Source organism: Planococcus citri, chromosome 3 (assembly GCF_950023065.1).
Source record: "Planococcus citri chromosome 3, ihPlaCitr1.1, whole genome shotgun sequence".
Lineage (NCBI taxonomy): Eukaryota > Metazoa > Arthropoda > Insecta > Hemiptera > Pseudococcidae > Planococcus > Planococcus citri.
The window spans coordinates 31,042,448-31,599,831 of record NC_088679.1 but is presented as its reverse complement, the minus strand read 5'-3'; the positions used below and the strand labels follow the sequence as shown (position 1 = coordinate 31,599,831).

At 34.4% G+C, this 557,384-nt stretch overlaps 19 protein-coding genes, 4 long non-coding RNA genes and 1 pseudogene across 45 annotated transcripts; 14 read left to right on the top strand and 10 right to left on the bottom strand.

The window, feature by feature from the left end:
* The first annotated feature begins 31,556 nt into the window (after positions 1-31,556).
* On the top strand, positions 31,557-34,239 carry LOC135839786 (uncharacterized). Its single transcript, XR_010557645.1, has 4 exons — positions 31,557-32,506; positions 33,362-33,461; positions 33,571-33,675; positions 33,763-34,239. It is a non-coding gene; the product is annotated as an uncharacterized LOC135839786 (long non-coding RNA).
* A 56,746-nt stretch (positions 34,240-90,985) lies between these two features.
* LOC135840325 (uncharacterized) lies at positions 90,986-96,806 on the top strand. Of its 2 annotated transcripts, XR_010557726.1 has the most exons (5): positions 90,986-94,557; positions 94,676-95,266; positions 95,557-95,656; positions 95,787-95,891; positions 95,983-96,806. It is a non-coding gene; the product is annotated as an uncharacterized LOC135840325 (long non-coding RNA). The 2 variants fall into 2 exon arrangements; XR_010557725.1 differs by having other exon boundaries at positions 90,991-95,266.
* A 40,109-nt stretch (positions 96,807-136,915) lies between these two features.
* Positions 136,916-151,139, top strand: Mf (myofilin). Of its 2 annotated transcripts, none has more exons than XM_065354150.1 (6): positions 136,916-137,072; positions 147,160-147,270; positions 147,528-147,773; positions 149,725-149,931; positions 150,006-150,248; positions 150,951-151,139. In XM_065354150.1, the coding sequence occupies exons 2-6, from the start codon at positions 147,180-147,182 to the stop codon at positions 150,965-150,967; spliced, it is 804 nt and encodes a 267-aa protein (XP_065210222.1). In that variant the 5' UTR covers positions 136,916-137,072; positions 147,160-147,179; the 3' UTR covers positions 150,968-151,139. The 2 variants fall into 2 exon arrangements, with proteins under 2 accessions (XP_065210222.1, XP_065210223.1); XM_065354151.1 differs by lacking the exon at positions 136,916-137,072 and adding an exon at positions 137,079-137,225.
* Positions 151,140-155,278: 4,139 nt separating this feature from the next.
* On the bottom strand, positions 155,279-223,698 carry LOC135838490 (forkhead box protein N3-like). Of its 5 annotated transcripts, XM_065354147.1 has the most exons (11): positions 196,928-197,404; positions 190,189-190,238; positions 181,031-181,163; positions 178,135-178,243; positions 174,343-174,488; positions 165,215-165,427; positions 162,388-162,536; positions 161,542-161,750; positions 158,290-158,351; positions 156,648-156,778; positions 155,279-156,566 (listed from the first exon to the last, which is right to left on the bottom strand). In XM_065354147.1, exons 3-11 carry the CDS (start codon positions 181,157-181,159, stop codon positions 156,146-156,148), a joined length of 1,569 nt encoding a protein of 522 aa, XP_065210219.1. In that variant the 5' UTR covers positions 181,160-181,163; positions 190,189-190,238; positions 196,928-197,404; the 3' UTR covers positions 155,279-156,145. The 5 variants fall into 5 exon arrangements, with proteins under 5 accessions (XP_065210219.1, XP_065210217.1, XP_065210216.1 ...); XM_065354145.1 differs by lacking the exons at positions 190,189-190,238; positions 196,928-197,404 and adding an exon at positions 223,309-223,697; XM_065354144.1 differs by lacking the exons at positions 190,189-190,238; positions 196,928-197,404 and adding an exon at positions 206,740-206,768.
* Positions 206,805-223,295, bottom strand: LOC135838488 (uncharacterized). Of its 2 annotated transcripts, none has more exons than XM_065354140.1 (2): positions 216,950-223,295; positions 206,805-209,580 (listed from the first exon to the last, which is right to left on the bottom strand). In XM_065354140.1, exons 1-2 carry the CDS (start codon positions 216,962-216,964, stop codon positions 207,385-207,387), a joined length of 2,211 nt encoding a protein of 736 aa, XP_065210212.1. In that variant the 5' UTR covers positions 216,965-223,295; the 3' UTR covers positions 206,805-207,384. The 2 variants fall into 2 exon arrangements, with proteins under 2 accessions (XP_065210212.1, XP_065210213.1); XM_065354141.1 differs by lacking the exon at positions 216,950-223,295 and adding an exon at positions 213,136-214,670.
* Positions 223,699-224,039: 341 nt separating the features above from the next.
* Positions 224,040-227,340, top strand: LOC135838492 (breast cancer metastasis-suppressor 1-like protein). 3 transcript variants are annotated; one of them, XM_065354153.1, is made up of 7 exons: positions 224,040-224,108; positions 225,208-225,277; positions 225,352-225,500; positions 225,578-225,668; positions 225,950-226,157; positions 226,231-226,558; positions 226,641-227,340. In XM_065354153.1, exons 2-7 carry the CDS (start codon positions 225,258-225,260, stop codon positions 226,643-226,645), a joined length of 801 nt encoding a protein of 266 aa, XP_065210225.1. In that variant the 5' UTR covers positions 224,040-224,108; positions 225,208-225,257; the 3' UTR covers positions 226,646-227,340. The 3 variants fall into 3 exon arrangements, with proteins under 3 accessions (XP_065210225.1, XP_065210226.1, XP_065210224.1); XM_065354154.1 differs by lacking the exon at positions 224,040-224,108 and adding an exon at positions 224,291-224,309; XM_065354152.1 differs by lacking the exon at positions 224,040-224,108 and adding an exon at positions 224,856-225,135.
* A 313-nt stretch (positions 227,341-227,653) lies between these two features.
* LOC135838487 (suppressor of tumorigenicity 14 protein homolog) lies at positions 227,654-234,440 on the bottom strand. 2 transcript variants are annotated; one of them, XM_065354137.1, is made up of 14 exons: positions 233,621-234,440; positions 233,308-233,371; positions 233,120-233,206; positions 232,772-232,989; positions 232,436-232,651; positions 232,140-232,295; positions 231,290-231,414; positions 230,276-230,449; positions 230,031-230,187; positions 229,305-229,499; positions 229,108-229,236; positions 228,834-228,976; positions 228,273-228,452; positions 227,654-228,124 (listed from the first exon to the last, which is right to left on the bottom strand). In XM_065354137.1, the coding sequence occupies exons 1-14, from the start codon at positions 233,697-233,699 to the stop codon at positions 227,774-227,776; spliced, it is 2,274 nt and encodes a 757-aa protein (XP_065210209.1). In that variant the 5' UTR covers positions 233,700-234,440; the 3' UTR covers positions 227,654-227,773. The 2 variants fall into 2 exon arrangements, with proteins under 2 accessions (XP_065210209.1, XP_065210210.1); XM_065354138.1 differs by having other exon boundaries at positions 229,108-229,230.
* A 136-nt stretch (positions 234,441-234,576) lies between these two features.
* Positions 234,577-238,694, bottom strand: LOC135838489 (zinc finger FYVE domain-containing protein 1-like). 2 transcript variants are annotated; one of them, XM_065354143.1, is made up of 12 exons: positions 238,395-238,694; positions 238,001-238,279; positions 237,650-237,931; positions 237,345-237,567; positions 237,062-237,273; positions 236,820-236,989; positions 236,345-236,482; positions 236,143-236,260; positions 235,905-236,075; positions 235,668-235,833; positions 235,458-235,580; positions 234,577-235,385 (listed from the first exon to the last, which is right to left on the bottom strand). In XM_065354143.1, the coding sequence occupies exons 2-12, from the start codon at positions 238,256-238,258 to the stop codon at positions 235,153-235,155; spliced, it is 2,094 nt and encodes a 697-aa protein (XP_065210215.1). In that variant the 5' UTR covers positions 238,259-238,279; positions 238,395-238,694; the 3' UTR covers positions 234,577-235,152. The 2 variants fall into 2 exon arrangements, with proteins under 2 accessions (XP_065210215.1, XP_065210214.1); XM_065354142.1 differs by having other exon boundaries at positions 235,458-235,586; positions 238,395-238,693.
* A 2,398-nt stretch (positions 238,695-241,092) lies between these two features.
* Positions 241,093-330,002, top strand: LOC135841466 (interference hedgehog-like). Of its 4 annotated transcripts, XM_065358434.1 has the most exons (15): positions 241,093-241,345; positions 270,286-270,333; positions 301,977-302,188; positions 310,357-310,574; positions 317,564-317,984; positions 318,126-318,350; positions 322,277-322,432; positions 322,554-322,712; positions 322,884-323,003; positions 323,091-323,340; positions 323,431-323,596; positions 323,768-323,987; positions 324,302-324,508; positions 328,448-328,662; positions 328,935-330,002. In XM_065358434.1, the coding sequence occupies exons 3-15, from the start codon at positions 302,107-302,109 to the stop codon at positions 329,091-329,093; spliced, it is 2,598 nt and encodes an 865-aa protein (XP_065214506.1). In that variant the 5' UTR covers positions 241,093-241,345; positions 270,286-270,333; positions 301,977-302,106; the 3' UTR covers positions 329,094-330,002. The 4 variants fall into 4 exon arrangements, with proteins under 4 accessions (XP_065214506.1, XP_065214508.1, XP_065214505.1 ...); XM_065358436.1 differs by lacking the exons at positions 241,093-241,345; positions 270,286-270,333 and adding an exon at positions 278,176-278,492 and having other exon boundaries at positions 328,451-328,662; XM_065358433.1 differs by lacking the exons at positions 241,093-241,345; positions 270,286-270,333 and adding an exon at positions 278,177-278,492.
* Positions 330,003-333,194: 3,192 nt separating this feature from the next.
* LOC135841467 (threonine--tRNA ligase 1, cytoplasmic-like) lies at positions 333,195-349,696 on the bottom strand. Of its 3 annotated transcripts, none has more exons than XM_065358438.1 (17): positions 349,657-349,696; positions 346,528-346,668; positions 336,570-336,661; positions 336,342-336,496; positions 336,155-336,270; positions 335,957-336,090; positions 335,774-335,887; positions 335,546-335,689; positions 335,332-335,478; positions 335,060-335,260; positions 334,922-334,992; positions 334,684-334,846; positions 334,263-334,400; positions 334,010-334,188; positions 333,767-333,941; positions 333,569-333,683; positions 333,195-333,492 (listed from the first exon to the last, which is right to left on the bottom strand). In XM_065358438.1, exons 1-17 carry the CDS (start codon positions 349,679-349,681, stop codon positions 333,329-333,331), a joined length of 2,274 nt encoding a protein of 757 aa, XP_065214510.1. In that variant the 5' UTR covers positions 349,682-349,696; the 3' UTR covers positions 333,195-333,328. The 3 variants fall into 3 exon arrangements, with proteins under 3 accessions (XP_065214510.1, XP_065214509.1, XP_065214511.1); XM_065358437.1 differs by lacking the exon at positions 349,657-349,696 and adding an exon at positions 348,639-348,729; XM_065358439.1 differs by lacking the exons at positions 346,528-346,668; positions 349,657-349,696 and adding an exon at positions 336,744-336,991.
* LOC135841470 (transformer-2 protein homolog alpha-like) lies at positions 346,666-348,623 on the bottom strand (annotated as a pseudogene).
* Positions 349,697-361,121: 11,425 nt separating the features above from the next.
* On the top strand, positions 361,122-363,398 carry LOC135841099 (uncharacterized). The gene is made up of 4 exons (XR_010557844.1): positions 361,122-361,759; positions 362,084-362,344; positions 362,485-362,546; positions 362,634-363,398. It is a non-coding gene; the product is annotated as an uncharacterized LOC135841099 (long non-coding RNA).
* Positions 363,399-374,205: 10,807 nt separating this feature from the next.
* Positions 374,206-376,776, top strand: LOC135841141 (piggyBac transposable element-derived protein 4-like). Its single transcript, XM_065357957.1, has 3 exons — positions 374,206-375,008; positions 375,130-376,163; positions 376,257-376,776. Exons 1-2 carry the CDS (start codon positions 374,763-374,765, stop codon positions 376,111-376,113), a joined length of 1,230 nt encoding a protein of 409 aa, XP_065214029.1. The 5' UTR covers positions 374,206-374,762; the 3' UTR covers positions 376,114-376,163; positions 376,257-376,776.
* Positions 376,777-378,713: 1,937 nt separating this feature from the next.
* On the top strand, positions 378,714-385,500 carry LOC135841306 (uncharacterized). 3 transcript variants are annotated; one of them, XM_065358206.1, is made up of 6 exons: positions 378,714-378,862; positions 378,948-379,536; positions 379,614-379,714; positions 379,829-384,842; positions 384,922-385,146; positions 385,245-385,500. In XM_065358206.1, the coding sequence occupies exons 4-6, from the start codon at positions 384,426-384,428 to the stop codon at positions 385,374-385,376; spliced, it is 774 nt and encodes a 257-aa protein (XP_065214278.1). In that variant the 5' UTR covers positions 378,714-378,862; positions 378,948-379,536; positions 379,614-379,714; positions 379,829-384,425; the 3' UTR covers positions 385,377-385,500. The 3 variants fall into 3 exon arrangements, with proteins under 3 accessions (XP_065214278.1, XP_065214280.1, XP_065214277.1); XM_065358208.1 differs by having other exon boundaries at positions 378,720-379,536; positions 379,829-380,386; positions 380,466-384,842; XM_065358205.1 differs by having other exon boundaries at positions 378,720-379,536.
* A 251-nt stretch (positions 385,501-385,751) lies between these two features.
* LOC135841305 (uncharacterized) lies at positions 385,752-396,019 on the bottom strand. 2 transcript variants are annotated; one of them, XM_065358203.1, is made up of 22 exons: positions 395,761-396,019; positions 395,311-395,587; positions 395,002-395,240; positions 394,852-394,931; positions 394,294-394,781; positions 393,994-394,224; positions 393,830-393,905; positions 393,088-393,173; positions 392,973-393,018; positions 392,804-392,885; positions 392,554-392,694; positions 392,182-392,355; positions 391,928-392,104; positions 391,706-391,857; positions 391,590-391,630; positions 391,390-391,506; positions 391,065-391,301; positions 390,880-390,992; positions 390,620-390,804; positions 390,414-390,508; positions 390,121-390,343; positions 385,752-387,024 (listed from the first exon to the last, which is right to left on the bottom strand). In XM_065358203.1, the coding sequence occupies exons 2-22, from the start codon at positions 395,544-395,546 to the stop codon at positions 386,101-386,103; spliced, it is 4,143 nt and encodes a 1,380-aa protein (XP_065214275.1). In that variant the 5' UTR covers positions 395,547-395,587; positions 395,761-396,019; the 3' UTR covers positions 385,752-386,100. The 2 variants fall into 2 exon arrangements, with proteins under 2 accessions (XP_065214275.1, XP_065214276.1); XM_065358204.1 differs by having other exon boundaries at positions 392,554-392,691.
* Positions 396,020-396,258: 239 nt separating this feature from the next.
* LOC135841308 (rab-like protein 3) lies at positions 396,259-397,735 on the top strand. Its single transcript, XM_065358209.1, has 5 exons — positions 396,259-396,415; positions 396,495-396,704; positions 396,774-396,919; positions 396,991-397,104; positions 397,174-397,735. The coding sequence occupies exons 1-5, from the start codon at positions 396,370-396,372 to the stop codon at positions 397,336-397,338; spliced, it is 681 nt and encodes a 226-aa protein (XP_065214281.1). The 5' UTR covers positions 396,259-396,369; the 3' UTR covers positions 397,339-397,735.
* On the bottom strand, positions 397,415-398,617 carry LOC135841309 (uncharacterized). Of its 2 annotated transcripts, XR_010557891.1 has the most exons (4): positions 398,445-398,617; positions 398,205-398,361; positions 397,729-397,944; positions 397,415-397,614 (listed from the first exon to the last, which is right to left on the bottom strand). It is a non-coding gene; the product is annotated as an uncharacterized LOC135841309 (long non-coding RNA). The 2 variants fall into 2 exon arrangements; XR_010557890.1 differs by lacking the exon at positions 398,445-398,617 and having other exon boundaries at positions 398,205-398,388.
* Positions 398,618-400,102: 1,485 nt separating this feature from the next.
* Positions 400,103-521,745, top strand: sdt (stardust). 2 transcript variants are annotated; one of them, XM_065358056.1, is made up of 18 exons: positions 400,103-400,368; positions 400,499-400,990; positions 401,183-401,292; positions 401,383-401,437; positions 446,233-446,360; positions 458,855-459,414; positions 487,721-487,973; positions 488,183-488,368; positions 510,184-510,415; positions 515,316-515,527; positions 515,621-515,851; positions 515,937-516,182; positions 516,273-516,472; positions 516,568-516,740; positions 519,388-519,552; positions 519,650-519,781; positions 519,879-520,060; positions 520,201-521,745. In XM_065358056.1, the coding sequence occupies exons 2-18, from the start codon at positions 400,924-400,926 to the stop codon at positions 520,417-520,419; spliced, it is 3,351 nt and encodes a 1,116-aa protein (XP_065214128.1). In that variant the 5' UTR covers positions 400,103-400,368; positions 400,499-400,923; the 3' UTR covers positions 520,420-521,745. The 2 variants fall into 2 exon arrangements, with proteins under 2 accessions (XP_065214128.1, XP_065214129.1); XM_065358057.1 differs by lacking the exons at positions 400,103-400,368; positions 400,499-400,990; positions 401,183-401,292; positions 401,383-401,437 and adding an exon at positions 404,599-404,903.
* A 1,701-nt stretch (positions 521,746-523,446) lies between these two features.
* LOC135838748 (RWD domain-containing protein 2A) lies at positions 523,447-524,836 on the bottom strand. Its single transcript, XM_065354499.1, has 3 exons — positions 524,614-524,836; positions 523,880-524,517; positions 523,447-523,781 (listed from the first exon to the last, which is right to left on the bottom strand). The coding sequence occupies exons 1-3, from the start codon at positions 524,621-524,623 to the stop codon at positions 523,536-523,538; spliced, it is 894 nt and encodes a 297-aa protein (XP_065210571.1). The 5' UTR covers positions 524,624-524,836; the 3' UTR covers positions 523,447-523,535.
* A 149-nt stretch (positions 524,837-524,985) lies between these two features.
* Positions 524,986-526,800, bottom strand: LOC135838746 (mitochondrial ribonuclease P protein 1 homolog). Its single transcript, XM_065354497.1, has 3 exons — positions 525,698-526,800; positions 525,483-525,619; positions 524,986-525,409 (listed from the first exon to the last, which is right to left on the bottom strand). The coding sequence occupies exons 1-3, from the start codon at positions 526,644-526,646 to the stop codon at positions 525,188-525,190; spliced, it is 1,308 nt and encodes a 435-aa protein (XP_065210569.1). The 5' UTR covers positions 526,647-526,800; the 3' UTR covers positions 524,986-525,187.
* Positions 526,801-526,963: 163 nt separating this feature from the next.
* On the top strand, positions 526,964-530,004 carry LOC135838743 (uncharacterized protein C19orf47 homolog). Its single transcript, XM_065354495.1, has 9 exons — positions 526,964-527,162; positions 527,366-527,562; positions 527,633-527,723; positions 527,795-527,887; positions 527,964-528,305; positions 528,381-528,556; positions 528,631-528,781; positions 528,877-529,064; positions 529,198-530,004. Exons 1-9 carry the CDS (start codon positions 527,150-527,152, stop codon positions 529,420-529,422), a joined length of 1,476 nt encoding a protein of 491 aa, XP_065210567.1. The 5' UTR covers positions 526,964-527,149; the 3' UTR covers positions 529,423-530,004.
* A 631-nt stretch (positions 530,005-530,635) lies between these two features.
* On the top strand, positions 530,636-534,218 carry LOC135838744 (modular serine protease-like). Of its 2 annotated transcripts, XR_010557473.1 has the most exons (9): positions 530,636-530,966; positions 531,058-531,287; positions 531,398-531,610; positions 532,298-532,453; positions 532,791-532,915; positions 532,987-533,163; positions 533,388-533,544; positions 533,635-533,905; positions 534,007-534,218. XR_010557473.1 is itself a non-coding variant. In XM_065354496.1 (8 exons), exons 1-8 carry the CDS (start codon positions 530,827-530,829, stop codon positions 533,850-533,852), a joined length of 1,416 nt encoding a protein of 471 aa, XP_065210568.1. In that variant the 5' UTR covers positions 530,639-530,826; the 3' UTR covers positions 533,853-533,980. The 2 variants fall into 2 exon arrangements, 1 of the variants encoding a protein (XP_065210568.1); XM_065354496.1 differs by lacking the exon at positions 534,007-534,218 and having other exon boundaries at positions 530,639-530,966; positions 533,635-533,980.
* An 8,464-nt stretch (positions 534,219-542,682) lies between these two features.
* LOC135838747 (clotting factor C-like) lies at positions 542,683-544,941 on the top strand. The gene is made up of 7 exons (XM_065354498.1): positions 542,683-542,908; positions 542,976-543,188; positions 543,463-543,612; positions 543,726-543,850; positions 543,932-544,102; positions 544,315-544,474; positions 544,593-544,941. Exons 1-7 carry the CDS (start codon positions 542,815-542,817, stop codon positions 544,805-544,807), a joined length of 1,128 nt encoding a protein of 375 aa, XP_065210570.1. The 5' UTR covers positions 542,683-542,814; the 3' UTR covers positions 544,808-544,941.
* A 3,387-nt stretch (positions 544,942-548,328) lies between these two features.
* On the top strand, positions 548,329-556,025 carry LOC135838742 (modular serine protease-like). Its single transcript, XM_065354494.1, has 13 exons — positions 548,329-548,652; positions 548,904-548,964; positions 549,041-549,154; positions 549,260-549,403; positions 549,501-549,617; positions 549,714-549,896; positions 549,995-550,218; positions 550,325-550,537; positions 554,554-554,709; positions 554,833-554,957; positions 555,034-555,210; positions 555,421-555,577; positions 555,679-556,025. The coding sequence occupies exons 1-13, from the start codon at positions 548,559-548,561 to the stop codon at positions 555,894-555,896; spliced, it is 1,983 nt and encodes a 660-aa protein (XP_065210566.1). The 5' UTR covers positions 548,329-548,558; the 3' UTR covers positions 555,897-556,025.
* The last annotated feature ends 1,359 nt before the right edge of the window (positions 556,026-557,384 follow it).

Sequence of the window (557,384 nt, the reverse complement as noted above, 5' to 3'; positions counted from 1 at the left end):
TTTTTTTACGTTTTTGACTACAAAAAAAAACAATTTTCTGCACCAAAAAAGCTTACTTACTTTCATGTAAAAAATTCTCAGTTTCTGAAAACTTTGGCCGCAACAAAAGTTTTTTTTTGCAATTTTTGCAGGTTTGATTTTTAAAAAAGTAAAAAAAAAACTTTTATGGCAAAATGTTGCCAAAAAAACTGTTTTTCAACTTTCAACAGTGTTCAGTTCATACAAACAAATGAAATTATTTTCGATTTTGGCCAAGAAAACTAAGAATTTTTGATAATCCTATGAAATTTTTATAGAAATTTGATTACAAATTCTAGCAAAAAAGGCAGGTAAGTGAGTGATGAATGTGTTTTTTTAAAAGAAGAAATTGAATTTTTTCAAACAACTGCAGGTAAATAATTAAACTTTTTAATGTCACCAAAAGTTTTATTTTTTATCAATCAATTCTCTGCATTTAAGAAGGATTTTAGTCTATGAATGTACCCCAGTTGTTAAAAATTCAAAATAAAATTCATGTTTCCTCTTCTTTTATTACGCTCTTTTTGCTTTAAAATGAGAATTCGCGGTATTACGCTCATCAGCGTTAAAATGAGACTTTTGCTTATAACGCGTTTTGGCTTTTAACGCTCTTTTTTCAGGTCCCTTGAAGAGCGTTATAAGTGATAACAAGCTTTTACTGTACTATTGAATAATACAGTATGCTCTCAATAACTCGAAACTCTTTAACTTGAAAACCTCTATTAGCCAAACCAACCTCCATTCCCCTTGAAATCTCTGTAACACTCAATGTTAACTGTACTCTGATAAGTTGAAATTGACTACACAAACCAGTCATAACTCTAAGCTAAACGTTGCCGAAAATAGCTAGAAAGCCTTTATAAGTCGTATTTGTATGTTGTTGGGTGTTTACCTCTATAATTCAATCATTTCAACTCATACTTCTATCTTTTATGCACTTACACATCTCTCAATTCATTAATTTTGTAAGACCTCTATAACTTGAACACTCTCAAAATCCAACCTGCATAACTCAGAACTGATTACTTCGAAAACCTCTATAAGTAAGCCGAATGAATGACCATTCCCCTTGGATTTCAAGTTATCCAGAGCATACTGTACTTATTTATCTATAGAATACAAATTTCAGCTTTAAATAGGATAAAAAGACATGATTAAAACATAAAAATATGAGGATTTAAAACTATAGGTCTGGTAGGTACTGTACATAAAAATCTACATCAGGTTATTTCAAAAAAAAAATTGATTATTGATCCGGGGAGCTGAGATATTCTTCCAGGGTATAATAAGCCCTAGTTATCAGCCATTCTTTGAGGACATTTTTGAATTGTTTTGCAGTTTGTTGGTTTTTTACACTCCCTGGAATCCGATTATACATATACTTTTGCAGCAGATGATACAGTACTATACTGGAAAAGTTTTGTTCGGTGGAGGGCAGTTCTAAGGTTACCTCGTGATCTGGCACTGTATGGATGGGTAATTTCTGGAAAAGTTATAACCCCAGTATAAACCATGAGAGATATGTCCAAAATATATTGTGATATTGTAGTGAGAATTGTGGAGCTGGATATCAAAACGCCGTAAGTCCATTTTTATGAAAATTGAGATAAGAGTGTTTTCCTATGTAAAATTCAATGGGGAATAGATTGCAGCTATCGTCGTAAATCCATCTGCCACGCTTCACCTCGAAAATCCCACTCAATGTTGAGATTTACTTCAAAACGCAGTAAAAACCAGCAATTTTACTTCAAAACGCAGTAACTATAGTTACTGCGTTTTGAAGTAAAATTGCAAAACGCTAAAAATAGTGTATACACTATTTTTAGCGTTTTTTGTGTTTTAAGGTTGCTAAACATTGATTTCAGAAGGTGGTTATGGTTACTGTTGGTAATGAAACTACAGACTTTTAAAAAATTTCCAACATATTGTTCAATCATAATCACACTTGGCCTGAACATAAAAAACAAAATCTTGTGTCATGACTCAGTCACTATGGCAAACGGCGCTTTAATTTTGAATATTTTTTTTACTATTTAATAGATAATAATCATTAAAATGGTTCTCTACCCATGTGTTTTTATTTCAGTAAGAGAGTGCCAGTGTATATACTGCGTTTTGATATAAAATGTGCGTGATTTTTGTAGCAAGTTTCAGATCAAAACGCAGTAACTGTCTTTTTTCAGATCAAAACGCAGTAACTTTTTTTCTCACCCTTCCCACGTTCCCCCCGCCCCCCGGTTCTCAAAAATTTGGGCACTTTCATGTTTTGAGGTCATGGTGACTTCCCCTTTCCTCCGATACCACATTTGACCCCCTTCGACTCCACCCGACCCCCCCCACAGTTTTTCCTCATTTCTGAAAATTTTGCAAAATGGACTTACGGCGTTTTGATATCCAGCTCCTCAATTGTATTATCAACAAAGGTGGGCCATGCATGTTTGTCTTAGAGGTATTTTATAAATTGTTCTTATTGCGCGTTTTTGTAGTGTGAGAATTTGCTTGACATAAGATGCATTACCTCCCCAAAAAACTACCCCATAGGCTATTGTAGAGTGGAATAGTCCTAAATATGCAAGTCTTGAGTTTTTTGATTTGTAATTTGGAGTAGCTGAAAGAGGAAAAAGTACAACAACTGAAAAAATTTAAACTCTTTTTGACGTTTGGAATTGAAAATTGAATTTTTTCGAATTTTGTTTTTTTTTGTAATGAGTTCATTTCATCGAGTAAAATTGGGTTTTCAACTTTTTCAACGGATACGTAAAAATAGGGATCAAATGGGTCAATTTCACCAATCAAAACTTCTTTTCGTGTTTTAAATCAAAAAATCACATTTTTTTTGCAAACTTTCAATTTTTTAAAATCGACTTTACGAAATAACGCTACCCCAATTTTTTAATATGTTGCTCAGCATGAAAAGTTGTCCATAATGTATTTTTTTCAGAATTTTTGAGAGTCGGAACGATATGAAAACTACGTTTTGAAACTCTTTCAGCTTCATTTTTCGTACGAAAAAATGTGGCAACACTGATTTTTATGAAATCACCAAAAAACCTTTCAAAACCCCTAACTATTGAGAAAAGTTCCATTTTGGTAGGTATCACGGTTATCGAGTAATCCACTGCTGAAATGAGCCTTTTAAAATGGGCTAGAGGGCTGCAATTTGCGCCATTGGTCATCCCTCAGTAAGGTCTTTTCACAGGAAAAATTTCAAAAAAATCGCCGACCCCTCCTTACCACTAGTTGGTCGAATTGACGTGGAATGACTCTCCTTCTAAAAATTGGAAAATGAAAACGAAAATTTCTGATAAGACATAATAATAGGATATGAAATCATCTACATTCTACATACAAGTATCATATCAATTGGCAAAATTGTGTTCTAATCCTTTATTTCACATTAAAGAAACTCCCCTTTTTATTCGGCAAAATTGGTATTTTTTCCCTCATATCAGTCGGCAAATTTTTGGTTGACCATCTCCCCCTCCCTCCCGAAAAATTCTCAGTTTTGCCCCCGCTTGATAGCACCCTACTTTCTGAGTAAAATATTTTTTTATTTAAGAAAAAAAAAACTAATTCTACCAAACGAATGTTTCGTCCTTTCCCTTCCTTTCATTACCCTTCAAATTTTCTCACGAAATACGACACTTCGCGATCACTGATATTTTATTTTATGAATTAAAATCAAGTATGAAAGCGCACCAAGAATTCAAAACATTTTTCTCGAAACATATTACCACTGAACGAAGTAATCCGCTACGTAAAATTTATCAAGTCACGAGACTCGCAAAACACCTGAAATAAAATTCAGTTCAATTACACCCACCACACTCAAAACAAAACTCCACATTACATCACCTTTTAAAAAAAAATTTCGACACATTCGCACAAACGGTAGGTAGGTAGAGGTACGAGTACGTCAACGAACTCGAAAAATAACTCCACTCTGAGAGGCATATTTCCTCGTGCAAATCTCGTGAGTAAACTTGGCGATATCGAATCTAGTAAACAAAGCATCTGTAGTGGCACGATTTCGAACACGGATTACAAATCGAGTACACTCATCGTGAGGTTAATGAAGTACTGACCCGTTGATTACTACGGTACTTGGCTTTTTTAGTCAACTTTGTTTACTTGTTTTTTATGTTTTTTTTTTTATTTTCAATTACGAGGTACTTGCACTTTTAGAGTATAAGAATTTTCACATTCTTCATCTGAAAACGTTAATGGGTCATTGACTTAAACGAGTTATTGAGTCGATTTCGTACGATTGAGTGAAATGGCGTCATCGTTGGCTGATTTGAGTATCTACTTAAGGCTTTCCAAGTTGAACTTTGTTTATTCCTTGTTTCTTTTTAATGACTTTAACATTCAAACTACTCTCAGTTTGGTGTACAAAATCTGTCGTCTTATTTACGAGAAAAATTTTCACGAGTAATTGACTTCGAGTTATCGAACTTGTACATGTACATCGCATATACCGAGGCGCCTTAAATTGAAACTCGTGCTTGCAAGCAGATTTTTCGCGAAACATTTCACAACGGTGATTTCCATTCAAATGTTAAAATATACGAAATCTCATCAAAATGGCCAAATTTATCGTCGATACGTTCGCAATATGTGGAAGAAAATTTACATAAACATAAAGTCGCGGTAAAAGCGCGGTTACAAAAGCTCTTCGTTCTGTGCCTTTTACAACCGTACAATAAAGAAGGGGCAGGAGCAGGGGAGCGAGCTCTGAAAAAGATTCTCCTATTACCGAATCATTCACTATAAATAGATTTGTCTGACGAATGGAACTCGAAAACTTGTAAAAACCTATTGAAAAGCTAGACAATATAATAAAATACTACAACGATGAGGACAACGCGCCGCAAAGAGAGCGACAAAAAGAAACCGAATTGGGAAAAAAAACAGGAAACTCAATCGTCGAAAAAACTTTGCGAGGAAGTTACGTCACTCAAACTGCAACATTTTGTTTAGTATTTCCGTTTTATTTCTAAAAGACAGTTGCATGCATTAAGCATCCCTTATTTTTTTTTTTACTCGTTCTCTCATCTTCAAACATCTAGAAAGTTGGCCAGTTCGATAGATTCGTGCATCATCGATTCGATTGTACTTGAAAATCGATACCTATACGTCTTCTGTCATCATCGATTTACCAAACAAATAAACCTATCGAATAAGTCGTAGGTACCTAAAGACAGAATTTTTCAGCTGATTACAACGACGGCGCCACTTAATCAATCGTCGAAATACGCAGCGTTTTCTTCTTGGCCTTGCTGTATTTTTCATATCGTGGGCTAAAGTGTATTCTTCAGCTAGGTTTTTCTTTTCACTTCGACTAACTAAGCCTAGCTTAATTGGATTTCCTTTTCATTTTCGCGCTTTCGCTTCTTTAATTAACACTTTAACGCTGCTGCAACATCAACACGTTACATTTAGAGCAGGTACCTGGCCGTTTCCAAGAAGCTTTTCGAGCTGCTTTTCGCTGCGAAAAATTCCTCTTAATTATAATAATAACGCGGCTAAAAATGGCTGCTATACCGAGAGAAAGTAAGAGAGAGGAGAAAATGCTTTCAAAATAGGATGGAAATTTTAGCTTATTAGAACGAGGTGCACGTTCAACACGAAGAAATCGTTATCGCGAGCAAGACGAAAAAAAAAATTAGAATAACATGCTAATAATATTGATTATTGACACACGACGATTAGTAAATTTTAATAATGTATCAACGTACGTATATATTCGGGTATTTAGCCATATAGCAGTCAAGTTAGCCTTACTGTCTTCTGTATAACTTTCATTTAGAAGTCTAATAAATCAGAAAGTCTGCTTTATTTATTCAATGATAAATTATTTTGATAACAGCGTGAAATCATTAAAGTCAATCCTCACGTACTGAGCAAACAGAAAAATGAGAAAATTTTTTATCGCCTCACCTGTCATAGGAGTTTCTTGTTTTATGTAGGTACAATATCGTGCGCACCGCATTCTCTTTATTTACCGAGAAGTCGCAATTTACTGTGTTGAAGTTTCGCTCCTCTCTATGCTTTTTTTTTTTTTTTTATCTATGTCACGGATTTATAAATATCGATGATTGGTAATAGTCATCGGTGTGCGTAGGTATAGGTAATCAGGTACAGGTACAGTCAATATGCAAACAAAACTGCAAACGGAATTCTCAAATTTTTAAAGCGAATGATGAAGGTCGAAGAAGTTTTAGGAGGTGAAAAAATTGCCAGAAACGGTTCAATTCGAAATAGCTGGATATTGTTTTTCAAAAATTATATATTTCTTCCAAAGTAGATACCCGAGTACCTACTTGATTTTTATAATGTTTACATTATAGTGACTTTAAGTAGGTCGTAAATTATTTTGTCATTTTTAAAATGCCACTGAGAAATTTTAATTATTTAAAATAGCAAAAAATCTATATGTATAGGAAAAAAACAGGAAATAATTAATGCCAGCGAAAACGTATACCTACGTAGTAATAAGACATTGTCGACCTTGACATATTTCAAATTTGAACAAAGAAAAAAAATTAGCCCCAGCGTAACGAAGGAGAAAGTTTTTAGAAATTCATTGATCGAAAAGTGGATATAGTAGGAGAAGTCGATTTTGCTAGTTATTGAAGTTTTCCAAATTCATACACAAATTTTCTACATAATAATTTTAGAAAAGAAGACCACACTTAAGGGCCAAGCGTCAAAATCATTTTTGGTGTAAAAAGTTCATTTTTTTTCATTCTGACATTTTTCAAATTAGAACAATAGTAATTTTTTAGAAATTATTATTGAGAGAAAATCAGTTTCTAGCCATCTTTGATATTTCTGAAAGCTGAGTCAAATCTTACTTTCAAAGTAGGTACCTACTGGTCGAACATTCGCGTGAGGCGAACACCGAGGAATAATTTTGATTTTACAAAGCATAAAACGAGGAGGGGGGATACGTGTCCAAAATTTTTTTGATTACGAAAATTTGTCTCATTATTATCACTTATCAGGTAAAGTGAATAATATCTACAGTAGGCGCCGCTTAATGTGATCGGGTTGGGACCGAGTGGTTACTATTCTATTAACCGAATTATTCCAATAGACGAAGAATTAAAAAAAAGATGATTTATCAAACTAAATGTTTATGGTACTTAAAAATGTATGGAAAGGTGGAAAAATTTCGGCAAAAAGCAAGAATGACAATTTTGGCAAAAAGCTGATAAACATTGTACTTTTAATTGCAAGAATTTTTTTAAAAAGCAAAAATGTGGGAATTTTGGGAATTATTGGCAAAGTAATGACACTTTTTTGTAATTTTCGAAAAATGTGGGAATTTTGTTGTTTTTTTTTTAGGTGAAAAACGAACTTTTTTTGTAATTTTTGGCTATTTCAGCGAAAAAAAAGAACTAAAAAGATGGACTTTTTGATAATTTTTTGAAAATGCAGATCTTTGAACAATTTTTAGAAAAAAGTGGTCCTTGGGACTTCTTTACGAAAAGCTGAGAGTTTTGATAATTTTAGCAGAAAACAAGATTTCTTTGCCATGATTAGCAGGAAACTACTTTTTTTGCAATTTTCGTTGAAAATGGGAGATTTTTTCCAATTTTTCGGTTAAAAAACGAGACTTTTTGTTTGTTTGATTGTTTTTTTGACAAAAAGTATTCCTATTTCATTGATTTTTGAAAAATTTCCAATTCCATTAACCGGCTTCATTCACTTTCGATTACCACATAAAGCAAAATTCTTACAATGTAAAAAGATACAACCGTTCCGTCCCAAGGACTTTCCATTCTATTAAGCGAATTATTCTAATAACCGCAATGATAATAAGCGGCGCCTACTGTATTTTAATAAATTGCACTTGGAATAAGAAGGCCCAGAAGTGAATCGGCGAAGGTCAGAGGGGGGGGGGGGTTAGACAGCGCAAAATATTGGAAGTTAACATTTTAGCTAGCAATAGCCATTTCCACATTTTATGATTCCATTGATTTCTTTGATCCTAATTACTGAAAAATAAATAAGAAACGAATCTTGGACAATACTTTTGACTGATAGACCAAATTTTGGATGAAGGAGGGGGGGAGCTTAGGTGCTATAAAATTAACTCGACTGAAGAATTTTCAAATAAAAAATTGATTTTGCATTCTGGTTTATTTCAATTTACAACTGAGAAACATTCGAAAAAAACAACGAATTTTCATTCAAAATTTTTCGGGTGTCAAAAAAACCTTGTTCTATCATCAGAAAAAAGTCAACGAAATCACAAATTATTCAGAACTAAACACTTTGTTTCTATTTCAACCTCAATTTTGGAGGGCTTTAATTCCTTCCTAACAACCTCTCACGAGTTCAAGCTGCATCGTAATCAAGAAAGCACCTACACTTGTCTAAACTTGAAGTTTTCAAAGTAAGAATTTCCTGTTTGGAATTTTAAATTCTGAAAAAGAAAAAAAAAGGTTTTTACTATGTGAATTCCCATAAGAAAAAAACACCTTCAGAGGGGTAGTTCTCAAAAAAGTGACATATTTCAATATTTAAAAAAAAACAAAACAAAAAGAAATCATTTTTTTTTTCAAAATGTTTAAATTGAAATTATAAAATATATGTACATGCCCCTGACCCCATTTTTGATATTGGACTCAATTCATCTCCCCTAAGGAGGGGAGAGAGGGTTCAAAGATTTTGTGACATCGGCGTAATAATTTCCATCATCGTGGTGCATTTTTTTGTTGTTAGAACTGATATTTTGACTTGATAGGAAAGAAAATACATTCGATAACTAAGTATAGTACATAAATTACATAAATGAAAATTTATCAGAAAATATTTCCAAATCATACTTTTAAAATTTTCTACACCTTCATTGTCCTCGTCGTGGACATAAAATGCCCACGGCGAGGACAACAGCTGTGTAGGAAAAAATTGTGAAAATCTTTAAAATTATGTTTTCTGGAAAAGTTCTATACTTCGATATTATAGGTAGTACTTGGCCATCAAATATATTATTTTATTCGTTTTCAGGTGAAAATATCAGGCCTAATCACGAAAATAATGCGCCACGGGGATGGATATGGAATGTGAGAATAGGTAGATATTTTACGTTTGAAATGCAGATAACATTTTTATCAATCACCCAAAGCAATTTAACCACTCATCTCTATCAAAAAAATATTTTGAACGTGGTAAACAAAATCTGACAAATGACCACGGCGATGGACGTTAAAGTCGGGGACAGATTTTGAACCCCCCGTGAGGTCACTTAATCAATGTTTTAAGGTCAAACGATAGCGTCAAAATGTCTAAAAAATTTCATCTGGAACAGCTTTTGTTATGTACCTACCACTTTTTCTAGGATAAAATGCATATTTTTACCATAAGAACGGAATTGAAAAAAAAACATGTGTTGAGACAGACCACGACTAGGGACTTTTGGCCATTCAACCAATTCCACGGGGGAGAGGGGAGGGTCAAACAAATTTAAATGGTTGAATGGGTGCCTGGGTGGTATTGAACCAAGTTCTTGAGAAAATCACACATCTTGGTTACTTTCAAAGAAATTATTGTAAGAAATTGTCATGGAGACAGAAATTTGCCAGATTTTTGAGAATTCTGAATTATCCAGAGATATTTCGAACTGAAATTTTCAAGATCTATTTTTTTAGCTAAAATGAACCTATTTAACTTTTATACGTAGGAGCGATAAAATTCAAACAAAAAGTCATCAAGTACAGGAGCCATCTAAAGGAAGGCCTTACCAATATACGAGTTGCAAGGGCTTTCCCCTTCCACCTATAATTTCTCTACACCAGAATTCTTCAACATGGAATATTACAACTTCCATTTCCAAGCATGTGAAGTCAAAACAAGGTACAACTGTCTAATAAACTTTCAAAATAAAAAAGCGAGACTTTTAGCAGGCCATTTTTCGAACATTTTGCGATTTCTTTATATGAGGGGAGGGGGAAGGAAGGATCAACATTTTACACGTCAATTATTCGTTTTTTTTTATGTCATTGGACATTCTAAGTTTTTTTCTTGGAAGGGATAGAGGGTCAAAAATACCATTACTATGTTTATTTTTAATTTTTGATGGGCGAGAAATTCTACAAACAATTCACGACTTTTTCTGGAGAAGGAGGGGAGGAGTAAGAATGTTATACCGAAAATTTTCACTTTTCGATTGCTATGTGAGATTTTTTTAGTATTTTTCCCGAAGGGGAGGGGAGGGGAGGGGAGGGGAGGAGGGCGAAGTTGACAATATTTTTACACCATTTCAATGACAATATTTTTATCGTCTCAATTTTTCGTTTTCAAATTTTTCAACTTGTTTAGTGCGTTTTTAATCAAATTATTATCACACCTTTTTCAACTTATTGTTCTAAAAAAAAATGCAAATTAATTCATCAAAAATTGTTTTGAAAATTGAATAAACGAATGGGCGAAAAATTTTCTAAAAATATTGGTAGGTATTTTTCCAGCTGCTAAAGACAACCTCTACACAAAATTTTTTCATCAGGATTAGGAGGACAATCAGGACTGTTGGACACCCTGCAAAAAAACATTTTAGGAGTAAAATTTTAGTGGGTATTGTTCACATCTGATGGAAGTAGAAAATGCAGAGTTTTATGTTCGGATTGAAATCTCTAAAACAAAAATTTTTAAATATTATTTTGGAACTTTTCTTTGATATTTCAAGTCAACTTTTATTTTCTCCAAAATAATCAATTTAATGTAATGATGAGACTTTCATCAACTGTAATCTAAAATTCTAAAAATCAACTTTTTTTCAAAGTTCACTGTTGCAAGGTATTCAATTTTTTTCCTCAAAAACTTAAACATTTTTACCATCATTCTGGAAAATCTCTTCGACGAGAAAAAAAAACTCTGATTTGTCGTCAACGATCATAAATCAAGATCGTACATCGACATCAAGTTCAAGATAATCTCTCGCATGACTGTAAAGCTAAAGAACTCGTGCACGCGTTACTCGGCTATATCGATATTGTAAACAGTACTCGAACACAAGAGAGCGTACCAAAAGAGTCGAGATAAGATACTCGAATAATAATGGAAAAGCGAAAACCGGAGGAAAAAACCTACATGTAATATGTATGTATAACACCGCATCACGTTACCATCGATATACTACGAGTAGGAAAAAGGAAAAAAAAACCAAACGTATGCTAGATGAGCATACGTAGGCCACACAGCAGAGGGGTGAGATAAAGGGTAAGTTTTCGCTAACAAGGTTAAGGGTTAATTTACTCAAGCGTATACTAACAACGTGACATAGAAAAGTAAACGGCCCGTAACGGCGGAGGAAGTTATCAATAACTTATCCCTCTCGTACATTCTCGAAATCTCATCGACAATTATCATAAAGAGAGAAATTCCTCGTCTGCAAAACGTGTATCTGTATACGCAGATTCTGCAGTGTAGATATGTTCTTTTGGCCGCAAATTATCTGCGATGTGATTTCACAATATACTATACGCCCAAAGAGTTCAGTTCACGTATAAAATAAATATTTCGACTGTGTACTTCGTACTTATGGTATTCTACAACGATCCCTTTTTGCGAGCGTTTTTTATTACATCTCTGTTGTCCTGCGTTTTTTTTCTCGTTGTCTTTCACTAGATGTGCCTCCCTCTCACAGTTCTATATAATCATAAATTAGGCGTGAGTTGAAGTTTAGCAATTGTCCAGTGGCGAATGTAAGCAGAAATATAAAAAAATCCGAATAAAAGAAAACTTTCAGCTAAAAGCAATTTCTCATCAAATTAGAGTGACTTTTTTCCTACTCATTTCCGTAGTTAGGGTAATGCTGTGTACGTTCTGCTTTATCATTCGGGTCACTAAATCCAGTTTTTTTTTTTTTTTTTTTTTTTTTTTGTTAATTCGCCCCTTTCGTTAGTATTATAGGCTTTTCCGAGAACAAGAATCGTGTTAGCGTATATGAAAGTTATTCGTAGATCTTTATAATAAATTATTTTTTTGGGAATTTTTTTCACGTTGATATATCGTTTGCAAAGGTACTATATACGTACGAGTAGCCTTTTGGTGTACCCTTACGTTTATTATATCGTTGACGTGTTCGATGATGAGAAAAATTGACCGTAGGCTTTTTGTTTTAATAGAAAAATCTCGTTATCTGGCATAACCATACCCACTATACTCCGTCGGTTTTTAATTTTGTTCAGGCTATAGTATAGAAAATTAACCCCATAAAATCCTGTACCTAACTATCTACTATGAATTAAGTTTCATTTCAGTTTCGTTTTCAATTTTGATCTTTGTATGTACTTATTATTAATGGATATTAGAAGCTATCCAGATAGAAATATCTTCACATGTATTATGTACATACATACCTATTACGAATTTGATGAGTGAAATAAAAGGATCTTTATCGAAATATTTAGGTGATATTTTTTTCTTCTCTAATAGTTGAATCTATTCTTATATTTGATACGTTTCCAAAAAACTGTCTATTTGTTGTCGTAATTTTCGTCGTTTTCTTTACAATTTCGTTTCGCGGTTTAACGCTCTCTTCCACTTGAACGAATAAAGCGATAATTTTTAAACGAGGTATCGAAGGTGTTTGGAAATATTGCGCTGTATTGTGTCGATGATGCGATTTAATACTGTGCTCGGTTAGGTTTTCTTGTGATTGTGTATAGTATCTATTAATAAAGTGAAATTTTGGCCGCATTTTAATTGATCTTTTTGATTGTATTTTTTCAAAACTTTTTTCTCGAGATGGTTTGCGAAGGGTATGGGAGATGCAAGGGACCAGCTCTTCTGTACCATTAAGCTGGCAAGTGAAAATCAAGTTTGACCTTTTTTTACATTTTATAGGGTTCATTTTCAATGGTTGAATATTTCCAAAGATCTATGTTGAACTGGGTAGAAACACATACAGCATTTTTGGAAAACATTGAACAAAATATTTTAATATTGTTAAAAACATTGTCTGATTTCAAAAAAAAAAAAAAAATACAGGAATCAAGAGAAAATACTTAATTGCGGATGGAAAAGCAAAGAAATATCAAATTTATTAAAATTGCACAAAAATGACAAAAAACAAGACGTAAGTAGGTAAATCATAATTTTAAAATATCAAAATTCACAATTAAAGAAACCCTCTAGAATCTTTTTTTTGCATAATCAAGTTCAATAAAAAGGCGAAGGAAGACGAAAAACGTTTGCGAATTTTCATTTGGCCCCTATTGAAGCTAGAATGCTGATTTTTTTCGATCAGAAGCTCTCAACGAGTGTTTAATATAGCGAGGGGCCGATTCTGATTCTAAGGGCCCCAAATTTAGGGGAGAAGGTCCCAAACTATTTTTTTCTAAATTGCATTTGACTTTAAATCCGAAATGCGGTCTGATTTGGTTTCATAGGGCCAGATATGTATATGCCATAAAAACAGAATTTTTTGAATTTTTGGACCCCCTTCGTCAATGTTTTGAAAAAAATGAAATACAACCATAACATACATTAGTATAATGTATATAGTATTTTCAATAGCTGGTAAAAATTTGGACCATTTGGCCCCTTTGTGGGAAGGACTTATTTGATAAAAACTAAAAATTCTTACGAATAAAAGCAAAAGTCAAAAATTTTACGAATTTTAATTTGGCACCTATAATTTTTTTAATCGAAAGCTCTCAACAAGTCCTTGATATGAAAAAATACAGCAAGGGACCAATTTAGATTTTAAGGGCCCTAAATTGAGGTAGGTAAGGGGTCCTAAAATCAACATTGAAAAATTTTGGAAAAATATTTTGTTCTCAATTGTGTTTTAACCTCAAATCCCAAATTTGAACGGATTTGGTCTCATAGGAGCAGAGATACGCCCCAAAAATCAAATTTTTGGACCCCCTAAAAAATGCTATAAATTTTAATTAAAGCCAAGGGGGTGTTTTTTTTTTTGAAATTGAAAGCTCTTAGAAAACCAATTTTGATAGAAAAATATATCGAGCTGCCATCTTTACTCGTATTTTGAGGGTACCAAATTTGGTGTAGGAGGTCCTAAAAATATGTATAAATGTGTTTCGAGAGAAAAATGTTTTCTGAATTGAGTTTCCTTGGGAGAGATATTTTCCCTCGTACATCATCACACAAAAATCAAATTTATTTTTTTTCAAAGATTTTTGAGATACCCACTTGGAAGAAAAGTTTGAACACCTCTAACAAGGGAAGTATCCCAATTGGCAGACAAATTTTTGAGCCAAACAAAGCCGAATCGAAACAGCGTGCAAAAGTACATCACTAGCCAAAATTTCAGGAGCTAAGAGCATTTTTCGATTCTTGGTGAATTTTTGAAATAAAATAATTTGGGTGAAAAATAGGTTTGAAAAAATCAAAGTTCATCAAATTCGCCCAGAGAGCCTAAATTTTGTATGTGCTCTAATTTCGACCCACCTCCCCCTCCACAAATCGATAAGAAACGATTTCAAACCGTTTTAAATAGTTCTGGAGCTTCCAAAACATTTTTGAGATTTTAAATTTCCACAAAATTTTACTCACTTAAGTTGGAAAACTGAAGGTATTTTTTTTACCATAACTTCAACTTTAAGTTCGTCAATCGGAGGTGGTTTTAAGCTGCTCTAAAGCCTTCAGTCATAATTTGAAAATTTTGTATGATTTTTCAAATTTTCAATTTGGAAATCGTTGTTGAGGAATATACCTACAATTCCGAACAAGCAAAAACTGATTTCGGAAAAAAGGGTGTGATCGGTCAAGCAGGTTGCTAATAAGCCCTGGTCGCATTTATACATGCTGAAGTTTTGGTTGAGTGCGGCAGATTGTATGGCGTTTTTTTCTCGAAAATTGAGGGTTTTCAAAATATGACTAGAGGCCCCAGAACGGATTTAAACATCCTCCAATCAACTCAACAGGAATTAATTTCATTCGGTAAAAGTTTATGGACATTTTCAGCTCTTAAAAATCTTTTGGAGGCTCTAGAACTGCTCAAAATGGTTTGAAACCGTTTCCAATCGATTTGGAGAGGGAGGGAGAGGACAAATTAAAATCGAGTACATTCATGGTACTGACCAGCTACCAATTTCAATTTGGCAAGATTTGAATTTTACATTTTTGACACAACTATACATTTTTAAAAACTCATTAAAAATCGAAAAATGCATTTTGGAATCTGAAATTTTTGCTGGTGAGGCATTTACCATTATTGCTCGAGGATTCCCTTTCAGCTGTCTATCAAAAATTTAATAAAATCTCAATTTCTTTACACGAAATTAACCACGATATGACTTTTCAAAAATCTGCCAAAAATCAAAAATTTGAAATCAACATCACTGACTCTCTCGTTGAGAGAAAATTTCTAGATTGTTATATCAATGAGGGTAGCCTATTACGGTTATGAAATCAGCTACATTTTCATACACGACGATTATTCATTTTTTTTCTAAACCGGTTTCTTTTACAAGACTTGTCCCGCAGCTTGACAATAAGTTCGCCAAGGCGAAAAAAATAGGCGGATCGGCGTTAAAAATGGGATGTACTAAATATCATAATTCATAAGCTTGTATTTGTATTTTCATTTATTCAATTTTTCTTCTCATTATGCTACCGAGTGAGGATTGAATAGACACTACGTATTCATAACTTTATGCGTGTAGAAATACATACGAAAGGATAGTACCGTATAGGTAAGGTACATATTGTAACAACTGTGTTAATCACCAGTATAGGTATTGCAACCGGTGCTACGCGGTAGCCATTGCTTAATGGAGGTGCGAAGAAAAGGAGAAAAAAGTCTTTTGCATCATACAGACGTAGTAGGTATAAAGGTACATAACCTACGTATATTATCGCATCCAGTCGAATAATTTAATAGCTATAAAAGTACACGTGAGGTGTAGAAGAAGTGGCAGTGGCACGCGGTTTCAGGTATGTAATATTTCGTATTGATGGTGCTGGTGCTGGTTCGAGAGACGAAAAAAATCAAAACAGCACCACAGACTGACTCGTTCGCGCCGTTATTCTAAAATTGACAGCTGAATAGGAGGCAATTTCGCGAGCTAATTTCACACCGTGTTAATAATAGAAACGAACAGAACGTTTATCATCTCATTTGGAATCGTTTTTATTACATTATTTATCATTCAGTGCCATCAAATGAAACGGATAAATGGAAGAAGAAAAGACCAACGACGATTCACCTACCCAGCTTCTCTGCTCTGCTCCATAGCGTATATATTTTATCAATGAATAAGTAGACGTACCTACCAGTACATAAAGAGAACGCCTCGACGCAATACTGTTTGTCATCGCGGTGGAGCGGTCAGGCCTGCGGTAAACGCGATATTTGGACCTTGACTGACCATCGCCGGCCACCCACATAATGCCTCGTGCAATCGCCTTTGTAAACTATTAATCAATCACAACGTTAACCGGCTACCGTGCGCGTATGTTTCTTTCTTTAATTGACCACACGTTTATATATTGGTACTGGTACCATCGTTTCATCATATCAAAGGAAATCTATCTCGCGCTCAGCTTGGTTTTTATCAATGAAAATATCTAACGGCCCTCTCTCCATATATACGCTGACTGACGCCTGCTGACGGTGTTTTCCTTATGCTTAAATGCCTCAGCCGAGCCCCGAGCGCCATTCATTATACCCAACAAAACAACACGACGTCGTCGCACCGCGCTGCTGTACAGGCTTTCATTCAATTCTATATTCCAAATTAGCGCAAATCGAGGGTGGTATTGCGGTATCGTTTTGTTCTTTTATCTCGGCTTAACATCGTCTGAGGAAACTTACGAATTGCAGATTGAGACGCGAACTACCCTATATTTGACTAAGCCTATCGATGACAGCGAACTGACGGCGGCACTCGAGAACCTGATTTCTATAAAAGTGATCATAATCATAATCCTGGTAGATTTCTCATTTGAGTATATTCTCAGATAGTGCCATGTTGTCACATTATCAGTTTTTAGGAAAGTGATAAGGTTGGTAGGTAGGATGTGCCAAATAAAGCCACTTTATATTTTAAGAAAAAGGTATAGGTAGCCGGTTAAGATATTCGAATCGGCCCATGAGGGATTTTCAAACAAAAAGTCGACTGAGATTGGAAGAAACGTTGCACCTCGACGCAATTATTTGATGAATAGAGGCCAAAATGAGTTTTTTGCATTCATTTTTTTCATTTTTCATCATCATTGTGGTTTCTCAAAATTCTCAAATTGGGTGAACTTTCACCATTGAACGATTTTTGAGATGAATAATGCCATTTCTTCCCAATGATTGCTTTTATGAGGACAAAACTATTCTTCAAATCACTGTTCATTCATGAATTTTTTGGGTAAAGGCTTGAGAATTCAACAAAACCATCTACCTTTGCTTAATCGATTATGAAAAAGCCTTTGACAACGTTACGTGGAAGATATTATGGGGAAACCTTGGAGAAATGGGAGTACCAAAACACCTGATAGACCCAATGAAGAACCTGTACAAAAACAACAATGCAGAGGTAAAGGTAGAAGGGGAACTGACTGATCACTTCAAGACCTGCAAAGGAGTGAGGCAGGGATGCATCTCAGCCCAATACTATTCAACGCATATGGAGAATGGATAGTGAGGGAAGCTCTAGAGTAGGGTGGTTCAAGAATCACTTTTTTTTTAAATTTCAAGTTGCTCACCCCCTAATGTTGTTCCTTTTGGTTAAAAAAAATATGTTTTCAAACATTTAAAAAAGAAATAATTTTTAGAGGTGGCGCATCAATGTTTTGTATTCATAACTTGAAGCGCGAGACACCGGCCTTACTCCACGATGTACCCGTGGTGCGGAACCATGTTTGCCCTAGTGAGCGCGTTTTGAATTTACAGGTTTGTTGCATGGCGTTGCGATATGGTTTTATTGGACCCAGTCATACTTTGGTGTTATCTTCTTCTCCACAATTACATAATTTCAAGAATTTTAAAATTCAAATTTCCCTCTTTGTTTGTATACAGCGACATGATGAAGCGAAACAAAAAAGAATAAAATTATTTAAAGTCGCAGGTGAGGGAATCTAAGTAATGAAAGCTACTAACAAGTATAAGAGACAGAAATGATCTTAAAATTATTTATTGACATTGTCTCTTACAAAAATACATCCCTGAATACATTTAAAACAGGAAAATGAGTCCCTCTTTCTCTCCTTTGGAATCAGGCCTGGACCCACCCACCGAGTTACTGAGAAAATCTCGGTGGGCCGCGACTCATTTGGGCCAATGAGGTAAAAACTGGGCCACTTGAAAAATTTCTGAATGAATTTTTATGCTCAGTGTCCTGCACTTTAAAAAATGGGAGAAAAAAATTTGGCTGATTAATTGAGGAGCCCAAAATCAGGGGGCTAAAATGGGATATCTTCCGGCCCTGTTAGGAATAATTAAAGTGACATTTGCCAAAAAAGAGCCAAACAAGTGGAAAACTGTAATTTTTTTAATCCGTAAAATGTGTTGTAATGGAGAAAATTAAACAGAAGCATAACAGAAAACTAAAATGGCACACCAGCTGCTGGGCAATGAACATATGACTTGAGTTGATATGAAAACGTGTTTGCCCGGGCAAACACAGTTCCGCGCCACAAGTGCATCATGGAGTAACACCAGTGTCCTGTGCTCCGAGTTACAAATATAAAACATTGATGCGCCACCTCTAAAAATTATTTTTTTTTTAATGCTTGAAAGGTATTTTTTACCAAAAGGAATAACATTAAAGGGTGATCAACTTGAAATTAGAAAAAAAGGTGATTTTTGAACCACCCTACTCTAGAGGGATGGAAGAAAGGAGTTACACTAGGAGGCAGGAAAATATTGAATGTGAGTTTGTATACAGATGACACCACAACACTGGCTGAAAACATCGACGACATGAAGGAGATCATGGGCAAGATTGAACAAGTTAGCCTATCCAGGGGTCTGAAGGTGGACAAATCAAAGGCCAAGATGATGATAATAGATAGGACGAATGACAACCAACCTGAGCTGCAAGAGATAGATGGAATAGAAGTGGTACAAAGCTTTGTATATTTAGGCTCCCTAATAACCAACAATGGAGCTTCAGAAGATGAGATAAGAAGACGTGTATCAATTGCAAAAACAGCTGTAGGAAAACTCTACCGAATCTGGAAAAGCCATGGAATCACCAAGAGAATAAAATTAAAGATGGTAAAAACGCTTGTATTCTCAATATTCCTATATGCCTGCCTCAAGAGACGTGGACAGTGAAGAAAACAGATCAGAGCCAGATAGATGCATTTGAAATGGATTGCTATAGACGAATGCTTAGAATCTCATGGACCAAGAAAAGAACAAACAGGTCAATATTGGATGAACTATAGGTGTGAAGGATAGACTCAGCACCATTATAAGAAGGAGGATCCTGAGATATTTTGAACATATAGTTTGGCAAGACAACCTAGAGAAGCATAATTCTCATACAAAATAAATCAAAAGAAAATTAAAATAGGTTTCAGGGAGGCGGAGGGGGTAAAGAAAAAATCAAAATTGCCAACAGAAAATTGTGAAATCCAAAGCCAAAAAAATTAAAATGATTGAAATTTTAAATTTTCTGGATACTTTCTCGTTGATTTTTGGTTTGGAGCATCAGGTCTTATGAACCCAAATCAGTTCAGATTTTGGGATTTGAGGTCTATATATGTACAATTCAGAAAAAAAATCAAATTTTTTGCATATTGATTTCAAGACCCTCTTCTCCAAATTTGGGGCACTTAAAATCAAAAATGGACCTTCTCTATAGTTTTGAGAGCCTTGGATAAAAGAGAAAATAGCATTTATAGCCTTAAAAAAAAGAGACAAATGAGAATTGACTGATCTAATGTTTGGAAACTTTCAAAATTTTTATGAGATATTTCAGGAAAAATCACTATAATTTTCTAAAAGAGACTGAAAATTTAAAAAAATAATAGAAAAGGGTGGAGGGGGTTTCTTTGCTCAGTTCAAACATTTTTCTGCCTACTGGAATACCTCCTTTTATAATAATATAGGTACATCATAAACCTTTTTTCACTGCCTCTACTCTGGTTCATTTCTTCATCATCGTCGCCACCGTTGCTGCAGCAGCAGAAGCAGCAACAGCAGACAACGATAATGCACAATAAATCAGTGATTTTAATTTTTATTTCTATAGTTTTCAACTTTATGGAGGAAATTACTAATGGAAAATGTTACGCGGTACTATAGCGAGTAATTTATAATGCAGTAAGATTATTTGTAAAGAGGTTATCGTGGTTTAAAGCAGTTAGAGGGTGGAAAATGGAGATGTCATTGTCAACCCTTTCTGAATTAAAGCTACTATAACGTTATTGATAACAGGAAGTCGCCGATTACGCGATGCCGCAGTATACTAACTATTGCTTTTTCTCCATAAGGGGATGATTTCGTTACAACGGTAATATATAGGTTCTTTTTTCCTGTGTTTTGACCAGTTGGTTGGTGGATATTTTTATACGCATACGATGATGCGTTTTCACCGATGCGATGGGTAATTGTATTTAAATTACTATATAAAGACTACGCATTGAGATAGGGCTTTTGCTTTTTTCTGTTTTTTTTTTCAGATTTACTCAAGTAATTTTTAAAATTGGATCTGGTTTAGACACGTAAGAGGAAATGCATGGTAGAACATTAAAGGGGGGAGAGGTGAGCGGTTTAAACACTTTTTACTCGGAAAAAGGGCGTTAGGAAAGAGAAATCAGTTTTGCGATTTTTTTGTGCTTCTATACATAGAACATAGAGATTAAAAAATTGTTTAATAAAATGGAGGGGGATGTATATTTTTATCTTAAATTGTATGCGTTTTCTTTTTGAGCTCTTTTCTCGATGTGATTTTGATGGCTGTAATTTAATTATGTACGTTATCCACTGCTTCTCGTAAAACTTGAATTTTCATCAAAAAACGAATAGCTGTTATGGTAAAATTATTGAATAATAATGACATCTTCATAAAAACTCGAAACTCGAGTACCTACCTCTTGAAACCTATAACCAATCGAATGAGTCATTTTAGATTGATGCAAATTTATCTTGGAATACAAATGACCCTCAATTTTTGACAAATACCTGTAACCAATTTCAAACTAAAATTTGCGTTTTCAATAAAAATCACATTAAAAATTTTATCGTCAAAAGAAATGAGAATCTACGGTTTATACTTGATTTCGGGATTTTCAACGATTGACTGCTCATTCTTTCTACATTCAAGTGTTTGGGTGTCACCGATTATAGAACAGTGTGGCGCTTATTCAATATGTAAATAAAGTAGTCTCGATAAGCGCCTTACGATAGAATAAATACTTGTAATACAGGTAGGTATGCAATGCATAGATAATACTTAATATATAATTCTTTAGGTAAGATACTCGTAATAACTTTTACTTGGTTGTATCATGGGTTGAAGAACGAAATTTTATTAAGGAGTAACACTTTCAGCGATTTTGAATAATACTTAATTATTGACGTGATCATTTTACAAGGGAATCACTCATGTGTTGACTCTGATCTGGAAGTAACTGCGATTTTTGGAACGAGCAAGGTCTGGGAGCCTCACAACCAAAATTTCACTCCTCGAATCGAGTTTTCCATTCTTGAAGAATTTTTCAAAATCCAAAATTAACAAATTTTCGGCAACTTAGTGTGTTTTTTTCGAAGAAATTATTTATTCAGTAAAAATGAAAAAAAAAAAATAGGTAGATACTTAATCAACTCTCCCGAATCGAATTTCGCCATTCCTGACCGTATTCAGGAGCCTCTAGCGCAATTTTTGATTTCCCTCGATTTTTTGAATTTTTTCCCATCATACTCGAAGTATTCACCTGGAAATCGTCTCAAATGTGGATAAAATGTAAACCTGTAAAGACACGCGTCAAACAGATCGAGACGATGAATCCACAATACAATTTTTAGATTCCCAAATTACGCAATAATTTCCACACTTTCGAGAGAAATCGAAAATAGCGCTGGAGGCTCCAGAGTGACTCAAAATCGTGAAATTCAAGACAAGACGGTGTTATTCGTGTAAATTTCAAAAGTTTTATACGGAAAAGTTTATATGATTTCTTGAATTTTTTTTCCTCAAGTGGGCCTATCTATACCTACCTAAAAATACTGTTCAAAACACACATACCACCCCCCCCCCCGTTCCTGTCCACCCGGAAATAGGCTGAAATGCGGATAAAATCGATAAAAAGAAGGAAAATAAACCGCAACTCGATTTTCGACTGCCATTAAAAAATTCCAGAGAAATCGAAAATCAAGCTGAGGCTCCAGAATATTGAGAAATGATGGAATTCGTCTCGAGAAAGTTGAATGATAGTGATATCACTTTCAGGGCTATTTTCATCATTTTTTTTTTTCGAAAATGAACAATTTGAGATTTTCAAAACTCCGCCGAGAACAGACAAATTAACTTGAGTCGCTGAATTAAAATGGGATTTTCATGCTATGCTTTGTCCAAAAAACGCAATATTTTTCAAATCAGAGGCAGACACCTCGAGAAATTGTCTCGTTATAGCAAAAGACTATTTTTACTTATTAAAAAACAGTTAAAAAAATTTCTCACTTCCTCTCCCTCCCCCCTCCAAAAAAAATTGGCAAGAAAAGTATCTAAAAATCAATCAAAAAACATTTTTCAGATGAAAAAACAAATATTTTCAATTTTTCCAACTGAAAGGAAAAATCGAACCAGTAGTACGGGAAAGGGGAAAGTGGGAAGTAGTCTAATATGAAGAATTGAAAAAAAACAATACAGTGAAGTATGTACCTATGGCAAAACAAACCTAATGAACTGATAATTTATATTTTTTAAGAATCTTGTATGAAATACGTAAATCGAATCTGAGTTCATTTTATTGGAATTTATATTTTTTTTATTATTCCATATCAGGACCCCAATTTTTTTTTTTTTGAAAAGAAATTACCAAAAAATAAATTAAAAATAACGAATCATTGTGAAATAATCCACATTTCGAACATTTTTATCAATTAATTCCGGAACTTACATGCCAAAAGACTCAAAAGAGTTAACCCCATTCCATATTCGGGTACTTCCCTCTAAAATAGGTAGAATGAAAATACTCGACCTTGAAACCGAAAAAAATGTTCAAAAATTTGAGAAAGGTACCGAAATGTCAACTTACCATTTAGAATTTTCATGTTTCAACTCAGCGATAAATAATTACGACGATCAATCTGAAACAGAAATAATATTACTCAGATACACGTATAAAGTCATATAATTTTGAGTATATATATGTAATTGTAATTTGCCAATTCAAATTTAAATAAATTCGCAAATTATAACCTTCAAACTTCAAAAAATAATCATAATATGTACTACCTATATTTTATAGACTATACGCAGATATATCTAACCATCAAGAATAATTATCTAAACCACTCGTAAAACGTCAATTTAGTACCTTACGATATTACTTATAATATTACGCAATAAAGCGGACGATATTTCGATGGCAGAAAAAAACACAAAAACCTTTTCACTCGATGAAATAAACTCATCGCAAAAAAATAAAAATTCAAAAAATAAACGAATTTAAATTTTTTGCTATGATCGTAATTTTTATCAACTTTTTTGTGAAATACGTCAGAAAGAGGTCAAAATAAGACAACTGAAAAATTTTTAACTTTTTTTGATGTTTGGAATTGAAAATTGAATTTTTTCGAATTTTGATTTTTTTTGTGGTGAGTTCATTTCATCGAGTGAAATAGTTCAGTGGCAAACTGTAAGTGAGCGGCAAATTATGATAAAGCTTTGAAATTTGGTATGATGAACAAGGACACCAAAAGAAAATTTTTAAGCCTGGGAGGCAATCGCCAAGTCTCAGAGGAGGGGAATGGGGGTGATTTTGGGGAGGGTTCAACCCCCCATTTTTCCAAATGGGGCTAACGGGGCGATATTAGTGTCAATTCCATGTGATTGAACCCCGCTGAGTTCGAAAATACTATTACTTTCAAAATCTGAGGAAGAGGCATGCCTCAAATTTGAGATTTTCTGAGTGAAGTTTTTGCATTTTTCTCAAAAATACCCCAAAATTACAGTTTTTTAACCCTGGATGACACGCTGACCTTCCATCGACATTTTTATGGTCATTTTCGGATTCTACAGGTCAATTACAATGCGAATCGACCATCAATACTTTCGCGTACCTCTACCGTGGGTGTACAGAGGGGTCTAAAGGGGTTAAAAATTGACGTTTTCTCGGCATTTTCTCGCAGAAATTGGGGTTTTTGAACTGTGCACCGGATACAATTAGCGGGAGAAGGTTCTAATGTCGATTTTCGAATACTACAAAGCAAATGCCATCGAGTAAGACTCGGAGGCACTTTTTACACTCCTCCTGGGAGGTAGTGGAGGGGGTCAAATTTGACCCTTATCTTGCTTATGTTGAATCAATTTTAGAAATGTAATCAACGTAAGTGTACATTTTCTTACTACCTACCGAAATAATGATGTTTGAATCAATGTTTTTTGTACCGTCGAACCCAAATTTGCAATCATTTTTTCGATTCCAAGGGGAGGGGGTGAGACCATATAGTGGAGTAGGTCTATTTTTCACAAAAAATCGATATGTATATCAAAATGTAGGTTTTCAAGGACGCTGATTTCAGAAATGCTATCAGTTTTTCATTTTGGTTGAAGCTAAGGAAATGATACTGCATTCAAGGGGTGGTGGATGAAATTTTTCACAAAAAATCGACAAAAAATCGCCGACTCCCCCCCTTACCACTTTTGGGTCCAATTTCCGTGGAATGACCCTAAACTGTAATTCAGCATCTACATACAAACCCATCTTATTTAATCACTTCGATTACGCCTTCGGTCAATTTAGGCACAAATTCGAAAATTCATTTCTAAAATCAATTGGAGGTTCCAGAACGGCTTAGAACTGGCACCAATCGATTTGAGAGGCTAAAAATTATCAAAAAACAAAATTTTAGCTTTCTGCCCCAAATTAGCCATTTTTTTCCAAAAAAAATAATAAGTACCTAAATCAAATAAAAATTTTTGAAAACCCCGCAAAAATCTATAAAAATGAAATTTACAGTCTGAAAAAAAATACCACTTGGGCATCCCTATTGACATTTTTAGCAACCGGATGCAAAAAATTTTCCGCCAATTGGCATACCTCATCCCTTGCCAGGTAGATATACTCGCGAATACGACATTTAATCGGTCTAATACTCACGTGACCGCAAGAATCCAATGCTCGATTATAAATCTGTCGATCTGGTGGAAAAAATCGAATCTCTAATATTATGACAAAGGGGTTGATAGTTGAATATAAAAGGCTGACGACCTACTAGAGCGGTTTGATGTATTTGCACACTATCGCTATCGTACAATGGACTCCCGAGGTGTGCGTAGGACCTACCACCTGGGTAGTCCTTTTATAGCGCGATTTCGCGCTAAATTTTCTACTTTAACGCTCTCGAAATTAGCTGGCCATTCATTCATTCATTCGTTCATTCACTCATTCACTCAGCGATATGTACAACACTAGAGCAGAGTACCTACCCGAAGCTGGTTAAAAATTACCGATAATCGTGCTCTGTGAGTCTGTGGCCGAATAAAACACCGGAAACGAATAATTAAAATCGTATTAATTCGACGATGGTATATTTTAGAGAAAAGCGTTGATATGGCAGAGTAGATATAGAGAGAGAAAACCGGCTCCATGAATCATTAAAGGCAGATTAAAGATTGAAGAATTTTAATGATGATAATGAATGAGATCTGGTCTGTACAGAGCACGCAGCGGTGTGGCTTTTCTTTCTTCGATGAATTAATTCCATTAATATCCACACTACTGTAGACGACTTCCTTAGCCCGAGCGAATAAAAAGATATCGGTGCCTCTACAAAGATGGCAATTTTCATATGCGCCAACAACGATGTTTATCGAAAGTCGAAATCATATTTTCAAAAGCCGTTACACTTCATGGACATACCGTGTTATCTGTATTAAAAAAGGAGAGACGGTGGTATGTTGTGTAGTATAAGGGCAAATCTAAGTGTTTGGGGTTAAAGCGTAGAAAACATCATCGATGGCTGGTCGAAGGGGGTAGCGAAAATATGTTATGATTTATAATTCACCATCGTCATATTATAGGACGCGGATATGATAACCAACGGCGAAGGGTAACATATGGACTCATTTCTGGTGACCGTGTTCAGGTCACTGATGAGGAAAGCCGCTGATAACAAGCCATCTTTTTACAACTTTTTCTTTTCACCGTCGTCGTAGGCAAAGGTCTCCTTACATTCGTGTACCTCGTCGTTGTTTACGCCTTTTACATGAGCGAGGCGACGCGGCGCGGTGGCCTTTTCGGTGTTTTAGCGCCGGCCGCCGAATTCGAGCTGCGATTTTAATGGTTCACTGAATCGATGCTCGGCGGGTTTAGTGGTTGGTTTAACATAATATCGTGGTAAGTGAACGATGAATTACACGACCGATCTTTGCACTATACAAAGTGCTCGCTGTAGAAGCGACTTGCAGGTTAAAAGCATCATAGGTAAATACATAAACAATAAACATAAACATTTATAGATATTCGGAAGGAGCGAAGAATACGAAAATTACCGACTATTCTACTTAATAGCTATGAAGGAAATTTTCCTTTTTTTTCCTACTTCAATTCACCCTTTTCAAATTTTTACAGTTGAAAAAAACAAACATATCATTTTGTAATTACTTTTGTTTTTTTAGGTTATAGGAATATTAATTGCTCTTCATGCATCAAAAGAGAGGTGTGATATTTTTTAAAAAAATTTTAAGTAAATTTTTCACTGAATCTCAAATTTTTTGTAGGTACTGTTTTATTTGGCTATTATTTTTCCACATAATTCTCTAAAGAGAATAAGTAGGATAAAAATCAGGATTTTTGCTCTCTAGTGCCTCTACCCTCAAACCAAATCCAATTTAATCGATAGAAAACAACCTAGCAGCCTAGCACTCTTGAAAAATTCATTTTATATGGCGTAGAAAAATTAGAAATGCGAGTCAAGGGAGAAATTATCGAGCTAAGGTACTGGGCCAAAGCTTTTCATGCAAATTTAAATATCCTCTAAGTAATGACTACGTACCAAAGGCTCCGAGGCATTTCTTATCAAGTTTTTTTTTTCAAGGAGACCACGTCTTATTGATTATTTGAACATACGTAAGTTTATTTTAAAAAACAAACCAAAAATCAACAACTTTCATAAATGATTAACTGATTATAGTCCGGCATTATGACAATAGGAGTAATTGCACCCCCCGCCGATCCTCCGGGACAACTTTTTTCTTGAAGGGGACATCCTAAGGAACATTTTAAAGCAAACTTTCCAAAAAAAAAGTTGGCCGTACTTACAAAATGGCGGCCATTTTGATTGACAGGTCAGCCAAAATCGCAGATTTTGCGTTTTAACATAGGACTTGCACGAACTTTTTCAAACTTTACAAAGGTAGATCGAAAGATCATGCAAAAATTTATTACGTGTCAAAATTCCAAGTGCTTATGTGCGTTTTTTGATTTTTGGTGAATTTTTGAAAATCGAATTTAGGCCAAAAATGAGGGAAAAAATCAAAATTTTACCAAATTGACCAAAAAAGCTGAAATTTGGGATATACCCTATTTTCGACATACCAAACCGATTGGAAACGGTTTCAAACCGTTTTGAGCAGTTCTGGAGCCTCCACCAGATTTTTGAATCTCGAAATTCCCACAAAATTCCATCAAATTGGAGTTGTAAAACTAAAATTTATTCTAAAAACTAATTTCAATACGCTACGAAGTACTGCAGGTGAACTTTAAGTCGTTTTGGATCCCCCACCGACTATTTGAAAATTCCTAAAGCCTCCAGCAGATTTTTGACATTTTAAATTTTCACAAAATTTCATCAAAATTAGAATGGAACGCTGAAATTTACTCAATTTTAACACACTCTGAAAACGACTTCTGGTAAATTTCAAGTCATTTTAGAGCCTCCAATGATTTTTTGAAAATTACTGGAGCCTCCAGTAGATTTTTGAAACTTGAAATTTCCCCAAAATTTCATCAAACTAAGATGGAGAGTCAAAACTCATTCTGCAAACTAATTTCAATACACTACGTAGTTGACAGCTGGTAGATTTCAAGTCGTTTTGGAGCCTCCAGCAACTTTTTAAAGGTTGTATGACGTTTTTTTGGAAAATTAAAATTTCCTATAAAAGTAGCTGGAAGCTTCAAAACCATATTTTGAAACCACCATGTAGTCTGCGAAATAAACTTCAGCTTGCCAACTCTATTTGATAAATTAATGTTGGGGAAATTTCAAGTTTCAAAAATCTACTGGAGGCTCCAGTAATTTTCAAAAAAGTCTCTGGAGGCCCTAAAACGACTTGAACCCACCTTAAGTCGTCTTCAGAGGGTGTTAAAAGAGTAAATTTCAGCTTTTCATCTCCATTTGATGAAATTTTGTGAAAATTTAAAGATTTAAAAATCTGCTGGAGCCTCCAGTTATTTTCAAAAAAAGTCGCTGGAGGCCCTAAAATGACTAGAACCCACCAGCAGTCAACTTCGTAGCGTACTGAAATTAGTTTGCAAAATGAATTTTGACTCTCCATCTTAGTTTGATGAAATTTTGGGGAAATTTCAAGTTTCAAAAAATCTACTGGAGGCTCCAGTAATTTTCAAAAAATCATTGGAGGCTCTAAAATGACTTGAAATTTACCAGAAGTCGTTTTCAGAGTGTGTTAAAATTGAGTAAATTTCAGCGTTCCATTCTAATTTTGATGAAATTTTGTGAAAATTTAAAATGTCAAAAATCTGCTGGAGGCTTTAGGAATTTTCAAATAGTCGGTGGGGGATCCAAAACGACTTAAAGTTCACCTGCAGTACTTCGTAGCGTATTGAAATTAGTTTTTAGAATAAATTTTAGTTTTACAACTCCAATTTGATGGAATTTTGTGGGAATTTCGAGTTTCAAAAATCTGCTGGAGGCTCCAGAACTGCTCAAAACGGGTTCAAACCGTTTCCAATTGACTTGACATGTCGAAAATAGGGTTTATCCCAAATTTCAACTTTCTTGGTCAATTTGGTAAAATTTTGATTTTTTGCCTAATTTTTGGCCTAAATTCGATTTTCAAAAATTCACCAAAAATCGAAAAACGCACTTTAGCACTTGAAATTTTGACAGGTGATAAATTTTTGCATGATCTTTTGATCTACTTTTGAAAAGTTTGAAAAAGTTCGTGCAAGTCCTATGTTAAAACGCAAAATCTGCGATTTTGGCTGACCTGTCAATCAAAATGGCCGCCATTTTGTAAGTACGGCCAACTTTTTTTTTGGAAAATTTGCTTTAAAATGTTCCTTAGGATGTCCCCTTCAAGAAAAAAGTTGTCCCGGAGGATCGGCGGGGGGTGCAATTACTCCTATTGTCATATGCCGGACTATTATTTATGTTTTTTTTTCACTCCGTAGAGTTTTTGGACGAAGTGCGAAAAAACTCTATTGGGATCGTTTTTTCACTTAGAGCATTAGCTTTTCCATTTCATCAATTTCAACAGTCAACACATAGTCAATCACCGAATAGTATTCCTTGAAACCAAATCCGAGAAAGATTTGGAATCCAATTTTTTTCCATTTTAATTGATTTGGAATGTTTTTATAAATAATTGATAATATACCTCACAAGAGAACCCTCCCACATAATAATCTCCGATTTGAATGAAACTTCGACTGGTGTAAAGAAGACCTCAAAAAACCTCCATCCCCCAATTTTCAGCTGCTGAAGTTGATTTTTCGATTTTTGACGAGCGTTTGAAGTTTTGTGTATTTTTCATTTCTTTTTCTCATGTTATGTGAAAAAATTCGATTTCTGATGATAATTCCAGATTTGGCCGAAGGTAGTACTTATCGATTAGGTATTAAGCATAGGCCCTTTGGTCAAAATTTCAGCTGCTGAAGTTCATGTGGTAGGGAGAAACGGCCATTTTTCAAATTCACACATAACATGAGAAAAAACAGTAAAAAATCCTGTTTTTTGAACGAACGGCCAGATCCGGCCAATGATGGTATGAGTCGATTTGGTATTTGGCACAGACTGACCAAAATTTGGGCCATTTTTTGAATTTACAGAAGAACTTTACCATGTGTACACAAAACTTCAAACGCTCGTCAAAAAATCAAAAAATCAACTTCAGCACCTGAAAATTGAGGGAATGGGTTCTTTTGAGGTCTTCTCTCCACCAGTCCAAATTTCATTCAAATCGGAGATTATCATGTGAGAGGGCTCCCTTGTCAGATCTAGATCGATTAATATTTTTCAAAAAATTAAATCTTAGTTTGAACCCATGAGTTCTACGGGGTCAAAATGGTCCTCCAGAGCTCACTGTTCATTCATATTTTGGTACCTACTACAATTAACGAAATCATTGCGATAACTAAACGACTAAACGTATAAAAATTACCAAAAAAATAAATGTCACCGCCGGTCTTTCATATCTCAAATACTTACAATCTTAGTATTTACTTTTTTTTTCAGTAAAAAAATCGTCAAATTCGGTCAATTTTCATAATTTTAAAACAATTTGGGACTCATTGACATCATCAAATGTGTCCCAAAGAGTCAAAATTATTCTCCAGGCTCATCTAAGAAGTCAGTGTGACGACAACACGTACAAAAATTACAAAACTACTCATTTTCAAAATATTGTAGTATTTAACCCCTCTCCCCTTGCCCTCACAAGTCCGTCTCTGGTCCTCCGTATCCCAAATACGATTTCAGCAAACACTTTGATTTTCCATTTTAAAAAATTCTAAAACCCGGCAAATTTTCATAATCTAAAAAAAATCGGGGCACATGAACACCCTCCCTCCCCTTCTACCAAATGAGTCCACAACAGGGTCGAAATTATTCTGCGATGTACATTCCAGATGAATGTTCCAGTTTTATGATCAAAACAGTCAATGAGATCAAAATTTACCTACTCATAATTGAATTTTTCCCATTTTGGTCTCATGGGAGGGGGGCAGCTCCCTAATAACTCCAACTGGAAATTGGCTAAATTAAGAATCAGTATGCTCATAATCAATTAATCTCTCGACTAAATAATCAATTTCTGATTATATTATAATCGACTGAAAATAAATCATTTTTGAAACACTGTGTATCTGGCAAGCTACCCCCCTCTCACTCTAAAAACAACTCCCCAAGTAGGAGATTGTCTCAAGTTCAGACACATTGAAAGGATATACTTTGGCACTGGATTAACTGAAAGCTGGCTACAATTTTACCTATTATCTACGAGTATCTTGATTTACAATGAGCAGAACAAGGTGCATAATTTAACAAAGTCAGCGTTTAGTAAGTACCATAAGCTACAAGGTAATGACGATACGTACATCTTTAATAAATTATTAAATTTTGAAAACATATTTAGTTACCTAGTGCATAATTGAAAACCACATAATAGTAAAACTGAGCACACAGACTCTTGGTAACTATAACTAAGTATTGAAAACAGTATTCGCCCATTTCATTCTAATATCAGTTCGGATTCGATCTTACCTCATCATAAGTTTTTAATTTGTGCAATAAGTACCTACATACCTTACACATAGTAACTGTGATTGACAATTTTTACATCATGGAAGTGATAAGAGATTTGAAAAAAATGGTGCTCCAAATATTCGGAATTGAGAATATGTTCGGGTTCGAAACAATTTTAGCTAATCAGCTTTACTTATTCTATTGCATGTCGGGTAATATGTATTACACGGATAAAATACACCGGAAAACAAAAATCGTGTGGTTCTGCAGCATTTACACGGTATTTATACAGATCACATTTTCTGTAATATCATATCTAATCTATGGTAGGAAGACTGGGGATATTCTGCTACTTATTTACACTGGGTTTATGAGCATTCTGGGAGTAACCGAATTATTTGTGAAACAAGCAATCCTATTTTCATACAGAAATGAAATCGAACGAATGATTTTGATGGTTGATCGAATACTGATGAAGAAAACAAGAAAATATAAAAACGAGCTCGATATAAATCAAATACTGGTGAATTTTGTGATAGTATATTGGATAGCACTTATACCATACGTATCAATTACTGCCCTGGACATGCTATTATTTTATGAGGAAGAAAATGTACAGAATTACATATATTATTTGGTACCACTTTCCGGACTCGAACACTACGGATCATTGAAGCTGTACTCATTTCTTATGTTTGCGTCCATTTGGCAAGGAACCAGTTGTTTTGTGGTATTCACAGGTACTCGAATTTTACTATTACCTTGGGTCGTTGTTTGTCATAATGAGGCTCAACGCATCATCGGCGAATTGAATTCATTAAGCACAGATGTTGATATAAATATTGATAACTACAAAAGTATGGAACCGAAGTTCAAAAATGTCTTGAAAAAATGCATACAAGATATAAATAATCTCAGAAGGTAATTTCCTTTCATACCTATACAATGTTGTAGGTAGGTACTAGGTAGGTAGGGTTGGAAGGCAAGCTAAATTTTTTATTTAAACAAGTTGGTTTCGATGTCTTAAGGGTAGAAACTTTTACCAGACGCTTCAGATGTTCAGAGTGGTTCAAAACAGGTCGCGGTTTATTTATAGATAACCAGTATGGTGGGTCAACTCAGACTTTTTTTTTGGAAAATTGAAGGGGGGTTTGATAAAAAGTTGTGGATGGACCTCAAAAGATGGTAGGAAAAATTTTGGGTCCCTAACTGGAACCATCACTTTCCTACTGGGGTTTGAAATTTTAAGATTTATATTAAAAATTTAAAAAAAGTATTTTTGAAAAAAAAACGTTTGTGAGGATTGAATAATTACATTAAGTATCAATTTAGAAGTATGAAAAATATTTTTGAAATTTTTTCACCATGTTAAGTCATTTTGCACAACTATTGAATGGATCTAAAATCGTAAGTCGGCTATATAATTTTCGCAAGTCATGCAAAACTCTTGGAAAGGTGAAAAAATTCAAAAATGGTCTTCGTACTTACTTCTAAGTGAATATAATATAATCACTAATCAGTTAACACAAATTGTTTTTTTTTTCATTTTCAATACCAATTTTTGGATTAGAAACCCTAGTAGAAAAGTGATGGTTTAAGTTGGGGAACCAAAATTATTCCTAAAGTCTTTCAAGATCCTCCAACAACTACTTTTGAATTTCCATTTTTAATAAGTGAATCTCACACAATGTTCAATTGTTCGATCAGAAGGCTACTAATATCAAAAATGGAAAATTACCATTTCTACATTGCTAAACAACTTGGTCATTGTTACAGACTGATTTCAACTTTTCGAGGCTATTTAGAATCCACAGCTGGTATCATACTGCCTGTTATACTGTATGTTGAAGTTGCCCACGCTTTGGTTTTTGTGTCCGTAAGTTTCACAAATCACGTAAACGTAATTCAAGAATCAGTATGCTAGTAACCAATTAATCTCTTGATTAAATAATTAATTTTCTTGCAATCGTATGGACGCACACCAGCCGGATACTCCATTCATGGTGAGAGTGAGAGAACTCTCTGTCTTTATATCATCAATTCAAGAAATTTACCTCATCTGTTGGGTGGGAGCCACACTTGAAGAAATGGTAAATTTTTATCAACAGCAACTCGCTATACTGAATCGTCATCAGCTAATATGTATACATAATACTTTTACTCGTACATTCACGCAGACATCAGATTTATCCTTTGCTGTGTATTCTACACCTTGGTATTGGTTCAAAAACATTCGGAAGGATGTTTACATACTTCTATGTGAGACGCAAGCACCAATGAGTCCAGTTGCCCTCAGTGTTTATCCGTTGACACTGGCAACATTTCTTCGATTTTGCAACGTTATTAATTCATCAGTGAATCTTTTTCGATCGTATGCGCATTAAGCTAAGACCCTGTATACTAATCTGGTTCAATCACATATGAAATCAAAAGTTTGTTATGTAATATTTCATCACTAAATTCACCTTTGCATAGATAGGTATTTATTAAAGGTAGGTACTTATTTGTAATTTAATCAAATTCAATCACATGATTATATGTACACAGGTAATTTTTCATAAATTTATAAATAATATGAATATTGAATCATTTCATTTCAACACTAACCATTAAACAGTTGCCATTTCGAATTCGAAGCGTATAAATTGTTGAATTTTGACAAAATAGTTAATTTTTTAAGTAAAAATCAGTTAAAAAGATCTGGCTCACTTAAATTTATTAATTTATTTTTACATACTCATACCTATTATCAATTTATCATTAAGTATATTAAATTTGAGGGTTATCTAGGTTTCTGTGGTGGGGGGGGGGGGTCAAATTGATTGGAAGTGTACAATCACAAAAAAATTGAACTTTCAATGAAAAATCATTTTGGAAAATGAAAGTTTTGAAAAAGCTCAAAGCTTCATTCTCAACAAAACAAATGAATATAAATTGGAAATTTTTTTCAAAAATACTTAATTGAAGCATGTGTTTCCAAAACGCACTAAGTCCAAAAAAAAATTGATAAGAAATTCATTGTACTTAGTACAATTTGGAAACGTAGAAATGGACCAAATTGGCTGATTTTTTGATATGTTCTAGCTAAGACCCTTAGACACAACATATCAAAAAATCAGCCATTTTGGGCCGCAACTTTATGCTAGATGGCCTTGCAACCTCAGAATCTTTGAAAATGGACTTAGTGCGTTTTGGAAACACATGCTTCAATTCAACAACCAACATGAGTAAAAAACGTTTGTCAAAGTGAACATAAAGAGAAATGGTATTAAGAATAGTAAACAAAAATACAAATTCATCTGCAAGTTGAGTCTGTCATTTCGTTTATGCTGTGGATTTGTGTTTTTGTTTACTATTTTTCTCAATGTTCATCATCATATTCCAACATCTGATTAAACGGTAAAATATTTCTTTTATTTCGAAATGAAAGAAGTTCTTCGCTACATCACCTGCTTCAAAGAAAAAAAATTTCCATTATTAGTTACCTTCCGTCCGCCAAAAAGCTCTCAATTTTGCCAAGTTTTGTGTCATATTTCGATCCAATTTCCGACAAGATTTTATGACTTGATGAAAAATTCTCTCGCGGCCTAGATTTGTGTTTTTTTTTAAATTTTTTGATCGACGACATTCTTTTTACCAAGTTTTTATTTTTGTTCAACTTGTGAACTGCATGATAACCTTTTCTACTATCGTTATTACGATTTTTTTCTTATAATTTTTTTTAATGTTTCCAAAGAGTGCTTTTGACAAAATGTTTTTTTTTACTCACGTTGTTGAATTATTTTCGACAAAAAATCCAATATTCGTTTTGTTGGAAATTAAAGATTTGAGCTTTTTCAGAACTTCAATGTTTAAAAATGATTTTTTTTCAAGTTCACTTTTTTGTGATTTGATCAGTTTGGGCAGGGTAGACCCACATTTTTTCCCCTAACGTAAACCTAGAGAACCTCCAAAGGATTGAGTGAATAATTTTCTTTTTTAATTGAATAAAATTGTATCATTTTTATTAAATCAAGATATTATATGTATGTAGATTAATTAATATTATTTAATGATTTTATTAAAATTTATTATTTTATTGGAATTTTAACAAAACAGAATAAATTTAATTAATTAGATAATTATCATTTTAAATTCTCGAATCAATTTTGATATTTCGATACGTTTTTTCAAAGAAATTGTTAGGTATTACAATTTTTGGAGTCGATCGAAATGTCAAGATATAGTAGAAATAATTATAGAAATAAATTAATACGCATTTTTAGAAATACATATTTTGTGGCTTGTAATGTATCTAATACTCCAAAATCGATGAATATGTTGCCAATAATGAGAGAAAAAAATCATTTTTTTCAAAGATGTATTTTATAATTATACTGATAGTGATAGGCAACCTAACTAGCAATACCGTTTTGGAAAATCGGGTCTTTATTTTTCATTTCAAATTAATAGGTGATTTAATACAAAAATGTTATTAAGAATATTTCTGCTACTCTTCCCCATCTTATTTTCAAATCACATCAAATGTACCCAAAAGAGCACTGCATAATATCTTTCCTAAAGTACACTTTATTCTCGATTTGCAGCAACGAGGATCTTCATGACGGGTCAATTTCGACTAAAAACCATTTCCTTCCTGACAAAACTCGATTTTCGTCCAATCCACTAAGCAATTTTGTTTAAAAACGGGCTTGAAGAAGGCGACCACATACACTATGCTTTTTCTTTTTTATTATGTTAAAACGACGTTGCAACATTCAGCAGATTATTTCGAGTTGAAATCGACGAATTTATTCGCAACAGACCATATAATTTTCGTATAGCTCTTCAGAATTTTTTTCCAGCTATAAATTTTATACTCTTTTTTAGGACCGATGGCGTGGATTTTTTTCATAAATTAATTATATTTTTGTTATTTTGATCTGGCCTATATTTATGAGGAATATCTCGAATTAAGATTATTTTTTATATATGGGCCATTTGCCATTCGGTTTGTACCTACTTGCATATGAACTCGAGGCGCCCCTTTTAATACACAATAACGCGTTAAAACAAGCTATATTATCAGTTAATTACCTCTCTCCAGGCTGCAAGGGTTGTTAAAACGAAAAAAAAAAACTCAACACATTTGATAGGTAAAACCGTATGCATCGTTTTTCGATACATCTGTCTATAGGTACATTTATACAGTTTAAACTGAATCATCAAAAGCAGGTGTTTAATTTTAGTATGCAAAGATCTCGTAGACAATTTGATTGAAATGAATTCGCGTACGGACATAATCAACAACAGCAGGATGCTAATATTGAAACCTAATCAATCAGCATCGCTGACAATCACGTTGAAAAGGGTTTGTCTGATTATTTTATAATGGCTTATGCTCCTAGTACTATTTTGACCGAAAGACGGGTAAACCTTTTTCTTCGCTATAAGGCGTAGCGAAAGGGTAGATGTTTCCGAATAAACATTAAGCTTTTGGTATTTGGCGGGTATATTTCTTCGACTCGATATAGGACGGCCAACGCGACGTGTTTTTAATAAACGCAAATTATTCACGAGCTGACAACGTGATTTAGTTGAGGGGGGTCGGTGCCTCTGCTTATACTATAACCCCGACGATCTTGGATATAACGGCGAAAGTTGATTTCGATTCGTGTTTGACATTCGAGTACACAGATGAAGATAAATTTCTTGATTGAAAAGGACGAGACGGGAAAGGGAGTTGTTTCGGGTGAGGAGATATGAATTCTAGCCGGGAGAATTGAATGATGAATATTGAGGTTTCGCCAAATATGCTGTGGGAGCCAAGGTGACGCAGACTTTTTCAAGTGTGAGAATTTTGTATCAGAATTTTAAAGATGATCGAAATGAAGTGAATCAACAAAGATCTAGGTGCACATGATCCAGGTTTCAGATTCAGAAAACATCCGAAGAACGAACCCAAATTTGTAAGAAATATTCAAAAATTCGAAAATTATGCAAGATTTAAAATTTCACGAATGTACCTATACAAACGAACCCACACAACATCTAAACGACCATCAAACATCACATAAAATCTGCACAGAATGAATTCCTCTTTGAAATCTCAAAACCACGAACACGATCATAATATTGACGGCAGATCAAAGAAATTTTATTCTAGGGTAATATATTCGATTTACACACAAGAGTAATTCAGTATCCGCAAGTGGGCTGTGGATTGACACCACTTTAGGCCATAAAATCATCCCGAAACAGGCCATTAAATATTTTACAACTCGACCCCCTAAAGAAGAAGCTCACCTGACTTCATCCGTTAACCCTATAACGGTATCTCGTGCTTCGGTACCAATCTATTTACATTTACTAAAAACGTCGCCGGGTTAATTAAACCTATCATAGATGCGACAAACGACCAGCGATGTGTACGAAAAAGAAGTGCGTAAAGTGGATATGCAAAAAATTCCAACACGCTATAAAAGGTTGTAGGTATATATTGAAAAATACCCTCGCGACAGACACGAATTTTTGGCAGACTGCTTGGCGACTAAAGACTACTACTGTTTGCTTCTTTATCACACCTTTGTGCCGTCTAGATACGTTCATCTCGATTTGTTTGTTAACTTGGGTGGGCCTTTGCTACCTGCCGAGAGATCACTCCCAACTTGAAAAGTATACAAAACACAGGAAGTTATTTATACTCCAACTTACACTGGCCACTCTAACGTTATGTTCATTTTACCGAACTAACCGAGTGACAAATCCGTTTATACGAGATTTTCTTTTTAGTACGTCCCGGATCTATTTAACCTTAAAATGAATCTCGGTTTCATTCGTGCTTGTTCATGCTTATATACAGCGCGTCACTTGTGCTTCTCACACCTCTCTGGTACTATACACTACACTACAGTTGATAGCCTGGGCTTACTCGTACATATTATACCGAGTATAGTATTTTGGAAAAATACTCCGCAGTTCATTCATAATTCTGTGGTGGTGCAGTGGAGGGTATTTGGCAATTATATGTACCTACATTTGGTTTCCGCATCTACAGTGTATAGTCAATGAATTAGGGTGGCCCTCAACTTTTAAAACATAAAATTTTTCTACAAGATTCAAACTGGTTCGCTTACATTTAAAAATTAGAATCCTGAAACGTTTTCTCTCAAAGGAGAACGCTTTTCAATCGTGTTTGGTTTTCAGCTTCACCTTGAAAAAATTCAATATTTCAGAACAAAAACTAAGTAGGTATATTACTCGTATTTGTACATCAAAGGAATCGAATCTCGATGGACTTGTAATTTTTCTCATTATTAGGTCCGATTTCGGATAAATTTCTTGTAGGTAGGTATACTTCATAGCTTCTCAACGACTGATTTTGAAAATTACTGATGGTATTTGTTTTTGGAAGGAGAGGGGAGGCAGATGAAAGTTAATAAGTAATAAAATCTCGATGATTGAATCAAACCTAATTGAGTAATACCGATTTTCTATTATTTTTTTATAAAGTTATCGCCAACTTTACTGTTTGAAGATTTTTTGCCATTTTTATAACATTATTGGAATATTTTGTTAGGTATATGATGTGTTTTACATTTCCAAATTTTCGTGCGATCCTTTCAAGGTAAGGGCGCCCAAAACCGACGACTTTTGGAAAAACTGCCACCAATCAGACTATTTTACTTGAAAATACAGTAAATGGCTTAAAGGATCGATTACAGCTTCCCCCAACTTAAGGGCCATTCCACGTCAATTCGACCAAGCAGTGGTATGGGGGGGGGGCTCGGCGATTTTTTTAAACATTTTTTCTGTAGAAAGACCGTCCGAAGAGATGACCAATGGCGCAAATTGCAGCTCTCTAGACCTTTTTAAACGGCTGCTAGGGGGTGTCAAAGTTTTCAGTGAACTTGAAATATCATCCATTTTAGCAGTGGATTTCTCGATAACCGCGATACCTACCAGAATGGAACTTTTTCCAATAGTTAGGGCCGGTGGAGGTATTTTTAGATGTGGGTGGAATTAGGCTATCTCACTTTTTAGTCCGGCCGGGATTGGAATACTAAATTCTAAAAAACTTTAAAGAATTATTCTATGACCCAAAAATGTCAACTTTAGGGTCATTCCACGTCAATTCGGCCAAGAAGTGATAAGGAGGATCGATGATTTTTTTGAAATTTTTCCTGTGAAAAGACTCTCTGAAGGGATGGTCAATGGCGCAAATCGCAGCTCTCTAGACCTTTTTAAAAGGCTGCTAGGGGGTGTCAAAGTTTTCAGTGAACTTGAAATATCATCCATTTCAGCATTGGATTTCTCGATAACCACGATGCCTACCAAAATGGAACTTTTTCCAATTAGGGGTTTTGAAAGGCTATTTGGTGACATAAAAATCAGTGTTGCCAATTTTTTTCGTACGAAAAATTTTAGCTCGAAAAGTTTCAAAACGTAGTTTTCATATCGTTCTGACTCTCAAAAATTCTGAAAAAAATATATTATGGACAACTTTTCATACTGAACAACATATTAAAAAATTGAAATGGCATTATGTCGTGAAGTCGATTTTAAAAAATTGAATGTTTGCGAATTTTGATTTGAACCACGAAAAAAAAGTTTTGACTGGTGAAGTTGCCTATTTGACCCCTATTTTTACGTATCCGTTGAAAAATTTCAAAAACCCCATTCACTAAATATAAAATAAACTCATCACAAAAAAATCAAAATTGAAAAAATAAACGAATTTTAATTTTTTGCTACGGGTGTGATTTTTGTCAATTTTTTCATGAAATATGTCTGAAAGAGGTCAAAATAAGACAAGTGAATAAATTTTAACTTTTTTTGATGCTTGGAATTGAAAATTGAATTTTTTCGAATTTTGATTTTTTTGTGATGAGTTCATTTCATCGAGCGAAGGGTTTTTTCAACTTTTTCAACGGATACGTAAAAATAAGGGTCAAATGGGTCAACTTCACCAGTCAAAACTTTCTTTCATGTTTCAAATCAAAAAATCGCATTTTTTCGCCAACTTTTAATTTTTTTAAATCGACTTTACGACATAATGCCATCCCAATTTTTTAATAATGTTGTTCAACATGAAAAGTTGTCAATAATATGGGCTGTTTTTTCAGAATTTTTGAGAGTCGGAACGATATGAGAACTATATTTTGAAACTTTTCGAGCTAATTTTTCGTACGAAAAAAAGTGGCAACACTGATTTTTATGATATCATTAAATAGTCTTTTAAAACGCCTAATCCACCAATCAAAGACTATTTCACTTGAAAATACATTAAATGGCTTAAAAGATAGATTGAACCTTAGCCCAACTTATTTTTAATATTTTTGGGGGCATAGAATAATTCTTTTGCGCTTTTATGCATCGATTGCGCTTTTAGAAAGCAGGGGTTCCCAAACTTGTCAGTAATCTCATTACTTACCTTCAACAGCATATTGAGTTGAAAGTTACTCAAAAAACATTTTACCTTCGAAGGTCCCTTAGAGGAGAGAAATAGGCCCTCAAAAAGAGGTCGTTTTTGAAAAAATCGTGGTTTTTTCACTTCTGTCGCTACCCAACTTGTTTTGGGACTTTATAGTTTATAGGGTTTTACTAAGCAGTTAAAAATTTGCAAATCGCTCATTTTTGGACAAAATTCGAATTTTAAAAATTTGGTTCCTCTCCAATATTTTGCATTGATTAAGCCAAAACATCGAAATTTATCATTCCTGAAACTAGGGAGATATTTTGGAACACAATGAAGTCAACTTTTTAGTCATTATTAAAAATTTCAAGAAATCGAAAAAATCCCATTTGTTTGGCTATTTTTTTGGAATTTTTGCAAGTGGCAACGATGATCAAAAAATTGGCACTCTCCGTTCCGAAATATTTCCCCTGTTTCAGGAATTACACCATTCGATGTTTTGACATGATGAATTCGAAATATTGTTGAATAAAAATTTTCAAAACACAAATAAACAGGTTGGCCGTAACAAAAGGAGTGAAAAACACGATTTTTTCGAAAATTCCATCTTTTTGAGAGCCCATTTCTACTCTTCGTTGGCACCTCAAGAGCTAAGACGTTTTCTGAGTGACTTAATTTCGAAGTGAAGGTTTCTGCTGAATTTGGTCAAAATCTGCTAATTTTTTCTTGAGGAGGGGGAGGGGGATTCACCCTTTATGCTCTTGCCTTGACACTCAATTAAACTATGAGATACTTTTAATCAGAAAGTTGAAGAAATGACACCAAAAGACAGGAAAAAATTGCAAATATTTCGAATACGTTCTCAATATATAAATACCTACCTACTTAGAAAAAAGATTCTCATCTCGGGTTGAATTCTTAAAATCGGTTGGTTATCATCGTTACCCATTTCTATTTTTAATCGGATTTTGATTCTTTTTTTTTTTCATTTTCTCACGTTGTTAAAGCTCTAAGAAATACGTGCAAAAAAATGCAAAAAGGCAATTTTCCAAAAAAGTGACGTTAAATTTTTCAATTACTCCAGGCAGAAGCAAATAAAAAGTTTTTTATTAATTTTTAAAGAATTGTTTTCTATTTTCCATTTTTTAGTTTCAAATTCATCGTTTGCAAATTAAAACACCACATTATCGAATCTTCGATCATGATTTCATCTCAATCTGTGCTCAAAAATTCGATCAATTTTTACGAAAAATACTCGTTCGTCGGCTCATTCAGTCCACAAATCGCGTAGAAAATAACCCGCTGATCACATCGTTGCTCCGTTCTCTCTTTCGAAGCGCAACTTTAACAGCTCCGGGAACTGTATGAACGTCGAAGTTGATATATTTAATCGGAAATGATAAGGTTGATTTTAGAGGGTGTAAAATTTATTCGCGAATGTTATAGAGACAGTAACCCTATTGTTTATTTTAACATCGATATCATCCCTTGTTGTATATTACTTAAAAGCGTAACAACATAACGATGTAGGGAAGTGAAATAATTTCTCCATTGTTTGTAGTTTTAAAGTGAACGCGTTACCGAGAAGGAGAGAAACAGAGTGGGTGAAAATAAAAATAATAACAAGCTGTATATTGTGTTAACGCGAAAGCATTATAAAAAAGTAAAAAAAGCTTTTAGAGTAATTATACGCGAGTTTGGTAACACGTACCGTACCGACGAGTTGACCGCGTGTATTATACCTACCTACAGTTTGTTTTCTACCTTTGCCTTTACAAAAGGTGGTCTTGGTAATACGGGCTCATTTACCCTACTATGGTATATAAGGTATTTGAGTTTTATACGTATCTTCTATATGTACAGCAGAGTAGATGATGTACTTGGTTGGTTGAGAAGAATCTTTCAAAATGTCATATTTTTTCAAAGGCCGGCGATGGTTCTTTATAGGGGGTTACGAAAACGCTCAAAAGATGGCAAAACACATAGTACGATGCTCTAAAAGGCGAAATGAATAAGCAAATAAGGTATAACGGAGGGAAGGGAGTGGGGGAGGTAAACGAGACGAGTTATAAATTGTGTTCCGTTTTCATAACATGCTATTGCTACTATGACGTAGTCGTTAAGTTAATGAAAATAAATGAGGTCGGTTTACACGTTGCAGGCTTTTCATTGCCTCGACGCCGACGGTTGATGCTTATAAGGGAGGTTGCCAGCTTCAGTTTGCAGTAAGCTGTGAGTGAGCGAGAAATGGAGATGATGAGGCACCGTGTGCATGTCTCAGCCCCCTCTCTGTAACAATGGTAAATGCGAAATCAAACACGAGCCTGTACGTGCGATGGGGGTTTTGTTTAGAAAATACATTATTAAACGAGTAAGTGATCGTGGGATGGTATACATGAGATTTGCTATAAAGCTCCTTTGCTATGTTCCCTGCAGTCTGGCAAAGTGTGCATACTAAATATCAACTGCAAACATGACTTTCTAGGTGGCTTTTACTACGGAGGTCCTGGACCAGACAAAATATTTTGGATCATACTCTTTTTTTCGATTTTTGATAATTTTTTGAAAATTTGGCAATTTGATCAAATTGAGATAGAAATTTGAAATTTGGGATGTTATATTTCTTTTGAAGTTTCTAGTTAATTTCATCGCAATTTCGTGCCATTTTAAAGCCTATAGAAGATGTTTAGATTTTCCGATTAAAATTTTTTTTAACCGGTCTCAAATAAAATTCAATGATTATAAACAGTGACATACTTTTTTAACGAGATTTTTTTTAAATGAGAAAAAAAATTCTATCTGTTTGACATTCCCAGAGATTGTACTCAAATTTTTCTCAAAAAAACTAAATTTAGTAACCAAAAAAGTTGGAAAAAGTAACTAGAAAAAAGTCATTAAAATTCAAATAAAACCCATTTTTAAAAAAACTAGAGAAAGCTCAAAACAGATAATTATCAACACTTCGAGAGTAAACTAGATGAGATGAACATCCAAAAAAGAAGCGTGAGAAAGATATTGGATTCTGGAAACATTATCGGAAAACGTGACGAACTAATGAGAAAAAAAAATGCGAAGTAGGAAGAAAAAGGAGGGAGAGTCCGGGGAGTCCACCCAAATTGGAAGGAACTAAATTTAATCTTATACGAAATCATTTCAAAAAATTAAACTCGAAAATACCGATAGTAAAATTGCAGAAATTTTGACACGAACGTGCAACTGATGAAAAAAATTATTCGAGTGTTCAAAGTAATCCAAATTTGGGAAAATAGTGATTTGTGAAAATCATTTTAAAAATTCGAATACGAAAAAATGTACCGTGCTTCAGAAAGAAAAAAAATCTCAAATTCGCGAGAAAAAGACATCAAAACATGGCAAAAATTGACTAGGTATAGAAGTTGAAAATGAAATAAAAAAAAATAAAAAAAAAAAAAAAGAATGGAAAAAATGCAACAAAAGACGTTATTGCTGAAATTGACCGAAACAGGAAGCAGATTAAAGATCAAGATCTGGAGAAAAAAGATTGGTCAAAGAATGATGTGGAAAAATATCAAAATCAGAAGTCCTTAAGAATAACACTCAAGAACGAAATTCGAAATAAAAGCACTAAAATTTAGGAAAAATCATCGCAAAAATTGAAAAAAAAAACTCACAAACCTTTACAAAAATTAGGCGCAAAAAAAACAAAAAATTCGGAGAAGAATCGGGAAATACAATCTATGAGAATTTAAAAGTATAAAACGTGAAAAAAAATCAAGAAAGCCCCTAAAAAAAAAATAATAAAATATCAAGTCTTAAAATCCAAAAAAAAATAAAAAATGGAAAACTCTCGAAAATTTAGTTCAGGAAAAATCACTGAAAATTCATAACAGAGAACTCACGAGAATTAAAAGCATGAATTCGGGGGAAAAAATTGAAAAAATCATTTTAAAAAGTCATCGAAAAATTTTAAGCAAAACACGAGACGATTCAAGAGAAAAAAATAATTTGATCTTGAAAAAAAGTTGTTCAAGGGAAGTGAAGGGGAAAGGAGAGAGGAACCAATGAATGAAAGATTGTATCAAGATTCAGAAAAAAATCCACCATAAAAAGTGAAAATGAAAAAAAAACAAACTCATCAAAAAATCTTAAAGAAGTGTAAAGTCTCACCCCCTCCCTAAAAAAATGATCAAAATTCAAAGGAAATCGTAACTTCTGGAAGAAAAAAATCACAATTCTACAAAAATGCAAGCAAAAAATTACTAGTTTTTTCAAAGAAGGAGACAAAAAACCCTGTTGAAATAAAAAAAAATCGATAAAAATTATGGCAAAAAAAATTACCATAATTCAAAGTAAAACTGAAATCGTGAAAATTCAAATTTAGAAAGTCTATCAAAACTGGAGAAACTTCGCCAAAATTTGAAGAGAAATAAAATAGAAATTCCGGAAAAATCATGGAAAAACTAAAAAAAAAGAATTCACGAAAATTCAAAATAAAAATCACCAAATCAGGGATTTGAGCAAAAAAAACATGCAAGCTTGAGAGCAAATTTTTATTTAAAAAAAAGAAAGAAAACGAAAAACCATCAAATCTGGAAAATGGTTATAAATTTATTAGTAACTTTAGTAACTTAGTTACTTAAAAAGTATAACCGAGTACATAATCCCTGCACTCCCTCCCTCATCCCTCCCTCCCTCCCTCCCTCCCTCTTCCAAAAAAAAATAGCGAATACGAAATTAAAATAGAAAACTTTCAGATCATTATATTTGAGCTGAAAATTCGCATCATGGTAGCTTTCAAGATCCCCTGGTGGGATCGTTAGAGAATCAGGTGTCTTATCTTAATTTTTTATATCTGTCTGAGCTACAAATATTTTCAAAAGAAGAAATAATACCCAAGTAGCTAAAAAAAAAAATCAAAGAATTGAATAAAATCTGAAACGAATACTATGTATGTACCTTCTTTCCTTACCTCAATTCGAAAAAAAAAACCGCCTCGTTGTAAAAATACTATCCAATACACATACACACGACCGCATAGTAAATCAGCTCCGGTAAAGGTTGCGATTTACGTTGCATTGTGCACAGATACGTGTAGCAAAATCGTACATACAATATCGAAGAGATTAGAGTTATAGCCGACGAATGAATGCCCGTTGTAAAGAAATCTAGCAGAGATCTATGCGCGCTCTGACAAATTACACTCTCAATTCGGTTTCACACCCTCGAATAATGGAACGAGTGTTTGTCATTAGGGAATCGAGCATTGTTGTCAAAATTTCTAAACTAGCCAGATCATATCTTCGGATCAACCGTTCTCCATTCACGAATATAAAATACTTTATTTCTTATTAAATAGATCCGCGTTTAGCCTCACACACACTCGCGTAGTTCATTGATAAAAGCACTGTTGCCTAAAAATTGTGCGGTTTTAATTTCCTCCTTCTTCTTATTCTTGTACATGACAAATTTTATTCATTGTGAAAGTGAAAGCGATAATTGGGACAGGTATAGAGAGAGAGGTAGGTACTAGGTACTACTTATGAATGAAATCGACAGAGTGGAAAGCTACCTACCAAATCACTGCCTATGTTTATAGTAAATATTTTCACAAAGGTGGAAATATCGGCCGTGTGGAAAAGCACTTCACCTCGAGGCACCGCTGATGTACCTATCTAAAAGTATATCTATGTATAGTATACAGTATGGTATGTATAGTAGTACTTGGTAACGAAATAATGGAAACAATGAGCTCATCCGTATAATGATTTCGATGGCCGATAAAACACTTCAATAAAGGGACTTTATTACACTTTTCACCAAAGTGACCGTAATCGTATCTGGTTGTTATCGTAATTGCCGTATAATAAATGCATAAGCCTGATGGTTGCGTGCAAGTACATATAGGTATAATTAAGAACTAACTTTTATCAGCCAGCGTCGATAGCTCGATACACTGTAATTTAACGTGTACAATGATGTAGCACCACTTTTCTAATTTTGTTTATGTGTATTCGGCGTAGGGATTTTTACCGGTCGAAAGGAGCACGTGCTTTTTACGCTAATGAGTGTCGAACGCCCTCGTAAATTGATGATTGAAGGCTTGATCGAAGCAAACATACCTACTATAAAGGGTGAAGATTAATTTACGTATACTTAGGCAAAGTTTTGGATCATCTACCTTATTTACCTACCCACCTGGTGATTTTGGGTTGAAGTAAAGAGAGGGGTTTTGCGAGATTTTGCTAATGTGGCAGAGGACAATGGTCTGTGAATCTGTGATGTTGAATTTTTGAATTTTTTCCATACTATGGGTTAGACTGATTGTATTTTGTGAAAATTTTCAACTTTTACCCCAAGCTTTTTGACATTTTTGTAAATTTAGCGAGATCGTTTCGAAGCTATTAGATAAAACCTGAAATATTGAGAAAGATCCTTTCATATTCTGCCATTTGGTTTGGAATGTGAAAATCAAAACGAGGTGAAATTAAATAGGGTTCTGGTTCTGAGGCGAATGGTGAAAGTTAATAGTGCTTTGTCTGGTTTTTTGTGGGGGGGGGGTAAATGCTGTAAAATGCGTATTTTGGGTCAAAAAAGGAAAAATGTTGCTTATTTTGAGTAAAAAATTGGTAAAATTGCAGAAATGAGTTTCAAAAATACAAAAATTTATCAACTTTTTCAACATTTTTGAAAAAAAATAATTTTAAAAAATAAATTATTTCAAACAAACTAAGGAGGAAAAACCGAAAAATAACAGTTTGAATTTTTATTTTTCAGTTTTCTACTTTTATATATTTCTTTTTTTTTTAATTTCAAGTTTCAGTTTTAGTTTTCTCCCCTTTTTTTATTTTCTTCTTTCAGCTCAATTTGGTTCAAGTTGTACATATATTTAAGGGAGGTATCTTACTGAGTTTGAAAAAACCTTTATTTTGGTATGAAGCATGGCAGGATTTGATAGCGTTTTTTTTTGCTTTTTTCTTACATTTTCCTTGCTTTTTTATAGCGCTTAAAAAATTTGCTGCAAAGACCCCTCTTAAATCTTTTTCAAACAGACTAATTTTGAAAATCGGAACCATACATTTTTGAAGGCACAACCAACCCCCCCCCCCCCCGTTTTGATAAAAATCTTATGAAAAACCGTATTCATTGTCGATTTGAAAGTGGTCGAAATTGATCCAAGAGATCCACTTTGGCAGGCAGAGGGTTCCTGTAATATACGAGTTTGATTTTTTTTTCAATATTACGAGGCTTTCAAACAGTAGGCGAAAAAAATTTTCAAACACCTCGTCACCTACGAATATTACGATTCACAATTCACTAGCTCTAATCGAATCATAATGTCAAAGTTATGATAAGTATAACATTTCCAGCTGCCAAAGTTAATTATAGTATACGATAACATCTGGATCAATTCAAAAGAGCAAGAAAAAGTGAATTTGAGAGACTCTACTGTTTGAAAATTGGTCCAATTAATTCGGAGAGGGAGAGTGGTTGCAGTGACGAATTATTTTCGCAGAAATGGAATATTTTTTCGAAACGTAGTAAAAATACTAAAAATCAAGGTGTCTTAACAACATCGGGAACCCAATTTATCGGCCTGTACCGGTTTTGGAAAATTTTCATTCCTAACCTCCTTCCCCTCCCTCTTTCAAAAGCGAATAAAAATAACACAACACAGACACCAAATGTGTAGGACAGAAAAAATTGAACCTCATACCTTTTTGGAAATCATTTTGCAATGGGTAGTTTCAAAGTTTTCCTAATACCAATATGAAAATTGCTTTTCCTCTCCAGCTCTCTCCCTCATGGGTACTTTTTTTTTGAGACCATTTAAGATAGATCTATTAATATGCAAAAAAGTGAGGTGAGTAGTAAAGCATAATTGAATCGGTGGGTGCAGAAAGGGGCTAAGTCCATTTTCGCACTTTTCAGGAATAACAAAAAACTGATTTATTTGAAAATCAAAAATTTTTGGTAAACATGCTTAAGGTCATTGAAAGAGGACCCCAAGACACAATTTTAAGCACAGTTTAGAAAAAAAAATATTCACGTGCGCCGGCGCTGTTGCTGCCTAAACAAATGGTACTTAGACCCTTTCTGCACCCAATCGACAAAATTTCTTTTGAAATTGCTCGGGCACGAATGGGGCTTGATTCTACATCTAAGTACATCATTTAGACTGCTATCTCGTTTAAATTGACCCAAAACCCCTTTAGTTCTAAGACTTTTTGCCAAAGTTGTTAATTTTTTCATCATTTTTCGGTTCAGAGAGTAACTTAAATTTCAAATAATGTTCTTCTCAAAAATGTTAGTTATTTTTCAAGGATTTAAAAAATTTTACAAAAAAGTCATAAATGTGGATCCGTCCTTTTTCTGCGCCCAAATACCAAATACCACTTTCCCGGCAGTTTTGCGGAAATCTGACATCACCAGTCGATCCGCCGTACTTTGAAACCCCTATATCCGTGAAAAAAAAATTTCCAAAAATGTGACTTGGTCCCTTTCTGCACCCACCGATTCAATTCTACCAACGCACGAGAGAATTTAACGTTCCAGTGAAGTGAAGTGATGACAAAATTTTCTAAAATTGTAGTCAATAACAAAGAAAACAGTTTTTTAGGTCCAATAAGCTCAAATTTCTTCAAAAAAAATTATCCAGCATTTTTTTAAATTAAATTTTGGGACTTCCTCACAACTTTTTGATCAACTTTGAAAATCTTGACTTCTTCAAAAAAAAACTCCGAATTTGAGCACTTTTTTGCAGAAACAGGAATTTTGTGGACCAACAAGTCAAACACGAAAAAAGTTGTGTGACATCGTGTAAAAAAATACACCAAAAACATATTGTATCAAGTAAGATACTTATAAGTGCCTATACCTATTTTCATCATTTATTTTTGTCACTTTTGGCCTGTTAAAGACAGTTTTCGAAGAAAATATGAGTGGGCGGCAGCTTATCCCTCAAAATGACCTCAGAACGTAAAATAAGGAAATTATATGCCACATCTTGTGTTTTTTAGTCAAACGATTTTCCAAAAATTAAAATCAGCCCACAAGTAAACTTACATTTTGATACTTCCCCCTCCCAGGATCTCATTTGGGGTTCTGAAATTATCTTTAGATATGAAATCTACGCCTTCAAAAACTCACATTTCGATATCAATGTTCGTATTTTTTTGAAAATTTTCAATTCAGTATCCCCCCCCCCCAATTAGGAACAATTTTGAGTTTTGAGGTCAAATGGTGATTCGTATACAAAACTCTGGGTTAACCCAGCTAAATGTTTCAATCTGGACTATTGTGATTGAATTTTGAAAACGATCATTTTTTTCACTTTTCCATGCATACACGAGATGTAAATTTTTCACAGGTATTTGCACTTTGGTCATGAAATATTGAGGAATTTAATGTTTAGGCGTCGACGGGAATGAATGGAGGATTAGGTCATCTTTGGACCTTTTTTTCTTTTACCTATTTATTTATTTTTTTAAAACTTTGTGGGAGAATTTCTTAAAAGTTGATGGAATGATGCCAGAGACCGTAGAAAACTTTTTGAGTACCTGACTTGAATCATCATTCACCTGAGATTTAAAATTTTGAAATTTTCAATTCAAATCAAAAACAAAAGTTTAAGCAAATTTTACGGTTTTCCGGCATATTATTTTTATGGAGTTTTCATCGGTTATCGATTTTCATCAGAATTTCAAAATTTGGAATCCGATAGACAAATGAGGGCCAAGTCAGGATCTCAAAATTTTTCCCACGGTTTTTGGCATCAATCCACTACTTTTTCTCCTAAAAAAAAAGTCAACGATGGCTAATCCCTGCAGAGAAGAATATCAGATCAATAAAAATAGTCCACTCAATCCCCACAAATGCTCTTCTCCAGAAAAATTAAAAATTTAGTCATCTTCATTATTTGTAGAGCAAATGCTACGAAAAATGCACCTAAGTATACAATCTGAATAAGCCTACTGATTGATTTTATGTTTCACCATAATTTCTCATTGATTTTTCAGCACTGCGCAAATCGAAATTTTACGGTGAAAACATTCACATCTTTGGAATTTCTTAGTGAAAACTTTCATTTTTAATAAATCCCACTGTGGTGTATCTAATTTTTTCACCTTTTTGTTTTGAAAAGCTATTACCTACAACAGTCTTATGGAAGAGTAAATTTTTTTCCTACCTCAATTTCTTTCTCTTATTTTTACATTATTTCAGACGATCGTAATGCCATTCGATATAGGTAAAAATTTTATGCATTTCAAGTTTTGGAATTACGTAATCAGAACAACTTTCCATGAACGTCTGCGTGTTACACCATCTTCTAGGTACACCTTTGACATTCAATATGTAACCTACGTACGTATGGATGGTAATTCATCATCGATTATTCCAGCCCTTAATAGGTTTTTAAAAGGACGTCAATTTTTTCACAATTCAAATCGCTTTTCTTTACCTACAGGCTTACGTAATTAATTTCCTTACTCGTCGATTTGACTCGGCGAATTGAATTTCGCTTTTCTGCAGGGACGATTTTACACCAATCTGAATACAAATTCACGCCTTTCAGATCCACCTCTAAAAGTATCGCTTCCGGTTGGTACCGTCTTGTAAGGGTGTTTTTTTCTCTCTTTCATACGGAACAGTAGACGATATGGTGTGCAGATTTCCACAGCGAACGGTATGAAATTGAAAATTTTCAACCCTCAACTCGACATAGCACGCCCGCCACCTCCTAAATATAGTCTAAGATGTGCCGACTGATGCCGACACCATCTACTATATCGTCGCATCTTCAGCTATAGATATAGGTAGAGAGGTACATTTGACATGAACGCTAAATCCGCGAACACGATTTATGAATGAAATCAGAAAAAACGTTTAAAAAGTCAATAAATGCAGTACTACATATAACTCGTATAGGCCTACTTGTAACATGTGTATCCTTACAAGGCTATACTCATATATACGAAATATGGTATAAAAATAGTATTATAATACCGGAGTCCCGGAAAAGGGATGTAACACCGTGTTTACAAGGAAACTATTGTGTCGTGTTTTCAAGGAGGTTGACCACTAACTTTACAGCCGATTTGTCATTGATTTGTGCCGCACCTGGAATCTTTAAATTCAAGATACACGCTACCAAAGGTAGCGCACATAATATTACGTTAACGGGGCTCCGCGTTCCAATACAATAAGAAATCTCGCATTGTTCGCCGATTCTACGCGCAAATAAACCAAAAAATTTGACATGTTTTGTCGCAAAATACACCTCGATTATTTACATAATGTCGAAAATACTTTCTAATACGGATGAATGTTTTTCTCGTGAATTGTACTTTTTTTAAACCGATTACATCGTCGCGTTGAAATGCGGAATGAATCGTACCGAAGGGGATCTGAGTATTAATCAAATTACCTATGGATTTTTTTGTCCTCGGATGATGAGACATCGTCCTTACCTACCGACATTGAGAAATTTTCGCTTCGCTTGTCACCAAAATCTGGTAAATTGGATCTGGTATTAGATTGTTTCCAATTTTTTAGAAATTATAAAGTATTTTGCACCTTTGAAATAAATGTAGGTGTCTGGCTTGAATCCTGTACCTAATGCCTGAAACGATGTACATTAATTCTTCTGTAAAGTAGCATTATTTCAGTTTGGAATTTCAGATTACAAATTTATTTTTGAAAACTGTTTCGAAAATCGATAACAGTGCATGTGTCTGAATGATTCACAAATCTCCCCTCCTCCCATCCACTTCCTTCGCCTCCTTTCCTACTGCATACAAAAAGGTATAACGTTAAATGGAGACAATAATAATAAGTGAAATCAGGGCATTTTTGTGACTCCAAAAGAAAGTTCAAAAATATCGCAAAATTACCATAAAAATTAAAAAAATCAAAAAATAAATTTTGGTAACTTTCAAAAAGCTATACGTGTTTTAGATGTCTATTGAAGTTTGATTACTAACGTTATCAATTTTCTCGATTTTCTCGACCTGTAGAAAATCTGTTTTGAGAAGTTTTACCCGAAAATGTTTCAAAAAAATTCTTCTTTGAGAAGTGTACTTCGATTAAATCGTTTTCGAGTGGAGCATAAAGATATTCCGCATTGCCACCTACCAGCTTTCAAAAAAAAAAAATGATTTTTGGTCTGTTTACATGATCTTTCGATGTTCACTCTCAAGTTAGAGTATAAATGTGAATTTATTGTTCAGTTTCAATTACACGATAAAGAGGATAATCACAAAATCAACATGTTATGAGGAAAAAACTATTACTCGTATTTTGAGAACACTCATTCTTAACTTTAGAAAAACGATTTTTGAGCTCATCTAATGAATTGAACATGATGATATGGAAGTACTAAAGAGATCAAGAGAGTACTTACCTAACCAAAACATTTTTTTTTTGTTTAAACATTTCAAAAATTTCCCAATTTTTCAAACTTTGAGACTTGAGCTCTTGCCTGTTGCCAAATGGATCAAACATTGACTTTGATATAGTGTAGATAGTTAAGATCGAGAGAAAAGAGGGAGATAAGAATCCCTTCCCTAGGTGGTAGTATGTTGTGAAGGTTTATTATTAAATACTCTGTACAACAAGTTAGATGATTCATTAAAACGTATTTATACATATGGTAAGCAACAAAGTACATATGTTTCACAATACAGGGTTGCTTAAGTTCCGTTTCAAGGAAAAATAATACATATGTGTCATTCCGTAGGTAATGGGCCCATTTGGTCGCTTCTATTTATTGAGATAATCAAGATTTTGATGGATTTTGATGTAGAACATATCCGATCCGACTATCGCATGTTAAAGTATCAAGACTGCAGGTGCACCCAAGCGGAGAAAAACAGAACTAAAGGTTTTCTAAGAAGGGCCCATTTGGTCAATTTTGTTTTTTCCAAAAAAATACCCTCCGAATTATACTGCACCTAGTTGCCAGTGGCAACATGTATACCACTCAAAAACACGGTTTTGCAAGCTGCAGCAGTAGCCGCGTGGCATTAGTAATGGATTACTGAACTGGAGGTATGGGTTCAAATTGCACCTTGGGAAGAAATTTTTGAAAAAAAAAATTTTTACAATTTTTATTTTTATAAGTTGAATTTTGACTGAAAATGTAATTTAATCATTTTTTTCTGCTTTTGAACAGAGTAATGAATTTTTATGCAAAATTTTAATTCATTAAATCATTATTTTTCAGGCTTAAAACGTTCATAAACATGAAATGATTGAGTAAAAAAAAATCGCTATTGTAGGTGGGTAGTAATATTTGACATCAGAAACAATAAATGTAGAGGGTACTTGGGACTCCATGTTACCACTCTACAGTGGTAATTTGATGCCCAGGCAGGCGGCAACACTGCAGCTGGCACAACGCCATCTGGTGGGCTAGTGCAGTGGAGACGACGGCCGAGATTGCCGAAGCGAGCCGCCTTGCAGTTTCCTTTTTATGTTTAAATGAGTAGTATTGAGTTTAACGCTGGCTCTTGCCATCTCTATTTAGGAAACGCCTCTTTATTCCCAGCAGAATCTTTCACGTAGTGAATCTTATTGTAAGGTATATCGTAGCAACGTTTACTGTTATTCATATAATTGCTAGAACAGTGAAATATATCGTTTTACCATATCATTTGTACTGGCTAGTGATTTGTGAGAAGAGTAGTTGTAGGGTGATCGGAGATAGGTATATCTTGGGATATATCTTGCGGTTCAGTGTCCTAGAGGGACTTTGGTTGGTTTTAGGGTTAAAGTACCAGGTGGCAGAAGTAAGACTTTTCCCCTAAACCCTGAGAACACGTAGGTTTTACCCTAACATTGGCGCCATAGACGTGGTGTTTCTTTCTGAGAAGTTCTGAGCAGGTTGAGAAGTGAAAGTTTGCACAACTGTGCAAAGTGGAACGAAGTTGCTCGGATACAGATCGGACAAACCCATAGTAACCAGGTTAGTGGTGTATGTTTTGTTATTTCGTTAAGTTTTATTCGTTTATTCGCGATCGTTCGTAATTCGCGAAGTGTTTTTTGTGGTAAAAAAGTGAAATTTGGCACTTTTGTGCAAGTTTGTACTAACCTGGTCAAGTCTGTTCCTGCTTGATTTGTGTGCAGTTCTGACCTGCAACAAAGAAAGTAGACGTTGTTTAGCCGGATTTTTTTTTTGAAGTAAACGAAAGTTTACTTACCTGATTTGAGTATTAATTACCTGATTTTGAGTAAAATGAGTTCCAACAGAGGTGCTCGTGGTGGTAGTCGTTCTAATTCCTTGAGTAGAAGCAATTCGAATTCGGGAAATAATTTAGATTCATTAGATGACTATCGTCGTAATATAGGCTCGAACGCTAATGGTAATCGTACAGCTACCCCCAGTGCTTCCCAAATCCCTCAAAGACAACCGAGAGATGCGGCAGTGGCCTGTACTCAGAGAATACACGACACTTTTCCGAGGAGAAGAAATGAGAATAGTGCAGGCTCTGAAGCACCTAGAAAGCAAGCTAGGCTTGAAAGTGAGAGTAGTGAGACGAATAGAGATGAAGCAGAGGCACAAGCTGAGTTAAACATGCATCAAGCAGTGTCTAATTTGGTGAATACGAGCAGGAACGAACCTGCTCAAAATGTGCAAAATGATGCTGAGTCTGAACCTGTCGCGAGTAGACCTGAGCCTAACCCAATGCAAAACCTGTTGGATAGCCTCGATGCTGATGTACAGCAAGTTTTAAACCAAGATAATGTCGATTCAGCTGCAGGTCAAAACTTGCAAGCTGAAGATATACTGAATAGAACAATTGTTCCGAGGCGATCGAATTCTAGGGAGTCTGTTCGAACAGTGTCTGTCCTAGATGACCCCGAATCGCGACGTGAACCCAGTGGTAGCCAAAATGCGGTGCAAAGGCCTGTTGCAAGGCGCATCAGCCCCCTACCACCCCCTCGAAGTGTAAGAGCAAGCAGCGAACCTGTCGCTAGAGTGACGATCGAAAATGTCACTATGAGCATTGAGGAAGAAGCACAAGCGCAAATGGCGAGTAGATTTAGGGAGCTGAGCCTAAACAACGTGAGAGCTAGGCCCCAAGAAACGTTATTTGGTGGTTTTTTGCCATCCGAGCGTAGGCCTAGAAATCCGGATGAGCCTCCCCCCTACTCCGCCGTAGACCCCCTCGCGAATGTTCAGCCACCGGTAGGCACTAGAGACGAGTCGCAACGAGCTCAAAATAATTTTCAACAGGAAGTTGAAACAATGACTAGACCAGCAGTTACACGTGCACGTCCGAGCGTGAATGTAGCTGCTCGAAGATTCGATTTTAGGCCGGTAAATTTGAGTGTTGAGCACCAGTTAATCCGAGTAGAAAACAGACGACCGGAAACCGCTACAGATGCGTACGTCAATGCGCAAATACCGAATTTGCGCGATAATTGCGAAATTTTAGACCATAGAGCCGAATGTATTGAGACTGAATTATCGCGTACACGTGTTGATTTGGAAACAATATACCGTGAAGTTCAAAATAATATAACCGAAAGAGATACGGCGAGCACTGCGCGATTACGCCGAATGGCTGAAGCGTGGGGTACTAACCATACTAGGCTCATAAATCGCATCGGAGATGAAATCCACAACGAAGGCTTGAGAATGACGCAAACGATGGACGCGGTTGCGGTGTTGGCTGATGAAATTCGAGTTGAAAGGCAAGCGAGACAGCGAGACGCCGGTCTAATTAGATTATTAACACAGTGAGTCGTTGAGTTGGAGAATGAGCGTCAGGCCGAGGCGTCGCAAGGCGGGAGGCCACGCTCACAAGCGCCAACTGGCTCGAATATTCCCCAAAGTGACCCTGTACCACCCGATGGCCGAAGATTCGGGTTTGACAACCACTTTCAGTGGCAGGACATTCCTGCAAGATGGCAGCAGGGTCCCCAAATGAGACCGCAGCAAGCTTCGCAACAAGATGTGAGATTTGAGCAGAATAATGCGCAATCGAACAATGCGCAATCAAACAGCGTGCAATCGAGACCTGAGGGTCGAGGAGATTCGTTCGGAAATTTGAGTAACAATGCGCAACCTCAGAGAAGCGAAGCTGAGCTGATAAGATCCATGCAATGCAATGCCTTAGGGTTGAGAATTGCATACGAGCCGCTAAATGAAGACATTAATTACGGTGCGGGAAATTGCGCAGCAAAGCTAGGCACGCTGCAAGTTTTAAAAATTATCTACGATGAGAGTAACGAATTTGAGCCGCATCTCTTCGTGCGCCAATTTGAGGAGGCAATGGAGAGTATGTACGCGAATGAGTCGATGTATATTAGTATGTTTAGGCAACTAGTAACACATCCAGCGGCGGCGACCTGGAGAGCAAACACTGGGTCTGAAAAATCGTATAAAGCCCTGAGACAGTCGTTTTTGCAAACGATGTGGAGCCAGCAGCGACAAGAAGATGCGATGAATCACGTAAGAGCAGTGGTACTTCCAGCCAACCGCTCGACAGAAATGGCAACAGTGGCGCTGCGCTGGTTGCGAGTAGTCTCGAATGTGCAAACCACCGAATGGCAAATGATAAACGCCGTCTATCCGCGAATTAATCCAATTTTGAGAACCAGGATTACGAATGAGGAGCGAAATGATATTGTTTCATTTGCGAGACGTCTCATAGAAATGACTCAAAACGAGGAGTTCATTGAAGGGGTACCGAACTTGCAGTTGAGAACTCAATATAATGCTCAACCTCAAGCTGGTCGTAGAAACCGTTCGGATGATAACTGGCAGAGGGGCGCTGGTAACAACAATGGCGCTAGAGCAAACTCAGCGGATACGAGACGCAATAATACCGGTGGTAATTATAGGTCAAATGACAACAATGGCCGTAGAGACGATAGAGCTAGATCTGACAACCGAGACGCTCGAAATACACGTGATAATCGAGACTCACGTGACAACCGAGATTCACGCGACAACCGCGATAACCGAACGCGCAACCGCGATGATAATCGCAACTCCCGAGATAACCGCGATAACAGAGAAGATTCGCGAAGACGCAACAACGATTCTGGAGCCGCAGCCTCTGGCTCGAATTCGAAAAGAGATGATAACAAAGGTGGCACTGGACGTGATCGTAGAGCGAGAGACGGTGGTACCACCAACGAGGCTGATGCAGGCTATTCTGAGATGAATCCGGATGACCCACCTTACTCTGAGGATGAGGTGTCCGACGATGGTTCTCAGACGTCGTCTTTAAACGACGACGTGACGCAGGCTTAAAAAAGAAAAGAGCCACAGCCCCCCCCGAGCCCGATCTCCCCTACGAAGAGTTTGACTTAGTTGGCGACGCTTTCGCGCAATTGTTAATCGAAATCACAAAAGCTAGAGCTAAGAACAACGGTAGCGGAGACGATGCTAAAAAAGAAAGCAAGAGTAGCGTTGAAAAAATTTCTGAGAACTGTACGATGGCAACCGTGCGTGAACATGTTAAAAAAAGAGAATTTACGAAAAAACGAGTAATTTTGTCATTGGGCACGTATGAAATAAACAAAGGTAGTATTCGAGATAGCCATATGAGACGTATACTACGAGAAATAATTTTCACTCTGAAGGAGAAAGGCATCGAAGATATAAAGTTGCTTTTTCCCATGATTTTTCCAGCTGGAAAAAACAATCGAGGAGTGACGGCGAAACGTTATTATGCTTGGAGGAGAATCTTTGAGGAAGTTTGTGACAATAAAACCGTCACATTGTGGTGGTCGCCGGCAGCAGTGTTCATTAGACTAAACAAGCTCGAAGATGGCAGGTTGAAGTTTCAACCTGACAAAGATGGCAAGATTATTCCGCGAGACAACAGGCTTCAAAAGAAAGGGAGCAGATACATGCCTAACGAAACTGGCGAGAAAGACCTGTTATACGAATTGAAAAAGTGCTATAATTATAAATTTAAACCAAAAGAGTCAGTTTTTAATTCAGAAAATTTGTGTGTCGAAACAAGCACGAACTTGTCTGCGGAAGTTGTTACTGAGCCGGATGGTGATTACTTGGTAACCACCAAAGAGTCGATTAAGAAAACAAAAGCAAAAATGCCAGAGAGTAGCCGGCCGTTGGCACAGATCATTGAAGACCTCACCAAGATGGAAGTTAAGCTGTCACCTGATTGGCACAAGAAAGTGAAAATGGTGTGTAAAGCCTGGAAGAACAAAAAAGGCGAAGCTGTCGAAGAAAGTTCCGGAGATGAAGAGACAACGCAATCGGATGGGGCAAAAGTCAATCAAGATGCAGTTACGATCAATCAGGCGGATGCAGTTCAGAGCAGCCCGCTGGAAAATGACGTAATTGACGAGAAGCGCACGGATCCAAGTACTGTCGAGCCACTGGTGAGAAGCCAGATCGAGAACTTTGAAGAAGCGAAGTCTTGTGTGGTGCCATTGTGGTTTGCTGATTTAAAATTGTATGTACAACTGGATTCCGGTGCTACACCTAATATAATGTCTGAGTCATGTGCAAATATGTTAATAAATAATTATAAAGATAAAATCGAGTTTATTCATTTAAAAAGAGTATTGCAATGCAGACTAGCGAACAATCAAACGGTGAGAACTTGGAAGAAAGCGATAGTAGTGCCTTTAAAATTCGGTAAGCACAAAATTAAGGTGCCATTTTTCGTTATGCCTGGCGACAACAAATTGTTGCTGATTGGTTCCAAATCACTCGAGAAGCTCGAAATAACTACAAACATGAAAACAGGTACTGCTAAATGTAAGCCCCCAGGTACGAACAGAGCAGAAGAAGTAGCTTTTGTCAAGAGAAGTGAGTACAGGGAGGAGGATGTTTCTGCAAACCAAATTCAGATTGTAGACGAGTATGAACCTGAGTCCATAGAGATTGTATCTCGAGCAGACCTACATAGTTTTTTTAGAAGAGACGGTAGGCCCAAGGACGATGGTCCAGAGATCTTTGAGAGAAATCTTAAGAGGTATCTGGGTGAGGCGGTACGAGAAGGGAGAATCACGAAAGCTGAGTCGGAAGAGGCGCTGGAAGAGTTACTCCAATTCAAAGATATTTTTAGCCGTTTTCCTGGAAAATACACTGGGGCAATGGTCAAATTAAAGTTCGTTGACCCCAACAAAATTCCGAACTTCGTAGGCCCAAAGTATACACCTTCAAATAAGCAGTTAGAAAAGGTTAGGCGTGCCTTAGCTGATATGATCGAGCAGGAGGTAGCAGAGCCGTCTGACACAACTTACATCAACCCTTTGGTGCCTAACGAGAAGAAGGACGGGAGCGTGAGACTTTGTTTAAATCCAGTAGAGCTAAATCCTATATTACAGATAAACTATAATGAGGCGGGCCTCTTAGATAGAATTATTACCTCAGACGGAGACGCTCGTTTTTTCACAACGTTGGATTTTACTACAGCCTTTTGGCAGCTTGTGCTGCATCCTGAGTCGCGCAAGTATTGTGGTTTCAAGGTCGATGGCCGAGTATATCAAATGATTAGGTTGCCATACGGTCTGAAGATATCGTCTGCGGAATTTGTAAAAGTTATTAATTTAATTATACCGGATATGGAGGGAGTGACAAAATACGTAGATGATTTGCTACTGAGGTCACTTACCTTCCGCGAGATGCTGAAGTTGATGATTTATATATTTGGCATCTTGCGTGATAATGGATTGAGACTGAATGCCAACAAATGTAAGTTCTTTGCAAGCTCCACGGACCACCTTGGCTTCAACATTTCAACTAGAAGTATAAAAAAACAGAGTAAGAAAATCGAAGGTTACATGGAGTATCTGAAAAAGAAAACAAACGTTAGAACTGGTAAAGTGAGATTGGCTAATGTACGAGACGTGTTGGCTTTGATTGGCTTAACTGGTATTTATAGTCGCTTCATTCCTAACTACCAAGACATAGTGAGGCCTCTTTACGACTTAACTCGAAAAGGTGTACCATTTATATGGGGCACCGCTCAAGAAGAGGCGGTAGACAAATTAACCGAGGAGTTCACCAAAGAATTTGAGCTTATGTCACCGGTAGATGGAGAAGACATGTATTTGGACACAGTCTCCACTGAGCATTCGATCAATGGTGTTTTGTATCAAAACATCAAAGGAGAAGATAAAATTGTAATGTTCGTGAGTAGCGCGTTTAAACAACACCAACAAAATTACACGTTAATTGAGCGCGAAATGTATGCCTTGGTTCGAGTAATAAATAAGCTGCAATTGTGGCTTCATGGGAGACGCATCCATGTGAGAGGAGACCTCCAGTCAGTCGTGCACAAGTTTACAACTCTGGCTAAGGTGCATAGAAAAGCGGCCGGCTGGATAACAGAGTTGAACTGTTACGATCTCACGTACGATTTGAAACACAAAGTACGTGGTCAATGGTATGGAATTCAGGCGCCTGAGTTGACAATTTACGATACAAATTGGTCCAACATGATACCGTTAAACGTATCATTTGTAGAGTTAGTTAAAGATGAGATCTTGGATCACTTGAGACGCTTGGACATCTTCCAGAGTCGTGATAGGATGTGTACTAAGATTGTGCGCAAACTAAACGCTCTTGAGCTTGATATGACTGCAAAACAGTTAGAGTCAAAGAGAAGAATTCAGGCGAAATATGCGGTGATTAAAGAGAAAGACAAAGAGTTGCTCTACAGGAAATTTAAAGATGGCTCGAGAATTCCAGTGATGCCTGATGAGTTGTTCAGGGATACCATCGTATACCTGCATGAGATGTATGGTCATATTGGAGCTCACAAATTGGAAGCAGTATTTAAGAGACTTTACTACTCGCCTAATATCGTAAAAACTACACGGATTATTACAAGTGAGTGCATTACTTGTCGAAAAACCAAAGGCTACAGCGAGAAGAAGCGCTTGCAATTTTCTCAAATTGAGGCGTTCAACATAGCGGATGTCATTTCGGCAGACCTATGTGGACCAATCGCGAATGAGCAAGGAGAGCCAAAGTACATGTTTGTAGCTAAGTGCGTTTTTACTAGCAAGGTTTGGATAATTCCATTGGAGTCGATTCCAGCTGAGACAGTTGTGCACGCTATGGAGTTAGTACTAGAAGATATCGAGAAGCTCGGTCATAAAGTTCGTAAAGTGATCACGGACAATGGCACTCAGTTTAGAAGCGAAAGCTGGAATGAGATGCTTAAAGCTAACGGCGTAAAAGTAGGCCACACGACAACGTACAATCCGCAGTCATCCTTGGTTGAGCGCACGATGCGCATAATTGGGGATAGATTGCGAGCAAAATTAAACAATGAGCCGGAGAATGATGAGTATACTCACCACGGGTGGCATGTACATGTTAAGAAAATTGAGTCGGAGATAAACAATACCCCTACGGAGTATGGCATAAAACCGAACGAGGTATGGGGCATCGAAGATGAGTTTTCTGCCAATATGCCAACCAAATTGGCTAAGTTAAATCCGAAATACCTGCTTAAGAAGTTGCAGCAGGATATGTTAGAAAAGAATCCTAAATCCGTGACTAGCGAGACGCTCATGGAAAAACCCATTGAGCTCTCAAACCTGATAAGAGACGAAGATGGTTATTATTGGGCTGCTGTTGATGGAGCTTGCTCCAATAATGGCTCCAGTGATGCCACCGCAGGTATAGGGGTGGCTTGGACTCCTAATGGAGAATTCAATATCTCCGAGAGAATTGACCACCCTAGGTACCGAAATACCAACAATTTAGCTGAGGCGGTAGCTCTGTGTAAAGCTATGAAGGTGTTGCTTAAGTTAGGTGCGAGACGTGCGAAAATCTTTTCTGATTCGTGCTATTTAACAACCGCGATAAATTATAACGTTGAGAAGTGGAAAATCAACAGCTGGAAGAATGCGAGTAGAAAACCAGTTGTGCACCGCGAAATTTTTCAAGAAATTTTAGAATTGAAAGAAAAATTTGAGAAGTTTGAGTTAAAGCACACCCCCGCGAGAAGCTTTGATCGTAATAATCATGCAGCTGACAAGCTTGCACGTAAGGCAGTGTATACCCAAGAGTTAGTAGACCTACGAGTTGATGAGATGACTGAGCAGCAGGCGTTAATTTCGTACATTAGGGAGAGAAGAAAGCTACAGAGATCTAGAGACGAAGTAGCATTTTACAAACTTAAGGGTGATCCCATTTGTTACGAGGAGGGGGAATTAGTTATGCTCACAGAGCACCGGCAGAGCTCCTATGACAGAGGGGTTTCGAAAAAGCTGTTTCCCAAGCGTTTTGGACCATACATGGTCATGAAACACGTTGGTGATAACGCGTACCGAGTGAGGAGCATCGCTAATGAGTCTGATGAACAAATCGTAAATGCCAGACAAATGACGATATACTTGAGTTTAGAACAACAAGAGAAGCTCAAAAATGACCCTAAGTTACAGTCAAAAACCGATACTAGGCCCCTAATCGAGAAGATAAGAGAGAAAGTAACGCCGAAAGAAATTGAGAAGTCAGAAATTGAGGAAGAGGTCGAAGAAGAGGTCACTGACCCTACAATACATGATCAAGCCGCGGAAAGAGCAGCCAGGCTACTGACTAGAGAGATGCGTAAAAAAGAACTCGAAGAAGCTGAGAAAAATAAAAGTAAGAAACTGCAGGAATTCCAGAGACTTAAAAAACACGCGAGACGCAAGTTGGATGATAAAGAGAATGAAAAAATCGAAGACTGTATAAAAAAAGCTGTTAATTTGAGTAAAAAAGCTGGTGAAATTATTGAAAATGCGAAGAAAAAAGATAAAGAGAGAAAACGTACGAAAATTTTAAAGCCAGGTGAGACGCCGCCAGGATCAGCTGATCCTGATTACGTACCTCCAACGAGTATGAAAAGGCGAAAAAAGAAGACAGCTAATTTTATCGCATTGGAAAAATTGGAGTCGCATCACCGGATAAATTTCGTTGAGTTGTATTTAAACTACGATGATATTGCGAGGTAGAGTCGGTGACTGAGTAGCTGGAATTCCAGACATTGCTTTGCGGTGTCGAAATCTGTAAATTTTTTTTAACCTGTAAATAGTACATTTTATTCAAGAGATAACTCGTAGAAACATTTTAGTCGGTTTTATTACATGAGAATCGGACCAACGGAAGCGAGAGTGTTTTTACCCAAGTCGTATACGAGCTATAGGAAAAGAGTACTGTAAGCGAGTAGGCGGGGGGTGGTTAGACACGCTACGCAACGAGAACGAAGCGAGAACGGCTCTCCGCACCGCGTCGTTACGAGCAGCAAACATTTTGATGCGTACTAGCGAGTAGGCGGGGTGGAGTAACGAGCCGGTTGCATTGAAACGAACGGCTGACTGATAAGGAAGGAATTCGACGAACGAAAAGGCAGCTGCATTGTACTTTTTGATCGATGGTGCAATACTGTGTAAGAACTTGAACGTTTTGTCGTAATGTGTTTGATGGTGAATTTTTTCCGTGATTTTTTGGCAATTAATGCGGTAAATTGCGATCGGTGGTGAATAAAAAGCAAAGTTTCGTGTTCGTGGTCGTATTTGCGGTTTGATTAAGGTGAGAAATTTTGAATTCCGGTAATTTTTCGCGAAATGAGCAGCTTCGTGCATGTTTGGCGTTGGAAAGTTTTGGAGCAGAAATATTCTTGCTGAAATCTGAGTAAGTCTAATTTAAAACAATATTAATACGCGATTTTTTATGTTCATAGCCGAGAAATATTGTGTTTCGCATATCGGAAGCGAATTATTCGGTGAAAAGCTGGAAAGTCGTTGAATTTCGAAAAGTTGAGCAGCTTTCGTCGCGTGTGCCTGGTAGGTTGAAACAACACAACCACGTGTGTAATTAATTAAGCTTGGTGCTCGTAATGGTAATTTTAATTCATTCTTTTTGCGTAGCTAAAAGAAGTGACGAGCAGCAACGTGGTGATAAGTTGAGCTGAAATTTTTGTTTCGAATAGCCGAAAAATTTTCGAGTGTTGGTCGTGATTTGTTGGACGAAGCTTTACATCGGAAAGGTAAGAGAAGTATTCGAGTAGCTTTCCTAATTACTATACGTTACCATAAATGTGCATTCAAGTATCGACGTGTAGAACAATTCGTGGTACTAATTTCGTTCGGTCACCTGTTTCAGCTGAAATATTTGACGTTATTATTGAGTGATTCGTATGACGAAGATTTTTTGACGCTGAAAAATAGGTGAGTTGAGTTGAGATATTTCGAGCACAATTATCTAGAATTATGAATAGCGTAGTCAATGTATTTACGTGTTAATGTTCGAGTAGCTAACTTGATGTATTTTTCGTGAGAAGAAACTTACCTATATTTGTTCAACTGTTCGCAGCTATTTGACGTGAGAACATGGCGACGAAAAACGATAAACCAGAGCAGCCTGATTGGGACGACAGCGACGAAAGTACCGATTCAGAGAGGTAAAGTTCTCGAGTACCTGTAAAAAATAGAGTAAAAATTCACGAGTAAGAATCAAGTAGTAAAATTGGTCATTTTTGCGTTATGTTTAGCGAGTCGGAGTCGGAGGCCACCCACTATAGAATATTTAGATGCCAAATTTGCGGTAAACCTATAGGTGAGGGGCCTAAGAAAAAGAAATCGAATACGACGGCGTTCGCGGTCTCCTGCGGCCACCAGTTCCATAAGAAGTGCGTTAAGAAAAAGAAAGCACAGTTACCGTGCGATTGTTTCGTTTCTGGCTGCCGGAAAAATGGCAAAGTAGACCCGGAGACATGGAGAAAATTACGTGGCGGTACTACTGAAGTGTCGAAATGCGCCGAAGAAGAGAAAGATTCTTTACGTGAGCGGTTGGTCAAGGAAATGCGGCAGAATACTCTACTTATCGAGCAAAACGAGTCGCTCATTCAATCATCAAGAGAATCGCCGCGGGCTGAAGCCGAACAAATTCGAGTCGAGTTGAATTGTGCAAAAACCGAGATTGAGCAGCTCAAATCGGAGCTTTCGGAGGTACAACAAAGAGCAGCCACGTTAGTCGAACAAAATGCCTCGCTGGTACTCGCGAATGAAGGCCCAAGAGAATGGTCTCCCGAAGAGCTCTCCGAAGAAGCTTTTGCAGCCGAAGCTGAAAGACGTGGCTTCGAGTCGTCGCTAGATAGAAGTAAGTGTGAATTTTGAGTAGCGCGCACGTAATAAAAAGTAGTCACGATGCGTAAGTTACTCATGTTTTTTTTTTCCTTTCATTATAGTGAACCGAGAAGAACGTGACCGACGCTACCGTCAATTTTCCGAGAAGATCGAAGAAAATAACATGAACTTCGACGAGGCGCTGCAAGCAATCGACCGGCAGAGAGTATTCACGCAAGTTGACAGTGCAAGAATGATGGTTTTAATCGACATCGACAGAGAGGCGCTCGATCAAGAGATTAGACTTTCGGAGGTGCTCGATGGAATCAGCGTTTTACCGTCGTTAGCAGGTACGAATTCTGAAAATATGAGTAGTTCGGAGTCGCAGGCCGTGAGTAGTCGTTACGTTACGCTTGGTGTTTCTTTTTCAGGCATTGAGCAACCTATAATGCAGAGAATGATCGAATTAAATAGTCGACTGCAGCAGCTCGAAATCAGCTACGACGACGTATTCGACGTAATCAACGACGAGGCTGAGCGAGCGCGTTTGGAAGCGAGGAAGTCACTGCAAAAGAAGGAAGTAAAGAAAACGAGTACGAAAGCAGCGACGAATGACGCGACAAAAAAGCCTGAGAAGTTCAAGAATAAATTAGCAACGTCGAACGAGAAGCGGCCTTCGGTACCGAATACACCGGACGTAAATCTGGATGGACTCAGCGCTGACGGTAAGAGCGATGATGGTGAGAGCCCTCGATCGGACGGTGAGCAAGCGAAAAGTGAGTCGCGTAAAAGAACGAGCACAGAGTCGTCCAAAGAGAGCTCATCGCCGAAAAGTTTAAAGTTAGAAGACATTCCCGATTCGGACATATTTAACTCGTTAAAATTGTGTTTAGAGAGAGCCAGTCGATGCGATCTTAAGGAGAAGCTTAAGAAGATACTCGAGCAAAGCGGTGAAATATCGACGGTGAAGACTGAGTCGCCTCAAATTGCCGAAAACCGGTTAAGAAGATCGATACTGGAATCGCGGGTAAAAGAACAGGAACGTACACCGAATACGTCGCAACAGCAGCCGCGGTACGCAACGCCGAGCACGCCGGCGTCCGATTCAGCGAGTCGCTCGCAACGCAGCACGAGTGAATCGAGAAAACGCGATACGAGCACGGGCGACTCCTCATCCAAAAAGACAGACACGTCGAGTAGCTCGCGGGTATCAAGAGTAAGCGGCGTTGAGTCGATCGAAAAGAAGCAGTCGACGTCGAGTAGTTCATCGAGTGATTCGGAGTCCGATTCCTCTGAATCAACGCCGCCGAAAAAATCCAAAAAATCGAAATCGTCAAGGAAGCGAGTAGCGACGAAGCGAAAGTCGACGTCGAAAAGTAAAGCGTCGCCGAAAAAGAAAAAAGTCACGTCAACGAAGAAGAAACCAGCGCCGAAGCGTAAACCAGCGGCGTCGAAACCAGCGGTTAAACGAAAACTCCCGGTAACGAAAGACGAGACGCCGGAACTTCCGACCGAAGGCGTAAAAACGAGAAGCCAAACTCGCAGCGAATCAAAATCCGTTGAAGAAGGCGAAGTTACCCAGTCCAGCCAAGAAACTCTCGAGCTAGCGGCCAACGTAAGCGAACTTGAGGAGCAGCCGGAAGTAATACCGCCATTACCGAACGCACCGGCACCCGAGCAGCCGCCGCCCCCAAGCCCTGAGCGAGTCCTACAAGAAGAGCAGCCGGGCTTAGCGCAGTTAACGCCGCGCGAACGGGCGCAGCGGGCATTCCAAGAACGAGAACGCGAATTTCGACGGAACCTCGAGATAGCCATGCGGCAGTACGACGCTGAAGTTGAAAGAGTAAGAGCTGGCTTACCGCTACTTGGTCCGATAGAAGATTACTTTGAGCCGCTGGAAAACTGCCCGCCGCCACCGTCACCAGTGTGGCTAATGGCCGAGTTTTCGTACGAGCCGCGCGGAGAAAGATACGGACGTGGAATGTACTTCCCGGTCACGCGAGACACGATCGAGCAGTCGATGCAGAGCCGCGGGATCTTAATAAATAACGACCTGACCGTACGAGACGACTTGTACTACGAAAGAGACGGTGGTACTTGGATTTTGGGACGCGTATACCGTGGAGGCGCTACGTACTACGTAATAAACTCATTCATCGTGATCGGAGACGCTCTGGCGCATGCCGTGGTTAGTGAAGTAATATACCAGAACGTAGCAGCGAGACGAGCGTGGAGTGTGCACCCGCTTGCGGGCTCGCGCATTCCGACTACCACGATGTGTAGAAATCTGCGAAATTTGATCCAACGGGCGCCGCAACGGGTAATAATGTCGGCAGGACAATTTTGCATGGAGTCGCAGACGTACGAAGTCGTAACCGAACGAATACTTGAGCTTTGGCGCGCGTTGCATCGGCGAGGCACACGGCACATCTTGATGGTGCCTCCGCTGACGTGGCCGGACTGTCCGGAAGTGCGTATACGAGTGCGGGAATTCCTGCGGCAAGGACCGACACGAGCAGAATTCGATGGCAGATATGTGTACATGGCGGCATTAGAAGAAACGATCGAGAGATGCCCGCCAGCAACCTTCCGTGGTGAGACGCCATATCTAAACGAGCACCAGGCGTCGGAAGCCTTGGTGCGGATATTTGAATACGCAACAGTCGAGCGCAGATGGACCTACGGGCACTTCCCCCGGGAACAAGCCCCACCGCGGCCAGTGGAGCAGCTACAGGCGAACCAACTTCAGCGAATAGAAGAGATGCTGAGGAGAGACCGCGAGGCGCAGGCGGCGTATGACCGGAGAAACATACGTGAAAGACTCGAGAGGGAAGTGCATGAACGTGAGCTGATTGAAAGAGTGCAGCGCCAGAATAGGCACCTACCCGCCGGAGATCGACAGCTGTTACCCGAGAGAGTGGCTCAGCTGGTTAACGAAGCGAATCGACAAATGCCTCAAGCGCCTCAAGTGCCGCAGCCGCAAGCTGGACCGAGTCGCCAGCAGCCAGAAGCCAGGCAGTTGCAAGTGGCTATCCCACGGGCGCCTGCGGTGGCCGGTTTTGGACGAGGTCGCGGTAGGCTGGCGGAGAGACGCGAGCGTATGCGGGCAGAAGCAGAAGAAGAGAGAAGAAATCCTCGTAATGACAACCAAGATCGAAACGATGGCGGAGAAGCCCGCTAATGCGGTGAAAGTGTTGCAATACTTCGAAGAGTCGCCTCTGTTTTTTTTTGTTTGTTTCCTTTTGTTGTTTCGGTGTAGGATATTTCGCGTGTATCGTCGTCTGAGTAGTGAACAAAGATAGTTCCTAAAATGTGTCAAATTTTTTACCGAATTTGTATTTTGTTTTCTCTCGATGTTGGTCTCAAGTTTTATTTTATGTATTGTTTTCTATTATTACGAGTAAGCTCCTCGAGAAGAAGGAAAATTTTCGAGTAGAGCAATTGTTTTTTTTTTGTATTCCTTTTTGTTTACTGTTGTTTTTGTTTTGTTTGTTTACCATTTGCCATATTAAAAGAGAAAGCTTTTGTTTATTGAATCTTGAGGCGTGCTGTAAAACCGAGTATGCCAAAATGTAAATAATTGTGAATTATGTGTGAATCAAAGAATTAGGCAAATGAGTAGTTTTATGTAATGTAAAAGTTTTCCGAAAGCTATGTTTTTGTTACTGTTTTTGGAATTAGAATAAGATCATTGAGTAGCCGAATATACGAGGCGAAATTAATAATTTTTCTGTGATAAAAGAATAAAAACTTACGTGTTGAAGTTGAAACTGTTTTTATTTCGCGAGTACCACCATTCGAAAAATTGAGTATTGGAATAGCAACAGTCTTGAGTAGCTCAGAACAATTGAGAGATACCTGTGAAAAGAAAAACGAGATTACAAAGTACAAAGTTTTTCTTTGAGTTGAGAAGTAAAAAAGTAAAAATATTACGTCCCGTGATAGGTATCGATGAGCAGCTTCAAGTAATCATGTGAGCAGCTTGGAGTGAGCGAGTGAGCAGCTGGAGTCGAATGAGTAAACTGGTCCAGACGTGTTGAGTAGTATTCAGAGGTATGTTATGAGTAGAAATATGAGTAATTACCTGAGTCTGGCCCCAGTGAGTAGAACTCCAGTGGAAATCTGAAACATAAAGCAGAAAAAGAGCAAGATTAGTGAGAAGCTCACCTGAGTAGTGTAACAGGTTCCAATTCAGATTTGCGAAGCGTTCCAGAGCTCCAGTCAAGTCCAGTCCAAGGAATGGTGTAAAATTAAGATTAGCATAGTAATTTATCTCGATATTATGTAGACATGTTTAGATATGTTAATCTTAAGTTCGCGTTTTGTTATAAGATTCTGCACGAGTAGCCAGATAGGGTCTGATAGGGTCTTAGGACGAGTAGGCCACATCTGTACTACGAGGCGGGGCAGGGGGAGCCCAAGTACTCTACGAGACGCTGAGTAGGCCTCTTTAGGCTGCGTATCCAGACGGGCCTCCGAGCTATACCCAGCCGGGGCATTATGTAGAGGGTACTTGGGACTCCATGTTACCACTCTACAGTGGTAATTTGATGCCCAGGCAGGCGGCAACACTGCAGCTGGCACAACGCCATCTGGTGGGCTAGTGCAGTGGAGACGACGGCCGAGATTGCCGAAGCGAGCCGCCTTGCAGTTTCCTTTTTATGTTTAAATGAGTAGTATTGAGTTTAACGCTGGCTCTTGCCATCTCTATTTAGGAAACGCCTCTTTATTCCCAGCAGAATCTTTCACGTAGTGAATCTTATTGTAAGGTATATCGTAGCAACGTTTACTGTTATTCATATAATTGCTAGAACAGTGAAATATATCGTTTTACCATATCATTTGTACTGGCTACCCGAGCAGCAATTGAAAAACAGTCCTGCATGCGCAAATGCACGCGGTTACGCGGCGGAACACCAGCAGATCCGCCGCAGCATGCAGAAATCTGGACTAACGCGTCGTACACGCATGGCGTTTCTGCCCTGCGTATGACAGGCGTTTCTGCGTGGTTTTCCGCTGACGGTTTTTGGATAAATTTACGCATGCGTTTTGCTGCAGGAATGCATACATTTCTGCACTGGCATTTCTGCACGCGTTTTGCGTCTTCCACTATGATGAGTTTCTGCTGCGAATACGCATGCACTTTAACCTATGCTTTCATAATTAGTAGATTTCTTAGTAAATGTTATACTATGTATTTCTCTGAGCATGTTTTGCTAACAAGGGAGGTTTCCCAATTGACAGAAAAATTGTTGAACCGAATAAAGCTAGATGGAAAGAGCTCATAAAAATATACCATCTGCCAAAATTTCTCCTGCTCAAGTGCATTTTTTGATCTTTGCTGAGTTTTTGAGAATAAAATTTGAGCCAAACTGGAAAAAATCAAAATTTCACCAAATATTAGAGACTCGCTGAATCGATTGAAAACGTTTACGAGTCGTTTTCAGCACTTCTGGAGCCTCTAGCAGATTTTTGTAACTTGAAATGTCCACCCAATGTCACGAAACGAAGATGGAAAACTGAAAATACACTGTTCCTTAATTGCAAAATTGGTTTCAAGCCATTTTGGAGGCTCCAGGGACTTTTTGGGGAAATTCCAATTCTACAAAATATGCCTCAGAATTGCTCCACATTAACTTCAGGGTCATTCCATGTAAACTCAACCAACGTTTTTGAGTCATGTCTTTCGATTTCACTCAAATTTTTTTTACAATATATACTCATCCAGTAAGTAATAACCCCGCAATTAGTTTGGTCCCAGCACCCTCAGAGGGCAGGTGTGGGGGGCTTCCATTATTTTCACATTGTCTCGAGGTACTCAACTTCAGCAGCCCATTCCTCCAAAACTATTATGATACTTTGATCAAAACTGACTTCACTGTTCGAAAGGGCATTGCATTTAGGCCTAGAACTTTTTAAGCATTTTGAAATTTCAAAATGACGCTGTAAGTGGGAGCTACCATTTAAAATTTTGAAAAATTTCCATAGATGTATCTTTTGATACCTTTTTGAAATATTCAAGTTTCGAGATGGGATCTCTTAATGGAAGGGGAGCACCCCCGCCCCCAATTTTGTGCAAAACTTTCGAAAAAAAATCTGGGGCATGTGATATATCGAATCGTATGTTTTTGGGAACGCTGAACACGAATATGACGTTGGATTTTTGATTGGGTCCCATCCACGGCCCCCAGCACCTCCCCAAATGGGGTAAAAGTTCAAAATAGGGGTTTGTTCGTGCGACACATGAAATAGTATGTCTTTGGTGACGCTGAACACGAATATGACGTCAAATTTTTGATTGGACCTGTCCACGGCCCCCAGCACCTCCCCAAAGGAGGTAACCTAAAAAAAAGGGATGTACATTCGTGTGACCCATGAAATAGTATGTTTTCGATATCTCTGAACACGAATATAGCCATAGTTTTTTAAATCGAGCTCACCCATGGCCCCCAGAATCTCCCCCAATGGGTAAAAGTGCCAAAAAATTGTTGGGGGCCGTGGATGGGGTCCAATCGAAAATCTAACGTCATATTCGTGTTCAGCATCACCAAAAACATAGAATTCGATGTATCACATGCCCCAGATGACTTTCAAAATCGCCTTTTTTTGGTTGAGTTGACATGGAATAGTCCAAAGAGAGTGTAAAACATCGACATCCGCTGGTCCGTGATAAACATTCAATGAAAAAAACTATATATATATACATCTACGTATTTTTAAAAATGTGGTTTTGGTGATATTTGCATTAAGAATAGAAGTATACTCATAGTAATTTTTGCCTTACAAGGAATCAATATATTCTGCATAAAAGTATTTTTCTGTTGTGTTCAACCATGCGGAAATCATTGTCATCTGCATGCTGCGTGGGAACAATAGCCAACAGGTTTAGTGGATCTTTTGTAGGGTTGATTGTGAAGAAGACACAGCGCGGCTAGTGGATATCACTACACAGAGTACAAACGATTCTCAGTTTTATTCACTTTTCTCTCTCACTCTCTTGGCTGTACTAAAGCAGCTCATTATGCCTATATCTTTAGGCTGATTTTTTACTACACTCTGTATCACCAGACATATGTCTGGCTATGGCTATACACCACGTGCCTGAAAAATATCTCTACATGTTTGTAACAATACAAAAATGAAGCGATTTTCCAAGAAATTTATAAGAAAACCATTTGAATTCGTAGGTATTCCTTTCATCTTTTCATAACCTCCGTGGTTATTACAGCTATAGAGAGAAGGAGATGGGAGGGGGAGAAAGTAGATGGTAGCCACATGTATTGAGAACAATCTTGAGTTCAGTTGAAGTCAACGATTCATTAGCTCAAAATTTCGTAAGATATGCAAATACAGGTTCAAATGCAATTTTGCTACATCACGTTTTTTAATGTTCCACCCCCTCCCTCTTCTGAAGTAATATGTACTACTATTTTTGTGAAAGAACTCAAAGGAAACCTTTCGAGGTGTTCGTCTACAATATGAACTAGGCCCAATTTTTGAAAAGTGCATAGTCCAAACCCTCATAACCAAAATTCCAGCCAACCAAATGCCTTTGTCAATTTTTGACGAATTTTTGAAAATTCAAAATGCCTTTTTTGAAAAAAATATGTATACAAGTAATTATTTGCTGAAATTATGGAAATTAGTACTGAATGAAATATCAACTCGCTGGAACCGAATTTCGACATTTCTGGGTCTTCTGAAGCCTACTGCGAGATTTTCAATTTTTTTGGAAGGTGTTGAAATCAATTTGGGCAGCTAAAAATCGAGTTGTGACTCAACCTCGACCTCTTTAGGGTGTAGGTATTTGTAAATTTAGAATCGAGTCTATATGTTATCAGATTTTCACTGAGACATCAGACCAAATGAACGAATTTTAATTGTTTTGCTACGAGTGTAATTTTCATCAACTTTTTCGTGAAACAAGTCAGATAGAGGTCAAAATAAGACAATCTGAATAAATTTAAACTTTTTTGATCTTGAAATTGAAAATTGAATTTTTTTGAATTTTTATTTTTTTGTGATGAGTTAATTTCATTGAGCGAAAGTTTTTTTTTCAACCTTTTCAACGGATACGTAACAATTGGGGTCAAATGGGTCAACTTCACTAATCAAAACTTTTTTTCGTGTTTTAAACCTAAAAATTGTATTTTTTTGCAAACTTTCAATTTTCAAAATCAACTTTACGAAATAATGCCATCCCGATTTTTTAATATGTTGTTTTTTAAGTTCACTGAAAGCCTTGACATCCCCTAGCAGTTTTAAAAAAGGGCTAGAGGGCTGCGATTTTCGTCATTGGTCATTCCTTCAAAAGTCCTATCCACAGAAAAAAATTCAAAAAAATCATCGATTTCCCTTTATCACTCTTCTTGGTCAAATTGATGTGGAATGACCCTGTACGTATTAAAATGCCCAACTAATATGATTGATAGGTTTAGGGTGCGTACGACCTGAGCTGACTATTTTTGCTTAGTTTTTCAAAATTGCTCTGTGAAAATCGAAAACTTGCTCTGATAAATCAAAATATCAAATAGACATGTGAATAATGTTGCCAACTTTCTATTTTTCTTATACTGTGCTCGCGCATCTCGCGCATAGGCATTAGGTATCTAACGTGGGTTGTTTGGCAACAATGGTGCATGCACATCGTTGAAGCTATGCAGGATAATTATACATATGAGAATGAGAGAGAGAGAGAGAGAGAGAATAAGAAACTTGTGGCTTTAACAGTACAAAACATATTTAACGTATTCAGAGATGTTACAAAGAAATTCTTCACCCCCTCCCCCAACCTCCCATTCACACCTACCCTTAACGTTGACAGATTCCTTCTAGCATTTTGTAAAAAGAGAAACTGGTTATCTTGTCACAGTGAAGTGTTCTTCAGTTATATTTTTTCTGTTGTGGTGCATTGAGTCAGTTTTTACTTTTTCTGAGCGAATTCGCGATTTACTATATTAAATGTTGAACTTTTTTTTAAACATTTGTGTGGAATTTTTGTTCCAAATTGTGTCATAATTTTTGGAATTTCGTGAAATTTTGAAGACTTTTGAGCAGCTGTAAATTTCATCAATTTTCTCTAACCATTGGATGAAGAAAATGGAACAAACTATCCAACCATTCACTGCTCATAATATGCACGAAAAAAATTCTTTACAATGATACAGGGCACAGGAGAACAAAATGCCGCTGCCGAGCAACAAATCAGATGATGGAAAAACAACCGCAATCAAAAACACACTGAATATGTATTAAAGAGAAGGTTTCTGTGTAAATATGACAAAATAGATTGAGATAGTCGTATACGAGCCCAAGCAATAAATATTTCACAAAAAATTCAAATATTTAAATGGAACCATTTTTTGAGAATTTTTGAGGAATTTTGGGCAAAATTTTCGATTCAAACTTTCTTTGATGAATTTTGATCCACAAACTCAGCACTCTACACAAACTAGGGTCATTATTTTCTGTGTTATTGAAAAAGGTGCCAAGCGACCTGGCAAAATGGGTTAAAATTACAACTGAAAATCAAAAATTTGTGTTAATTTTTTTTTGAGCACTTTGGAAGAACTTTGAGTTTAAACTTAGGTAGGTCATAGTTTTTGGGGGGTTTCAATAAAATGCAACACTACACATCAAAATGAGTTAAAAATTTTGCAAGAAATTCGAATGTTTCAACGAAAATGTTCATCAAGCATTTTTGTAAGATTTTGAATACAAAATTGAGTCATAATTTTGATATTTCTGAAAAATGTGGCGATGGCGTACCTAATCAAAATACAAATTTTTAAAAGTTTTCGCTCTTCCTCTACTTAGTCCTGTCCTCTTTTTTTCAAAATCAACTTTTTATAAAAGAACATTGCATTTAGGTCTCTTGAAACCAAAATTTCAAAAACTGGTCTTGTTTAAAAATTAAAAAAAAAACACATTTTGACCATCAAAAATCCGAAACGGGACATGAAAATTTTTATAAGTTCTATGAATACTTACAATATCAATCAAATAATCGTATGTTAATCCTCCTTATTTTTGTTGTTTTTGTACCTATTCTCTTCTCTATACATATACCTACACTAGATAATGAAAACCACCTAAGTTATGTACATTTGTATTATGTTTGTTATTTTCTCATAAATATATTCAATTAGCACAACATTTTTGAAAAATATTTATTCATTTCTGTTTCATTTTTTCTGTAAAATGTAACTTTTCAATCACTATACAAGGAAGCCAACGTTCAAGGTCTCACAGTGGCCACTGCCAGTACTTTCATTTTTTTTTAGCCATTGTAGGTATCATGATTTCTATCATTTTAGGCTCATAGACTTATTGGCTCATATACAAGTACATAGTAGTTGTACCTAAGCCTAAGGCATAATAACAAAAATGCCAGTAATATGGCCTATATTTCACTGCACCATCAGATGCGTAAATGCAGCAGAAACGCTGGCAAATACCACGCAGAAACGCACGCGTTTATGCATGCGTGAATGCTGAGAAAACGCACGCGTACTGCATGAGTTTTTGCATGCAGAAATGCACGCAGAAATGCATGCAGAAAACATTCAAATCAGTCCAGAATTACGCCGCGTTTTGCATGCAGAACGCATGCAGATTGCCTGCAGAATGCATGCTTTTCTGCTATGCAGAACATATGCGTAAATCAGTTGAAAATTGCTGCTCGGGTAGTGATTTGTGAGAAGAGTAGTTGTAGGGTGATCGGAGATAGGTATATCTTGGGATATATCTTGCGGTTCAGTGTCCTAGAGGGACTTTGGTTGGTTTTAGGGTTAAAGTACCAGGTGGCAGAAGTAAGACTTTTCCCCTAAACCCTGAGAACACGTAGGTTTTACCCTAACATAAACTTCAATTTTAGGAATGAAGGTTCTGAGATTACACGAAATTTTAGCTTTTTTCAGAAAAAAAACTTTGAAGGTGATTTTCTCAAAAGTTGAGCTTTTCAAATTTTTAATTATGGATTTTTTTGGAGTTTTTTTTGCACTTTTTGGGCTTCTATCCAGCTCATATGATCGCTCCTGAGGTCTTCTTCACCCCCCCCCCCCCCACCCATAACTCAATATCAACCAAATGGGCCCATTACCTGCGGAATGACACTCATTCTAAAATGGGTACCTTCAATGCAGCTACCCCCACAACAATTGTTGACGTTGACATTTACATCGACTACGTTGTTTTCCAACATGATGATGGAAAAGTGATCGATTAATTATATAGTGGGAATCTTCTGTCCCTACAAAAGTCAGGTAAATGAAAATTTTCAAAATTTTCTCATTATTTCTGATACCTCGACATGCCAGATTGACATGTAGATGTAAAATTCGATGCTTGAAATTTACATCTACAACTATGTCGACCAATTTTTCAGAATTAAAATTTCTGTTTTAGTGTTTAAAAATTTGGTAAACATTCAAAAATATGATCTTGTTCAATGAGGAATACAAATTTTTTAGGTCATTGATGAAATTATTCACTTTTCTACAGTTTTGAGTTGTAGATGATATGAGGTTGATATTGTGGATGTATTTGTTGATGTCGAATTTCACATTAACATTGACATGAAAATGGATTAGTTTAGTACTCTTAGATAAAGTATTGCACCATCTCTGATGTAATGAATTTCTGTTCAACTTGTTGATTATAGACTTTTCGTCTGTACTTCTTTGGAAGTGGACTTTGTATCGATGCTGTTTTCAGCACAAGCAATAGCCACATCAGAGGAAATCATTTTTTGGAAAAAAAAATTGAAATTTTTAAACTCAAATTTTATAACTTTATGATACAGGAGGTCGACATAAATTTCTATGTGAATGTCGATTCATCCACATCCGTCACTTTTGGATGCCCCATGTTGATGTGAATTTCGACCCTGTGTCGAGCCTATTGTCAACACAAATGAAGATTACCATCAGTCGACAATACAATTACATCGACAATAAGCTCGACACAGGGTCGAATTTCACATTGACATGTGGCATCCAAAAGTGACGGATGTGGATGGGTCAACATTCACATTGAAATTAGCATGGTCATCATTGTACGGGTAAATTAAAGACATCTTAACATTTTGCTTAATTGATAACATTATGATGAGCAATTCAGATAGGTACATGTTCAATACAAGATGCATGCATTACTCCATTATTTATAAATTAGGTAGGTATTTGAACCTCCAGTCACGTACATACCTATCTTCACTGATTAATTGATGAAGTTAATTAATCTAGTTGTTTGGGTAAGGGAATTTCACCACTAACGACTTACAATCGACACAGTTCACATTCTCCATTATTTCAGGGGCTGTACTAATACTAAGAGCGTCATGGAATCCTTAACTAAAAGAAATTCACATAATACTTTGCCTTACTCGGATGTGTCTAGATCATCCCAAATGATCAAAAAAGTTTACTATTAATTGATTGTCGGATCAATTAATATTGAAACAAACTACTTTAACCACGCGCGAGGTGGGTTAGCTACAAAACTAGGCAGGGAGATCACTAAAATTCCCATGGGCCTGAAATTACATCAACATGACAAGGAACCAGCTATGGCCATTTACCGACACCAAGTGAGGATCTAGATGCAAGAATTCTCTATTTAAAAGATGTAAAAGGCGACAAAATCTCCACCCCTATCACGTGGTACTTTTGGCGCAATTGCCAAGTACACGTACTGATGGTAAATCATATGCATAGCCCTATCTACAGCCATAAATGCCATGAAAAGTGCGAGCTGCGAACCCTTTTTCTTACCTACTTACCTAACATATAGGGGAGGGGAAGGGGTACAGCCTCATACATCGTTACATAGAGACGATCATTGCACATTCCGCAATCCTCCAGTCATTGACTCGAACCTTTTCTCAACTACGTGTAAAATAAGAAGGGTTTGGTCAATGACCTGACAGCAGGTATGCAATATACATACGAAACGTCATTCTATGTATAGATACACATGTTACCAAATATTTTCAATATAGGGAGTACATATTATAAGCACTACCTTCAGCAGTGGGGCCAATCTGCCCTATGTCAACCTGAAAATTTGAAATTTTTTAAACACCTACCGGTGGTCATTACTCCGTCAATTTTTTTTTTAAATTCAGAAACGACTCACCCTAGTAGGTAGGGCACACCGCACACGTACTCAAAGAGAGCCTCAAAACGTGGAAATATGGGAAATATGGCAATTGAAAATCAATAATTATTTTCAAAATCTCGGGTGAGCAAACGAAAATGGTTTGTTTTTTGAATCCTGTACATATGTAAGTACTTCACACTTTATTTTGGAAATTATCAAAAAAAATTGATCATTTTTAAAACACAGGGTGTGTCCTCATAGGTCAAAATGCATAATGTAATAATACCTAGGTAGGTAAAAGAATTATTGGTTTTCTAGATTAACTGAGCGTTAGGGAAGTTCATAATATCCTTGATAAATTATTTAATCAAGCGAACAAGGAGTATAATTTAACAAAGTCGTCCTGCAGTCTCATTAGTTGCAAGTAGACAATATAGAGGTTTCTTAATAAATTATTTCAAAAATATATACCTACTCGCTCGCTGGTGCATAATTGAACACCGCTGATTGTATACACTTCAATATACAGACTCTTGGTATTAACTACTTGTAAACATTATTTATTATTATGCACATTGTATTGGTCAATTTGGAGTTAGTCGACAGTCGTTGCTTAGATTATCAGTTTTTAAATAGAACATTAAGTAGTACATCTACATACATACATATAGGTATACATACAGTGTAATTGTGATTGAAAATTTTCTCATCATGGAAATTGAATTGAATTGACAAAAAAGTGATGCTATTTGGTAATTTCTTACAAATACATACGTACCACTTACCTAAGCAAAGCTATATACTTATTTATTAGCAAAAATTTGAAAATTTTATCAAAAATTGGACAATTTTATCAAAAATTTGCAATTTTTAGGATTTTTTGACAAAGAAATTGAATTTATTCGCAATTTTTTTCGAAAAGTGAATTTTTTACTTTGTAAATTTTTGGCAATTTTAAGTAAAAAAGCAAAACTTTTCAATTGTTGAAAAGCTAGAATTTTGGGCATATACAATTTGGGCACAAGATAAGCAAGCACACTGGGGGGTCAGTAATGACACATACAAACTGGGCACATAAGAAAAAAAGAACGAAAGGAACACATACAAATTGGGCACATTAGAATGAGCGAACGAAATCGAAAGGAACACATACAAATTGGGCACATTAGAAAAAATGAACGAAATCGAAAAGAAGCCATACTATTTCGACACACTAGAAAATAATCAAATAGGTAAAATAGATAGGACATGTATTCACACATTATGTTCTCAATAGATTTCATCCAAAGCAGATAGGCATGTACTTATCAAAAAAGTAGGTAGGTACTCTGGTAATTCATGTACTTACATACACAGAATTAAACTCACATCCATCCATATTATCTGTATTAGAGTAAGTACCTACCTGAACTAGGTACCTACTTGCGTTTTTATGCGTAGGTTAGTTGCGACAATGAACTCACTACCTAGGTAAATCAAGTTTCAGCTGAAATTTTGATAACAAATGCTCATCTGCATTACATTTTTTGTATTCATCGCCATATTTACCTATTGTCAGTATGTCAGTATCAATTACGAGAGCTTCGAAGTGTGCTTGCGCCGATTTTTTCATGGGTATAAATATGGGCCCCTAAATTTTCTTACCTAATTTTGATTCAATATTTTTTAGAATGTCGCGAAAAGTGTTATTAACAAAGAAGACAAGTCCAAAGTGTCGAAAATGGAACCATGATTTTTTCATTTTTCATAAACTTAGCCATTTTTTTGCATGGGTATAAATATGGACCCCTAATTTTTTTTCATTCAATTTTGATTCAATGGTTTTTAGAATACCGAGAAAAGTGTTATTAATAAAGAAGACAAGTCCAAAGCATCAAAAAACATCTTCAAATAAATTTTTGTTCAATTTTCTGAAATTTTTATTCATTTTTTTGAGGGGGTCCATATTTGTACCCGAGTCCATATTTGTACCATTTTATGTCACTTTTCTAAATTTCAAATTTCTCCGTGAGTTTTCAACAAAAAAATTTTTTTCTAACACAATATACTAGAGTCTTTGGTCTTTCGAATGGTATATTCGAAAAAAAAAATTGATAATTTTTTCTACCCTTTAAAGCCAAAAAGCTAGAGGGGTCCATATTTGTACCTTCTCCTCTACCTATACATATTTTTAAAATGTTCTTGTTTGAATGGTTCCTACATTTTTTACATTCAAGTTTTTAAATAAAAGTTTTAAATGCGAGGTTCATTCTTTCCTGTGTGCCCAGTTTGTATGTGCTCTTTTCGTTCTTTTTTTTCTAGTGTGCCCAGTTTGTATGTGCCCAATTTGTATGTGTCATTAGAGGGCGATTTCTAGCAGTGTGCCCAGTTTGTATGCCAGGAGTGAGAATGTGCCCAAATTGTATATGCCCAGAATTTTTGGCAGTAAGCAGAACTTCTGAACAATTTGTGGAAAAACGTAAGACTTATTGAAGTTTTTTTTTGCAAGAAATCGAGAATTTTTGACAATTTTTAGCAAAAAGTACGATTGGTATTTTCAGCGAAAAGTTTCGCTATCTTTGTTAAAAATGAGAGCCTTTTTTGGTCAATTTTGTGTTTAAAAAGTGAAACTTTTTTGAGATTTTTTTAGGCAAAATTCGGGGCTTTTGAGTAATTTCTAGGCGGAGAAAATTAATACTTTTTGAAATTTTTTGCGAAAAAGTGACAATTTTTAGCAATTACGAATTAAAATGTTCTGGTTTTGAATTTTTAAAAATTGAATTATTTTGAACCTTTTTGTTGAAAAATTGAGACTAAGTATTTGACAACTAAGCAATTTTTTTTTAAATACAGCGAGAGCGACAATTTGGCAATTTTTTAAACAAAAAAGCAATACTTCGGACAATTTTTGAAAAAAGCAATGCTTCGGAGTTTTTTTTCTACAAAAACATGACCAAGTATTTTTAATAATTTGTAAAAAGCGAAATGTATCTCAAAAGGTGATTTTCTTTCGTACCTGGGTAATTCTCAAAAAAAGGTAAAAATTGTGTACATGGCAAATTTCTCAAAGGTTTCAGCATGAAATTTTTTTTTTTTTGGTCCATTCAAGGATCACCCCCCACACATTTCACATATGGTATTGAGATTTTTAGCCTCTCCTTTCATTGGTGTACATTCGATTTTATACCCCAAATGTCCTTCGACTTGGCTGTCACACGCCATGTTTTTGAAAATGAATGTTATAAAGAGTCACGAACTTCATTTTTTTTTGGAAAAATTGACACATTAACGAAAATGTGAACAACAAACGTCGGCCACCAATCACAAAATTTTTCTAAATTTTCCGTTCCTTCTCCAGGAGGGTAGAGGGGATGGCGCAGGGTTTGTTGTTCACCTTTTCGCACCTTTTCAATTTTGCCACCAGAGTTCAGCCTTTTCAATACACAAATTCATCCAAAAATAAGCGATTTGCAAATTTTCAACTGATCATAGTAGAACGCCAAAAGTCCCAAAACAGGTTGGGTAGCGACAAAAACGAAAAAAAACGCGATTTCTTCGAAAATTCCTTCTCTTTTCCAGGAGCACTTCTAAAGCTGAAATGTTTTCTGCGTACTTTCAACTGAAAATAAAGGTCTCTGCTGAATTTTGTTATAATTTGCTGTTTTCTTTTGGAGCGATCCAACCTGATATAGGTACTTACGAAATGCTGTTGAAGGTAAGTAAAGAAATACCTCTGCATGAAATGGCATACCTTCCAGTAGTAGATTTTTGAGTACCTATTACCAACAAGTTTAGGAAACCCTGCTTTCCGAAAACGCAATTGATGCATAAAAGCGCCGACGATGAAAAGCGCAAACAATTAATAGCCACAAAGGCAACGGTGTGTACGTCCATTTAAAAAAATCGTCTTTGTGCATTACTGATAAAACTCTGGGGTGCCCTGAAATGGAAAATTTGCATCTGAGTGCAGTAAAATTGAACCACGGAAGATCCACAAAGCTGACCGATGTCCAATCAGGATTCAACGAACCCTACCGAGCATATCCAAATCTCATCAGTGATGCGTTAAATCGCACTTTTTTTATTGACATACATGCCCTTGCCTTTAAAGTGACGACTTCTCTTCTTTAAAAGCTAACTCTCATGTCTCACGGATGAGCAGACGAAACTTGTTTGTTTTTTAAATCGGGTAGGTACATACACCACTTTGTTTTGGAAATCATCAACAAAAATTACCATTTTTAAAACATAGGGTGTCTCAAAAGTCAAAATGCATAATGTAAGTGTAAAACAATTGATTTTCTAGATTAACTGAAAGTTAAAGAAGTTCATAATATCCTCGATAAATTATTTAATGAAGCGAATAAGGTGTTGGTATAATTTAACAAAGTCGTCTTACAGTCTCATTAGTTGCAAGTAGGCAATATATAGGTTTCCTAATAAATTATTTCAAAAATATATAATATACCTATTACCTGCTCACTCGATAGTGCATAATTCAACACTGCCGATTGTATACACTTCAACATACAGACTCTTGGTAACTATGTACTTGTAAACATTAAATTACATATTATGCACATTTTATTGGGATATCAGTTCGGAGTTAGTCGACAGTCGTTGTTTAGATTGTCAGTTTTTGTATAGAACATTAAGTAGTACCTTCATCTACTCGTATGTATGTACATACATACAGTAATTGTGATTGAAAATTATCTCATCATGGAAGTTATAAAAGATGTTGAAAAAATAGTGCTCCAAGCACTTGGAAAAGAGAATATGTTCGGGTTCGAGACGACCTTAGCTAATCAGCTTTATTTAATTTACTGTATGGCGGGTAATGTATATTTTACTGATAAAATACACAAGAAAACGAAGTTGGTGTGGTTTTGTAGCACTTACTCGTTATTTATACAAATCATCGTTTCTATAATATCATACCTAATCTATGGTAGACAGACTGGGGATCTTCTGCTACTCATTTACATCGGATTTGCAACCATTGTTGCTGTAAATGAATTACTTGTGAAACCGGCAATCTTATTCTCATACAGAAATGAAATAGAACGAATGATTTTGGCGGCTGATCGAATACTGATGAAAAAAACAAGTAAATTTGAAAACGAATTCAATGTAAAACGAATAGTGACGAATTCCGCAATGGCATTTTGGATACCACTTATACCATACATTTTAATTACCGCACTGGACATCATATTATTTTATGAGGAAGAAAAGGTGCACAATTATATATATTACTTGCTACCTCTTTCTGGGCTTGAACATCACGGATCGCTGGGACTTTATTCATTGTCTACCATTTTGTGTATATGGCAAGGAACCAGTTGTTTTGTAGTATTCACAGCTACTCGATTTGTACAATTACCTTGGATCGTTGTTTGTCATAATGAGGCTCAACGCATCATCAACGAATTAACTTCATTAAGCACAGATGTTGATATCAATATCGACAATTACAAAAGTATGGAACCGAAATTCAAGAATGTCTTGAAAAAATGTATACAAGATATAAACAATCTCAAAAGGTGATTTTCTTTCGCACCTATACTAATTATATGTACGTTTCAGGGAACCATTTATCAATTATCAGTAGGATTGGCAAAATAATCTTTACAACCTATACCTATCCACTCCAATCACGATAAAACTATGGCCAGTCAAAGAGCATGTCATCCATATCTCTAGAACCAAATTTTGAGCAGCTGATGTTAAAGTTGATCATAAAGAATTCATCACGAGAATTTCAAAATAAAAATAAAATCCAACGTAGGTAAAGCAAATTATGTAAAAACTTGGTGGTCAACCTTTCGAATTAAATTCAAACATTTCCAAACCGATCCGAAACCTCCAGCAAAACCTGACTTTTCTTCCTTTTTTATTTGTTTCATAAGACACTAATCAAAATCAACGGGATAAAATCTTTGGTAAACGCTTCAGATCAGTTTCGAAAGAGGTCGCGATCGATGCGGATTATAGAGGGTCGGCCCCAATAATGTACAATCGTGAATTTCGATTTCTATGGGTTATTTTCGCCGCTTTAAAAAATCGAAAAGTCCTCGTTTGGCAGCTCAAATCTCAGTTTTGAGGTGTGTGTGACGTGTTTTGTTTTTTATGGACGCAAATTTCAGCTCAATCAGGACTAAATCAGAACCAATAGGATGTGAACTGAATACCCAGTAAAGCCTTGTCAGCAAGAGTACCTACTTTAGACCATCTACTCAATCAAGTAAAAATCCTAATAAATCAAAATCTAGCAAATTATAAATTCTAAAAGTTGGAACCTTGAATGCCAAATCTTTAAAAGATAAGCATAAGCTACTGGACCTGGAGACAGTCTGTGAATGTTTAGACTTACAGGTAGTACAGAGGGGAGTGGATTTCCTTTTGAAAAGAAATTCGCGCATATGATGATTGAATTTTAAGGCATCAATTCTTCAAGCACCTACATACCTATGTAATGAGAATGACCTACCCCTTTTGCACCTTTTGAAGAACATTAAAATTTCTTGAAAACATTGGAAAAAATTTGACAATCTTTCTACATCACTAACCATACTGCTCATTATTACAGATTTATTTCAATTTACCGAGGGTGTTTAGAAGCCACAGCTGGTATCGTACTCCCAGTTACATTGTACATTGAAGTTGTCCACGCTTTGGTTTTTGTGTCGGTAAGTTTTGACATTATTAAGTATGCATTTAATTTAGAAATCTGTATATTTGTAATCAATTAATCCTTTGATGGAATAATTAATTTCTCGCCACATGCATACGGACATGGACATACAATATACTTCTGTGTGAGACACAAGCACCAATCAAACCTGTCGCCCTCTGTGTTTATCCATTGACACTGACAACATTTCTTCGATTCTGCAACGTTATCAATTCAACAGTGAATGTTTTTCGAGCCTACACTCAAACAGCATAGACCTGTATTTATCACGTATGATGCGCACATAATTTATCACAAATTTTCCAAGTAGGTACGTATGTATTTCTACATTAGGTACCCAAGTTTATCAGTTAGTATTACAAACATTTCATACTTTATACGTAGGTACTCATCTCGCGCATCACTTCAACACTATTGGATGACATTTTTTGAAATTTTGTATGGACATTGGACCTAATTTCCTCATTTTCGTCAAAACGATTATCTACCAACTTGTATGTTGATTTACCTAAAAAAAAAAAATGGTTTAAAAACTTATAATTTAAATATAACCACGATGTCCGCTAGTAAAAATTCTGAAAAAATTCTCAGTTTTAGTCCTTTTCCTATAAAATAACATGTCAAAAATTGGACTGGCATTTTTAATCATTTTCATGAAAAAACTATAGCTGCAAAGTGTGCGTAGCTAGCTGCCTTTTCTACAGCTATAACCGTGTTATTACATCTAGGTAGTGCATAAGTGAATCAACCATGTCACAGTGATGAGAATTTTTGAAACTCTCACTGCTTCAAAATAATAATTGTTTTTCAGTGTTTTCATATTTTCCAAATTACAATAGGTATTTCAGAATAATTTATAAGCTTGTATTGCTTCTAAATTAAGAAATTTCTAGTTGTTTTTCATAGTTTGCATTGTTTTAAAATTTACAAAATTTCAAATCGATTTCCCGAATTCCCCATCGTTACAATTTCATAAAGTTTTCAATAAATTTTCAGAATTTTGCATTGCTGCTGAGTTAGGAAAGGGTACCCCCCGATAAGATAGGCAAAATGCCCTTAACCTCAGATTTCGATGAAACTCACAGGGTATGTTTAGTACCCCCAAAAAATAATTTTGGGCCCATAGCCCGCTCCCCAGCCCACCCCCCTCAGCCAGGAGGGCCAAAAAACGCGTTTTTCAGGGGAAAAATTCTGTATCAGCGCGTAATTAAGATAAATTGATTCTGTAAACGAATATAGTTAGAAGATACATGGGCGTACCTCCCTGAATTTTTTCAGAATTTTTCATCACACGGGGAGAGAAGGGGGGACAAAAGAAAACTTTAAATCGACATTACTCCGGAACGAAAAAACATACCAAAACGATTTTTTCGTCAAATATGTATCTTTAGGTCTACTTTCTATAGAAGTCATCACCCGGCCATTTGGAGTGGTGGGTCAAGCTCAAAAGCTCAAAAAACTTTCAAAAAACCACGTTTTTTGCGTTTTTCTCCAAAAATATGGACAAATGGCGGAAATTTAAGAGAATCAAGTTGTTCAGCGTGAAATTTTACCTCAGAATTGTGTAATTGAAAATTCATTTACACCGCATGATCGTAAAACTACATGCGCAGAAGTATTTGTGCTTACATCAAGATAGCTGAAAGGGTATTCCTGGGTAAAATAGGTGAAATGTCCCTGTCCTCGGATTTCTGAAATTTTGATGAAACATAGTTTGGTACCATTAAAAAAAATGTCGGAGGGAAAAAATCCCCCCCCCAACCTCCCCTTGCTTATAATAGCGAAAAAGGGCCTTTTTCGGGGAGAAAAAATCCATGCTTCAACGAGTTTTGACAAAAAAATCTGTATTCACTCAAAATACTTGAAGGAGATATGATTCTAGCAACTTGAATTTTCTTCAAAAATTGTGGGCCCCCCAGGGGAGATATATTGACAAAAGAAAATTTGAAACCGCCGTATCTCCGAACCTAATTTAAGTACATGAAATTTTTTTTTCAAAAATGTATCTGCATGAGCACTATAATTGATAGGTATTTTTTTTTCAAATTTTCCCTCCACGTAGGCCATCTTCAAAAACTCAAAATTGTGTTTTTTTGTCACAGCACCACCAAAAAAAGCGATCCATAATTTTGGATGCTGGCCTCCAAAAACAATAAGAAAACCAACTAACTTCTTTAAGGCTATTCTAATTTTTTGATGAAAAATGGTCAACTTTGGGCGGGGATTGTGCCAAAACTATAGAACGGATTTTTCTAGGGTTTGCTTTCAAAAGCGAGGGTATGTCGAGATATTTTTGATTCAGGACATTTGATGGCTATAATAGGGAATTGGATGGAGGTACTTTAGACGCTCACATCCCTGTTGTAAAAGCAAAATTAGAAAATATGGCTACATACCCTCGATTTCATAGATGAATCAGTATTGGTGAAAAAAAATTGGAAGAATTTTGAAAATTCACGGAGAAATCCCCGTCTGAAGTTTAGATGGGAGCGGGTCGCGGGACATAAGCACGACTAAATTCGTTCAATCGATTACATGCAGTCTTACGAACGAATGATGAAAATAACGAACAAATCGGTTTCATATTTCGACCGGTTGTCAAATTAGAATGCTCTCCGCAGAGTATACTCTTAAACTCCAATTTTTTGGCCATAGGCACCTCCTCTCCAAATTTTAGGGCGAAAGTAGACAGACAATATGGGTGTCATTATCATATGAACCGAACTCGCTGAACATGAATATGAAGTTTGATTTGCAGTTGGACCCTCCCAACGACCACATTGGGGAGAGGGGTTGCCCAAAAATTAGAGTTTTTGTGAAAAATGCTTCATTATAGCGCTATTTACGCCATGCAACTTCTTAATCAAGGTTTTCTTGAATTACAAGTAGCCTACTTTTCAAGTACATGGTATCTAACTCAAAACTATCAGAAAGGTTTCTTTTTGGTGTCGATGATTAAATTTTTATGTGAGTTACCAAGTACATTGAAAACATAGGTATTACCTACCTACGTACTATGTAGTAGATTGGGTAAATCACCAAAAAAAGAAAAAAAACTGGATTTTTACCAATTTTAGCAAAAACTGTCATTTTGAGTTGAAAGTTGTACAGAAAAATTCAGGCTCCAGAAGTGCCCCTAAAGGGAAAACATGTGCCCTTAAAGTGGGAGTATTTTCGAAAAAACACGGTTTTTTCACTGTAGCCCCTGTACCCAATTTGTTTTGAGAAAAATGACGATCGACCCAGTCCTAAATGAATATATCTTAGATTCTGCGTCCATTCTATGCTATTATTTTAAATTGTTTTTGTCAATTTTGAAAAATCAACAAAAATTTAGGAATTTTTGCCAATCTTTATCAATTTTTTGAAACCTAAAATATTGTCATCACTGCGTTCCAAAATATTTCCTCAGTTTCAGAAATATATTATCTTTCAATATTTTTTCGTCATTATAGCGAAACTTTTGCGAAGAAAATATTTTCAAAACACCAACTACTAATACCCCCTCTCCAAAAAAAAAAAGATTTACTTTTCAATTTTCTCAGTAGAACCCCAAAAGTGGCCTTGGATTTTGATGGCAATAGCATGGATTGGCGCAGAATCTCAAATACCTATGTAGGTACTTTTATTATACTGTCTCCTCCATATATTTTGAGTGAATACAGATTTTTTTGTCAAAACTCGTTGAAGCATGGATTTTTTCTCCCCGAAAAAGGCCCTTTTTTCGCTATTATGAGCAAGGGGAGGTGGGGGAGGGGATTTTTTGCCTCCGACATTTTTTTAAATGGTACCCAACTATGTTTCATCAAAATTTCAGAAATCCGAGGACAGGGACATTTCACCTATTTTACCCAGGAATACCCTTTCAGCTATCTTGATGTAAGCACAAATACTTCTGCGCATGTAGTTTCACGATCATGCGGTGTAAATGAATTTTCAATTACACAATTCTGAGGTAAAATTTCACGCTGAACAACTTGGTTCTCTTAGATTTCCGCCATTTGTCCATATTTTTGGAGAAAAACGCAAAAACCGTGGTTTTTTGAGAGTTTTTTGAGCTTTTGAGCTTGACCCACCACTCCAAATGGCCGGGTGATGACTTCTATAGAAAGTAGACCTAAAGATACATATTTGACGAAAAAATCGTTTTGGTATGTTTTTTCGTTCCGGAGTAATGTCGATTTAAAGTTTTCTTTTGTCCCCCCTTCTCTCCCCGTGTGATGAAAAATTCTGAAAAAATTCAGGGAGGTACGCCCATGTATCCTCTAACTATATTCGTTTACAGAATCAATTTATCTTAATTACGCGCTGATACAGAATTTTTCCCCTGAAAAACGTGTTTTTTGGCCCCCCTGGCTGAGGGGGGTGGGGTGGGGAGCGGGCTATGGGCCCAAAATTATTTTTTGGGGGTACTAAACATACCCTGTGAGTTTCATCGAAATCTGAGGTTAAGGGCATTTTGCCTATCTTATCGGGGGGTACCCTTTGCAATCAATTTTTAGAATTCACATTGCCTCTAAATAGTCAAATTTTGAATAATTTTTCAGAATTCTTATTGTCTTTAAATTAAAAAATTTCAAATTCAATTTTCAAGTTCATATTGTCCACAAATTGTACCTAAAACGTTTACTCAATTTTTGGAATTCACATTGCCTCCAATTTTTCAGAATTCTCATCTTCTTCATAAATATTACAATACCTATTTCATATAATTTTCAAGTTCACATTATCTGCAACTTACAGAACTTTTAATCAATTTTTGGAATTCTCAGCGTCTCTAAATACAAATTTTCATATTATTTTTTTTTAGAATTTCCATTGTCTTCAAATTTATAAATTTTCAAACCAATTTTCAGAACTTGCTTTTTATTCTAAATTAAGAATTAAATCTTATAAAATATGTTAAGAATTTGCATTGCCTCTAAATTACACGAAAAAAATATGGGTAATTTTTACAAAAAAATTTAACTAAATACTGGTATTTAGCACAATTAAGTACCAGATCCCATTCAATAATTTTTACTGTAATCGTATAGTAAAACTTATCATTTTAATAAATTTTGCTATAGGTACCAATAGTAAAAATCATTTTGTTTTAATAATTTTTACTAAATCATGATAATAAAAATTACATGTTTCAATTGTACAAAAATTAGTTTAATTACTCATTTTGAAGTAATTTTTAAATTATAAGTAAAAAGTTAAAAATTATTCATGTCAAGGTAATTCTTACTTTATACTTATGGCTATAGGTAGACAAAAAATTAATGAAATGAATTTTTAGTTAGAAAATGATATGTATCATAATTCATAACTCAGTTTCAGCATCATTTTTGCCCCATTACCATGTACTAACTACATACATAGTAACTCCAAAGCATTTACCTATCCAATTTTCATACAAAAAGTCCATCACCTACCTACTTACCTCACGGGGATTCGAACCTGGGTCCCTAAATTTCCTATTCCTACCTACATGCCCTAACCACTCAGCCACAACTTTGCTACGAGGGTTAAGGCATTAAAATAATATATTTGTTTGGTAAACGCCCCACCAAACCACGCCCACTTGGAATTTACAGCTAACAGACCGGGGGTGTAACAGGGTACAATGAAACACAGCTGGTGATGGAATAGACTGGGGGTATAGCAGGGTACAATGAGCGGCAGGTGTTCTACAAGTCCCCTTTTCCCTTTTTTAGGATTTAATGCATTAAAATAATGAACTAAAATTGCAATTACTCAGCAATTACCCATCCGAATTGAATGAAAATTAATCTATTCCCTCCGCCTTAATGATTCTCAAATGGTGTCCAATAGGTACAAAAAACGGTTGGATAGTTTGAGAGAACATTCATGTATAATGAAATTTCATTTCTCAAAGCGAAACCAATAGTGTGCTACGCACACTAAAAATATGTACAAGTTTCGCACTTATGAAAAAAGTTTCCCTCCCACGCAATTTGTCAACGAATGGACGAGAAATGCCATTTTTCGTGCTATAATTTTAAGAATGAAACAATATACCTATTGAAAAAATGTCACTGCTGTTTTAAACAAAAGCAGAAACCTAAAAAATGAATATTTTATGTTAGCATTTTTGAAATAAGTATTTCACCAATATATAGATGTACATGTGAAAAATCCCCCCTCCCTCTAATTTGTCAGTGAATTTTCGAGAAATACCATTTTTTGGCAATGATTTTGCAAGTGATACACATTGAAAAAATTTTGCCACCGTTTTAAACAAATGAAAAGAACACCATTTTCATAAAACTTTTTACTAGTGGTGAAACCGGGTCAAGTGGAACGATTTTTACTTGACTGAGACTACCTGTTTCAACTTTGAGACCCCATAAATATTTTGTTGTGTAGTCCCATCATTTGGCTGCAAAGTGACTCCTCATTTTTCAAATTTGGTCCAAAAACTTGGGCTCTAGATTTTTTTTGGAACTAACTTCTTTTGTTCCACTTGACCCGATGATGTGTTCAAGCATGGAACGAAGAATTTCCTGTAACAAAATAATTGAAAATTAACGTATCATTCTGAACTTTTAATACTTCTGTTCTTCACCTCAACAAGAGCTCCTTGTAATTTGATACTTCTACAAGCTTTCTATGGTGAAAAATAATGTAGACAGGAAGACCCGAAATTAGCATTCTTGGGACAATTTTTCAAATCACAAATGTTCGTGTCAAGAGAAAAGTATTGAACCGATATCAGTCCAATTTTGAACAGTGATGTAAATTAGTGTAATATTTCAAAATACGAGTATAATAATTCCATTTTTCAAAAAAAAAAAACCATTTGTGACCTCCTTTTTCTTAATTTGAAAATTTCTTTACCCCCTTAAAACCTCTGTCGTTGTACCATAGAAAAGGGTCATTTGTATCATAATTGCTATTACTGTGCAAAATCTCAAGCAAATCGGTTCATTTGAAGAGGCTGGCTGTAGCCTTGTCAACGGAAATTTCAGCATGAAAATGCATCGTCAATTCGTTGACAAACTGCGAGGGACAGAAATTTTTTCAAATGTTCGTCTACATCTACACATTGGTGAAATATCTCAAAAATGCAAAAATTTTCATTTTTTTAGGGTTCTGATGGTATTTTTGCAATAAGTGCCAAACTTGTATTTTTTTTTCTTGAAAATGAAAAAAATGCCAGTCCAATCTTTTGATATATTATTCTACATGAAAAGGACTAAAACTGAGAATTTTTTCAGAATTTTTACTCGCGGAAATCGTGATTATATTTAAATTATAAGTTTTTAAATAGATTTTTTCAGGTTTTTGAAAGTGGCAACACTGATTTTGACATCATTCGTCGATTACCCTCTCAAAGTATACCTACTACAATTTGAAAAAAAGTTCAAAATCCTATACCATGTAGGTACACCCGGAGCAATTTCCAACTGAAATTTTCCATTTTCGACCAATTTGAAGAATTTTGAAGGTCCATAGCTCCCCCCCCCAAAAAAATCGAAAAAATGTCCAGTTTGCGTCATTACTCATTTGTCGTCGTTTGATGACCTCTAAACATTATCTGATTTTGAAAAATATCGAAGACTGGTCATGCAAAAATCCGCTGATTTGGCATGGAATGACCCTATGGCAATTGAAAATCAATGATTTTCAAAATACCTAATTGAAGAGTGATATTCCAAAACTCGCTTTGTCCATTTTCACAACTTTTCAGGAGAGAGGAAAAACAGTTTTCCTTTAAACGGGTAAATTGGCTTTTAAGGCGAGTTTAGCACTTTATTTGGGTGGATTTATGATGTAGGAGTATAGGTATACATTTCATCCACTAAATACTGCTGACAAAAATTTCAATAAAAATGGACAAAGCGCGTTTTGGAACATTATTTTTTTTTTAATTTTTAGTGAATTGGCTATTTAGGTGAGTTTAACACCTCATTTTGGTAGGTTGATGATGTAGGAATGTGAGTTAATACTTCATCTACCAGGTACCAGTGAAAACCCAACTTTGATAAAAATCGGCAAAGCGAGTTTTGGAATATCACTCTTCATATGTAGATTATAATAATACATAAGTAGATAGGTAGAGGTATACCTCTAATACAACTTATTCAAGAGATACCTCTCGGTCTCGTGGGTGAGCAAACGAAACTGTCGTGTTTTTTGAATCGTGTAGGTACTTCCTTCACTTTGTTTTGGAAATCATTAACAAAAATAGTGTCAAAATGCATAATGTAAGTAGGTCGGTAAAAGAATTAATTTTCTAGATTACCTAACTGAAAGTTAGCGAAAGTTGGCGAAGAATATCCTCGATAAATTATTTAATGAAGCGAACAAGGTGTAGGTATAATTTAACAAAGTCGTCCTGCAGTCTCATTAGTTTGCAAAGTAGGCAATATATAGGTTTCCTAATAAATTATTTCAAAAATATATAATAATATACTGTACCTATTACCTAATCACTCGATAGTGCATAATTGAACACCGCCTATTGTATACACTTCAACATGCAGACTCTTAGTAACCTACTTGTAAACATTATACATATTGTGCACATTTTATTGAGATACTAGTTCGGAGTTAGTCGACAGTCGCTGCTTAGTTAGTCAGTTTTTAAATAGAACATTAAGTAGTACATCTACATACATACAGTGATTGAAAATTTTCCCATCATGGAAGTGATAAGAGATGTTAGAAAAATAGTTCTCCAAGCACTCGGAAAAGAGAATATGTTCGGGTTCGAGACGACCTTAGCTAATCAGCTTTATTTAATTTACTGCATTGCGGGTAATATATATTATACTGATAAAATACACAAGAAAACGAAATTAGTGTGGTTCTGTAGCGCTTACTCGCTATTTATACAAATCGCATTTTCTATAATAACATACCTAATCTATGGTAGACAGACTGGAGATCTTCTGCTACTCATGTACACTGGATTTTCAACCATTGCGGCAGCACAAGAATTACTCGTGAAACCTGCAATCCTATTCTCATACAGAAATGAAATAGAACAAATGATTTTGATGGTCGATCGAATATTGATGAAAAAAACAAGTAAATTTGAAAACGAACTCGATGTAAAACAAATTATGACGAATGTTGCGTTGGGATTTTGGTTACCGCTTATACCATACACATTACTTACTGCGCTGGACATGATGTTATTTTATGAGGAAGAAAAAGTGTACAATGATAAGTATTACTTGATACCTTATTCTGGACTTGAACACTACGCGTCTCACGGTTTTTATTCATTGGTTACCAGTTTTTCCACTTGCCACGCAAATATTTTTTTTAGTATTTGCATAGCCTCTCGAATTTTGACAATACCCTGGACTGTTGTTTGTCATAATGAGACTCAACGCATCATCAACGAATTGAATTCATTGAGCAAAAATGTTGATATAAATATCGACAATTACAAAAGTATGGAACCGAAGTTCAAGGATGTATTGAAACAATGTATACAAGATATAAACAATCTTAAAAGGTGATTTCTTTTCATACCTAGAGATACCATTCGAGTAACTACATATAATTTATCGATTATTATCAGTGGGAATATTTTTAGATTGACAAAAGCACCTTTACAATCCATCAACTCCAATCCCAAAATTGACACATATTTGTCCACCCTGAATTCCTATGGTTTTTCAGTTTCTCAAATTCAACCAAATGCCCATCCCAAACAGAAATTTATGCCAAACATAAATAATGGATAACTAGTAACTCAACTACATACTGTTTCTATATCACTAACCAAACTGGTCATTATTACAGATTGATTTCAATTTTTCGAGGCTATTTACAAGCCACAGCCGGGATCATACTCCCAGTTACATTATACTTTGCAGTTGTCCACGCTTTGATTTTTGTGTCGGTAAGTTCTAAAAATACATATATATTATAAGTAAATTTAATTTAGAGTCAGTATACTTGTAATCAATTAATCCCTTGATTAAATAATTAATTTCTTGTCACGGATTGACGTGGACATGGACATACCTTAGCCGGGTATTCCATTCATGCTGCGAGTGAGAGAACTCTCTATCTTCATCTCAGTAATTCAAGAAGTATACACCATCTGTTGGGTGGGAGCTACACTTGAAGAAATGGTAAATTTCCATCAATTATCTATCATTAGTACACTGGCACTACTGATGCCTCAGCAACTTATAGGTAACTTATTATTTTACATTCACACAGACATCAGATTTATCCTTTGCCGTATATTCTACACCATGGTATTGGTTCAAGAGCATTCGTAAGGATGTTTATATACTTCTATGCGAGGCGCAAGCACCAATTAATCCAGTCGCTCTCAGTGTTTATCCATTGACACTGGCAACATTTCTTCGATTTTGCAACGTCGTCAATTCAACACAGAATGTTTTCCGAGTGTTCACGTCAAAGGCATAGACCCTGGGTACTAATATAATTCAATCACAACTGAATACAGGCAGAGATTATTTTTCATAGGTTTATACGTAATTTTTTATCACCAAATTCACCTTTGCATATTTAGATAAGTAGGTATTTATTAATTAAGTATTATAGGTAGGTATTCGTAATTTTATTAAATTCAATCACAAAATATTATGCACACATATTTAAGAAAATCAATTTTGAGTTTCACCAACTCTCACAAGACCTATTTTAAACATTCGGGTCAAACAAATACCTACTACCATTAAAATTAGCACTTTAACAAACAACTATATAATATATATTGCACATTTTCAGCCTTTCTCTCGAGATTTGCTTTATATTTTAGAGTCAAACAAACACTACAGTAAAATAGGTTAGTAAGGTAAATGGTTCAATGGAACCTACACTCAAAAGGCATAGACCCTGTATAGTGGAGGTATAATTAATCTAATTTAATCGCGGATGATATGCACATAACTTTACAAATTTTCTTAGTATTTTGACATTACACATTACCTAAGTTAATCCGCCGGTATAGCAATAATTCGTTGTTTGATACGTATAGGTACCTAATTACATAATAAATTTAAAGTTTGTTATTTCGTCTGCGTATTATATACCTACTTCAACACTGAGACAATTTTTGCAAAAAGCAGAACTTTTTGGGCTTCATTGACCAAGAAGTGATGCTTTTGGGTGATTTCTGACAAATACCTAAGCAAGGCTTTTGAACAATTTTTTAAATAATTTAATAGCAAAAATTTGACAATTTTATCAAAAATGGTCAATTTTTAGGAATTATTGGCAAAGAAATTACATTTTTTTGCAATTTGTTAAATCTAAGATTTCTGGCACTAAGCAAGACTTTTGAACAATTTTTGACAATTTTTGGCAAAAAGTTTCGTAATTTTTGTTGAAAATGAGATTTTTTGGTCAATTTTTTAGTTAGAAAGTGACAAGGAAAAATTTCCACATCAAAACAGAATCTAAATAAAATAGGATCAGATTACGCGAGGTTTCAATTTCAAAAATCGTGATTTTGAAGATTTTTTACAATTTCTGGCAAAAATCAACGCTTTGACAATTTTAACAAAAAGCAGGATGTGATGCTTTTTGGAAATTACCGGCAAATACCCAAAAAATGCTTTCAGATGATTTTTTCCCCCCTAATTTAATAGCAAAAATTTGACTATTTTATCAAAAATTAGCAAGTTTTAGGAATTATTGGCAAATAAATTCGATTTTTTCACAATTTTTTTTTTCGAAAAGTGAATTTTTTTTACTTTGTAATTTTTGGGACTTTTGATCAACTTTTGAAAAAAAGTAAAACTTTTTGAAATTTTTGCAAAAAATCGAGAATTTTTGATAATTTTTTACCAGAAAGTATGAGTGGCAAATTTTAGCAAAAAGTTTCGCAATCTTTGTTGAAAAAGGGAGACTTTTTTTGGTCACTTTTTTAGTCAGAAAGTAAGACGTTTTGGCATTTACGAGTAATTAAGCAAAAGACCGAACTTTCGAGCAATTTTTTTGGGAGAGGGGAGGGGAAATGAATATCTTTTGAAATTTTTTGCGGAAAACAGTGACAATATATAGCAAGGAACAAGAACTTTTTGGAAATTTTGATGAGAAGCCGAAGGTAAGATGTTTTGCTATTCTTGACAGAAAAGTAGAATTTTACAATTTTACTCGTAGCAAAAGGCAAGACTACGTAACCGTAATGCTGAAAATACACTGTAGTCAAAATTGGAAAATAAAAAAGTGTCTAGATTTACTTATTAATATTGGGTAAATTTTTGAAAATTTTCTTAAAAAGTAACTCAAGTAACCAAAATTGTAGAAAACGTAACCAAAAGTTACTATTAATATCTAACTTCAGTAGCTTGGTTACCTATAGCTAATTAAAAAGTAATCGAATACGAGCTGTTCTATCAATTTTTCAGGGATACCAAGTTAAAATTCATTAATTTTCGAACATTTCAAGCGGGAAGAGGAGCTCAGAGGATGCTTTTTGTATTCATGCAAGGCAAGCGCATTATGGCACTCTAAAACTTTTAATGAATAATTCAGAGGTAGGTAATAAGGAATATGAAAAATCAGTAGGTCTAGGTATACTTACTTTATTTAATTATTCATTTTCAAACATTTTGTTACCGCGTTGACTTTTCCAGATCACAAGATTAAAAAGAATTTCATGACACTCCAAAATAACTCAAGAATAATTCTTGAAATACATTTAGGCCTATACGAATTTGGGATAGATATAGAGATACACAAACAACCATCTTATCTAGATTTAGAGCTATAAAAATCAAAGAATGGGGAAATACTGACTTTCCAAATTTTGGGATACGTTTGTTTCAAGACCTCTATATCCCAAACATTACTGAAGTATCCTTTTCAATTTTTTAGTCACAAAAAAAGCTTTCACGAAATTTCTTGAAATCGTGGAGGAAAGAGGAAACATTTATCTGACTTTTGAAGGACGAAATTTGCTCACCTTTTTCTGTTTTTTCAGATTTCCTAGAAAGTGGACTACTGAACACCTCGCTTATTCTTCACAAATACTCACATCTAATCTACCCCATTTTTCTACTCAAACAAATACAAAAAAAATTTCAAAATTCCATCAGACATTCAATACGATGCATTTGGCTCCGATTAATTATCAATCGATGACCCATAGGAGAAAACATGTGCCTACTGCCTATGCTTTGCAGTAAAAAAGCTCGATTTTATTAAATAAGCTGACGACAGGTCACGTTCAAAATAAAAAACATTAAGCTAATAAAACTCGACAAAAAATTATCTCAAATGAAAAAACTACATCACTACGAAGTACGAATCGACGAATATACCATAAAACTACGACGAGATTGTAACATTCGTTCGATGTTTCCAATCCATAAACGTGAACTCTTCTCTCGCAACAAAAGGGTCATCCTTAATCGAGCTATAAGCTTTCGGTTCCTGAGCAATTACCGAATAAAAAAAACAAGACGTAACGTAACCCCAAAGGCCGAAACCCTATCGTATTAAATGCCGAAAAAAAGAGATTCCACGTCAGTAGCGGTAAGTAAAGAAAAAAACACACCATAAATTACGAGTACATCTACATACATAAAGATAAGGACAGGACACACGAGGTGGAATAATTCCACCTTTAAGATCAACCACCGTACCTGATGACGTAAGGAATTCCATCGCGGAACAGGTTCCACGTAAAAGGGAACTAGGAGCGTTTAAAATCGGTATAATTTCAATATTTAGAAAAATTGACCGGAAATACTGACGTCATAAGAACGCATTGCTCATTCAGTTTGCTTAATAATCCGAACATCCCTCCGAAAAACCGTACACATAGTATCCGCCACCAGAATACACCTGACTCATTCATCTTCACTATACTCGTATCGTACTATACTATCGATGTTAAAAGCCGCTCTTTTTCATTCATTAAAAAGAACTCTACACCGAGGGTCTCACCATCTCCAACGCATCGCGACTTAACACTTCACTACGAAATTACACCAACTCTCGAAAATTCATTGTTGACTTTTATGTTAATGCATACACACAAAAGCGAACCGGTTCTTTTATTCGACCTATAGGTAAAGTATACCTGTTCACGTTCGAATCGTAAAAGAGTATAAAAAATGTCGTGTTTTTTTCCTTTTTCAAAATCCGGTTCTTTTTTCTACAAAATATATAAGGGAAACAACCTCGCCAAGTATACAAGTACATATAGGTATCCTTTTTTCCTTCATTTTTTTTCGCACCATAAATTAACGTCGTGTTTTGCGACTCGATCGAGTATAAGTAAGTAAATTGTACATAAAACAGTTCGAAATTCGAGTTTAATCTACGCAACATTAACCTGTAATTTATCACGATTTAAAGAAGTACACGAAGACGTTACATTGGGGCGATGTTGAAAAAAGTAAAAAGAACGGCGAGAAATAAGAAGAGGAAAAAAAATAAAGACGCCGACGTCGAAGTCGAAGTCGACGCCAACGCCAATAATCGTTGGTTCCCATGGAAACGACTGCCGATTGGTGGGCGTCTGCCGGAAATGTCCTCACCCAACAACCCGTTTGATTCTTAGACATCGCGGAGGGTGTAGACATCGCTAATAGGACTTTATCACTTTCGTAATTTGATAACGTCACTTTGACGTAGCCTCGCAGCTTTACTATAACTTTATCTTAACAATAACGAAGTAGTTTTAAAGTTGATTCTCTCCTTTACATTACACGTACGTACGTGTGCAGTGAACGTACAGGTATAGTGTTTTCGTATTGTTATAACAATTCGGGCTGCAGTGTAATGGCTCGAGTCAGGAGCCTTTTGTCGAGATCCTTTTAAAAGGTCTATTTTAGGTACGATAAATTAGGCCAATATTCGAAGAAATTTAAACTACAAGTACAACAGCAATCGAACATTGTGTAGATAAATTAGGTAACAAAGTGGTAAATTTCAACCTTTTTGACAACAATGATGGCAAATTATTCGAGAATTTTGAAAGTTATCGTTGCAATAGATTTTTGAAACAAAGGATCAGCCATTTCTCGTGATAGAGAGCGAATAAGAAACTTCAAATTGAACTTTCAAGATGAAATCTCAACTTTTGAAGATGAATACAAAATTTGAAAGCTACAAAATATTAAGATTTGAAAAAATAAGTTTTCTAGAGTTGACTCTTCAGGGCCCATCAGCCGCCAAATGTTTTTAAAATGAAAGGGGTTGACTGGAGAGACACTAAGGCGAAATCCAATCGTTAGGAATCAACATATCATAACACACTTATATTTCAACAAAAAAAATTTTCAAAATTGGTCAGGTTGAAGAGGCATTGAGGGGCTGCTTCCAAAAAATAAGCAGATATTAGAAGAGGTTCTCGCCTTCAATTAGGATGGAACGTCACAATTTTGGGAAAGAACATGGTCTGAAGTCTCCGTAAACAAAATTTCAATTGTTCAAATTGAGGAGCTCATTGCAAAAGTAGCCCTTGTCACATGAACCTATGCAATCTCCAAAGCTCTCCCTTGAGCATACCCAGTATCATGAATGTAAACTCTATAAAGCAATTCCTCTCAGGGCTACTCAGGGTAGACTAACTTGACGGTCATTTCATCATTACAACATGATCTCCGCTGTTGGCAATAGGTGCAATCGAGTAAAACGTGTCTAAAAGTTCATGTGACAAGGGCTACTTTTGTAATGAGCTCCTCAATTGATGTCTTTTATTTTTAGCGAATTTTTGAAGATTCAAAATTGACCATTTTTAAAAAATGTAAAATGTGTATTCAGTAAAAATCAAAATCAAAATGATGAAAATTAGTCCTGAAACTGATATTACCCCCCCCCCCTCTCTAACCGAATTTTATCATTTTGGGCCATGCTGGAGTCTACAGTACGATTTTCGATTTCTCCAGAATTTTTGAAATTCTCCAGAAGGTGCAAAAATTACTTTGGGCGGCTAAAAATCGAGTTGTGGCTCACTCTCAATGTGTTTTAGGAGCTGATCTGCATTTGTCCGATTTTAAGGACGACATTTCAAATGTGTTCTTTATTTGACCAACATAAAAAAATTCAAAAAACAAAATCTTCTGTTCGAAGAGAAATTTTTGAAATCACGCGAATGAGAGATGTTGCTTCCAAAAAATAAACAGATGTTAGAAGAGGTTCCCGCCTTCCATTTGGACAGAACTTCACAATTTTGGGAAAGAACATGGTCTGAAGTCTCCGCAAACAAAATTTCGACTGTCCAAATTATTATCTTTTATTTTTGGCGAATTTTTGAAAATTCAAAATTGATCACTTTGAAAAAAATGTAGCCTACATGCACGTATATTCAGTAAAAATTATAAAAATTAGTCCTAAAACTGATATCAACTCCTCCGAACCGAATTTGACCATTTTGGGCCATGCTGGAGTCTACAGCACGATTTTCGATTTCTCCAGAATTATCGAAATTCAACAGAAGGCGTGAAAATTACTTCGGGCGGCTGAAAATCGAGTTGTGGCTTACTTTCAACGTGTTTTAGGAGAGCTGATCTGCATTTAACATTAAAAAATTCAAAAAAAAAATTTTTCGTTCGAAAGGAAATTTTTTAAATTTGCATGAATTATTATACTGTTTAAAACTATCTCCTCGAATCCAAATTTCGACATTTCAAACCATTCTGGGGCCTCTAGCGCCATTTTCGATCTCTCTAGAACTTTTAAAATTTCTCCAGAAGATGTGGAAATCAATTGAGCCGCTAAAAATCAACTTTTAGCTCATTTTCGACCTACGTATTTGATGAGTTGAGACACATTTGAGTTGATTTCCAGGATAACATCTCAAGTGATTTTCAACATACTCAAATCATTGAGGAAAATAATTGAAAAAATCAAAAACAATTTCTAAGAGCCTGCATGAAAATTGACCGGGGTTTACACCTTCTCGAGAATTTTAAAAATTCTGGAAAAATCAGAAATCCAGCTGGAAGCATCAGAATGGCCGGAAACAGTGCGAAATTCGATTTGAGGAGATGGTTAATTTTAGTCTCAGGACTAATTTTCATCATTTTAAAGTCTTTTTTTTCAATGCATAAATCGTCAAAAATTGTAAATTTTTGAATTTTTTAAAGTTCGTCAAAAAAATAGCAAAATGTCAGCACACTTGAAACCCACAAAAACGATACGTCACACGTCATTTTCAATTAATTGATATTTTGACAATATTTGGGGTACCAGGGCTAAGATGGTCAGAGGGATTTGATTGAAAAAATAAGACAATATTCCACCTCAGTGCCCAAAAATAACTAACAATCAATATGCTGCTTCATACATAAATAAAAATTGTTCATGAATTTGGATCGAAATTGGGGGCTTGCGTACCCCTTTTTGGGGTATTGAGATTCCATTTTGAAAACTGATTTGTCAAAAAGAGAATAAAAGGAGATTTCCACTGCAATTTTTACAAAATTTTAAACAGTTTTCAATTTCGTATCATCACAAAATTCAATTTTGAGCTTTTCAAGTTTTAATACATAACTTAATTAATTTTTGAATTTTCAATCCATTCGCTTAAGACCCCAAAAATTCCGAGCTTTAAAAATTCGAATTCTGAAATCTTTAATCTGTGTATCCATCCTCCCTCCAACATGATTATTCACTTCAAGCTCAACTAGCTTTAATGTACATGAGCTTTTGAAATTTGACAATTTTATAAGAAAAAAATCGTAAAAGCGTAAGAATTAAGAGGCCACACGCCACACCCATTAGCTATCATTTTACTCGTAAAAACCGAACTTCACTATTTTCAGCCAAGATATCGACCCTTCATTATGAATTTTGATTTGTCAAATTTCAAAAAATAGAATACTTTAAAAATAAATGTCTTGTCTTGTCTTCTTGATTTCCTCCAAAAGGTGTGAAAATTGACGAGGTCAGCTGAAAATTATGTTTCTCGTTATTTTCAAAGAGCTCGACTCGAAAATCACAAAGCTGAACATCTTGACCAAATTCAAGATGGTAAAATTCGAGTTTGGCAACGAAGCATCAACTGATTTCCATAGGGAGCCTCCCCCTCCCCTCCATACATGTAAATAACAGGAGAATTCAAAAAATTGGAATTTTCACTTACTCTTGTTTTCCGAGTTCCGAAATCGATTGACGGTAGTTCAAAAGTTCAAAACCTTTTTGAAGTCACTACTGAATTTTCAAGTTCTCCTGTCAACAACAACAAAAAAAACATCATAAAAATCTGAGTCTCATTTGAGTTATTACACATGAAATTGACATTTCCAATGCCACAATCAAGTAATCTAAAAATTCGAAATAAATTCATGCCTAAAAAGTCCCCTTAGGAGAAATAAAAAATAAAGCTTCAAATGCCACTCGATCTGAATAAATTTTCCCAAGCATCAATAACCAACTCATACACCTCAAACACAAACTTCAACACACTTTTTGTAGTTTGCAACGCGCATCTTCCCGAGATGTTAATAAAATTGCCTACATTTTCCTCTCAAGGAGCATCGTAATCAAAAACGAGTCTAATCCCAGTTTCACATCGACATCGCGTCGCGTGCAAATACAGTACGTAATTATTACTGAGGTAAGTACGTATTTACTAAATCAAACAATTAAAATCTGGCTAACGAACGTGAAATAAAAATTTTGAAAAAATAAAATGAAAAAAAAACAACGATAATCTCCTTCAACGGCCTTGTTTTGAAGTAAAGAAATTCCCCTGCTTCTCTTCTATATACGTTTGTTGGGCTCCGCTGCGAAACTTTTTGCGCCTACAATACGATCTCGAAGCCAAAACTCGTTACGCTGGCTTATCTCAATATCTCGATTAATTTTTAATAAGTAACCTTCGGGTGAACTTGTAAACAAAAAGAATTTAATGCAATAACGAGAAAATATAAAATAAAAAGCGAAAACGTCTTCGGACGTGGGTGTATTGTACGACGTAGACCACAGTATAAGGTGCAGGGTCCGGTGCGGACATACGACGGTCAATGTATAGTGATGTACAAAAGAAAGGTGCGGCAGGGTGGCGGCTACGGCCGCAGTACGGCGTGAAGAATGATTAATCGTGTATTACAACAACTCTAGTAAGTTGTCTGTTTACGTTTAAAACTATTTATAAATTTTCGAGCTAACCGAACGCGCGATGCGCGAAATATACGCGAAGCGAAGATGAGCTGAAATCAAATATACACACACTGGGTTAATTAAACTGGTACTTAAACGAGGGTTTATAGCGAGTAATAATGTGCATGGATAGCGAGAGAGATTACGAGTGTATCGAGATTATGACGTTCGAAATATTGCACTCTTTTTTCGTAGATAGCCTGTGATTCCATCATGACGTAAAAAATATTCGCTCATGTGATATTCGCATGGAAGCTAAAATGTATATTTGTATTCTTCTGATGCAATTGCAAATTTTTAGCGTTGATAATAGGGATCGGAATTATTTCTCGTTACAAAAGACCAAATTCCTCTGAGCTTAGACATTCTCTAGAAATAGAAGAAATATAATCGAGAAATGTTTCCAAATGTGCCCCAACAAAATTAACCCTGTAATATCCGCAGGATAAATATAATGAATATTTCAAAATTTTCATCAGAGTTTTCAGGTTTTATTCAGACATTGGAAAACTTTTTATATGTAATATGTACTTCTCTGATTTACGATCTCTAAAGTAAAGTGAGCGACGGTCTTATTTGAAACCTGAGACAAAAAAAAAATGTCAACAAATCCGAAAATGCTTTCTACTCATAAATAAATCAAAGTTCATATCATTTTTTTAAGACCTTAGAAAAAGTAGATGTTATTTGAAAACGAGAGTGAAAGAGTTAATTCTTGATAGTCAGGATAACGAAATTAATTTTTGTATCAAGCCATTTTGTCTACATGAAGACCACACGGACAGAACCAGACTGGGTTTACGGTCGAATTAAATTCACACTGAGGAGTAAAAAAATATAGTCCATTTGGATTTTGAAAAAATTTGATTTTTTGGAGTAAAAAGGGCCTTAAAAAATAGAAGAGGAGAGAGAATGAGCCGAGACCAAATCTGAGGCAAAAGGCAGAAAATTTCAACATCAATACGTATTTAGAATGCGACATTTTTCATTATGTCATCACGATAATCGATTTTCTTCGAATTCAAGATGTTGCAAAACACTAATTTTTTGATTCTTTGCTTGATTTTTTCACGAAAAGAGTTACTTTTCAATTCGTAATTTGCGTATCACTTCATTTTTTTTCTATAATGCCTCCAGTTGTGTTTGTGGAATGTCGTATGATATATATATTTCCAGACATTACTTTTATGAAATTCAAATTCACTACAAAATTAGAGCATTTTGATAGGTACTTTAAAACGCCACAACATAAAAGTTTGAAAAAGTGACTTGTCTGGTTCTTTCCCTGAACTCTTCACATTTCGTGCAATTTACACGACTAAAAAAATTCTAACCGTGTTTCAATAATTTTTTTTGGGTGCAATTTATCGTTACTTTAAAAAGGGGGGTTAGCACGATAACAGTAGTGGGTTATCACGATAAATAAGTATTCACGATAAAAAAGAGGATTGCACGATAAAAAAGTGTATTTCACAATAAAAAAATGTATTGCACGATTTCTTAAAAAACGAACGATAAATTAGGTGGTATCCACGATATCTGATAGTAAGAACAATAAAAGATGAACAATTTCCACGAGAAGTTTCTGACAGAAGGAACGATAAATAAGTGATGTCCACGATAAATAAGGATAAATGAATGACAAATAGTATAAGATTTTCGTGAGTGAATAAAAAATGAAGTGTTCTAGTAAGTACCTATTACAATAAAGCTTTACGAGATAACGACGGACTACCTCGTTTATGTTTTTGACCCAATAGGATGGATTTTGCTGCCAAGGGAGAGTTGAAATTCGGTAAATTTTCGCCTGAGCATAATACTTTTTCTCGAAATGTCCAGATTCTCCCCTAATTGGACTTGGAAAAATCATAGATTTTCTACCTATTCAATGGCCTTTGCACCCTCCTTCTGGGGCCTCACTTGAGTTTCGAACCAAAATAACGTCAAAAATGAATTCTGGAGCCCAAAAAACGTAGCCTACATTCAATACCCTACTCGACTTTTTCATACATTTACCCCTTTGCACCCCCCTCCTAGGGTCGCATTTGGGTTTCGACCAAAAAATAACGTCAAAAATGAATTCTGGAGCCCAAAAAACATACATATCGATACCCTACTCGACTTTTTCATACATTTACTCCTTTGCACCCCCTCCTAGGGTCCCATTTGGGTTTCGAATCAAAATAACGTCAAAAATGAGTTCTGGAGCTCAAAAACATACATATCGATACCCCGCCACTCGACTTTTCCAAAATATTTACCCCTTTGCACCCTCCTCCTGAGGCCCCTATTTGAGGTTCGAACCAAAATAACGACAAAAATGAACTCAGTGCCTCAAAATACCTGTGTATCAAAAAGATTGACGTCTAAATTTGCATTCATTTCTGAAATATGATTTTTGACACCCTAAAAAATGAATCTGTCCTACTGTGTGCGAGCGTTTTCTTTTGTCAATGAAAACTATCGTGCTAATCAATGAAAAATATCGTGTTTATCAATGAAAATTATCGGGCTAGCAACCTTTTTCAATGGTTGAAAAATGCTGTGCTTACCACCTAAACTATCGTTACCAAGCCACGTTTTATCGTTCAAATGGTTATCGTGCTAACCACCTTTTTTATCGTTCGATTATATATTTCCCATTTTTTTTGTCATATTTTGCGATTTTAAATGCATTTTGCCAATTTCTTTATGTAAATAATTCTGTATACTTTTTTTGCAATTTTGACGATACATTATTTTAGCATAAAAAAAGAATGCAAAATATTTTTTTTTTTTTTTTTTTTTTTTGAGAAATCTCAGTATAAGAATATTTGTCACCCTAATACGTAAAATATCTAACTCCATTTTTGTAAATTGTTCAGGAAATGCGAAAAACAGCATTATCAACTATTGATGGGTGTTACATAGTTAAGGTTATTTATTATAGTAAAAAAAAAAATCTGGTAAAAATTTTTTCATTTGACACCTTTTAAGCCACTTTGAGTGGAGTTAGATAGTTTTCTCGAATTCAAACGTGGATGGTACACCAATGAATTCACCTGAAGTAATTTTCAACATCGGAAGTTCCATACGAAGTGTTCACCTTTCAAATGGTGTTCATAACTCATTTTCATGTAACGTAAAAATGGAACAGTTTCACGTAGCTAAATAAACAGTGCGTTATCCTTTAGTGGAGTTAGATAATTTTCCTGATTTCGAACGCGAATTGTACACCAATGAATTCGCCTAAAGTAGTTTTTAAGGTCGGAAGTTCCATATGAAGTGTTCACCATTCAGATGGTGTTCATAACTCATTTTTGAGAAAAAATGGAGTTAGATACTTTACGTATTAGGGTGACGATATGCATCAGACTCAGAGAGGATCGCGAAAGAAAAAAAATGTAGGATTTTCACCAAATTCAGTGGAGCTTTGTATTTTGAGTTGAAAGTCTTCCAGGAAAAATGTTACCCCAAAATTGGAGGAGAAAATAATGTGAGCTTTCAAAAAGAGGGAATTTTCGAAAAACCAGTGACGGGAAAAATAGTCCAGTTTCAAAAGATGAAATTTGAGATTCTGTGTCATCATAGGCCATTTCCATCAAAATCTAAGACCACTTTTAGGATTCTATAGTGAACGGATAAAATTCTGAAAACCGTTCATTTTTCAGTGAATTCGTGTTTTGAAAATAGTATTTTCTTCTCGAATATTACACGAAATAATTCCGCCAAAAAATTGAAAAATATTATTTTTGAAACTGGGAAAATATTTCGGAATGCAGCTGACAGTGGTGCCAATTTTCCAGAGATTATTAGACTCAAAAATATTGATAAGTTTTCGGTTATTTTTCTCGATTTTTCAAATTGGCACCACCGTATTCCAAATTATTTTCCCAGTTTAATGAAGATCTCCACTGAATTTGGTCAAACTCCTTCAGCATTTTTTTTTCGCGATGCACTCTAATTTAGCCTACTTCTTAAATGGATCAGAAAATGTCTCGTTCTAGAATCCTAATACCCAAAAGGGCAAAAGGTGTATATCTTCTTCAACTTTGATCAAATTTTGGAAAAAAAATAAATATCACGTGGCATTTATTATTATGTAAGTATCAAATATCTATTGTGTTTTTAATTTGATTGGTACAGGGAATTTCAACTAACATTTCTCATATGAGTTCTCTAAACCCGGCGATAAGCCCCCAAAAATTCGAAAAAAAAATTGAAAATTAGTGTGACCTACGATTTGTTAGGTTTTTAGGAATGATTATTTCACATTTCAAGTTACTTTTCTGATACGAGCATCCTGAACCTAAAAATCAGTTCCCGAGTTCCATAAAAACGTAAAAGTCGTGTGACCAATACTATTTTGGGTTTTAGAACATTAGAAGTGCTGATTTTATTCACTCTCCTTTATTATTCTTCTTCTCCTCCTCCTCCCTCTCTTGTACATACTACTGAATTTTTCCCCAAAATTTTAAAATGGACGCTGATCCCGAATTAAATTTTGCAGTCTGCAAATCAGTGTACATATTCTGACGAAGGAGACGTTAATAAACTTTATGTCAAAATATAATAAATAAAAAAAGGAAAGACATATTAAACAATTATTGGTGCATAAGTTTCATTTTATTTGATAGAAAATCGAGTCAGCGAAAATATTATTTTACTCCTACTTTTTATAATTTTGCTCACTTTAAAAGTTTACTGAAACAATCTTTTAGAAAAAAAGTAGTTGCAATTTGAAGAAAAAAAAACGAAAGATGGAAACTGACAAAAGTACAAGTACGATGCAGGTATCATGCTTGAAAGCAAATTATCAACTGGTTTGCTCATCAAAGTATTAGATGGGTACATCGAGGAATATGATGTAGTATCTGCTCTCCCCTCTCCTCCTCCCGGGATCTGGGCGTAAATACCCACCAGCGAGTAGAAGAATAACGAATAAGAATAGACCAAATCTTCCATAAAGATTAAGACATTGTACAATACTACTTTTCCGTTCCCTATGCCTAAGGTGTCCAACTGGTCCATCCATTTGGGCGTTAATCAGAACTCACCAAAGTAACTTTGAATTATTTAAACTCGACGATTTTTTACATCAAGTGAAATCGGTTTTCAATGATTGCGGTTCTATTCATAAACACTTCAAGGCTCAAACTGACCAGCAATTTACAAAAATCGTCACAATCCCATTTTAAAAATTAGATTTCATTTAGAATTCAGCAGAATTTATCCTTTACTTAGGTACTTTAAATGAAGGAAACTGAAATTCTCAAGATTTGAAAAAGAAGTCATAGTTTCAAAACACCATTAAATTATAAAAAATCAGAAACTAAAAAATTCCCCATCAAAAATATTCTTTAAATTTAAAAAAAAAATCACATTTAGATGAAATTTTTTTTCTAAAAAGGTAGAAATATTTCAAAAACCAGTGATAAAAATTGAATAAAATTTGAATTAAATCATTCATTTTCCTAATAAAAATATAATTTATGATTCTACGTATTTAAGGCATTCAGGAAACGAAAAAGGTACAAACATGAAAGGTCCCCCACCGTACAAAGAGAACAAATCCGTATTATTTTCACAACATCGACATCGTCGTACAAACGTAATTGATATATTTTTGCACTTGGAAAACAATTTACAAACAATTCAACGAGCTAAACCAAATGCCAAAAAACTGGCCTATTATCGGCATCCATCAGCTCAGCTGCAGTGCTGAAAACTTTGACAAACTCTTCATTTCAATACGTAACGGTTCAAATGTTGGAAAAAATGTAAAGGTCGTTCCGGATAACGCTTTCGTTCCGCTCAGCAAACAAAATTAGAAGATTTTTTCATCGCTATTACATCTTTTGCGGAATCGAACAGTGAAAAAATATTTTCCTAATATTCTACACTCGTCTGATTGTTCGATAAGAGAACAAAGAGAGGCCAGAAAAAAAAGGAAGGAAAAATATACCACGACTACGCTCCCTATCCCATGACCCTATTTCCTTTTTTTTTTTTGGTCTATCTTCTCTACAGAGGCGAAAAAAGATCAACGATCATTAATCGCGTGCGTCTGCGTGTATGTACTTGTAACTTCAACCCTTCTTGCTTCACTCCTCTTCAAAATGATTCCAAGAAAGTGTACTTGAAATTGGATGACCCACGTAGCAAAAAAAAACCTCGAAAATAAGTAGTCACCATAGCTATATATTTTTTTTTAGGTCAAATAAATATTAATGATAGCGAAAGAAATTGGGTTAACGTGTCAAAACATTCTTCGAATCGTGAAAATGTCTTCTATAAAGAAATATGCGTCGAATTCAAGTCCAAATGTCCCTCCAGATTACATCTTGGCATTCATTAAAATGGCTATCATTTTTCAAACATGATTTTATCAACTTTTCTACATACAAGCTTTCTGGTCTAGATTTTCAAGAGTTTTTCTCAGCTTTAAAATCTAACCTTTTCGTAGAAAAATTGTATGAAATCGAAGGGAAGGGCAGAGAAAGGGTTGAAAAATTCTCAACCTGAAAATGTTCTAATTTTTAGAGCTCACCCTGGAAAAAAAACTCTACAGATAAATCCCAAAATTTTCCATGTTTCCCAAATTTGTCAATTTATTAACTTTTCCCCTGTTTTTCACCAAAATAACAGGGCAACCCTGCACACAACACAAATACACTCTCACTCATTCATTCACGATCGAGTAGAAAAAACATATCGTCGTGAGTCACACACGAATGAGAATCGTTTAAAAATACGCTTTTAGGTGTGAAATTACTTTTTATAGAATGTCATTAGAATGGCAGTCTTGCCAAAGGTCAACCTATCTCGTACGCGTATACGAAAAACACGTGAACGAAAATCACACAGTTTATTATTCCATTAATGAGCTCGCAGCAGTCTGTTTAGTTCGAAGACAAATTTTACCACACGACTGGCGTTAAATACTTATAAATTATAGTACCTATTTTTCTGCGAGACGATAATTTTCATTTCATATGCTCGTATAAGGTCAAGGATATCTAGAAAGGATAGAAAAATCAATGCTTAGGTCGCAAACGTGGACTCTGGTAATAAATCTGAAAATTGAAAGCAAAAAAAAAACACTTGCCAAAAATAACTTTTGACAAAACTCTTGAAAAAAATTTTATGAACTTATAAAAAAGTGTATAGAAACATATTATACGAGTACGTTATAGTCGTAAAGTGACAAAGATGATACTTTTTTTCTCGTTTGTGTGGGGTATTGTTTAATTACTTTCGCTGAAAATCATACACGACTAACATGAATTTTCAGTTCCATAAAAACTATAATCATCAAACCAAATGCACTAGTCCCATACTGTTGAGCAATTTAAACCAAGTGAATGATGTAAAAGTCGAAATAACGCTCGTTTGAGTGAACTATTATCAGGATAAAATTTTACGATTTGAAAATAAAATCAGTACGTTAAATTGGGAACTATCTCAATTCTCATTACACTATTTCACTCGTCGATCATCAATTACTTTGGCACATTTTGACGAAATACTAACTTCAATTAAAAAGCAAAATTTCTTAACGCTGTTTTTCAAAATAAATAAACAACTTTTTCAAGGGCGTAACTCGTATCGCCACACCAGGTAGGTATGTAGAATAGAATCTACTCGTATATATAACATGAACATACTCGTACATTTATACGATGAGATTTCTCAAATATCCGAAAATAAATCTTCATTAAAACATACAAGTTTAACGTACTTTTGATCATACCACAATTTGGACGCATTCGCTGACACGAGACTCTAATATTCTAATTACAAATTGTACACATGTAGAAATTGTAGCATGGTACGTGGCAGTCTATTTTGGCTTAAATTTTGCTCCGCATCATGGAACTTGGGCGAAATTTTTTCCACAGCTTTGAGGAAGTGACGTATGTACAACTGTACAAGTAACATCTGAACACATGTAAACATTACATGTACCTAACCTACGTAAGAGTAAAATGTTATTTACATGAAGAAAAATAAATACTATTTGCGCAGCTCGTTGCGTTTTTATTCTTTATCTTGTATTTTTAAGTCAGTGTTAACGTGCAATAAAAATAAAAGAATTCACGCTGATGCTGCAGCTGAAGACGTAAAATGATACATACTGCCCAACCTCATCACCTCTTCCCCCTCGCTCTGGGAATTCTCCATGTATGATGTTGAACAAAAAAATACGACTAATTTTAGCTCGGCTTTGGAGCTTGAATCTACGTTGTTAACGAAAATTCAAAATTTATCAGCATTACTGTGGAGAGGCCATAAAAGAAAGTGATTTTTGTTTAAGGTAAACACTTTTACCTATGTTTGATTTTTATATGTATGATTATTAAAAGTTTATACGTTTCGAAAAAAAAGTCTTAGATCAGAAAAAACTGGAAATCAGAAACTGGATTGTATGTCTTTGAAGGAAGGAGGAGAGGGGGGTAAGATATTAATGAACAATTTTGTCCCAAAATTACTGAACACGAAACGTCATAAATATTATTCAATGGCTTGAGTCATTATCATCAAAATCTTAGACCATTTTCAGAGTTTTATACTAGGTGCCAGAAAATTTACAAATCTATTATTTTTGGGAACTTATTTAAATAATTTCGTATTTTGAAAATATTTTCTTCATGAATATACTTAACGCGTTTACCATGCAAAAAAAAAACAACAAAAAATTTGAAACTTGCGAAGAATTTTACAATTTTGTCATACGAGTACTAATAATTTCTTTGTCATCATTGAAAATATAGCCAAAAATTTATCAACTTTTTTCTTCTATCAGAACCTATCTCTCTCACTCCTTCGAAGCCAAAATTTTCTATAAAAAATGTCGTTTCAAAATGACGCTAAAGTGGAAGCTACAATTTAAAATTCTGAAAAAATTTCCATAGATTCACATTTTGATGCTTTTTCGAAATATTCAATTTTTGAGGTGAAATCTTTTAATGGAAGGGACCCCTCCCCCAAATTCGGGCAAAACTTTCAAAAAAAATCTGGGGCATGTGATGTATCGAATTGTATGTTTTTGGTGACGCTGAATACGACTATGACGTCAGATTTTTGATTGGACCCCATGTACGGCCCCCAGCACCTCTCCAAAAATGAACTCAGTTTTTCAAATTGATTTCACCCATGGCCCCCAGTACCTCCCCAAATAGGTAAAAGTCCAACTTGGGACCGTGGATGGGGTCGACCAATCAAAAATCTGACGTCACATTCGTGTTCAGCATCACGAAAAACATACAATTCGATATATCACATGCCCCAGATTTTTTTCTGAACGTTTTGCCCAGATTTGGAGGAGGGGGTGCTCCTTCTCCATTAAAAGACACCATCTCGAAAATTGAATATTTCGAAAAAAGATCGAAATGTAGATCTATAGAAATTTTTTCAAAATTTTATATAGTAGCTCCGACTAACAGCGCCATTTTGAAATTTGAACTTTCAATTTGTAAGTTTAACTTTCAACTTTTGAAAATTTCAAAATACTTGAAAACTGAAAAGTTCAAAATGCAATTCCCCATCGAACTGCGAAATCAGTTTGGATCAAGGTATCATAGCTTTAGAGTAAAGCGCTGCTGAAGTTGAGTACCTCGAGACAACGTGAAAATCATTGAAGCCCCCCCCCTTACGTCCACAGAGAGGGCTGGTACCAAACTGATTGCGGGTTTCTTACTTATTGGGTGGGCAGACATTGTAAAAAAAAAAAAATAGAGCGAAATCGAAAGACACGACTTTTAGGTGGAATGACCTATATGTAAGTAGGTAGTTCAAAACCCTCGTGATAAAAATTTTTAGTTTTCTACCTCATCTGAAACCTTTCATGCTCGTACTCATTAAATCTCGAAAAAGTAACCAAAAAAAAAAAAATGGCAAAACATGGACAAAACATTTTGATGCAAAAAAAATCACCGAAACAATCAGAACGTTTCGTTTTAAATTAAAATCTAAAAATGGAACTCGATAGAAACGTGTACAGTTTTAGCAGGAAGCAGGGCTTTTTGGCAATTACGTAATGCAGAAAAATGATAATGTGGGTACTTTTTTCGCAATTCTTGTCAAAAAACTTTATAAAAGAAGCAAGACTTTTTGGCAACTTTGAACAATAAAGTGAGAATCAAGCAATCTCTGGCAAAACGCAAGACTTGACAGTTTTTAGAAAAGAGTGAGGCTTGTCAAAATTTTTTGAATAAACCACAATTTTTAGAAATTTTTGGCGCAAAACGGAACTTTGATTATAATTTGACTAAAAAGCAGGGGCTTCTGAACAATTTTTGCCAAAATAAAACAAAACTTTTGGCAATTTTGCTAAAAAGCGGAAATGTGATACTTTTTAGCAATTTTCGCTTTTTAGCAATTTTTAGTAAGAACGCGAGACTTTTGGATAAATTTTGGAAAAAAAGTGATACTTTTTCGCAATTTTGGTCAAAAAAATTGTCCTATATTTTGCAACTTGTTGGTAAAAAGCGAAACGTTTTGGTAAATTTTGGCAAAAACTTTCAACTTTTGGATGCTCACTTTTGAGGGAGAAGGCGAGATCATTGGTCACTTTTTTTTTGCAAAAGACAAGATTTTTACAATTTTAGCACAAAGCAAGATTTTTTGACAATTGGATATTGGCGAAAAATTCGTAGGTATTTTTTCAAAATTTTTGTCAAAAAGGCGATGCTTTTTTCTATTTTTGACAATATTTACAGAAGTTCCAAAAAATCGATACTTTTGGAATTTTTTTTGGGCAGGGGATGAAATTTTTTGGAATTTTTTTCGAGAACCCTCTATTTTTTACAAGAAACGAGACGTTCTGGCAACTCAAAAAAGAAAACAGAATTTGTTACTATTTTTGGCGAAAAGCTTCGTACCTAATCGTACCAGTGCGTAACCATAACGCTGAAAAGGCAGTGTAGCCAGTTGGAAAATAATTTTAAAAATCTAATATACGTACATACTTTCAAATATTATGCACTGGTATTTTCAACATTTTTTCTTATTTTCTTTTCAAAGTAAGTACTTACAGGGATGAGATTTTGGAAAAAATGAATTTTCGTAAATTTAAAAAAAAATAATTTTGGTAAGCAAAATTTCAAAAAAAGTAAAGAAAAGTTCCTCTTAGCAACTTTAATAGGGGTGTTCGAGCGCTCTACAGAACGCTGCAGAATTTACAGAAAACGTAAAAAATTAGGGGTTTTGAGCGCTCATGAAAGAATCAAAATGGACAATAGACTGCTGCGATGCAATTTTACAAAAAACTGTAAAAAATTTTCAACGTTTTCTGTAATTGCTGCAGGTTTCTGTAACTTGCTGGAGAGCGCTCGAACACCCCTATTAACTTGGTTACTTAAAAAGCACCCAAGTCAATTTTTTCCTTGTTTTATGATTTTTGTTCTAAAAAAATTGTACTGCACTGTTTTTGGGAATCTCACGATCATCTCATAGGTCACCGTCACAGCTCTAAAATTCCATTTTAGACACGTACGTAATATCAGCTTTAATTTCAAGAAAAAAATAATAATAATTGAAAAAGTCCAGCCCTAAAGTCTACGCTTCCTGAGGACTCGCCTTTCGTCACGCGCTAGCCTCGTGGAAATTTGTACAGCTACTTTCCTTATTTTAATGATTAGTAGTCAAGTAATGTATTAAGTTAGGGATGAAAAGAATAAAAATTTGCAATTTCAATGCGACTTATGTAGGTACCACTTTTAACAATGATAGAATCTGAAAATAAATGCAATCATTCGATAACAAAATACTAGACAAATAAAACCCTTATTGATAATTAATTTTAGAATTTTGACAATAACGACATAATATTATTAGCGAAGATGTTTACCAGTTTTAAATAACGATCATTAACTTATTCGAAATAGTTTCCTTTCGGTGCGGGAGGAGATGGATATGTCAATTAGTACCAGGAGTAGTAATTTGGTGTATAGCCTCAGCCTGTCTATATAAATGCCAGTGGACGAATTCTCAAAATATAGAAAGATTTATAGTTATTGTGATACGTTTGTTATTCGTGCAAATTCGCAACAGTTTAATAAATTGATTGAATTTTTTTCAATTTGAAAAGTTAAAAATGATATTCGGCAGTGTTCTCGTGTTGCTGGCGGCCACGGTCTTGAGCGTTGCAAACGCTGAGAGTGGATCATTTTCTGTGTACAACAGCGGCGGATACGTAGCAAAATTCACCGTCTCGTATGATTTGAACGGTGAGAAGAAATCTGAAGGCTCTGGAGATTTCAGTTTGGGTGTAACGAAAAGTGTACAAGTTCCGGAAGGAGCTAGCGACGTTTACCTGAAAGTTGAAGAGTATTGGTTCCCGGGATCATTGACCACCATATTTACTAAATCATTCACGGGACCAGAGCAACAATGCTTCAAGATTTGGGGAACTACTTTGAATCCACAGTATGACTCCATTGGCTGCTAGGTAATATCGGTTTTCATATTGACCGCAACATATTTTTTTTCTGGATTGAATAATTGATTGAGTTTACGCATTATGTATAATATTTTAAACAATAAATTTTAAATTAACGCATTATAATTATGTATGAATTTATCAATTGATAGGAAATCGAGATCTATTGTTAAAACTCAGTAGATACAGTATCCCAAAATACATATTCTTTCAGTTTCAAAAATCACGTTTTTCAGAGTTTTGCACACTGAACGCGTAATATTCGAGACAAAAATATTTTTAAAACACGAAAGTAGGTACCCAAACTAAGCTAAAATTTCATTTTTGACAAGTATCAACTCTAATCCCCCCCCCAAAAAAAATTGAAAAACAACCAGCCTCAAAGTCTACCCTTTCGAACAACTCATCCCCTTGGACTCTGAATCAGTCGCACATTCAAATACTGATGGACACTCAGATTGGACTATTTCTAGTATCTACATTTACGATTATCTCCCACTCTCTAATTGCTCAGCGGACAAACTGGCGATTATCTCCCTAGTTGTATAATCTACAATTCATTACGAAAGATCGAGCTAATGCTAGAAATCTTTCAAGTTCACAACTTGACGTTTTTTCTCTGAAAAGATATGAGATAGGGTTCGATAACGAATTTTAATACGTATATGGCACGCGCAAATTTCTGCAGCTACCTTCCTTCTATTAATAATCGGTCATGAATTCATGGAACTGACTTAATAAGAGTGCATCATTAACCTTTCATAATCAAAGATTCAGCTAGGTAGTAATTCATATGCAAGCCAAGCTGACTAATCTAATTAATCAGATAAATGCAATCGTTCGACAATTAAATACCAACTTGATCAATAACACCTTATCGATGCACTTATTTCAGAACTTTGAAAACAACAACGACATTTTATTAGCGAAGATGTTTACAAGTTTTAAATAAAGATCATTAACTTAGGTATTCGAAAAAGCTCCATTTCAGGGCGGGGTGAGAGGAAAATGTTAATTACTATCACGAGCAGTAATTGTGTGTACTTTGTATATAAATACCAGCTTGGATGAAATCTCAAATTATAGAAAGATTTTCAGTTATTGTGATACGTTTGTTATTCGTGCAAAATTGCCGCAGTGTGATAAATTAATTTTCTTTTTTCAATCGAAAAGTTAAAAATGATGTTCGGCGGTGCAGTTCTCGTGTTGCTGGCGGCCACGGCCTTGAGCGTAGTAGACGCTGAAACTGGATACGTTTCTGTGTACAACAGCGGCGGATACGTATGCAAATTCGGCATCGAATATGATTTGAACGGTAATAAGAAATCTGAAAGCTCTGGAGACTACAGTTTGGGTGTAACGAAAAGCATGCAAATTCCGGACGGAGCCAAAAACGTTTACCTGAAAGTTGAAGAATATTGGTTCCCAGGCTCGTTGTCCACCATATTTACTGAATCATTCTCGGGACCTGTGAAAAAATGCTACAAGATTTGGGGAACCACTCTGAATCCACAGCATGGTGAGATTAGCTGCTAGGTAATATCGGCTTTCATATTCACCGCATCGTTTTTTTTTCGGGATAAAATTGATTGAGTATACGCATTCTGTAATATTTTAACCAATAAATTACGAATTGACGCATTATCTGAATTTATTAATCAAAACGAAATCGAGATCAATAGTCAAAAACTCAAAACAGTGTTCCACCATATTCTCTTATGTAGTTTCAAAAATAAGATATGTTTTTCACGATTTTCGCATTATCGAACGCGTTTTTGTACGTCGCGTTGCTTGAAAATTTCAAATACCAAGAACTTGGTGAGATTCAACTAGAAGATGATGTTTCTCTTTGTGAGTGTGAGGGGCCGGTTTTCGTTTCCATATTTATTAAGAAAATAATGCTTCATTAATGTTTAGTAAGATTCCGATATTCGATTTTCTGGTACAATTTCAATTTGCTGTGATAGGCCGCATATCCCTTCTTTGAAAGTAAAAATTAACCATGTCGAAAAAAAATTTTCATTTAAGTTCTCGATTTCTCTTCTGATTTTAACCTACGAGTATTTTGATAGGTAACCTGTCACCTAGCATTTTTTCAAAAATTACGAAAATCTTGAAATTCTTTTAAAAAGCTCGAAAAGAATTCAGATAGAAATGTTTGATTTTCTACCAAAATTTCAACTTATTTCAGTAAATCGCATTGCATTCTTCTAAGTATCATGAAAATTAAAGCTCAAGTTTTGGTTCAAAATTTTTCAAAAATACTCGAGAACATTTTCGTTGAAAAATTTGAATTTCTCGCGAAATTTCAATCTCTTTCGATAGGTCACCATAGTAGTTTTGAAAAATCCCAAAGTTTTAGTATAATTCAATTGAGTTCAATATTTTTCAAAAATTCTCAAAAAACATTTTCGTTGGAATATTTGAATTTCTCTCGAAATTTTAACCCATTTTGATACCACTTGAAAGGTTACTTTTGAATAATTCTTCAATAGTAGATTTTTATTTAAAATTGGAGGAGGTGCTGCTTTAAAATTCGACTCCATTCTGTCGTGCAAGCGGTTTTCGCGAAATTTTGTTCAGTGAGCATCGAATGGATATGAATTTTTCGGGGCCTCCGACCTTCGTAAATTCTTGAGCTAAATTCACCCTGACCTACGAGTCTTTTTAAGAATTGAAAAGTTCCTGCAGTGATGCTTAACTTCATCAAAATTTTCTACAAATTTTGATCAACTTTTTTTAGGACTTGTGTTTTTTTTAAATGAACTTTTCGAATGCCATAAATTATGCAAATACATACCTTACCTACTGCATACCTACCTACACTTCAAATAGATGGTTAACATTCATAATGGCATTGCTACGTCTTATTTTGATAGATTGTGTGTTCATAAAAAGTAGGCTACCTATATTTATCTACGATTTGTCTTCCATGTAAGTTACGTGAATTTCAACTGTTCTGAGAGGATTTTTTGTTAGTACTTGTTTGCAGAGCAAACCCGCACAGGTTCAATTGAAATCACGAAATGGATGCAAAACTATAATAAGGTAAGTAAAAATTTTAAAATTTAACCTACCAACCTAAATCAAAAATTCATTCTACTTACTTCGTAATCGTAACCATTTGCATAACCACAGCACTGAAAAGGCAGTGTACCTATCTAACGATGTAAGTAGTTGAAAAATGTTTTGAAAGTCCATTACCTACGTACTTTTATACAGTATTATGCAATGATATTTTCATCATTTTCCCTCATTTTCTTTACGAAGTAGAGCTGAGATTTGGAAAAATTTGATTTTCAAACATTTTAAAAAAGTAACTTTGGCAAGCAAAATTTCAAAAAAAAAAAAAAAAATAACGAAAAGTTCCTTTTAGCAACTTTAGTTACTTGGTTACTTAGAAAGTACCTGAGTACGAGGCCTGATCTTCCAACAAAAAAAAAACTTCAATTTTGATCAAAAAAAAATTATCAATTTTTACCTTGTTTTATGATTTTTGTTTGAAAAAGAAAAAAATTGGGAATCCTTCGACCACCTTATAGGTGACTTGGCACGCTAAAATTCCATTTTAGACATGTATCAACTCTAATTTAAAAAAGAAAAAAAAAATGAAAAACGATCAGCCATACAGTCTACCGTTTCGGACAACACTCCTTCTCAGCAATTGCTCTAATTGTCCTTCTAATCATCCAAGTGAAAAAAATTCAATTATACATTGCAACTCACACACTTCTACGACTTTTTATCAAGTACAAAAATTTCGAGTGAACAAAGTTTAATAAGGGGTAAAATTTTACAAGACAATTTCATTTCCTCAAAATCACCGACGAAATACTCAACTCGAGAATAGATGAGTAAAAACCAAAAAGTAATACATTGAATTGTTTGGCATAAATCAAAAAAAAATCTCTAGCATTGAAAATTTCCTAGTTTTAAATTCAGAGGAGGGGTGATCGAAATTGACTCCCTGGATATCACAAAATCAAAATTTATTGTACATACAAGAAGTAAAAATATGAAGCATTATACACCGGGATTCTGATGGAGAGTTAGATTGGACTATTTCTAGGAAAGGAATGCGGTATTCAATCAAGAAAAAGAGGGTAAAGTACGTACGTCTACGTATGTAGGTATATATCTACATTACCTATTTCATTCAGGAAAATCGAGTTAAGGTTTGAAATCTTTAAAGTTTACAACTCAGCGTTTTCTCTGAAAAGGACATGAGAGGGTTCGATGAAGAATTTTAATATTTGTCACGTGCTAGCCTCTTACAAGAGAACCTTTTGAATTGAAGACGTCATAGCAAAAAAGACATATGTGTGAAAGTTGTATTTTGAGAAAAAACTGTTTGAAAGTTTGAGTGCTTTTGAAGTTGAGAAATGTGCATATTTGATCATGGTGACGATTTTATCTTATTTTCCCACTATCTAACTACCTATATGAAATGCTATGTACCATCAGTCTGGAGGAAACTGTGTGTTAGCGGTAAGCGCTCAAACATTTCGAATTATATGTCTGTCCTTTTTGAAGCGAAAAATTGGCCAATTTTTTTTTTGATTTAAAAATGTTTTTGAGCAAAACTTTGGATTTAAACCAGGTAAATAATGGTTGACAACACAAAATCGACTATGAGTAACCCATTATCTCTGAAAAAGTAAATTTTTAATCGACTTCGCAGTTTTAAAATGTTTGTGAAGTGGGGGTGGTCTCATATGATAGAGGAAGGTCTGAAGAATAACCTATGGATTCGTCTCAAAAAGGACATATGAGTACCTTAGAGCCAAACCCAGAATTCTCCACTTTTCACCATTTTGAGAAAAACGCAAAAAACTGATGAAAGGTGGGAATCAGTAGTAGCAGGTTTCTGATCTCGCCTATATATAGTGCTTCGGGTAACAATCGAATTGGAAAAAAAAAATTTTTTTTCAAGTCTTTCCATAGCAGTAATTCAGGATACCATTTTGGAGAATTCTGGTTTTGACTCCAAGTCCGTAAAAAATATCGAAAATACACGAAAATGCATGATAAAATGAGGGATAATTCTAGATTCAAGTCTGTTGAAAGTATCTCAAGGTTGTTTATAGTCGACTAGAGTGAAAAAAAATTTTTTTTGAAGTATTTTTTTTTAAAGTTTGACTCAAACCGGGTACTTTGGACCCCCTGACCATCATGGTATCGAATGGGGTAAAATGTTGAATGGTAATTGATGCGTACCTACTAACTGTACCCAAAACGACCATAATCTCATTTTTGAAAATTTTGGACATTTTTCGGAATTTGACTCTGACTCAGTACTTTGGACCCCCCCTGATTGGGTCAATGTGTCAGATAGGTAAAAACGGAGAATGGCAATCGATGCGTACCTACTAACTATACCCAAAACGATCATAACCTCATTTTTGAAAAATTTGGAGAATTCTGGGTTTGACTCTAAGGTACTCATATGTGTCATATATACCCCTTTTTGTTATGACGTCTTCAATTGTCACCCTCCAATTTGAACAGGACCATACGATTTTTGGAAAGAGCATGGTCTAAAATCTTCCAATTTCTCTAGAATTTTGATTTTGCACCAGAGTTGTGTATTATACTCGACCTGTTTAACGAGTTTATCCGCATTTGAGCCAATATTGGGAGTGACACCTCAAGAGTGGTTTTTTGACCAACTTTTTTCATAATAAGTAAAAATGGTGAAAAAACAAGAATTTTCCGGAAAAAACCAATGGTATCAGGAGTCGTAATTGTGTGTATATAAATGCCAATGGACGAATCTGAAGGCTTTGGAGATTTCAGTTTGGGTGTAACGAAAATCATACCGACGTCGGAAGTCTACGTGAAAGTTGAAGAATATTGGTATAGCAACACACTTTTTTTCGGGATTGAATTGATTGAGTACATATTATATGTATGCACATTATGTAACATTTTAAACAATAGAGTCTAAATTTCAAATTAACGCATCATCTGAATTTATTAATTGATACGAAATCTAAATCAACAGTCCAAGACTCACTTTCAACGATTCTTGAACCATTGGATAGAGGACATTGAACATAGCCTAACCTCAAATTTTCAGCTGCTGAAATATCAACTTCAGCAGCTGAAAATTTCACCGTGGGCTAATCTCATCATAAGTATTGAAATGCCCAAATAATATGGGAGGTTTCAATATGCGACCTGCGCCGACTATTTTTGGCCAATTTTTCAAAATTGTTAGGTGAAAATAAAAAAATCTCCCTGGAAGCCTGAAATATCAACTTTGGCAGCGAGATGCGACCTGCGCCGACTATTTTTGCCCAATTTTTAAAAATTGTTATGGAAAAATAGAAAAATTACCCTGGAAGGCTGAAATATCAACTTCAGCAGCTGAAAATTTTACCGTGGGCTAGTCTCATCATAAGTATTGAAATGCCCAAATAACATGGGAGGTTTCAGTATGCGACCTGCGCCGACTATTTTTGGCCAATTTTTCAAAATTGCAGTGTAAAAATCGAAAAATCACTCTGGAAGCCTGAAATATCAACTTCAGCAGCTGAAAATTTTGTGGTAGACTATGATCGATGTCCACTATCCAATGGAGCAAGAATCATTGAAATCGGTGCATGACCTCTGGCGCACCTCCCTAGTCAGTAAGTATCTATTCCAAAATATTCTTTCAGTTTCAAAAATTACGTTTTTCAGAGTTTTTGCACATTAAACGCGTAATATTCGAAACAAAAATATTTTTAAACACGAAAGTACCCAAACCAAGCAAATATTTCATTTTTGACAAATATCATTCAACTCTAATTCCAAAAAAACAAAAAAAAATTGGAAAACGACTAGCCCAAAAGTCTTCCTACAACTCATCTCCTTCTCTCTGGAATTGATCTAATTGTCCTTCTAATCATGGGTCATTCCACGTCAATTCGACCAAGAAGTGGTTGAAAAAGTTGAAAAACCCCTTTCACTCGACGAAATGAACTCATCACAAAAAAATTAAAATTCGAAAAGATTCAAAAAATAGATGAATTTTTATTTTATTGTTGTGAGTGTAATATTTTTAACAACATTTTCATGAAATACGTCAGAGAGAGGTCAAAATAAGACAATTGAATAAATTTAAACTTTTTTTGATGTTTCAAATTGAAAACTGAATTTTTTCGAATTTTGATTTTTTTGTGAGAAGTTTATTTCATCAAGTGAAAGGGGTGTTTCAACAGATACATAAAAATAGGGGTCAAATGGATCAACTTCACCAATAAAAACTTTTTTTCATGTTTTAAATCAAAAAATCGCATTTTTTCGCAAACTTTGAAGTTTTTTGAATCGACTTTGCGACCGACATGGTGCCATCCCAATTTTTTTAATATGCTGCTTAGCATAGGAAGTTGTCCGTAATATATTTTTTTCAGAATAGTTCAATTTTGGTAGGTATCGCGGTTATCGAGTAATCCACTGCTGAAATGGATGATATTTTAGGTTCACTCAAAACTTTGACACCCCCTGGGCTGCCTTTAAAAATGAGCTGGAGGGCTGCGATTTGCGCCATTGGTGATCCCTTTGGAAGGTCTTTCCACAGGAAAAATTTCAAAAAAATCGCCGAACCCCCCTACCACTTCTTGGTCAAATTGACGTGGAATTACCCTCATCCAAGTGAAAAAATTTTCAATTATACAATATTGTAACTCACACAATTCACGTCTTAAAAATTTCGAGTGAACACTGAACAACGTATAGGTAGTGGTAAAATTATACAAGACAGTTTCATTTCCTCGAAATCACCGAGATGCTCAACTCCATCAAAATTGTCTCCTTGGATGTCACAAAATCAAAATTTGTACAAAAATTAAACATACGTAGCAGCACCGTATACGTAGATTCTGAAGCAATCGCACTTTCAAATGTTTGAAATTGTATACTGATGGTGAGTTAGATTGGACAATTTCTGGAAAAGGAAGGCGATATTCAAACAAGAGAAAGCGGGAAAAGTACATACGTACGACTGCATTTCATTACAGAAGATCGAGCTAATGTTAGAAATCTTTCAAGCTCACAACTTGACCTATTTCTCCGAAAAGATATGATATAGGGTTCGATTAAGAATTTTAATATTTGTCACGCGCAAATTTCTGCAGCTACCTTCCATCTATGTATTAATAATCGGTCGTGAATACAGGTACTGACTTGATAAGTGCATCATTAATTTTTCCTAATCAAAGATCCAACTACGTTGTAATTCATACGCAATCTAAATTAATCAGATAATGCAATCATTCGACTATTAAATATAGGTACTTGATCAATAAAACCTTATCAATGCACGTATTTAAGAGCTTTGAAAAATAACAACGACATTTTATTAGCGAAGATGTTTCCAAGTTTTAAATAAAGATCATCAACTTATTCGAAAAAGCTTCCTTTCGGGGCGGGGCGAGAGGAATATGTTAATTAGTATCACGAGTAGTGATTGTGTGTACTTATTTGTATATAAATACCAGCTCGGATGAAATCTCAAATTATAGAAAGATTTTCAGTTATTGTGATACGTTTGTTATTCGTGCAAAATTGCCGCAGTGTGATAAATTAATTTTCTTTTTTCAATCGAAAAGTTAAAAATGATGTTCGGCGGTGCAGTTCTCGTGTTGCTGGCGGCCACGGCCTTGAGCGTAGTAGACGCTGGAACTGGAGCACTTTCTGTGTACAACAGCGGCGGATACGTAGCCAAATTCACCGTCGACTATGATTTGAACGGTCAGAGGAAATCTGAAAGTTCAGGAGATTTCGGTTTGGGTGTATGGAAAAGCATTCAAATTCCGGATAAAGCCACCAACGTTTACCTGAAAGTTGAAGAATATTGGTTCCCAAAATCGTTGTCAACCATATTCACACGATCATACTCGGGACCTGTGTACAAATGCTTCAAGATTTGGGGAACTACCCTGAATCCATCGTCTGAAGAGATTAAATGCTAGGTAATATCAGCCTTCATATTCACCGCAACAATTTTTTTTTCGGGATTAAATTGATGGAGTATAATTATTCTGTAATATTTTTACCAATAAATCTCAAATCGACGCATTATCAGAATTTATTACGAGTAATCTAAACAAAATCGCAATCAGTAGTCAAAAACTCGGAACAGAATTCCAAAGTCTCACAGACTGTAAGTCTTCAATGGGGTTTTTCGTCTCCATATTCGAGAAATGTTTCATTAATTTTTAGTAAGATTCCGATAGTTGATTTTCTCGTACATTTTCAATTTGTTTTGATAAAAGTCGGGTATCCCTTCTTTGAAAGTGAAAATCAACCGAATTTACAGTTGCGATTTTTTCAAAAATGCTCAAGAAAAGTTTCAATTCGAATTCTCAATTTTCTCCGGAAAATTTAATCTATTTTAATAGGTCACCTGTCAATGAGTTTTTTTTTTCAAAAATTCCGAAAATCATGAGTTCATGACCCAATTTTGGGCTTGAAATTCTTCAAAAATGCTCAAAAAGAATTCCGATAGAAATTTTTGATTTTATGCCAAAATTTTACCCTTTTTAATAGATCACATGGCACCTTCTTAACAATCGTGAAAATTTTAGCTGGAAACGCTTAAACAAGCAATTTCGTTGAAATATTTGAATTTCCGAGTAATTTTAACCACCACATTTGATAGGTCACCACAGCACTTCCTGAAAAATCCCAACTTTACCTATATGACCCAATAGCATTATGGAAATTTTGAAAAAATTTGGTTCAAATATTTTTAAAACTGTCGAATATGGAAACTTTTAAGAAAAATTGCACTTTAGTATTTTTTCAAAATTCCGAAAATCTTGAAATTACATATTTAAAATGCTCAAAAATAATTCAGATAGAAATGTTTGATTTTCTACCAAAATTTCTGCTCATTTTAGTAGGTCACATGGCACCTTTTTAAGAACCACGAAAATTAAAGCTCAATTTTGAGTTCAATATTTTTCAAAAATTCTCAAAAATCATTTTCGTTGGGATATTTGAATTTCTCGCGAAATTTTAACCCATTTTGATAGGTCTTAAGGTCACACTTTTGAATAATTCTTCAATACATAGTAGATTTTTATTTAAAATTGGAGGAAGTGCGGCTTTAAGATTCGACTGCCTCCTGTCGTGCAAACGAGTTTTCGCGAGCTTTGGTTCAGCGAGCATTGAATGAACTCCTACATTCTATGGATACGAATATTTCGGGGGCTTCGACCTCCGTACATTCTAGAGCTAAATTTACCTCGATCCCCCGAGCCTTTTTGAGAATTGAAAAGTTCCAGTCACGTTCAACTTCATCAACATTTTAATATCAATTTTCAGCGTTGCTGGGAATGGTTTTAGGACCTTCTGTTTATTTTTAATGAACTTTTCCAATGCCATATTATACAAAATACCTTATCTACTGCATACACTTGTAAGAAATGGTAAATATTCATAATGGTATTGCTACGTCTTATTTTGATACATAGATTGTGTGTTTATAAAAAAGTATCTTTACTGCTTATTTTTTACGTAAGTACCTATTTCAACTGTTCTGAGAGGATTTTTTTGTTAGTATTTGTATCAACTTACACAGCAAACGCGCACAGGTTCAATTAAAATCACGGAACTGATGCAAAATAATCATAAGGTAAGTAAACATTTTAAAATTTAACTTACCTACCTAAATCAAAAATTTATTTTTTTTTATTTAAAAAAAAAACAGCTTTGCATAACTGAAAGATACATTTTATGCACAATATTGTACAATTGTATGTACATGCACAATGCACATGAAGAGTGATATTCCAAAACTCGCTTTGTCCATTTTTATCAAAGTTGGGTTTTCAGTGGTACCTGGTAGATGAAGTATTAACTCACATTCCTACATCATCAACCTACCAAAATGAGGTGTTAAACTCACCTAAATAGCCAATTCACTAAAAATTTAAAAAAAAAATAATGTTCCAAAACGCGCTTTGTCCATTTTTATTGAAATTTTTTTCAGCAGTATTTAGTGGATGAAGTGTATACCTACACTCCTACATCATAAATCCACCCAAATAAAGTGCTAAACTCGCCTGAAAAGCCAATTTACCCGTTTAAAGGGAAACTGTTTTTCCTCTCTCCTGAAAAGTTGTGAAAATGGACAAAGCGAGTTTTGGAATATCACTCTTCACATGTACCAGCAAACAGTAAAGCCTTCTAAGCAAATTTTGGCGAAAACGCGAAATTTTTTGGCAATTTTTGGTGAAAACGCGAGACTTTCGGATAAGTTTTGTAAAAAAAAAATGACCATTTTTTGGCAATTTTCGTCAGATAGATTGGCCTATTTTGCAACTTTTTGGTAAAAAGCGAAAGTTTTTGGTAAATTTTGTCAATAACGTTCAACTTTTGGGTAGGTACTTAATTTTTGAAGGAAAAGACGAGATTATTGGCCACTTCTTTGCAAAAAGCATGATTTTTACAATGTTAGCAAAAACCAAGACATTTGCAAAGAAGTCGTATGTATGTCGTTTTTCGCAATTCATTCTTATCAAGAAGGCGACGTTTTTTATATTTTTCACAATTTCAATTTGGTGGTGGGAGGAGAGGGAGGAGATGACTTTTTTTAAGATTTTTTTTCGAGAACCCACAATTTTTAGCAAGAAACGAGACTTTTTGTCAACTTGGAAAAATGTGGAGTTCGACACTATTTTTTGTAAAAAGCGAGACTTTGAAATTTTAGCATTAAAAGGCAGTACTTACTTCGTAATCGTAACCATTTGCATAACCATAAAACTGAAAAGGCAATGTACCTAACTATGTAGTTGAAAAATAATTTCAAAGAGTCCATTACCTTACCTACGTACTTTCATTATGCACTGATATTTTTAACAATTTCTCTTATTTTCTTTACAAAGTAGAGCTGAGATTTGGAAAAATTTGATTTTCAAAAAATTTTTAAAAGTAATTTTGGTAAGCGAAATTTAAAAAAAAATAACGAACAGTTCCTTTTAGCAACTTTAGTAACTTGGTTACTTAAAAAGTACCTATGTACCTGAGTACGAGGCGTGATTTTCCAAAAAAAAAAACCAAACTTTAATTTTGATCGAAAAGAATTCGTCAATTTTTACCTTCGTTTTATGATTTTTGTTCAAAAAAAAAATGTGGAATCCTTCGACCATCCTATAGGTGGTCTGCCACGCCAAAATTCCATTTTAGACACGTATCAACTCTAATTTTAAAAAAGAAAAAGAAATTGAAAAACGATCAGCCATAAAGTCTACCCTTTCTCGGACAACTCACACCCCTTCTCAGGAATTGCTTTAATTGTCCTTCTAATCATCCAAGTGAAAAAATTCAATTATACATAGGTACATTGCAACTCACACAATTCTACAACGTCTTTTTATCTAGCACAAAAATTTCTAGTGTACAACGTTTAATAAGGGGTAAAATTTTACAAGACAATTTCATTTCCTCAAAATCACCGAAATGCTCAATTCGAGAACAGATGAGTAAAAACCAAAAAGTAATACACTGAATTGTTTTGCATAAATCAAAAAAAAATCTCTAGCATTGAAAATTTCCTAGTTTTAAATTCATAGGAGGGGTGATCGAAATTGACTCCCTGGATATCACAAAATCAAAATTTATTGTACATACAAGAAGTAAAAATATGAAGCATTATACACCGGGATTCTGATGGAGAGTTAGATTGGACTATTTCTAGGAAAGGAATGCGGTATTCAATCAAGAAAAAGAGGGTAAAGTACGTACGTCTACGTATGTAGGTATATCTACATTACCTATTTCATTCAGGAAAATCGAGTTAAAGTTTGAAATCTTTCAAGTTCACAACTTGAACGTTTTCTCTGAAAAGGCTATGAGAGAAGGTTCGATGAAGAATTGTAATATTTGTCACGCGCTAGCCTCTCACAAGGGAACCTCTTGAGGTGTCACCCTCAAATTTGAACAGCACCGCGATTTTTGGAAAGAGCATGGTCTAAAAACTTCCAATTTCCCCAGAATTTTGATTTTGCTCCAGTTATGCAGCTAAAAATCGAGTTGTGTGTTATACTCGACCTGTTTAACGAATTTATCCGCATTTGAGCCAATATTGAGAGTGACACCTCGAGAGTGGTTTTTTGACCAGTTTTTTTCATAATAAGAAAAAATGGTCAAAAAACAAGGATTTTCCGGAAAAAATCAATGGTATCAAGAGTCGTAATTGTGTGTACATAAATTCCAGTGGACGAATCTGAAGGCTCTGGAGATTCCAGTTTGGGTGTAACGAAAAGCATACCGACGTCGGAAGTCTACCTGTTTTCATGATTTAAATTGATTGAGTACATTCATACGAGATATACACATTATGTAATACGTATGTACTTTAAACAATAGGGTCTAAATGTCAAATTAACGCATCATCTGAATTTATTAAATGATACGGAATCGAAATCAATAGTCCAAGACTCAGTACGGTATTCCAAAATATTCTTTCAGTTTCAAAAATTACGTTTTTCAGAGTTTTTGCACATTGAACGCGTAATATTAGAAATAACAATATTTTTAAACACGAAAGTACCTGAACCAAGTAAATATTCCATTTTTAACAAATATCATTCAACTCTAATTCCAAAAAACAAAAAAAATTGGAAAACGACCAACCCAAAAGTCTATCCCTTTCCTACAACTCATCTCCTTCTCTCTGGAATTGCTCTAATTGTCCTTCTAATCATGGGTCATTCCACGTCAATTCGACCAAGAAGTGGTAGGGGAGGGGTTCGCGATGTTATTGAAATTTTTCCTGTGGAAAGGCCTTTCGAAGAGATGACCAATGGCGCAAATCGCAGCCCTCTAGCCCATTTTTAAAGGCAGCAGGGGGTGTCAAAGTTTTCAGTGAAGCTACAATATCATCCATTTCAGCAGTGGATTACTCGATAACCGCAATACCTACCAAAATGGAACTTTTTCCCACAGGGGTTTTTAAAGGCTTTTTGGTGATATCATAAAAATCAGCGTTGCCAATTTTTTTCGTACAAAAAATTAGCTCAAAAAGTTTCGAAACGTAGTTTTCATATCGTTCCGACTCTCAAAAATTCTGAAAAAAATATATTATGGTCAACTTTTCATGCTGAACAACATATTAAAAAATTGGGATGGCACCATGTCGCAAACTCGATTAAAAAAAAATTAAAGTTTGCGAAATAATGCGATTTTTTTATTTAAAACATGAAAAAAAGTTTTGATTGGTGAAGTTGACCCATTTGACCCCTATTCTTACGTATCTATTGAAAAAGTTGAAAAACCCCTTTCACTCGACGAAATGAACTCATCACAAAAAAATTAAAATTCGAAAAGATTCAAAAAATAAACGATTTTTATTTTATTGTTGTGAGAGTAATTTTTAACAACATTTTCATGAAATACGTCAGAGAGAGGTCAAAATAAGACAATTGAATAAATTTAAACTTTTTTTGATGCTTCAAATTGAAAACTGAATTTTTTCGAATTTTGATTTTTTTTTGTGAGAAAGTTCATTTCATCGAGTGAAAGAGGTCAGATGGCACTTTCTTGAAAATCATGAAAATTTTAGCTGGAAGTTTTTCAAAAACGCTTGAAAAACATTTTCGTTGAAATATTTGAATTTTTCGCAAAATTTTAATCCATTTCAACAGATCACCACAGCACTTTGTGAAAAATCCCAAATTTATACAACCCAATAGCATGATGGGAATTTTTGAAAAAATTTGGTTCAAATTTAAAAACTATCGAAGATGGAAATTTTCAAGAAAAATTGCACTTCAGCCCTTTCAGAAGGAAGCAGGAAAGTTGAGGAAAAGAAAGAATCAAAAGCATTCACTATTTAGCGTTCATTACTGATCGAACATCTATCAATAAACTGCAAATGTGAGAGAAGAACTTGACGTTTCACAGTGAATGAGAGATAATGGTACTCGTATTATCACAATCCAGTCTAAAATTATATATTTTTAATACACCCACGTGGTTCGTTCAATTAGTAAGTAATGTGGTTTTTTACTGAGATACGCGGGTCTCTTTGTGTATAATATTACTTGACCAAAAGAAATATCATTGTTCGTATAACGTTAATTATTTTAGGATTCTTAGAACGACTTTGAAACACTAATGAAGAAACGATTATCAATTCGATCGATGTATTGTACAGTTCTTCCCCAATGGGAAAATTTATATTTTTAGGCATAATCTTGTGATCAATCTTCACACCAACTTGAAATGTAAGTATACTGTATAGGTAATGTTTTAATCAATAATTTGAACTAATGTAGACCTCCATATGTACATGTACCTAGTCTGAAGACCTTTTGTATTCACCTCAAGAGATTATTTGTATTTACCTATCAAAAAGAAGACATTAACATTCTGATGGGTACAAGGCCCTTAATTTTCATAAAATTTCAGAAAAAATACAGCTTATTCGAGCTGTATTTTTTCGGAAATTTTTATGTATACTTATTACAATCTGACCCTCTCTGAACACCCTCCTTCTCTCACCAGTGCTTTACATATGTAGTACGTACTACGTACATCCAAAATACGTACCAACGTTCGACCTATACAGGTAACCGGATTAATACATACTATAGTCACAAACCTGCCATTACACCTGTTGCCAATTAATGATTGATCAAGTATCTCTATCCAGTTATAAACGAAACAGGGGAAAAAATTTGCAATTTGCCAATTTCTAGAAGAATATAGTGCCATTATACGAGTACTATCGCGGAATATCCGGTAACCAAATAGTTGACCAATAAAAATATCCGTGATAATGTAATTTATTAATAAAACTTTTTAAAACAAATGCGAGAAATTCGCGACGATTTTTACAAGTTTCTAAGAACGACTTATTAATTTATTCGAAATACATACATAGTTTCTCTACGTTTACATTAAATTATATTAGCATTAAAAAGTCTCGATTGCGTACTATATAAACTTTTGCACACTATAGTTTTAAAATCAGAAAAGTTTTTAACTACTGTCGTGTGCTCGTGTAGTTTTACAAAAAAATCACAAAATTAAATATGATATTCGGCTGTGTTCTCGTATTGTTCGCGACTACGATATTGAGCTTTGTAAACGCTGAGGATGGATCGCTTTCTGTGTACAACAGCGGCGGATACGTAGCCAAATTTACCGTCTCGTATGATTTGAACGGTGAGAAGAAATCTGAAGACTCGGGAGATATGAGTTTGGGTGTAACGAAAAACGTAAAAATCCCCGATGGTGCTACTAACGTTTATTTGAAAGTTGAAGAGTATTGGTTCCCAGGATCACTGTCCACCATATTCACAAAAACATTCGATAAACCTGACAATAAATGTTTCAAGATTTGGGGAACTACTCTGAATCCACAGTATGGTAACATTGACTGTTAGATGTATAGGTAATATCAACTTTCACATTTATTCGTAATCTATGTATTATTTTTATTAATAAAATTTTTAGCAAAATATCTTTGAATTTATTATGTTTTCGAAATTAAAGAAGAAATGAACTAGGTAATAGGTACATATTAAAAAAAAAAAAAAACAGTTTGGTCATTTGGACCCTTTTCGTATGCGCCCTCACATATACGCGATATTTGAAAGTCGAAAATTTAGCAAATTTTGTTCTTTAAATTTTTTGTTTGAATCAAAGTTTTAGGAGAAAGCTACAATAATTCGAACATCTGAAATATAATAACGTCACACACCTACATATTTCAAAAATCCAACATTTGGAAACTCAAGTAGGTACCTAAACCTACACCTGCAGTGATCTTTTCTGATTTTCCATCCATTCTTTCATTCAAAAATATATTTGGGTCAATTCACCTCTTCGAATTTGAAAATTCTGCAATCGTCAAATCGTGAATTGAAGGAACAATACGTTTCAATTTTCAGTATAATATTATGTTCATAAAATATGAAAATTTCAAAGACAAATCATGGCATAGCTGTTGAAAGCAACCAAAAAAAGTTCTTTACTGCGATCGCAAGCAGTTAAAAATTACCAAAAAAAAATCAAAATTTTCAACTTTTTAAAATTAGGTATTTTTTTCTTTTGGTAACTTTAAACACCGATTTCGTTGAGAATTTTGAAAAGAAGTACATAAAAAAAAAGGTTCTGTGAAAAAAATTAGACGGGGAGGAGGGGGTTACATGTACTCCATATAATTATGATACCTCGAATTCTGACATAAGTTTTTGAGGCGATAGCGAAACTATATTCTGAGAATGAAATAATTTTTTATAATAAGTTGCTTAAAATTTTCAAAAGTTGAATTTTTGTCAAGTTTGAAGGTCAAGTTTTCAAAACGAGCACAAACAAAATATTATCGTGAAACTGTCTATACCTTTGAGGGTAATAATTCATAAAATTTGGAGCACCCTTGAAAATTCATTTGCCCATCACCACTTTAATTTTTAAAGACAGGTTATTTCGTAAAACAGCCCATTTTGCATGCTATGAAAAGTTGTGTCACAAACAATGGTCAAAAATTGATTTTCAAAAATTCATTCGCCTTCAATTTCCAGATTAGGCTGGTCTTCAAAAATTCATTAAAGGCCTACATTTTGAGTTCAAAGTCGCTCAGAAAATCGTTTAGCTCCAGAGATTCCTCTGGAGAAGAGACATGGGTCCTCAAAGAAGAACTATTTTAGAAAAAATCGTGGTTGTTTGCTCTACAGTCTCTACCCAACCTGTTTTTAGGAAAATGGTCCAAGTTCCAAAAGATAATATTCGAGATACCGGTTCGACCTATAGACCATTGCCATTAAAATCTATAAGACCATTTTTTAGGTTTCCACAGAACGGTTGAAAATTTGCAAGTCACTCCTTTTAGAAAATAATTGTCTTTTGAAAGTATTTTCTTCTCAAATACTTCGCAATAAATTTATGCAATAATTATTACTTAAGTATGTCAAATTATCGAAAAATGTCGTTTCTGAAATTGTAGAAATATTTTGAAATACAGTGGTGCCAATTTCAAAAAATCATTTTTTTTGGTTTTTTGAAAATTTAAATTGGCCAAAATATTGGCACCAATGTACCTATTTTAAAATATTTCTCCAGTTTCAAAAATGGCCTTTTTCCAAGTTTTTTTCGTAATTAATGCGACATATTTGGGAAGAAAATCATTTTCAAAACACAAATTTACGTACCAAAAATAAAAAGCCATTTGCTAATTTTTAACCACTCAGTAGAATCCTAAAAAAAAAAAAAACAAGTCTTAGATTTTAAAGGCAATGGCCTCGGTCGAGGCAGAATCTCGAATAATATTTTTTGTAACTAGCTATTTTTCCCAAAACAGGTTATAGTAAGTAGAGGCTAGAGCGAAAAAAATCATGATTTTTGTGAAAATTACTCCTCTTTGAGGATCCCTATCTCCCCACCGGGAACACTGCCAGAGCTGAATTCTATTTTGAGAGTCTTTCAACTCAAAATGAAAGTCTCCACTGAATTTGATCAAGATACTTCGTTATCCCCCCCTCGCAATCCTCCCTAAAAATACATATCTAATATTATAAAAACGAAACACGAGAACAGGGTAAAGGTTGTCCCTTTCTGCACAAGTGACGGCCAAAGCTTCATTGCAACAGGCAACCAGCACCTCGTTAGTGGTACCAGGTTGTATCCAAATGCTGAGCCAAAGGCATTCATCTTCGGACACCCCATATAACATAATATCTCCTCGTGTGTACAAGGCATTATAACATTATTATTTCAACATACCATCAAGCTTTGTACCTACATCTTTATTAAAGCAAACACCCTTTACAACCTTTAGCAGATTAAATTAAAACGAATTTAGTCCTGAATTCACACTAGCTGTATCCCAGCTGGACAAAGGCCTTCCCTTATCGTCTTCTTATTACATCTCATTATGTTCCGTTGCATACTGAATTCCTCTTTTGTTTCGTGTTTTTTACGCATATTTAATTACATTTTGAAAAAAAATAATTCATTAGACGTTAATCCTCGCAGCCTGCTGGATTATTTAATCACCTAATAAAAATTCGCCATATCGGAGTAATTAAACTTTCACATTCCAACAATGAAATTCCAACACGTACATTTGAAATAGGTAAGTAAAATATGTATGTAAACCTTGACTCGTCAAGATTGTTGTGGTAAAATCTTCACTCGTATAAGCCCCTGGCAATGAGAATTTTTTTTTCAAAAATATTCCCAAGGTTACTCCTCTCGTAGACGAGTTCAAATCATCCTGAAAGCCTTTCAAAATCACTACAAAATGAGGCAAACCTCAATCAACGCATTTGTTCGCAGAAGAGTATTATCCTAGGTCACAAACCCATTAGAATTTCGATCATGGTCTAAGTAAATGAATCACGCGAAGAATTTATAGAAAATTATGTAAAAAAAAAAACGAACGATGGCAACGGCGATATATAAACATTTCTAAGGGAGGTAACGAAGAACGCTGGCATCAGCTCGAAGTACACTAATTTCGAACAAAATACATCCATAATACGATAATTTCATCGTAAAAAACACATCGTAATGAGTAATCAGCTCATCTCGAGTCCATAAACGGTTAAATGACGTAGTAGAAAATCACCGGAGGGTGTATCCCTCAAGTACACGGTGTTCCTGCTACGATAGTATTGGCCAAAAAAAAAACGAGTGAAAACACCCGGAGTAGGCCCTTTATTAAGAATGTATGAGGTCAGTATGTGACGTAACGAAATTCATCTATTTCAAGTAGCGAGAAGTGTCTGGCCGCTATTTCGGGTTACAGTGCTGAGTTGCGATAGCTGCGAAAAGAACGAGTTAATTTTTTCGAATACAGGTGAAGTAGATTTTGATTTTTGCACTATTATTAAGTTAAATTTACAGTAAGTTGGTTTGCTGAATTCGCTATATATTTCGTGTAATCCATTTCGTAGTTTTTTTTTCTTTTTAAAATTTTAAAATCACTTTTTCGTTTCTGTAAAGCTGCACAGTAAGTTGGTGTTTTTTTTTCACTCATTATCGTTTCTTTGAATCTTTCGAGTGTTGCTTTTAAAGCTTTTTTTTTTTTACAACTTGTACGTTTAAAATGAACTTTCGCGTTTAATATACACGATATAACGATTCGATTAATGACGAACCTAAAAAAAAAAGGACGATGGTGTTCGCGAGTTTATATATTGTACTTTACATTGCGATTTTACGCATCGTAATAGGCGTGAAATAAATGCGGAACTAAACAAAAAGGGAAATGAGGCTGCTTTAATATAAATGCAAAGCGAATGTGTTTCAATTCCCTGTAGAAATGATGGAAAACCACACACTATGCCGATACAATAAGTACCATATTAACATTACAATATACAGCGTATCGTATATGTACTTCTATCCCATTCGTGTATTGTGTAAATCGTCCGCGAAACCTAGAAGTTTTCCCAATTGACTTATGTTTCTTGTATAACATTACAAGCTTAATCAGTGACTAATTTTTTGGCGAGTTAGTTTTAAGTACGAGCAGATCGTAGTTAATCCGAGTGTGAAATTTGTGCGTAGTGAATAGAGGCAGTAGGCACTTGTGAGCTATTTTTTTTGGAGCTTTCTCGTTGTTTGGAATACCTCGTATTTGTTGAGTAAAAACAGAAAAAAAAGTCTAGTGATGTGTACAAAAAAATTGGAAAATTTTATAAATTCATTAGGTACCTACCTTATTTGTTTGAAATTTTTTCGTGATAAAGATATTCTAATCTTTTTGAAAATCTGGCTAAATAGCAAAATAAATAAATTGCCTGAACTAATAAGTTTAAAAAATTCCCATTTCATCGAAAAAATTTCATTCTTGTAAAATTTAGTCAATTCCTCAATTTTCAAAAACATTGAGCAAATGAGCAAAACAAATAAAAAAATAAATAATTGTTTAGTAAATTCAAACAAGAGCATTTCACCAAATTTTTATTCAAAAATAAATAAAATTTACATTTCAGTAGAATTTTGCCAAATTTGCTATTCTTAAAAACATTTTGAATGATTTTCAACGAGGATTGGGTAGGTACTTTTTCCATTCATAAAATCTGTACTCGTACCAAATCTCTAGATGTCCTAGACATTTCCTCTTCGCTTGATTACATAATTTTGAAACTTGACTCTGCGTCATTTTAAAAATACGAAGCATCGTTGCCAATTTTTTTCACACCGATATTAGGAGCTATTGACTGTATTTTACAACCGTTTACTCTGCTTCCATTCAAAATACGTACGTACCTATCTTATTAGAGCACGATGATAAAAATAGGATTTTTACCTATTGTCGATTCAAGTTTGCTTATGAAACAGCCAAGAAACATTAATTGCTCAACTTTGCTCATCTAGGACTTGAAATAAATTTCAAATTGAAAATTTACATCAAAATAATCAAATTTTTTTTAAGACGAAGAACGAGAGATCAATCTGCGATTTATGAGTATGCGATATTTTCAATAAAGATGGAAAAATCTAAATAAATTCAGAAGTAATTTGGAAATAAATACCCCCTCCCCCCCCTTCATCATCCTTTCTAGTTCGCCAGAAACTGAAGAAGCATTAGAACTTGTGGTTTTTCAAGCTCTCGAATATCTATCCTCATTCTATTTCCTCTCATGAATTTTGGAAATAAAAACAGAGAGAGAAACAAGAAAGGCCAAGGTAGGTGCATTTTACGAAACTTTGAAATTTAAAACTCCTCTCCCCTCTCCCCCCTTCTACTCACTCTCTCAAAGCCCTCATTTAATAAATTAATAATTTCAACATATTATTTGAAAAGGGGGAAAAAGTAAAGTCAGCTGAAAATGAAACTTTTCAACATGAAAGCCAAATTTTTAGACAACTTGTAAGTATGTATTTTCAAGGTCGAGTGAGCTTGTGGAAGAGAATGAAGAGGAAGGGAGGAGAGAAGGGGAGGAGGAGAGGAGAGAAGGGAGTAGTTGATCAGGCATTGACATTTTTATAGCTAAAACTTTAATAGGTACATAAAATGGCATTTAGAGACATTAAAGTCATGTGGTTAGTTGAATTCAAAAAATTATTTAGGCTACATAAAAAATCATAAATACAAAAAAATTACCTACATATTTGCAAAAATTAATGCTGAAATTGAAAAATTACAATTATCTAATATCTATTTATATGATTTTGTTCTAATGAGTCCATTAGATCTTGGATAATTCAAAAAAAATTACGTATAATTGAGATGTACCGTAATTAAATGATTTTGATTTTCAGTTAGGTGGGACGGGGGGGGGTAAAATTTGCCAAATGGCAGGAGAAAGAGGAGGGGTGGAAGAATGAGAGGAGGAGGGGAAGGGCGGGAAGAGTCAGAAATATAACTGGAATCTAGCAAAACCTGCAATGAAATGAAAAAATACTGGCTAAAATTTTCCATCTAATGAAAAATCACAGAAAAATTGACAAAAACTGAGAAAATTTCACGAAAAATTTAGTAACTTTTGCTAAAAATAACGTAATAAATTTTTCTACAAAAAAAGGGGAAGTTTTACCGAAAGAAAGTTGGTGATTTACACTAAAAAAAGAAAATTCATTTTGAACCAAAAAAATAGGTATCTGACTCTTACTAAAAATTTACTAAAAATTAGCAAATTGCACCAAAAAAAACCTGAAAAATTGGGTAATTTTACTGAAAAAAATAATAAAAATCTAATACTTGGAATTTGACAATTTGACTTTTGCAAAAATGAGTGAATTGTGTTAAAAATTGGCAATTTTTACAAAAATTTATTAGTAAATTGTAACGTTGAAAAAATTAGTCAGAAATTTTACTAAAAAAATAAGTTTCGCCAAAACCTTAACTTCTGCAAAAATAAATGAATTTCATTAAAAACGAGAAGGTTTCAAGTTGACAAATTTCGCTTCAAAAAAAAAATGAATTTCCCTCATGATGGGAAAATGTTTCTGTATTTTTAGATTTTACTCAGCCATTTCCACTAAATTATTTTGTTGGTATTTCACTGATTCGAATTAAGTGATTTAAATGGGGGGGGGAGGGAGGATATTCAAATCGATATTGGAAAATTTCTCTTCAGCACCACTCCTCCTCCAAATTTTAGTAAAAATTGATGCCTTTTTACTTTGAAAACCCTCCAAAAATTTAGAAGAGTAATTTCAACTTCAGTTTCAAGCAAGAATATAACTCTAGCCTTTCCTGTTTTGGTGAAAATTGATGCTTCTCTATTCTAAAAACCCTCTGAAACTTTGAAAAAATACATTAATCAAGTTCAACTCAACCTAAAGCTAAATTACCCCCTCCCATCCCCTCCGTTTTTGACGAAAATTGATCCCCTCTTATTTTAAAAACTCTCCTGATGTTTAAAACAAGACACCAATCAAATTCAACTCACGTTCTTAAATCTACATAAAAATAAATCAACGTCAAACTATTTTCACACTTGAAAAAAAATCCTCGCCGTAAAAAATTCATTCCAAGGTCGGAGTAAATCTTCAAAGTCGTAAATTAGTCGCATCAACGTACGAAAAAAAAATTCAAAAGTGAATCAACGCAGTCAGAAAATAAGTAGGTATTCAACACGATGAAGAAAAATCACAATCCAATAAATTAAAATTCCGAGGCATAATTCCAAAAAATCCTGCGCCTCCGCTGAGCAAATCTATAAAAACCCAAATGGAAATGAAAGAAAATCTTCAAGAAACCATTATTCGAGATTACATAGAATTACAAGTGACACTTATATAGGCCTACCAGCAGAAAGTTAATCGACAATACAACTATCGTATAGTGAGGAAAAACATACGGATACATGAAAATATGTCAAAGAAGATCCCTTCTTTAGTTACAAGGGGTATCGGTCACCCTCGTATATAAGAATACGTACTACGTACACAACTAGAGATTAGCCATTGCCAATATCCCTGCGTATATAGCTGTGTTGTTGGTGCGAAATGCGTGTTTTTCAACAATACCATTTCACGCTTTTCAATTACTCGTATATAGTCGTACAAAACACAAGCATCGAGCATGCAAACAAATAGGGTGGAAGTACGCGATAAAAAGGTAGAGATGCGGCGTTGACTGCGGATACCTAATAAAGTACGACAATATTTGCATTTCCTTCGCTGCAGATGGCCGTTATTAAAGATCATCTTTCTTATAAAATGGACGAGCGAGACGGAGACGGCATCGATGTATGTAGCTAGCTATCTTGGTGCTATACGTACGTACCTATGTAGATGTACGATGATGTTAAAAGTTCACAAACACCGTCGTTCGTCGTAAATATTTATTCGCGAGAAAATTCGCCGGCTCGATATATGTATTAGCAATTTAGAGAACCACCTTCGCGATCATAACCTTAATCTAAAGAGATGATCGGGAAGGAAGCCAGAACGCAGTTGGAGTAAATTTGGCAAAGGTTTAGTTTATAATTTATGCATCTATTGTTGGTAGGTAGTATACCGTAGGGTGTTCGAGATTGGAAAAAAATTGGTGATTTTTTTTCTCGCGGGGCTAAAAAAGATCGGCGCTAGGAGTAGAAAAATTCCATATAACGAGCGATGTAACGGAATACAGAGGCGACTGAGGCGAGCGACGCGACGCTATGGTTTTCATAATGCAACATAATTTTTCAGTGTACTACGGCTATGGCGAGAAAACGGTTAGAAATAGACTGGGATATATTATGGAACCATTTCAAGTGTAGGACGAAAGAAAACTATTTCGCATAACAAATTGGCACAGCGGCACAATTTACCAAGTTCTATATTTAACTGGCATTTTTTGTTTGTACGTTTCGCGTCCTCCTATATGGTACCGTAGTACAGATCGTATCTTGGAGAGTTACATATGGCCCTATGCTTCGAAGCTCTTACGCCATTTTTACGTTCGAACGTTACCAATAAAAGTAATTTAATTTTTTACTTCTTCGCCGCCGGCTTTCTTTTCTTTTTTTTTCTATTTTATTTTAATGCCCGAATTAATGATGGTAGTTTCAAAGTAGAGGTACCTTGGCAAAGAAATGTTTATTTTGTGTCGTATTTGCGCTCCATAAATCAACGTCTTCGAGCGTTGAAGAGAACGCGCCACGAGGGACGTTTAGAAAACGTAAAATTTCTGAGATTTTTTCTACGAATTTTGTTGAGAAAATTTGTAATGATTCGTGATGATAAGAGAAGTACTAAATGAAAAAATTAGACGTCTTGGAAGCGATTTTTCTCGAAATTAGAAAGAGCTTTGAACCGATCTATGACCTGAGAGAAATTTTGAAATGATTCGAGATGATAGGACAAGTACTGAATGAAAAAATTAGACGTCTTGGAGCCGATTTTTCTCGAATTTAGAAAGAGCTTTGAACCGATCAATGACCGAAGAAGGCATAGACATTATAAAAAACTGACTTAATTTGGAATCAATGTGTGGTGCAAATAAGATAAGTAGGCACCTATCTAAATATTCATTTATTCATTTGATTTTTCAAAAAATTCAAATGACCATGTATAAGGCGAAGGAGAATTTTGAGCGAAAAAGGTCGACGATCCCCAGGATGTCTACAACTAAAAAATAGTCGCGAGTTCAAAATTTGGTCATAAGAGTTACGAAAACACTCAAATTCGATCATAAAGACTTCCTCAACTTATTTCTACTGAATCACAAAAAATAGAGAAAATACTTTTTGAAAAATACCTACCTATAATGAATTTTCTGAAACTTTTGCACTCACTTCGCTCAGACCAGCTTATTTTTTTCATAAAATTTGTGGAATTGGTTTAGTTGTTTAAGCTTTAAAATTCAACAAAGAGAAAAACTGACTGAAAAAGTCTCAAAATTTGTCAAAATTGATTAAAAAATTCACAATTTAAAAAAAAAAATAAAACCCTGTTTAGTTACATTTTGTATCCCACTCAACAGAAATCCAAAACAAAACGAAGATGTTCACTGTAAAATAATGAGATACTTGTAATCTTACAAAATCTTAGTCAAGGTGCGAAAATAACTCAATTTTTTTGTAAAAGTCAAAAATGTGATGCAAAAGTAACAAAAATGTTCGAATACAATTCGCTCGTTTTTAAAAAAAAAATCAAAAAAAATATCGCGCTAGTTGACGAAGGCGGGAAGGGGTTTTCAAGCAGGTAGAGGAAAATGTGGAGGAAAATATTGCGAAAAAGATCGCTTCAAAAATTTGGAAAAAGTCTCGAAAAGTCGAAAATTTTGAAAATCTGTAGTCATCCCACGAATCCAGTTTGAAGTATAAATCAAATTACAAAGCACCAAAAATTACAATTTCAACAGATCGTTTTTAAAAAATCTTACTTTAAAATTGATTAAGCCAAAATGATGTGAGAAAATTATGCTTTTTGATAATTATAATTTCCATTATGAAAAGAAACTTTTTGATAAAAACTTTTGATTTTCTGCAGAAACTTTTAACTCATATTTATTGGTTGCAAGTCAACTAATTTGAAAAATCTCAAAAATCATAGGCCAATTTCTGGATCAAAATTTTTCAATTTAGAAATGCTCAAAAAAGATTTTTACTGAAATTGTTTTCTTACAACCAGGGTTATATTATTATGGAAATTTTTTGAAACTTTTTCAAGCACATGAGCGTAAAAATCCTGGCAATTAGGTATATACGCTCAGAATAAAAAAATGTAGGAAAAAAAAACAAAAAAAAAATCTAAGCAAAACGAGCATTTTTAACTTTTAAACGGCACCAAAAAAATAGAGAGTCAAGTCTCCTCTTCAAGGATAGTTTTAAAACATGGATACGTTATTTGTTTTCGTGAAATTTTAACTCATTTGAATAAGTCGCATATGAGACTTTTTTCAAAAATTGAAATCTCAAAAATCATGATCTAATTTTGGGTTTAATGTTTTTAAAAAATGCTCAAAAAATATTTTCTTTGAAATATTCGAATTTGTTGAGAAATTTCAACCCATTTTAATAGGTCATGTGAGTTTTTTTTGTTGAAAATTCCAAAAATTAATACCCAATTTATCCCAAAATTTTTCAAAAATGCTCAAAAAATGTTTTTGTGGAAATATTTAGATTTCTTGAAACCCCTAATCTATTATTGTTCACTAAAAAATTCCCATTTGAATAGGTTGCGTAAGCCTTCTTTCAAAATCGAAATCTCAAAAATCATAATCTAATTTTGGATTTAATGTTTTTTTAAAAATGCTCAAAAAATATTTTCCTCGAAAAAATTCGAATTTGTCGAGAAATTTTAACCCATTTTGATAGGTCACATTATTATTATTATTATTATTATTATTATTATTATTTTTTTTTTTTGAAAATTCCAAAAACTATAATACCCAATTGGTCCCAAAATTTTTCAAAAATGGTCAAAAAAAATGTTTTTGTGGAAATATTTGGATTCCTTGAGAACCCTAACGCAGCTATTACTCTTCACTAAAAAATTTTCATTGAATATATTCGAATGAGAAGTGATATCAAAGAACTGCTAATAACAAAATGCGACGTACCTACACCTAGCCAATTCTCGATTGTACTATTAATTTAGAAAGATTCTCAGACTTGATCAATCATCACGAATCTCCATTTTCGTAAATTAATGATCTTTCAAGCATAAATCGATGATCTACGCGGAATTGCTATAAATAGACGAAAACTACGTGGCCATAAAACCGAAAACGATACAAATATTAATTGAAAATCGAAAACAATTTTCGTTTTGTTTTTCGATAGGTAGTTTGCTATTCTTGAAAATTTCTCCCATTGGTGAGTTGAAAACCGGCGTTCTAATTTTGTAAAACTGGAAACTTACCCTGAAAGAGAAAGCAAAAAACAACGGATAAAAATATACCTATATAAAATCCAACTCTATAAAAACGAAGAACTAAAAAAAAAAAATCATTTACTCGGAAATGACGTTATTTCCACCGACAACGGCTCCTGTACCATAATGGTGACGTATCTCCTGATGACAGATTTAGTATAGGTACCTATTCAACAACGTAAACGAATTAATTACGAATTAGGTACATTTTAAGCCACACGACGACATATGCAACAACACGGTAATAAATCAGCTTAAAAATAAGAGAGGATCGGCTGCCCAAAGTATCTACAATAAAATTTAAAGGCAGCTAAAAAGATAATAAAATCTTGGCATAGTGTGATTTTTTCTAATTCGGAAATTAATTGACGAAAGTTGAAAAACAAACTACACGAGTACGCGTTAATTTCACCGACATATGTTTGTCCGGGTTGAATAAATTACCTCGAACGTAATTTTTTCTCACTGCAGAAGCAGAATGCAATTATCAGCGGACATGGACAAGATACATGTTAGCTTTAATGTAGAAGACGGCTCCGTGTTTGAGCCAAAATTGCGAACCGGCGAGAGCATTAAACGTCGAGCGAAAAATTACGCGAATGAATTAAATCGATCGAAAAACACGAACCGATGGAATGCCAAAAAATTCACCTATTCTGTCTGATGTTTGGCTCTAACAACGCAGTTTTGTATGAAAAATAATAGACTGGATTTGAACTCTCGAAAAACATATTTTGTAAATCAGATCGGCGAAGTGAAAAGTTTTGCACGGATTTATAGAATTTATCTATGTGGGAGAAGTTGAAATGAAAAAGTAGGTAAATGTTGATATTAAAAAAAAAATTTAGTCATCACTCATTCTGGAAAATGAGGTCTATTTAAGGATGAGAGAAAAAAACAAAAAGTCAAGTTGATGATTTTCAAAAACATTAATTTTTTTCTAGATTTTGGGGGGGGGGGCAAGAGTTACTTCAAAATGGGATTTTATTGAAACTAAAATTTTAAATTGAGTTCCGAGAAACAACTCTTGATTAAAAATTTTTTTTTGATTGGAACCATTGTATTTTTTGTTGGTGGGAGAGGGGCTGGGTTCACATGGGTGGGGTGGGGGGTGAGAAAAATAATTAGTGTACGACTCTTTCGAACAGAAATTTTATTCTGAGCATATTTTGTTATGATAAAATTTGCTCTGCATAAATTTCTAAAACTTTTCGTAAAAATCGAAAAAACAAGAATTTTGATGATTTTTTAAAAGAACTTTTCCGAATTTTAGGGAAAACAGGTCGTCGTCGTCGTTTCCTTATAAGCGGTAGGCCTATTGGCCTGTCTGCTGCGGTGTGGAACCTGTTGAGGATGAGCCTGAGGTATCCGTGAGTTTCCTCCTTGGTCTCCCTCTGCTTCTCTTCCCCGTTGAGGGAAAACAGGTGCCTCAAATAAAAATTTAGTAATGAACCGAAAAATTGAATTTTTACAGAATTGTTTTTTTGAGAGTTAGAAATCCAGTCTATTATTTTTCATATATACTGCGTTGTTATCGCCAAACATCAAACAGAATAGGTGAATATTTTTGGCATGCCATCGGTCCGTGTTTTTCGATCAATTTAATTCATTCGCGTAATTTTTCGCTCGACGTTTAATGCTCTCGTCGATTTGCAATTTTGGCTCAAACACGGAGCAATCTCCTGCTCGAGATTTGTAAAAAAATTAAATCGATTACGACCATCTTCTCTGACGAATTTTTCGGCCGAGTGCCAGTAAATTGGTAAAAGTAATAAGTTGAGTATTTGTTACGCCTTGAGCTTGAATTTGTTGTTATTTCTGTACTTTTTTTCAATCCAATGTTCTTATCTCATATCCTGAAGGTATATACTTGATATATTGGATATATCCTCGAAGTGATTACAAGTGTCTTTTCTTTTTTACGATTATAACTTTCATCCATTTTATTATAATACAGGTAACTTTACTTTTAAATTGAGATAAGCCTAAGATGCTTCGACTCTTCATTGCGCTTCATTATTATTTCTAAGTTCTCAAAACGTTCGGGTAATTCGGTCGAAGAAACATTCGTTGAAGTATTAATTTAAGGTTTGTAACGAGAGATTGCTTTGGTGTTATTTCAGGACCGAAAAATCGATAAAAAATGTTGAAGCAACACTTGGACATGATTGGAAGGAATGAGCCCGTACAGAGGAAGGCGAAATTTTGGCAATCGTACGTCAGAGCTTTAAAAGGTAAGTTCTGTTCATCTTAATAATACACGCATCATTTTGAAAATGAAAGTTTCGGCCAATTTTTCCTAATCTCATGATACATACCAAGATCATCAAACGAATAAAATCATCACGAAGTTTCATCATCAGTAATTTGACTTCTTCCCTCGAACCTGAAAGAAAAATACAAAATTATTATTATTAATTAATCTGTCCTAATGAACCATAAAAACTAAACGATAAAATCGAACCAATTACATATAAACCTCAAATTCCAGGCACAGACGACATGAGAGCACCAGAACAAACACACTACTCAAAATACCCCACCCGTGGCATCTTCCGACCAGTCTTAAATGTAGATTACCCAACGTGGCCGAGCTTAAAATCCATCTACGACGACCCAGTCCACCCCAGCGAACGCATCAACGTGCCCGGATACAGATACTTGCCAATTTCACGCGAAACTTACGGAATCTCCCCCAGAAACCTGTACCCTCAGAATTACAGTTCACCACGTTATGGTAAGTGCGCAGACTTATTCAAGAAATACGAAAAATACGAATGCTTCTAAGTTCTAACGTCACCGTCGCTTCACTCAAATGTATATTCTAGTTACTTCTACTCCTCACTTCTCCTCCAATTGCTATTTTTCTATGTATAAAAATAAAAATACCTACGGCAATTAGTCTAGACCTGTTTCGCTTCGCCGATCTCCTTTAACGCTTCAGCTTTTCTCTGTCAACGCGACAAATGGATTTTTTTTTCTATCGGAAAACTTTTTTCCAATTTTTTATAGGAGATGTTCCCAGACATTACCACGTGTATTGATCGGCGAACCAACATCGATAAGTAAATTATTTAAAAAATTCTTTCAAGACGAAATCGACGAATTACAACGATACGATTGCCATTGCAAAGAATTTCCTTCGATTTTTTTTTTCTATTTATTCGATCGCTATTCGAGCCGCTCGAGCGATATTATATTATTTACAAAATTTCAATACGAACTTTTCTTTTTTTTTCTAAACTAAGATCATTAAAAAAAATATGTAAACTTATAATATAATTTAAAATTATGTCTCTTGTAAGTTTTACAAATGTATTTCTTTTTTAAATAAATTCTATTCTAATATGTGTTTCGTTTCTGTTTTTTTACTTTACCTCTAGTAACACTTTAATTGATACTTGTACAAAGTGTGTATGTGTTTGGTTTTACACGGTCAGTCTATATTTATTGCTGAAACTCACCTGTGATGTTAGCAATTCGATGGTATAAAATTGGTGATATTCGAGTTATCTCGCTTCTAATCAAATAAGACCTCGCTGTACATAATTTTGAAATCAACTAGTGCAATGACCGAGAGATTATTTTGCTGTAACAAAGCAAACACTACGATTAATTCAATTTCTTATAAATAATGATAAATTACACGACTATCAGTAAGGTGCAGGAGCCTGCTACGATTCAGTAGGCAACCAAGTCAACATTGATGACCGAAGCTAAAGCATAACATCTTTCGAAGGGGCATTCTTATTCTAGCTCACGTTGCTCGTAGCAACAAAACATGTCACTGATTGTGAGCTAACTAGTTTTACAACGTAAAGTAGTGAGTCATAAAGATAGCATGTCATTCCTGCCACGACATGGACATACGGAACCACTTGTAGAATCTCCAATATAATAGTCTATCGAACAATTGAACCCATTTACTGATAATAAAATCACTCATCACGCGAATGAATATTGCATATTAATTGAAAAACAGGAATGATGAGTTGAAATTCATCGAAATTCAAACACCTGAAGTCGATCTAAATAATGAATTGTGTCATTGATATGGAAGTATTACGAACGAAATTCTCAGTACTGAACACAACAATTCTTCGACGAATCAATCTTAAATACTTTAAACAAAACACTGATAATATTTTTTATATATAAATTAACCGTAACTGAGCCATTGCGCATACTAATATTCATGATTAACTCACATATAAAATTGTAGAGAACTAATACCGAACGTTTTCTTAGGTTGGAAATGCCATACACCATCACAGTCCATGATAACTACGGTAAGTGACCTGACCTAGCACTGCGTAAAAATCTTCACCAAAAATGATTAATTCGCATACTTGAAATATTTTTACTACTTCGAGTTCGTAACTGGAAATAAATCAATTCGAAATCGCAGTATTACATGCCTATCTAAATCAATTATTATAAATAACTCATCGTTGATGAACGTTTCAATTCTAATTAAGAATTACGACTGTTCTGCAAATTCTGCAACTTGAAGCTTCACTAAAAAAAAAATCACTAATCACAACCATCGAAGTTTACAATTATTCGTATACCTACTAATACTATTGAAGAATAAAACAATCGCTAATTTTCTTTTGATCATTAGTTTCCTAAATGATGATCGAACTAGTTCGATTCCTAGCCATGACTTGGGTAAATTCTGTTTACAGAACCGACCAAAACAGATCCGCCATTTAAAGCGTTGAACGATTGGAACGATCATTTGAACAGATTAGCAGAACTCGATAACTTATTTCCAAAAAAGTACCCACCTTTGCATAAGTCAATGACTCCACCACGTGAACTGTACGTTCCAAGGACTCGTCCCAGGTCCATCTACGAAGATCCGATGAGAGCTCTTGGTTATAATTATGCTGGTAATGGTTCTGATAATATTTATGGTAGACCGAAGTGCGTGTAATCTGTAACATAATGGAAAAAAATACTCCAGGTCAGCCAATTTACACCAGACCTCTTCCACCGAGACCCTTACGAGAGATGTTTGAACCCAATACTCGCGTACCGATTTCTCGCTTTGTGAGAGATCCCTGGTGGTGGGATTACCCGGAATTGAAACCTTTTGAGCCGCCGAATCATGGAGGATATAAACCGTCACCATTCTACCTCAGAGATAGCTATTTATCGCCTGTAAAAAGAACGTATCTATGGGGTCATCATCCAATTCGGCCATTCAGTAAGTAAACATCCGTTTTAAAACACATTACCAGGTGATGAAGTGACAGGATGTCATTTCTGATTTTCAAATTCTGAACGTAATACTGCTAATAATCTTCGATGAGTTCGATGAACGAAATAATTTACGCGAACGCATCAAATTCACTTTCACTTCACTAAGGGCCGGTTTCTCAATCGTCGGTTAGCGGCAATTTAACTGCTGACTAGTCTAACCAACAGTTAACACGTTCCCCAATTGTTTAGTAGTTACTAACCAGCGATTTCTGGTGTCAAAAATTAACACAGCCAGTCAATTTTTGACACCAGAAATCGCTGGTTAGTAACTACTAAACAATTGGGGAACGTGTTAACTGTTGGTTAGACTAGTCAGCAGTTAAATTGCCGCTAACCGACAATTGAGAAACCGGCCCTAAGCTTGAATGCTTGATTCGCAGAAAAAATTCAAAATTGTTTGTTTTCGTTGATGACGTCAAAAATCAAAATGATCATTAATCATGACGTCACGACTAAGTCACGACAAAAAAGCTAGAATCACAATCAGTGTTACCATTTCTGCATCATGAAAATCATGATTATTTTCATTCTGATTTCTAATCTGAATAATTAAATTCAATTCAAGTGATTTTCGAATGAACGAATGAATGAACTAATGTTGACTTCACTTTGTAGATCAAAAAAATAATTTATTTAATATTTCCAGGTCAACACTACTACTGAGCATGAACGGAAAATGCATAGCATCCATTGAATGATCCAAAGCAATTTCAAGAAAAATGATAAGTTTGTTGCAGATTGAGAGAAAATTTACTCATCAATTCGTTAATTTATTATAAAAAATTGTGATTAATTTATTCAATTTAATATGTAAAATATAAATTTACCAAATTCACATATTCTCACATTCGCTGAATCTCATTCTCAACTCCTCGTCTCTTCTATTTGAAGAGCAAGACTTATAGTAAGATCAACGCCAAAGAGTACCTACGAACACAACAGCGACAAAAAACCAACACTCAGTAGTTACTTGATTTATTAAAAATAATTTTAAAAAATACGTAATTCGACTACAATGTGTTCAAATACACCGCCAAACAATTTTTCACTACAGCGGTCAAAGTACAACATACACATTACTTCAACCGCTACATAACATTTGTAATACAACTTCATGCAGAAGGTACATTAACAAAAAAAAAAAAAGTCATCACAGATAGGTAATTTTCTAAATTCATCTAAAACTGATTCACATTCCAGAATAAAAAGTCAACACTTATTAATGCGTGGATCATGAATGCAACCCCAGCACAAACCACATCAAGATATCAAACTGTTAAATTTATTTTTAAAAAACTGTTCTTCGTAAAAAAATTCTAAGACAGAGATGAGAATGGAAAAAACTTTAATACTGCCTTTAAAGCTAAAAATATTGCTGATTTGTTTTCCAAAATAACAATTAAAAAAAAATTATCACTCCAGCATTTTGAAATCTCGCATGATTAAAAAAATACGCTATGAGATATGAAAAATGGAGAAATTTTGATAAAATGCGCACTTCAAAAGGCAGTGATCTAGGATAAAATATTTTACCAGAGTTTTTCTCTATTACTGCACAGCTGGTAGGTCTACGCGGTAACTACTCTTCACACGCCTGCAAAATAAAATTTCCTTTTCGTAAAACTAGCAATTAAAATAGTTTCAACTACCAACAAGGGAAAAAATTAAAACATTCAAAATATAAATGTTAAAACGTTACATAAAAAATTTCATGATCGTTATCGATTAACAAATGCATCACAAATGTAAAATATTTAGCACATTTTCTTTCATCGTAGACATAAAAGCATTCACAAACGCGTCAAATCTTAAATTTTTTTTGGTACTACGGTTTTACCAAATAGACTATAATCCATACACGAAAAAGTGCTCTAGAAGTTGATTTTGTATTTTTTTTTCGGGGACCAAAAAAATGCGCTGCCAAAATGAAGGTACTACCTGCCCCATTTGGAAAAGTGCAATTTTGAAATTTTTTCCCCGCACAACGAGGGGGTGGACCCTCAAAAAGGTGATTTTGGGGACATGGTCGGGACCGAAAAAACTCGACGGGGTTGTGTTGGGGGACTTCTCCCGATACCAAATATGTAATTTTTTTCCGTGAAACCCTGCACAACTGCATGCTATGGCACTTTGAATGCGATTTTAATGCATTTTTGGCCATTTTTGATGGTAAAATGGCTCTCATGTCTACGATATGGTTGAGGACCGAACAATTTCTTAGACGTTTGTTAGACGGGGCTATTTGAAGCCCAACTGCGCAAAAACGGCGAAAAAATACTTGCACAACGCGATTTTATGAGCACTAATAGGCTTGTTACCACTCCCCCGCCCCCCGAATTAAATAATGCATTGTGAATTCGATAATATCGATGCGACCCATCGAAATGGTATACAATTTCGCGCCGAACACAAAAATCGCAATCATTTTAAATTCTGACCCCCCCGCAGTGGAGTTTTGCCCCCCAAACTGAATATAACGATGATATTGAACAAACTTTGCACATTACACGTCGATACTGAGGATTTATGTGTACGCAATCAGAATGAATCTCATATTCGTTGCTTGGGAATATTTTTGCTTCAAAAGTTTTCATTTAATCTCCACCCCCTCCCTTCCCCTTTAAAGACTATTTTTGAACATAGATTTGAAAACTTGAACATGACCTATCAAAATGGTACAAAATTTCGCGCTGAGCTTGGAAATTGCAGTCATTTTTCATTTGCACCCCTCGGTGGAGTTTTGCCCTCCCCCCCTCCGACCATAAATCTAACTACGAAAATGAACACTTTGCACATTACGTGTCTGTACATGAGGATTTATAAAAAAAAAAATATTGGTGGAAAAAAATACAAAAATGAAAGAAAAAACAGAAAAATGAGAAAAACAAGAAAAAAAAAACAAAAAAAAATGGAAGATACAAAAAAGAAAAAAGAGAAAAAAAGGAGATGAAATGAAAAAAAAAACAGAAAAATAAGAACGAGAAAAAAATATGTACAATGAAATAAGAAAATTGGAACAAAAAATGAAAACAAATCAGATGAAATAATAAAAAAAGAAAAACAAGAAAAATGGAACAACAATGACAGATACAAAAAATGTAAATCAATAGTTTCCATTTTATTAAAACGTAAAATATAAATGAAAATGAATAACACAAATATTTTGGTCGAATTCATTTTTCACAACTAACACATAGATGTTGAGCACAATAGTTGTGATGTAATCAGCCGATTTATGGTGCACTCCCTCCATAAAGTCAGAACATGGATTTGAAAACTTCGACGCGACCTATCAAAATGACATAAAATTTCGCGCTGAGCTCGAAAATTGGAATCAATTTTCATTTTAATCCCCTTCTCTCGCTCCTCACATTCGATTGACTATTTTTCTTATGACTGGAATGAAGTTTGGAAACGATGGAGCTCGGGAAAGCGTTTTCTCGTATTTCTGTTGATTTTTAAAACACAAATAAATGGCTACCAAGACTCCAGTGCACCATAAATCGGCTGATTACATCACAACTATTGTGCTCAACATCTATGTGTTAGTTGTGAAAAATGAATTTGACCAAAATATTTGTGTTATTCATTTTCATTTATATTTTACGTTTTAATAAAATGGAAACTATTGATTTACATTTTTTGTATCTGTCATTGTTGTTCCATTTTTCTTGTTTTTCTTTTTTTATTATTTCATCTGATTTGTTTTCATTTTTTGTTCCAATTTTCTTATTTCATTGTACATATTTTTTTCTCGTTCTTATTTTTCTGTTTTTTTTTCATTTCATCTCCTTTTTTTCTCTTTTTTCTTTTTTGTATCTTCCATTTTTTTTTGTTTTTTTTTCTTGTTTTTCTCATTTTTCTGTTTTTTCTTTCATTTTTGTATTTTTTTCCACCAATATTTTTTTTTTATAAATCCTCATGTACAGACACGTAATGTGCAAAGTGTTCATTTTCGTAGTTAGATTTATGGTCGGAGGGGGGGAGGGCAAAACTCCACCGAGGGGTGCAAATGAAAAATGACTGCAATTTCCAAGCTCAGCGCGAAATTTTGTACCATTTTGATAGGTCATGTTCAAGTTTTCAAATCTATGTTCAAAAATAGTCTTTATAGGGGAAGGGAGGGGGTGGAGATTAAATGAAAACTTTTGAAGCAAAAATATTCCCAAGCAACGAATATGAGATTCATTCTGATTGCGTACACATAAATCCTCAGTATCGACGTGTAATGTGCAAAGTTTGTTCAATATCATCGTTATATTCAGTTTGGGGGGCAAAACTCCACCGCGGGGGGGTCAGAATTTAAAATGATTGCGATTTTTGTGTTCGGCGCGAAATTGTATACCATTTCGATGGGTCGCATCGATATTATCGAATTCACAATGCATTATTTAATTCGGGGGGCGGGGGAGTGGTAACAAGCCTATTAGTGCTCATAAAATCGCGTTGTGCAAGTATTTTTTCGCCGTTTTTGCGCAGTTGGGCTTCAAATAGCCCCGTCTAACAAACGTCTAAGAAATTGTTCGGTCCTCAACCATATCGTAGACATGAGAGCCATTTTACCATCAAAAATGGCCAAAAATGCATTAAAATCGCATTCAAAGTGCCATAGCATGCAGTTGTGCAGGGTTTCACGGAAAAAAATTACATATTTGGTATCGGGAGAAGTCCCCCAACACAACCCCGTCGAGTTTTTTCGGTCCCGACCATGTCCCCAAAATCACCTTTTTGAGGGTCCACCCCCTCGTTGTGCGGGGAAAAAATTTCAAAATTGCACTTTTCCAAATGGGGCAGGTAGTACCTTCATTTTGGCAGCGCATTTTTTTGGTCCCCGAAAAAAAAATACAAAATCAACTTCTAGAGCACTTTTTCGTGTATGGATTATAGTCTAAAAGCTGTTTTTTTTTTCTCGAGTCATTGAAAAACATAGTGAAATATTGTTTAAAAAAAAAAACCTAAAACAAAACAAAAAGAAACATAAACATACGAATTGTAATCGTTACACAAATTCTTAAGAATACGTTAACCATCAAAAATACGCATCTGAGCAAATATTTTCAACTTATATGTACGAATAATTAGAAATTAATTCGTTTCGTCTATCTGATGTAATTAGCTGGAAACTTCGGTTCAAAATACATAACACTAACGCTGCACCGGTTTCTTTTTTTCTCAAAAAAACAAAACCAAAAAAAAAAAAACACACAAAATGCTAAATTAAAAACTATCGTGATAAAGAGAGGAAGAATTAGTTATATAACCTTAGTGTAAGATAAAAGGAAGACAGAGAGTTCGTAAAAGAAAAATAATAAATATAAACTAACACAATAGTTCTTTAAAAAACGAAAAAATAAATAATAACAAATGTTTTTTCAATAAAATTTCCAATCAATCAATGCGATATAATCTTCAATCGTCGAAATATGTACCAATAAAGAACAAAATGAATAAAGGGACATGGGGGAGGGGTAATTCGTGTACCAAAACTATTCAGAGTTATGATAACTACATCCGTCGTTTCATTACATAAAAAATTTAACACAAGCGCGTAATAAAATTAGATAACTTCGTATTGCCAAACGTACAGCCTGACCAGACATGCTGGTAACCTCAACATATTACAAGAGAAAAGAAAATATTATTAAATAAATAAAACAAAACAACGGAAATTGCGAAAACAAATACTTGAAAAAAAATAACAAAAAAAAGTTAACTATCACCAAGTTTTTTTTTTTAAATTTTTGATAAAAACATAATATTGAAAGCATCTACAATGTCTAAGAGGGTGGTTTTCAACTGCACGAGATTAAATTCGTACAGCGAGCAACCTCGAGGCAAAATCTACATTCTGGCTTTCTTTTTCTCTAGCTTTTTACGAGGTTTACGTCCATTGGTGACGGCAGTTCGACTGTTTTGAAACTTTGATTTGTCTGTTTCGGCCGAGTCGCCGTTTTCGTTCGAGCTACTTTTACTTATAGTGTAATAATTTGTAACTTCGTTGGAGGTTTCGTACGTTTCGGTACTAATTGACTCTTTGCAATTGACCTTTGAGGTTTTTTCTTTACGCAGAAGTCTAGGCCGGTAGGAAGTCTGCTCTGGGCAATGCTTCACCGAACGTTGTTGATCTTCGGATGAAGATAACGAACGTTTGCGCATGTTATACGATGACGTTGTGGTGATGCCTGCCAAATTTAAAAGAGCGTCTGCACCTTCGACGATTTTCCTTTGTTCTTCGTCTTCTTTGACCGAATTCCAGTAATCGCTGCGAATCGAAATATGCATTGGTAAGAAAAACCGAGATGAAGGGAATATGAAAATTGAAAAGCTGCAAAATGGTACCAACCTGTTCAAAGTATCTTTATTCGCAGCTGAAGTACTGGAGACGCAATCGGGTTCAGATTTAACTGAATTGTAGTGATGATATCCGTAATTATGGTCTTCATTTGGGCAGCTGGAAAAAGCCGGGTTTTCGTCCTGTAAAAGAAAATTTTATTGAGTAAATGTCTTCGCAAAATAGGTAAGTATTAAATTAATTAAGGTGTTCAAGAAAACATGACTGCATGTGATTAAATTTAGATTGAAAATTAAAAAAATGACAAAATTGTTCGATTCTCAACGTCTAGTAACACGTTTGATCATAGTATGGATTTGAGAGAGGTGAGGGGGAAAGAAGTGGCCATCGTATAAAATTTTCAAAAAATTTTCTTTGGTGACATTTGTTCGACTTCAAAATTGAAGGGGCTACAAATGGATCTTAATTTTTTTTTAAAGATATGACATTTTTTGTAGAACTCTCAAAGTTAAGAATTTCTATTATAAAGTTGCAAATAAAAATAAAATTCCATTCTTTTCTTTTTTTCAAAAAAAACCAATATTTTTGAAGCAGAGTTACAGTTACAAGCCTGAAAAAATAGGCTTTCAGTTCTCAACTTCAATTTTATAATTTTTTTCAACATCACTTTGTAAAAAATAAAAAAATGAAAAAAGTTGAAGTTTTAAAATCAAAGCGAAACGAGAAAATAAAAGACAAATTTTAGTTTCAGTTTTCGTTTCCCAATTTTTAGTTATTCCACTCGTAGTTTTGGTTTTTATACGTGAAATGGTTCTTTAAAAAGGCGATTAGGTATATGGGAATTACAATCCCTAAGGCGGTTTTTCAAATTATGCACATTTTATTTGGGGTAGTTTTTCTAAAAACAACATGCAAGATATTTTAATCAAATCTTGAGCTTATTCGACAGTTTTGATGTCAGTTTGAAAGTTTTCAACAACATTAATTTCTTCGATTTTTGCTAAACTTCGCTCGATTTTACTGAAATTTTATCAATTTTTGATTATTTTCAACGATTTTCATGACACTTGAAATGATTTTTACACAATTTCATTCTTGAAGTGGATTATTTGATCAATTTTTCGTAGCATTCAACAGTTTTTTTTTTCAGTTGTTGTTGTTATTTCATTTATCAACTTTCTCAGTAATTCTTAACTTTTTCATGATATTTCAACAAGGGGATTTTAGTAGACTTAAATTTCATTTTTATAATATTTTTCGTAATTTTCAGCAATTTTCTGAACTTTTGGACATTTTTTCAAAATATTTGGCAGTTGGCTAAAAATTTTGTAATGTTTCACCAACTTTATCGCCATTTTAAACTAGTATTTTTTCAGGTCATTTATACGTATTTTCTAGAAATTTGATGCATTGGCATTTTGGAATCAACATAATATTTTTTTTTTTTAAATAAGTACTTTCTGATTTTTTTTTTTTTGCTCAACTCAAAAATCAAAATAAGAAAGAACGTAAACAACAACAAAAAAACTTGAAAACTTTCAAGGTTTAACCACAGCAAAACTACAACTCACGTAAACAGGGTAGAAAACATGCACTTTAAAGTCAATTCGTGACACAGAATTGAAGTTTTATACCTCAAAACACCATAAAAACAATTTACAAACTCGAATCGTCATTAAAAAACGCCACCTACCGTGCTTTTGTCTCGTGATCCAGTAACAGCGGTACCATCTCTCAAAACGAAATCAACATTTTCTACAAAACAAAAACAAAAAAACCGCTAATTAGGTATACATCGAATACAGATATCAGGTAAGGTTTAAAGGTCCGATAAAACAAACTAATAAATCTAAATCAATAGGTAATTCATTAACGTATAACCTTAAAAAACGTATATAAAAATTTTAAATTAATTAACTTTCTCACTCTATGATATGTATCATTAAGTAAAAAAGCTTTCAACGTGTTACTGTTGAAGAAAATATCTTTACGATAAATGAGGAAATAATAAAATAAAAAGTTATCATTTGCGTAACCGAGCATTCAGATTCAGACTCGTGTAATGTATAAAAATTAACAAGACCCCGAATGTTATAATAAGTATAACCCTTTATGCAGCAATTAAGGAGGTGTGATCGATGTATGAGTAATATCGCTTCTTCATCACTCTATGTACCTATTCGTTTTATATTCTCGGGTGCAAATCAAGCTAACAAAGAGTCAAAGGTTATGAATTTTATTAAACATATCGAGCAATTTTTTAAAACACAACGTGTACGTTTCACTCGCTGAAGTACCTGTCAATCAATATAAGCAGTCGTACACAACGATATAGTACCTAGATAATTTACGATACGACTGGAAAAAAATATTATTATGTAGAAGTGGGGTCATTTATATGGTAAATGAAATTAAGCCGGAAATGTATTCTGACCTTAAGGTAACGTTAGGAGCTAGATTCCATCGAACAACTAAAAATACGTAAGTACTATACCTACGTTAAAGGGCACCGTATAATTTCAAGGTTAATAAGTAACCTTTTATGACAACTTTTTTTTTATTTTACGGATAGATTACGGCTGATTTAATAGATATGATTGTTAAACATCATAAACTTTCCTTCAATATCTCAGTATCTCGATAGTAAATTTTTATTTCAGAATATTGGTTGAAAAAAAAATTGATGAACCGAAAATTAGGCTGTGTAGCCTCTTAGAAGTTAGAATTACAATCAATCCGAAGAGAGAAAAGTTATCAAAATTGAAAATTTTCGAAATTCCAGTCCACCAAATACAACTTGGGTAACACGTCTTCATACGTAATATACCTATTACCTACATATTTGTAACCACCTCACTTTTCAATACCGAAGTTACCTCAATTTGGTATCGAATTTTCATAAATTATACTTCTGGGAAATTAAAGCGCACAACGCATCGTGTTTTTTACTTTCTGACACAAAAATAGGCATGCAATCGGATGTAATGTATCTCACGCAATATGCTTTTCATTTATTAAATTTCTTTGAAACAATTTTTATTTGTTTGCCGTTTTATTTCAATTGAAAATTTCAAAAATTGGTACTTATTTTTTACACTTCTATTCAATTTGAAATTCCTAAAAGAACGTTTTTTAGATTGGGAAATTTTAACGAAAAAAGTGAAGATGAGTGGCAATGCCTCTGGTGACTGATTTTAGTATCCCACAAATTCTGCTTGATCAGCTAAAATTCCTTGGAAAAAAATTGGAGAGACAGACGGGAGAAGGAGGGGCTAAAATCTGACAACGACAATCAAATTGGAAGCTTGAATGCTTTAAAACTATAAAAAGGTCATTCAAATGTTCAATGAAATAAGAACGAGGTACAAATGACGCCGAAAATATTTTCAAAAAATCCAACTACCCATACAAAGCTAGAACTTCTGAAAAAAATTCAACCCGCATTGCATTCACCTTAATTTCTTTTTAAAAAATCTCAAAAAATCGCTCAATAAGCAGAGTTTTTCAAGTTTTGCTAAAAATATATCTCAAGAACAAAGCCTAGGAATATTTTTAAAAAATTCAATTCAATTTTAAAGTCAAAAAATGTTTTGCTTTCTAATTTTTTTGCAGGATTTTTGTTTTTTTTTTCAATAAATTTTTTATGTTGCAGCAACTGGGAAAAAATGATTTCTTTTTTCTTGATTGAAATACCACAAATGATTGATTTCATAGAAAATTCTAGAATCAGAGAGAAGATCATGATTTTTCCAAGAGTAAGGCAAAACTAAATTTTTAGGAGAAAAAAAATTGAAATTTTAGATTTCATTCACTTGAAAAAAAAATTAAAATTTCATCACTAAACTCTCAAATTACTCATAAATTTTTCAAAAAATATGATATACCTACTTATGCAATTCAATTTTTTATTTTTCAACAGTTTAGTAATTTTTTTATTTTTTGCAATTTAAAATACGATGAAAATGGCGATTATATTTTCTAATTCTCTTTTTTTCGTCAATTTTTCCGTTGAAAAGAGAGACTATGGTAATGAAGTCAAAATCCAAAAATGCATTCAGAAAATTTTTCAACAACAAAAATTTTTAGAAAATAATTTCTACTCGAACTGATACGAAATTTAGAAAATGCAAAATAAATACATTTCAACGACAATTTCCACCACTTTTAATTATGATCTGTATTATTTAATGTTGAAATTTTACGATTTCATATTTTTACAACAGATTGAAAAAATTTACGACCAATTTTTACGTCTTTTACAACTTTTACGATCGTCATTTACATCGTACGAGATTTTACCACAATGCGAATTTAATTTTTCTTTGAATCGATAGAAATTGATCGACTTGAAAACAATTTTAAAATCGATGCTATAAAAACACTGCGGAATGATTTGGTAAAAATGAAACTCGAATTTATAATGTTTTTTTATTTTTACATTTTGCTCATTTTTCTAGAGTTGAATTTCAACAGCATTTAATAATTCACCATCGCCCTTCCAGTTCCAGAATGCAAAATTTGCAATAAAAACAAAAAAACAGTTCGTTCAACTCAAAAAATGAAACAAAACAAAAAGTTCTCTTCAATTTTTCCATTAAAAAAAGAAATTGATACAAATACATATAATTTCAGAAAACGTAGTTTTCATCCCTCAACTTCCAAACACTCGTAAAAAAAACAAAGAAAGAAAACCTTTCAAAAAAGTACGTACAACTTTGCAGCTTCATAAGACATATTCATCTAGCGTAAAAAGTTTAAATAAGACGAATATTCTGAAAACATCTCAATCAAACAATAAAGCGAAGAGTTTCCACTAGAACGATATTTCATATAGAAAATAGTACCTCTTTCGTTGACCTTTTTTGGCATTATGTGATTATGTCACTAAAATACATTATAATACATACATCGAATTTATGGAAACTTTGCTCACGAATGAGTATACCTGTTTTAATGTCAAAAGCACAAGCACCGTGTTTCAAAACCAGCATCGCTGTAGCGGCCGCATCAATATCATCGGATAAATTATCTTTAATAGAAATAGCGTGGTGCGGTGTCGGAGGCGAAGAAGCTGAAATTTCGTTCGAGGTAGGTGTAACTTTCTTCTTTTCTTCGACACAGGTTGGCGACGATTTCTTAACTGATTCGGTATCGCTGCAAAAGCGCAAGAATGAAACAAAGTTTTAAAATTTAATTTGAAAATTCATCATAATATGTACCTATACAACTACGTACAACGTGACGTAGAAATATACGTAGATTAGATTCGATCGAAAAATTAATAATTTTTTATTCAATAGAAATAATTCATCGAATATAGGAACATAAGGAAGTATTGTTGATTCCAATCATTTTTTTCATGACATCCATCTCATATAGCTAGATGCATTAAGTATAGGCTGCAACATAGGCAGAGGCACGCAATCACATAGACCTACTCGTTCATAACGAGTAAAAATTTATACCCACACAATACACACCATGGCCTCCATTTTTAATCACCGTGTCCCAATTTGATAATTTTGAGCGCATATTTGCACATTCTACATAGGTACCTACATATATAATTAATTAATTATTGTATAATGATAAGACGCTCAATGTTTTTTACCCTCAAACAAAGTGTGAGTAGAAGAACTGAAAAAAGTGACCGATAAGTTTATCACGGAATTGATAAGATGTGTGGAAGACTCGCTGATATTTTACGAGTATTGCAAATTGTGAGCTTTGTTCTCGGATTCATTGATAATAAAAATACATAGGTAATTAGGTACATGAGCAAGACGTTTACCGAATGTCAGGGTTCTCGGATATGTTCTTCTTGGTGCCGGAATTACGTATGAATTTATGATACTGATGGTACGGGGTTTTCTGTAGAGCTTGAATCAAACATGGGCGAAATCTTTGTTCCACCATCCATAGTGATCCTTTACCTAAATTCTGAAAAATCAAAACCAAAACTTGCTTGTGAGCCATATTCATGCAAAAAATAATTATTTTTAAAAATCCTCAACAATTTTAGTCTAAATGATTCTAAGTGTATTGAAAAATTAAACTTAAGTTTTTTTAATCTCTCATAAGAGAATTACAGAAAAATTATTGGAACCGACTAAATTAAAATAATACAAAATCGAAAAAGCATGCGCTGAATGCCTTTTTCCATTTTTCGATTCTTAATGACTTTAAAGATCAAATTTGGAAATAAAAATTTCACCAAATTCACTCAAGAAGCTAAAATTTAGTACACATGCCATTTTTGAGCCCCCCTGTCCCCCAAATCAATAGGGAACTGTTTCCAATCGTTCCGAGCAGCTCTGGAGCCTCCAGTACATTTTTGAGAGTTTAAATTTCCACAAAATTTTACCCGAAAGTTTTTTGGTCTTTTGGACAGTTTTTATGGAATTCTTTGAAGATTCTGGAATTTACAAAATATAACCAGGCTAGAGGCTTCAAAACTTCTTAAAACCACCTCCATCTAATCGACTCAGCGTGTTAAAATTATGGTAAAAACAAATTTTAATTTTTCAACGTTGTTGGTTAAATTTTTTTGGAAATTTCATATATTTTCAAAAATTTTATGGAGGTCCCAGAACTGCTCAAAATGGTTCGAAACCGTTATCAATCGATTCGAGCGGAGGGGGAGGGGGTTGAAAATGAGGAAGGTATAGTCTACGCAAAATTTCAGCTTAGGTCGAAGTGGTAAAATTTTGATTTTTTCCTATTTTTGTCCCAAATTTGATTTTTAAAAAATTCACCAATAATCAAAAAAATGCACTTCAGCAACTGAAATTATGACTGATAAAGTATTTTTGCATGCTCTTAGCATCAAGGGTGCTTAATGAGACTGGTCGATTTTCACCATTTCTCGGAGTCTGAAAAAAAAATTGTGGTGAAATAACCTCAAAAAGATACAGTGAAAATCTGAGATCTTCAAATCAATACCACCTTCCTCATTTTCAATTTAAATATTTTTGCACCAAATTGGATTCTATTCTTCTATTTTTGCGTTGGAGAAATGAAGAGATGGAGGAGAAGAAGTAAGAAATAAGGGATATTTTTGAGAAAATCCATATTTTTTCCAATAAGATCAACGCCAGCGAGTTTTCCCCTTCAGGCCTTCAACCCATAAAAACAGCATATTATTCGTCGAACCCTGAAAAGGAACTCGAAGAAAATTTGCCAAAAAATGTGTTCTATTTTTTGTGAGCTCCCTGGGATTTTTTGTGATGTAAAATTGAAACACAGAAAATGAAAACTATTTTTCTGATAATATTAAATATTCAGCAATTTTGACCATTTTATTCGTGTATTTGAATAAACTGAAGTGTAACGATTGAAAAAATTCAGTTTTAATCTACTGGTATTACGTTTGAAATGATCATTCATGTGACAAAATAGATCAAAACACAACCAGCTTCTATTTCTGTTAGTTTATATTTTCGAATTCAGAGCTGCCAATCTAACTTTGCGTCATCGTCACAATAATATGACACATTCAATGTTTTCATGAATCACAACAAGAAATTAATCGCGATCCAATGACCTGCGATTCGTTATTCTGATGAATTGCCCAAAAAAGTAAGCACAATTCATCGACCTTTTTGAACTAAGATTCAAAAAAACCAATGAATTATCCCATCACTGTCGTGAAATCTTTGAGGATGGTCCTCAAAGGTGCCACAACCTCTTCCCTTCTCGCCCCAAGATAGTGAAAATGAAAATGGTCTGGAATAATTTATTGAGGTCGGTGTTTGAAATTTTGTCGATTAGATTCTACACAAAAAATTTGAAAATTGACCCACTATGGCACTTCTGGTTTATTTCTCAACAGCTCTTGAATTTTTAATTTTTAATTCAATTTCACCATTCAAAAGTAATAAATTGCTTCTGATACGTATTAAAGAGAGGGAGAAAATTTCAAAATGACCACTCAAAAAAACAAATAATCGCACATCGCAGAAGAAAAATTTTATGCTTTATAACTTATGCATGAGTAAGTTTGCTTCTTTATTTTTGTGAAGTTCGTCTAGTTGTTCTCAAAAATAAATTTCTTGCGATGGAAAAATTGAAAAATTTTTTTATCATAAGCAATTGATGTTGCGAAAAACAAAGGTCAAGCGAAAAAAAATGAAACAAAATTGCACAACATAAAATTTCTCACTTTTGGGAATGTGAGGTAAGGAGGTTTTGTATTGGACTACTTGAACAAAATTTGGAAAGTTTATAGCTTAAATTGACTGTTAGTCATCGAAAATTTCATTTTTGTTCCAATTTTTTCACCAAAAAATTGATTTTCAAGAAAATTAAAGCTTTTGCAAAAAAAAAGAAGCGAAATGCAAGAAATTTTTCTCCTATGGTTAATTCTCTTTTGGAAGCTTGTTTTTGAGATACTTATAGAAAAATCGTGAAACTTGACCTATCATATGAGGAGGGGGATAGGGGAGGAAGAGGATCTTTTCAACAGATCACCCTCTGATTTTGGAATATGCCACTGCTCAGGTTAGGAATATAGGTCAGTAGTGTAAGCCCCATAGAGTAGTTCTATGCCCCTTCTCACATACGCAAATTCGTTCATAACAAATTTTCATCGAGTTCTATCACAACATTATCAAACTTACCGGTGACTTGTCGACTTTTTTGAAGCATTTATTAAGCGAAAGATTATGTCTAACGCTATTCTTCCATCCAGTGGGCGCGTTACGATAATACGGAAAATGGTTCAGAATCCAGACATAAATATCTTTAACAGGAAGCGCTTTATCCGCCGAGTCTTCAATCGCCATAAAAATTAAACACGAGAATGAAAATGGAGGTTTTGAATTGACGTGTACCTGTAACACACAACCAAGTACAAAGTTCAACTTCCGTTTCGTTCGAATGTGTATTCAAAACGGCTGCGTTTAAATTGGTACCTACGCGACCGATGCCGCTGCAGTCGTTGCTGCCGCCAATGTATTTAAAACTTTAATTTTAAATTACTTTTGTGTACTACGTGATATAGCCTATAGTATATGTCTATGTACTACATATGTAGGTATAAAATAAACACACAGAAACACTTTGTCATTTTTCAAACGCCTTACTCACTCGCATATCTAATAGCTTACGAGTATGTATGGTAGCTGGTCGCCTATCTCGAATGACTTTTTCCCCCTACAGCTTGATTAGACTAGTATAATGAACCCTATGCCCCATGGTTAATCGTACGTATAATTCAGTGTTTTAAAATACCAGCGTCATATTTTATTAAATTTCTATTATTTTTTTCCCCTCTCGTCGTCGTTGAAATGCGCGGAAAAATTAAAAACAAGATACGTATAGCAGCGAGAAAGAGAGAAAAACAGAGGAAAATATCGCTAAGAGGTGTGCACTGAAAAGACGCGGAATCAACACCGCAATACACACTGACGTCATTGCCACCATCTTATAAAACCAGCACATGTTTTAAATATTGTCGAATATTTTTACGAATAAATTGGTGAAGCGATAAGCTTTACCGGAATATTTTTCATTTAAATCAGCAGGTATCGATTTTTTTGCAAACGAATTTCACGCGTCCATTGTATTATGATGGGTTTCTTTGTCCTTTTTTTTCTGTTCTGTTTTGGAAGATGTTCGACGAGTTTATAATTTGCTGAAATCTGTCAGTTTAGGTTATAATGTGAGAAAGTGTCTCAAAAACACACCGCAGACGGAGTAAATATTTCTGCTTGAAATAATAACGAATTTGACGATTTATGTTAAAAACAGGTACCTAATGTTTTTTTTTTTTTTGAAAACATTCATCTTATTACGATTCATGGTACACAACAACCTGAGCACTGCAACTACCTACAAGGTCCAAAATGAACACTTTTGACATTTTTCTCAGAATTTTAACCAAGTTTCATAAGGCATGCGGAAATTAATGCAATTTTTGGCTCAAAATTATCGAGGTGACCTTAAAATCAAAATCATCAACATTTTCATAATCCACACAAAATTTCACCTCATTTTCATGGATCGCAGGTCAACTTTTAAAGTATACTTCGAAATGGACACGATTTAGAGCAAATCGAAAATCTTCGATTTTTTCACCCAAGAAAAGAGCATTTTTTCAAATTGAAAATAAAAAACATCGATGTTAGTTTGAACTTAGGGTTTTAACTAAATTAGAAGAAGACTTTCATTTTGAGATGAAAGTCACTTATAACAAATTTTGGTTCTAGGAGGTCCCTGGAATAGAGATATGGATCCTCAAAGATTTACAAAAATCGAGGTTTTACACTCTAGCAGAGCTTGTAGTAATTTTTTTCCAAACAAAATCAACTTTAGTATCCAGAAAAGCTCGAAAAACTACCCAAAAAGTAACCAAAAAAAGAAAGAATGTGCAAAGCACTTTAATGTAGAAAAAAATCACTGAAAACCCCAGAAGTTTTCGTGTTTAATTAAAATCTAAAAATAGAACTCGATATTAACTTGTACAATTTTAGCAAACAGCAGAACTTTTTGACAATTTATTAGTGCTCAAAAAGTTGATTTTTCAACTTATTGATTAATCACAAAAAAAAACGAAATTTTTCACAATTTTGAACGAAGTGAGAATTTTGCAATTTTTAGTAAAAAAAAATTAACACATTCGAATTTTAGGAAAAGAATTACACTTTTTGAAAATTTAGGGAAGGGAGATTTTTTGCTACTTTTGGTAGAAAACCAATTTTGACAAAAATACAAGCAAAAGGTAAGGTTTCTTTTGGTAAAACAGCAAAACTTTTTTAAAATTTTGAAAAACCGTAATTTTTTAATGTAAATTTTCAAAATGCAAGATTTTGACAATTTTTGTAAAATGTTCTACTTTTTGGAATTAATAATTGGCAAAATGCGAAACTTGTTGGAAATGTTTGGCAAAAAATCGGTACTTGAGCATAATGTTGGGATGTTTTGGTAATTTTTGACAAATCAGCTCAATTTTTGGGTACTCAATTTTTTGGGGGGAAAAGTTCCTTTTTCAGCAATTTTGCTAAAAAGCAAGATGTTTCGACAAATTTTTGCAAAAAGCAAACTTTGAGGATTTTTAGGGGGAAAATGAGATTTTATGGAATTTGTTGAGATTAACCACAATTTTCAACACGAAACAAGGGTATTAAGCAACTTTGAAAAAGGCGGGATTTGTTACCATTTCTGAATAAAGGTGAGACATTTTTTCTTGTTTTCTCACAAAGTGAAGCCGAGATTCCAAAATAAAGGTCTCCACTGCATTTGGTCAAAATCCTCCAATATTTTGTTTCCTGATCCATCAAATTGGAGAGCTTTCAACCCCCCCCCCCTCCCACCAGGCCATGCACATCTCTCATGCCCTAAACCAGAGTACATATTATTTATGTTGATTCATAAATCATCAAAGATTTATGAATTCGGCGAATTTTTACAGTTTTAAAAAATTCTGGAGTAGACAATATCCTATCCAATTTTCATATCTAAAAACACAATGCGATACTAAATGCTCGAAAATGGAAAAAATACTTATTTTCAATACTCTGGGGGCACTGAGCCCCCTTCCTCCTCCTTATGGAGTCCGATGCAAGACTCATATACCTCAAAAAAGGATTCAAAATTCTCTAATTGGTGAATGTTTGCAGTTATAAAAAAATTTCGGGACACATGAACTTATCTTCAAATTGGTCTTTAGGAGGATAAAGCTATTCTCAAAGAAGTTTTAGAATCGAAAATCTCTTTTTCTTCGGTCAAAATGAACCAATTCAGTGATTGGAAGCATTCAAATTCTGAAACAATTTTCCACTAAGTATAAATCAGGGCTTTGTTGAGAGGAAAAGAGGTTGAACAAATGAGAAATTACAAGTGAATGATTTATAAAAACTGGAGTGAAAATTGCAAAATTCTCTGACATTTCTCTGACTTTTTCAGATAGGTGAAATTTTCTGACTTTTCCAATTATTCAAAGATATCCCCTCCCCATTGGAACTTTACGAAATTTCAGTGAGGAGAAGAAGAATACTGATTTTGGAGTGAAATTACAAAATTCTTCCACAATTCCCCAACTTTTCCAGAGTGTGAAATTTCATCACATCTTCCAGTTTTTTTTTAGAGACTGGACACCCTGTTACAACTTTTTGAAATTCATATGGGATCACTTGAAAAGTCTCTACTACTTCTAGAATCATTGTTAACAGGGTACAGAATTTGATTTTTTTTTACCACTTTCGAGGACACAAAACGGTCAACGCCAGATCGCTCATCTCTTCCTTTTTTCAAGTACAGTAACTCTCGAGTAATCTGCGTGATTTCAACTCATAAAACCATCACGGAGGATTCTCGCTCTCTATTTTAGATGGAATTTAATCTCTGCGCGATGTCTCCTCTATCTAGTTTACGAAAAGCTAACAACTATGCACCTAAAGCCAGCACCTAAATATAACTTTCGAGTCCGCACTAATGGAAAATCGTGGATTCGCTACGACCCTGGAGAAATATGGACAACCACCCTTCAGCCTTCATAAACAACTCGACCTTCCGCAAAAGTTGTGCTAAACTTATTCAGTGCCTCCGCGTCCGACTTCGTGCACCTCTTACAGCTATGTAAATTCGAACAAACTCGCCATTTCGCACGTAATTACCGCTTCCACTCGAAACCATTCCATTCGAATGTACATAAGCGCTAAAAACCACGAAATTATCTCGTTAATTATCAATTAAAAATTATTTTAATTATGACCTAATTTCAACCGCAGATAACACGTGTTCTACGCAAATTTCACTTTCAAAAGGTCTACGTTAAACAAACGGTTTCTAGAAGGGAAAAAATCGCGCATACGGTCGACTCGACGCCGATACCGCCGCGCCGCCGACTCTGACGTAAGATTTACTCTATATAGGTAAAGAAATGAAGCATTTACACAAATTACACGTGCGAATCACCGCCGCAGGCTGCTTGCTCGCCGTACTACTAACTCATCTTAGCGACGACGACGACGACGACGCGACGTCGACGTGATTTTAATCAATTAATTTTCTCACACAACAGGGCGAGTTTTCACGAATGCGACGGGGATTAGAAATTATGTAAATCGAGCCAGGCTGCTTGGTGTAGGTAGGTATACTTTGCAAGCCGAAGAAAAATTCCCATCTCCGGTGCTTCGCGTCGCGTTGCGCCATCCTGCCCTTGCTCCGTTTTGCCGCCATTTGGCGAATTAAAATTTCGCGAAAGGCTTTCGCATCGTTTAGCTTTCATTATGGTAAGACACGATTCGCTCGATGCGAAATGCGACTCGACACTCGACGAAGCGACGAAATTCATTTTTTTTTCTCCCTACCTTGTATAAAACCCTCTATATTTAAACATTTCGCGAGGACGTGTCGTAAACGATTACCTTTTCCAAAAACGACGCCGCCACCGCCGCCATCGCTCGTCGCCGCAGCTCTCGTACGACTCCATTAACGCTACGCCAGGTTATTAAGAGGTTTGTTTCTTAAAATGAATGACACGAAACATTTCCAATACCTCGACTAACATGTAAGTGTACGTAAAGCTTATACTCAATTTGCACGTTATTTTTTATCTTCTTCAATTTTTCGTCTCTTTTTTCGACAGATCCAAAGCGCAACGAGAAGCTCGGGGCAAAAAGCGTGAAATTCATCACCGTTAAAAAAAATCTGAAAGCCAGATGATTTTTTCAACCCACGAGTATGTTTTCGATTTTCTACGTAACGTGTCCATATTACGTACATATTCGTCGGTGCTCGTGCTATCTGGAGGTACGAATCGCACACGACAACACGAAACCGACATTTATACTGGGTTCTTTAATCTAAACGAGAAAATTTCCAAAGCTTTTAAATAAATAAGCTGTTTGCTATTTTCAAAAACTTTTTCCTGTATCAATCATACTGAATAAAAATACAAGTAAGTGTATCTAGACCGATGTCGATGACGGAAACAGAAAACTTTACAATATACTACAACCGAAGACGTACGACAAGATAGCCACTCGTGTAGTTTCTCCATAATAGTAAATTTTTCAACGCCGAGTGAAATAGCAGGTACCTCTTCACCTCTTCACTCGATTCACGTATGTATGTATAACCTAACAAAAGTCGTCTTGATTGTAAAACCAATTTATAATATACTTATCGACGTTCGATTATTTTTTTTCACTGTCAAGATAACATTACATACATATAGGCCATTCATGATATGTAGACTTGCTCGAATGTCGAACTTTACGTGCTCATTACTAAATCTACAGAAAATATTTTATCGATGCTTTCCTTTCGTATACTTTGTTTATAGCAGCAGCATTGCGGTTTGTTTTGAAACCACGAATTGTCAGAGACAAGGAGGGAGATAGGAAGGATGAAGGTCCCATTGAATCTTTCCATACACTATACTGACTAGACAAACAAGAATTTTGTTTCCGAAAAATGGATAAGTCTCAAACATGTTCAATTGTGAAAGGTTGAGCCAAAAAATTGAATCCCATTTGAAAAAAAATATTAATTTGGATCATCACTCCCTCTGGAAACAGCTGATGATTTCCTCAAAACAATTAGGCCTCTGCAGATTTTGAAAATGAAATTTGAAAACTGCTCACAAGAAAAGAATTATAAATCACGACAAAATTTAAATGAGATGGGGGAAAATATCGTCACTTTTTTCAATTTGGGGTCCATTGCCCATAAAAGTACTTTTAGGTGTGAAAATCAGTGTGTCCACTTTTTCAAGCATCAAAAATCATTTCTCTATCACGTCCAGTCGTCCATGCTCAAAAATTATACTGAAGAGAACTTTTAATACTGATTAGTGATTAGCACTTAAAAAAATTGGAGAGACTTTTTTATACTCTCGATTCGAAATAAGAAAATGTGATTTATTTTTTCAGATAAGTTCGACTGAATTTTTCAAAATGACTTACTTTCAATCATTTAAAAGCAAAAAAAGCTCTGTCTGAGGAAATTTTTAAAAACATTTTTAGCGTAGATGCAATGGAGAAAATACATCATTTTCAACTTTCCTAGCTGAGTTTTGTTGCTTAAAAAGGTGGCAACCCTGATTTTCGCAGGATCCTTAAAAAGCGCAATTCTACCAAGAGCCTAACAACCGGGAAAAATTTCAAATTTGTACCAATTGTAATGATTTTCAAATTCTCAACAAACAAAGTACACAATCAATTCCCTATTTTTTCAAAACTTTGAGTCTCTAAATTTCCCACTCTGGACTCCAACTGCACCTTGAAGGTGTTTTCCCTCATTCTTCATCTCATCAAGATTATGGCAATCATTGTCAACTTATGCAGGAAGTATTTAAAAAATAAATTTTTGAGTGCTCCTAAAAATTATTTTGGAATATAATTTTCAAATGTTTTTGGGAAATTCTTCAATCTATTGCAATGCGATGCTGATAGCTTATTTTCAATTTTAAATTCTGAAACACAATTTCAAAAATTTTCAAAATTTTGGTATTCATATTATTTTTTATGATTTTTTTAATGACAGATAAAAAGCAATTGAAACCTTACAAAAGTTGGAAAATTGTATAGACGAGTTCACGAAAATTTTCGTTAATTGATAATTATATGTATGAACTTATTTTTTCAGCTATTCCAGGCTTGATTTTGGTGAAAAGTTTGGTGAGGAATCAATTAACGGTTATATAGAACGAAGTGATTAGTCTTAAGTTTTCCTGCGACGAATAAAAATATTGTGAAAAAAATGTTGCTTCATTCGCTCTTTTTTTGGGGAATTTTTTCGGTGATTTTTTGAAATTTTCTGAGAGTCTTAACATGTAATCATAACACTCAGCCCCTTTAATTCCAGGATTAGGAAAACATAAAAGCATGAACTGTTGAACTCAAGATGGGTTGCATAAGTTACTGGTGAAAGGAAAATATTCTCAGATGGGACACCTTGTATTACCAAGTACCTACAGTATGCTGTACATCGAAAAAAATGATCACTATTTTAATATCAAGCCTCAATTTTTTATGTAAATTCTCAATAATTACAAAGGAAATTCCAAAATGAGATCGAAAACTGATTTTTCAAAATATCAAAAATTGTTGAAAAATCAAAAGAAATGAGCCATTAAAAATAATGCAACTGTTTTGCATACTGCAAGTGACTTCAAGACAATTAACGCAGAACTTTCATTAATTTTCGACAAAAATTCAACGAAACCGAAAAATAACAATACTCAAAACCATTAGAAAAATTTCAAAAATCATTTAAAAACGCACAAGAAAAATAAATAAGTATCTATAAAAAAGAGTCGAAAAAAAATTCAAAATACAAAATTTTAGAATTTAAAGGAATTTTGATGATACATACATATTTCAAGCAGCAAGGACAATAGTTTAATTGATCTTAGTTTGAACAAGAGAAGCCAAAGATTCAAGGACCCAAATGAAAATTCTGGCTGCGATTATTTTGTTATGAGAACCAGGCACTTTTCGCAAAAAAAAAAAAGGAGGAGAAGAAGGAGGAGGCGTAGGAAGAGGACAATCATCAACCACAGCACAAATTTTAGCTCCATTCACTCCACCCATACGACTTCCAAATTAATAGAATAAATCATGCCGAACTAACAAAAGCAAACCGTTACCATTCCATCAAGTTTAATAAATGTCCAATAAAACTATCCATACTAACTTGCATTTTCCTTCACCATCGATTAGCTAAAATCATATCAAGTACGCCAAACTTGTTCGCAATTCACATACAGCTTGAAAAACTACACAAGCGTCACTTTTATTTAACATACTCGTACAAATAGTACGAGTCAGAATGCCTCAGTAATAAGTAAAGCACTGTACATTAAACCAACACACACACCGATATTCTCACACAGCATGAAAAACCTCGCAGCCGACATAAAAACGCCATTCGTTTGCACCAGTTTGGTATAACTGATAAGCCGCTGTTAAGCTTATCGAACAATTTTTCAATTAGAAATTTATCAATTTTCCACCGAAATAGCCTCCTAATCCGGGCATTCGTATAAACATAATTACACATCGTCGTCGTCGTCGTCACTAAGTACCTACTTTATGGTTCATCAATCACACTTCAAATTGTGGAGGAAACAGCACGAGACGTGAGATGACAAATTATAAATTTTTGGACATTTCTAGATATCCTACGAGGTCGACATAGACCTCTTCTTTGATTAGGAAATGATAATTAGAAAATACTCCATAGTTGACATGAGAGTCAAACGGAAACTTCAATTCAATTACTCATGAGCTCCTCTGAAAACGTGTGCGAAATGAAATAAAGGGCTGAGAAAATTCTGACATTGGTACCTCATTGAAATTTGAAGAAAAAAAAACGTCGAAAGTGAAGTGGCACCTCGAATTGATTTTAGGGTATTAAATTCAAAAATTGGCTCAATTTTTCGATTTGATCCCTCTGAACGTCCATCCTCATTTTGAGAAAACATTTCAAAAAATCATAAAAATATGATGTGACATGTTGATTTAACTAATTTGAAGTCGTCAAGTCCGAATTTCCATTCACTTTCTGGATTCAGCTTCTCTTTGTTCCTCCAGGCTCAAAAAAAATTTTTCACGATAACCACAATGTCGATTTCACAACTACGATGACATTTCGCCAAGAGGCGAAGTATTTGAGGGAGGAATACCTCTCTTCCACCCTGCCTCATAATAAACTAATTTACAGGCGCAGCTACCATTGAAATAACTACAAAATTACAAAAATAATTCGCATTTCAGATCGGGATGATTTTCAAAATTACCTGTGGATCGTAGGAGACGCGAGATATAACATTAATAGACTGATTTGAACTCTTATGGGAAGACGTACTGGAAGCACTGCTATTTGAAAAAGCCGAATCACTAGCACTATCATCGATAAATTCGTGTTTTGGTAACTCGTGCACACCTGTAAACAGAAAATAAAAACCGCTACGATTAATTAACCTGTAAAATGAGCACGTCAGACGGAGAAAAAACCCCTATAGTTTTATGGTTAAACCGTGACAGTTTTCTCTTCTGCGAACAAAACAGAAAACATAGAGAGGTAGGTACTAGGTATACGCCGGTGGAAATGAACACCTCTTTTTTACCCAAAAAAATTACTGTCTATCGATTAGCACCTCGTTTCGTGAAGTCTTAATTTACCTAGGTATCCGTAATTAAATAATTACTTCATTTTATATCTAAGCTACCGAATGAATAACGTTTTGAATTCGATATTACGAGTAAATTGAGATACTACAAGTAGGTAGGTATTCCAAAAAGTGAAAACACATCATCAGTCAAACTGTATGATGTTGATGTTGAAGTATAAATCTCGAACCACGTAAACGTATTATCTTTCACCGCTTCTCTCCTCATTCTCATATAATCAACGCCTTATTATACAAACTCGTTTCAGCATTTCTCTTCAGTCTTCACTTTTTGACGTACAGAAAAAAATTATTTAATCGTCTCACGATGAAAATACACTTACAAAAATAATCCAATCAACAAAAAAAACGTATCAATTTCGGTTTTTTTTTTTGCATTTATCGATTGATTTATTAGACGTATGGTTGAAGAAAATGCAGGCAGACAGGCTCCATTGGTTATATACTCATGAGAAAAACTTCAATGAAAATTTTAACGGGATAGTTAAAGCATTAATATCATTGGCATACATAAAATTCCGGCTACGAGTGTTGTCGCTGTCGAAATCTGTAAACTCTTTCAGAGTCGTCGCAGTGTTGCCAACAATTCGATCGTGTATTCGGCCGGTCTCTCATCAAGGACGTATGCAGGTGCGAATTAAATTTGTACTCGGTCTTTTTCCATCTCTCGTCGATTTTTTTCATTTTTTTTATTACGTCGATAATAATTACACGGTCCAGGGTAAAACGTGATGATTAATGAAACGCAGGTATATTAATATTTGTATGACGATGAATTTGTACGCGAATATGATTTAGATAGGTACCTAGCTAGGCACATATTTCCGTAGATAAATCGGTTTAGCATGATTTTTTTGTCATGTAAACAATACCTAAGGTGTGTCTGGATCTCTTGTGTTTGAAAATGGCCTTAAGTACAGTTGTTATTTATTTTGGTTAACGATTCAGCAACCCAGGATACATCTGAACTGAATTTACACACTGAACAGAAAAATTGAAAGTACTTAAAGAGACAGAATCAGAAATTATTCTATGTACAATGGAGCTGACGACAGCTTCCATTTTTTGATTCAATATTGCAAAAAAAAAAATGTTTACTGAAAATGTAGGTTGGCAACATGCAACAATAATTTTTTATTGGACACCCTGTATATTTAAGTAAAAATACCACAATATTTCTTAAATTGTAAAATCGTTAACAAAAATTACCAAAAAAAAAAAAATCAAAAAAATCAATCCGTTAGGTATAGAAATTTTTAAAAATCTTGAAAAATTCAAATTATTGTTCAGTGTTGTCAAATCAGAAACTAAAAAAAAAGAAATGACATATTTTCTCAGGATTGACTCTTCAGTTATGCTGATTTGTAATTTGTGAAAAAATCAATAAGAAAATGCATTACATTTGTAACATTGAACTATGAACAAGTGAACATCTAATCAGTGTTGCCAAGTAGGTATTTTTGAAACTCATTCTATTTTTTTAAAAAAACTGGAGAAGGAGGAAATGTGGCAAGGTAAAACATTCATGGCGAACTGAGGCATCATCAAATTACAATCACTAATTTCAAAAAAAGAAAAATGATACTGCCTCCAGAAAGTTTTTATAGAGAGGTAGGGAGGAGGGGGTAAACAATTCGAAACTTTTTCGTCAAAACGAATGAGTATATGAACTATTTATAAAATTTGTTTTCAAAAAATTTGAAAATAATTTCGTAGTATTTTTGACAAAATACCTAGATACGTATGTCATTCATTATTCATTCCCCTAATGAAGGAAAAAATCGGAATTGATAATTTTACATTGAAAAAATAATTTGAAACGAGCGGAGGAGGAGGTATGCAAAACGTATCACGAACACGTCGTAATCATAAATAATTTTAAATGTAACAAGCATGCTGAAAAAAAAATCACCGCAGTTATTATCTAAAAAGCAAACTTTCATTAGAAAAATTAAATTCGAATAGAGAGCAAATTAAATTACAATATTCATTTTGAAGATTAAAAATGGAGAATTCAACTCGACGGTAAGTGTAATTCATTTCGATAAAATGTCTTCGCTTTATCAAACTTAATTTTAAAAATTTACTAAATTTGAATAAGGTAACTTTAGGAATCCCTGACACTAAAATTACCATAAATACTTTAAAATTCAACGAGAAAAAATCACAAATTCGAGCAACATTTTTGATGAAAAAAAACCCCTCGTATTATTTTCTCTGAAAAGATAAAATATAGAACAACAACAATATTCCGAAAGGAAAAAAAAAGATGAATTTTTCAAACCAAACAGACGTCCGTTTAAAGTTTTGGAGTATCAACGCATGGCATAGCATCGTCCACGCATCTTTTGCGACACTTGGAACAATTTGAAATTCTTTTGACGTTAAAAAGAGGGTAAAAAAATTTTCTAAAATTTTATACACGTTTTGGTGGTGCGGCATTTGTAAGGATACGTTTACCTTGGAGATATTTTTACGACGTGCTCGAGTCTTATAAATTCGTTATATTTAAATAGACGTGGGCTCGTTTGGAAATTTATTTCGCGAAAATTAGATCATGTGAGAAGTAACGTTGAAAAATAACGCTGAAAATGTCATTTATTATTACAAAATGTGAAATTTGTTTTAACAAAGATTCTAAATCTGTTCCCTTTTTTATTCTCTCTTTCACTATGGTGAAAAAGAAAAGAAAAAAATAACCAAATAAAAATTTCAACGTTTTGCCACGTACGAGTGATACGCTGAACTAAAACTTGGTATAATACGGCGTATTTTAGCCATTTCTTTTCCATACGTTTCCCTTCTGCACGTTCTCCTTCTTGACTATACATACAAGCTACAACTTTCGATACGATTACCTACACGATGTAACCTAACACTTTCATGGTTGGTGGATTTCATTAGACGGTGTATTTTTTTCGCCGAAGTAAAACAGCGTCCACTATCGACTTCGACATATACCTATACCTATCTGTCTGTCTTTCTCATTTTGAAGTCAATTAAACTCGCGCATTCGACTGAAACCACTAAAAACTCAGATCCACCAAGTCGAATACTTGGCTATACCGCCTATACCTATACCTGAGCGAATATTTACTCAATCCAAAACGTGATATACAGATTCACGTTCGTTAATATAATTCAAAAACGAAAAAACAAAAAAAACACAATTATAACGGATTCTACGAAGCATTGAGGACGTTTAAAATGCATGTACTACAAGCCCAATATAGCCATAATACCTAAGATATTATCTATACAACTGGTTTGCTCTTTTTTTCCAACTTAACCACACGGGCATAATTTTTTGGCGTTTAACAAACTACATTAAATACAAGTACAAATACAAAACTCATAATGTAGACGTATCTACGTGTGTCATCGTATAAAAATATTTACTTTTTAATAGATTTTTATCTTGCAGCCATGTCAATGAGGTTAAGTCATCATCCCCAGCTGAGTTACTGACGATTTGTGGAACATCTGCGACAACGCCGTCGTGTTCTTCCTGTAAAGCACACAAGCACGCGTTAATAATTTACACACAAAAAAAAATAATGCTATTAAAATTTTCTATTGATTAAGAAATCATTAAAATGAAGTAAGTAATTCGAATTTCAATACACAGATAAAAAATGATGAGTAGGTAAATTCAGTATGACTGAAGGGAAAGGGGTAGACAACTTATTGTTACACCATAATTATAGGAGGCACAAAAGAAGAGCTGAGATTATTTTTAATAATAATGGGAGCATGGTGTATTCGATAAAGCGCTGGTTATCTACCAAAAAATATCGAAAAAATTAACGCTAAAAACGCATTTCGCAAATATTCTTTGGCGCGATAACCAGACGGATTATCGTTCTAGTGATAAACGACTTGCACTAAAGTACGTACTTGATAAGTGGGATAGGACTGCGAACTGCCCCCTTACCCTTCTTTTCTTTCTTTATAATTTATAATTACGAGGGATTGGTCAGAGGTGATAGTCGCCGCCGACTGCAATGAAATTTTGTTAATAATGTGGGTACTGGGTACGAAGAGATAACCTGAAATTCGTCTTGTGACGAAATTGCAAAGCCAATAATAAGAAGAAAATCCAAAAAGAAAATTATCGATGTACCAGTACCTATGACCTAATCTTACATTAGACGAAAAAAAAATTCTACGACAAAATGACCTGAATATCTTTATGAAAACCAATTTTTGGAGAAGTGCTATTTTGATAGAGCATATTATTTTTATTGAATTTCAAAAGTCAAACGAAAATTTATTCTTAAAATTTTTATTTTTTGAAATTTCGAAATTCACCTGACAGCTCTTCCAATTCCAATTGGGCAGTTTCAGAAAAACCGTACCTACTTATGTAGGATAGATGTTATCCCTCTCGACATATGCCATAGGCAAAGTTTCGTTTTGAGGACAGCCATTACTTCTGCGATCATTTCCTCGTGAGCAGATTTTATTCTTCATTTCGAAATAATACATATGTTCACTCATCTCCAAATTCCAAATGAATAATTTTAAAATGATTACGACGATTTTAACAAAGAACTGGAAGTTTAGCAGAGTTATTGATAACTGTTTATGATTACATCTCATATATCAGGCCATCTATACTCGATAAAGCTATGTTTACATTGGGACAGTTTGCTGTCGTAAGCAGCAACTTTCTTGCTATACTAGCTCAATGTGAACAACCATGCCAGATAACTTGTTCACTGTCAAGGATACTGGACGATAAATCTCAACGTCGTTCGTTTCGATTCAATTAGGTACCTGTTCATTTGAAAAACGTTTCGCCAATTGGTCTCAAAGTTAAGCTAATCTATCGATGCATCGATAGATTTTTAAAAATTGAAATTTTTTTCAGTTTTACTGAAAACCAAAAAAAATTGACGAAGATTTTTGACTGACATTCCACCTGGATGGGGAAATACATACAATTTTCTATTCCTTCTTTTTTGGCCACTTTTTCAAAAAATTTTTTTTTTAATTTGTTCATCGTCACAAAAAGGCTATTTTTCAATTTCCTTCTCTGTTACGAGGGAGGATCTAAAATGAACCATGTTTCACGCGTTTCGTTATTTTTGAAAATGTGGATGCGAGAAGGTGGTTTCAATAATTAATAATCAAAATACCGGTGAGATTTATCAAGTTAGATCTTTTTATGGATTCTAAATATTTTTTTGTTAGATATTTAGATAAGACCCTAGGGCCAAAAAACTCAAAAATCGTACGGCCAATACCAATACACAATCATTTTAGAGGTGAAACTTAGCAACATTTTTCTTCACTGAAACCATTTTTTTTCACTCGAAAAAATATTAATAATTGCCACAGCCGAAACTAAAACCATACAAAATTTAATACTGGGCTCAGAAACTGTCACTGGAGTTATGAAAAATTTAGTATTGAGAAGCCATACAATAACATTAATATCCAAGGTTTCACGACTTCTTTTTTCACACTTTTTATCCCATTATACTCCCAAAAGAATAAAATCGTATCTACTCGTATCAATAAAAATTCAGACATGTAAAGGCAATTAAGAAACTCAACTCTCATTTTCATATTTTTTTCCGACCAAAAACCTTCCAATCCAAGAAAGGTTTAAACCTGAAATTATTCTGACTATGGCTGGAGAAAAAGGCAAGGATTCTGAAAAAAAGACAAGGAGAAATTGACCCTCCGACCAGTTGAAAATTTTCAAATTCGTTTCAATAGGATTTTTTCTGGAATTTCTCCTTGATTATCGATAAATGGAGCTTAGCTTAAAACAATTTCCTGCAGCTGTAGAATAAATTCAATTGACACTTGAAAATGAGCATGTTGCAAAAGTCAAACTGTAAACGAGTAGGTATTTCAAGAGTAATCCGCCATCTCCCATCTACACCATCTCTTCCTCCCTTTTCTACCCCTATACCATTACTTTGACTCCATTTACGTCGAAGTTCCGCTTATTAACTTATAATCTCTTAATACGTGTTCCAATCTCGAACATGGTAAAACAGCATTTCTAAGGTACCCAGATTAAAAGTTCCCCATAATTGAATCAAATTAATAAAATCCATTTCGCCATAAAGCACCCGTCTCTTACACTTCAACCACCCCAAAACGTAAGCACCGCTTACACGTATTATACTATGCCGGTATATGTATAGGTAGGTACGTAATATCTACTGCATAGTGCATACGATATATAAACCTTTCTTATAAATTATTCAAAACCATTTCAACTATTCCATTTCACAGCGTAACTTGAATTTTTTACGAATAAAAATTGCTCTCTTACTTGCACAGCTATAAGACCATCAGCTGAGTAAAGTGTTACGGTGGCAGCTGTGGCAGAAGTAACTGGATTTTGGCTCAAAGCGATGCCGACATTTTCGCTGTGATCCGGCCGGTCTGGCGCGACTCTCATGTTTCTGCAAATTAAAAACATTCACCATGTAGAAATCTTCACAAAAAAAAAGAAAAGGGAGAAATAAAAGTAAAATGAATTCTTTCGAATGAAATGTGGTATCGAAATTTGAAATAGGTATTAAGAGTTTCCATTACCAACATTTACCCCAATTCAACGAACAGTTTTGAGGCACGTGATTGAATAGCAAATAACGATGTATGTACTCGTACTTGAAGGTATACAGGTGACGTAATGATATGAAAATAATGCCATAAAAAATTCTTGCACGAAAATTTGTTAAAGAGGATTTTCTCTCACGTAAACGATTGGGACATAACCTTTGTATAGCAATTGATTTGTTTACAATCGAATCGAATCATTTACGAACGATTTGCCGATTGGTAATCAAATTGATTGATTTCTTGGTGAATCATTCGCAAACGGATCAATTAATTAACGATTGATTCGTTTTTTTGTGAAACTATTGAGTAGGAATTGATCTGTTTTCAAGCGAAGTGACTCGAATCGAATCATTTACATTACAATCGATTGGTGATTCAACAAATTGATTAATTTCTAGGTGAATCGCTCGCGAACGAATTGAATAATTTTTGGTGAATCACGAACGAACGAATTGATTCGTATAAGTGATTCGTTCGCGAATGAATTGATTCGTACAAATTTCATTTACTCAATTTTTGTTGAATCATTCACGAACGAATTGAAAAATTTTTGGTGATTCATTCGCGAACGGATCGATTCATTTACTTAATTTCTGGTGAATCGTTCACAAACGAATTGATTTGTATAAGTGACTCGTTCGCGAACGAATCGATTCATTTACTTGATTTTTGTTGAATCGTTCACTAACGAATTGAATAATTTTTGGTGAATCATTCGCGAACGAATTGAATTTTTTAGTGAATAATTCGCGAACGAATTGAATACAACTTTCCACAAGCCAAAAGTCATAATTTTACAAAAAATACTCTATTAACAATACTTTGAGAAGCCTTCTAAGGCAGACATTTTTCCAGAAGCTTTCAACCAAAGGTTCATCATCTGTTGAAATATGTAGATCAAAGTAATATGTATGTATGATTCCCCCCCCCCCCACTCCTTTCTCCTGAAGACATCTATCATGTCCATTATTTCGACGAATTACGAAAATGATGCATTGAAATTGCTTTAAAAATGCTCCATAGCGTTTCAATTCGATGAATCCATGCAATTGTGCATTCAATTGACCCGAACCCAACCTCGTTCAGAACTCATTTTCTCATATACGAGTAACTCTTACATCTATTCCATCCTATCATCTCGACAATATGTATTCTACATATTTCAAGGTTCGAATTTTTCATTTACATCGCTGATTGTTAGCAGAATCATCAATTGAAACACCTATAATATTGAAACGAGATGAATAATTTTTCACTTGACCAAACTGTCAAACGTCAAATGGTGGCCAGAATGACTCGAAGTATAAAAATTTGTAATTTTTCAATTTATTTGATTTTAAATTCAAGGTCGACGGTAGTAAAAAAAAAACCTTCGTAATCGAATCTATACTTTGAGAACCCCTAGCATTATGTCAACGCTATCCCGCTATATATACGTTCTATTACGGTAATACCCGTGGAAAAACACCGCACGAGTTTAAAAATACTGACCGATAAAATTTCCACATTAGGTAGCTCAATTTTCGATAAATTATCGCAGCAGAAGCAAACTAAGCGTTTTCGAATTTCATTTCTCGATACGCCGAAGCTTGAAAAAAGTCGTATCTGAAACACCTGCTAATCCCCAAATTTTGGACCGTTTTGCTCGTAAATTTTCCAATTTCGAGAGCGGCCGAAATCTCGTGATATTTGGGCAATTTGATCGAAAAAACTGTTGGCACTACCTGCATGATGTACGAAAATAACAATCTCTTTCGTTATCTTATTCGGTTTCCACGACTCACGTCGTCGTCGCCGCCGTCCATAGTATTTTAGCATCACAACCCACTTGAAAAAAAATTACTTTTTCTATTTCCCATAACGTGGTCGTCGTCGTCGGCATCGCCGGCAACCTGTGCTAATACAGCCGGCTGACACTTCTCTTCACTGCCCCTTCTGGTTGGCCTACTTACCCATACTCGCAGACATAGATAGATACACGTTAAATTTGCTCGATTACAGAAGCGTGCTAATTGATAGGACGTTATGTCGAGTACGGAGCATAAAGAGTACCTCTACCTATAGGTTATTTGGCTGCGAAATTTATCATCGTATAGTCGGCGTCTCGTATTGATTTTGAAATATGGAAATGAAAATACTACATAATACGTATATATGTAGGTATGTAATGTACAACAACGTGTGTACCACCAGAGCGAACTCGTAAATTCGTACTAAGTAAATTATGTCAACTAGTTGATTTATCCGCACCAGCTTTGACTTATTCTCGCGCGATAACATGGCCGCTTTTTCGTCGCTTATATTTACCTGGAAGCTTAGCGAGTTAAAAATACATATACGATGTATAACGTATACGTACTAATATGCCTGCTTGTACATATAGTAATACGTACATATGTACAAAAAATATTCGTCTTTGCCACCACACCTCTGCTTCGATAATTACCTTAATTAGATAAAAAACCTCGTCGTCAATTAAACACCGTATTATAATACGTAATTAACGAATAACCGATTGCTTTTGAGAAAATTTTCAATTTTATACATGCATAAACCGTAAACGTATCTACGAAATGCTGTATATTCCCTTACACGTGTCGCTGTCGTATTCGTTGTCGTTGTCTACGTATGTACCATTCCAGTCGATATTTTCGTAATAATTTTTATTTACGTAATTAATTTTAATCAAAATAAAGCAATCTTACAGCAATGACGAACGAACGGATTATTTTTACATCCGTGTCTCGTGAACGCCTCGATTCTCATTTCCTTTATTAGATACTTAGATGGCTGGCAACAACGGCAACACTGCGCCATTCAAATGAACCACATACATTGAGGAAAGGAAGCATATCAAAGAATCGTTATATTTGTTTCGTTTTATATACAAGTTTCGTTTCATTATAATAAATCATGCGGAACAATTCGAAACTATATTTGAATAACGAATCGCTACATAGCAAACAACTCACCAAAACTGCAGCGATTTAAATTTCGACCAATTTAAAATTCACAAATGGTTCGACGTTAGAGTTCGATGCGCTTGCGATACGAACGAATCGTTCTCGAACGACCATAACAATCATCTGGCACAATCAGACAATCTTTACCAAATTTCAAAAACCAAATTCTCTCAAAGTCGCGGGCAGAGGCAATTGGAGAAAGTTGAACAAATTGGTCCCTTGATCATGATAACCATGAATAAGAGAAAGATCGCAAAACTTGTAATTTTTTGCACACAGATCACCCCCCCCTCCCGGAATCCTTTGATTTAATTAATCCAAAACACAAATGACCAAGTTTCATTTTAGAACTGTCTCAGAAACACTACAATGATCGCAAATCTGGCCACGTTAATGAACCACAGGCCCACAGCTCCCTCCCTCTTTTTGAAAAGTGAGAATTACACAGGATTAACATTTTAAAGGACTTGATAAACAAAAAATCCTCAATTTTTGACCATTTCTGAGCAAAATTGTTCGACTTGTCGAGCTAAAATTTCAACGTTTCATTCTCGACTTCTGAAAACCTGCTCGTACTCGTACGAATTAAAGTTACTCAAATTAGTTGTTGGAACATGAGTCACTTAAAATCCTGTAATTCGTTTGAAAGAAATCAGCAATGAAAAGTAATTATCCAAAATCATTAATCGGTTCAAAATAAAATGGCAATAAAATCACACGAACGTGAGAACACCCCTCGTTCGAATCGTATACGTAGATTCGCAAAAAATGAAACGAAGTCATCATTCAGAAAATAATAGAACATTATTAGTTACCAAGTGAATCAAGCGTTCAAATCATTCAATTGCAGCAATGTGAACGACTCACAGAATTTTTAAGAACAGATACATCAATATGCGTTCCTCAGTACTTGTATCATCACAAAACTCAACATTTAGCAAAATGTGAGAGAATTTTTCCAAGACATCTCATTGAGTACCTGAATCAACTTTAAAGTTCAAGGAACAATATTGATCTACGAACATTGATGAAGTAATTTGAAACGTGTAAAAATGAACCATTTACGAACGATTTGTGAAATCCGTAACACATCGAATCGTTCGCGACCGATTCAGTTATTCAAAGAAGCGGTATTGAACAGTCTATGATTTTTTCAAAAATGAAAAAATTAATTCATTTGAGAAATTGAATCAGTCGTTCGCGAACGATTTCTATGCATCATTGAGAATTTTACTAGGTACTCGAATTTGCAAATGATGTACGTATTTGCCCTTCATGCAGTACCTCAAAACCGTCGAAAAATCAAGAAAATTATCAAAAAATTGCGCGCAAGCCAGTTGAATTAAACGTTCACGAACGATTCATATTACCCACTCAATGCTGATTACTGAGTAGTTCACAACTTACAAATCTGTTAAAAAATTATTCACCACAGTTCACGAATGATCGGGTAAAAACAATATGTTCAATTAATCAAAAAATTTCGTTCAATGAGTGAATGAATCGTTTGCGAACGACTTGAATGATTTACAAAAAAACGAGCACTCACAACCGATTCATTTAGGTACAAGGAATACCATCCAAATTCGGATTCTGATCAAAAGTTTAGTCCTGATCGGAAATTCGAATCAATTTTGCAGATTCTGTCGTTCGAGAACGATTTCAACGATTCACATACACGATTCGTTCAAAAATGAATCAATACGATTAAACAAGTACATAAAAAATAACATTCAATTATCATTCCCCAATCATTTCATTCAGTGAATGAATAATCGTTCGTGAACGAATCGAAATAATTTTTTAGATTCAGTCGTTCGTGAACGATTTCAACAAATTCGCTTTAAGTAAAGGTGACTCAATACAAATACATACGTGCGAATAAATAAACAGAAACAGCATTTAATCAGAATTTTCAAACAATTCGTTTTTTGATTAAATGAATCGTTCGCGAACTATTTGAATAATTTATTGAAAAACAAACGCTTACATCCAACTCGTTCTCAGTAAACAGTAATCCAATTTGAATCTCAATTAAAAGTTGACATTTTTCAGATTCGGTTGTTCACGAATAATTTTAACGATTCAATAAATGAACGATTCGTTCAAAAGTGGTTAAATTCAATTGAATAAGCAGAAACAGCATTCAATCATTTTCAAACAGTCACTTAAATGATGAAATGAAATTGATCAATCAAACGATGAACGTTTGTAACCCATTCGTTCACAAAAACGTCGACTTAAAAAAAAAACAAGTCTTGATAAAAAGTTCATTTTTTTCAGATTCAGAGACAATCATTCGCAGAGGCGTGACGAAGCGTGGTGTTGAGGGGAGAAAGGGGAGAGAGGACTGAGACTGAAATTGTCTCAATTTTTTACCCCAGATCCCCCTCCCACCAGATTTTTCTAAATACGCTAATTGTCCAGAGGGGATTCGAACAAATTTTAAAAGCCGCATGAAAATGCTTTCGTCAAATATTAAAAACGATTTTTTGATTTCAGCTCTTCGCAAATAATTCAGTAGATTATACGCCGACTTCAAAAAATGACGATTTCGTTCACAAACGAACGATTCACTCTTATTAACCCTCTTTCAAGGCATTTCAAATTAAATGTACTTGTAATAAGCTTAATTGTATCTGTTAAATTGCCTTCTCGCGAAGCACTTCATCTAAAAGCCTACTTTTTCGACGTTTTTACGTACTCGTACTTCGCAACTCGTTTTATTCAAATCTACCTACCTTGAACAAAGTACCTACTCAAAAATCAGACCGAAAGTACCTATTAAGCTACTTCATGCAGTAAAAATGCCTCCACACAAAAACGGAAACAAAATCCGAATGAACATCTCCCTTAGTCATTTATACAGTACGTAAGCAAACAAGGGTCGCCGAGACGATATTTTTTACCTCATTTACGCGGCTTGACATCAAAGGCAGAGTTGGCGTTTTGAAAGAATCCACGCCTCAGAGAAAGTTACGAACGAAAACGCTTCTGCGAGTATTATTGGAAGATTTCATACGTATTAGCATAAGTTCAAATAACGTCCCTCGCCCCCACTCCTCAACACCGCATCTTTCAACTCGGTTAAAAGTTTTTAATAAAATCGACCTTTGATTAAGTTGAATTTTCTACTCCATAGTAACTCGTCGATGTCGTAGTCGTCGGTATCGGCGTGTTACTGTACGAAACTTTATGGCGAGCGATGGCGGGTACACGTAATATGAAAGGGTACCCATGGTACAATATGTCGTTGCCAGCACCGAGACAACTCAGTTTGCGATTTTTTAAATATTTTTCAATTCGGTTTACGCTTAGAAATTGGAAAACATGTCGCTGGTCTTATTCGCTGATGAAATTACATTCTCTTGTTTTACTCGCGGGCACCGTGGCGTACATGGTTACCCAACATAAAAAATTCGACGCCGCAGCTGAAAGTTGTGCAGTAAAAAAGAAAAACCGCTTAGTCGTACTATTCTTTTCTTTTTTTTTGCTATACTCATATCGATTCGAACCACTGAAAATGCTCGTTTTACGAATTAAAACGAGAAAGAAACACTATTACGAGTATTTTGACGCGTTTGATACTGCTACCTACTCGTATTTCATTACCTAAATTTTAGCCATTCATTCGCTCGTTCATTGTTGTACTCGTACATCTATTCGTGCAACGGTAAACAAATTTTAGTACGTAATGGCCCATTTCCAAACTGCTCGTTTGCATGTACACACGTCTCGGTAGGTAGGTAGAAAGAACCTACCAATTTGCAAAATACTGATGGTACGACGAGATTTTCACCTTACTGCAGCACAATTTATAATTTATACCTGTAGCTTATGCAATGTACTACGATTAGAAATAGGCGTTGGGTCTTGTAAAAATCGTCACATTTAACCGTTCGACTCGTTGGACCATTCATCCCTATATGCTATGTGCACTTGTATGTACATTTCTGGTCCCTTGAAAATTTAATTAAAATTTCTCCAAATCTACCGACGACGACGACGAAGACCGTGATTAAACGCATTTAAACATTCTCGTCAATTTTTGCCTCGTCCCAGCCGAATCGTCGTTTTATTTAATTAATGTACTTTAATTACAATCGAATTAAAGTCGAGGTACCCCAGATAAATTTTATTGATCCGAGTACCATTTTGTAAAACGTATAGGCTACATAACGCGGTCTTGGTCGACGAATTTTCAAATAAATCACAAAATATGCGCGTGGCATTAGTGTAAGCACCATTTATAAAATGGAAAAGCTGCAAGCGGAATGAAAATCAACCATAGTGATTGTAGCAAACGCATGCTCTTCAAATATGAGTTTTTTTTTACAATGCATAATAGACCATTTTCAAAATTGAAATATCTGTTTACCTTCTGATGTCTGCATTTTGCAAATTGATAAAAATTTAATGATTGTCAAAATAAGATATAGGTACTTATGTGCAATAAAAGCTACGAAAAATCGAATCATTTCAAGCCACTTTTCAGAGGAAAAAGTGCTGATTTTCAATCACTAGAATACGAAATCAGCAGCATCGAAAATCGAAGCAGAAACAAAGTTCACTTTGAGACGTCGACTACTCAGAAGAACTTTTTAGCCTTTTAGCTGAACATAGAGCTGAGCCAGGGATTCTATAATAAGGGTCACTTTTTATTAAAAAAAAAACGTGATTTTTTGTGATTTTCGTGCGGAATACTGGCTTAAAAAATTCACAAAAAAAAGTAGAACATGTTCTGTTTTTTTTAATTTTTAAATATTGAACTATTTTGAAACTTTCTGATAAAAAAACGACATTTTCAGACAATTTTTGATAAAAGCAGTACTTTGACAATTTTTTTTTTTTAAAAGACTTTGGCAATTTCTGTTAAAAAGTAAGACTTTTGGATAAATTTTGAAAAAACGTGAGGCTTTTTGAAATTTTTTGCCAAAAAATTACTTTGTTAAAAAGCGAGAATTTTTCACAAGAGAGCAAGACTTTGGCCTTTTGCATAATTTTTGGAAAAAAGTGAAAATCTTTAGCAATTTTGCTAAAAACGAAATTTTTATCAATTTTAGAATACTCGAGTGAGAATTTTTGACAATTTTTGGCAAACTGCAAGATTGACAATTTTATCAAAAAGCAAGACTTTTTGGCAAAAAAAATAGATGATACACTTTCTCGCAATCTTCGTCGAAAAAGCGATACTTCTTTCCAACTTTTCAGTTAAAAAACGAGAATTTGGCAGTTTTTGGTAACGTAACGAGACTTATGGAAAATTTACATTAAAAAATCAATACCTTTTTGGAATTTTTTGCTGAAAAAAGAACTATTTTCAGCAGAAAATGAAACTATTTTGGCAACTTTGAAAAAATTGTTCAATTATTTAGTGTTTTTGAGCATAAAGGGACACTTTGAAAAATTTGAGTAACCAAAACTTCAAAAAAGTAACTAAACGTTATACGTATGTAATGTACCTAGCTACCTACCTATTCAGTAGCTTTATTGTCTTTAAACAGCAACGAGCCGGGTAAACGTTGGAAAAAAATCAGTTTTGGAAATTCACCACCTTCAAAAAAAATTTAACAGCGGAAACTCGCCCCTTGCCTCCCTTTTTTGCGCCACTGTTTACTGTCTACATCACCCTATCTCCTCCGAAACATTAGCCCAAATCGTCTCAGAAAATGATAAACATTTCTAGCATAAAAATTGCTGCTAAAATGAGATCTGGATGTCAATTTCAAAAAATGACACCTTCAGAAGGTAAAAGGGAGGAAATAATAAAATGGTTCAATTTTCGGTCTTCTAAGCATAATATTTTTAATGCCAAGATAACATGGTATGAAGATATAACCATTTCGTACTTTCATGTACGAGTACAACCTAATTCTTCCAGTAAATATTAAAAATAACTCACTAATTTTTATCTCCACTTATTCTCATGGCGAAAATTTGATATCTACTCACCTGAAACAAACAAGCAACATAAATCATAGATTAATTGATTATTCATCACTCGTAGTACATACAATAATTCATTACTAAATATAGGATTTAAATAACAATGTCCAAGACTACTACAGAGATTTCGTTTTTCACGCATTATTTTGTGGCGGAGGGAGGGAGGAGTCTCTTAAAATGATATTGATAACTACACTTTATCTCTAGCCGTGCCCGTAATGCTTGATGCATCACTCCGTTCTCATCAGTTTTGCCTCCTCTGCCTCGTCTTTTTTTCGTATAATTAAAAAGAGATAATTTTTTTTAAAACGTAACCCAGAAGTGCCTCCATAAAATTCAATGAAATTTTCCATTCGACAATTTTACCAAAAAAAAAGAAAAAAAGAGAACCGGTTCACAGTTACAAACAGGCATAAAAGGGTGGGGGAAGGGAGTGCAGAGATTGAACGCTTATTCAGGCCTATTTTTTTAAAAATATTTTTCAATATTTTCAACCAATTATGCCCACACCTTTTTGATAAAATTTCTCAATTATTTCTTTTATTAGGACCTTAGTACATACATTTTCAATTTTGAAACAATCAGTAAAAAAAATCAACCGAGACCTTACTTTTAGAGCTTATCATCAACACAAGAGTAGGCCAGCAGATAACTAAGTACCTATATAAGTACCCAGACCTACTACATATACACACGAGTGCTGCAATGAGAGTATTTCATATACGCCTGTAAAAAAAAACCAAAGCAGACGTAAATTTTAATAAATCACCCCGTAAATCGGAGTAAACACAAAAAACACACCTCATTATCTGGGTACGAGTGTTATATGGACGAAGACGAGACTTGAGATAAGTAAAAAAGACAGATAGACGAGAATTACTATTTTAAGAAAATGCAATTGCATAATTTTATCGGCATACGCGGCGCGCGGTATTTGCGGTTAAAAGTTTCATACCCCAGAGTCCACCGAACTGTTGAAATGTTCACAGAAAGAATTTTTTTCATCCTGTCGACATAATAGAAATAGTATAAGTAGTATTAGACTGTTGTCATTACACGTGCTTGGTACCGGTACAATATCGAGGTTTTACATTCGGTATGTGAATTTAAGAGTCCGTCGTCATAGTCGTCGTAGCTCATATGCACGTTTCCTCTATTTATAGTTTTATAAGTTACTTTCACACACATCGTACGAGTACGACTCGAATATATCTGGTAATATCTAAACTGTACCACTCCGTGTATCTTGTTTCAGTTTTTCCTACCTTCGGCTTCGGTGTAAGAGTACAGGCTAATATCAGAATATACACCACAAGAGAGACAATGTTCAACTATATAATCAATCTTTCGAAGAACTCGTCGTCTTCTTCGGTGTACATGGTAAACATGACGATGACGACGACGAGATGAAAAGAAGAGCTAGGGAGCCTGGACCCGAACTATGGCAGGATAAAGTTAAATATTTGCCAAAAGATTGACGTTTTTATCGCACTATATTCGATATTTAGCGAGTAGAATATACAAGTTTTAATTTTACGTCGCAAAAGACGTACTTGGACGACGTTTTTCTCTTCATCTTTTACGTAAAGCTCGCTTATAAGTCATAAAGCTTCTTTAATTTTTCGCTCCCTCGAGGTTTTCAAACATTAAACGTATAAGTAGGGAAAAACCTATACTACTCGAAGTTGGTGTTTATCAATCGACATACAAACCAGACTCGTTTCCCTATATATTCGACATTCGTGCATAATATTTGTATGATATTTTTCATCAGGTGCATACCGATTCATTCCATGACTATACTGTAGAATGTCTGCGCGTTCCCAAATAGCCTATGCCATTTATCTATGTATTTATTGGCCAGATAACGTTTATCCGCATTCCATGAATACGTAGCGCCGACCGACCATCGTTCATTTATAGTATTATTCGTTACAATTCGCCAAAGATTGTCTTCTTCTGGCCCCCTTCTCTCTAAACCGCATTTTCGATGCTTATTTTCGGCTTCATCGTTCCTCGTCGTGTCGTTTATAATGGCTCGCCACGCCGCGATATGATAATTTCGTCCAAATGAAAAAATACCTATTCATGCAACGATATAATGCTGAACACGATAATTATACACTTACGTCGTAATGTACGCCGTACGACGTACGTGTACCCGAACCCGAGCTAAAGCTCGTAGGTCTATCTAACTACGTTCTACGCACTCGTAGATTCGTATCGCGATTTAATTTTTCATAATCGAAAAATAACCAAAATGAAAAAAAAGATGCTAATTATTCACTCTAATATTCGTAATAATCGCACGATGCTCCATTTTGCTATGATATTCGATAGAATTACATCTTCCTATTCATTTTATTTAATTAGGGTCAAAGAGGATATCATATCGTTATTCTGGAATTTTCACCCTAACTGGTAGGTAAATGTACCAACAGATTTTTTCAATGTGCACAATTCCACATACTGTAAAATGTGTACTTATCAAGCTAAACACTTTTATTTTAGACGCCACTCATCGTTATCTTGCATCCCATAGTTCGTCCTAAAATGACTTTTATTGAATTATGATAACTTGATTAAGTGTGTTGTGTATTCAAAAAAGTTATCAATTTCACGTTGAAGTGTTAGGGAGTGGACAGGCATACAGGGAAAGTATTAATGAGGAAGTTTCGTAGACTGAAGTTCACAAGCATATTCGACGAACGTAGAAATTCAAGATTTTGCAGGGGAAATGAAGCACAGAGTAAAGGATAGAAAAATGTCCTCATTTGAATTTGCTTCGGTACAAGCTTGCCTTCTCATCACCTTATGAGACAGCTGACCAAAAAAAGTATAAAATGTACCGAAGGAAAAAAATGCATTTCTGGTCATATTTAGTAAGGGATAAAAGGATTCTTTGAAGGGGCAATTTTTACCAAAAAAAAAATGTCACAAAACCCCAAAATATGCGATCAAATTGCACCAACTCCAGAAATCTTTTTAAGGTCACTTTTTTAGAACTATCGTATTGCTCTCTGAGGACGACTTTCTAATAAGTGAGAAAAAAATGTATTTTTGGTGCCAAAATTTTTTCAAAAAAAAATGTCCCAAAATCAGGAAATGGGCGACTGAGCAGCTACAATCCGAGGAATTTTTCAGTAGGTTACGTAATTCAACTACCAACGCATGTTGACGATCATTTTCAATATGAGTGAGAAAAAAGAATTTTTCTTAGACGAGGGCAATTTCTTTTTTTCAAAAAAATGACCTAAAATCGGAAAATATGCAACCAAGCAGATGCTGTTCTCTTTCTAGGTCACTTCCGATGAGTGAATTATTCCAAAGTGAAAAAAAATAAACAATGAGTTTAACAAAAATGAATCAAGTAAGTAAAAAAAAAATCAAAGACTTTTAATTCTCTGAAATATTTTGAATTCAAAAATTCTTAGAATTTGAAAACAAATAAACAATTGTCCGAGCTTGTTGTTTATGGACTTTATGACCAACTCCATTTTTTTTTTAAATCAGTGAACAACAGTTCGCAAAAATGCAGACCCTTGGCGTTCACGGATAAGTTATCAACAAATATCTTATCGGTACCTAGTCCTTAATTTATTTTCTGTCACAAAGATTGAAGTTACAATCTACCCAAACCCACACACTACTTTCCCATACCGCAAACTGAACCAAAAACACGAACTGAAGAACTGATAGAAAAAACATCACGTACAAAAATAAGTATCAATGTGTCATTTTGTAATTGATACAGAAAGGAGAGAAGAGATGGTATGTCTATGTATGTATAAGCAAATAAATTTCCCAAGATAATAATCAATTTCCAGGAAAAAATTATACGATTAGCAATACAAAAATATTCAAGTTGATGATCTATAACTATGTACAAGACACAAGACGCAAAACACAGTGTGATCAAAAACGTCGATACCGTCTGTCTCTGTATCTGTACATTATCTGGAACTGTTACAACACCGGTTGCCACTTATGCTCGCGCACGTAGATGAAAAAAACGCCTTACAACTTCCATAACCAAAAATTACAACCACGTTGAACTGAATCGAAATCCGTTCTCGTAATTTCAACAATGACCTTCTGCGAAACTACCGTAACGTACCTATCTTTCACATACTCAACAATGCAGCTTGTTATACAGTTAATGCCACTCAATACACGAACCTATAAAGAAATAGAGAAGAAGAACGAGCTTCAAACGTTCAAGCCGAAAAAGTTAATTTTTTTCATAATGGCTCGTAAATATTAAAAATTAATACGTGATTTGACATCGAACGTGATAATTAAGGACATATGGAAATAGAGATGTGAGATGTGAGCAATTGGCGCACTCTTCTTTATATATATACACTCTAAAGAGTTGGAAAATTCAAATAGAATGGGGAAGTAACTTTTTTGCTCAGCCTGAGACATTAAAAAGTAACTTTTCATCATTCATACCATCAGAATTGGAAAAAAAGAAGGAAATTTCGGTCTATTACACCACTAGTACTTGGACTTGAAGCCGAAAATAATCCCTCAAAACCCAAGATCAATATTCCTTAAATTCAAAAATACAACTGAAATTGCAAACATCAGTTTTTGAAATTTCAAAAATTTTAAATGAAATTCATTATACAGGGTGTTCTGTTTGAAGTTTTCAAAAGGTTCAAAAGTTCGCATGGTAACAGGTAGGTAATACAAAAATCTAGACTACACACGTGTAAACTGTTTTGCCAACTCTAGAAAATAAAGGGACAAAGTTATGGGATACTCATCCAGTCAAAGTTGGTTCGAAAAATTTCAAAGTAGTTCTGCTTCGTTATTAATGGGGCTGCGAAGATGTGAACTCATGACTGACTCAATACGCCTTCAATTTTGACCAAAGGCAAAACATGAAAACAACTCAATCTGTACATAACTTCGTATGCTCTTCAAAAAAAGAATTTATCATAATTTCTTTCAAGTCTGAAATAGAAGATGCTAGAACGCTTGAAAAATCTCAATCAATCATAGCCCCTTTAATTTTGGAATTAGGCAATCATGAAAAAATGTCTGCATATTCATTTGTGCTTTTTTCAAAATTTTATAATTTCCATGAGAACATGATGCAATTACTTAAGCTACCTACCTATCTGAATCGTTTAAAGACCTACAATTAAATACAGCCTTACAGAATCGAAACTAAATAAGTGTACTTTGGAAACTTTGACCCTTCATTTTCCAGAGTCAGCAACCCTGTTCATGCTGCTGAAATTTGAGCTGCTGCATTAACATGAAAATTATTTGACATTTTCAATAGAATATCCAATATAATCAGGGTCAACCACTCCAAAGTCCACGCCCTTGGTTCTCCAGTACAGTTTTTAATATGCTTGCAATAGGATTAGAAACTGCAGTAGTACTGGACTTGGGGTATGCAATGTTCAATGAAGGGAACAGGGAACCTGATAACCAAACAGAACAGCATAATTTTTGGTTATCTACTAGCAGGTCAAAAACAAACAAAAAAATGTTTGTAAGGCGAAAATGCTACTTGGGGATGGACAATTCAGCATGAAGCACTCTATCTTTTCTTCTCTCTAACCATTCCAAGGAAAGAAATGTAAAGATGAGATTGCATCATATTTTGTTTACCTCAAATTGGCACCAGTACCTAACTAAGTACCTACCCAGGTCACATAATGAATTTCCACTCAAATGTTGCACTGGCGTGTGAAACGAATGAATCTCATTATATGTCATTTAAAAATAAGAAAATGAAAGTTGAAATCCAAAAATTCACACACGTACACATGTACAGTGTCTCTAAACATTGTGACATTTTTGGTGAAGAACGAGAATGACTCGAAATCAGCTCAAATTCATACAAATTTCTGATAGATAGTCGAACAGGTTTTATCCATTTCAAAAGCAAATGAGACATGAACTTACTTCCTTCATTTGAACCTAATCAGTGGTGGAGGAGAAGAGATAGTCAGAATCGAATGCCATCTTTGATTCATTACTCATCACCACATTTGGATGTTGGAAAAAAAGTGAAAACTGACTCAGGGTACAACGTACAATGTATTAGTACAATAAAAGTATGTTTATGGTCGTAATCTGATCGCGTATATCAAGTGTTTCATATCAAGACGGAAGGTTGTTTACAAACAACCCAGCTGAACAAAATAAAAATTACATATCGTAATCTGCGTATGTTTTCTGGGATCTCTCTGTACCTACGCATCGTCACAGGCAATCGTTCGTCCGAAATTTATTCTATACCGAGCTAAAATATCGTACTTCGTCCATTGTTGCGAATGTGAACAACACCACAACAACTACCTCATTGCTCTCATTTTCCAATTCAACCACAGGAAAGTCTTAAGTAGGTAAAGTAAAGCTATTGGTAGGCTACCTATCAATGCTGAGAAGTCGTCAAGCATGCGGCGTTACTAAATACACCAGGAAGTACGATGATAGTCGTAGACGTTAAAATTATAAGCCCTACTAGAAAAATGGAATAAAAGACCAAGCCAGCAATTAGCGTTGACAAAATGGCACATCTTCCTGGCGCTCATACCCGCTGATCGAGCAGAGCGTTTGTGTTTTTCCTGAATGCGCGAGCCACGAGGTTACAACAACTGAGTATAGTGAAAAAATTTTCATATATGATTAAAAACAAACAACAACATGTGTATATGGATTGAACTAACTTAAAAAGTGTTACGCATGCAGTCGCCAGCCTTGAAACGAAGAGACGTTGGTAAACTGGTAATAATTCTTGGGCTCGACGCCGTCGTCCACACACCGTACGCACCGGCAACCGCACCGGTATACCAAGCACGGACACAAGCACACCCGAATTTTTCGTCTAAAAAATTTAGCTATATCTCTACACCAAAATTATTGAGTATGGTCACCATCTCAAGAACACATTTTATCCACACCCATCGTCATATTATTCGATTCGGTTCAACGAGCGATTCGTAGCTTTCTGACTTCCTGGTTCCTGATTCCTGTATCCGGTGGCTGGTCACCTGAGCTTTGAAAGCCCAAAAAGCACGTCAAAAAATTGCGCGAATGTGACCAAATTACGAACGGTTTGCGGCGAATACGATTCTACACGTTCACGCACCATGTACGACCTCGTCGCGACGTCGTTATTCGTGCAAATAAAACGTACGAAATGAAAGAAACAAAGCGTCGAAGACGGATCAGTTAACGAGCGACGCGCATCATTTTATTACTACGTCACTTGTACCAACAAATCAGAATTTCAGAACGTATTGCAACGGGCTGCGTTGCGTTGCTGTTGCCTACCCTTGTCCCCAATTCACCGTCGAAACATCCAATATTGTCGCCTTGTTGAATCGGGTTGGTGTTTTGTTATACACGAATATAGTACGTCTTACATAGAGTGTACTTGCGCCGATGATGACGTGAGCTTACGTGAGATCTCGTTCATTCGATGCTTCGTTCGTTTCGTTAATTCGGTCTTATCAGCTTTAATTTTCATTACATTTATATGCCAATTTGTGGAGCTGTCGACCATACCGCCGCCAGTAAAACGTGTTTATTCCATCGTATTTTTTATTTCTCATTTTCATTACGTATTTCGACGTTCGTTCTCGTTTCTTTGGAAGTACTCGTGTCTGTACTTGAATACCGGTGCGAGCACGACGCCCAATGACGACACGACGCATCGCGCAATATCGACCGGCAACCGGCAAAACGAACCAGTTTACATCAATTTCCAGGCGGAAGTTACCACGATCGCATGGGCCAGTTATTTCTCAAGACTTTTGCACTTGAAAGATTGACAGCAGAGCTGTTTCCAAAAATTTCTACATAGGTAATCGGTATTCCAAAAAAGTAGGTACCTAGTACCTACTAAAGAGCATACAGGGTGCCCAGAAATATCGTGAACCCATAAAAAAGTTATGATAGCGCATGATTGGTTGTGAGACTGAGGTGATAACATTCCACTAATCATATGGATCTATTTCGCATTGCCAACCTACGATATATTTTTAATAAGAAAACTTTCTTAGGGGTTCACGATATTTCTGGGCACCCTGTAGTTGAGGATGCCGATTTGCCAGATAAAAGTGGAAGAAGTTCTTCAAGGTCATTTCAACGCTTCCCAAACACTATGAATTTTTTGAAAAACCTACCTCCCCTTTGAAGCCTACTTTGAGATTTGGGTCAAATTACTCTTAAAATGAATTCAACACAATTTTGATAACTCATATTGTATGAATTTCCTCTCTGGGGCTCATTTTGGGATTTGGGGAGAAATGCCCATTATAAAAATGAATAATTCTGCGCTCTCAAAGCCCCAGATTTTTATATGTACTCATATCGTAATTTTTGAAAATGTTCAATTTTGCACCCCTCTTTCAGACCTATCTCGGGTTTTGAGGTTAAATGGCTATTAAAAATTGAATCGATGTACTCTACCAACTTTTACCACCGTGTGTTCCTTCATCAGAGCAAGTATCCTTCATCAACAAGTAACATTTCGAAGCTTTCAGTACTTGAAACCCTACCTTTTGTTTTTTTTCCTAACATAGTAACGCTGTCGTCATTTCAACAACCACATGGAGGCGGTAATTAAACCGCTAAAGAACGCGATGACCGAATATAATACATACGATATCTCAAGTGTGTGTGTTTTTTGCCTATTCAAAACCTACACTCAACCCTCGAGGGTTATATTGGCACAATATGTGCCTCACAACTTGATGAAAACGAGTATTTCGTTTGCTAGATTGTGGTACCTACCTATCTACGTACCTGGTCTCTATGAGAGAATACATAGTATACATTAGGCAGTTTACATAGTTAGTAGTTATGTGTAAAATCTTCGCCCCACTGCGCTGCTCCTGCTCCCAAGAAATTCAATGTCAAGTAAACTTCGTTAGACATTGATCTATGTTTACCAATTAGACGATAATACGCATGACTAAGACTCAAATTAATCGACGTTTTTTTGCAAAAAAAAAAAGAAAAAAACTTGTATGTAAATAGATGATAGTATTAACTTATCCAGAGAGAATGTCAACCAATGAATGGACAATTGGACAACGTCAACAACACAAATCAACCTTGTCAGGTAGAGGTACACTTCAACTTCTCTCACTTATGGATTATGCCAATAAGTATATCATGATACTGGTAGGTATTTCAAAATAGAAGGTAGTGAGTGAAAAGTAAATGTTCATCACATACTAATCACATGAGAAAAAAATCGCTGCCATTATAATCTAAACCGCTGAAAAGAAGACTAATGAGAAACTATGTACATAAATAACTACACTGGCAAAACTTCAGTAACCATTTTGATTAAAAATAAAACGGTATCAAGTTCAAAAAAAAATCCAATAACATTTTTGTTGTATTTTATCATAATTTAAATTTAAAAGTCAAGAGCAATTTTCCAACAAATCTGTCATCCTAATTTCAAGAATGAAAACGCTCGAAGAAAACTATGAAAATTACTTGAAAACGAAAGGCTAGATGCGAATGACAGTATTTCAATTAAAACTTTTCCACGAAGCGTTCAAAATCTAAAAAATAAATTTCGAAACGTTACAATTTCTAAATAGACGACACATCCGCGAAAATGATTATTCATATACTCGTAACAAAGCACACGAAACACTGGGAAATTACAAAAAAAAAATAAAAAATAAAACTAAAACTAATTTACAAAAAAATCGTGATAATTTCTGGAAAATTTGACTCATTTACACGTGACACCTTGTCTTATAATTTATCCAATTTTGAATATGCATTTTCAACTTGAAAACTTGACACAATGAATGAAAAATGACATGTACAGTTGAACAACTTTAAATTTCCTTTTTTATTATACGGAGCATTTCTTGTACATTGAATTTACAATTAAAGGGAATTCTACTCAAAATTTACATACTTTAATTTAATAATACATTCAGCCGTAAATTAAGCGCGTTTGTGAAATTTTCGGAGAATTCAGTACAAAGTGAATCAAGCATGGTTGCATATAGTTTTCAAAATATTGAAGTACATAATTATAGAACAAAATGTATGAGAAGGGTATTTGAGCCCAAATTCAATTTCTTCAGCCAACGATCTCTCTGTTGGGGTCAAACTTGATTTTTTTGGGGAAAAAATTACTCTAGATACCATACTAATTCAACAAGCAATTAAAACAACTAAAACATGACAAAAAAATATCAAAATAAATACGTATCCTAGACTATGAAAAATTTTAAAAATTTAAAATTTTTACACAAGGGAACCTCTTGAGGTGTCACACTCCGATTTGAACGCGACCGCGATTTTTGGAAGAGCATAGTCTAAAACCCCCAAAACCAAATTTTCAGCAGCCCAAGTTCATTTTTCGATTTTTAGCGAAATTTTGAAAATTCAAAATTGACTGTTTCTGGCGATTTATGTTTTTTTTTTTTTTAAAGTACGTACTTGATCAGTAAAAATGGTTAAAATAAGTCCAAAAACTAATATTAACTACCCAAATCCAAATTTCAACATTTCCAGCCATTCTGGAGCCTCCAGCGCGATTTTCAATTTCTCCAGAATTTTGAATTTGCTCCAGAAGCCGTGAATAAGTATGAAATTGGGCAGCTAAAGATCGAGTTGTATATTATACTCGACCTGTTTAACGAGTTTATCCACATTTCAGCCGATTTTGGGAGTGACACTCAAGAGTGGTTTTTATTTTTGACCAGCTTTTATCAAAATTAAAAAATCCAAAAAATCAAGTTTCCCTTTGGCGTGGAAATTTTCGAAATTCGCACGAATCGCTGTATTTTGTCCAAAATTAACCCCCCAAATGAAAATTTCACCATTTCCAACCGTTCTGGAGCCTCCAGCTCGATTTTTCAATTTCTCCAGAATTTTGATTATTTAAAATATAATTTTGACGCAAAATTTTAAAATTTTAAAAAATGTATCAACTTTAGATCCAACATTGTTTGATGGGGGACGAGAAATATTTTTTCAGAATAGAAAACAGGGTCATTATTATTTAGACGAGTTTACATAATAAAATAGAAAATTTTAAAATACAAATATTTCATGGACTCAAATTTATAATAATATTTAATTTTTTTTCTTCAAGTTTAGAGGCTTTTATACGTCAGCTGCTGAAAAAAGAGACCCACATTGTTTGAAGAACATAGGATTTTTCTAAAAAGGGAGAAGGGTTATTCAGAATGATTCCACCTAGAAATTAAAATGTTCCAAAAACATTGATTGGCTGACACTTGATTTTTTTGAATTTTTCCAACTTTCAGGGGCTTTGTACCAGAAGACCAAAATTATTCGGAAGTCTGAGGAAGCTTCACTTTTCTTGAAAAGGAGGTTATTTGGAGGAATTCTGATGTAGAAATGACACGTTGAAAAAAACTGACTAATTTTGATTTATTCTATTTTCTTGATTTTTCAGGGCTTCATATGAAAAGGCAAAAATAGTTTGAAGGACCTTGGAAATTTTTTTCTTGAAAGAGGAAATATTTATTGAGAAAAATGTTGATGCAAAAAGGGAAGAATTTTTGAATAAATTAAATGATTTCTGCTCAAGGGGGGAAGGGGGTTCCCAGCATTACTTATCCTTCATATAGATGAAAAATGAAAAAATAAAGAATAATTTTTTCACCCGAGGCAACATTTCAATGAGGTGGTAGGCGAAGGTGACAAATTCTAATTTGAAAATGCCCATTTTTCAATTCTTTTTCAGGCTGATGCTCTCCTCCTGCCAGCCCCAAAACACATTTACGTTTCGATACGGGCATCACAACGTTTCCTCTTATGAATTCTCTTACTCTGGAGAAAACCTCCATCCTCGATTCACTTGCCATCTACGAAAATACCGGTTAGGGAGCGAAATGAAAGAACGAAAAAAAAGGCAAATCGTCTCATTTCCGCGTACATACAGCCGTACACACAGTGTCGAGCGAGGGTAATGCACCTCACCGGGGTCACGGACCCGTATCCGACTAATTTACAGAACGTTCACGACTGGTTAGCGGCTTTTTGTGGCTATAACTTCAAATATTAGACAGAGTGAGTTGTCTGGATGACATTTCGAATAATAGTTCAGTACACACGTGTAATGTAGTACACATGTAGGTAAATCAACACCACTCTGTAATGAGGCAGCAAAGGAGCCGAGGGCTGCGGGGCCCGGGGTTTACAGGGTTGGCGTCGTCAGTCTACTGTATGGAAAGGCTTTCCACACGATACCCATACATCAGACCCACAGCTGACTAATTCGATTAAAATTTCATACACATATTGCGCTACGGACACGAGAGACGCGTGGAGAGCGTTGTTGGTGACGTTGTGATAATTAAAACCAGCGACGACGAGAAAACAGTGAAAAAGAACCGCATTATCGAGTAATGTTAATTTAGCGATATCGAGAGGCCGAAGAAGACGAGCAGGACGACGCCATGCCAGCTATCTCCATCTCGCAGTAATGAATTCCAATACCGTTATTAGTACTCGTATTTCGACCATAATTCGGCGTTTAATCGAAACTGTAGCGGTGGGTTTTTTCTGCTCCAAGTTCTTAATTCGGTTTACGCCAAGTCTAAGTCCTTTTGTATACGTATAAAATGGTAAAAGAAGAAAAAAAATTCTACAGATTGTGTGATTTTCGAATGTATAAAATGTTGGCATGAGCTGTATAGTATGTGCTGCTGTTAAAATTACAACAGTGGCAGTGCACATAGAGAAGTGGTGTTTTAGTTTAATATCGGTTACCATGACAACGCAGTTTCCTTTCTTCCCAGCATCACTTTCTCGGCGGCTGTACCACGCGAGAAGGATCGTTTACGAATGATGCGATCGTTCAGGTGCAAATTGAATTTTTTTCTCCCTAAATTACGCCGTATATTTTGTTTACAGCAACGTGGTCTCCACTATACGTTTTTGCATTACGTTCGTAATCGCAATCGTATGAAGTTTGTGTGGCCGAGAGAGGCCGAGACTGAGACGCTGCTACATTAAATCGTAATGGCAGAGGCTGGTTTCGTATTCGAAGACGCAAATTATTACGTCGTAGATATTTACATCTCGTGTTCGTGAATCGCGTCTTTTTAATCCACGCGTCCATACCTACCTCTTGAAATATCCTTCCAATAAAAACAACACTGTCGTGAAAATTTCTGCAGACAAACAACACAGCGTCCCATCACTCATCATGGCTACTTCCGCGCCCCCATGTCCCAGGCTTCATCACCATCTGTGTCTATCCACCAACATCACCTCGTTGACCTATTTGCCATTTTTTGTAGTAATTTTTTCGGTACATTACAATGTAGCTATGATGTACTGTGAATCTGCGAGTGTGGTTTTGAAATGAAAAACAAACCAGGTCAAAATGATGCCATATAATGTAGGTACTCGACGACGATAAGTAAGTGATCGAGAGCGAAAATGATTCGTTCCGGTTTCGTCCGGCAGCTCGCAATTGGCTGATAATTTTTTCATCGTGGTTTCCATCCACATGTTTCAATGCGAATCTGCGCGATAAAAGCGTCGATATTTAATTACGACACAGGTACTCTCTTTCTCTTTCCTTAGTTAGCTTCTTTCTCGCGAGATGTCTAATTTATCTAGTATTGTTATTATAATTGCGTCAGATTACGCGAGAGGTACACGATTTACATTTCTTATTCCACCATTTGCTCCTTGAACATGGTCAGAATTATTTTGTTTTTAAATTAATTTTTTTTCTCATTTTCGTACTTCATACGCGAGTCTAAACGTCGAAATTACTTATAATCGGATAAGCAGCCTATATCGGGAGGCTTAATACATACGTACTATACTCCCAATACATAGACACACGAGGCACACTCGTGTAATATTCTCCATTCAAAAAAAAAAAGTACATATTACGCAAGCCATTCTGCGGTATTTATTGGCGATTTTTTTTACGCTCCGACTATTAAATCGCCCGGTTTTAAAATTATTTATTGCGTAAAATACCCGAATACTACCGAATACGACTACGTGTTGTTAATTGTAGAGTATTTTTTGAAAATTTTCTCCTCATTATTGGTAACGATAATGGCAATGGCGTCTTGTTTGCAGTACTATATACAAGTAATAAGCAATAACGATAAATCTATATGGGTCTTTTTAGTGCATATTGTAGCACTTGACTTGACTCGTGTACGAATGCCTTCTACCATTTATACTGATTGGGGGTTTATCGAAATGTGCGGTTAATACGCGCAGAAAGCAGGGCAAAGGTGATCTCCATTTGACTGGACAATAAACTTCGTATTTATACTGGTGATAATGTCGAGAATACACGGGAAGTTGATTCTGTGTATGATTACTATTCGATTATGATAAAAAAAAAGGAGAAAATTTTCCATGCTGAGGGTTTTCTACGTCGGATATGGCGCTATCATTATTGGTTTCGGTTTCATTTTTCGATAAATATTCTCATTTGTAGGTTTAGGTACACATACATTCCATTTCTCATAAGGGAATGAGCACGTGACAGTCACCGATTGGAATGAAACTTTGCTCATGTGATCATTTACGCACGAAAGGATGGCATTTACTTTGCACTTGGCTATTCTGAAAGTTGCCAGGTAAAAAAATTAAAGGGACAATGGTTTGAAATTTTCCAAAAATTAAAATTCTCAAAAAGAAGTTCTGAAGACGAACAAAAGAAGTTCAATTAAAAAATAGAGGGGCGAATAAAACTAACGAGAATGAGGAATTCCCCCCTGACCCTGAGGTTTAAAGTCCCATGGCTAACAGATGTCGTATTTTTCTTTATTGTTTGTATTCTTAAATGAACAATGCCAGAAATACTCTAGAAAAGTAACAAATCAATCCATTTGAAGAAGTTTTCTGAATTTAAAAATTATACATTCAAAAAAGAAAACAGAGCAGATAATTTTTTGAAGGACCTGAGGCCAGCAGAGTTCAAATTCATGGGAACTGTAGAATTCTCCACAGTTTCAAGGCCTTGCAGTGGCGCCAACAGATTAAAGCATAATATTGCAAAATAAATAAAGAGCCCTAGATTTCATTTAAACAAGCCCCTAAATTCCATCTTTTTTCAGAAAAATCCGATCAAGTACTCGTACCTATCGAAAGCGTAATGAATTTTGAGACAATTAAAACAAGGGACCGGCCCCTACTGCGATCTGGAGTTCCAAAAATTAGTAATGTTCTGATCTTCTCAGGTTTTTTATAATTTTAAAAATATTTTATACTTTAATTTTGAACCCTAAACGTTATGGAGAAATATCATTTTTCAACTTTTTCAGCTAATTTTTGGTACTCAAAAAGGTGGTGACACTGATTTTCACCACATTCCCAGAAAGCTCTTCTATAGCCCCACAAACTGACAAAAGTTCCAAAACATTGCCATTTTTAGTTTTCAAGTTATCTCTGCACGAACTTTATTATTCCAACTATTTTTCTAAAAACTTTGTGCACCCCTATCTTGCTTGCAAATGCACTTTGAGAACTGCGGTTTGAGACTAGAAAAACTTCTACAGGATGTCCACAAGTCTGGAAAACCTGGAAAAGTCAGGGAATTTCGTAATTTTCACGCAAAATCCCTGGAATTATGAAAAAACGATCAATTACAAATTTTGGATAAGGACTTGAGATGAAAGGAAAACATTATTTTTCACTTCTCGAAACTCAAATTTTCAAAAGCTTTTGCCCTCGCTTCGCTCGGGCTTAGGCAAAATGAAAATTTCAAAATAATAAAAATCAAGTTTTAAAGGCAAAAAATGAACTTTTCACAATAAAAACATCGTTTTTATGCATCTCGAAACACAAATTTTCAAGAGCTTTCACCCTCGCTTGGGTCTGTTTTGTTTTCTTTTTCAAAATCAACTTCCTTCAAAAAAAACATCATTCAAATTCTAAAAATTTTAAAATCCAAAAAAACCTGCCCATTGTGATATAGATTGATTTATTAATAGGAAAATTTTTAGACTAGGGAACGTAAGTGAGTAGGAATAGGTATAGGAATTTTACTGTTAAGATAAATGGGGTGAGTTTATATAGGAAATGAGAACCTACCTATATCAACATAAATTAATGCTCAAAGTAAATGGAGATAGTTTTCGAGTAATTTCAAACCAAAATAGGGGAAGATATCTATTTACAGGTAGACAGAGTCTACAATCATAAACCATTTTCGGACGATGTCCTAGTTTTATCTAACTCGAATTAGTAATACTAAAATTACGTACATTTTAATTCCAAAGGAATAAAATGGGATGGTTATATATTGAAATCTTTCACTAGATTATCTAATTTGAAAACTAGGCGAATTAAATCCTTAACTGGATTATCTAAATTGCAAGCTTAAAAATAAACCATCTCCTTGATTATCTAATTAATAAGTTGCGACTACAATTCTTAGCTGAATTATATAGTAGCCTAGTTTGAGAAAGCCCTAAATACTGCCCGGAACTATGGCATGAGGAGTTACCTCAGCCTAGCCGGTTTGCTCGAATTAAGAACTTACTCCATTTGATGCATACTCAGGAACTAAAGTTGAAAAAATATCATTTGAAATAATTCGAACTCTCGTACCGAAATATTACACCATTTAATTGCACTTAGAATGTTCAATAATTACATTATCAAAAAAGATAAAAAATATTCGAACGAACACGTTCATATACTCGAATTACCGAAAACATACTGACGTTAGGTAGGTAAGTACCTAACGTCATAAGTTATCAATTTTCCCACCTATGATTTTAATCTTGAAGAGGATCATCGAATTTATGCCAGTATAATTGCCTAACTATTCTATTTAGGCATCCTTATACGACATAAACTCTCCCCCCGACAAAAAGAAAATCAATAGGAGGGGAAAACTGACAACATACGAAAAAAAAAAATTTTGAAACAAAAACATTCTATCTAATATAACATTAAACATTCGGTTAACTTTGAACAAACAACATATTTACATTTTTATCAAAAAGATATAATCAATCGAGTACAAATAAAAAAAGATATGAAAAAAGATCAATAATCGGAAACACATATCATCCAAACAAAATACACGACGATTACAAAACAGTTAATACATGAATTCGAAACATGACCGAAATTCGATACAATCCACTCGAGTACGAAAAGAAAATCTTTGATATTTATTCTATCGACCACCTCGAGTTTGTTTTATTAGGTGCCTCTCCACTGGCTGAAATTCGAATTGTAATTGCTCTCGAGTCATCAGAGCTAAACTACGCATTATCCCAATCGATCGAACTTCAGGGATCTTCACTTTGCATCGTACAGATCGGGATAAGGGGTTTTGAGGAGGTCCCCTTAAATTGAGAATAACTGAGGATGGATCGTAACTAATTATATAAGGCTCGAGTTGTTGCCTACCAATAATTACAGTGCCATGGTGAGCCTCATGTTTCCGACGAGTCTGGAAATCTACGACGTGACATCTGATGTTATGACTCTCATTAACGTGGAAAGGTATATCTGGCGTGAGCTTTAATGGCACCTCAGTTATTCTTCTTGTGGTCAAGCGAAATTCATCTAGCCAGGGAACGTATATGGCTTTAGCATGTTCCATTATTTCGAAGTTGAATGAGACATATCGATCAAAGAAAGTCAGAGCAGCGTCATTCACAAGAGAAACCTCGAGGGTCGGATCGAATATAATCTCTACGTTGTCATTGTGAATTTTACCCAAGATTGTGAGTAAATAATCGAAATCTGATTCCCGATTATATGACCAAACGGGTGGCAGTACGTGAATCACCGGATAAATCTCGTCTCGGAACGTCTGTCTCACTAAGTTCAAATGATTGCGCCACGCAACTGCCTCCAGATGGATTCGTGGCCATTCGAACGTTTGCCTTTGTCTGTACAAGTGGTATCTGGGTATTACGATTTTGAAGTGCACGTACGTTCCTCTCGTCATTGCATTCCACAATCTCAAGTGATGATTGGGAAAATCTCTCATCGAAGGATTCCAATTAATCGCAATTTGTTGATACTCAGCTGGGAAATTATACGGTACATAAGGTTCGAGTTCACAGATTGGTATCAAATTTCGATCAACAAGCTCTTCCGTGAAAATTTGAGGACCATCGATCTCACCAAAATTTAAATTTGGAAAGTGAGTAGTAAGGTAATTTACACCTCGAATTGGAACTGCGGCGGGTATTTGAATATGGTTAGCTTGATTTGTCTCAGCAGGTTGTTGGTCGTTAGATGATGTTCCGCAGGTAGCATTATTATTACTGACACTCGGTTGTGACACAGAAATGGAAGGTTGACTCGAGGTAGAAGGAAGAGGTTCGGTTGTCAATTCTTTATGTGCTTTGAACTTCGCTACAACTTCATCTATGGTCATGGTACTCGAAATTGGTGAGTGTGAAGGAGGTAGGAGCTTCGAACGATTCGTTGGAATTTTGACAGCTGGTATACTCGAGTTATTGATTTCTGTAGCTGACTTTTTCGGGTCTGGAACACCTTCATCGGGGCTCTTGAGTTGATTCACCGTTTTCCCATCACATCGCGTTAATCGAACTTGTAATTCACGAACACAGCGTTGATCATTCGTAACGGTGACCATCAAATTATCAATTTTTTGACACGTTTTATTCAAAAGATTAATTACTTCTTCCGATTCCGAGTCAGTAACAAAATCTTCGTCTTGGTAATCGTCATAAAACCAATCATCTTCGTCGTTGAAATCGTTGCTATTATCACCAAGTTTCGTATCTTCAGTAAATTCAACCTTTTTCTTTTCTTTGCTTTCTGGTGAATTAACTGGATATTCGATTGCGAGTACTTGGGTAGGGCATTTTGATGATGAGTCGAACGCTGAATTGATAGCTTGATTTTCACTCGAGTTCGCAGAATCTGGATTCGGCGTTGCGCCGTGTCCAGACGGTTTCCAAAGAGTTTTGATAGAGTCGTCGACGAAACTCTCAAGACCCAAAATTTCAAACGTGACAGACGATGAAAAATTTGAATAAGCAGGAACGTCGGCAGCTAATATTGGTTTTAGCTCTTCAAATTCGTCTTTGGCGAAAGACATCGCGATAAAATCACGTATGAAAAGTTCGACGCGGTGGAACTCACTTTCCACGTAAACATGCTCAATATCAGCGGCTAATTTCATACTTTCGATGGCGGTGCGTATTTTGTATTCGATAGGACAGTCGACTTTGGCAAATATCATTCGCAAATGGCGGTTTTGGTTCGAACGTGTATACAATACTCGAATTTCAAGATTCTCCGGAATACATTCGAAATCATGGTAACTTTCTTTCGTCGTGCGCATCGGATGGACGTGATTCCGATTGCAGATTGAATATGCTTTATTCTGTGAACATAAGATAGTGAACAAAACATACAAATTAGAATATTTCTACGAGGCTTTTATCGATTTACACTCTATTTGACTATAATTAAATTAAATTTATAAGAGAAAAGAGAGAAGGCTAAGACAAGCAGACATAGACTCCTATTCTATCGGTTGTATCGGTGGAGGTTTTATATCATCGGTGGTTTGGTCATATTTCTTCAAATGTCGAATGTTCTCTTGTATAACATGACCTGGTCGATTTTCATCTTCAAGTTCATAAACGTTTATGAAAGGTTTCTTGATAATCTTGAATGGACCTTTCCATTGATGGCATAATTTTGAGGAAACACCTTTGGCTTTCGATGATCTTGGATGATTTCGTACAAAAACTCGTTCACCTTTTTCGAGAACAATAGGTTTACGGTACCGACTAAAATAATCAAGTTTCCGATCTCGATCCTTTTTCATATTTTCTTGAATCTTCTGAAGGATATTTGGTGACAAAACTCGCTTTTTTACAATATCCACTAATGGATCTGGAACTAATCGTCTTTTCACAGCTTCGAAGGGTATATAACCAGTTACCGTACTCTCTGTGTAATTGAGTTTCTTTTCAATATCAGGCAATATCGTAAACCATGATTTCTGTTTGTCACTTAAATATTTCCTGATACTTGAACCAACAGTACTCATAATTCTTTCAGCTGGATTGCTATTTGGAGTATAACGTGACGTATATCTAATTTTAACATCCATCTTTTTCCAATAATCTCGCCAATAGTTTGAGGAAAATTGAGGTCCGTTGTCACTCAACACTATTTTGGGGATTCCAAACTCGTTCATCCATGTTTTGACTTTTTCGATCAAATTAGTCGAGTTATTGGCTTTAATTGGATACAATCGAACATATTTGGTAAAATGGTCTTCTACTACAAAAATAGTATCACATCCAGCTGTACTTGGAGGCAATGGACCAAAATTATCGACACAAATCATCTGATTGAAATACTCTGAAGTTATAGATTGTATTGGTCCATATAATCGAGTTGAAGTTTTTTGAGAGACTTGACAAGAAATACATTCGTTCACGAATTGATAGACCTGAGTAGTCATTCCAGGCCAATCAAAATGACGTCGTATTATCTTAATTAACTTGGTAATTCCAACATGGCCGTACTCGTAATGGTAGTGTTGGATGACTTCACGTTGTAAACTTTTCGGAATGAATATTCTCCAATCATAGTCATTTTGATTCTGATATACCACTAATTTCAATTTATCATCGACTCGAGTTTTTTCTGGAAATTTCAAAATATAATGACGTACAACATCGTCATTATTTTGAATAGCTCGGAGACGTCGAAATTCAGTATACAAACACTTTGGTGGTACGTAGTCAAATAAAAACACTGTGAAGTTCTTATCATTTTCGGTGATGTTAAAGGAGTACCTCGAGAGGAAATCTGCGATCGAGTTTTCACATCCAGAAATATGTTGAATATTCACTCTAAAGTTATCCAGATACAATAACCATTTCATAATCCTATTTGGTAATAATTCGTTTTTCTTCAAATAGGTTACAGCTATATTATCTGTATATAGATTCACTTCATTTCCAGCTAATAGGTAGTAATTTTTGGCTAACAAATGTACTACTGCTAATAACTCGAGTTCCATCACTGAGTACGATTTTTCATATCCTTTCAGAACTCGAGATGTGAATGCAATTGGCATCATCCAATTAGTTTCATCTGCTCGAACTGGTTGCATAATTACTCCTGCAATAGCTTTCGTAGAAGCATCGGTATAAACGTAAAAAGGCTTTGTAAAGTCTGGATATGCCAATAACGTTTCTTTTGCCAATTCTTTCTTCAATAACTCGAAATGCGCAATATTTTCTTTTGTCCAAATGAATCCACCTTTATCAGTTGTCATCGCATAAAGGGGTGCGCAGAGTAAGCTAATTCTGGGCATGTACTCTCTGTAGTACTGAAACATGCCCAAGAATTGTTGAAGACTTTTCACATCTTCCCAGTAAGCATGCTGTGACATTAATATCACAGTGATGTAATTTTGTGATGTGTATAGGACATTACAAAGTAATATTTCTGTGACATTTTTGCGACATTGCTTTGGAATGGAAAAAGAAATATTTGGCTGCAATGTCTCAAAAATATAACTTTGATGATATCACATAGACATCACTAAAAGATATTACAGTGACATTTCTGCCTCAAACTATACCATTTTTACTTCTCGCAGATAAAGTATGTTGACAATTAGTATATAAGGAAGATACTGCCTCATGCGAATTTGCCCTCATTAATGATGGGCGCTGGAGACTTTGCCGAATGTGGCGGAGTCAACAGCCTCAAATCTCAACTCCAAACTTCAGGAGTTGAGAGAAGAGAATATTTTTGCAGAAAATACATCTTATTATTTTCACAATTCAAATGAACCCCAATAATTGGTACTTAAAATACATCTTATTATTTTCACAATTCAAATGAACCCCAATAATTGGTACTTATTTCAACGACATTCGATGGGAATATTTTAGAAATATTTACATCAATATTGCATAGACATTTCCTAGTGACATATCTGTGACATTCTGTGACATTAAAAAATGTCACTGGGCCCTTCTGAGTGATGTCTGTGAGACCATTTTGATGGGTACATTTTATATCACCAGTTAATCTCAGAGACATCACAAAGTGATATTACACATTTCCGCAGTGATATTATGTGATGTCACTGTGACATTCCAATGCTTACTGGGTTTTGGAAGCTCGAAGTTCAAGATTGGGTCGATTTTTTCTGGATCCACCTGGACTCCCTCATCTGAGAAAATCATTCCTAGGTACTTTATTTTACGACGACACCACTGTGTTTTTCGAAGATTGAGTGTCATTCCAGCAGCTTTCACTTTTTCTAGGAATATTCAAATATGTTCCAAGTGTTCTTCAATTGTTCTCGAGTATATAATAACATCATCAACGTATACACCTGTGAAATCTTCACATCCACGAAGTACCAATCGTAAAGCGTACACAAATGCTGCAAGACTGTCTTCGGTGCCAAATCCCACAACAGTCATAACGAAGGGAATACCGTCTATGGTGAATGATAACACACATTGTTGATCTTCAGCAAGTTTGATTTGAAGAAATCCATTATTGAAATCGAAAATCGTGAAGTATTTCATGTCCTTGAACTTCATACGCATGTGGTTAATATTTGGAGGTTCAGTAGAGTGCCTCAATATAAATTCATTCAAAGGACGACCATCTAAGCAAATCCTAACTTTTCCACCGCCTTTATCAACAAAAACGAGACCTAACTTGTAAGGAGATTGACGTTCTACTACCTTACCCTCTTTTTTCCATTTTCGTATGATTTCAGCTACACCGTCTTCATATCTATGTGGAATCGGTCGAGTTTTACACCATACTTTATGTGGTGGTGGTAATTCATTACCGACGAAAGCAAAACGATGTTCGTAACAATTACACAACCCTATCCTATTCTCGAATGGTTCAACATTATTATAGATATGTTTGCGTAACGTACCTTTATGTTTGGTTGAAAGGTCAGTGCCTTCAACTGCTTCTTCGATTTTATACATTAATTCCGTCTCGATGATGTAGTCTGGATTTTCGCTGATCGAAAATATTTCCTCTGGTTTCATCAATGTAATGAAATGGACCTCTTTCAGCGGCTTCTGTTTAGGATCTTTGTTTAACTCGAAATTTGCTGGGTTTTTATCAGCATCTTTATATGGGATTTTGAATGTTCTATTTTGCATAATTGTGATGTTCGGATCGGTGACTTCGACGTAATTACCAGCAGTATGAATTACCATCTCGAATTCGCTCATTAAATTTCTGCCAATAATTAAGGGAGTATTCAGATCTTTCACAACGAATACTTGAATATTGTAGACTCCCTTCTGTGGCTTTTGGCATGGGAAACTCATCGGAACGTATGCCATTTTATTGATTTTGGGATGTGATTTAGTAGCAGCCAAAGAAAACTTTTGGCCCATCCCTTCAGCTCGAACTTCGCTTTTCCTCAATTCCGGGTACTCAGCTACTATACGCTCGAATACGTTCTCATTCATAAGTACATGAGAGCATCCATTGTCGAGTAATGCATCTACATCGATCTTGCCAAATTGGACAGTAATCTTCGGCGATACATCTTTATTTTTATACTCGATTTCGACAGGATTCAGTACATCAATTATGCTATCATTTAAATTGAATGATACTGGTTTATCGCTTTTTCCATAAGTTCCATCGAGTAAATTATCACGTTCTTGTGGTTCTTTGTCTCTTTTTGGAAATAGATTCACCTTGCAATATTTCTTAAAGAAGCTGCACATTTTGTAATGCAGTTTACTAAGTTCATAATATTTCCAGTTGGCATAACCAGGTAATTTCGAGCTTGATTTTCCGATATTGTATAGTTCTCCTTTAGGTTCATATAGGATTTTACCTTCAGCGACATACTTGAACCATTTGTTTTCTGAGGGTACTAGTTCATTTCGTTTCACGAATGGTGAAAAGGCGTTCCAAAAAAGACATTTTTCTTGATTTCGAGTTGTAAAGTAAATTGTCTTATTTATTTCTTCGAGGACATCCCAATAATCTTTTGTCGGTGTTGGAAAATTAATCGGAGGAATTAACGCTAATACTATGTTTGGTATTTGGTAGTAATCTCGAAGCTTTGATACGAGTTTATTCAATTCATTCTGGAACATTGAACTATCGAATTTTTTGAAGATCGATTCTTGTAGACCTAGATGAATTAGAGCATGTTCAGTTCCAAACGGGATATCGAATGTTTTTTCTTCAAGTAGTTCATTAGCTCTTTTTGCAGTTAAAGCATCACCAACTAACAAATATTGTTCTTCATCTTTTGCGATGTTGGTATTTTCGTGGAATCGTAAAAATTTAAACATTTGTTGACTGCCAATATATAATACACCTCCATTAAAGAGATATACTTTTTCTTTTTTAGGTATTTCTGGAACAACTGGAGGTATTACTGGAGTGTCTTTTTTATTGATAATCGCAGCCTGATAAGAAGAGGTCGACTTTGATCGTTCTGAGGTAGCACCGCGACCATTGGTGTTACCTAATTCTAGTTTAAATCATCGATCGATATTTCAATTTCATTACATTCGAATTCTTCGTCAAAATTTGGTGGATTTTTGACATCGTAATCTTTGATATTTTTATTTGCATCCACGTAGCATACTGATACTCCTTCTTCTTTCAGATCGATTTCATTAACACTGCCAACTGCTTTGAATCGAGCTTTTCCATCACGATCAGTACGTTTAAAAATTTGACCTTTATCAAATTTCTCAAATGGATTAAATTTCTTTGATCGATTATCGCTAGAACTACTGGTTCTATTCGAACTACTCGATCTTGTATCGTCATTGGTTGAAGATGATGAGCCAGATTTTTTCATTTTACCAATTAACGGTTTCACAGCTTGTTGGTAATATATCGAAGCGTCCATATCTTTTTTATTTGATATTCCACCATCTTCCATTTCACGAATTTCTTCGATAATGTCTTCAAGAGTATCACTGGCCGTGCATTCTTTAAAAATTTCGCGATACTCTATTCCAATTTTAGTCAACAAAACTTGTACGATCCATTTTGCTGTGACTGAAGTATTCCACCTCATTCTTCTCAACCAGAACGTAGAGAAATCGACGACACTTTGTTGAGGTTTCTTTTTGTCCTTCTCGAAATTTCTGATATCGCGTTGGTGATTGTTAATTGTTGAGAATTGTTTCACTAATTTGATAGCATTCTCATGCCAAGGACCGTCAAATTTTATAGCTTTTTTATAATTTAACAATTCAGCGTGTGATAAGAAAAAATCGAGAGCTAAATTGTATTCTTTGTTCGTACGTACAAGTTGGCGAATTTCATTCTCGAACTCAATCAGAAATTCTTCCACTGTCCGGTGATCATCTGATGCTTTCCAAGGAGTAATTCGAGCTCCTTCGCAGATCACTTTGATTGATTTATTGCTAGCTGAGTTGTCAGTACTCGAAAATTCTACTTCGTCGATGATTAATAATGATCTCGAACCAGGAATACCAATTTCAAATTCTTCTTGCTTTACGTTCAGATTAAAATTCCGTTGTGGAATCGTAATACAAGATGGTTGTGGAATGAAATCTCGACCTCCACCTGAACTACGAGTTGGTTTATTATGTATAGCGAATTGTATCGCCACAGATTCTGATAGTCTGTCACTTGTTATTTCTAAAGCATCAATTAATTGAGCAGCGGTCACAACATTCGAACCTTGTGATGTTCCTGCTTCATCTGCACCCGGTAACAACGATAACCGCTTTCTATTTATTTCTTCAAGTTCTTTTTGTCGTTGTTTCAATCGAGCGTTTTCAGCAACTATTGCTTCGTATTCTTGCTGTGTATGAGACATTTCAACTGTTGGTTGATATGAATCGTCGAAAACTTCGTTATCTTCCGGTGGAATCTCGACTGGAATTCTGATTACGTCACTACTGGTAGAGTCGTGTGTTTTTTGCGAGCGTGGACGAAATTTCGTCTTGGTTTCTTTGTTGGATTTAGCTTCTTTATAAAAACCGACTGGAAATTTCTTTGGTCGCAATTCACGTTCGGGGAAAAATATTTTGGCTCGTCGACGTTCTTTTTTCTCTGCTGGATCTAAATCGAGTTTTTCAGAAGAATTCGATAAAGATGATGAAGTCGAAACTGTTCGAGCACGATGATATTTTATGTATCCGTCGGAGGATTCGGGATCGTAAACTGTTTCGTTGAACTGGTCTCGAAATCCGCTTAATTCTTTATCAATCGAACTATCTGCTTCGTTGGATGTAGTCGATGTATCGATTTTGTCACTTGGACTAATAGACAACTCGAGTACAAAACTATCAGATATCGAATACTGGAGAACTGCAGGGTCAGTATAATGAATACTAACAGATGGAGATTTTGAATCTTCGTTGATCTGGATCACAGGCTCTTCTTCGTTATTCACTATGAAGAATAATCAGTAAGTAAAAACTCGAGCGTTTACACCGACTTGCTCTGGGCAGTATTTTCCTAACTATCTCTAACATCCCTAACTGAACTATTTCCCTACTTCAATCAAGGCGATGGTCTAACACAAATATTTTAAAACTAAAACTAACCTAAATTGTCCAAAAACACCTTACGTTGCATGAAACATACCAAAAGGATTCATTACCACGTCAGGCGCCAGGTTACATTTTACATAACCAATTTTGGCAAGTAAAATGTTTTTGGACAAATACACAACACAATAATAGTATAGAAAAATCAAGTTTGATTGTTTTCAAAATCTTTACCTCTACGAATGCCATAATAACTGTAAATCATAAAATTGATATCAATTCCCACGTATACGACAGGATAGGTTGATGATATAAGATCGAATTCGACACAACTTCGCGGATCACACGAACTCCACTTCACTAAAAGCGAAAATAATTAAGAATTTACTCTCAAAAGTTCGGAAACGATCGCAATTACGCTACTCGAATTTCTTTCAAATCAAAATCAAAAAACAGAATTAAAATCAAAACAAATTACACGCAAACGCAAATACATACGAAGACGAGATGTTTACATTACAAAGGCAAGACAAATACTTAGTCGAAATACTCAATGTTGCGATCGTTGGAGACTAGAAAGATAAGAAACACAAAATGGCGAATTAATACAATAGAGAAACGAATACGTACGATTCTGAGAATTTAGTCAACACGATGTTGATTCCTCTATACTCTTCATTTATTTATTTATTTTTTTTTTTTTCAATGGATTTTTTATTAGAAAAACATAAACTTAATACTAAGGCGTATTTCTCATACACGGGTAATTGAATATACGCGGGAGAGGGTAATTTAATTTTGTGGCCTTTATCAAAATCCTTCCAAGCCGTAGCTATACAAAGTACTGTATTTAAAATTACATGTATCTACGTGTTTTATTATATGCAGCTGTTAATGATGGTTTGCTGGTACTTTGTCGATGTGATAGAGATGATTCGAAAATATAAGTCGATATCGTTATCTGGTTTTATTCTGGTACTCGAATGTTAATACTTTACAAAGTTGGTACAACGAAAAGACTTGTATAATTATCGTTGCTTTCTGCTTGATGCAAAAATACACTCTCTCACAAACTAGTTCCCTAAGTAGATAGGTACCTACCAATTCAGTACCTATCCACATGCGGACCGTACTTTACTATTAGGCGAGAGTGTCTCACAATGAAATAAAGATAACGCGAGTTATAATTCTATCATCGGCCATATTTTATTATTCGAAACCTATCTTCATACCTACATTTTGAACACATGTTCGAATATGAATTTTGACACAAAAGTTTCGAAAAATGAATTTTTTATAGGATTAAATAATACCTATTACACACTAAGCCCTAGCCCCACGTTGGGCGCCAAATTAATTTATGTGATATAGATTGATTTATTAATAGGAAAATTTTTAGACTAGGGAACGTAAGTGAGTAGGAATAGGTATAGGAATTTTACTGTTAAGATAAATGGGGTGAGTTTATATAGGAAATGAGAACCTACCTATATCAACATAAATTAATGCTCAAAGTAAATGGAGATAGTTTTCGAGTAATTTCAAACCAAAATAGGGGAAGATATCTATTTACAGGTAGACAGAGTCTACAATCATAAACCATTTTCGGACGATGTCCTAGTTTTATCTAACTCGAATTAGTAATACTAAAATTACGTACATTTTAATTCCAAAGGAATAAAATGGGATGGTTATATATTGAAATCTTTCACTAGATTATCTAATTTGAAAACTAGGCGAATTAAATCCTTAACTGGATTATCTAAATTGCAAGCTTAAAAATAAACCATCTCCTTGATTATCTAATTAATAAGTTGCGACTACAATTCTTAGCTGAATTATATAGTAGCCTAGTTTGAGAAAGCCCTAAATACTGCCCGGAACTATGGCATGAGGAGTTACCTCAGCCTAGCCGGTTTGCTCGAATTAAGAACTTACTCCATTTGATGCATACTCAGGAACTAAAGTTGAAAAAATATCATTTGAAATAATTCGAACTCTCGTACCGAAATATTACACCATTTAATTGCACTTAGAATGTTCAATAATTACATTATCAAAAAAGATAAAAAATATTCGAACGAACACGTTCATATACTCGAATTACCGAAAACATACTGACGTTAGGTAGGTAAGTACCTAACGTCATAAGTTATCAATTTTCCCACCTATGATTTTAATCTTGAAGAGGATCATCGAATTTATGCCAGTATAATTGCCTAACTATTCTATTTAGGCATCCTTATACGACACCATCCTCACATAAAAAACCTCGTGTTATGCCTCTTGAAATGCAAATTTTCAAAAATTTTAAAATAAACAAATTTCACACTTTGAGGCCTCTAAAAATCCAAAAAAGAAAAGAAAAATTTTCCCCTCTCTCAAAAACCTAAAAATAGCTTATTTTTTAGACGGGGCCCTTCATTTTCAAAGTTTAGCTTTTCTTTATATCCCAAGAAATATCCAGTTCAAAGAGAAATTTATGAAAAAAAATTACACCCCCCCCCCCCAACTTCTGACTTAATTAAAGTTGGGGTAAGTATAGAAAATTGGAAAAAATGGTCTGGAAAACCTGGAAAAGTCAGGGAAAATGACTTACCAAAAATTGTGGATACCCTGTACAAGCACGATTTTTTGGCACCTTGAGAGAGTTGTGTAGGTACTTCTGAAGATGGTTTTTTTGGAAATATTTCACTGTTTGTTCAATTCTTAGAATTGTTTGAAAATTTTACAAAAATTATCACTTGACTGGAAAAATTCCACTTTTTCCCAAAAAAATTCATCAAAATTTTGTTTTTTTTCCTTTGTTTTTTCATTTTTTTTTTTTTTTTTTTTTTTGAAAATGGTAGTAGTTGCCTAGTTGGAATTTTTTCAGAGCCTAAATCAGAATGTTGAATTTTTTTTTTTTTTGAATTTAAAATCTGAAACATGCTAAAATATTGGATACTAAAACGTGCCATTTTTCAAAATTGCTACCTTGCTCTGGTCTCGGCCATTCAAATTCTTTTTCCAAAACGTTTTTGGAAAACTGACAGAAAATATCAGGTATGAACTTGATTTAAACATTTTTAGAGCATACTTTCATTAATTTATTAAATTTTTTTTTTTTGAAAAACATCACATTTTTAGCTCAAACACTCTAATTTTTCAATATTTCTTGAGGGATAAAAAATTGAAGATGAAGAAAATTTTGGGAAAAAAACTGATTTATTCGACATTTCTGAACTGTTACGTAGACAAATTCAGAGGATCCCTTCGAACTAGGTAAAAAAGTATATTCTTGAGCTTTAAAAACAGGACCTTTACGCCTCTGAGCTTATCATTAAAATTGCAGTACCTAGTTATTGTATGTAAATGGCTCACATTTTCAAGCACCTCTACCAGCCTATACCAGCCAAGCAAGGAAATTTTTTGAACTGACACTCCGTTTTTTACATGTCACAAAACCCCCATTCATTTTTGAATTTTGACGAATTTTTGAAAACTTAGAAATCAAAGGCGTTCTTATGGTTATTTTTCAACTTTTTGATAATTTTGGCCACTCTGTGCAGCCTCCGGCATGTTTTCAATTTTCTCCGTAAATTTGAAATTGCTCTAGAAGAGTAAAACATCAAATTGAGCACCTATAAATTACTTACTGGGTACCCTCTCGACAGTTTTAGGCAGTTGACGTGAAATTTCAATTGAGTCACTGTTAAAGTGAATTTCTGACTAATTTTTTGAATACTCAGAAGTCAGAACAAACACATTAATAAATAACAAACTACAAATCAGAGCACGTGCGTTTGTCTCTGAATTTCAAAAAGTAGCTACAACGAAGAAGACAGCAGTGGCCACGGATCGAGGCTCACACGAACAAGCTGGAAAAGAAATCAGATGACAACTAAAGGGGATCACTTAATCAACAAATGAATGGTATAAGGGTCTTTTTTCTCCTCATCAAAACTATTTTAATGATTATTGAAAAAAAATCAAATCCACCCCCTCCTCCTCGCCCCTCAGATTTTCACGAGGCAACACATTAAACGCGCAGACCATACAAACATAGTTCCTAAGTTTAATTCAAATTGTCTCTATACTTTGCACCCTAAAATGAAATACAATCAAATCTCATGTCTAGAATCTAGATGTTCCAAAACTTATCGAACTATTCGTTAATCATTTCGAAAAAATATACCTTTTTTATCGCATAGATATCGTGTTTCTTTTCCTATAGTTTACACTCCTATCAACTACCTAGATCCTTGAATACCTTGACAGTGACACTGGTCGTGTTCGCACTTCGCACAGATAAAAGGGACAAGCGAAATAAGACTGGGCTTTGAAAAAGAACTCGTTTAGTTTTTGAATTCAAGTATAGCACAACCACGCTACGCCGCCGGTTTATTTTTAATTTTTAAAAGAAGCTGCACACAGCCAAGAAAGAAGAGGCCTTTATTAGAAAATGATTCGGACAAAGCGGGAGATCTCGGTGACGCAGCTGTTCCCATTTCTATACAAATGTCAACGTTATTTGGAAAAATTAATCTCGGTTCCGGAAATTTTGTTCAATTTTTCGGCTAATTTAATGACGAGTGATTTCACTCGTTGGAATGAAATCGTTGTTTTTTTAATTGACCAGACTTTGAGTGAATTCTCTCATAGTTGTTATCATTTTAATATATTCTCGACTTTAATAGGTTCAGACGTTCTGTGTGGTACTTCGTTAGTTGAAAATTGATAAAAAAAAATAAATCAATTATCTATGGTATGAGCCTATACGAGGAAAAGGAATGAATGAAGTTATCAAGATCAAGAGGTGTAAATCAGGTCTAAGGATACAGAGATCAAATTTGAGTGAAACTTCAAGATTTCAAAAGTTTTCGAGTATCGTGAGTCGTAAAATATGTCAAAGTTCAAGCACTCTTACAGAACCGAAAACAAATTCACGTACATGGACTGCCCTCCTCCTTAGTCCTCACTGTTCAGCTCATCTGTACACTTATGGGCCAAGATTAATCTTAAATAATGATGCAGAACACAACATCAGAGACACTAAATAAAGATTTCACCATTCTGGAGAAGTTATTTTTAACCATCGAAGCTCGTCGTTTAAAAACTATTCGAACAATGTGGTTTTCACGCACTCTACGCCAGGGTTTGAAAACTCACAGTCGAAAATTTTCGTTCGATTAAAACTCAAGTTTTGTCGTGCTACTGGTACATTTAGATACGTATTATGAACTCGTATTTAAAATTAAGTAATCAATTCAGATCGTCCGTAACAAAATTTAACTTCGCTAAATACTAATATCGTAATTATGAAACCTTACACGAGAAGACCTAGTTTCAAACATGCGATACACCCTGTTCTCGATGTGTTCAATACACGTGTGGTAGACTGGTAGATAATTTTAAAATAAAAATAAGTAAGAACTAACTAAAAGTAAGCTTTGTTAACGTAAAAGGATTCCAGTGTATTCCCTTACGTTGCCTTTTTCAAATGTTAAAGTGTCAAGTCAGCAAATTACGATACATTGACGTCTATCATAGGTTAATCATCCTCGATGTAAACAAAAACAACTCGAACAGATGGGCATCGGATCGGTTACACGAGGTTAGCATGAAAATAATAGAGACAAATAGAATTCAGATATCTACGAAGAATTGCTCATCGTAAATGATTTCAATTCAACAAATCCTATACTTTTTTTTTGGTAAATAGGCTGAAAATGTTTCAAAGTAGGTAAAGGTATATCTGATGGAATTGTTCAAAGGTATTGATTCGTTTTATTAGCCAAACAAACGAATATTTCGCCGGTATACGCCAATTCAAAGAGAAACGCTCAGCACGAGGTAGACAGGTACCTACCTACGTATATTGGCAACGTGTACATTGTACAGCAACTGTACATTCCTATACAACAGAAGCAAAATACCACACACGAATGATTTCATCATAAAACACCGAACAGCCAGAGTAATGTCAACCCATCGAGAATATATGTAGTTCAACTATAGAATACCTGAATGACACTGAGAATCCATTTTTCACTAAATTTTACCTTGAAATGATATGGTAAAAAAAGTGTACGCGTTTACGACACGAGGAGTTATAACATTGAAATCGTCATGGCTTATTCTTGTGGATTGAAAACTCGACGGAATTATATCCACTCGACAACGTGCGACAATGTAATCGAGTATTTTAGAGTCTCAAAAGAGGATATATCGCATTCAGATTGATGTACATTCATTAACACACGATTACGAAATGTTTCTCATTTTCAGTGTCTTCGCATACTCGTTGCAGTCCAATTTACACATGTTGAAGTTCATTCAAAGATCACTCGAGTTGTACACGACTGATGTAATAATCTCAATGATGAAAGTACTGAGGAAACCTTTGAATATGAAGTTTGCGAGTACCTCAGCGATATATTTTCCTAGAAGTGTTCGAAATTGCAACAGAAAAAAGTTACGTTGCTAATTAAACCATACCTAAAAGTGAAAGCTAACAAGTAGTACATAAGTTACACCTAGGCACTGAGGAAAATCACATTAGGCTCGAAATACTCCGAATAGTGATACTCAATAAGGATGAAATAACTCACCTAGATGTAGAATTCCGGTGCAATTACGATTTCCGATGCTTTTAGGTAAGTTGAAAAGACATAACAATGTCATCAAGTGTTCCACGTTTCTTTCGAGATTTATGACGAGTTAATTAATATTATTGCTTTGAATTTCTGGTATAGAATCACTTCGAAACAATTACAACTTGTAACACTAAAAAATCGTACACGAAATAGGAATAATTAATCGAAGAATAACCCGAACACGTTGCAAATTTCAAGACCGCTGCTTTTGACCAAGCACTAAATAAACCAAATAGTGTTACACAGTTTACACAACAACACGTTCGACGCAACCGTAGGAAAAAAGAAACACGCTTCGATATAACACATTTATCAATGAAGATGCATACTACACGAATGTACACGAATTGAGAAAAAAAATAAAGATGGGGAATGAAAAACAGCTGTTTTTGAAAAGTAGGTCATATTCGAGGCGCACTTGTAGTTTGAAAGTACGAGATCTTGAACTCGTTTGAAATTTTACTTTTTTTTACAGGTTGGCTGAAATTTTCAACGCGAATGGTATTTTTGGGTATTTATTTTGAATTATTCTTGATTTTGAAATATAATTTTTTTCATTTTCTGCAGCTATATTTGTTTAAAAAGTGTTTTCAATAATTGTCAGGTTCGCCACATCGACGACTCTAAAGCAAACACGTGGTTTTAGATTTTATTCACTTTCGTTTTTGTTTTTTTTTTAAATGAAAATTTTACTTTTCAAAAGGAGTTGATGAAAACAAAAAAGTTGACTTCATTTTTCGTTCTCATGTCCATAAGTAAGTGAAAATATATTTAAATGGCGATGAATACGTATTTCATATCTTATTTGTGCATTATGTATGTGTTCATGTTCATTGTTGTTTGAAATCTTAGGTCACTAAACGTGCTCAATTAAAATGAATGACGATTTGATTACAAAAATAGCCCCTGTCGGTTTGAAAAAATGTGTGGAGGTACTACTTATTCTCCACTGCATGGTATGGATGTATCACTTTTTAGCTTTCCAAATGTTTTTTTCAAAAATAACAGGAACTAATCAAATTGATAGAGAAATCAATGAAATCATTTTGAAGTTTAAACGCAGTACATCAATTCATGTTTTTGTAATCAAGTCACCAAAATGCAAATTAGTTACATATGTAATTTTGATACTTTCATGCGTTTAATTTTGAATATGAAGATGAACCTCAACATTTCGATTAATTTGATTGTTTTCATTTTTCTATCAAATGAGAGTATCAAATATCAATTTTATTTGGTGAATATATGATCTTTCTCTCAAACTGAAATCTAAGAATACCTGCAGAACCTTCTGTACTGGCTCATTATTTTTTCATTGAATGTAAAAGATTTCAGCCGACATGATGGGAACTTGAGATTCAATTTCTGAACAATAAAACTATTCAAGAATATCAAAAGTTTGCATTTTTGCGAAGCAAAATTCTTTGAAGTTCGAACTCGAAGTTTTCCATCCTACTTATATCGATACTTTCGACCACATGCATCGAATAATCGAAATCAAATTACATCGTCTCGTCGTCTGCGATATCAAACAACAAAATCGTAATTAGTGATAACAGACCGCATTGCCGCAAAAATAAAAGTATCCTAATAAATGAAAACTTTCTTTTAAAATTCAGTATTATGCTGTAAAAACTTATTCAAAGTGAAAACCTGTGTATAATGATCATTAAATTTAGTCCCAAACTAATTTTTACGTTCATCTTTAGTCTGTAAAATAATCGACTGATTCGTAGTTTACCTATTCCTAGTCTCTGCATAAAGAGTTGATCTCATTACAACGTAATAAATTTAATCTTCGCTTTACTGTTGATTTCGTTCGAGTGATTGAATGCTTAAAGTATTGTTTTTCAGATTACCTATCTTAAGCCTTTATCGTAATTTTCGTACATCATCATACTAAAATGAATCGTACAAGCATAATGTAAGTGGCAATTGAGTATAGAAAAATTTTCATTTCATAATTTTACATTTAATTTACGTGTATTTTCTACTCAGGCAAAGCAAAATTCGCGACCAAGAGAAAAACTCTAACGAAAAAGAAGAGAGCGATGTTGAGGCCGGTGATCGCGATTCGGACGATTCTGATCAGTCAGGATCCGGATCTGGGTACTCTTCGGAAGGTTCTGAGAGCGATGAAGTAACTGGTAAATAAATTTTTAAACGTGAAACACAATTATGTGTAAATGAATTTGAATAAATTCTTGTGTAATTATTTCATTAGAATTGGACGAAGAAGAATGCATGAAGAGAAGGCAGGCCTGTATTGAGCAAATGACTGAATTAGAAAAACAAATAGTCGGATTACGTGACCAGTATGTTTCTCTGATTGTTGAATTGTTGGACTTTTTTTTTCATTTACCAACATACTAACGTTAAATTTTTTAACGTAATATGTTTGAAAAGCATAATTAATTACGTTGAGCTTGGAATAAAGTAAAATACACAGCAACAGAAAATAATTCACGAATTTTGCCTCACGGTTTCAATTCCTATAGGAATTTAGATATTTCATTTCTTCGTGAATCTATTTTTTAATGTAATTTCATTACGTGTTATATTTTCTATTTTAATATTGGTACATAACTATTTACAGAATAATTAACGAACAGCTATATCAAATAGAATTAAAATTAAACGAAATTAAATACGAAGAAGCTCCAGAATATCTACAACCTTTGGCTCAACTAGAAGAAAATGTAAGAATCCGTAACGAAGTTGCAGTTATTCTGCGTCAACTGAAATTAAAAAGTATAGAAAATCAGTTTGAAGCCGAAGAAGTAGCTGCCAAACAGAATCTAGAGGTAACTACGACGTACGAAGAAATTGACCTGCATTTCTTTCGGTTTTAAATTTCGTATTATGTGTTTATTACAGAATGAAAAAGTCCTATTGTACGATTCCGTTGAAGAAGACTTGAAACAGAAGATAAAGAATTTGGAAGAGGACAAGAATAACGTTGATTTGAATGCTGATTTATGGATGGTAGAACGAGGTCTTTCCAAGGCTGGTAAAATGACCAAAGATAAAAAGCACAGTGGCCACGCTAAAGGAGGAATTTATCGCGAGTTTGATTCAAATCCACGTCGTAAACCGATTACCGTTTCTGGGCCTTATATCGTTTATATGCTCAGGGATTCTGAAATATTGGAAGACTGGACTGTAATTAAAAAAGCATTATCAAGTTATAACCGTAAACCTGACTGTAAGTTCTTTAGATTGCACAATTATTGTACTTTCTTGTTCAAATTCATGGTCTCACTTTTTGTTTTTTTGTTTGATTACAGGGTGATAATTACGACTCCAGGTGTTGCCATATTTTAGTCATGTATTTTTTTTTACAAATTTCTTAGTCATAAGAATTCGTTTGAAGGAGCAGTTTAAATTGAATAAGATTGTTGTGATAGTAGTTTAGATTAAATTGAGGATCTAATTTGAGTCATTTTTGTACTATTACGAAAATTCAATTTCTTGCTCAAAAATCTCGTCAAATCTATAAGGAAAGAGGTTTATACGTATTTCTTACCGCTCAATTTACGAGTTTTTTTTCTGTCTTTTTTTTTCTTTTTTTTAAAAATATGTCGTTATAAGCTATGTTAAAACTTTCGTTTGTGTTTTATTATTTAGTTTGTATACCTACTACTGTTTTTTCTTTCATTTCCTAAAATATCAGTACTTGTACATGAACAATGGTCTTGATTTGTATATTTTTCACTTTTGATCCATTTCCATTTTAATAATCATCTTTTTCAAATGTCCATCACGAATTAGATCAAATTTCTATTGCCACCCCCCACCCTCTCGAAATTCTTTGAAGACTGGTACAATCATTATTGGGTTTTTAAGCCTACTGCTTTAATTGGTCATATTTAAAAACAAACTCTTTGCTGATACAATACTGTACTGATACTGGTTTCATACCTTTTGCATGTTGTAGATTAGACTAAGTAATTTTTTTCCCGCAAAAATATATGTTTTGAGACTGTTCGATATTTTCATATTGTTAGTAATTTAAATCTTTGAAAACATCACTGATTGAAATTGTGAATAAAGATCATGAATGAATTGCCTCATGAATCTTAATGTCATGAATGAAAATTCAATTCGGAATAGAACTCCCCCCCCCCTCTTTAATAGCACTTAGCAGCCTACGGACACTGGAAATATCGATGTGAGTTCTTCGAATTTTTATCAGGATGTATTCTTTACCACGACGTACTTCGTATCTCGAGATTTAATTTGATCGCAGATTTATGAATTATTGTTAAAATAGTCGCATAAATAAGTGTATGTATGAGAATTTCTCAATTTGTACAAAAATATTTATTTAGGTACCTACCAAATTACCAATATAGGTACTTAGGTTCGATATCGTCTGATTTCGGTGCTTCGTCGTTGTTTTACGAAATACTTACAAGTTTTATAATATCGTATCACGCACACTTTTGATCCAGTTGATATAATGAGCTATATCTATCACGGCTCCTGCGAATATTGGAAGATCAGAAATACCGGTACCCTTTGTCAACATAAATCGGTAACTACTTATTCCTCGAATATAGTAGCGAGAATTTTGTTTCAATATAACGCCAGTTCCAATCACGTAATCAAAAGCATGAGACCGCGCGTAGTGACTCAGTGGAAACGAAAGGCAAAACTGATCATCACGTATAACAGTTGAATTATTTTGATTTTTCTTCACACATGCATGATGGCTTAAAACATTTGAATTTACAACATCGAAATTACCACTGCTCGGTGATGTCATTATCTGAAATGGAAAATTGTGTCATGCAATTTTCTTTTTCAAGTTTTTAAATTTATTTATCATCTATACCTAGGTACTGGTAGTCTAGGCGAATAGACATAGCCTAGATGTATCAGACAAAAACATATGTACGAGTATCACAAAAAATTACTTCAGCTGTTCTTTCCGAATCATTAAGTGTGCTTGGATTCGTCCATTCTACACAAATTGGTGATATTTCGCCTGGTTTGAAAAAGATTCCATCGTATAGAATTATTATAACTATATTATTAAGCTGGTCCAAGCGGTTGTAGTCTTTGGTTTTTCCATTCATAAAACGGAACCCTTCAATCTGTAACCAATAGACATGTAATTCCATGATTATCTAAAGCATAATAAGATCTATACCTACTTATCAACATGACCAACCTATAGGTATTTCAGTTACGTATATTTTTTAATTAAAAAAAAAAAAATCATCATATTTTGGTACCGACCTACTGCAGGGTGCGCATAAATACCGAATACACCCAAAAAGGTATATTTTTACAAACAAACTTTATTTGGGGTACTTACTGGATATTATATCTGCATGCGCACTCTGCATGTATAGGTATTTCGAGTCCGCACTTTGGGTGCTAGTTTATAACATATAGGTACCTGGGTTTGTCTGGTAACAAATAGAATTAGATCTATGATGTATAAAAGACGTATTTCATATCGTAGTGCTCACTTTGTAAGATTTCTGAATGCTTGAGCCAAAACCCGTGACTACTTCGAAATCATTTGGGTTATCCATTTTATTCGTAATGGTGTAATTAATCTTTACAGAATCACTGACGAAGTTACGATCGACTTGTCCGATATTCAGCTCAACTAAATCAACAAATCAAATATCCTCAATTCTTTAATGCTATAGGATACCTACGATTTTCTTCACTGGAATAAAATTAAATATCTACTTACATAGATAACCTTCAAAATCATAATAAAGTACTCGCACTCACTTGATAAAATCATACGAGGACTTATTATAGTCCCACCCCATGTAATTTCATGATCGGCGATCTTTCGTATGTTGACGTGCCATGGAGATAAGTTATTTGAATTCGTTGGTTTATGACCACATTCTACAACTTAAAAAAAAAATTAATCAAATGATTGTAAACGTTTGTAAATGATTTTACTAGCTGGCTAGGCTTACCTGATCCTGAACTTTCGATTTCGTCACGCACTTCCGTAATCCAATCAAGATGATCTTCTACATTAGTGAATGTAGCTATTCCTGTTGGAGAACCTGAGTTTTGTTTTACGCTGACGATTCCACGGATATAAGAATGATAATTGATGTCTACAAACATTAATCCACCGCCACTATCGCCATTTAAAACAGCAGGACCTTTGAAAAGTAAAAAGTATAGAAGCATTAGGTAAACTGCGATTGACCTGAAATATCGTTCATTGGAAGACCATGTCACCCAACCACGTTAAAAGCAAGTTTTGAGCAGTTGAAGTCAATTGTTCAATTCTTGTAGAATTTTTAAAAATGGAAAAAAATATACGGTTTGGTAGGTACCTACGATTTTTACTGAAAGAGTATAGGTACCTATTTGTAGCAAAAATTCACTTCTCTCCAGCCTTTTTTGAAATTCTCCAGAGGCAGTATCATTCTTATAAGTTGAAAATTTCGCATTTTAAAAAATTAAAAAATCGTTTATCTCTGTAAAAAATTACCTATATGTACTCAAAACTCGCTCCCTTGTACATTTCCCACGAACACGAGGAACATTGATCAGATTTGATCAGGTCTGCACATAATGTAATCCGATGTGGTCAGATCTAATCAGATCTGAGTTCCCCCTGAGTTATGAATGACATGGACTATTTATTGGGTAGGTATAAAATAGACATCTACTAGTAATATCTTTACCTGTCTCTGAGCCAGCGCAAAATTTATCAAATGTTATAAAAACCCTGTAATCAATGGGCACCTGATCCAAACATCTTGAATGACTTATGTATGGCAAATTGGTGGTTGTTAGATTTTCTGGGTAATCTCCTTTTTCATTTAATCCCCAACCTACAACCTGAAATGATACAAGCCAAGTCATTCATCACTGCAGAAAATATTTTGAAAATTTCTTAACATCATCATATTCATAAATCATAACCTACTTTGCCCAGTACACCTTCTAGAGGATTTCGTTTAGGACGTGTCCAGTAAACACAAGCTGGTAAAACGGAGGGTGATATTGTGATACCCTCGTTTAAAATTAATATCGCTATGTCAGCAGCGTAACGATTTTCCAAGCCAATATAACCTCGTTTGGAAAAGCGAATTTCTTTTACCTGGGATAGAAAAATCATTAGTTTGGGACAGAAGATTTCAAGTTTAACGCAAAAATTGAAAAATCCCCCTCCCTCGAAGGTGCCCCTGGAGGAGACATCTGAAAAACTTGTGGTTTTTTTTTACTCTATCCCCTGTCCAGCCTGTTTCAGGAAGTGATCCAGTCCCAAAATATAGTATTTGAGATTTTGCACCAACGCTGGCCATTGCTATCGAAATTCAAGTCCTTTTTTTTAGGGTTGTAGAAAGGGGTTGAAAATTTAAAAAACGCATATTTTTGCGTAAATTCTAGTTTTGAAAATTTTTTATATTTTGCATTAATGAAGCCGAATGGAAAAATATAATTTCAGAACCTGAAGAAATATTCTGAAACGCCGTACAGCCAACTTTCTGATCATTGCTGCTTATTAGAAAAAAAAAATTGGCGAATGCGAATTTTTGACCATTTTTCTCAATTTTTGATATTGGCAGTAATGATTAAAAAATTGGCACCACTGTGTATCAAAATACTTCCCCAGTTTCAGAGATCACGATTTTTCGATGTCTTTAAAAAATTGATGCAAAATAGGCCTAACGTGAAAAAAATTTCAAAACCGAAAATCTCGAAATTTTCAACTGCTCAGTAGAACCCGAAAAGTGGTCTTAGATTAATGGCAATGGCCTACCTCGACGCTGTCGGCGATCTCCACTGAATTTGGTCAAAACTTTCCATTTTTTTTTTTTTTTTTGCGATCCGCCCTATTCTACATTCTGTAAGAAATGAGCCATCTCAATTAGATATACCTATGAAGCAACTTTGTATGCCTTTGTAGGTTTCAATATAGTTTAAATATACATCTAACCTTGAAAACTTTTTGTTCTGAATTATCTTTAGTAGTATAAGTGCGGGTGAATTTGCTCACAACAACTTCGTAATTTTCCGCATTCAATTTTGTGTTAGTTGCATCGTTATAAAAACAGTGTGCAGCTGAAACATTTAAGTATAAAGTATAACCTTTAGAAGAATTCATTTTTATTACACCTAATGCAACCATCCTAGGACATAGCCCTAGCCTCTCATAGTCATCTGTCCGTCTGTCTGATCCCCTCAGGTTGTCTCTTAGTCTGTCTGGCCTCTCAAGGTCATTGACCCATCTAATTGGCCAATGAAGCTAGGTTACTTACATGCCTGTCTAGCCTCTCAAGATGGCCTGTCTGCTAAATTTGCTTGTCTGCTCTCCTGAAGCTGTCTGAGTGTCATTTGTCTATCCGATTTCTTAGGTCATTGATCCCGTGATCCGTCTGTCTGACCTCTCAAGGTGTCTAACCTCTTAAGGTTGTTGACTTGTCTGTTTGGACTCTCAAGGTTACCGATCCGCATGTCTAGCTTCACAAGGTCATCTGTCTGTCTGTCTCTTGGTCTCTCTGTCCGGCCTCTTAAGGTCATTGACCCGTTAGTATGGCTTCCCAACATCGTCTGCCTGCTTGATTGGCCTTTTAATGTCGTCTGAGTGCCGGCTTATCTGTCCAAGGTCGTCTGTTCACCTGTCTGACCTCTTAAGGCCATTAACCTGTCAGTATGACTTTCCAAGGTTGTCTGTCCGCTGTCTGGCTTCTTGAAGAAACTTACCCGTCTGACGTGTCGGTCGCTTATAAGGTCACTGATCTAAGTACCTATCTCACTCACTCTGGCATGACCTACGTTATACTTACCAGAGAGGATCAGTTTAGTAGTTATGATTGTGCCACCACAGATTAACATTTTATTTTCATTATAGATAGCCACGTGCCAAGGTGAATCGCCAAAGTGCTCTGCAGTACTATATGATATCAAGGGTTTGACTTTACTGTCAAATGGGAGGCCACATTCTGCAAATTAAGATAACGAGGCATGAATACCTACCTACCTACGTATTAGATCATTATCTGCATTTTTTTTCTCTTTTTTTATTTATGTAGGTATTAAATCACTCTACCTAGTTTAATGTAAGGAATTCATAGGCAATTACCTGGGACACATGAAAATAAAGTTTTATCCCATTTTCCATCTTCTCCACACTTGATTTCTCGATAAGTTGGATAAATGTCTTTATACGTGTACAAGTGTTTGCACGTTGGTATTACTCTTACGCCTGCTATTAGTGAATTATCATCGCAAGAAATACGAGTGTCTCGGTAAAAGCATTCAAGATCAACGTTTTCCCGAATCAGTGGATCACATATTTCTAAACATGAAACAAAAATCAAAATAACAATAACAAACCACAATATAGGTAGGTACCTTAATTGTTGTATTCGTTGAGTAAACATTTTCTAATATAGGTATGTATGTAGTTCTCCCTTACTATGGCATTTTTCAATTTGGGGAGACCAAGTTTTCTTAAGGCAAAATGAATGAAATTCGTTTCCCTCATTCCTTGAAGAATAGCCCGAATTACATGAAATTGTGGCGCTGGTAAATTCTGATACGATTCCATTTGTAATGCAATCACTGTTTGTACTTCCATTGCATGTATATTTTATAGTTCGGGCTGGCGATGTTGATGGTGCAGTGCAAGAATTACTGCGAAAAAAATAATAGGTACTTCGATTAGGTAGGTATTTTCATTTATCGAACATACGAGTAAATCTTGAAGCAATCTGGTGTAGGTAATTGGATCAATTAGAACAATTATATGAAGAAAAAGTCTTACTCGGTAGCCCGTTTTCTTCTTGTTTGGCCAACGGAGGCATTCCATGAGCTGACACACTGTCCATACGCACATTTCTGAAATTCAGATCTGCGAGTACAAATATCGAATTACCTACCTGGCATCATAATCAATTCAAAGAGTAGGTATATTTTGTCTAATATGGAATTGAATTCAAGTCACCGACTTACCGAATGTGATGCGATATCTCTTTATTCTCTTTCCTTGATCCATACGATTCTGAACTGCATAAAACTGCGAAAAAAAAGATGTCTCATTGGGCTTAAAGTCTAATGCAATTTGAAGAATATTGTCTGTTGGTCATGAGTAAACTAAATTAGTGCATTTTAGGTTTTTTAAGCGAATTTACTTGCGATGTAATTTGTTCAGATAAAATTATCTATCAAGTCGCTATATAGCGATTCAGAATGGCGATATTTACATAAATCCTTGAAGTAGGTAAAGATATCAGCAGTAGAATTGAATAAAAATTCATGAACTTACCAATGAAACAAATATAATTTAAAAACAAAAAGTAAACACGAGTGTGATTAACGCGATCAATAGGATTAAGCCTAACCATACTTATTCTCTTGATGATTAAGTAGATGAGTTCCCTATTCTCATTTGAGCACGTTGCACATTTTTGAAAATATAACTAATGTGTAAGTAATTGAGAATAAGTGGAAATTATTAAAAAAAAAAAAATTAAAATATTAACATTGACACGAACAGTATACGAGAGCAATGAGTGTAGAATTCTTAGTTCGTAATGAAAAAAATATTATTGGTTGAAGAGATGAATGCCAACAAGTGCTTAAGGTACTAATATTATTCATTCAATATTAAAATAATAATATGTATCGAAGCAGATAACCTGTTTGGGTTTTTACGGTCACCTACGTCACTATACTGAAATTGATTTGGTGTCTCTCTACCTAGGTGTAGGTACCACCCGAAAAACAAAATATTTTCCCATACCTAACACGAAAAAATTCATTCAATTCTCAACAATTCTTTGAAAAAGGTGAAAGATTTTTTTCATCAGAGAAAATTGAGAATTTTCTTTACAAAATTACTTACCGAATAGGTACGAGTAGCCTCTTGCTCAATGTATTTCTTATTCGTAAGATTGTTTCAGGGGAAAAATACTTTCGCATTAAATTAATTTAGAATATCACGCCTGCTCTATTTTTTTGAAATTTACACACGATCTCTCACTATCAAGGGAAACCCCCTCACAACTCATCGACTCCGATCAAGCTGAAATTTGGCTCACTGAAACAGCACGTCAGGCAGACCTCAAAGTCAGAACCACATTTTCAGACACCGAAGTTGATTTTTCGATTCTTGGCGAATTTTTGGAAATGGCGGAAATATCCTATTAGTACATGAATTTGCCATTCATAATTTTTACAACAATTCCACACCATCATTTAGATTAAGAAATACAAAATACATTCAATTCTCACAGTATATTACTGTATGCACGTTACTGTGCATCAGACAATCCGCTGACACGTATGCACGATACATTACAACAAACGATAATACAACACAAATCATATACGAGTTTACAATATAAAGTATAAAATAATAAAACTACATTTAAACGAAAAAATTGTCCAGTTTTAAACAATGCATATTGAAAATATGACCACTCTCCAGGGCAGTCGTAAACAGTTTGATCAACTATGAACTACTAAAATATCTTAAGAAATTTCATCTTTGGTAACTGTTCGTCATCGATGACAAACAACACTGTAATTAAAGCTTGAAAAATAGGCACTATTTAAAAGAAAATCGATCGGAAGGCTTCGTCGTCGGTGTATTTGTACGCTGATAATTACACATTATGAAAATATATAAGTATGTACAATATAGCCCAAAGTAGGTATAATAAAAATGGAATACATTATAAGCGAGAAGCGTCATAATACCATTGAAACGGTAACGTTGAAAGCATTACACGTTAAAAAATTATACAAAAAATGTGGTAAATAGTACATCATCGTTTGATACGTATCAAACGTTTACTATTTTACGCAATTATCACAAACTCTGACGGGGTTCTCCCATCCACGATGAGCTACCGTTCGTCTGTTCGTTGAGCAAGAAGAACAAACACCTTCGCCGCAATCCCGACAATGGTGTATTTTTCTAATAACGTTTGTATCGAAATTTTTGAATTTAACGCCACAAACGCAACAAGAACTAATTTTACTATCCGGTACCCAGTACGGTGGTCGAGCGGTATCTTTTATTAAGCCTGGAATTGAAACAAAATTAATAATCTCTTCGCCAAAACGTACCATTGAAATATAGCGGCGGACATTCGTACTTTTAGGGTATTCTAAAACCGAAGCAACCGACGAAATAGTGTTTACAACAGCTTCGCCAACTTTTCGAACTCTAACTTCTGTATCATCGGAGCTTATATCGCTTGATATGCTAATACGATCCACTGAAACTAAAAACATAGATGAAAAATCTTTCATATTTTAACGCGGAGAATGAAATAATGAAAAAAAAATCGTTATGATTTAACAACCTGTATCACAGATGCAATTATCACAAACACGAACTGGATATGTCCATCCTCTTTCTGGCACTGGTCGATTATTCACAGAACAATTTTTGCAAACTCCTTTGCCGCATGCTCGACAATGATGTTTCGTCAACTCGACAGTGAAATCCTTTTTGCATACGTTACACGACTGAGAAAATTACAAAAATTAGTATCGAATAGTTTAAAAAACGAGTAAAACTTGAATTAGACGATTCAAACCTTAATTTCAGCGTTAAGTTCCCAATATTTGGGAGCAATTTGATCTGCTACCCAAGATGTTACGTATCTGGATGGTTCGGCGCTAGCATTATACACAGCTTCGGATAAATACGAGACACCATCTATGACCCTTTGAGCCGGATTTTGCAAAGTGTGGTTTCCAGTTTTACCCTATTTATTTCATCAATTATTAATACTTTTTTCAACTAATTAAAAATACAACTAACAGAAGACATACATCAGGCCAAACGTGCTGGATTTCTGATCGAACTGCTTTCATTTCTGGATCAGCGTTACCGTACCAGAATTGACGACTACGGTAGATTTCTCCATGATGAGGGCATTCAATTACATATCTATGAATTTAAATACATTAGTTTGATACGTAAAGTAGATACTCCAGATAAATTTATTTGCTTGAAATAATCACATGTACTAACCCGGACCATGCATATTTAGCGAAGGCAAACCATGATGATTCGCTCGATGATGAGTATTTAGGAGTTACTATAACTTCTTTACCGTTTGTATGGCATTGTTTGCAAATATACATACAATTGTTATATTGATGTTGGTACCTGAAATAAAACATATTTCATTATGAATCAAATCATTTTTTTCCTTATCTTTCTCTTGAAAAAAAAATCTCAAAGACCATAAACATTTTTATGAAACATTGACGTTGAAAATAACGATTTTATGTCACTTTCGCAATAAATCGTAATCATTATTTCTTATTCGATGATAAAAAATCTCTCATAAATAATTTCAAATCGCTCGAACGTACGAATATTTGAACTAAAGGAACGAACGTACGACGTACGTATGTAGAATATTTCCATTAAGTATTCGAAAACTGAACTAGAACGTTATCAATACCAAAAATATACGAATTATAGCTATCATCAAACGTACTTGCACTTGCTGCCACTAGTATGAGGCAAGTTCTCATTTAAATGTCCCATACTGCAACTACATCGAGTTTCGCATGATAAACAACGAACCGGACATGTAAAATATTGGTCTGGAAACATGATTTCTTGCGTCGTACTCTCTATGTCACCGGAAAACTTATCATTCAATGCCTAAATAACAATTTTTTTTAAAAATAGTAAATATTCAAACACCTTGCGAGTTCTATTTACGTATCAACTTACTTTCAAAGTTAAAAATACAATTCGAGGACTTCGCGAAGATCGAACCGTAGTGTTGTCTAGTTCAGCAATGATAGCATTCTGTAAGTCTTTGAAACTAGTCGGTGGAAGAGGAGTTTGCACACCAACATACTTCAACGAACTGAATGCTTCGATGTCAAGTCTCATTTGGGCGAATTTAGAACGAATTATATCTTCGGGACTTTCATTTTTACCTGTTTAAATTTCAACGTGAGACTTCCGCAAAAGATAATATGCGCTAATCTAAAATCTAAACTGAATTTACCTGGTTTTAAAACTTTAGTATGTCTAGTTTCGTGAAATATGATCACAGCTGGTCCTAGGGCAGATAAAGTACCCGAGTATTCGGTTTTTTGGCTGACGGACTGTAAAGCGGCGTTAAAATGATGGGTATATGCTTTCGAAACAGTACCAAGGAATGTAAATAAGTCACGATGTAATCTTTCCGAACGTGTTCTGTATATAACTATATCGGAAATAGCTAACACCTAAATAATAAAAATAATTTTTAGGAAAAAAATAATACTAAAAAATTAATTTACTTGATACGAAATGTGTTTGAAAGTTTACTTTTAATAATAGTCTGGTACGTTGATTTTCATTATTAGTCGATCCCAATAAGCCTTCGGTATCGATACAGATAACTTTCGAATGTGAATCATAAGCTGTCCAAATACCAATGGTACACGAATCCTGTTCGCTAGAAGTGCTAAATACTTCTTTACCGTTGAAAAAACACTCGTTCATTGTGAACGATTTGCCATCACCAGTGTTTCCGCATATTGCCACCACCTTCACCTTGGCATTCTCGTCGCAACGTAATTTCTTTATGAAATCTTCTGGCGAGTTGACCTACGCAGAATACATCGCAGAGTAACTATTTAGAATAAAGGATCGTGTATAATGATGTATGATTTTTACCTTTAATTGTTCTTTCTCGTTTATTAATAAAAAACACTTGGGTCCCGAATCTTTTTTTTCTAATTGATTAACGTTGCTGACATTTAACGTGGAGCATTCGTAATTGATATTAGGTGAAGCGATGGAATCTTTGTGACATGTCGATTGTTGATTTACTGTAAGTATCAATGAAGGGCTGTCGATCGATTCCATGATAGCAGGCGACGTCGACAAACTCGTCTTCATCGACGATTTGAAATATTCTGGGTATATGTCCATGATGTAGATGTTATGGTAATACTAGATGAAAGTCACGTTCGATTAGAATATAAAAGCGTGAAAATATAAAATTACACGTGAATATAGCACCGTAATAAGAATATTGATGAATACAATATGGTAAATATGGAATTACCTTGGTTACTACGAACTCATGTTCTCTTTGAACCACGGGTAGAAATTACGCATCAAGAAAGGCACACCGTCAGACCAATATTTGGAAACATCCTGTTTCATCCAAACGAAACGAACTTTAACAATATGGGAAAATTACCAACATTATGCGAATAAATGTGGCGTTTTTATTTAATATTCGAAACAGATAATTACATCCACGAGCACGAGCAAAACAAAAACACCTGCGAAGAAAGATACTGGAAGTTGTTTTTTTGGATATGAGCAACTGATAGCGTGTGAAGTTGAACAATTTACTGTTGTGACGTCATGCAACATTGATAACAGATTGTTGGATATTTTGCATAAGCATAATTACGAAGGAAAAGATGAATTTATTCATTTTAAAATATTATGAAATTATGATATTGAAGAAATGAAAAGGAAAACAATATGATGAATTCGTTTGTATGCGCTACGCACTCATTTTACCATCTAATTTTCTAAATTTTTAATTTTCTACGCACAATTTTGACAATTTGAGAAATCAGTGTTACCCATACTTGAAGTCCATAATATGTACCATGTGCCTTACCTGGGGGTAATTTCGGGTTCGAATTTTAGTAGGTACGGTATATTTTTCAAAAAATAAAAGAGACATTGAATTTGAGATACAGAACTTCATAAAGGCATAAACAGAGATCAATACAAATGATCCTACTTAATACTAATACATAACATGACTCTGGTTTCTGACTTTCTGCCAACTATTATGACCAAATCTCGGGGTTCGATCGGGTTCGATTCAAAAAATTACACGTTTCGTATATGTACCTCCTTGATTGAATTTTTTCAATTGGAATGGTTTAATATTTGTTTGTATTTTATCGTTTTAAACTGAGTACGAGTGCCTAATTTTTGAGCTGTTCAGTGATAAGAAACTGAAACTGGTAAAAAAAAACTAACTGAAATACTAAAACTTGAACTTGAACTGATGTGTGAGAACTGAGAATAAGAGACTGTACTTGATATTTTCAGCTGCTGAGCTGCAAAGCTGCAACTGATCGAGACGTAACTTACTAATTATTATTCCTCTCTGCATTAGAGTAAGAATTGAGGTTATAAAATTGTATTGTTTTTGAATTCCTGGATAAAATATGATAAAGAAATAAAAAATAAAGCCAAATTTTCTTTTCGTTACCGTCCTTACCTACCCAAGTTTTACGAAAGAATCTGAAATTGAATGATATAGACAATTCCTCCTAAACTCATTGTAATTGTGGTTGTAGACTTTTCCCTTTTTACATTTTCCTACTATTTTTTCTTTTTTTAAGATTGCTTATCAGCTGTTCTTCAGATTATGAGCTACAAAAAAATTTACTCATATTTTTCTTAAAGAGTATGCTCATGTATAAATGATCTTTCTCACATCAGCATAAAAACGATTATAGAAGTACATTTTGCAATAATTTTTCTCCTCGTTTTCTGGATCGCTGAATTAAATACTGTAGGTGTAGGTGTTCTGTTCATTTTCAAACCTACACAAGTATATTGGTAAGAAGGTAAGAACTAAGAAATCAGCAATACCTATTACTCATTCAATCGGCTGTTTTTACAATTACAAGCTAATTTTTCTTTATAGGATTAGAGATCACTTTTTTCCTCTGGAATCAAAATCAAAGATACAAAAAATACAATTCGATTTTTTTCAATGTTTAATGTTTTGTGTTTGAAAAAAAGGTCGTGTTGCGCGCTATATTCTGCTTTAGGTTTCTTTTTAGTTTTTACTTCATGTTTTTGAACCCATTTTAAACAAATTTTCACTCTGAAGAAAATTTTAAACTGCCTAATTAGAAAAATCATTTGATAAAACCAAAATAGGAAGCTGTGATTCGGTTCATGCTTCATTTTTGATCTTTTAAAATCAATTATAGTGATTTTGAGCACTTTTAGAGCCTCTAGCAGATTTTCATACTATCCAGTTTCCCGTGTTGAAAAGATGCAGAATTTCGTTTTGGCTCCTCCTACAACAATTTTTCCAAAACGGTACAATCCAAAAATCTTCTGGAAGAGACCTCAAAAAGGACTTACAATCAGAACAGAACTTAGAACTATCAAGAATCGATTCAAGAGATACAAAATTAGTCGACATAACACAGGCTCTTAAATTTTAATACGAGTAAGTTACAAGCGATATTATAAATAATATTCTACTATTATCTATTTCGCCTTCACAATTTCCTCAACGCAACCCATTCGAACTCAAAGAATGCATCGATGACGTATCTTCTTCTCTATCTCATCGACCTTTTATTCCCTATCTGGACAGCGATTCCAATCGGAATTCAAGCAAATCTCTGATGCAAACCTCCCAAATCGAGTTTGTAAAGAATGCCTCTGCGCATTGCGCGAACTCGTCTCTTACCTTACCCCACTTACCAAGCGTAGGATCATAATCGCGTGTGGAAGGTGGTTATCTCCTTCCACACGCGATTATGATCGTACGCGGTGGTACGCTTGGTAAGTGGGGTAAGGTAAGAGACGAGTTCGCGCAATGCGCAGAGGCATTCTTTACAAACTCGATTTGGGAGGTTTGCATCAAAATGAACCCTTGGAATCGCGGTCCAGATGAGGAGAATAAAAGGTCGATGCTCTATCTTCTCCATTCCAAGTGTTTGCTGTAGCTAGCTGCATGTTATTCGGTGTTTGATTTATCTCTGTCTCTGTCTAATAACAAAAATAAAACAATGCGATTTATCATTGTACTGGATTGAACTTGTTGAATGTACTGTAAGTGTAATCTGATTACAATTATTCGTATCGTAATGTGCATGTGCTTAATTTCGAGTTTTGACATTCGTCGGACGTGTTTGTTGTTGCAAATGTGAGTAAATTCGCGTGAATACCATTTCATCAACTTATCAAGTTCATTGACCAAAACTATCAAAACACATTGTTTCATCTGACAGATCGGTAAGCTCCTTTTTAATACTTTAAAATCATCATTTTCATAATTTAAAGGCATGTTCCGGTATTCGAGTTCGTAAATGTACCATAACTTTCATTCACTTTTGTAAACATCCAACTTGAGTGACGTGAAATTCCTCTAGAAACAATTCAACAGAAGATTTTTATGACCGAAGTATCAAAACACATGGCGTTTTCAGACAATGTTAAAGGTGCCAAAAGTTGAACTTTACCCAGCATTCTGAATTATGAAGAAGAGCAATTAGATAAACTTGCTCAATGTGTATCAAGATATTTCTTTTTTCTATAATTAGATGATCTGACATGGCGATATTCGTATTCATCTTCATCCTTCCGCTACAGTCCACTCTGCCGGTATATTTGGCTAAATAATAGCGAGTTTAAGCCAATAATGTAAACATATGATTTTTGATGTGATAAGAAACATTATTCGGTAATGAATCCTTGGAAAAAATCGTTTCTCTTTTGTATTTTGACAAGAAAATAAACCACTTTTACGATTAAAAGGAAGAAAATTGTACGAAGGGTTTTAACGAGAGAGAAACGAGTCTGTCTTCGAGAGAAAACAGATAATTCGTCGTAAATGTCATCACGTCGAGTTGACTTTTTGGGTTATTTTATTTTTAATCCTTCTCCCCTCGAGTATTTTATTGTTTCAAAACGTAATTAAATGAGCTAGAAAGTGACAGGATGAATGTGCAGAGATAATTTAGAACTAGTAAAAATGTACCTATCCTTTGGAATCCGACCAAAGGTAAATCGTAGCATTTGCGTTACGAAGGAATTACTCTTGATAGTTGATTTGTCTGAGAAAATTTTTCCCAACTGAAACGCAGTAGGCTGAGAATCTTGCGTGCGAGGTTATTGACTGCGAGATGAAAATTTTATCTAAATATCTGACGCCTTCTTCAGGTAAGAGAAAAAAATTACAACAAAATTCTACCTCTGCTTGAAAATGTCCCAAGAAACCGTGTATAATGTCGTAATAAATTACGCTTAAAACGTTTGTCTTAATCGAGTACGTCAGCTGCAATTAAATGTGGCCAACGAACTAATTGAAAAGTCCATTTACATACAGCTCTGCATTCTTGAATCATTTTGTTTCATTGATATTTCATCTACCCACATTCGTGTGTAGTCTGCGTTCCATCGTTCTTCTCTCTTTACTTTTACTATTTGGCTTGTTGGTGTTTGAAATTATGATGAAGTAGAGGAAAAAAATCACGCTTTTTTTCGTTACGGTTATTATTTCTTTTTTTTTTCGAGAGTCATTTTGTAAACGAAAATAGAATGTCAATTTACTCTGTTTACATTGGATTAGAATGACAGTTGTTTGGTTCGGATTGTCTGGTATGGTCGACTATATGGGATATTGTGTACTGTGTATTTTTCAATCAAATTATGCTGCACTTGGAATCTGGATGATGTGAACGTTTAATGGATGTTATCGTTAATAAAAGTGTAAACATTCACGAGTAATGAATCGTAAAAAAGAAATTATTTAACGCCTGATAGTGAAATATTTGAAGTGCGGGTCTGTTTTTTTTTTGGTCGAATTTTCTTCATTGGCGAAACATAAGCATTTAGGAGTACCTATTGCAGACAATGCAGGTATCAATTTTTGATAGGTCTGCGGAGAAAAACTTAATTCATAAAGTTACGAAATTGGAGCTAATTTGGAATCGCTGTGATTAGTCTATTTGCAGAGTGGTGGAAGAGGAGCAGGTAGATAGGATGTGAGGATTTCAAATGGAAATCATTATAAGAGACTCCATAGAATCACTCTAGAGAATATTATTAACGTATAGGCTCTTATTATCATTCAAACATTCATATTTTATCAACCAACTTCAAAATTTCCTAAAGCTTCGTGAAGATTTCAAGAGTGACGTTTGAGTTTTTTTTTCAAAAAAATATCCATTGTATTTGTCCTGTGAAGAAGCTTTGCCTGGGGGAGCTTTCCAAGTTTCAGGACTGAGGACATGAAATCAGAAAAAAATTCCGAGATTTCAGCAAAGTCTTGTGCTTTTTTTTCTGATGCCACATTTTCAAAAACGATGGTGTTTTTTCTTAGAGGTTAACTTGACAATTGTGATTACTGATTGTTACTCGTTCCCAGGGCTTTTTTTGTGGTGGAACGTAGGGGAACGTCGTCCCTCCCAAAGAAAAGTTTGAAAATATCGAAAAATTTTCATACTTAAGTACAAATTTTAAAAAATGAACAAATTTGAAAACAAAATGAAAAAATGAATAAATTTTGGTAACTTTTTCAAAAAATGTTGAATTATCAGAATAGTAAAAAGCGAAACCGAGATCAGAATTACGATGAAAATTTGGAAATTGCTCTAAATCTAAAATTTAGCATTCAAGTTTGTACTTCAGTACCAGAGTGTCTACTGACAAGAAAATAGCAAGAAAGCAAGTAAAAGGCGAGAAATTGACATGAGTGGCAAAAAAGCAAGAAAATTTCCTAAGAATCCAAAAAATTTCTGAAAAATTGAAGTTATCCCACCAATTTTGAAAAATGTTGAGATCAGAAAAATCGAATCCTTTCATTAAAATTGATGTTGTTCTACTTTTCGAATTATAAATTTTCTAAAGCTTTTGTCCTCGCTTCGCTCGGGCTATTCAAAATGCTAATTTCAACATTTTCAGAATTCAAAAATTTAGTAGGGAAATTCTAAAAATACTCGTAATACCCAAACTGTTTGAAAAGTGCGAATTTTTCATTTTTTCTGAACAGAACCACTAACTTTTCAAAGTTTTTGATACTACTATGCTCCGGTGAAGATGTAAAATGAAAACATACTTACAAAATGGCCGTTTTTTCGTTTTTTGGACCAATTTTTTCAACAAATTTTTCAATAAATCATTAAGAAGGGTTTTCAAAAATTTATCTAAAATGTCGATTTTTTTTATTTCTAAAAATTTGGTTTTATTTTAATCTCTCCCCCCCCCGGTCAAAATACCCCCGATAATGGGACTGCATACGTTATACTGTCTTAAAATAGCAAAAAAATCTGTTTTTTTTTTCAGAAATGACCCTACTTTGAGGACCTCTAGCTCGGCCTCCTGAATGGCTAGGAGGCTCAAAATTCTTCTGGGTAGTCTCTCACTCGAAGTAAATATCCTCGCCAATTTTCGTCCAAATCCGGGAAATGTTTTTTTTCACTCCACCACAAGGTGCATTACATAGGTCCATGGGGCTTACTCCAAGAATTGGCCAATACCCTACTTTCAAAAAATGAGAGGGTGAGTGAGTCCTTGAATAGGACGTGGCCATTACCTTCGGGTTTCAGAAAATTTATTTTGGGGCTTTTGTTTAGATCATAAACTGCTACCACCAGTCGATTTAGGAAGTTGAAAATAGAATTTAAATTGACTAAAAAAGCTATTCCACCATAATCAGATCAAATCAAATTTCATTCTTTTTGTTCAGTCAACGAGCTAAAATTCAATTTTCGAAAATTCATCAAAATCTAAAAATGATGAACATTTTTTGTAATGCTTTGAATGTTTTTTTAATTTTTCTTTTTCCAGAGCAAAAAAGTTTTGAACCGTCAGTACTCAAATACCATATAAATTTTTTTTAAAATCTGATTTGACGGAGCCTAGCAAAAAATCACAGCCAAATGACTTTCAACAAAAGGTGTGAAAAATTTTAAATTATTAGGTCAGTCAAAGGTCAATGCCTGATTTCCCCGCCCCCCCCCCCCTCGACGAGATCCCAAAGTTATGTTTCGAAAAAAGTTTTCCAATTTTTAATTGGTTCAGGTGATCCTCTGATATGATATGGAATACTCTAAGGGTATCAAAAAACCACTTGAAGCAAAAAAAAATTGAACTACACATTTGGAAACATTTTTAAAATTTTCAAAATCTACAAGCTGAGCTATTGCCAAATTTGAAATTTCGTCTACATCTTGTAGGAGTCATTTGGTTTCAACTTTTTGCTGACAAAGGGAACCTCGTCAACTCGTCACCTCTGATTTGGCTGAAATTTGGCTCACTGAAAGTTCATGTCACTCACATCTCAGAACCAAATTTTCAGCTGCCGAAGTCGATTTTTCGAATTTTGGCGAATTTTTGAAAATGGCTGAAATTGTCCATTTATGACAAAGTTTTTATAAAAATTGTAAATCACTAGATGAAAATCAGAAATTTGGTTTGAATACTAAAGTCAACCTCGCGAATTGATTGCGACTATTTTCGAGATGATCTGGAGCCTCCAGCAGAAACTAGTTTTTCTCCAGCATACTGGAATCGCTCCAGAAAGCGCTGTAATCAATTTCGGCAGCTGAAAATTTGATTTTGTGGTTTTGGTGACATGAACTTTCAGTATGCCAAATTTTAGCCGAATCGGAGGTAACGAGTTGACAAATTTTGCTCGTTAGCTCTATCAATTTTTTTTTAATCGAAAAATGACCACCTACTTTCTCCCAAATAATTATTTCCAAATTTTAGAAAATACAAAGAAACCCCATATTCTAAATTTTTTCTGAAATAAATCTCAACGGAGATCTGTACCTGCAACCTTTCAAACGCCCCAACCTCCAATCCTGCAACACTCTAGGTAAAAAAGATCAATTATCCGCTCCGCATCGCTCACTCAACCCCTTCTAGCTTCTCGTAGCGTTAAGGAATGCAAAACCGGCGAAAAAAATTAACTTTTAATTGAACAATCGAGAAGAACTATCAGCAGTCGTCCAGACCCAAACACCTGGCCAACTTAGCCAAGTTTGGAAGGTAATTGTGCGGAAACACGCACCTAACTCGATTAAAAATTAATTTCAAAAACACGGTTAATTTCATCGTCGCGAGCATGCTCTCGTATTAAGAAAACCAACTATACGCGGCGGCTGCTGCGACGTATTTCGTACTAGTAGGTCCAGGTAGGCTAAAATTCGTTCCACTATTTGACTCGTCTAAATACCAAAAATTGAGGAGGGAAAAAATGTATAAAATAAAAAGAGTCTAATTTTGTGGAAAAGTTGTAAATTTTTATGCAGTTTAAATAGTATGTAGTATAAGTACATCCAGATGTGACGCAGGAGGTGGCGGGTGTGCTTTACGTGGCGTTTGTGTAGTATACTGTAAAACACCATTTCCAAGTACGGATAACAAGCCACACGAATGGAATGTTAATTTAAAAATACTGTTCCTAACTGTAATCTATTCTGAAATGAAATTTAACTCAAGCCGATCCCAATTGTTTAATTTAATTCTCTTCTCTTTCTTATACGATGTATCCTGAAAGACCGGTCACCGTCTCCTGCGGATAATAATTGAATAACAAACGATACCTTCTCGTAAATACGCAACAATAAAAATCATAAAACAATTGGTCTTAATCAAAATAATAGCTTTGCTTTTCCTCAACCCAAACTATTGTCCAAACGATACAGTACCGTACTCGTCGTATTTATGTTCATAATACACCATTACATAGGCCAAGTTCACTGAACGTAGGCATTTTCTTCTCTAATGACTTTCCCATCGTCAAAATCACCACCAATGGTGTTTCAGTTACCAGGTAGGTAGGTATAGGTACCTCCATTCTCAACATTTTATTACAGATCTACATACACAGACATACACACTTACACAGTACCTAGGTAAAGCAAATGCAACCATTCACGCAAATTCCTTCGCCATGCCACCGAAACGCACATACGTATCAAAATGCGAAACAATAATCACGCAGATGGTCAATATCGATAAAGTTCTGCGGTGAAAATATCTGTCAACCAATAAATAATCACCCAACTGGTATAAGTTCCCAGCAAAGCTAGTTATATGGTCGTGTATTTGGAATATATAAACTACCAACACACGTACACAGGTGGAACTTAAACCTCAGATAGCTTCTACAACAGCAACAGCAACAGTAGGTAACACTCTTGAGGACCAAATAAAAATGCTCGTTTACACGATGAAATGCTCAAGTGTGTTTTAAGACCAGCCTAACTCCAACTTTTTATGAAATATAAAACTAAAACCAACAAAATCACCGCCACCATTGTGCAAACTTTAATTACCCTGTTTGAAATTTATTTGCTACGAATTTAGAGCTATTGGTTTAGTCTGCATTGCATATACTCGTACATATGAAGCCGTTGAGTAGGTAAATTCGCATCGTTACTTTTATAACCCGAAATAACTACTTGTAAACGCGGTATTACAGAGATTTTGCTTATACCTTCTTCGCTACCGAAGACGAAGAGCCAAGCCGAAGGTCCAACCATGTTCGGATTTAATTTATTGGTTATGTTTTAAGAAACTCGAGCCAGAACCTTATCGCGTGCTTCATCTTGTTAAATATTCAAATAAAGCGGCTTCTTAAGAACCATTTGATGTATGCCACCGCATTCACAATTAACGAACTGTTTTTGCCTTTAGTTCGAGAACACCTCAAACGACATCTTCCTATGCGACAGTTTATAATTAGGATAAATGTGAATAATTTACAATCACCGTACAAACAAATAGCTCTTTTATCCTGTACGAGCCATAGAATTTATCCTCGAAAATGGTTCACCGGTGAGGAATAATTTTCCAAACACCAAGATGGTGGAATACTTCAAAAAAGGTTTTTTAATGAGCCGAGGTGTTTTTTTGATGAAGGACTCGAGTCACTATGTGGATGCAACAAATAAATGAAGATTTTTTCCTTTTTTTTTTTTTTTTTTTGTGATGGAAACAGTGTTTGAAACCACTCCCACCAAATACTATAAGAATTCCCATAGGAGAATAAAATAATAAAATGAAGCAATAATTTTACAAAAGCCAAGTCAAATTCTTTCTGAAGCAGACAAATTTTGATGCCCCATAGTCATATCTAAAAATTATTCTTTAGAACAGCATATCCTGGATTTCGCCAGGAAATTTGCTTTGAGTTGTAGACTACCCAAAAAATATTTAAGCCATCTTGCCCCACACGAAGCTAAGCCGGGGATCCTCGAAGTAAGCTTATTTTTCACAATGACATAACTAAAATTTTTCCCAAAGAAGGACAAAACAGGTGTAAAATAGATGAAGTTTGAAAATTTTTCGTAAAATATTTTTACAATTATTTCATGAAACTGTAGGCAAAATTACTTCTTGTCGAATCGAGGGCAAAATTTTGAATGTAATGTTGACTTCCTTTTTTGCACATTTTGTATCAAGTTAAACAAAAATTAACCTTAATTGGTGGCACGAAGCTTGAATTATTAATTTTTTCAATCAGCCTTTAAATTTTCAACTTATTTCCCTTTTTTGTGGAATTTCGAAAAAAAATGGCTGTTTTTCTCACTTGACTGATGCAACATTTTTGTGCATAAAATAGTCTTTAGCACTTTAGCAGATGGAAGAATACAAAAATTATCAAAAAATTTTCCGCCTTCGCTTCACTCAGGCAGAAACACATTCTTTTACTTTCTTTTCTCTGTTGTAAGTTATTGTTGAACTACAAGAGGGCATTTTTTTTGAGGAAGTAAAAATATCACCAATTCCCCACCTCAAAAAAATATTTGGATATCCCGTAACACTATAAAAGTTAAAAATTCGTGTGTAAAATGTTGACATCCACCTCCCTCCTCTCAAAAAGTCGACAAATATCCTGCCGAAAGTCCTGCTTTTTCATTTTAAAATTTTGTTAGATACCTACCTTGTTTTGAATATTTTGTGTTGAACCCCTCTACCCCCTCCCTTGCTCCTGAACTAAGTTACTGACGATATTATGCGTCTATAAAAAAAAAAATTGAATATTCTAGGTGGATTTCAAGTCTTTTTGAAACCAACAGCGACTTTTTGAAAATTACTGGAGCCTCCAGTAGATTTTTGAAACTTGAAATTTCCTCAAAATTTCATCAAATGGAGATGGAAAGCCGAAATTTACTCTGCACTCCAATTTTAACACCATCTGATGACGACTTCAGGTGGGTTCAAGTCATTTTGGAGCCTCCAGCGACTTTTTAAAAGGTTTCATGGCGTTTTTAGGAAAATTTAAATTTCCAAAAAGTAGCTGAAAGCTTCAAAACTGCTTGAAACCATTATGCAGTCGACTTCAGATTGTATTAAAATTAGTTTGCAGATTAAATTTCGGGTTGCCATCTCCATTTGATAAAATTTCAAGTTTCAAAAATCTGGCGGAGACTCCAGTAATTTTCAAAAAGTCGCTGGAGGCTCCAAAATGACTTGAACCCACCTAAAGTCGTCTTCAAAGGATGTTAAAGTTGAGTGCAGAGTGAATTTCGGCTTTCCATCTCCATTTGATGAAATTTTGAGGAAATTTCAAGTTTCAAAAATCTACTGGATGCTCCAGTAATTTTCAAAACGCCCCTGGAGGCTCCAAAACGACTTGAAATCCACCCGCAGTTGACTTCGTAGCTTATTGAATTTAGTTTGCAGAATGAATTTCGACTTTCCAACTACTTTGATAAAATTTTGTAGGAATTTCGAGTTCCAAAAATCTGCTAGAGACTCCAGAACTGCTCAAAACGGTTTGAAACAGTTTCCAATCGATTAGGCAGGTCGAAAATAGGGTATATTCTAAATTTCAGCTTTCTAGGTCAATTTGATAAAATTTGGATTTTCCCCACATTTTTGGCCAAAATTTGATTTTTGAAAACTCACCAAAAATCGAAAAAGGCACTTTAGCACTTGAAATTTTGACGGGTGATAAATTTTTGCTTGCTCTTTCGATCTATGTTTGTACGATTTAAAAAATCTCGTGCAATTCTTCTGTTGGAACGCAAAATCTGCGATTTCGGCTGACCTGTCAATCAAAATGGCCGCTATATTTTGTAAGTAGGGCCACTTTTTTAGGACAAAGGCTAGAAATGTTCCGCAGGACTCTCCCTTTAAAAAAAAGGTTGACCCGGTGGATCAGTGGGGGGAGGGGGGTGCAGTAGATCCTTATGTTGGCCTCCGACTAAAAATTATTGAAAACAAACATTATTTTGTAGCCTTCAGCAAGCGGATTTTTGAATTTTGCAATTTTGTAAAAATTTCCAAAAAAAGAGACTATTAATAAGATGAAAATTTTCAAAAATCGTTCTCAGTGGTTCAAGAACTCATCATTTTTAAACATTCATTTTCAGAACTGCAAAGTTTAAAAATCTTCTGGACGTTCCAGAACATCCCATACCTCCGTCAATCAAACCGTATGATTGATAATACAATGTAATGCAAATTTCATGGTTCTAGTACATATTTTAATTTTATTAAATTTTGAGTTTTCATTTCAAAAAATCTTAGAGCCAAATACCTATACTTACACTTGTATGTTACAAAATTGATCAGAAATCGAAAAATGAAATCCAACACTTGAAACATTAAAGATTTTAATACAGTTTTCAGAGACACAATGACAAAAAATTATCAATAGGCTGAGAGACGTTTCTCAGCTACCACCTAGAAGATAATCCAATCCATGTAAATTAAATCACCCAGCAGGTCCACAAGGCGCCTGTGTGCTTATGTAAATTTCTTCACGATTACTTTTTAGTCCCCTTTCAATCAAATAGCCTTTTTGAAAACCACAAAGTCTCATGTCTGTAAGAATCTTCACTCTGGCTGCTGATATAGAAGTTAGGTAGGTATCCTTTGTTACGATGCCATTTGATTTATAGTCGTTTGTGTACGTTGTAAGAGATTGAGTCATTTAAGCCACGAAATTGTAGAATGACTTCTGAAAAAATACTTTGATTAGGAATGATGCACGTAGGTGGACTCGAATTGAATCTAGATATATTTACAATGAATTAGTATTCGATTCTATCCGCTGATATGATTTACACGTCGCGGTTCAACTGTTCAAGTCGAACGAGAAAGGCTACCAAAGTGGATTTTGTCTCAGTCGTCTCACGAAGACGAAGACGACGACGGTCAATTGTTGCTTAGGTACAATTCGAGAGAGAAGTTGATAAAACATTTCTCGATTAATTATCGAAGAACGAAGTTTAATGGATCGTTAGAGCGGTTTATGACCGTTAAAGTGGATATTTTTATTTTCAATTAATTTCAAGTACATGGTACACGATTCCATTATATAGTATAGGAACCTATCTACGTTTCCGGGTATTTGATCGCAATTGCAAGTTTTTGGGATGAATTTGCGAGAAAAATGTTGATTACAGGTTGGAGACAGATGGAAATATTTGACCATGTGAACAGATTCCTTCTGCCCTTTATTTTTTCCTCTCTCAAGTACGAGTTGTTTATACTACATAAAACCGTTATGAGATTATTAAAAGTGTATATGTTGAGACTTTTAACAACAGAAATAATGGCAAGTTGAAGAGCATATGTTTATGTATATGGGAACGTGTTCTGCTCCTTTCTCTCTTGCCCATTTTATGCCACCTGCGCCTGCAGAAAAACTGATGCGCGTTTCTTGCGTGTTTGTAATTTGTCTGTCAAGTGAGTGACCCTTTTTCCATACTGTTTTCTTATTCTCTCGAATCTCGTATAATAATTTTTCTATTAAAATTAATAACGTGGCGTGTTTTTCATTATTCGTAGTAAAAATGGGTGTTACAGAGGTGGGAATTAAGAATGGTTAATTAACAGTTTCAACAGTTTAATTAATCTTAAGCAGACGATTCGTACGTTCTCGACTATTTGTTGAAATAACAATTAAAATATAAATTTTTTTTTTCAACAGCCGATCGCGTGATTTGAGCTGTAAATTTTTGCAGGCGTGTTATAAGTGTATGCCAAATCCGACGTGTATTGAATTATCACGTTTGTGGCCCAAGTTGTTTTTTTTTTCGACTACTCGCTAAAGTGTTTTTAGCCGCGCGAAATTTACCGTTTGCGAATCCGGTGCGGTGTTCTAATCTGACATGTAACATGTGTCATTGACGAGAATAAATTATATCGTGTGTTAATTCTATATATTCCGTGCGTTCTCTTGTACATGGTAGTAAAGTTAATTGCGAAGATTTCCTCAAAAGTACAAAGTTAAAATCTGCTTATTATGATAATAAGGTGATAATTTAATAAATAGGTGATAAGGACACGTCCTGAAAATAATTACTAAAGGAATTAAACAATTGAAGGTTTGGAAGTTCAAAAGACTAATGAAAGATCAATTTCATTTTTTTTAAATACCCAAGCAAAACATCTTGTTCACAATTGACCCCCTGTTTACAATTACCCACTTTGACCTTATAGACAATTGGAAACCAACTCACGTATCATCTGTTGTAAAAAAGAACTAAGATGAAAAATAACTACAAAATCGATCTTTCATCTGCATACTTCTCTAAGGTGCGCTAATCATTGAGCGAGAAAAATGATTTCTCATAAATCTGCCAAAATACCACAATGCCATGTGCACTTCCGGCGACAACGACGACTCGCGTACAAAATAACCACGCACCATAGGTGGTTGTACTTTGTCACATGTCGAGTCATCGTTAAGAAATCAATCTGACTGAATGTGAATTTATATACGCATCATTATTAATCACCAGGGCTGCTGTGCTTCGGAGTTCGGTGGCTTCCCCTGTTACTTTGAAAATTCCACTGCATCTTCAGTCAGTACCAGTAAGTAGGTAAATTCAGAAGCTATGAAATAGTAAGCAATGTGTTTTGAAAGCGTGATTAAACGGCGCTTATCGATGCACACGATGCTGTATGTAAAAGTAATCCATTAAAACGGAAACATCAGCTCATTCTTCGCAGAGTTCACAGTTTGGCTGCCAATGCCAATGCCAATACGTGTGTACAAGAAGAGTAAGAACTTACTATAGTGTAGAATTTTTAATCCGTAGTGAGTAGCTCTCGATAAACATTAACCTGTTTCGAGGATTTCGAAGGACTTTTTCTTCACATTATTCTATTCACTGCCAAGAGTTGAGAATTCAAACTATATACATATAAAAGGTGTGTCTAATGTACGCACAGATCTCTATACAGACAGCAAAACGGATTATGTTGTTCGTTTCTTATCTCGCGAAACATGTCAGATTATCATTTCCAAACTTGACAACGTGCGCTGTATTTTTCACGTTGGAAATATTTTTAAAAAAGGGTTTCTAAATACTCGCGCCAACTACTGTATTTAGAGCGGCGCGTTTCATGCCAGTCTTTGGCCTTTTTCAAACGTGTCAAAATTATTATAAAACTTTTCGATAATGGGCTAAAATTAATGGAATCATAACATTCTTCTTGACCTTAGATATCTTGGGATTTTTCGGTCTCCTCCTTTAGTGGGTAATCTGTATGTCGTTTGTTGAAAATGGAACGTATAAATGAGTGAGAATAGGATAATATTTCAAGTAAAAAGAAAATATCATCGAATGCATTTTGCTTTTTGAGATGAAATTGCTGCAGAAGTATGCAAAATGAAACAAATGACCGCAAAACACTGAAAAGGTACTTATGTAAAAGATTACCAAACTGCGATGTTGAAATATTGCAAGAGCAAATATCTACAATGGTTTGCAATATTGCTAAAGGTAATGGCTGAAAGAAATGCGCTCGACTGTTCAGAACTGTCATGGTCAGAGAAGAGATAGGTACGTAGATTTCGCCGGCCCTATACAAGTTTCAAAAAGGGAGGGGACAGCTCTATAAAGAGATAGAACACTCCCTTCTCCCCCGTGTTTTTTGAAGAAAAAACCTTTGGTGTGGCTTCACGACCTTGAGAGGCTAGGCAAGTAGGTCAGTGACCTTGAGAGTACAGATAAACGGATCAATGACCCTAAGAGGCTATATACGCAGAAATTAACCTTGGGAAGTAAGCTAGATGCGCAGAAAACCATGAGAGGGTAGACAGGTGGGGCAGTGACCTTGAGATGACTGCCAGGCAGACAGACGACCTTGATAAGTCACACAAGACAGGTCAATGACCTTCAAAGGTCAGACAGAAGGACGGGCGACCTTGGGAGTTCAGACACACAGGACAATGATATTAGGAAGCCAGACAGTCTGGCTGAATGGTAGACAAAAGGACAAACAGGTCAATGACCTTGAGAGTTGAGAGGCTATATAGGTAGGTTAGTGACCTTGAGAGGTCAGACAGAGTGGTCAATGACCTTGAGATGTTAGATTAGACGGGTCAATAACCTTGAGATGCTAGACCGATAGGTTAGTGACCTTGAGAGTCCAGACATGCAGGTCAATGACCTTAAAAAGCTAGACAGGTAGACAGACGACCTTGTGAAGCCAGATAGACAGGCAATCAGGCAGACGGACAAACCTTTGACTTTGGGGAACCAGGCAGACAGGCCAATGACCTTAAGAGGCCAGACAGGTAGAGGGACGATTTTATGAGGCTATAGAGGGGTAGGTTAGTGACCTTGAGAGTTGAGAGGATATATTAATGGACCGATGCCCTTGAAAGGTCAATAGGTTGTTCTGGAGTGAGGACAGAAAAGGAAGTGTTCTAACGTCTGGACTGAGTATACTCTAAACAGCTTTACCAATGCTAGATTTTCCAACATAATTTTTACAGATTTTTGGTGCATTGGTAGGGCTACTATTTCACCAGGCATACTCGAAGATTTTTTAAAAATGGGGTGAGAGGGAGAGGAAATAGCTCCAACGTCGGGACTGAGTGCTCTAAACAGCACTAGCAATGCTCTGTCATGTAACATAATTTTTGTAGACTTTGGCTGCATTACTAAGGTTATCGTTTCGCCAGCCCTACCAAAAGTTTTTTGTGGTGGTGGGGGGAGGGGGTGTTGCTCTAACACTCGGACGGCGTGCTCCAACTTGCTCCAACGATGCTCTGTCTCCTTTTAAGGGGTCTATCTCCCTTTCTAAAACTGGTTCTGCTGGCTAAACCTATTTCATGATGAGCTAAGAGGGGTCCAACCAAACTTACGAGAAAAGTATGCCAATCAGCGAAAATTTTTTGAACCGGACAAAACTAAATTGAAACAGCATGTAAAAGTATGTCACCATTTTGAGCTCTACTGGAGCCTCCAAAATTTTCGCCCCAAAATTGGGGGGGTTTCAAGAAGTTGGTTGGTTTTATACTGTTTTTAGAGATCCGCATGCAAAATTTCAGAATTATATCACTGGCAGTATCGCTTTTTTTTGGTGGTGCCGGCCGTGACAAAAAACGCATTTTTGAGTGTTTTTTGAGTTTTTGAAGATGACTCACCTGGAGAAAAAATTTGAAAAAAATACCAATTATAATACTCATGCAGGTATTTTTTTGAAAGAAAAAAAATTTCATGTGCAAAAATTAGGTTCGGAGATATGGCGGTCTCAAATTTTCTTTTGTCAATATCTCCCCCCCCCCCCGGGGGGGCCGAAAAATTTTGAAAAAATTCACGTTGATAGACTCATGTTTCCTCCATATATTTTGGGTGAATTCAGAATTTTTTATTCAAAACTCGTTGAAGTATGATTTTCCCCCCGAAAAACGCGTTTTTTGATCATAGTGAACAAGGTGATGGGGTGGGGAATATTTTTTTGGCTCCAACATGTTTTTTAAAGGCACCCAACATTGTTTCATCAAAATTTCAAAAATCCGAGGACTGGCATTTCACCTATCTTATCCGGGAATACCCTTTGTTTGTATAATAGGTACTCTTGATTTTAACATGCTAAGACGATTGGAAGTGGTTTCAAGCCGTTCTGGAACCTCCAGCCATATTTTAAAAATTCCAAATTTTCAAAAAGTGCCATTAAAAACTGCTCAAATTGACTTTATAGTTAATAACGACGCCATTGGAACAAAATTTGATAAATTTTTAATATTCAAGTACCAATCTGTCTCACTCAAAAACTTAATGCAAACTTTTTAAAATATTTTATAAAAACCCCAACATTTGAAGTAACCTACTTACATATTTGTAGTTTTTAAGAACTTGAAAAAAATGACGAAGAATTCCTGACATTACTCGTGCCAGACTGTAGATTTTTGAAAAAAAAAATCAATTATTTCTGGATGAATTTCGAATATTTAGAGTGAGTATACCATTCTGATCTTACAATATTTGATTTGACTTTTTTAAGAACTGTGATGTGGGATATGTAAATTTTTCATTCCTCGTCCTCGCGCAGATTGATCGACTGTGATACAGCAAAAGGCCTGCTGTTCTTCTTACAGAAACTCCCTACAACCGAAATATTTCATTCCCATGTGAAAATCACCATAATATGGGTTTTTAATTCTCTCCACTCGTAGGTAAATCTGACTCAATTTAAGAACGCTTATCGGATTATTTTGCCATAAAATACGGTTTCTGGTGTACTATTCAAAAGATTGTTAAGCAGGTAATTTTAGTCCCGTTTCGTTTGACCGTACAAATTCCCAAATTACTTACCTATATCTCTTTGATACATTGAGTTTTAATTTCGTAAAAATTTCACACTCGATGACTTATATTATATTATGGTTGGCACAAGTATTTAAAAATCATCAGAAAGTGATTCATTATGGCCGATTCCTGGTACTGTTGCGTGTACTTTTACTCATACTTACTCCCGACTGTGTGTATCTAAGTATGCGTTTTTGGTGAGTTAAACGCCTCCGACTTATTTGCCTCGCCTCTTGTATACAGTCTCGCGCATGTAATCGCTCTAAAAACCACATTTCACCTCGATATATACGGACATTTAATATACTATTTCACGTTGCATAGCTTCGCTAAGTGAGTGCATTTCGCGGCACTGTGCCAGCAATCTCGTAAAAGCAGTCTCGTATATGCACATACACCGAGAGAGCCTCTTAACGCAGTACGAGATATTTGTGTGAAGTACCTAGGCGACATAATCTTCAGGTAATCTGATTTAAGAAAAAGAATTAAAATTTATACGCGCTTAATAAATAACGCTCTGAGAAGCAAAATGGCCAACCGATTGCTTACCTATACACAGTATTATGTAGGTACATGCAAACGTTGTATAGGGAAAAAATTCACGGAATTTTTAGCGATTTTGATCTTAACACGGAGTATACATCATGGCGTAAATAATTTTCGGTTAATTATAAAGCTAACACAAAAATTATATAATTTTTTCCCCGAAACTGAAAAAAATGCGAAAAATTTTAAAACATTGATAATGTTGGTTAGATTGCAGCAAATTATGCGATTAAATCAGTAAATGTTCGACCAGTTTTTAAATTTATTCGCTCTCTACAGATCTGGCCTTTTAATCGCGTCTTGGTCGTCGTTGCTCTTTCTTTACTATACAGTATACATACGAGAGCACTTCAATTTTTCATACTTCATTTGATTACCTGTAAAGTAGCCGGGTTTACGTCGATTTTATAATACAGATAGCTCGGTTGGAATTTGCAGCGCTAATTTTATACGCTATTTAGAATCCTTTCAAAGGTTTGCAACCAGGTACTATTAGTGTATTACCCATGACCTAGGTATCTTGCATCTGTGTATCCTATTGTGCCGCGACTATGTCAATACAAAATCACCATTTTGTTTGGCAGCTCGACACGTCGTCGTGGTCGTTTGCAAAAGAAGGGTTGCAGGAAGTGGTATTAAATATGTATTATACCTGTATTTGTATTTTTTTCTTTTCAATTTTGCTGTGCGGTGTATGAAATTTGTGGTATACGAAAAAGCTGTGTAACATTAGATGGTAGATGAATATGGTACCTAATAAGAGACACAGGGGGTGGAGAAGGTTAAATACGAGCAGATCTCATCTCGGGGGAATCACTGTAGGAACTTTTTAAAGGAGAAATAAGTTCAATGACAAGGTCCTCTGTGTATGAAATATCCTTATTCCGAAGAGTCTGCCAAAAAGAGTGATGTCTTTATTGTGGTTTCTAAAGCATTAATCATTTTTGCAAATGACATAATTTTACCACCAGTTTGTTCTTGAAAGCTATATTTTTTGTGATGAAAAATGAGGGGAAATGTAGGTAAAGTCTTCTAAGGAAAATTTTAAATCATGGATATGTTTTTTAGTTCATGACAAGGATTAGGTACCTAGTAACTACCTATAAGTTACAAGAATTCATCTGGATTTTTTCCTACTTTTTTAAAAGTCAGGCAAAAGACTAGAAACTCTGACATTATATTGAAATGTGAGAAATTGCTCTTATTTTTTATCAAAAGTGTGATAGGCATAATTTTAAATTTTTTGAGTCTTTAAAAGGTGGATAAAATTTGAAGTCTCAAATATCTTTTTCTCAAGGTCATTGACCCGCTTGTCTGCCGCCTCAAAGTCATCTGTATTCCTGTCTGGTCTGTCGAGTTTGTCTGAGTGCCTGGCTGACCTCGTAAGGTTATCGACCCCTGTGACTAACCTCTTTAGGTAACTACCTTACCTGACTAGCATCTCATTCCTGCCTATCTTCTAAAGGTCATTGACCCGTATGTCTAGACTTTCAAGACCACTGACCTGCCTGTATAGTTTTCCGACGTCGTCTACCGGCCTGTGTCTTTTTTCAAGGTCATTGACCCCGTCAGTTTGGCTTTCCAAGGTTGTCTGGTTGGTATCTTGAGGTCGTTGATCTGTCTGTGTAGCTTCCCAAAGTCGTCCGTCTGGCGTCTTAAGGTCATTGACCTTTCTGCCTGACCTCTTAACGTTATTGGCCCGTCTGTAGGTATTTGTATATAATGCATGAGAATTTCTTCCGTTTTCAAAAATCTTACATAATGTCAAGAATTCATTGAGATTTTTCAAATGTGACTTTTAGGGGTCATTCCACGTCAATTAGACCAAGAAATGGGGGGGTTCGGTGATTTTTTTGAAATTTTTCCTGTGGAAAGACCTTCTGAAGGGATGACCAATGGCGCAAATCACAGCCCTCTAGCCCATTTTTAAAGGCGACTAGGGGGTGTCAAAGTTTTCAGCGAACCATCATCCATTTCAGCAGTGGATTACTCGATCACCGCGATACCTACCAAAATGGAACATTTTCCCATAGTTAGGGGTTTTGAAAGGCGTTTTGGTGATATCATAAAAATCAGTGTTGCCACTTTTTTTCGTATAAAAAATTAGCTCAAAAAGTTTCAAAACGTAGTTTTCATATCGTTCTGACTCTCAAAAATTCTGAAAAAAATATATTATGGACAACTTTTCATGCTGAACTACATATTGAAAAATTAGGATGGTACCATGTTGCAAAGTTGATTTTAAAAAATTTCAAGTTTGCGAAAAAATTTGATTTTTTGATTTAAAACATGAAAAAAAGTTTTGATAGGTGAAGTTGACCCATTTGACCCCTATTTTTACGTATCTTTTGAAAAAGTTGAAAAAACCCTTTCACTCTACAAATGAACTCCTCACAAAAAAATCAAAATTGAAAAAAAATCAATTTTCAAATTCAAACATCAAAAAAAGTTTAAATTTATTCAGTTGTCTTATTTTGACCTCTTTCTGACGTATTTCATGAAAAAGTTGATAAAAATTACACTCACAACAAATAGGTACATAAATAAAATTCGTTCATTTTTTGAATCTTTTGATTATTTTGTGGAATGACCCTTAGGTACTAATAACAGAAAATCATTGAATTTTTTTTCTAAATTTTCAAAAAATTTGATTGATTTTCTTCCAATTTTTCAAAAGCCTCTGACATAATTTCAGAAAGTCAACTAAATTTTTTTTCCAAGTTTTCAAAAGTCTGTTAAAATTGAGATAACTTACATATAAAGTAAATTTTTTGAAAAGGCTTCTTTTATTTTGTGTGAATGGTTAAAATTTCGACCCGACCAACGCTCTTCCCATCTTTCCGAATTTGAAAAAATTCCATGCTAAAAGCCTTGTACTTTTTTGCAAATGCTGCAAAAAAAGTTCTGCTGTTTTCTATTTTTTAAATCAAATTTGAAAGTTTCTGTTCATTTATTTGTACTTTATTCAGAATTTTGATTTTTTTCGCGGGTATTTTCCAAGTCTCTTTGAAAGTAACAAAATGTTAACTTGAATAAACTTCAACTCCCCTCCCTCTCACAATCCTTCCATAAAAATGGAGCATTTGAAAAGAAGCGAAAATAGATCTGCTAGCTGTTTTACGTTTTTATAAAATCAAACTTTGGAATTTTACATTCCTTCTCTTTCATAATTTCTAATTCTCTTTTGGAAAATGGAAAAATGGTGACCTGAGAAATTTTCAACAGTAATAAATTTCGATCTAACCGACCCTCACTTCCTCCCAAACTAAAATATTTGGAAAAATGCCATGCCAAAAGTACTGCTTTTCTATAAAAATTGCCAAAAAGTCCTGCTTTATGGTTTTTTTTTTTTTTTTTTTTTTTAATACAATATACAATCAACCTACTTTTGATATTTCCCATAAAATTCTTGGTGTACCTATAAAAAACTAGAGAGGGTTAAAAGTAACTGAACGGTTACTCCTACCTCACAACTTACAAGAGGGAGGGAGGGGGTATTCAGACATCCCTTTTTTGAAATTGAAATACTCCCGTCGCTTAGTCGGTGAAGTTAATTTCTGGCCTTTTTAGATCAATTTTTTTCTGTCTTCGGTTTTGGCAACTGTGTAGACTCAAGTCAACAGAAAACACCCGAAGAATGAGGCGCTCGAGCTTTTTTTTCATAAAAGAAGATCAATTATTTGAAAAACCAAGTCTGAAAAGAAACTGACTCTTTATCATCTGCTGAATCTGGCTCTGAATTGAACCTGCTAATATTGTTCTAAAATGCGTAATTCCCATTCCATTAGTTCAAATTTATGCAGATACGAGTACTTCATCTTTGTGATGGAAACACGGTTTCAGATTAAGATTGAACTTTGCTCTTGTAATTTCGTTGTAAAATATTGAATATTTTCTTGGAACAGTATCTCATGACTGCAGGAAACTCGGTTGCAAATTTACTCATCGGCAATGTATTTTCTTGGAACAGTTTACAATTTTGTAACTTTAAGATATAACGTTTACGTACATATTTTACGACATTAAAAAGGGCACATGTTCCTCTGGTCTGGTATACGAGAATAATGGTAATATTTCGACCATATGACGATGCCGAGTTAATCTTCATCCTGAGACGAAGAATATAAGGTATTGAAAAACGAAATGGCCATAAACAACAACTCGTCGAGTTTATATCTGGCATATATTATAAGTACGAAGAAACACTCCGCGGATGTGGATTACAATAGATATTAAATTTCTGGCAACGATCGAGCTGCGAAAGATTAAACAGATATAATGTAATAAAATGTGTTAAAACACGGCACAATTAGCTCGGTTAAAACGTTTATGTGTAATTTTTTTCGTATTTATGTGAGGAATATTGGGCCAAGATACTCGCGCTTACGAGGATATAAGCGAGAGAATTATGACGCTGTGTATTGTAACGGCAACGGCTGGGCAGATGACTCAAAGAGAAAGAGAGATTATATACGAGTTATGAATTAAATGTCTTGATGAATTGTTTGTACGAGCGACGGCCCGGCCAGGGCCAGCACAGCACCAGCGGAAGTAAAAATCGAAGCCAACATTGTAGGCGTTTGTATGGAGTGTACATAACCATATGTTACGAAGAAAGATGAAGTGAGTAAGCGAGAAAGAGAGACAGACTTGAGAGAAGATATCTGTAAGAGAGACGCTGCTTTTGACCGCAGCGCCAGCCAGCGCCCGAGCCCGATTAAATATTCCAAGTATTATTATATGTGTGTATATACGGCATCGTGTGTACTCCTCTTGTTGGAGCGCATCCGTCATCGCGGCCGTAGCTCAGCTCTTGTTGCTCTATAGCTCTGTAGAGCTCTGCGTATAGTCTCTCTCTCCCAAAGTGAGCATATGGTATGAGGTGAAATGGCCCCGAAAAAACCTTCGCACTGTCAGCATATCGTGCTCTCGGGCCCCGCGGTCGGACGTATGACATAAATAAAGAAGTTTTTAGAATACGATCGGGCAGAAGAGGAGGTAAAAAAATCGGTATTCAAGCTTTCCGAGTTAAAAAATAAATAACGTTATGGAATAATAGAAAAGCATTAAGATATATTAACCTGCTCTACAGTCTAGACTTCTCGCGTACCCCTTTTCCTCGGCTGACCATTGAATAGAGCCATTTATTCAGCATTCCACCAGCAAATGAACAGATGATAGGATGCGGTCACCTTTGTGCTTTGTTCTGCGAGTACAGACTCGAGTCATTTCTACCTGTTTTTCTTGGTGTACATAGCACGAATACGAAAACACACATATAGATAAACGTGTACCACAGAGAGCGAACCTACATTGCGCTCTCTGTAACGTTTGATGTTCGCAAGCAGCGCCCGTGAGAGTCAACATGTTGTTCACCCGTATGATCATAATTTATATCACTGTGCTAACCATTTAAATCAACATTTATCAGCATAGACCTCCTTTTCTGTTTACTTCTTTAAGTATTACCAATAAAGAACTAAAAAAAAAAAAAACCTCTACACCAGATACCTATATGTAGTAAAGGTAATACCTACGAGACTCGAACAACGAATCACCATTGGCCATAGATTTTAACACCACCGTATCCGCGCCCAAGCCCAACTCGCCGGTTGTTATACCAATGATTAATTTTTTATGGTATGCGGGTAATCGTGTGTTTGAAAAAAAAAACGTGTTGCCAAAATTTCGCCACGTGATGCACGTTCCTTTCGCCGAAACCGAAATTCGTCGCCTAATTGCGCATACCTAACGGAAAACCCAAACGAAAGTGATGTCATTTGTATGGAGTTGACGAAGGAAAGAAAAAGTGTTAACGTTCTCACTTCTCGAGCGCATTTAGTTACGAGTGTGAATTGCATAACTGACCCAGAACTTGGCTCGTAAGATGTGCTGGCCAATTTCAAAACCATCACGAACTGAATCATACTACAGAGTAAGATGACTGGATTTTACTAGCGGAGGTAAATTCGAAATTGGCGCCAGTTCTGGTGTCGATTTTGAGCTCTATGCGACGACGCGACGATGCCAAAATACGTACCTATATCGTACGTGTGAGATTTGAGGTCGAGAAATGTCCCAAATTTGAGAAATTACGAAACTAGTGTCTTTAGTATTTTTGTATTTTGAATTTGGGATATTTTTTGATTTCTCTTAAGCGACGTTTAAAATTTCAATTTACATAAATCAGATTAATCCTGAAATCATAACATGAGCAGGCCTAGAACAATACCACGATGACTAATTATTGTATGGCTTTGGTTGGGAAAAGGCCGAGGGGGAGGGGTGGTTCAGCAAGTCCTTTCCTTTTTGAGAAAGTTCTGCTACATTTCTAATTGAAGATAATTGCTTTCTTTCATCAAAAAAAAATATTTCTAGTTCATCTTGTCGAACAAATTGGGTTTTAGTTCAATTTTGTTTTTAATGTAACTTTTAGGGGAATAATTTAATGCACATACAAGAAAATGAGAAAATTTGCATTCTTATAAAAAATTGTTGGATTTCATTGATCTAACTGTAAGAAGAAGCCTTTAAAAACCTTGGAGAGGACTCGAAATCCTCAATTCTCAAACTTTTTAAATCGCTCCCAAACAAAGGAAGCATCTGAATAAATTATCAGAAATCTTTTTGGATCAAACAAAAAAAATATTGAAAGATTATCCGAAAATACACCTTACACCACCATCCACCAATAAATCAAATTTCAAGGGCTGAATTTCATTTTTGGATTTTTTTAAAGCGAATTTTCAAAAATTCAAAAGTTTAATTTCTACAAAAAATCAAAATCTGGCAAAATTGAGATACTTTTTTAAAATAATACTTGGAGCAACAAAAATTTATGTACATGATCCACTCCTGTCACCTCAATATGCCACAAAGCTTATATGAGGGAAATTGAAATTATGTTCTTGAAAAACTGAAATTTGATGAATCTTCAATTCTCATACTTTTTAAACCCCTCCCAAACAAAGGAAGTAGGTGAGTATAAGTATCTCAATTATCAGAATTTTTTGGATCAAACAAATCAAACAAAAAAGAAATGAAAAAGCATCAGAAAATACACCATCAAATCAAATTCTGTTCAATCACATTTTTTAAAAACCGGTTCTTGGTTCACATTTTATAGTAACCAGTTTATGACAATCACCTAAAATTGAAGATAGAGAAAAAAACTTGGAACAAAAGTTGTAGAGCGTGAAAAATTGAACCAATTTTGCTGATCGGATTTTGAAAATGGCTAATTAATTTGTAACCAGGTAATTTTCGATGGCTTGCTGCGAATTAATGAACTGGTTTCAAAATCTGATTAGCGAAAATAGTTCAATTTTTCACACTCTGCAACTTTCGTTTCGAGTTTTTTTCTCGATCTACAATTTTTAAGTAATTTTTGATGACTGGTTGCAAATTAATGAACCGGTTTCAAAATCTGATCTACAAAAATGGTTCAATTTTTCACGCTCTACAACTCTTGTTTCAAGTTTATTCTCGATCTCCAATTTTTAGGTGATTGTCAAAAACTGATTGCTAAATGCGAACCAATGAACCAGTTTCAAAATGTGATTAGACAGAATATTGTAATTTTTCACACTCAACAACTTTTGTTTCAAGTTTTTTTCTCGATCTTCAATTTTTAGGTTATTTTTGATAACCGGTTGCAAATTAATGAACCGGTTTTAAAATCGGATCTGCGAAAATGGTTCAATTTTTGGCGCCTTACAACTTTTGTTTCGAGTTTTTTTCTCAATCTCTAATTTTCAAGTGATTGTCAAAAACTGGTTGCTAAATGCGAACCAATGAACCGGTTTCAAAATTTGATTAGACAGTATTGTGTAATTTTTCACGCTCTACAACTTTTGTTTCCAAGCTTTTTTCTTTATCTACACAATTATTTTTGGGTATTTTTTGTCAACTGGTTGCAAATTAACTAACCGGTTTCAAAAAATTCATATCACGTTTTTGTCGCCTTGGTGTGTAGAATGCATTGCGCCAATAAAAACCAGTTTGAATTTTTTCACCAAACCGGAAACCGGTTTTTAAATTTGTGAACACCCTGTGCATGGGCCTGAAATTTTCAAGGTCGTAATGAGAACTCAAGCTGTTGTAGAGAATTGAATTTCTAAATCCTACGCTTTTTTTTTTAAGATGGCACTATTTTTGAAATTTAGGTGAAAAAAACTGCAAATTTTGTTTTTGCGAGTTGACTTCACTGATCTACTTATTTCTCCTAAAAAATTCAAGTTCTAATTTCACAACATTCGTAACATTTTCAAGATTTTATATCATTTTAAAACAATTTTTAGGTACAGATTTCCTCATTCTTAAACATGCCCTATGCGGGAAAAATTTTCCATGTTTCATAAAATTCTATACTGGGACTAAAAGTTGAGCAATCGGGCTGTAAAAGAAAAAGTGGCTAAGAAATGGACAAAATTAAGCTGAATAATTGAAAAATTTCGATATACTTCATTGAAAATAAGCATGTAATTGAAAAAAACTCCCTTTTAAAACGAATTTTTCCTACAAACAGATGAGATTATTTCATATTCAAGAGCAAAGTAATTAACGCGTAAACGATAGAAAATTTTATAATGAAGGATCAAGTAAACAAATTGCAATTTTTTCAAAAAAAAAAAAAATTTAGATGGAAACAAATAATGCTATAAAAAAATTAGTTTAAAATTTGTTTGCGAGTTTGGGAAATTTTTCTCTCAATACGACAGGACTAAGAACGAAATTTTATCGATGTTTTCGACCACCCAATAAACCGTAGGAAAATTTAATACGAAATTTATTTTACAGAATAAAATCGAATAACCTTTCAACTCGCACGTCCAGCTCGAGAATTTTTATCGCCAAATTTTTTTATTATTCATACCAAGAAGCGAATAGTAACTCCCGCGTAGAGAAAATATCTCGCACACAATAAAGTAGAAATATCCAGTATGGAAAAAAATACACCCGAAAATTAAAACACATTTAAATTTAATAGACTCGATAAATAACGAAACGTTGCACTTGACACGTTCGTCATCCTACACCAGATTAAAAAGCTATTTGTTGACGACTTAATGTATTCTATACAACGATCACCTCACTCGGCCAGATTCAGGCAAAACCCTGGATGGCTACACGATGGAGGATGGAGGCTTCTGGTCATATCCGCGGTCAAATTATAATGTAAAAGTAGGCGCCGTCCGATGGATTTCGCGCGGCATAAAATTTATCGCAAAATGATATTTTAAATTCGGCCACATAACGATCCTATTGTGTATTAGAAGAAGTCGAAGACTCGAGATCAACGACACTGGAAAAATCTCGTCCATTCAACATGCGCCATGCGACTCCCATACAACACCCGTTTAAGAAAGTCATCATCGAGAAAAAAAAATTCCTGCGACTTTATACGCTGGAGGTAAATTGGTCGGTTGTTAATGAGAAAAACATTAATTGATTTGGTAGGTCCTATAGGTACTCATGCTCGTACTCGTGGTATGGTATTTAGGAAACGTACGTTCTGTTCTGTTCGAAGAATTGCGCTGCTATGTTAAACGGAAGGCAATACAGCATGTGGATCCGCAGCCCACTGCTTGATTACCTAGTCACGCAGCATCCTAAAATTATTTACTATATACGCCCGTTTGAAGACCCGAATAAACGGTTTATAACAATTTAATACCTTATACGAAACCAATCGACTCTGCGGTGCGTTTTTTTTTCTTCATCGTGTACTTTGCGGTTGCCGGAGAATTTCTGATGCTAGACATTTGTATGTGGGTAAATTCCTATTGTACTCCTTTATTATCACTACCTACCTAATTTATAAGCCGAAATTAGACGTCTGGTGGAATATATTTACTTTTGTGAATCACCGCAGATGGAGACGAGTTATCACGAGGTCAGCATAGTCGAGTTACACAGAAACAACATTTTATCACGATATACTGGGAAATTTTTTAGGCAATTTTTACGATTCTGCAACTCGATATTCGATTCGATGCGAAAGTGCAGAGGACTAAAAATTCCATATTGTGTAAATGTTCTAATCGAATCATCATTTTTTTGGTAGATAATGTAAAAATCCTTAAATAATAAATATGCTTGAAACGGTGAATAATAAGCTAATTTAGCCTTATAGGTGCACTGGTACAATACTTGAAGAACTATACTGAAGAAATGCTGATGAAAGGTCATCCATCTTGAAAATTGAATGTTGAATTGAAGAAAGGGAGAAGTTTGAATGAGTTTTTCATCATGAAAATAGAGTACTTGCATGAAAATTGGGTACATAGATCAGGTTTTGAAAAAAAATATCACAATTTAAGAAATAACAAAAATAATTTTAAAATCACAAAAAATAGGTGGATCTATACCTACTCTAAAATAGAACGAATCTTATAATGACAATTTTCTGATTACAGGACTAAAATTTAAGAAGTTACTGCTCCTAATGTATCACTAATTGAGTAAAAACCATCAATAGAAAAAAATGCCAATTTTTAGCAAAACTTAGCCAAAAATTCCAATTTTTAGCAAAATTTTGCAATTTAGCGAAAAATTTTATTTTTGACAACAGAAAGTAACAGTTTGGGCAAAAAATGGCACTTTTTGTAACAAATGTGTATTTTGAGGAGAACATGTAGATAGGTAGGCATGGGTATTTTTAAACAAAAAAGATAATTTTTTGAAAATTAGGTTCCTATTCTGGCCAAAAATTCCAATTTAAAAAAAAATTGCAAGCACTGCCAATTTGACAGCAAATATGCCCATTTTTGGTGAATTTTCTTTTTGCCCAAAAATGGCTAATTTAATTGGCGTTAAATGACTATTTTTGGCAAAAAAATCTAATTTTGTTGAAAACTGTAAATTTTTCCAAAAAAATGGTCTGCTTTTGACAATGACAAAAAAAATAACAGTTTTTGAAAAAATGAGTACCCCTAGCAAAAAGTGTGTATTTTCCACAAAAAATTGAAATTTTTGTCGACATGAAGCATTTTTTTTCAATTGCCAAAAAATGAACAGCACAGAAAGAACAGTCTTTGCAAATGATCAACATTTTTGGTATAAAAATGACAGTTTCAACTCAGAAAGTCAATTTTTGTCATGAACGTAATTTATATGACAAATACAGAACAATAATTTGGCAAAAAGTGAACAGTTTTGGCATAAAAGTGCCAATTTTGGGGAGAAAAACTCAAATTAGCAAAAAACGAGCTTATTATTAGCAACAAATGTGCCGTTTCATAGTGTCTAACGGTCATGAAAGTCATGAAAAAGTCATGAATTTTGTTCGAAACCAACTTGAACATTTTTTAAAAACCCCATAATAAAATGAAAAAAAAATCGATAAATGCAAAAGTTCAAAAAATTAGGAAGTACCTACTTGCCTACAAAATGGAAAAAAATTCCTCGCAGCTTCAAGTTGTTTAATTTTTTTTCTTGGGAGGAGGGGGGAGTATTTTCATGCGGTAAAAATGTGAAAAAAGGTCATGAAAAAGTCATAGAAAAGTCATGATTTTTTTTGTCTGGGACTGGGAGTTTTGTTAGACACCCTGAGTTTTTGAAAAAGTGACTTCTTCTGGACAAAAATGAGTATTTCTGGCAGAAAATTAAAATTTTTCGCGGAACAGTGGTGGACCGGATCGGTTCCGGTTCGGGGCCCCGCCAGGTGGATGCACCAAATGGGGCCCCCAAAACTTTTCCCCTTTCCCCTTAAGAATCATTCTCGTTCTGTTTTTTCCCTGGAAGTTGTGCGATTGATTTTTGCTTTTGTCTTTCTATTCAATATAGCAAAAAGGAGATTTTTCAGGAGGGGGGGGGGGTGGACGAAAAATTTGCCATGAGCAAAAAATACCACCGAATAAAATGACGAGTTTTTAAAGTGAAATAAAAGATGAGATGACAATTTTGTTAATTGATAAAATTCGCATTTGGGCTTATGAAAAATTCTTATTTTCCCTTTTGAATTTATGGAAGTTTCAAAAATGGATTTTTTTTATTTAGAGAAGAGATAAAAATTGACCCAAGGAAAGCGAGGGAAAATCTTTTAAAAATTAGTATTTCTAGAGGTAAAAAAACGAAGTTTTTAAAAAAAATTTCACTTTTTTAGCTCAAAATTTTAGAATTTGAATGATTGTTTTTTTTTAAATTTTAAACTTGAAAATAAAAAGCAAACAGGCTCAGAGCGGAGTGAGAGCAAAAGCTTGTTTTGAGAAGTAGAAAAAAAAGCTTTTTTGAGGTGAAAAGTGTTTTTTTTTTGGGTTAGAACATTTCTTGAAATTTGAATACCTGATAGATTTTTGTAATAGTTCGATCTCAATTTGAAAAAAAAAAACGGCGGAAGCCCAAGTGAAGTGAGGGTATAAAATTTCAAAAATTTGTTTTTTGAGAGGTAAAAAAACATGTTTTTTGTGGTGACTGATGAGTTAATTTTTTTGACGACGCAATTTTAGAATTATTATTTTGAATGTACCTTACTAAAATTGAAAATTTAGATTTTTAAGTAAAAGAAGAGAAAACTGGGCCGAACGAAGCGAGGGCAGAAGCTAGCAAAAATTTTTGTTATAGAGAAAGTGAAAATATCACCTTTTTTTGGTTTAAACATGACCCATGGGGGCCCCTTAGTGTCTCGGGGCCCCTGGCGATCGCCAAGTAACATCATAAGTCAGTCCTCCACTGGAACATGAAGCATTTTTGTCGAATAATTAACAATTCTGGCAAAAAAATTATTTATACAAAAATTAATACATATTTTCGGTAAAAAGTAACAAGTTTCATGAATGAATGAACATTTTTGGTAGAAATTATATCTTCTAGCACAATGTGGCAATTTTTGCCAAAAAATATACAGTTCGGCAAAAATGAGTGTCATTAAACTATGAAGAATTGTTTTTAAAATACTTGTTGCTGATGTTCACGTAATTTGTACCTAATTCAAAATGGTTCATTGTTTTTTGATTACGGTTTATAACCGTACCTATTTTAAATTTAAAATAAGTAACTCATAATTTGTTTTTTTACTGAAATCAGTCATTTTTTCTTTCACCTACCTATATTTAAGTATCCCACTTTTATTGATTATTTTTCACTATATGTTTTGTTTTCTGTTTGTTTCAGTTGATTTATCGCATTGCAGCATCATTTTATCCTCTTACAAGTTCATAGGTAAGTGATTTTTTGAAATTCTGTTTTAAAATTAAATGCTACTTGTTTGAAACTTTATATTATGTATTCATAATTGAGGACAATTCGGTCCCGGGTCTGTGTCAGCGCCCAGGAAACCTTGATAATGCCGGGCCAACATCATGCTTTCCTATGTTGAAAAATTTATAGTTTTCCTAATTAGGGCCAAAAATTTTGAAATCACAGGACAACTTCTTGCAGGGTTTCTACTGAGTTTCTGCCAAATTCGCAAATTCCTCGCCATTTTTCATGAGTCTGTTGCCTTCCTGGAAAAATGATTTTACCTTCGAGTTTTTGTTGAATTTCATGTTTTCTATTACATTTTCATTTTGAAAATTCATTTTCAATAATTTGGTGAGAATTTGTGACACCCTTTGAATTTTTCCGCACTGAAAAGTGAAAATTATTCCTTAAAAATCTAATAGGTATACATACGACAGACAACTTATTTCAAGCTGAAATATTATTCTTTAAAAAAATGAAAAAAACTCATTTGTGTGACAATTTTCACTAATTAAAATAATTTTCCTCGAAACTACGCTGACCGCGTCGACCGCGATGTGGGAGCTGAGATAAGTAAGAATGAAAAATACTCGGTAATATATTATTTTGCTCGATGATTAGACATTTTTGAAGGGAACGGAAGCTGTGTTTAGAGCTGCGGTTTACGAGAAGATGAGACTCGCGTGTCTCGTGTGTAAAATTTTTGAGAGCAAATCTAATCTCTGTAATAAATCTAGAAATCTAAAAATACCTGTCTCCTATGATGAGATGACCTGTGGGAAAATGGTTAAAATAAAAGCCACGTTCGTTTTCAATTTCATTAGTCTATAGTTTAAGCAAAAAGAAAAAAAAGAGGAGAAGAAGAAGAATGACGAAACTAAATTCGTGATCAGTTGGGTAACTCTATGTGAAATTCCATAAGACTATGGCGAATTGCGGTGTGGTTTACAGTATGTGAGACTGCTTTAGTTAGGTTAATGAATAGGAAATTAAATGCTCTCAGGTATCACCTGCTATGTAACGGCCATTCGACGAGGTTTAAAATTGCGGTATTGAGTCGTTTATTTAACATATTATAGGTAGGTATGGTGTAGAAGGTCATGAAAAAAAAAGCCATGCTATAGGTATAAGGTAACCAGCGTAATGAACAATATTTGTGTAAAGGTAAGGTATATGTATAGCCTCTGTGTAGAAGAAAAGAAGGGGGAAAATGAGTTGAAAAAAAAAATAAGAGGATAGTGAACTGCTTCGATATAAAAGAGTAAGAAAGAAATTAATGCGTCAACGTAAAGGAATGCGACTTCTTCGTGCAACTCGAGAAATAGGAATGACTGTCAGGGGAAGGGAAGTTCTACAATTTAGCCGGTATCTAGTCAACTATATTTAGACTGGTGGTAGTATAGTAGTATACCTATTACATGTTTTTGTGGTATTTTTCTATGTTAAATACATACATAACGTTGTATATCGGGCCCACGGTGCTCGATTATTTTTAAATTATTATTGTTATTGTTTACTTTCATCGATGACTTATTTCTGAGTTCACTTTTGAGGCGAGAATTCAAGGTAAATATTGGTTTTGATGACAAGTGTTCGCATATGTGAATCGAGCCGCCTAGACTGGCAGGAATGTCTGACTCTGGTCTCTGATTCAGCTTCTGGATCATGGATGCGGTTTGTTCTTCGTCTCTCTCTCGAATGCTTGTCGTTTGTTTGCTGCAGTATAAACGCGAACCGAAGAAGCCTTCGGGCTGCGAGTACATACAAAATTGGTGAACTTTTCATCGAACTAGCAGCAGAAAAAAAAACAGCGTAATTCGATTCACATATGGCGATTAAAAGGTCGTCTTCGATGTTCGTCTGCTCTTAAACCTATACCTATACCTATTCAATTTCCATCGTCGAATTTCAATTTCGTCTTTATCGCGTCAATAGATCGTTTCTATCTCGAGATGAATATCGCCTATATATAAAATGTTCACCAAAAGTATAAAAACGCATTGTATAATTTTTTTTTCAATCCTCACCGACGCGACGAGAACGATGTCACGACCCATTGAAAAATTGTTCACGATGCCCCGAAAGAATCGCGACCCACGGATTGAGAAACACTTATTCGGTATATTCAATTATTAAGTATCGATCGATTCGTCGATAAATTGATTCGTGATGTTTATTTTAAATTTTTGCGTATACATATTAAACCCGTTATGCTCTTCTGCTCGGCTCGAATGCAGCCTATCCCGAAGGCGTCCGAGCCGCACGTCAAACTCGGGTACTTCCCAGAAGTTTAATTTAATAGTTGTCTTGACGAATGAGTTTTGATTTATTACTCGAGTCACTTATGATGACCAGGTGTGAAATCGGTGCCTTTTTTTTCGAAAGAAGAAATTTAGACTAAATGAGTAGCTCAATTGGATCATCTCCGGCGTGCTTTTTGGATGGTAATAGGTCGTACGATTAGGGAACACTCAGTTTGTGCAATGATCTATGAGGGAGTGAAAGCTGAGCCTTGGGAAATGAAATTACTCACCCGTGTTGTGAGAGATTTTTCGTCATTTTTCATACTTAACGGACTTTTTGTCGAATTTAAACTGGCGTATAGAATTATTATCGACGTTTTGATTGATTTTCATTTTCGACCTTTGTCACGGTTGTTAGGGAGCTGGAGATGTTTTGTTCTGAGTTTTAATTATAATTATCTAGATGATGTGGAAATTATTTGACTTATTTTCAATGGCTGATCTTTCTGGAGAACCACTTGAGGTGTTCGGCTCTGATTTTAAGAAAAATTTAATGTTTGAAAGGGACATGTTTTAGAAGCTCATTAATTGGAATTTTGAAGCTGTTTTTTTGATGTTTCGATTTTCCTATCAATTTGGAACTCGATTTTGAAATCAGAAAGAACCAAAATATCAAACTTTATTATCGTTTTCAAAATTAAAAGTTTGTTCAGAAAATCTCGACTTCAGTTGTCTGGATAAAATTCGCTGAAATGCGGTATTTTCGAATTCTAAACCATGTTATGGAGCTTCGAAAATTCATGAAAAAAATCAGAATGTTGTTGGAAGCTCCGGATCGACTGGAAATCTTTCGAGTTTGTTCGTTCTAGAAATTTGATATCGGGTAGGGAACAAATTTTCGTTGATTTTCTGTTTGAAACTTTGTTAGAAATTATCCAAAAATTGAAAAATCAATTTTTCAAAATACATTATTTATCAATTAAGTAATTAAATTAGTTAAGGGAAACATAAATCTCAATTGTCTGTTCGTGAACAGGAACAAACAGTATTTGAAATTTTACATCACATCATAGTACATATTTCGGAAATTCAGTTTGACTATTTTTAAGCGAGTTGTACGATTTTCAAAATCTTCAGCATCAGCTTTGCTATGCGTCACACTTCACAGTATTTCCCTTTTCTTTTTCCTGTCGCTTAACGCATGGACTGAAAAAATGAATGTTCGCCACTGTCAAATAATCTTAAACGAAGAAACAAATTGAACATTAAATATTAAGGAGTTGACAGAAAAATTACTCAATCATTTTATAGTTGAATATCTTCCAAAAATTTTTAAAATGAAGAATATAACTTCGTAAAAAAAATTGATGCTGATGGAGTAGCACTGAGACTGAATGACGTAGAGGTAAGAGTCTTATGCAGACAAAAGTTTGATCTTCCATCTTTTTCATGACAACTAGGTAGGTAGGTATGCACATTGCACATTGCTTCCTCCTCGTAGCTGGCTAAAATTTATTTGTTACACAGGATTTTATATACATTTACATATAGTTTGATTACGTTGCATGTGTTTAAAAAAAAATCAAAATCTGAATTACATTTTTTTTTTTTTGAATGAACATTTTATATGATGAGGCGATGAAATTGAAGTTTGAACGATAATTTTGATGGGATTTCTTCAAACGATCAAGCAGGTACAAAAATACGAATTCCAACATTCGAAATCTGAATGTTTTTCTGTAAAATATGGTCTATCAATTTTAAATAATTTAATTGATCATTTTCTTCATGATTTCAAAATCCAACGATTTTAAGGTTGATGAGTTCAATGTTCAATGCATTATTTTTTCGGATGTGTGCTCATCCTCAGATCCCACAGCAACTCATATTTTCAAAATGGAGAGCTAAAGGACACCAAATGATCTTAATTCAAAAAATAAATTAATATTCTGTATAACTCAAATAAAGTCAATGTGAGTAATTTTAAACAGGGGGTAAATGTGAACAAGGCATTTTACTTCTTTAAAAAAATTGTTCGACCTCATGAAATTGATCCTTTATTAGTCTTTTGAACTTCCAAGCCTTCTGATATTTTATTCCTTTACTGTAAAGAGAGTTATGTACGTATATAAGTCAATTTTGTAATTTTTTTTTTAATTTTGAAAAATCCAAAAAATAGGTTTTTGTTAGCAGTAAGTTGATATAGCTTTTCAAGTGGGAAACTGTCCAAAAATTACTACATACTTTGCTTTAATTTTGAAATGTAAGCGTGTAGTAATTGTAAACACTCATTTTTTAAAGAAACGAGTATTGAAAAAATTAAATTTTCCACTTGTTTAGTGTAGGTAATTTTTCTCAAGGAGGTTATGTTGAGGAAATATTCAAGAAAAACTCTTCACAAAAACACCATGTAAACAAACTGTCTAAAATACACATCTGCGAGATAAATTTTGGAATTTTGAAATTTTTAAGGGCATTTTCAGATTGCTTAGACAATTAGACATAATTTTATAACATGCTTTTGAAAGTCAGACTTAAGATCTAAACGTCTTCTCTAATGTTACTCAAAATGTCAGAAATTGGTCATACTGAACCTCAGAGGATAATTTTAAGAAGAAGAATTTGTATTTAATCTCACGAGACCTTTTTATGGCCGAACTTTTTTTTAAAAAAAAACTGCAAAAATTCGTCTTATTCGACAATGTGTTTGACTATAGGAAATCAAAATGGATAATTTGGAATCTGGAGACAGTATAGGAATATTTGAGACCTGTGGTGAGTTAGAAAAGAGAAGAAGGATTTGAAAATCCGAAAATTTGAAAAATCAGCACAATGAAAGATTAGGCGGTGGGCTGGAAAACCAAAAAGGTTGAAAAAATTGTGGGATCATTTGAACTTTTCCTGCCTAACTCATTCCAACTCTCTCATGCCTCTAATCAGAGTACTATTTACTTCAATTTAAGGTATAAATAAAGGATTCTTGAATTGACTGAATTTTTGTAGTTTTAAAAAATTAGTGGAACGCATAATGTCTTTTTTCTGGCTTCTGAGCTAAAAATTGAATGCAGTCACAAAACTTTAAAAATGGAGGAAATAATGATTTAAAAATTTTGGGGCATTCAACCCTTCTCTTCCGCCTCTTTATTTCACGCCAAGACATTTGAAACTTATACATTGAAATATTTGCTTCAATTTTTTATTTTTGAAAAATATTTCAATTAGAGGAATCTTCCCTGTAGCTGTTTTCAAACATTTTTAAAATCTTATTTTTTCAAACAGCAATATTTTGAATTTTTTAAAACAAATGTAATTTAGAGCCTTGGCGAAAGACGATCGAAAGTTAACAATACAGTCCATTTTACTGTGGTCGAATTTGAAAAAAAAAACAGTTGTAAAAACATTTTTATTTATTTATTTATTAAGAGCCATTTACAGCAACTTAGGCTAGGGGCCCTATATTAAGACAAACTTATGATTAGGGTATATACATATCTAGAAATAAAGTTACAATCAGTACAAAAAAAATTTTTTTAAATGTAAAATTTAATCATTTAACTCAATTCTAAATTTTAAAAACTCGAAAACATAATACAAATAATCTATAATAAACAAAATTTTAATTGATTTTTTTTTATTTGGAAAATTTTAAACCAGACCTGATGTGCTACTTATAATTGGAGGGAATTTTTCCAATTTTAGAAGGAGAATTACTGAATTCTCTCGCATTTCTCTGACTGCCTAAAATGGAGGAAATTTCCTGACTTTTCCTCATTTTTCCTGATTTTTTCAAAGACCAGGGTGTCTAACGGTCATGAAAGTCTTGAATTTTGGTAGGTGGTCATGAAAGTCATGAAAAAGTCATGAATTTTGGTAGGTTGTAATAAAAATCATGAAAAGTATTGAAAAAAACACATAAATTTTGCTCGAAACACTCTTAAAAATTTTTTAAAAAGCCCATAAAATGAAAAAAAATGGAAAAACTGAAATATATGTACTTACCTATATTTGCCTGAAAATTTAAAAAAAAATCTTCTCAGTTTCAAGTTGTTGATTGGGGGGGGGGTATTTTCATGTGGTAAAAATGTGAAAAATAGGTCATGAAAAAGTCATGATTTTTTGTCTGTGAGTTTTGTTAGACACCCTGAAGACTGAAAATATGTACTCCTTACCTTATAAATTTATAATGTTGAAAAACGAATGAAAAAGCAAGAAAATCATTATTGTGCCTGAAAGAATATGACGTATCAACTCGTTCATAGATCTGCTCACAGATACCAGATAGCCTAATAGCCTACACGATAATCGCAATCGGATGTCAAAGTCAATCTAATACATATTTAAATGAAGAAAGCTACAACTTGATGCGCTTTCTCACGCCACCTCCGAAGAATTTAAATCCGCGTAAAAAAATGTAAAGAAAGGAAGAAAAGAACGAGATAAAGGAGGAAAATTAATCTCTCAGAATGTCCCGATGAATTAAAATTTTTCTACTCATCCGACACGGAAAGTTTTAATCGAGTAGGGAAGAAAAAAAAATTAAAAGCGGTTTGACGAGTAGTCTTTATTGTATTAAATGATAATGGTTTGAAAGAACTGTGGATAAGTTCACACTATGCCGAAGTTTATGAAAAGCAAAAGGTATAATTTGAATGTGTTTTGTGGAATAATGCAGGTGCTAAAGGGAGGATATGATTGACTGTCCATTTTGTATACTCGGCGTCCGCTCTGTTGTTAACAAGCTGTGAATGCTTCGTAATGATAGCGTTCAGTGTTCTCTTGTATACTTCCGAACGAGATTGTACAAAAGAAAATAATAAAAAATAAAAGGGTTCTCAATCTATAGGTAGGTATAGGTTGTCTTGTAATAGGTATATATTGTGCTTACTGGTGGACTTATGATGATGAGTGAGTAGGTGTATGGATCGTGGATGCTGTGATGGTCATTGGTGTCGATCAACTCCAGGAGCTGATCAGTTCGTTGATGAGTCGTATTTGTAGATTTGTCGAAAGCAATATTTGTGTCCCTAGAGGCCTAGACCAATAATCATAAGATATAGGCTATTTCAAATGGTGAATTTCTACCTATATCTCAGACGAGTATAATATTATTAAAATCCTGCAAAAAAATTCTCTCTTCGCAGCATCACCATCGATGCTGGAACCGAAGAAGAAAAAAATTGCTCGAATAAATTCATAATTAGTATGTTTGGGAGTAACTAGGCTGGCTCTAGAATTACCCAATCAGCATCCGTTGCACGGGCACCTAATGGGTGAAAAAATGATCGAGCGGGGGAGGCGTCATTTATCGGAGGAAAATAAGGGGGAAATTATGCGGTTTGGGAAACCATCATAAATTCCTTCTTTTTTTGAATGCATTTAATTTTTTTTTCATTCGAGTTGAGTGATTAGTCGCCGTCATTCCTCGTTACAGTTGGAAGGAAAAAAACGCGGGGGTCGTCTGGTCCGCGCCACTTACTCGTATCTTTGGCGCCGCCTTCCGTTGTCACAACACCTGATACCTTCGGATTACCTGTACAACTGCGCATGCGCTCTTGTTTCTCGCGTCGTCGAGATTCTCTATGTTGGAAGACTTCAATCGCTTGTGCGGATGCCGACTGTTTACTATTGGAATTTTTCTGCTCTTCGTCGATCTTCTTGTGGTACTTTCGTGTTCGAGTTTTTCAGTGATTTTTTTTTCTATCCTTCGAGGTGTAGTTTTTCATTGTTTTAGTGTGGTTATATTGGGAAATTCATTCGAGAAGTGCGAATTTTATCGACTTTGTGTGATATTCGTGTTTTTGTGTGGAACGTGGTTTTTTTTCGTGGTGTGATTTTTATCCCAGTGTTGCTGATTAATTTATTTCACCCTGTTGTTTGGATTTATCATTTTTTTGTGTAAGTTTCGTTTTAATCAAGTATTCGTATTTTTAAATGTATGAATTTTCTCTCAGTATTTCTACGAGTATTTACGAATAATGGCGATCATTTGTATAAGAATGGGTAGACTTTATTGGCATATTTTTCTTCCAACATTTTGCCGACGAACGCGTCTATTTAACCGGTTGCTTTCCAGATTGCACTACTCGTAGTCGAGATAGGATAGCCGATGATCTGGTTGCTTTGTTTATGTTGGTAGAAAGGGCGAGATACAAAGGAATCGATGAATCGGAACCTAATACCAATTAAAAATGGTACAGGTCTAGTGATCGGTGTTCCCTATCTCTTTCTCACATTGTGTTGGCTAAATATTTTCAAATTATATAGACATTCTGTGTATCTTTCCATATTTTACCTTATACCTGCGCAGCGGCGGTGTTTTTAAAAAATCTTGTAACATCAGTCGGTCAAAATACCGGTCTAAATGTTGGTATTTTTCAATGTTATAGTAGGCGAGCATCGTGTGAATCATACGAGGCTTCCGTCTCATTTTTCATATCGTTCAAGTACCTGGTGGCTGGTGTATTTCGCTAATATAAATTTGAACACCCTCCAACAAGTCGACCAAAAATAAGTACATTTGCTAGTATTTGGCAGATTTACCTACGACCGTCGCAATAATGCAATTACCTAACTCATTCATGAAAAATATCGCGAGTATTGTCAAGGTTTCTAGATTTTATTCTTATTTTTTCACCTGGGATGTGCTCGATGTGTAATGCTCTGAATTCCGAATGTGTGACTTGGTACGTTCTTAGAAATGTATTTTATTTGATTAATTTGAATAATCTATCCTTTTGGTGATTGTTTATCGTGCGAAGTTTATTATCATACAGGGTGTTTTTTGGTCATGAAATCCATTAGAAAGACTAGAAGTCGAGAATCTATTTAAAAGGGTGATTTTTAATCGAGTTGGTCCTTGGTAGAAATGAAAATGAAATGATGATTAAAATTGGGAAACGATTTTAATTTATTTTTTTAAATTTTGACTGGTACCTACTTGAGAAAAGAACTTGAAATTTTTTTTTTTCATACTGGGGGTCTATCTTTATTTTTTATATGGAGAGACGAAATGAGATATCCATTTGAGAAGTTCACCATCTTGAGATACCCCATGAGATTGCATTTTGATATGTATTTTATACGAACTCAGCAGTCGATTTCATTTGGTTTCACAAAATAATGAAAAAAAACATGTAGGAGGGGTAAAAAAAAGATAAAAAAGTCACAAAATTGCAGCTGAGTTGATTATAGTCAGTTAATGAACCATTTGATGAAGATCTGAGCAAAGATTCAAAACTTATGTGCAAGTCTTTATGATAGACATAGAATATTTCAGGACACAGAACTTTCTACATCAAGTAAATGTGGTGCATAAAAAAAAACAATTTTTTCAAGATTCAGTCTTTACCCTACCTTTTCTGTTCTGAGAATTAATAATTTTCATTTAACGAATATTTTCATTCGCTAAAAATTTCAGTCTGAAGCACATAAATGTACCTTTATTAACACTTTTTTCGCGATCATTTTTGCAAGATTCTCGCAAAATTCATATTTTTTGCATTTATTTCTATGTGAATGTCATTGTCGTAAAAAAAAATGAATTTAGAAAATGTGATCAAAATATCCTTGAGAATTTTGTTTATGGAAATGTGATATCACCCAACTCTTTCGTAAGAGTGAACCGAAATCATTCAAGATCTTATCCTGAATGGAATGAGATTAAATCTAGAATTTTTGAAAAAACGACAATAAAATTCACATGGCACGCGTATGAAGAAACAGAGATAGGGGTTGAAAATGTTCTGAAGAATTTTTCTGGCCCATGTACTCCACCTGAAGTGTATAAGAGCCCCTAATCTCTTGAAAATGAAACTGGCACCCCCCCCCTCCTCCCTTACTCATCACTCTTATCAGCCCATACCCTTTACAAAGAGAGTAATCTTCAAAAAACTGAATGTTCGGAAGACGAAAAAGAGCATTTTACTTATTGAAAGTATAAACATTTTTGTCTAAGAAGGCACTTCTTGGAATAATATGAAGTTACTTACTCCTCCAATTTTTTCAATTCAATGAGCCAAATTTTTCCGTCCTTTTCAATAAAAAAAGAATAGTTTTTGAAAATTTTCTGGTAGTAATCAAATTTTATCAACTTTGGGATTATGAGCTGCACCTTACTCCGAGACTTGATTGAAATGGAATTATTTATTTTGAGCCAATGTTTCATATCAACATACAAGTATTCAACAGATCATAAAATTTTGATTTTATTGTAGGATCTTTCATTTTTCTCATAAATAAATTTTTTGTTTTGGGAAAATGTCAAATTTTTTATCACGAAATATTGATTCTAGTTGAACTTTCCCTCTTCAGCTCGCGAAACATCTCGGAAAACAAAACTTCTTTCAAGAAAATGAGTTACACTTGTTCGGTATTCGAGTAAATCATAGTCTATGGTTTGTTTCTTTTCATTCTGGGGTGGTGGGGTGGGGAGAGGGGATCTCTCGTGTTTCCTGATGATTTACTGTGTTGTTAAAAAATTTGTGATTTTCTTCAATTTTCTTCTCACGAAAGATCTATAATTGAAAAAAACTAAGAGCTTCGCGAAAAGAGTGTAGAAAAACAAATTGGTCTCAACACCAGAGTGCCCAAAAACGTTACTCTTTAGTAATTTGATTACTTTTTTCATAATTGGTTCCTGAAAGTTACCATTTTCACCAAAAATATCACTTGCTTAAGCAATTTTTGATTAATTTTTTCCAAGTTTTCCGCAAAATTTGAGAAAAATTGCAAAAAAAAACACAAAATTAGAAAGTGACTAATGGCTATAAAAAGTACAAAAAACTTTTTAAAATTCTCAAAAAAAATTTCCATTGATGGCAATTTCGTTCAAGTTTTGGTTAAAATGGAATCTTTGAATAAAAGTGCAAAAAAATTTCGAAATTTTGTTTTTTGTATTCTGTGCAAAAAAAAATCCCAAATAGTTAGAGCGAAAAAAGGCTCAGAATTATTTTCTTTGACACTTTTGAAAAACTCTTTCTGAAAATATTTGTTTTTCATTTCATATGACCCACATTCAGATCTTTTTTAAATAATAATGTGGGTGTGTTGTGGGGGGGGGGATCGCCCTGCATTTTTGTGAGAAGAATGATAAATATTGAAAAACAGTTTATTATTTTTTAATTAAAATTAAACACCTCTAGAAACTACAAATTATTTCTTGTTCATGTCCCATTTTTGCAAACAGTAGGTAAATTTATTTCAAATTTTGTTTCTTCATTTTTTATAAACTTTGCATCGTTTGAAAAATACAGGATTAGATATTTCGAGTGTCATAGCTGTAATTTTTTCAACTTATCTCGAAAAAACAGGACCGCTAGGACAGTTTGTTTCTTTTGAATAGAGCTGGAGCATCCTGTTTTCATTTTCATGATCACGCCGCCGCTGTCTATTCATCAAAGGTGACTAAAGTGCTGATGATGTATAGGTTATTTGACATTTTACTAAATACCTACACAATTCATGAGAAAAATCAACCGATTATACAATTCGAATCAAGCCTGGCTGGCTCTGGCTCTGGCTCTGAGTTCGCGACAGCGACACAAGTTCAACCAAAAACATTTCCTAGAAATGAACACATTACATAGCATTGTTTTCAATGAATAGATCGACAGGTCTCTTGTCAACAATTCCTGTATGTGCCTCGATGAATTCTCTGTATACGTCTTGTACTACGTACAAAAAGATCAGATCATCAACCTTTTTAACACAAGGTAGGTACTAGGTAGATAATTTATTGCGAGGCTTTTTTTTTTTGTAGTGCTACGAAATGTTTTGCACAGATTTGCGAAAATCTGAAGAGAGTGGTGGTTTTTCGGTTTGCTCGTAGTAATGTCACGTTTGACTAACTAAGGTTCGAGCCTTCGAGGTTTTATAAACGGTTACGTACGTTTGTATAAGAATTGACCAAAATGGTAAAGGACCTTTGAAAACAGGACGTTTGCTTCAACGATACTGATAAATGGGTTTTTTGTGTTGAAAATATACATGTAAAATAAGACTCGAGACATGTATTCTTCAATAGATAGTGATTTACAATTCGGGATGAATGGAGGTTTTTTTGTTGTTGGATGAGGGATTGAGGGATGGTCATTGTGTGCTCGATGGTTGTGTATTTTTTTGTCGTGTACTATTCAGAAGCGTTATGGGCTAGTAAAAAGTATAATATGCCTTTTCTTTTCTTTTTTTTTAGAAAGTAGTCGCGTCCTGTAACGTAAGTTTGTTTTCTTGTATTATTTAAATGTTTCCTGAAAAACGGTTTCGGTGTTTTCGTTTGGTATTTTGTGGTATAATACGTTGAATATACAATGAGAAGTAATTTTCTATTCTTTTTATTTGAAACACGTCTAGTTGAGAGTTTTGCCATAGATAAGATTCTGATGGATCTCGTGTAATAGGGTAATTTTTTCAAGTGTCTTTTTTAAAAAGCAAGATCTATGGCTCCATCTTTTTTTCTAGTATAACAATTGTAGTGACCTTGCACTCAATTTTTAATTTTCAAAAGTGATTATTTTTGCGCGAATTCGGTTTTTGAAAAACCAAAAAAAGAAAGTGGTGAAAATTGTTGATTTTTTTGTGACTTGAAAGTTTCCAATCAGAAAAAGAGATTTTTTAAAGCCTTAATATTATTGAACGAGTTTTTAGTTCGATATCAAAGAAATAGGTACCTACGCTACTGCAGAACAGGTGTTTTTGTAGTTTCGAAGCTCGCCCCTTCCTTAATTTTTCAACGAATTTAAAATATTCCTGAATGACATTTTTTTTCATTTTAATTTCTCTGATAAATTCAGTTTCCATTAACGAAAATAAAAAACATTTAGTAGACTCGTATTTCCATTTTTTTGGAGTTACTTTCCAGTTTTTAAATCTTGACAAGATTGTTTTTTTACTTCTAATTTATGATTATTTAGTACTTTGTGAAAATTTTTAAAACTTTCTGGAACCACTCGACTTGAATCCTGTTGAAAAAACAGAGGAAGTGGAGGGGAGGAGAGAATGAAAATTTTCTCTTGAAAATGAAAAATATGAGGCAGGATAAAGATGAAGAGAGAAGGGGAGTTCTAATTTCGAATCTTAAAAATTGAAACCCTTTTAATATACAGAAAAAACAGATTTGAATTGAAAGTGTCGATGTAAAAAAATTTGAATTTTTATTTTCATGTCGTGATTTTGGAAACAATTTTGATCCAGTAAATGGGGTAGTTATTGGGATTGCAATTTTAAAAGTATTTCTTTTCCTATCTGTGGAACTTGTGAACATTTTTTTTCATGATTCAGTATCAGCATTTTGAAGCGTTACGTTGCAATTTTTTGCATTTTTATCATTTTTTATTTCCTTTTTCGATTTTTAGTGAATTTTCAAAAGTCCAATTTGGGCCAGAAATGCGAAAAAAATCAAAATTTTATCGAATCAACATACAAAGCTGAAATTTGGTAGGTATCCTATTTTCAATCCTCTAAATCGATTGAAAAAGGTTTCGAATCGTTTTGAGTATATAATTCTGGAGCCTCCGGCAGATTTATGAAAGTTGAAATTTTCACAAAATTTTACCCTCCAATAAAGTTGAAAAGCTAAAATTCACTTTGCACACCAATTTTAACATGCTGACAATGAGTCGATTGGACCTGGTTTTAAGCTATTCTGGGGTCTTCAGCCATATTTCATTATTGAAAAAATATACGCCTTTGAACTGGTAAATACTGACTTTGGAAAAACAGTGTGTATAGTCGGTCAGGTCCCTAACAAGCACAATGTTAATTTTGGCTGGTTCTATGATATTTTTTGGAGACTTGGAATTTCCAAAATGCTGCTGGAGCCTCCAAAACTACTCAAAACCAGCGCCAGTCAACTCAGAATGTTTAAATTGGAATTCAAAGGAAATTTTAGCTTTCCTACTTCATTTTGGTGAAATTTTATAGAAATTGAAACTTTCAAAAATCAGCCGAAGTCTCCAGAACTGCTCAAAATGGTTCGACACGGTTTCTAATCGATTTGGTGGGTCAAATATGAGGTGCATAAGTACCAAATTTTAGCTCTTCAAGTTTATTTGGTAAAATTCTAATTTTTTTTTCACATTTTGGGCCAAACATTAAATTTTTTAAAATTCACCATAAATCAAAAAATGCACTTCGGCATCTAAAATTTTACTGGCGAGGTATTTTTGCATGCTCTTTCAATTTAACTAGGTCATATTCAAAAATGTTTTCTGGCAGTTGGGCTCTCCCATGATTAGTAATGTAAAATTTCTGCTTTGGAGTTCTCCACCTTTTAAGTATGAAAAAGCAGCTCAAATCCAAGTATAAATCATGCAACATATGGTACCCTTGTTGGACGAAATCGAAGGTAAAAAATTAATACGATTTTATAAAGTTATTCAAAATAGGCTTTAAATTCTTCGTATTCGAGTTTGTTTTCTGAATGTAGGTATTCTTCGTTGGTGGTATTGATCGGTACATAAAATGATATCCTGTCACATTGGGAACCACCCTAGGTGTATAAAATTTATTCAAACGATATAATAATTTTATATTCTTTCGCTTCCACACGTAGCATCGGACGCGTGTAATTTTCATAGTTGAACTGGCTTCTTAAAATTCAACTTATGTATAGTCTCCGTCCTCTGTGATACGAACAGGAGCAGGTGATATTGATACATTTAGTTTACCTTTACGAACTCTCTATCTGCCAGCAGACCTGATGCCTACCTTCATATTTGTGGTTAATAATGTCCACCTGAATATTACACTCGTATATATGTAGATACGTAAATGTACTGGAATATTTTTCCATGGAATACGAACGCCTAAAGAAATACAAACTCCGTCCGCAGAGAGTCTCTATAGCTGTACACCTTTTGTTTGAGAGCACCTTTCTCATACCCGAGTGACCCAGTGGTGATGAAATTTCAATTTTGAGGTTGTTAACCTGTCGCAAGACTGTAGAGATGAGGCTTCTCTAAACGAGCAATTAACTATTACCGGGAAATAATTTGTTGGACGGTTACAATTACCTGAAAAGTATTGTATATGTCTCCTTTCTCAATATCTGTGTATGAGAAATGAGCAAAGCGTTGATTCATTTTTATACACGGCGCTTTGGTCATGTGTACTGTGCAGGTATATGAGCTGCTACACATGTTTACAATGATAATAAGAAAATTGTAATAAGCTCGTCGAATATGGTACGGTATAAAATCCTATCATATTGTATTCCATTTTATTATTATTACGCTGGATAGAGAGAGGCTATTCTGCGTTAATTTATAATAATCTAGCGTGTTATTGAAGCTCGTTTCGAGGTACTCACACGAAACAAGTCAGTGAGGAAAATTCAAACATTGTGGATTTCCTTGGCTCGAAAATTTTTTTTAGTATGGAATGTAGATTTTGGACGACAAAGCCGAAGGTCTTTGGGTGAATTTTTTCATGCTGACTCGATCTGGTCGTACGTCTGTCGTAAAAATTTTATCGAGCGTGAAATCACACCGAGAGTGTAGATTTATCAGTGGTTTTTATCATTGGTAATTTCTTCGTCCTCATCGTTCGAGGTCCGAAGGAAGGGTTTTCGCGATCGCAACGAGGACATGTACCTGCTACGCGAAAAGAGCTATACTAAATTAATAAGTACAACGTTTTTTCGACATGTACATATGGCAGAAAACATGTACATAACGGCTACATCTCTACTATGCCATAAATAAAAGAAATCTGCATATTTACGTTGTCATTTTCACGAACACGTAGACCTATACGAAGAGTACACGCGTTGAGCTGCAGCTCGAATCGAGCTCGGACTGTACTGTTGAATATTCAATTGGTTTTCTTCTATTTTTCCCCCTTTTTCTGAAACAATCGAGAGCTGTGGAAGTGTTTTTTTTCTTCATAAACTCGTTGCAACAGGATAAAAAGAAAGAAAAATCGTTCAACGTAGTAAAATTATTCCCTGTCATAACAAACAATTACCACGCAGCTTCGCAGCGCACGTACGGCTCAATTTTATACGTATGTACTTACATCTGTATGTAGATGTAGACCTACAGAATAGGTAGGTAAAATTGTACATACGAAACGTCACACCACACCTTAATTACACATAAGGTAATCATGAATGACCGGAGAATAGTATTTTTACGACTTTGCATAGCATTTGAGCAGGTTCACTTCAAAGTAGTCGGCTAAATTAATTTTTATTGCGTTCGAGATGGAATTCCGCCTTATTGGTGTTTTGGAAAATGTTTTTACTGCACATAGCTTCAAACGTTTGCACCTTGTTCTCTCTCTCTCTCCCTTTCTGTATTCTGTATCTGTCTGCATGATATTTTTTTTTAATAGTATGCGTATTTTTTTGTACGTCTACACGTAGCTATAGCTAGGTACCTACATCAACACATACCGAGTAGATTTTGATAATAAAATAGTAAAATTATTTAACCTAGACACCTGTTTTATGTCAAAAAATTTATATTCTGCCGCCAGCGTAATAAAAACACAAAAATGCTCGCGTTTTTTTTTTTTTTAAATTCACGTTTCATGCTACCATTATTATTATAGGATACATCGTGACTGTGTGAGTGTACGTATAGAGTAGAATGGCCCATATAGGACGTTAAATCTTCCAATTTTTTTGACTAACATCCAACCTAAGCAGTGCATGTTCTAATTATTGTACAGTTGATGAATGTCACTAGTTCGAGAGATGGCGTCTGCTACAATATCCCGTCGCGTCTGCAGCTCTGCTCTCTGCACTCCGCACAAATATCTAACATAAGCAGAGGTGTGGGTGACGATGATGCTGTGACAAGTGTCAACGTTTCTGTGTTGTATTTTCGAGACGAGATCGGGTTGTTTCTTTCATTTTTCTGTACGTTTGTTGTTGAATGAAAAAAAATACTTACGAGTTGGAAATAGTTTTTTATGAGGTTTTATGGAATGAAACGATGATTTATGTGGCTTGATTTTTTATGGCCAACGTGAGGTTGTGGTCGATATTGAGAAAATGTTTGTGGATTTTTGACGAATTTCTGGTGTAAAATGATTGAAAATGATTTCGAAAATTTTGAGAATTTGTCGCATGTTACTAGAAGAAAAACATGATTTTTTGATTTTTTTTTTCTGAGAAAGCAAACTAATTATATTTCCGGGATGTCCAGTAAAATGAAGCAAAAAATTATATTCTGAGGAAAATTTGTGAAGAAGTTTACTTTGAGTGAAAGACTACTCAGAAATATTTCTGAGTTCAGAAGGCCTCAAAGTTTGGTCATTTTTGGATGGAAAAACATGTTTTTTGTGTCTTTTGGGTTCCATTAGCTTTGCTGTACTCCTTCTCACACTCTTTCTAAAAAAGAATCATGATTTGGCTTTCTAAGCCTCTCTGAACCAATGACTTTGAAATCCTATGGAATTTTTAAATCTCTATCAGCAACTCGAAAATTGGTGGATTGTGAAAATTATGACGATTTTTTATAAATTTTATGGCTTTATTCGGTCATTGAGAATTCGGTTTTAGAAGCATTAGTGCGAGATTCATTCTTAGTGGATTTAATATTCCGATGAATACTTTTTCGCCATAATTTTGACCAAAATGTCAAAATTCAATTTTTTTTTGATTCTGTGAATGTTTGAAAAATTGTATGCAAAAAATTGAATTTGAACGGTTTAATCGAAAGGATTGTAAGAAGTATAGTAATCGAGGTATTTTAACCTGCTGACCTCGAATTTAGCGCTGTTTTTTCCTAAAAGGAATTTTTGATACTTAGGTATCTGAAAAATTGAATGAGATTTATAAAAAATCATAATTTTTGCGACGATCCATCCATATTCAAATCACTGTTAGAGGGCTAAAAGTTGTATCGAATATCAAAGTTAATGCAGATTGCACAGAACTTGATAGTTCTACTTATCCTGATTTTCATTCAATTTATCCTTATTTTTTGGCCAAACGTTGCGAAACAAGTTTTTTGTTTTCATTTTTCCCAATAAAATTTTAAAATTTTTTATTTTTTCCCTTTTTTCAGATTTTGGATTTTTTCTTCGTTTTTTTGTTCTCGTTGAAAACATGAAATTTTTTTTCTTCTTTCAGAATTTTCATTTTTTTGTTCTTTCAAAAATATGACAATCATCCCCCCTCCCCCTCCCCTCAACCCATTGAACCATTTGAAAACATTTTCTGTTGAGTTTCACTTTTTTTGCCGAAATTTTAAAAAAATTCTCTGGCATTTTTCCATGTTCTTAAATCAACGTTGAATTAAATTTTAGCCCTATTCTTCCCATTCCTCCGAATTATAACTTTTGTAAAGTGTAATGCTAAAGGTTTTACTTTTTTGCCAAAATTGCTAAAGAGTCTTGTGTTTTTCCATGTTTTCAATGCAACTTTGAAAATTTTCATTTATACATTCCTTATTCTCCCAAAATTTTTCTATTTTTCTTCATTTTTTGTGATTTTTTTTTGAAATTAAATAATTTTTGTCTTGAATAAAATGTTGACCAAATCCTTCTCCTCTCTTCCCCTCCCTCCTCTTTTCAGACCTGTCTCAACTCCTTTCTCATTCCCTCTTATGTTTAGAAAAACCCCAAATTTTTTGCTTGGAGCATAAAGATTTTGAAGCAGACTGAAGAAGGAACAGTTGAATGCCCTAAAATTATTGAAATCAGTATTTCCTTCATTTTTGAACGTTTAATTTATTGTCATTTGTCATATTGATTTTTTCAGCTATCAAATTTGATGAGAGGTTTGGAATCTCAAAATGTTCAAAAACTGCGAAAATTCGCCCAATTCTAAAATCTTTGATTTATAAATTGAAATTCTCAAATAATTCTCTGATTCCGGTCATGAGAGACTTGAAGGAAGCGGATTTAAATGCTTACCTTTACAATTTTTTTTTTGAGCTACAAAAGACAATGATTTTTTAAATTTTGGAACATTTTCAACCCTTTCCTTGACTCCTAATTCACCTTGAGTTTCTAGATGTTTCTACAGTCTCCAAATCATAAATTTTATTTTTTGGTCAAAAAACATTCAAATCATGGTTTTTAAAATTTTCAATGTGTCTGCATTGCTTTGAAGTCAAAAGTACGAATTTTTTGAAGTTTTCTTTTAATGATTTTTTCTGATTCTTGGGTCAAAAAATTCGGAGTAAAGTGCTAACCTTATGAACCTCTCCTGATCTCATGTTTCAGAAGTAGGGAAAGCCATTTCTCCAAGTGATTAGGACATTCATGTCTTCAAAATTGAATTAGATTTACCTCCCTTGATTTCATGACAACGTGACAACCCCCCTTCCCTCCTTTCCAAAAACGTATCCTACCTTTTTTTAAAAATCGATTACGAGTTAAATTTCATCAAAAAATATCTCACCCAAGCGCCAAAAAAATACGAAAACCTTTCACGAAACGAAATCAATTTCATTTTCGGGCGGATTAATAAAAATCTATAAAACAACGAGCCTATAACGACGATTCGTTGGCTCATTTGGTACGTAAAAGAGATAGCGTAATTGGACTAGGTCGAATTTAATATCTAATTACAAGCTTATACTGAGTGGATGTTCTTATTCTAAAGACCGCCTTGTAATTTGAAGAGTGACCTTTCTTTAACCGTCGGCTCATCAAACATATCACGAGTTAACCACCGACATGAAATGCTTGTTTATCATCAACAAGCTACCGCTCGCGTTAGAGACCAGAGACCTGCTCGATCAGTCCATCAGTCGCTTACGCCACCAATTTAAGACCCACTGGTTACGAGTATTTTTTTTCCTCCGCTCTCCCAACGTTTACATATTTTTACCGAGTAATAACTTCATCGGTAGGTATGGTAAAAAAATATACCTTTTAGCTAAAATGATGCGTCTTGTGCGATGCGGCGATGGTTATAATTGAGGAACATCTGTTATCATGCTTAATACTACGAGTAATAATGGGCAAAAGTATTTTATTAAAGATACGTCAGTATTTACCTAAACCTGGCTAGTTTTCGAGAAGTATTTGCAGTGATAATTTGGTTTTACATCTATACGTGTGGGCTCGTATCCGAAATTAAATGTTCCTTTATTTCTTTCTTAAATTGGGGAATCATCAAGTATAGGTACTTCACATTAATAACTTTTGAGATACAATCGGATTTGTAGCTGTACAAATTAAAGAGTCCAAGACAGATTTTTTTGATGATTTTACAAATTTTAGCTCGGAAACATTGATTGGATATCTAAATTTGGGAGCGAATCCGCGAAGGGAGGAGTCAGTTGTTTTTTTTTTCAAATATTGGAGCTTATATGGAAAGAGAACGAAGGGCCACATCTGAAAATTGAATGTTAATAGACGGGGAGCCCGCATAAGGATCTATTGCACTCTCTGCCGATCTTCTGAGACAATTTTTTTCTTAAAGGGAGAGTCCTAAGGAACATTTCTAGCCCTTGTTCTAAAAAAAAAACATGGCCCTACTCACAAAATGGCGGCCATTTTAATTGACAGGTCAGCCTAAATCGCAGGTTTTGCGTCCCAACATAGGACTTTTACGAAATTTTTTAAACCTTACAAAGGTTGATCGAAAGAGCAGGCAGAAATTTATCATCTGACAAAATTTCAAGTGCTAAAGTGCCTTTTTCGATTTTTGGTGAATTTTTGAAAATCAAATTTAGGCCAAAAATTAGGGAAAAAATCAAAATCTTACCAAATTGACCTAGAAAGCTGAAATTTGGGATATACCTACCCTATTTTCGACCTGCCAAATCGATTGGAAACGGCTTCAGGCCGTTTAGAGTAGTTCTGGAGCCTCTAGTAGATTTCTGAAACTTGTAATTTTCACAAAATTTCATTAAATGGAGATGAAAAGCGGGAATTTACTCTGCACTCTAATTTTAGCACTCACTGGAGACAACTTCAGGCGGGTTTAAGTCATTTTGGAGCCTCCAGCGACTTTTTGAAAATTCCTGGAGTCTCCAGTAGATTTTTGAAACTTGAAATTTCAACAAAATTTTATTATCTAAATAAATAAATTTCACGACCAATGCATTTATTGAGAAAACATTTTTACATTTTTTTTTTTTTGAAGTGGAAGGGGCATCACTTCTTGGCATTTTGCGAAAATTATACTCGATGGTCACCCATCGAGCGAGATGTGTTTCCTTTATTTTTTTCTATCTCTTAGATGAAGCCTTCGAAGCGAAAGTTTCAAATTTTGAAAAATTTTAGAAAATTTTTTGATTTTTTTAATTTTATTTCTGAAAGTTGGGTAGTACGAAAAATTGGCAGTAATGCTCCTGTAAGTGACTTCTTTGTGGTTTTTCTTCGATTTTTTCTTGTCTGGAATGATATCTCAGTTGATGTGAAAAAATTCAAAATATTTTTGAATTTTTGTAAAAATTGGCAGAACTGAACAAAAGTGAAAAAACACGTTTTTTCCTTTCTGAAAAATGGGCTTCCACTCAACATAATCCTTAAAATTTTTTAATTAATTTTGAAAATCAAAATATTGGCAAGCTAACTAAAAAATTCCAAAATCGCCTACTATTGCTTAAATTGCTCAAAACTTCTATTATTTCAGAAAGTCTCATTTTCGAACTAATCTGGAGCTTCCAACAATAGTTGACTCTTCTCAAGAAATTCCGAATTGCTCTTTCTAAAAATTCAATTATTTCACAATTTTTTTCTAACTTGAGATTTTAATTTTTTTTAAAAGTACACTTTTCAACCATTCACCTCGAATTTCCGATTCACTTACTCTAATCGATTATTAGAATACCTACCTACCTATATATTTCTGCCATTTTCAAAAGTTCGCCAGAAATCAAATTATCAACTTCAGCAGCCCAAAATTTGATTTTGAGATGTGGGTAAAAAATGTATTTTTTGTGATCGAAATATTGGGGGAAATGTCAAAATTTTCATTTATAAAGTCGAATTTTCGAGGGGGACTGAGGGTCTTACAACCAAAATGAAAATATTTAAAATTGTAGGGCATAATGTTTCCTATCAGTGATGTAGCTCGCATTTTCAGACTGTTTGTGGTAATGTGAAACATAAAGCTACACCCAATGTTAAAATTTCAAGAAGTCCCCTCCATCCTCCCTTTCTCTGGTCTCTTATCAAATTGTAGCCTTACGAGTTCTATTATATAAATTCGTGACCTATCATTACGATTATGAAACGAAGAGCACGAGACTGGAAGTATTATAATGGTTACTTGATAGGCTACATTTCACCGATAAAAAGGGTTCTTTATCGGTGATAAGACAAGATGCCTTTGAAACCTTTCATGGGTACTTGTAGGTTTTTGTTTTTGCTTACATATACACATACTGTTACGATATTATATTATACGACGTCGTTCTGGGGGGAAGTATTCGGCCCTCATCCTAGCACGTGTGTCACATCACCACCTGCTCATTTAGCTGACGACACGAAAAAATGCGCTTACTAGAAGAGGGAAAAAGTGCTCGACAAATGTTCAATGATACCATTGCTGATGTAATTCTGTGTTGAAAGGAAAGGAAAGGAATCTGTGTGTGCCAAATTGTAATGCATACACAATGAAAGAAACGCGAGTAATCTTTTTACGTTGCGTTTTTCCCTATCAAGATTACTGCAATACAGCTTCTTGTGTGGTCTTTGTATATTAGTGGGTTGGTTTGGTATTTGTGGATATTATACAACGTGTATACAGAGAGATAGGTTTTCGTATATAGTTTAAAATCTCTTCGTCCTAAGTTCCTGCCCAACTTAATAACGCGTGTATCACCTAACCATGTAATAATATCAGATAATTATCATCTACGAGTAAAAAAAGAAGAAAACTTTTTGATAGAGATGATTGAACGAACTGTGCGCTCTGCGCTGAGGTCGTTTTTACGTGTGCTATGTGTCATGAGACACCGGTATTAGTCATACAATCATTTCCTTTTTTTCCATTCTTTTTTTTTTTTTTTGGTGGATTACATTATTGTGGCGTATTTGTGGGCGGTAAAACGATATCGTATATGAGTAATTGTGAGAAAATACCATTTGCCGAAGTTCCAACAACTCTATTCAATGTATCAAAAGTAGTAATGCTGCGGCCAGTTAGGTCTTTTTTTTACTACTCACAGTCGACTCTGGACTCGACTTACGTTGCTACTCCACGTATTCTAGGTTACAAGTATCTATTCTTTTTCTCTCTCTCTTGATTTTGTGTTGTTTTTTTTTTTAGTACTTGTGTGGTATACGTTCATATGCAGATGTACTCTGTATGATGAGGGGCGTTGGTAAATTAACATTTTTTTATGTTTTCACCTCATCATACGTTCTGTTATCGTAATTAAATAAGGATGTGTTTGTTTGTCTCAACTACATATGCAGGTACTCGTATACATATTATGGAAGAAAAGATAATACTATGTGTGAAAATTTTTACCTGTGTATTTGGAACTTGCTCAATGTACGGTTTTGTTGAAGGATTGGGTGGTATTTCGTACAAGGAGGTGATAAATTTTTAATTGCAGGTGGTTAGCCAGGGTATGTGTGAGGTATTCGGGGAGCTTTCACGTTGTTAATTCTTCAAGGACGATGTAAATTCAACTTATGGAGTGTGTGGGTCTTTTTTTGGAATTTGCTTACTGGAAAGGTAATTTAAAGAGGCCAAATGAGGGCTGCCACGTCCGATTTAATATCTTAGGTAAACTGAATTTGTGTACGATTTTTGGAATTTTTTTATGTTTTTCAAAATTAGGAACCGAGGGAGGGGGAGTCCTGGAAACGTCGGGGGAGATTCATTCCAAAATTGAATTGATGATATTAAAAATCTGCATTATCAAAAACATATTTTTTTTTCATTTTTTTGGATTCTTATGGAAACTTGAGGATGATAAGGAGAATGGAGAGGGTTATATGTATCTTAAAAATGAATCGTAGATATTCTAAAACAATAAATACTTACATATATTAAGTACGTGACCCATTTTTTAAAAAATTTTTTCCAAATTTTTTGTAGAAGGAATTACCTTTTAGGATATTGGACCTCGGAACGAAAATTCTACTCGATAATTACCCATGAAGATATAAGTGAGGTCTCAAGAACTGTCTTATTATCCTGTTGAAAGTTGAGATTTTTCATAAAACGATCGAATTTCAATTTGAAAAATTGCAAGGAGGTATTCGAACTGGCAGACAAATTTCACATTTCACAAATTCAGGGGAAAAACGAAAAAATATCCCACTACCCAAATTTCAGGTGGTGAAGTTCATTTTTTGATTTTTAGTGTCTTTTTCAAAATCAAAGGACCAAAAAGGCAAACAATCACAATTATATTCAATTGAGCTGGAAAGCTGAAATGTCATAATTATGTTCCTCGCAGATTGATTTGAGGCAATTTCGAGTCGTTCTGGAGCGTCCAGCGATATTTTGAACATGGTTCAACACCCCCTTTCCAATGCTTCGAAATTAGGTACCAGTTCTCCAACCCAACCCCTCGAATGGAAGGCGAATGCTGCCAGAAAAACCTCTCAATTTTCTATTAACTGAAAAATGGGTTTATCTACATTACAGCCAATTTCCAGCTGGACTCTCAATTGTGTTTTTCTGACCAGCATTTTCCACTTATTATTATTAAAAATTTTGGTCAAAAAAATTAATATGCGCCTGAAAATTGGCTGTAATTTAGATAAGCCCTCTAACATGTCCAAAATAAACCACAAACTCAATTTTTAGCTATCCAAATTAATTTCCACGTTTTCTGGAGAAAATTTTAAATTCAGGAGAAATCGAAAATCGTGCTGGAGGCTCCAGAATGGTTCAAAATCATAAAATTCTGATTCGGAAGGTTGATTTTAGACAAGGTACATCCATTTGTGAATATTTCAATTGTGGGTTTTTTAAATTTTTTCCTTCCCATTTCATTTTATTTCCACCCCCCCCCCCAACACTTGAAGTGTCCGCCTGGGAATCACTCAAATGTGGATGAGCCTTCTAAACAAGTTGTAGGATGAGCCACAAGTCGACTTTTACCTGCTTAAATTTTATTTGCACGCCTTCTGGAAAAATTTTTAAATTCTGGGAAAATAAAAAAATTCGCTGGAGGCTCCAGAAATGGTAAAATTTGGTTTGGGCAGGTTTGTATTAGTTTCATAGTTATCGTTGAAAATGTAAACAATGAATTTGGCCCGCTCAAATTTCGGTTGTGGGGGTTTCAGGCCATGATCTTTTTTGTTGCCGAAGAATCGAAGAACACATTTTAATCTCGAACTAATCGCTAAAATAACCCCAGAATCGTATTCAGCACCTTTTGAAACCATACAATCGATATACATGATGTATTTTTATCATTTTTCACAATCTACCCCCTTTCATCCCCCACCCACCCGGCCACCCCTCACCATATTTCAAATCTATCTTTTATTTTCTGTATTGGTATCAGGTATGAGATGAACATTCAATTTGGAAATATCCGAGTGTGTTGCCTTTGTTGGTGATAGATATTTCTGATTGATCTGTGGCGTGGAAGGGGTTGTGATGAGGAGAGGGGTGATTTTGAAAAATGTGATAATAAGTCGTCCCGTATATCGATTTCTAGGTTTTGATAGGTGCCGAATTTGAATTTGATGTCAATTTCAAGATTGAATGGAGATAAATGTTGATTTTTACTTTATTCGAATGATTTCTATTGCCGAAAATGTTTTCTTTTCTCTTTTTTTTTCGTGTAATCTGAAAAATGATTTTCATTCAAATTTTATCTTTTCTGCTTTAAATATTTTTTTCATTACAGAAACAGAATACTGGTTACTTTTCGAAAGTAAGTTTTATTACTTGCCTACAGTTTTTTAAAAAAAAGTTTGCTATTCAAGAATTCCTAAAATGTTTTTAAAATAAACCGTGATGCAAGCATCACAAAACTTTCCGAATGTTGGGAAGCACTTGGCACAAAAACCTAGCCGTTCTTAACATCTGGAGCGCCTTCGCGTTCACTGCGCTAAGGATAACAACTGGTTTCTGTGACGTCATTGACGTACTATTGAATAGGGAACTCCACGAGTTTTCGCATCAAAATGCTCGTAATTTTTTTTCCATTTTAGATGCGAAGCTGAAAAGCTTATTATGACATCCTTCAATGGGACCTGTTATCAGGTGCAAGTTTCAACGCAATATCTCATTTAGGGCGTCTGCAATCGTGTTCACAAACTTTTGTGCACATACATATGCACACACATACATACATACACACACACACACACACGGAACATCACGCTCAAAATAGTCTCAAAAGTCTTCTTAGACCTTGAAACGTGTAATTCCGTAAAAAACTCGAAATCGAAAAACCGGTCGATTACAATACTTCCCTTACATCGCTGCGCGCTGATCGGAAAGTAAAAACATGGTTAAAAAATAATCAAATAAATTAAATTCCGAGAAAATACAAACAAACAGATCATCAGTTTACTTTTAAACGCTGTACTTATAATTTAAGTAATTATCCCACAATTAACTATAAATTCCTACTCAGACACAATCGAACCACTGTGGAATGAAAAAAAAGTCGATTTATAGGTTTGTTTGGGTATTCAACATTATGACATGACGAGTAATGATTCTGTATTTTAAAATACCTACCAAATAAACTGAAATCTGGAATCTCCCAGTCTCAAGAGTGTGAGGCTCGGACTCGTTCACATCGCAGCGGAGTGTGTGTAGATGGATGAGACGTGTCGAGTTGGAGTCGAATGCTATGTACCAAAGTACAAACGAGCGTATTGGAAAATTGTTACAAATAAATAATATAGGTGCCTATACGAAGGAATGAGGTGGTTTTTATTTATAGGGTCGTTAAAATTTAATGCGTCAAACAAAACACCTTAGTTGGCTTAAAGTCATTACCTTGTAAGCAATTGTGATGATTTTTTATCGGACATTTGGACGACGCTTTTATCGAATTAATTAACAGCAGTAGAAGGTTCGGTATTGGGACTGTCGAGGGTACCATAGGTGGGTAAAGGTATACGACACACACACGGTAGAATGGGATTTTTTTACGAGCTCTTACCGTATACCAGGGTTTCCTTTTCGATTAACAATTCAACGACTTATACGTTTGCTCGTCGTCGTGTACGTAAATGAATCGAAGAAACGTTACAAATTAAACGATGTTATCGATAGTTTGAAAAAAACAACAACAAGGTATGTCGAGGTATAGGAAAAAAAACCATGGCGCCTGTAATTTTGATATAAAAAATCGTCCAAGTGCTGTGTGTGTGTATAGTTTTTGCTACATGGAATATTCAATTAAAAAAGTTGATATTGTCTACTTCGAGAAGTTTTTAAATTGGTAAAAAAAATAGCTACCTAAAACGTATATAACTCGTTATGATTCCATACACAATACGCAGGTACGATGCTGCAAAACAAATCATAAAGTATTTGAAAAAGTTCGCTATATCTGCGTGCACTATTTATGTGCTGCGATTTTTTTCCCTTATGCATACCTACTCCAGTTCGTCGAGCTTGCGCCGGCCGGCCGGATGCACAATGGAAGTTGAAACTGAAACGCGTCTAGGTAATTTTTTTAATGCGCGAAAGGCTGCACAAGTTCACAGATAGTGCAAGAACACCCTGACCTATACAGTCCGTAGTCGTAGTCCGGACTAGTATGAAATACCAAAGCGTTTAAAAACAGGTTCGTCTTGATTTCGGACTCTGACTCTGACTCGGACTCGAACTGCTCTTCGATGGTTGTTCTGGTTGAACATTAGTTCCACATAATGTCCAGTTAAAGAACCGCTAGACAGTTGGAAAAAATAACAAAACAAAAAAAAACTCGTACATGTAGACTACAAAGTAAAAATACCGCGTGGCTTTTTCGCAATTCGCACATGCACACATATGGAAGACAGTTCGATGAACGAATAAAAGTAGGAGTGTCTGTCTGCAAAGGCTGAAGGTAGGTTTTCAGCCTTTAGCACTAACGAAAGAGGACTCGAACGTTGGAAGGGAGAGGGTTGAGAGAGCGTCCATTGCGCTTTTTCCATATGAAAAACTTATTGTTCAAATTCAAGAAATGTTCAAAGTTTGAATCAGAAAAATGAACTCCTCTCTGCATGAAGAAAGTTTTTTTTTTGCTTCTCAAAACATGGATTTTTGAAAGCTTTTAAAAATTTATATAAATCAAGAAGTGAGAATCCATGGTTTTTGGTGAAATTCTTTGATTTTCTCAGGTAACACAACTTCTTCCTATTTACCCCCAACTTTTCCCCCTCCCCCGTTCAGCACGTCTCTGATCCGCTTGTTTGAAAAAAATCTTGGGAATTTTGAAGACATTGGAAAAGCGAAAAATTCTAATGTGAAATTTTGCCTCTCCCCTGTTCCCTTTTCTTATAAAATTTCGAGTGTTTGAAAAATGTCCTGATAAAAGTCCTGATGAAGTCCTGCTTTTTTATTTTGAAATTTTACCAGACACACCTTGTCTTATAACGTATGTAATCCGTTCATTTGTATTGTGTTTTTTTTTAAAATAATTTTGTTTGAAATTTAAAAAACATTGTATGCAAATTTTCTTCCAATTTCAATTTTTTTTGAAAATTTTTCGGTGAAAGATTTGACTGTGTCCATTTTTTTGTGTGCCGGCGGGGAGGGGGGAGTGGTCAAGTGGATAGCTTTCTGAAAATTTGGTTGGAAAAAAGGTACCTGGTAAAAAAAAGTAGTGATTTTTTCAACCTTACGCTCATTGATGACAAATTTTCAAAAAAAAAAGTTTCAAAAGCTAATGATGTAAAATATTTTTAAAATTTAGAAATTTTGAAAAAATTACAGAAATTTCTAATTTTTGGAAAGAACACTGGAAGTTTGAAAATTTGGTAAAAAAGGATGCTAAAAAAATGGTAGTTATGTTTGAATAAAAAAATGTGTTAGACATCCTGCAAAATATACCTAAAATTGGGTAAAATTTTGGAAAATTGTTCAAAATATGTTCAAAATTTTCACAAAAAAGGGGTTTTAAAAAATGATAAAAAACTATTGAAATTGTAGCAAAAATTGTGCAAATTTAACCGAAAAAATTATTGAAAATTGCAAAAAAAAATTGATAAAATATTCTCAACGTTTTGTAAATTACCGAGAAATGGCACAAAATTTCCAGAAAATGAACAAAAATAGCAGTAGGTAAACCGAAACGAAACCGAAAATGCATTATGAAGCATTGTAAATATTGAAAAAATTGCAAGAAAAAACCAAAAAACTGCTGAAATCTTGCAAAAAACTAACGAAATTTTAACAAGAACTCAATCAAAATAGCAAATAAATGAATAAAATATTCCCAAAGGCAAAAATTGTGGAAAGTTTTGAAAAATTGTTTTAAATATTGGCCAAAAATTCTTCAATTCTAAAAATTATTCTAAAACTTATTAAAATGATAGCACTTTTCTATTAATTCAAGCAAAATTGAAAAAATGCCACAAAAATTTTGGAAACAAATTTAATTAACATTATCAAAATTTTATAAATTGTGGAGAAATAGCTCAAATTCTTCACAAAATACCTGTGTTGAATTTAATGCTTGAAAATGAGTAAAAATGGCTGTAAACCGTAACAAAATTGAAGAAAACATAATCATAAAACATTGTCCGAAGTGAAGTGAGGTATTGAAAAATTCCTCTGAATTTTTACAGAATTTAACATTAGGGCAAGTATATTGAAAAAATACCATGAAAACATTGTAAAATAATGTAAAAATTGTTTTTAAAAAAAATCTAAAAAACGGTTGAAATTAAGCAGAAATTCAGCCGGATTTTCAGGAAATTATTAAAATGGCAAAAAAATTGGGCAAAACATTAACAAAATTTCTAAAAATCACCAGGAGATGGTCAAAAATTGCATTAGGAAAAAGTTCTAAAATAATAGGAAAATTTGCAAAAATGGAAGCAATAATTCATAAATTCAAATAAAATTGAAAACATTTCAAAACAAAGTAAAATAAGGCAAAAATTTGTTTAAAAATGAAATATTAGTGAATTGTTGAAATTCAGCTAATTTAACTAAAAATCATTGAAAATTGCAAAAAAATTAATAAAAATGACAAAACTGTGAATTATGGAAAATCTCTTAGAATATTGACAAAATTTTTCGAAATTACCAAAAAATGAGCAGAAATGACCGTAAAATAAAACAACACTGAAAAAAACATTGGAAAAGATTGTGTAATATTTTGAAAAATTGCTCGTAATCTTCACTCACAAAATTGAAAAAATATTGTGAAAGTTACATAAAATGATGCAAAATTCAGTTGAAAAGCAAAAAAAAAAAAAAAAAAAAGAAGAAAAAAACCAGTTCAAATTGAGCAGAAATTCAGCGAAATAAACAGAATGTTGTTAAAAACGACGAAAATTATTGATTGTTGAAAAATTGCATAAAATATGGACAAAATTTCTTGAAGTTGATCAGTTTAAAAAAATGAAAATTTCAATTGAAAATGTGGTGAAATTGACCAGTCTATTAGTTGTCGGGATAATTATTTTTCATTTGATTGATTGCGCCACTAAATTATAATTTCTCCATCTCTAAAATAAATACGCGTAGCCGATTAGTAAGTACGAGTGCTTTTTTCAAAATTTGAAATCTACTCAAAAATTTAGGGCAATTGAAATTTTTCGTGTCTTATACAACATTTTAAAATCATCACCCAAATCATCCCTCATCTTCGTGAAGCCGACTCCCCCTCCCTTCCCTTTTGTGTAGAATCTCCAACATATTTCGAGCAATCGAGTAATTTAGTCGCAAAATTCCCCACCATCTTGTCCTAAAATCAGCCTCTTTTGTACAGCAGGAAACTTATCTATCAAGTAGCTTTTTTGTATCTTTTTAATCGCGAGCCCCTTCTACAAATTAGTTAACCATCAATTGTCGAAGAGATTGGGATTGGGAAGCTGTTTTGTAGTAGATACGCGTACTACATAAAAAGGGTTGAAATCTATGTCCTTCGTCAGGGTTTAGTAGACTTCCTGCTGGTAAAACCTGGACCACCCGCTGTCATTAAACGTCTATATAAACTCGTTGTTATCCTTATATGATTATCACTTCGTATATTAATCACCGTACAGCGCGAGGTTTTTCACTCGAGAGTCGCGGTATACTCGTACGAGTACATACGATACGCGCCCGGTAGAATAATGATAATTCGTAGTGCGTACGAAGAAAATTTTTTTCCATAGCTGCTGGAATTTTCGCAGCCCGGGGTATCCAATTGTTCGTACACGGAATTGATAATTTTGTTCATTTTTTTCTACACACTCGTTACATAGTTTTAATTTATATTCGGATGTTTTCGTGTATGTGTCATTTGTGTGTTTTATTTTTTTTTATTTTTATAAATAAACAGTAAAGAAAAACCGAACCAGTTGTAATTTATGAAACTGTGCATGATTTGTTAATAGGCGTGACTGGAAAACAAATAGCTGCTGTTAAATCGTATGGAAGAAACAGTGGAATGAAATTGTACTCAGCAATAAAGAACAACAGCAATTCGACCCTCAACCTACTGTGGTCAAATACTCCTTTGGAAACATGTACATAACCGCTGGAAGTTCTGATATATTGTCGGTCTTCTTTATCCAGTTGATTATTTCAGTTACTCCAATTGTTGCCGGTATGTGGTGTCACTTTTATATAATATGGATATGAATTTCATTTATTATTATATTATATTTTTCCTCGCAAGCCAACGTGCGATGGTGTTGTGAAGGTTGCTGGGTCGTTGAGCTTCTCTCTGTGAGCCTTGATGATGAAATTCAGATACGATGTGATGTGATATAATGTGTGATTTGACTAAAAAAAATGAGGCCCTATTCGGAATCGAGGGTGTAAAAAACCTTGGGTTTGGAATTTTTTGGCAATTGGTGATTTTTATTCAGAGAGGGGGGGTTGATGGTTTGAAAAATTTTTAGTGAAAAATGTTTGTTGTAAGGACTTTGTGATTAATGTGAGTGAATACTTTGATGTTTTTTTGGACCTCCAAGATTATTAATTTGAGTTGGGCTGCAGGCGACTTTGAAGGTTTTAAAATGTGGAAAATGGCTCAAAAATCGACTTTTTCGACGTCAGAGAAATCTGGTACTTTCCACAAATATGTACGTGCCAAATTTGGATCTCGTTTGGGTAAAAAGAGAGACTGCAGAAGGCTAAAAATGTCAAAAAAAAATAATTTTTCACCTTGAATTAGGTGAGGATGTCCTAGAATGTTGAAATTTAGATTGATAGCAATACACTGAGGGTATTTTTCCCTGGTTTTACTGCCAAAAAAGTCAACAGTGACAGAATATGCAAAAATTACTAGAAATTTTTTTCTCAATTTCAGAGGCATTATTATAAACCTTTTCCTTCTTCCTTTCCCTCCTCCTTCAGTCCGTCTCAAGACCCTCATTTCTCAAGTATAATTGCTGAAATACTCGATTAATTTATAGTCAAAAAAATTCCAACTAGCCAATTTTTTTCTTCCAACTTTCGAAAACTTTGGAAAAGTTTCTGTGAGATAAAATTGATTTCCTATGCTTACCTTGTTCGAATTTTCGATCTTTAGGGTCAAATGAGGCACAGCAGGAATTTATGCAAGATGCATGAATGATTTTTTTTCTCTTTATTGACTTCAATTGGGAGCAGCTTCTTTCTGTCAATTCCTCTGAGTCCAAAATGTATCATATTTCATCAAATTATATTACTTTCCATTTTTATTTAATGAAAAAAGGCCTTTTAGAATTATTGTTTGCGTCTATTTACGCATTCGTAAAGGTGAGTGTAACGATTAATTGATAAAATAGGACTCATCGAATTATACAAAAATCAACAATATATTTACAACAAAATTTTACAACGAAATTCGAATAATAAGAGGCGAAAAAGATCGCGTTAAAAAGCAAGTCATTTTGCTATCAGTCGAGTACGTAGATAAACATTCGAACGTCTAGCGCTCGAAAAACCAGTTGAGGCTTTCAAAGCTTCGATGCGTCGAGAAAAACGACACAGATAAACAGGTAGGTATAAAACTAGTCTACCTACACAATCGAACGTAACATAAACTCCCGCCGCTGACAGAAGCGATTGAAGTCAGAAAAACAAAACGATAAAATAAAAAGAAAAAAAAAATACTTCGAATTACAAAGAATAAACAATAAAAAGACGTTCAAATAACAAACACCTTGATGACCAATCATTTAGCGATCGGTAAAGGAACAATTTGCTGGATCGGCACGACTTTCGACAACCGATCTGACGTACGAACTTCGACTGTTCGAACTAAACCAGCTTCATCGGGGAAAGTCTTGACAATTATCGCTCGAATCCATTGGCAAGGTTCCGTATTAGGTTTTCGGAGTAAAATCAAATCTCCGACGTGATAATTTGGCTGTTCGTCCTGCCACTTGGTGCGAGAACGGAGCTGATTCAGATAATCCTGGGACCAAATTCTCCAGAACGCTCGAATTCGATTCTGATTTGCGATGTATCGATCAGACAGCTTAATATTTGCTGGAGGCGAAGAAGGTTCGGGTAGGTTTACGTTCAAATTTCGACCAACTAAGAAATGGCCTGGAGTTAGTATCTCCTCATCCGGTTCACCAGTGTTCGAATAAGCCAACGGTCTGGTGTTCAGAATACCTTCGATTTGAGTGAGCAACGTTCTCAACTCGTTTTCGGTGAATTTCTGATTTTCGGATATTTTCGGTATGTAACGCTTAGCACTTTTCACCGCAGATTCCCAGATACCACCGCGATGAGGCGTGTAAGGTGGGTTGAATTTCCAAGAAATCGTATTGGATAGAGCGTAGCGCTGGATTTCGGTGTCGTTGAAATTCAAATACCGTTCGCAACCTTTAAAGTTGGTACCGTTATCTGAGTATATAGTCGCTGGAAGGCCTCTTCGAGATACAAAGCACTTCAGCGCGTTGAGAAAATCTTCAGTCGATAAAGAAGGCACGAGTTCGATATGCACCGCCCTTGTCGAGAAACACACAAAGATGCAAGCATAAGCTTTCATATACTTTGTGGTTCGATGATACGAACATTTTAGCAGGAAAGCACCGGTAAAATCGATTCCTACTACCTGGAAAGGCGGTAGAGGAGTAACGCGTTCGTAAGGCAGATTCGCCATCTGCTGCGGTTTTGATTCGACAAACCGTTCGATACACTGCTTGCAAGATTGAATCACTGATTTGATGGCTCGATTCAGACCACCAACAAACACGTAATTCGTCGATAACGTTGTCATCAGCCACGGACGGCCAGCATGGAAGAATTTCAAATGAAAGTATCGAATAAAAATCTTCGTGAAATGATGATGAGCGGGTAACACGATCGGTAATTTAGCGTTGACGGGTTTTCGCGCATTTTGCAGACGCGTTTTCGATTTCATTATTCCATTTTCGTCGAGAAATGGAGTATGTCGTTTCAACAGGCTTCGCTTCGATAGTTTGCCTGGTTTAGTCTTCAATCGTTCGATATCTTTGGAAAATGCATCATACTGCACGATTCGTATGATACATTCGTTCGCTCTGATCATGTCGCTAGCTTCTACTTTCAATGGAACACGTTCTCGATTCAAAATTCGAGATTTCCAATGACGAATAACGGCGATAGCAGCAGCATACATGAACCGGAGTTTTTCATACGATTCACACGATGAGATTAACTTCGAGTGCTTCTTGAGATCGGTTTCAAGGTCAGCAGCGATGAAAGAGACAATCTTCGGTTTTCTGCGATATGGTTCACAGATAGTTTCATCGATTTCGGTATTATTTGACGAATTATCGAGATTTATAACGAATTCAGGACCAGACAGCCACATACTCGATTGCAATAGCGATTCAGTCGAAATACCACGTGTAGCGAGATCCGCAGGATTTTCACCTGAACGGACGTGACTCCAATGTTGAATAGGAAACACTTCGGTAATTTTCACCACACGGTTTCGAACAAACGTTTTCCATTCACTAGCAGGTTTCGATAGCCATGCTAGGACAATAGTCGAATCGGTGAACAGTTTACTGCGATGAATATCGACGTTGAGTGTTTTGGAAACACGTTGGATTAGTTGCACAAGCAGAACGGCTGCTTGAAGTTCGAGCTGTGGAATATTGAGCTCTTTTTCTGGAGCAACTCTCGTTTTTGAGCACAGCAACTGGAGACGTTTTGCATTGAACGCATATACAGCAGCACAGTATGCCTGCTCGGAGGCATCGCAGAAACCAACGATCATTTCAGTATTGGCGTCAAAATCTTGAACATATCTCGGTATTACGAACTTCGATAAACGATTCAAATCGGATAAATAAGCGTTAAACAGCGAATCGATTTCAGGAGTCACAGGATCATCCCATGAGATTCCAAGTTTCCATAATCGTTTGAACAGCAGCTTGCCTCGAATCGTTACTGGACAAGCTAAGCCGAGTGGATCGAATACTTTCGAAATTGTAGACAGCATTTGACGTTTCGTTACGGTCGTCGTAGGAGCAGGAACATCTGTTTTCAGCGCAAAGCTATCGGTAGAAGGACACCAGGCTAAGCCAAGTATCGAAAGCGCTTCGTTATCTCCAAATTGAACGGTCAAATTATGTTCAATCAGAGCAGGATCAATTTTAGCCAGTACTTCGTTCGAATTCGATTGATATTTTCGTAGTTTGAAACCAGCTGATAACAACGTTTCATGCACTGATTGCTGCAATTCGATTAATTCTTCATCGGTGTCGGCTCCATAAAGCCAATCGTCCATATAGAAGCCTTTACGTATAGCGATAGAAGTGCGAGGACGAGTAACCTTCACTTCTTCGGCGAGAATATCGAGACATTGAGTTGCCTCATATGCAGAAGGAGCAGTGCCGTACGTTATCGTATTCAATTCGTGTCGTTTACCTCGCCAAATTATCGATTGAAATCGGCGATGGGCTTTTAGTATCTCGATACAGCGATACATGTGTTGAATATCAGCGGATATTACTTTGCAGAATATACGGAAACACAGCAAAGTATCGTTGAGCTCAGGTTGAATAGTTGGACCAACCATAAGCACATCGTTAAGCGATTTACCGGAATACGATTTAGATGAGGCATGAAATACAACTCGTAACTTCGTAGTTGTACTCGATGGACGTAACACAGCGTGATGTGGGATGTAATATCTGGACACATCGTCAGAAACAACAGACATATGTTTTAACGCTTCATATTCTGCCATAAAATCGGTGTACATTCGTTTAGTCGTTTCGTCCAACTTCGATTCGATTCGTTTTAAATATTTCACGGCAATACCAAAGTTACCAGTGATGACAGATGGATCCTCCTTGAATGGTAGTTGAACAATAAATCTACCATCTGGAGCTCGTTGGTAAGTGCGCATGAAGTGTTTCTGGCATTCTTCATGCTCGGTCGATTTTGGAGTACTATCTGGATAACTGTCGATTTTCCAGAATCGTTCGAGTCGTTGGTCAATATTGTCGATAGTTAAGCCACAATACTGTTGAGAATGTCGAGTATTGCGAGCTGATTCGATCGATGATGAAATTGTCCAACCAAAAACGGTATCTCGTAGACAAGCGGATTCGATAAAGATGGTTTTGTTACGCACACACAAGTTATACGCTTCAACCCCAAGAATAGCATCGATTGAATTGATATTTACGTTACGATCGTAGAAAGCAGTATCAGCGAGATTAAGCCGACGTTCGTTCACTTTTTCTGCAAAATCGCCGATGATATAATTCGTTACAGAATACGGTATTCGATTGTTGATTACGGTAAATCGAGCACAAAATTCGAAATCTTCTACTCGCGATTCGATTGAAAATTCGATAATTTGATTACATTCGGTTTCGCTATCACCAATACCAGCTACTTTACTCGGATACGGTGCTTTAGTTGTTGATAAATCGTTACGTTTAATGAATTCGTTCGTTATCAAATTCAACTGAGAACAGGAATCGAGTAAAACACGCATAGTACCGCACTTGTTTCCGCTAACAAACTTTACAAGCGCAGACGGCAATAACGCAATTGGTTTTTGAACGGATACGAGCGATGACATACCGCAAGTCGTTCTTGGAGTGCCATCTTCGTTTAATTCGGGCTTCGGTGGATCCTTCGGGTCGTTCGTTTTATCAAAATGCAGTAGCGTATGATGACGGCTGCTACATTTTTTGCAATTCGGTGATTTACGACATTCGTTGGTGCGATGATTCGAATGGAAACAATTTCCACACAGAGATTTCGATTTGATGATTTCGTATCTCTGCTTCGGTGTTTTGTCGCGGAAAATGTTACAATCGATAAGCAAGTGCAACTTGTCACAGCAGGAACAAGCTGGCTTCGGTGGCGATGATTGAGGAGTACCAGAAGGACCACTTTTCGGTTCGTTATTCGATACAGCAGTTAGAGTCGATCGTTTGCCAGATGAACTGGGTGGAGTATCGTTTCGTTTCGTTGGTTTGGTCAAATCACTGCTACGTTTAGTGACTGACGCACGATTCTCGAGAAAAGATTTCAGAACACTCCAACGTGGAAACTTAGTGTTCGTTGTGAGAGATTTTTCAAAATCTTTGTACGTTACGTTGTCTAATTTTTCGGATACGATATAACACAATATCGGACCCCAATTTTCGGTGTCTTCTCCGCAAGCTCGTAACCCCTTCAAAGCGCGATTCACATTGCTAAGAAGCATAGGGATTTCACTCGTTGATTTGATTCGATTTATCGAGAATAATTGATCGAAGTGTCTTCGGGTTATGGATTTGATATCTTTGTAGGTTGAAACTACAAGACACCACGCTTCATCATAACCTTTATCGGTAACAGGAGTATCTTTCACCAAATCGTGAGCTTCTCCAATCAACGCTAGTTTAAGGTAATATAACTTTTTAACCTTCGATAAAGTTGGTTCCTCATGAACCACGTTCTGGAATATGGCGTAAAATTCCAGGAAATTCTCGATAGCAACACCATCAAATTTTGGTATATCAATTCGAGGTAATTTTACGTTCGGTTCAGGAAAACCACCAGTCATGTTCATTGATGAGTTATTTAACGATTCGCGTGTTTGTTGAGCTTCAAACTCGGAAATATAACTCTTCGATTTAGCGATTACAGGTAGAACAGACTTTTTCACTTTTTCAAGCTCAGCTAAAATTTCGTCTTCGATAGCAGTAATTTCCTTTTCCGTTTTCGGTTTGGCGGCCTCCTTGGATACAGATGCAAGATTAAATCCACGACTGGATATTCGTTTATACGATTCGAATTCATTGGTGAGTTCTTCAAGATTAACTCTCACCTCGCTAACGTTATCGATCGAGTAATTATTTGCGATAAGCTTTTTGAGTGAGTCAACAAGCTTTGTTATGCATCTGCCGGAGTAACGCGAACTATGCACGTAGCTAAAGGTACCGTCTTGGTCTTCCATGATAACGAAGATAAGGAACGATGATTCGAATGATGAAAAAAGCAGCTGAATATGGTAAAACGTTTCGGTACGATGATGATAAGCGTTTCAATACGATAAACGCTTCGTTGCAGGAATAAAACCCTGGGTTTCGGGTATGGAAGCCCTTCGATACGATGAATTGCGGGTACGGAGGCCCTTCGATTCGTTGATTGAGCTATAAAAGCTCACCGGAACGATGATAAACTGGATTACGATTTGCTGAGCTGTATAACGAGCTCAAACACGACATAACGATGAACATTACGCGAAAATTCGCTAGATAGTTTCAAATTACATACGTACAACGTACTCGATAATTATTCGCACACGCGATCCGATAACGATAATTAGTATTTACACTCGCGTACGATGAGTCCCTGTTCGGGCGCCTTCAATGTTTGCGTCTATTTACGCATTCGTAAAGGTGAGTGTAACGATTAATTGATAAAATAGGACTCATCGAATTATACAAAAATCAACAATATATTTACAACAAAATTTTACAACGAAATTCGAATAATAAGAGGCGAAAAAGATCGCGTTAAAAAGCAAGTCATTTTGCTATCAGTCGAGTACGTAGATAAACATTCGAACGTCTAGCGCTCGAAAAACCAGTTGAGGCTTTCAAAGCTTCGATGCGTCGAGAAAAACGACACAGATAAACAGGTAGGTATAAAACTAGTCTACCTACACAATCGAACGTAACAATTATTATGGGGAGTCATGGGAAGCTGGGATTGATGCAGATTGAAATTGATTGGTTGGTGTAAAGATTTTGGAACCTTATCTCGGAACCAGGGTGGGTGAACCAATTTAGCTATTCGAGTCGATAAAATTCAGTTTGAAAAATTATAACAATAATCCTGAGGGGGGGGGGGTATTTTTTTTCTTCAATGAGTTGTTTTTTGAAATAAATTTCTGATTTTATTCATCTCGAAGATCTCAACGTGGAATTCTTGGGACATTTGATATTCAGTCGTTACTCCCTTCTCCCCTCCTGCCATTCTGATCACATATACACTTTCATTCTCGAATTCACATCACATCGAGAGAAAAAAATTACTCGAAGAGAAATGAAAAATGACCATACTTAGTATTTAATATTGGTACGATATGGAGCTACCTGATGAGAGAATTTTGAAAAACGAGTTGACGAGCCATGCAATTAAGATTGCTTGAAATTACAAGATGATAAGATCTGCTCAATAACTCGAACTCGAAGACCACCAATATTCTGATTTTCGAGATTTTTCCCATACTTACTTACAATGTAGTTGATATACTCGTTTCGTGTAGGTACCTATACTTTTACAATTTGAAATATCGTTGTATGTATTTTAACGGTGGTATTTTTTCAGATGTCGGTATACTTTTCGTAAAATCTCCGGAACCGTTTGCTGGTCCGCTCCGGGACGACGTTTTTTTCGACTGCTCGTTAAACTTACCGGCGGAGGCGATCAGATGGCGTCATGGTCGGAAATATATTCAACAAAATCGTACAACGTCTTCTCGAACATCTACCACCAATCAGCTTACTATTAAATTAGACGATGAAACGCAGCTGGGAGATTACCAGGTTAGAGAGAGCTTAGATACTTTATGGCTGGTAATTTTATCAGCGAGTATAATTTATTTGTCATAATCACGAAATGGAAATTAATTTCAATTCGGTGTACAATGTATCGGAATATGTATAAGAAAGATGGGTCGTCGTCGTCGGCCGTTGTAATGTTGATCGTGATGAAAATCGTAATTCAATTTTTGTAATGTTGAGAAATTTATCTTGATGGGATTTTGGAGGTTAACTTGGGAGGAGGGGAGAGGGAAGGAGTCGTTTTTCTTTATTATTTGTGGAAGTGAATCTAGGTGAATAATTCGGATGTGGTAGCAGTACGTGAAAAGATTCTGTGTGTTTGAATTGGTTTTGCTTGTGAGTTGTGATAGAGGAATCTGTTGGTTTCCTGGCAAAAGGTTTAAGATCAAAGAATTCATTAGAAAGTGACCTTTTTGTGCTGTATATTGTGATTTTTTTATGACTTTTTGATGATTTACTGACCAGTATACTTTGTAGCGAGACTTTCAGAGTTCGAAGAAATGTTTTTTTGGGTGAAATGTCTCGATATTGTATTTACGTATACTTACCATGAAAAATACTCTCATCGTTTTATTGAAGTGGTTTCAAAAATTCTCAAAGCTCTTCATGGCTTTTTCAAGAGTCTTATGGAATGTGGGTGCAAAAAAAAATATTTTTAGCTTGTTGTAAGTCAAGTTTTCGGATGTTTTTCATCGTATGTATATTCACAAGATAACCTTTCGAGTTGCCTCTGGCTCCAAAGTTACAAAAAAATCAGCATTCTCAAGTGTTTGAAACTTCACCAAGATTTTGAAATTTTGAAGGAGTTTCGAAAATCCAATTTTAGTTGAAATCTGAGACAAATTCTTTTGGAAAAAAATAATTTCTCTCGAGAAAGAAAAAAAAACACAATTCCTCTAAAAAAAAGTTTATTAACTGATTCTGCAAGTTATTAAAAAAGGTCAAAAAAACGATCAAAGAGGTCCCTAGCAGACACGATTGACATGTGTTGAATTTGGATAATTTTTCTTCGTTTTAATGGCAATGGTTTTTTACTCAAAATATCCTGTTATTATCCCCCCCCCCCCCAATTTGAAAAGTTATTAGATTATTTGAAAAAAAAATTATTATACGGTTAAGAAGTTACAGTTCACTTTCAACGTCCAAAATTTTGTGTATTTAGGTATTTTTGAATGAAATTTCCCACCTTTTTTTATGGAAAATAAAAAAATTCAGGAAATTCTCATAAAATCCAATATTTATAGAGGTTGAGAGAGTCAAATAGTGAACCTATAGATTTTTTTTTAATTTTTGAAAAATAATTAGCTTCAGCTTTGAGACATCGAGATCTCTGGATGCTTGTTAAATTGAAAAGTCGAGAAAAAAGGCGGATTTTACATTTTTGTGCTTTTAAACAGAATAAAAATTGCTGTCTATGTCCTCTTGAATTTTTGTTCTGTCTAAAAATTTTTCCCAAGTTTTCTCAAACTTTGAAAACTAAAGAATTGCGAAGAGTTGAAAAAAAGTTGAAAAAGCTTGAGTTGACCATTACTTTTGAAAATATTTTCTTGATAAGAATTTTTGAAAAAAGTATGAAAAATGTGGGAAGAAACATTTGATGGAAAAGGAAAAAAAGGTAGGTATTTTATCGTCAGAAAGTAGTTTTTACCATTGTGTTCCCATTTCTGAGCAGTAGGCGTGAAATTTTGAAAAAAATTGGTACAAAAAAAATTTTGAAGCATTTAATAAAAAGAAAGTATTTTATTTTTTGAATAATTTATTTTGAGTGTCTGCTTAATAAAAACCCCTCCTCGGAGACAAATTTTGATCGGAGCTGTAAATTGAAAAATTAGAGGAGAGTTCAAAAAATATGCACCACAATAAGCATAATTCCAGTTCCAAAATTTCATATTTTCAACTTTGAAAAATTTCAGGACCAAAGGTCAAAATTTGATTCTCTCTGAGTATGGTACATTAAAATGTGGATCGTGAAAAAAAATAGATGGATTTTGACCAAATTCAGTCGAGATCTTCGTTTTTGAGTTAAAAATCACTCAGAAAAAATTTAAGTTGCGAAGGTATTCTTTGAGCGGAAATAGGGGTCCTCAAAAGGGGGCATTTTTAAAAAAAAAAACGATGATTTTTTCGCTTTAAACTCTACCTAATCTGTTTTGAGAAAAAAGGCCGAGTCCCAGAAGGTAGTTTTTGAGATTATGCGTTGATCCAGGCCATATAATCATATACGTGATGATTGAGTGGTGGAAAATTTGCAAATTTCTTCTTTTGGGGTAAATTCATGTTTTCAGGGTGTCTAACGATCAGAAAACTCATGAAAAAGTCATGAATTTTAGTAGGTGGTCAACTGCTCATGATGAATACTGCTCGAAACACACTTGAAAGTTTTTTAAAAAGCCCATAAAATGGGGGGAAAATAAAAAAATTGAAAATTTGTTCAAAAAATCAGAAAAATAAAAAAACTAAAATACCTAATTTTTGATCATGAAAAAATGGCAACCCTGTTCGATAAGTTAATTGGCTAGTATACCTATTTACTGGGTTTGAGAAATGACACGTTTTCTGTACTTGCCTACAAATCAAGAAAAAATTTCCTCGCAGTTTCAAGTTATTTATTTATTTTAATTTGGGGGGGGGGGGTGTTTTCATGAGGTAAAAATGTGAAAAATAGGTCATGAAAAAGTCATGATGTTTTGGCTTGGGAGTTTTGTTAGACACCCTGGTTTTGAAACATTTTCTTATCAGATATTTCTCATTAATTGTTAAAACATCGAAAGATGTAATTTTTGAAGGGGGAGAAATCTTTTGGATCTTTTGAAATGCGGTGGTGCCAATTTTTTAAATCATTTTTACCAATTTCAAAAAGATCGAAAAAAAGATTATTAAAGTTTTTGGTTATTTTTCTCAATTTTTTGAAATCCTCTCCTTCTTGAGGTGTCACACTCCGATTCGAACGGGACTGCGATTTTTGGAGAGAGCATAGTCTGAAACCCCCAAAACCAAATTTTCAGCTGCCCAAGTTCATTTTTAGATTTTTGGCGAATTTTTGAAAATTTTTGAAAATTCAAAAATTGACTGTTTTTGGCGATTTATGCTTTTTATAAAAAGTACGCACTTGATCAGTAAAAATGGTCAAAATAAGTCCCAAAACTAATATTAATTACTCAAATCCAAATTTTACATTTCCAGCCATTCTGGAGCATCCAGCGCGATTTTTCAATGTCTCCAGAATTTTGAATTTGCTTCAGAAGGCGTGAATATGCAGTTGGGCAGCTAAAAATCGAGTTGTCTATTATACTCGACCTGTTTAACGAGTTTATCTACATTTGAACCGATTTCGGGAGTGACACCTCAAGAGTGGTTTTTTGACCAGCTTTTTTCAAAATTAAAAAATCCAAAAAATCAAAAGATAACCGTTTGTGAGGAAATTTTTGAAATTTGTGCGAATCGCTGTATTTCTTCGAGAACTAACCCCCGGAGCGCAAATTCTACCATTTCCAGCCGTTTTGGAGCGAGAGTGATACCTCTAAAAAAACACTCTTGAGGTGTCACTCTCAAAATCGGCTGAAATGTGGATAAACTCGTAAACAGGTCGAGTGTAATGTATACAACTCGATTTTTAGCTGCCCAACTTCATATTCACGCCTTCTGGAGCAAATTCAAAATTCTGGAGAAATTGAAAAATCGCGCTGGAGGCTCCAGAATGGCATGGGAATGGTAAAATTTGGATTTGGGTAATTAATATTGGGAAAACTTTAATTGAACGACAGAAAAAGTGAATTGCACGACAGAAAAATCCCACGACGAAATCGTGTTTTTGAACGACAGGGATTTAACGACAGTTTTGGTCATTAAAACGACAGCATTGAACGACAGACCTTGAACGACTAGCATAGAAAATTCACGCCATGAAAAAGGGAATGCACGACGAACATGGGAAAGCCCGACGAAATTATTTCAATTGCCCGATACCCCAAATTTTTGTCCTCTTGTTTGAATTAGTGAACATGAATGGAGCAGTATTTGTGAATAATGAATGGTACGCTTGTTTCAATAAGTGATATCTCATCATTTTCGTTTCATTCATGTCTTTGTTGAATAGTTATATCCGAAGTTTTGGCGATGTAGGTACCTGCTCAGTACACATACATTGAACTACGTATAACATTACCTAAATTGGACTTCATATTCGTGTTCGGGGTGTTCGAGTCAATATGGAAACGACACCAACATTATGAAAATATCTGAACTTTCAATATAGTGAAAATTGAGTTGGGGGCAGAGGCACTGGAAGGGTGTGGATGCAGGTAGCATAAAATTGCACTTTATATTCGTTTTCGGGGTGTTCGTTTCATATGGAAACGACACCAACATTATGAAAATAGCTCAATTCTTAATATAGTAAAAATTGAGGTGGGGGCAGAGGCACTGGAGGGATGTGGATGAGGGTAACATGAAATTGGACGTCATATTCGTGTTCGGGGGGGTTCGATTCATATGGAAACGATACCTCGTTTACCAAAAACAATAATTTACACCAGAATCCATTTTTAACCCCCCCTCTGTTGGTTTTTTCAATTTTTGACCACGGCCCACCAAAAATTTTTTTTGAAGAAAATATATGTTTTTTTGGGGTTAAAAACACACTTAAAAATGCTATTCGCATTTTTGTGCTGAATCATGATCATTGCTAAAACAGGCAAACAAAACTAAAAAACGCCATTTTGAGGGGAAAATATGGGGGGAGGGAATTGAAATTTTTTGTGGGGATACCTCTTATGGATGTTTACAACATGCCAAAAAATTGAAAAAATCGGTTCACATGGGGCTGAGAAAATTTTTTTATTGTAATTTCAGAAACGGGGGGTTTCTCAAAAACGGGGGAGGGGTCTGGGGGTCTGAAACTTACCTGACGGAAGGTGCTCAAGAGTACCCACCTTCCATGCAAATATCAACCCTGAAGCTCTCGAGGGCAAATTCACCATACTTATCCACCTATAGCCTGTGATTTTGTGAATAAATTCGTCGCTATTATCATTATGTCGTCGTTCATTTCCTAAAGTCGTCGATGCATTTCATTCTATTTGTCGGGCATACACTGGCGTTCATTTGATTTTCTTGGCGTGCACTTCAATTTTTGTTGTCGTGCGATTGTTGAAAACTGTTTCCGTCGTTAAAAAAGTGGTTTTGGGACGTTAGCATCTGTCGTGCAAAACACTTTTTTTCTGTCGTTCGAATGATTTAATCTGTCGTGCCGATAAATGGCACCCATTAATATTAGTTTTGGGACTTATTTTGACCATTTTTACTGATCAATTACGTACTTTTTAAAAAAAAGCATAAATCGCCAAAAACAGTCAATTTTGAATTTTCAAAAATTCGCCAAAAATCTAAAAATGAACTTGGGCAGCTGAAAATTTGGTTTTGGGGGTTTTAGACTATGCTCTTTCCAAAAATCGCGGTGCCGTTCGAATCGGAGTGTGACACGTCAAGAGGTTCCCTTGTGAGACATCTCCGGAGCTAACATTTTTTTCGAGTCGGTCAACTCAAAATAAAGGTCTTCGGAGGTCTCAAAATAATCTCAGCTGCCTAAATAAAAAATTGGGGGTACTAAAGGGGGTTTGCATTTTTTCAAGTAGGTAGGTAATCCAAAATTGCATATTGGTACAGAAAATCAATGACCAGTCGTTCTGAAAACCCACAATCGTCAATCTACAATCTACATAGTTACATTTTTAGGTTACTACCACGTTTTGTGGCGGAATTTTAATATGGGTGAGGAAAATAATGTCTGGGGGCCTAAATTTTTCACAAAAAATATGGTAAAATATCGAAAAGTAGATACATTTTATCCTCTTCATCTCGAAAATGACCTTAAAAACTTGCCGGGGCTTGGAATATGACCTAGAAAGATGATTTTCAGAGTTGTAGCTGCCTCGTGGCTCGTAGCTCATTTTGAGATTTCGAGGATTTTTTTCGTTGAAAAATTGACCTACAAAAATATGTGCATAGTTACCCTAAATTATGTCAAGATTGGACCTCCGTATTCTTTCTGTTATTTTTTCTAGTTTTTAAAAGTTAGCTCACTATTTTGGTACATAGGTACTTAATCATTTAAAAAGTTGGTTGGTCACATCAAAAGTTGACTGAGGGCCACCTCCTATCCTACTTGAGTGGTTTATTGGAGCAGAAAATATGATGGTGTTTATGTTACTAGATCATCGAAGAGAACTCGTGAGAAAAAATCTACGAAATCAGAGAGATCTTCATTTTTGGTTCGAGTTAATGCGGAATAGGTCATATGACAGAAATACATTCTTTCCTCTTTCGGTTGATATAAAATTAGTCGATCGGTAGATGCTCTACATACGCAGACCCACAGACCCTAGCTATAATATCCGGGCCCGGGGCACATTCCACCGTTGCTCCATTCACTGCTACTTTAGTCGAATAGGACAGGCTACGTGTAGGCTATTTCATTAATGAACATCTCAGACGACTAATTAACATTTCGTCTGATGACATAATTTAATTATTGGGTCATTACTTGTGCGAATGCGAATTGATTTTTAATACGATGACTGCTGAATTGAAACCAGTTTTGATTCACGTTTTAGAAAGAAAAAATTTAGACTGACTATGAATGGCGGTGACAATGACGACGCTATAGCCTAATAAAGTTGACGAATATGGTGGCTTAAAAGATTGATGAAAAACTTGAGCGATAATTCGACAAAAATGACGAAAGACGAAACTTATAGTCAGGCGTCGGCGGCGACGATGATCGTCCTCGTCGATGAGAAAAAAATTGTCATTAGACGAACGATACTTTGTTTAGCTGTGGGAAAACAAAATACCTGCTTATTAGACGACGACGATGACGTTTTGATGATACGACTACGCGTATACTTCGAACGTAATATGTATTTTGATCATTAGTAAATCTAACGACGTAATTTTTGTTTCATTATTTCCAGTGTGTGGCGTACTTTGGAGCTTCGGCGATCGCCTCGGTGCCGGCTAAGCTGTCTCTGGCTGAGATGAAACCTTTCCCTCACCAGCCGGAGAAACATTACAAAGTGACCGCTGGAAACATGGTGTCGATATTTTGCCCGCCTCCGGTGAGCAATCCCAGCGCCGTGATTCAATATTACCGCAATGATAAGAAAATATCGTCGCAGCATTCTCGAATTCTACCCACCTCGAGTAGTTTACTATTGCAGAATGTCTCGGAACAAGATTCCGGCGTTTATACATGCTCGGCGACCAATTACATCACCAGCCAGACATTCAATGCGCCTTTCCGAGTCATATTGGAAGTAGTACCTAGTCGTTCGGTGCCTCAATACCCGCCCAAGTTCTTATCCTCTCCTCAGACTAATTACGTAGTTCAAAGTGGTAAGTGTAATGATGCCATGTCCTCCTCGGACTAGCCAACAAAACAAACAAACTAACGAATACCTATACTTACCTATGGGTATAAGTAGTAAGTGAGTAAGTATAATAAGTATACTAATAAATTTTGCGGCATCGTTTCAGGCTCGAACGTGACAATAGAATGTGTAGCTGTTGGCGAGCCGCCACCTCGTGTTACTTGGTACAAAGCCGGCGTTACGCAGGCTCTGCCCAAAAATCGTACAGATTTGTTGGTCGGCGGTCTGCATTTGAGGAATATTGTACCCGAAGATACCGGAGAATATGTTTGTGAAATGAATAATGGCGTTTCGCCGCCTCTGCAGCATAAAGTCCTTTTACATATTCATGGTTCGTATTCGTATTATGCAGATTGCGTGTAGTTTATACGTATAGTACCTAGACCTACGTTTACTTATAGGTATTTCCGTACTTGGTATATCTAATAAAAGTGCTTTACAACTCCACCGACGACTGATCTGACCTGACATTGCGATTTCATTGAAAAAACTTGTTATGGTATGAACGAATTCTGCAGGAAATGAGAAACGTCGTCTAGAGACCTAATTGGACCCAGAGAATGTCCGGATCTGATCTGATCTAATCAGATCTACTCAGATGTGGTCATTTTCCTGATCTGATCAGACCCAATTTTAGCTCATCCCCTCTGAGCTCCGATTTCCCTGTGTCTCCCCTCGCTTTTGTGGAACGTTGTTCAAAGATGGAAATTTTGAGAGAGAGGATTAGATATAGGTGCATAAAATTCAAAGATAAAAAAAAAAGATGAGAAGAATTAGATTTTGGGAAATCCAAAAACAGCTAAAACTCGAAACACGAAGGCTCAATTGATCCATGGCCCACATTTCACCAGTTTTGGAGTCACATCGTCATCTGACGAGGGATTGGTTAGTGATAAATTGCCCATTGAAATAAATCAAAGAAGTGTGTTTACACCTCGCATCGTATTTGAGTTTTCTGAAATCATTATTGTAGGTATTCGGTATAGGTATAGATTCTAATCATCTAATGTAACTTGTGAATGCAAACAAAAACATATTCTAACAAAATTTTTCGCCTATTTACAAAATATTTATTTGATGATTATATTTTTTGCACGAAATCACACATCATTGCGAACCACAAAATTTTGAGTAAAACGAGACCAAATTGTTTTGGCATATTTTGTATATTTTAATCATAAATTAATCATTTTGCGTAATTTGGAATTTACCTCAATTTTTTGATACGTTTTGTGCATTATTTCGCACCATTTATCGTTTTAAATTCATATTTTTTTAGAAGTTGCTCGTAAATTTTAATAATTTTTCGTAATTATGTACTTTGGAATTTTTGATTTTTTTTCTTCAAGTGGTTTCTGTTTATTATTCGATAATCGACTTTAAATTCCCCTTAGTTCAATACCCAATACCCATATTATCATTAACTTTTTAAAATGCATGTTTTTGCCTATTTTCGTGTTTTTATACATTTTTCGATGGTTAAAAACTTATTTTATGTGTATGAAAGCTGCATCCCTGTTCATACTTTTTACAGACGAGAAATCTAATTTTTCATCACTAATAATTGTTCAAGTAGAACTCTCCAACTTCAGCTAAAAGTACATCTTATATAACTTTATAGATTAGATTTATTATGGTTTTCCTCAAAAAAAGATTTTTTCGTCGTGAATAATTTCAATTTTTCATCTCTAACAGTAGAATTTTTCAAACCTGACTCGAAATAGACGAAATGGTATTTAAAAAAAATCGTAATTCCATCGTTGGAAATTTTGTGTCCCACCTGCAATTTTGTTTCTCTTGATTTTTTTGTGAAATTTTTGATTTTCTTCTTTAAAAAAAAAGAATGATTTAGTGTGATGGAAAATTCGAACATTTTTCGGTGGTTTGTATTATTAAATTGATTACCCCCCCCCCCCCCAAAAAAAAACAATTTCAACCACTTTCGAATCAACCAGAGGAGCCTCAGATGAGAGTAAACTTTTTTTTATTGTATGTAGCAGCGTGTCTAACAGTCATGAAGGTCATGAAAAGTCATGAATTGTGCTCGAAACACACTTTAAAATTCTTTAAAAGCCTATAAAATTTTAAAAAATTAAAAAATTAAAAATTATTTGTTCAAAAAATTAGAAAAATTAAAAAATTGAAATACCTGCTCGCAGTTTCGAGTTATTTAATTTTTTGGGAAGGTTGGGGGGGGGGGGGTATTTTCATGCGGTAAAAATGTGAAAAATAAGTCATGAAAAAGTCATGATCTTTTTTCTGGAAGTTTCGTTAGACACCCTGTGTTAAAGAAACGGTTCCGAAAGATGAACTTTTTTACTCCCATGCAGCCTTCAAAGTTGTTGGCTTTTATTGAAAAAAATTAGTCGTGCTGGGAAGCCTCCAAAGTTGGAAAAAAAATTTAAAAATTGATACATAGGTAAAAATTCAATCTTGAAATCTTTTATCGAATTCTTCTATTATACCTAATCCCCGTTTCAAAAAAAAACTCTTCTCCGATCGCCAAAATGTTTCTATCTCCGTTTTTAGAAACGACCCCCTCCCCTTCCCGCCATTAAAAAAATTGGGGACAATGGAATAAATCAAATTCGGTCCATTTATGTGTCTAAAGTTTTTTTGAGCCACCGCTCTTTTCTAGGGGAAAAAATTGCTTGGTTCTTCGAAGTTCGAACAGTGTTGATCTTGTTTGAAATTCCTCACAAGTGGAAAAAATTGAAAGAAGTACTTGAAGTGATTGAAAATTTTTGGTTATTTGGAAAGATTTTGATCAGAAATAAGAAATTTTCAAAATTGTTTGCTTATAGGTCAATTCTCAACTTTTTTGTTGATTTTTTCCTTATTTTTTTTTAGACGTTGGTCAGAAAAATTCCAAAACACGAATGAAAAAATTTTTAATTTTTTTTATCGATTTCGATTTCATTTCATTTTTTTCAGCATTCGGTGAGACGGCTCCTCAAAAGGGGACTAAAATAGTTTGAAAGACTAGAAGATATTATGAAAATGAGAAGAGAAATGAGAATTTTTGTTCATTTTTCGGATTGAGGTGGGGGAAGGGCTCTTGGTGAACCTTTTTTTTTGAATTTAAAAGAAAATCGAAAGAAGAGGAGATCATTTTCTCATAAAAATCCAACAATTTCAGACGGCGGAAATTTTATAATGAGATTGGAACAGGGAAGCGGAAATGTTTCAAAACTCCATTTGCGAAATAATTTTTTTAAAAATCGCAGAATTATTTTTCTGTGCTGTGCAGCTCGAAATGGAGAAAAAAGGTGCGAAATTTCATTTAAAAACAGCAAAATTGACATTTTTATACCTCACAAAAAGTTTCGCGCTCTCGCTTCGCTTTTGTGAAAAACTGTCTTCTTCTGTGTTTTCAATGATCAAAAACAGAAAAAAATCTCGAAAAAAACTCGAAAAGAGCGTGAAAAAAGGCGCGAATTTTTTGATTTCTGATTTCAGTACCAACTTTGATATTGAACATAGATATAAATATAAACTGGATCGGACACTTACATTTAAAATGTACAGGAAAAAGTGAAGCAAAAAAATCAACCAATCCCGAATCGCGTAGACCACGTGTTTCTCCGGGGGTGAAGGCTCTGATTGGTCAGTTGCCCGGAGGTGAAAACTCTGATTGGTCGAATTTCTCCGGAGGTGAAGAATTTTTGCTTCACGAGTTTCCGATCCAGTTTATATTTATATCTATGATATTGAATAAGTAGATGTAAATTATTTTCTCGTTAACTTTATCCCTCATGTCGGAAAGTTCTTGATTCACAAAAGTTGCGATGATGATAAGGAGGGGGAGGCGGAGAAAAATTTACGGAAAGAGAATTACATCTATAGATTTTTTCATCCTCCCTTCTTTTCTTTCCCTTTAAGGATACCTATCTATTTTTTGAACTCTTCAAAAGTTCTAGAGCTGGAGTGAAATGAAGGGAGATAAATTTGATGATCTCCTTTTTTGTCTGTTCTTAATTCGACGTTAGGTATTTTCAAACACCCCCCCCCCCCTGTTGGGAGATGAGATCCTTCAAAGGAAAAAAAGGATTCTTACTCGAGGTAACATATTGTGTTTCTCCTTATTTGCAGTATGAGTTCGTGACAGAAGTTTTTTTCATCTCATAACAGGTTCGGCTGGAGCGTAGGAGGCATCCTAACGTTCTGCCTCGAAGTACTTACGTTATCTTTTCCGAAATCGATTTACGAGTATCGTAAAGTAACTAAACGATGTTTGAAATTTGTTTATTTTTGCAGAGGCTCCGGTCATATTGAAAGAACCGAATAAAACGCAGGTCGAAGAACACGGTAACACCGAATTATCGTGCGAAGTTTCCGGTAACCCTATTCCAACTGTTACGTGGACTTTGAACGCAGAACCTTTGACGAACGACGAATACTTCACTATTTCGAGTAAGTTGACAACCATTGATTCTTGTATTTTGAACGAGACAATTTTGCATAATAAATTGAGTCAAAGTCGCCCACATTGTGAAAAAAAAACTCATGGAATGATTTATTTATTTGCCAACAGGTTCTAAGATTACGATACGAAAAGTTCAAAAGATACATGCCGGTATATATCAGTGTTTTGCTCAGAATAGTGTTGGAACCACGTATGGTGCAGCTTGGCTACAAGTTATTCCTAAACAGATCATAGCCAATGGTACTGATATTTTCGAGCAGGAAGAAGGTAATTTTTTGGTGAAATATATTCTCGAGTTGACGATTCTGCGATTAAGTGATTTCTAATTTTTTTAATTCAAAATTGTGGCTATTTTCAAAATTATTTTCGACTCTCAAGATTCGATGATTTTAGTAGGTACCGAATTCGTCGAACTGAAAAATGTTTTTTTTTCCTCAGGTTGGAACGAAGGTGGTCGTAACAATCGATCAGGAATGCCAGGTAATCACAACGGTCACCATAATGGTAAAAAGGAACGCCAAAGGAAGAATAAATCTAAACGAAAATACAAAGAGAATGGTTCGTAGTCAAAATTTGAATTCAATCGTGCATCTGAAATAATTATGCTTCAACTTTGGTCTCTTACCATCAATATTTCCATTTTAGAAATCATGGTACCGCCTACCAGACCTAACGTAACACGATTATCAGATAGATCTGTGATGGTTCGATGGCACGTGCCTCCGAATAGCGGTCTGAAGATATTATTTTTCAAAGTCCAATACAAAGAAGTCAGCAATAACGATACCGGTAAAGGTAGATCAGGCAATAGTCGTTGGATGACCAGTAATGAAGATATACCACCTCATATTCGTTCCTATGAAGTGGATAGATTAGAAACCAATCGTTACTATAAGTAAGTATGCCACCAGAATGGCCAATATGTACCTATTTGTGTTTATTGCATCTGATGCTTACTTTATATCAATTTTTTTTTCTGCTTTAGATTCCGAGTAGCTGCGGTATACGAGAACAACGACAATAAATTGAGTAAAAATTCGAATAAATTCTTCCTCCACCAAGGAGTACCCACAGATCGAAGTCGTTTCGGCGCACCTACGTTTATAAATTCCGAAGCTCTGTCTTCAACCAGTATACAAATCCAGTGGCAGGTAAAAGAAAACACCTCTTAGCCTAATTCACATAGTCTACTTAGTATTAATTAAATTTTTCCTGCATAATGTTGCAATCTTCAAATATACATATTATTATACGACGGGAGCTTATATACGCATGGCGCTATAATTATTAATGGAAAATATGTACATTATTTTCATATACAGTATTCGAATACCGCATCAACTCCAGTCGATGGCTTTTACGTGTATTATCGAGCGACAAGCAATGCGGGCGATTACATAAAAGCCACCGTAGAAGGAGAAAAAACAAACTCCTTTGTCATAACGCATTTGCAACCTGATACCTCATACGATATTAAAATTCAATGCTTTACTGTCGGAGCGGCTTCTGACTTTAGTACAATTATTACTCGTAAAACTTTAGGTAATTATATATTTTTTTGTAATTATTTAAATTTTAGCCCGATTACTCGTACGATGAAAAACCCCCGACCCCAGCCGAAGGATCAGAAATGTGAACAGAGACAGTACCTATCTTTGTAAATAGTTGTGTATTTTGATATTGTGAGCGGTTTTATAGATTAATTCTTAGTTTTTGTTTGGTATGTTTGTTTTGTATGGATTTTTTTTTTTTGAGTAAGGGATTACCCCGTTTTTTTTCTCATTCGATTAGATATTAAGGCCGATGTTTTATTGGTTAATGGACGTTTTAGTGATGAGATCGTGTGTTTTGTACAGCTGATCCAACGTCTACGACAACCGAAAATGCTAGTCGGGGTGATCTGAAGACACCTAATGTTAGTATTTTACCTGCTACATCTTCCAGTACGTTCCAGTTGATGCTTGTATTCGGAGGTATTCTTGGCGGCTTGGTGATCATATTCATGATCTTCGTGTTGGTTTGCTTCCTTAAGCAAAGATCGCCTAATGATCATTCCAGTGATGGTAAGTTACAAATTTTGTAAGATTACTCGCTAAAAATATGAAATTTGTATTCATACCGATTTTTTTAAAGTGAATGCTGAGAAGATTTTACTCAATTTCCGGAAATCCATTTTTTGAATGGAAAGAAATCAAAACTAGAATTTCATATCCAAAAATTAGGGTCTTAGATCAATTGAAAAGGGAGAAATCCAACTTGCACCCCTTCTAAATTTTGTATGTAACTTTTGGGAGGCAAAACTTTTCAACTCTTCTCGACTCTCGGCTCTTCCTGCCTTCGTGGTCTGTACACACTTCACGGAAACAAAAAAGTAAAATTTTGACCTTTTTGGATTTTTTGGCGATTTTTAAGCTCTCCCAACCCTTTTAAATTGACTCAATATTAATTTAAATTAAAGGTGCACAGTCAAAAAAATTTTTTAATTGATTCAAAAATCTAATTGAAAATTGAATTGATCTAAATTGAACGAAATAGAGATGAATTAAATTAAATTAACATGAAAATTGAAGTGACATAAAAGTTGAAGTTGATCAGAAATTAAAAAAAATTAATCAACAATTGAATTGATTTGGAAAGTATATTAGGTATTTAGAACTAAAATTACATTCATTTAAATCAAATTATAAACTAGATTATTTTAAATTGATTCATTTTAAAGTATTACCTAATTTGATTTAAATCAAGTATTTTGAATTTTTGAACTAAGTAAATTCAAATGAATTTGATTCGAATTAAATTTGAATTGATTGTTGACTTAGAAATCAAATTTGAAATTGGATTAAAACAAATCGAATCGAATCGAAACAGAGTGATTCAAGTCTTGATAACCGAATTAAAACTCGATGAAAATTAATTTGAATAAAAATTGAAAATGAATGAAGTATGCGATTTAATTGATTGAAATTCAAGTAAAAATCAGATTAGTTTAAATTAAATATAATTAAATAATTTTAAATTAAATTAAAGCGAGCCAAAAAACAAATTGAAAATTGAATTATGTACATTGATTCGAATTTATTTAAATTTATAATCGAATTGAGAATTAAATTAATTCAAATTAAATAATTACTTAAATTAAAATAATTTGAATGAAAAAAAATTAAAATGAATTGATTTGACTAAAAATAAAATTTTTTAACTGGGTAGTGGGTATAATTACATAAATCAATTTTTTTTTTTAAATTTAGGAATCATACCTAATTAGTAATTACCTAAGTACTCAACTTTAAAAAAAAAAAAATTCTTCAGTAATTAATGTATGTTTTGTAAAGTTTGATCAACTTTTATTTTTTTTTTGATTTAAAATTACAATTTTTCACCTGTTTTAAAAAACCCTAAACTAAAAAAGTAAATCAATTTTACTTTTTTTTTGAAAAAAAAGAATTTTTAATTTTTTTTTAAAATTAATTTTATAATCAAGAATTTGTAATTTATCTTTATTAAAAATCAATTTTAAAAAATTATTCAAATTAAGTTGATTATTTTATCATAGTGTTGTAAAAAGTAACCAAAAAGCGTCCAAAAAGTATTTTAGAACCTTACATATAGGTAAGTTAAAACCTCGTGCAAAACATTTTTGTACAGACAAAAATCCCCAAAAAAATAGGAACGTTTCAATTACGAGTAAAATTTCATGATGAACGTGATCATTGGCAAAAGAGTTACACATTTTTACAGTTTTTGTTTAAAAAAGTAAGAATATTTCTCATTTTTTGGCAATTTTTTTCTTGGTTGGGGGGGGGGGGGAGTCAAATGGGAATTTTTTTGTAAAATTATAAAAGTTTTGAACAAAGTTTTAGCAAAACATTAAATTTTATTGCAATTTTGACGAATGGCGAATTTTTACACTATTTTTGCATGAGTCTGAGACTATGACAATCTAAGCATAAGGCAAGTTTTTTTTTTACTATTGGCAAAACAGCAAAACTCTATAGCAATTTTTAGCAAACAGGTGAGATTAAGGCAATTTATGAAAGAAAATGAAGGATTTTTTAAATTGTTGATAAAAAGTGAGATTTTTTGGAATTTTTGGCCGAAAGCAAAACTTGGCTTGAGTAATTCAAATTTTTGATTTTAAAAAAAAAATTAACGTTACAGTTGCCAGAGTTTTGAAAATGTTACCAAAAACTTTTGTAACTTGTTTAATTATGAGTCATGAAAATTGAGTGGAATTAATTTAAATTCAAATTGGATTGAATAAAATTAAAATGATTTGAATCAAAATGATTCAAAATGAATCAAATTGACTCAAAAAAAAATTGAATCATAATTTAAATTGAATTGTTTTTTTTTTTCAAATTTTTAGTTAAATTAATTTTAATTGGAGTAAATTATACTCACTTTAATCTGAATTGAAACCGAGAAATGCAAATTGAATCAATTTTAAATTTAATTGATTCAACAATTAATCGAAAATTAAAATGAAAACTGAATTGAAAATTTAGTTGAATCAAATACAAATAAATAGACTGAAAGTAAATAACCTCGATCTAAATTTAATTAGCTCAAACAATCAAACTAAAAATTAAATGAAATTAATTTAAATTAAATTATCTACATGAAGTAACACAGGCATCTTACTGAGTCACTTTTATAGTGACTTAGTCACTTTTTTCACGAAAAGTCACTTTTGGTTACTTTTTTCATCAAAAAGTCACTATTGGTCACTTTTCTTCCAAAAAAGTCACTTTTTTGAATTTTTTTTTTCGTTTTTTAAACAAAAAAAACGTTTTTAATCCAAATTATCTTTTTTTTACTCATTTTCGAAGGGTTTTATGCGAATTTTCTTTATTAAACAATTTCATAATATTAAAAACACAAATTTTTACTTTTCGAAACATCAATTTTCGAAAGCTTTTGCCCTCGCTTCGCTCGGACTTATTTTCTTTTCTTTTTCAAAATAAAGATGAAAATTTATTTTTTAAAAAATCAAGTACTAAAGCCAAAAAACAAATTTCTCACAAAAAACATCGTTTTTATGCCTCTCAAAATACAAATTTTCAAGAGCTTTCGCCCTCGATTAGGCCTGTTTTTTTTCATTTTCAAAATCAACTTCCTTCAAAAAAACATTATTCAAATTCTAAAATTTTAAAAATAAATAAATGAGCTAAGTACTCGTTCTCACATTTAAAAAAACGGATTTTCTGGTGGGGCCAGACTGGAGAATAAAGTAATAGTTTTTAGGTGAGATATTGAACGTTTTTTTGCTTTTGTTTTTCGATTTTTTGCTCTCCTGAACGCTGGAATTAAAAAAAAATTGGTCACTTTTTTGGTCACTTTTTTCACTGATGAAAGTCACTAAAGTCACTTTTTTTTAGAAAAATTTGGGTAAGATGGCTGGTAACATAAAATTAATGTAAGTAATTTAGATTAAATTTAAATAATTTAAATCAAAATAAATGTGACCGAAGTTTGGCGGGAAAAAAGTGATTATTTTGCATACTTTTATATTAAAATTTTTTCAGTGCTCTTAGCCTTTCAAATTGTTCTGAAATTAATATTGGATGGAAATTGTGAATCTTAGTCTTGATAGTTTGATAATATTTTTTTTTTAATATGTATATTGTTTTAATTGATTTTATTAATTAATCAATTATCGCCAAATCAGCATGACAAAATATCTCAGTAATTCTGTGCTGAAATACCACTTGAATTTTTGCTAAAAAATACCTACGAGTGCAACATTTTTGAAAAAAAGTCGTTAAAATAGAAACATTGGCACAGGTAGCTGAAGTTTTAGTGGTGAAGGTACTTCTGTTGAAATTGAAGCAATTTTTATGTATTTCGCCATATTTTTTAAAAAATAATTTTGATATTTATTTAAAATTTTGAACTATCTACTTTCATAATGTTCAAATTATTGAAGTGTTGAAAAAAATAATAATAATAAGAATACCATTTTATGCTACGGATACTAATCATTTCATTTTTCTTCATTTCAGAAGAAAACACCCCCGACAAGAACACCGACAACATAATGACAATCCATCAAGTCGAACCGGTCACCATGAACGGATACGCTAATCACAACAACCACAACAACCATAAAATAATGAACGGCAGTTTAAAATCGTGTACACGTAATGGCTACATCACACCTCACCCACCTATCAACATCACCAATAATCCACTGGCGCCGGAGTCCAAACACGAGAAAGTTAGTCATCATACACATTTACAAATATAGTAACGATAGACTACGATTAGATCTCTCGCTTTATTATATGTAGAAAAAAAAACCATAATTAATGAAAAAATTCGTACCAAGGTAATTGGAAAATACTTATTCTCATTGTCTGTCTTTGTACCTCTACCTACCTACGCTGTAGGCTCGAGGAAAGCCTCATTTGCTAAGATTTTCTACGGAATCTAAAAAAAAAATGTAACAATTTCATTGATAAAATTAACGATAATTACTTCTATTTACAGAATACCATGGAGATGTCGTATCTCTCCAGGCATAATAACAATTGCCCTATGGACGGCTGCGTCGATTTAGACGGAGATTGCGGTAGAGAGGTGAAGTTAAGCATAGACCGGACTAAGTGGAAATTAAGAGAACAAAGGCCCGGCGAAAAATACGTATAGTTTAATTTTTTTTTTGAAAAATGTTCCTCTTTTATTGGTTAAAGTTTTTTTTTTTAAATTGCGATTAAAATCGTAAATCATGGGATCGCGTTCCATGTCAAAAAACGTTTCTCATTTTTGATTCCTACCGTTGTACCTATATTGTAATTAGATATTCGTTATTAATTAAGCTGTGTAATGTGTACCTAGACGTTTTTTTTTTATTATTTTATTTTAATATCGCTACTCTGTTCGATGAGGTGCTAAAACCATAAGGTGATCGGTTCGAAAGTGTTTGTTTTTTTTAAGCCGGAGTAGGTGGAGCTGTGCCAAGTTGGACTTGGATCATGTTACTTTATGCGTTGTGTCGTGTATTACGTCGACGTTTGTGTTCATTTTTAATTTCTTTTCTTTCTTTTCTCTTTTATTCGTTCGTAGAATCGTTTTTATAATTTTTTTGTATTTTTTTATTCTGCGAGGCAATCTTATAAATCAATCCGCCGTTTTGTAAAGACTGAATGATAATTTGTAACTACTTTTATTCGACTAGCATTACGCTTATAATTTTTTTTTCCCTCTTAATGATGCATTTCATTTCACAACAATAGTCTAGATGACCGTTCGTATGTCGCGCGATTTTTTTTATTCACAAACGATTAGTGCCATAAGCGTTGCACTTTTTAGTTACGTAATATTACTTAGGTTTTATTTTTCTGTGAGGTTTATATTCTTTCGTATATAATTTGTAATTTCTCTGTTTCTTTGTATAGTTCTTCGGAAGTTGAATATTGTGATCTTCATTTGTGTGATATTTGTATGTTAAGGTATTTTGTAGATAAAAAATGTATTACAATTTTACAAACTAATTTTTTCCATGTATATGTATAATATGTAGTACTTATTAACTAAATAATGTGTGTGTTTTGATTATGTTGGGTGTTTAATTTGTTGACTAAAGCAGAAATCTAACTAAAAATGTCATAAACCCCATTGAAAATACACCTACGAATTACGATGTACAATTTACATCCCAAAACCGATTTTAAAGTTTCAAGAATAATCTTTAAAAAAATTGAAATCCTATACAATTTAAGTAATCAATCGAGATCAAAATACGGCGGTTTTTCATCGAAAATAAGGGCCGAATTTATAAACATTTCTGAGCCAAGTAATTAGTATTAACATTAAGCATTACTTATATTCAAGTATCAAGTATTACTTCAATTTTACCCATGTCAAAATAATTATAAATGAACTTCAACTCGCTAGTACTCAGTTACTCACTAATTCTTATTCATAGTCAATCCAAGTACTGAGTATTACTTACCCAAGTGAAAATATACCAGTACAGGATTTCGGCTGCCAAGTCCTTCTGTATCAGGTAACAACAAATTTTCAAAATGTGAAATGTGTTCTGAACTAGTATATTATCAGAGCCGGTGTCGCTGATCAACAAAACGCTGGAAATTTAAAGAAAAATTGAATTTTACAGCATCAGAACTAGGAAATTTTGTAACATTATACAGCCTCTTTCTTTGTGGCAAGTAAAACTCAATACTTACGTAGGAAATAGGAATCAAGAATTGACTATGAATTCAAATTATGTTGTTGTAACCCATTGATAGCGCTAAAATGTGATTTTTTTCATTGTAATTTGAGCAATTATTAAGGTGGAAGCTACACACTTAAGTTTTGGATGGATTTGGTCTGAGGGCATTATCCACATAGTATAGGTCTGTAGTCCATTCAGGGTTTCCTGCAAGCATTTCTTGTACCTCTATATGTATTGCGTGTATTCCCCTGAGCTGTTGCTGCTAGGTCATCTGCATACAGGAAGTGTCTGGTCTGGTCTCTGATTGGCTGATCATTTGTGTATATATTGAATAGGATTGGGGCAAGAACACTCCCCTGTGGCAGTCCATTTTTTTGTCTTCTCCATCTACTGGACTTTCCCATGTGGGTTACATAGAACATTCTGTTACTAAGCATAGATTTAATGATGTTGGTGAAATTGTGATCCTGAGTGACTTCATATACTTCCTTGCACAGTAGGTGATGGTTTACACAGTATCATGTTCATATGCAGCAGTTAGATCAACAAACACTGCACCTGTGATTTTTTTCTTCTCAAACCCATCTTCAATGTGTTGTATGAGGTTGATGGCCTGGCTTATACAGCTTTTCCCCTGGTGAAAACCAGCTTGTTGAGGGATAAGTCTGTCGTCAATTGTGTCCTGTACTCTATTGAGAAGTAGTCGCTCGAATAGCTTATAGCAGTTATAGCAATGGCACAGCCCAATCCTCTGGGACACTTTTTTTCTTAGATTGGGAATCCTTAGGAACATGTTAGAGCAAAATCAAATTTGCCAAAATAAAAAAAATAAGCTTTGCTAACAAAATAACTGCCGTTTTTATTGAGAGGTCAGCCAAAATCATAAAATATTTTGCTCTCCAATAAGTACGAGACTCCTGCAAAAATTTTGAACCAGACAAAGCTAGGTCGAAAGAGCATGTAAAAATACATCATCAGCCAGAATTTCAGGTGCCAAAGTTGGCACATTTTTCGATTTTTGATGAATTTTTGAAAATCAAATTTGAGCCAAAAATGAGAAAAAAAATCAAAATAAACAAATTGACCCAGAAAGTTGTTTGGGATTTAATAGCAAGTTGAAATTACAGTGCAAAGTGGATTTCGGCTTTTCAACTTCACTTGGCAAAATTTTATAGGAATTGCAACTTTAAAAAGTGTACTGGACGCACCAGAATTTCCAGAAGTCGTTGGAGGTTCCAAAACAACTTGAAACCAATTGCAGCCAATTCAATAAGGTGTTGAAATTAGAGTACTAGGTGAATTTTGGCTTTCCAAATTCATTTGGTAAAATTTAGTGGAAATTTCAAACTTCGAAAATTTGCTGGAGGCTTGCTGGAGGTTCAAAAGCGACTTGAAATGAAACAATCCGTAGTCGACTTGATAGTAAGTCGAAATTATAGTGCAGACTAACCGAGTTGATTCCGGTTTTCCTACTTCATTTGGTAAAATTTTGAAGAAATTTAAAATTACAAAAATCTATTGGAGGCTCCAGAACTCCTCAAAGCGGTTCAAACGCGTTTCCAATTGATTTGACAGATCAAAAATAGAGTATATCCTAAGTTTCAGACATAAAGACCAATTTGCTGAAATTTTGATTTCTTTTCTCATTTTTGACCTAAATTTGATTTTCAAAAATTCACCAAAATTCAAAAAATTAACTTTAGCACCTGAAATTTTTCTGGTGATATATTTTCGCATGCTCTTTCGATCCAGCTTTGTCTTGCTCTTGATGTCCACTTTGCGGGGGAAATATGGGTTGCCTCCCATGGGGAGGGGGTGCAGATAACCATTAATTATTAGCATACGCCGGACTATCAAGTTTCAGTTTAATCCTAAAAATAAATTACAGCCTGCGTTGGTAATTAATTTTCTATCACGTAATCTCTTCAACAGGTGCATTTATACAATGTGCATGTGAATTACATCGCTAGTGCTCAGAAAAGACAAAAGCCAGTAAACATTCAACGAATTGATTCGAATCAAACATATGAAAAATTCATCGGTGATCCCAAACCAATTCAGTTGCGTATTCCTTTTAAATTAAGTCATAAATCGATCATGCATGCTTCTACTTCGGATACTGATCCGCACACTTCCAAATCGTAAGTTAAGGAAATTTTTCACGAACTAATTACCATACCTATTTTGATTTGAAATGATCAACAACAATCAATGTGCTCCTGGAGAATTAATTAAAGAACAAAAGCATTATGATAGGTACTCCTTTCAAACCTCTACAAAAAGAGGAACGGTTGCATTGTGCGAACAATCGTATTTTTCACGTTAAAAGTAGGTATTTATCGAATTTTTTCACCACATATAATCATAATTTCTGTGACTGCAAGAGTGTCAACTTTACAGAAACGGAAACGAAAGTTGATTTTAAACCTGGCAATACAGACGAAGATGAAGATGAAGAATGCGTTTATTATTATCATAAAACCGGAATCGTGGAAAAACAATGCAAAAATCTAGAAAAAGTAAGTAGGTACCTATCAAAGATCTTCCAACATCTAAATAAAATAATCTGGCATAATTGAACCTATATATTTATGAAAAATTTAATATTTTTTGCAGAGTTTCAGCGTTTGTTCAATACAAAGCGAAACCTATTATGTGAATAAATAAATAGATCATCGAAACGGTAGCGATTTTTAATACTCGACTATGTTTTTTTGAATTCCTGCTCGCCTTCCGCCGGATGCATTTTCTTTAGTTTCAATTTTTCGAACTTTGAGATGGTTTCTTCGATGGAAAATTCACCGTGAACTATATTATCTCGTGTTCGTACGTTTATTGTACCGGCATTTACTTCTTTGTCACCAACAACTGGACAAATTCGTAATTTAAAATAATTTTCAGCTGAAAAAATTATTTTGAAATTCCGAAATAGCGGATTCATCACCGAAAATGTAATTATACTGTGCGAGCTGAGCATTTCTTATTTTCTTATTCAAGGTGTCACTAGTGTCATCATCAACATCGCAGTTAAATCCAGCTCCAAATATTTGCTCTTTTACCTGAAAAATTACAGAAAATTCGTTATTCGGTTTCATGCGAACATGTATGTAGATTAGTTTTGATATTTCACTGATTTGTCTACCTTGTGAGCGTATTCATTATGAGCTGACCCAACGGGAATAACCACTGATTGCCTGGGGGACAACCAGAACGGCCATTTGCCGGCGTAATTTTCTGTCAGAATGGCGATCATACGTTCAACAGAGCCAAGTAAGGCTCTATGGATGATTACAGGTCTCACAAGTTGCTGCTCTTCGCTGTAAATGAAAGATTCATTAAATATAATACTGGATTAATTTGACGAGGTACAACTTGAAATGCTTACTTTGTAAATGTCAAGTTGAATCTGATAGGAAGTTGAAAATCTAATTGGATAGTGGCGCATTGATGAGGTCTATTTAATGCATCTTTAATAGTGATTTCAATTTTGGGACCGTAAAAAGCACCGCCACCACGATTTTTCTTGTATTTTTTGCAGACGTCTTTCAGTCCTTGGACTAGTTGCTAGACAATAACAACAATAATATTATTTATGGTATTCTTAATAGGATTCTATATTGAATGAACAAATTTAGTACTTTTTCAGCATCATCCCACAAGGCTGCTTCACCTAAATACTTTTCTGGTCTAGTAGAAAGACAAAATTGGAACGTAAAACCGAATACTGTATAAACGTCTCTTAAAAAACTTAAAACTCCTGTTACTTCTTGTCTGATCTGAAACAATATAAAAAAATCGCAAATAAAATACCTTTTTTTTTAATGATTAATTACGCCCAGAAATCTAAACTAAATACATAGTTTTCAATTTCATTTCTGAGCCTTATAAGTGAGATAAAAAAAACGATCAACCGGTCAATGGTCAATCGAGACGCGTCAGAAATCACTTAAATTGTAAAACGAATTAACAGAAATAAAAAATGCATTATCATTATCTAAATTAATTTACAGCTAAATTTCGTCCAGTTGGAATAATAAATTAATTCAATCAATATCTTACTTGACTCGGCTCACAAAAGATATGAGCGTCATCTTGTTGGAATCTTCTTACTCTAGTGAGACCGGTTAAAGCGCCAGATAATTCATTTCGATGTAATACTTCAAAATTCGCTAATCTTAAGGGTAATTCACGCCAGGATCGGGGTCTAACATCGAATATCAAACTGTAAAAAAATCAACTACGTTACACAGGGTAATTCTACAAAAAAATAAACGGATAATTCGATATTTGCACTCACCAATGGCCAGGACAATTCATCTGTTTCCAAGGGAAACCATCTTGTTCTATATCGAGTGAGAGCATATTATGCTACAAAAAAATGAAAGTTAGGATAACGATTAAAAAATACAAAATGCAATTTTGTATGAATACTTACGGAATATCGATCCCATTCCCCAGATTCTTCCCAGATCTTCAGTTCCACTTCGTTAACGTTCGGCGATACAACTTCTTGATACCCATGTTTACGGTGTTCGCATTTAATGTAATCCACTAGCGTATTGTATATAAATGCTCCTTTGGGTTGGAAAAAACAAGAACCTGGACTCAATTCGTGGAAAAAGAATAATTCTTGTTCCTATAGAAACGATAAAAGATTGTGAAATTTTTACATTGAAAAAATAATCAATAGATTATAAGGTCGTATACTCTTCCGATTTTCCTGTGATCTCGCTTAGCCGCCTCTTCTTGCAATTTCACAAATTCTGCTAATAGTTTCGAAGTAGGATAAGAGACTCCAATTATTCTTCGATATAAGTCTCTTTCTATTCTTTTTGGCCAGTCACAATATGCTATCTGCAATAATTTTTCCAATGAAAAACAAATTTTAACAATGCTTATAAAAAATGACGTAATTATTTACTTCCGTAAGTTTGAATGCTTTCACGGTTCCAGTATGCCGAATATGAGGACCACAACATAAATCGATCAATGAACCACATTTGTATATGGTGGTCGTAGGAGTGGATACATGCTCGTTAATAATACGTACTTTAAATTGATTGTACTAGAAAAATAAAAGCAGTAGGAACATTATTAGTAAGTAAAAGAAACACAACCTAGACTGAAACGAAAATAGAAAATTACCAACCTTGAACATCTCCAGCAATGTTTCTTTTGTCACTACTAATCTTTCAAAGAGTTGCTTCTCTTTGACAATATTTTTTACAATATCTTCAATAACTGGAAAGTCATCAGTACACACCTAACGAAGAAAAATTTGTAAGAATTATATAGCGTAATTTCATCAAATAACTCAAAAAAAATCACTTACATGAATATTATCCGCTAACATATCGAAATAAAATCCATTCTCTGTGGGAGGGCCGCAACATAAATGGGCACCGTAAACACGTTCCAACGCTTCACCCAACACATGAGCTGACGAATGCCAAAATACTTGCTGAGCTGTAACACAAACATGTTCAGTATTTTCTTTCTCAATCAGTATGAACGAGAACTAAAGATTTACCTTCTTCGTTATCGAATTTCAGCAATTCAAGAGTACAGTTGTCTTCCAAAGGACGACAAATATCCCACAATTCACCATTCACTTTAGAAATCACCGTATTTTTGGCACATCGATTACTGCAGAAAAAATTCTTCGTGGAGAATTGGAAGGTATTCAATCATTTAATAAAGAAACATATTTTAATTACCTAATGCCTTTGGCAATATCGTAAGGGGTAGTTTCCCATGACTTGACGTCGACTTGTTTACCATCAGATAAAATAACTTTAATAGGCACAGATGGCTTGGAAGCCAATTCCTGTTCATATTCTGACTTTAGCTTTTCCCATACGTCATTCCGCTCCTATAACACAAAGAAAACATTAAAGAACGGAATAAATTTGAAGAGGTGTGCACAATTGAAAAACTTATCATACCTTGATGAATGATGGCCAAGGATTCATTTCACAAACACATGATTTATCGCCACTCTCCTTTTTTTGAAAGGATTTTTCTTCAGCACTCATTTCTATGCAATACAAAATATCATTAACCCTTTCACTGCTAAGTTAACCCTTTCACAGCTAAGTAAAAAGTCACTTTTCACACACCCTATGCTAAGTTGGGGTAAGCATTGGAAGAGCTTAGGGTGGTCATAAAAATATTGAAAAATGTGTATTTATCCGTATCTGTGCGTATACATTTTTTTTGGTAGTCAATTATCTGGATTGAGGGTAAATACATCATCTTTATCATTATCCAATTATCCATAATATCCAGAAGCAGAAGAGCAGAACCATTGAACACAGAAATACACACAGTTTACACAATACACCGCAAGGAAGCAAGAAACACCATCGGGAATGGTAAAACGTAGTTTTGTGCCGATAGAACGCGCTTACGTACCTCCTGGGCTAAGTAAGGGTAGGGAACTCTAACAGGGGGTATGCTGGACCGCCATTGTATTCCTTCCCAAAACGTAAACGAACGAAACGCCGTAAGTACGCATACTATTTTTCGTGTAATAAACGCAATTTTTTGAAATATTCGCGAGTTCGAGTGAACTTCTATGTGGTCTCAAATTAAAGACGATAAAATTCCCTATCGATTGATGTTAAATTTTCGTCATTTCGTGTAAAAATAACGATTTTATGAATACTTTTATTTTACGGATTTTTGCATACTACGTACGTCATCTTTAAACTAAAAATTCTCAAAATTTTCAGTGGACACATGCATGTTTCAAAGTACCAAAATGATCGGATTTTCATCCTCTTTAAAATGAGCTATTAGCGAAAGCTCTAGATGCAACCGATCAAATCTTCTGGACGTTTAAAGTTGCGAAAACAAGCTGCGCGCAGTAAGTATTGAACTTTGAACTAAAATTACTCAAAATTTAGAGTGGACACATAGGTATTTTAATACATCAAAATGTTCGTAATCTTATCCTCTTCAAAATGGTTGTTTACCGAAAGCTCTAGCCTCAACCGTTCAAAAGTTTTAGAAGATTGAAGTTGCGAAAAGTGGTTACTGGTCAAAAATAGCTGACTGATAACAGTGATAACACGACTTGAACACTTTCCGCGACTTTGATCTTCAAAAACTTTTGAACGGTTGAAGGCAGAGCTTTCGGTAAACGACCATTTTAAAGAGGATAAAATTACGAACATTTTGATGTATTAAAATACCTATGTGTCCACTCTAAATTTTGAGTAATTTTAGTTCAAAGTTCAATACTTATCGCCCGCAGCTTGTTTTCACAACTTCAAACGTCCAGAAGATTTGATCGGTTGCATCTAGAGCTTTCGCTAATAGCTCATTTTAAAGAGGATGAAAATCCGAACATTTTGGTACTTTGAAACATGCATGTGTCCACTGAAAATTTTGAGAATTTTCAGTTTAAAGATGACGTACGTAGTATGCAAAAATCCGTAGAATAGAAGTATTCATAAAATCGTTATTTTTACTCGAAATGACAAAAATTTAACATCAATCGATAGGAAATTTCATCGTCTTTAATTTGAGACCACATTGAAGTTCACCCGAACTCGCGAATATTTCAAAAAATTGCGTTTATTACACGAAAAATTGTATGCGTACTTACGGCGTTTCGTTTGTTTACGTTCTGGGAAGGAAGAAAATGGCGGTCCAGCATACCCCCTGTTAGAGTTCCCTAGTAAGGGTAAAGCAGCTACTGCTCGTAAGGGTAGCGCAAAGCAACCAAAACGACATTCACACGCGATTTTTTTGTTCTTCCAATCATGCGGGGGTGGAGGGGGGTTTGTTTGCGTAAAATTGCATGTATTAAGGTGTGAGAAATGATATTAGTTCAATAGAACATGTATATTTTTCATTTCAAAAATAAAAAACCAAAAAAAAAGAAAGGAAAAATCGAATCCGTATATATACGGACGTAGCGAGACGTTTTGGCTGCTCTTGTCCGTATATATACGGACGTAGCAGTGAAAGGGTTAAGAATGGTTTTTCGCTCCTGGTGTGCTAAGTTAGGTTAAGGATGGAAATTAATAAGTGGGCCATACTGATACTAAAAAACACGCAATCACTTGAATCTGAGTCTATAAAATATTTTTGCTCTCTGGAAGTGGCTGCACTGAGCACACGAATGTTACCTCAGGTCACATGTGCGATCTAATAGACCAGTGGGAAATCTTACAAATAGTATTCGCTGCGCCGTATATCCATGTCAAATCACCACTAACAAACCACGGAGCAACTAACGAACTTGCAACTGAGTATGGTCGGAGCAAAATTCTGTTATTCACCGGGCATCCGCTTGGAGCGCTAATGTCGCCACCCAATCAGCGCAGGACGAAGTGGTTTGTTGATGTTATAGACAGTACAGGGAAGACAAATCACTCAAATGGGCGGTCTTTCAAACTCTTCACATTATGCGGCGTGGACGTTAGAGGGCGCTCGAGCATATACTTTTGCAGTTATGATATCAGTTGAGTGTGGTTAGCGTACTTATAACGAGGTTTTCGCAGGGCTTGCAAACCGAAACCAAAACCGAAACCGAAACCCCCAAAAACCGATTAAAATTACTCAAAACCGAAACCAAAACCGAAACCAGGAGCGTTATTTTCCCACAACTAAAACCAAAACCGAAACCGGGAGCGTTATTTTCTCAAATTCAAAACCGAAACCAAGAGCGTAACCGATTGAAAACTGAATTGGTTTTGGTTTTGCAATTTTTCAGGTAATTAGCCTAATTAATACTGCATTTTTGGTAAAAATAAAGTAAAAACTGATGCTAAAGGTGAAAAGGCCTGAAAACTAGAAAAGTTGACAAATTTGGCACTGCCAAAGTGCCACTTTCTAGTCACATACACAAAGTATTTGATAAAGTGATCACTTTCTTGGCCTTCTTCCCCCTAAAAAATGGAGAAAAAAGGAAAAAACCGAAACCAAAACCGAAACCGAAACCGATTCCTTTTAAACCAAACCCTTTAAGCAAAACCGGAACGAGAGAGATAATATTTTAAAAAACCTAAACCAAAACCGAAACCAAAACCTTTACTTTTTCAAAAAACAGAAAACCGAAACCAAAACCGAGAGTGATATCTATCCGGTTTTCAAGCCCTGGGTTTTCGTATGAATTTGATGATAAATTTACAATTTTAATACATTAAAATGCTCAAAATCTTATCCTCTTTCGAATGGATTTTTACTGAAAGCGTTAGCGTTTACCGTTCAAAAGTTTTCAGTTATAAAAAGTAGCCACCCGCGATAAAAATCCCACTTTAAATTAAAATTACGCGAAATTTTTTAGTGGACACATAGGTATTTTATTCAACTAAAATGTTCGTAATTTTCTAATTTTATCCTCTTTTAAATGATTTTTTGCCGAAGATTTATCGTTCAAAAGTTACTAAAGCTCAAAATTGTAAATAATAGCCTCTCACACTGAAAACCATTTCCATTTGAATTTTGAATGGCTAAAAAATAAAAATACGTTGAATTCACTAGAACAAAAACAAAAATTTAATTCAACCAATGAAAAAATATCTGTCAAATCCAGGGCCAGGTTTAACATTTTCGCGTCCCTGGAAATTTGCCCCCCCCCCCCATTTTTTGATTTTTTCCATCCTCAATTCTCCGGTACTTGAATTTTCATTTTAAAAAATGAGCTGGCCATAAAAACGTAATTTTTTAATGAAAAAAAAAGTATCAATTAATAAAATAAGTTGAAAAATACATCACAATTTATCAATTTATAAAGTAACGGAGTATTGAATTGAAGTGTTGGGCGATTGATTTTGGATTTTCAATCAAATTTGGTTAAAAATAATCAAAAAAAATTAATTTTTCAATTAAGTATTTCAGAACTGGTCAAATAATTAATTATTTTACAAAAAAATCGATTGATATATTTTTTCGAAAATATAGTCCGGTATATGACAATAGGAGTAATTGCACCCCCCCCCCGCCGATCCTCCGGGACAACTTTTTTCTTAAAGGGGACATCCTAAGGAACATTTTAAAGCAAACTTGCCAAAAAAAAGTTGGCTTTACTTACAAAATGGCGGCCATTTTGATTGACAGGTCAGCCGAAATCGTAGATTTTGCGTTTTAACATAGGACTTGCACGAACTTTTTCAAACTTTACAAAGGTAGATCGAAAGATCATGCAAAAATTCATCACTTGTCAAAATTTCAAGTGCTAAAGTGCGTTTTTCGATTTTTGGTGAATTTTTGAAAATCGAATTCAGGCCAAAAATGAGGGAAAAAATCAAAATTTTACCAAATTGACCAAGAAAGCTGAAAATTGGGATATACCTTATTTTCGACATGCAAAATCGATTGAAAGCGGTTTCAACCGGTTTTGAGCAGTTCTGGAGCCTCCAGCAGATTTTTGAAACTCGAAATTCCCACAAAATTCCATCAAATTGGAGTTGTAAAGCTAAAATTTATTCTAAAAACTAATTTCAATACGCTACGAAGTACTGCAGGTGAATTTCAACTTTCAAAAATCTACTGGAAGCTCCAGTAATTTTCAAAAAAGTCGTTGGATGCTCTAAAATGACTCGAAATCCATCAGAAGTCGTTTTCAGAGGGTGTTAAAATTGGAGTGTAGAGTAAATTTCAGCTTTCCATCTCCTTTTGATGAAATTTTGTGAAAATTTAAAGTTTCAAAAATCTGCTGGAGGCTTTAGGAATGTTTAAAAAGTCGCTGGAGGATCCAAAACGACTCGAAATTCCCCTGCAGCTGACTTCGTAGCGTATTGAAATTAGTTTGCAGAGTAAATTTCAGTTTTCCAACTCCATTTTGATGAAATTTTGTGGGAATTTCGAGTTTCAAAAATCTGCTGGAGGCTCCAGAACTACTCAAAACGGGTTGAAACCGTTTCCAATCGATTTGGCATGTCGAAAGTAGGGTATATCCCAAATATCAGCTTTCTTGGTCAATTTGGTAAAATTTTGATTTTTTCCCTCATTTTTGGCCTAAATTCAATTTTCAAAAATTCACCAAAAATCGAAAAACGCACTTTAGCAATTGAAATTTTGACAAGTGATGAATTTTTGCATGATCTTTCGATCTACCTTTGTAAAGTTTGAAAAAGTTCGTGCAAGTCCTATGTTAAAACGCAAAATCTACGATTTCGGCTGACCTGTCAATCAAAATGGCCGCCATTTTGTAAGTAAGGTCAACTTTTTTTTGGCAAGTTTGCTTTAAAATGTTCCTTAGGATGTCCCCTTTATGAAAAAAGTTGTCCCAGTGGATCGGCGGGGGGGGGGGTGCAATTACTCCTACTGTCATATGCCGGACTAATACCTTGAAAATTTTAAATGGATGGAAAATAGTGAAAATTGGTATTAAAAAAATTGAAGTCGATTTTTTAATTTTTGGAATTTGAAAAATGAACATAGGTACCTACACGGCAACGTACACAAACGAACGCGATCGAATTTGAACAATAGGTAAGTAGCTAAGTACCTATATTCAACGGTCGATAGACGTATTTGGTCAACGTCGAATATTTGTCTCAATTTTTTTTTCAATTTTTCCAAAATATAACTCAATTTTTTTTGGAAAAATTTGCTAAAATTTGCCGCCCTAGGTACGTGCCTATGACCCTATGTTGCCTTCCTATAAATACGGCCCTGAATTTTATAAGTCTATATTAGTACTTGAGTGATTTAATGGGTATTTTTTCTTAGGTTGAATTTTTGTTTTTGTTTTAGTGAATTCAACGTATTTTTAGTAATTTTCGTTTCATTTTATATTGGATGAAAAAAAATGAATGAAAGAATGAGAAATTATACCATACTGTACACAAAACAAAACTGCTTATTCGTTTTCAATTTCAATTCAACAGGGAATAAAATTTTTGAATAAATGCAGTGGATGCAGCTTTAAATTCTCCAAATAAAAGATATCAGTCAAATTTATAATATTCCCGTAATTTTGCTTGAAAAATTGAAAATAGTATAAGAAAATACACGCGACATATTTCAAACCATTCAAGCTACATAAGAACATGCAAAAGTATATGCGCGAGCGCTCTCTAACGTCCACGACGCGTCAACTTACAATGTTCTAACACAGAGTAATTTGTCTTTCCTGTACTGTCTATAGTTGATGTTTATTTGACATGGATGTACGGCGCAGCGAATACTATTTGTAACATTTTTACATTAGTCTATTCTCCGAGGAGCCGCCTAAACCATCAAGGAATCTTGAAGGAGTCATATTCTACCCATTTTATTATAATAATCATGAAAACACATCCATACTGCACATTTCAACCATGTGAAAAAGTGTGCACACCCCCTGTGCTGAGTTAGGAATGGAAAAAACAAGAATCTTGAAGTTCAATGATTCACAAACAGTTTTTTTCGGTTAAATAATAAAAAAAAAAGATAAATTACAGATGAACTGAAGTATTTAGTCATCAACAGTGATGGAATTACATTGGTCTAGGTATAAATTTGCTTAGCATTTGAAAAAACGTGAAATTAAAATTTTAAAATTGAAAGCGTAGCTCGTAGCAAGTGAGACATACCTCATGAAAAGCGTATATATACGCACGTAGCAGTGAAAGGGTTAACAAGCAAAATGACCCGCCCTTCGGGCAGGGAATAAATCTCGCAAAATACCGTATAGTTACTGAAAAATTATTTAAAAAATGGTAATTTTTGATATTTTTGTCATTTTTTGGCTACATTGAAAAATTTGTGATTTCATCGTAAGGTCCATTTCTCCTGGACAAATCCCGAATTACGAATTACGATGACATTTTTGAAAATCCAAAGTCCAGTGGACCATATCTACCTTCCAACTTGAGTCTATGGTTAAAATTAGAAACTGTGCGATTCGAATCGCAGAAATGAATCGCGAATCAATTTTGAATCGAATTCAGAAACAGACTCTGAATCGTATTCACCAAAACAAAAGTGAATCGTTGTAGTTGAATCGCAGCATCGCGATTAATTTTTTTTTATCAATTTACCCTTCTTTCTAATCGGTGGGTTCCAGTCATTTTGTAGCCTACATCAATTTTTGTAAAATTTTTAGATCCTTCAGCAGATTTTTGAAATTTGAAATTCCCACAAAATTTCATCAAATGGATTTAGAAAGCCAAAATTCAATCTGCAAACTAATTTCTGACCCTATGTAATCTAGTGCAAGTGCTTCCAACTCGTTTTGAAGCTTCTAGTTACTGTTTGGTCCTTCAAGGTCGACATACACGAAACTTGGGGGATAAGCTATTGATTAGGTAGACACCCCTCCCCAAATTTGTTAAATCTTGAAAACGTTCTGGCCGACTCGACGAAATCGTTAAGTTTTGTAAATTTTTAGTTTTAATGAAGGGATTTACTTATTTACCAGAAAGAAAACGTTTTTTTACTTCTCGAAATCCAAAATTTTGAGAGCTTTTGCCCTAAACTTGATTTGGTCGTTTTGCTTATGTTTTTTAAAACTGAAATTTCTACAAAAAATCACTCAAATTTTTAAGTTTTTAAGCCAAGAAATCGAATTCTTCCCATAAGAAAACATCGTTCTCTCAATCTCAATTATCAAAATGAAAATTTTCAAAAGATTTTGCCCTCGCTATTCCTGGCTCAATTTGTTTGATTATTACATTTTTATTTACAAAATGAAAATGAAAATTTTTTATAAGTCATAATAGACTATGAATACCTATACTTAACCTAATTACCCACATAGATGTATCAAGTATCAATTTTTAGTCATAATAAAAGGATTAAATTGCCGAATTTTTGAACTTGAAGCACATTTTTGGCTCAGGCCTATTCGTTTTTCTGTTGTTGTTTTTTTTTTCAAAATCAAACTTTCTAAAAATCTATCATTCCTTCAAATTCAAAAAAATAGGTTTATAAACTTCTCATGTGGACTTTTTTTTTTTCTCGAATTACAAAATTCTGAGAGCATTTAACCCTCACTTCGTTTGGGATTCAACCATCCAGAAAATTAAATTCGGCATCCTAAAAAACCCATATATTCATACCCATGTTGAATTTTTCGAAATTTCATCCCTTTGAGGGCTCACTCAATTTTAAAGGAAACTGTAGACTTTTGAACTGGAATGTTGGTTTACTCATGAACAATTTTTTTTTGCTCAAAATTGTTATATTTCCACTTTGAACACTTCCCCTTCTCTTCCTGTACATAAGAAATTTCTGAGGGTGTACCTACTACATAGAATATGTCATCGTCAAAAAAATCACTCAAAAGTGCTATATTTCCACTTTTAACGCCCCTCTCTCCTCTCATATGTTCGCTTTTTTCCAAAATCAATTTTTTTAAAAATCTATTATTTATTTAAATTTGTAGATAAATAAACTTCTCACATAGATTTTTTTTACTTCTCGAATTCCAAAATTCTGAGAGCATTTGCCCTCACTTCGTTTGGGTATTTTTGCTTTTGTTATTTCAAACTGAAATTTCTACAATGAATCACTTGTTAAATTTTGAAATTTTCAAGCTAAAAAAATCAATTTCTTCCCCTAACAAAAACATTGCTCTTTCAATTATCAAAATTAAAATTTTCAATTTTTTTATCTTGCATCTTTTCTGCCATGTATAGTGGTGCACCTATTACATAAGATGAGGGCAAGATTACCATTTGATTCCATGGATTTAAACTTGAAAAATGAAACCATTCTGGATTAAACTTAAAAAAATAAACCATTGTTGACTGGATATACATAATATCAAAGTTCTTGTATTTAAACTGATCTTATGCGAGGTGTAAAAATTTTCAAGTTGACAATCAGAAAAAAATCTAACCATTTTGGATATACTTATCAAATTTCCCGTTTTTAAACTGATTTGCATGCAATGAGTAAAAATTCCAAATGGACCAAGTGAAAAAAAAAAACATTGAATTTGAAGAGATATGGTTGGCCAATGAGTTCACCCATACTCTTCGAGTTTCTTCAGGAATAGATTCACCTTCGATCTCCTATTCTCCAAGTACCTACCTAAGTACATATGTTGAAAATTGAAGATTTTATGATTTTGTAAAATTCTTAGCGAATCGAAAATATTCGGTGGCGAAATGAAAGCTCTTGATGACGTCATTAAAACTTGGAAGCTTAAATTAAAGCTTTTTGAGGGGTCTAATCGCGAAAAAATTTTCAGTACCACCATCTGCGTATTACGCCGAACATTTTGAGTAATTTTTCACAATTTTCCGTTCAGCCTTTTTGCAGTGATGGCGTCTTGGCAATTTTTGATTCAAAATTCCCTGGATTTAAACTGATTTTACACTGGACATTCAAAAAAATTAAACTGTTCTGTACACCTATTTATCAAATTTCCTGTTTTTAAACCGATTTTTATGCAAGGAGTAAAAATCCAAATTGACTAAGTGAAAAAAAATTGAAGTTGAAGAGATATAATTGGCCAATGAGTTTCTCCCATACTTTTCCAGTTTTTTCAGGAATAGATCCACCTTCGATCTCCTATTCTCTAAGTATGTTAAAAATTGAATTTCGATGATTTTGTAAAATGCTTAGCAAATCGGAAATGTTCGGCAGCGAAATGAAAGCTCAAAGATATTCGTGACGTCATCAAAACTTTGAAGCTTAATTACAGCTTTTTAAGGCCTATAATCGCGAAAAAAATTTCAGTACAACCATCTACGCATCACGCTGAACATTTTGAGTATTTTTTCATAATTTTCCGCCCAGCCGTTTTGCAGTGATGGCGTTACAAAGAAAACACCACTTCAATTTATTAAGTAGATTTTTTCATAATTTTCCGCCCAGCCGTTTTGCAGTGATGGCGTTACAAAGAAAACACCACTTCAATTTATTAAGTAGATACAAATCACCAAGACGAACAAATATCTACAGAAAGAGAAACTACTGGATTATTTCGACGAAGAGGTTGATGAGATGACTCACCTAAGACGCAATGATTTATATGAAACGCTGCCGATAACTGTTTCGAATCACGACTTCCCACAGATCTATGCAAATTTACTATCGGAAATGAACGAAGGATAGTAGAAAATTCGACGATGGTTTTGAGCATGGAACATTTGTCTACGAAAAACACATCATCTAATTATCTAATCTAATTAAACTAAAAATCTAATAATCTAATCTAATCTAATCTAGGTACCTTTAACGCGATTTTTTAATACCTATGTGAGAAATATCCAAAAACAGAATGAAAATAAAATAAGAAGAGAAAAATTAATCAGATAAAACTAAAATTAAATAAATATATACGCAAATATATAGGTCTAAGCAACTAAAAAAAAGAAATGAAAACTTAGAAAAAGAGGAGAGAAAAAACGCGATTTTAAAAATAGTGACTCCTGGCCAGTACCGGTGCCAGGATTTTTCCTTGGAGGGGGATAATTGGGTCAGAACCAAACAATTTTGCCATCTCATTTTTTTGGGTGAGGGGGGGGGGGGGGGTAAAATTAAGCTTCTCCGAGAGCAGAAATCAAATAAATACAGTGCCATAGTCAGAATTTCCTCAAGGAGGAGGCAAAACCAGATTTTTAGGCATGAAAAATCGAAATTAGGAGTCATTTTCTGGAAACCTATCGTGATGTGTGGTGATTATATTATGAAAATGAAGGTACAATTACTGCTCGAGCGAAGCGAGAGCGAAAATTTTTAGAAAAAATGAGTCTGAACAACAAAAAAAAACGTTCACTTTTGCATGTTTTATTTAAAATTTTCGTTCGCAAGGGAGGACAATGGCCCCCTTCACTCCCTGGCCACACCACTGAATGAATATGTCATTTATTTATTTAATTTTTAAAAAGGAGGGACCTCAGTGACTGAAATTTGCCTGCAAAGTATTATTCAAAGTAAATCGTGTACGAATATACCTATAATGTGGGCTTGAGAAGAAAAAAAAAGGCTTCTTCTTCTCAAAAAATATGAAAAAAATGAACATCGGTTTGTAATCGGCATCCATCTCAGTGAAACAAGAGCGCAAAAATACTTGGAAAATTCCCACTTTATAGCATCAAAATTGTTTCCAAAAAACTGGCCTCTAGGGGGGGGGGGTTATCACCCAAACCCCCCCCCCCTTAAAACCGGCACTGTTCCTGGCACAGTCAAGAAAAAAAAATATCCGACAAAATGTAGTAGAAATTAATATCGGCGAGGCGAATAAGATCGTGAACGAGATCAATCGTGATATCTGGACCGATAACGACTTCGATAAGGTGATGGAGAACGTCTGTGACCACCACGGTAACTGTAATCGTCATCGTAGTAATTCATTCTACGCCTTTTACGATCGTCTCTGGTGTATGTAGGATTAACCACATAAATACCAGGAGTTGGTGTATTAGCTCATTGAGTTATAGAGAAATCAACGCGAATACGTGTCCATCTATTTCCATTCCGGTGCATTGTTCTTTGGCCATTTTTAGCAATCTTCTTCTTGTTTATAATAAACAAAACAGAAACCTCTGGAACGGCCAGTTTTCGCGTCGAAAATTACCTGAACGCTTTCCAACATTCCATATTTAGAGAATATATCGCGAATTTGACGTTCTGTCGTGTATATGCTGAGGCCAAATACACCTAGGCAACGATTAGGCTTAGGATCACCGTTTCTGATATTTCTCCGGCGACCGTACGCAGGACTACAGAGTGGCTTCGATTACAGGAGTAAGATCGTGATCTGGATCTAGAGTATCGTGATCTTTTGTACGAACGACGTGATCGTGATCTGGATCTTGAGCGGTATTTACTGTAACGGTAGGATCCTCTACGAAATCTGGATCGGCTACGGCTCGCGGCTGCCGGAACGTCTGGGTGATCGACTTCCGCTCCAGGAACGCGAATCGCTTCCTTCGCCGTTTTCGCTACTACGAGATGCTGAACCGCTACGGTCCGAGCTTTCTTGGTCGCTCATGCTTACAGAAATTTATTGCCAATAACGATTGTCGAGTCAACAATAATACGTAATAACGTGCTATGCGCAATGATAATTAAATACACAACTTTCAACACAATTTACCAATATATTTAGAGTAATTTACCTCCATCCGGACACTCTAAATTTGTCTTGTAATTAAACTGAACGTTACCCCTTGATGTCAAACTTGATCGATGCATGCACAGGATTGTTCAAAATGTCTTGAAAAACGTATATACCAAATTTAAAGCCATTTCATGACCAAATGGCTCTGAATTATGTGGTTGAAGTTTGGCAGGCGAACAGATATGCTACCATGTATTGAGAATATCCCCTTAACAACGACAACAAACATAATTATGTACACTTAACAACAGAAGAAACTAAAGGGTAAAGGCTTTCTTCCATTGACGTTATATGTACCTCAGAGGTATAATGTCAATAGAAGCATGTTCGTTTTGTTTACCAGTCTAACTCGGTCATCGACCTTGTAAATAATAGGGGTGTTCGAGCGCTCTACAGAACGCTGCAGAATTTACAGAAAATGTAAAAAATTTGGGGGTTTCGAGCGCTCATGATAGACTCAAAATTGACTATAGATTGCTACAATGCGATTTTACAAAAAACTGTAAAAAAATTTCAACGTTTTCTGTATTTGCTGCAGGTTTCTGTAACTTGCTGGAGAGCGCTCGAACACCCCTAATATCGTTGTCCAAGCGAACTGATTAAGCTGCAAGGTCGATGAACTCGGTCTACTTTCTGACCGGCGCTACCCCGCGCTATAGTCTGTTCACGGAAAGAAGGGACCGAGTCTTTTTCACGTCAATTTTCCTATTTCATTTCAACTAAATACCTCTATACGCTAGGGCACTATATACGCTCAGTAAGTTTGATCACGTGATGGACTTATTCTCGTGATAATGATTGCAAGGAAATGGGAATTGCCCGTTTCCCTGCATATGACCAAGTTTCGACTTCAATTATGAACGATCTACGGTGAATTTTTTTAGTGTCGGAGTTTTAAATTGTTATTTGTGTTGTCCTGAAGAACAATGAACTGAATTGTACAAGCTAAGTACTTACGGACGGATTTTACGATCGTTTTAGTGTCTCTGAGAGGTCGAAATTCGGTAAAAACTCACCAAATAATAGCGCAAATGCTTTCATTTCTTGTGATATTGAATCCTTTCGTTTCAGAAAACATTATTTCAAAACACGAGTTCACAAAAGTCGATCAATTGCAAAAATTACGCTCAAATTCACTTGTAAAATACGAGTTCCCGTTTGCCTGTTATCATTATCACGAGAATAGCTCCAAAAAGTGGGAGTCACGTGATAAAACTTACTGAGCGTTATAGACAGTCTAGGGGAAGACGAAAATCTTCAACGGGAGAAAATTCAAAATACCGTCCTCCAATGTGTAGCTCGCTTGAACTAATCCGACAGAGCGCGTCAGATCGAAATGGGTGCTAAGAAAACGTAAACATGCGAGTAAAACAGCCGTAGACGCATAGGATAAATGCGTTTTCTCCCACTTTTCATGAAAATGAAGTGGTTTGGAAAAATTTTTTTTGGACTTGAACTAAAGAAGATGAAATTTCCTATCGATTGGTATAAATTTTTTTCAATTTCACACGAAAATGGTGATTTTTAATATTCATTTTTATGAACAAATTTTTATGCATGTCAATTTTGAATTAAAATTACGCGAAATTTTCATCAACTACATCGTATTTTAATAAACCAAAATTTGCAGAATTTTATCCTCTTCAAAATGAGTTTTCATTCAAAACGCTAGCACTAACAGTTCGAAACTTATTGAAGCTCAAAGTCGTAAAAGATTGTTGCGCGCGGTAAAAATTCAACTTCAATTAAACTGCTACTTATTTTTTTATAGCGCTTTGGATAATAAACAAATTTTGAAGAGGATAAAATTCTGCACGTTTTGAGTTTGGCTTATTAAAATACCTATGTGTTTTCTGAAAAATGAAAATTAAAGTGAAAATTTCGCATAGGTAATTCTAATTCTAATTCAGAGTTGACAATATTGTATTTATTTGTATAATTTGTTCATAAAAAATAATATAATGTTAAAATTAAAAATCACAATTTTTGTACAAAATTGACTATTGAGAAAAAATATGTATGTCAATAATCAATATTACCAATCAGGCAATCAATAGGAAATTTAATTTTTTTTAGTTCATGTCCAAACAAATGAGGAAAAAATGGGAAAGTGCATTTATCATACAATTCTATGGCTGTATTCATATTTCATATTCATAGCTACGAAAAATTTTTTTTACTCAAAAAAAAAAAGAAAAGTCAGCAAAGCTCCAAAAAAATTTACATCTTGTCATTTACTATCGAATTGTAATTTTTTCCGTTGGAAAAAATGATTGATGATTCTAGGACAATTTCAATTCGAGATTTTTTTTTCAACATTTTTTTATTGAGTTATTGAACTTTTTAATTTTTTTATTTTAAAAGTTTTTTAGGAGAATTTTTTCTTGAAATTTTATTTATTTTACATAAATATTATGAGCCATGATGCCATGAATGATGAAATTGAAATCGGAAAATTGAAACATCGGAGCTAGCATTCGGAGGTAAGTATTTTCATTACGAAAAAAAACTTACGTCCGAATGCTAGCTCCGATGTTTTTTTTACAATATTATAGAAATATAACAATAAATAAAATAAAAATAATTATAGGTAATTTGTTTGATCAAATTATTATTTTTCAAATTTTCATTTCTGTTGTAAAGTAAATGAATTAAAAATTTAAATGAAAATAAAAATTAAAAAATGCAAAAACTATGAGAAATTGTTATTTTTATTTCAAGTATTAGGTATAGGTAGGTAGGTACATATTTAATCATGTACTGAAATATCACTAGGAAAAAAAGGTAAGAAATGAGAAACTGAATTTATTTATTTCTCTATTACGATGAAAAAAATCAAAAAAATATAAAATAATAATTTGATCGATCATTTTACACTTATTATTATTTATTCTTACGAGCATATACAGGGTGTCTCAGAATGATGTTAACACTCTTATGGGGTTTTCAACGCGATCGTGTGTACAAGGGAAACAGTTGGTTTCAGAGTTTCGGAGTAAATGGAACGAGTTTAGTCCTATTCTTTCTCTACAAAATGAGCTTTAGTTTGACCTTCTAACGTTGAAAGAAGCGGAGAAAATGAGAAAAGTGCCACAAAAAAAAGGGTAAAAAATTGGAAAAACAGGGAAATTTTTTGAAAATTTTTAGTCTCTTTAGTTTTTTGCGTGTACCGGACGAACCGTACGTCCTAGCAAAAATCTGATGACATTGATCTCAAAGAGAATTTAATTCTCTACAATTTTCTTCATTGAATTTTTTTGCTAGGACGCTTAGTTTCAAAACTGTAAGTCTTTGAAATTGAGTAACACGGGAGTAACATGAAATGTTACTCCTATGTTACTCAGCGTACAGTTTTGAAACTAAGCGTCCTAGCAAAAAAATTCAATGAAGAAAATTGTAGAGAATTAAATTCTCTTTGAGATCAATGTCATCAGATTTTTGCTAGGACGTACGGTTCGTCCGGTACACGCAAAAAACTAAAGAGACTAAAAATTTTCAAAAAATTTCCCTGTTTTTCCAATTTTTTACCCTTTTTTTTGTGGCACTTTTCTCATTTTCTCCGCTTCTTTCAACGTTAGAAGGTCAAACTAAAGCTCATTTTGTAGAGAAAGAATAGGACTAAACTCGTTCCATTTACTCCGAAACTCTGAAACCAACTGTTTCCCTTGTACACTCGATCGCGTTGAAAACTCCATAAGAGTGTTAACATCATTCTGAGACACCCTGTATTTCTATATTACTATATTGTAAAAATAATTACCTCTGATGTTTCAATTTTCCGATTTCATGGCTCATATTTATGTAAAAGGAATTTAAAAAACATTAAAAATCATTTATTTCAAAAAAAAATTGTCCTAAAAAATTTTTTAGCATAAAACAAGAGACCAGCGTACCCGCTGGTTCAAGATAGTTTTTGCCTTATTGCGTTTTGTGTTTCTTTTTATGAGAAATAAGTAGTTTATTCAACTAGGGAGTAAAATTAAATTATCGCCTCGGTGCTGTACTGCTGTTAAGATTAAGAAATGAGAAAAGAGATTTTTCAAAAATATACACCTGTCAGGCAGGGAAAAAATGCGAATTGCTACTGTTTTTTAGTGAGAACTGAGAACTTCAGAAGGGAATTTTGAATTTTTTGTTCTCAACTTCGCCGTTTGGCATTTTGTATCATCGTCGTTTGGAATATGAAAAAAATAAAAATAAAAAGGGACATTTACAAATTGATAAAATTTACTAAAAGAAATAAGAAATAACTTTGACAACAATAAATTCTGTGTTTCAACTTTCATCGTGTTAATTTCATTTAAACGTACAAAAAAATATGAAAATATTGAAAATGTAATTTGTCTCAGTTTATAAAATTTAGTCTCGCAATCGGTTATTACGAATACTGATCGTTGATTGGTTTTACAGAAACGCTTTTCTCTGATTGGTTATCTATTCAAATACTGTACGCTAATTGGCTTTTGGCTTTCGGCTAGAAGTGTAAAATTCGTGAATTTCATGGAGTGTGGAGACTGATTTTGGAGAAAACAATATAGTTTTTCGCGACCAGCGCAAAAACTATAAAAATGAAAAAATTGATCGTGTACAATGTGTGTTTCATATAAAACTCCCTATAATGTTGCGAGAGAGTAGCCCTCATTTCGCCGCGAGCGCTCTCTATAAGGCGGCGACGTCGTTACTGACGTTTCTGAAAGTGCTAGATTTTCGTCTTCCTCTACACTGTCTATACTGAGCATATTTAATATTTGTGATGCGTGCAGCGATAAGGGGGCAATTGGTGATAATGCAAATTTTTCAGGAGAGCCAAAAACCCAAAAAAAAAACAAAATCAGGGATTTTTAGTTTTCATCAATTTTGTATGTTGGCAACCCTGCTTCATCATTCTAGGCAGTTTTCAAGACTGGACGGATAAAAAATTTTCATTTTTATGTTGGTTTCAGGGCTTGAAAACCGGATAGATATCACTCTCGGTTTTGGTTTCGGTTTTGTGTTTTTTGAAAAAGTAAAGGTTTCGGTTTTGGTTTTGGTTTAGGTTTTCAAAAATAATATCTCTCTCGTTCCGGTTTTGCTTAAAGGGTTTGATTTCAAAGGAATCGGTTTCGGTTTTGGTTTTGGTTTCGGTTTTTTCCTTTTTTCTCCTTTTTTTAGAAGGAAGAAGGCCAAGAAAGTGATCATTTTTTCAAGTACTTTGTGTATGTGACTAGAAAGCTGCACTTTGGCAGTGCCAAATTTGTCAATTTTTTTAGTTTTCAGGCCTTTTTACTTTTAGCATCAGTTTTTACTTCATTTTTACCAAAAATGCAGTATTAATTGGGCTAATTACCTGAAAAATTCCAAAACCAAAACCAATTCAGTTTTCAATTGGTTACGCTCTCGGTTTCGGTTTTGAATTTGAGAAAATAACGCTCCCGGTTTCGGTTTTGGTTTTAGTTGTGGGAAAATAACGCTCCTGGTTTCGGTTTTGGTTTCGGTTTTGAGCAATTTTAATCGGTTTTTGAGGGTTTCGGTTTCGGTTTTAGTTTCGGTTTGCAAGCCCTGGTTGGTTTGAAGTAAAAAACAAAACTCAAAAATATTATTCAGAATTTTTTAAAATTAAAATTATGTCATTAGTCTTGGTTTTCTTTTTTCTTTACCCAAAGAGTAAAATTTTAGTTCTTCCTACACTGTGACACCATGAGCAACTAAAAAATAGAACTCGGAGTAACTTTCATGTTACTCAATGGCATCATTCATCAGTGCATCCGCAGAGTGTAAAATCATCATAAAATTATTCCTGATTGTGGGGGGGAGGGGGAGGAGTGCGTTTTCGCTTTATTCTTCATCACAGACCACAGTATTTGTGGTGGCAACCTTTTAGAATAGAAAATTTCAATTTTGGATGATGAATTTACATGGTGTAAATTGAAAAAAGTGCTCATCAAAATTTTATTTTTGGTCGTATGAGCAAACTAACTGCAGAATTGGATTCCGCATGAAATTTCCAGTCAGATACAAGTGATTAGACCTTTTAGAAAATATTTTTGCAGTTGTAAAAGACAAGAAAATGAGTGAAAACTTTAAACTCATTTTTCTCATAACTAGGTTTTTACAATTCTCATGTTTGAGCGCTCCTATCGTTGTGAGTTTTGCTCCTAGGCAAATTCCAAGTACACCATTGAATTTCTCAGACAATTTTACATAGGAAAAACCAAAAAAAAAAATTTTGGTTGCTTCACCAATTGCCCCCTTATCGCTGCACGCATCACATTCATGTCATTCGTCAACCGTATATAATGGACGAATAATTCAAATCGCAGGAAATGACGGCCACATTTTGGATGCAGAATCCTGGAAACGTTCTGCACATGCGTCAAACATGATACTACGGCGTTGGTGGAGAGAGAGACGGTTCACTAGTTCAACTCATGTTAGCAAACCAGTAAACCGTCCTCCACCAGCACCGTAATGTTTGGCGCATGCAGGGCGGCTATTCCCGAAATATTTTTGCCTCCGCAATCTCCGCAATCGACGTAATAAGCGTTGCAAATTATTGGCGTTATCTTGAAAAAAAATAAATTTTAATTGTTGATTGGGCTTTTATAAACATAATTGGTACTCAAATATTAAAATAACGCACATTACGCTCAACACGGTTGGTTTTCATCGACGCAAACGACGCAATCTTTTACGTTCATTGCGTTCGATTACGTCGATTGCGGAGGCAAAAATATTTCGGGAATAGCCGCCAGTGCTGTGAGAACGCGGAAGTGCTCGTTCCCGTTCCTGTTCTTTGTTCTCACAATAAAGAACGCCGTTCTTTGTTCCTTATTGCTCCCAAATCCAGCACCTCGTTCCTGTTCCTAGTTCTTGTGCTCCATAAGCAGAAGCGTTCCCGTTCCCGTTCTCGTTCTCAATCAAATTTCCAAAATTTACGTTCCTGTGTTCCCTGAAATGGAGAAACTGAAACTAAAACTGAAACTAGAACTGAAATGAGAAAAACTTAAACTGAAAACTGAAAACTTGAACTGAAAAAAATAAAACTGAAACTGAAAACTAAAAACTTGAACTGAAAAAAATAAAACTGAAACTGAAAACTAAAAACTTGAACTGAAAAAAATAAAACTGAAACTAAAAACTAAAAACTTGAACTGAAATGAAAAAGTTTTGCCATTCACTGAATTTTGTCGACAAAATCATCAATCTATTTTCAAAATTTTCATTTTTTTCGAAAGCTTTTGCCCTCGCTTCGCTCGGGCCAATTTGAATTGAACCCCTTCTTTCCGCTTAGAGTCAGAAGTTAGAGTTTGAAAAAACCATTGATGAAATTTAGAAAAAGTTGAATTCAGAAAAACCGAATGGCGAATTCTCCCAATAAAATTGATATTTTATATTGTTCTAATTTTTGAACAACAAATTATCCAATCTTTTGCCCTCGTTGAGTTGCCAGCCTGGGTCAAATGTCAATTGTCATTGTCAATTTGATTCTCTTCTCAGGGTTACAATTTCAAAAAACCTATTGAATTTGAAAAATGTTGAGATCAGAAAAACCTAATTTTTTCATTAAAATTGATATTGTTCTACTTTTTAAATCACAAATTTTCCAAAACTGAAAACTTTTGGCCTTGCTTTGCTGGGGCAGAACTACTGGATTTTCAAAGTTTTTTGATACTACAGTGCTCACTGCTCAGCACATTAATTATAAAATTTTGATTATTGTGGCAAAATAACAATTTATTGTCGGCAAAAGGACGATGCAATCCTCCTTCCAAGTAGCATACCATTAACTTGTCTTTTTTTCAGCCCCCAGGCCAGGATTTTATTTATTCATACTTAATTTTTGAGTTTGAAATGTTTGAATTTGAAATACCTATGAAGTTTCTGTTGCCAAGTAGCAAATTAGATTATAGTCGGGGAGCCCACTTAAGAATAAATTGCACCCTCCCCCCAGTCGATCCTCTGGGGCAACTTTTTTCTTAAAGGGGGAGTCCTAAGGAACATTTCTAGCCCTTGTACTCAAAAAAAAAAGTGGCCCTACTTACAAAATGGTGGCCATTTTGATTGACAGGTCAGTCGAAATCGCAGATTTTGCGTTCCAACATAGGGCTTGCACAAAATTTTTCAAACTGTACAAAGGTAGATCGAAAGATCAAGCAAAAATTTATTACCTGTCAACATTTCAAGTGATGAAGTACGTTTTTCGATTTTTGGCGAATTTTTGAAAATCAAATTTAGGCCAAAAATGAGAGGAAAAATCAAAATGTCGCCAAATAGACCAAGAAAGTTGAAATTTGGGATACACCCTATTTTCGACATGCCAAATCGATTGGAAACTGTTTCAGACCGTTTCGAGCAGTTCTGGAGCCTCCAGCAGATTTTTGAAACTCGAAATTCCCACAAAATTTCATCAAATGGAGTTGGATAGTCGAAATTTACTCTGCAAACTAATTTCAATACGCTACGAAGTCAACTGCAGGGGGATTTTAAGTCGTTTTGGAGCCTCCGGCGACTTTATGAAAATTACTCGAGCCTCCATCAGATTTTTGAAACTTTATAAATTTCCTAAAAATTTCATCAAACGGAGATGGAAAGTCAAAATTCATTCTGCAAACTAATTTCAATACGCTACGAAGTCGTCTGCTGGTGGATTTCAAGACGTTTTGGAGCCTCCAGCGACTTTTTGAGAGGTCATGTGGTGTTTTTTGGAAAATTGAAATTTCCAAAAAGTAGCTGGAAGCTTCAAAATCATTTAAAACCATTTGAAACCACCATGTAGTCGACTTCATATCGTATTGAAATTAGTTTGCGAAGTAAATTTCAGCTTGCCAACTCCATTTGGTAAAATGTTTCGGGAATTTCAACTTTCAAGTTTCAAAAATCTACTGGAGGCTCCAGTAATTTTCAAAAAGTCGTTGGGAGGCTCCAAAATGATTTGGACCCACTTGAAGTCGTCTTCAGAGGATGTTAAAATTGGAGTGTAGAGTAAATTTAAGCTTTCCATCGCCATTTGATGAAATTTTGTAAAAATTTAAATTTTCAAAAATCTGATGGAGGCTCCAGGAATAATCAAAAAGTCGCCGGAGGCTCCAAAACGATTTGAAATTCACCTGCAGTACTTCGTAGCGCATTGAAATTAGTTTACAGAATAAATTTCAGCTTTCCAACTCCATGTTGGTGAAATTTTGTGGGAATTTCGAGTTTCAAAAATCTGCTGGAGGCTCCAGAACTGCTCGAACCGGTTTGAAACAGTTTCCAATCGATTTGTCATGTCGAAAATAGGGTGTGTCCAAAATTTCAGCTTTCTTGGTCTATTTGGTAAAATTTTGATTTTTTCCCTCATTTTTGGCCTAAATTTGATTTTCAAAAATTCACCAAAAATCGAAAAACGTACTTTAGCACTTGAAATTTTGATAGGTGATAAATTTTTGCTTGATCTTTCGATCTACCTTTGTACGGTTTAAAAAATTTTGTGCAAGTCCTATGTTTGAACACGAAATCTGCGATTTCGGCTCACCTGTCAATCAAAATGGACGCCATTTCGTAAGTAGGGCCAAGTTTTTTTTTGAGTACAAGGGCTAGAAATGTTCCTTAGGACTTCCCCTTTAAGAAAAAAGTTGTCCCGGAGGATCGACGAGGGGGTGCAATTTATCCTTAAGTGGGCTCCCCGACTATTAAATTAATGTATGAGTATGAAAAAATTCATGAAAGAAAAGAAATTTTTTTTCATTTCGTTTTGAACCTTAATAAATGATGAAAACTGAAACTGAAATGAAAAACTGAAACTAAAAACTTGAACTGAAAAAATCAAAACTGAAAACTGAAACTAAAAACTTGAACTGAAAAAATCAAAACTGAAAACTGAAACTAAAACACTTGAACTGAAAAAAGTAAAACTGAAACTAAAAACTGAAAACTTGAACTGGAAAAAATAAAACTGAAACTAAAAACTGAAAACTTGAACTGAAAAAAATAAAACTGAAACTAAAAACTAAAAACTTGAACTGAAATGAAAAAGTTTTGCCATCACTGTACATACCATAGCGGCTGACATCAAAAATTTATAAAATGGACATATTTTTGGGTTGAATATCTACAAATCTCATTCATTGATTTATGACTTTTGAAGAAGAGTCAGTAATATTAGGTACAAAATACTAACATTTTTGTTAAGGAATCAAAAGTCAGACTCGATTATAAAAAAATATGTATATCTTATAAAATTATAGAAATGTAACCTTTAGAAAATTTGGAAATCTTTTTAAAAATCGTATACAACATTAATTTTGAACATCCCCATTTTTTACTCAACTAAAAACATATTCATGATTTCAAAGTGTTTCCTTTAAAGGAAAACTTGTGCCATTTTTTAAATACATACCTACTCTGTTCATATGGATTCAAGACATTTAGAAGGTAGCACAATTTTTCAGAGAAATTGGTGTGTTGAACATTTTCAATTGATAAGAAAAAACTTTTGGCAAAAGCTTTTTTTTTTTTAATACATAAAACAAATTTTCAAATTAAATGTGTTATATACATAACTATGAATAAGTCCTCACTTACTCAAATATACTAATTACCTATCATCTATGTATTTTTTTGGTACAGTGTATTCAGAAGAAATGTGGGGAATTGCATCTCATAGTACCTATGCGAAATAACCCTGACTTAAAAGCATCAATACGGATGTTGATGGCCTTGCCCTTGCTACCGGAGGAATATATTGTCAGGGGCCTTGCCATTATTGAGCAAGCATGTGTCGAATTCAATGGTGTACTGGGAGTACCAGAGTTATTTGATTACATGCATACTTATTGGGTTCAACGTAAGTGTTAATATAGAAATAACGAAAATTAATACTTATAACTAATACCTACCTCGTCAGGAATAAATTTTAGCTCATAACTTTTTTTTAACATAATGTTCAAAATTTAGCAATTTTTCATCAGATAAAAAAAAATAAAAAAACTAGTAGGTGAGTGGGTAGGTAATTAGCAAAGGGAAATATATAATCGCACGACAGAAAAGGGTGTTTGAACGACACCAGCAAACGACAATAAATGCTGTGGTAGCGACAAGTTAGGTCTTTACAACGACAGGTTTTCAACGACAAAATAATGAGTCAGAGCGACTATTTTTAATTATTAATCAAGACAAGTCCTCCCGACAAAAAAGGATGTCTAAGCGACAGAATAAAATTTTAAACGACAGAACAATTTATCCAATTGCAAATCTGAAAATACACGAAAAAACGATATAAATAAAATGTTGGATTGGGAAGCTAGCAAAAATACTTACTTAAAAATTGCTCTGAAATTGGTGCAAAAACTGTGTGACAATTTTCAAATGTAAAATGTGAGGTTTCTTATGGACTTATTGAGATTGCAATTTGCAGAATAATACAGTACCTTTGCGTTCTATGATAATGAGAATTCGTCAATTTTTTCAACGAAAAAAATGAATATCATTACACTTTATTTACTTATCATTCATTTTCAAAAACATGGCGCGTGACACACAAGTCGAAGGAGATTTGGGGTATACATAAAACCGAATGTACACTAATGAAAGGAGGGCTAAAAATCTCAATACCAAATGTAAAATGTGAAGCTTGCATAGATAAAAAAAAAAAAAATTATGCTAAAACCGTTGAGAAATTTGCTGTGTACACAAAATTTACCACTTTTTGAGAATTACCCTCCTATCATTTTATGAAAATTTACATTTTTTTCATTTTATTCGATTTGTAACTTTTTTGGTAAAAATAGGCGTGTTGAGGGATTAAAAAAAAATTAAAAATAGACGTGTTAATGGATATTTCTGTCGTGATTTTTTTTTTTACTATTGTCGTTCAATTTTTTTAAACTGTCGTTCAATTTTTTATTTGTCGTGGAAATTTTTTATCTGTCGTTCAACTTTTTTTTCTGTCGTTCAATTTCTTTTTTGGTCGGGCATTTCTTTTATTTGTGGGGCCTGTCGTTTAGACCACCTTTTCTGTCGTGCGATTCACCTATTCAGTCGTAACGATAAATGAGGAGTCGGCCTGCAAAGTGACCTAACTGCAAAAAATTGATTTCGAGATAAATGAGAAAAACGTGTCCTAGGAAAATAAAGTCACATTTTCGAAATCTGTTTTCGGGAATCGAAAGGGTCAACCCTCACTCACTTAATCACCTTTTCGTTTCTGAAAAATATGAACACGGGTTCGCTACAGGGTGCAACAAAAATGAAAAATGCTGCAGTTAGGTCACTTTGCAGGCCGCACATACGTTTTTTTTTTGTTTTTTAGTGATATGTACGCAATTTTCTCCGGTTTTTCATTGCGTATGTTATTTTTTATGAAAGCAAAGATTTATTCATTCATTCAAGATTGTTTTATGTACAGGAAGCTGGGTAGCTAAAGCTGGAGTTGTGGCTTATTCTCAACTTACGATTTTACCATTTCGAATCACTCTGGAGCCTCCAGTGCGATTTTCGATGTCTCCAAAATTTTTAAATTTCTTCAGAAGGGGTTAAAATTAATTTTGATTTCAACAAACAGTACCCTATGAAACACATTTTCGGTAAATCGTAAAAATAAGGTCACTTTGCAGGCCATGCTTTTAATTTTATCATTTTCAAGGGGGGAAAAGGGGTGTTACGAGTGAAACTGGATGAAGGTGATATATTCCTTTTGTAGGGCATGTCCTAAACTATCAGATAGCGTTGCTATCTCAAAAATCATTTTTTTGCAGTTAGGTCACTTTGCAGGCCGACTCCTCAAATCATACTCATACCCATTAGCAAATAACTAAGTAGTTCATTTTTGTTATGTTTTAGTTTTTTAATATGACTGAGGTGAAATTGAAACATTGAATCAAAGAAGGGCCTCTTGTCAACTTGAATTATACTTATGACAGACACTTCTTGGGTTAAACCTTTCAATTGGAACCTGATCTTTTAATTCTTTTCTTAAAAAAAGCTCAACCAGATTGTTATAAAAATACTTATTTGAAATTACAGGTATCACACCTCAAATGATCTCTGTACATGGACTCCCTTGCCGCACCAACAATCACCAAGAGGCTTTTCACGGTAATATGACATTACACGTTTCAGACAGTCGAAGGATGGCGCATCCCAAAATGGGAAGATCATTAGGTACAGTACCTACTTTGTTCATTAAAATAAATAAAAAATAATCAGGAATTATGGGATTGAGGTTTTGAAATTACAATACAAGGGAACCTCACAAGTGCGCAGAAACCAATATGACTTGATTGTATAATAATCAGAAGAACCTCTTTTTTAAAAAAAATTCTAAAATAAAATAAATCCTTGTATTGAAAATCGTATGTTTTCGTCACAATCACAAATTAAATCTTTTTGTATGTAGTTTTAGTGCAATTTTCAATATGCGCTTCTGGAGTATTTTTTGGGCCCAAAACTATTCAATACATATGCGTTCAATTTGTTTGATTATAGAATCTTTACGTTTCATGGAAAATGACGCTTGTAACAAACTTCGACAAATGGCCCTTGGGTTAAAAGTTACTTTCTCAAGAAATAAAAAGTGGGATCGACAGGATAGACAGGTCGCGGCAGCGACAAACAAGTTGAATAATAAAATCGACATGGTCCGAAACATACCAGATGCAGAGCTGAAAATGGAACTGGAAGACATATATATTGAAGAATTCTTGCAAAGAGCAAAGCATTTTTTTAATTTTGCTGAGGTTGAGGAAGGTCTGAATCAAAGTAACAATTTTAGACACGTACCTATAGATACATCTATGATCTATGTATGCATGGATTCGTTTCGATTAGATAATTATCTAGGTATGTATATTCATAATAGCAGGATATAAATTCTATTTAAATTGCAGATGAAATTGCGGCTGCTGAGAACGAAGCAGATGAATATGAAGTGATTGAAGTATATTGATTGGTAATTTTCTCTCCAATAACTCATACTGTTTTATGAAATACATACCTACGTGGTTGAATATTGATCATATACTAACTAATTTTACAGACTAGAAAAATATTGAACAGGCAGTGGCGTACGTACATGGATGGTGGATGTTTCCCGTTTCCCAGCCCCCAGGGATTCCGTGATATTTAAGTTGCGTTTACAATACCTACCTATTATTAGATATTTATTTTCCTTGGATTGAAAATGGTAAAAAAAATTGTCAAACATCAGACGTACCTACAGTTTTTCTATTTCGAGGTTGGTTGATTTTTTTCCTGCTTTTTTCCTGAAAGTGTACAAAAAACGACTTGTGATGATTGGAAATTAAATTTTCTACAATTTGGGACAAGTATAATTTTTTTGTAGGAAAAAGTTACCAAAAAAATATGATTGAAAATCAAACAAGTACTTTTTGAGTAGATCACGTTTTTTTTTCTGAAAAAATAAATCTCAGAATCGGTGTAAAATTTTACATAAAAAAATTCAAAATTTTCACCAAGATGAGATATATGGTAAATATAAACAATCCAAAACAAAATTTAAAAGTCGAAAAAAACATTCTAAAAATCTGATATTTCAAAATACTTTTTTTATTACATTCAAGAAAATAAATAAAAATGAAATGGAATAAAATATAACGTCGGGGTTTTCGATTCTGATCGAAGACTATTGGGAAGATTTGGATTTGAATTTTTGATCTTATTTTTGATTTTTTTTTTCAAACAGTAATTTCTCAATTTTTACATTGAAATGAGAAACTTTCATCTATGTAAATTTCTCCTTAAAATTATTCCAGAATAAAATTTCAACTAATTTCAAAATCTGTGCGCTTCTTTTTCGTTTACAAAATTTAAGTTTATTTAAAGCATTTTTTTAAAAAATTAATTAATAAACATTAGGATTTTTTATTTTAATTTTCAAAAAGTTTCATTTCAATTTTAACTTTTTTTTATGAAATTGAAATTACAAAGTAAAGTTTGGTCAAGATTGAAAACCTTGGCATTATTTTATTCTATTTTATTCCAATATTGTCGCGATGATGTAAACATTTTTCGTATCTTGAAAAATTAAATTTTTCCCATTCGTGTATTGGTATTATAAAAAAATTCAGAAAAACAATCGAAAAAATTTTAAGCTGAAAAACATTTTCTTGCAAATATCTATCATATTGTTTTTTTTTTTGTTTCCGTCTGCTTAAGTATGTAGATTTGACTTTAGAAATCGACATAATCATTTGTAGAAAATTGAGGAAAATCCTCAAATTCCAAATTGAGACGATCACTCAAATTCAATTTTTTTTCAGATATCAAAATCTGATTGTTCAGTTCAATTAAGTTCTTGAAATTTATTGTTTGAACGTCTCTCACGTGGTGTGACTCTTCAAAAAAAAAGAATCTGACTCCTTGCAATTGCGACTCCTTTAATTAAAGAGTTTCAAAAGAGTCCGTCCGACTCGGAGTCGCACCGTTGCGACTCCCCAACGCGACTCCGAGTCACCTCAGCTCTGATTCGAGTACATTTAAAATGAAATGAGATGTTTGTAATGTTTTAATTAATTAAGTTTTATTGAATTTTTTATTTTTTTAATAAAAAAATCGTTGTTTCTTCTTTTTTTCTCTCTCAAAAGTTGCACCAATATATTTTTATGAAATCCCTTGATTTCTTCAGTAATAAACCTCCAAGTTCGTGGAATCACATCCATTATCAGTTTTTAATGAAAATTGAAAAAATATCGAAAAAAATATCAATAGTATCGATAGTTTTTGTTTTTCAAAGATTTGTTTTTTCTTGAAAATAATCAATTTTAAGCATTTTGGCGCTTTTGAAGTGATTGATTGCTGCAATCTCACCTCCTTTTGAAAAAAGTAAATACTGATAACATTGACAATGATTCCATCTCCATATTTATAATATTCTAATAGAATTTCAACATGCACTGCGTAGTTTAAAGGCTCGTTTAGACTATGACAGTACTGTCACGAAAGTGCTGTCATGACAGCAACTTTCACAGTATAAATTGCACTGTCATGTACTGTCACCCCACTGTGACAGTACTGTCACACTATCATGCATGCATGATAGTAGAGCATGACAGTGAAAGTGAGGAAGGTGTTTTGAGTTTTTTTCTCACCTTTATAATTATGGCTAGTGTGAAATGAAGTTAAAAGTTCACTATTTTCATATTTCTGGTGAGATTTTATGATTTATGGACAAAAGAAGCTCGTTAGGTCAGAATGAAGAGTTGAAAGTGTACTTTGTGTGTAAACACCTCTGTCATGAAAGTGTGAAAATCAACAACTTTTGTGAAAGCACTATCACGACAGCACTGTCATAGTGTAAACGAGCCTTAACTTTTAGCCATACCTACAACACATTATGTATTACTTGATTGTTCTCATGAGGGATGTTATAATTATGCAATGTGCATGCACTGATCCATTTTCCCCGTACAACACCTTTTATTCCCTACAACACGTTGGTAAAACTGCTTTCAAGTTCCTTCCATAAAGCTCTTTAATATAAGTAGAAGTCTTTGAGTATATAATATTACATACTCAAAGGTAGAAGTATGGAAATAGATTATGCTCTCAAGAAAGTCATAGCATTTTACGTATGTGTTACGTACTGCGCATGACAGGTTGGTGTTGTCACACGTTGGAGCAACCAATGGAGTGCGACGTTGTACAATGTGAACAGATTTGTGCGCAGTGTTGGAAAAAAAAGTTTTTTTTTGAAAAAGAACAAAAAACAGTTTTTTTTGTATGTTTAAAACAAATTTTTTGTTTTAAACCCAAATTCAAGTGTAAAATTTGACCTGTTTTAAACGTGTTTTAAATGTTTTTAAAACACGTTTAAAACAAAAAATTTTGTTTTTTTCAATGTGTAAATGTGGTTTCAGATTCAGTTTTTTTGTTTTTTTTCAGACTTTTTTTGTACTCTGTAACTTTGTTGATTTTATTGTTCTTGTTCAATCAAAAAATGTAAATAAAATTCGAAAAGTATATTGCCTTTAGGTACCTATGTTTTAGGTATATGTTTGAAAGATATCAAATAAGTGATTTAATTTTAAAGTATGTCTTTTTTACAGGGATTTTGCACAGGGTTGTACATGTTTAAAACAAAAATGTTTTAAACATGTTTAAAACACGTTTAAAACAACTGAAAAAAAAACAGAACAATGTTTTAAACAAAAAAGGCCATTTAAAACAGTTTAAAACAGTTTTTTTTTGTTTTAAACGTGTTTTTTTTCAACGCCGATTTCCTAAAAAAACACGTTTTTTTTAATTTCTTGCTGAAAAAAAGTGAAATTGAACAAACAGTATTTTTAGAGACACATTTTATGTTTTGATTCCAATTTTTCAATATTTCTTGAGCTTTATAGCTATTTTATGACGTCACATCTTAAAAATTGATGTCTGATGAACCCAAAACGAATGAATTTGTGTTTAAAACACATTTTAAACGTGTTTAAAACGCGTTTTAAACACATAGTTTTAAACAAGTAAAAAAAACTGTTTTAAAACAAAAAAAACGTTTTAAACAAAAAAAAACGTTTTTTTTGTTTTTTTTTAAAAAAACACATTTTTGTACAACCCTGATTTTGCATAATCTAGATTATGGATTGTCGAAATCTTTTTTTTTTTTTTCACAAAAAGTAGGCCTAATATAAAATCAGTTTTTGAAAATGGGCTGTTTTTTTTTTACCAGATTGCAAACAAGTTAAAATTGATAGGTAATCCATAATCTACTGGGGTAGTAGATTATAGGAATGAATTTTAGATTTTACTCTATCAGAAATGAATTGACAATCCAGCCGGAGTCCCAGAATTCAGATTATGGATTCTTGTAAGATCCGTGTAAAAAATAATCATTTTTTAAAAAGTTTCTTGCAGAGATGCATGGAAACTTACCGCGGTAACTTACCCGAGAACTTACCGGTAAGTTACCAGTAAGTTACCATGACATAAATTACCATAAGTTACCGCGGTAATTTATAAATTTTCAATAGAAATGTTGACAAGGGTAATTTTGGATGTTTGCATGTGTTCCTATAGCTGTCTAGATACAACAAGTTACAATTTTTCAATGTGTAAATAAATAGGTAGGTACCTATTACAAATCTTCAAAAGTTGTGCTTTTTTTTCTTTTTGAAATTTGAATGCTGTGTCTGTGTGGTTTGAACTTGAACTTGAGAAACAACAATTGACGTTGAGAAAGAAAATGTGATTTCTGATTTATTTGCCATACCTACCTAATTTTGTTCTTGAATTTGGCTGTTTAGGTTTTCCTTGTGAGGAGTTCCTGAAAAACTTGTGGTTTGAAATTCAAATTTCAGTATCTCACAATCTCATATAATGATTCATGACTGATTTTAGTTTACTTTTTTTTTTAAATTGAAAAGTTTCTGCATCCACAGCTACTTAATACTCATCAAATTTTCCAAGTTTTTTCAAGGTGAAAAAATTGCTAAAGAAGTGAAGGAATTCCAGAAATTGAGCAAAATCAATAATCAAAAATTCAAAATCAAAATCAAGCATTTTACTTTTTTTTTAAAATTCATTTTTATTTTTTCATTTTTAAATGTGAAGGAATTTTGAAAAAAATTGAGAAAATCATCAATATTTTTTTTTTTTTTTTAATTATTGTTGGGGTGCGCTGTGATTAGAAATAAATTTTTTGAAGAATGAGTGGGAGGGGCAGAAATTTTTGTTCTGCCCTAGCCCATGCCCAAATGAGCAAAATTGGGAAATTGGGAAATTGGGAAAACTCAAGTCCCTAGCAAATTTCTGTTAGTTGTTGGAAGTTTTGGATGATTTTAAGGTAACCACCATCTCAATTCTGATCTTCTGAACCATTTTGGTGAAACTTTATAAGTTACTTAAATTACCGGTAACTTACCGGTAAGTTACCCAATTATAAATTACCGGTAACTTAAGGCTCGTTTACACTATGACAGCGCTGTTGTGAAAGTGCTTTCGCGAAAGCTGTTGATTTTCATGCATTCATGACAGATGTGTTTACACCTAACTGACACTTTCAACCCTTCAATCTGACCTAACCAGCTTGTTTTGTCTTTAAACCATAAAATATGACCAGAAATATGAACATATTAAACATTTAACTTCATTTTACATTAGTCATAATTTATAAAGGTAAGAGAAAAACTCAAACACCTTCCACTTATGTGACAGTGCTGTCACACTATCATGCATGCATGATAGTGCGACAGTGAAAGTGAAAGTGCTGACAGTTCTGTTTACATTATGAAAGTTGCTGTCATGACAGCGACTTTCATGACAGTACTGTCATAGTGTAAACGAGCCTTTAGCATCTCTGTTCTTGATAATTCCAGGGCTGTTAGACACGAAACGTAAACGTTTCGTTTCGTTTTGGTTGAGCTCTTTGAACCAAACTGTTTCGTTATACCGTTTCGTTTTGTTCCATAAAAGTGGTATCATTTCGTTTCGTGCCGTTTCGTGTCGTTTCGTTTCGTTTCCTTTCAGCCAAAAAAGTGAGAAAAGCGGACATTTTCATTAATAAATGAAGAAGAGAACCCCTCTAGAGGCTCTAAATGGATGAAATTTGAGTGAATTTGACAAAATTTGGCCGAAATTTACAAAAAAACTTGCAATGAAAAATCAAAAATTGAAGAAATAGAAATGATTCGTTTCGTTATAACGTTTCGTTTCGTGTAATTTTTTTGATTCGTTTCGTTTCGTGTCTCGTTTCGTGTCCAGAGGGAAAATTTTCCGTTTCGTTACGTGTCTTTCGTTTCGTTTCGTTTCGTATTAACAGCCCTGGATAATTCTATGGTCAAATTCGCTGATTGCAAAGGGTTTTTGCTTTTTGTTACGTGTTTTTTAGTTTTTTTTTTCGTAATATTGATTAGAGCCAAAAGCAAGAAATTTAAATTTACACTTTTACAGAACAGAGTATTGAATATTTGCAAAAAAAAACTGAATGAATAAAACTTCTGGTTTTGGCTAGCTTTCACGTTTTGGCTTTCATACCCCCCCCAACTTGCTTAGATTTAGTTTAGCTTTCAGCAGGGCTGTATACCGATATTCAAATACCAATACCAATACCGGCAATACCGGCAAATTTTGAAAAAATTTACAAATACCGTTTTACCAATACCGATTTTCAGACAGAGGGAGTACCGATTTACAAAATACCGATAAAGACGTTATAACGGTATTAATACCAAAATACCAATACCGAAATGATTTTCAATGGTATATTTTGGTATTGGTATTTTGTGGTATTTTGAATTTTTTGATTGATTACAAAATTATAAATAAAATAACTAATAAATTACTCATATTGAAAAGCTTGTAAGTGATAATGATGAACCTTGAACTCGCAAATTGACGTGTTTAAATAGAAAAAAAGTGTAATTTCTAAAAAAAAATGGAAAAACTTTGTTAATTTTGGCCTAAAAACACACTTTTTATTCGGTATTATATTGGTACAATACCAATACCAATACCAGATACCGAAAAAAAATCCACAACATAATAAAATACCAATACCAAAATACCAAAATTTGATATCTGTATTCGGGCCGTGCGTAGGGTTGGAGCGCTAGTGTGCTGCCACTGATAAGAAGCAGCAAGCGGTATACCGCTTGAATTTTAACATTGCTTCTTATGGAACATTACCGTTTCTGTTCGATTTTTAATAAAATGCTGAAAAATATTAGTTTTTCAGCCAATTTGAGTAGAAGTTTTGTATTCCTCGTGAAATTTACTACCAGAATATGTACTTACTTCTTTGCTTTGTTTCTCATGGGTCAAATGTCGTACTGGTATTTTGTAAACACTGATAAAAACGTGGGTGAAATGTCCCATGGGTCAAATGTCGTTTTTTCAAAAATGGCGGATTGCTGAAATCGTGGGTCAAATGTCGCATGGGTCAAATGCACAGGGGTCAAATGTCCCACTGCCGAAGTTTCGACCCTTGTCCATCAGCTGAGAGCTCAAGATGGAAACATCTCCGAATCCGAGCATATCCATTATCTGAAGAATGGTTTAGCTGAGCATCGTTTAGAAGCGCGTTCTACAATTCGAGCTGCATTACAGTCTGGCGAAGTATTCATTGAAGATATCGAGAGTATTATTCTGGAAGAAAAGATCGTGCAGAAGGCTGAGAAAGTGGTAGCCGAAGCAAAGAAAGCTGAGCCTAGTTCCAGTCCGACGAGAGCAGCGATGGTAGCAGCTACAGTTCCACCTGTGAAAGGTCCAATATGCTACAGGTGTCAGGGGAGCGGTCATTTAGCCAAGTATTGTACGAAGTATGGTGAAGATCGGCCTAAATGCAATAAATGTGGCAAGTATGGCCATGAAGAAGCGAAGTGTAAGAGTGCTGAAAAAGAAGCTGAAAAAGGGACATCCCTTCTAAGTTTCTACAAAGCGTGCTAAATCGTTCTTATCCGCTGAGTTATTGTATTATTTCACTGCAGAGATGGCGCGATTCCGATTTTTTTAAGGAGTCGTGAGAATCGCATGAATCCGATTCCGGAATCGGATTCCATTTTCGATTCACCTGACAGATGAATCGAAAAATGTGAAATCTGACTCTTTTCAAGCAGGAATCGCAAATGTATTATGATTCGCGATTCCGGTAATTTGATTCTCGCGACTCCGATATTTCGATTCTCGCGACTCCGATATTTCGATTCTCGCGACTCCTCATTACGATTCTCACGACTCCTCATTACGATTCTCTAGACTCTCACAATGAACGAAATCACCCAAATTCAATTGAAAAGCACAAATACAAAAAAGTGTAACTTTCATAAATATTCTTTTATCTAATTTTTGCCGGTTGGCGCTGAAAAGTGGTTGTGAAAGTGAATCTGAATGATGAATTTAGAATTTATCATTGTTTTACTAATAACATGGTGAGTTGAAAATTTTACATAAGGTGCACCGGGGGAAGTCAGAACGTTTTTTCACAATTTCAACTTTGATCAGCTGTTACTCTCGTACTAATGAACCAATATGGCTGAAATTTGGTATGTAGGTTCCCATAAGGGTTCTTAACCTATGGTGAAAATTTCAGCGCGATTGTCGCAGTAGCTTTCGCACAATCGAATAAAATGTAACTTGTTCTGACTTACCCCACTTTGGGGTAAGTCAGAAAATCTACAAAATTAATTAGTATTATTAGGATTCGACCCTGATCGATGCGCAATATGTCGAATAACATGTTTTCGAGGTCGTAGAATCCAAATCTGGAGTTATTTTTTTTGTAGGAGTGGGGGGTGAGGCATGGGGAGGGGGCAATTCTAAATTTTTCGTACATTATTGTGTAATATGTCGATTGATATGTTTTCAAGGTCGTAAAATCTGAATCTGCAGTTATTTTTTTTGTAGGAGTAGGGAGTGAGGCGTGGGGAGAGGGAAAATTTTGAATTTTTCCTACATTATTGTGTAATATGTCGAATAATATGTTTTCGAAATCGTAGAATCCGAATTTGGAGTAATTTTTTTTGTAGGAGTGGGGGGTGAGGCGTGGGGAAAGGGAAAATTTCAAATTTCTCCTACATTATCGTGTTATATGTCGAATAATATATTTTCTAGGTCGTAGAACTCGAATCTGGAGATATTTTTTTTTGTAGGGGTGGGAGGTGAGTCAAGGGGAGAGAGAGTAAATTACAAATTTTGCCTATATTAATGTGTAATATGTCGATTGATATGTTTTTGAGGTCGTACAATTCGAATCTGGGGTTATTTTTTCGCAGGGGTATGAGGCGAGGCAAGAGGAGAGGAGAAATTTCAAATTTTGCCTATAATATTGTGTAACATGTTGGTTGATATGTGTTCAAGGTCGCAGAATTCGAATCTTGAGCTAGTTTTTAGGGTCGAGTGCTATTCAAGTATCACCGTTTGGGGAGAGGGCCCCACCCATGCGAACCTACGACTCACCTTCCACCTTCACCATAAAAAATGACTCCGGATTCGAATTCTACGACCTCGAAAATATATTATTCGACATATAACACGATAAGGATAATGTAGGAGAAATTTGAAATTTTCCCTTTCCCCACGCCTCACCCTCCACTCCTACAAAAAAAATTACTCCAAATTCGGATTCTACGATTTCGAAAACATATTATTCGACATATTACACAATAATGTTCGAAAAATTCATATCAATCGACATATTTTACACAATAATGTACGAAAAATTTAGAATTGCCCCCTCCCCACGCCTCACCCCCCACTCCTACAAAAAAAATAACACCGGTGAGCCTTTATATTTATTTACTAATGTTTGTTAGAATGTTCATTTCATCTTCAATGCTTCATTTTTATGAAATTTATGGAGTTGTGATGGGAATCTGGCTGGAGTCGTGAGAGGAATCTGGTTGGAGTTGTGAGAGGATCCTAAGATGAGTCGTGAGTGGAATCTGAATCGGAGTCGCGAAAGGAATCGGAATCGAAAATTACGATTCGGATTCGGATTCCTATATCTGGCGAATCTGATAAGCGGAATCGGGACTCAAAATTTTGTGGAATCACACCATTTGGAATCCGATTCTCAAGCTCCTGGAATCGCGCCAACTCTGTTTCACTGTGATGTTATTTTTAAGGTGTTTATTTTATCTCGTACCTGTGATTTTTTATCATTAATCTTATTTATTCGAAGTTGAGCGCATTTTTCTGTGTGTTTTTATCGTAATTTTGACCTATTGTGTTCTTTTTTATTGAGCATTTGTCCGTTGTATTCTTTGTATCGAGCTGACGTGCGTTATTAATTTTTAATCGAGCTGACGTGCGTTATTAATTTGTAAGCGAGCTGACGTGTGTTTTTTTATTTATAGGCGAGCTGACGTGCGTATCTATTTATTTTATCGACCATTCATTGTATCGTTGTATTTTTAATTTGTATTTGCGTAGTTATTATCGTTCGTTGTTCAGAACAAAATTGTAGGGGAGTGTTGTGTTGACAATTTTGTGTCTGGTGTTTTTTGGCGTTTGTTCGTGGCTGAGACGATCGTTTACTAGTTTTAGCGTGGCGTTTGGTGGTAACACTGACGTTCACATTTGTACATTCGCCGTAGTTGTAAGTTTTATTCTAATCCGTTCTCCGTTCTCGATCTCTCGATGTATTTTATAATGGCGTTGTTGTAATTATATATTTTAAATGGTTCGTACGTTTATTTCTTCACCAAATCGTCGACCGTATATAATGGACGAATAATTCAACGGTGAAAAAATGACAAAATGTGACGGCTAGATTTTGGATGCAGAATCCTGGAAACCTTCTGCTCATGCGCCAAACATGATGCTTACGGTGCTGGTGGAGAGAGAGACGGTTCACTGGTTGAACGTGGGTTGAACCAGAGAACCGTCTCTCTCTCCACCAACGCCGTAAGCATCATGTTTGGCGCATGTGCAGAACGTTTCCAGGATTCTGCATCCAAAATGTGGCTGTCTTTTCCTGCGATTTGAATTATTCGTCCATTATATACGGTCGACGCACCAAATAAAAGACAAAAACTACAGCAACCAATGGGGTGCAACGTTGTACACGAACAGCTGATTTGATGCGTGCGCAGTACGTAAAACTTACGTAAAATGCTATGACTTTCTTAAGAGCATACTCTATTTCCATACTTGTATTAAAGAGCTTTACGTAAAACTTACGCAAAATGCTAAGACTTTCTTAAGAGCATAATCTATTTCCGTACTTGTATTAAAGAGCTTTATACCTTCCACAGCTGTGATAACGTAAATGCGGCGTTGCCACATCCTTTTCTAGATAAATAAATTCTATGTCTTTCCTGGAGGCCTATTATGAACTCGCGTTACCATAACGAAATTCGTTACCGATTCGTTATCCGTTCGTTAAGAAGTGGTTTGACCAGTTTTTGGCTCTTTACATAACGAAAGGTTGGAAGGTGTCGTTATCCTAAAGAAACCTTCGTTACGGATTATTGCGTTTACTTATGTCAACTTTTAACATAAAATAGTTGAAATTTTCAGTGAGCACGTGCGTGTTTTTAAATACTGAAATGTTCGTAATTTTATCCTCTTTAAAATGGGATTTTCCCCAAAGCTGTACCTCTCACCGTTCAAAAGTTCTCGAAGTTTAAAGCTGCGAAAACAGGCATGCAAGAGGTAAGTATTGAACTTCAAACTAAAATTACTCAAAATTTTGAACGAACATCTAGGTATTTTAATATCGCAAAATGTTCGTAATTTTATCTTCTTTAAAATGCTTCTTATCCGAAAGCTCTACCTTTCATCGTTCAAAAGTTCTTGAAGATCAAAGTTGCAGGAAGTGGTCAAATTGTGTTATTACTGTTATCAGTCTTTTTAGTGTGTTGATAAGTGACCAGTTTTTGCAACTTTGATCTTCAAGAACTTTTGAACGATGAAAGGTAGAGCTTTCGGTTACGAAGCATTTTAAAGAGGATAAAATTACGAACATTTTGCGATATTAAAATACCTAGATGTTCGTTCAAAATTTTGAGTAATTTTAGTTTGAAGTTCAATACTTACCTCTTGCATGCCTGTTTTCGCAGCTTTAAACTTCGAGAACTTTTGAACGGTGAGAGGTACAGCTTTGGGAAAACCCCCATTTTAAAGAGGATAAAATTACGAACATTTTGGTGTTTAAAAACACACACGTGCTCATTGAAAATGTTGTGTATTTTTAATTTAAAGTTGACATATGTGGTATGCAAAATTGGGAAAAACTTGAATCTTAACACTTTGAGTGCCATGTCACCCACCGGTGGGTGACACTAACAACTTCGAACTTGCTCACTTCATTTCAATGTTGAATCCCCAAACTTGCAACACTGCTTTCCTAAGAAAACGGAGCATGTCAGTGTAATTCCAATTTTATGATGATGTTACTTACAGCCAATAGAGGGTGTTTATAGCATAAAAAGCGTCACCCACCGGTGGGTGACAGAAGCAAATTCCAGGACTCGCAGTTTTGCAATACCTGAACTTTTTCAAAAAAAACATCCAGGCATTATTATTTCATGTCCATGGAGTCCTTTGATTATATTTTTACTGAAATTCCAGACATTCCAGTCCATTCCAGAATTATTTCATCTCAGATTTTGAAAACAACTTGAAAAAAATGTGATAAATTCAAAAAATCTAAGGAACAACAAAGTATGATAACGATCTGATGTTTCTTATAAAAATTGTAGTACATTGAAGTATGAGTTCAAGAGAATTTAGACAAGGTGGTAGTAAAACTGTGCAAGATTCTGAAGATGATAGCATAGAAGACGTTTCTGTTGTTGAACTTAGCCTTAGTGATAGTGATCAAGACGATTCCAACATTGACCCATTATATACTGCAGATGATTCAACTGCAAATTCAAATTCTGATGAAAGTACCTTTGATGAGGAAAGTGAGAAATCTGATGATGGATCTAGTGATGATGGAAACAATGATAATGATGTGAGTATGAGTACCATGATGTGAAAATAAATTACTGGAATCACTCAACTATAAAGTGAATTTGTTTATATAATTTGCATTATAATTATGTAATATCATCTTTTATTTGTCCATCTTTCAGACTGACTGGGGAATACTTACAAACGATCCAAAAATATTCAGATTTCGTTCTCCACCTCAAGCTGCACTTCATCCTCGAGAAAATACACCTATAGCGTTTTTTGAATTGTTCCTAACAAACAAATTACTGAATACAATGGTAGTTGCCACCAATAAGAATGGTGAACAGCTGAAAAATAGTCGTTTGACTCGTCACAGTCGATTCAAGAAATGGATCCCCATTACTAAAGCAACATTGAAAAAGTTCATTGGACTTCTGCTCTATATGGGAGTTGTCAATTATCCAGCGCTATGGATGTACTGGAGCAAGAAACCACTCTATAATAATCCTCTAGTTCGAAATTCTATGAGTAGAAATATATTTCAATTGATACTGAGACTATGGCATTTCAACAAGAATGAAAGAGCTGATGATCCAAATCGATTGAAAAAATTGACTCCGCTAGTTCTAAGTTTGAACAAATCTTTCAAGTTGCGTAGAAAATTGGGCCAAAATTGTGTAATAGATGAATCAATGATACCCTTCCGTGGAAAATTGAACTTTCGTCAGTATATCCCTGGAAAATCACATAAATATGGTGTAAAAATATTCAAATTATGTGATCCAATGGGATACACGTATTCTTTTTGTATTTATGCAGGGAAAAATATGGCCCAACAAAATATGAAAACTGATGATTTAGTGATGAAACTTATGACACCCTACTTGAATCGAGGTCGATTACTAGTAGTTGACAACTTTTACACTTCAGTTCCATTGGCTGAAAGATTGCTAACAAAAAAAACATACATTTTAGGAACTGTAAGGTCTAATCGAAGAAGAATACCAAAAATTCAGCTGAAAGATTTAGAACGAGGTGATCTGGTTGCGTATGAAAATAAAAATAAAGTTGTTTTCATGGCTTGGAGGGATAAAAGATTAGTGCAAATGCTGAGTACGAAATTTAGGTTGGATCTGCGTGCAATCAAAAAAAAAAGACAATAAAATTGTATACAAACCAAATTTTGTTCTGAAATACAATGAAAGCAAACAAGGTAAGATTGCATGGTGTTCAATTTGATTGGATCTCTTTTTTTTTCTTTTTTTAGTATTCAATTTATAATTGTTGTGTATTTATTTTATTTTAGGTACTGATATATCCGACCAGTTATCTTCTTATCAGACTGCTGTAAGAAAAACTGTTAGATGGTACCATAAAGTTGCCGAAGAATTACTTCTTGGAACTGCTTTAGTCAATTCATTGATATTATACAATCAGTATAATGCACGTGTCCCTGGTTTTCATCCTATGTCACTATTGAACTTTCGTGAACAAATAATCTATTCATTACTAAATATTCAAGGCCCTCCAGCTTCAGTACATATAGCTAGACATAAAGACTTACATACGCTGTCTAAATATGTTGTAAGGGATGGATCTAACCGTCTTCATCGAAAAGGATGCGTGAATTGTTACGCCAATCAAAGGACTTCAAAAACTCGAGCAGAAACACGAAAAAATGTGAAAAAGGTGTCAACATTCTGTGAAAAATGTCCAAATAAGCCAGCCATGTGTCACAAATGTTTTCAAAAACTTCATACTTGATAATTATGTGATATACTTTTGTAATATGTAGAGTTTGATAAGAAAGTTTTTTTAAAAATTGATTTTATATTTCTTGTGTGTTGATCAATGTGTAGCCACACCAAATATAGATAACGTGATGAAACTTTGGCGAGTTGTAGCTACCATACACTACATAACATAGCCAACATATGATCAAATTTGGTTTACAATTGCATTCAGAAATTATGATAACCAAATTGGGCTGTGTCACCCACCGGTGGGTGACATGATCATATTCAGTAAAATTTATGTCACCCACCTGTGGGTGACAGAAGCAAATTCGGAAAATGTATGGTGGCACTGAAAGTGTTAACGAATCGTTCATAATACAGGAACTTAACGAAAGCGGTACCTAACGAATCCCTAACGAATTTCGTTATGGTAACGCGATTCCATAATTCGGGCCGGGCATCCGCTTGGATCGCTAGTTGTCCTTGGACGAAAACGTGATAAAGTTGAAAACTGATGATCGGAAATAAGCACAATTTTCCGTTGTACTTGTGATTTTTCAGTTTCTTGATCGTGAAAACAACTTTAAAAATCAAAATCATCACTTCATTTCGATATTTCAGCATTTATTCAGTAATTCACCATTGCACCAAATTTCAAATCATCACGTTTTCGTCCAGCGATACTAGCGCTGCCCGGCCCGAATAGGCCTCCTGGTCTTTCCCCAGAGCCGCCAGAGGTGCCCAGTGTTGCCAGATTGGGCGATTTATCGCCATTTGGGCGAGTTGAGGTGACCAAAAATCGCCCAAAATGGGACGTTGGCGACTAGTCGCCAATTGGGCGACTTGAGATTTCTCCTCAATTTCACAGAATGTTGAAATCACCCGAAAAAAAGAGGGTAGCGACTATTGGCGACTAGTCGCAAATTGGGCGACTTGAGATATTTTTCATTTTCTCTAGAAAATTATCAGGAAAAACGGGTTTTTAGAAGAAAAAAACAAAACAAAATCAAAAATGAGAACGCTGATTTTCTACTTTTATACCTTTTTTCTGTGAAAAATTGACATACAATAAGTTGGTACAGAAAAAACACGTTTTAAACAGGGTGTTTTCGAGTTTTAAACGCTGTTTTAAACAGTGAATTTGGGCGATTTATTTGGGCGATTTAGAATTTTAAAGTGGCGATTTTGGCCAGGGACTGGTAACGTTATAACATTTTTTAACAATAACGCAAAAAAACGTTAAAATATGCAAAAAAACAGTACCAAAACCAATACCAATACCACAACACTAAAATACCATTACCAAATAACAATACCAATACCGCTTCCTCTGAGAAAAACTTAACAATACCAAAACCAATACCAAAACGTTTTCCTGTTACTTTAAATGTTATTTTTTTACCCTAAAAACTGTGAAAAAAAGGTAAATTTATTGTCATTTCCCCCCCTTTTTTTTGTATTTTTGTGATTTTGGTGCCTGAAGACCTCTCCATTCATGTAACATGGTTAAAAATCGACCAAAGTGGTTTTTCAACTCTTCAATTTTGATTTAAAGTTAATCACACAGATCCTAATTTTTGTATTTTTCAACATTAAAACTGATTTTTTGAGATAACTATGCATTCAACAGAATTTCCTTTCTGCTCAAGCTTCAAAGCAGGTTATTTTTCACTAAAAAATCTCAAAATTACATACAAAAAAACAAAACCTCAATACCAAAACAAATACCAATACCCAAACGTTTTGATAAAAACATAACATTTAAAAAAACGTAACAAAACCTTGAAAATACCATTACCAATAACAAAACCAATACCCAAATGTTCAAAAACCATTACCAATACCAATACCAATACCCAAATACGTTCTGTTACCAGTCCCTGATTTTGGCGACTTGAAGCTCCGGATTTGGCGACTTCGAGCTCAAATCATCTGGTAACACTGGAGGTGCCTACGCGAGTTCCAAAACGTGGGAGTCACGTGATCAAACTTACTGACTGTCTGCCATTTTTTTTTTTAGATTCAGTTGAGTTGATTGATGAGATACCTTGAAATTATAAGAATGCTGAAAACTGGATGTATAGAAGGCAAACTTGTAAAATTTAATTTTGAAAATGATATTTCATTTGAAGAGTGCGCGGAAATGGTTCCGTCGAATGTCAGATTCGGATCTACGGTAAATTTTCCTGCCATGCCGTCGTTTTCTTTCAATAAGATGTTTTATGTAGAATCCGAATCCGATGTGTCGGAGTTTGTTTCAGGTTTTATCGGCGTATTCGGTGGAGCTTTGTAATTCCGGCTACCGTTGTAACCTTAGTATATGAACATCGGCCAGCTGTTCACTACCAGCTATTTTTAAAATTACTCAGTTTTTCAACGTGTTTTGTTCGCTTCGATTCATTAGTATTTAGCAATCGATATTGCTGCATTCAAGTCACAAAATTGGTTCAGTATTTACGTTAATCATAAAATTATTGTGTAAATTTTTAAATCCTAATGCAACTTTTCCAGAAATTGATTTTAATGAGTCGCGCCTGAGTCAATCAGAAAATTAATTTCACTGTCTTATTCGAAGAATACAAGGTTACAGCTGACATAGCTCGTAGCTGATTTGTAAGATCGTTATTAACGCTATTATTACGATTATTTACGATATAATTAAATTTGTACCGTTATTATGATGAATTGTTATTATTGTGATTATTATTTTTCCTGGCATCATCCCCATAACGGGAGCAGTTTGACCGGTATAGGTCTGACCTTGGCAATGAAAACATTTAAAAGACAGGATGTGCATTCTTACGAAAATCGTCAGGATTTCTGCAATTTCTGTCGTGACACTTGAAACAAGTAGGTATCTTCCTATCGTTATTATTGGAGTTCGTATTTGACTTACTAAATATTACTATTACGATTTTCATTTTCAGAATTAGAACCTGAAGAATTACCAGTAGCAACGAGTCCTGTTCCTGTTGTCGAAGACGAACTAGGCGCATCGCCTTTGCCTTGTTTAGTCTCCACATCACTCGTAAGTAGGCTCCTAACTACTGACGGAATGACGGATCAGCCGCGGCTATATATGGAGTAGTCTCAGCTGATTTTTTAACGTTCTACTTATATTTCTCTGTGTCTTTCATTCCAGCCATCAAATATGCGTATTCCTCGCTCTTCGCCACTGTCACGCCACACGAAACCTAATCATTTATGGTGCTTGAAACTGCATTGCGAAAAGCTTTTGGCGGTTTAAAATCAATATTAAGAGTCGAGAGTTTCGTTCTCAAACTCAAAGACACCTTGATTATTTCGCTAACTTCCGTATCGTTCGTCTAATTCAAATGATAATACATAAGGATCTGTCTTCTCTTTAATTAGTTTAAAAACACCGTTATTGCATTAATTAATAATGATTTATTGGAAAGCTTTCGCTTTTTTCTTCCTGTCAACGCGTTTATCGTCTTAAATCGTCTCTTTTAATTTTTTTGCAAGAAGCATCGCCTTTATTCTCTTCTTCCAGGCTGCGTACAAAACCATGTGAGCCGGAATTTCAGCCATCTTATTGCACGAAGAAGTAAAACATGAATCGGACCAATTCGATAGCATAGACGAAACGGAACTCTTTCTTGGAGAACGAGAGCAAACAATAGGAGAATTGAATAGATCCGGATCTATTGATATTACCGGTGCACGAAGCAGTTTTGGAGTCAGATACGTTTTTTTGAATATTAAACGATTCGCGCTTACGATCTCTTGCTTTGGATTTAGATTTATTGTGGTTTCAGGTGTCGGTGGTTGAAGATTATCGCCTTGATTCGATGTGGAAGATGTTTTCTTGAAACCAACGAATGATTCGCTTACTCGATCACCGGAAGAAATCTGGTAACAATTTATCGCGAGGATCTTCTTCGCCTTTTTGCCCTTGAGTCTTCTGATCTCGTTCTAATTTTTTCTACAAGTACCTCATGCTGAGTAGCTAGGTTTGAGAAAGACTTTCAATTCACATGTGGTGTTTGTGAGTTGGAGCAAGGGATCTCAATGTTTTTGGTCAACTTGAGAGTTTTGTTTCGATTCCCAATTTTGGAACCATTTAAAACAGACTACCTTTTTTATCGATTTTTTCTCAGGCGTTTCGGGTTTTTGAGCGAACGAAAAAATAGATCGTAATTTGCATACGTCTTCGGTAACAGAATTTAAATTTTTTGTTCGCGTGGACGACAAGTTTGACTGAAACAAACACGATTATCGCCATGATAAACCTGTTTTGCTATCATGTTGTTTAATAAGCCGAATTTAAGGATTTTTCACCACAGACACGAATTTTTCGAAATCCAACTCCTTCCGGCTATTATAATAAATACGTTAAATGGTTTTTGTGCATTGCTCTTTCCGGCATTTGTATAATTTGTCGATTAAATATACGCGTACCGAAATTTAATAATAGAGCTCGAGCAACTTCTTCTTTGGGTATGATTTATCGTTACGACAGAAAAGGTGGTCTAAACGATAGGCCCGACAATTAAAGGAAGTGCCCGACCAAAAAAGAAATTGAACGACAATCATATATTTGTACGACAGATAAAAAATGTCCACGACAAATGAAAAATTGAACGGCAGTTGAATAAATTTAACGACAATAGGTAGTGAAAAAAAAAATCACGACAGAAATATCTGTTAACACGTCTATTTTTATTTTAATCCATCAACACGCCTATTTTTACCAAAAAAGTTACAAATCGAATAAAATGAAAAAAAAAATGAAAATTTTCATAAAATGATAGGTGGGTAGTTCTCAAAAAGTGGTAAATTTTATGTACACAGCAAATTTCTCAACTGTTTTAGCATGATTTTTTTTGGTCCATGCAACCATCACCTCCCTCACATTTTACATTTAGTATTGAGATTTTTAGTCACCCTTTCATTAGTGTACATTCGATTTTATACCCACATTCTCATTATCATAGAACACTAATAGTATATTATTGTGCAAATTGCAATCTCAATAAGTCCATAGGAAGCTCACATTTGAAAATTGTCACACAGTTTTTACTGTAATTTTAGAGCAATTTTGAATTATTTTTGCTAGCTTCCCAATCCAATATTTTATTTATTGCTTTTTCGTGTATTTTCAGATATGCAATTAGTCGAACATTGTTCTGTCGTTGTAAAATTTTATTCTGTCGCTTAGACATGCTTTTTTTGGCGAGAGGAGTTGTGATTCATAATTAAAAATAGTTGTGCTGACTCATTATTTTGTCGTTGAAAACCTGTCGTTGTAAACACCTAAGTTGTCGCTACCACAACTTTTATTGTCGTTTGCTGTTGTCGTTCAAACACCCTTTTCTGTCGACCTGTCGTGCGATTATATTGTACAAGCAAATATTACCCGTCCTACGGACGGGTCATCCATAAAAATTCATTTTCAGTAAATAAAACAATAATGAAAAATTACAATGCAAAGTTTCATAACGGCTATTTTATTTTATTTTTTTGTGTTTTCAACGTAAAAATTACTATTAAAATGAAGAATGCGCGAGAGTAAGAAAACACCACGTGTCATTGGTACCTTGGCTTGAAAGTAAAAGTATTCAAAAAAAATTGCTTCGCTTTCCTCCTTTGCTAAAATTTCCATTTTCATATAGATTAAGATTATGTATGAAAGGCTAGGGATCCATCCATCCAGAAAATTAAATTCAGCATCCTAAAAAATCCATACATTCATACCCATGTTGAATTTTTTGGAATTTCATATCCCCCTCCCCCCTGAGGGCTTACCGAATTTTAGGAAACTGTAGTCTTTCGAACTGAAATGTTGGTTCACTCATAAAGTCATAAACAATTTATTTTTGCTCAAAATTGTTATATTTCCACTGTGATATATCGAATTGTATGTTTTTGGTGACGTTGAACCCGAATAGACCGCCCCCACAACCACCCCCAAGGGTAAAATTCAAAAAAATTGGTAGGGGCCGTGGATAGGCCCAATCAAAAGTGAATCACGACTTTAGTTATGGACCGATTTTTTTGAAATTTTGTAGGAACGCCTGAATCCTTATATCAGTTGATAAAATTTTTAGTCGAACCCTCTACCCATATTCCATAAAAAACCTCTATGTAGTTTCATCCCTTGAAAAGAGGCCACATTATACTTTTCTCAGGCCTGTATAGTTTCCTAAAAATCAAAATTTTCACGGGAGGTGCTGTAAGTGGGAGCTACCATTAAAATTCGGAAAAATGTCCATAGATGTACTTTTTGATGCTTTTTCGAAATATTCAATTTTCGAGCTGGGATCTTTTAATGGAGGTGGAGCACCTCCTCCCCCAAATTTGGACAAAACTTTCAAAAGAAAAGCTGAGGCATGTGATATATCGAATTGTATGTTTTTGGTGACGCTGAACGCGAATATGAAGTCAGACTTTGATTGAACCCCATACATGGAAATCATTATTCATTACCTAACTGTTGGAATTTTACCTATTTGGGGAGGTTCTATAGGGCCCATGGGTGAGGTCAATTTGAAAAACTAAGGTTATATTTGTGTTCAGCGATATCGAAAACATTTACTATTTCATGTGTCACACGAATGAAATCATTTTGTTCACTTTTACCCCCTCTGGGAAAGTGCTGGGGCTCATGGATGAAGTCCAATCAAAAATTTAACGCCATATTCGTGTTCAGTGTCACCAAAAACATACTACATATTTCACGTGTCACACGAACAAAAGCAGTTTTTTCAACTTTCACCCCATTTGAGGGGGTGCTGGCGACCGTGAATGGAGTCCAATCAAAAATCTGACGTCATATTCGGGTTCAGCGTTACCAAAAACATTCAATTCGATATATCACATGCCCCAGCTTTTCTTTTGAATGTTTTGCCCAAATTTGGGAGAGGAAGTGCTCCCCCATAGGATAAATCATCTATATCACTAAATTTCTTGTAATTTTCACCAATACATTGCAACGTCGCAATCCCATAAAAAATATAGTTACAAATTTTAAAGAGCTTCCGCCCTCAACATGGACCTGTTATCTTTTCTTTTTCAAAATTACATCCTAAAAAAATCTTTTAATTTCTAAAATTTTAAACGCCAAAAAATTAACTACTTACTTGCATAAAAAAACGCAAGTTTTTAGTTCTCTCAAAATATAAATTTTCTCAATTTTCCACCCTAGCTTTTTAAAAGTCATATCCCTATATCAGTCAGATTAAATTTTCAGTCGTACCCCCTCCCCCTTACCATAAAAAATCCTCTATGTAGTTTCATCCCTAGAAATTACCCACAACACCTTATCACATAAAAATGGTTTCGGGAATTAGTTTGCAGAATAAAGTTCGGCCTTCCAACAGCATTTGATAAAATTTCGTGAAAATTAAAAAATCTGCTAGAGACTCCTGGAATTTTCGAAAAATCGCTAGAGGCTCCAAAATGGCTTGATCCTACCTGAAATCGTCTTCAGAGGGTGTTAAAATTGGTGTGTAGAGTAAAATTCAACTTTCCATGTCCATTTGATAAAATTTTTGGAAAATATAAAGTTTCAAAAATCTCGAGCTTATTTCATGTTACCGAGTGTCACCTCAGGCCGCTAGGGAAGGAAGCATATATCGATATCAATATCGATTTATCGATTAAATTATAAGTGATAAAGCATTCAACAACGTTCTAGATAAGAATAAAGTAACGAATATATTTCGAAGCTTGCACAAAAACTTAACTTTTCTTGTTTGTTTATATAATAAAATAAAATGGGAGATGAAAAAGAGTCTACGAATGTGCGTCGTGAGTTCGAGAAAGATACAGACAGTGATGATAATAGAACGGATTCTAGTGCAGCCGGCACTAGCTCACCGCGATTTCCCGCCATCACTCGTAGGCACGTCAATACGAAACTAAAAGTCGCAGCTAAGATTAATAATTCTTGTATGAAGGGATTTGGTCCTCTACCACGGATCACCGATCCCTCGGGTCAAGTTAGTGATCCCGCTGCTAAAGTGGATACGGCGGTAAAAGTCGCCGCGACGATGGCTTCGTGCCTGGCTGGATTTGCTCCTATACCGCCACTCCCGGTTCCAATTAGCTTACCTAATCTCTCGGTTGAAGCTGAGTTTTCGCGAAATGAAAGTGAAACTAATAGCGAGCCGATAGGCATTCCGAATAAACAAGTAATTTACAAATACCATAGTATATAATGTAGTTCGGCGAATACAGCTTTCCACATAATCACATCTATTCTTATTTCAGTTTCCGGCTCCAGAAACTACATCAGATCCAAGCTTTGCAGGTATAAGTTCAGCTCAAGGTCCTGCTATTGTTAGTCAGAGAATTTCCGATACGAAGGTTGAAGTAAAAGCAAATATTCCTGTCAGTCTGATTGGATCTGTACCACTACCCGACGGTGAATCTTTCTCCGGTAAAGTAGCAGTCAACAGAAAAGTAACCGATACAATAAGCGTACCGGTAGATAAGGTAATTTTCAATGTACCATAGTAATAAATAATGTAATTCGACTATACAGCTTTTTAACTAGTTTTCTAATGTGTGAAATACCTTTCATCTTATTTCAGCTGGCCCTAGAAGTTGGTCAGACGATGCTTTTCTATTACGGAACGGACACTTGCAACCGGTTCATGAATCGTATCAAAAACCTGCCCAACGACGTAGAAAGGGCAAGAAAAATGACCGAATTCTTGGAATAAGAGATCCTATTTATCGAAGTAAATTTATTAATAGTTAGTATCTTGTCAGTTTTGAGACAAATGATTTTGTTTTTCAGTGATATACTGTAACTCTAATTACAATACATGTTTTTTAAAGCTACCATTTACGATTTGATTCAATGTTTGAATTTATTTCAATTTCGATGGTAAAACTAACTGTGGTTTTGAAGGGGGCGGAGGCGGTTGAAAACTTGAAAATAGACTCAAAGATAAGTGTGTGCACTGATGAAATTATAATATGACACGTGAGCTTTTAAAATAAAAATTTGTTTTTGAATCCCTCAATTGAATATTTTCATAATAACCCCCCCCCCCCACACACACACAAAAAACGAAAGAAACACAACTCACAAATAAAAACCTGTTCATAGAGTTTTTATTACACTATCGACGAGTAAAAAAAAAATTAAATATAAATAGGGGAAAGTAAAATATTTAAAATAAACAATGGAAATTGTACAGAAATAATATACGAGTCGAACGCGACCCGAACAAAATAATAAATGAAAAAAAACACTTATACCTAAATCCGTCCAATATCACTTTGAATAATACCGTTTCGAAGTCGAACTGCTGCGAGACCTCGGGTACAGGTAGCCAGAATTTAATTCGCAAAATCGTAAGTACATTTCGAGTAGAAATTTACTCGCTCATGCGACGAAGAAAATGAATAACGCGAAGGTGAAGAAGAAGGCGCAAATTATTAATTCGATTTGAATTTCTTATTTGGGCAATCTTCTTCGGTGGCGCGTTCTATGCTAACTTCGTTGAGTTTTTTCGACGGTCTGGCAGATTCTTCTACGGTGATTGGTTCTATCCTAACTTCATTCAGTTTCTTCGACCACGGTCTGGCGCATTTCAGTTCCTCTAGCGTAGAGGCGCTGGTAGTTTCGCTACCTTGGCTTTGACTTTTGACGGCAGCGACACCGGCACCGGCACCGACGCCGACACCGGATCCGGCCGGCATTCTGGAAATGGTGACGTTTTCTTTATTCAGATTTATTCTAAGTTCTTCGTCGTCGCCGTCTAGGTCTTCGTCGTATTCCTCTTCTTCTTCGTGCAGGATTTCTTCGTCATCGGGTCCGTCGCCGCCTCTGGTCACGCTGATCAACGTACGCCGCTGCCGACTCGACGGCATTCGTTCGCCCCTATCTAACTCGTCTAGGTCTTTATAGGCGTCGTCGTCGTCGCTGAGCTCTTCGTGCGAGTCGGACTCTTCTTGTTCATCCGCATCGAACAAGGCGTACCGACTTTCGCCGTCTTCTTCGTCTTCTTCGATATATTCATCTTCGGTTACCATAAATCGACGCATTCGGTTTTCGTGATCTCCGATTTCGTCTTCTTCTTCTTCTTCTTCGTCGTAACTGACCAGATGTCCGTATTCGTCACCTTCCTCGTCGTAGTATCCTTCGTAATCGTCCATGTCGTCGTCGTCGGAGTCGGACTCGTAATGGTAACGTGGCGATAGATTCAATTCTGGTAAGTGCAAAGCGTGCACGTTGATTTTCTGCTCTTCCATCAACTTCAGCAGTAGCTGCTGGATGTGATAACGTTTGATGCTCACTGTTTCCGCGTGGAACCAACGACCCAGCGTTTTAATCGGTATATGGAAATCGGTGATTTTTTTCTGTCGACAGATAAGGAAAAAAAACTCAGATTAGGTCATCTTTACATAGAGGTTGAAAATTTTACACGCAGTACTTTTCAGATCAGTTCATTTGCATTAAAAAAAAAAAAAAAAACAAATACAACGAAACGATCCTTTACTGGAACACAAACAATGAAGATTTCCTAACGGAAATGAATCAAAATTTGAATAAGCTGAGGCAGAAAGCTGGAATTTGGTGTATACCCTATTTTTGACCTTCCAAATCGATCAATGGTGGTTTCGAGCCGTTCTGACGCCTGTAGCGAATGTTTGTGTTTTCCAGTTTCGGAAAAAAATCTATAAAATGGGCTAGAATGAAATTCATCACTATAGAGTTCAATTTTGGGTCACTTTTTTCACACACTTTACTTTGAAACTGAAATTGTTTTCGGCGAAATTGACAAATGAGTAGTAAATACTGAACACACCACTAATTCGATGATGAGGGTCAATCTGAATAATTTATTCAATTTTACTTTACCCTATTTTGGCCAGTTATGGAATCACCAGAGTTGAAATCGGATCAGTGTTATTTTTGTCAAGTCGATTGCGATATAACAAACGACTTTTATCTGAGAAAAATTATACCAAACGAGTGATCCTAATGCAAAATGCCAGTAAACAAAATTTTTAAAACGAATGAAAAAAAAAACAAAACAAAAACAAAAATGGATTGACTCACAAATTTGAGAACTTTTTGGTTCAAAATCTATATTAAGGATCATTTCTCATTTCATTTCTGAGAAAAAAGTGATCAATTTGGGGTCAGAAATTGAGATTTCTAAATTAATATTATTTGATTGTTAATGGATTTCACATAATTATGTAGTTCTAAATCCACACTTGAATCTTCAAAAACGCACTAAAGTTAAAAAAAGTGAAAAAACCATAACAGCAATTTTGCTAAGAAAAAATTTTAGTAAAAAAACAAGTAACAATTTTTGGAAATTTTTGGCAAAAATAATTTATATCATTTCGCAATTTTTGTCAATAAAGCGAGTTTTTTTTGTTTTACAGTAAAAAAACGAAACTTTGCAATTTTGCGGAAACGCAAAAATTTTTGTCCATTATTGGCAAAAATTCTGTCTTTTCGCAATCTTTATCGAAATGTTTTTTTTTTCAAATTTGTTCGTGAAAGTGTCATTTTTTCCCCAAAACACTAAAAAGCGAGATTTATAGGATTTTTTTGTCTGAAAAAACAACAATTTTTTGTATGTAATTTTCGAAAAAACGAAAATTTCTTACGATTTTTGAAAAAAACTAGAGTAACAATATAGGCCAAAAAAAGAGTTCTTTTTAGAAATTTTCTGGAAAAAACTTCAAGTTTTTTGTAATTATTGACAATTTTTGGCAAAAAAGCTAGACTTTCGGACAATTTTTGAAAAAAAAATTGACATAGTTACCTTATAATTAAAATAATTTGATTTTTTATAAAAATAAATTTAAAATTTTTAGTTAAAAAATTAATTTAAAAAAAATTGAAAATTATCATTTTTTTTCAAATTTTGATTTAATTTTTTAGTTTAAGTTTTTTGAAAAACAAAAAAAAATTGAGTGAGATTTTTCAGCAGTTTTGCTACACACAGCAAGTATTATGTTTATTAATTTTTGTCAAAAAAAAAAACAGGTCTTTTTGGCAATTTTTGTCAAAAATGTGAGGCTTTGTTCACTTTTAAAGTAAATAAGCGAGGTTTTTGAATACTTTTTTCATTAGAATTTTTTTACTAAAAATTGTCATTTCTTCGCCCAAAAAAAACAACATGAAATTCCAATAATGGTGGGGGCTAGGGAGAAGAAACTGACGAAGCAAAATCGTGTGAAAAAATCGCTAACTCATTTCGAAATAGGTGGTGGATTTCAAATTTCGAACTTCTCTTGCATAAAAAGATGAGCTATCGCCTTGAAAGTTCAAATAAAATTCCAATGAAGTAATTTTTTTAAAACTTCATACAGTCCAAAAACCTGATAAAGGCTCCAGAACGACTTTTCGCCACCGCCACCACTAATCGATTTGTAGGATCAATATAGGGTATCATAAGCAAAAGTTGAGCTTCCTACTTCAATTTTATCAAAATTTGATTTTTTTAAAAATTGGCTCAAATTTGAATTAAAAAATTGTCAAAAATCAAAAAATGCAAGTCAGCACTTGAAATTTACGTTAAAGGTGTATTTTGGTACTCTTCTGATTTTTCTTCAACGGTCCACAAATTTTCCAACCTGTTAAGAGAAGTAGTCGAGGTACCGGTTTTTTTTTTTTAAATAAAAAGAATAAACCTTGAGATGAAAATAAATACATATTCGAACTCAGTCAAACTCAGCGTCTTTAAATTGATAAGAATCAACATGTTTCAACACGTTTGAAAATTTTTTAATCAAAATTCCAAAATTGTAATTTTTTTTCAACATTGGTGGGACTGGATATCTTTAAAAAAAATGATCGAATATTGAAACTCGATACCCTAAAACAAAACCAGGATACGAGTATCACACTTCATTTTCAATTTTGATCATGTTCAATGGAATTGGGGGGAGGAGGGTGGTTCAGAGAGGTAACATACAAATCAAATAAAAATATGTCGAAATTCTAAATCGGGGTCGTCAAATTAGGAACGATCGATGGATCACTTCTTTTGTAATTTTTTTTTGGTACTTAGATCGAAATTGAAAGGCTCTCAAGACCAAAAGAGGCTCAGGGAGGAAGTGGAGAGGTCTACCTACATTCCTACATACATGTAAACTGGACATGAAATTCGTTCATTTCTGAACCATTTTGTTTTTTCCCCAACAACCGTGGAATGAATGAATCATTAGAAATGAACTGTTAAACAAGCTTTTCAAGAGAAAGACACCCGGACGGAGATCGAAATATCCCTCAGATCTAAAAAACCGACATTTCGAAGCTTCTCGTAAGACATTTTTCACGATTCAACTGCCATAAATCAATATAAAAATGCCCACTATTTCAAACTGACGTCAACTCACAATATCTTGAAAGAAATAAACGATGAAAATGAACCAATCTAAGACGTACTACGATAAAACAAACGCATCAAAATCTGAATTCGTTATACTCACATCGAAAAACGTTTCCACGTATTGTAATACGTATAACCCGCAATCGGTGTAATTCGTTTGTTGAGGAACTCTGGGGCAAGCGCCTTTAACGACGTTTTTAGAAAAATCACGTTCTTCGCCATTATGCTTCGTCTTGTACTCGACGTGCAGGTATTCGCGTAACGTAGCAATTATACGAGCTCTGCTGGCGCTCTTCAACGAGTCGAAGATCAAAATACACGGTCTGCAGAACGTAAAAATTTCAATAAAAAAAATTCTTTTGGAAGATAGAAACCTTCAAAAATAATACTTACTGTTTAATAGGCTCTCTATCGGGTTTCTTCTTCGGTGTCGCTTCGTTATCGCCAAGCTCAGCGAGTTCAGGGTCTGAATACGGATCATCCGTATCCTGTTCAACAAAAATCAGAATCATCATTAATTACGAGTCTCCATTCAACTTACGACGATCGTCGAATACATATTCGTATATTCTCAAAATCGAATTGAATGATCCCCTTACCTCCTCGCTGCTTAAAAATTCATCTACATCTTCATCTGCACCGGAGGCTTCATCTCGATCTTCCATCTCACCATCGTCGTCATTCAACGTATAAGAATTTCTGCCAATTGGCGTGATGGTTGTCGAGCCAATTCTTCTAGTTTGCGAAGAATCCGCTTCCGCTTCTGTAGCGTTGGAATTTTCGACTGAAAAAAATAAAACACACATTTGAACAACACTTGAACCACGAAGACGAAGCTAAATCGCGAAATCAGTATTACCTTTCTCATCATCGGTTTTGTTAGACGAGTCTACATCGATTGGGCTATTGTCGGAAAATCTAACCGGTCCAGCTAGACCAGGAAAGCAGATAATGGCCAGGAACCAATGTTGACTGCACAAAAAACACACGCAATCAATCCTAGCTTCTTTACAAATGAGTAATTTTCCGCATAATCTTACTCACTTTTCGTTTAAAGGTATGACGATATAATCTTTGGAGAAAATGTCGATATTTTTAGTCCATTTCTTGACTCGGTCGTGTCTTATTTCAGCCGCTGAAATGGTAACGTCATTTGGTTTGGAATTTTGTAACATCCTCGGAACCGGCGTAGCCTTATCAGTTAATCGTTTGTAGAAAAACGAACTGAATATGTGCGTTTTTTGTTTATCTTCCTCGGTTAGTTTTTCCTGATACAGATACCTATAATAACATGACGATCGAAATCGTTGGAATTTCATCATTCGTTTCACCTGGGGTCGTAACTTTAATCGATGCGAATAATACTTACTTTAGATAAAAATCAATGATAACGTCGTTCAAGTACGTATCCTCAGCTAGGCACGAATAATCTTCGGTATTAATGCTAATACCACCTTTGGTCGGCGGTGGAGGGTATACCATAATACTATACAAAAATAAGTCAACCTTTAGACGTTAGGTGAACATTTCATCACGAAAAGAGGAATATTTCAAAGTACATATACTTACGTTTGAACTGGTTTTGGAGGTAATCTGACGGTTTTTTGGATCTGAAAATGGGAAAAGAACTATTAGTATCATTGAATTTGTACCTCGATCGTCAAATTGTATTAAAAAATTCGTACATCTTTCGGAACAGATTGAACTAAAAGCTTATTAGCATCAACGTAGCTCAGCTCTTCCAAAACATCGCGATTTAGATAATAATTTTGGATATCTTCCTTATCATCTTCGGTGAATTTTTCTGGTAACAATGTTATACGACGTTGAGAGTAATCTGTAAAAAAAAAAAAATGATACATCACCGTTTCCTCAACTTCCGAAAGAAATCAACATACAACACTCACCAATACTATTCGGATTGATATAAGAATTACTAGAATCGTTCATTTTCAAAACCTGTCTGATTTTAGCGCCAGCTCGCGGCGTAATGTAATAAAATATAACCGGCAATGTTCGATTGTAATGCACTAATACTTTAGTGATATCGTGAATAGGTATTTTAACAGCGACACTGTCGTTGGCTGCGGAATAAACATAACACAATACGTTAGATTCAACCTTGAAAAATTCATTCTACCTCTACGTTTGGTACACGTACAATTATTTAATGGAGGAACTACGATTTTTAATCCATATTTCGATACGGTTACTCCGGTCCTGGGCTTTACTTTATACGATCCGATGCGAACAGTTCTGCAAACCAAATTCGTAAAACCATCACCAGTGGTTGCCTCTAACATCGTGTCTTCTTCTTTTTCGCGTGCACCGTCATCTAGAAATTCAAAACACAAGTAGTTGTTTACTTTGCAAATAAGCGTAATCATTAATCAATTTACAGTAATATTTATGAGTTTTCAAATGAACGAAGAAAAACTTGAGGGGTAAATAACCATGTTGTTGAAATAAATTTGTCATTGGGGGGGGGGGGAGACGTTATTAGTGAAACATCGATTGAAGCAAGATAACTCACCAAACTGTTCATTAAAGACTTCGTTATCGCATCCAATCGGTGGTTCTTTACTTAGAAGTGAAATAGATATATCACTGTTATCAGACGAAACGAATTGTTCAGGTTCGGTTTCTTCGTCCGATGATATAGTTAGACATTCTACTACAAAAAATATATCAAAATCCAATATTTAAGAAATGAGCTTAATGACTTGTCGCATTGAGCCCTCCGGAAACATTAAAAAAATAATTCTAAAATTAATTCTACCAACCGGGTTCGTCAATTTTCTTATTCAAGGTCATACTACTGCTTGAGCCTTTTCCTTCGTCTGCCAATCCTGGAATTTCATCACGCTGCGAAAAAAAAAAAAATTAAAAAATGGTTAAACTCGAACTGGAAATGAAACACGAAGACATGATTTATTCTCAAAAAGTACTCACTTTTGGGGTACGAGCCTCACCAGGAGACGAAGCTGATGAATTGGGACTATAATAAAATAAACGTGGATTAAATTACGCGCAAAACATATTTCTAAAAACAAAGTTAACTACTTACGTTGAATCTTGTTTAAAAGATTGACAAACGCTTTCTGTCGAAACACCATTTTTATTTTTCTGAGCCGGTGAACCCGGATTATTCACCTGGAAAAAATTAATAAATCCATCAAAACCACGCAAAATACTCGAATCATCCAAAACGTTTCAGTTCAAATTAGATAAGACGTAGTTTGATAACAGCAATGCTCAATTTCGCTCTTCAATGTGAATCTTATGGTTACATCGAAGACATAAATGTTTCGAACTGCTTGACCTTGCACGTAAATATAAACCTTATAGTTGCTCCATGTCTCAACATTGTCCCAACATGCTGATTTGCTCACGTGTAAACGAGCCGGCTACATTAAATGGAGGGGGAAGACAAAGAGGCGAGGAGGAGAGCTGCGCAAACGCGATGCGCACAGCACAGCACGCAACGCGCTCTCGCTAATCAAGGCGGCGCGAGTCGTTTACATGATTTTCATAATATTACCGACATAATAATAGCCAGTTTGGGAAAAAAAAATTCAACTTTTACTTAAAGATAAAATATCATCGGGTGTGAGGTGATAGGTGAATAACATAGTATTGCAATCTCGCACCATTAGGAATGAAAAATCGAAGGAATCGAATACGTGATAAATAAACACAGAATGTAAAATTGACGTTACACGTCATACGCATGTGGAACAAAATCAGAAAAAATCCTAATTTTTAGCAAACATCATATTTCGTACTTTATGAAGTCAAATTATACAAACCTGCATCGTGATCGTTTCAATGGTGGTTTCACTCGACACATTCCGAATTTTAGGATCAACCGACGATCTAGCATTTCTACACGAATAAAAGCGAAAATCAGCATTACATTATACAGGTTAGGCATTTTTAAAAACATAATGTTTACTTCATCTAGTCAACTTACTGACAAATCAGCACGACTTCGCCTGGAGCCGATGAAATTGTCACATTTTCTCCGACACAGGCCGTCGAACCGGAATTTATAGCATTTAAAATATCTTGATTGGATTCAAGATCGGATAAAGACAACAGTTTAAGATTACTAGATGACTGATTTGATTTACTCCCTTTAGTCGAAGGAGACGACGTAACGGCTGATGATTCGTACGTTTGAATTTTCGAAGACGAAGACACGCTACGAATAAAAAGTCTAAAATTAAATCGATATTCGAACAAAACCAAAGGTTAATAATGATACGCTTACCTAACCGACGGACTTGTAGTTTTAACCGACGTATCTGCAGATGTTACGATGACAAGTTTGGTCACAGGTTTTAAATTCGCATCCGTAGTCGGAGGCATCGAATTAATCGTTTCAGTTTTAGAAATAATATTCGGCGAACTAAATCGAGCAACGGGTTTCGGAGAATCTATATTCTGAATCGAAACAGCTTTGGGGAAATTTTTACATAAGGATGTAGACACGATAGTTTGTTTAGGTGGTGTGGTTTTTGGGGTGCTGGGTGCAACTGTAGGTGTAGAAGGCTTGGGCGGCGTGTTAACGACCACGTTAGATTCCATAGTTTTCGTATCTTTTGCAGGCATCATTTTGATCGTAGCTGGACTTTTCGGCATCGGATTTCGTGTAACAGTTAAAACATTCGATTCTATGTTTTTCTGAAATCCATCAGTAGTCCGACATTGTAGTTGGACTGACCGATTCGGTTGCGCTGGAGTTGCTTTATCAGCACTCTGAAACACATTTTAGTTTAGAAACACACGATATTCGTTATCAAATTTATCTCATTATCGATTTATTCACCTTTGGTTCGCTTTCACTACTACTACTAGGTTTACTTTCTTCGGGTGAAGTAGTTGTACTCGATACGATAGCTTTATCAGCTGAAAAATGAACAAAACTTAGTACAAATTCGACTAATTTCACTATAACGTTCATTACGAATTATTTTACTTTGTTTGGTTGTAGTTAGGACAACATTCGCGCGAACGGGAGGTGAATATTGAGTTCTTTTCACGTCGCCACTAGCCGATGGTTTATTGGGCGTTTGAATACTGGTAACAGTCGACTCAGCCGTAACCGTTATTTTTTCGGTGGTCACTTTAGGAACAGCTTTAACAAACGGTCTTTGCACAGGAGCTTTAGCCACACGTACAGGATCTTGAGGTAAGGCGTTCACATAGGGCGGTACTCTGTAATATTGAAAAATTATGTTAACTTGTAACCGAACCAGGATAATTTCTAAACGAACAAAATACTCACTTTCTATCGTTACCAGGTGAAATACTTTTCTTAATAGAAGGAATCGGAGATTTATTAACCGTTGCAGCAGTAGTAACTGGAACGGGAGCCTTGGTCGATATTACGCTCGAAGGTTTCGAACCACAGTCGTTACTGGAAACTTCTGCGCTTTTCGTCAAAGAATGCAATGTTAGCTGAGGATAATTGTTTTGAATCTTTTCCGCGATAGGTTCTTGATCGTTATTCTTATTATTCATTATGATGTCAATTAAAAGTTTCCAGACATGCTAAAATTAATCTGAAAACAATAACGTGATATCAACTTCAATTCGACAACATGGATTCACACCAAATTGAGATTAAATCCGAGCAAAACAAACGTAATGGTTTTTTTAAAAAAACAACAGAATTCACTGCGATGGTTTCTGCATAAGAACATAATATGTGTTTCGTGTATTTTCAATTACTTACCTAAAGAACTGAATTTAACCGAATTCTAGACGTGATAGAAGATTAATCGCTGCATACCCGAAAACAAATTTCATTTGATAAGTCCACCAACACTTGAAGCAACTTACACTAAACACACAGTTCATAAAAGTTTCATTTGTTGTAAAACATTCCAAATTTGATGAAAATTAACACAATTTATAAAAAGCACATTACATGCATCACTTTTCTTTTCACGTATTCGAAGATCAACGTAAGTTTGAGAAAGAAGAAAAATGGAAACATAGAAGACCGCACGATGAATAATCTTTGTCTGCGCAACCTGGTCAAGAATTTTCCAGGTCGATGTGAGTTCTTAGTTCTGTCTCGACATGTAGAGAGCGCTTTAAACAGTAATATTGATTCTGGATAATAACCCTTAAGGTGAACGCATATGCGACATGTTATAAGCGTTTTTTTCTAGATCGTAAAAAAAAATAAACAAAAAATTTTTCTTATCACCACAATTTTTTTATCAGAGGAAATTTTTGAATTTTTTTGTTGATAAATAATGAAAATAAGCTCGAAAATGGAAATGTTTTCTTAATAATTTGTATTTAACCTTTTCGCTACTGCACCTGATTTCGTTGAATGGCGGATATCGATAAAGTAAAGATACTTGTCGTCGGAGACTCCGGTATGAAATTAATAAATTCTAATTTAATCTTGCTGACGTAAGTTTCAAAATATTTTATACCATGCTGATGCAATTTCAGGAGTTGGAAAATCTTCACTTACTCATCTACTCACTCATAAAACACCAGCAAATAAACCAACATGGACTGTAGGCTGCTCAGTTGAAGTAAAACTTCACGAATATAAAGAGGGTACTCCTCAACAGAAAACTTATTTCATAGAGTTATGGGATGTTGGTGGAAGTTCGAGTCATCGTAACACTAGACATGTATTTTATTCCGGCGTTCATGGTAAAGTACTTCCTTTAAATTTCCGCACTTAGTATACCTAATTCAATTACTGTTTTCTTTTTTCAATAGGTGTAATATTGGTACACGATTTAACCAATCGAAAATCTCAAGAAAATCTCCAAAAATGGCTCGGTGAAGTTTTAAATAGAGATAATAATTCAAAACAGAAGAAAAATGAGGAATACGATGTCGAACAGTTCGTTGGCAGCTCACAAGTAAATTAAGTTCGGTTTTGTTTCTTGTAAAATTTGCTTAAAAGAAATCTATATTCGATGTTTAATTTCAGATTCCTGTTCTGGTTATTGGTACTAAACTCGATCTGGTTGGCGAATCACGTTCGCGTACTTTAAAAAGGTCCTCATTTATTTGCGATGAATATGGTGCCGATGAAATATTTCTGGTAAGTTTTTCTTTGTACACACACACTGCGTACTCGAATAAAAATACTCAAAAGTTGCTATTTTCACAGGATTGTCAACAAGTCAGGTCAATAGCTCCTGGAACTAGTTCAGCTGTAAAATGCAGTCGGTTTTTCGATAAAGTTATCGAGGTCAAGTATAATTATCACATAGGTGATAAAAGGAAAGTGTACTTCAATGCGACTAGTCCAAATAAGTATTTTCACAATGATTAACGGCCAGAGTTGAATTTTATCCTTTTTAATATTGAAAGTTGTGTACGTTTAAAGGATGAAAAATAACTTAGGACTATCCAGTATAAAAAATTGTTTAATTGAAAGTACTAAATATTTTGAAAAAAATCAAAAGATAAATTCTTTTAAAATTACATCCATATTCCTTGAAAATAGCTGAGAACTTTCATATAAAATTAAAACTTCTAGGTATACCAATTCCATGAGAACCAATTTTTTTCTCATCATCTACTGGTCATATCGCATCATTCATCATTCCTACAAAAAGACAATTCATTTTAACATTAATTGTCTTGTAAGTTTTGTATCATAAAGTTATTGCCATTACCATTAGATAAATTTGTAATTTGTTTTTAATAAAATTAATTTTACCTTTTTATTTTATTTTTGTACTTGATTGACTATAATTTGGACTTTGATCGAATTTCCCATTTTTTTTTGATAAATTCTAAGCTGGTCAGAGATTTGGCGTCTTCATCTTTCGTTTTCTTTGAAATTTTTCCAGTGTCGTTTTTATTTATTGAGTTTGATACGTATTCATCATCATCGGGATCTTTTTCTGGTACGTTAAATGCCGGATAAAATAATCTTTGCCCAAAAAAAATTAAATTAAAAAAAATACTTATCAAACTGTATGGTTTTCACAACATACTTATTATTATTGTTATTATTACCTATTACATATACTATGATAATCTGGGAAATTCAGGAAAAATATTGAATAGTGACGGAAAGTAGATTTTAAAAAGGACGTCAATTTTCTACGCATGAAACGATTATTTGTATCGTTACATTTTCGTAAAAAGTGCAATGAAATGCTGATTGAAAAGTAATATGTAATTACTTACTCTAATATGAGCTCAGCCATAGCAATTTCTCTTCTTTTGGATTCAGTTAAATATAGAATTACTTTTTGTAAAAACAATTCCCTGCGTGAATGGGTTAAAATGGTTTCGTCCATGCCGAATGAGAAAATTACTGCGAAGTGCTAAATAACCAACAGTTCTATTTGGCCAAAACAGCAATTAACTAATGAAATGTATAAGTACGTTTCCTTATTATAATATATTGCTTATTTAAATGCTTACCTTAATTATGTATATTTGTGTAGAGGTTTTGAGCTGCAAAATTATCCGAAACAGTCTTACCTACTGAATAAAAATTCACTTCGTCGATTAAGTACCTACCTAAAATGTCTCATATGTTACGTATTCCACAGCAAGTTTTCTCAACGAACAGGAACTTGAAAAAATTCAAGATCAATGTTATTGTCAGAAAATCCTGCTTCAACTCAATTGTTTATTAGATTTTCGTTCGTTGAATTCAGTATCAAGTTTCAAGTACCTATTTAACCACAGATCTTGTGGGTGAATTTAAACTTACGAAGAATGATGTTCGAAGTGATAAAATTGTATCAATACAGAATCAATTGATCTCTAATTTTACAGAATGGTAATTTTATACATAGGTATTGGAATTTGTTTTTCGTTCGATAAAAGTACCTTTAAGTTAGCATTAGTAAAATTACGGACAACTTGAACTTCGAATAAATTGTTCGGTTGTATTGTTGTTCTAAGTATACCTACCGATAATGTGTGATGTTTTACAAAATAGGTAATATATTTTTTTAAACTTTTGTTTGCGAGTTCGGTAAGAAATCATTTTTATTTTTATAAATATTCTTCCGTAGCATGATAATTTTAAGATTAATACCTGTGCATACCCAAATACATATAAATATGTAGATGTATTCGTTCATCAATGGGAAATTTTAAACTTGAGTAGGCATGTCATTACGCAATTAGGCTAAGGATACATACGAATGGAAACGAAAAAATATACTCTTCTCAACTGAGTAATAACACGGTGATTAATGATATAAAAAAAGTGATAATGAATAACTAAACATTGTACTAGTATTTACAATAATTATACACCAAAGAGTGTTGCAATAGTTCCTATTTGAATTACATGCACGTAATTAGGTTCAGGGAAAGAAATGAAACGATCATAATCTTACTTAAATCGTAACTCACACTTTCGTTTTTCAGTTCCTGATACTGTCCACATTGTTTAAGTTTTTTTTTTTTATTATTCTTGCAATTTTCCTTTTTTTTTGTTATTTAAATAACTTTCATCAGTAGTTCATTAAAATAAAAATGCATCTGAAAAAATATTAAAGCAGGTAGCTAGATGTGCATGTACCAACAACGAGCTTCATGCTTCAAATTCAGTACATTTTAATCTCATATTTGGAATTTGACTGCAATTAAGCACATTAATTGATTGAAAATTCAACATAATTGGTAAATTCAAGATCAAACGATGCAGAAAAATGCATTCAAAAGTACAATAATAACAGCACTGAAGTTCATCTTTCGTTATAGGTAGTACGTGAATCACGAACACCATCGTAATATATGATATTCCTTCTAAGCAACTTTTCACTGACGAAATTTACAACTCCAGAGTATTGCAAAATTCAATACGTATGATTTTCATCAACGACGATTTAAAAAACTAAATAAATTAGCTATTAAAATAAATATAAAATAATTAAACAAAAGTACAACGATAAAAGCATGTATAATGAATGTTAGTAGGATAAAATGTGCGGAATATAGTGAAGGTGTTTTGAGATAAACGGTATGCGGATTTAAAACGTATTGCACAGACGTACTGAGAAATGTTGGCGGAGAAGAAACCTGGACCATTATTGATCTCTTGTACTGTGCTTTAAGCTTTTAGTCTCGCTCTGGCAAGCTCGTTTCACACACACCCATATAATATATCCTTTGTAAAAAATCATGAATTTGTAATTTTTTTTTATTTAATTTTTTGTATAAATTTGCTTTTTGACTATGTTACTATATATTTCATCCGTTTCCATTATTTTATCGTCGTTTCATCTCTTAAAGTTCTACGTTTATTAAAGTTTTGAAAATCGTTCGTTGCGTGGTTCACAAGTAGATACGATTTTCAAGCAAAAAAAAATATTATATCATTGCATAGGTATGTAATAAACAATTTTACAAAATGTAGTATCGCACGAATTTAGAATTTATTTTCGCGTTACGCGATAATTAGCGCCATTTAAAGCTGTAATTTTTAATTTGAACGTTGTTTTTTTTTTTTTTTGCAGGAGTTTCGTTCGGTGCGAAATTGATTTCGATGTTTGTATATAAAAAAGTGATTCTCAAATGGCATGGATGACAAATACGTCATGTTTGCAAAATTGTATTCGCCCGTTTCGTGAAATTATTTCAAAAACGAAATGGAAGCTGCCGGAACAGAAATTACTAGTAATGATGATGATGAAGAAACAGATTCTAATTATATTTGAAGTGCGTTAATCAGCGTATATCGCTGAGCAACTTTCGTTTATTCGCGAAAAAATTTCGTTATCGCGAATAAAAATACTTTTTTTTAAAGCTATATCCAGTGTTGAAAAATTTTTACTCTAGTTCATGTGTTCATTAATTCGTAATTATTGCAATTAAAAATTCAGTGGCCTACTTAACGTATATTTTTTTAAATATTTTAAGTCGTTTTTATTTGTGATCAATCATGGTAGATGTCGGAGGTTACGTTATCATTTTACTCAAGACAAAGGATAGGAAAATCAAGTTGTATGGTGAGTTGGTGACCATTTTTTTTCTCCAGCCTATTTTAATTAGTTACCTATTTATGTATTTGATTAGGGGGAAAAAATGGAGCTTTGTACTTTCTTGTGTTTATTGAGCATAGATGAAAAGAAATAATTTTTTGCAAAAAAGAAGTCAAGTTTGTTTTTTTGAAATACTTAAATTCTTTCATTTTTCTTCAGGTTCCTTTGCTGATAAGGAAGATTTAAAAATCGACGATGAGATTCTAGACGTAAACGGACATACCTTATCAGATGCCACCAGGAGTCAAGCTATCGCTCACATAAATCAAGTATGCAATTTTTCCAAACACTTGTCGTAATTTTTCATCAAAATGTCTCAACCTTATCCGATTAACTAATTAATTTTGTTAATTTTTCAGTGCATTAAATCTCGAGTCATCTGTCTCCGGTGCAGGCATACACCACAGAGACCGGGTATGTTGAAACACGTTTGTTTTCATTTCTAAAATCCGCGCGAGTTTAGTAAACGTATTAGAATACCGTTACCTGATTGTTCTTTTCGGTGGAAAAATTTCATTGAAAATGATCGACGAATTCCCGTCGAGATTCCATCCTGCTTTCGGTGCTTTCTACCTCTAAATCTCGATACCGTTATCTTTTCGCATTACTTGTTAATTAGCGTATGGTAAAATGATTGTCAAGGTTATGTGAATTGCATGAATTACGTCTACTCCGTTATGATTCATTCGACTTCTGGAATAATCAACATCAACGTTGGATTTAGACGATTTACGTATTTGCCGACGGTGTGTAGGTATGAAGATGAAGAGCAGACGTGACGGTGGCCTGAAACTGCAGAGGTGAAAATTTATGATCAGTTGTAGTGGATAAATTCGCGAGTTTGGAGATTTTCAAAACCATTAATCATTTTATCTGAGGGCGATGTCAAATTAAAAAAAGGCATAGCAGAAAGTAAATTGTCTTCACCAAACTTGTGAAAAGTTGGAGAAATTGAGTTTTTGTTGTGAAATTTTCAGAATAATGATCTTTTTTCAATTGCAAGAAATTTCAAATTGAGTAGTATAAGTAAATAAGTAGGAACTTTAATAGATTTCACTTTTTGATCTTTCAAAAGTTTTCATGTTTTTAAATCTTGGAAAAATGAGAAATTTTTATTTTTTATTCTTTCATTCGAAATTTTAGAACAATTTTATTTTTTTCCCCCTCTTTGGTTTAGTTTGGTTTGGTGGCTTGGTTCGGAAACAAATTTTTTAAAAATCGAACCAGAAAACTACTCAGAGTGTTCCGGGAATCGTCTGCCAAAATTCAACATGTAGATTTTGTAGTACTCGAACGTCATCATGACTGGTTGCCTATCTTGTGAATTAAAGGAGTAGATGTTTATAAAGATTGTAGAACAAAAAAATGTACCATCTATCTACCAAAAATTCGATTCACATTCATATTCATTTTCTCCCATTTTTATTTTCCTGAGCACGCTGGATTTAATTTTTTTTTAAATCAAATTTCCAATTTTTAATAATTACTATCATTGGAAAAAGGAGGAGGGGAATTTACTTTCGTTACTGGGGAGAAAAACAAGTGCTTTTTCGAATCTCAAGAAAGTTTTTTTTTTCATATATTCAATGCTTTTACTGTTAAAAATAAAACATCTAAAGCATAGTACTGATTGTACTTATAAAATTTCTAAATTAATTCAAAGAATTTTTTTTTTAAACGTCTTGTTACAGTCTGGTACCTATAAGGAGAGGTTCAATTTCATCGTTAGGATGATTTTGAAATGCTTAGTTCCAAATCGTTGTATTTCTTCAGCAATAGTGAAGAAAATTTTGTTTCGTGTTTTTCAAAAAGCAAGCCATTGGTGGCAAAAAAAAGGTCAACATTTTACCGGAAATTATATTAACATTGAAAATTAAGGTATTTGATACTGATTAAGTGATTAGAACTTACACTTACTATGTAGAGAGATAAGAGATACTTGTTAGGTATAGAATACGATGATGATAAATTAATGAGATGATGATCAACTTGTTTTCGTGTTAATGATGCTGTGAATAAAGGATTGTGATTTGTGATACATGGGTTCTCCTAAACAATCATTCAATTTCATAAAAATTAGATAAGAAATAAAATTAGAACAAATATGTCTTGAAAAATGATGAAACATACAGGTATTTTAGATTTCTGCAGTTCGCTACCAATTTATTGGGGAAAAAAGATCATCTCGGTAAATTCATCAACATTGAATCATCTAATTGTCATTTGTCACCAGAACTTAAGTTATAAAAAATCTTTGATTTTTTTTGTTTTTTTTTAATTTTTTTAATTTTTTAAATAATAATGTTTTTTATGAAATTTTAATCGTTCGCGTCTTCAAAGGTGCAGCGTTTCCTAGCCCAAAATGAGAACTTCAGTCTTCGGTAAAAAATTATTGAAAATTTTGATACCTATAGGACATAGGTATACCTTATAAATTTCATGACTTCGACTGATTGTGAGATTACGAGTTAAATAAATACCTATGTATTTAATTTCAATGTTCAATAGGATGGTTTGGATTTACGAGAAAAACTTCCTGTATATTATGCTTTGTATATTGACAGAGAATGAGAATGATTTATAAAACGTTCAGCAGTAAAAATTTAACTCGCTGATTTTTTACAACAATCGTTATTCTTTGTTCATTTACGAAAAATCTTTTTTGGAATTTTTCAAAATTAATCATCTTTGAGTTCGATTGGTCCACGATGAAGCGATAAACCATCTTAATACAATATTCTGCCAATAGGGTAAAAGGACAGAAATAATTCCTGAATTCAGTAGTTACTTTCCAACAGAGCCTGTTATAGTACTAGAGGAAATTGGTTTTTTTTTAGGGTATTTGTAATTACAAGATTATTACACCCTTAAAATGGGGCTTTGAGATTTAGTTTGTCTAGGAAGCACTTGCATTATGTCCCACTTTCCCCACAGCCCTCAGGCCCCATATACGATGTGTTCTCTGTGATTGATTGTAGACTTATAGAAGGAAATTTAAGCGAAATTTCATTCAGTGAAGAAGGGGGGCTCTCTGGAATAATGTTCACTGTTCAGTGACATTTGCATCTGTCTTGAAAATCGGATAAAAGGGGATTTTTATCAGAGACACTCTAGCTTCCGTCGGTCTGTCTTCTCGGTTAATTTTTCCAACAAAACGAAAACTTTGTGTAGGTATGCCTTATCAACAAACCTGTATAAAAATCATCATTCCATAAATGTAATTTCCAACGCTTGCATAAAAACATACCGTACACTAAACAATTATACTGTTTCTTATCAGCATCCGCGTAACAATAAAGTCGGTAATGAACTCGCAGCTAGGAGTACTTCCTAGTTCAATGCAACATGCACATGCACACTTTTTATTATTAATACGTGATGTTTAGTTTTTTATTATAACGCTTACATTATTATGCGTATTTTCAAAGATTTTTTAACTCGTCTACATACATAATTTGTTAACGCATTGATACTTTGTGAGGTTTGTTAAGTTAACAAAGATTTCGTGACGTCATACAGGTATAGCACAGGTTGACTAGTTTGATCTGGCTTGGGTTCCCCCATCGCGAATGGAACAGGTAAAAGGTAAACGTCATTAAGTTACTGAGACTGTGGCCTGGTTGAACGTGCGAGTCGATTGTTAGTTCTCTCGGTGTGATTATAAGATTATAACATTTTAATTTGTGTTGAAAACCTTGATTGCGTTTAAATTCGGCATTTTTCTGGTGTAAATATTCGTTCGATTCTTATATTTTCGTGTCGATTTTCTGTTAATTTTCGGTTGGTGTTTGTGCGAAATAAAAACGTCTGATTGTTAGTGTAATTGTGTGCATATTTGTCGTTGGATTTGTTTCGTTAGAAGAATGATTGAAATGCATTTGTAAGTTGGTTTTGAAATTTTTCTCATTAATGAATTCCATATTACTATCTATGCTTAAAATATCCATTAGGAAGAATTAGAAGTATATTCAGAGTACACTGGCGTAGAATTAGGAGGGATGAGCGTCTCAGGATACTCCCGAAGAAGTAAACATTTACCACCATTATAACGAAATAATATTACAACGAAAAGATTATCTATCAAGTTGATTGTAATAATTTTTCACAAGGTATCTTTTATCCCCTTTTTTCATTATGATTTCGTTGAAATTCAATTAATCAAAAATTCACCCTGTAACGCTTTTCCACCAAGTGATGGTCCAGCAGAGTACGTTTTTTCTTTCAATGGCGAAGATGAAAATTCTTGACTCTTTCGGCAATTGTTTGCAGAATAACTGCGGAACATCGATCGAATTTTGAATTCGTGTAATTTGAAACTGTATTTTGTCTATTTTCATATAATGTATTTCTTGATGCATAAGTTACTACTTATTATGATATTCCGAAATAATGCAGTTTTTGCAACACTGCCATGATTTGCTTTTCCGGCTACGTTGAATCTTCGCTTAACGGAGTCTTTCAGATCGTATACCTCAATGCCAAGGCTGGTCACTTCAATATTAGAGTCTATTATTAATTCGTTATGGGACTGTTTCTTTTGCTACTTTCGTTGTTCAATTTTATTCTTGGTTGGCCGCGGCTGCAGCAGCTCGGCTATGGCTGTGGATGTTTTATATAGTATAAGTTCAGTAAATGGTTCCAGTGATTCTCATTTAAATCAACATAGCCATCCCATGGCTGTGATACGTGGCTCAATGGCTATCCTATCTATCTATGTAAGATGCTGGGTCTCTTGTAATGGTGTAGTCATCCTCATCATATGTATATGTACTTAGATGGAGGATATGTTGCGTTATTATTATTGCTCGTCGAGATCACCTAACACGATCGTCGATCGGTATACAAATGAGAATGCAACCGAAGAGCAAAGAGTTGCACGAGAATCGTGGAATGAGCTTTTGTTGTGCAATGAAATATCTACCTAATTGATATGTGATAAATTATTCGAGAACATGATTAATGACTCGACACATGTTAAGAATTGATAGCAATGACGACGCTTCGAGCATCGACGCCGTGCTGAGTTTCTTAACGTTGCATGCATTTTCATTTTTTTTTCACCAATCTTCAATTGCCTCTATTCGACCGCAGTCTACTTAGAATTTTTCAATACTCATTGCCGCCGTAGCATCTTTGACGATGTGTATAGGTGTACATTTTAATTTTCTAGTTCTTCTTCATCTGTGCAGTATTAATAAGATGATGAGCGTGGAGTAATGTTGATGGAACGACGTGAACTGGTAATTGAAGAATTTGATTACGATACTGTCAAAGTGGTGGGTAGAAGAGAAGTAGGACTGATATCGCTGAGGAAAGATCTGGAGAATTCCTCGAGTGATACTAGAAAGTTCATTCGAAATGCTGACATTGCTTGGGAATCAAATCTGAGAGTTTAAGCTCAGAAGTTTCCTCAGTGATATCAGTTACCTATCTAATAGCCCAGTCAAAGTACGATTTGACCCGCACATAATTGGGATCAAAGGTTTTTTTTGCGAATATTGTCTAGGATGATGTGGTGATCCCCATTTCTTTTAAGGAGGAAAAACCCGAAAATAGGGGTAAAATGAGGGATTTTCCACCTTAATTCCGTCTTAAATTGGGTGGGGATGACCTAGGAAGCTGAAATTTGGATATGTTGATCACAATGGGAGTACTGACCAATGATATGATTTTGGACTATTTTCATCCATTTGGGACCATATTATGCCCCTCCAAAAAAAACGACCTTTCCGTAATTTTCGAATTTGACCCTCCCCTCTGTAGGGGTCGACTTTAGGTCCCGAAAGAATCTCATTCCTCAAGTTTGACTTTATTTGATCGATTATACCAGGTTCCAAGTCCCAAAGTCATGAAAAAATGTATAAACTTATTAAAATCACATCACTTCGAGGGGTCGTAGCGCCACCCTCCCTTGGGGCTAGGGAGTTGGTTGATAGCTCATTTGATAGGTACTCGTATTAGAGAAGAGATTAGATGATCAGTGCTCATTTTACTCAAAAGTTGACGTTTCAGAATTTTTTTGACAAAAAACTGATTTTGGGGGGCTTTGATCCACTATGGGGAGATTAGCTCTATTGGTAGGGGCGGGGGCTTTTAGTATGTTGTTCGCCACACCACCCTAGACAATATTCGCAAAAAAAAACTTTGGTCGCAATGATGTCTGCGTTCGCCCATTTTTTTCCGCTATTTGACTGGGCTATAATGGAGATGTCTTTAAGTGAAGTTAACCCTCTGGAGATGTGTAACCTTTCTGAAGTGCTAATAAGGCAAATGAGTTGAAAGAATATATTGTGATGAATTCATCGGGGTTCCAGTTACAGTATCGTAAGCGTACCCTCAAAAGAAGTAGATAGATGTGATCAAAAAATAGTTGGACAAATACTGTTTTGTGGTACCTACCTCTATACCTACCTACCTATCTATTGTAGCGAGATAATTTTTTCATGCTTTAAGTGAACGCTTGAGCATTCCTTTTTCATATCAGATATTCCATTTCGATAAATTGTCAAATTCAGACACCTGGAATAGGGACATCTAAAAACATCTTCCTCCATTCGCCACGAAACTCCCCAAATTTGGCTCTACACAAGATTCCAGATTTCGAATTACTCCCGAGGTTGAACAGTGAGCTAAGGAATGTGTAGAGCAGTTCAAAGTCATTGACGAAATCGAAAAAAAAAAAATCACAAATGAAACAGGATCCCAAACATCCCCATTTAGCAGACTGTCGAGTGTTTCCTCAAGTGACAGATTTCAGATTGTTGTCTTTACTCGTATTCATTGAAACAAGATGAAAAATGTTAGCAAAAATAATGCGAATAAATGTTTTGTAAAATATGGCTTATTTTAGCAGATGCAGGTAAAAAATTGTTGGAAATGTTTTTGAAAATCGATGTATCTATATACCTAAAAATAAATAAAAATCAGGAAAAGGGTTCCTTTTTAAAAGTCTATACCTACCCTAATTGTGTAAAATAACTTGAAAATTTTGTAAAATATGAAAAGTTGACTTGCCCCTTGGTAGAAGTTCAACCGATAAATTTGAGTGGGATTTAACAATCGGATTATGATATTGAAAAAAAAATTGATTTGAAATATCAACTGATCACTCATTTTGAAAATTGAGGGGGTTCTCAACATCCTCCAAAAGATTATGTTGATTTTCAAAGCCAACTTGGACGGCTACGGAGCATTTTTTACATCGCATCAAACCGGGAATAAAATAGAGTATAATAACGGCGGGGTTTTCAATTTCGATCAAATTTTATTTTGAAATTTCAGTTTCAAAAAAAAATTGGTGAAAATAAGAATTTTTGAAAAATTTTGAGAAATGGCAACATTTTTTATGTGCTTATCTGAATTTCAATGAATTTTTGGCATTTTTGTTTTGAATAAAATGAAATTTTGTGCCAGCAGAAAAATTGTAAAGATTTTAAAAATGATTTGAAATTTTTCATTTTAGAATTTGGATTGGAGAAATTATAAGACGTAGGTAATAAGTTTCTCTTTGTGATGTAGAAAGTTGAGGAAATTTCCTGTCACGGAACCCTCCCATATATTTCCGATTTGAATGAAACTTTGACTGGTGGAAAGAGGACCTCAAAAAACCCCTATCCACCAATTTTCAGCTGCTGAAGTCGATTTTTCGATTTTTGACGAGCGTTTGAAGTTTTACGTACACAGGTAAAGTTGTTCTGTGAATTCGAAAAATGACCGTTTCCCCCACCACATGAACTTCAGCAGCTTAAATTTTGGCCAATGAGTCTACGCTTGATATCTAATCGATAAGTAATACAATACCGTCGGCCAAATCTGGAATTATCATTAGAAATCGAATTTTTTCACATAACACGAGGAAAAGTAATAAAAAATACACAAAACTTCAAACGCTCGCCAAAAATTGAAAAATCAACTTCAGCAGCTAAAAATTGGGAGATGGGAGTTTTTTGAGGCCCTTTTTCCACCAGTCCAAGTTTCACTCAAATCGGAGATTATCATGTGGGAGGGTTCCCTTGTGAGATGAACATTTTTTTCTGTTGAAAAATTCTGATGCTGCGTAGAAACAGCATCTATTTTGGCGGTTTTTACATTTCAACCGAATTTTTAAAAAATTCTTCAATGAAATCCGATCAAAATAGAAAACACACGAGAAAGAGAATGAAATTTTGCGTTTTGAAGCATTAAATTCTTCAGTGAGATGAGCAATCGAAAAAAATTTCATAGTATTTTACAGAAAATTTCTGTCAGCTTGGCTCTTTGTTTAAATCAACATAACCTTACCTAATCTTCTGAAGAAAATTTAGGAAAATTTGTTAGACTGTATACGAGCAGATTTGGTAATACGAGAGAGGATGAGAAATATTCCTTAGCGGGTGAAAGATTGCCAGAAGTCTTATACGACTCTTTGCAATATCATGAAGGAACAATTTAACACTTACCCCTTTGCTAGCTCGGCGGTTATACTACCATATTGCCGGATACGTCAACATAAATACTAACCAATGTATAAATTAGGCCCACTTTCGCGGAATAATAACACATTCGTTAGTTTCTCCAATGTAATCGATGTAACAAATCACATTCTCTTAATAATAAGGTTTTCTTCAAATATATACTTTCACCAATGTACAAGTTTAATACGAATTAGAACAGAGACACTATGCTCGACCGCCTAATCACGTTGATTCACCAAAGAGGACTTAACTACACAATTCCACGACAGGGCAACTAAGATGAAGTGGTTGATTGCTTTATTAAGCCCCGAATTAACCAATGAAGATACTAATTAACCGAACCCTAATAAGGGTAAACAGGGAAAAGGAATACGTTTTCAAACGATTAAGTCGAGGGAAAACGGACTAAGTGCTCAAGTCCACGATTCATAGATCGTTAAAGTACTATGGTCGGTACCGAATTTACGTATCTACGACTCCGCGAACGAACAAGAAGTGATTTCGAGATCGAACCTAGCTAAAGTTATACCTAAAGCACCTAAAAGTTCCTAAATCGATCTCGAAAGCTGATAGGCTCGCGCTACTTTTACCAAGAGATGGGGGAAATATTCTAACCAATCATAAAATATATGTAATTTGCGAATTCTCCGCCCACATAAATAATATTGGCGCGGACCCCCTGGTGTGATGGAATATTATCCGGACCACCCAAATGGTATTCGATAATATTCGAATTCGCAAGTACCTACACTTTACCTTAATAAATCAAACGATCCATAAGTTGTCAAGACCTAAAGGATGGATTTACCAAGTCCTATAGGATCTTCACCAATTTAAGAATCGTTATAAGATGCACTGAGAGGACAGTGAGGCCATAATGCCACCTTACATATGCCCCCCGTGGGTTAACTCTTTGGATCCCCTCAGAGTGAAGCACGGTAAACAAATAAGTGTAATTACTGCCTGACTGTCAGGGAAGTCCCTCTGCCCCCCGTACTTTACTCAGATTGCGCGGGGAGACAGCTCTGCGAATTTTTGATACAGGATTCTGTATGTAAAAAAAAAATTGTCAAAGAAGACTCTGTGAATTTCAAAAATGAAGAATTAATGCCTACGTATTTTGGCACAATGGATCCCCAATTCAAGACCCATGATCGATCCGGAGATCATCTCATTGATACATGAGTGAAGAACACAATGCACCTCATACTGATCAATTCATCATTAACATTGGCCGAAATGGTAAGTGGTACTTGTTTTTTAGAAGTTGTTATAGGGAAGTGAAAATTTTTTAATCGAGAGTTTCCCTTCTGTAATTTTCATAAGTAGCGATAGGCCTATTGTCACTTCTTTATAAAGAGTGATATTGTGTGAATTTTCTGTTAATTAAATTATGAAAAATATAAGGCAACTATTGCGACACTGTGATTTTGGTTTTAGACTATCTAGACTATTGTTTTGAGAAATTAAGTTGATGCGTGATTAGTCGGTCCCCTAATTACATCAGTATTAGCAAAAATACATATACGATAAAACATCTTAATTCTAGTCTGTTTTTTTTTTTTGTTATTATTCTCTAGTCATAATCTAGTCAATCTTATATTTATTTTTGAAACAGCATTATGATGTGGTTTTTTCTCTATGGTTAATGTTGTTTCCTAATTCTATTCAATCTTATCTTGATAAAGTTACGTTATTTTGACTGACTCTCCTTGTATTGTGTCATGTCGATAAAAAAAATTTAAAAACTATCAATTACAGGGTTCTTTCCCAAAAAAATTAAAGCTAAGACGAGTTACCAAAATTTAAAATAATACAAAGAATTTATACTAAGTTTTTATACAGCTTAGTTTATGTACCCGTTCTCTTTCTACACGTTTATATGTAAAGTACTGTACAGATGTAAAACTATGATCATTTCTTTCTTAAGATTAACCTGCCTTTACTTTCTTAAGTTTAAATAAAATTCTCATCATTTTTTTTTTTTTTTTTTTTTTATGTTTTCAAATTTCTATTACAGATGCGATTCGGGCAAATTTATCAAAATTGAATCGATCTATTGGGACACATTATTATGTACACTGGGTAGGTATTGAATTATAATTTCGCGTAATTCTAAGTTACAATCTAGACTTAAGTTTAAAGCATGTATTATTTTTTTCTTAATTCTAAGTTACGAATCGTCTGGTTCCTTCTATGTACATTATTTACATGGGCCTTTAGATTTTGTTTTTGTTGAAAAAGATGGTATATATAATTGGCTCGATTTTTGATGGAATGCAATGTTGGAAATTTCAAGCCTAGTTTCCTCAATGTTGTAAGCTCTTTAATTTTTCATTTTTTAATATGTAAAAGAAAAAAAAACTAATACTATTTCTTTAACTTAGGTGCTAAAGTACATTTACGAAGCTAAAATTGACTAAATGTTAAAAGAATTTGTTTACAGATTCGAAAATTTTGTTTTTCGTTTCCATTGAAAATTTTCTAATTTTGACTCGCGATTGCGTTGCGTGTTGTTGAATTTGTTCAGTATATTTTAATTCTAAGTTTATCTCCTTCTTGAGTAAAAAAAAATTAAAAACTAAAAAAAACTAAGAATAGTGGAAGAACTGACTAATAATAATTATGAGTAAATAAACTTAAATACTATTCGTTCTGCGTTTTTTTTTATTATACTCTAGAAAATATACGAAAATTCTAATGCTAAGTTACGGTTTTGATTTCAGATTCGATCCAGAAACTTGGGGCTTAATTAGGTCAAAAGAAAAAGGATCGATCCTTATAAGGGTCTCATATGTACAAACGGGAATTCTAATTCTAAATTTTGCTTATATTTTTATCTTATGCCATTCCTTATTTAGGGGGCTATTACTAGTGTTAACTCAACTATAATTAAAAAAAAACTTAATCTTATTTATTGTTATACCTTGTAATTTGAATGCGAATTATCCAAAAAGTAAAAAAAATTAAAAATAAAATACCCTATATGCTGTACGTTGTTATGTTGTTTTATTTTTCATTTTATTTACATGGTCCCTACTTGGACACAGTTGTCTTTATAAAGAGGTTCTCTGCATGAATTGGTTTTGTAAGGCTATTATACTACTCGTGCGCGTTTTATTGAGGTCAAGTAGTTTTTACTTTTTACTTTCGTCGATCTTTTTTGTACAGAAGAGAGAAGAAATGTATTAAACTTGTTTCATTGCAGAGAACTGAGACTATGTTTTGGTAGACGGAAGTCGTTAAGCAATTCGTCATGGCAAAGTTATTTCACGGTTTTATTATGTGGTGACTTTTTAAAGTTTCAAAAGGAAATAATTCTTCAATGTGTTCGATCCAAATTTGTTTTTTAGATTAAGAGTGCCATGACGTGTATACGTTACGTTAAGTTTACATTCTCTAAAAAAAAAATATATCTACTATTTGCCTGAATTACGATCGACTAAATATTTTTGATTCTTTATACCAAAATTGTACAACCGATAATTTTTGAAACAGGGATTTGTTTTGGATTTTCTTAATTGCGCATTTTTTATCTACCTGTGTTTATTGGTTGACAAGTCATGAGGCCGAGAGTGAATTTTTCTATCTTTTTTATATTTTTGTATGATTTTTTATCACATTTATCACCTCGATGAAATATTATTGTTATTTTATATCCGCGAGCTAAGAAAGTTACTATCAATCACTAGTAGTATTATTCTAATTTTTGCATGCTTTATACAGACTGTAATTTTACTCTAAAAAATTGTTTTGGGGTGTATCCAGAGGATTATAGTTGGGGAATTATTTTTTACTCTTAATTTTTTTTTTTTTCATTTTTTTTATTTTATGTTCCTCTGGGAATTTGTTACCATCCAAACGACTATTTTCAAAATGTGATCGATTGAATAACTTCTTAGAGGCCAAACGTGTTTTCGCTCACGATGTCTTTCTTGCACAGGATTTGTTTTTGATATTATTTTTCATACAACAAAAAATTGGTTTCCTATTTGGTACCTGTGTCGTGAGGGTTTTTTTTTTTTTTTTTTTTTTTTTTATTATTATTCTTATTTTTATGGGTTGATTTATAAATCAATTTTTTGTTTTGTACACATTTTTTTTTTTTTTTTTTTTTTATATAAGAAAAATAGAGGTGATCTAGATTTTTCTCAGATTTTTTACTCGAATCTTTCCCTACCTTTGACCTGATCTATTTATAATAAACGTATAAGGAATTTTTGTTCAATTTTACCTGGTCTTTGATGTTGATTTTAGGTCTTTCCTGTCGCTTTCTTTTCCATTTTCGGAACCGTCGGTTGACATTGCTGTTGGTGGGGGCGCAGCTTTTTCGTTGATTTCGTGTTCCTGCTCCATCTCCTCGCTCCAGCTTTGGGCATGGTCGTCGAACATTTTTTGCCAGGTTGGGCCCATTTCTCGTAGTGGTTTCTCCGGTGATATCATTAGAAGGGATGATTCAGGAAATGGAAATGCTGTCGTCGTATTTGGTGATGTCGGGGTCAGCGGTGGTGATGTCGGTGTTGTTGGAGTCAGCGGCAGGTCAGGGGTCAAAGGTGGACTTGGATCGTTCGGAGTTGTGGGTCCTTTCAGCTGTGATCTCGTTTCAGCTTTTTGGAGTGCGATCGCTGAGTTGATGGCTGCTCTCAGATGAGGATCTTCTTGGATTTTCGCCGGTGTCATATTTTCGTATGAGACGTAGTTTATGATCAGCTGATTTGACTCGATTGCTTGGCTGCTCGTAGAGGGAATTGATACATTCTCGTGTGTATGATTTTCTTCATCTTTCAACATAGGTTTTACGGTTTGCGTTGGTTTTTCTTCGATATTTTCAGTTTCATTTTTTAAATTCTTTGATTTTCCGAGTTTGTGGCGTAAGTTTACTGGGAGTGGGATGTATTTTTCCGCCATTTCTTCCAGTATTGGTGCATAATTTTGCAAACTATGGAAAGCACCATATTCGTCTAATAGAGCGGTCTCTTCATTAAGTTTCTCGAAATAATCTTTCAAATTTGTATTTGTTGCTCCTGCTACTTTCGCCCAATCGTAGTGCAGTGCCATTTCAATTTGGTTGTATGAAACTTTGTTTAATTTTGGATGTTTTATGACAGGTACTTTAAAAATTTCTTCCACCCCTCTGTCTCGTAAAATGCAGGCTAGTTGGTTCATTTGATCACAAAATTCGTGAAAGGGTGTTCGCATTATAATGTCAAAATTACCTATCGAAATCATTAATTTTTTCGGAATTTTTGGCGTCTTTTTGATTAATTCGACTAAATCAGAAACCAACATGTCCCTTCGATAATACTCTGTATCAAGAGTGTTTTGGAATGGTCTCTTTTGCATAACGCATTCTGCCATTGCAGTTACGTGTCCGTCCCCTATCAAGAAAGTATCATACATAAATATTACCGCCTTATCGTTTCTGTTGTCGCTATGGGCTGCGACTGAGAAATAAAAGGGGTAGCAATTCAGAGGGTAGAAGGGTTCCAGCATTGTAGACTCTATACCAAATCTTTGTTTGTATCTCCGATGATATTTGCCTAACTCCACTGCCGGTCTTTTTTGCACTTTTAACGTGTCTATCATCCTTGAAGGGGCCCTGTCCCTTCTAGGCGATTTTTCTGGATAAGGTTTCCTCAAGCGGTTTTTAGATTGCCTCGTATTTCTTTCAATTGTTTTATAGTGGTATTTTTCACTTGGGCTACGTTTGCCCCCTCGGTATGTACGATGGGTATAGTTTTCCGGATGGTATCTTTCATGTTCCGAGTGTTGATCATATAGGTTGCTAAGAGGCGATCTATATTCCATTTTCTTTTGCCTTTTCGGTTCAGGGCTGTTTTCACCGAATATGGCAGGTTGGTCAAATTTCATGCAACGGTTATCGTCGTTGTTAATATCGAATACCGGATTTTGAATTTTTGTAATTTGGATTTCTGGCAAATTAGGAGTTAGAGATTTTGGCGATTTGGGCTCCTTTATAAAGGTTCCCAATTTCTGATCAATTAAGGTATTATATCTTCCTTGAAGTTCTTTCAGCTCGTAATCCTTTTCTGTAATTATTTCATTACTTCTTTCTAGTACCTTATTAATCTCATGTAGTTTCTTCTGAACTCTTTCTATCACCTCATCTTGCATGTGAATTTTTTTCTCACTTTCCTGAAGTTCAGTTTTCAACATGGTCGCGTTTATCGGTACTGGGTGAAACGTTTGTACACAGATAGGCACGTCTAATTTTGCAAAATCGTAGATCGTTAATTTACGATTACATTTTGAATACACACATGCTAAATCTTCAGCTCTTCTGGATTCCTGCATCATTTTCAAGATACAGTAGTAATGGTAGACATGTCTACATGTCGTAGCATGTGGAGGGTCATCCTCTTTTTTTGTGTGTTGACCTGGATTCATTAATGGTCGAAGGCACTTGCTGCATAATATGATTTTGACGTCCATCTGTAATTAGTAAAATTTTGAAATTTATTCCTGAGTAATTTTTGATGGTATTTAGCACCTGCCCCAGCATTGTGGTCGACTTGATTTGTCCAAAAAGAAACTTTATTTGTCGTATTGAATTTATAAATTTCAAACTTGAAGATTTAGTCCAAACAAAAATTTAGGCAGATTATAATTCCAAATTATATAAATTTCATCACATGCATCGATGTTTTCAATACGTCAATCGAGAGATTTTTATCAAAATAAAATAAATTTCATCACTGGGTTTCATGCTTTTTAAAGCCGAAATTTTTCTATCATTTTCACTGGATCTTGAATTAATTTCAAATTTGTACTTACAGTTCGTAGTCTTGATATCATCACTTGCTTGTACGATTTCTTCTATATAGTTTAATACCGAAAAACATCACGTAATATCTCGACTTATTTTACTTTATACTGACAACTGTTTAAAGTGTATTGGTATTCAATAAATTTTTCATCACTTTTGATCGTCTACTTTTTGAAGTACCGTTCTAGTCGCGAACCAATTGTCAACTGAATCTTCATTTTCAATCTCATCATTTTGATTTTGCTTTTTCTCGCCTTTTTACCCCCTACCCCCCTTTTCTAGCTTTTTACAGCATCTTTGGTGGTTTTCGCGAATTTTTACCCCTAACTGTTCTCTTAATACTCTCGTTTTTGTTAATCGTATTGTTTCATGTTATGTTAAATTCAATGTTCGTTAAGTAATTGGGCGTGAAAAATCGTAATCTTGTTAAGTTTAGTTAAATCTGTTAGGTTATCGTTATATGTTTAGTTAATTTTTTCGGCTGAGTATTGAGTGAAACCAGTGGTCGAATTAAAAGATGCGTGTCGGCGAGCAGATGACATTTTTATCGTTTTCTCTTCTCTCTTTTTTTTTTTTTTTTAAACTTTATCGATGAAATGTTTCGAAAGTGAGAGAATATTCTCATACCCTATTTTCTCAATTGCAGCTTCAATGTACGATTATTATTTATAAATAATAATTAATTGCATGACTCTTGAAAATTCAATGTCTTTTATATTAGGAAAAATGATTCAAGTAAACAAACATTCTTAATTATATATGACTGCGTAACAATAATTTCAGACTTCTGTCTCCGTCTAACTTATAAGATAGGTAGTTCTTGATTTCTATTTTTTGACTATTGCTCTTTTTTGGTGGATTTATTTATTTACACTGGTCTATTGTGACTATTTGATTATTCTAGTGGACTGACGACAGTTAAAATTTTGAATTTTTATTGTTCAAAGTAAATTTTGGCTTCTATATTGCCTCGTATCTCTAGCCGGGTGATTCATAACCCTGAGTTCAACGATTCATATAGGTATCACTCTGAATTAATTGCAATTTTTCGTCATAATTGCAATTCGGTATGTTATAACTACGTCGCTAGCCGGGTCGTCTATTACCCTGAGTTCAGTAGTTATAACTACACTTTCAGAGCATTTCACAAATTTATAAATTTTTGTAGTTATTTAGAGATAGGTTTTCTTTCGTCAGTCCACATGTAATCGAAAAAATTATAGTTTTGATGTATGAAATTCAAGAAAAAATATAGCAAAATTACGTTATTCCTTCTGTTGATGGTGTTTACATGATTGTTTCATCACGGACCGATACGGATACGATGGCTTCTTGAAATCTTGAGCTTAACGTTTCATTCTCCGGATCAGTTTTATCGCGATCGGAATCCATATTCCATGGGAGATAAATGTCTCTGCTTTTATTTTTACCGGTAGGTTACATTCCTCTTTAGATTCAATAGTCACTGCAAATTTTCTTTTGTTAGCTTTCACGTATAAGTTCAAAAATGCTTTTATTTTCTTCAGTTCTTACCATTCATCCCGCCGAGGGCTCTGATGAATCCTTCAAGGTTTTCGAATTTCCGTCCGCTATTCTGTCCGCAGTTTTCTCTTTTATCCTCCATCTGTTTTTCACAAGCAGAACAGAATATTGTTAGCTTCATATTTTTCTGTATGAATGTCTGCTGAAGATTCGTTGTAGTAGGTCCTTGTTTTTTCAAACAGTTTTTATATAGGTACCTATCTTTACGTCTACATTCTTCATATCTTCAGCATACATTTCCACAAAACATTTGTATCAAAAGTCATGCATTATCGTATAAGATTTGTAAATTTATAAATTTACTCACTTTCTTTCGGCAATTCTTCTTTTGTTTCACTACTGTATGAAGCAGGATTCAAACTTTTTTTACTGTTTTACACGAGTCTTTCTCTGGAATGATATTTAACCAACGTCTTCTACTGCTGTTTCAAATAGTTATCACTCAGATCTATCACGTCACAACTCCAAGCTCTTGGTCTGGTTCTTTTTTTTTTTTTATATGATGAAATAGGTCGTAATATCGACTGTCGGTTTTTCTGGGAATCGTGCCTCGACTAGGTGATAACATTGTAATAGTCACCCTCACAAAGTCGTAAAATCGAAAAGTTTGCAGATTTTTAATCTATTTCCTATCTCATCGGAAACGCATTTATAAATCGTCATGTGTGAAACTGGTTGCCTGTTTGTCCTTAATTAGGCGATTCCATGAGTCTTCAATTTTTGATCTTTTTCTAAGCCAAGTTTTTTCTTTTTGAATGGTTTCACATGTCAAAATTTTAGTTGTTGATTGCTGCACAATTTCAGTTAGGAAGTTCTTATCAAAAAAAAAATTTATTGTATTGAGTCAGAAAAGATTTTTATCGAAATATTTTTCTATTTTTCTTGATTTTTTCATGTTTTTTTTTTTTTTTTTTTTATAATTTTTACAAATTTTGTTTTTTGAGTATTTTTAGAATGCTTAGATTCTGTTTTCTTATTATTTCGATGTCTTTTCTGAATGCAATGTTCTGTTTGAAGAACCAATGTACCCATCTTGTTGTTTTTTGATTTTCAATTTTTACATTCAGATTTTTTCTTTTTCGTTTCAAAATGATCACAGGTTCTTTAAATGCCCCTATAATTTCTGAATTATTTTCTGAATCATTTTGGGTTTTTTCTATTGATTCTTTCTTTCGTTTCCGACAAATTTCATCATTATTCTCTTCAGACTTTCGATTTTGAGTATTTTCTGATTTTTCTAAATCCTCTATTAGTCTTTTCGGTCGACTTCTTTTTCTTTTTTCAATTGGACTTTTTCCATTTTCTTCTGACGATGTTTTGGATTCAGAACTGCTTGGAGTTTTTGAGCTTTCGATTGTTTTGCTCATCAATTGTTTTTGATGTTCACTTATCTCATACGGTAGTCTTGAGAATTGATATATTTGCCCCTCTACTTGAAAAGCATTCACTTTTGGCTCTTTTTGTTCAAGATCTATTTCCCATTTTCCTTCTTCAAAATTTTTCATATTGAATAGATTTGTTGTCTCATTTTCTCGAACTGTTTTTTCAATATTTTCATGTTTTTGAGCAGTTTTATCTATTGTGGATTGTGTTTTTTGTTCTTTGGACACTTTTACTTTTTTCTCCTTTTTCATGAAAATGTCTTTGAAATCTCCAATTTTAACTGGGCCTACTTTGGCTTCATCCCTTGTTCTTTTGCGCTTCTTAATCGCGTCTTTGATGTTTTGTTTTAGTTGATCGTCGTGTGTGAGGACCACTTTTTGTTCATTTTTTGATCTTGTCCTCGTTCTCCATGTTGTCGAATGCGCTATTATGTCTTTAGCTACTTCTTGAGCATTTTCCTTTACTTTCAGGTAGCATATCGACGACGTTCCATACGCATCTTGTACGCTTAAGAATGGGATGAAGAATCTTTCACCGTAATCTGGGTTGCATTCTGCTACCCTTTCATATATATTTAATTCAATTCTTAAGAAGGCCATTGTTGTTCTTCCCATGAGAAAGGTGTTCCCTGGAGATTCCAGTATATGGAAAGGTATTTCAATTATTCCTGGTCCAAATTTCATTCTGATGACTGCTAGCTGTTTTTCTGACTGAATTACCGAATTGTCAGCTAATTTTAATTCAGCTTTCTTTTGTAAAGGAACAAATCTTACTGCATTCTGAGCGTTTTGAATTATTATTTCCAACACTTTCCTCGAGACCGCATTGGGTAGAGCTCCAGAATCCAGTTGGAGTGTAAAATCTGCCGAGCCTATGGTTGCTGCTATTATGCACGTTGGATCGTTGGCAGTTGGAAAAACCATTTCGATTATTGCGCTGGGTTCATTTTTTCCTATTAATGCCCCTTGAAGACATCTTCTTAATATACTTTCTTCTCCTTGTATTGTAGTTCGTGGTAAATTTAATGGCACTGGATGTTTTCTTTTGCGTGTTAACATATTTATTTGTTGTATCGAAGACATAATTCCGATCTTATTTTTCATTTTTTGTCTTCTATTTTTTTCAAATTTTTGAAGTTCTAATGCCATTAATACGAACATCTCATGGTATGTTGACAATAAGGGGAAGTATCTGTTTAAAGGTTCCACGTAATGAAATTTTTCAGCAATTGGTATTAAATGTTGTGTGTCGCTTGCTTTTGGTATTTGGCGATTTTCACCTTGTAAGGTTACATAACTTTCCATTTTTAAATACCTATATGAAGGTGTTTCCCAGACGAACACACGATCTTCTTCTTCTAAATGTGCATATAGCTTTCTGAATTCTATGTATTTTTCCAAGGGTACTTCTCTTTCCCCGCGGGCTCTCGGTTTTACTAGTGGAAATACCAATATCACGCATTCAGCTTGCTTCTCATTTAAAAGCAGCTTTATTATTTTGCGTAAATCTGCTTCCAAAACCCCGTATGAGCGTTTTGAATAATTTATTTCAAGTTGTCCAGCTCCAAGAATGAATTTTTTCCTTTTCGGAAATTGTGCGTTTTTAAGACATTCATACATGTCTTCAAATCCCAGCTGATCACGTAAGTATGTTGGCATTATATCGGTCAGTATTGATTGGCCTCGCTTTAAAAAGTGCACAATCCCGTCGCCTGCCCAGATATAGTCTGTGAACATATTCTGTGGGGCTTCAGCTTCATTAGGAGGTGCCCCTCGGCCCCCTAATGACTCTCGTTTCCCGCCAGATTATTAGCCTTTGAAAAGTCCATAATTGCCCCTGTAAGCATGTTCATTTCTAAGGGGTCCGCATTGGGATTTTTCAAAATGTCGGTTATTACGTTGAGAGCTTGAATGTTCATTGGGATTTCTTCTTCTGTGTCACTCATTTCGAAATATTGATCTGTTTGAGGATCATACATTAAATGGTGCACAGGTAATGTTTGCGGTGAGGTTGGTATTTTTGGTTTAAATTTCTCTCGATCGATTTTTGGTGCAGTCACTGATTCGCCTTTGTTTTCAGTATTTATTTTTTCTTTTGGTTTTTCAGTTGAGGTGGATGGTGTCGATTTTTCTTTCATGTAAACTGGTACTCGGATTTTGGAGTTTTGTGCCCCGGTACCACTGTTGTTTGAATTTTGAGTATTTTGAGATGTTTGCCAATTTGTTTGAGGTTTTTTGCCGATTATATATGGCACCTCATTTTTTGGATCAATTTCGATGTCCGCCAAATTTTTTAATTTCTTGATGAATTGGTCAATATTCTGACCTTTTTGAGTAATCATGGCTCTATATTGGAATGGAGCCTTGTTCGTGAGGAGATGTATAACCTCTTCGTCATGATGGAATTTCCTATAACTCAGAGTTTTTGCCCATCTTGCCATTTGGCACGCCATAGTTTTTATATCATCGACAAAAACCGAGTTGTAGCGACATTCGAACATTGCTTCATTTTGAGCCTGAATATTCCAGAAAAATGCCAAAAATTCTTTTTTAACAGCCTTGAAAGTGTTCAGGTTTTTTATCGTTTCTTTGAATTGATTTTTATTCTTGGTCATGATCACTGCCTTGAATGCCATCACCATTTGAGCTTCTGAAATCTCCATCCCCTCAAAAAAATCTTCGAAATCTTGCAAAAATTCGTGTGGAAAGTGACGCATGTCGTCGGAGAAAACTGTTCCTGCGTTTTTAACACAGTTAGGGTCGATCATTTTGTATTTTGCAGCTCGAACTTCGCCTCTATCTGATACGACAGTGGTTCTTAATTTCTGTTGTAATTCTTTGATATCTTCGACCATCTGTCTACATCCCTCGTCCCTGGCTTGAGTAGATGCAAGTTCGCTGCAATTGCTTTTATTGCTTTTTCGTTGGTCTTCTGGTTTTTGCCAACTTCTCCATACCATAAATTTACGTCTTGAATTATTTTATTCGTTTTTGATATGGCAGTTTCTGCTGTTTTCTTAGCTGTTTCAGCTTCAGCTCTTGTCTCTCGGATGGCTCTTTGATTGTTTTGAATTTGTTGATCATTTATTTCAAAGTTTTCTTTAACTTCTTGATGGATGTCATCTGCCCACTCCCATGTTTTATAGAAGCAGTTGTACACTTCATCACTTAAAGCCTCTTTGAATTCTTCAGGCTGAAATGGCCTATCCGATTTTTCCGATTTGCTTTTCTCTTCTTTGTCCCCATCTTCATTTGCTTTCTTATCTTTTTCCGCATTTTTCTCTTTTTCAGCTATCATAGGTATAACATTGATTGATAAATCATTTATTACTGACTCATCTAGGATTAGTTGTTGAGTAGGGGCTCGAGATGAGGGACCCGCATCAGTGTCCTCATCTGTTGTTTCAAAAAATGAGCCAGTTGATAAATTTGGTTCGTATTCTTCAGTTTGGTCTAATTTGTCCAACATTTTCTTGGTTTTTGGAAATTTGTTCGAAATTAATAGCCTTGTTGGTGATAGCCTTCTTGATTCCAAACTGTTAGCTGTAATCTTCGGTTCACGCTTTCTACTGCTTCGAGTATTGTAAGCTGGTGCTTGTTCGTTCATAAAGATGATAATCGAGAGTAAAAGTGTGAAGAGATCCGCACGCGTCCGTGATACAATGTATACTGGTATAATAGCTAGTGTGCTAGTAGGTCGTCGAGTGTTTCTTTTGAGAAACGATTAGCCTTTTTAACGACCGTTTAAAATCGCAAATAAATACCACCCTTGTTAAAAAAGGTTCGGCGCGTTGTCCCTTTTCAGGTAGCTGATCTTCGGCTATGGACAATGCGTCTATGGGTGGTGGTGGGGTTCCGAGGCGGTTAACTTTGTTGTAAATAGGATTATGTAAACTGTGATTTTTGCGTTTTAAATTTTGGGTATTTTATAAAACCATTCAAACAAAAGAAATATTACGAAGATTCGATTTCTTTTATAAAAGATGAGAAAATGTAGGTGGTCTATTTTCCTTTATTTTTCTGTATTTTAAAATTTTAGTTCTTGAAATTATTCCGCGTATTTTTTGGTGTTAATTTGCCGATGTTTTACAAAACAAATACACAAAAGAATAATATTATCCGATCCGATTTTCTATTTAAAGATGCACAATGAGGGTGGTCTATTTACCCTCGTATTTAGAATCTTCTAATTTGCGAATATTTTTATATTTTCCTGCATTAATTTGCAACAAAATCAACACAAAAGAATATAAAAAATGGTGTGATCTTTTTATCCGTTTCTTGTAACGGAAAAAATTATGGGTGGTCGATTTTTCGCGCCAATATTCGCGCCAATTTTCTCATGAAATATTTCCTTTGGAATGTAACAGTTTTCTTCTTCTCGTTTCTTCTAGATTTGCTGATTTCTTGATGTTTAAATCAAATCTTTCAGTTACGAGACTGAAAAATTACACAGTTTTCATTGATTTGTTTATTCTGATCTTAAAATGAACATTTCTTGATGGAATCCGAAAGGTAGGATGCTACCTATTTTCAATCTTTATTGCCACTTAAAAACTGACTATAGGTAGAAAGTGTAGGAAAAGGAGAATTTTGGTAGGAAGCTACTTAGTCAAACTTTGCTGCCACTTAAAATTTTCGTAAGTAGAAAATTAAGGATAAAATTCACGGACTATCTGTTCCCAGTTAGTTCAGATAGACAGAGAAAATCATGATTCTGATTTGATTTTTTTTTTTTATGAAATAATTCCCTCACAATGAGCAACTTTATGAGTTGGAATTATGCACTTCAATTATAATTTTTTAGTGTCTTCAATTTTAAATCCAATTCAGTCTGTTCGATTCCAAAATTACGTCTCGCCTGTTACAGACACGATCAGCTAGTCAAATGAACAGAGTCAATTTCTTCAAAACAGATGTAACTTTAAAAATCATACGAAGTTTGTTTTTTCTTGAAAATTAAACAGAAAAATACCTGTGCTTATAAGTTCAGATATTTTTAAGCCTAATCGGAAGTTCTCCACTTAGAACTTTAGATTTCTGATGGTAAAAATCTCACAGATTTTCTATCCAGATGTCACAGATATTTGAATATAAAATCTGTCTCGCAAGTTCGTGCTTACCTTTTAAGGGAAGCTTTACAGTGACTGGTGCTGTAACTGCCACTTAGAGCACAAGCACTAATAAAATTTCGCACATAAAAGGAACGTTTGGGCGCCAATGTTAGACTGTATACGAGCAGATTTGGTAATACGAGAGAGGATGAGAAATATTCCTTAGCGGGTGAAAGATTGCCAGAAGTCTTATACGACTCTTTGCAATATCATGAAGGAACAATTTAACACTTACCCCTTTGCTAGCTCGGCGGTTATACTACCATATTGCCGGATACGTCAACATAAATACTAACCAATGTATAAATTAGGCCCACTTTCGCGGAATAATAACACATTCGTTAGTTTCTCCAATGTAATCGATGTAACAAATCACATTCTCTTAATAATAAGGTTTTCTTCAAATATATACTTTCACCAATGTACAAGTTTAATACGAATTAGAACAGAGACACTATGCTCGACCGCCTAATCACGTTGATTCACCAAAGAGGACTTAACTACACAATTCCACGACAGGGCAACTAAGATGAAGTGGTTGATTGCTTTATTAAGCCCCGAATTAACCAATGAAGATACTAATTAACCGAACCCTAATAAGGGTAAACAGGGAAAAGGAATACGTTTTCAAACGATTAAGTCGAGGGAAAACGGACTAAGTGCTCAAGTCCACGATTCATAGATCGTTAAAGTACTATGGTCGGTACCGAATTTACGTATCTACGACTCCGCGAACGAACAAGAAGTGATTTCGAGATCGAACCTAGCTAAAGTTATACCTAAAGCACCTAAAAGTTCCTAAATCGATCTCGAAAGCTGATAGGCTCGCGCTACTTTTACCAAGAGATGGGGGAAATATTCTAACCAATCATAAAATATATGTAATTTGCGAATTCTCCGCCCACATAAATAATATTGGCGCGGACCCCCTGGTGTGATGGAATATTATCCGGACCACCCAAATGGTATTCGATAATATTCGAATTCGCAAGTACCTACACTTTACCTTAATAAATCAAACGATCCATAAGTTGTCAAGACCTAAAGGATGGATTTACCAAGTCCTATAGGATCTTCCCCAATTTAAGAATCGTTATAAGATGCACTGAGAGGACAGTGAGGCCATAATGCCACCTTACAAATTCTCAAATTCCAAAATGAGTAATCGTTCAAAATTCATTTTTTTTTCTAATTTCACTATCTGATTGTCAAGTTCAACTTTTCTTATGAACATTTTTTTAATTTATCGGTTGAACTTCTTCGAGGCGTTAAAAGTTTAATGCACATAAAATTTAAGGAATAAGAAGTAAAAATTCCTAAAACGTAGTAAGAAATAAGAATTCACCAAATCATCGACAAATTCTCATAAAATGAACAAAGCAAAATTGGAATTAGAATTAGTGAAATTGGAGAGAAATTAGAAGTGGATGAATAGAAAGATTAATGAAATATGTAGTGTGAAATTATGCAAAAATGATCCAAATTTTGTAGAAATTGAAACTAAATTTACTCGAAAATTGAATAAATTGATATTAAAGTTGATAAAAAAAAATGTTGCTCAACACTCGTTTGCTAAGTATAAGTACATATAACTATAACCGATTTTATTGAAAGGGAAAAAAAATGAAATTGCTATTATTCAAAATATGTAAATGGAAAAATTGTTTAAAATTACCTAGGTATGAGAAAGTTGATGAAATTGGTTCGAAAACGACTGAAAATTATGAAAAAGTTGATGGAAAATCACCAATATGGTGTAATATTGGCTAAATGTAGGTACAAAAAAATAATTTTACAAAACATCGTCAGAATTTTTTTAGCCAATTTGGAAAATTATCATAAAAATCGTAGAAAAAAGAGAAAAATTGGAAATTTTTTTTGAAAACTATCCATGAACCCATCAAAATGGGTATAATTTCACTTCGAGACCATAAAATGGACATAAAATGGAGACAATAAAAATATTGTCATGGTGCTCCTCTTTTATTTTATTTTAGCCCTCTAAAACCACATTAGATGATTTTTCTTTCAAAAATAGCCATTTGATCAATTAAAAAGGTTACAATTTCTTGCTGTCTCCGAAAAAGACGACGATTCTCCTCTCACACCACTTCTCTCCAAAACTAGACTCAAGTACTGATTTTTTTTTCAAAACCAGCCCTGTGACCCTTCACAGTTGGTCAGATTTCCACACCGAGATTAAAAATAGTGATAGTTTTCTGGACACATTCTATCTCCTTCTTTATCATATAACTCCATACTATAACTAAGGTAGGTACATGTACTCGTGCAACTTTTTCATTTGAGGTACCTACTTCTACATTGTAGTGCACTTCTAAATACACCGATCCGATAGCTCTACGTCAATTTAAATAATGATCTCAAGTGACCCGCGTTAGGTACACTCAATCTACTCGTATTATCCTTCTTGAAACGTATACATAAGGTGAAAGAAATAACGTTATCGAAAATAATTTTTTAAATAAATCGTCGGCGAAGCGAATGATATATGATGAATAGAAGGATAAATTATTACGAAACCGAGTACGTACTGCGAGTATGAAAAGGTTATGCGAAAAATATTACGTAATTTATCGAGAATATTTTCGGTTTAATATTCGTAAATAGGTATTATGCGTTTTGGCATTAGAAAACTATAATTTATATATACGAGTTGAAATAATTTACCGTCATTTTTCATCTCTCTCTCTCTCTCTCTTTTTCTCCCTCTCGAGATACAAGAACGTTTAAAAAAAAATCAAACCTATGCTACGTACAGTGTACAAGACCATTGAACATTTATAGAACGCGCTATACTTATAGTCACTATGTGCAGTATTATTTTAGCCAACTTTTATAAAACTTTATGCGACTTTGGACTCGTTAAGGTTTTAGGTTTTTTCTCTCACAATATACCAAGCATCAGCACGTTAAACTTTTAACGACTCAAGTTCGTCGCATATTTATAATTATTCAACTATAATTACGTAATTATGCTTTATATAACGCGTTATAATAATATTATGCATAATTGTCTCATATTTTATTCGTATCAAGGAAGCTAAACCTTCGGTCTTGATTGACCTTAGCCATGACATAGTACCGAGTCAAACACTATTAAAAGTATTCAAGTGCTTATGAATCGGCCTGCAATTAATAGCTTAACTGTATTTACTTACCTTTTTTAGTATAAGATATACGAGTGCAATAATAATTACTATACGAGCAATCTACTGCAAGCTTTCGAAACTCGTCTTATAACTCTAAAAAAATCACTTTGGTCATAAATGTAAAAAAAATTGACCTTAAAGAGCTGTTCCTTTTTAATCCATTGAAAAGAACTCTTGTTTTTATTACTCCATCGGCATCTAAGTACCTACCTACCCAATTGCTTCTTACAAATCATTTATGTAGTCTGTGTACTTGGAGATCGTGACTGTTGGAAAAAAAGCATCAGTCGTCGCGATTTGATGAAAATTGTTAAAGTACGTACGTGTGTAATTGAATCATGTGACCCACTGATCCTGACTCGGTTTTCGTCCAACGTACGGGTATAGATATGTGTGAGTGTATGTACAGCAGTCCTATAAAAAAATATAGAATGGAAATGCATTAAAAAGTTGCCATAACTGGTAAAACTGGTTTCTTGAATGTTTTAAAAATTTTTAAGCCGCAGGTGAAAAGTACCTACGAATAATACATATATAACTTATACCTAGATGTAAAAAAAAAACCGCAACTTGTACTATGAAATTCATGCGGATATTACCGCGAAAAAAAGAAGTAGGTATAAAGAAAGTTCACTGTGTTAAAAATCGAACGAAATGGTGCGACGACGACGGTGTGTTTATGGGGTAATGATGTGCGAGTGATGGGCAAGACAGATGGATGAGATGAGTTTTTCATCAATTTCTGGATTATTATTTAATTGGGTATACCTACTTAAGAAGAATTACTATCACACTCCCACTCACAGAAGGGCACTCCTTTGTCATCTACGTTAATGTCTTCAAGTATTTCAGATTATTAAAATGTGCCTACTTATTTTATATTTTTAAACTATTTTATGAGGATTTTAGTTTTAGGATGCTTTTTTGATGACGAAATTCCGGATAACATCGATTCGAAAAATGATTAGATCGAATTTTATTGAATCGATGAAATCAGATGAACTGTATTAGGTCACAATGTTTTCTGAATTATTTTTCAAATTTTTTCAATAACAAGGCATTCAGTCTCTGGAAAGCCAGGGAAAACCGGAGGCAAATGTCGTAAATCCTATTGTTTTTCTGGTGAAAAAAATTGTGTTGATAAGATCCCCTCTCCCTCCCTTGGTCATAGTAGTGCATGTTCAATTTTCAGTTTTTCTTATTTTTGAAAAATTGTGCAATTTAAATTCAATTTCCTGTACTAGTGTTGTGTATTCAAGTGTTTCTTTACAAAAATTTTGAGATTGGCTGTAAAATGATATTTTTAAACCCTGAAACTTGAAAGCTCTGCGAAGAGAACATAGAGAGTAATTTTGTCCCCATATGAGACCTTTTTATTATGGTGAATCGCCAAAAAAAAAATGTTCCAGATTTTGACCTTAATTTTGAGATGAAATTCACTCAGAAAAAATATTGGCTCCCGAGGTGACTCTGGAGAGCAGATATGGGTTCTCAAAGAGGGAGTATTTTCGAAAAAATCTTTGTTTTTTTGCTCTAGCCCCTTCTCAACCGGTTTTAGGAAAAATAGCTTAGTCTCAAAAGATGATATTTGAGATTCTGCATCGACCTAGGCCATTTTCATGAAAATCCAAAATATTTTTTAGGGTTTTACTGGTTGGTTGAAAATTTGCGAATCGTTTATTTTCAAGTGAATTCGTGTTTTGAGAATTTTTTCTTCTCAATTAATTCGCATTAATCAAGCTAACAGATGAAAATATAGCATTTCGAAATTGGGAAAATATTTTAGAACGTTGTGCAATTTTTTTGGTCATTTTTTCCAATTTCAAAACTTCTAGAGAAGCAGTCAAAAAATTATCAATTTTTTTGATTTTTTGAAATTGGTAATAACGACCACCGAATTGACACCACTGCGTTTCAAAATATTTGCCAAGTTTCATAAATCCACCCTAATATTTTATAGAGAGGAGTTTGTGTGCTTCAACATTTTTGAATATAATTTCCTGCATTTTTATATGTCTATTTTGTTGCTTCGTTGACTTTCTAAGCTCTGAAAGTACATATGTAGGTACATATAAAACTCGTTTGATATCTCCAAAAAATTCATTCCAATCTTTTAGTAAAATAAATTGCCGAATGAGGGAAATTTCAAAAAAAAATTTGATGTGTATAATAATATCCTCTATGGGTCTCGTGAGGTCAAAATTATTCTTTCAGGTTCTTTTTCAGTCCATTTCTTGGTTTTCGGATGAAAGAGGTCAAGGCGATGCCAAAATGTACAAAATGTACACGAATTATTGAAATTTTAATTTTTAGAAATTTTTAGGAAAAAGCTCGATAGACCCCTCAGTTTGTCTTAAAATCCTGATTCCTTAACAAGGGAACCTTTACAATCTACCTACTCTGATTAAGCTGAAATTGAGCTGTGTCACCAAGACAACAGAACCAAATTTTGAAATTGATTTTTCCATTTTTAGCGAATTTTCGAAAATTGCGGAGATTGCCTCAGCCTGAGCTATTTGCACAAATTATTAAAATTTCCCCAAGAATTGAAAAATTTTGATTTTTTAAATTTTTTCTTTATCTACTTAATAATGCTGGTCAAAAAAAATGCACTTGAGGTGTCCACCTGGAAATGAGCTCAACTGTAGATGACACTGAACAAACCCGATGAACATGGTCGAGAATAAGCCACAACTCGATTTTTAGCAGCCCAAATAATTAATTTTCACGCCTTCTGGAGAAATTGAAAGTCGTGCTGGAGGCTCCAGAAGGACTTGAAATGTTGAGTTGGTTTCAGACAAGATGTAGCCATTCGTGCAAATTTCAAAATTTTTCCCACGAATGGAACATTTTTTACTCGATTTCCATGCTTTCTGGAGAATGGAAACTGCGCTGGAGCAATTTTGAATTTTTTTAAAATTCACCAAAAATGGAAAAATCAACTTGGGCAGCTGAAATTTTGGTTGTAGAAGTTTTAGACCACGCTCTGCTCTTTCCAAAAATCAACATCCTGTTTTAATCGGTGGCGGACACCTCGAGACTTCGAGAGGTTTCCTTGTGAAATACCTACGTCTCCTCAGTGACCCTAAAGCCTATGAATTTTGATCAAAATTGGAAGTTCTTGTGTCTCTTTATACGAGTGTTGAGATCCCATTTTAAAAATCAGTTTTGTTGAAGAGGGTATAAATAAAATCTTCAGTGTTATTTTTTCAAATTTTTGAATGGTGGCTTTCAACTTTTGCATTCATTGTGAAAAGTTCGTGCTTTCAAATTGAAAGTTCACTTGTGTGCTTTTTAATTTTCAATCACTGATTTTGAAGCTCTTGACCATTTTCTTTACAACTTCAGTAACTTCACAAACGAGGGTCGGGCCCAGCTTGGTTTGATTTAATAAGTGGAATAGGTCCTCCATATAGCGAATAACATCACTTACTTACCAACCTACAGAAGTATTTCTCATAAAGAACAAGCTTTTTCATTTACAAAAGCACGTTGTGTTTTGTAAACAAAACGAGCTCACGTTATTATTAGTCCTCGTCACAATTACGCCAATAGCAGTCACAATTATTGTATTTTTTAGCATTCTCCGTTCACCGTTCGTTATAACGACAAACAAAATACCTACCTATCTGTACTCTCATATGGTAAACTTTTTCGATGATAGTGAAATATACGCGGAATATGACTAGATACAGCCGCAAATCACCTAGGAATGTGGTTATGACCTAAGGGTATTTCTGTACGCTTCCTCCAGTCCTAACCAGTTTTCTAATCGCTTTGAAAATAACATTGGTGTTACAAGTTCGGCCAGCCGGGTAGGTATAAGTACATGGCAAAAAAAAAAAAGTCAGAAGAAAAAAATCAATAAAAAGAACCTATAGAACAATAGTTGTAAATGTTGCGGCTGCTGTGCCATGCGATGGCGATGGATGGCGGTTCATTTCGCAGGTAATTGTGTTAATTTGAGATACGCTAAAATGGGTGGCTTTTCGCACCGTGAGCGTGAGGCGCGAGGTCAAGACACTCGGTCGGTTGCCTGAAAGAATTTAGAGCGATGTCGTAAAAATGCATAACGTTGTGCGACTTTGCACTCATCAGACTGCTTTGTCTCGTTGTCGTAAAACGTAACAATTTGTCAAATTAGATGTACTTACCGACCATTGTAATGCACCGATTGAATAAATAAACAGTAAAAGTTGGCATTTTTTGCAGTCTTTGTACGTACGTACGTACGTATTTCCAAGCCAGGCCCACGTTTATACCGCGTTTAAAATATGTAGCTATATTACCGTTGGTTGGTTGCTTGTCTCTCATATTATAAACCTTCTGCACCCGGAGAACGTTCGTACTTCGTATGTATCCTGAGTATTAGTACTCGTACGATGACCTATAGGTGCGATTTATATGCCAGTGAAAGTACATACTACAATGTGTCCTACTCTGTTTCGGTGATAGGTCATATATGAATGTTTTACCTACCTACCTATACATATTTATTTTTTAAGTACTTTGTTACATTCAGGACGCAATCGTGTTTTTTTTACGATGGTAAAAAAAATGAAATTTTCATCTCAACGTTTTGCTTTTCTGCTACTGCTTTGTATAGTTAAGAAAGCGGATTAATTTTATTTTCATATTATCACCTCGCCGTCTCTCGTCTGTTACCATAAGAACCTCTTAACTCTTAAGCTGGTAATTTAGCTACGTACTTAACTTACTAGGTACTTAAACCTCGTCACCGCCACCCCTTACCCATTCGTCCAACCCTACACACCGCAGACTGGTCAACAAACAGTATAAAAAAAAACTCGATGTACGATGTAAACAGAGTAAACACTAACAACCAGTCTATGTCTAATCGTTTATTGATTAGCTCATTAAACTTCAGCGTGAAATTGAAAACGACCAATGAACTTATTTATACGACCACGTAGACGATTGACGAGCGTTCGTACAACTAATTCGCTAATCAGTGAATTTTATCGTAAGACCTATCCTGCATCACATTATTCATATTATGAAAATGCATATTAACGAGTCAATGATGTTTGTGTTGAGTGGAAAAATACACAAAAATACATATCAACTCGTAGATAATGTTTATTTTATGAAAGAAAATTCTTGGAAAAAATTCTCCGTTGTATTAGTCCTTGAGACAGGCACTCATGAGTGAGGGTTACCTAATTATCTGTTGAAGTGCCAAAAGACAATCACAGAGTTCGTTAAAAATTTTAAAGATTGCAGAAATCGCATTATTAAAATAAAGTAATTTATAAAAATTACAAAAACTGCAATGAAATATGACAGTATATCTCATTTGTAAAAATCACGCAAAATAATTTGAAAAATTACCCAAGAATTAATGCTTCCTTCATACGAGTACAATTTTTCAAATTATTCATCGTACTTATCTAATCGTGAACATTACACTTTTTCCTCTACCTACCTACCTATAGATACGAATCATAACGTTTATTCATGTTTTTTGATCAATATGAGCGTTACTAAGTGAATGAGAATCAACTTTTTATGTCAATTAGATTGATGATTGATGATGAGTCGATTTAACAATTTTTTGTATCCGAAATTTGAAATCTACTCACAAGTCAGACATGAAATCAATGATTGAAGTGTTTGGATGGAATCCGCTGGAATGATGGATTTCCTGATTTTCCATCTTAAAAAAAGGTAGAAACCAAATTTTTAGTTATCCGAATCACTGCCTTGTTTTTAGATAAATTTCGAAAATTTATGGACGAGACAGAAATTTTACTGAAGGTCCCAGGAGGTTTAAAAGTGATGATATTTTTGATTTTTAAGTCGATATGAAGTACGAAAGGAACTGAATGTATAGCCTAATCTAAAATTTGTATGTGGACGAAAATTGGCGAAAAATTTTATTTCAAGTAGGGGACTCTCCAGGAAAGTTTTGAGCCCCTTACCCTTGCAGGGAACTAAGTCAAGAGTCCCCAATGTAGGGTCATTTTTGAAAGAAAAAAAGTGGTGTTTTTGTGACTTTTGAAGTTTTGACTAGTGTCTCGTGCAGTACGTTGATCAACTCCCCCCCTTTGAAATATGCGATTTTCGTTTTTAAATCATTCTGACCCGTTGATTTTGAAATTCGATACCACTTCCAGTCTTCTAAGGTTGAAATTTCCCAGTTAATGCCTTTTTCGCACTCATTTTGATTTGATTTTGATAAAATTCTGAAAAATTCGTGATTTTCTCAGTGACGAGCCTTTGAAATAATCCAAAGGTAATGAATGAATTTGAACCATTTGATCAGAATGATTGTGAAGAGTGTGTTCATTTTTGTCATATTTTAAATTGATACCTACTGTTTACAGCAATTTTCCCACATTTTGAATTTTTTTGTCAGGTGTATCGTTATTTGGTAACATTCTGCATCACTATGAATAGCTGTTGTACTTTTATAAATTTTTTTATGACTTGTGTGACAAGGACTTTATCAATTTTTATGTCAATTAAACGATTTTTTATATGTATGTATTTTAGACAAGCTTCAAGTCATTTTCTATCCTTTTTCGTAATTTTAATGAATTTTTGTCGTATTTAAACCGTTTCTGTATTATGAAGAGTTTTTAAAAATTTGAAAACCATGATTTTTTTAAATCAAAAATAGACAGTTTTGGAGAGAAAAATTCAATACTTATTTTACGAATGCTTTTTTTTCTTTTTTTGGATGTAGGTAGTAGGTACCACTAAGTAAATAACTAAAAATTAGGGTGGAGTGAAAAAAATCCTGAATTTTGACAAACATTTGTGAAGAAGTTCAGTTTGAGTAAGAGAATACTTACTTAAAAAATTTTCAAGTTTTTCTATCCGTGCAATGATTCCGAAAGTGGGGTCATTTTTTTTGGAGGGGGATGTGCTTTTTTGAACAAATTTTTCTAATTTATCTAAAAATCCTTTTGATAAAATTTGAAAAGACTTTTTGTGTGTATTTTAAGCATTAAATTCATTAATTAGTATATTCACAATTTCACATGCCTCATCTCGTATAAACCATTTTTTTCGTTTTGGTGTTTTATTTGGTAATCTTCAAGTTTAATGTGTAATACTAATTTGTGGTAATTTTTCAAATTTTTCTTTGTCAAGTTTGATGATTTGAGATAAAATCTCTTACAGGGATATCAAGACTGAAAAACCAATTTTTGTGATCTTTAGTCAGCTTGCAATTCGGAATTTCTTCTGTCCTGTTGGTCATCTGGCTTTAAATGGTCATTTAAACAAAAAATATTCAATTCATTTATTGGGATTTTTTTTTAGGACAAAGAAGATGCAATCGATCATATTTTCAAGCATTTCATTCATTGATCTAAGAAATAATGTTTTAAATTTGAGTTTTTGTAAAATTATGAACTTCGTTGTGTTGTACTAAGGTTGTAAATTCGACGAAATTAATGAATGATGTCATCACCATCATCCTATCATTCTATTGCAATTACCAGTATGACTCTCATTTATGAATCTTGTTTTCTGAATTATTATGTCAACGTTATCGATTTGATAAAAATCGTAATGAATCATAATTATATTTGCTCTTCGAAACCATACTCGTTTAGGTACATGAAGAATGAAGATACTTACTTATGCATGCCTTTTTTCAAGGTTTCAAATCTCCTCGAATTTCATGTTCATTGGCGTTCATAAAAATAGATTCTAGAGATTATAGGATTACCTATACGTAAATGAAATTGAAAGCTACCTACCTACTAGTAAGTATAAGTTTTTCTCTCAGAATTGTCTTTCACAACTACTTATTAGTCTACTCTGTTTGAGTTATGTGATTCGGCTCACTGAAAGAGTATGCTTTTCTCACCTCAAAACCAGCCACCTTTCGATTTCTCGCGAATTTTTGGTAATTGCGAAAATAGCCCATTCTTTGCTGAAAATCGACTTTCTAAATCAATTTTAGTCTTTTTCAAGCCATTTGAGTTCGAAAAAATTCAAAAACTGCATACCACCTATTTTTATAAAAAATTACGAGGGATTTCTCTATATCGGAAATCGACCTTCAAATTGATTACAATCAATTTCAGTATTATGCTAGAGAAATATCAAATTTATCTAGAGATCCTGGAAACCGAATTGAGTTGCTGAGAATTTGTAGATGTGGGACGTGGAACGTGGAACGTGGAACGTGGGTCTTTTCATGTACTTTTCTCTGATGTTCATTTTTTGTTCGATTCGGAGCTAGAGGGATTAAAAAGTTCTCTATAAATTTGGATTTTCTACCTATTTCGAAATTTCATCAACACAGATACGTTTTTTAGTGACTCGAAAGTGGAGTGTAATTTTGTAGATATTTATTTTCTTTGGTAGAGAAAATTTAATGCTTACCGGTAGTGAAACAGAGGATTGGTTCAGAACCTTTGAATGCATATTTCCTACTTTATACAACATTATAAGTGCATGCAGAATGATTATTATTTCTTGTTCTGTGCTATTGTAGATCTCGTAATCATACATCGAATTTATTGGAATTATCAATTCACATGGCGAAGTGGTTTCAACTTCCAAGTATACCTACCTACTACCTTTAGGATCTCATTCATCTGTACTGGTGGGATAGCAATAGACACTTATTTGTAGGAGTCAAAATGGCTTTACTTACTTTACTTATGTAGCATGTAGTCGTGTTCCATATAACCTTGAATTCGTTCTGTTACATCACGATGATTGATAATATTATTTGAGTGTGGAGTGTGTGTAGAAAGTTCCTCTGTGAGTTGCTCGTATTTTACCAGAATACGTAGGTCTAGGTACATGGGACATTCTAATACTTATTTCTATTTCATGCTGTAACGCCGTATTTTTGTTTGTATAGGTAGTATCCAATGTGAAGTAAATGTTGCATTTTTTAACCGTGAACGATGATTTTTTTTGTCTGGAGAACTCTAGATTTGATTATTTACATAGGCGCAGTTCTACACGGGTGTCCCAAAAATAATCCAAAAGCTTGGAAAATTGCTCCTTCCACATTCCAAAGTTGATTCGATCGTTGCGTCGTCGCAGCCTTCATTTCTCATAAATCTTGACTAATAAATGATAAGGTGATACGACCAATATACATAGTTGCCTTCATCGTACATGTAGTAAACAGAAAAATAATAAAATTCCGCCATTAATCTACGCTTTTATAAACACATATCACTAATATCTTACACGAGGAGGATTCGTATTATATGACCAATGGTCTCTGAAACTCTGGTACACATTAGCAAAAGTTGGAATCTCGTTTTTTTAATCTTCGAATTTATGATAAAGCATGATATAGCATCCAAAACATCGATAAAAACTTTCCAAAGAGTGTTTTTTTGCTGCGTTTTTTCTCATCTGTGGGCAATTTTATATCGAGAGTTCTCGTTATAGCTGGAGTCAAGTTGAAATAGCGAGATGCGGCGGCGCGGTAACGAGCACCGTATTACCTACCTAGTAGGTACATAAGAGTGTATCTGTAATTCTGTAAGTATATAGGATATAGTGAGAGAGTGAAACGATGATACTTGATACGTGAGAAAAGAGCCCATATTTGAAACTGTTATGGCATAGTTGAAAGTTAAAGGTATTTCAATTCGCGTGTAATGATAATTTTCACATCGTAGCAGAGCCTACCTACCGGTGTAGTAGAGCCGAAAAACATTACAAAGTATCTTATTTCGATGACCCGCACACACACTTACGTGCGTATATTTGCCAAGTGCGAGCTACCTACGCACGCGGTTATGATGCTGTCGCAGACGAGAATTCCGCACGATTTTCGGGTTAAAAGCTATTTTATGATTGATTCCTATAATTTTGATTGTGCGAAGAGAATGAGAAAAAACGATCTGTGTGTTTATTTATCAAGGTCTTCATGCAAGGTCCGCCCCCTTTTTTTTTGAGAATTTTACAGTATTTTTAATCGTTTAAAAATGTTTATTCGACTTTTTAAAAAAATTTATTCAGAAATCATGGTTTTGTCCATTTTTTGAGAATTTGAGTTTGATGTGGCTCAAGGAGAGTATCAAAATCTGGTGGTTGGTTTTGGCTCGTTTTTGAATTTTCCAATTTTCAAAAAAATTATTAAAAAGGTATCCATATTTTGTAGGTAACTATACTTTGATCAATGTACACACTAACCAAACTGGATTTGTTCATTTTTTTGTTACCAGAGCAGGGGGTCCTACTCCTACAGGATGTGTAGATTCCAAAAAAATTCAGTTGTCCAAACAAAAAATTAAGGATATGTACATACTTGAATTTTCCAACAAAAAACGTTTAAAAATTACATATACTTACTTGAATTGATGTGAAAACCAAAGGACTGGGCCTTTACTTGAAACAGACACTATTTCAATCAGTGGATTTATGGAAATTGTTATCAATTTCTGGAATTTTTGGTCAATCTTGGAAAATTTAAAAACCCACAAGATCCTTGATTTATCGTTAGGGTGCCTGGAATTTTTTTTGGGAGCTTCTCAGGTTCTCGTGCTTTGGTAAAGATAATGAGCAAAATCGGTGGTTGCGTGGTCGAAAGGTTCCCTTTTCTTTTTTTGGGTGGTGGAGGGGGGGGGGGTGAAAAAATGAAAAATTTGTCCAACTTTGGAAGTTTCCAAACAGATTGATTTTCCTAATCCGATTAGTCCAAAATTTCGCATTGTGGGGTATTTTTGATTAATTTTTAGATCATTTTGACGCCACGATTCAAAATTTCTACGTCGATGGTTGGAATACTTTTTGTTGTTGTTGTTGTTGGGGGGGGGGTGTTTGTAATTACATGATTATTACACCCCTCGTGTGAGATTTAAATCGAGTTGGTAAGATCAAGTTTTTTAATTAGGTCTATTAAGAATTTTTTAATTTCGGAAGGGTCGTCTGGTATGAATCTATTTGTAGGGATAGTCTGTGCTGATGTAAGGAGGGACAGTGAAATACGTAGTAAGTGTTGGACAGATATAAGTTCTGACAGGCAGAACTGGCATGTGGGTTTTGGGGCCTTTTCATAGAGGTGATTGTGGGTGATTTTTGTGTGGCCAATTCTCAATCTGGTTATAATGATTTCTTCAAGTCTATTTAGTTGAGATAGGTTTTTCCAAGGCTGAGTAGTTTTTTTGTGGTGAGAGAGCTTGTTTGATGTTTGGAGGGACCAAAAGTTTTGCCATTTCTTAAATGTGTTTTGGGTGAAGATAGATTTAAGGTCGTCAGCTGTGATGATAAATGGGAGAGGAGAAAGAGTAGTGGTGGATTTTGCATTTTTATCTACAATTTCATTTCCTGTGATTCCAACATGGCTGGGTACATACATAAACTGGATGGAGAAGTTTGAATTTTGTAAATCAATAGAGTTTTAATGAATATTTTGAATTATGGGAGTTTTAATGAATATTTTGAATTATGGGGTGGTCAGAAAATAGATTTTGGGTAGCAGTTTGTGAGCTGAGGGAATCACTCTGAATTAAGAAAGACTTATTTAAATCAATATTTAGCAATATTTTTGAAAAAACAAAATGTGTATTGAGCTAATAGCAATATCCTCCCTTCATAAAAAATTGACTTGAAAAAAAATCAATTTTTCAACCTACATATTGTTTATTTTTAAAAACACAACTGAGACCAAGCCCTTCATTTTTCAATCACTGAAAAATAAGGACAGGAGGAAAATCGCTCCCTTCGCTTTTTCTTACCGGATCCTGAAAGTAGCAGAAAAGTCGAAATTTCAATATTTGGTTGCCAAAGCAGCGAATTAGTCATAAAATCGTCTAAAATTAGCCCGAAGTCGCAAATTTTTCATTTGGTTGGAAAATTTGAATTTGGCATTTTTGAACTTTTTTTTCCTTAACTTGGAAAAATTGGCAAAAATTCTCTCAACTTCCAGATTTTTTCTGGGCGAACTGCAGAAATCTTGTCGATGATAAAATTAGAAGAGAAAAAGCGACTGCAATTATTTGTATGAGAACGGGTGGGGTGTCTAAAATCTAAAAAATTGACAAAGTAAAGTCAAAGAAGTTTGCCATTATTTCGCTAGGAAGGGCCGACACATTTTTAAAACAGTCAAAGCTAAATTGAAAGATCATACAAAAATACATCGCCAGCTACCTAAAAACGTAAGGTGCTAAAGAGCATCTTCTTTTGAGATTTTTGACGAATTAAATCTAGACCTTAATAAATAGAAAAAAATCGAAATTTTACCAAATTGATCTAGAAAACTGAAATTTTGTATGCACTCCATTTTCGAACCACCGAATCGATTGGAACCGGTTTTAAACAATTTTGAGCAGTTCTGGAGACTCTAGAAGAATTTTAAAAGTTGGAATTTTCACAAGATTTGACCTGTTAATGAAGTTTGGAAACTTGAATTTACTTGAAATACTATTTTCAACATGCTGATTATAAAAGATTGGAAGTGATTCCAAACCGTTCTGGAGTCTTTTGAAAATTCCAGATTTTCATGAAGTTCCTTAAAAACTGACATACCAAATTTCATCTTTCCAGATTCATTTGGTGAAATTTTGATTTCCTTGCATTTTTAACCCAAATTTGATTTTCAAAAATTCTACGAAAATTGAAAAATGCACTTTAATGACTAAAATTTTGGTTAGTGAAGTATTTTTTAAATGCTTTTTTGATTCAGCTTTATCCGGTTTGAAAATTGTTCTGCCAGTTTGAAATTCAGATTCCTCCTTTGTGAGAGAGTGAGATTGACACGTCATGGAACTGGGATCCAGAAAAAATATTTTTTTTTAGACTGACACGTAGGTAGGTAAGGTACTCGATTTGTTTTTTCAACTCGTGTTAAATAAGGAATCAATTATGCAGAATGGCCTATCCACCATTTAGCACTGGCTAATTTTCATTCATGGCACCTGTATCCACATGTACCTGCGTTCGGCTACGAGTAAAGGAAGTAAGGCGTTGGCTGCAAGAGAGTTCGGAGGGGGGGGGGGGCACATCGAAATCGAATGAAAACGTTGCGGTGATCGTTTTATTTTGTCAATATAGGAAGTACGCACTTCCACTTGATGGCAATTATAAACAATACGGCGGATTTGTTTTGTTTTATACAAATACTCGGTCGAGTATGTCCTGGCTCCTGACCGCGTACTCAGTATACCTGGTACCTACCTATAGATTGGCAAGAGGACATACCGATACCGGTAACCGATCCGACAATGATCCATTGTATTCGACAATTACCTGCACATACGAGTACGCATACGCATGTGTGTACCTGCGCGACCACAACAGCACATACAAAAAATTTCTCTGTAGTCATTTACAACAAGGTGAGGACCGAGGAGTTATTGTATCGGTGAACCGAATGAGTCGAGCTTTTTTTCAAATATCAGGGCCTCTGGGGTGTTACCTGTGAGCGAACCCCATTGGCGTTTCAATAACGGTATACTCTTATAAGTAATTTGCGACGCACCGCCATCGCCATGTTCGACGCTGTGGTGCCTGCTTTATAGATGCCTGCACCTCGACTCTTCTATATCGGCGTTCTTTCTGTGTGTATACCTTGAAGAACATCTTCTATGTCCTACCAAGTCTATGTACCGATGATACAACACGAATTGCACCTACTTCTACAAAGCCACAAGAGGTGAACGAACCGCATCAACTTCGATGTCTGATCTTTAACTCGTTCTCCGGTGTACCACACTCTCTAGGTACTCTGGCGATGCCATGCCACCGCTTCAAATATCCAGCTATTCGTAGCACCAATAATAATGCAACTGCAGCCAGTCTCCATAAATAGAGATGATTGTTATTATAACATCGCCAATCCCATTTCCAACTCTAAAGTTCGAAACCAGCTAAGGAATTAGGAACTGGTGTTATCAGAGGTGTGATCTTTTTCAGCACCAATGAAATCATTCTAGCATTTCATGACACTGGCAGATTACTGGCCCATTCAATCATGTAACATTGTATGCGTATAGGGATTGACTCGCGGTATAATTAAATTGTTTCACCAAGAGTAACGGAAATCAGCGGCGGTTGATTTTATTACGAAATCATTAACATACTTAATGATTTTATTGCGCTTTTATTTGGTCTTATATTGTAGAATCGTGTGTGAGTATTTTTATTTTTACTCTACAACACAGTACCATACACTTTAACCTGCAATAAATACTTCTACCAATTTGAATATAATGTATATATATGTCGAAAGCTCCTCTGGCAATTAGCATTTTTGTTGTGTTATAAATTGGCTGCGGAAAAAATCTCGGGAATACTTTATTACCAACTCGGATGTTTTCGCAATTAAAAATTTCTCTTGTAAAACACACACATACCTTACCAAGTTTCTGGTACGAGTATTATTATGCTCGATTAGAGATAGACACACGTTTGTGTTTTTGTTTTTAGAGCTCGAGCGAATGAGATGAATAGCTCATCTTTCGAGTACATACAGATTTTTATCGCGATATAGGTAATAATAATGAAGATGCGATGGTGTTTATCGACCAAACAACCCACATGATCTAGGAGATATCTCTATTGTTGAAAATTTTCATCAATTTAGTCTTCATGGTATACGTCTAATAGGTATGGTTCGTGATAACGAAGATTTTTTAATAATATAGTATATTGAGATGTCCTTCGTCGAGTTTATAGAATTAGATAATCTTCCGTGAAATTGTACAGTATCCGAGTTAGAATTTCTAAAGATGGATACTTAATTATAAAAATTTAATCATGTGTCAAAATACAGCCTACCCACTTCGTATTTTGGAGTAAAAGAAACATCTTCGAGGTATCCTACGCAGCTCATTTTCTGCAGGAAACCATTACATTACCTACTCCAGACACGAGCCAGATTTCGTTTTGGAATTATGACTAATGATAAATAAACATCTTGTTTTGCATTTTATGTACGCGAGTCGATTTTATTCGTGTGTGTGTTTATAGGTGAAAGATGAATCATATTAGGTATCTGGTTACTTCAATCGTGTTTGTCCGTTGTTTACATATAAATTGGGAAATTTTTCACATTTTCTTTCGTTGATTTATTATTTAAAGTGACGAAGAAGAATTCTCGGAGGCTGTTTTGCGTCGTAGTGGAAGTTTATTTATGGAATATTTTTGTTTGGTTGGAAATAATTAGTATAGGAATTGAAAATTTTTATTATTTGGTATCTTTTATTTGTTTTTGTGTAATTTTGGAAGATTTTCGAGAAACTTGATTCGTTTTCGGGCTAATTTGTATCATAATTTTTTCAGCATGTTCCTTTGGTGCACTCAGGGTCGGACAGACTCTTTGAAAAAAAGAGTCGATTCTTTCCAAACTCAACTCTTTTCAAAAAGAGTCTAGAGTTTGACAAAACTCTTTGAGAAAAGACTGCAATTCAACGGTCTTTAGACTTTTCAACTCATTTTTGAAAAGAATCAAGCAAAGTATTATCCAGGAGAAGGATTTGATTCAGAGTTAACTCTGACTTGGAGTTGGAAAAGAAAAACTCTTTGCCCAACCCTGACTACATAGATTGGCCTGCCCCAGCACCTTTTAAAAATAGGTCACCACAAAAATTCTTGAAATAATGGATCGTTATTAATACCTCGATGACAAACTCGATCATTGCTACCTGTTCAACTTTTAATAATTCGAAAGTATGTACCTCGGTGTTTTATCATTTAAAAAAGTAAACAACATACTGATAAAAATAAGAGTTGGTAGTACTGGGGAAAAAATCGATGTCTGATTATCTCATGACAATCTTGGAAGATTGGTCGTCCAAACGAACCGATCGTCTTATCGCGTTTTTTTATTGGTAGGTATCAATTTCGTACATCGGTGGGTAAGTAAGTACATCACCATCATTGTCGCTTTGTTCATTAATTGAATACGTCTACGTCTACGTGATAATTATGGTTTTCAAAAGAAAAGGTTAATGTTCACAGCGTGTATAATTGTTTCGCACATATTTACAACGCGCAGTGAATTGCGAAGCATTTGAATGCGAAAATTTGTATGTATTTTGTAGATTTGGGGTAAATGTTATAGAACATAATATCATCACGTTTCTTGGTATAATAATTGAATTCCTCTATAGAACAGTCGCTTTATTCTATGGCGTCTTGATTAACACACATTACTCTTTGTCAATTAAAATCGTTTTCGAGCACATACCTCCGAACATGTGCTGTTATATTAATTAAACGTGTATAGCCGCGGTGACATATGAAAATGCTTTCTAATCTGCATTTATGCAATATTAGCAGAGTACTCTTCCTGTTTCGTCAGAAAGGGCCAAGTAGCTGGATCGTGGATTTATACTTTTTTCAAAATTTCGTGGAATGACCCACTGAAAAATTCTCCAGTTGAGTTTTGCTGAAAAATTTTATGTATCCCCTTGAAAAAATTTACCAACACAAAAAAATATAGGAAAACTTCATCGAGGTTATTTTTAAAAATTGGAAACCTATTGATTTGTAGCACAACTTTCCAGCTTTGGAAAATCCATCAAGTTACCCAAAAAATGCAGGAAAACGTTGTCAAAACATTTTTAAAAATTAGAATTAATCTGTCATTGAGCTTTTTGAGCTTATGGCACATTTTTTTGAACTTTCGAATTAAAAACTCTGCTTTATTAATGGAAAATAGTTTTTACTTCGCAAGATTCGGACTTTCAACCTCCGAACAATCAACCATTTAGCTTTTTGAACTTTTTATACCACCTTTTGAACTTTCAATCAACATGTACTCAACTACTCACCCTACTTAAACTTTCAGTGAGGATCAGCGAAAAAAAATTGCCCTGCATGGAATTCGAACTCCCAACTCACAACCACCGTGTTTTTGAAATTTTTCCAGCTTTTTCAAATTTTTTCAATTTTTTGGAATTAGACATTTTTTTAGAATTTACTGAATTTTTAGAACTTTAAACGACTTTTCCCAAGCTTAGGAAGTGACTTTTCGAACTTTTTTCGCGCCAAACGTTTTCCTCCTCGAGCACTTTTGAAGATGCCCAATTGCCCAAAGTACCATAGCGCAGATAGCGGTTTTCGAGGCTATTCGTGTCAAAAAAAACACTTCTCTATTAGAAGATTAGATTAGATATGTAGGTAGGTGCTAGGGAAGGATGGTTAGATAGATGTATGGATGATAGATATTGGATTCTATATCTCTCTATGTCGATTGAATTATCGAATAAACTTATCTAATTTTTTTTAAAAATCGTTCATTTTCATTTTCTACGTGCTTATAGGTAATAATACCTTATATACCGTTACTTAGCTCGATACGAAACTCACCCAATCCCAAAGATGGTAAATTCGAGTGATTTGTAAGGTACTTTATAACATATTTGTATTTGATAAAGATTACGAATCGAGCATTTAACGGAACTATCGACACGAAAGCGAAATTTCCCACACAATCGAGGTTCTACAATCCATCGATAAAATTTTGAATTGTATGAAAGTTGCCCATCTAAACGTCTCTCTCGAATCGAGCTACGTGTGAATTTTCATTAAAATATAAAATAACAAAAAAAACTTTTAGCTGTGCAGATCAAGCATAATACATATAGGACACTAGGTTTATTAACTACTTCTTTCTCAATCCAGTTTGAATGACCTAGTTTCTCTCATACCACCATCTGTGGCAGTTCTAAGATATTTTAGAATATTTACTATAACTTACATCTAGTTTTACAAATGGATACGATATAAGGTAGCATTTTTTTTTATAGCGTATTGATCAGGAAAGAACGGTTATTGTGACCATAGAAATGTACACGCGGTTTGCTCACATAGTCTTTGCAAGCGCTATTTCCTCTCTATAATCGTAATCGTGTGGCTTTATATTTCGATGTACTAAAACATGGCACTATCCTTCTTAAGTTTCGATGAAATTGAATGCATTTCTGATACGATGGGAATTTCAAGAATTTTTGGTTGCTAAAACTTGATAAACAATGTTCTTAATTATTATGCTAGAAGATTCCGCGATAATGATTCATTAAATGTACCCAATTCTGAATCCATCTTTAATCGTGGCTAGTTTTACTAAACGATGGAAATGAGGAAGGGCGGGTTAGGCGGGTAAGAAAATCAGAATCGGGAACTGAACAGAGATTAAGATCAATTTTTTGGGCACACAAATTAAATACATTAGAGGTTTGATTTTTCCAAAACCATTACATTTTTTCTCTTTTTTCTGTAATTGATTTTAAAATTCTAGTACAGGAAGATCTCGAGAGGGAGGGGGAGGGAGAGCAGAAAAATGATTTTATTCAAAAAAGAACCCTGAAAGTGGTCTTGGATTTTGATGGCAATAGCATAGATCGACGCAGAATCCCAAATACTTTCATTTGGGCCTGGACCATTTTCCCCCAAACAGATTGGGTAGTGACAGAAGCGAAAAACCACGATTTTTTTTTGAAAATGGCCTCTCTTTGATGGCTCATTTCCCTCCTCGTGGGGCACCTCCGGAGCTAAAATCTTTTCTGAGTAACTTTCTACTGAAAATGAAGGTCTCTGCTGAATTTGGTCAAAATCAAAATTCATCAATTTTTTTGGGGGGGGGGCAATCTTTTCCAATGTACCTATCTTCGAAATTGAGAACGTTTCTTATTTTTGGAACCGGGAAATTTGAAAATATACTTATTCATATTCAAAGTGCCATGGGATGAGACATTTTTTTGACGTTTTTAAATATTTTGTATGAATGCTAATATTTTGAATGTCTATTATCCATATAGCGTATCATTTAAATTAACCATTCGTTTTTTTTCTTGATTTTACAGAGATAGATTTGAACAACGTCCAAGATGCCTTCGTTATTGCTGTCGAACCACAAGCTCGAGAGCGTCTGGAGAGGCTGGCCACCTTATACAAAATTCAACCGGTGGATATGGCCAAACTATGTCAGCAGGTAAGAGACACGAACTAGTCTAATGTACTTACGAATAAATTTATAATGTTTATAAAATTCGTCATTACAGCAACGCGACGATGGTTTATTTTTACTTGGACGATTCGTGTCAATAATTTACTCGTTATGGCGATACGCTAATTTAACGTTCGTATCTGTGTAAAAATTGCCTCTATCTAGGAATAGGAATAGGAAGTTTGGGAAACGTATACTAATAGGTGCTGTTTGGAGAGACCGAAAGAAGGACGAACGGGAAACAGGATAATTTTTTCGTTGACATCGAGACAGACGTGATCTCAATGAATCAAATTAGTAAACGGAATCCACGGTATTCCGATCAAATTGATTGTTTGCTCGCTGGTGCATGAATAATAATAAATCCAAGGATTATGATTCTATCTGTCTCGCTGGCTGAGAATATACGAATAAATAGACCTCGGTCATGGTTTCGAGTTGAAATGATAAAAATACATATCGTCGCGTATATTTTCAAATCTTTTTCGTCTCAATTCTCAAGATTCTTATACCTTTAGATAGGTACGTCGTTCTACTCTAGGAGCAATAACGGATTCGTATTTAGGATTAGGTAGGTATTCGATGCAATGCACTATAATGATTTTTTTTTTACTAACGTAGCGAAATTCATCTACGAGTAGTACTTTTGGATTAAATTTGTGTGTAAGATAGAAATAATAGCGCAGATACGATATATCGACATATCATCGATACGTTTCCTGGTGAATGGTACCTACTCGTATATAGATACGTTTCCAATGTATCTATAGTATAGGTCTGTCTCTGTATCCTGAAAATGCCAAAATTATCAAATCTCAACGTCGTGTGTTATTGATTACAGAAAACACCAGTTACTACACATAATGCTACTGTATATGTTTGTGTGACGTTAATAAGTCATATTAATAGATATGTTAGAGTTATTGTTCGAAAAACATGTTATATAAAATAGGTTTGGTAACGTGATATCTTGACAGTACGTGAGCGTCTAGATTGATATATTAAAGTATCGTAAAAATACCGCGATATGTTCATTTCAAATATACAATATCGTCGTTGTATCTATGTAACTGTATGGTTTTCATACATACCACGAGTATAGGTACTCGTTTACGATGGAGCTTTAATGCAACATGTTCGTTGCTCAGGATACGTTGGAAATATCGTTATTACGATGAGCTTCCATTGCTCTGTTTAGTAGATACAATTGTTCGAATTCGTCTTATTTGCAATTTCCAAAAGTTACAAGATATGTTTTCTCAGTTCGTGTTTGAGAAACAATGCTGTTTATTTGCATCCGTATGCGTTGTTATTGAATGAAGGTTTGTTGACCTTTTGTTTGCGGTAGGTTTGCTGGCTCCTTAGACAGGTACTACTAGTGCTTTATTTATTTTGAGGGAGAGGAAATTTTTTTTGTTGAATTTTGATGAGTGATTTTAGCGTGAAGAAAGGATGAAGTGAAAAGGCTAAATTTGACAGTGTGAAATGAATGAATAAAAATGCCGATGTTTCACTGACAGAAAATTGAGAATTTACCCTAAAAAATAGGTACTTGAATACTTTTAGGAAAATCAAAAAATCTGAAGGAACTGATTTTCTTCTATTACATATTTTTAAAAATTCTAACGTTTATGTGTAAAGTACATTTTTGGAGAATTCTCAAAAATTTAAGGAAAAATCAGTTGTATGCCCTGTTTTCAACAGTTCTCGCCCCGCCCCCCGCCCCAGAATCGATTAGGAATTGGTTTCGAACCGTTTTGAGCAGTTCTGCAGCCTCCAGCAGGTTTAGCTGGAATTTCCTCAAGATTTTACCTAATGAAGTTGGGAAGTTAAAATTCACCTTATACCTTAATTTCAACATGCTGAATTGGTTGCAAGCAGGGCTGTTAAATTACCGCAATTTATTCGCTGATAAAATACGGCAGTAAAATACGGTATTTTACTGAATTTTACCAATTTGGATATGAAGAATTATTTGTAGTTTGACTTCGAAATTCGAACTTCTGACCTGCCCCCGAAGTAAATTTTCATCTGTTAAGTGTTATTAGAGATTATTGGAAATTTTTTGGAAATTCATATGGAAAATTTTTGGTAACTTTCAAATCATAAATTCCCATGGAAATTTGGAAATTTATGAAAGAAAGTTGGAAAAAACCTTACAGCCCTGGTTGCAAGTGGTTCAAACCGTTCTGGAACTTCCAGCCATATTTTGGGTGTTTCAGATTTTCATAAAGTGCCACGAAACTATCTTTAGGTAACTTTAGCACGTACAAACGCGACTAGTACTTTGATAGTGACTAACGTGACATGATTGCTCGCTAGTTTTTTCAAAATTGGTCTCTGCCATCGCTCAGGCTAAACTGAAGGTAATTTGAACACTTTCAAAGAACTATTTGAAAATGTAAAATTTGCAAAATATATAGCTGGAAGCTCCAGAACTGCTCAAAACGCTTCCCTCCCGTTTTTCCTATCGAAGTCAAAAATAGGATACATCCGTTTTATAGGTCAATTTGATGAAATTTTGATTTTCTTCTATTTTTGAGCCAAATTTGATTTTGAAAAATTCACCAAAAATCAAAAAATGCACTTCAGCGTTTGAAGCTGTTTCTATTTAGCATTGTTCTGACCAAAAAAATGTTTGTTGGTTGGGATATATGTATAGGTAATTTATCTCCCTTTCCTTGTTAGAAACCCTAATAATTTCGAAATATAATAAAGAAAAACTATTTAGGTCGTCCAATAGTTTACCTTATCCTAATTTTTCTACTTTAATGTCTAGATTTTTACTGATGTGTCGTGTGATAAGAGTTTTTTGTTGTGAGAATCGCCGAACAGTCCTCTTTTTTCTGACAAAAATTGACAGAAAGTCCTGCATTTTTGTCAAATTACTAAAAAAATCCTGCTGTAAAGTTTTTCGTTTATTCTCCTTTCTTAGAATATTGATTTTTTTTCTAGTCCTCTTTGCACGTAGGTATAAGTTTGGCTTGAAAATGAAAAATACTGACCAACAGATTGTCACCCTCTTCCTTCTTTTCCCAATTAAAACATTGAAAAAAATCATGAATTACAAGGTTGCTTTTTTGATTGAAATTTCTTATAAAAATGTAGAAAATTTCCAAATCCTGAGAGCCCTGGAGAGAGGGGGTGCGGAGAATCTGAAAAATATTTCTGTAAGTATTAGAGTGCATTTTCTGAGGGGTACGATTTAGTAGGAATCTTGAAAAAATCGTTTGAAAATACTGCATATTTTTTTATTGGGAATTATTTGATTTTCGATTTTTTTCGAGAGAGATTGGTTGGCTCAGACTTGAAAAACGGGTGAAAGTTTTTTAAAAAAAGAAACAAGTCCTAATTAGGTTACAGTTTTGGTTTTGAAAGAGGCTACATTTTTTGTGCTCCCTTCCCTCGTACTCGTGTCCGATTGAAGCAAAACTTTTTCAAAAATTCTCTACAATTTTGGTGCTGATCATTCTTTTTTAGTAAAAGCTTTGTGCAGTCTCTGAAGCTCTCGAAAGTTTTAAACATTTCACTTTATATACTACAGCCTCGCGATTAAAATTCGAGTTTTTTGAAATAAATATTACAGCTTGTGACTGGTGTATTTTGATTTCTCTAAAATTCTCAAAATTCCCAAAAATACAAGAAATTCTCGAACAACACAGATAGGTATTTCCATTTGCATACCTAATTCGTATTTACCTCTTAAATGTAATCAGTTCTCTTTCAGCATACACCTTGCTATAGAGACACACTCGTACACTTCAAACCGATACATGTTGGAAGCTTTATGCTGCTATACCGATTCATGCGGTGAAATTGATTAGTCATGTAATGAGAATTCGAATTCCATAAGTACATTTAAAAGCCGGCTGAAAATTACAACGAGATTGTAGTATTTGAAAATGCGATCGACTACGAGTATAGTAGTATATCTCGCTATGTGAAAGAGAATATGATTAGCGAACTTATGTTTATTACGCCCGAAACGAGCGCGCAAGTACCCGATAATCGCGCCTACAATTTAGAGTACTCAGCTACCGCATTACAGTTGTGTTTCAATATTCATCTCGTCGAGTTGATAAGGAACTAGTAGTATTATACATAAGCTGGTTATACGATACGCTATCGTATTCCAACTGCAGCCCTACGCTACGTTACCTCATCCGCCTTTTACTCTAAACTCTAAGGCCGCGGAATTCGATGCACGACGCATTTGAATTACATTTGCGAAAATATTCCGGCAAAAGTTCATTAATTTAGGCCACAGACCGAGTGTATTTGAGGTGGGAGTGGGTGCCCGAACCCTTACCCTGCCCTCATCGACGCTGTTTTTTGTTTATGTTTAAACGTTGCTTGTGTTGCTGGTGTTTTGGATTTTGCACTGTGCGCTATAAGAACGTCTCTGCCATCCGTGAATTTTAACTGTAACATTTGCTCCGGTGTCTCTGGGGTGAAGCTCGTCCCGCGATAGTTAATCAAGTTTTATTCGAGAATATATTATTTACTTTTTTAACACGATAGAGCGGCGCAAGCGACGTTGTACTTATTGATTTATAATTAATGCAACGTCGAGTACCTATTAAATTAGCTGGGAAGGTTTTGGAATTTTTTTCTTTAACCTTGTGCACGGCGTTTGGTGAATGGATGTCGACTCGTAAGAAAGATGAAGTTGAAATGTGATGAGTGTATTTTAGAGTTAATGGAAGTGTCTCTGGTGGAATTTTTTTTGAAATGGACAGAGCTAAATATTGGAAGAGCATGCAACGTCCTTTGAAATTTCAGATGCTAAAAAGCTAATTTGACGATTTTTAGCGAATTAAAAAAAATCAAATGTGGGCCATAAATGGGGAAAAAATCAAATTTTGCCATATTGACCTAGAAAGCTATAATTTCTTTCCTATTATTTAACCTATGTTCGACACCCCCCCCCATCGTTTGGAAGCGATTTAGAACCGTTTTGAGTAGTTCTGGAGCCTTTAGCGGATTTTTGAAAGTTGAAATTTCCGTCAAAATCCCCATGCTGTTGAAATTCAGGTACTTCGTACTCGAATTTCTACATGCTGAGTCGATTAGAGGTAGTCTCAAACGGTCTGGAGCCTCCAGCCATATTTTGGAAACTTCAGATTAAAAAAAAAAACATGGCGATCTTGTTTGTAAAAAATACGTAGGGCTACTCAAATTATACAATTTTTTTTTGAAACGTTAGTTATTGAGATTTTAAAGCAAAATGTGTCGAGTAAAATCTCTTTTAAAAAAAACTATTTGACTTGAGCCCACCAAATGTTTGATCACTGACTTGAAATTTCTTATCAACCAAAATTTGAGAAAATTATTTAACTTCTTTCATTCAAATTCGTTTATTCGTAGCTTCCATTGCAGGAATCGTATTCGGTTACTTTTTAAGTACCTAACGAAGTTACTAAGGTTACCAAAAATAATTTTTGGTTACCTACTTATTTCGAAATTTTGGTTACTAAAATTCAATTTTTCCAAATCTCGATTTCACTCATAGCAAATAATATGTGAAAATAGTACCTATACACTTTTTTATTCTTTTCCAATAGGCTACTCTGCCTTTTCAGCATAGTCTCGCTTTTTGTCAAAAATAGTAACAAAGGAACCCTACATTTTCCAAAGTTGCCAAAAAGCTTCATTCCTTGCTAAAAATTATGGTTTTTCGCAACAATTTGCCATGAATTGACAAAAATTAAAAAAAGTGTCGCTTTATTACCATTAATTGCCAAAAAGTTCTGCTTTTTGCTAAAAGTGTGAAAGTCACTTCTTTGCAAAAATTTAGCAAAAAATCTCGTTCGGCTTTTTTGTCAAAAATTGCGATAAAATATCACTTTTTTGCCACCAATTGCCAAACAATCTTGCTTTTTGCTAAAAATTGTGAAAGTCTTTCTTCTTAACAAAAATTTTAGCTTTTTAGAAAGATTGCTATCAATTATCACTTTTTTCTCATACTTAAAGCACCCAAAGATCTCGTATTTTGCCAAAAATTATCAAATTCTTGCATTTTCAAAAATTCCCTCTTTTTAGTAATATTGTTGAAAAGATTCGTTTTTTGCAGAAAATTGCCGAGGTAGCCTTGCCATTTGCTAAAATTATTATCGAAGTCTCGTTTTATTCCAAAAAAAAATAGCAAAAAGTTTTGCTTTATAAAAGTCTTGGTTTTTGCCAAATATTGCTAAAAATTGTAATGTTTTTTCCAAAAATTCCAAAAAATCTCACTTTTTTCCATAAATTGTTCTATTGAGTTGCTTTTTTGCCTGAAATCGCTAAAAAGCCTTTTCTCTTGATAAGATTTGTCAAAAGTCTCGCTTTTTGCCAGAAATTGCGAGAATTCTTACTTCAATTGCCAACAATCCAGCTTTTTCAAAATTTGAATCAAATACGAAAAGTGTTGGTTTTTATGGTGATTTTTTCTGCATTAAAATTTTTGTCTATGTTTATGCCACTTTTTTTGTTGATTTTTGGTTACTTTTTCAAGCTTTTCTAACTACTTGAGTTACCTTCTTTTTTTTTTTTGGAAAAAAAAGTGCGACGAGCCCTGCATATTTTTTTTAAATTAAACTTCCAAAATGGGAGTACTTTTTGAATAATTTACCACATTAAATGAATAGATAGAATTTTTCATGATTAGCAGTAGTGATGGTGAGGCAGAGATATAATACGGGGGACGCAGTTCCCCCAAAAAGAAAGTTCGAAAATACATATCAAAAAATTGTCACAAAAACTAAAAAAATGAAAAAATTTGAAAAAAATAAAAAAAAAATGTTTGGTAACTTTTTGAAAAAATTTTGATTTTTTTTTAGGTAAAATTATTCAAATAGAAAATCTATTAAGGTTGCCACATTGAAATTTTTGAATTTTGGAACATTATTACTGAAGAGCAAAAAAAAGTAATTTGATGAAAATTTGGAAATTGCTCTAAATTTAAAATTTAACATTCAAGTTTGTACCTTAAACTTACCTTGTACTTGAATTAAAACCAAAGTTACTTCCTTATATTTCCAAAAATATTTTTTCAAACAATGAAAAAATAATTTAGGTATTTCGATTTTTTTCAAAACACAGTGACAGGGGGGGATATGAAAATTAGGGACTTGCAACTTCAATTTAGCGTCCTCCTTCCCAACAAAGAAGGAAATACAAAAAAAAAAAGCTGCCTAATTATATGCAGAACCTTGAAAAGATAACGCTTTCAATTTTATTTATATCAACAATAATTTTTTTTTTTTGTTCAAAAATATTTATTTTTTAATACCATTGATATTTTATGGAATATCACTTTATGTAACAATTATGAAATTTTTTTTTTGAAAGTTCAAAAAAAAATGCGATGTTTTTTTTCAATTTTATTTTCGTGTGATGGCCAATCGTATCAAAATCTCGCAGATTTGTCTCACACATGAACAAAAACATCTATGATCAAAATGACCGATCTTCTCCATTTTGTACCCTTTCATTACGCTTTCCTTCTCTTCACCTCCTGAGTCCTGAGCACCTGGGAAAACTCCAAACAAAGACATTCTAAAACGTGACTTTAGCTGGGTGAAATGATTATTAATTTATATACGAATGATATCAACAGGGGATGTTTGAACCTTGGCTCTTCGAGATCTGTTGGTGGTGAACGTGAGGTGAATGAATTGGAATTCGTTCGCATTGTAACAATTTCCGCAACGAACGCGCAGGACGATCTAATACAACGGAACGAACGTTCACTTATATAATAAGGTGTTCGCTATGGTATCGAGTTTTTTATGCAAATTATTGATAATAATAGAGTAGGAGCCCGCGTCGTTGTCGTAATATCCATTGTTGATAGATTTTAATTAGTTGGAAAAATGGTAATTTCGCGCCTCCTCCGCATCAATTCACAATGTCGGCCGCGTCATCGTCATCGTCGCTGGTCGTGAATCTAGAGCGAATCTGTGAACCAGATTTGATGCTGTTTGTACTCGAATCTCCGGTAGTCGTTTGTCGTTTGCCAGGTACATGTGCCCGGTGAACGAAAATGTGTTCGAGGAATGTCATAAATTTAGTGATTAATAGATCTTTCGGCGACAAACTTGTTACCCCGCAGGTCAACCGTAGTCCAGACGACGTTTCGACAACGAATTCCAAACGTTGATGTGCTCGTCTTTTGTCGGCAAACGCGATCGTAATTTGTATTCTTGGTCGAGTGAGAGAAAAGGTGAAGAGTGAGAAGAGGAGCCCGGTCGAAACATTATTTCGGAAAAATTTTTTTTTTTCAAAACTCTTTCCATACGAATAGAGAGATCTTGCGAGAAAACTGGAAACCCATTACGAGTGAATTTAGCTAGTAAAACATTAAAATACCATTTTCAAATAACAACCTATCCTATCCATTTATTAAGTTACTCGTCGTATTTTTCGACGTTGTCGAACGCGGCGGAAATTCTCCTCGTACTTGAAGGTACACACAGAAAAAGGTGAAAGTTATCATGTGTAAAGTCTTGTAAAATGAGTTTTTAAGCATTTAATACTACTCCTCCATATTCTATGTACCTTGAAGCAGACAAGAGAATTCGGTTTGTCGAAGATAGCTAAAGTGAAACGATACGTAAAAAAAAAAGGAAGGAAAAAATTCGAATCACAGCGCTAGGACGACGGTGGCGGCGGCAAAGGTTCGAAATGGTGTATACCTGTCCTGCATTTGACGTTGTTTTTTTCATTTTAAAAATACTTTTTTTATACGCTCGTAGCTACGACCGTTTAGTAATAAAAAAGAAAAGGTGAAGTGTACTCGAGACGAGAGCCTTTTTATTGTCAATGTTACTCTTCAAATGATCGAAATTAGGGTTTATATCTGTAGTATACCGTTTTCCTCCGATCTTTTATTATTGAAATATGTTTAACTCTTTTCGAATTTTATACGCGAGGTGGTCAGAGCGGGAAAATTGTTTTGTCATTTTGCCATATTTTACAGATGGATTTGCGAATACGAATACACCCGGGTTAGGTTAAATTCTACCTACTTTCATATATCGAATCTGTCCCGATGTTACGTATCAATCAGTTATACCTACTGGTACTGATCTGATACTGTATTTACTTTTACCCTACATGAATATACGACGACGACGACGACGAGCTTCTTTATTCGTATGAATATGTTTGGTATAGAGGTTTATGTATTATTTCTTCTTTATGGTATTTTTGGTTCGGATAAATGGTGCCCCAGCTTCTCTGTCCAGGTATATACTTTAAATATGTGCTTATCGAGGGTTTCCTCTATGAGGTATCGTATAAATTAAATTGACTATCGAGATAAAACTAATTCATTTCAGATATAGATAATAATTATGTATTTTGAAGTTGAAAGAGAATTTAAATATATTTTTGGGGAATTATTATTGTAAATGATTGAAGGATCAGAATGAATGGGAAAGTTTTAACATTTTTGTGCAATTTAAGCCCTTTGTCCTTTTCAAAGGTGTTGAGAGCCCATTTAGAGAATTGGTTTATTGATAGAAGGGTAGGAGGTAGAAAATCAAAAAAAGTACAGTCTCTGGAAAACCGAGAAAAATCAGTGGAATTCGTCCCTCTAAGCCAGGCAAGTGTCAGGGAATTTTGCAATGTGAGGAAAACATCAGGGTATCAAACAGTGTTGTTTATTGCTTATTTTTTTGCCCTGTTTATTTTTATATCTTGTCAAATTTGCCAAACAATTCAACCTTAAATATTCCCGGATTCTGTTCAGAAAAAAGTATATTTTTAAAAAAAAATTTCTGTGTAGAAAATGAAAACATATGTTGACCCTCCCCTCAAATGGGAACATTTGAATATGAATCCTGCTGAAAGTGGTATTTTCCTGCCAACATGCCAAAGATATCAAAAATCTCACATTTTGTTAAAATTGCCAAATGTTCTCATTTCTTGCTAAAAATGATCGCTTCTTCTCAAAAGATTACAAATTGACTTTTTTTCTTTCTGTAAAATTTCTCAAAGGTCTCGTTTTTCCCAATAAACAAAAATTCTCGCTTTTTCAAAAATTGACAAAAACTGTACTTTTTTTAAAAAATTGTGATTTTTTTGAAATTGTTCAAAAATCTTGATTTTTACCTGAAATTCCAAAAAGTCGCTTTTTTTAAACATAAAAACTACAAAAAAATCTCTATTTAGAAAAATTGTAAAGAAATATTTCTTTGCCAATGATCCCCAAAAATTGCTGCTTTTTCTAAAAATTATCAAATTTTTGCTTTTTGACATAAATTCTTGCTTTTACAGGGTATCTAACAGGTAGTGCAAGTAGTGAAAGTAGTGAAAAAGTAGTGATTTTTAAAATGGGTAGTGAAAGTAGTGAAAAAGTAGTGAATTTTGGTAAAAAGGTAGTGAAAAAATGAAAAAATTCAAATGCGTTCTTTTTTTTCTCAATCTGTAGAAAAGAGCTCATTTGTCGACTTTTTTAGAACTTGAATTACACAATTTCGAGAGCTTTTGCCCTCGCTTCGCTCGGGCTATTTGCTCTTTTTCCACATGAGAAACTTTTTGTTCAAATTCAAGAAATGTTCAAAGTTTGAATCAGAAAAATGAACTTCTCTCTGCATGAAGAAACTTTTTATTTACTTCTCAAAACCTGAATTTTTGAAAGCTTTTGCCCTCGCTTCGCTCGGGCTCGTTAGTTTTTTACTGTTACAAAAAAGTTTTTTATTCACCCAATTTCATTACATTAGCCAGAACCTAAATGGTGAAAATAAAATCAAAAATTGAAATGATAAAACTATATTTTCAACATCCGCTTGCTTGAAAAAAATCTTGGGATGTTTGAAGACACTGGAAAAGCGACAAATTCTAATGTGAAAGTTTGCTCCCCACCCCTCCTCGGCTCTCTTTTCTTAGAAAATCTCGAGTGTTTAAAAAATGTCCTGCTAAAGTCTTTCTTTTTTATTTTGAAATTTTGTTAGATGCCTTGTCTTACAATGGATGTAATGCGTTCATTTGCATTGTTTTTTTAAAAATAATTTTGATTGAAATTGAAAAATACTTTGTAAGTATGCAAATTTTCAACTAATTTCAATTTTTTTGAAAATAAATTTTCCTGTAAAAAATTTGACTTTGTTACATTTTTAGTGGGGTGGGGGGGGTCGTGTGGATAGCATTCTGAAAATTTGGTTGAAAAAAGGTAGTGCAAAAAGTAGTGAAAAAGTAGTGATTTTTCGAAATAAAAATCCGTTAAATACCATGTTTTAGCAAAATTTCAAAAATTTTCACTTTTTCCAAAAATTATTATCTAAAAGTTTCATTTTTTTCTCAAAAATTGCTAAAAATTTCCAAAAAAGTACTCCTTTTTGCTAAAATTTTAATTCTCGTCAAAAAATCTTGCTTTTTTACAAAATTTCTAAAAATTTTTGTTTTTTTGCAAAAAAATTCCAAAAAGTCTCGACTTTTTTCCAAAAATTGTCTAAAAGTCTCGCTTTTTTGCCAAACATTTTAAAAATTCTTCCTTTTGTTAAAATGGTCGAAGTCTTACTTTGCCAAAAAAAAAATTTTATTGGGTCATCTAGAAACTGCAAAAATTCTCACTTAATTGCCAAAAATCGTCAAAAAGTTTCAGAATATCTAGTTCAACTTTTCAAAATTAATAACCAAAACGTTTCAAACTGTAATGTACTGTTTTTTAAAATGATTTGTCATACTTACTTCAAAATGTTTTGCTCATGTTTTGTCACTTTCTATTTTTTGATCGTTTTTTTTTTTGTTGCCTTACTAAAGTTATTTCTTTTTGGAAAAATTCAGAACGAGCCCTGTAATCAATGAATGATTGAAAAAGTTTTTAGAGTAAAATGTCAAGGGACAAAAAATACATTTTAATTTTCAATTCTTTACCTATGAAATGTCTCAAAAAATTTTCATGATGAGTTTCCAAGAAAAACTTCTGAAAAACGGTTGCAAGAAATTTTTTGAACCACTATACTTACTTGTATATTAAAAACTGAACATTTTTTTGTCTCTTCATTTCCCCCATGAAGCTTTTTTTTTCACTTTCGGCTGCTTGGGTAATGGAGCCCTCTCCCTTGCGAAGTATTTTAGAAAATTCAAGAGACAAAAAGTGTTATTTTTTGATTTTAAACAAAAAATTTGCTCTCATTAAGAATTTGAATTTATATGTACGATACTCTCATTTTATGGAATCCACAGATGTGAACGCCCTGTTGTATCAGCTCAAAATACTCGTACCCTAAAAACCAATTTTTTGGAATTTATGAGCTTTCTTCCTCAAAGTACATATTGACAACCACAACATATTTCGCACCCTCTACACTCGAGCAGCCCTCGCGTCCCCATCGCGATAGCCCTCCCTAGTGCAGTGTAGTGATTCAGGAAATTCTTTTGTCAGCATTGTCTTGATCTGCATTACTTACATCTGATTTTTTTCTGTGTAATCTCATTTGTGATAATTCAAAATTCAGTTCAATAATCGACGCATTTTTTTGTTGCCATTGCAGCTTAACAGACCAACATCTTTCGCCAGTTCTTCCGCTTCGGATTTAAACGGATTCGTAGACAATCGACAGCAACCATCAATATACGCAGCCTCGTTAATCCACACAGATTCGGAAAAAGATACCACCGATCCGGATAGCAGCAGATCATCGCATAATCAATCAGTACCTCTGAAATTCGGCGACACTAGTAGTGGTGGCTCGACATCGTATTCGCGTCCGAAATCGGCTACCGCAGAGCTTTCGTCTTCGAGTAAAGTTGCCAGTGAATCGAAACCGAGTGAAGTGAAAAGCAGCGATTCTCTCGTGAAATCTGAGCCGTTCGCGAGAAATTTTTCGTTTGATAATCAGGAAATCGAATCGTTGAAAAATCGTCGTGTATCGTTATGTGTGCCGGGTAGTGCGGATAGTGATAGCCATTTGCAGGAGACTCGACGAGCTAGTTCGCCTTTTACGAACGGAGGTACTGAATTGCTGATTGGTCCGCCGAATGACGAACACCGATTAAAAACCACTGCCATAATTGAAGATTCTAGGAGGAGTAGTAAAGATTTCAATAATAAGTGAGTATCTTATGAGAACTTTTTGATCGATAAATATTAGCTTACGTTAGCTTCTCAGGTGTTACGAGTATCAGAAGGCAAAGGCTGGAACTCAAATACTCCATAATATCGCGACATTGCTCCTGCAATTTCTAGGATTGGCAAACTAATCAACATTTATGTAGTTTTGGTTGATGAATCTCAGACGTATTACTCGACATTACGAACTGAACACCCTGTATGTAGTATATAGTCTTTCCTATGCAAGGCTCTATACTCTTTTTCTTTTGAGTCCGGATAGGTTGCTAAGATGTCCATCGGTGTCTCTTTTATACGAGTTTTTTTTTAGGTCATTACATTATTTTAAATCTACGAGGTATTCCGATTTTGTGTCATAAATCCGAATTCGAATCGTAATTATCAAATCTCCAACCAGCCTGTAGGCTTAATTCTTATCTTACGAGTAGTATGCATGTCTCGCCCACCTTATTTCCCTCCTTTTTGACTCGAAACTCGTCTTGGAATTTAAAATGATCGCGTCGTATTATCAATATTTTCTAGCTGCGTACAAATCCACAAAGATATTGTACCCAGCAACTGACCGGTTTTTTTCCTATGAACGTTAGAGCCGAATCAAGCATAGGTATATGGTACAGGTACATACGTCCACGTTGCCATGTCTCTTAATGATACCTATGCTGGCTTGATGGTGCCCTTGACACGTACTATAATAGATACATGTCGTAATAACAATCACATCGATAATTACAATTGTGATAATACCTTACGAGACGAGGAAGACCAATAATAAAGATGACTCTTCTTCGTATATAGCCCCAAAATCCACCACTATATCGATTGTACTTGTACCCATGTACCTATATCCATACGAGTACGAAACTAAAGAACACATGGACATGGACATGGACGTGGACGGGTAGTACGGTGATCTTGTATTGTTGTAATTATGCTACGAGGCGATTCACCTAGCTTACCTATTCCAGCTCGAGTAGCTCCTCTATTGTTTGAAATTTGGCGGCAAAATTCAACGCTTAAGGGTTCTCGCAATCAATTGTTTAAAAACCGAACAATATATGTACGATATGAGTACATACAGGTACGCCATAAGAACGTGTACCTACGTCTTATGTTAGTACGAATTTATGCTCATCGACGAAAGTAAAAATAATTATCAGTTCAAGGAAATTGACGCAAAAATACTCGACGAATGATGAATAGTGCTTATTTCTTTGTCAGCAATGATTCCTCGAATGGATGTGAAGCTAAAAGAAAACAAAGTGGATTTTTGGGAGAGATTTTCGTGGTATTTTGTAAGTTTTTTTTGCTTCTAAAATGCCCATGATGAGGTTAAAGAACATGTATAGTAGACATTTTTTGATAATGTTTGAGGGGTCTTTTTAACGCTGTTTTGCACATATTTTAACGTGTGAATAGAATGAAATGAATAATTTAGGGTATTTAAAGATTTTCTGTCCGTTTCTTTACAAGTTGTTCCAGGAAACTGGTTCCGGCCGAGACGGAGCACTCTTTGTCAGTGTGGTTTATTGATTGATATTTTTCTTTTTGAATGGTCAGATATTCATTTTTCAATTTCTTGTGTGAATCAACAGTCGACACCCTCTTTTCTTATTTTGCAAAGCCTTAATATGTGAGGTTTTTGAAGTAGGTAATCTACCTATGTAATGTACTGTTGATCGAGTATTTTGTATTTGCTGTTTTAGATTTTTACTTGTAGATTGTAGTTGTATGTAGAAGTTTATTAACAGTTGATGTGAACGAAATTTTGTGGGGTTTTCGTCTGTCCCTCCTTTTTTCTGCTCATTTTCTTTGTTTCAACGACCAACTCCCCGGCATATAATAGTTTTCTCTTGAGAAGACCTTCCGAGAAAAGTACATAATAATCATTCCTTTTCGTGAATGATCATTATCGTGAAATGAACAGTGTAGCTAGAAAACTGGGAGAGGTCATACTATGATTCTCGATTTTTTTATTGTACTTATAAGTTATAGTGTTAGTTGTATTTTTTTCCTTCGACGTTAATATCAGGTTTGGAACTCGTGAAAAAGTATAGACACCTGCTCATAAATCATAAAATTCAAGAAAATTTTCCAAAATATTTGAAGAACATATTTTTGAATTTTGAAATAGTAGTATTGAGGGGGGAGGTCCTATAAAGTCTCGTGACTTACTTATTTTCAGAGCACTTTTTACCTTATAAAGGATTTCAAGACAACCCAGACCTTGGTTTTAAGACGTTTATTTCAAGACGCACTTTTAATACTCGCATTTCAATGATCTCAAGACCCGGATTTTGATTTTTGAGACTTCGATTTCGAGATCCTGATTTAAGACTTCGATTCCAAGATACCGCGTAACTCTGACCTTTGAAAAATTGAAAAAATTTGTTATTGCTGAATTCTTAATACTTGGACTTTGAAAAAATTTAGAGTAGATTTTTGGATGTCAAATGTGGCTTCTAAAAACTTGGAAAATATCATCATTTTTGAATCAAGTCTGAAGTAATTTTTTTCAAGCAAGATTTTCATAAAATGCAAACCATTTGTCCAATTTCAGAAAATCGTGTGATTTCTAATTTTGCTGAAATTCAAGTATACGATGTATTTCGAGTTGATATTAGTCTGGACATGTATTCAAGCTGTGTAGGTCATCCGGAAGAGGTGTCCTAAGGTTTCCCAAAATGGTACATATAATCGAATTTTTCAAGTAAAAATTATACTTACTTAAAAAATATAAAAATTGACGAATTTGGTCCGAATTCAGGTTAATGGTGTGGTTTGGTGTCTTTGATGATAATATATGTGGTGAGGAAAAAAGTTTTCGACCAAAATTGACCACTTTATACGCAGAGAAAACCGTGTTTCCAAATGGTTTTATGGCCATGGAAAAGTAGCCACCGCTCGAAAAATTCTGAAAAAATTACCACTGGTAGAAAATACACTAAAAAATGGGGAAATATTTTTTTGGGACTTTTTCCAGATTTTGGACCACTCTCCACATTGATTTCAAGTTTTTATAGTGAATTTTGGGGTCGTTGCTGGGGTAAAAAAAATTGAAAAAATTGATGGTCATTACACTCATGTATCTTCACCTTTATATCAAGTTTCAAATCAATTGGATTAAAGCAGGCGCAGACGACATAAAATCCCTGAATATCGTGGTTTTGTGGGAGGGGGAGGGGGAGGAGATTATTTGCAATCAAGAGATTTTGAAAAAATTAAGGAAAGTGCTCTTTCTTCTACCTGTAATTTCTTCAGTGCTTCATTTTTTTACTCTTTTCAATGTATTCGTCTACTTCTGAGATACAATTTGGACCAGGTTTTATTAAAATGAGATGGTAAAATATGATTAAAAAGGTGCAGGGCGAGGTGCAGGTTCACTTGAAAATCGTAGACGAGTGAAAGAATTGAAGAACTTAAAACAGCATTCTATTTCATTTCTTCGGTTTATGGTAAACACTTCAGGAAAAAAACGAGAAAATTGGAGGGAAGTTGTATGAATTATACTTACCTAATGATTGAAGGGAGGATTTTTTTGACAAAGTAGAACCGGGAATTATCATTTTGTACGAATATTTTTTGCAAGTTACTTTAGTAATGTTTTATTTGAAGCATCCTCGGTGGGTTTTTCCAGCAAATTATCTAATACATTTAGTGTCTTAAGTAGATGAGAAATTTCAAGGTGAATTTCTACATTTTTGTATGTTTAGTGTACCTACTTGTGTTCTTCAAATTGAGATTCAAAAGAACATGAAAAGAATATGATTTTGCACTGAAAAGTGGAAGTTGCTCAACAAGAATACAAGTTTCACAAAGTCGACGCAGAATCAGTTTTGCGAAATGCCTTCCAGAAAGTCAACTTGAGAGTTAGGTCTAGGTACCTATGCAAAAATTTATATGCATTATAAGACATAAAAAATGATAAATGCAACTAATATGACGTTTCTGGCTTTGAAAATTTCATTTTTTGACAAAAACAAAGGAAGGCATTTAAATTGAACCCCGTTATAATTTTTCGAAGTGATATTAATTCTACTCTTAATCTTATTGCTCCTGTTTCCTATCAACCCACGACCACTTCCTCGCAAAAAGCACTGGACCATCATTCATCACCTAATTTCACCGTGTTTACTTTTAAATTAAAAATTTTTCGAACATATTATTCTCGAGGGGATGAAAACCTTGACAATTTTTCTTGATTTTTCTCCGTTTTGATTACCTGCAAAGTATTCACAGAGGTAAATGTAAATGAAAATATAACTCTCGAAACGTATTTCTCGTTATTTTGTCGTAGAATTAATGAAAACGCGAGTAATTACGCTTGAATTAGAGGTATACATAGTTTAAAAATAGAAAAGTTGAAGATGATCTTACAGCGAGAAAAACGACTAAAAAATTGTATGACTGGTTTTCTTTGTCGTTTAGTTGTTTTTTTTTCTCTAATATGAAAAGAACCACCTTCGAGTTGTTTTGGGTCAACATCCTTTAAATAATTTATTCTCATTGCCTACGAATATACTTACATACACGAGCTCGTGTACTTGGATAAGTAAAGAAAGAGATGTGTTCTGTAATGGAAACCAAATACATGCGTACAGAAATGAGTTAAACTATCGTCTTCAAAGGTTAAATCTGTTGTATTAGAAAGACCTCGTTAATGAATCCTTCGACAATCGTATCCATACAACGAGCATTCGTTTCCTTATTTCCAGGCTCATTTATGAGACAAGAATTACGCTGCTGGCTGGAGCGAAAAACACGTTTTTCTTACCTGTGCATCACGAGGTGCGCTATATTGACACACATGTCGGAACATTTTGCTCTAAGAGCGAGCAATCTCGTTCACTTGTTCGGAACGTAGTAATTGCATTGAGAAAGGGCCTTTTTAGGTTTTATAGTAATTTATTTTCGATATTTTCTTGTTTCAATAAATACTATAAATTTTATCAAAGCGTTGAAAACTTTTTTGATTTTTTTTTTCAATTGAAAAATTCGAAAATGAAAATATGTATGATGCCCTTTCAAGTTTGAACCTTTCCTGTTTTTGGCCGGTTTTTAAAATCTGTATCGAACGTACGAGTACGAGTACATTGATGACATTTTTTCAGTTCCCATTTTCAATCTTTTTTTTTACATCTAATCCAATACTTCGAATATGAAAAATGAAAATAAAAATGAAAAATTGAAATTATGAATGAAAACAAGTGTGTTTAGTAAAAATAAAAAAACAACAAGTATTTGGAATAATTTTGAAACAGAAAAGGTAGAAGGGGCCTCCCATTTTCATTTTCACTTGAAAAAAAATCGAAAAAGTTTTCTAAAGCTTTGAGAATACTTCAAGTTCAAACTCTCGAGTGTTCATTGAGAAAAGAAAATATGTATGTAATTAAATTATGAAAATGACAGAAGTTCCTTGTTCAAATTTTAATATACTTCGAAAATGAAAATAAGAAACATAAACTTTCAGTTCAGTTTTCCATTTCTTTTTTTATGCCTTTGAGTTTGAGTCTTCAGTAAAATGACTTAATGAACAGTTCTGTCAGTAAAAAATTTGAAAAAAGTAACACTAGTGTATTAATTTCATTGTAATAGGTAAAAAAACTTAAAAAGTTTATAAAAGCTGAAAGTTCACAGCATCGAGAATTTGTCTGCATCATTCTGAATAATTCAGTTCAATCAGCTTATGATGAGGTGATACGCGATAGTAACCAAAAGAACTGAACTACAGACTGAATCACTTCCGAGATTCGGAGTTCGTTCGCCGATGTTCCAACATGTGTGTCAATATAGCGAATCTCGTGCATCACGGTGTACTCATACTCTTCGAGTACTATGGCAATGGTGATGGTGGATGGTGGAAAGTGGGAGCAAGAATGAGAGAGACTTGTCTTCTGACTTGAGCTACGTCGAACGCTGCCACCACTCTCCGCTCACCGGTGTTTCACTTGCCAGATCTCGACACTGTGACTGTGTGGAAGTTGATGGCTTGCTGGCTCTGCTTTAGCCACAGAAAGGTATCCGACTAGGTACATAAGACACGGTGTGTTCAGGTGTTTCGGAGACATTGAGGAATTTTTACGAGTACGTGATTGGTGTGTCGTTCGGTTAGATCGTCTGGTGTTTTTGAATTCGAAATAAATTTCTTATATACGGGGCGAAAGTGCACGATTTCGGTTTACAAATTTCGAGTGATTTTCTTCGGCAAAAAATTTAAAAATTTAGTGAAAATTGTGATGGGAAATACGCGAATTGTAATCGTGGTGTAACTTTTGATTGAAAATGTTGGGATTTGAATCCTTTAGATGGTCACACTGACTCGTTGTTGTTAGTTACCTGGCTGGTTGATCTTCGAAGTGACCCACGATTTGTGTAACAAACGCAGGTATACAGGTATCGAAGACTCGCGTAGGTGTTTATTTTTTCGCTTTTTTTTTTTCTATACACGAGACTAAAATAGTGTATTCATTCAAATGAACGTCGTCCAGTAAATCGTGCTCGTTTCGGTTAAATTTGAAAAAAAAAAAACGCGTGTGATTGTGATGTGTTGTGTGATCTTGTAACAGTGCTAGTGACTAATCAAAATCACCATGAAGCTTCCAAAAATTTATTGGCATAAGTAAGCAAATTTTGAAAGTTTCCTAATATTTCGTCATCATTTCCAGCGAAAATGTAATAATAAATATTTTGAAGGGTTGGTATTCGAGTGTCCGTGTCCATGTCCTGTGCCTTGTAATAATGAAAACGAATTCATTAATGCAGGTGTTTTTTCGACTCGATGGTCGGTAGTGTACCTGTATATTTACCTTTTTACCTACTTAGCGTTTGGAAAATGGATAAAAAATAACAATATTTGGCATTCGCCGAGTTTAAATTATGTACGAGGAACGTCTTCTTCTTCTTCGTTCTAAAGAAGGAAATATTTCGTTAAAATTACTGCTTTTATGTAGCTAATTTTTTATAGTAATTTTCTCATTTCGCCACGACTAGGTAATTAGTTATAACGAAGAAGGTAAAGTTTTATTTGTCTTGATGCTTATTTAGTCGAGAATTTTATTTCGTCTTTTTATTCGTTATTTTCCATTTAGAGAGCCAGTCGTACATTTAATATATTTTTTTCAAGGGCTCGTATACCGTATTTTTTTGCGTTTTGTTTTGTTTTTAATAGTCGCGAAACACGAGATTTTTACACAACTCGGTGGAATTGTTTTATATATGGTAATGCGCATGGTATCGTGTATTGGCGTATTTTTAAGTCCAAATTGAAGGAAAAATAAGTAGGAAAAATTTGTAAACTCGTTTTTATTGAAGTGCATTATTTCTTATTGCCCTTTTCCCCCTGGTTTTTTAGTTCAAGGTACATGCGTGCGAATTCTGAATTTGTCGTGTGTATTCAATGCGAGTATGTGTCTCGAATGATTTTATTGTCACTGGTTTTTCTTTTTTTCTCTCTCTCTCTCTTGCTCTGTTTTCTCAATTATCCGCGTTAGGACTGGATTACGTATTATTAAAAATGCACAATACGAGGTCTTTGATCATTCGCGTACGTTTTCAAAACTCGCGGCTTATTGTACCACTATATGTCGCTTTTATATGCGAATTTATACTCCCACGATCGAGATTCGAGGAGCTTTGCTGTTCGCGTTTGCGAATGGCGAATTTGAATCTACATAGATGTGCTGGATGTTGCCTGTTGGCAGCTCATAGTGCTGGCTCCATTGATGTCTAATGCTGGAGACTGGTGGCGGTGGCTGGAAGTGGCGTTCTACGTTTTTACTCTTATCTATATACCTTCGAATTATATAAGGGGCTATTCATGGCGGTTACCATTGCTTCAACTTGGTTGAAAAGGTCGCTCCAACAGGTGTTGCATCTGCTTTTTATTCAACATAAGTAGTAACAAAGATCCATTGTAGGAATTACCTTCTTCTTTCATCTGCTACACGACACGATCCACAGGTTTTTTCTCTCCTGCTTCGACGTTTAGCCCTTCTTCGTATACCTGTTACCATCTTATAGTTGGACCAATGTGGAGATGACTGGCTCCACTAGCTCTCGCATGTATTTCTGTGACGACGTAGTAGTAGACGGATACTTTGTTGGATTTAGTGTGTATTAAAATGAAAAATTTTACGACTTTGATTCGGAGAATCGATGGCAGCTTGAGAACGAACGAAAATATCGAATTCCGTTGGTAATAATGGAGAGATGAAGAGGGAGGGAGGGAAACGTAAAAGGCTCCTTGTTACGTAGAATTATATTCATTTTTTTGGTTAATTCTGAACTAGACAACGAAATATTCAGAATGATCGAAAATGTTGCAAAGGATTATGTGGAGGGACAGAAAGTAAATGTAATTAACTTTTTGAGAAAAATTCCCATTTTTGGAAATTTGTCAGAAGTTTTTGAAACAATGAACTTTTTTGTCCATTTTTCCCAATGCTCTGAAAGAAGTCGCCTCCAAACTTCTCCTGCCATCTTTTTAGGAGTCATGAAAAAACAGAAGATGGTTTTGTTTTCTGTTTTGCTGGATTTTTTTGAAATGTTGCTTTTCAAAGTTCCCTTCTTGAGAAAATGGCTGTCGATTGGTTTTCATATCAGTGGAAAGAGGAAACTGTGTTTGATTGAATGAAAATCTGTAGCAGATTTTTGAATTTTGGAGTTGAGATTTGGTTCAAAAATCTTGCATTTTAATTTTTTCAAATTTGAAAGAAAGAAGTGAAAAATCGAGCTGGGACATAGCTAGATTTTTTTTCTTTAAATTTTTTACTCCATGTGATCCCCCTTTTTTTGAAATTTGATTGTTGAAAATTTTTTTTATTTTTTGTAAGAGGAAATGTTTTTTTACAGGAAAGGGGTGATATTTTTACAAAAGTCTTGCAAAAATGAAAAAAAATAAGAATTGAAAAATCGAACATTTTGAAAATATTTTGGCTACCCAATGATTTTTTTACTCGGTTCTGTTTTTTTTTTATTAAGGAAAACAAGAGTCTGAAACAGAATATCTGCTCATTTTCGTTTTCTATGCTTTTGGTTCAAAGAAGAGAAAAAATTCAATGTTTTAATCTGGTTTCAAAAACATTATTTTGTGCTTTTTTTAAAAATGAAAATATGCAGATACTTTGATGTATCAATTCATCAAATTTTTCAAAATGAATGACATCCTTTTTCAACTTGAATAATTATTTGTTTTGCGAAAAATGACCAATTTCCGACATTTTGATGTTGGTAGGTTGGTACGAGTTTTAAACTTATAAAAACTTGGAATAAAAATTTCCAATTTCGAATACTTGGTGTTGGTGATGATACCTATATCTATCTAATTTTACAATATTTAGTCTTACTTTTAAGATTTTGGAAAAAATTGAAAACTCTTGACTTTTTTATACCAAACTTTTGGAAAAAATGACCAATTTTTGAAATTTCTTTTTGCATTGTAGAGTAAAACTTTCAAAAATGACTTTCTGATACGTTTTCAAATTTTCTCTAAATTTGGAATTCCAAACATTAAACTTAATTATCGATTTTTCTACTGACCATGGAAAAACATTGTTTGACTCTTTTTGTAGAACATTTTAAACTGATCATTAAATATTTCACATGTTGTGTTCCACATCGACTGGTGGGGCTGGGGGGAGGGGTTCTTGAAAAAATTAATCTATATTCGGATTCATGCAGCGTCTTCAGATTTGTAACAATCATTTTATGACCTCGTTTTCAATGATTATTGAATTTTGATCAAAATTAAGAGCTTTTGTGCCCTCTAGAAGCGTTGAAATTCCATTTTGTGAATTGGTTAGTTTTCTAAAGAGATGAAGTCGTGTCTTTCTTATCGTAAATGTTTCAATTCTTTTTTTTGAATGGTCATTTTCAACTTTCTTCTGTACTCTTCATGAAAAGTTGAGCTTGTTGGCAGTTTTACTAGAAATCCTTTCTCTAAATACAATGTTTGTGTTTGTTTTTTTCCTCAAAAAAACAAAAAAAAAATACGTACTTCGATATTTACTTGGTAAGTATTTTTTGATCGAACAAAAATGTATGTATCTTTTATTCCATTCTGTCTGATTTTTTAAAAATCCGAATTTTCAATTTGGCATTAAAGGAAATTTTTTTCTTCTATAACACAACTAGAATCATAAAAAGCTTCAAATAAAAACTTCGGAGCTATAATTCGGAATTACCTTCCTTTTTTTCTCATTTAGGACACTCAAAACTCTTTCAGCTATAGTTGATGAGTTCTTCTCATTTATGGATGGAAAAACTCGATTATAGATTTCAAGTCCTCTTTGTAGTGCTCCAGGTACCACTTTTGAGAAATCACGAATTTTTCTTGAAAATGATTTTTCGTGATAGAAACACTGAAAAAAATCAATTTTTCATCTTCAAACGGTCAAGTTATGTTGAACTCAAATTCGAATGGTGAAGATTTTCTTGTCCTAATATTTTTGTTTCTACATATTCATTTTTTTGTTTAAAAATTATTTTTTTAGGGAAAACTAAAAGTTCTGCGAGAAAAATTAAGAGATGCAAAAATTATAGAGCATAAAATTTTTTATCTGTGTAGCGTGATTAAATTTTTTTTATGAAACCCTGTCTTTGAGATATTTTGAGCTAAATTTAGCTAGCTCGCTACTCTTCGACTAAATCAACCTATATCAGCAAAACCAATTTCTTAATTAAAATCTAAAATTAAACGCTCAAGTTTAGAAATTTTGCCAATAATCGGAAACCATATCAGTTCTTATTTTATCAAATGTAAACATCCTTCCATTGTTTCCTTTCAAACTAGCTCACAGTAGATTCTATTATCAGAATTATCGAAAAACCCTTGGCATAAATACCTGCGATCTCGATTACATACCTACTTTTAAAACATCGAGTAGGTAATATGTAAGAAGAAATAACTAAATTCCAGTCTACGTTCGTAGAATAACTTATCGAATGACTTTCAAACTCGTGACATTGTGCATTTCCCGGATAAAAGACAATAATTGCGTTTACATACTTTATTAAAGAATTTGAAAATAAAAGAGGAAAAAAAATCGAAAGAGCCGGAGGAAGAGCAAAAATTACATAATAATAACTCTGTGTAGCTGTACACAGAGTATAGCGGTCGAAACATCACCTGCAGCATCGTCGAATACACGAGGTAGTGGTGGGTATGGGTACGTAGACTACCGTACTATGAAAGGTGATTAGGGTAGGGTGACTCGAGTCTTGCCTTTAACATTAATCTGCTGTCAAAATAGGGTCTTTTTTGTACTCGCAAGTACAGAAGCCGAACACAACCTGCTATCGAGTTTCCGAAGAGTACACACAGAACACGTAATTATGAAACATCACATGTCTCTAAACACAAGCCTTAGCTCGAGCCATTTTTTAGTTATCGACTCAAAAAGCTCTCCTGTTCCGTATAGCTCGGTACAGTCTTGACCGAAATTCGAACAAGAAGTTATTGCGATACTTGAATATGAAAAGAAAATTTTTTGACGTAGCGAAGATATCCGCGGTAAATAGCATTTCCTCATTCTTGGGTTATTTTCAATACCTACAGCATTATTATCGTACAGTTAATTAGAGACGAGGCGATTAAGCGACTAATTTGTCGGCCAAATGGATCCAGGCTGGGTATTTTAATAACCGTACCATCATTAGGACAAATAAACTACCCCCTTCTCTTTCACGAACGTCAACTGCGGGGTTCCCGATAGGATTTTTCTCCTCTTCTTATTGTATCTATAGTTTATATAGCATTAATTATTTGATCGCTTAATAAAGTAAACTCCGATGAGAAAAAAATACAGTAGCCTGCGACAGGATTGATTTATCACGTTGGTCGAGAAGTTTGGTAGGAGGAAAAAAAATAGGAAATTTATAGCGTTACCTATCTATTCTTTATACTGCACAGGGAGGCTTTAGCTTTACGCAACCAAATCCTTGGTAAGTATCGAATTTAAAAAATTCACTTCTCGATGCTTGATTGTGTTGTCGGCGCGATGGAAAAATGTTAATGTTGGATTAATTATGGCTGCCATTTGTTATACGTGTCAACGATGATTTGTTATTCTCATTTATCAAATTATACTTTAGATCTGCTCCTGTGTAAGCGATAAAAGAATGCCGCGAGATGAAACTACCTACCTATCTTTTTTTTCCCCCATTGGATTATATTAGGATGGTTACAGCTATGAAATATTTTCACGCTAGATGAAATTTTATATCGTTAATTATTAATTAAGGTATACTCTAAAAATTAATAAAATACCTACCCGGTGTCTGAAACGTGCCCAACTATACCTTTGATTTGGTGAATATTTTTCCGGAATTAACTATCGACAAAGATTACCTACGTCATAATCGATCTGTCTCAGTCTGTAATATAATTAAATTATCTACCTTTTTTTCAAACTCTGTGCTTTTTAGATAGGTACCTACTAAACCGCAAGTAAAATATTTTTAGTACGTGTAAAAGAAACCATTCTTCGTTACGAACCGAACTCGTATCAATTAGATGGTTATTTTTACCGAAAATTGTTTGGCTTTGTACTGGCGTAATAGGCGACAGATATTAAGTCGGTTAGTGAAGCCGTTCCATAGCAATTATACGCACTATCAGAGCATAAAAGCTCATCGGAATGCATATAACTGTACGGTGCGGTGGCTTACGACTGACTGGCTAGGGTTACTGTGTATTTTTACTCGAAATAGCGGTGAAAATTCGTTAATGTGTACGGTGTTTGGTTTTGTACATGTATACGAATACGTTCGAGTGGCGAACGATACAATATAACTTACATATTGTAATATTTTGGGGTTTGGTTTTAACGAGCTTTGGTCTGGGTTCATTTAAGGTGTACCTATTTTGTTGCATGGGTCATATATTTTTGTGGTCAATACGTACTCACCGGTGGCAGTATACATTGTTATCGTTCAAGGGCGATCGAATGTATTTTAATTATGTTTAGGCCCGGGTGATAGGGGTAAAGGGTTACTTTTTCCAAATTAAAGTTACTTTTTCTATTAAGAAGGTCAATTTTTCGAATAAATTTGTCACGAAAATGGGAGAAAAATCTTCGTAATAATTGATATTACATAGTTGTGGAAAGTTGGAGGATTTTGAAAATTTTCCCAAATAATACTCTTTTTTCATCAACTTTTGGGACTCCTCAAAGTTGGATCGATGTAGTACATTATTTTGTAGAATGTTTCCACAGACTATTTTCAGTGTAGAAACTAACAAGTGGCCCTACTTACAAAATGGCGGCCATTTTGATTGACGACAGGTCAGTCGCAATCGCAGATTTTACGTTCTAACATAGGACTTGCACAACATTTTTTTAATCGACAGATCAGCCAAAAATTTATCATCTGTCAAAATTTCAAGTGCTAAAGTGCCTTTTTAGATTTTTGGTGAATTTTTGAAAATCAAATTTAGACCAAAAATGAGGAGAAAAAACAAAATTTTACCAAATTGACCAAGAAAGCTGAAATTTGGGATACACTCTATTTTCGACATGCCAAATCGATTGGAAACTGTTTCAAACCGTTTTAAGCAGTTCTGGAGGCTCCAGCAAATTTTTGAAACTCGGAATCTCCACAAAATTTCATTAAAAAATGGAGTCGGAAAGCCAAAATTCATTCTGCAAACTAATTTCAACACGCTATGAAGTCGACTGCAGGTGGATTTCAAATCGTTTTGGAGCATCCAGCGACTTTTTAAAAATTACTGGAGCTTCCAGTAGATTTTTGAAATTTTGAAATTTTCCAAAATTTCATCAATAATGGAGATGGAAAGCCGAAATTTATTCTGCAAACTAATTAATAATACTCTACGAAGTCGACTCCTGGTGGATTTCAAGTCGTTTTGGAGCCTCCAGTGACTTTTTGAAAGGTTGTATGGCGTTTTTTGGAAAATTGAAATTTCCAGTATTTTTCTCGCAGAAGGCTTTAGTTTCTCTAGAAATTGGAAAAAATGTCGAATACTGAGCATGGTTGGATCGTGTAGTCGAATGAATATTTGATCGGATTAGATCTATTCAAACGTGATCAGTTCCAATAGGGAAGATCTGTTTGGTTGGACCAGATTGAATAGATCTAATCAAAAACCACACTATTATCAAATTAGACCTGATCAGGTCCTGACATTTCCCGGATCGTCGATAGGATTAGATCTATTCGGACTTGATTAGATCCAATTTTTTTTCCTTGGTACTTTTCTTGAGTACCTCTACCTAGTGGAACTTTCACAAGGCTTTTTCAACTGTTAGTGAAAGTTTTGGAAGCTGATTTTGCTGAAATTCACTCATTTTGGGTGAAATTTCATCAGTTTTTGGTATTTTTTTAGTGAATTTCATCCAATTTTGAAGTTGTGTCAAAATATTCTGTTTTTTAATATTTTTTTATGAGAATTTTATTTTATTGAGATAGTGTTATATTTAAACGATTTTAAATCATTTTCAGCATTTTTTTTGTTACGTTGGTAATTTTTTGTAATATTTTAATCTCTCATTAACTTTAGTCTTTTTCGACTTTTTAAATGAAATTTTTATAAATTTTCAATTTTCAAGCAGTTTTACGTTTTTAACAAAATTTTGCTCATTTTTACCAAATTTTTTTTTGATAAAATTTTCATGTTAATTTTGTGCAATTTTCACCATCTTTATTTGATTTTTGGTAATTTTTCACAATTTAGCCAATTTTTACGAAGTTTTATTCCAATTCAGAGATATTTTATGTGATAACATCTGATCATTTTTTTGTAGTTTTCTTCAATTTAGTTGTATCATTTTGGGTATTTTTGCGATATTTTTTCCCCTTTCAAATTACAATCATTGTCAAGTGATTTTATGCCATTTGACACATTTTTGAGCAATTTTAATTTTTCATCCGCGGCCTAATTTTACTAAAATGTCACAAAATTTTAATAATTTTATAATAATTTTACAGTTTTAATGACATTTTACGCAGTTTTTGCAAAATTTTGGTCCATTACGGTGGCTTTTGCTGATTATTCACCTAAGCAATTTTTGTTTGATTTTACTTAAATTCCAAATGTCTTTATCAATCATTTATTCTTGGTCGTTTTTGGTTATTTTATGCCACTTATAGACAAGTTTTAATGGCAATTCGCTTTAATTTTTAAGAATTTTATTCAATTTTTGTGAAAAATATTCGTTTTGAGCAAAAATTGTCAAAAAGTGCTATTTTCTTCCAAACATGTCATAAAAAGTCATTTTTTACTGTACACGTTAAAAAAGCCCCTTTTCTGCCAAAAGTTTCAAAAAGTCCTCATTTTTGCTAAAATTGACAGAAAAAGCCATTTTTTGCCAAAATTGTCGAAATAAGTCTCGGTTTCTGTCAAAATTTTTAAAAAGTCATGTTTCTGTCAAAATTGTAAAAAAGATTCGTTTAGTGCAAAAATTGTCAAAAATTGCAATTTTATACCAAACGTGCCATCAAAAGTCATTTTTTTCTGTTTGTGTCAGAAAAGTCCAGTTTTTCGCAAAAAGTGTCAAAAAAGTGTCACTTTTGCCAAAATTCTCTAGAAGTTCTGTTTTTTGCTAAAATCGTCAAAAAGTTCCATTTTTTCCCAAAATTGTTGAAAAAGTCTCAATTTCTGTCAAAATTTTCAAAAAGTACCATTTTTTCAAAAAAATTGATTCGTTTTGAGTAAAAATTGTCATTAAGTGCTATTTTCTTCCGAACATGGCATAAAAAGTCCCTTTTTACTGTACACGTCAAAAAAGCTCCTTTTTCTGCCAAAAGTTTCAAAAAGTCGTAATTTTTGCTACTTTTAGTAATTTTTATGACGATTTTATATTTGTTTAAAATTATGTTTCTTGTAATTTTTGTCACAATTCGTTCCTTTGTGGCGATTTAATCAATTTTTCGACATTTTTAGCATTTTATTTATGATTTTGAGCATTTTTTGCTTCATTCTGTCAACATTCGTGCATTTTCAAATTTTTTATCGACTTTTGACACATTTTTAAGTATGCATTTTGCTGAATTTTACTATTTTAGTGAAATGTTAATTTTAAATGATTTTTAAAAACTCTTCGCAGATTAAGTTTACAATTTTCAAGCATTTTTGTTGAATGCATTTTTTTGTTGAGTTTTTCGATCCTTTTCACTTTTTTTGATGAGTGGCTGAAAGTCTTTAACGCCCGAGAAAACGATTGATAAATCATAAAAAATGATGGAAAACGACTCATCTGCATTACCATTTTAAAGTGTTCGTGTCTAATGATGAAGAAGTGATAATGAAATTTTCACAGAAATCTAAGCATCTAGAAATTCCCTAGAAAAGAGTTGAAATAAAAAATACCGAAGCTGAATTGTCGATTTGCTAATCCGAGAATATTTTTCATCGTGATTAAATGGAGAAGTACACCCGGTATATGCTGGGGTATTAATCTTTATTACTCATTGTTTAAAACCAAACCCAGGTAATAAAGCCTATAAGGTGCGAAGCTGATAAATCTAATTATAAACAATACGTACAGTTTTGCGTATACGCACCGGTTGTCGATTTATATTTCCTTTTTATACCTATTACCTATAGAAATGCATTGGTATCGATATACTGTACGCGTTTGTATATAGATAGGAAACCGACGTCGACAGCGACAAGCCACCTTATGGTGCTGGAGGTCGAATCAGCCAACAATACGTAGCGGTCTTTGCACAAAAGACTTATTTATAAATATTTTTAGCGCGTTCGTTTAATTAATAATACTTAAGCCGGTGATGTAAATTATATAAGCTCGTAGAAAAGTAAACACGACGACGAGTCTTCAAAATACGAGTATTCCGGTTATTGTGTGAGGCGTTTTGGAATTTTCCAATTTGTTAGTGGCTACTTTTCGAACATAGTTTATGGCATTTTTGCTCTCGTCGTCGCTGTCTCGATGAGCATTGGGAGGACGTAGTGTAGCCGTAGAGTTGTGGTAATTAACTTTTGTGTTTGTTTTCAAAAAACGTCTAAATTTTTAAGTTTATTTTGCTCTTTTCCTCGTTTTGCCTGCACCTGAAGTTGGTAATGTGCTCATTATTTTTCAAGCGTATTGTATTCGATATGGGTGCAAGTGCCACTTATATATACGTAGAGCTGTGTGTACCTCACCTATACGTAGACTTGGTGAGAATTCGTGACTAATAAATATATACCACGCTTCTTATCTCAACGTGTTAATAATTTCATTCCACATAATCGTAAACTGTTCACTGTTCAGGTATTTGTATTGACTTATTTTCCTAACTTACGTGATGCTCGAGTGTATATTTTGGTGCGCGTTCTTTCTCTCGTAATTTTCTTTTTCTTTTACCTATGTGCCTTACGAATAACTAAGTATACCTAAATAGAGCCGAATTCGATCAGTGGTACATGTTGCGGTGTTATGTGAGTGAATTTCGTTCGATATTAGAAAATTAATGGATATTGGATTAGAATTTTTCACAGATATTGGTAAAGGTAGGCTACCTAGATATGGAATCGAGAAAGCACATAGATTCGTTATTTTTTCAAAGATTAATATCGATATACCTGGATAGGTAGAATAACTCTCCTACTTCTGTAAGCTTGTGATTTACTCGACTAATTATGGCGTTAAAGAATCGCAGCAATAAAAATTCCATTTCCGCATTGTTTCATCGAACGTGAATCTCGTTTTAATTGCTTCGAGTAAAAATGAAAATTTTATTCGTTTAAATTTTCTATAAATCGAAATCTGCGTGTGTTTTTTTTTACGATTCCCTATAAGATAGATTAGCGATGGCGCCAGAGGTTCTGAAAAATGAGGCGTTTGGGGAGCAAGTGCAAGATGAATGGAAAGGTCGCCACATGATTGTACGCCCTTTTTGGTCTCGTTACCCATTAATGAGTGAAACGTTTCGGAATCTTTTTTTTTTTCGAACTGGTTGTGTCGATATTTTAGTATTGCAGTCGTGTTTTTAGCGGGATATTACGTCAAATGGTGAAGATTAAATGTTTCCTGCGCGCAGCAGGGGGTGTCCGAAGGTGTTACATGAGGGTTCATTCAAGATCAAGTGTTTCACTCCTGATAAAGTGATTGTTTATGTACGACGAGTAGCTCGAGATTTGTGGGTAGGAAAGAAAAAGGATTTTGTAAAGTAGGAAAGAAGGTTGAAAGATGTCTTAAATATCTGTTTATAACGCAGAAAGAAATATTGGTCGAGTATCCAAAAGATGGATTTTTCTTTGAACTGCGTTTTCTACGTGAGCAAGTAGAAATGTACATATAATAAGGTCGAACTACGAACCTATTTGTCAAGGAAACGTCGAAATCATAAGTATTTGGTAGCCTGGAAAAATTTGGAAAATTTAATCAATCGATGCTGTACCAAAAAAGGGTATTAAAAAAAGGTGGAAAGGGCCATATCAAACGCGAAGCTGGAATCTGAATTTCTTCAATTTTTCACCATAAAAACCCTATTTTACAATTTTACAGAGAAACTGAGGGCCCTGCGAAAAAAAATGAAGTGGAATAAAATTGTGGAGCATAAAATTTTCCAATAATAGAATGAGAATAATTTCCTTCCAGAAGGATTTTGACCTGAGTTGTGAAGTTCTGCTTCAATGGAATTATTCTGTTGAGAAATTCGGTTTCAGCTCAAAAAATCTATTTTATAGAGGAACTGAGGATCTTACCAGAAAAATTAAGAACAATAGAATTGTAGAGCATAACATTTCCTACCGAAAAATTCAATGGATTTTTTTCTTACGAAGTAATCCTCGCAACCCATTATACTTCTGATTGAGCTCAGATTTTTCTCACTGAAAGAACTGAGTGGCCGAAGTTGATTTTTTGGCGAATTTTTGAAAATGGTTAAAATACAAAAAAATGAATATTGAGGAAAAAAATCTGAAAAACTGTGCACAAATTAAAATTGACCCCCCCCCCCCCTTCCAAAAATGCCGCCAGCAAAAGATGACTCATCTCCAGCAGCTTCAAATTACTTCAGAAGACGCTGTAATCGACTTTGGCAACATAAAATTCAATCTTGTCATAACTTTAATATTTTGAATCGATGAGGGGAGGTGAGTGAGATCTTAAAAAATCGAGAAAAATATTCAAAAACTTGTTTTAAAAATGATAATTTTCGATATTTTGTCATAATTAATGCGAAATATTTGAGAAGAAAATTTTGGAAATCGGTCATTTTTCTCAAAACAGGGTAGGTGGGTTCTAGACTAGAGCGACAAACCCACTTTTTTGGAAAATGCCTTTGTCTTTGAAGACCAACTGAATTTGGTCAAAATCTTTCAAAAAATTTTTTCTTCGTGATCCATCGTAATTTACTTTTGATTTTTCAGTTCTCAAAGATCGTTTAAAAATTCTGATACAAAAGAACAAAAATCTCAAATAATTTGGTGAAAACCATACGTAAGTCAAGTAGTCGATTTGACATTTCAAAATTATCATATTGTGCGCACGCATTGGGATTATATACTTTCGAATTCGACAAAATATCTACTTTTGGTAGGTTGACAAGCAGTGAGGAAGGCATAATAAAGTAGAGTCTGGGTATGTACTTAATTGTTCAAAAATGACCTATTGCATACAACGTATTATTGTACTTGAGGTTAAATTTGAGATATTTTGAAATAAATACCACATCAGTTGAACGATTACCTACACTTATATTTTTCATAAAAACAAGATATACCGGAGATAATTACACACAAGACTGTACGTTTTTCGTAATTCGTCATCGCGAATATTTTTCCTCCCCTTCGTCTCCCATTCGCCATATAAATATAAGTGTATCTATCGGTAAACGATGTATAATGGTATATTATAATGAAGTAGATATCATATCGTGACCGAATGTATCTGTTGTACTATACGAGCTGCACACGCGAATAATCTCGCCCCTGTAAATTATTATCGAAAAATTGGCTCGCTATATCTGGCACGAGTTTTTGTTTTTGAAAATTTGAAAAATTTATCGTCGCGTTTCTTGCGGCGGTATTTCGCCCTTCGCCGTATACCGTAGCTTTTTCGCATCCCCTTTATCCCTGCACACTCGGTACAGGGTGTGGTGCGAGGTGTGGGACGGTGTACGGAAATTAATTCGAAGAAAATTGATCGCGCGTGTTCGTTTTGGAAGTGAAAACGAGAAGTCATTTGGCTTCTGTTCCAGAATCGTTGAAATGAAAAAAAATTGGCTGTTAGATTTCACTGCTGCAGCCACCGCCGCGGGTATGTAACCTTTTTATCTGATGGTGCTCTTTTTTCGCACTATACGTATTTTTCTCTCTTTCTTTCTTTTTCTCTCTGTCAAAGTTGGAAAACATCGGAGGACGATGGAGGGAGGGGGGAGGGTGCTGTTTGTGTACCTCTGTATACCTCTCTATCGTATGATGGTCGAGTATGAGAAAGCTCTGGATGTATATAAGGAGGATGAGGCTGTGTGTGAACTGTGAAAAAACGCGTATCCTTTACGCGATTTAATTTATTAATAGGAAAGGTCGCGAGTTGCGGAAAAACGATGCTAATCCCGGAATTGGCGGCTGCAAATGAATCAAACCGATTTAAACGAATTAACGGCCCGTTAAAATATGAATGCTCGGTGCTATCGTAAATAACTTCAACTCGTTAGATTTTATCTTGGCCGTCAGAGGGGGAGGTGTGCTCAATTTTTTTCCTCGTACACCCTTACTCTGAGTTTTGGGCTCGAGATTGGTCGGTTTTCTGCGCGGAAAATCTTCCAACTTCGGCTATCTCGTTCTAATGCGTTTGCATTTGGAATTTAATCGAATTAAAATTATGTAGTTATTCTTTGAAGCTTAAATACTCGTATACGAGTACGTATACATGTTTATGTACTACGAAAGTACAATTCACACGATATTATATTCGTAGGTAATGGCATATCTGTGCATGTAATTGTATTTTGTGAATGAAATATACGAGTATGTAATGTACGAGTATGAGTATCCCGTTGTTATTAAATTCGTCACATTCATCTTTTCGGTATGCGAATATACGAGGTTTATTTAATACGTTTGTGTACTTTGGACGTATGTAGCCTACAATTTACGCGAATATTTTCAAATACTGTTGGTCGAGTCCTCGAGAGTGGTCGTTTCGGGTGTAATAATGCACTAAAGTGTACAACCGTAGTACTCGTACATCTGAAATATATAAACATTTTAAACCATAATAAACATCGCTTGTAAACAATTTGTTTTAGTTTCAACTGTGTCATTGGGTAATAAAAATGAAAATTATTCTAATTCGAACCGAACTAAATCTACTATTCGAGTTGATACACTTGACGTGTGTATGTACAAATGAGTCATTTTGTAAAAATTATGTTGAAAAATATGAGTACAACCAGAGTATTGGTTAATTGCGTTTACACATTAAGTAATCATCTTATCAGCAATCAGATTAGCGTTGCGTGGTTTTTTGTATTATTTTTCTGTCGTATGGTGTATCATATGTGGGTGTTTGCATGTTGATATGATTTATTGGAAACGTTGTATCGGGTTACCTCTCGTCAAAGGGGATCAAATTGACAGAAATAAGTATGCTGGTTTTGTCAGGTGCATTTGCATTATATTGATTATTTTCGTGTAATTTAGCCTTGATTGAAGGTTTTTGTCTTATTTTATCTATTTTTAAATTTAAATTATGTTCTTTAGTTGCTTGGGTATATTTTTGTAGGCTCGTTTTCCTTTTTTTTGATAGACATTTTTTAAAAAATTTATTCGTGGTTTTACGTTTTTCTTCGCTTATTAAGAATAATTAGACAGTGCAAATGCTAAATTTTGACCAGGGGTATCAAAATATTGATCACCCTCTGTTATTGATCTCTGACGACATGCAGGAGAGGTGAACTTTCAGAAACTTTGATTAAAATTTGGCATTTTGCTGTTTCAAAAATTCAAATATAGATTTAAACGCAGTCATTTTTGAAAATTTTGATTCCTCTTCTCCCCGAGAACTGAAACGGATCTGGAAAAATATGAAAATATCATTTTGGGCCCCTCCCCTCCTGAAAAAATCAACTTCTGGAAAAATCATGTAGGTAATTTAATTAATAGCTCGATTACAAATAACAGGGAAATTTTGTGAGGTGACTACCACTATTATAATTATAAATAATTCGGGAAAGAGCATATTCTGAAAACACCCTCCAATGACCAAATTTCAGTAGTTCGTTGATTTTTCGATTTTTGAGGAATTTTTTAAGATTCAGAATAGGCCATTTTTTAGGATTTATGCTTTCAAAAAAATTGATCCATTCAGTAACAATGATGGAAATTAGATCAACTCATCCTTCCAAAGAGATTTTAGATTTCTTCAAAAAGGCACGAAAATTAATGCGGGTAGCTAAAAATCGAGTTTTGGCCAAGTTTTTTGGAAAATATCAAAAAAAAATCTGTAGAAATCGAAAATTGTGATAATCAATTTGGGATTTTCAAAAATTCTCCAAAAATTGAAAAATCCATTTGGACAGATGAAATTTTGGTTTTTTGAGTTTCAAATTATTATTTTTTTAAAAGAATGGCGGTTTCGTTTAAACTGGAAGCGGACTTTTCAAAAGGTTCGATTGTGAGACCCTTTATTTTTTATGCTCTCCAAAGTCCAAAAAACCAGGACCTGGAGCAAACTACCCTTTTTGCTTTCTACCTCCCTCTCAAGGTGCTTATTCAGTTTTTCTCTCAACTATTTTGAAATTCTTCAATTTTTGAAATTTTATTACCAAGACTTTTTTTGAAAGATAAAATACCTTGATTAGTTTCTACATTAAAAAAGAATTGTTCTGAATTTTTTTTCCAATTGAAGACGTCATAGCAAAAAGGACATATGTGAAAAAGTTGTACTTTGTGAAAGAGCTGTTTGAAAGTTTGTGTGCTTGTGAAGAGTGTACCACATTCAGTAAAATTATAGTACAGGGATTGTACTATAGTTTTACTGAATGCAGTACACTCTTCACAAGCACACAAACTTTCAAACAGCTCTTTCACAAAGTACAACTTTTTCACATATGTCCTTTTTGTTATGACGTCTTCAATTTTCCTCCTGTTTTTTTTCATTTTTTAAAAATATTTTTGCAGCTGTTATTTTTAGATGTAGGTATACCCGACCCATTGCATTTTTTTTCAACTTTTGGTTTGATGAAATCATGTTTTCATTTTTTTTTTTAAATTTTACATTCTTACTCATTTTTTAAAAATGTTTTTCCAATTTTTCGATTTATTTTTTCACTTTTTTTTAAATGTATTTTTTTGGGTGATTTTATATATTCCTTTTTTTTGGTATCCTTTTCAATGTTTTACATTATGGAATTGTTTTTCCAGTTTTTCAGTTTTTTAAATAACTTTTTTTACTCTTTTATGAATTTTCAAAAAATTTCTACCTATTCACTTTTCGGAAATGTTTTTGAATTTGTTTACATTTTTAATTTTTTTTTAGAATTTAGCTCCTTTGGAACTCCTTAATTTTAGATTTTAGTATTCATATTTTTATAAGGGTTCTTTTGGGGAAAATAGAAGAGGGAATATCTCACTGAAGATCTTACAAATTTTTTTTTCAATCTTTCATAATAACTTTAGACTTTTTCAAAATGTCCCATTTAGATTACTATTAAAAAAACACCAACATTTTTTTGAAAACAAAATAATTATGTAAATTGGATCTAAACAATAAACATGCATATTTAATTTGAAAAATGACTTTCGAAAATTTTAAGCATCCTCGCCTGTTGATTTGTGCATATTTTCAGACATTTGTGTTCACGACGTTGCCAGATTTACGATTGTTTTAATCCTGTGTCCTGTGGTAATTGCTTTACTTTGTTTTTTATTTCAAAACCGGCTCATTGCCAAATACTAGATTTTATTTTTCTCCTTTTTCGTTTATTTGCTGCGTTTGTAAGTAATTGGTTGTATTAAGCAACGTTGCCAAATTTTCTCTACTTTTTCTTTTCTTCTTCCTTAAAAAAAATCAGCATTTTTGGTATTTATAGCGATGTTTCCTCTTCCTTTGAACTTGAATGAGGGTTCCTAGAGATAAAGACCCCGAGAAGTCATACTTAATATACGCGATATAAAATATCTTATTAAATTTTTTTGAAAGGCAACACGGCTAATATTTTTATTTGAATGTGAATATGAACCTGTAGCCAACAAATGTTTCCTCCTTTCCTTTCAAATATGACAGGTTGTGACTGGGAACCCTACTCCCCCCTCCAAAAAAAGGTAGCTAAGGTACAATATGTATTTTAGTAAAGTTCAATAAACCTATATGTATAGTTTCACATGTGTATCTTCGCATCATTCAACGTCATAAATAACCATTAATCCGCGAGAGTAATTAAAAGAGAAAAACACAGGTAAAAGTGTTTAAATCCGATACTGCTCGAACAAGAGCACCTTTAACCGCCAATTCGAACAGACCCATACGAGTGGAAAAAAAATATCTAGGCCATAAGAACTCCATTCGGTGTAGGGAATTTCACGTCGACGAAAAACCACGCGTTCGCGTTTATGTATCAGCCAACAATAGATTAAATTTCGTCTTCGTAGAAAAGTAAAAATCAATCGTTAACGGTACAATGATATGCAATTACCCAGGTAGTGACCAAAAGCGAGAGAACAAATGAAAAGAAAAAATGCCAATGGTCGTGTTGAAGTACATAGATACCAGATCGGGGTATTCTGACGATGACCTACACAGTTGTACAATGTACATACGTCGTCGTCCGATGAAAGGTATAGGTAAAAAGATACACTTTACCTGGCTAATGCCGGAGGAAAAAAACACTGCCTGTGCATACTGCATATGTGTAGTTTGCAGAATGGTACACCTGTTTGTATGAGTATTTATAATATGCTGTTCTGTGGACTGTGGTACGATATATATTCGATACATGGGTATAGTATAGCAGAGAAGAGAAAGCAGTACGTACTCGTAATATGTAAAGAGGAAAAACCTCCGCAGGGCTATGCGAATAGTACGAAGCTGAAGAGTGAACAAGAGAGAGAGAGAAAAGGGTATTGAACGTGGCGAATACGTCCGTCTCGCGTCTCCATGCAAGTTTGACACATTCTTCAAATCATTCATTTTTAATTTCCTGACCGATAGCGTGATGTCACGGCAGAATATTGTCCCCACGGTGGCTTCTTTCGTTCGCGAGTATATGGGAAAAATACCAGGTCATTTTAAATTATTGTATTTCGGACCATGGTACATTGGTCTCGCGAACACAGCTGGTCAGCATCCTCGTGTAGTCTGAGATGAGGCAAGATGACCGGCCGGGGGTTAGCGCGAAAATGGATGGATGAATTTCCTCGTTCGAGCCTCCTCCTCTTCCTGCTGTCTTTTTCTAGGGTAGACTGATGTTGAGTTTATAACTTTGTATTGTGTACGTCGTCGTGATACTTTTCATTAATACGAGTAGGTATATTTGCCAAGTGTGTATTGTCTTTTCGACACACCTGAATCTGAATTCTCGTCAAAATGATAAGATAGCGAGTGTACGAAAGTGTAGCTACGCAGCACGGCAGCACGAGGAGCAGTAGGCTGGATTTGCGATGTAATAACAACAGCAACTCCGCACATACTCGTAAATGTACCTATGTACTTGTACATTCATTAAAAAAACATACCACAAGGTACGTGAACCGGCTGCCGGCACGTTTTTATTATGAACATGCTGAAATACTCGTACACACGTCACGCTGGATGAATTTTTCGTTCAGCTGGGTATACTGCCTATATGATGACGTGTAAATTATGCAAGTCTTAAATCAATACACATACGACCAAAAAAAAAGGCTTACTGAACGGGGTAATGCAGGGAGCCAGTTTGTAAAAAAAAAACTATTCCGTATATATGACACGTACTGTGACTCTGAGACAATGTATTATAGACTACGTCGAGTTAACTTAACGGAATTTTCGCACGAAATGGTCAATTGTTGCGGCATAGAGGCGCATTTTTTGGTGATACGCGATGCCATGCTATGGCTGCAGTGATTCCCCGGAGGGCATTAAATACGCGTATATATGGTGCCAGGTAGGTATGTGTATCATGGGCGAGGATTTGGTTGAATTTTTTATAAAGACGGGTTAATACCTCAATCTGGTACACATACCGTTGCTAAATAGTTTACCTCTGTCCTGTCTATTCTGGGTTATGGTGTGCAGAAATTGCCTACTGCTGAGATGTAAGTGCTCGTATTTTGTGTGAAGAAATTTCCTGCTGTGTGAGTTTTCCCAGATTTTGGGCCAGAATTGCCCCGAAGGAAGGAGGAGGTGCAATTTGGGTTCGTATGAACGGTGGATCGAAGAAAAGTTGTATTTCCCACCAGCGAAAGAGTTTTTTAAAAGAGCATCATAAATTAATACAGTTTTACAAATTGTTACGTATCTAATAATTTTTTAGGTGCTTCCTTGAAAGAGATCAAAAAATTGAGATTTTCATAGTCGAGATGAAGTCGTATAGATGTCTAAAAAATCATAAAATACGTTGGGAATGTAATTTCTTTGGAATGTTTGAAGTTATTGTCTTGATAATATTGAATCAATAATACAATATTTTGTTGTCTTGGCTTTGTTGGAACATAGCATGTAAAAACAAATGAATTACTCTACTGATTTTTAGGAAAATGGCGGTTTTGAAAACCTCTTTGTTTTGTGTTATTTCAATTGTGAAAATTTTGAACTGATTTTTACAGATTTATAGCCTTCAATAATTTTTTTCTCAAAATGAAGCAAAAAAAATTTCAAGTTCAATCACATCATGTACCATGAAATTTTTTCATCTATTTTGGAAATTATACCAAAAAAACAAGGAAGTGGATGAAGCAATGAAATATGTATTTCATTAAAAAAAAGTGTTGTAAAAAATATAGGTAGTATTTTAGGATGTAAAATTGAAACTCAGCTGAGTTTGAATTTTCGTACATCCTGAGAAAAATTGCTAAGCTTTTTTTGAATTTTGGTGCCATTTATGGGGGGGGGGAGATCTCAAATTTTCAAATCTAACTTGAAAATTTGAGATGTTCTTTTCTCTGAAATAATTTTTTTTTCTGAAAGACACACTCGAAAATTCTGATTTTGTTTACATTGAAGACTTTGTTCAATTTTCCTCATTTTTTATTTTAGAATTTTCAAGACGTTGTTGCATATTTTTTGGAAAAATTTTAGGTAACTGAAATTTTTTTCCTCCTATGAAAATTTTTCATCGTAATCTAAAGGTTGAGTGTTAAAATCTCAGTCTAGTCAAAAAATGTTGAATTTTTCAAATTTCTCATAAAACCGAATGCCTTATTTTTTTAGGTTGTGAATTTGGAAATTTTTTCCAAGTATAAAATTTGATTTCCATGCTGAACTTGTTATTTATTTATTTATTTATTTATTTTATTGGGTGCCATTTACAGCTACTATGGCTAGGGACACCTGTGATAGAGTTGGAATTTCGAGAAATGTAAACACCAGTTGAATTTTCCAAATTCCTTCAGAATTTTTAATGAGATTTCGTATTCAAACTGTGGAATAATTTTCACTTCAATTTTAAATTCAGTCCAATGTTTTGAAGTTTCAATAAGTACCTTACTCGATTATGTATTATTGAATCAATTTCAAACTGAACGAAATTTTTTCCAAAGGTCTGAGTAGGTGTAAGTGTATTTTGATTTTAGATTTTGCTGAATAAATTTTTGATGAATTTTAATCAAATTCTTTGATAAATGTTTACTTCAATTATTTGAATTTCGAGTTGATAAATTTTTGACTAATTTTGTCGAATTATTTCGAACTACCGTTGGGTCCACGTAAGGGGGAGGGGCAAAGAGGACGGTTTTCCTTGAGCCCCCTGATTTCCTTGAGGACTCGAATAATAGAAGGTTTCAATCACAGAGGTTTTGAACTTTGGAAATTCATAGAAAAATTCAATTTTCATGCTCTTTTCCAGTAAACAAATTGATCAAAAATGATTTTTTCACGAATTGATTAAGTATTTATAAAGATGGTCAAAATGATATTTGCTGGGAGCTTGTTTTGTATCTCGATTCTCGAACTCAATAGCTCTGCTTTTAAGACATCTATGACTGAATAATCTTCGCGATCACATGAACGTTTTTCTCATTTCATGCAATTTTTCCAAATGAAGAGAAATCATATTCTGTTTACTTACAAATATGTGATGTCGTACATTTTGTACAGATTTTATTTTATGCCTTAGATATGTTATACTTATTTTATTCCCAATAAACCAAATATTTATTTCTATGTATTTTTTTTTGTTTCAGGGATCGAAAGGGTGATTCGTTCGTAAAAGTAGGTTCGAGAGAGATCGAAGATACCGACGAGAAAAAAATATTATCAAAGGATCAGTACGACAGAATGATGATGGTGATGGCGGCAGTGGATAATGGGCCACATCGAGAATTATCAGTCGATATGGATAATGGGCCCCATAGAGAATTGCCAGTCGATGTGCCAGATAGTTTTATCGCTCGCAATAAAACGCCACCTCGTTATCCACCTCCTAAACCTAAACAGGTATGTAATTGGTCTAATACGCAATTAAGAAATAATTCACTTGGACGTATAGGTACTCGTAGATCATCATTGATCTGTAGAATCTCCTCATTTGAGTACATGTTTCCATATTATACTTATTAGATTAGGTATCTCTGGTGAACAGTCGACTCTGTTTTTTATTCAATTTTATTCCGAAACTTAAGAAGATTTTTCTCTCTGCTTGTCAGGCTCAAATAACCATGAACGGATCTGCTCAAAAAACCGCTTCGATACATCGTGATAATCACATCAGCATGCCACCGATACCAATATCGCCACCAAAAATCGTACCCACCACTGTGAATAATAATAATATCTCGTTAATCTCTAAGGAACACACCGAAGAGCAGCTAAACAATATTAAAAAATATCAGGTAAGTCGAATTTTTGGATGTATAATTTGTACTTAAATACAGTATAGCTTTGTGTATCTCACGTCATCTGTGATACACTCGAATCTCTCGTATAGTGTAACTCGGTCATGTGTGCGTCTATTACATCGAATGATTTGTAATTTCAAACCTGCTTCCTAAATCGTATTATAATACACACGCACACAGAACAGAAATTAGATTATAGAGACCAGAGTACGTTATCACGAGAAAATAGTGGGTGTTGCCACCGTGTGTCTATGTAAGTATCTCTTCTCTGGGATATGGAATGGATGCTTCATATTGCACGCGTGAAATGCGACCATTAACTTTCGCAAAGTGAAACCTCTCTCATCCTTATGTTTGTATATCGTGAGAAAAATACTCGTACTCGTATACTATATTCGTATATGTATTTTCTTTTGACTCGAACTCGAGAGCTCGGAATAAAAATGTTAAACGATGTGCTCTGATAATGAAAATGCATTATGATGGAGCCGGTGCTTTTTGGTGTGAATAATTCGATATCTCCGAGTAAATATCATGCAAAGCTTTATTTCGTGTGCTCCTCTTCGGACACGATGATCGGAGATTTATCCGAGATTCGTGGTGCTCGCAATCAGACCGTTGTCATCGTACCAAGTCATCTTCCGAGCATGATTGTCGAGCATCATGCAGCAGTAGGTAGATTCTATGCATTTTTCATTTATACTCTTCCTCTTTCATTTATGTGAAACTGTGAATGTACAAGCTCGATTGGACTGAATTATTTTATTGATTGTAGTCAGAGGCATACCAATGTACTGTCGAGGGGGGGGGGGGAGAAAAGAAGGAAATAGGTGAAAATCCTGATTGAAAATGTCTGAAAATCTCGATTAAGACGAGAGGCGGTTTCAGCGATTTTTTTTTTTTTTTTTGGAGTGGGAGTTGAAATATGTACCTACTGATATTAAAAATTTGTCCATTCAATGAAAAAAAAAAACTCAAGAGACGAAATTTTCGATTCATGTGTTCTGTTGAGATTGTTCAGTTTTTTTTTTCAATTTTTAAAAAATGATTAAAAATGAATCTTGAAACTGAGAATTTTGGTTATAGGTGTTTTAGGACTTGCTATATTCTGATCAAGCTGTTATCTTGTTAAATTTTACGTATGTTGGAACCTTCCTCAAACTTTTGAATTTTTTTCTAAGCTGGTTGATTTTGAATAAGTTGTTGTAAATGTGAGTTGATTTAAAAGGGATTCAAAAATTCAATTTTCGTTTTTCAAGCAATAACAGAAAAACATTGTTAAAAAAGTCCCTGTTTTTTTTTTGCAAGAATTTCTAAAAACTTCCAAATTTGAGAAAAACAGCCCAAAAAAGTACTGCTATTTTCCGAATCGTAAAATTCTTGGTTTTTGTTCAATTTGTCAAAAAGTCCCGTTTTTACTAAGGTCGTTAACAAAAGTATGTTTTTTGTAAAAGTTGTCAAAGAAATTGCGTTTTTTGCAAAAATAATCAAAAAAAGCAGTTATTTTCTAAAATTGTCAAAAAACAGTTTTTTTGCCAAAATTGTCAAAAAATTCTGCTTTTACCAAAATTTACAAAAAAAAGTCATGTTTTTTGCTAAAGTTGTCAAAAAAGACTAGTTCTTTGCCAAAAATGTCAAAAACTCCTGACTTCTGACGAAATTTCCAAAAGATCTTGCCGTGTTTAAAAAGTTCTATTTTTCTCAAAACTTTCAAAAAAGTAAGTAATATTTTTGCCAAAATTAATGTTGAAAACTTAACTTGTGGCGAAATTGCTACCGGTTTTTTTTTGCAAAAATTGTTAAAAACTTTCAACTTTTGGCAAAATTGCCGAAAAAAGTCAAGCTGTTTATCAAAAATGTCAAAAAGTTGACATTTTTTTTTGCAAGATTGTAAAAAAAATCCGTTTTTTTCTCCAAAATTGTTTTAAAAAATTCTGTTTCATATTTGCTAAAATTATCAAAAAATTCTGCTGTTACCAAAATTGTCAAAAAGTTATGCTTTTGCCAAAATTGTCCAAAAATTCTTTTTAGCGTAATTTTTTCTCGTTCTTTTTGAAAAAATTCTGGTGTTATTTAAAAAAATTTCCCGCCAAAAATCCTGCTCCAGCATGTTGTCTTATTTGTTAGACATCTAAATCTCAACAATTTCAATTTTTTTTAATTTTTTAATTTCATTATATTTTTTATTTTTTAATTTCATTATTTTTTTTAATGCTGGCTGTAAATTTAGAAAAACTTGAGCGAAATTTTTTTTTTAAATCAGAAGAAAAATTCGGTGAGTTGAGGATTAATTTCATATTTGAGAATCAAAGTGTTTAGATTATTCTTTGTGTCGCTTTGAAAAAAAAACTGCATTTTCCTGTGTGAAAAATTGAATAGGTACCTTTTCTAATCAAACTTACGCTTTTAAATTCTACTACCTTCGTATTCAATTACCCAATAATTTCTATCCCAATTTCAAAATTTTCAGCTACTTACCATTGAATGAAATGAAAAAATGCGAACGTTGAATCGTGCAATTTTCACGACATTCTCATCGGGATGATTCTCGACTGAAAGTTGAATTTATTAGAAAAAAATATCTACGCGACCTTCTGTACTTCCTCGTGTCGAAAATTGCACGGCCCTGATTTTAACCTTCCAATGGCGTTTGAATTTCACGAACTTGAGGCAAAATAAATTGCGTTATTAAAAAATAAAAAAAAATAAAATAAAAACTCTCAACTCGACGTTGGTTGAAAATACGACACTGAAATTTTCGACATTTTAAGTACGAATTTTCCGCTAGAGCTTATTTTTTTTGACGAGAAACGAGGACGTCTCCTGTATATAGTTAGGTACCTATGTATTTGTATTTTTTGCCGAGACGAAAAAAACTCGCATTAAAATGGTATGTTTGAAGGAGCTCTCAATCCGTTGAAGTATTAATTTAGAACTGTAGCGAAGAAGGAGACCGAAATATACAAAAAGAAGTGAGGCAAAACGTGTATATCGCGGTGTATAAATTTTTCTCTAAACAGGAGCACAGGAGCAGGGAAGGCGATGGAAAAAAGTTGGTCAAGAATGAAGTCATATGTTTTTATGTCAATAAAAGTAAATTTGTTCGAGCTCCATATTTGCCTTCTGTTTCAATAACTCGCTGAAAAGCTATATATACGTACCGTACGTACGAGCGGAGAGCTTTTTTATTAACTTGATAAACTTTCTTTAAAGAAAAATAAAGCCTGTGTAAGTTTTAACGCGCAATCTAAATTGAATTTTTAACTGGGTAAAATAGAAAATGTAAACGACTGTTTGTCGAGACTTTCTGCTGGCAAAAGTTGCCCACTTTATCAACATTATGCAGATGTTTGAGAGTTCGCGAGCGAAGCGAAGACGAGATGCTAATGCAATCTAGATTCTATGGAATGGAATACGAGTACCTATCTCGACTGGTATTATTTATTTTATCGGTTAAAGTCGTCGAACGTTGACAATACGCGCAGGCACAGTTGCCGATATAAATTTGATTTTCCGGTAATTTATCCGATGTAGAAATTTTTTTCATCGTGGTAACCTCTAATTAGCGTTGTCATGTGGCAACCTTGAGCAGATCTTGTTACACTCTGTATAGTTGATGATAATCATTCGACTATGCAACTCAACTCACCAACAACTCGAGCAGAACTATCGAATCAAAACAACCAAATCGTCCATGTTGTCACCTATTTGATTTTTTTCCCATTTGGAAAGTCGTTCTCGATGGCGCCTTTTTTTTTCTCCTCCTCGGTTATGGATCCTCCTGATTCGTGGTGGTACACGCGGAGAATGGTTTTTTCACGTTCTCAGGGTTAATTATATGAAAGACATGCGTTCGTTTTTACAGCAAAACAAATCTTTTATGTAGAATTTCACCTGGCGAAATCCACCGTGGATCGTTTCTTTTATCCGAGTAGAGCCACAAAGGTGTACTATGGAGACTGATTGTTGTGTTTTTCTTCTTCTACGTACAATGGTACCTTCCTGGCCCCTTTCCAACTTATCTATCGGTGGCCTTGACATTCCTTGCTGATGACATTAAAGCGGAGGAACCTGGATGCTATTTAATTTCTCACGTAGTTATGTGCTTTCAGCAGGTACATCGTGTACATGTCGTTGATGAATTCATCAGTTTATTCTTTCAGAAAAGACTACGCAGGTCTTAGACACACTACGTGTATAAGATGACATATAGACAAGCGAACCAAACCGTGCAATTAATCATCTCTGTGGTGTATTCTCATCTCAGGTTGCATACACGTGCCTCCTTCCATCCTCAATACCTTACCATTCCATGTACTATCAACTGTTATGTAACTGGCTTCGCTCAAATAGGCATCTTATCCATTGTAATTTAATCGGTGCAATGATCTGTATACCAAAAATTACCTATACCGATTGCGGTGGAATGGAATCTGCTAGCAAAAATACCCACGACGATCTAACAGTACGAGATGATCCCGATTGAGGTACCGTAAAGTTTTTTGTTTTTTTCATTCATTAATAGAATGGATTGATAGGTAGGTATTGAAAAAAAGGGTATTGGTTATACGGTATTGGTAATTGACTTCTGTTATCGGTATTCCGTACAGATTTACTTTTTCTTTCGAGCTACCGGTTTCACTTTATTTTTTTCTCTCCATTATGTTGGCAACCTATAAGTAGTATGTGCAGTTTGGAGTCGAGCCAGTAGATTAAATGGTGTACGTACGTAGTCGATAAACGTGCGCTCATATCATGTGTATCATTTTAATAAATTCATTGTCGAGCTTTGCAATATAAACCAACACTCGACATTCCTGTAGCTCGAAGAAGTAGTGCTTATGAAGTCAGAAGTGGATAGAGGGTGGCGAGAAGCTATAAGCTTTCATCTTCAAGGGTTTTTATATGTATTTTAGAATTGTTGGTAGGTATGTAGCTTCGGTCCTTGAGAATGGGTGAATTTTTCTTGTTTAAAGGGTTCGTTGCGCTGTGATAGGTTTAGAAATGAAAACGTGATCAATAAGGTGTAATTTTTCCCCATAGTTTTCATGTGTTGAAAATGTCTACGGGATGTTTCGTAATTCTGGAAAAGGGCTGTGGTAGAATTTGAATTCGAATTACTGTGTTGATTTTGAGGAAATAGCTTTTTCAGATTATACAGAAATATTGGACTGTCAAAGTTTATACTTGAGGGAGGGAGAAGCAAGTTAAGATTTTGTAGCTGAAAGTCATATTTTTGTGGCAAAAAATTTGCCCTCCTCATGAATAACCAATCAGCTGGGGTTCTATTTTACATCGCAGGTGTTATTTTCATGTTTCTGAAATCATTGAGTGGAAGGAGGAAACTTTCCGGGGGGGGGGAGAACAATTATTTAGAGTAAAAATTTTAAGAGCAGAAACTGATTCTTCCTTATTTAGATTAAAGATAAATTTTGAAATTTAAAAAAAATTGGGAATAGTAATTCAACTCCTCCTGCGCCCACCCCACCCTTCAAACGATGTGCTGCAATTTCGTATTTTCATCATCCTGTTTTTAAAGTTTTTGGAAAAGTGCTACACTAATTAATTAAAGTTTTTCAAAATATTTCTGAATGATCGAGGTAAGATGAAGCTGCAAAAAAATCAATTTACCATTCTAAGAAACTATTATTCTGTCATCAAGATTGAAAGCGAACTTACATTTTTTCGTTGAAGTTGGGAGGAGGGGAGGTTGTCCAATGCTGCTAAAGTGGCATGTTTTTCAATCGTTGAAAAAGTATTGAGTTTAGAATCTGATGCTTCAGGAAGATCTTTGTTGCATTTTTTAAATTTTCTAAATAATGGCTTTTATTTTCTGAACTTCTCATGAATAGTTGAGCTTTCGCCGTGGAAGTTTAATCGTGAGTCAACAAATTTCACAATTTGAAAATTCATAGAATGACAATTTTTTAATTCAATAAATTTTGGCAAGCTAAAATTGCTAAAACGTTGAATTTTTCTGTTCAATTTTCAATTTTGAAAATTAATGTAAAGCACACTCGAGTTGAGAATATTTAGAAAAAATCGTTTGGTAATTTTTTCTCCTTGTTATTCATTCTCAAAGCTCTGTCTGGATGTTTTCAGTAAATTACTGTCAATTTTTTGGTGAATTACCAGTTATTTTGGCAGTGATGTGTTTTTGTGGTAATTTATCAATAATCTGAAATCGGTAGTTAATTACTTATAATTTTTGAAAAATTGCCGATTTTTTGTAATTTACCAGTCCCGGTAATTGTTGGTAAATTACTGGTAATTGTTGGTAAATTAATGGTAATTGTTGATAAATTACTGGTAATTGTTGGTAAATTACTGATAATTGTTGATGGATTACCCGTAATTGTTAAATTACCGGTAATTATTGGTAAATTACCGGTAATTATTGGTAAATTACCAGTAATAATTGGTAAATTACCAGTAATAATTGGTAAATTACTGGTAATAGTAGGTAAATCACCTGTAATTATTGGTAATTTACTGGTAACTTTTGGTAAATTACCGGTAATTATTGGTAATTTACTGGTAACTTTTGGTAATTTACTGGTAACTTTTGGTAGATTACCAGTAATTGTTGGTAATTGACCGGTAAATTTTGGTACATCATTGGCAATTTTTGATAAAACTTACCGGTAAATGTTGATAAATCAATGGAAATTTTTGATAAAGTACTGGTCATTTTTTGGCGAATTACCGTTATTTTTTGGTAAATTACTGGTAATTTTTAATTTACTTACTACTGGTAATTTTTGGTAGATGATTATTTCTGGTAAATTACTGGTGACCTTAGGTATGTAATTTACTGGTATGTAATTTTACATCAATTACCAAAAAAAAACATCAGGTTAATTTTCAATACTTGTAATTTTTTGGTAATTTGCTGTACTGATCACCTGTCAAGGCTGTTAACGTGACGCTAACATTAGAAAATTTGAGGAAAAACTTGAAAAATTCTCAAACTTGAGAACGCAAATGGATTAATTTGTGATACGTATTTGATGGTTTTACAATGTTTTGTCCGAGTTTCAAGAATTTCGGAAAGAAAATGACCAGTTTCTGAAACTTTGAGTTGCTCTAAAGTAAAATTTTAGATATAATGTGATATCAATATCAAGTCTGACTTTTGAAAACTTGATAAAAAAAAAATCAAAAATTTTTTTTCCAATACATACATACATATTTTTTTAGACTTTTAAAAAACTGAAAAAATCCTTTCAAGTTCCTATCAATGACATTCATGTTCTCTAGTTTGAAATACATACAACTGTTTCGGTATTGAAATCAATCTATGTGTATTGTGTACTTACTTATTGGTGTACCCTACCTGCCTGTACATTGGTACAGGTATCCACTCTGTAGTGGATCATGTATCGTGATACATCGATAGTGTCATTTTATGACTTATCATTAGAGTGCGGATTTTTATTTTTTGCATATTTTGATATGTACGAGATAATTGCGCATATCGCATTGATCTTTGTGATTTGGAACATTTTCAGTAAAATGAGCCCAATTTGATTGTGCATATTTTGCATATTTTGGCTGTAAATGCATAAAACGTCATAATTCTAGCATTAAACGTGCATAAAACGACATATTTTGGCCATTTTCAGCATATTTCAAAAATTTTGACCAAAATTTTCATTTTCAATTTTTTTTTATCAAAATGACTGCCAAAACAAAAAAAAAATGAAAATAAAAATTTTTTACAACTGATTGTGTGATTTTTTCCCCATTTTATTGAGGCACTACAACAACAACAAAACCAATTGAACAATGTTTGATGTATGATGTAATTGATGTATCTTGCTAAAATGATCAATTTATGATGATTTTCAATACATGTTGTTTGTATTTTCCCTTTTTTTGTGTTTTATAGAATTTAATTGGAAAATAACAAAAAATGAGTCGTACCGTTGTACTCAGGTTGAAAAATGCTTTCTAACAACACCCATCTCGATTGTGCATATTTTGCATTTTTCAGCATTTAAATGCATAAAAACGACATATTTCAGGCTTTTACAATGCATAAATTATGTGCATAATTTGAGATTTTTCGTGCATAAAAATCCGCACTCTACTTATCATCGATGAATATTCACTTCATCGTGTAATCGTAGGAGGACATTAATCCTCAACTCTGTTCAAGGCGTTATATGTATGTGCCTAGTCAGTCGGTTATGCGTGACGTCCTGCGACGTCCAGCAAGATGGTATTTTCCTATCATCATTAGACCTTGTACGCAGACCCATGAAACCGTTTAGCTTCATATTTATCAAAATCCTTCACCTTGACTACTTCCAAGGAGTGTCTTTCCTTTGTACACAGCATAGGGTCTTTCTTCGTGTAGGTACCTACTCTCTTCTTTTACGAGTTGATTAAACAGTCCACGATGGTAGGTAGTAGGGTACCTCTATATTATACTTATGCTTTCAAAGTTTGAATGTCTGGTATCGAAATCGATCACTTCTAATCCGTATAGGCATAATAATATACTGAAAAATGTGGTTATAAAAGCTGAAACAAAATACATACCAAATAAGTAAAAACAGTGTAACATGTAACTCGTTAAAATTATAGGTACTATATTATCGTGTCATTTCCGTTAATTCTTTGTGTTAACGTATATGGTACATAATACTGCACTAATTTCAACTCTTGTGTACTTTTTATTACCGGTAGAATGAGAGGAAAAAAAGGTAAACTTGATAACGTCTACCTGTGCCAGTGCCTGTGCGACGGTTATCGTGCTTTCATGCATGACGTATGAGTGCAGTGTGGTTATTACAGCAGAGACTCAAGAAACCCAAACGATGGTGTAATAATTTCCGTAGGTACCTCTACCGTACACATTTTTAGTACCGGTACCTTTATTTACCTAGCTTATGTATATTCTGTATAGGTACACAGGTACGTTGTACGCTGACGTCGTCGTGCTTTTTATTTATCGAATTATTCGAAACGTCTAACGAACCGTCCAGCTTCAATTTAGCTCCTTTTGTCCATACTACAAACAACTGGTTTCCTTGGCTGAGTAGTCCTATATTTACCTCTGTAGTACGCGATGTCAACAAACCATTTTTATATGTATTAGATTTTGGCCATCGATAAAAAATTTTCCCCGGTTCGGGTTCGTGTTCGTGCATTACGTAAACAGTCTTGTGTAAAGCTTCAAATGCGACGACTGACGAGATTATTTTATGTGGCTTCTAAGTTTTAGAGGAGAGACTATGTCTGTGTCTTAAGTCTTATCGTAGGCCAACTCCATTATGAAAACCATATCTACTGAATAGTGTTAGTTACCAGGTAATGAGCTCGTAGTAAAGAGTACCTATCTATACCTACATACTGCGTTTTTGGTTTGCATTTATTAACCAGCACGTAAAACAATTGAACGCGCGTGTTAACGAATATTTTAATCGGTATGTGTGAGAGTTTCGAGTCGGTTGGTTTGCCATTTTATGTATGTGACGATGATGACGAACTAGTTTATGTGGTGCTCATCGTTTTTCTAATTGATCCAATATGATCGTTGTGAGTTGACCTTTCATTTTTTTTTGTTCGTTTGTAATTTTAATGTGTTAGTTATGTGTAGAAAAAAAAAGTAATTGTAGAGTTGAGTATAGAAGGATACTGATGTGGAGGAAATTTCCCAATATGGAACGTAGTATGTACTGTTTCGATACATTGTGATGTACTGTTCAATGTTTAGTTATCAATCATGAGAATGAAGGCAATTCACTGCTGCTGATGAGCAATGCTGTCAGAGAATTCAGAACTGTCCAATTGAACCCATTTCTTTAGATTAGAGTCATTTTTTGAAAAACATTTTGGTATATTAGTTTTTGCGAAGTGGGTGGAAAAAGTTGTAAATATTTCAATTATACATTCCACTTGCAGTTGCTACTCGGATTCAAAAAATTTCGCTCACTCGTCAACGACTTTCTCAACTTTCACATTGATTGCCTTAGGTGAGGTATTTGAGCTGCTGTAACTATACGTAGAACATATGTTTTTTTGATTGAAAAATTTTATTGTACTATATCGTAAATATTTTTTATTTGTTTGACATAGAAACTCGTATATGGTTGTAGATAACTACTAACGTGAACTTTTGGTCGCTTAGTTATCGATTTCGCTCATTTTTCGCTAAAGGATGAGGACCCAGAGACCTCCATGATGGTTTTAGGCACCATAGTAGTTTGACCTTTTTGAAAACTGCTCGAAAATTGCACAATTGCATCTGATGGCCAATCATTATTCATTACACTATAGAAAACATGGTTTCTGAATTGGATTTCAACTCCAATCCTGTTTCAGTGGTTCATTTTTAGTGAGAAAAGTGGCATTTTTGGAGGTCTCATAATTTTCCAAAAAAATGTGAGATGTGGGGCTCGTGCTCGCCGTTACTTTTCGAGCTCAAATTTTTTTTTAAATTTACCCAAAAGTTTCGTTTTTTTGCCAAAAATTGCCGAAAATTCTCGCTTTTCAACCAAAAATTTCAAAAATCTCATTCTCTATCAAAAATGTTGAAAAATCTCTCCTTCCATCAAAGTTTCTAAAAGGTTTAGTTTCTTGCTAAAAATTGCTAAGAATTGTCGCTTTTTCTTTAAAAATTCAAAAAAATCTCACTTTTTTCCAAAAATTACTCCAAAAGTCACACTATTTTGCCAGAAATTACCAAAAAGTCTCGCTTCTTTACCAAAAAGTTGCACAGTAATCTAACTTTAAACCAAAACAATTTTCAATTTGAAATACTTAGTCAGGGTTTTTTATGATTTTTTTCCAAGATTAAGATGTTTTGTTCACCGTTAATTTTTTTTTTGTTACTCTTTGCTTACTTTTTCGAGTTTTTTAGGTTGCTAAAGGTACCTTTTTTGTTGAAAAAATGGATTTTTCACGAGTCCTGGAGATGTCGAAAAATATGCTGGAACTCGGCAATTTTTCATTATTGACTTGAGATTATTTAGATTTTTTCCTAGATTTTCAATCTGAAAAATGTATTAGGGGCTAGGAGTGTGGAATTAAATCAAGAATTGTTTCATAAAAGCGCGAAAATCCATTTTTTTTCATAGCTGCAAAAGCCACATACGATCCCTTTCGAATGAACATGCCAAATTTCAGCTTCCCAAGTCAATTTGTGGGTTCCAGAGCACAAAAAATACTCAAAAATGATTTTTTTTTTTTAGTTGCTGGAAAAAGACTGAGAGGGGATTGAAAATGAATATGTCAAATTTTAGCGTCCTTTTAGGTCATGTTTGAGGAGCAAGTGTCATGAAACAAATTGTTTACCGGTCCTACCCTCGTTGCCTTCAATTGGTCTAAAAACCTAATTTTTAAATATTTTGTTCAATTTTAGATTACCTTTCGATCAAGATATTTTGTTGATAGTGGGCACAAAACGAGCAAATGATCTACGCATAGATTTCGTGATTGCGACCTCTTTAAGCTCTTGGCTGCATTATTTATCGAATTATTTTTCGACTCGTGATTCTTGAAACCTTGAACATGAGTGAATTCTGAGGGAAAGATCATTTGCATTCAAATCCCTTCAATCACGTTTCAGGCTATAAATATCAGAAGTATCCGAAATTTATCAAAATGGAGCCCATGGAATAATATTTTGAGCCTATGGCTCTGTCCAAAAATGTGGGAGCAGATGAAGCGTAATAATTTAATTATTCTGAAGAAAATCGCGTTAAAAAGAAAAGACTCGGAGAGGGCCGGGGAGGAAGAAATTTTGAGAAAATTCTGCAGCTTCTGGAAAGATGCTGGAAAAGTTCTCTATTCCAATGAGAATGATTTTCAAACCTCTTGTACCTACTTACAAAACGTTTGGATTATCAGAATTTTTTTAAAGAAACCAATGTGGTGAGGGGGAGGGGGCTACTTCAATTGAAAACCGAAGGAATTTTTAAGAAATAAATTCTCAATACATATACAAGCTCTTCTAGCATAAAATTACCCTTTCCATTGTCTATCTGATGCCAAGTTTAGTATACCAATACTTTTTTTCTCACAAATATCATCCCAAACTGCAATTCGAAATTATCGATAATTAATTCAAATATGGTATGCAGGCTTTCGCTTTCTCACGCCCAATTCTCGTAGGTACATAACTCGAAGAAAAAATTATCCGATTCCGGAAAATTATAAAGTCCTGTAACCACTCGTAGTGTTCCTTTAAGCCATAATTACAAACTATGTAGGAAAACATCCTCCCGCAGAATATCCCTTCGAGATGAATTACCTGCAACCACGTACGAGTAGGTAGGTACGTTCAACACGAACCATGAAACCGAGCATGAGTATTTTTACATTAGGCACAGAAAAAAAATCGAGAAAAAAGCACCGTGCACTGGCATAAAGTAGTCGAATCTCGAAGCCTCGCAGCGAATTCTAAACGTAATTGTCATATAACAAAGAATCGCAGTCACGTTATTTAACCATATACCAATCATTTAAAAATACCTCTCGGAGTATTTCCTTAACGTTTTACCTTTCTATATGTATCATACTCGTTCTTATAGATATAAATTACCTACCCACTAAATTGTACGCATATTTGGTGTAAATTTTTTGTCCTAGCGAACGCGAGAACAATGTATGGGAAAATTTTTTCCATCCATGGTCAAGTTGAAAGATAACTCAATAGCTATTATATGATAATTGACGAGTTGTTGGTTATTTCTCTTGCGCGTTTTTTCCCTTATTTGTCGTTTAGCTTTGAGAGCACCTTCGATCGAGTATCAATATCCGTTCACATCCGATTGAAAAATTACAAAAATTTTAACCTTGCATTCAGCAATATATTTCTAATGTCAGTGACTCGTACGTACGATACGTCGCCGTCGACTCGTCGTAAAGTGTATGAAACTGGTCGATGAAGCCATTGGATGGAATTTAGTAAGATTAAATTTACTCTATGGCCGAAGTTTGTTCAAATTCATCATTTGTTTCATAACTCGATCGTTAATGGCTTTCGAACGAGTAGACAAGGACGCAAGGAAAGGTACAATGTACTTTCGGGTATTTTTTTTCAGACAGGAGTATTACAGAGAGTAATTTTTCTTGTACGTGTACCTAATATTTTTTTACATACCAATATTTCAATTTTCGAACGAACATTTCATTTGATCTCGAGAATTTTTTAAATTTAGATCCTCATTGATCGGATTGATAACTTGCGTACTGAAAAGAACGAAAAAATATGCCTTAAAGAGTAAATAGGGTCATTCCATGCCAAATCGTTCTTCGATTTTTTAAAAAATCAGATCATGTGTAGAGGTCATCAAACGATGGCGAATGACGCAAACCGAACATTTTTTCGATTTTTTTTGGCGGAGCTGTGGGGCTTCAAAGTTTTCCAAAATGACCGAAAATGGAAAATTTCAGTTTGCAAATTGCTCCGGTTGTACGTGGTATAAAATTTTAAACTTTTTTTCAAAATTGTAGTACTTTGAGAGGGTAATTGACGAATGATGTCAAAATCAGTGTTGCCACTTTCAAAAACTTATAATTTAAATATAACCATGATCTCGACGAGTAAAAATTCTGAAAAAATTCTCAGTTTTAGTTCTTCTTATGTAGAATAACATATCAAAAAATTGGACTGACATTTTTTTCATTTTCGAGAAAAAAAAATCACAAGTTTTACACTTATTGCAAAAATACCACCAGAAACCTAAAAAATGAAAATTTTTACATTTTTGAGATATTTTACCAATGTGTAGACGAACATGTGAAAAAAATCCCCTCCTCTCAATTTGTCAACGAATTGACGAGAAATACAATTTTTCGTGCTATAGTTTTGAGAGTGAAACATATTGAAAAAATTTCGCAGCCTTTTTAAACAAAAGCAGGAATATAAAAAATGAATATTTTTACATTTTTGAAATATTTCACTGATGTAGACGGACATGTAAAAAATCTCCCCTCCCCCCCCCCCAATCAACAGTTTTGAGTCTGTCTTTTCTGGTCACAAGTCGAGTTTGCTATAGTTTGGGCGCAATTTTGAGTCTACGCATCCAAATAGGGGGGTTTGGGCCCAAAATTTTTGAAAAATTGTTTGAAAATGGAAGAAAAAATTGATCGGGCAGCTGCAATTTTATTAAGAATCGTTTTTTCTAGTCACAAGTCGAATTTCCTGAAGTTTGGGTACGATTCTAAGTCTGCGCATCTGAAATGGTATTTTTTGGGCCCAAATTTTACGTAAAATTTCCCGAAAATGATTGAAAAATGCGTTTAGAGATTTCCTAAAAATTGCCCAAAAACGGTCGAAAAATGCGATTGAGCTGCTACAATTTTGGGAATCCTCTTTTTTGGCCACAAGTCGAGTTTTCTGGAGTTTGGGCTCGATTTCAAGTCTGCAAATCCAAAAAAGTATTTTTGGGATTCAAATTTTTTTAAAAATTGCCCAAAAGTGGTCGAAAAATGCGATTGGTTAGCTATACTTTGAGAATCCGTCTTTTATGGGACACAAGTCGAGTTTCCTTGTGTTTGGGCCCGATTTTGAGTCGAATCCAAAAGGGTATTTTTTGAACCCATTTTCAAAAAGTTCCCAAAAATGATTGAAAAATTCGATTGGGGTGCTGAAATTTTAAAAATCATATTTTCTAGTCACAAGTCGAATTTCCTGGAGTTGAGGCACAATTTCAAGTCTGAACATTCAAAGGAATATTTTTTTAGGGCCCCAATTCTCGTAAAATGGGCTGAAAGTGGTCGGAAAATGTATTATGTACATACCTACTACAAAAGATCAGCCAAAAATACAGACTCAGCTAAAATTGCAGGTTCCAAAGTCAATTATCTTGACCCTGAAAATTTTTAAAAATCAAATTTGGGCTGAAGAAAAAAAAGAAAAAAAATTCATAATTCGAATTGAGGAATAATAATCACTTCGCACTTACCTATTAAAATCGTTCAGGTGACCATTATAAAATTTTACACTACGAACCCTTGGCCCTCTCCTCGTCGAAATATTTCGTTCGTGGTGAAAATTACAGCCTTATTTGGCTTCACTTCGGGTTAAGAAAGATTGGATTTTTGCTTTCGCTTACGCTTCCAATTCCATTCAGCTCGCGATAAGTTGAAAATTGGCCAAGTATTTTGGGAGTTATACGATACGGTGGCTGGATAGCCGGGTCAGGGGTTGGAGGGGCGGTTCTGCAAACAATAAGTTTCATTGTTCGAATGAGAAATACACAATATTTCAGTTAAATAAACACCACCATCCGCCATAATCGATCGTGTAAGTTCGTACACACCGTTACTCTTATACATAGGAGGTAGGTATACAATACAAAACGGCGATTTATTTGTTTTTTGCGTAATTAATCGAAGTAATTATCGATTGTTCGTCTATCTGACAATCGTCGTACTTTATGTATTCATTGAACAATCGTCATTTATATATAAGTGTATACTTGTGATTTACCAATATGGCGATTTTTTTTTCGCCTCAGGCTTTGTATAGGTAGAGGTACCTACGTGTAGTTGTGGGTTTGAGTGTTTGGTGATATGATGTAGGTACGATTTAGAGTTCGCGATATTAATACGTAATAATTATCATGGTGAAATTTAATTTGAAAAAAGTCAATTTTGCTGTCGACGTAATTTTGGAAGAATATCGTAATGAATACGGATACGGATGTTGCGCCAGTAGTAGCCAGGATAATACTCGTACGACCAGCGAAGGATTTAAGGTTGTAAATTGATTTTTAACGGCCAGGATCAGATCGATCGTACGTATAAGTGACGTAAATTACGTCGATGCAGGGTTTAGTTTTGGTGTTTTTTTTCACTCGAAAATTGATAATTGATGTATAAATGGGCCTGTTACATGCGTCGATCGTTCATGCAATATGTATTAATATTCGGTGCGATAAACAATGACGTCTAATTTGCGGAACGAATAAGCATTAAATTTGGATAGGTTTTTTTTCCGCTTTGCCTTACCTTACCCTTTACCATTACCTTACCTTACCTTGTCCAAAAACGTATTGATAAGTATTGGTAATCGATTAGTGAGCTCAGAGCTCGACTGGCACATCTCGTGATAAATATTCGTAGTACCTATACGAGTTTGATTGGCCAATACGAGAAGGTAAATCCGTTGGGAAGCGGTCGTTGTATAAATACATGTCGGTTAATTGTTTACATTCGTGAACAGCCAACCATATAGTACACAAGGTACCGGTAGCTTCCGCCTTTTTTGCGAGCCGATTTCCAGAATGGAGATGCGGAGATGCTACGTACCTATATTAAATGGATGATGGAACGATGGACGGAAACAAATTGAACCGAAGCCCGAGCGAAGAATGAAAACCGACCCTAGGTCTCATTAGGCTCATTATCTAAAAATGTTTACTTACCTGTTTACCTTGTCCACGATGACCGATTACATCATCGAACAATAATTTCGCGCAAGAATTTTCATTTTATATTATTCTTTTTACGTAAGAAGAGTATATGGTATGTGCTGCGTCTATACGTATTACATTACAGTACCGAACTACCTATAATACGTCGCATTGATGGTAATTAAACGTACGGGAGAAGTTTTCCGTATGGGTCACGTTCGTGAACGCATTTTCACGTCAAGTTACCTGCGTATACGTCTACGTAGTAGTTCGTATACGTACATTACGTGTACCCTGTACCGAAACCGATGCCTGTATCTTTACCTGTAGTGGATATCGTTCTCGCTGTCTGCATACGAGTGTGTACGAGAGACAGAGACGTAAACCGAACCGAGGCTGTGATTTATGAAGCGTAATTATTATGATGACGAGGATGTGGAGTTTAATTCCTGAGTATGGCTTTCAAATTGGTGTAATTAATTTTTGACCGGTGTGGTAATTGCATCGTGTACCTGGCGAAAGCAGAGTAGAGGGAAAAGAGGTTTTTTTGTTGGTATATTTTTTCCTTCGTATACGTATGTGTGCTGTATGGGATTTGGGTACCTGAACAGGTGTCAAGGTGTCGTTATATGGGAAAATTGGTTATTTAATGAGAGGGGAAGATGTGTCGAAGTGTTATTCGAGTTCTGAGATTGGAGCAAAAAAGTGAGTTTTTTCTCAGAGCTGAAAAAAATGGTAGATTTTGAGGTGTTTTGAATCGTCGTGTCACGTTTTCTTGATAAAGTACCATTAGAGTGGATCGAAAAAGAAAACATATCCTGTATATTGACAGAAATATAGATGGAAAAGTTGACTTTGTATGGGAAACTACTCAAAAAAATTGTGAGTCTCCTAGCTATTCATGGAGCTAAGCCAGGGGGTCCTCAAAGTAGAGTAATTTTTGAAAAAAGTGTGGTTTTTTAGAATTTTGAGTAGTGAAACAAAAAAATTTAAAAACACAAAAAATGTTTGCTAATTGAATGTAAATCTTGAGTTCTGGAAGTGAAAATGAAGATGATGATATCAATTCTGCAAATCTTCAGCAAGTTTTTCTAGACTGAAAGAAATTATTTTTTACTTTGTGAATTATAAATTTTCAAAAGCTTTCGCCCTCATTTCGCTCGTGCTACTCTAGATAATTTGTTCTTTTTCCGATCATTATCTATGTACAAATTAGTGCTGTACCTACTTGGAAAATATTTGCTCAAAGTTTTTAAAACGCTGTGGATAGAAAAATTTATTCTCATATCGAAAATCATGTTGTTTTACCTACTTCTGAAGAATAGTGAATTTTCAAAAAGTTTCGCCTTCTGGATTCGTATTTTCAAAAATATTACTTTCCTGAAAATTAGTCCAATTATTAGAATTTGAAAATGTTAGAGCCATAGACTTCAACTTCTTGTATTAAGAATGCCGTTATTTTACTTTTCGAATTATCAATTAATTCTTCCAAGCTTTTGCCCTCGTTTCGCTCGGAATAGCTATCATTTTTGATAATTCAAAAGACTTGGTCATTTTTTTTCAACTCCAACCCTCCCCCCCCCCTCAAAAAACAAAAAAATTAGAAACGCCTTAGCTATTTAACTTACTTGGGAAAATCTGGGGCAAAAAGTTTGAAAAATCTGGAACAAAAAGGAGGGACATATCGCTTCGTCATGCCCCCAAATTTATTTTTCAACAAATACATATTTATTTGTATTTTGTTGACGATCTGGTACCAAAAAATAAGATAGTTAGGCACAAAAATTATTCAGAAAACAAAAGGTCACAATTTTTATTAATTTTTTATTGTGGAAGGGGAAGGGGAAGGGGGTTCAAATACGTGTTTTATTTCAGTGTTTTGTCAGTAGAAAAGATGATGCATAGTCATGCAAAAGTTATACATTTGGTTTTTGTTATTTTTAAAGTTTCCCAATTCTTTGATCCTTTTTTAAAAAATATTTTGGCGTTTTGGGTTCATTTTTCAAAAATGAAATTTTCTAATTTGCAATTTCATGGTGTTGAAAATATGTAGATCTATTCATCATTTTGTCATAAAAATTATAACTTTTGCAATGTTTTAAAATTATTTTTCTACTTTTTCGTGAAGATCAATCGAGCTGATCCTTAAATCATCGTATTCCTCTTCCCCTTTCCAACAATATCATCTTCAAAAATTATTTTCACTGAATACCATGATTTTTTAGACACATAAAACGGGTTAACTTATTTTTAAAATTTTTTACAGAATTTTCAATCCGCGTTAGGCCTTCTTTTGTATTTCTTTCCGTGGTGCAAGTTCCTATAATTTTCATAACCCCCCCCCCGCGCTACAGCGTTTTGAGAAAAAAATACAAAATATTTACCTAAATTGTTTTTTTATAGTTAAAAAAAATATATTTTTGGAAATATAAAAAAGTAACTTTTGTTTTAATTTACACATATGTAATATGTACAAGGTAAGTACTAAGAAGGGAAGCTCTTGAGATGCCATCATTCGATTAGAACGGGATTGCGATTTCTGGAAAGAACATGTTCTAAAAACCCCCAAAACCAAATTTTCAGCTGGCCAACTTCATTTTTCGATTTTTGGCGATCGTTTGAAAATTCAATTGCTCTGGAGGCTCCAGAATGGCTGGAAATTGTGAAATTTGGATTTGGGGAATTAATATCAATGTTAGGACTTATTTTGATCATTATTACTCATCATCATCATGTAAGTACGTTCTTTTTTTCAAAAAGCATAAATCACCAAAAACAGTCAATTTTGAATTTTCAAACGTTCGCCAAAAATCGAAAAATGAAATTGGGTAGCTGGAAATTTGGTTTTGAGGGTTTTAGACTGTGCTCTTTCCAAATATCGTGGTCTCGTTCAAATCGGATGATGACACCTCAAGAGGTTCTCTTGTAAGGTACAAACTTGAATGCTAAATTTTAGATTTAAAACAACATTGTTATGGATAAATTTAAATTTTTAACCCAAAAAAAAGTTGCCAAAATTTTTTTTTCATTTTTTTTAAATTCTTTCATTTTTTTAGATTTTACAAATTTTTTTGATTTGTTTCAGATTTTTGACAACATGTAATTTGTTTTTCAAATAATTTACTCGATTAATTATTTTTTCATTGAAAAAAGAAATGTTTTTCGAGGTTTTTTAGTATGTAGTCCTTTGTTTTCGAAATTTTTTCGACTTCTCATAAAAATTGAACTTTTGAACGTTGTAGAAAATATCTTGAAAACCAACATCTCTAGAGAAAAAACCAATTGGACTCTACTGAAGGGAATTTTGCATTTTATAATTTTATTTCTCTTAAATTTTTCTACATATGGAATGATTGCTGATTAACTTAGAAAATCAATTTTTACTACCAAAAACGTTGAAAAAAATGATTAAATGATTTTCAACTGCAGAACTGGTTGTGAAGAAAGACTCAAATTACGTGATCGATTTTTTTTTTTAATTTCAGATGTGTGGTATCATTTTATCAGCTGGCACAATTTTTTAACTTGAAAAATTGCACTTTTCCCCTAAAAATTAGATGGAGAAGGCACAAATTCCCCATTCTGAAGCATTAAGGACAAAATTTTGAATTTTCTATGTCCCAATATTTTTTTTATATTTAAGGCTTTATTTTCGAGATGTTTGCAATGAATATGAATGATCAGGGCTGGTGTTTTTTTCAATATCTCGCAACCTAAAATTGTACCCATTCTAAAAATCATCGATAAAATAGCTTTTTAACCCTTTCATTTTGATGCAGTTTGCTTTCGAAATCTATTAGATATAATTACGATGACGACGGGTTCATCAGGTACACTGCGAAACATTCCTACATTAATCACATTTCGCCTACCTTGTACTACCTATAGAATGCCTACATTACATAGTACGTGCAAAATAATGAAACACATATTTCGAACCCGATAATAACATCGGGGTCAGAATCTAATTACTGTTATGAAAGGTTCATTTCACGTTTGCAAAAAAAAATTTTCTCTTTATAAACGCACACGTACGCGTACTTCTTATACCTCTACCTACATTAGAGGTACCTACCTACTATAAGCACTTGATTTCAGTGTATTAGCTTTTTTTTCAATAATAATCTTACAGTTCATTTGCGGCGCTCGGTGTATACGAGTATTATAGTCTGTAATCACAGCTACTGTACCAGTATTGCATAGTATGAGTTAATGGGTTTGAAATTTTACGAGCTCGTTTACCAGCTGTAGAATATTTTCACGAAAAGTAATCCTTATTAGCTCAGGTAAACAATACTAGGAATGATTAAATTTGCCACTGTGTTTACGTGTATTGTATAGTACGTATACGAAGTACCTACTTATAGAGAGCGAACGCCTGACTCGTTAATCATATAGGAGACTATCGTGTGCATCTTTAGGTGTAAAAATAATACGAGAGAAGCCTTGGCCGAGGTGAAATTAAATATTTTGCTTCGAGTTGTCTTCAGTTGCCTGTTGTTTTTTTTTTTTGCACAAAGACGCGATAATTTTTAACGTTTGTTTGTTTATGAACGGAAATAGGTAAACGAATAGTAAGTATACTAGAAAATGACTGGTGTGTCCTCGAGGAAGTTGGCCAATTCTTCGAATTAATTATTAATTTATTGTCCGAGCAGTGTGTCGTTGGTGTTGTCGTCAGGTATTGTCTTTGAGGAGAAAAATCCGTTCGCTATCTGTTTCTCACGGTTAATTTGAAGTAGCCCATTAGCAGCGCGGTAGATGGTACGAATCTAACGACCACGAGAGAGTACTTTATTGTACACGGTGCGGATGTGTATCTGTACGAGAGTATATCGCGTACTAAGTATATATATTTGAGGACATTAGAGAGAACTTTTGGTCGACTGCTGCTGCGGAATGGCATGGCAGTTGTTGTAAGTTTAGTTCGTTTGTTAATTGACGCTTTAGATGAAAAAGTGTGTGGCTGTGTGCACTGTGCTTGCTGCTTGCGCCGGAGCTGGAGATGGGCTCGCGTAATTACACCTCAAAAGAGTCTCTCGACGAGTCACTAGGTCAAGCCGATGTTCATTCGGATAACGACCTTTTTCACGAGTACGAGTACGAAAATGCCAGCCAATTGATAATCGCGTAATTGTACCATTGGTATATAAGATTAATGATGCTTTTCAATGCGGTACATACCTATTGGGCCGAGTTTTTTAATATAATTTATTATATACCTACGAATACCTCATCGCGACCGACGACGCGTACTCTGGTCTGTGTAGAAGATGATTCACACTACCTGTTCTTAGAAATTCTAGTGAAAGGGTTTTTTTTATTCTATTATGATTACATGTTGTAGATGTATGGTGTTTTTTAAACCGAGAGAGTTCGATTAGGTATACATATGATACAGGTTTGATTTTTTTTTTTTGTTCTTCTGTATTACAGGATGCTTTACGTAAACGGAAAGAAGAAGAGGAAAGACTTGCTCAAGAGGCTGAATTTTTAAACCGTTCGCTGAGAGGCTCGAAAAAGCTTCAAGCTTTGGAAAGCACACCATCGGAAAAATCTGTAACACCGACTGGTATCGTTAATGATGCTTACGCGGACGACGAAAGTTTATCTTCACATCATACCGAAGCCGAACAAGTCTTCCATGAAGAAATTCACAAAATATTAAGTAAGCTAATTTTTCCAGCTCACGAGAAATCAGATAAAAACACGAGTTTTCGGGTAGCCTAGCTCTGTACTCTTATAGCGGTTCGTTCATCGTCGTCGTCGCGGTCGTTAACGTTATCTTTGTACGTTCATCTTCTGTGTAGTTTTACCTGCCTTTCGTGGGGAATAGTTTGAACTGGGTTGTTTGAAAACTCTCCCCTTTTTTTTTCGTTCAAATTTTGTTAGTTTTTGGGGAAAAAAGAAAAGTCAACTGTATTTTTTTCCTTTTTTTTTCTTTGTGATGATTTTAAGCCATTTTTTGTAGTATTTTATGGAAATTTTGGCTGATTTGAAGTTTGAAGTTCATAGTGTTTTTAGATCAAAAATGCCAAACACTTTTCAAAAAAAAAAAAAAAAAGGAAAAAAAATAGATTTGTAAATTAAGCAATTTTATAATGTTATAAATTTCATATTTTTTTTCGGTTCTAAACTCTCAAAGTTCCTCAGTCTTTCACTTTTTTTGAAAAAAATGAAAGCTGGGATACACTTGAAGGACATCTATGTATTGAATCCAGCGCTCTTAAATTGGCGTGAGCCGAAATTTCGTACCAAATTTTTATAATATTATTGTTTCAAAACAAGAAGTTGAAAACACTGAGGAGACGTACCTGAAAAATGATTGGGTTTTCGAACTGATCATTCTTGAAAATCTGTAACAAACGACGCATCACTAATGAATTTTCAATTCTCTGTTATTTTGATCATGTGTAAGGGCAGATGATGGAATGTTTGAAGGGGACAAATGGAAAAAATAAATCAGTATTCGAATTCCGAACTCGGTTTCATCGAATTAATATGAATTGAATAGATTGATGCAATACGTATAAGTTTCACCCTGCTTCAAAAATTTTTGCACGTGGTCACAAGTGGAGGCTTTGTTGTACCCTAGGACGTGTCTTATTTTGCAAGGCTAGACAGGACGTGTCTAACGGTCATGAAAGTCATGAAAAAATTATGAATTTTGCTAGAAACTTTCTGGAAATTTTTTTTAAAAGCCCATAAACCGAAAAAAATCAAAAATTTGTTCAATAAATTAGAAAAATAAAAAAACTAAAACACCTACTTGCCTACAAATTTTTAAAAAATTCCTTGCAGTTTCAAATTATTTAATTTTTTTGGGGGGGGGGGGAGGGAGAAGAGGTATTTTTATGCGGTAAACATGTGAAAAATAGGTCATGAAAAAGTCATGATTTTTTGTCTGGGAGTTTTATTAGACACCCTGTTGAAATTTTCAACTTCTCACTCCCTGAAGTTGTTACTTCGAGTAAGACATTTATTCCCCTGTTTTTCCTTTTCCCCTTATTTGCAGCCATCGTAGCGGGTCACTTTTCAAGTGACTTTGTCACTTTTTTTACAAAAAGTCACTATTGGTTACTTTTTTTGATTTTTTTTTTAAATAAAAAAAATTGTTTTTTATCAAAATTATCTTTTTTTTACTCATTTTCAAATGATTTTATGCGAATTTTCTTCATTAAATAAGTTCAGAATTTCAAAAAACACAAATTTTTACTTTTCGAAACATTAATTTTCAGAAGCTTTTTGCACTCCCTTCGCTCGGGCTTCTTTTATTTTTCAAAATCAAGATGGAAATTCATTTTTTTTAAAATCAAGTTTCAAAGCCAAAAAAAACCTACCTGCATACAAATTTTCATGAGCTTTCGCCCTTGCTTAGGACTGTTCTGTTTTCATTTTCAAAATCAACTTCCTTCAAAAAAACATTCAAATTCTAAAATTTTAAAAGTAAAAAAATGAGCTACTTGTTCTCACATTGAAAAAAGAAGGATTTTCCTGTGGGACAGGGGCAGGGGAGAACAAAGTAAGATTTTCAGGATTTCTTATTGAACGTTTATTTCTTTTGTTTTTCGATTTTTTGCTCTTCTAAACGCTGGAATAAAAAAAAATTGGTCACTTTTTTGGTCACTTTTTTCACTGCTATTAGTCACTAAAGTCACTTTTTTTTAAAGAAAAAATTTGGCTACGATGCCTGCTTATTTGAAAAAAGTTCCACCAGGAGTCCCCAAGTTGAGGAAAAAAACCTAAAATATCCAATTTATGCATAAATTTCTCATTTCTGAGCCAGCATTTTTCTAAATAATCCCCCTTTTAAGAAAAAACTTTCATTCGACGTCCAAGCTATAATGTTGGCTCCTTTTGCATGTATACAGCTCCCCAAGTTGAAAAAAAATCAATAAAAAATGGAACAAAAATCGAAATTGATGAAAAATTTCCTCAAATTTCCCATTTTTGTATCAAAATTCTTCTAAATAATTTAAAAAAAAAAAAAGTTTCTCGGTCTTCCAAATAGTGTTGATTCCTTTGTACGAAACCCTCCTCCAAAATTTGAAAATGGTCAAAAAACATGAAGAATTGAAGTTTGTACACATTTTTTGAAGAGTTTTCGTTTTCGAACAAAATTCTTCCGAATAACTTCCTTTTCGAGAAATATTCTCTTTTGTCTCCAAAATAATGTGGGTTAAATTTGAAAAAGATTTTCTATTTCTAATCAAATTCCGTCTTAATGATCCCCTTTTAAGAAAAAAAACCGCCCTTGCCCCCTCACCCCCCAACTAGGTGTTTTAGTTGATTCTTTAGTGTATTTAATTTTTCAAAGAAAAAGGAACGAGTTCAAATTGTTCATCATTTGAAGAAGGGAGGAATTTGAAAGTGTAAATATGACTTTTCTGATTAAAGTGGACCAAATCTAAAGATTTTAGATTGTAAAAAGGTTGAATTTTAAATTTTTTGAATGTTTATATTTTGTGAGAATTAGGGGGGGGGGCTTCCCAGTCCCCAGTACATAGCAACATTTTCAGTGACCCATTTTTCCAAGAAAATAACAATTTAATAGATCACATGACATTTTTTTCTAAAATCCCACCCAAAAATCACTATGCAGTTTTAGGCTCAAAACGCTTCTAAAATGTTCAAAGATACATTATCGTTGAAATATTCAAATTTTTCGCGAAATTTAAACGCATTTTGATAGGTTACACGACATTTTTTCTAGAATCTCAAAAATCATAACCCAATTTTGGGCTCAAAATTCCTCAAAAAAAAAATTTAAAATGTTTTCGTTGAAACATTTGAATTTCTCGAGATATTTTATGCCATTTTAATTGGTTGTAAAGTCAGCTTCGTACGGATTAGGTACTTTGTACGAAGATGCAGCTTTCTGCTTTATTGTTTGGAAATTAATTTTTGCGAGAAAAAAGATACCTGCTACAATTTTTTTCAGTCCCTTGATATTTTTTCAACGTTTTAAAATTTTCAAAATCAACTTATAAGTAGGTAGGTACTCGAATATTTGATTTATTATTTTGTTTATGTTTTTTTCTTGACGTTTTCAATTGATTCGAATGTTTATGATTAATATTTCATGGTCAGTTTTCTACGTTTTGATTTTTGAATTTTCATTTCTAGAATTTTCATAAAGTTTTCGCAAAAATTGAAAAATGACTTCTACGAGCTGATGTTTTCAATATTTAAAGTTTGAGATTTGACAGCATCTTATAATAATGCAGGTTTCAATTTTCGACCCATGGCATCTTATTTCGTTTCACTGCTCCCCCTCTCCTCTCTGATTCTTTTCTCTCCTTGTCCCAGTTAATGTGTAGGTACCTCAACCTATCTTATATTATGAGAATTTAATCGTGTGTGTAATTGTGGGTACTTAGGCACTCTTTGCTCACTTGAGAGAATAGCGCACGTGTGATAATTGTAGCTGAGACCTGTCTTGCCTATCTGCGTACCTCTCTCTGTCTCTAGTCTCTGGCTATACGTTTTGAAAAACCCGCGTGATAAATGGTTATGATATTTTAGGTTAGGACAAGACATACAGACGTGCCGAAACATAGGTCACGATTAATTTTTACTTTGCGCATTGCTTCATCACACGTTGCTCGATTGCCGCATTCCGTGACAGTTGGTTAAGTTTATCTGATTTTTCATGAATAATTTAATACGGCTGGCAAATAAAAATTAGTTCGGGGTAAATTTTAATCGTTGTTCGAAGGTGATGTGATCCGATTGGCATGCAGGACCAGGTACCCAGTACCCACTCTGTAGCCTATCGATATTCGCACTTCGCTGTTACCGCTGCGCTGTAGGCTGTTAGACAGGTTGAACTTGGCGATAGTTTTGAATTTGAACATTGCTGCTAGTAAATGAGTAATTTGCGAGCTGGATGAGTGAGAGTAATGCAATTTGAAGAAGACGGTATGAAAACTCACAAAGATTAAAAAATTCAAAAAAATTTCAGCTAATCAGTGATTAATTGAAAAATTGAAGGTCTCATAAGTTTTTTGATTTTCCTAAAGCAGACCAAAAATTCGACATGAGTGAGTAAAAATGTAGGTATTTTCAAGGTCGAAACTTTCAATCTATGTACTATGATTAAATTATTGCTCAAGTTTCATTAATTTCTTTGTAATGGCTTATTTAAATTGAAATGAACTGAGAAGGTGCATTCAGAAGGGATGAGGGTGCTCGTTTGAGCTTTTCAATATTTCAAACATTAAAAGAAAAGAAATATTAAAAAATAGCTGATTTCTTGAAAAATTCAACAAAATATTTTTAATCTCAAAAATTAAAGATTATATAATTTTTTGAACTTCGTGAACAATTTAAAAATTTTTTGGGGGAAAAAGATCATCAGTTCATCACTTTTGAGAATTTTTCAAATGGAATTATTTCCGTTCTGAAATCAAGTTTCCCTGTATCAAGTAAGACCAAGAGAGTGAAAGTGAAATTGACTATGGACGAATTTTTTCTATCGTTGCTCCGCTAGGTACCTGAAATAATTTGCAAAAATTGTTCGTACATAGACAACCTTACTAACAGTGTAACTTTACGTTTATTTTCAGATTATGGAGAACTATTCGCCTCATTGCAAAGACTTCAGTTACAATTGAAAAAGGCTGGAATAAACGGCAAAACTTTGGAACCGGTTCACAGCCTGTTACAAAGGCACAGTTTCCATAGAGCTTTATCGATACATAACAAAGTGCAACAAGTATGGTCGCCGTCGAAGCTTAAAAAGCCAGTTACATCGGATGCTAAATCTTTGATAACAGACGTAAGATGAATTTCCATTTATTTCTTGTCCTTGCCCTCCTCTTCTTACTTGAAAAAAAAATTAATAATAATTTTGTTAATATTTTGTTGACAGTGTCTAAAAGACTTACAAGGTAGTTCCTTACCTGAAGCTTCAAAATTGACTGAATTTTTGGCTCGAAATGAGGTCGAAGAGTTGCTAGAAGCTCACGACGTTATAGTGCGAAATTTCTTCCCCGAGACAGAGGCGGATGTAGTGATACAAGACGAATCGATTTATAAATCGAATATAAATCAGGATCCGAATGTAAAAATTATAAGGATCGAAAAAACAAACGAGCCTTTGGTAAGTGACCTTTGACGAAAATCTTTTGTTGTCGCGTGTGGATATTCGTAGGTAGGTAATTACATCGGATTTGAATTAATTACAGGGCGCTACGGTGAGAAACGAAGGCGATACTGTGATAATCGGTCGAGTGGTAAAAGGCGGAACAGCCGAGAAATGTGGATTGTTACACGAGGGAGATGAAATTTTGGAAGTTAACGGCGTAGAAATGCGAGGAAAAACGGTTAACGAAGTCTGTGATATTTTATCCGCCATGAGTGGTGTATTAACGTTTTACATAAATCCTTGTCAAAATACGAGGACGAATAATTATAATACTAAAGATGTACTCGTAAGTATTGCTTCCCTATTATAGTGATTGTAGATTGTTGATTGGTAACTGAATTAATCGATATTTTGTATGCGATTGTTTTACAAACAGATGTACGTTAAAGCTTTATTCGATTACGATGCCGAAGACGACTCTTACGTGCCTTGCAAAGAGCTCGGTATCAGTTTTCAAAAAGGTGATATATTAATTGTTAAATCGCAAGAGGATCCTAACTGGTGGCAAGCATATCGATACGGAGAACACGATCATTCGCTGGCAGGATTGATCCCCAGTAAAACCTTCCAACAACAGTGAGTGTTTCTTTCACTTTCTTCATTCATAAAATCTATCGTAGGTACCACTTCGTCAGATTTTTTTCAACATTACGATGGTATTTTTCTTGTAGGAGAGAGGCGCTCAAACAGACAATAGCTGGTGAAAGGATCAATAAAGAGAAATCACGTAAAGCTGGAACTTTCTTATGTGCCAAAAAAAATTTAAAGAAGAAAAGAAAGAAGTCTCCTTATCATACGTATCAAGATGGTGGTTACCCTTTGTATTCGTCATCCAGTACTGATGGTAAGTTTTATGAGAAATTAAGTTATGTACTTTTGAAGGATGTTTTTCAAATTAATATTGTCAGTAGAACATTTTTTCGTTTTAAAAAGCCATCGTGATTCGTGAATGTAAAATCTGTTTTGTTTTTGAAATTTTGTCCTGAAAATAGTTGAAATATTTTGTATTGAGCGAAATTAGACATCTTGTTTTCAATTTCAAATTTCAAAATAAACATTAATTAATTTTTGGCATATTTTTTACACTTTTTTCCTAAAAATTTTGTGATTTCTTGACTAAGTAGATTTTTTTTATCCTTAAATTCAAAATTGATGTTCTTACAAAATCAAAAAACCTCACAATTCTTTTTTTTTCATTCTCGTAGGCTTTTGAAAAAATCTCCAAATGTGATTCCTTTTTTTTTTATTGAAAAAAAGTGATTTTTTAGAAAATTTTCAGTTTGTGTCCCATTCCTCTTCATGTTTCAAAAGTTACTTTCGTCATCGAAAAGAAATTGGTAAATATTTCAGGTCTGCTGGAGGTAAATTTAACGAAATTTTGAAAACATATTTTTGAAAATAACCCTAAATGTAAGCAAAATCTGCAAAATGTGGAGAATTATTTTCTAAAAAATTTCTTTTTTAGTCAAATATTAAAATGTTATGATGACGATTAAAAATTTAAAAAAAAAAGATAAAATATTGCAGAATCTGAAAAAATAAATCTCAAAAAGTCTGTAAAACAGAAAAAATTGCTGAAAAATGTGTACAAAAAATTGATCAAACATTTATACTATTGAAATTGAAAGATGCGAAATGAAAATTATAAGAAGTAGGTATGTCTCAAAAAAAAAACTGTACAATTTTCATAAAGATCACAAAGTATCAAAAAATTTATGAAACATTTTTTGCTTAACGCAATACAATTTTGGAAACATGGTGTAAAATATTGTAAAAACGATAAAATTGTTTACCAAAACTGATTTCAAAATAAGAAAAAAAATAGTGAAATTTGAAAAAAATTGAATGAAATATTAAAATAGGTATTACTAAAATAAAACGAAATTAGACAAAAAATGTATAAAATACTACAAAAAGGAAAAAAAAATTTTAAATCACTGAAAAATTATGAAAAGTTCATGTACTTCAAATATAATTGTGAGAAATTTAACGAATGACATTAACATTATTAAAAAGACTGAAAGTTGATGAGAATTTGAGAAAAGTTTTGAAAAAAATGCCAATAATTTATTGTTGAAATTTACAAAATAATTGATAAAATATCATCCAGATTTTAAAAAATTACTCAAAATGGGAGGGAGAAGGGAGAAATGCAAAAACGACGTAATGTATCATAAGAACAAAAAAAAAAATTAGTAAGAACGACGAAAATTGATGTAACTAGGTAATTATGTACTTTTCAAAAAATCATCTTAATAGTTAGAATAATTAAGAATTTTTGAAATAAACTATTACTAAATTTCAGCAAAATACTGCCAAAATTTTTAATTGAAAACTAGCAAAAATTAATGAAATGTTGATGAAGTTAGTCAAAATTTGGCAAAAATTGCTTAAAAGGTCATCAAAATATAAAGAAAATCACTTAAGATGAGTGAACGTTGAGAAAATACAGCAAAAAATTATTATTAAAATGAAAAAAAAATTAATGAAAACAACCAAAAATTGATGAAATTTTGCTGAAGTTGGATAAAATTTTGTAAAAATTGGTCACTTTGTTGAAATGTTTTCAAAAATGTGGAGGATGATGAGTGAAAATTGATGAAAAATAGACAAAAAAAATTACCAAAATTTTTGTTAATTAAATTGAATACAATTTGGCAAATTTGGTGAGATTGAAATCTAACAAAATAAGTACGTTCAAAATGAGTAAAAACTGATGAAATCCTGCAAAAAAGCAATCAAATGTTTTAAAGAAAAAAATTGTGAGAAATGAAATTATGAAAAGAATTACTAAAAAATCATCCAAATTTATTGAAAATGAACAAAAATAAGAAAATGTCATGAAAATGCAAAATTTGGCATAAGTAGGTAAATGTCTTTTTTTCATTCGTTTAAGATCTTAAAAAAATTGTATAGAATGGATAAAATTTCTGCAAAAATGAAGAAAATTTGTTAAAAATAATCACACATGATAAGTAAAATGTTAAAATTTTAGAATTTTACAATAATTTCCTATTTTTGTAGATTTATAAAAAGATGATCAATTTTGAAAAAATTTGAGCAATTTCATACAAAATTGCTTAAAATGAACAAAATCTGGTAAAATGTTTCAAGATTTGAAATGTGAGGAAAATATCGCATAAATACCTGAAATAACCACAAAAAAAGTATTAAAATGTAGTAAAAACAGTTTAAATGAGTCAAAGATGATCAAAAAGCTACAAAAAATGCACAAATTGATGAAAAGTTACTGAAAATTGCAAAAAATGCAACAAAATATGTTACGAGTATAAATTGGTTCAAAATTTCGCTATGATAAATTCCATAAATCGTCGTTAGAAATTGTTAAGCTTACTTATGATTTTTTTTAGCAGCTGATGCGTAACTTCATTTTAAAAAATCTATTCCATATAAAATACCTACTCATGATTTTTTTTTTTGGAAATTCAAGGAAGTAAATAATTCATTTTAAAAATCTTGATTTTTTTCAGAATACGACGGAGAAGAAATACCAACGTACGAAGAAGTAATATGGTATTATCCAAGTATGAATCATAAAAGGCCTATCGTTTTAATCGGTCCGCCAAATATTGGAAGACACGAATTAAGACAAAGATTAATGGAAGATTCTGATCGTTTTGCCGCTGCAGTGCCACGTAAGTCATTAAAAAGCACAAAAATCACCCTACAAAATTTTCAAAAAATGGCAACAGAAATAAATTCTAATGTTATACTTTGAAAATTATTTTTCAGATACCAGTAGATCTAGAAAAGAAGGCGAAATAGATGGTCAGGATTACCATTTTATTACTAGAAGTCAATTCGAAGCGGATATATTAGCTAGAAGATTTGTAGAACATGGCGAATATGAGAAAGCTTATTACGGTAAGGAGGGGGAAAACATTACCTATCTATCGTACCTAGACCTACGTATTGAATTATTAATTTTCATGCTAATTACAATTAATTTATTACGTTACAGGTACATCTTTAGAAGCAATTAGAGCAGTAGTAAATTCTGGTAAAATATGCGTATTGAATTTACACGCTCAGTCATTAAAAATATTACGTAGTTCAGATCTAATGCCATATGTAGTTTTCGTTGCTCCTCCTTCGTTAGAGAAATTACGCCAGAAAAAAATCAAAAACGGAGAATCTTACAAAGTACGTGGTTTTTTCCCTTCTCCTTGTAACAATAGGAAACAAAACCTATAGAAAATTGTCCTTTTATTAAGTATATCGTTATTACGACGACGTACTATAATGCAGCGAGCTTTTATTTCAACCATATCTTCGTTTTGCAGGAAGAAGAACTGAAAGATATAATAGAAAAAGCTCGCGAAATGGAAGATAAATACGGTCATTATTTCGACATGATAATTATAAATAATGATACAGAAAGGGCTTATCACGAGCTGCTTCACGAGATAAACAAAGTCGAAAGAGAACCACAATGGATACCGGCATCGTGGATACGAGGGGGTCATGTTCGATTTGTCAACTCGCACAGAGCTTTTCGGTAGACCGTAGACGAAGCTGGAGCAAGCGAGACGAACGGAAAGGCGTACAGCGCTGCCATGTGCAAGGTGCTATATATTTTTAAAAAATAAATTTGTTTTAGAGAATTTTTTTTTCAAATTGCATTTGTACTTGTTTTATTTTCTTTTGTTTTTCTTCTTTTTCTTTTTCGTTTTTCGTCTTTAAAAAATACCTACGTACACATATTTGAATTTTTAATCGGTACATCACGAATTTTTATTCATTTTTTTTTCCGCTTGTTTTAATGTTTTTTCCATCGACTTTGAAAAATTTATAGTTTTCCGGCAGAGTAAAAATGAAAACAGAAGTATTAAAAATTTTATATTATTTACGTGATTATTTTGATATTTTGCAAAAAAAGCTCTTCTTATTTTATAAGTCGATATTTTTATCTTGTTACGTATTCCAAATACGATCTATATAGTTTGACTTTATTTTTGAAAGTGTAAGACTGGCTTTTATTGTTAGTTTTTGTGGTATTTTTTACTCAAATGAAGTTGTATGTTACAAAGGGTTAAATTTTATGCTTTTTATTTACGTCGTCGTGTATTTATTTGTGGTAAATAACCAAATTATGTTTACAGTAAAGTTTTGAATAAAAATTGTGAATTTTGTAAATAATTAATTCGTTCTTCCGTAAATATGTAATAAGTAAATACTATAATGCATTTATTATATACCATTTGTAAAATATTTATTTAAGAAATTGTAGTTATTTATTTTTTTTTTATTATTTTAAAATTTATTTGTATTGTGTAGAAAAAAAACAAAACAAAAAAAAAACAGAAAAATTAATACTCTTACGTTGATTACACTGGGCAACGGTTTCGAATTGGTTTTCTGTACTTGGGTTAAAAACATGTTTATTCCGTATGTGTTGAGATTTTGCGATAAAAAATTTCAAAAATTAAGTTTGGATTTTTTTGGGGATCGTAATAGAGAATTTAAAATTGCAAATTCGTGTTTTAATAAAATTTAGCTATTTATTTTTTAATTTTTACGATCTCTAATTCATTTTTGTTTTTCAAATAGATATTCTGAGAAAACTCCCCTTCCTCGCTGCTACTTGAGAGTGAGTAAATGAAAAATTTAATATTGAACATGGTGGTAACCTCAGCTCAGAAATTCTGTTGCCCAATGTTATAGATCGAATAAAGTGTTTTAAAATTTCAGACTGCTCAAATTGCATAGAAGTTCTCTATACATAACATTTAGTAATAATATGTTTTGTGATTTATTATTATTATATAAATATTTATTTGTTTGTAGTTCTCATTAACGAAAATATGAATAAATAATTTCAAAAAATTTATTGTTTAAAAAATTGTTTTTATTTACTCGTATTGACGAATTTTAAAATAATTGCGTGAGTTGGTGCGATAAAATTGCAATTTCGCTTGTAAAAATATACAGCCAGTGCTTTAAAATAATTAATATTACTCGGAAATTGATTCATTTCATTTGTCAATTTTTTATTCAGTGATTTAAAAAATTTGAATTTCAAAGTTTCACAATCTACGAATTTTTAATTTATTTTTATTTTTTACGGATACATGGCGCTATCTTTGAAAGTATTAACGAATGATTAGGTCCGGTTCAATAGGATCTCAGAGACCTACCAATATCTTATATTCTCCTAATAACGTAGCCGCTTTTTCGAGTCAAATTGGAACCTTTTTCGCGATTTTGAACTTGTCAAATGGGTTGCATATCAAACGAATCAAGGCGAACCGAAATATCATTATTCAATATTAGGAGAGAGAAGACCTCTTATTATCTTATATTCTCCTAATTCCATAACTGGATATTTACCCGAAATTGAGCTCGTTTGTCAATTTTCGGAATGTCGATTGAATTGCATATCTATACAAAATAAGGCACAATGATGATTTTTTTAAAATTAAATTATTTCAGGGAGAATTTATTTAAACATTTTTTTTTAATATTCTGAAAGGGAGGTGAGACACATAACATTGAAATGTACCTAAACGTTGGATGAGAAATCAAAATATATGATTTTGTACTCCCTCGAATCGAATTTAATATCATTTTGGCCGAAAATCCAAAAGGGGCACTTGGGATGAGAAGGGCAAAGCTCAAAAATGGGCTTGAATGTTACCAAAGGTATTAAATTATGCTGTGGAAACTCTCTAACTTCAATTTAATCATTTATCTTGATTAAAAAAAAAAACGAATTGACCCGAGCGAAACAACGTGAAATTAATTTTTCAAAAATTGGTATTTCGAGTAAAAAAAGGTAAATTTTTTGTGACATTTTTTTATATAAAATTTTGAAACAGAAAAGCGAAGCGAGGGAAAAAGCTTTCGAAAATTCGTGTTTTGTTTTGATAGAAGTAAAAAACGATACTTCTTTTTGGGGTTCAAAATTTTAGAATTTGGATGTTGAAAATTTCAATTTTTGATTTTAAAAAACAAAACAAACAGGCTTAAGAAAATTTATTCAATTCAAGAGGTAACATAACGTAGGAATTTTCTGATGAGAAGTCAATTTTTCCATCCATTAAATTGTTAAAATTTCTAAAAGATCATTCTCTAGCTAGGCACCTTGAAACTGACGTAATCGGCTTCACTTCAGCAAAATTTTCAACGAACCGAATCTTCCTAATTTTTTGACATGAAATTAATTCATACACGTAAATTTCCCTACCTCTGCATATTTGACGAATTTTTGAATTGGGTCGATTTTTAATTTCTTTTCAAAAGTTGGAATTATTTTTCAAAATTTTCGCAAGATTTTGTCAATGATTTTTCAATGTTCTATCAACGAACCGAATTATCCTAAATTTTTAACATTTTAAAATTCATACACGTAAATTTTTCTACTTCAGCATATTTGAGAAATTTTTGAATTCAGTCATTTTTAATTTCTCATCAAAAGTTGGAATTATTTTTCAAAATTTTCGCAAGATTTTGTCAATGATTTTTTAATGTTCTACCTTTTTTTTCTCACCATGTAACGCACCTAACGTTATTTAATAACGACGATCATCAATTTTTAAAAACAAAACTTATATTTTTCGATCATTTTATAGTAACAAAATTAGGTAACAAAAACGTAATAAAAATATACAAAACAATTTCACGAATTAGAAAGTTTACCTTCAATACCGAAGCAATCCTTAAATGCATACCCACATTCGTGATCCACTAAATAACGATTAAATTCTCCCATATCTGTATGGCCTTCACGAACATTGTTTTTATTCGATTGAAAATTAATTTCCGAAAAATCTGGAAATTTTCTCATCGAATGACGCTCATCGAAAGATACTTCAAACTCTTCTTTTTTCTTACACATTATTTTCTTCCAAGTCCATCTTTTAATCTAAATACAAAACAAAAGTACCTACTTGATTAGTTTTCATTCAGGTAGGTACAATAATAAATTCGTATAATTTTAATCAAATGCTCGAAATTACTTACATGTTTCCACCATTCTTCACAATCGGTTGCCAATCCTTCGCCGCAAATAACTCCAGGTTTCCCTACCAATGCGAATCCAGTGATATGATGATCTTGAGCTAAGGACAGAATATTTCTTCGTTTCTCTTTCGAGTAAATATGATGAGAATAAATCCAGAATCTTGAAAAGACTACTTTCTGTTCGGATTGAGAGCTCTGAGGTTCGTTCTTTTTATCGTCGTAATATTTTTGTAAATTATCGGTAACCCAGCAGATACTTTCACACATACAAATCATACCACGATCTAAACTCGTAATGTATTGATTTAAACCTTCGTTCAGATCATTCTGCTGATATCGATTCAATTGATTACTTCTAACGATGATTTGAGGCACGGTATTTGGATATGTTCGAGGTAAAGTGACCAGAAATTCCAGTGAAACATTGTCCAGCTTTATATTGATGGTAAAATCTATCAGCGAAGGAACACGGGATGATAGTTCGTTGACATAATTATCAATCTCGGATAAAATATCCTTATCGATTACGAATTCGTCGTCTTTGTAGTACACAGCTTGTAAAACTTCTATTTCTTCTAGTTGTATTCTTAAGTGATCTCGTAACTCTGAGCTATCCAGTACAGCAGCTGGTGTTTCATCTAAAGTTTGGAAATTTAAATTATTACGAGGTCTATTTTTTTTACTGACAACCATCAGAACACAACAGGTAATCAGCAAAGAAAATAGAACTTTACCTTTATCCATCAATTGATTGGAAATTCAAGATTGACTATTTTTTTCAAAATAATAAGCGAACAAGTTTACATTACAGAGTTGCAGCAAATTTGTTATCAGTTTATTTCTTTCTTATCACCTCTGGTTGGAGGTGGAGCCATCAAGTGTTGCGAGGAGGGACGAGGGAGATTCTTGTGGACACGAAATACGAATTTTCAAAATTCAATTCAAACATCTCATTTTTCGAATGTCATTTCCTAAGGAATCACAATCATTACTCGTATATTATTTTTATACAGACGTATTATAATTCTTTAAAGAGAAAAATTTCGCCTCAAAGAGCTTTTTCAAATTCACTCTTGTATCCACGAATAAAAACATTGAACATGATAATCCTGAAAAATACGTTTATAATAAAAACGCGAAAAAAATAACAAACTGGAAATTTATGTTAAAAAATCAACTTAAAATAATCAGGTCAAGTAATACGAAAGAATAAGAACGAAAACCGCATACAAACGGAGTATTCAAATGGCATTTTTGAATAGGAATTTTCATTTTGAAAAAAAGAATGCCTAGATCTCTCTTTGGTTTTCATTTTCTATTCTTCAGCAGACCATCATAAACGTCTTTAAGACGAATAAGCCGCTCTATATGCTCTGCAGTTCTTTTGTTCGTCTCATCTTCCTCATCATCAGTTTCATCCCTGGACAGCCTACTGGTAGTAGCTGGAGGGTTAGTCTGTTTATCACGAAGACGCCTGAGCGCAAAATTCCAACTTTTGCCATCTTTGAGATCATTCATGATATCTACACACTGAGAAAAATCGTTGAAAAATGATTACTCGAAATACGAGTGAAAATTCACAGCAATTATGTATATCACATACCTCAGTGATGGATAACGTTTTTTTGCCAATATTCCATTTCAAGTATTTATCCAAAGGAAATTTCTGTTTCCGTATGCCTTCTTGTTTTGCTTTCGCTAACGTTAACGCCATATCCTTACTTCTATCGTTCAGTCCACCTGAAAGCAATATTCATCAGAAAATGATCGATATAACGATAATCATACGAGACTTGAAAAAATATCGCACAAATTTACCAATGATATAAATGCTATCGCTTTCGAAACTTTTCATTTCCTCTCTCGAATGAGGCGTCAAATAGACGAGTTTTTCTTTAGGATAAAAATCTAAATAATGCTTATCGGTGTGATTGAAAGGACACGCGGGATCACGCACAAGAGCAGGAAGAACGCCGCACAGTTTTGAAAACAGCTTGGAATTTTTATCAAGGTTACAAAAGTGCAAATCGAAAGGATCGAAGTTATCTCTATTACGTGACCATGAGTACAATATATCTCTTACACAGGCAGATAAGTCTATCGGACCCATGAACTCTTCGAATCCGCAATCGATTATTAAATGAGGACCAAACATCTCCGCTTGCAGTAATCGAAAATTATACAAATTCTTCATATCCGGTTCGTAAAATCGGTGAAATAGCGTTGTCTTCAATAGTCCATACTCTACCGGCGAACTAGTCGTAAGCGGTTGACGAGGTTCATCCGTTGATTTGTGGTTTATCAATTGCTTACGGTACAACGCTTGTTTTTGTTTCTTCAATAATTTTCTATTTTCATTCTTCCATAAATGGTCGAGACGTTTAAAGCGTTGTGATTTAGTTGGAAGTGATAATAAATTAATCCATTCGGTGGAGCTGATTTCGTTTGGAATATTATGTCCTTCTTGAACGCGAACATCAATTTCAAGTTGAATTCGTTTTAGAATTTTGATTTTTTCTTCGTCACCTTCGGCAATCTTCTCGAGATCTGCTTCTTTGTAACCAGACTTTTGCTCGTAGATTTCAAAATCTTCTGTATTAATGGCAGCGTAAAAATCTTCCTGTTTTTCGCTAAAATATCTGCGCTGGATTTGACTCGTTGCAAAAGGGTATTTAATAGAGGAAAACGAATGAGAAAACTCGCGGGTGTATTTTTTTAGTACCGATGTCGATATGCGTAGTAAAACACAGGGGCATGCCAGAATCATTTTTGGAGCATACAAAGTGTAAACGAACGAATGTAGTTTTCGATTAAAAATGGTAAAAGTTCAATTTTAATGTCGATTCAACAAGATCTATTGTAATAAAATCACATTTCCTACAACTTTCATTTCATCATACAACTGTTATCACTCACTATTTTTTTTTATCAATGAAACAAAAAAAATTAGATTGTAAGATATGGTAACACTGATTGAAAACATTCTGTTTACACTTACAGCGCTGCGAGTGTTTGTTTGGTGAACTAAAAGATCGGTTAATTTTCAAACGTACGCCAGGTTCGTTCGTTTTATTTTGTTTTGGAGTCGCATTGATGGCAGTAGAAAAAAAATAAATTATAAAAATTTGTTGGAGAACTGATTATTTTTATAATTTATATTTTATATCTGTTTTTCACTTGATATTTTCGTATTACATGAGTGGTACTTTGTTAATTCGCGTGTGAATTATTTACTTTCTGTTCCTGATTCTGAATTCCTAGCTTTCCGCGATGAATTTAATGGGTAAGTTATTTCATATTTTTCATTTTTCATATTCTGTACCTAATATATTATTTTTGTTTTATCACCAGCGGTAAATTATGACTTTTATCAATGTTTAAAAGTTTGAATATTAGTTTTATTCAAATCTTTCAATGCTCCGTTGTCCTAGATTAGTGCTTTTTCGACTCAACCATCTAATTTTAATCGAACTTGGCTGTTTTCAGAGAAATGGAAAAAATTCTTCTGCGATGCTGGTATTCCAGCTTCGGATGCTGCTACGTACGCGTATAAATTCGCCCATAATAGAATACAAACCGATATGTTGACCGATTTGAATAAAGACTACCTGAAAGATATGGGCATCACGATTATGGGCGATGTTATAGCAATTCTTAGACATTCCAAACATGTCTACGAAGAGGTAAACATATTTTTACTTTTTCCAAATTGAAATTTCATATTTCTATGTACTAAATTCGTAAAATGTTTAGCTTCAGAAAAACGGTAAAACTGATTTACAAGATGACCCTAAAGAAACTCGTAAAGATAAGGAGACTTCTGCGAAAAATTTCAAACCCCAGTGTAAGTGTGCAGTTTGAAATCGCTTCGTTGAGATTTTACCGTGGTAATTAATTCGAATCTATGTTCCGTAGCTGAACCAGTCGCTAAAAAAGACTCGAAACCAGCTGCCAAAACTGCCCCCTTGAATTCATCTCAGAAAAGAAAACTCGAGCCTAGTTCAGTGGGTAAGTACAGCTCATGGAAATGGCGTTTCTATTTTCAGCAAAACAATACGGTTTGTAATTCGATGTAATTTTTTAGCAAATAAAAAAGTCGCCGTTGAAAAACCAAAGAAAACGATTCAGTCGGTTCTGAATAACGAAAACATAGAAGAATGCGAAGATTTGGGTTACGTTATGATCGATACGTCCAAAAAGACCTCCCTCGCTCAGAAATTAACCGGTGTAGAAAAGCAACTCAAAACAACGGCCGTTAAAAAAGAAGAAAAACTGCCCAGAAGGATGGAGGATATTTTCAATATGTCCGAAGACGACGACGACGATGATGATAATGTCGAAGTTATCATCAATGATCCCATAGTTACCCCATTCGTTGGCTATAAACGGTACCCTACGAATGATACTTCGTTCGCCAAATTCAAAGGTATGATTTTATAATCATCATTCGTTTTTATATTTTATTCGATCAAATTGTTAATCGAGGTAATTTTTTTGACAGAAAACTCGAAATCAGCTAATCTACAAACAGACCCTAGTAAAAGGACGGTTTTCAAAAGGCTTGGAGAAGATATCTCGCAACATTCTGTCACAAGTACCACCGCTTTTGAAGATGAAGAACAGGCCATTACGTTGAAAAAATTCAAGGAGGATGCAGTCAAAACGTTACAAGATAAAGTAAATGACATTTTCCAAGAATAGACCTTTTGTTTAATTACTTCGCGTGTTAATTGTATTTTTTTCCCTTTTAGAATTCTGTATTCCATCGATTAGGACAGAAATGCGATGTCACATCAACTTCAATAGACGCTACGGAGAAATTTTTAGAAGAGGATAAAAAAGTAGAAATTAAAGTAGATTCACTGGAGACAGCGAAAACTAAAACGAAATCTATCACGAGAAGTAAGTGACAAAAAATTTTTCTTCGAATTTTACGTATTGTTACTCAAACCTTTACATCGAACTACATTATTAATACAAATAAATGTCTCCTTTAGCTACCAAAGTTGCAATCAATAGAACGGTGAAGACAAAAGAAGAACGTAAACCACCCCCATTGATGGCGTCTTTTAACATCAAACCAACATACACGGAAGGAATTCTAGGAAATTCCCGTAAAGAACACAAGCTCAGTTTAAAAGATCGTCTAGGTACATCGAAGTCTAAAGATAAGAGCATTAGAAATGTAAGTATTTTGTTTTTGTCCACTTTATGTTGTTCTTTCAAAATAAGCATCATTGTGACTTCAAGAGTACCTGTCTCTGGGAACCTTTATTTACAATACCTTTTGTATTAATTTCGGTCATTGTGTTTCACAGAGAATAACCGACGGTGAATTACGAACTCGAAAGTCGTTCCCGAACGACGACTACTGTAAACAATCACGTGGACCAGTCATCAACACTAAGAAAAAAGTTAGCTTCGGATCGGTATCGGAGAAATTAATACCGAGCAGAGAAGAAGCCATTAAAAACGGTGAACTTAGTTTAGCAAACGAAAGGGTTAGCGTTTTTGATAGATTAGGATTCAATCGAACGTATTAGTTTGATACAATGGTAATTTTCACTTTACCGTTAAATATATTAACATTATTTATACCGCTTATAGAAAATTTGTTTTACTCGTATGTAATTTATTGGGCTAAATTATTAGCATTTTGAACTTCGAAGCCCCTTTCCACGTACGAAGTTAGAAATTGTTTTATGTTTTTTTCCTCTCGTCGTCGTCATCATCGTATTGTAAATATTTTCATTCAACTTATATAGAGATTTATTTTGTTGACTAATTATTTCTCGCTTGAGATTTTTTTTTTGATACATTAATTTATGCATTGTTTGCGAAGTCTAAATTGTAAAATACTATTTTCGAAAAATTGTTGAGATTATCTGAACGTACTGACTTATTAATTTCTCATTTTTACCTCTGTAATTTAATGATGATAAATGCGAGGATTTTTTTTTCTCTTTTCTGAGTAGTATTCTTTGCCGAATACCTAATTATTTGAGGTATTTTGTTCTTTCTTTGTATTAAAAAAAAAAAAAAACGTGCTTGTGTAATTATTCTGACTTTATTTTAATCATATCATCCGTAATGTAATTAATGTAATAAATATGTTGCAATATTGATTATTGGCGTTTTTTGTGATACGTATTAGTAATTTGGTATTTTATTTGAAATCATTTAATTTTTTTAATTTTTTGAACACCTTTTTGGAAATTCAAAGTGCATAAATTTAAAAATTAGTAAATTTCTGCAAACTGTTATTTTATTTATTGTGGATTTCGTCAATTTGTTTGTACGAGTAGATTTCAAAATTACCTATTCGATTCCCAAGGTATTCAATTTTTTTTTATTATTAGGTAAAATTAGTGAGATATAAATTTTGCGGTGATTTATACGAAAAACAAAGAGAGTGTTTTCAAAGAAATTTCGAAATAACAAAAATACCCACGAATATTGTACAAGTACATATTAAATATTGAATTACAGTTACAAATTTTTTCGAATTATTTTTTGGACTTTTTCCAAAATATTACATTTTTTGAATTGAAAATGAACTGATTAAAATTTACTCAATTCCACGAATCAACCCATATTTAATTTTTGAACTAGCTCTAGCTATATAAATCAACTCTCAAAGCTTACGAATAAATCATCAGGAAATTTTCATTCGAGAGCCAATGTACAAGAAGAGCTGCGAATCGCTAATAATTATATGTACATTGAAACTAACGCAGAAGATGTAATTTTTACGATTTAAACGACCAAGAAGTTGAGAAACAAGTTCGTAGGTTACCACTGAGAATGGTTTTCCCGATATCGTGTAATATTATTAGTGTATTTCCAGTTAGCAAACCGTGTGGTGCCATTTATTGAATATTTGTTTAGGGGAAATGATGTGATTTTTGTAAAAATTCGTCGAGTAACGTAAAATATTGTTTAAAGTAATGGAATCCGTAATACGAAAGATTAATTTTTTCTCTCGTGTTAATATTTATATTTGTATTTGTATTTCTGTTTTTTTATTCAATTGTGTGGTGTGTTTTAGCGGTGAAACACCGACTACTTCTGCAGATCCTTTGCCCGAGTAAGATGCAACATGAATAACATTACAATTTTCATTCAACTTTCAACATGCAATAGACTTTCCTGACTGCTTGCATATTCATCTTTTCCAGGGGTCATTGTGCCATTCCAATATCATACATAGATAATAAAACAGCAACATACAAGTGTCCTAGATCAGCACAAAACCAATCCTGTATCACAAATGGTGGAACCGCAGTTCCCGAATACACCAAGGCTACTTTCTCATCATGCAAACCAGGATATTCTCGAGTTGATAATAAGACTGTGAATTGGGTTTGTCTGGAAGGAAGCTGGTCACCAGATTTACCCCAATGTGAAAGTAGGCTGCAGTTTATGGGACTCTCGCGAATAATGAATAAAATATAGGCCTAGCCCTAAATCAATACCAGTTTTTTATTTGTAATCGTGTGTTACCTATTTTTTGTTTAGAAATATGTGATAAACTGAATCCTGTAAATGTTGATCTCGCTTGTTACCGTAACAATGGTCCGATCGATTGTAATGGACCTTTAATTACCGGCGACAGAGTACATCCTACATGTAAGCAATTTTACACTTACAAAGATTTCGTTCCAATTTATGAAGAATTAGTCTGCCAAGAAGATGGAAAATGGGATAACATTTTGTTTTCTTGCGTTCCGGGTAATTTTCTTTTAGTATTTTTATCATTAATTTTATGGCAAGTGGTATTGTAGTTACATCAAACTGAATTAGAATTTGGCTGCGGGGCTGGACGAAAATTGCACCTGAAAAAACACCTAATCAAAATATTGTGAAATTCGTTTTGATCCGTGCAAGATAGCTCAATGAGCTCATAAATTTCAGGGGCTGCATTTGATTTGTAGTGAATTTCTAAAAATCTAAATTTGACGCTTTTTTAGAGAAAAAATTAAAATTACATAAAACAAAATTAGATTGCCGAAATTCGGTTGAAAATGTGTTTTTTTGACTTCTTGGGTTGATTAGTAGTGATTTCGAGGCATTCTGCAGCCTCCAGCGAATTTTTTGAATTTTCTAATCGTAAAAATATCCATTACAGAAAGAACCAGGGTCTTCGTGAGTTTTTTGGTCAATTTTGGGCACAAATTGTCAAAATACGATTCTGCCAGTTTTTTAAAGTAGTACATATAATATATTTTAATCTTTTTTCTCTTCAAGAACTAACAATTTTAGAAATCTGTTGGTGAATTGAGAATAGCTCAAAAATAATTACCAAAACGATACCAATTCATTTGAACGTTAACCTATAGATCACTGCCTTACATATTGTTTAAATATTCTAGGAATTATTACAGCTACTCATGTGTAACAGTGTACACAATTTTGCAGAATGTGGACGTCCATTCACGGGTGTCGTGACTTTAATATCGGATGATACAACGGAAAAGTATGGGGATTCACCATGGCATGTGGCCATTTATGATATTACTAAAAATCTATTAATTTGCGGTGGCACCATAATAAATCCTCACTTAATTGTATCAGGTTAGAGATATAGGTATCGGACTACAGGGTGGCCAGAAATATCGAGTACCCCTAAGAAAGTTTTTCATTAAAAATGTAAGTTGGCAACGTGAAATAGATGCATATTATTGGTGGAATGTTATCTCTCCAGTCCAACAACCAATCGTGTGCTATCATTATTATCATTCACTGTGACCAACCAAAGTATTTTAGTAGAAAACTTTTTTAGGGGTAGGTACTCGATATTTCTGGGCACCCTGTATAAATGCATATTTTTTTACCTTCCTAATAACTTTGAAGACATAGATATTCCAGTTCTAAAAATATTAAAAAACATTGTGTGCTGTGTTCATTTCAGCTGCTCATTGTTTCTACGATCGTCTAAATCAGAAAAAATTGCCCGAAGAAAATTACGAAATTGTGGTTGGTAAATTTACAGGAAATTACAAGGTGAAAGATAACCCCGATCAAAAATCATACAAGGTAGGATAACTATGTACATATTTGATTTTTTTAAAAAAAGAATTGCGCTGATATTTAATGTTTGACTACAGATTAAAGAAATTCGATTTTCCAACAAAGGTTACTTTCCAACGCTTACCTATCACGCAGATGATATTGCAATATTAATTTTGGATGAAAAAATTGAAATCAGCCCGACAGTTTTACCAGCCTGCGTAGATTGGATTCATACACAGAAGTATCATCCTCCTGAAGGCACTCCAGGAAAAGTAATCGTCTACCTTTTTGTTCTGTTTTACTATACCTATATATTATGTAGATGTACCTACTTACGATTATTTTTTCAAATTTCAAATAGGTACCTACTACCTACCTCAGCATCTCTCTCTTTCCCAAATTTTGTTCATTGACCTGAAAAAAAAATGTGGAATTATCTGCAGTCGTTTCCTAGTGATTCACGTACAGTAATTTGACTAATTTATTCTAATTTCAGGTCGTCGGATGGGGTGTCAACGAGTTAGGAAAATTAAGCGAACAATTACTAACGGCTAATTTACCTTTCATCAGCAATAACCGATGTATTTCCATTGTCCCCAACGATTTCAAACCGTACATAACTTATGATAAATTTTGCGCTGGTTCTGAAACAGGTATGCAAATATTGCACTTCATAATGGAATGTACCAAAGCGTAAAGTCCAGTTGCCCAGTTAATATGATAATTTGCCATTTCTGTCGTAGGACCTGGTGTATTGCAGGGGGATGATGGAGGTGGATTGTTATTCCGAGAAGGAACATTTTACTACATACGAGGTGTTGTCAGCATAATGCAACCTTCGTCCATGGCCATCGCTGCTTTTACCGACTTAGCTGACCATATAAATTGGATTTTAAGTGTAAGGAATGAGGTGGAACAAGATATTATTAAGAAAGAGACTACGCTCGTTTCGAAGGGTTGAAGATGATCTTCTCTGAACTGCCATTTGAATTCGCATTTACGATATTTACCTAGGTACTTATTTGCGAGTAGTTTTTAGGAAGGGACTTTCTATGTGTATTTTTTTTATTAAATTGAGTTTTAATCTTATGTATTTACTTCTTTTATTATTTAAGGGGAACAAACTGAGGTTTATGTGAACCACTAGTTACGCAAGCAGCGCGTGACTTTTGGGCCACTCTATGTATAAACCAACTCACAAAACGTACGAATAAATCATCAGGAAATTTTCGTTCAGGATCCAATGTTCAAGAAGAGCTATACGAATCGCCAGACCGTGACCTTCTCAAAATATTATTAAATAAATAAAACATGTAAAACAATTGTTTACATTGTGATGCAGATACATTCATTGGCTGCCATGCAATTGCGCCAAATATACCCTGAATTGCGCCAAGTAAAAAAAATAAGCATACCTGCAATTGCGCCACATACAGAAATATGTTCATGGGGAATTGCGCCAATCAAAAGAACGAATCTTCCCGACCCTTTGCTCACTCTGCGGACTGTCAGAATCGTAATTTTGGTGTAGTTAAAAAATTCGTGCTTATAATTAGGTGTAGGTAGATGTAGGGGCATGAGGTGCTTATTGCTACTATATTTTTTCATTTTTTCGTATAAACATAAATTTTTTCATTCTAAAAACATCATTTCTTTACTTCTCGAAACAAGCTTTGTCCTCGCTTCGTTCAGATCTGTTTGCTTTTCATTTTCAAAATTGAAATTTTCAAAAACTCGACATTCAAATTCTAAAATTTTTGAGCAAAAAAAGAAATGAGTTTTCAAAAACACATTGTTTTTCACTTCTTGAAATACCTACATACAAATTTTTGAACACTTTTAACCTCATTTCGCTCGGACCACCAATTCCTATCTCTTTCTCAAACTAATAAATTCCATATTTGAAACTTCAAAATCGGGATTTTTTTCTCATACCGATCAGAAAATTTTCAGTCACCCTTCCCTACCCCCTCCCGAACAGCCTCTAATTTTGATCCAGTCCGTTAGACTTATTTTTTGGGACATTAGGAGACTGAAGATTCTGGAGTGGATGAATACAATCATCATAGATAACCTATGCGACTGAATGATTCATTCATATCTTGTTCGTTTCGCATTTTCCCAACTCGGCGCAACTGCCAGTATACTTTTTCGAACACCCGGCGCAATTCCGGGTACACGATTTTGATGATTTGGCGCAATTGCAGGGCTCCCCATTCATTCAACCTCTCACCAATGTTTACCTAGTAGGGTGACTCCTAGTCGATCGAAAATACCTATAGGTACCTAGGTATTTATTGGAGACAGAACTGCACAAATGAGAAGTAAAAAACCTCATCTGTCGTCATCGATGAAAAAGAAATGAAACAAAGCTTTGTAGAAAGGATGTATACAGGGTGTTAAGTAAAGCGTGGAAAAATAATTTCACAATAGATGCAACTCGAATAGACGAACCAAAAAAAAAAAACGTTATTATGATAAGTTGCCTATCTTGTAAATTGAAAGCGTTACGTGCTTCGCAAAACTGGAAATTTACCAATAATTTTGAAAAATTCATCAATAATAAGAAAACGTATCATTTAAGTGATGCCCCTAACCCATAGTACTCGCTAGTGGACAAACAGACATGTTATTATGACCAATTTCCCATCTTCAAAATTGAAGGGACAAACCTGATTCCAAATTTCCAAATTTTGAATGCCCCAAATTTGAATTTTGAAATTGTGCTTGCCCCTTCAATTTTGAAGATAGGCAGTTGATCATAATAACTTGTTTTGTCCGTCCACTCGAGTACTATGGGTTAAGGGCATCCTTCGCGAATGATTCAAACATTTTCTTACCGTCTGCGTATTGAAGAAATTACTCCATTTTTGAACTAAAATTCGCCAATTTTGAAAAATTCATCAAAAATAAGATGTTTGAATCATTCAAATGATGCCCCTTACCCATAGTACTCGAGTGGAAGAACAAAAAAAGTTATTATGACCAATTGCCTATTTTCAAAATTGAAGGGGTAAGCACAATTTCGTCATCGTCATCGTCATCGTCATTTCCTTATAAGCGGTAGGCCTATTGGCCTGTCTGCTGCGGTGTGGAACCTGTTGAGGATGAGCCTGAGGTATCCGTGAGTTTCCTCCTTGGTCTCCCTCTGCTTCTCTTCCCCGTTGGTGTATATTGGAGGACCTGTTTTGGTGATCTTGTTTCCTCCATCCTTTTGACATGATTTCTCCAATCTTTCCTATACTGTTTTATCTTCTTCATGACTGGCTTCACTCCGAGATCTGCTGTTATTTTCTCGGATGGGACTCTGTCTCTGAGAGTCACCCCTGCCGTTCTCCTCATGAACTTCATCTCTGCTGCCATTATTCTTCTTTTATCAGATTTCTTCAGTGCCCATACCTCGCTTCCATACGTCATCATTGGTATTGCTAGGGTATTGTACACCTTCAATCTTGTTTCTTTTCGCACCTTACTGCTTCTCAGGGTCCTATTTATCAGTCCTGTGACTCTCAGGAACTTTGCAATCTTTCCACCAACATCTACTTCTCCCTGGTATGATATCGTGTTTCCCAGGTATTTGAAATTGTTGACCTGTTCAATGATTTTTCCATTTATTACAATCTTGCTTCTTACTGGCTCCTTTCCTTTGAAGGCCATTGTTTTTGTTTTCTCTGAAGATATTCTCATATCATACTTTTCTGATGTCTTTGTTAAATTATACATTGATCTCTGTAGGTCATCTTCTGTTTCGGCTAGTACTGCTTGATCATCTGCGAATAATACTGTTGATATTTCTTGTCTTCTGTCTGTCTTGATTCCTTTTGGCTTCATTTTCTGCCATTCTTTTACCATGTGATCCATGTACATGTTGAATAAAACACAAGACAGTGGGCATCCCTGGCGAACTCCTCTGTTTATTTCTGCTTGTTCTGAGAGTTTATTTCCAATTTGTACTCTTATTCTAGTGTTCTTATATATGCTGTTTATCACTTTTCGCATTTTATATGTTATCTCTTCATCTTTTAGGACTTCAAACAGTTTTCTTCTATTAACCCTATCATATGCTTTTTCCAGGTCTATAAAGCACATGTGTGTTTCTAGGTTGTATTCGATCCGTTTTTCCATCATTAGTTTTACTGTATAACTTGCATCAGTGCATGATCTTCCTTTTCTAAATCCGTTTTGACTTTCTGACAGCTTTTCTTCTGCATGCTCTGCCAGTCGTTTTGCCAGTATTTTTGCATATATCTTGTAGCAGGTGTTGAGTAGACTTATTCCTCGGTAGTTTTTCAGGTTTGACATATCGCCTTTCTTGAACAGTGGTATTACAATTGCTGTTTTGAAATCTTCAGGTACTTTTTCTTCTTGGTACATCCTATTTAGGAATTCCAGAAGTCTTCTTTTAAATTCGCCACTTGCATATTTGTACAATTCTGTTGGTATGCCATCTTCTCCTGGAGCTTTTGCATTTTTTGCTGTTCTCAAAGCTTCTTGAAGCTCTTTAATTGAAATTCTGTCTTCTATTTCTCCAATTTCATCTTCTATCTTTGTATCTTGTGCATTTTCATCACTCCAGAGTTCTTCAAAATATTCCTTTGCATCATTGATTTTAATCTTTGGCAAACCCACTCTTTCGTTAAAATTTGTGTCAATTCTTCTTATGATCTTGTACACCTTTGGCCGTAACTTGTATGTGTCATGCTCCAGGAATGTGATGAAATTTTCCCAGCTCTCTCTCTGTAATTTCCTGGACTTTCTCTTGACTTTTGCCGACTGTTTTCGATATTCTTCACCATCAACCTCGCTTTTTGTGCTCATGAATTTTCTGAATGCCTGTCTTTTCTTTTGTATGAGTTCTTGGATTTCGGTGTCCCAATTCTTTATTCGCTTTGCCCCAATTCTGCAAGGAACCATTCCTAAGCTTTCTTTTGCCGCTTTTGTCACAATGGATTTGATATTTTTCCATTCTTCTTCTATGTCCTGGCTTGCTGGTATCTCTTGACTAATGATGTTCATCCGTCTTTGGTACAGCCATTGGTTGGTTGGGTCATCCAGGGCTCTTGTGTTGATCTTCTTTTCATTTTTCCTTGCTGGTATTCTTGTTGTTTCCATTCTCATTACTCCTTGAACAAAATGATGGTCAGTGCCTATTTCTAGGCCTCTGTATGTTCTTACATCCAAGAATTTCTTTGCGGCATTTTCATTGGCTATGAAATGGTCGATCATTGAGCTTTGTCCTCTTGTATTGCTCCATGTCATCTTGTGATCTTTCTTGTGTTGGTAGAATGTGTTCATGATTCTTAATCCGTTGAAAGTGCAAAAATCTATCAGTCTTTTCCCATTTGTATTCATTCCTTCTGTTCCATACAGGGTTGTTGCGATTTGAATCGCGTAAAGAATCGCTAATAGAACCGCGGAGCCGCGGTTCCGAGCCGCGGCTCTTTCGCGATTCTCTCATTACGAGAATCGCAAAACACAATTTTGCGGTTCTCTGGATTTGCGGCTCCCAAATTTTCAAGATTTTGCCAAATAAATGTGAAATTTTACAGTTGACTTCTTCAATTTTTCCCTAATAGTCCGGCATATGACAATAGGAGTAATTGCACCCCCCGCCGATCCTCCGGGACAACTTTTTTCTTAAAGGGGACATCCCAAGGAACATTTTAAAGAAAACTCGCCAAAAAAAAAAGTTGGCCTTACGTACAAAATGGCCGTCATTTTGTAAGTAAGACCAACTTTTTTTTTTTGCAAGTTTGCTTTAAAATGTTCCTTAGGATGTCCTCTTTAAGAAAAAAGTTGTCCCGGAGGATCGGGGGGGGGGTGCAATTACTCCTATTGTCATATGCCGGACTGTAAGTAGTGAGTAGTGTAGGTTTAAAACTAAAAAGTGAAGTGAATTTTTTTTCGTTGCTTTGCTCAACATTGGTCTGATTTAAACATTTAAAAAAAAAATGGGAACCGCAAATGAGAACCGAGAGAAGAACCGCGGTTCCTATGCATAAAGAACCGCAAACAAACGATTTTATTCCAAAAATCATAGAGTCGCTATTTGAGAACCGCGATTCTTTTAGCCTGAGAATCGCAACATCTCTGGTTCCATACATACCAGTTACTGTCTTTACACGCTTATCTCCTACCTGAGCATTCAAGTCTCCTGCTATTACCAATTTATCTTCTGGATTTACTGCTTGTACTGCCTTCTGTAGTTGCTCGTAGAACTCTTCGCTTTGTTCCTCTCTTCCCTCTTCTGGTGCATATACTCCGATTATTGTAAGAAAGTCTTTTTTCAATCTCATCCTTGCTGATACAATTCTTTCATGCCATATGTTGTATGAGTCGATGTTTTCGCGGTGTTTATTATGTATGTGTAACATCACTCCGCCTGCAGCTCTGGCTTTCTTGTCGACTCCACTGTAGATAACGATGTAATTTCCAGATTCGATTGTTCCACTTCCTTTCTTCTTTGTTTCAGACATCACGGCAAAGTCTATATTTCTGCTGCTTAGAATTCCGTTTATTTCTGCTTCCTTGGCTGCATATCCTCTTACATTCCAGTTTCCGAATTTGTATTTCCTTTCGTTAGCGTGCGTTTTTATTTTAACCAGGGGTTCACCTCCGCCTGGGATCCCATAGTTCCATCCGTTTCCTGTTGTTTGTGAGTTTTGAGTGAGGTTGATTTTCGTCTGACTTGGTTACCAGCCATGCCAGATATATCACGGTGATAGGGCTGCTATCTAGGCCTCCGCGCTTGCCTGGTCCTCTTTTAGTCGCCTTTTACGACAGGCAGAGGGTACCATAAGGATATTCTTGACCCGTCCCTACACGGGAGAAGCACAATTTCAAAATTCAAATTTGGGGCACTCGAAATTTGGAAATTTTGAATCAGGTTTTGTTATAGTTAAGGTGCACCGGGGCAAGTCAGAATGATTTTTCGCAATTTCAACTTTGACCAGCTGTTACTCCCCTTCTAGTGAACCAATATGGATCAAATTTATTATGTAGGTTCCCATAAGGGTTCTTAAGCTATGGTGAAAATTTGAGCGCGATTATAAAATATAAACTGTTCTGACTTTCCCCAATTGGGGGAAGTCAGAACAGGCTAAACTTTGCAGAGGCATAGATCACAAACGGAGCGTCCTACAAAAATTGCACATTAACAAAATGGTAGAGAATTTAATTCTCTTTGAGATCACACCCATCAGATTTTCACTAGGACGCAGGGTTCGTCCGCTATATGCGAAAAACTAAGAAATAGAAAGTCTATATTTTAGAACAAATTCAAAACAAGTGCAAAACAACAACAATACAATCGAACCAAAGACATCTAAAATGAAACTGAATCGCGAAAATTTTTATGCCGTGATGAAGTAGGGGTAGTACCTTCAAGTCACCTTTATAGTGGCACTTTGCCAGATATAAACCTCTAGGAGCTAGAGCAAGTTTTCTAACTTACCCCGAATTCCAACTTCCCCCGGTGCACCTTAAATAATGCATGATTTGATAGGATGATTTGGATAAGCGTGATTACTTAAAAGGGGGTTGCATGAATGAGATACTACCTAAGGAGTAAGGGGGGGGGGTGAATTTAGCCATGTCTACAAATGCCTTAGACAAGGTTATCCAATCCGGATGTTCAACTATACACTTCACTGTTAGAATAATAATAAAATGAACACCTAGTATTATTATTCCGATGATAAACTTTATTAGCTCAATAGACATCGATACTACTATAATTAATGTGTTTAATTATATACTTACTATCGTCTATTCTCGTTCCAATATATAAATCTATGTTCAATGACAAGATTCATGCAGATCATGTGGTTCAAACGACATCAATACCTTCACACGAAGGTATTGATGAGCAAATAGGCATCAGAAAATATATATACCTATCTACAAAACAGGATCATTGTCCATTTGTCCATGGTCTGTGGATCCTAGATAATATTAATTAACTATGATAATATTATATTTAATTAGTGGAGACACCACCATGTAAGTACCTACTTACCTAACACTACTGACCGTCTCTCCACCTCTTCCCTGAGCCTACCCCAATAATAGGTAGTGACTCTATGGTGGATGCTTTACTTTAGTATAGATAGACTCACATATCACACGCCCTACTTGATAATGTCCGGAATTATTTCGAGTAGTCGCAAAGCACAATAGGTTGATCGCGATAGGTTATAATTACAATTAGGTACATTAATTAGTCTATCAATAATCGAGTAAATCAACATGAAATTACCACGCTTGGAGTGGTGTTAAATATAAGTTGAATACAGGGATGGAAACAGTAACTGAAATGAATTTTAACCGCTAAAATGAGGCAAAAACTGTAACCGTAATCGTAACCATAACCAAAATTATTGATTTGAAATTTTGTAACCATAACCTTAACCAATTCATTTTTTTGTTTTGGTTAAATAGGTACATAATGGTTATTTTTTTGAGTAGGTAAAAATCTCATTTTTTTCATGTAAAATATGACATTTATGATTTATTATGATTTTTGAGAAAAAAAGGGCTCAATTTGTCTAAAATTTTTTTCAAACTCAAAAAATGGCTGTGAAATTGTGTTTTTTTTTGTTTTTTTGGCCGCAGGCGCACTTTTTTGACATTGAAGTGCAATTAATTTTTGATAACGTTACCTTAATGCCAAATCCGAGTATGTCCATACAAAAAAAGGACGATTTTACGCATCACTGATAAGGCTCGGATATGCTCGGAAGGGTTCGTTGAGTTCTGATTGAACATCGGTCAGCTTCGTGCATCTTCGGTGGTGCATTTTAACTGTACTCCGATGCAAATTTTTCAATTCAGGGCTTCCCAGAGCCTTATCAGTGACGCAAAACGACGATGGTTTTTTGGATGGACATACTCGGATTTGGCATTAAGGTAACGATAAATGAAAGAAAACTGTAACCTTTATTTTTAACCATAACCTTTATTTTTTTGGGTCATAACCATAACCCTTAACCATAACCATAATAAATAATTTTGAAAAAAATAACCAATATTTTTTTTCATTTCGGTTTCCATTCCTGTTTAAATTAAATATCTCATCAAGAGATTATACATATTTGACACTATTAGACTATAATGCCACTTGATACCTTACGCTGCAGATGATAGAACACAAGTGAGGCTAGTGGTGAAATCCAACGATCCACAAGATCTTAGTTCACCCCTTTTATACATGATTGACAGATTTATGTACAAAATAGGTGTATTGTGTAAGAAGATTCATGTAGAAATAGTTCCCATGTTAAGACGATTCCCCTAATCAGGTAATCTTTCTGAGAATAACCACCAAGAGGGTGAAGGCATATTGCACTATATCAGTTTGCCCCTTCAATTTTGAAGATAGACAATTGGTTATAATAATAATAACTTTTTTTGTTAGTCCACTCGAGTACTATATGGGTAAAGGGCATCATTTGAATAATTCAAACATCTTATTTTTGATGAATTTTTCAATTTCCAGTTTTGCGGAGCACATAGCTCCTTCATTTTACAAGATAGGCAACTTATCATAATAACGTTTTTTATTCGTCTACTCCAGTTGCATATATTGTGATATTATTGCCCACGTTTTATTTAGCACCCTGTATATATACGCAAATGATCAGAGAGTACTACTTATACTTTAATCTCATAATTAGACATTGAAACTAACGCAGAAGATGTAATTTTCACGATCCAAACAAACAAAAAGTTGAAAAACCAGTTCGTGGGCTACCACTGAAAATGGTTTTCCCGATATCGTGTGATAATACTAGTGTATGTACCTATCTATTTCCAGTTGGCAAACCGTGTAGTGCCATCTCTTAATTGAATATTTTTAAAGGAGAAATTATGTAATTTTTGTAAAAATTCGTCGAGTACGTAAAGTAAATGTATTGTTTAAAGTAATGGAATCCGCAACACGAACGATTAATTTTTTCTCTCGTCTTAATAATATTTCTATTTATGTATTTTTATTCAATTGTGGGGTGTGTTTTAGTGGTGAGTTGATTCAACCCTAAATCAGTATTTTTCATTTTTGTACATTCTCGTTTTATTTTTTGTGTAGAAATATGTGATAAACTAAATCCTGTAAACGTTGATCTCGCTTGTTACCGTAACAATGCTTCGATCGATTGTAATGCACCTTTAATTACCGGCGACAGAGTACGTCCTACTTGTAAGCAATTTCATACTTACAAACGTTTCGTTCCAATTAATGAAGAATTAGTCTGCCAAGAAGATGGAAAATGGGATAACATCTTGTTTTCTTGCGTTCCAGGTAAGTTTCATCTACCAGCCCTTCGAGCCTTCCTAACTAAAAATTTCAGCAGCATCACGTATAGTACATAAACATATCTAATTTTACATTTGTCAAATCTGACTATAAAAAATACCTACCTACGTAGCTTGAAAAAAAAACATTGAATTTTCTAAAATTACGCGACTCTTTGATTTGTTAAACTTCGCCTGTTTTTCTTTAGAGTTCTATAGAGTTGACCTACCTAATTACTGTAGGAATTATTATACCTACTCATATGTACACAATTTTGCAGAATGTGGACGTACACTCACGACTTTTTCCTTATTATCGAATACAACGGAATGGCACTGGGATTCGCCATGGCATGTGGCCATTTATGATATCACTAAAAACCTATTAATTTGCGGTGGCACCATCATAAATCCTTATTTAATTGTATCAGGTTAGAGATATAAGTACCGTCCGATATGCATATTTTGTAGTACCTACTTAACAATTTTGCAGACGTATCCCAGTTCTAAAAATATTTTAAAAAATTGTGTGTGTTCATTTCAGCTGCTCATTGTTTCCACGATAGTATAAATCAGAAAAAATTGCCCGAAGAAAATTACGAAATTGTGGTTGGGAAATATACACGAAATTACACGTTGAAAGATCATCCCGATCAAAAATCATTCAAGGTACATAGAATAACTACCTAGATACCTATTGATTAAAAAAAAAAAAATTGCGCTAATATTTTAATGTTTGACTGCCTACAGATTAAAGAAATTCGATTTTCCAACAAAGGTTACTTCGCAGCGCAAACCAATTTCGAAAATGATATTGCAATATTAATTTTGAATGGAAAAATTGAAATCAGCTGGATAGCTTTGCCAGCCTGCATACATTGGATTCATACACATCATCCTCGTGAAGACACTCCAGGAAAAGTAATCGTCTACCTTTCATAGTTTTACTATAGCCTACCTACATACTTACGATTATTTTTTCAAATTCAATATACCTACCTCAACCTCAGCATCTCTCTCTTTCCCAAATTTTGTTCGTGGACCTGAATAAAAATGAAGAATTATCTGAAGTCCTTATAGTCGTTACCTAGTTATTCACGTAGAGTTATACGACTAATTTATTCCAATTTCAGGCCGTCGGATGGGGTTTTAACGAGTTTGGAAAATTAAACGAAAAATTACAAACGGGTATTTTACCTTTCATCAGCAATAAGCGATGTACTTCCATCGTCCCCAAGGATTTCAAACCGTACATAACTTATGATAAATTTTGTACCGGTTCTAAAATAGGAGGTATGCAAATACAAGTACCTATACCTACTCCATGATGGAATGTAAACATAAAGTCCAGTGTCCAGTTGTCCAGTATAAAATGAAACTTGTAAGATATAATTTGCCATTTTTGTCGTAGGAGATGGACCCAGGCAGGGGGATGATGGAGGTGGATTGATATTCAAGGAAGGAGCATTTTACTACATAAGAGGTATTGTTAGCATAATGCATTCATCCACGGACATCGCTGCTTTTACCGACTTAGCTGACCATATTACATGGATTTCAAGTGTAAGGAATGAGGTGGAACAAGATATCATTAAGAATGAGACTACGCTGGCTTCGAAGGTTTGAAGATGGTCTTCTCTCTGAGCTGCCATTAATTGAATTCGCATTTACGATACTTTACCTACTTATTTGCGAATAGGTAGTTGTGAGGAAGATACTTTCTACGTGTATTTTTTAAATTAAATTGAGTTTTGATATTATCTACTTATACTTGATTGTTTTATGATACTCTCTTTGCATATAGGTGATTTTGAAGCCACATCAATCCCACGAGAGGAAGATGCCTAGTTGTGATTGGAAGTTGAGCCAATTTTAATCTGAACCCCCCTCCCTCATTTTAAAAATTGTTATTCAATTTGACCTGAATTTTGAAGGAGAAAAATAAAAACAAATCACAATTCTTTGTGACTCACGAGGAAACCACTCGAAGAGTGCGCCTCTGATTTGAGCAGGAATGCAATTTGAGGTGAATTAAATTATTATTGATTTTTCGATTTTTGGCGAATTTTTGCAAATTCAATATTGATTAATATTTTTAAAGATTTAGTTAGGTTTGCTTGAAAAACAAACACTCATTCAATAAAACTGATAAAAATTAGTCCAAAAAGTACAAATACACCTAAAATCTCTTAAATCGAATTATTCACAAAACTCCCAGATATTCTGGAGCCTCCAGCGCAATTTTCATTTTCTCATGAAATTTTTAATTTCAAAATATTAAAAATTTTCTATCAAGGAGAAATTTTTGAAATTTGCACGAATTGTTGAATGTCTTTGGTCATTTCATGTCAACTCAATCGAAAAAAGGCGATTTTGAAAGTCATGTCTTTCGATTTCGCTCAAATTTTTCTTACAATATAATTATATTATATACCCACCCAGTAAGTAAAAACCCCACAATTAGTTTGGTCGCAGTCCCCTCAGGGGGCGGGTGGGGGGGGGCTTCCATTATTTTCACATTGTCTCGAGGTACTCAACTTCAGCAGCCCATTCCTCCAAAACTATGATACTTTGATCAAAACTGATTTCACAGTTCGGAAGAACATTGCATTTAAAACTTTTTAGGCATTTTAAAATTATCAAAAGTTGAAAGTTGAACTTTCAAATTGAAGTTCAAATTTCAAAATGGCGCTGTAAACGGGAGCTACCATTTAAAATTTTGAAAAAATTTTCATGGATGCACCTTTTGATGCTTTTTTGAAATATTCAAGTTCCGAGATGGGATCTCCTTATAGAGGGGGGGCAACCCCACCCACAATTTTGGGTGAAACTTTCGAAAGAAAATCTGTGGCATGTGATATATCGAATTGTATGTTTTTGGTGACGCTGAACACGAATATAACGTTAGATTTTTGATCGGACCCGTCCACGGCTCCCAGCACCTCCACAAGGGGGGTAACCCCCCAAAAAATGGTTACATTCGCGTGACACATGAAATAGTATGTTTTCGCCGATATCGCTGAACACGAATATAGCCATAGTTTTTTAAATCGACTTCATCCATGACCTCCAGAACCTTCCCGAATAGGTAAAAGTCCAAAAAAAATTGTTGGAGGCCATGGATGGGGTCCAATCAAAAATCTGACGTCTTATTCGTATTCAGCGTCACCAAAAACATACTATTCCGTGTGTCGCACGAACAAAACACTTTTTTGAACTTTTACCTCCTTTGGGGAGGTGCTGGGGGCCATGGATGGGGCCCTATCAAAATTCTGACGTCATATTCGTATTCAGCGTCATCAAAAACATACAATTCGATACATCACATGCCCCAGATTCTCTTTCGAAAGTTTCGCCCAAAATTGGGGGTGAGGGTGCTCCCCTTCCATTAAGAGATCCCATCTCGAAACTTAAATATTTCAAAAAAGCATCAAAAGGTGAACATTCAATTTGAAAGTTCAACTTTCAACTATTGATAATTTCAAAATACTTAAAAAGTTCTAAATGCAATGCCCTTTCGAACTGTGAAATCAGTTTTGATCAAAGTATCATAGTTTTGGAGGAATGGGCTGCTGAAGTTGAGTACCTCGAGACAATGTGAAAATAATGAAAGCCCCCCCACCCGCCCCCTGAGGGGACTGCGACCAAACTAATTTCGGGATTCTTACTTACTGGGTGGGTATTGTAAAAAAAATTTGAGCGAAATCGAAAGACATGACTCAAAAATTTTGGTTGAGTTGACATGGAATGACCAAAGTTAAAGCCATTTCGGGACATTCTTGATTCTGGAGCCTTCGGCTTGATTTTCGTATTTTTCAGAATTTTTTAATTTCTCCAGAAAGCGTAGAAACTGATTCAACCAGTTAAACATGTAGTTGAGACATATATTATCGACCTATATTTAACGGGCTTATCCACATTTCAATCAATTATTTCCAGGCGGACAGCTCGAGTGAGTGGCTTATGACCATTTTTATGAGGAAAAAAAATTCAAAAATTTTATTGTTTGTAGGGAAGTTTTATTTGGATGTTTTCCCGAATAGCTGTATTTTGTCGAAAAATCAACTTCCCGAATCTGAATTCTATCATCTAGAGCCCATCTAGAGCCTCCAGTGAAATTTTAGATTTTTCTCAAATTTTTGAATTTTTCCAGAACGTGCAATTTTTTTCTGTGTAGTATTGTATACCGAATACCTAATTATTTCAGGTACCTACCTATCTACCTACCTACATATTTTGATTTTTGTTCTTTCTTTGTATTAAAAAAAAAAAAAAAAAAAAAAGAATCTACTTGTGTAATTATTTTGACTTTATTTTAATCGTATCATTCGTAATGTAAGTACGTAATTATTAATTAAATTAATGTAGGTAATAAATATGTTGCAATGTTGATTATTGAAGTTTTTTGTTACAAGTAGTAGTTCATATTTTGGTATTTTATTTGAAATTGTTTCATTTTTAAAAAATTTTTAACGCCTTTTTGATGTACCATGTACCTAGCTTTCAACTCAAAAGATATCAATTTTGCAATGATTTATGCCAAAAATCAAGAGAGTATATTTTCGAAGAAATTTGGAAATATCAAAAGTATATCCACGAATATAGTACAAGTAGAGAAGTATTGAATTACAGTTACAAATTTTTTCGAATTAATTTTTTAGACTTTTTTCAAAATATTACATTTTTTAAATTGAAAATGAATTGATTAAAATCTGCTCAATTCCACGAATCAACCTATATTCAATTTTTAAACCAGCTATAGCTGTATGTATAAATCAACTCAGAAAACGTACGAATAAATCATCAGGAGATTTTCGTTCAGGAGCCAATGTCCAAGAAGAGCTTTATACGAATCGCCAGACCGTGACCTTCTCAAAATATTATTCAAGTAAGTAAAACATGCAAAACGAGTTTACATTGTGATGCAGATACATTCATTAAACCTCTCACCAATGTTTACCTAGTGTAGTGATTCCTAGTCGAAAATACCTATACCTATTTATTGAAGACATAACTGCACAAATGAGAAGTAAAAAACCTCATCTGTCGTCATCGATGAAAAAGAAATGAAACAAAGCTTTGTAGAAGGGATATTTATACGCAAATGTTCAGAGATTACTTACTCTAATCTCATAATTAGACATTGAAACTAACGCAGAAGATGTAATTTTTACGATACAAACGACCAAAAAGTTGAAAAACAAGTTCGCAGGCTATCACTGAGAATGGTTTTCTCGATATCGTGTGATAATAACTTACTAGTGTATTCGCAGTTAGCAAACCGTGTAGTGCCATCTCTTTATTAAATATTATTTAATGGGGAATAATGTAATTTTTGTAAAAATTAGTCAAATAACGTAAAATATTGTTTAAAATAATGGAATCCGTAATACGAACGGTTAATTTTTTCTCTCGTGTTAATAATATTTGTATTTATGTATTTTTATTCAATTTTGTGGTGTGTTTTAGCGGTGAGTTGATAAACCTACTTACCTAGTTACTAAAATAATAAATATAACTATCTTTTGTATTAAAAATAAATGTATGTAAATAGGTAATGATGGCAAGTTCAATGTTCTTGATTCACTTGATTTACCTATAAATTGGTGGCCTAATTTTACAATTTAATAATTTTTCAAACGAATGAATAATAATCAAGGTTAAAAATATCAATTTCAATTTAAAATAAACCTTTCTTCAATTTTTTTTTTTTTTTTTGCAGTCATAAAATCGTCCGATGATTTCAGATTGCACAGGTACAAGAAGCAAATCTCTGATGATGAGTAAGCATAATTTTGTTTCCTTATACGTAGACTTGTACAAATAGAAACAAATGTCACCGGTTTAATCAATTTTCAGCTTAACGTTTCGTTGTAAAAATGGACAAGTTATCGATTCGTCGTTAGTTTGCGATGGAAAAGCGAACTGTGCTGATATTTCAGATGAAAGTTTGGAACAATGTCGTAATTCACCGTATGTTTCTTATACAAACTTGAGTTACCATAACTTTTTCAAAACCGAAGATTCTCGACAATGTGAATAACACATCTTTATTTTTATTTTGTTTTTATGCCATAGATGTTCGTCGTTGTTCTTCAGATGTTCTTATGGAGCTTGTATAGATGCTGCTTTGAAATGTAATGGAAAAGCTGATTGTGTAGATAAATCTGACGAATCTCGAAGCATCTGTCCGTTGGATCCGAATGTTAATACTGTATGCAAGTCAGTATAGTTGACACAATTTATGAAAAATCATTGTTTTAACGTTTTGCTGATAAGCGTAGGTACTCATTCTAATTGTTTATTGTTTACTCAACAGTGATACTCAGTTTCAATGCATCAATGAACAATGTATTGATATCAGTCTACTTTGTGATGGAAAAAGAGACTGCATAGATGGATCTGATGAAACATTCAATCGTTGTCATAACACACCGTAAGTACCTACTTACTTAATATTCATACTTACATATAACAAGAAAATTAATCCAAAATGATATTTCTTAATTTAATTTTGTATTTTAATATTTAGGTGTAATACTTACCTATCCTTCCGGTGCGATTATGGAGCCTGTGTAGATGGAAGTTTCAAATGCGATGGCAAACCACAATGTGCAGACGGATCTGATGAATCTGACCGAACTTGTAAAAGACCAACACCATCTAAACCCAAACCGACACCAACACCGACTACTTCTGCAGCTCCTTTGCCCGAGTAAGATGCAACATAAATAACATTTCAATTTTCATTCAACTTTCAACATTCGATAGACTTCCTGAGTTCCTGACTGCTTGCATAATCATCTTTTCCAGGGGTCATTGCGCCATTCCAATATCATACATAGATAAAACACCAACATACAAGTGTCCTGGAGCAGCACAAACGCAATCCTGTATCAGAAATGGTGGAACCGCTGTTCCCGAATACACCAAGGCTACTTTCTCATGCAAACCAGGATATTATCGAGTTGATACTAAGACTGTGAATTGGGTTTGTCTGGAAGGAAGCTGGTCACCGGAATTACCCAAATGTGAAAGTAAGTTGTAATCTTTATGGCACTTTCTCGAATAAAAATTTAGGTAGCCCTAAATCAATACTTACCAGTTTTGTATTTGTAATCGTGTTACCTATTTTTTGTTTAGAAATATGTGATAAACTGAATCCTGTAAACGTTGATCTCACTTGTTACCGTAATAATGGTTCGATCGATTGTAATGGACCTTTAATTACCGGCGACAGAGTACATCCTACCTGTAAGCAACTTCATACTTATAAAGATTTCGTTCCAATTTATCAAGAATTAGTCTGCCAAGAAGATGGAAAATGGGATAACATTTTGTTTTCTTGCGTTCCGGGTAATTCTCTTCTAGTATTTTCATCATTAATTTTATGGCAAGTGGTATTTTAAATGGACTGGTATAGGTACATCAAAATTAATTACAATTTGGCTGCAGGGCTGGACGAAAACTGCACAAGAAAAATAAACCAACAATTATTTAAACATTTTGAAAAATATTTGTATGCAAATCAAAGATTACTTATAGGTATATGAATATGACTTATGAGATTTGTTTGCTATCTATTTCTTAAAAGCACGTTACTACGTACCTAGGTAGGTACTAGGTAGGTAGGTATCTATCTTCGTACGTCAGTACATTCGTCATCTTTTATGTTGCTGTTTCTGGGTAAGTAGGTATGTGAAGGTTGACAACTCCTGAATAGCACGTGGAATAAGTAAATTTTGAACATAACCTATTTTCTAGACTTCGTTGAGAACTTTGAAAAAAATTATTTATTCCGACCTATTTCGTTGGTTTACCTGATACGTGATTAAAGATGCTGTAGGACTTCGAAATTACTTACCCAATTAGATATTCGTGTAGACATCTTTTGATTCTATAGGTACTTTTTTCATGATTATAGAATGAGTTTTTTTAATATGTACAATTTTTTTTTTTTTTTTTTTTTTTTTTGATTTGGGATAATTTTATCAAGTCCTATTATTTAGAACTTTTTCAACATTTATTTTTCTTTTCTAAATTGAAAGTGAAATTACTTTTAAAGTACCCAACTAAAGGTAGGTAGGTACCTTACTTGGATAAATCATAGATACATAATATTATTTTAAACATTTTTCAAATCTTCATAGATTCCAGTAAAATTATTCTTGTGAAATGACAAAAATCTTCAAGTAAATTGCCACTCCCCTCGTCTACTCTCTAATTCGTTAAACTTTGCCTCTTATTCTTTGGAATTACCCACGCAAAAAACATAGCTATTAATAATGATTTAAAATTATCTTTGGTGATGAGACTTTAACCCCATTAATTTCAAAATTCTAAAAATGAATTACCTACCTAGTCAGGTATTATCTAATCTGAATACGAAAATGAAAGTAATCCAAAGAATATGTTTGATTCATTTTCACTTTCATTTGTGTACCTACTTGTAAAAAAAAATCAATTTTTATTCACCCCCCCCCACTTCATAATTATGTTTTCAGAATTTCAAATTATAGAGTTCGAGTTGAAGTCCTTATTTTGAAAACTCAGCTTTCTTAGCCTTATAAAAGTCCAAACTTTAAACTTTTCAAACTTTTTTGAGTTTTCACTTTTCAAAATTGTGAAATTCGTTTCGATCTATGCAAGATAGCTCAAAAAAACATATTCTTTCTATTAGAAGAATTTTTAGACTAGACAAAATAAAAGTCGAAAAACTTTCTGAAAATTTACTTCCACTCACCAGGTTAAATTTCAGGAACTGACTTTGATTTTTGGTGAATTACTAAAAATTTCAATTTTAATAGTCCAGTCATTTTGGCAAAATTTTTGGTCAAACCTCGAAAAAATTGGGAGAAAGCTGAATTTCACATTATTTGTTCAGATTGGTCTCTAAAACAACCCATCAAAAGTTGCACCCTGCAACATTCCGGCTACCCCCGCAAGAGGTCATTAACCTTTGCTGATACAGGTTTTTCGTCTGTATTGCCGAAATGAAGGGTCCGAGAGGAAAAACATTCGAACAAAAATTGTTCTACGCTAAATTTTCTATCAGCATGACCAGTTCAGCTTTTTCCAGAATGGCGATTTCACCCTTACTGAGGAGGGGGTAAAGTTGTCAATTTTATAAAAATTGTTTCTAAAAGTGAAAATCGACAATTTAAAACCTGAAGTCGATTAACGTTAGATTCGAAAATATTTTGACCAAAGTTGCACACCGCAACTTGTCGGATACCCCCGCGAGAGGTCATTAACCTTTGTCCATCTACGTTTTTCGGCTATATCGCCGAAATGAAGGGTGAGAGGGAAAAAAGTGACTGAACTAAAATTATTCTACGTCAAATTTCCTATAATCATAACCAGTTCAGTTAGAATATATTTTTCGATTTTTGGTGAATTTTTGAAAATCAAATTTAGGCCAAAAATGAGAAAAAAACCTTAATTTCACCGAATCGAGCTATAAAGCTGATAAAAGGACATAGGTACACTATTTTCAACCTGCCAAATCGATTAGAAAGGATTCCAAACCGTTTTGAGCAGTTCTGGAGCCTCCAGCACATTTTTGAAACATGAAATTCCGACTGCAAAATTTCATTAAATGAAGTTGAAAACCTGAAATTTACGCTGCAATCCAATTTATATAAACACGCTTTTAAGTTGACTGCTGGTGGCTGGTTTGAGTCATTTTGTGGCCACCATCAACTTTTTGAAAATTCTTGTAGCCTCCAGTAGATTTTTGAAACATGAGTTATTTTGGAGCCTTCAGCAGATTTTTCAATGCTCGAAATTTCCATAAAATTTTGCCAAACAGAGACACTTAATTTTCGACATTATTCTGAGGTGGATCGCAGGCAGTTTCAATCCGTTTTGGAGTCTCCAGCAGAGCCTTAGAAACTTCTGTTTTTCGAAAAATGCCAAAAAATCAATCCGAATTAACTTTTTGGCTTTTCCAACTCCATTTGATGAAATTTTGTAGAAATTTCCAGTTTCAACAGTTTACTGGAAACTCCAGTAATGTCCAAAAACTCGCTGAAGGCTCCAAAACGACTTGAAATCTACTTGCAGTCGACTCCCTAACGTATTAAAATTAGTTTACAGAATGAATTTTAGCTTTCCGCTTTTTTGGGCCAAATTCTGAGATTTTACTTCGTTGAAATCATGAAAACGTGATTTTAACGTTTTTTCGAAGAGCAAAATCTCAGAATTTGGCCCAAAAAAGCTCAATTTTGAAAGTTACAGGTAAAATCGAGTGAAAAATCATCGAGCTCTTGCTAGTGTGTTCCAAATGTAAATTATTCAATTTATTTGAAAAAATATGCATAATCGCCTTTTTCAAGGGTGCCCAAAGTGGAGGCACTAAAAAAAGCGTTCAAAATTACGAATATACAGGAAGCTTAATTAAACTGTTTCACCTAGGTAATTGAATACATGCCTCAAAACGTTACGTTTGGCGCAAATCGCAGGTTTCCAGCTACCCAGGGGTTCCCAAAAAATCCAAATTACAAAAAATTGGAAATTTGGATTTTTGAGTACCAGCGTAAAATTTTATTGAGCTCAAAATTTGGTAGGATGGAGGTCTTTCAGATACTAATAAACTGTAAAAAGCTTTTTAGGGGGGTTCAAAGGGGTAGGTTCAAAATAGTGGTTCCAAAATTTTTCAAAAATGAAAACCCCCCAATTTCTGCCCCTGAGGGTCGAAAATGGAAAAATTGTCTCGTATAATGTTTGACGGGTTCAAACAGATATTTTACGTTGAAAAAGTTTTTGAAAATAATACTCAGTGGTTCCAAAAATTATTTTTTTATTCGCAACTTTGGGGACCCCTGGAGCCCAAAAATGGTCATTTTGAGTCAACTAACCACGGATTCGTATTTGGGGCATTTATTTCAACAATTTAAGAGTGGTTCAGTCGATAACTGTCTGGGGTCAAAAAATGGCCTTATCGATACTCCTCTTTTGGTTGAAACTGTATTCTTTTGACTTCTTGGGTTGATTTTAGTAGTGATTTTGAGGCATTCTGCAGCCTCCAGAGGATTTTTGGGAATTTTCAATTGTGAAAATATCCATAAACCTACGAGTAAAAAGAACCAACAAAATGAAATTTGAGGTCTTCGTGAGTTTTTTGGTCGATTTTGGCACAAATTTTCAAAATTTGATTCTGCCATTTCAAAGTACTTGTGGTACTATTTCAATATTTTTGTCCCTTCAAGAACTGAGAATTTGGTGGGTTATTGCGAGAATAGCTCAAAAATAATTTCCAAAACGTCGAAACGATACCGTTCATTTGAACATGTTGATTTAGGTACTTAGATAAATCGTTTAAATATTCTAGGAATTATATTATACCTACTCATATATACGCAATTTTGCAGAATGTGGACGTCCATTCACGGGTGCCGTGACTTTAATATCGAATGGTACAGTGGAAAAGTATGGGGATTCACCATGGCATGTGGCCATTTATGATATCACTAAAAACCTATTAATTTGCGGTGGCACCATGATAAATCCTCACTTGATTGTATCAGGTTAGAGATATAGGTACCATCCTATATGCATACATATGTATTTGTAGTACCTACTTAACAATTTTGCAGAAGACGTATCCTAGTTCTGAAAATATTATAAATTATCGTGTGCATTCATTTCAGCTGCTCATTGTTTCTACGATCGTCCAAATCAGAAAAAATTGCCCGAAGTAAATTACGAAATTGTGGTTGGAAAATTTACACGAAATTACGCGTCGAAAGATAACCCCGATCAAAAATCATTCAAGGTAGGATAACTACCTAGATAGGTACCTATTGATTTTTTTAAAAAATGTGCTAATATTCAACGTTTGACTATTACAGATTAAAGAAATTCGATTTTCCAACAAAGGTTACTTCGCAACGCTAACCTATCACGCAAATGATATCGCTATATTAATTTTGAATGGAAAAATTGAAATCAGCCCGACAGTTTTACCAGCATGTGTAGATTGGATTCATACAGAGAAGTTTCATCCTCCTGAAGGCACTCCGGGAAAAGTAATTAATTGTCTATACCTTGTAGTTTTATTATAAATAGGTACTAGGGTTATTTTTTCAATTTTCAAATAGCTACCTAAGTATCTCTCTCTATCCCAAATTTTGTTCATTGACATGAAAAAAATGTGAAATTATGTGAAGTCGTTACCTATCTATAGATGTAGTTATTCACGTAGAGTAATTCGACGAATTTATTCATTTTAATTTCAGGTCGTCGGATGGGGTAATAACGAATATGGAAAATTAAGCGAACAATTACTAACGGCTAATTTACCTTTCATCAGCAATACCCGATGTATCTCCATTGTGCCCAACGATTTCAAATCGTACATAACTTATGATAAATTTTGCGCTGGTTCTGAAACAGGTATGCAAATATTGTAGATACTCCATAATGGAATGTACCTAACCTAAGCGTAAAGTCCAGTTGCCCAGTTTATATGATAATTTGTCATTTCTGTCGTATAGGACCTGGTGTATTGCAGGGGGATAGTGGAGGTGGATTGTTATTCCGAGAAGGTGCATTTTACTACATACGAGGTATTGTCAGCTTGAAGCAACCTGCAGCCACGGCCATCGCTGCTTTTACCGACATAGCTGACCATATAACTTGGATTTTAAGCGTAAGGAATGAGGTGGAACAAGATATTATTAAGAAAGAGACTACGCTGGCTTCGAAGGGTTGAAGATGATGTTGCTCTGAGCTGCCATTTGAATTCGCATTTATACGATACCTATACCTACTTATTTGCCAGTAGTTGTGAGGAAGAAACTTTCTATGTGTATTTTTTTTATTAAATTGAGTTTTGATATTACCTACTTATACTTGATTATTTTATATGATACACTCTTTGCATAGGTGATTTTGAAGCCAGATTAATCTGGTGAGAAGAGGGTACCTTTGTGATTGGAAGTTGAGCCACCCATTATTTTAAAAAGTGTTGTTCAACTTGACTTGAATTTTGAAGGAGAAAAATAAAAACAAAAAACAATTCTTCGTGGCTAATAAGGAAATCATTCGAAGAGTTTGCCTATGATTTGAATATGAATGCAATTGTTAGGTTGCTCGAATTGATTTTTCGGTTTTTGAAAATCCAAAATTAGCTATTTTCAAAGATTTAGTTGGGTTTGTTTGAAAAACAAACATTCATTTAGTAAAACTGATAAAAATTAGTCCTAAAAATTATATTAAATCTCCCAAATCGAATTATTCACAATTTCCAGCTATTTTGGAGCCTCCAGCGCAATTTTCAATTTCTCTGATATTCAGCGTGATTTTTTTATTTTTATAGAATTTTTTCATTTCTCCAGAAAGTAATTTGGCTAGCTAAAACATGTTGGTAGTTGAAACATATCATCGATCTAAGTACCTATGTACACTGTACAGTATGACACAAAAGTAGTGCTCGGTGGCTTTTATTTCTAAGTGAAAAGAGCTAGCGAGATTAATGAAGCGGCGTTGAGTAGGGAAAAATAAGGGCTTTCCGAAGCAACCTTGAAAATTTCTGCCCCATGCACAGGGTGTCCACAAATTGAAAAACCGGTTTGGTCAAAAAAATTCAAACTGGTTTTTATTGGCGCAATGTGTTCTACACACTAAGGCGACAAAAACGTGATATGAATTTTTTAAACCGGTTCATTAATTTGCAACCAGATAACAAAAAATACCCAAAAATTGTAGATAGAGAAAAAAGCTTGAAACAAAAAGTTGTGGAGCATGAGAAATTACCTAATTCTGTCTGATCACATTTTGAACCCGGTTCATTATAGGTTCGCATTTAGCAGGCAGTTTTTGACAATCACCTAAAAATTGAAGGTACTGAAAAACGCTTGAAACAAAAGTTGTAGAGCGTGAAAATCGAACTATTATCACCTATCAGATTTTGAAACCAGTTCATTAGTTCGCAGCAAGCCATTGAAAGTTATCTGGTTGCACATTAATTAGCGATTTTCAAAATCCCATCAGCAATAATGGTTCAATTTTTCACGCACTACAACTTTTGTTTCAGGTTTTTTCTCTATCTTCAATTTTTAGGTGATTGTCAAAAACTGGTTGCTAAATGCGAACCAATGAACCGGTTTCAAAATGTGACTGAACAGAATTGTGTAATTTTTCACGCCCTACGACTTACTTTTGTTTCAAGTTTTTTTCTCGATCTTCAGTTTTTAGGTAA

Coding starts and splice junctions, on each gene's coding strand:
- LOC135838744 (XM_065354496.1), top strand. CDS start 530,827: ATGGAATCCGTAATACGAAAGATTAATTTTTTCTCTCGTGTTAATATT. Junction 531,611..532,297: donor TTTGTTTTCTTGCGTTCCGG/GTAATTTTCTTT, acceptor ACAATTTTGCAG/AATGTGGACGTCCATTCACG. Junction 533,545..533,634: donor TTGCGCTGGTTCTGAAACAG/GTATGCAAATAT, acceptor TTTCTGTCGTAG/GACCTGGTGTATTGCAGGGG.
- LOC135841466 (XM_065358434.1), top strand. CDS start 302,107: ATGTACATAACCGCTGGAAGTTCTGATATATTGTCGGTCTTCTTTATC. Junction 324,509..328,447: donor TAATGATCATTCCAGTGATG/GTAAGTTACAAA, acceptor TCTTCATTTCAG/AAGAAAACACCCCCGACAAG. Junction 328,663..328,934: donor CGGAGTCCAAACACGAGAAA/GTTAGTCATCAT, acceptor TTCTATTTACAG/AATACCATGGAGATGTCGTA.
- LOC135841305 (XM_065358203.1), bottom strand. CDS start 395,546: ATGAATAATAAGAATAACGATCAAGAACCTATCGCGGAAAAGATTCAA. Junction 392,886..392,972: donor GTGAGGCTCGTACCCCAAAA/GTGAGTACTTTT, acceptor TTTTTTTCGCAG/CGTGATGAAATTCCAGGATT. Junction 387,025..390,120: donor ACGTGGAAACGTTTTTCGAT/GTGAGTATAACG, acceptor ATCTGTCGACAG/AAAAAAATCACCGATTTCCA.
- LOC135841467 (XM_065358437.1), bottom strand. CDS start 348,714: ATGCATCGATCAAGTTTGACATCAAGGGGTAACGTTCAGTTTAATTAC. Junction 346,669..348,638: donor TTTAGAGTGTCCGGATGGAG/GTAAATTACTCT, acceptor TGTTTTTCGTAG/ACAAATGTTCCATGCTCAAA. Junction 335,888..335,956: donor TGTTAGCGGATAATATTCAT/GTAAGTGATTTT, acceptor TTTCTTCGTTAG/GTGTGTACTGATGACTTTCC.
- LOC135838742 (XM_065354494.1), top strand. CDS start 548,559: ATGGAATCCGTAATACGAACGGTTAATTTTTTCTCTCGTGTTAATAAT. Junction 548,653..548,903: donor TTTTGTGGTGTGTTTTAGCG/GTGAGTTGATAA, acceptor TTTTTTTTGCAG/TCATAAAATCGTCCGATGAT. Junction 549,404..549,500: donor AATGTTAATACTGTATGCAA/GTCAGTATAGTT, acceptor TTTACTCAACAG/TGATACTCAGTTTCAATGCA.
- LOC135838492 (XM_065354153.1), top strand. CDS start 225,258: ATGAATCGTACAAGCATAAT. Junction 225,501..225,577: donor TGAGAGCGATGAAGTAACTG/GTAAATAAATTT, acceptor TTATTTCATTAG/AATTGGACGAAGAAGAATGC. Junction 225,669..225,949: donor ATAGTCGGATTACGTGACCA/GTATGTTTCTCT, acceptor AACTATTTACAG/AATAATTAACGAACAGCTAT.
- Mf (XM_065354150.1), top strand. CDS start 147,180: ATGTTGAAGCAACACTTGGACATGATTGGAAGGAATGAGCCCGTACAG. Junction 147,271..147,527: donor GTACGTCAGAGCTTTAAAAG/GTAAGTTCTGTT, acceptor CTCAAATTCCAG/GCACAGACGACATGAGAGCA. Junction 149,932..150,005: donor TCTTGGTTATAATTATGCTG/GTAATGGTTCTG, acceptor AAAATACTCCAG/GTCAGCCAATTTACACCAGA.
- LOC135838743 (XM_065354495.1), top strand. Junction 528,306..528,380: donor TTCGTTCGCCAAATTCAAAG/GTATGATTTTAT, acceptor TTTTTTTGACAG/AAAACTCGAAATCAGCTAAT. Junction 529,065..529,197: donor AAGATAAGAGCATTAGAAAT/GTAAGTATTTTG, acceptor TGTGTTTCACAG/AGAATAACCGACGGTGAATT.
- sdt (XM_065358056.1), top strand. CDS start 400,924: ATGGTAGATGTCGGAGGTTACGTTATCATTTTACTCAAGACAAAGGAT. Junction 400,991..401,182: donor TAGGAAAATCAAGTTGTATG/GTGAGTTGGTGA, acceptor ATTTTTCTTCAG/GTTCCTTTGCTGATAAGGAA. Junction 519,553..519,649: donor TTTTGCCGCTGCAGTGCCAC/GTAAGTCATTAA, acceptor ATTATTTTTCAG/ATACCAGTAGATCTAGAAAA.
- LOC135838487 (XM_065354137.1), bottom strand. CDS start 233,699: ATGGTTAGGCTTAATCCTATTGATCGCGTTAATCACACTCGTGTTTAC. Junction 232,652..232,771: donor CCAAATTGAAAAATGCCATA/GTAAGGGAGAAC, acceptor TTTCATGTTTAG/AAATATGTGATCCACTGATT. Junction 232,296..232,435: donor TTTATTTTCATGTGTCCCAG/GTAATTGCCTAT, acceptor CTTAATTTGCAG/AATGTGGCCTCCCATTTGAC.
- LOC135838490 (XM_065354144.1), bottom strand. Junction 178,244..181,030: donor ATGGTCTTATAGCTGTGCAA/GTAAGAGAGCAA, acceptor TGTGCTTTACAG/GAAGAACACGACGGCGTTGT. Junction 158,352..161,541: donor TGCTTTTGACATTAAAACAG/GTATACTCATTC, acceptor TTTGTTTTGTAG/AAAATGTTGATTTCGTTTTG.
- LOC135838748 (XM_065354499.1), bottom strand. Junction 523,782..523,879: donor GTGAAGAATGGTGGAAACAT/GTAAGTAATTTC, acceptor TTTTGTATTTAG/ATTAAAAGATGGACTTGGAA.
- LOC135838489 (XM_065354142.1), bottom strand. CDS start 238,258: ATGGACATATACCCAGAATATTTCAAATCGTCGATGAAGACGAGTTTG. Junction 237,274..237,344: donor TACTAAAGTTTTAAAACCAG/GTAAATTCAGTT, acceptor AAATTTAAACAG/GTAAAAATGAAAGTCCCGAA. Junction 236,076..236,142: donor TCCAGCACGTTTGGCCTGAT/GTATGTCTTCTG, acceptor TGAAATAAATAG/GGTAAAACTGGAAACCACAC.
- LOC135841141 (XM_065357957.1), top strand. CDS start 374,763: ATGAGTTCAAGAGAATTTAGACAAGGTGGTAGTAAAACTGTGCAAGAT. Junction 375,009..375,129: donor ATGGAAACAATGATAATGAT/GTGAGTATGAGT, acceptor TCCATCTTTCAG/ACTGACTGGGGAATACTTAC.
- LOC135838747 (XM_065354498.1), top strand. CDS start 542,815: ATGGAATCCGCAACACGAACGATTAATTTTTTCTCTCGTCTTAATAAT. Junction 544,103..544,314: donor GTGAAGACACTCCAGGAAAA/GTAATCGTCTAC, acceptor TTCCAATTTCAG/GCCGTCGGATGGGGTTTTAA. Junction 544,475..544,592: donor TACCGGTTCTAAAATAGGAG/GTATGCAAATAC, acceptor TTTTTGTCGTAG/GAGATGGACCCAGGCAGGGG.
- LOC135841308 (XM_065358209.1), top strand. CDS start 396,370: ATGGCGGATATCGATAAAGTAAAGATACTTGTCGTCGGAGACTCCG. Junction 396,705..396,773: donor ATTTTATTCCGGCGTTCATG/GTAAAGTACTTC, acceptor TTTTTTCAATAG/GTGTAATATTGGTACACGAT. Junction 397,105..397,173: donor GTGCCGATGAAATATTTCTG/GTAAGTTTTTCT, acceptor CTATTTTCACAG/GATTGTCAACAAGTCAGGTC.
- LOC135841306 (XM_065358206.1), top strand. CDS start 384,426: ATGGGAGATGAAAAAGAGTCTACGAATGTGCGTCGTGAGTTCGAGAAA. Junction 384,843..384,921: donor TAGGCATTCCGAATAAACAA/GTAATTTACAAA, acceptor TTCTTATTTCAG/TTTCCGGCTCCAGAAACTAC. Junction 385,147..385,244: donor TAAGCGTACCGGTAGATAAG/GTAATTTTCAAT, acceptor ATCTTATTTCAG/CTGGCCCTAGAAGTTGGTCA.
- LOC135838746 (XM_065354497.1), bottom strand. CDS start 526,646: ATGATTCTGGCATGCCCCTGTGTTTTACTACGCATATCGACATCGGTA. Junction 525,620..525,697: donor CGATAGCATTTATATCATTG/GTAAATTTGTGC, acceptor TATTGCTTTCAG/GTGGACTGAACGATAGAAGT. Junction 525,410..525,482: donor AAACGTTATCCATCACTGAG/GTATGTGATATA, acceptor GATTTTTCTCAG/TGTGTAGATATCATGAATGA.